At 34.4% G+C, this 549,674-nt stretch overlaps 92 protein-coding genes, 6 long non-coding RNA genes and 2 other non-coding genes across 139 annotated transcripts; 50 read left to right on the forward strand and 50 right to left on the reverse strand.

Annotated features, from left to right (window-relative positions):
* Positions 1–23,107: 23,107 nt before the first annotated feature.
* LOC125577108 (NPC intracellular cholesterol transporter 1-like) lies at positions 23,108–27,502 on the reverse strand. 4 transcript variants are annotated; one of them, XM_048737876.1, is made up of 11 exons: positions 25,064–25,318; positions 24,894–24,958; positions 24,745–24,808; positions 24,515–24,608; positions 24,385–24,421; positions 24,237–24,294; positions 24,020–24,130; positions 23,827–23,894; positions 23,632–23,698; positions 23,476–23,545; positions 23,108–23,348 (listed from the first exon to the last, which is right to left on the reverse strand). In XM_048737876.1, the coding sequence occupies exons 2-11, from the start codon at positions 24,953–24,955 to the stop codon at positions 23,260–23,262; spliced, it is 720 nt and encodes a 239-aa protein (XP_048593833.1). In that variant the 5' UTR covers positions 24,956–24,958; positions 25,064–25,318; the 3' UTR covers positions 23,108–23,259. The 4 variants fall into 4 exon arrangements, with proteins under 4 accessions (XP_048593833.1, XP_048593834.1, XP_048593832.1 ...); XM_048737877.1 differs by having other exon boundaries at positions 23,476–23,552; positions 25,064–25,317; XM_048737874.1 differs by lacking the exons at positions 23,108–23,348; positions 23,476–23,545; positions 23,632–23,698; ... (3 more) ...; positions 24,385–24,421; positions 24,515–24,608 and adding exons at positions 25,432–25,641; positions 25,736–25,819; positions 25,936–26,053; ... (3 more) ...; positions 27,016–27,176; positions 27,295–27,502 and having other exon boundaries at positions 25,064–25,350.
* LOC125577109 lies at positions 27,455–28,789 on the reverse strand. The gene is made up of 5 exons (XM_048737878.1): positions 28,546–28,789; positions 28,388–28,468; positions 28,172–28,300; positions 28,027–28,089; positions 27,455–27,925 (listed from the first exon to the last, which is right to left on the reverse strand). Exons 1-5 carry the CDS (start codon positions 28,642–28,644, stop codon positions 27,611–27,613), a joined length of 687 nt encoding a protein of 228 aa, XP_048593835.1. The 5' UTR covers positions 28,645–28,789; the 3' UTR covers positions 27,455–27,610.
* A 27,404-nt stretch (positions 28,790–56,193) lies between these two features.
* Positions 56,194–57,331, forward strand: LOC111212403 (glutathione S-transferase T3-like). The gene is made up of 2 exons (XM_022713946.2): positions 56,194–56,211; positions 56,606–57,331. The coding sequence occupies exons 1-2, from the start codon at positions 56,194–56,196 to the stop codon at positions 57,329–57,331; spliced, it is 744 nt and encodes a 247-aa protein (XP_022569667.2).
* Positions 57,332–58,247: 916 nt separating this feature from the next.
* Positions 58,248–59,513, forward strand: LOC125576958. Its single transcript, XM_048737516.1, has 2 exons — positions 58,248–58,947; positions 59,128–59,513. Exons 1-2 carry the CDS (start codon positions 58,248–58,250, stop codon positions 59,511–59,513), a joined length of 1,086 nt encoding a protein of 361 aa, XP_048593473.1.
* Positions 59,514–59,956: 443 nt separating this feature from the next.
* On the forward strand, positions 59,957–61,826 carry LOC125577110. 2 transcript variants are annotated; one of them, XM_048737879.1, is made up of 5 exons: positions 59,957–60,167; positions 60,244–60,385; positions 60,528–60,720; positions 60,819–61,166; positions 61,236–61,826. In XM_048737879.1, exons 3-5 carry the CDS (start codon positions 60,621–60,623, stop codon positions 61,304–61,306), a joined length of 519 nt encoding a protein of 172 aa, XP_048593836.1. In that variant the 5' UTR covers positions 59,957–60,167; positions 60,244–60,385; positions 60,528–60,620; the 3' UTR covers positions 61,307–61,826. The 2 variants fall into 2 exon arrangements, with proteins under 2 accessions (XP_048593836.1, XP_048593837.1); XM_048737880.1 differs by having other exon boundaries at positions 59,960–60,167; positions 60,326–60,385.
* Positions 61,827–63,789: 1,963 nt separating this feature from the next.
* Positions 63,790–66,129, forward strand: LOC106359966. 2 transcript variants are annotated; one of them, XM_048737882.1, is made up of 3 exons: positions 63,790–65,038; positions 65,121–65,195; positions 65,267–66,129. In XM_048737882.1, exon 3 carries the CDS (start codon positions 65,269–65,271, stop codon positions 66,067–66,069), a length of 801 nt encoding a protein of 266 aa, XP_048593839.1. In that variant the 5' UTR covers positions 63,790–65,038; positions 65,121–65,195; positions 65,267–65,268; the 3' UTR covers positions 66,070–66,129. The 2 variants fall into 2 exon arrangements, with proteins under 2 accessions (XP_048593839.1, XP_048593838.1); XM_048737881.1 differs by lacking the exon at positions 65,121–65,195 and having other exon boundaries at positions 63,791–65,038.
* A 770-nt stretch (positions 66,130–66,899) lies between these two features.
* LOC106361479 (fructose-bisphosphate aldolase 2, chloroplastic-like) lies at positions 66,900–69,242 on the forward strand. Its single transcript, XM_013801225.3, has 6 exons — positions 66,900–67,337; positions 67,419–67,688; positions 67,781–67,890; positions 68,240–68,330; positions 68,421–68,690; positions 68,787–69,242. The coding sequence occupies exons 1-6, from the start codon at positions 67,161–67,163 to the stop codon at positions 69,063–69,065; spliced, it is 1,197 nt and encodes a 398-aa protein (XP_013656679.2). The 5' UTR covers positions 66,900–67,160; the 3' UTR covers positions 69,066–69,242.
* Positions 69,243–69,648: 406 nt separating this feature from the next.
* LOC106361478 (B-box zinc finger protein 19) lies at positions 69,649–71,606 on the reverse strand. 2 transcript variants are annotated; one of them, XM_048737883.1, is made up of 7 exons: positions 71,164–71,606; positions 70,752–70,854; positions 70,529–70,625; positions 70,321–70,436; positions 70,086–70,247; positions 69,912–69,990; positions 69,649–69,822 (listed from the first exon to the last, which is right to left on the reverse strand). In XM_048737883.1, exons 3-6 carry the CDS (start codon positions 70,617–70,619, stop codon positions 69,916–69,918), a joined length of 444 nt encoding a protein of 147 aa, XP_048593840.1. In that variant the 5' UTR covers positions 70,620–70,625; positions 70,752–70,854; positions 71,164–71,606; the 3' UTR covers positions 69,649–69,822; positions 69,912–69,915. The 2 variants fall into 2 exon arrangements, with proteins under 2 accessions (XP_048593840.1, XP_013656677.2); XM_013801223.3 differs by lacking the exon at positions 70,752–70,854 and having other exon boundaries at positions 71,164–71,544.
* Positions 71,607–72,760: 1,154 nt separating this feature from the next.
* On the reverse strand, positions 72,761–73,912 carry LOC106361477 (V-type proton ATPase subunit c1). Its single transcript, XM_013801222.3, has 3 exons — positions 73,656–73,912; positions 73,233–73,518; positions 72,761–73,161 (listed from the first exon to the last, which is right to left on the reverse strand). The coding sequence occupies exons 1-3, from the start codon at positions 73,729–73,731 to the stop codon at positions 73,029–73,031; spliced, it is 495 nt and encodes a 164-aa protein (XP_013656676.1). The 5' UTR covers positions 73,732–73,912; the 3' UTR covers positions 72,761–73,028.
* A 101-nt stretch (positions 73,913–74,013) lies between these two features.
* Positions 74,014–75,813, forward strand: LOC106361476 (protein BASIC PENTACYSTEINE5-like). Its single transcript, XM_013801221.3, has 3 exons — positions 74,014–74,184; positions 74,665–74,739; positions 74,832–75,813. Exons 2-3 carry the CDS (start codon positions 74,668–74,670, stop codon positions 75,615–75,617), a joined length of 858 nt encoding a protein of 285 aa, XP_013656675.2. The 5' UTR covers positions 74,014–74,184; positions 74,665–74,667; the 3' UTR covers positions 75,618–75,813.
* Positions 75,814–75,923: 110 nt separating this feature from the next.
* Positions 75,924–76,812, forward strand: LOC106359098. The gene has a single exon (XM_013798851.3). It carries the CDS (start codon positions 75,962–75,964, stop codon positions 76,505–76,507), a length of 546 nt encoding a protein of 181 aa, XP_013654305.2. The 5' UTR covers positions 75,924–75,961; the 3' UTR covers positions 76,508–76,812.
* Positions 76,813–79,263: 2,451 nt separating this feature from the next.
* LOC106361474 (bZIP transcription factor 29) lies at positions 79,264–81,527 on the forward strand. 4 transcript variants are annotated; one of them, XM_013801219.3, is made up of 5 exons: positions 79,264–79,535; positions 79,612–80,573; positions 80,648–80,780; positions 80,873–80,957; positions 81,042–81,527. In XM_013801219.3, the coding sequence occupies exons 2-5, from the start codon at positions 79,666–79,668 to the stop codon at positions 81,248–81,250; spliced, it is 1,335 nt and encodes a 444-aa protein (XP_013656673.2). In that variant the 5' UTR covers positions 79,264–79,535; positions 79,612–79,665; the 3' UTR covers positions 81,251–81,527. The 4 variants fall into 4 exon arrangements, with proteins under 4 accessions (XP_013656673.2, XP_013656674.2, XP_048593841.1 ...); XM_013801220.3 differs by having other exon boundaries at positions 79,637–80,573; XM_013801217.3 differs by having other exon boundaries at positions 79,265–79,535; positions 79,615–80,573.
* A 229-nt stretch (positions 81,528–81,756) lies between these two features.
* LOC125577112 (putative F-box protein At4g38870) lies at positions 81,757–86,506 on the forward strand. The gene has a single exon (XM_048737885.1). The coding sequence runs from the start codon at positions 82,159–82,161 to the stop codon at positions 83,329–83,331; it is 1,173 nt and encodes a 390-aa protein (XP_048593842.1). The 5' UTR covers positions 81,757–82,158; the 3' UTR covers positions 83,332–86,506.
* A 6,278-nt stretch (positions 86,507–92,784) lies between these two features.
* On the reverse strand, positions 92,785–94,846 carry LOC106359965 (RNA-binding protein SGN1). Its single transcript, XM_013799582.3, has 8 exons — positions 94,767–94,846; positions 94,601–94,687; positions 94,419–94,490; positions 94,116–94,202; positions 93,717–93,800; positions 93,364–93,584; positions 93,062–93,273; positions 92,785–92,977 (listed from the first exon to the last, which is right to left on the reverse strand). Exons 1-8 carry the CDS (start codon positions 94,791–94,793, stop codon positions 92,961–92,963), a joined length of 807 nt encoding a protein of 268 aa, XP_013655036.2. The 5' UTR covers positions 94,794–94,846; the 3' UTR covers positions 92,785–92,960.
* Positions 94,847–102,761: 7,915 nt separating this feature from the next.
* On the forward strand, positions 102,762–104,639 carry LOC106361473 (5'-methylthioadenosine nucleosidase). Its single transcript, XM_013801216.3, has 8 exons — positions 102,762–102,984; positions 103,076–103,139; positions 103,216–103,307; positions 103,479–103,585; positions 103,835–103,909; positions 104,010–104,084; positions 104,154–104,246; positions 104,337–104,639. Exons 1-8 carry the CDS (start codon positions 102,900–102,902, stop codon positions 104,532–104,534), a joined length of 789 nt encoding a protein of 262 aa, XP_013656670.2. The 5' UTR covers positions 102,762–102,899; the 3' UTR covers positions 104,535–104,639.
* Positions 104,640–104,726: 87 nt separating this feature from the next.
* On the reverse strand, positions 104,727–106,334 carry LOC106361472 (ER lumen protein-retaining receptor erd-2.2). The gene is made up of 6 exons (XM_013801215.3): positions 106,047–106,334; positions 105,650–105,849; positions 105,413–105,553; positions 105,232–105,312; positions 105,008–105,132; positions 104,727–104,923 (listed from the first exon to the last, which is right to left on the reverse strand). Exons 1-6 carry the CDS (start codon positions 106,258–106,260, stop codon positions 104,875–104,877), a joined length of 810 nt encoding a protein of 269 aa, XP_013656669.1. The 5' UTR covers positions 106,261–106,334; the 3' UTR covers positions 104,727–104,874.
* A 2,396-nt stretch (positions 106,335–108,730) lies between these two features.
* On the forward strand, positions 108,731–110,682 carry LOC106361471 (proline-rich protein 4). Its single transcript, XM_013801213.3, has 2 exons — positions 108,731–109,123; positions 109,213–110,682. Exons 1-2 carry the CDS (start codon positions 108,976–108,978, stop codon positions 110,496–110,498), a joined length of 1,434 nt encoding a protein of 477 aa, XP_013656667.2. The 5' UTR covers positions 108,731–108,975; the 3' UTR covers positions 110,499–110,682.
* Positions 110,683–111,397: 715 nt separating this feature from the next.
* LOC106361469 lies at positions 111,398–113,288 on the forward strand. 2 transcript variants are annotated; one of them, XR_007315425.1, is made up of 5 exons: positions 111,398–111,955; positions 112,090–112,259; positions 112,349–112,551; positions 112,689–112,859; positions 113,072–113,288. It is a non-coding gene; the product is annotated as an uncharacterized LOC106361469 (long non-coding RNA). The 2 variants fall into 2 exon arrangements; XR_007315424.1 differs by having other exon boundaries at positions 112,349–112,859.
* A 247-nt stretch (positions 113,289–113,535) lies between these two features.
* Positions 113,536–114,327, forward strand: LOC106361468 (peptidyl-prolyl cis-trans isomerase CYP18-3). Its single transcript, XM_013801211.3, has one exon. It carries the CDS (start codon positions 113,607–113,609, stop codon positions 114,123–114,125), a length of 519 nt encoding a protein of 172 aa, XP_013656665.1. The 5' UTR covers positions 113,536–113,606; the 3' UTR covers positions 114,126–114,327.
* Positions 114,328–115,332: 1,005 nt separating this feature from the next.
* LOC106361532 (probable magnesium transporter NIPA7) lies at positions 115,333–117,684 on the forward strand. The gene is made up of 8 exons (XM_013801282.3): positions 115,333–115,819; positions 116,116–116,172; positions 116,261–116,351; positions 116,444–116,604; positions 116,688–116,815; positions 116,901–117,038; positions 117,133–117,225; positions 117,290–117,684. The coding sequence occupies exons 1-8, from the start codon at positions 115,699–115,701 to the stop codon at positions 117,506–117,508; spliced, it is 1,008 nt and encodes a 335-aa protein (XP_013656736.1). The 5' UTR covers positions 115,333–115,698; the 3' UTR covers positions 117,509–117,684.
* A 1,147-nt stretch (positions 117,685–118,831) lies between these two features.
* On the forward strand, positions 118,832–120,790 carry LOC106361533 (eukaryotic translation initiation factor 4B3-like). Its single transcript, XM_013801283.3, has 2 exons — positions 118,832–120,028; positions 120,391–120,790. The coding sequence occupies exons 1-2, from the start codon at positions 118,911–118,913 to the stop codon at positions 120,488–120,490; spliced, it is 1,218 nt and encodes a 405-aa protein (XP_013656737.2). The 5' UTR covers positions 118,832–118,910; the 3' UTR covers positions 120,491–120,790.
* A 1,256-nt stretch (positions 120,791–122,046) lies between these two features.
* Positions 122,047–123,325, forward strand: LOC106361534 (PI-PLC X-box domain-containing protein DDB_G0293730). The gene has a single exon (XM_013801285.3). The coding sequence runs from the start codon at positions 122,123–122,125 to the stop codon at positions 123,077–123,079; it is 957 nt and encodes a 318-aa protein (XP_013656739.1). The 5' UTR covers positions 122,047–122,122; the 3' UTR covers positions 123,080–123,325.
* Positions 123,326–124,265: 940 nt separating this feature from the next.
* LOC106361535 (thaumatin-like protein 1) lies at positions 124,266–126,244 on the forward strand. Its single transcript, XM_048737888.1, has 3 exons — positions 124,266–124,544; positions 124,654–125,323; positions 125,715–126,244. The coding sequence occupies exons 1-3, from the start codon at positions 124,472–124,474 to the stop codon at positions 126,037–126,039; spliced, it is 1,068 nt and encodes a 355-aa protein (XP_048593845.1). The 5' UTR covers positions 124,266–124,471; the 3' UTR covers positions 126,040–126,244.
* A 292-nt stretch (positions 126,245–126,536) lies between these two features.
* LOC106361536 (endo-1,4-beta-xylanase 5-like) lies at positions 126,537–129,664 on the reverse strand. Its single transcript, XM_013801287.3, has 8 exons — positions 129,231–129,664; positions 129,128–129,162; positions 128,859–129,018; positions 128,588–128,766; positions 128,388–128,492; positions 128,161–128,307; positions 127,401–128,048; positions 126,537–127,082 (listed from the first exon to the last, which is right to left on the reverse strand). The coding sequence occupies exons 1-8, from the start codon at positions 129,313–129,315 to the stop codon at positions 126,747–126,749; spliced, it is 1,695 nt and encodes a 564-aa protein (XP_013656741.2). The 5' UTR covers positions 129,316–129,664; the 3' UTR covers positions 126,537–126,746.
* Positions 129,665–130,044: 380 nt separating this feature from the next.
* LOC125577113 (CTL-like protein DDB_G0288717) lies at positions 130,045–132,298 on the forward strand. The gene is made up of 3 exons (XM_048737887.1): positions 130,045–131,327; positions 131,409–131,754; positions 131,836–132,298. Exons 1-3 carry the CDS (start codon positions 130,312–130,314, stop codon positions 132,094–132,096), a joined length of 1,623 nt encoding a protein of 540 aa, XP_048593844.1. The 5' UTR covers positions 130,045–130,311; the 3' UTR covers positions 132,097–132,298.
* Positions 132,299–136,107: 3,809 nt separating this feature from the next.
* On the reverse strand, positions 136,108–138,779 carry LOC106389907 (endo-1,4-beta-xylanase 5). Its single transcript, XM_013830258.3, has 8 exons — positions 138,614–138,779; positions 138,511–138,545; positions 138,242–138,401; positions 137,976–138,154; positions 137,790–137,894; positions 137,563–137,709; positions 136,806–137,453; positions 136,108–136,462 (listed from the first exon to the last, which is right to left on the reverse strand). Exons 1-8 carry the CDS (start codon positions 138,696–138,698, stop codon positions 136,127–136,129), a joined length of 1,695 nt encoding a protein of 564 aa, XP_013685712.2. The 5' UTR covers positions 138,699–138,779; the 3' UTR covers positions 136,108–136,126.
* Positions 138,780–139,515: 736 nt separating this feature from the next.
* LOC106361537 (CTL-like protein DDB_G0288717) lies at positions 139,516–141,769 on the forward strand. Its single transcript, XM_013801288.3, has 3 exons — positions 139,516–140,796; positions 140,880–141,225; positions 141,307–141,769. Exons 1-3 carry the CDS (start codon positions 139,775–139,777, stop codon positions 141,565–141,567), a joined length of 1,629 nt encoding a protein of 542 aa, XP_013656742.2. The 5' UTR covers positions 139,516–139,774; the 3' UTR covers positions 141,568–141,769.
* Positions 141,770–142,393: 624 nt separating this feature from the next.
* LOC106361538 (26S proteasome non-ATPase regulatory subunit 4 homolog) lies at positions 142,394–144,845 on the forward strand. Its single transcript, XM_013801289.3, has 10 exons — positions 142,394–142,548; positions 142,636–142,749; positions 142,839–142,944; positions 143,015–143,129; positions 143,211–143,423; positions 143,657–143,936; positions 144,046–144,142; positions 144,289–144,386; positions 144,476–144,544; positions 144,626–144,845. The coding sequence occupies exons 1-10, from the start codon at positions 142,537–142,539 to the stop codon at positions 144,671–144,673; spliced, it is 1,152 nt and encodes a 383-aa protein (XP_013656743.1). The 5' UTR covers positions 142,394–142,536; the 3' UTR covers positions 144,674–144,845.
* A 1,780-nt stretch (positions 144,846–146,625) lies between these two features.
* LOC106361539 (transcription repressor MYB4) lies at positions 146,626–148,208 on the reverse strand. The gene is made up of 2 exons (XM_013801290.3): positions 147,517–148,208; positions 146,626–147,370 (listed from the first exon to the last, which is right to left on the reverse strand). Exons 1-2 carry the CDS (start codon positions 147,777–147,779, stop codon positions 146,782–146,784), a joined length of 852 nt encoding a protein of 283 aa, XP_013656744.2. The 5' UTR covers positions 147,780–148,208; the 3' UTR covers positions 146,626–146,781.
* A 7,213-nt stretch (positions 148,209–155,421) lies between these two features.
* Positions 155,422–163,781, forward strand: LOC106361540 (E3 ubiquitin-protein ligase UPL3). The gene is made up of 17 exons (XM_048737889.1): positions 155,422–156,580; positions 156,732–156,842; positions 156,920–157,036; positions 157,130–157,300; positions 157,373–157,534; positions 158,032–158,268; positions 158,351–158,472; positions 158,540–159,944; positions 160,056–160,154; positions 160,380–161,930; positions 162,042–162,266; positions 162,363–162,467; positions 162,671–162,751; positions 162,846–162,914; positions 163,027–163,155; positions 163,372–163,491; positions 163,578–163,781. The coding sequence occupies exons 1-17, from the start codon at positions 155,684–155,686 to the stop codon at positions 163,641–163,643; spliced, it is 5,667 nt and encodes a 1,888-aa protein (XP_048593846.1). The 5' UTR covers positions 155,422–155,683; the 3' UTR covers positions 163,644–163,781.
* A 386-nt stretch (positions 163,782–164,167) lies between these two features.
* Positions 164,168–165,827, reverse strand: LOC106361544 (heavy metal-associated isoprenylated plant protein 26). The gene is made up of 2 exons (XM_013801300.3): positions 165,439–165,827; positions 164,168–164,714 (listed from the first exon to the last, which is right to left on the reverse strand). Exons 1-2 carry the CDS (start codon positions 165,514–165,516, stop codon positions 164,331–164,333), a joined length of 462 nt encoding a protein of 153 aa, XP_013656754.1. The 5' UTR covers positions 165,517–165,827; the 3' UTR covers positions 164,168–164,330.
* Positions 165,828–166,987: 1,160 nt separating this feature from the next.
* Positions 166,988–169,013, forward strand: LOC106361543 (probable CDP-diacylglycerol--inositol 3-phosphatidyltransferase 2). Of its 2 annotated transcripts, none has more exons than XM_048737891.1 (10): positions 166,988–167,266; positions 167,352–167,426; positions 167,513–167,597; positions 167,676–167,725; positions 167,936–167,975; positions 168,064–168,108; positions 168,189–168,254; positions 168,330–168,501; positions 168,592–168,690; positions 168,803–169,013. In XM_048737891.1, exons 2-10 carry the CDS (start codon positions 167,363–167,365, stop codon positions 168,860–168,862), a joined length of 681 nt encoding a protein of 226 aa, XP_048593848.1. In that variant the 5' UTR covers positions 166,988–167,266; positions 167,352–167,362; the 3' UTR covers positions 168,863–169,013. The 2 variants fall into 2 exon arrangements, with proteins under 2 accessions (XP_048593848.1, XP_013656752.2); XM_013801298.3 differs by having other exon boundaries at positions 166,989–167,178.
* On the reverse strand, positions 168,990–171,172 carry BNAA08G17040D. Its single transcript, XM_013801296.3, has 3 exons — positions 170,667–171,172; positions 170,288–170,565; positions 168,990–170,197 (listed from the first exon to the last, which is right to left on the reverse strand). Exons 1-3 carry the CDS (start codon positions 170,785–170,787, stop codon positions 169,085–169,087), a joined length of 1,512 nt encoding a protein of 503 aa, XP_013656750.2. The 5' UTR covers positions 170,788–171,172; the 3' UTR covers positions 168,990–169,084.
* A 136-nt stretch (positions 171,173–171,308) lies between these two features.
* On the reverse strand, positions 171,309–174,608 carry LOC106361541 (pollen-specific leucine-rich repeat extensin-like protein 2). 3 transcript variants are annotated; one of them, XM_013801293.3, is made up of 11 exons: positions 174,479–174,608; positions 174,324–174,405; positions 173,887–174,104; positions 173,698–173,787; positions 173,447–173,575; positions 173,221–173,358; positions 173,015–173,140; positions 172,797–172,925; positions 172,563–172,709; positions 172,261–172,470; positions 171,309–172,175 (listed from the first exon to the last, which is right to left on the reverse strand). In XM_013801293.3, the coding sequence occupies exons 2-11, from the start codon at positions 174,361–174,363 to the stop codon at positions 171,456–171,458; spliced, it is 1,947 nt and encodes a 648-aa protein (XP_013656747.2). In that variant the 5' UTR covers positions 174,364–174,405; positions 174,479–174,608; the 3' UTR covers positions 171,309–171,455. The 3 variants fall into 3 exon arrangements, with proteins under 3 accessions (XP_013656747.2, XP_013656748.2, XP_013656749.2); XM_013801294.3 differs by lacking the exon at positions 172,797–172,925; XM_013801295.3 differs by lacking the exon at positions 172,563–172,709.
* Positions 173,352–176,840, forward strand: LOC125577114. The gene is made up of 3 exons (XR_007315426.1): positions 173,352–173,598; positions 173,787–175,306; positions 176,181–176,840. It is a non-coding gene; the product is annotated as an uncharacterized LOC125577114 (long non-coding RNA).
* Positions 176,841–185,205: 8,365 nt separating this feature from the next.
* Positions 185,206–187,542, forward strand: LOC106361545 (probable protein phosphatase 2C 64). Of its 2 annotated transcripts, none has more exons than XM_013801302.3 (5): positions 185,206–185,533; positions 185,635–186,031; positions 186,380–186,747; positions 186,819–187,055; positions 187,134–187,542. In XM_013801302.3, the coding sequence occupies exons 2-5, from the start codon at positions 185,713–185,715 to the stop codon at positions 187,350–187,352; spliced, it is 1,143 nt and encodes a 380-aa protein (XP_013656756.2). In that variant the 5' UTR covers positions 185,206–185,533; positions 185,635–185,712; the 3' UTR covers positions 187,353–187,542. The 2 variants fall into 2 exon arrangements, with proteins under 2 accessions (XP_013656756.2, XP_013656757.2); XM_013801303.3 differs by having other exon boundaries at positions 185,213–185,533; positions 185,675–186,031.
* A 164-nt stretch (positions 187,543–187,706) lies between these two features.
* Positions 187,707–188,741, reverse strand: LOC106361546. Its single transcript, XM_013801304.3, has 5 exons — positions 188,626–188,741; positions 188,471–188,550; positions 188,246–188,385; positions 188,071–188,152; positions 187,707–187,960 (listed from the first exon to the last, which is right to left on the reverse strand). The coding sequence occupies exons 1-5, from the start codon at positions 188,654–188,656 to the stop codon at positions 187,847–187,849; spliced, it is 447 nt and encodes a 148-aa protein (XP_013656758.2). The 5' UTR covers positions 188,657–188,741; the 3' UTR covers positions 187,707–187,846.
* Positions 188,742–188,891: 150 nt separating this feature from the next.
* LOC106361548 (DDB1- and CUL4-associated factor 8) lies at positions 188,892–191,548 on the reverse strand. Of its 2 annotated transcripts, XM_013801306.3 has the most exons (6): positions 191,051–191,548; positions 190,618–190,869; positions 190,213–190,356; positions 189,956–190,046; positions 189,430–189,881; positions 188,892–189,340 (listed from the first exon to the last, which is right to left on the reverse strand). In XM_013801306.3, exons 1-6 carry the CDS (start codon positions 191,168–191,170, stop codon positions 189,107–189,109), a joined length of 1,293 nt encoding a protein of 430 aa, XP_013656760.2. In that variant the 5' UTR covers positions 191,171–191,548; the 3' UTR covers positions 188,892–189,106. The 2 variants fall into 2 exon arrangements, with proteins under 2 accessions (XP_013656760.2, XP_013656759.2); XM_013801305.3 differs by having other exon boundaries at positions 189,430–190,134; positions 191,051–191,541.
* Positions 191,549–192,047: 499 nt separating this feature from the next.
* LOC106361549 (serine/threonine-protein kinase STY46) lies at positions 192,048–195,872 on the reverse strand. Its single transcript, XM_013801307.3, has 15 exons — positions 195,382–195,872; positions 195,178–195,292; positions 194,987–195,078; positions 194,786–194,899; positions 194,638–194,692; positions 194,457–194,567; positions 194,215–194,265; positions 193,866–194,029; positions 193,663–193,770; positions 193,509–193,582; positions 193,245–193,420; positions 192,866–193,042; positions 192,719–192,772; positions 192,503–192,637; positions 192,048–192,419 (listed from the first exon to the last, which is right to left on the reverse strand). The coding sequence occupies exons 1-15, from the start codon at positions 195,591–195,593 to the stop codon at positions 192,327–192,329; spliced, it is 1,731 nt and encodes a 576-aa protein (XP_013656761.2). The 5' UTR covers positions 195,594–195,872; the 3' UTR covers positions 192,048–192,326.
* Positions 195,873–200,652: 4,780 nt separating this feature from the next.
* On the forward strand, positions 200,653–211,785 carry LOC106361550 (protein DETOXIFICATION 45, chloroplastic). 3 transcript variants are annotated; one of them, XM_048737893.1, is made up of 15 exons: positions 200,653–200,801; positions 201,010–201,274; positions 201,387–201,529; positions 201,627–201,770; positions 201,846–202,006; positions 202,088–202,223; positions 202,289–202,385; positions 202,464–202,564; positions 202,841–203,004; positions 203,142–203,213; positions 203,422–203,538; positions 203,624–203,841; positions 203,932–203,980; positions 204,075–204,230; positions 211,734–211,785. In XM_048737893.1, the coding sequence occupies exons 2-14, from the start codon at positions 201,018–201,020 to the stop codon at positions 204,084–204,086; spliced, it is 1,671 nt and encodes a 556-aa protein (XP_048593850.1). In that variant the 5' UTR covers positions 200,653–200,801; positions 201,010–201,017; the 3' UTR covers positions 204,087–204,230; positions 211,734–211,785. The 3 variants fall into 3 exon arrangements, with proteins under 3 accessions (XP_048593850.1, XP_048593851.1, XP_048593852.1); XM_048737894.1 differs by having other exon boundaries at positions 200,704–200,855; XM_048737895.1 differs by lacking the exon at positions 200,653–200,801 and having other exon boundaries at positions 201,075–201,288.
* A 143-nt stretch (positions 211,786–211,928) lies between these two features.
* Positions 211,929–213,240, forward strand: LOC106361552. Its single transcript, XM_013801312.3, has 5 exons — positions 211,929–212,132; positions 212,210–212,290; positions 212,377–212,505; positions 212,584–212,646; positions 212,750–213,240. Exons 1-5 carry the CDS (start codon positions 212,034–212,036, stop codon positions 213,065–213,067), a joined length of 690 nt encoding a protein of 229 aa, XP_013656766.2. The 5' UTR covers positions 211,929–212,033; the 3' UTR covers positions 213,068–213,240.
* Positions 213,241–214,212: 972 nt separating this feature from the next.
* On the forward strand, positions 214,213–222,542 carry LOC106361551 (NPC intracellular cholesterol transporter 1-like). Its single transcript, XM_048737896.1, has 39 exons — positions 214,213–214,347; positions 214,439–214,497; positions 214,577–214,670; positions 214,747–214,854; positions 214,943–215,059; positions 215,141–215,291; positions 215,372–215,622; positions 215,707–215,892; positions 216,094–216,149; positions 216,257–216,374; positions 216,491–216,574; positions 216,667–216,762; positions 216,872–216,973; positions 217,122–217,190; positions 217,283–217,378; positions 217,453–217,560; positions 217,637–217,750; positions 217,842–217,925; positions 218,152–218,280; positions 218,372–218,570; positions 218,640–218,783; positions 218,869–218,906; positions 219,046–219,129; positions 219,327–219,395; positions 219,490–219,566; positions 219,658–219,727; positions 219,933–220,082; positions 220,278–220,343; positions 220,408–220,552; positions 220,655–220,719; positions 220,806–220,871; positions 221,004–221,097; positions 221,189–221,225; positions 221,316–221,373; positions 221,480–221,590; positions 221,724–221,791; positions 221,920–221,986; positions 222,072–222,140; positions 222,270–222,542. Exons 1-39 carry the CDS (start codon positions 214,300–214,302, stop codon positions 222,363–222,365), a joined length of 3,843 nt encoding a protein of 1,280 aa, XP_048593853.1. The 5' UTR covers positions 214,213–214,299; the 3' UTR covers positions 222,366–222,542.
* A 5-nt stretch (positions 222,543–222,547) lies between these two features.
* On the reverse strand, positions 222,548–224,389 carry LOC106361553. The gene is made up of 2 exons (XM_022690132.2): positions 222,863–224,389; positions 222,548–222,768 (listed from the first exon to the last, which is right to left on the reverse strand). Exons 1-2 carry the CDS (start codon positions 223,163–223,165, stop codon positions 222,679–222,681), a joined length of 393 nt encoding a protein of 130 aa, XP_022545853.2. The 5' UTR covers positions 223,166–224,389; the 3' UTR covers positions 222,548–222,678.
* Positions 224,390–224,757: 368 nt separating this feature from the next.
* Positions 224,758–225,544, forward strand: LOC111208259. The gene is made up of 3 exons (XR_007315428.1): positions 224,758–225,002; positions 225,091–225,317; positions 225,435–225,544. It is a non-coding gene; the product is annotated as an uncharacterized LOC111208259 (long non-coding RNA).
* A 103-nt stretch (positions 225,545–225,647) lies between these two features.
* LOC106407616 lies at positions 225,648–226,402 on the forward strand. Its single transcript, XR_007315427.1, has 3 exons — positions 225,648–225,769; positions 225,867–225,942; positions 226,155–226,402. It is a non-coding gene; the product is annotated as an uncharacterized LOC106407616 (long non-coding RNA).
* A 3,638-nt stretch (positions 226,403–230,040) lies between these two features.
* LOC106361554 (protein transport protein SEC23-like) lies at positions 230,041–235,114 on the forward strand. The gene is made up of 12 exons (XM_013801314.3): positions 230,041–231,020; positions 231,093–231,266; positions 231,365–231,526; positions 231,705–231,847; positions 232,044–232,119; positions 232,208–232,377; positions 232,500–232,581; positions 233,256–233,333; positions 233,670–233,831; positions 233,916–234,179; positions 234,458–234,562; positions 234,677–235,114. The coding sequence occupies exons 1-12, from the start codon at positions 230,250–230,252 to the stop codon at positions 234,821–234,823; spliced, it is 2,334 nt and encodes a 777-aa protein (XP_013656768.2). The 5' UTR covers positions 230,041–230,249; the 3' UTR covers positions 234,824–235,114.
* Positions 235,115–235,724: 610 nt separating this feature from the next.
* On the reverse strand, positions 235,725–238,228 carry LOC106361555 (histidine--tRNA ligase, chloroplastic/mitochondrial). 2 transcript variants are annotated; one of them, XM_013801315.3, is made up of 10 exons: positions 237,890–238,224; positions 237,720–237,815; positions 237,560–237,648; positions 237,340–237,469; positions 237,154–237,246; positions 236,934–237,008; positions 236,729–236,846; positions 236,507–236,649; positions 236,291–236,419; positions 235,725–236,183 (listed from the first exon to the last, which is right to left on the reverse strand). In XM_013801315.3, exons 1-10 carry the CDS (start codon positions 238,175–238,177, stop codon positions 235,881–235,883), a joined length of 1,464 nt encoding a protein of 487 aa, XP_013656769.2. In that variant the 5' UTR covers positions 238,178–238,224; the 3' UTR covers positions 235,725–235,880. The 2 variants fall into 2 exon arrangements, 1 of the variants encoding a protein (XP_013656769.2); XR_002653629.2 differs by having other exon boundaries at positions 236,063–236,183; positions 236,521–236,649; positions 237,890–238,228.
* Positions 238,229–238,729: 501 nt separating this feature from the next.
* LOC106361558 lies at positions 238,730–241,843 on the reverse strand. Its single transcript, XM_013801318.3, has 5 exons — positions 241,677–241,843; positions 241,031–241,219; positions 240,757–240,921; positions 239,307–240,521; positions 238,730–239,222 (listed from the first exon to the last, which is right to left on the reverse strand). The coding sequence occupies exons 1-5, from the start codon at positions 241,714–241,716 to the stop codon at positions 238,891–238,893; spliced, it is 1,941 nt and encodes a 646-aa protein (XP_013656772.2). The 5' UTR covers positions 241,717–241,843; the 3' UTR covers positions 238,730–238,890.
* A 925-nt stretch (positions 241,844–242,768) lies between these two features.
* On the reverse strand, positions 242,769–246,081 carry LOC106361559 (15-cis-phytoene desaturase, chloroplastic/chromoplastic-like; the record flags this gene model as incomplete). Its single annotated transcript, NM_001316208.1, is given in 12 exon segments — positions 242,769–243,006; positions 243,130–243,292; positions 243,378–243,611; positions 243,719–243,869; positions 243,950–244,163; positions 244,243–244,362; positions 244,447–244,595; positions 244,721–244,876; positions 245,167–245,224; positions 245,489–245,577; positions 245,675–245,807; positions 245,890–246,081. Coding segments are annotated over 12 exon segments (1,698 nt in total). The 3' UTR covers positions 242,769–242,940.
* A 1,904-nt stretch (positions 246,082–247,985) lies between these two features.
* On the forward strand, positions 247,986–250,061 carry LOC106361560 (E3 ubiquitin-protein ligase RHF1A). Its single transcript, XM_013801325.3, has 8 exons — positions 247,986–248,319; positions 248,471–248,517; positions 248,584–248,646; positions 248,713–248,833; positions 248,915–249,126; positions 249,288–249,368; positions 249,446–249,718; positions 249,820–250,061. The coding sequence occupies exons 1-7, from the start codon at positions 248,152–248,154 to the stop codon at positions 249,708–249,710; spliced, it is 957 nt and encodes a 318-aa protein (XP_013656779.2). The 5' UTR covers positions 247,986–248,151; the 3' UTR covers positions 249,711–249,718; positions 249,820–250,061.
* Positions 250,062–250,246: 185 nt separating this feature from the next.
* On the forward strand, positions 250,247–251,702 carry LOC106359999 (putative zinc finger A20 and AN1 domain-containing stress-associated protein 8). The gene has a single exon (XM_013799608.3). The coding sequence runs from the start codon at positions 250,725–250,727 to the stop codon at positions 251,112–251,114; it is 390 nt and encodes a 129-aa protein (XP_013655062.2). The 5' UTR covers positions 250,247–250,724; the 3' UTR covers positions 251,115–251,702.
* Positions 251,703–251,988: 286 nt separating this feature from the next.
* LOC106361561 (DUF21 domain-containing protein At4g14230) lies at positions 251,989–254,279 on the reverse strand. Its single transcript, XM_013801326.3, has 8 exons — positions 253,919–254,279; positions 253,763–253,839; positions 253,610–253,693; positions 253,200–253,537; positions 253,043–253,130; positions 252,889–252,962; positions 252,362–252,806; positions 251,989–252,259 (listed from the first exon to the last, which is right to left on the reverse strand). Exons 1-8 carry the CDS (start codon positions 254,160–254,162, stop codon positions 252,194–252,196), a joined length of 1,416 nt encoding a protein of 471 aa, XP_013656780.2. The 5' UTR covers positions 254,163–254,279; the 3' UTR covers positions 251,989–252,193.
* Positions 254,280–259,245: 4,966 nt separating this feature from the next.
* LOC106361563 lies at positions 259,246–263,164 on the reverse strand. Of its 3 annotated transcripts, none has more exons than XM_013801328.3 (14): positions 262,891–263,164; positions 262,595–262,676; positions 262,389–262,495; positions 262,035–262,161; positions 261,811–261,905; positions 261,433–261,556; positions 261,281–261,361; positions 261,042–261,140; positions 260,795–260,953; positions 260,658–260,712; positions 260,509–260,579; positions 260,187–260,231; positions 259,915–260,082; positions 259,246–259,826 (listed from the first exon to the last, which is right to left on the reverse strand). In XM_013801328.3, the coding sequence occupies exons 1-14, from the start codon at positions 262,926–262,928 to the stop codon at positions 259,473–259,475; spliced, it is 1,605 nt and encodes a 534-aa protein (XP_013656782.2). In that variant the 5' UTR covers positions 262,929–263,164; the 3' UTR covers positions 259,246–259,472. The 3 variants fall into 3 exon arrangements, with proteins under 3 accessions (XP_013656782.2, XP_048593855.1, XP_013656783.2); XM_048737898.1 differs by having other exon boundaries at positions 260,181–260,231; XM_013801329.3 differs by lacking the exon at positions 260,187–260,231 and having other exon boundaries at positions 262,891–263,163.
* Positions 263,165–266,104: 2,940 nt separating this feature from the next.
* Positions 266,105–267,933, forward strand: LOC106361564 (heterogeneous nuclear ribonucleoprotein 1). Its single transcript, XM_048737899.1, has 2 exons — positions 266,105–266,484; positions 266,785–267,933. Exons 1-2 carry the CDS (start codon positions 266,263–266,265, stop codon positions 267,709–267,711), a joined length of 1,149 nt encoding a protein of 382 aa, XP_048593856.1. The 5' UTR covers positions 266,105–266,262; the 3' UTR covers positions 267,712–267,933.
* Positions 267,934–268,305: 372 nt separating this feature from the next.
* Positions 268,306–268,843, reverse strand: LOC106360000 (glycine-rich protein 5). Its single transcript, XM_013799609.3, has one exon. The coding sequence runs from the start codon at positions 268,774–268,776 to the stop codon at positions 268,405–268,407; it is 372 nt and encodes a 123-aa protein (XP_013655063.2). The 5' UTR covers positions 268,777–268,843; the 3' UTR covers positions 268,306–268,404.
* Positions 268,844–270,354: 1,511 nt separating this feature from the next.
* LOC106361565 (KIN14B-interacting protein At4g14310-like) lies at positions 270,355–273,751 on the reverse strand. The gene is made up of 4 exons (XM_013801331.3): positions 272,301–273,751; positions 271,333–271,949; positions 270,687–271,209; positions 270,355–270,606 (listed from the first exon to the last, which is right to left on the reverse strand). Exons 1-3 carry the CDS (start codon positions 273,696–273,698, stop codon positions 270,687–270,689), a joined length of 2,538 nt encoding a protein of 845 aa, XP_013656785.2. The 5' UTR covers positions 273,699–273,751; the 3' UTR covers positions 270,355–270,606.
* Positions 273,752–274,252: 501 nt separating this feature from the next.
* Positions 274,253–274,584, forward strand: BNAA08G17250D. Its single transcript, XM_013799610.2, has one exon. The coding sequence runs from the start codon at positions 274,281–274,283 to the stop codon at positions 274,461–274,463; it is 183 nt and encodes a 60-aa protein (XP_013655064.2). The 5' UTR covers positions 274,253–274,280; the 3' UTR covers positions 274,464–274,584.
* A 1,396-nt stretch (positions 274,585–275,980) lies between these two features.
* LOC125577116 (60S ribosomal protein L36a) lies at positions 275,981–277,139 on the reverse strand. Its single transcript, XM_048737900.1, has 4 exons — positions 277,011–277,139; positions 276,518–276,697; positions 276,232–276,306; positions 275,981–276,154 (listed from the first exon to the last, which is right to left on the reverse strand). The coding sequence occupies exons 1-4, from the start codon at positions 277,011–277,013 to the stop codon at positions 276,095–276,097; spliced, it is 318 nt and encodes a 105-aa protein (XP_048593857.1). The 5' UTR covers positions 277,014–277,139; the 3' UTR covers positions 275,981–276,094.
* A 572-nt stretch (positions 277,140–277,711) lies between these two features.
* Positions 277,712–281,240, forward strand: LOC106361567 (kinesin-like protein KIN-10A). Its single transcript, XM_013801333.3, has 5 exons — positions 277,712–278,766; positions 279,269–279,424; positions 279,507–279,614; positions 279,698–279,808; positions 279,889–281,240. The coding sequence occupies exons 1-5, from the start codon at positions 278,152–278,154 to the stop codon at positions 280,951–280,953; spliced, it is 2,055 nt and encodes a 684-aa protein (XP_013656787.2). The 5' UTR covers positions 277,712–278,151; the 3' UTR covers positions 280,954–281,240.
* Positions 281,241–281,379: 139 nt separating this feature from the next.
* LOC106361568 (casein kinase 1-like protein 11) lies at positions 281,380–284,703 on the reverse strand. Its single transcript, XM_013801334.3, has 12 exons — positions 283,953–284,703; positions 283,826–283,866; positions 283,671–283,740; positions 283,437–283,585; positions 283,118–283,346; positions 282,982–283,045; positions 282,799–282,883; positions 282,577–282,703; positions 282,417–282,490; positions 282,252–282,315; positions 282,035–282,165; positions 281,380–281,915 (listed from the first exon to the last, which is right to left on the reverse strand). The coding sequence occupies exons 1-12, from the start codon at positions 284,032–284,034 to the stop codon at positions 281,673–281,675; spliced, it is 1,359 nt and encodes a 452-aa protein (XP_013656788.1). The 5' UTR covers positions 284,035–284,703; the 3' UTR covers positions 281,380–281,672.
* Positions 284,704–284,964: 261 nt separating this feature from the next.
* Positions 284,965–288,828, reverse strand: LOC106361569 (serine/threonine-protein kinase tricornered). Of its 4 annotated transcripts, none has more exons than XM_013801335.3 (14): positions 288,599–288,828; positions 287,893–288,187; positions 287,641–287,815; positions 287,452–287,535; positions 287,146–287,387; positions 286,826–287,045; positions 286,662–286,741; positions 286,500–286,584; positions 286,248–286,379; positions 286,033–286,146; positions 285,868–285,915; positions 285,679–285,763; positions 285,537–285,593; positions 284,965–285,455 (listed from the first exon to the last, which is right to left on the reverse strand). In XM_013801335.3, exons 2-14 carry the CDS (start codon positions 288,099–288,101, stop codon positions 285,337–285,339), a joined length of 1,650 nt encoding a protein of 549 aa, XP_013656789.2. In that variant the 5' UTR covers positions 288,102–288,187; positions 288,599–288,828; the 3' UTR covers positions 284,965–285,336. The 4 variants fall into 4 exon arrangements, with proteins under 4 accessions (XP_013656789.2, XP_013656792.2, XP_013656790.2 ...); XM_013801338.3 differs by having other exon boundaries at positions 287,893–288,121; positions 288,599–288,807; XM_013801336.3 differs by having other exon boundaries at positions 288,595–288,802.
* A 4,873-nt stretch (positions 288,829–293,701) lies between these two features.
* On the reverse strand, positions 293,702–295,934 carry LOC106361570 (DNA-damage-repair/toleration protein DRT111, chloroplastic). The gene is made up of 2 exons (XM_013801339.3): positions 295,069–295,934; positions 293,702–294,122 (listed from the first exon to the last, which is right to left on the reverse strand). The coding sequence occupies exons 1-2, from the start codon at positions 295,879–295,881 to the stop codon at positions 293,835–293,837; spliced, it is 1,101 nt and encodes a 366-aa protein (XP_013656793.2). The 5' UTR covers positions 295,882–295,934; the 3' UTR covers positions 293,702–293,834.
* A 94-nt stretch (positions 295,935–296,028) lies between these two features.
* Positions 296,029–297,697, forward strand: BNAA08G17310D (protein YELLOW LEAF 1, choloroplastic). Its single transcript, XM_013801348.3, has 5 exons — positions 296,029–296,177; positions 296,328–296,418; positions 296,580–296,746; positions 296,933–297,008; positions 297,305–297,697. Exons 2-5 carry the CDS (start codon positions 296,331–296,333, stop codon positions 297,484–297,486), a joined length of 513 nt encoding a protein of 170 aa, XP_013656802.2. The 5' UTR covers positions 296,029–296,177; positions 296,328–296,330; the 3' UTR covers positions 297,487–297,697.
* A 26-nt stretch (positions 297,698–297,723) lies between these two features.
* On the reverse strand, positions 297,724–303,667 carry LOC106361571 (serine/threonine-protein phosphatase 6 regulatory subunit 3). Of its 2 annotated transcripts, none has more exons than XM_048737901.1 (19): positions 303,361–303,667; positions 303,183–303,286; positions 302,971–303,057; positions 302,804–302,879; positions 302,643–302,717; positions 302,474–302,527; positions 302,125–302,184; positions 301,686–301,802; positions 301,450–301,544; positions 301,145–301,344; positions 300,719–300,816; positions 300,497–300,600; positions 300,254–300,422; positions 300,051–300,179; positions 299,579–299,661; positions 299,113–299,254; positions 298,921–298,953; positions 298,757–298,827; positions 297,724–298,649 (listed from the first exon to the last, which is right to left on the reverse strand). In XM_048737901.1, exons 1-19 carry the CDS (start codon positions 303,397–303,399, stop codon positions 297,980–297,982), a joined length of 2,406 nt encoding a protein of 801 aa, XP_048593858.1. In that variant the 5' UTR covers positions 303,400–303,667; the 3' UTR covers positions 297,724–297,979. The 2 variants fall into 2 exon arrangements, with proteins under 2 accessions (XP_048593858.1, XP_013656797.2); XM_013801343.3 differs by having other exon boundaries at positions 297,724–298,646; positions 303,361–303,666.
* An 803-nt stretch (positions 303,668–304,470) lies between these two features.
* Positions 304,471–308,958, forward strand: LOC106361574 (30-kDa cleavage and polyadenylation specificity factor 30). The gene is made up of 7 exons (XM_013801349.3): positions 304,471–304,934; positions 305,091–305,429; positions 306,771–306,933; positions 307,092–307,202; positions 307,491–307,559; positions 307,870–307,956; positions 308,050–308,958. The coding sequence occupies exons 1-7, from the start codon at positions 304,570–304,572 to the stop codon at positions 308,806–308,808; spliced, it is 1,893 nt and encodes a 630-aa protein (XP_013656803.1). The 5' UTR covers positions 304,471–304,569; the 3' UTR covers positions 308,809–308,958.
* LOC106361575 (UPF0725 protein At5g63820) lies at positions 308,915–310,482 on the reverse strand. The gene is made up of 6 exons (XM_013801350.3): positions 310,221–310,482; positions 310,011–310,127; positions 309,733–309,937; positions 309,518–309,642; positions 309,357–309,434; positions 308,915–309,251 (listed from the first exon to the last, which is right to left on the reverse strand). The coding sequence occupies exons 1-6, from the start codon at positions 310,362–310,364 to the stop codon at positions 309,009–309,011; spliced, it is 912 nt and encodes a 303-aa protein (XP_013656804.2). The 5' UTR covers positions 310,365–310,482; the 3' UTR covers positions 308,915–309,008.
* Positions 310,483–320,079: 9,597 nt separating this feature from the next.
* LOC106361576 (cation-chloride cotransporter 1-like) lies at positions 320,080–325,729 on the reverse strand. The gene is made up of 13 exons (XM_013801351.3): positions 325,432–325,729; positions 325,024–325,170; positions 324,495–324,573; positions 324,264–324,352; positions 324,071–324,185; positions 323,787–323,887; positions 323,573–323,634; positions 323,019–323,246; positions 322,817–322,931; positions 322,514–322,708; positions 321,830–322,230; positions 321,503–321,664; positions 320,080–321,356 (listed from the first exon to the last, which is right to left on the reverse strand). Exons 1-13 carry the CDS (start codon positions 325,587–325,589, stop codon positions 320,278–320,280), a joined length of 2,931 nt encoding a protein of 976 aa, XP_013656805.2. The 5' UTR covers positions 325,590–325,729; the 3' UTR covers positions 320,080–320,277.
* A 1,005-nt stretch (positions 325,730–326,734) lies between these two features.
* On the reverse strand, positions 326,735–330,209 carry LOC106361577 (BTB/POZ domain-containing protein At1g30440-like). The gene is made up of 4 exons (XM_013801352.3): positions 329,679–330,209; positions 329,463–329,532; positions 328,080–329,318; positions 326,735–327,519 (listed from the first exon to the last, which is right to left on the reverse strand). The coding sequence occupies exons 1-4, from the start codon at positions 329,735–329,737 to the stop codon at positions 326,923–326,925; spliced, it is 1,965 nt and encodes a 654-aa protein (XP_013656806.2). The 5' UTR covers positions 329,738–330,209; the 3' UTR covers positions 326,735–326,922.
* A 1,618-nt stretch (positions 330,210–331,827) lies between these two features.
* LOC106360002 lies at positions 331,828–333,724 on the reverse strand. The gene is made up of 3 exons (XM_022690135.2): positions 333,293–333,724; positions 332,245–333,078; positions 331,828–332,154 (listed from the first exon to the last, which is right to left on the reverse strand). Exons 1-3 carry the CDS (start codon positions 333,638–333,640, stop codon positions 331,891–331,893), a joined length of 1,446 nt encoding a protein of 481 aa, XP_022545856.2. The 5' UTR covers positions 333,641–333,724; the 3' UTR covers positions 331,828–331,890.
* Positions 333,725–336,202: 2,478 nt separating this feature from the next.
* On the reverse strand, positions 336,203–336,275 carry TRNAE-CUC. The gene has a single exon. It is a non-coding gene; the product is annotated as a tRNA-Glu (tRNA).
* A 309-nt stretch (positions 336,276–336,584) lies between these two features.
* On the reverse strand, positions 336,585–346,610 carry LOC106361578 (ABC transporter C family member 1). The gene is made up of 27 exons (XM_013801354.3): positions 345,833–346,610; positions 344,983–345,406; positions 344,721–344,899; positions 344,589–344,628; positions 344,322–344,478; positions 343,844–343,958; positions 343,671–343,751; positions 343,549–343,573; positions 343,383–343,439; positions 343,201–343,266; positions 342,743–342,817; positions 342,539–342,646; positions 342,057–342,191; positions 341,827–341,933; positions 341,643–341,736; positions 341,386–341,553; positions 341,152–341,292; positions 340,845–341,045; positions 340,585–340,683; positions 340,347–340,499; positions 339,865–340,247; positions 339,610–339,790; positions 339,106–339,429; positions 338,223–338,979; positions 338,021–338,142; positions 336,937–337,615; positions 336,585–336,844 (listed from the first exon to the last, which is right to left on the reverse strand). Exons 2-27 carry the CDS (start codon positions 345,310–345,312, stop codon positions 336,747–336,749), a joined length of 4,875 nt encoding a protein of 1,624 aa, XP_013656808.2. The 5' UTR covers positions 345,313–345,406; positions 345,833–346,610; the 3' UTR covers positions 336,585–336,746.
* Positions 346,611–349,964: 3,354 nt separating this feature from the next.
* On the reverse strand, positions 349,965–351,185 carry LOC106361579 (photosystem I reaction center subunit psaK, chloroplastic). The gene is made up of 3 exons (XM_013801355.3): positions 350,738–351,185; positions 350,398–350,478; positions 349,965–350,328 (listed from the first exon to the last, which is right to left on the reverse strand). Exons 1-3 carry the CDS (start codon positions 350,819–350,821, stop codon positions 350,101–350,103), a joined length of 393 nt encoding a protein of 130 aa, XP_013656809.1. The 5' UTR covers positions 350,822–351,185; the 3' UTR covers positions 349,965–350,100.
* Positions 351,186–351,450: 265 nt separating this feature from the next.
* Positions 351,451–355,048, reverse strand: LOC106361580 (CSC1-like protein ERD4). Its single transcript, XM_013801356.3, has 6 exons — positions 354,558–355,048; positions 354,048–354,205; positions 353,695–353,973; positions 352,445–353,268; positions 352,111–352,366; positions 351,451–352,020 (listed from the first exon to the last, which is right to left on the reverse strand). Exons 1-6 carry the CDS (start codon positions 354,826–354,828, stop codon positions 351,637–351,639), a joined length of 2,172 nt encoding a protein of 723 aa, XP_013656810.2. The 5' UTR covers positions 354,829–355,048; the 3' UTR covers positions 351,451–351,636.
* Positions 355,049–377,281: 22,233 nt separating this feature from the next.
* On the forward strand, positions 377,282–382,466 carry LOC106361581 (auxin response factor 6). The gene is made up of 12 exons (XM_048737902.1): positions 377,282–378,229; positions 378,342–378,460; positions 378,546–378,644; positions 378,731–378,787; positions 378,878–379,033; positions 379,111–379,195; positions 379,703–379,793; positions 379,867–380,230; positions 380,301–380,448; positions 380,736–381,694; positions 381,762–381,952; positions 382,036–382,466. The coding sequence occupies exons 1-12, from the start codon at positions 378,187–378,189 to the stop codon at positions 382,250–382,252; spliced, it is 2,529 nt and encodes an 842-aa protein (XP_048593859.1). The 5' UTR covers positions 377,282–378,186; the 3' UTR covers positions 382,253–382,466.
* A 4,471-nt stretch (positions 382,467–386,937) lies between these two features.
* On the reverse strand, positions 386,938–389,877 carry LOC106361582. The gene is made up of 6 exons (XM_013801358.3): positions 389,644–389,877; positions 389,198–389,384; positions 388,345–388,926; positions 387,550–387,958; positions 387,360–387,441; positions 386,938–387,282 (listed from the first exon to the last, which is right to left on the reverse strand). Exons 1-6 carry the CDS (start codon positions 389,674–389,676, stop codon positions 387,073–387,075), a joined length of 1,503 nt encoding a protein of 500 aa, XP_013656812.2. The 5' UTR covers positions 389,677–389,877; the 3' UTR covers positions 386,938–387,072.
* Positions 389,878–394,733: 4,856 nt separating this feature from the next.
* LOC106361584 (putative hydrolase C777.06c) lies at positions 394,734–397,074 on the reverse strand. Of its 2 annotated transcripts, XM_048737904.1 has the most exons (10): positions 396,780–397,072; positions 396,351–396,486; positions 396,139–396,266; positions 395,908–396,055; positions 395,714–395,819; positions 395,569–395,627; positions 395,431–395,466; positions 395,245–395,354; positions 395,080–395,141; positions 394,734–394,997 (listed from the first exon to the last, which is right to left on the reverse strand). In XM_048737904.1, the coding sequence occupies exons 1-9, from the start codon at positions 396,965–396,967 to the stop codon at positions 395,084–395,086; spliced, it is 969 nt and encodes a 322-aa protein (XP_048593861.1). In that variant the 5' UTR covers positions 396,968–397,072; the 3' UTR covers positions 394,734–394,997; positions 395,080–395,083. The 2 variants fall into 2 exon arrangements, with proteins under 2 accessions (XP_048593861.1, XP_048593860.1); XM_048737903.1 differs by having other exon boundaries at positions 395,431–395,627; positions 396,780–397,074.
* Positions 397,075–397,272: 198 nt separating this feature from the next.
* TRNAG-GCC lies at positions 397,273–397,343 on the reverse strand. Its single transcript has one exon. It is a non-coding gene; the product is annotated as a tRNA-Gly (tRNA).
* Positions 397,344–408,129: 10,786 nt separating this feature from the next.
* On the forward strand, positions 408,130–410,021 carry LOC106360003 (auxilin-related protein 2). The gene is made up of 5 exons (XM_013799614.3): positions 408,130–408,677; positions 408,766–409,246; positions 409,326–409,415; positions 409,502–409,681; positions 409,778–410,021. The coding sequence occupies exons 1-5, from the start codon at positions 408,217–408,219 to the stop codon at positions 409,820–409,822; spliced, it is 1,257 nt and encodes a 418-aa protein (XP_013655068.2). The 5' UTR covers positions 408,130–408,216; the 3' UTR covers positions 409,823–410,021.
* A 2,039-nt stretch (positions 410,022–412,060) lies between these two features.
* LOC106361586 (elongation factor 2) lies at positions 412,061–421,280 on the reverse strand. Of its 2 annotated transcripts, none has more exons than XM_048737905.1 (4): positions 421,243–421,280; positions 415,002–415,038; positions 414,808–414,895; positions 412,061–414,716 (listed from the first exon to the last, which is right to left on the reverse strand). In XM_048737905.1, exons 2-4 carry the CDS (start codon positions 415,002–415,004, stop codon positions 412,276–412,278), a joined length of 2,532 nt encoding a protein of 843 aa, XP_048593862.1. In that variant the 5' UTR covers positions 415,005–415,038; positions 421,243–421,280; the 3' UTR covers positions 412,061–412,275. The 2 variants fall into 2 exon arrangements, with proteins under 2 accessions (XP_048593862.1, XP_013656817.1); XM_013801363.3 differs by lacking the exon at positions 421,243–421,280 and adding an exon at positions 415,371–415,499.
* LOC106361587 (elongation factor 2) lies at positions 417,817–421,302 on the reverse strand. The gene is made up of 4 exons (XM_013801364.2): positions 421,243–421,302; positions 420,763–420,799; positions 420,581–420,668; positions 417,817–420,489 (listed from the first exon to the last, which is right to left on the reverse strand). The coding sequence occupies exons 2-4, from the start codon at positions 420,763–420,765 to the stop codon at positions 418,049–418,051; spliced, it is 2,532 nt and encodes an 843-aa protein (XP_013656818.2). The 5' UTR covers positions 420,766–420,799; positions 421,243–421,302; the 3' UTR covers positions 417,817–418,048.
* A 360-nt stretch (positions 421,303–421,662) lies between these two features.
* LOC106361589 (CBL-interacting serine/threonine-protein kinase 23) lies at positions 421,663–425,275 on the reverse strand. Of its 5 annotated transcripts, none has more exons than XM_048737909.1 (16): positions 424,886–425,275; positions 424,743–424,805; positions 424,209–424,280; positions 424,023–424,130; positions 423,844–423,924; positions 423,645–423,698; positions 423,441–423,566; positions 423,267–423,356; positions 423,026–423,145; positions 422,803–422,928; positions 422,566–422,682; positions 422,424–422,480; positions 422,251–422,325; positions 422,084–422,162; positions 421,936–421,978; positions 421,663–421,862 (listed from the first exon to the last, which is right to left on the reverse strand). In XM_048737909.1, the coding sequence occupies exons 1-15, from the start codon at positions 425,120–425,122 to the stop codon at positions 421,956–421,958; spliced, it is 1,428 nt and encodes a 475-aa protein (XP_048593866.1). In that variant the 5' UTR covers positions 425,123–425,275; the 3' UTR covers positions 421,663–421,862; positions 421,936–421,955. The 5 variants fall into 5 exon arrangements, 4 of the variants coding, with proteins under 4 accessions (XP_048593866.1, XP_048593864.1, XP_048593865.1 ...); XM_048737907.1 differs by having other exon boundaries at positions 421,936–421,984; XM_048737908.1 differs by having other exon boundaries at positions 421,663–421,978.
* A 260-nt stretch (positions 425,276–425,535) lies between these two features.
* On the reverse strand, positions 425,536–429,123 carry LOC106359128 (F-box/kelch-repeat protein At3g27150-like). Its single transcript, XM_048737910.1, has one exon. It carries the CDS (start codon positions 428,271–428,273, stop codon positions 427,053–427,055), a length of 1,221 nt encoding a protein of 406 aa, XP_048593867.1. The 5' UTR covers positions 428,274–429,123; the 3' UTR covers positions 425,536–427,052.
* Positions 429,124–437,195: 8,072 nt separating this feature from the next.
* Positions 437,196–437,858, forward strand: LOC106360005. The gene has a single exon (XM_013799615.3). It carries the CDS (start codon positions 437,287–437,289, stop codon positions 437,584–437,586), a length of 300 nt encoding a protein of 99 aa, XP_013655069.2. The 5' UTR covers positions 437,196–437,286; the 3' UTR covers positions 437,587–437,858.
* Positions 437,859–439,304: 1,446 nt separating this feature from the next.
* LOC106361590 (proline-, glutamic acid- and leucine-rich protein 1-like) lies at positions 439,305–443,261 on the forward strand. The gene is made up of 13 exons (XM_048737911.1): positions 439,305–439,623; positions 439,699–439,815; positions 439,902–439,966; positions 440,063–440,168; positions 440,291–440,362; positions 440,636–440,695; positions 440,794–440,926; positions 441,014–441,198; positions 441,293–441,477; positions 441,606–441,733; positions 441,815–442,062; positions 442,174–442,417; positions 442,497–443,261. The coding sequence occupies exons 1-13, from the start codon at positions 439,351–439,353 to the stop codon at positions 443,096–443,098; spliced, it is 2,418 nt and encodes an 805-aa protein (XP_048593868.1). The 5' UTR covers positions 439,305–439,350; the 3' UTR covers positions 443,099–443,261.
* Positions 443,262–443,935: 674 nt separating this feature from the next.
* On the reverse strand, positions 443,936–445,664 carry LOC106361591 (elongation factor 1-delta 1-like). 2 transcript variants are annotated; one of them, XM_013801368.3, is made up of 7 exons: positions 445,564–445,662; positions 445,167–445,280; positions 444,956–445,072; positions 444,777–444,870; positions 444,568–444,688; positions 444,204–444,479; positions 443,936–444,110 (listed from the first exon to the last, which is right to left on the reverse strand). In XM_013801368.3, coding segments are annotated over exons 2-7 (693 nt in total). In that variant the 5' UTR covers positions 445,250–445,280; positions 445,564–445,662; the 3' UTR covers positions 443,936–444,108. The 2 variants fall into 2 exon arrangements, with proteins under 2 accessions (XP_013656822.1, XP_013656821.2); XM_013801367.3 differs by lacking the exon at positions 443,936–444,110 and having other exon boundaries at positions 444,190–444,479; positions 445,564–445,664.
* A 2,429-nt stretch (positions 445,665–448,093) lies between these two features.
* On the forward strand, positions 448,094–451,020 carry LOC106361592 (probable inositol transporter 2). Its single transcript, XM_013801369.3, has 6 exons — positions 448,094–448,360; positions 448,447–448,517; positions 448,898–449,233; positions 449,309–449,416; positions 449,685–450,287; positions 450,417–451,020. Exons 1-6 carry the CDS (start codon positions 448,225–448,227, stop codon positions 450,900–450,902), a joined length of 1,740 nt encoding a protein of 579 aa, XP_013656823.1. The 5' UTR covers positions 448,094–448,224; the 3' UTR covers positions 450,903–451,020.
* Positions 451,021–453,319: 2,299 nt separating this feature from the next.
* On the forward strand, positions 453,320–455,730 carry LOC106361594 (transcription factor TCP24-like). 3 transcript variants are annotated; one of them, XM_048737914.1, is made up of 4 exons: positions 453,320–453,359; positions 453,543–453,732; positions 454,213–455,310; positions 455,540–455,730. In XM_048737914.1, exon 3 carries the CDS (start codon positions 454,346–454,348, stop codon positions 455,276–455,278), a length of 933 nt encoding a protein of 310 aa, XP_048593871.1. In that variant the 5' UTR covers positions 453,320–453,359; positions 453,543–453,732; positions 454,213–454,345; the 3' UTR covers positions 455,279–455,310; positions 455,540–455,730. The 3 variants fall into 3 exon arrangements, with proteins under 3 accessions (XP_048593871.1, XP_048593870.1, XP_048593869.1); XM_048737912.1 differs by lacking the exon at positions 455,540–455,730 and adding an exon at positions 453,860–453,901 and having other exon boundaries at positions 453,323–453,359; positions 454,213–455,461; XM_048737913.1 differs by lacking the exon at positions 455,540–455,730 and having other exon boundaries at positions 454,213–455,461.
* An 8,030-nt stretch (positions 455,731–463,760) lies between these two features.
* On the forward strand, positions 463,761–465,467 carry LOC106361595. The gene is made up of 3 exons (XM_013801370.3): positions 463,761–463,951; positions 464,198–464,925; positions 464,995–465,467. The coding sequence occupies exons 1-3, from the start codon at positions 463,919–463,921 to the stop codon at positions 465,314–465,316; spliced, it is 1,083 nt and encodes a 360-aa protein (XP_013656824.2). The 5' UTR covers positions 463,761–463,918; the 3' UTR covers positions 465,317–465,467.
* A 130-nt stretch (positions 465,468–465,597) lies between these two features.
* Positions 465,598–467,358, forward strand: LOC106361596. The gene is made up of 3 exons (XM_048737915.1): positions 465,598–466,006; positions 466,106–466,848; positions 466,921–467,358. The coding sequence occupies exons 1-3, from the start codon at positions 465,974–465,976 to the stop codon at positions 467,243–467,245; spliced, it is 1,101 nt and encodes a 366-aa protein (XP_048593872.1). The 5' UTR covers positions 465,598–465,973; the 3' UTR covers positions 467,246–467,358.
* On the reverse strand, positions 467,333–468,287 carry LOC106361599 (protein TIFY 5A). Its single transcript, XM_048737916.1, has 3 exons — positions 468,139–468,287; positions 467,922–468,036; positions 467,333–467,841 (listed from the first exon to the last, which is right to left on the reverse strand). The coding sequence occupies exons 1-3, from the start codon at positions 468,204–468,206 to the stop codon at positions 467,632–467,634; spliced, it is 393 nt and encodes a 130-aa protein (XP_048593873.1). The 5' UTR covers positions 468,207–468,287; the 3' UTR covers positions 467,333–467,631.
* A 1,178-nt stretch (positions 468,288–469,465) lies between these two features.
* LOC125577118 lies at positions 469,466–471,656 on the forward strand. 3 transcript variants are annotated; one of them, XR_007315433.1, is made up of 4 exons: positions 469,466–470,463; positions 470,860–470,967; positions 471,041–471,139; positions 471,229–471,656. It is a non-coding gene; the product is annotated as an uncharacterized LOC125577118 (long non-coding RNA). The 3 variants fall into 3 exon arrangements; XR_007315432.1 differs by having other exon boundaries at positions 469,466–470,033; positions 470,190–470,463; positions 471,041–471,656; XR_007315431.1 differs by having other exon boundaries at positions 471,041–471,656.
* Positions 471,657–479,183: 7,527 nt separating this feature from the next.
* On the reverse strand, positions 479,184–481,100 carry LOC106361597. Its single transcript, XM_013801371.3, has 5 exons — positions 480,618–481,100; positions 480,249–480,360; positions 480,079–480,171; positions 479,786–479,986; positions 479,184–479,693 (listed from the first exon to the last, which is right to left on the reverse strand). The coding sequence occupies exons 1-5, from the start codon at positions 480,914–480,916 to the stop codon at positions 479,478–479,480; spliced, it is 921 nt and encodes a 306-aa protein (XP_013656825.2). The 5' UTR covers positions 480,917–481,100; the 3' UTR covers positions 479,184–479,477.
* Positions 481,101–483,744: 2,644 nt separating this feature from the next.
* On the forward strand, positions 483,745–484,439 carry LOC125576959. The gene is made up of 2 exons (XM_048737517.1): positions 483,745–483,783; positions 483,987–484,439. The coding sequence occupies exons 1-2, from the start codon at positions 483,745–483,747 to the stop codon at positions 484,437–484,439; spliced, it is 492 nt and encodes a 163-aa protein (XP_048593474.1).
* Positions 484,440–485,343: 904 nt separating this feature from the next.
* On the forward strand, positions 485,344–487,806 carry LOC106361600 (pyruvate dehydrogenase E1 component subunit beta-2, chloroplastic-like). Of its 3 annotated transcripts, none has more exons than XM_048737918.1 (4): positions 485,344–485,580; positions 485,664–485,770; positions 485,859–485,893; positions 486,643–487,806. In XM_048737918.1, the coding sequence occupies exons 1-4, from the start codon at positions 485,478–485,480 to the stop codon at positions 487,613–487,615; spliced, it is 1,218 nt and encodes a 405-aa protein (XP_048593875.1). In that variant the 5' UTR covers positions 485,344–485,477; the 3' UTR covers positions 487,616–487,806. The 3 variants fall into 3 exon arrangements, with proteins under 3 accessions (XP_048593875.1, XP_048593876.1, XP_048593874.1); XM_048737919.1 differs by having other exon boundaries at positions 485,360–485,580; positions 485,667–485,770; XM_048737917.1 differs by having other exon boundaries at positions 485,397–485,580; positions 485,661–485,770.
* On the reverse strand, positions 487,681–490,866 carry LOC106360006 (nudix hydrolase 25-like). Of its 3 annotated transcripts, none has more exons than XM_013799616.3 (6): positions 489,642–489,760; positions 489,240–489,307; positions 488,833–488,883; positions 488,559–488,651; positions 488,375–488,469; positions 487,681–488,279 (listed from the first exon to the last, which is right to left on the reverse strand). In XM_013799616.3, the coding sequence occupies exons 2-6, from the start codon at positions 489,303–489,305 to the stop codon at positions 488,057–488,059; spliced, it is 528 nt and encodes a 175-aa protein (XP_013655070.1). In that variant the 5' UTR covers positions 489,306–489,307; positions 489,642–489,760; the 3' UTR covers positions 487,681–488,056. The 3 variants fall into 3 exon arrangements, 2 of the variants coding, with proteins under 2 accessions (XP_013655070.1, XP_013655071.1); XM_013799617.3 differs by having other exon boundaries at positions 489,240–489,310; positions 489,642–489,759; XR_007315434.1 differs by lacking the exons at positions 487,681–488,279; positions 489,240–489,307 and having other exon boundaries at positions 488,379–488,469; positions 489,642–490,866.
* A 10,471-nt stretch (positions 490,867–501,337) lies between these two features.
* On the reverse strand, positions 501,338–502,697 carry LOC106360007. The gene is made up of 2 exons (XR_002653631.2): positions 502,153–502,697; positions 501,338–502,076 (listed from the first exon to the last, which is right to left on the reverse strand). It is a non-coding gene; the product is annotated as an uncharacterized LOC106360007 (long non-coding RNA).
* Positions 502,698–515,029: 12,332 nt separating this feature from the next.
* LOC106360008 (glucan endo-1,3-beta-glucosidase 11) lies at positions 515,030–517,339 on the forward strand. The gene is made up of 4 exons (XM_013799619.3): positions 515,030–515,338; positions 515,453–515,795; positions 515,877–516,591; positions 517,006–517,339. Exons 1-4 carry the CDS (start codon positions 515,266–515,268, stop codon positions 517,090–517,092), a joined length of 1,218 nt encoding a protein of 405 aa, XP_013655073.1. The 5' UTR covers positions 515,030–515,265; the 3' UTR covers positions 517,093–517,339.
* A 2,519-nt stretch (positions 517,340–519,858) lies between these two features.
* LOC106360009 lies at positions 519,859–522,605 on the reverse strand. The gene has a single exon (XM_013799620.3). The coding sequence runs from the start codon at positions 521,754–521,756 to the stop codon at positions 520,635–520,637; it is 1,122 nt and encodes a 373-aa protein (XP_013655074.1). The 5' UTR covers positions 521,757–522,605; the 3' UTR covers positions 519,859–520,634.
* Positions 522,606–527,735: 5,130 nt separating this feature from the next.
* On the reverse strand, positions 527,736–529,969 carry LOC106375948 (gibberellin 2-beta-dioxygenase 2-like). The gene is made up of 3 exons (XM_013815978.3): positions 529,437–529,969; positions 528,897–529,239; positions 527,736–528,229 (listed from the first exon to the last, which is right to left on the reverse strand). Exons 1-3 carry the CDS (start codon positions 529,829–529,831, stop codon positions 527,966–527,968), a joined length of 1,002 nt encoding a protein of 333 aa, XP_013671432.1. The 5' UTR covers positions 529,832–529,969; the 3' UTR covers positions 527,736–527,965.
* Positions 529,970–548,339: 18,370 nt separating this feature from the next.
* Positions 548,340–548,945, forward strand: LOC106360010. Its single transcript, XM_013799621.3, has one exon. It carries the CDS (start codon positions 548,392–548,394, stop codon positions 548,812–548,814), a length of 423 nt encoding a protein of 140 aa, XP_013655075.2. The 5' UTR covers positions 548,340–548,391; the 3' UTR covers positions 548,815–548,945.
* Positions 548,946–549,674: the final 729 nt, after the last annotated feature.

Below are 549,674 nucleotides of genomic sequence, written 5' to 3' on the forward strand. Positions count from 1 at the left end.
GACCGTTGATGCCCCATGCAGATCCAAATGTGGCTGTTCCAAAAACAAAGGAAGCTCCAAGACCATCAACGCCGTAAATCAATTGAACCAATGAAAGTGCAGCGATGAAGACACCTAATGTAAGGGAGAAAGACTCCCATCTCTGCCACTTGTAACATATATAAAACATAGATACGTTCACCATTAACGAGATGATGGTGAGCAAAGTTACTCGACCTTTGAAAGTAGTGTGCGGTGGATAATCTGAGGACATAAAACAACAAGCCAATCTGAAAACGTAAATGTACATTGAGAAGAACCCAAAATATCTGATAAGAATGTAGATGAAACTCATTTCTTCTTTGTATGAGATCACACTGTCCCATCCTCTTGCGATGCAATAGATCGATATGATTGCGCACTTAAGCAATAGTCCTCGTGTGATCACATCATTTACTCCTACAGTTTCTACTCTTTTTAAAGGAGTTGCCAAAACTTCATCCAACATCATTTTCTTATCCGACATATATATGTTTGTTGTTGTTGATTCTGTGTTTGGTGAATACTAAGAGAATACGGATACGAGGGTACGATGAGTTACTTTGAAAGACGTTTTATTGATCAATTTGATAGTGATTACAAGAGTGTTTGATCTATGAGCAAGAGAAAGAATAAGGTCTTCGGCAAGAACAAAAAGAGAGACAATAAACCCTAACTCTAGCCGTTTTGTGTCTTGTCTCGTTTTTGGATCCCCTTCCTTCCTCTCTCTCTCTCTCTCTCTCTCTCTCTATATATATATATATATATATATATATATATATATACTCGGTTCCTGGAAATTGAGGGTTCGCACTTGACCTAATCGGCTGGGCCGAGTTGTACTTGATTGCTGTTATCGGGACGAGCTTTGTATTTGTTGGACCTTATAAAATGTGTAATCCCTCTCCAACAGTTGTTCTCTAGCAAAACCCATACGATACAAATCTAGTTTTTTGTTTTTTTTTACTTTACGTATTTACCTATTCATATACAAGAGAAAAAACTCATCAATTATACCATGGAATATAAATATATTTTAGAATCTATAAATATTAAATACAATATCTTGTAATATATAATTATTTACAGAACAAATCGAATGTCTATATACCTACAAAAAAACATTATATATTTTAAATATTTTGTAATTGAATTATCCTAAGCTAGAACATTTTGGTTAAAAATTAAGCAATTACAACTTAAAAGATTCTAAACAAATGCTCATCAAGATTATTAGTTTCTTACACATGTCTATTATTGTTATACACTTTTAATTAAACATTAATATGTAAAAAGAAAATCATTTACTTACAAATAGGAAAACAATTCTTATTTATTAAATTCGTGATTGTATTATTATAAAATAAATTAAATTCCATGTATATAAGATATTTGATCATAAATTAAAACATATACTCCAAAACGCATATTAGATCCACAAGAAGGAAAAATGATATTATAATCTATATTTAATAGCTAGCGGATTTGGCTATGTCTTTGTGATTAAGTTTTAAGATTTTTTTTTTGTCAAAGTGTTAAGATTTTCTATATTTCCGACCTTTATCATCTCTAAAGATAAATGTAAGATTTAAGATTTTGGTCAAAGTTTTAAGTTTCTTTTTGTTCAAATTTATAAGATTTTTGTTTGGGTCAAAGTTTTGAGATTTTCTCTATCATATCTTCCATTTATCATCTTTAAATATAAAAGAAAAAATTAAGATTTTTGTTCAAAGTTTTAAGATTTTTCCTGGTCAAAGTTATTAGTTTTATACATATAGCTTCTTTCTGTAATCCAAATCTGGAAAGCAAACAAACATCTTTCCATCAGATACCCCTTTTTCTACTCCAATTTATCCCTTGCTTTATCAATTTAACCTAACAGATAATCAAACGAGTAAAGACCCAACGGTTACATCTGAAGCTTTTCAAAATCTTTTGCCAACTTGATGTAGAGATATAGAAAATTCACCTTCCCGTCCCTCCTCATCACCACACGGTCCACACCTATAATAACACATAGATAAATCAGTCTCAAAGCCAATCTGAAAACGTAAATGTACATTGAGAAGAACGCAAAATATCTGATAAGAACGTAGATGAAACTCATTTCTTCTTTGTATGCGATCACACTGTCCCATCCTCTTGCGACGCAATACATCGATATGATTGTGAACTTCAGCAATAGTCCTCTTGTGATCGCATCATTTACTCCTGCAATTTCTGTTTGTTTTAAACGAGTCGCCACAACTTCATCCAACATCGTTTTCTTACCCGATATATGTTTGTTGTTGTTGAATCTGAGTTTGGTGAATACTAAGAGAATACGAATACAATGGTGGGTTATTTTGAAAGGCGTTTTATTGTTCGATCTGAAAGTGATTACAAGTGTGTTTGATCTATGCACAAGAGAAAGAACAAGGTTTTCGGCAAGAACAAAAAGAGAGATGATAAATCCTAGTTCTGGTCGTTTTGTGTCTTGTATTGTTTTGAGACTCTCTCTCTCTCTCTCTCTCTCTCTCTCTCTCTCTCTCTCTCTCTCTCTCTCTCTCTCTCTCTCTCTCTCTCTCTCTCTCTCTCTCTCTCTCTCTCTCTCTCTCTCCGGCTCATGAAAAACTTCAATTCGCACTTGACCTAATTGGATTGGCCGAATTGTACTTGATTCTTCAGCTGTTATTGGTCCAAACTATGTATTTGTTAGGCCTTAAGGAGAAGATACAAACTTAGGGGCTTATTGAACTGATGATTTGAGAGGAATTCATTATATACAAAATTCAAAGGATTTTTTAAAAACTTGGGATTTATAAAAAAACGATTAAAAGGTATTTTAAAAGTTTTTAATGAATTGAGCACAGAAAAGCTTGAAACTAGAAACCTTTCTATCACGACTACACAAAATCTTTATTAATCTATACCCTTTGACACGTCCACATCATTCAAGCTTCAAGTGGAACTACGTCAACAAGAGAACCTCTCTACATAAATAATTCTTCTTTAGCTTCTGATTTATCACAGTTGAATACTTGTCCATTTGAATCATCATCAGATCAAGTAAACAAAATTTGTTAAAAGAACAGAACAGAATCATGTCAAGTGTATCTCTAGCGGTGGATCCAATAACCGACATGGACAAAACGTCTCTGACTAGTGAGAATGGAAGGTGGTCGGGGATGACAGACAGCTGGTGGTGGTGGCGGCGGGTTGATGGGATCACAGAGTATGTGCTTAATTTTTAGCCGACGCTCAAACTAATGAAATCCTTTTTTATTTTTGTGAAATACCATCTCATTAGGTGGTATTTCTTCCAACTGAATTTTGACTACAAATCATTTTTTAGATAATCCAAAATAATTTTTGATAAATATTATTGATGAAATCCCATTTTTTCAATAAGAGGGGATTTCATGGGATTTATACGAATGATAAGTTCAATAATCATGGATTTGTAAAAGGTTTCATAAATACTAAATCCAATAAGGTAAGATTTGCTAAAAAAATCAGAATTTTTTCAAACACCTAATCCAATAAGCCCCAATTAGTTTTCTGTTTTTTTTTACTCTATGCTATTTACCTTTTTTTTTTTTGTCAACTCGCTTATCATTAAAACTTATCAGAAGTAGGAGTACAAATAAAGTTTACAACATATGGACACAAGGAAAACACGCGTCATACAAAAATTTAAGCACAATCCACGTGTTAAAGAAGAAGCATGCAGATCGGAAAAGCTTTTTCTCCACCGCCGGTCAAGTTTCAGGCTGAAAAACGTCGACCAAGTCGTCAATATTCCTGCAACACTTCCATCTTCTTTAATTTGCATTCGCTACTAATCTCCCTTACGCTTTCCGCCGATGTTGATGCTTTGTAAATCTTACATCTCCGGTTCATAACGCAGGGACTGCTCAATCAAAACCCAAAGTAGATCCTTTGTTGGACCGCTCATATTAGAACGCCAAACTCTACTGAACCTCCTTTGAAGAAAACTGAGTTTAGTCCATCATCTTCATCCCCTTTTCCCATTAGAAAGCTCAACCCTTTGGCCAATTTACCGGCAAACTATGACGGGTTAAGACTGATTTCTTAAAGAAAAGGTTCTGAGCTTAACCTTTAAAGAAGAGAAACCAAACACCAACAGTCGGGATTTTGTATGAACTCGCGAAGAGAGAACAAAGTGTAAATCCGATCTACGAACTTTATTCAAACTCAATCTTGATTGGAGAACAAAAGAAAAGTCATGAAGCTTTGCTCCGATTCAGATTGAAACGTCACAACAAAATTCGCCATCGTTTTTTCAAAAAAAAAAAAAAAAAATTCGCCATCGCGAAGGAAGAGATTCGCCAAGCGAAGAGAAAGATCGATCAAGCAGATCGAAGTATTTACATAAAAAAAAAGTGGTAACCGGCGGCGGAAGCCTCCGGCCACCGAACAGTTATTGTTTTCTGGAAGTTCTTTCTAGTGAGAAGGTGGAGCACTTAGAGAGAGGTTGAGCTAATTTAGCAACTTCCGCTATTTACTTATTTATATACAAGACAAAAAACTCATCAATTATATCATGGAATATAAATATATTTTTGTCAATCTCTAAATATTAAAATCTAAGATCTTGTAATATATTTATATACAGAACAAATCGCATGTCTATATAGTACCTACAAAAAAAAAACAAATCAATATATGTTTTAAATATTTTGTAATTGAATTATTCTAAGTTAGAACATTTTGGTTACAAATTAAGCAATTACAATTAAAAGATTCTAAACAAATGCTCATCAAGATTATTAGTTTCTTACACGTCCATTATTGTTCTACACTTTAATCTAACTAGAAATTTTTTCCGCGCTTCGCGCGGATTGTATCTTATAAATTTATTTTATTTGTAATATTATTTGTCGGTTTTTTCTTTTACATTAACTTCTTATTTTTTCAATGTTATTTTTTCTTAATTTAAATTTATATGTTTATAATTTTTCATTTTTCTTGTTAAAAATAGAGAACTATATTTTTTATAGATGGTTTTTTGTATGTGACATAAACTTTTTGAAATTTTAAAATAATGTTATATATAGTACGATTAACACATTAAAGAAGAGAAACATATTCATGCACATTTTACGCATGTTTTATATGCATAATTTTAAACATTATATATGTATATATTATAAGTTTGAAACATGTAAATGCTTTCTAAAGCTAAATACTTGTTCTGAGTTTACATAACTTATCGAAAGTTTTATCTTTTTTTAAATTCAAATCACAGAAAAAAATATCGAAAAGTCAGTATAGATGAGTTTTTTGGGCTTTTAAATCAACACTGAAAAATTACATGAATCAGATAACAACAGTTTTATAAAGAACTGGATAAAATTTGACCGAGCCAAAGATTTTCACACAATATGTTCTTTCTTCTTCAAATTGCAAAGAGCTATAGGCACAAGAAAAAAAATCATAACTTTTGTTTTCATTTATATAACATTTTTTCTCCTTTACACACGGAGTTTATTACACTGTTATAAGCAATGGAGAACTCTATTCATATAAGATTCACATCTATGCATTTTGACAAAGAAGAATTTTAGCCATCTTTAGTTTCAGAATGGACCAACTTCAGTCATATACACTATATTTTCTTTATGATTCAAATCTTACGATTTTAATATATGTGCAGATTTCCATGTGAAAAAGAACGCACGCCATCTATCATTCAACCTATTACTTTTTCCAAAGTAAACACTATAATCCTTGTTTGGTTAGCTCCACAAATTAATCTCTTTGGATCAGTTTACTAAAAAATATAGATACTAATGTCAGAAAAGAATATAAACACTATCAACAACAAATATTGGCACAAGACTATTTGGTTCAAGGAACATATTCTACATAATGCGTTTATATCATGGCTGGCTTTACGGAGAAGACTGCCAACCAAGGATCGCTTGAGGCGTTGGAGGTTAAATGTCTCAGGAACGTGTGTCCTTTGTAATCTGGAAATAGAGACTCACTATCATCTCTTCTTTGAGTGATCTTTCTCTCGCTTGATATGGGAGCCTTTTGCTGCTGAAGTTTGGATTTCTCCTCCGGCTGATCTACACTCTATTGCAGCCTGGATCAATCAACCTCGCATCAACGCAGATACGCATGCTACTCCAGTCATCAAGCTCTACTTTCAGTCAGCCATCTACCTGTTGTGGAAAGAGCGTAATGCTCGTGTGTTCACAGCTGTCTCCTCACCTTCATCAGTCATCCTTGTCTCTCTCGACCGTATGATGCGTGACCGTCTCCTCTCTTACCCGGCAAGTTCTTCCTTCTCCTCTTCTTTACTTCTTTTTATCTTTCTTGTATAAGACTTCCTTAAGACTTTTTTTACCTTGAGTTGTTGTTGGTTGTTTTTGTTTCCTTGCTGTAATAAGTTGTTTAAAAACAACAGTATAACCTTTCAAAAAATGATAATCTTAACATCTTACCAAAAAAAACAACAAATATTGACTTATTTATGTGAATATGTATTTTATTTTAAATCATTATAGTGGACGAAGAAAGCACCATAATTTGTACAACAAATTTTTCTTAGATTCACGTCATCATACTCACCATTTTACCATTTTAATTATATAATTTTACATGAGCTTCTTCACCCTCCCCGGTTATTTTCTCTTAATTTATAACTACAATATAAAGTTATAGACTATATATATTATAAATTAATAATTTATTTACCCTTGAAGTCTAACGATTAAAAATAGAACATAATTCAATAGATATATGATTCTATTAATAAATTAGTAGTTACAAATTTGAAATTTCTAGAAATATCAAAAGTTGTATGTTAGTTAATTATCTTTTAAATGACATTTATTTCTAATTCTTTTTGGATGAGAATATTTTGGCTGAGGTGGATAGTCTCAAAAACCTTGAATTTAGTTCCTTTTATATAGTAGGATCTATTAATTTAGAAGCATATTTTTATTTAGCATTAACAAGTCATAGCACTTAGAGAATTAATTAATATGACAAATTTGATTATTTACATTAATAATAAATAAACTATAAATTTGATTTTTTTAATTACAACAAAATCTGTTGAGAAAGAATCTAACAAAATCTTACTTAAAATTTTAAATATTTTCATAGAATAACATATTACTTAATTTTGTAATTAATAATATAATATTATTATAAATCAACGTTAACTAAAATTTTATTATAAAACAAGAAAATAAAATTATATAATATTTTTTGTAAATTTTATAATTATATTCTGTATTATATAAATATAAAATGTTAATAACAAATCAATTTTTATTATACTTATTACTTAAACCTCCTTTCAAGCAGAAAGAAGGAAGTGGATTACCATTTCAAACTTACTCAGAAGTCTCTTGCTCTTAATGATATTGGAGTATTGATTACCATTTTGGGGAGGACGTCATTAGTAGGAAATAGATGGAGTGTGCACCAGCAGAACGCTTTTCGTCGGTGACCTTGCGTTATGTTCAAAGTACAAAGAATTAGAAATGATATATAAGGGTAAGGTTCAGAGGGAAGCAAACACAGCAAGCTTACCATAACTTAAGAGGGAAAAATTAGGGTTGGGCAAAAAACCGAATCTGATCCGAAAAACCGAATCAGATCCGAAAATGTAGAATTAAATCCGAACTGAAATTGGTTAAATATTCGAACGAATTCAGAATTTTGGTATTTAGAAAACCGGAACCGAACCACACCAAAATATTTCGGGTATCCGAAAATAGATTTATATAGTTAAATATATTCATTATTTTTAGATTTAGTATATAAAAAATATCCAAAATATATAAGATATTTTGAAGTTGTAAAAAATACGTGAAAATATATAAAATAATCAAAAGTAAATATCTAAAATATCTAAATAATACTCAAAACAAAAAATATTTGAAATATTTGTTGATTCTCTGTCCATATATTCAAGTCAAACCAATTTATATGTTAAGTTTAGGTATTTTGATATGAATTTTGAGAAATTTAAAATATATATGAATTTCAAATTTTTTAAAATAATTTCCAAACCGAATCGAACCAAACCAAAATTTATAAATACCAGAGTGAGGTATAAATCTTTAATCCCCGAAATACGAAACCGAATGGATCCGAATGGATACCTAAACGATCATCCCCTAGGAAAAATGATGGGCTGATAAGTGTAATTGCTATAATTGGTAAGTGAAACAAAATCACCAACAATACCCCATGAGAAGCAAGCGCAAAGAAAGTGCGACCAAGATTCATCTTGGTTATCTTGTAGTTTGGATCAAAGTTTGAGTTATATTTACCCAAAATATTTATTTTCTTAGACCATCTTTGAAAATTTATCTTGATACAATAATATACTAAAATGTTGATTCTTTTAACCAACATTAAATATATCACAAATATCTTTACAAAATTAATACTTAATTAATTAATTAATTTAAACTATAACTCAACAAGAATATTTTTCACATATTTTTCACATATTTTTCACATATTTTTTTGCACATATTTTTGCATATACATTTAATTTAATTATTAATATTTCCTTTTACTGTTTACAATTTTATTAAAATCAGTTCGCAAAAAGAAAACTAAAATAATTGATATCATTTTTATATTAAGCAAAAAAAAATATTGTTAGTTTATATATAAAAATATAATCTAAAACTAAAACAAATGATAATGTTTCATCTTACAAAAAAATGTTAGTTTTTTAGATTTACTATACCATTATTTGTAAATGTTTTTTATATTTAATCTCGCGCGTTAAAAGTTAGATTGGTTAATGTCATTGTTAATATTAATTACTAATTAAATTAATCATAAAATAATTGAAATAAAAAGTAGCCAGATAATAAAACAAAAACGTGCAAGCATAAAATTGGTAACCGCATGATTTATGTTAAACAAAATATGGTTATTTTTGTATCGAAATCTACAGATCTAAAGTACAAAATCGTGGAGTTAAAAGTAATCACGTAGTGTTGCATAAGTAATTCATAGCAAAAAAAAGAGTTATTTTTAGGTTGAACCTCTAGGTTCACCGATCAATAATATTTCATTATTTCAAATTTAATATCTTTTAAAATAGGAAACAAAATATTGTCAAGTTATATTATGTTTTTAAAATAAAAAAGTAAAAAAAAAATAGTTACAGAAAAAAGAATAAAAAAAATATTTTTAACGTCGTCAGCAAAACACTAAATCTTAAATTCTAATCCCTGAATCATAAATCCTAAACCCTTGGATAAATTCGTAATCCCTGGGTAAACCCTAAACCCTTGAATAAATCCTAAACTCTAAATAAAAAAATACTAAACACTAAAACCCTAAATCCTAAACCTTTTTGTGTTTTAGTGTTTAGTGATTTTAATTTAGAGTTTACGATTTATCCAAGGGTTTAGGGTTTACCCAAGGGTTTAGATTTTATGATTTAGGGTTTATGGATTAGGATTTAGGGTTTAGTGTTCTGCCGATAACGTTAAAAATATATCTTTTGTAATTACTACTATTTTTTATTTCTTTTTACCTTTTAATTTAAAAAACATAATAATTTGTCAATATTTTGTTTCTTTTTTAAAGGATATCAAATATAAAATAATACAATCTTATTAGTCGGTGAACCTAGAGGTTCATCCTAGGGAGTGAACCCAAAAATAAGTTAAAAAAATCATAGCAACATTTAATAGTTATATAAGTTCATGTATGGAAATTTTTACGTTTACTTTTTTGGTACAATTATTCATGTTTACCATCATTAAAGAGATATTTTCAAAATGAATTCCTCATTAAGAGGCAAAAGACTTTTATACCATTGCTCTCTATATATAATATATAATTATGTAAATAAATAAAATAATAATAATATTTGTAGTGTTTTTGAATTATACTTTTTCAAATTCGAGTTTTTTTCTAATTTTTTCAAAAAAAATTTCAAATTTTTTTTTTCAAACTTTTTTTGAAACTATTTTAAAATTTTTAAACTTTTTTAAGTATTTATTTATATATTTATTAGAATCCTAAATTTCACATTCAAAAAACCATACCTCATACCTCAACTATAAATCCTAAGTCTATATTAGTTAATCATATGGTTATAAATATTATTTCCTTTTTTTAAAGGTGAGGGTAAAAGTGATTAGTATAAACATGAAAAATAGTATTATGAAAGTAAAAATAAATGGATATATTTAACATTTACTATGCAATATCATCAATCACGATCCTATTTCAAAAGTCTGCTACTTAAAAGATACTACAACTTGATCCGTGCCTATGCATGAATGTTTAATTTAACTTGTGTTCAATGTAAACTCATAAACCAATGGTTTAAAAAAAAATCATGTTTATTTTTTATGTTTTGTAATTATGGATATGGCAATAAAATAATATTCTACTAATCTTTATATATATAGTTGTAATTTTAATAATGAAATAATAATCCAAAAATATATATACAGAAAAATATACAAATACATGTGAAAGTTTGAAAAAAATCTATTCAATGAAAAAAATATACCGTAAACGTATTATGTTTTAAAAATTGATATACATATATATATTATAAATTGATATACATATATATATATTATAATATATACCAATTTAGAATTGAAAAAAAATTATAAAAAATAATTGAAAACAAAAATCCACGCGGTTACACGGATCGAGATCTAGTCTATATTATTAAAACTGAAATAAATTTTAGTACTGTTTGGAAACATGAATAGTAGTATAACTGAAAATCGTTTAGAAATGATGATAATAGTATTACATTAATTGTATTTCCATACTTCATTCATATTAACAAATTTATTAATTATATTACTTAAACAATATTTCACATGATTAATTATATTACCATAATAATAATAGTGTAGAAATTTATTTAGTAGTTAATCAATATTAATTTTGTGCCAATTATAAAATCAAAAAGTAAAATAATTGAGTTTTACATAAGGTTAAACGTTTGGTTTAGTTTGTTTTTTAATTTCAATCGGTAGAAAATTACGTAATCAAAAACATAATTCAAAGACATGTTTTATGAATAAAATCATAACTTAAATCAAAATAATAAAAATGAATTACATTTTTTTTTCACTTAATTTTTCACTCAATATGTTTTACTAAATTAAAAAAACTCTTTCTACTTCACTTAATTTGGCAAAACACTTAGAAAATGTCATTTTTATTAGTTTATAAAATCAGTTAATTTTTCACTCAATATGTCTTACTAAATAAAAAAAACTCTTTCTACTTCACTTAATTTGGCAAAACACATAGAAAATGTCATTTTTATTAGTTTATAAAATCAGTTAGGCATGAACACTAGATATCCACTTAGGTACGAATTGTTCCTTTCAGATATCAATTTTTTTTTGTTTTAAAATTACTCCCTCCTTGAATATTATGAATTTATGTGTAGGTTTTGAGTTTGGTCCTTTTGAGTCTAGATGAGTTTGATTCTGATGTATATGACCCTAAAAATATCTAAATAACCAATGTATTTGAAACATGTTTGGATATTTGTACCAAAAATAATCATATTATCCTATTCGATCCAGGTCTTTTGAATACAATTAGTTATATTACGACATATCTAAAATATAAAATACTAATTATGAAAAACAAATATTAATGTATAAAATATAAGTATAGTGTTATTTTAGTAATTTTATTAATTATATTACTTTAACAATACATCACATCATTAATTATATTATACCATAAAAGTAATAATGCATAATTTTTATTTATTAGTTAATCAATATTAACTTTGTGCAATTATTAAAAACAAAAAATGTAAGATAACCGAGTTTTGCATATGATTAATAGTTTGGTTTAATCTGTTTTACTAAAACTTTCTTTTGTCTTAGTTCTAATTGGTAAAAATATACATAGCCAAACACATAATTCAAAGGCATAGTTTATGTGAACAAAATAATAATTTAAATCAAAATAATTAAAAAGTATTACATGTATTGTCACTTAATATTTCACTTCATATAACTATTTTACTAAATAAAAAATTCTTTCTATTTTTCTTATTTTGCCAACTATATAGAAAGAGTTTTGTTTTTTAATTTATTTGCAAAATTAGTTAAATATGGACATTCGGATACTCATTGAGGTACAAGTTGTTTCTTTTGGGATTTTTTTTTTTTTGGATTTTGAAATTAGGCACCACTTGGATATTATAAATTTATGTATGAGGTTTGAGTTGGGTCCTTCCGGGTCTGAATGATTTTGATTCTGATGTGTAGAAACATAAAAATATCTAAATAACCAATGTATCTGAAATGGGTTCGTATATTTGTACCAAAATAATCTTATTATCTGATTCAGTCCAAATCTTTTGAGTACAATTAGTTATACGGCAACACATCTTAAATATATAACACTAATTATAAATTAACAAATAAAATTTATAAAACCATAAAGTTAACACCCGTACGGGCGTGCGGGTCAAACTCTAGTATCTTATATAATAAAGCTTGATTTTTCAAAGTTATTAATTAACATAATCGTGACATGTGCAATCACTATTTTAAGATTATGACATATCAAAAAATCTATACTAATAAAAGAGACTATCCGAGGCTTCAGGAGGTGTCCACATCAGTGAAAAAACATCTTCCAAAATATGACACAAAATATGACACGTGGCATAAATAAATCATATTACCAAAAATATTAAACTAATGTATAGTTTTACATTTAAATATTACTGATAAATATATTTTCGATAATAATAAATAATATGTAAATATATAACATAAGAAATAGAAATATTACATTAAAATGTAACATTACCATTTTAGTTTTAAAAAATTACTATTTTACTTAAAAAATCGTATCACTAAAGTTTTACATTTTCGAAATATTGATATAGTGTATAGTTTTACAATTTAATATTACTGATAAATATAATTTCGAAAATTATAAATAATATGTAAATATATAACATAAGAAATAGAAATATTACATTAAATATGTAAGATTACCATTTTACATTAAAAATTACTATTTTTACTTTAAAAACCAAATCACGAAAATATTAAACTAATGTATAGTTTTACATTTTGGAAATATTGATATAATGTATAGTTTTACATTTTAATATTAGTGATAAAGATAATTTCGAAAATAATAAGTAATATGAAAATATATAACATAAGAAATGAAAATACTACATTAAAAATGTAAGATTACCATTTTACATTTGAAAATTACCATTTTTACTTAAAAAAAATCATATCACCAAAAATATTGATCTAATGCATAGTTTTACATTTTTGGAATATTGATATAATGTATAGTATACATTTTAATATCACTGCTAAAAATAATTTCCAAAATAATAAATAATATGTAAATATACAACAAAATAAATAAAAATACTACATTAAACATACGTGAAATTACTATTTTACATTAAAAAAGTTACCCTTTTTCACTAAAAAAAAAACTTATCTCCATAATGTAAAATTTCCATTTAATTAAAAGAGCAAAAATCTATATAAAGAGAGACTTATACCTCCCTTTCGAACACAACATCAACATAGACTCACACCATTGCCCAACAAATCGCTAAGGTTATCTATCTTTGAAAAACCCTTGCAGCAACGTCTCACCCACTAGGTATATGGAAACCCATTTTCGCTTTTGCTTAAAGCACCGAACTTGAAGCTTAGATTTTGTGGTTACCTTTCTGAAGGTTCACAGAACAACGTAACGGAGAGCCGTGCTTCAAGAACTGCTTTACAGACTGTGCGAGAGCTGTTCTTGCTGGTGGTGCAGCTGCAAAATCTGAAGCACTAAAGGTATAAAATCTTAGCTATGAACCATATGTTTTAAGTTTTCTTTTATATTCTTTGTATCAAGTCTTTAGTAAGAATTGCTGCTTTTGACTTTTCCAGGAAGAAGTATTAGCAACTGGTCTTCTCGAGGACAATCCCTTGGCGGAGGTGATATTAACAAACAAGCTACACTATGCTTAAGACTCCCTTTGCGTAATTAACATAGCTCCACTTTCATATTGGGAAAGCGTTATTGGTGAGCTAAGTGCAATCAAAAGCACAACAACGACAGCTCATACAGGACACACGGTATAATGGTAACTCTACGTATCGAAAGGTACTTTCCACGGTTGATTCTATAGTGTCTGTCATTTTCTACTACTTTGTATGTTATTTTGCCCCTCATGATTCGATACTTTGTGTGTTAGTCTGTTTGATGGACTCTTGCATTCCATGGAAAACTGGAGAGCTACGGGTCAGATCACAAAGTTTTACTAGCTACCAGCATAAATCCCAAAATAGTTGGAGTTAAGAAAACTATAGCATTCTCATCTCTCTGACATTTAGGAATTAGGAATAATTTTTAGCCATTTTAAGATACACTGGTAACTGTTATATTTCACACCCTCTCTATTTTCAGGTTCATCAGAAGATTGATAAGACTAACAGAAAGAGGTTATGCAGAATCTTGGACTGTAAGAAACTATCAGTAGACGCAAGCAAGAACGCTGCACAGAGCCAGCTGCTTCCACTGAGAGCGGTGGTGCATATCCTTTTTGATGGAGCAATCACGAGCTGCGATATCTACAACAACAAACACTATTACTACAAACAAAACAGTAGTTTTGAGAAGAAGCTTTACAAGAAGAAGAAGACGTAGAAAACGTTGAAATTAAACCTAACTCAGACTTGCACTCCTTTGAAGTCTGAGTTATGTTAATCATTTAAGAAAGATCTTAGAGAAAGAGGTTATGCACAGTGCAGAGAGGTTTATGTTAATCATTAAACATTTATCTTAAAATGTTAATAAACAATTTAAAAAATAGAAAAGGTACATTAAACCTTAAACATTTATCTTAAAATGTAAAATATAGTTATTAAGTAAATATATAATATATACAAAATAATATTAATAAGTAAATACATAATATAAAAATGGAAAAGTCCATTAAGCGTTAAACATATATCTTAAAATGTAAATAAAAAATAAATAATAAAAATACTGCATTAGACATGTATCTTAAAATGTAAAAACTAAATACATGTAAACATATATTTAAATATGTAAATATATAATATACAAAAAGTAATAATAAGCAAGTACATAACTTAAAAAATACTAAATTAAAAAGTAATGTATAATATAAAAATGTAAATACTACATTAGTCAAAACATAGTTGGTATAAATTAATCTATCAATAACATGAATCCAAAAAAATATGAAAGAATTATCTTTTCATTGTAAACATTGCATTAGTTTTTTATAAAATTGTTAAATTTATATGTATTTATCACTTTATAATTAATTATGTGTTTTATATTAAAAATTGTGTGACTGGTGAACATTTGAGGAACACTAGAAACAAATAAAAAATGAATGAAGAGAAATAAAATTAAAGAAATGAGTGGGAATGATTGTTCCTCCTCAAAAATAATAAGGAATAATTTTGCTTTGTTACTCTCTACAAAAAAAAGAATGATAAAGAATAGAAAAAAAAATTAATTCCTCATGAATGGTGTATTTTTATGGGAACCATAAAAAATTGAATGTTCATTCTCATTCTATTAGTCACCAATCACATCCTAAATGTTTTTCAAAGACCATCCACATAAATATAAAAATCGATTTTTCAAAAGAAACCATGTGGTATTAATAATAGATAATAAATAAACATACAATATAGAAAAAATAATAAGTAAATATATAATATCAGAAACAAAAATATTACATAAAACTTCTATGGTAATATTATCATTTGATATAAAAACAATATATACAATAAGTAAATATTCAATATAAGAAATATAAATATTACACTAAAAATTTATCTTAATATTATCATTTAATATGAAAACAAGAAAATTAAAATAAGTAAATATACAATATGAGAAGAAATAAACAATAAATAAATATATAATATACGAAATATAAATATCATATTAAAAATTTAGCATAATATTAGAATTAGTAAATATACAATATAGAAAAATTAAAAATAAATATATAATAAAAAAAATAAAAAGGTACGTTAAAGATCTATCTGCAAAATGTAAAATAAAATACACAGTAAGTAATATTACATTACAAATCTATCTTAAAATATCATTTAATATAAAAATAAGAAAATTAGAATAAATAAATATACCATATAAGAAAAAATAAGCAATAAGTAAATATACAATATAAGAAATATAAATATTAATTAAACATCTAGCGTAATATTAGAATTAGTAAATGTACAATATAGAAAAATAGAAAAATAAATATATTGTGTAAAATAGAAAAATTAAATTAAAAATCTATCTGACAAATGTATAATAAAAATAAATAATAAGTAAATATTATATTTAAAATTTATTGTAATATTATCATTTGATATAAAAGCAATAAAATATTATAAATAAATATATAATATAAAAATAGTTAGATAACTAACATTTTAAAATCAATATAAGAACAAGAAAAAATAAATAATAAGTAAATATATAATATAAAATATGGAAAAACTAAATTACACATCGATCTGAAAAATGTATAATGAAATAAATAGTAAGTAAATATAAATATTACAATAAGCATCTTGCTAAATATTAAAATAAATAAATATATAATATATGAAAAATTAATAATAAGTAAATATATAATATAAGAAAGATAAATAATATATTAAACATCTATCATAATATTATAATTTGATATTATGAAAAAAATTTGAATATTGTATATATACAATATGAGAAAAATAAAACATTAAGTAAATATAAAATATTTCAATAGAAAATCTAAATTAAACATATATTTAAATAATGTATATTAAAAATAATAAATAAATTTACAATATAAGAAATAGAGATATTACATTAAACATCTATCATAATATTAAAATAAATAAATATAAAATTTAAAAAATATAAAAAATAAAATAAAATTACATTAAACATCTATCAAAAAATTGTATATTAAAATAAATGAAAAGTAAATATACAGTATAAAAATAGAAATCGTACATTAAACATTTATCATTATATTGCCATTACATATAAAAGTAAGAAAATTAGATTAAGTAAATATTAAATATAAGAAACAATATATAATAAAGTCCTTTCTCAAAAATATAATAATAATAACATGTAAATATGCAATATAAGAAATGGAAAAAATACAATTAACATTTATTTTTAAAATGTATAATTTTTCATTTTTATTATTTCCTAATATTTTTATAAGTAAATGTATAATATAAAAATAAATAATAAGTAAAATATACATGATAAGATATAAATATTACATTAAACACTTAAACAAGTAAAATATCGTAATATTATCATTTAATATAAAGAAAAAAATAGAATAAGTAAATATACACTATAAGAAAAATAAACAATAAGTAAATGTACAATATAAAAAAAATTAAACATCTATCTGAAAAATTTATAATAAAACAAATAACCTGTAAATATTCAATATAAGAAATATAAATATTACACTAAACATCTATTGTAATATTTGAATAAATAAATATGCAGTATAAGAAAAAACAAATAATAAGGAAATATCCAGTAGAAGAAACACAAATATTTTGTTAAACATTTATCGTAGTATTTTTATTTATTATAAATAAAAATATTAGAATAAATAAATATACAATATAATAAAAATTTAAACAATAAGTAAATATACAATATATTAAATAAGAATATCACATTAAACATCTAGCGTAATATTAGTATAAGTAAATATACAATATAAAAGAAATAAATAATAAAAAATATAGTATTAACTATCTATTTGAAAAATATTAAATAAAATAAATAATAATTAAATATTATAATAAATATCTTTTAGTATTATCATTTGATATAAAATATTAAGAATAATTAGATATTAACATTTGAAAATCAATATAGTTCTGCGCGTAGCGCGGATTAATTTCTAGTATGATACAAAAGATTGTTTGTTTAAGATTTAAAAAAGATTTAGAAAAGAAAAATTATTATTACAAAGATATTTTATCTAAAATTTTAGAAAAAAAATTACGATCAAATAATTATTTCCAGTTATTAAATAATTTTAAATATTGGTATTTACAATTCGTTTTTTAAATATAACTACTACTTTTACAATTTGTATTTGTTAAAATAATAGAAATATACAATAATAGGATTTAAAAAAGGAAATATACTATTAAATAGTTTTGAAAAACATATATCTAAAAACACTATTAAAAAAATACTATTATAATTGACTCATTATCTATTAAATAGGAAATACTATTAAAAATACTATTAAATAGGTTTATAAAATAATATATTTACAATAATAAGATATATGGTGGGTTCATATTTAATAGAATAAAAGATTTCAAATTATCTAATAGTATTTTCTATAGAAATTTTCCTTTCTAAAAATCCTAAGCAAAAGATGATTTGTAAAATAATAGATTTAATAACAAGTTTCCTTTTCTAAAATCCTAAGATAATTGTAATATATTATGTGATTGTAATATTTCCTTTTAAATTTTTAACTTGTGTTAAAATATCTCATGATTAATAAAAATAGATATAATAACAATCAATTTTAAAAACAAAATATTTTAGATATTATTTAATATTATTTTCTAAGCTTTTTTATTTTTTAAAATATAGTTAAAAAAATTTGTAAAATATTTTATTTAATAAAAAAATTTATTTTCTAAAATCCTAAAGATTCAATTATTTGATAGTAATTGTCGTTTTCTAAAATGTTAAACATAAAAAAAATTGTAAAAGAGTGTTTAATAGTAGATTTACTTTCTTCAAATCCTAAACAATAAAGATTTCTAGAATAATCATTTCAAACTCTTCTATGAAATACTTTTATAAAATAATAAAAATAATAAAATACTTTCTTATCAAATACTGTTCACACAATCAAGATTTGAAGACATGTTTTCATCATGTACATATATTTTTATGGCTACAATATTCAAAACAAAATCTAAAAGCATAAAATATAGATAGTTTTATCACCTATAAATTATATGATGAAAAGACGATCAATAACATTTTATATTAAATTATTAATTGAGCAACTATAAATATATAGACCATGAAAACCAAAGTAGATAGATGATAACAAATGCAAATCAATATATATAGAAAGTAACAAATGCACAAATTAAAGTCTTATAATGATTATAAAAGTACACTAAATGACCATAAAATATTACAATAGGACAAAAAATAACATAGCAATCAATACAAACATTAAAAGATGAGATAAGAAAGTGTTTGATGTTGTTATTGATTTGATTGGCTTGGTGCAATTTTAAAATTCTTTGTATTTTCTTCTACTTTTGTTTTCGGATTAGATTCGATTTTTTTTTTTTTGATCAACTGATTAGATTCGATTTAGATATTAAAATATGGATATTTTATCTAAGCCTAGGTACAAGGTAGCTAATAATTCCCATATGTACTTTGGTTATTGAAATATAAAACGATTCAGAACTTACATGGCAACCAAATTCTTATTCATAAAATAAGTTTCACACACAATATATATCCAAAAAACATAAATTTGTAATAATTTTTTTTAATGTTTTCATAAATTGAAATATCAAACAAAATCCGTGTAACGCACGGACCCATATCTAATCTAGTGTATATATCATTCATCATCTAATTAATCTAAAGTTATTAATATTCACCGAACACATAAATTTTCCAACAAAGAATTGACTCTTCCGAAAAATGTAAAACTATTCAAAACTGTATGGTGAATTTAAGTTAAAACTGGAAGCAAACATCAGCCACGAGGAAGAGGTGATCACTTCAACCAAAGATACGTACTAAAATTTAATCACTAATCACTAAACTCACATACTATATAAACATATTTTTGATATTCAACAAATGATATTTTCTTAAAACTTTTTATTTACTAAATTTAGAAGAAAATGCTTTTAAAGCTATTCAAAGATGTTTCTGATTATTTATTACCCATAACTAAAAATGTAAAAGCCACATGTAAATGATATTTTTTTTATTTTATGCATATTTTCATATGACAAATAATCCAATGGAAATTTAATAAGATAAATATATTATAAGAAACGAATAATACAATTGATAGTTTGAAAAAATAAATAAAATTACACCATATAAACTATAAATTTGTTGGGTTTCAAAATATCATAATAAACAAAGTTTAATATATACAATGTTAAAAATATACACTACCAATTATATAAAACAAATACTAATCAATATAAAATTAAATACAAAATTCACGTGGTGCACAGATCAAGGTCTAATCCCTTATATATTACTTGAAAAACATTACAACATTATTTTGTATCCACGTGCCACAATGAGAATGAAATTCAGAATTTTTAGAGAAATATGTTGGTCCATCTTAACTTATATTATATTTTTTTATTAAACTAACCATTAAATTGATAAATAGTGTATAAAAGAATATACTCGCACTTTTCTTAAATAAAAGCTATGGAATTGTCTAATATGATTAACGTATATATGACAATCAATGATTATGAATAATAAATATTTGATAATAATTTTTGTGTCTTACCTTTTTTGTTTAATTTTATATTATTAAAAGATATTAAACAACCACATTAATCATCTAATAAAAAAATTAATTTGTTTCTTATATGTTATAAATTACTAAAAATGTAAAATGTCTCACACTAAAATTTTGTGATTAATGGTTTAACATTTGTTTGGTAATAAAAAAATACAAATGATCATAAATCGTATGAATATGAAGTTTCATTTACTAGAAATTCATATTATATATATATATATATCAATATAGTTTAAAATTACACTATATAACATAGAAAAATATTTAAATATGATAATTTCTAAATTTGTACTCAAAAAGTATTGAAACTTTAATATTTTAATTTTGAAATTTGCATTCAAAAAGTCGCACATTAGAAATTTTGTGTTTATCATATGAATATGATTTCTCAATAATAAATATTTACATTAAAATATACGATATATCTATGTTCATGCTTATATACCATATAAAATAAATAAAATGATTGTTTTGATGTATTGTTTTGATTTATGTCTTTACTCTAATTTAATTATATATATAATAAGTAAATAAATACAAATAAATAATAATAGATAAAAATTAATTTTATATATAACATTCATTCTGCGCAAAGGTCCTAGACTAGTGCTCTAGTTAGACTCAGAGGCGTGCCTACGGTGTATTGAAAAAGGCATTCGCTTTAGGCCCCCGATTAATATGAACTTTTTAGGGCCCCAAAATTTAAAATAGTTTCTAATCTAGTGATTTAAACTTATTTTTTTTAAAACCCTTTTCACATAGTAGACTAACTAACCTTCTGAATTTATATGTTTTTTTACTATATGACATAATATAGCATAAACTTATTTTTTTACAGTGTTAAACTTACGTATTTGGTGAAAATGATATATTATATTGTAAAATTGTTTTCATTTTAGTTGTAAATAAATTTATTTTTAAAATTTGACTTAGACCCCTAAAACTCTTCGCACGGCACTGGTTAGACCGCTTACAAACATTCTTACCCCAAAAATAAAACCCCGTGACTAGAATCAAATGAGTAACGTAGTGAGACAAGACTGGCAAAGCCCAAGAGAGTAATGGTAAATGTGATGCGAGACTGAAGATGGACAACTAGAAGCCCATAGGGAAATAATTGAGTAAGAGCCTGGACGGCCCAAAAACGTATATTTGAAGTTGGTTTATAAATATAATTTACATTTGATTATAAATATATAAATCTGGAATGAAGTAAGATGAGAATTTATAACAATGTATAAACTTATATTTGAAGTTTGTATATAAATATACAGTGTTTGTACATTTATACACATAAATAAAATGTTAAGTAAATATACATATGATCAGTAATATAACAACCTTTTATATTATGTGTATAAATGTATAAACAGTGTATATTATGTGTTAATAGAAGTTATAATATCAGAACTAGATTTTGACCCGCGTTTTTAATTTTCACTTATTGATTTAAAAATTATCATCATTTTTTTGTTTTGAATCTTAACAATTGAGGTTTATGTTTTTATCATTTGTTTTTTTCTTTTGAAAATATGATATTTGTTCGAAGTAGATTTAGAGATAATATGTATGATTTAATAGTATATATATTATATATTAAAGAATAATTTGTTTTCCTTATTGAAATATTATAATATATGAATCGTCTGTTTTAAATTGAAACTGAGGTTCTCTTGTCATATATTTGTTTATAGCTCTAACCATCAATATATACTAATTGTTTTTATCTCTATTCAGTTTAGAAGTTACTACTATTTTATGGTCCGTTTTTAAAAGACATATATCTTTTTTGTTGACCATATTAGTAATTTTTTCATGAATAATAACTTTTTTATTAGAAAACATGTAATTTAAAATTTGTTTTATTATAATGTTTAAGTTTCAAGCAGTGTTTAATATCTAATTCAGACTCGTGGTCGAACCGGTAGGCATGTCGCTCTATATATAATCCGGTTTGGATTTAATGAAAAACTTGTAATTGTAAATCTAATATAACCGATGAAAATCCAAAACCCCGCTATTAATTAGTTAGAGGAAAGATTTGAATCTAGTTAAAATTATAAAGAAACAAACATGTTGCCTCAAATAAATGAATATGATTTTTTAGAAAATTACATATATCATGCGGTTGAATTTGATATGGTCCTGATAAGCTAATATCATATTGTTGTAGTACATTATTGTACGGTACGGACTTCCCATGATCTCTCACACTGTTTTTGGAGCCCTTGGACTTGGCCAACTCCTCCAAGGCAGCAAAGATATCGCAAAGGTGAAAGACGACCAGAAAGGCTCTTTCTAGAACTGGACCTGTCTATGCTTATCAACCTAAATTCACTTCTATCCAAGACGAGCTCAAGGTCACTTTTATTTAACGCAAAGCTTTGATGAAGAACACTAAACCGGCTTTTGCATACTCACTGTGCAGGCTATGCAAGGGAAGGTGGACATAAACTCGTACGAGTACAAGAAAATTCCAAAGCTATAAACGAAGTCAAGTCCAGTTAATGTCAACTCTTTTAAAGAATCATTTCATGTATCAGAGCTTTTTTCTTAGATGTGTTTCTGTGTTAGCTTTTAAAGAACTCTTCACATAAACGCTCAGGTAGAATGCCAAGTAAGTTTTGACTTTCCTAAACCATTGCGTTGAAAATACGGAAGAAGAAGCTTGCTCCTCCTCGGTGTCGTGTATTTGTGGAGGCCCAGATAAACTTAGTATGACCTGAAACCCACAACGAGTGTACGAATTAGTAACCCATTAGATGCTTACTCTAACCAATCGCTAGAGATGATATTGTCTTGGCTGTTCAAGCTTTGACCAGTAAATAGATGGTAGCAGATTAACTTACAGGTAAGAAAACGACCCAAATGCAAGAAGCCGATGATAACCAAAGCCAAGTACATTTGAAAGTAATACACCTGTATGCTTCCATACAATATCCATTTGAACTCAAGCAAGAGACCAGAAAACTCCATAAGGCAACGTATTTGGTGGGTGTCCTTACCACAAATATCTCCGATCGTGCGAAGCAAAGCACCATCACTCCGACAAGTTTTGTGAGTGTGATCCCACTGTCACCCAGCAAAATATTTTCATTCATCAAGTCCCACAAATTTGACTACCAAACCAATTAGACTAACAAACACCTTTGCGTACAAGAAAAAGAAAAATGATTTGGAGAAAATTTAAGCTTCATCACCTGAAAACTGAAGCTCCCATGGTTTCCAGTGCCTTCCTCGCTCTTTGTTCTCTGTTCCCATTACTCATCTGCATTTATATCAGTGCAGGAAACAAACATTATTTTTCAGACACAAGGTGGCATGGCTTGTAGAGCCAATATATGCAGTGTAGTTTTCGGGGAAAGGTTACAAAGGGAGGTGACATGTTCTTACCAGGAAGGCATGTGATATGTGCACGCAGAATTCTACAGCAATCCCGATTGACATTATCAAATTCACAACAGAAACCGCATTGAGTTGAATTCCCAAAACCACCATTACACCCTGCTCAATCATATCAACGATGATTATCTTTTCACTATAGCTACATATTAGCTTCCAGAATCGCATGAAACAATAATCTATGGATATGTGTCAATAAAACATGTACCATGAGGTCAGCGAGTATCATCACTAACACAAGAACAATGATGGCTGAACTCCAGGCACTGAAATTGACAGGTTAAATAATCAGAATCCAACATCAAGACATCTCCACATATTTGAATTTTAGCATAATTTATCGAGAGAAAACTGACCTGGAAGTGATTAATAAGCAAACAACAAATATAGCACCTGCCACAACAATATGGGAATTAAAGAGTTGTAAATTTCGTACAAGCTAGCAAAAAATTCAAAACACTGTTTTTGGATAGACGGGAAGCAAACCGAGTGCTATAGCGAGGTTTGTCAAAGCTACGGTCCAGATATTCAGATATTGCTCAAAGAAAATGTAGAACACAGAATATGGAAAGATGTCAATCTGCATAAAATAAATACAGCTTGTTATATAGGAAGCTTAGCAGAAGAAAATAGACATACGGTGGACCATCCTCCTTAAAGCAAAGCCACCTACTAATCTAAACTTTTTAAAGCAAAATTCATCACCAGATTCAAACCTTCAGCAAATTAGACATTCTTGAACTGAACTCCCGGGCAGCTCGCAGTGAATTAACAGTCACCCTGAGGAAAATTTTCAATGACGTCAGGATATCTCAAGTGTGAGTTTTCATTAGCAAGTATCTTGCCAAAATCAATAGTGGCATACTTTTGTGTTAAGTGGAGTGTGGTATGTACGGAACTCAGATGCATGTATAACACCAGCCTCATACCCTGAAAAAAATCAAGCGTTCCACAAAAGAGGTCAAGACCAAAAGCAAATAAAATGAATCAAAGTAAAGAGAAAATAGATTTTATCTTAAGCAAATTCTAGAGTACCTTTCAAATCCACGCTATTCGTATAAGCTCCATGACCACCTTTTGCACAGTCAGCCGAAGGCAAAGCATTTAGAAACCAGGGTAGTTTCTCCCTGAACTGAGCTGTAGATGGGCGATCCCGAACCAAATCTGAGTGTCGAAAGCACTGCAATGGACTAAAGAATTACTTCTACAGAGACTAAAGGAATATTCAAGTCACCAGATACAACAGAAATGCCTCCAATGGCCCACCGAATTAAGAGAAAGGTCAAAGACGGAAATATAAACAAACATAACCGATAGCTTGCCTGGTGAAGAAAAACAAAAACATATCACTGGCATGAAAATCTTGGTAAGAAGATAACTCTCAAAGATATTTGTCATCGTACAGCTACTATTATAACATCAGCAGTGCTTTCTCTTTTCAGCTCTTCCTCTATTGAGCTTTCAGATGAAAAAATATAGAGAGTCAAATTCTTGGATTGCACCATAGATAGCCGCTCCTCCTGGCAAGTGTAAGTAAAAAACGATAACGACAACCATGTCAAAAGACTAGGAGCCCTCCCAGTTTTGGGATCAGGAACAGTGGCCAAGATAAGCTGTCATGCCACACAAAGAAATTGTGAACAGGGGTTGTCTATATTTTTGAATTAAAAAATGGAATAGAGAAAAAAGCAAAATATAGAAAACTACCTGCTCGATTCTGTAGAATGGTGAAAGGTGGCTATCAAAGAACTTTTTCTCTTCTGCTGCTTTGCTTGAAGGACCTACCCACAGCTACAAAACATCGGAATTCACATGAGCAATCGTACCAGCTTTTGCATTGGCTTTGCTGCTGAATCCATGTCATAAAGAGTTTGTATAACTATGGTACTGGATGAGGTAATACATACCTTTTCTGGTCGTGTTTCCACCTTAAAATGAAGGAGACCTGAACTCAGCGCAAGAACTATAGCCACCGAAATGAAAAGAACAAGAGATGGATTTCTAGCAATCCATGACCCGTATGATCTGAGGCAAACAATTGGAAACAATTCCATCTCATCAGTTTCTGGTTTTTCTTGATACCTTGTGGGAAAACTCTAGACGACATAAAGAAAAAAATCCTGGAGATTTACTTGTAAAATGTTGCCATGTATCTCTGAACAGGAGAGAGGTGAGCATGTCTTTTCCCCTAAAAAATAGAAGTCAAGTTATCAACTCGCTCTTTCCTCTAAACAGAGAATAACCAATCAGCTTGTATCTTCAAGGACAGTTCAGCATATGTGTATAAATGTATTATATACTATATTCCCCTCCCCTGGCATGTATTATACGTTATATATACATACATACATACATACACAGAAGAACTACGATTTCTAGCCAACAAACTCAATATACCTTGACACCAAGAGTGCTTTCCTTCAGTTCACTATTGATTCCATCTCCTTCCAACAGACGCACTAGTGACTCTGAGCTACCATCAGGCTGCGTTATATCCCTAGTTCGACTGAAAACAGCCCATCCAAAGAAGCTAGAGACCAGCAAGATGTATAACAGTGCCATCGATAACTCAATGCATCTAACCTGAATATGAAAAATCAATACAATCAAATCCCAACTCGTGAATGTTCTCAGGCGGTCAACAATATATATATTTGATAACACTTACCTTAAGAGGACCGATTCGAAATGAGCAGGAGTCTTCTTCATGTGGGGGAGGAAGGGGTTCGGGACTAGAGCAAGCGGGTGAGGAAGGGCAGTCACCACAAGAGCATCCAAGTGATGTGTCGCCACAAGAATAAGTAGATAAGTTCATCGGCGCCATTGCAGATAACTCAGGGGTACTCGATTTGAAATTGATTGCATATGGTGAACCAGGGAAGCCAGGTGGTGCTTTCTGACCGATAAACACAAACCACTCTGAAAAAGCAGAAGCAAAGATGAAGTGTGTAACTTGTGAAACAAGATAGAAACAGACTGGGGAGCACCTCTGAAGTTTTGAGCGCCACCACCAACGAAATTAATGGCACGTGTGTTCATAGTTCCAAATTTCACTTTTTTACAGGACTCGTAAAGCCTTTCCCCAAAGGCGTCAGTTAAGTGATATTATATACCATCCACTGTCAAATTCTCACCCACCTCCTGCCACCTAGAAAAAATCAGAAAAATCCAAACTTAACAAGGTCATTCTATAATGCTCTATTACACACACATCACACACACAGCCTAGGGGAAGTGAGTGAGTGAATCATCAAGCAAGCACGCACCTTATCATGGTGTTGGATGTTTCCAAGTATAAGCAGTAGTTAGTGATCAATCAAGCTTATAGAGAACTAAGGGGTCGTAGATGGATCACAAAAGACTTAAACGTTCAAGGAGATTGCCAGAGAGAGATAGTACCCACTGTTCATTAGACAGATATGAAGATGCATATGATTTTCATGATTTCTTATTCCAAACAGAAGAATAAACCTTCATGTTAGCTTTGCTTATTCCAAATAAAAGTAAAAAATTGCAAGAATTGTCATTGGCAGATTTGAACAAGATGCCAAAGTTGAATACTTTTTTTTGGTCTGCAATCAATCAGAGGAGGGGTCGGAGTTCACCAGTGAGCAAAGCAAACTTGCGGTGCTGTGACAAGACAGAAGCAACTCGGCTCATCTGAATCCACTCTGCTAAACCACCATCTCCTCCGCTATGTTGCTTTGCTGAATGCATTATGTTCTGCAACATCTGCAGTGGATCTCCATGGCTCACCACCAGAATTGCGCACCTTTGAAATTCTGCTTCCATGGATAACATGGCAGTGGCGAGTCTGGATACAACATCATCAGCGCTTTCACCTCCTTCTGGTCCCATGAATGGATCTTTCTCATCAAGATCCCATATCTCCGGGTACTGGTGCCAAAATCAGAAAACACCAAACTTGACAAGGTCACCCTCTCCGTATCTATAATGCTCTATTAGGGAAGTAAGTGAATCCTCAAGCAAGCACGCACCTTATCATGTGACTTGAGTTCAAATGTAGGTCCAAAGTAGCGTTCTCGCAGAGTTTCCATCATCTATAAACATAGTTTGTGCAAATGTAATGTAGTGGCATTGGAAAAGGCATCAAACTGATGAAATACCTCGAATACTACATACCTTGCATTGAGGGGAATCAAAAGGGAGATTGAGGACCTGAGCGACAACCTTAGCGGTGTGGGTGGTTCTAGAGAAGGGGGAGTAGCAGATGCGGACCTTGTCCAGTGATAACTTACTTTCCTCGAGTTGCTGCACAGAGAGATAAAGATTAAAGACACAAAATGAAAGGCTTGAAGAGTTTTTTACTTAAGAGGATATCTTAAAAGAGATGAAAACCTTGAGGAAGGATTGGCCAGCGAGCTGAGCCTGAGCGACACCATCAGGGGCTAACTGGTACTCTGGGAGCACCCCATTTTCCTGCCATCAATTAAATATTATTATTTGATTGATTCATAAGCGACAATGGATTGAAGAAGAATTAGAGGAGGGAAAACCATTGAAGAGACGATGAGGCCTCTCTCGTTCGGAATGCTCTTTCCATGTCGGAGCACCCAATATCTGTTGCCTACAAACGACGCCGACGAATCTTCCATCTTCTCTCTCCCGACAAAAGACAAGACAACAAGCTGCGGCACTAACCTCTTTTTTCCTCTAGAACAATGTTAAAATTGTCATTTACATTATTCGAATACCATGAATGAAATTAACAAAACCTTTTCCAATAAAACAGGAAAAAAATTTATTATATTTTCTGCTTCATTGGTGCAAATGAACTTGTACACCGAGTCAAAAAGCATAAATGTCGACACGTGGCTGAGGAATATGGGGTTGGCTTTTTATTTGCCGCATTTTCATCGAAATTTCATAAAAGCTAATAATATAACACAATACTAATGATTTTATTACAAGGACGAAATCGAAGAATGAGTGTCTTGTCTAACCAACAAAGCTAATAATGAGAGAGTAAAACAAGAAAAAAAATTGGTTATCTGGCTTATGATATTATTGTGGTGTTCTTTGCCATACTAATGAGAGATGTATTTTCATGTACTTACAAATATTAATAAATTTTAAGGTGAGTAAAACAAGAAAAAAATATAATAAAAAACTGTTGGAAGTAAAATAGTCCTATTTTGTAATTCAGTTAAATAATATAAATATATTTTATTTCTGTTCTTTTCTTAAAGGTATCTCTACATTACACCATGACCGATTAAAAGCAACATCTAATTGAGTCTTACGAATAAAAATAAACAAACTAATGATAAAACAATATAAATATAATTATATATTCAGAAATGTAAGCATATAAATTGTAATGAATTATAGTTTTTGGACATACAAATTGGATTCAATGTGCAATAGATATTTGGTAATCATAATTATATTGTTTTTAGTTTTTTTTATCACATGAATGTTGAAAATTTCATGGATACATATGATATTTTGAAAATTTGAATCATATGCGTAAAAATAAATATAATTCATCTTATAATAACACTAAATTTAGTTAGAATTAAAAATTTAGTTAGAATTAAATTAGAGAATCAATAATAACTAAAGTTTTTGAATAACAAGAGATTCAAATAAATTTTGAAAATTCTTTAAACAATAACAATTCATTCTATTAAAGAAATTCATGAACCAATAACAATAGAATCTCAAAATTTTCAAATGAAAATAACTTGATTGAGATCCTATTCCTATTAATCATTAATTTTTAACCATATTGGTTTATATGATTTTAAATATTTCAGTTATTGGAATATGTCAAAATATCTTCATGATATATAAAAAGATTCTAGTTATTGTTTAGATGTATAATTTTTTTTTATTAGAAAAATATCATATACAATTAAATTTATGATGTTTTGTCAAGCTGTTAATTAATAACTCAATTACGATTTCTTAATAGTATTTTTTGTAGTCTCTTTTAATAGAGAAGATATAGATGACCCTAGACTCATGTTCACTTTGTGCAAGCTCTCTTCCATCAACACATGAATAAAATGCTATTATCCAGGTGAATTAAAAGTATTTATTTTACTTACTATTAAAACATTTAAGAAACATGAGTTACATATTTGGCGAAGCCAGTGCAGTGATTAAGGGGGCACATGCACCCATAATATTTACAATATCTAATATTTTAATATGCAAATGAGCTATAGATCAGCTGAATAGATGGTTTAAGTGCTCTTGTGCACCCACCAATGGTATGGGTTCGATGCAACTATCTCACTTATTTTATTTTCTATTGGATATGCACCCACCAAAAAATAATTCTATATTCACCCCTTGTAATAGCTATTTACAAGAACTCAAGTTTCAACTATTTTTAAAAGAGTTAAATGTGTTTACACTTTTTAACAGAAAAGGATTGAACGCATAACTAAATCTACATTAAATTCTATCATTTATTTTTCTTTAAAAAAGATTTTTAAAAAAACATAATCACTTTTGTGATACCTCACATCCATAAAACATTGAACCAATCATATATAATTTGATATATGTTTTTATGTAAGAAACATATTTGATTTACAGTATATATATATATAGATTAAATTTGTGGATACAATTTTGTTCTTATTAGATTATTTGGTATATAAAAATATTTACGGTAAATGTATATGTATTTTTAGGCGTAAATGACATTACATTATTTTGAAGTGTTTAGAGAAAACAAAATGGACTTTACTCTGAATAAAAATAAACTATACAGTATATTATCTATATTTATATGAACTTATATATATATATATATTAATTATTTAAAATAATAATAAATTATTATAACCTCTATCACATGTCATCGATATTTCTTTGTAACTATACGTTTTTTTTTCCAAAACAATGAACAACAAACTTCTTTTTTTGTCAAAAAAATACATCTAACAGAAGTCTTTACATCTTCTTTTTTCCTTTTACCAATCCAACTGCCAAAAAGGAAGATCACTTTCCTATACACCTTCTTACTCATTAATTTCTCCAACCGAATTAAGCTAACCTAGTCATAAACACCTAACTAATTTTAACTTAACAGAATAAGCTATAGCAAAATGGGCAAATTGGTCTAAATACGACACTGGGTTCGAGAAATGTGCCCCTTCCATCACATTGTTGACTCTACATGAAAAGAATCATAAAAAGTGTCTTAATGTAGTGACTCTTATTCGAAATATAACTTCAACATTCGATGTGTCAGATTCGACCAACGTCAAATTACGTCATCAACAAAAACGAAGTCACCTTTGAATCAGATCATAACGCATGGATCCAAAAAAAAGAAAATAAAATAAAATAAAATGATTTGCTTTAGTCACTTAGTTTACTCGATTTCTTTTTAGTAAAACACCATGCATCTACCATGTTCATCTAAAACATTCGATGTGTCAGATTCATGTGTCGATTTCTTTTTAGTAAAACATCATCAAAATATAATATGATATATTTCCTTTTTAGTAAAACATCATTTACCACAATGAGTGACAACATCTATTATAACCATTGCATTTACGTTAATCTTCAATAACAAACAAGATAATAATAAATAATGATCAGCATATATCATATTCTATTTTTTTTTTTTAGTAACATCATCATCTACCGATGATGAGTGACGACGATATAATATAATAGTCCTTGCTTGCGTGTGACGCAATCTTCAGTTAGGGCTTGAATCGTATGCTGCCCACCTGCCCGGATATTCCCCGCTCGTTAAGGCTTTCACAAATCTATTCCGGTTATCTTCTTCGGTCTCCTTGTCTGTGAGCTTTCGGGCACGGCACTGGACGCAGCAGTCCGCGGAAAGGATGCTCTTCAAGAAGACGAGAACGGCGGTGATTGGGACGACAGCTAATACTTTAAACCTTTTCTCCATCACAAGGATGATCACGGTGGCCGTTCCGTTGATTGATCCTGTCGGAACAGAGAATTAACTGAATTACAAACTCAAGCCAAACAAGACATAAACACATATCAACTCAAAAGTACATACCTCTATCCTTGATTCTCAGTAGCTCACAGATGGTGATGATAATATAGTAGACGGAGACCACGATGATTTCTAACAAGAGTGAGCCCTCTTGTACGGATATTAGCGCCTTCGCATGCGTAATTACCAACGCTATAAGAACTTCCACAATGGAAATGAGAAACATGTAATGGTGTTGATGGTTCGCAAATATGTTGGCTATGGTGGACGATATGGACGGTTCGAAGATAATGAGGATAAAACAAAAAGGGACAAGATAGAAAATGGGGCAACATATGCAAGCAAGTGTGAACGAGATGTTAGAACGCAGGATGCATACATATGCAACTATAGACCAAACGGTCGTTTGAAGGAAGAGGATATCTCGTCGGTTGAGAAATTTCGAAACTGGCTGGAACATCTCATCGATGAAAGACGCAAACTTGAGAAAGCTAACAAGAATTCTCCACATTTTGAAAGTAATAAGTGCAAAAGCAAATTTATCAATTGAAGAAGAATGGTAAGAGATTGTTAAATAGCCAGTCTTTATATAGACACACTAGGTAGAGACCCGCACGGTAAAACTACTGTGAAATAAATATAAGGTACATTATATATTCATACTACATAGTTTGCATAATACATTGTTGATAACATGTATAATATAATGTATGACAAAATGTATATCTTATCTATTTAGATTGATATGTTATATGGTATTTAAACCAATACATATATTGACGGTATGTTACCAAAAAGTTATATTCTTATATAGCAAACTTCAATTTCGATTTTTTTTTTTAAATTAATAAATCTATGATACGAAAATGGTATATATGCGTGTATCTCTCTGCTAGTTTATATAACTATATACCTTTTGATAGTGATTTACTCCTCATTTACATTGATCTGACTCACAACTTTCCTTTTGAACTTTTTTAGAAATTAGAATATAACCTCACGTTTTATATGATATGCTACATTACACGATTAACAATGAAATGTATGAGTTCCATACTTAAGTATTTGTATTCTATAACCAGGATAAAAGAAAAAAAAAAACAGAAGAAGAAGAAGAATAAATAATAATAATACCTTGATAGATTTTTTCCATCATGTTCGTTGGATTAGCAAACGTTAGTTTTTTCTCGAATCATGCAAACGAAGAAACATAATCATCATCTCATCATATAAGGAACAATTCTTCATGCCACCAATGGGTTGTTAATGGGACGTCATCCTTACTCATTTAAGAAAAAGTTTGATTGCTTGTAGAATATTTGTTTCTAATAACAATAAAACTGTTAACGAAGTCTAAGCACTATAGAGATGAAGTGGGGATCTTGATCATGAGAAAAGAATATGCTTTTGGATAAAAATAAACTGTTATAAAACACAATTAAGTTTTGTATGTCTCTTTATTTTATTTTTTTAAACAATAAACTTTATACCATAATAAAAAAAAAATTAATGATAAAATTAAAATAAAATAACATCATTTTTATTAAATTGATGTTAAAATAAATATATATATATTACATTATTTGTATTAATGTCAATTTTTTATTGATGTAAGTTTTGTATTGAATTAATAAATGATGTTAACAAAAAAAAAGTAAGTACACCAATTATTTAACTGATACAAATGTATATAATAATATCAGTTATGTTAAACTGATACAAATGAATAAAACGTATATCATTTTATTGAATTGATGCAAAATAAATCAATAATAACAGTACTTCTTATAATTGATGCTGAATTAGATATATTTGTCTATTTTGTTAATAAGTAATTCAAAATAGAATTATTTAGTTTTCTGATACAATTTAAGTGATTTAACTCACCTCTTTTTTTTGTAGTGTACATATGAGTATAAACAACAGTGAAAATGCATATTTTTAGAATTACTAATATCCAAAATTCCATAGCATCTCGCTAGAAAAATAATCAATCTGTAAAGCACTGATTTTTTTTTTTAATTAAGAAGAATTATATAGAACCACAATGTATAATATAATCAACACATGTCATGAAGAGAAAAAAAAAACCATGTCCTATAACATGTGTATGTATAACTGGAAGAACCCATCTCTGCAATGAAAAAAATTGATTTGATAATTTTGATACATGAAAGGATAATGAATTAAAACAACAAGTGTTTCAAAAAAAGAAAGGATAATGAATTGCAAAATACTTATTTAAAAACTATGTTTAGGTGGCAAGGTGTTGAAGGAGAAAATATAGAAACAGAGCTGTTATGAAGAAAGAGAAAAACAAAGCAAGTAACGTAGACGAAATCGCGCTGAAAATTCAAGCCAAGACATTAGTGAGTTCATACAGCAAACAGCTTGTCTGAAAACAAACTCGTTAGTTAAGCCAAAGCATAAAAGTTTCAGCTTTACAAAAAGAGTATATAAGACAGTCAAAGAGTCTTCCTTCTGACTTGAGATCACAAGAACACATCTTTGCAACTCATGATAAGAACAAAGGCCACTGGACTTAGACTCCAATCTCACATAAATAGTGGAATTGAACTCTTTAATGCCTTTGAGACCTTGAAACTTTCTCTCGTATCAACAAAGTGTAACAGTTTCAGCTTTAAACCACAGAAACATTCAGTACACAGATAAGAATTGAGAAGAATCAACTCAAAATGTGAGGGAAGTATAATCCTTCATAAACCTTTGAAAAGAAACTCAAAATACAATCAATTTTAGCCATAAGAAGAGAGACTTCAATCTCACATAAGTTGCTAGATTCCTCATTCTCGAATGACTTGCTATATCAAACGGTGTATGATGTTAAACTAATCTAGTCGAAAAGGGAAAGATGATAACGGATTTGAGAGGGAGAGATGGCTTACTTGTTTGTTCATCAACATCGGTCCATTACATACTCCCATAACTATTTGATCCATGGCTAGATCCACCGCCTGTTTTCTCCATCCCTACCAACAAGTATTTCGATAGATTAGTTCGATTCTTAAGAAGAAATCACAGAGAAAACAACAATTAACATTGAAGTCTGATGTCCATCATGCAATCGATCAAATGTACCACCCAAAACGACAGCACCGAACGAATCCGCCGTAGTAACCTTGAAATTTGACTGCTTGAGTCATCAATTTAAATTAATACTATTATTTGAATTCTAAATATTTTTCTCCATCATTTTATGTATAAATAATGAAAAAGTAGAATTAAGAGTTAAAACATAATTCTAAGAATTATCTTCAAAATTCTAATAAGTAGAATGTGTTGTTTAATGTTTTAATATGTATTTGTTTATTTTAAATAGTTAGTTTATATTTTGATATAATGAACTTAATATCATATTTGGTTGTATTTTACATGGTTTTAATCTTTATTAAAATATGAATTTGTAACTATAAAACAAACGTAAATTATCTATATCTAAGTTTATAGATAAATTTTGATTAGTACCCTAACTTAATAATAAATATTTGTTAAAATTCTAAAATAAATTTACATTACTAATCGAAGTAATCTAACAGAATTTTTTCAAACTTACTATTTTCTGAATTTGGCATAAATACTAGATATAACTCATATATGGTCGTTTTTTCTTTTTTCTTTTTATTTTTTCCATAACAATGATATGCATGTGCAAAGATAATTAATATAATGTAATAAAATTTAATGGTATTCTTTTATTATCAACCGATTAGAATTTCTCTAACAGATTTTATTAACAAATTTAATTTGCCAAAATTATTATAAATTTCAAATATATATAAAACTTACTTACTGTAAGTAATATTTAAATGATATCATTCCGCGATATCGTGAGAAATTACTTATGTGTTTGGATTCGGTTTTCCTTTTTGGGCATGCGAAAACTCAAACCAATATCAACCTATATTAGTTTGGTTTGGTTTTAGTTTCGTTTGGTGTGTTTGGTTTTGATTATGTTCGGTTTGGATCTATTTTAGCCGGTTTGGTTTGTGTTCGATTCAATTTAATTTTGTTTTATTTGTGTTTTTCAGTTTAATCGAATTGATTTTTTTAGTTTTGTTCTAATTTACTTACAAACTATAATTTATAAAAATATAAAAAACATTTGATACTAAATTATTATTTTCTTCATATTTAAGCGTAAAGCCAACCATAACAGTAAAAATCATTAAGTGATATTTGATCAGTTATTATAATCAAAATAATAATTTAGTGTCAAATGATTGTTTTATTTGTGTTGGTTCATTTTAATTTTGTTTTGTTTGTGTTTGGTTTGGTTTAAGTTCAGTTTAGTTTAATTTTATTTTGTTTGTGTTTATTTCAGTTCAGTCGAGATGATTTTTTTGTTTTATTCTAATATAGTTACACGATATAATTATAAACCATCATTTGACACTAAATTGTTATTTTCTTCATATTTAAACGTAAAGTCAATCTTCACAATAAAATATAGAAGACATAATCCAATAATTTTATATTACTATTTTCAAACCAAATATAAATATCATAAGTAATTTTTGATTTTGGATATTAATGGATGAGATGTACACTCTTTTGTTTTATTTGTGTTTGTTTTATTTATTCATTTATAGTTAAAATTTATAAAATTATATTCACTTGGGTTAAATATATTAAATCTTACTATTAATGGTATATTTAATTAATTTAATTAAAAAATACTTCTGTTTTTCGGTTTGGTTAGAACCAAACTAAAACAAACTATTTGTGTTGATAAAAATATGAACCAAATACTTTGGTTTGAATTTGGTTGGGTCAGTTTGTTTTGGTTCGGTTTTTTGTCCATCCTTACACAAATTTACAACAGCGAAAGTTAAAAGTCTAAATAATTATCTTATATATTAAAACAGAAGTCACAACTTTGATTCATGTGTGATTTTTTTAAAAATGGACCTAATGGACCTATTCATAGAAATTCATACTATATTTTAATTCAGATTAATAATAAATATAATTTTTAAAATATTTTAATCATAGTATCTTTTGATATCTTTTCATTTTAAATATAAACTAGATTTTGACCCGTGCAACCGCACGAGTGTTTATTTTCACATTTCTATACATAAATTATTGTTTCAGAACATAAGTGGTATATATTTTTAATGTTAATTATATACTTAAATATTTATATAACTATTTCAAATAAAATAATTTTATAATTTACATGTTATAATTAATTAATTGTTTAAACCGTATGTATTTACCACTTCTTATTATATATTTATCTTATTGTATTTGCATTTAGTTATTAAGCAAATTAATATATTAATGAAAAAATATATTTTAAAATTATTTTGTATTTAATTATGCTAAATTCGGACCCGTCTTTCAAAACTGTATTTCTTTTTACCAATATTTGTATGCTCATTCATTTTAGATAATTTATTATTGTATATATAAAAGTCTAAGATATGTTAATTTTTAGACATGTATTATATAGTTTGTTAATTTTAAGCTGTTCTATCATCATATTATATTTTAAATAAATAGTTTATATTTATGAAAATAAAATTTATAAATTTATCAATTGAATATAATTTTATCATATTTATTTTAGTATAATAATTATATTTTAACATGATCATGACTATAAAGTAGATAAAATATGATATAATTTATTTATTTTCATTTTTAAACGATAACTTAAAATACATTAAGTTATTGTTTAAATATTTTTACACAGATTTATTAGAATTTTTAAAATATAATATATAAATATATTTATATTTAAAATAAAAATATATTATGATTAAAGTAGTTACAAAGATTTTATATTATTAACTTTAAAGAAATACATGTTAATTTTTATACATGTATTATATAGTTTGATAACGTTAACCCATCTTACCAACATATTAGATTTTATTTTTGAACATAAATATTTTATAATTACGAAAATAGAATATATAAATTTAATACAATTTTATTATATTTAGCTAAATATAATAACTTTATTTTAATATGATTGATTATGATTATATAATAAATAAAATATTATAAATTTTTTTTATTTTTTATTTTATATAACTGAATATATTAATGTATAATAATATTTTAAACTAATTTCGAAATTAGCAAAAATATTTAAATATAATTTTGAAAATGAAGATCTTGTAAAAATCTTTTTAAACAGATTTGTTAGTATTTTAAAATAAATATATTTATATTTAAAATGAAAAGATATCAAAAGATATTATGATTAAAATATTTTAAAAATTTTATTTGTTATTAGTCTGAACTAAAATGTAATATGAATTTCTATGAATAGGTCCATTAGGTCCATTTTTTAAAAAATCACACATGAATAAAGGTTGTGACTTCTGTTTTAATATATAAGATATATTTATTTTAAAATTCTAACAAATCTGTTTAAAAAGATTTTTACAAGATCTTCATTTTTGAAATTATATTTAAATATTTTCACTAATTTCGAAATTAGTTTAAAATATTATTATACATTAATATATTCAGTTATATAAAATGAAAAATAAAAAATCTATAATATTTTAGTTATTATATAATCATAATCAATTATATTAAATTAAAATTATTATATTGAGCTAAATATAATAAAATTGTATTAAATTTATATATTTATATATTTTATTTTCGTAATTATAAAATATTTATGTTCAAAAATAAAATCTAATATGTTGGTAAGATAGGTTAACATTATCAAACTATATAATACATGTATAAAAATTAACATGTATTTCTTTAAAGTTAATAATATAAAATCTTTGTAATTACTTTAATCATAATATATTTTCATTTTAAATATAATATATATTTATATATTATATTTTAAAAATTCTAATAAATCTGTGTAATATTTAAACAGTAACTTAATGTATTTTAAGTTATCGTGTAGAAATGAAAATAAACAAATTATATCCTATTTTTTCTACTTTTATATTCATAATCATGTTAAAATATATGTATTATATTAAAATAAATATGATAAAATTATATTCAATTGATAAATTTATAAATTTTATTTTCATAAATATAAACTATTTATTTAAAATATAATATGATGATAGAACGGCTTAAAATTAACAAACTATATAATACATGTCTAAAAATTAACATATCTTACACTTTTGTATATACAATAATAAATTATCTAAAATGAATAAGCATAAAAATATTGGTAAAAAGAAATCCAGTTTTGAAATACGGGTCAGAATTTAGCATAAATTAAATACAAAAATATTTTTAAAAAATATTTTATCATGAATATATTAATTTGCTTATTAACTAAATGCAAATACAATAAGATAAATATATAATAAGAAGTGGCAAATACATAAGGTTTAAACAATTAATTAATTATAACATGTAAATTATAAAATTATTGTATTTGAAATAGTTATATAAATATTTAAGTATATGATTAACATTAAAAATATATACCACTTATGTTCTAAAACAATAATTTATGTATAGAAAAGTGAAAACAAACACCCGTGCGGTTGCACGGGTCAAAATCTAGTTTTAATTAAAACACCATTTTTCGCCATATGTTTAAGTTTAACATTAAGCTATAATAGTTTTCATCTCTATACTAATACAACAACAGAAAAATATTTTTGTGGGTTATTTTGATCTTCCCTAATTGTTAATTCGTATACCCGTCTTTTTGGCTTCCTTACACTTGACTTCTTCAGTGAAGATGCTTGGATTTTGGGAGACAGAGAAACATTGTTCAGTACTCAAGACAGGCATCGTGAAGCAAGGGAGGGATACAATGGTACTCTTTCGTGTATAATTAGTTGCTGTTCCGTGGGAAGATCTTTAACCTGAAAATGTGATTGAAATCAGTGTTGTCTGCGATTAACTGCCTCCAAATGCGCAGCCAAGTGGCAAATTTAGAAAGCCTTTTGCAGGACACCGACTCGCAAAGTATCTATTGCAAGTTATAAGCAAATTTATTCCTACAGAAACTGGAATCGATCAATAAGAAACATTGGGAAAAGATTATTACCATATTTTGGGAGTTATCTTTTCATCTCTTTCATCTGTCTGATGTGAAGATGAAGAGCTCGGGTTACGCCAAAGACGACACCATACTCAACGGCCGGCCACGAATTGAAGGAAGAATACACGTCTGAAAATACCATGCAGTCATCGAGATACCATTTCACATCATACTTGAAGGGCTCAGAGGTGAATTTTGCGGTAAAGGCTAGGTTCTTCGTCTTCTCAGCCACCAGCTACTACAGAGATGTAGATGAGGAGGAAGAGACGGTCATAAGAAGTATAAACTTAAATGCAGTGTTGATCAAACGATTCAGCTGAGCTCTTAATTGAATAGAAAGGAAGTTAGTATTAGGAAGAGGTGGGGAAGTTGATTCATGACTTGTAAACCAAAGTGATGTGTCATCTTTTTAGGATGGAGGATATCCCTCTATTATGTTACTACTATACTATACTACAACTAGGTTACCACAACTAGGTTACGATCTGCGTCTTGCGCGGAATGAACATTATATATAAAAATTATTTTATGTATTATATGTTTTTACATATTATAAAATAATAAATATATATTGAATAATTAAAACTCAGTAACTATTATATATATAATTAAATTGGTGCAAACATATAAATAATTTTTATTAATCCAAACAATAATTTATTTTTCTATATGATAAGATGTGTAATTAAATTTAATTGATATTAACATACATAGTATATTTTTAAAACTAATGTCTATTAAATAATGCTTTATACTCATATGATTTTACTGATCATTTGTATATTTTATAGCAAAAACTTTAAATTAATGATAACAAAATTTTCATTATGGGATTAATAGTTTTAGTCATTTATAATTTGTTTAAAAATAAGCTGTCAATGTTCGTTCAAAGCTTTTATCAAAAAAAAATATTCAAAGTAAATTTCAAAACTAAAATATTTATGTATTTTATATGGTTTATAGTTCAAATTAAAACGATATATATGTATATATATATATATATATATATATATATATATATATATTAATCTTAATAATTAATTAAATTATACTTTTTAATTATATGATTTTGTAATCATTTATATTTTGTCATAACAAAAATTTTAAACCATGGATCACAAAATATGAATGTGAGACTTTTAACAATTTTAGTAATTTATAGTCAATTTATAAATTCAAAATATAACATATACAAAAAAATCTAAATTTTTATTATATGGTTATTCTGCATGTTTAATTTATTTTAATAGTTTAAAATTAAACAAATATGATAGAAGATACACTAATTTTATCAAATCTTTATTATTCAAAATCATTAATTGCCATATATACTTTTACCACATTAGGCAATTCTGTAACTTTTATTTAAAGAAATAATAAAAATATTAATAATGAATTTATGGCTAGTTTAATAAATAGCTTATTATATAACTAGATGTACCAATATATTTCTCTAAGAATTGTAAGAATTCTAAGAATCATCTTAGTGATGACATGTGGCTACAAAAATAAGTTGTAATGCTTCTCAATTAATATATAGAGGATCACGTGCAGGGCATACACATGAATAAAATCGAGGATATATAAGATTTTAAATTTTGTTAAACACATAAAATCTTGCTGACCAATATGATATTATTATTTAAAAAAATATTAATAACAAAACAATATAGCAATAAAATTAGTTAATGTGTTATCTGAAAAAAATTACGTATATACACATTTTAATTATTAATTAATGAAATATTAAAAAATTAATGGCATGTCATTGTAAATAAATTTAAAATCAAAGACATGGTTATTTTAAAGATTTTTTTCAATAATATCGATTTACACTCAGTAGATTACTCATCTTGTTTTTTTAACTCATCAATACTATTAAAAGGGAAGGATTTTGAAAAAATCTACCTATGAAAGTTGTTTGGACCTATTACTTTTAAATTTTTTTGGATTTACCCTGTATATTATAACAATAATTGACAATCTTTTTTACCTTATAGACCCCCGATTATTACTCTAACCATGCAAACTGTATACATTATTATTTATACATAACCACTAAAACCGATTGCTAAACCATCCTACCCAAACAAAATACATTATATGAACCAAAACCAAAGCACAACCTATTATAACTGTTACGTTAACGAAATATTCATTTCCCTCACATACTACCATCGACTACAAAACACGTTACATGTAAGACACTACACTACATAGAAGCTTTATACAAGATTTGGATGTAAGATTATATGATTCAAACACTAAATTTCATTAGTGAAATAATCTTCAAGCTTATATGATTCAAACACTAAATTTCATAATTATGAAAAGCAAAACAAAACCAAACCCGCGCTTTCAAGCGCGGGTCAAAATCTAGCCAATCCTATTAAAAGAGAAAGAGTCCTAAAAAATCTACCTATAAAAGTTGTTTGGACCTTTTCATTTTTAAATCTAACCTATAATATAAAATCAAATATCATAACATGCCTTTTTTATAGCAACATAATTATGGGACCCTTACATATATTAAATCGATTACTATTCATTTGGTTTTACTTTTTAACCGATCACTACTCTTAAGGAATAAGTTATTACTAATCAACGTGAAAAAGTCATAACAACAACATTGAATTTTTTCTCTACTAATTGCTTCTTATTTTTTTTCCTCAGATTACCTTTACAAAACATGTTAGAAAAAAATATGATACAAGGCAAAAAGGATACACTTTTGAATGTCATACATAATTACATTATCTATCTCATTAATATTTTAAATATTGTATGTCAAAAAATTAATGGTTTAAATACCGCATACAATATTTTATTTTCTAATTCTTATTAATGGTTTAAATATCTATAAATTAAAATGCATAACATTAATACAATTAGTTTACTTAATATGAAAAATCAAATAATTTATTCATTTTATGTACTATTATAAAGTATAGTAGAAGTTTAATCAATTAAAAAAATATTATAAAAATGTTTGGGTTTTTCATGGGTGAATCAGTGCTGGTTCACATGTTAATGGCTGCTTTTCGGGGTTTACCATATTTTGAATTAATAGGTTTTTATTAAATCCGAATTTTGTAGAAATATATCAGTTGGTATAACCTCGAATAGAATACTACATGAAGAACACAAACCAAACTTGATTGTACACAGTCACCGAATTTATTGGTTCAAACTGCCGGTCCGGATTGGATATAAAAACACTGCTTATATTGTAATTCATCTATAAACCAAATATTTATCCACTAAAAGGAGTTACACAATTTTTAAAATTATAATGCTTTCCTTGCACCATTTAAAGTTAGATGCACTATTAGTCATGATCATTCGGTTTTGGGTTGAGTGTTTTGGTTTTGGTGTTTTGGTTTTAGAATTTAGGAACCGTTCATGTATTTACAAAGTTTAGTTTGGTTTCAGTTGGGTTATTTTGACTTTTGGTTTGGTTCAGTAGCAAAAGTTAGGAACCAACTAATATGTAAAAAATTGGGTCCAATTCAGTTTCGATTGGATTCTGGTTGTGTGTGTAAATACTGATTTATAGATAAAAAAAAATATCAGATAATTTGGTGTTTTCAGTTTAAATATCAGGTAATTCGGTTTTTTTGAATAAAAAAATATTGAATAATTCGAATAATTTTAATATTTTGAATAAAAATAATATTTTAAGATATTTGGTTGTTTAAAAATTAAATATAATTAATATTTCTAAGTACATTATTTTATTTTAATTATGTGCCAAATTTTTGGTTCCAGAGATATATGATCTGCTCGGTTATTCAAAAAAAATCCAATTCAATTTTTTTTTTTCAGTTTGGTATAATTCGGTTCGTGGTTCTGAATAAATATGTACAAACCTTAACACTATCTTATAGAAAAATTTATTTAATTTTGAAAACAAACCCGCAAAATCTAGTTAATAGGTTATGACAAGTGACTTGCGCGAAATACGTATTGTTATACAAAGATTCATTCCATTCATTTTTTTAACACTGGAATTTCATTAATTCTTTGAGGAATACATTTGTGATACATAAAGCTGGCAGATTCTAAAAATCTCCAGAGTCATAGCTCCAACAAAGGAGAGACAGAGCCCGATGATCGGGAAACCAAAGAAAACAAAGCGAAGCTACCATAATGACCAAGAACAAGGACTGTAGAAAGTAATAAGAGCCAAAAAAACACCAACCCAGAAACAAGCAAGAGCACCTAAACTCCAAACGGCCTTTGATAGAAATTTACCACAATGGTAACTGAAACCTCCTATAGTGAATAGCGCATAGAAATAAGCCCGGAGACCATAGCTTTAAAACCGATACGTCATACCGGCAACAGCGGAGTAAGCTGAGAAACCGGAAACAGCGGAGTAAGCTGAGAAGCGACTCTAAGAACGCCAATAAACAAGCTAGATCATGAAGGGAGACCTCGAACAAGTCTCTTGGGAAATGACAAGGAGCGAATCAATTCAACTCAGCCAATATCTAATCCCACGAAACAGATTAGTGAAGGAACGAAACCGAAGAGAATTCAAAGGCGAACACCATGGAGTCCAGAGACATGCAAGCTTAGAAAGGAGTCACAATCACAACCGCTCAATCAAAGCTGACTACGAATCAGAGAACATGCAGACAGATCTAGAACAGAGGAAGCAAAACCAAGGCAAAAGAGAAACTTTGATATGCAAAAGGATAGAACACAGCTAGATCTGAAGAGAAAACTCGCATGCACCGATTCAACCTTGAAGCTTGATCCTTCGCACCACCCGAGAAACAAACTAAAGCTTAAATAAGAGGAGAAACCAGCTCCGGTGCTGAGAAAGCCACCGGAGCCAGTCACCGGAAATGACAAAGCTTGACTAAGATGAGAGGATTTTAGACAGATGTATTTTAGAGATTTCATTTCATTTATAAGTATCATTGTAGAGTAAAATTTTTATTATAAAATAAATATCATTTTAAAACTTTGAGACAAAATTTATTCACTTTATATGTTATATGACTCTCTATATTTTCTAGTTTATTTTTCAATTAATTAAAATATGGTTAGTTGTAGAATAGCTAATTACCTTTTTTTATTTTAAAATATACAAAGTTAAATATTTTGTTAATTTGAATGTCCAAATCTAAAACAACTCTTAAATGGAACTGAGGGCGTATTATTTATTTACGTTTCTTACTTACTATTATTTATTGGGTTCTTTACATATTGTGAAATAATAAAATAAAAATATATTAAATAATTGAGAAATCAATAATTATTATGTACATAATTAAATTGGCACATATATGTGTGTATATATATATATCAGAAAATATTTGTTATTCATTTACAATCATTTTATGGTAAATAAATTCAAAATCATTTTATATGTTTTATTTATTAAATTATTATATTTACATAATATTCCTTAAATTATATTTGTGAAGTGACTTTGCCACATGTCATCTCTACAATCAATTTCACAAAACAAATATGACATGGCTACTGAAATTGATGACATGGCTTCCGGAAAACTATGACATGGATAATTTCATTAATTGTTGATTTATATTTTTGGCAAACTTACTAGAATATGGTAATAATTCATATATTATATTTAATATTGATATTTCTTTTTGGTAAACTTTTTTAAAATATGGTAATATGGCATACATCATCTATAAAATAAATATATTCATATATAAAATTTTAAATTTCGAAATGTTATTATTTTTGTTAATTATACAATTTGTATTACTAAGGCTTTCAAAATTTTCTACAATTTTTTAAAAATTTAAATATCTAGTCGTAAAATCATTAGTTTCTTTTATATCAACAAATTTTATAAATATTATTTAGGCTAAATTTTTGATAATTATACAATTTTATATCATTTTTATTAGTTTTATGCAAACTGATTTAATATATATCAAATCTATATTAAATATTAGTAAGAAAATAGTAAAATATATAATATTTAATAAAATTTAATTTTAAATATATATTAGATTTAAAAAATTCTTACACCTAGTTAACATAAATATATAATTTCCATGAACCCTCAATTCACATCTGACCTAATCGTTTAGGCCGAGTTGTGCTTGATTCTTCTGCTGTTATCATGCCGAGCTCTATATTTGTTGGGTCTTATGCATTTGTTTTCCCTCTCTAGCAGTTGTCTTTTTAGGAAAACTAGGTATGGGCATTCGGAGTTCCAATCGGGTTTTGGTTTTATCCATTCCGGTTTTGGTTTTTTGGGTTTATCAAAATCAACCCCATTCGGGTTATATAAAAGTTCGGTTCGGGACCGGTTTGGGTTCTATCGGGTTCGTGTCGGGGTTAGTAAATCCTCAAAGAACCGGTATAACCCATTGTACTTTCGGGTTCGGGTCCCAATCGGTTATTCGGTTTAAAAATACCTGATTTGTACCTACTTTGTAACTAAAACATAAATAAAATCGGTTTTTCGGATTTAAAATACATGATTTGTACATATTTTAATAGCCAAAACATAAGCAAAATCGATTCAAAAATAAGAAAAAACATCAAACGTGATCATTCAAAATCAAGCAAAAGATAAACATAGTTAGTGACAGAAAGAAAACCAGATAAATGAAATCATAAAATAAAAACTAAGTTCTTATGAAATGAAATGAGAAACATTATTCATTTAAAACAAAACCAAAATCTAAAAACTTCAGGCTTCAACCGCCACATTCCACCATCAACCTTCGTGTAACAGATAATTATTTTAAAAGTTCAATAATATCTTAAAGTATTTTGGATATATATTAAGAATTAAGATAATATTCAGTAGAAGTTCTTTTTGTGATTTTAAATGTTTCGGGTTCTATCGGATATCCATTTAGGTTCGTGTTCGGTTCGGATAATATCTATAACCCAAAATACCAAAAAACAGGATCCATTCGGTATTTATGTTGGGTTTGGATCGGTTCGGATTTATTTTTATCGGATCGGGTCCGGTTTATTTGCCCAGCCTAAGGAAAACCCACAAAATACAAACTTAATTTTCTTTTATTCTTTTACTTTACGTATTTACTCTATAAATTAATAATGGGTAGACTTACGTGTCCATTTACCTACAAAAGAAATAAATATATGTTCTAAATATTTTGTAATTGTATTATCCAAAATTAGAACATTTTGGTTAGAAATTAACCAATTACCATTTAAAAGATTCTAAGCAAATTCTCATCAAGATTATTAGTTTCTTACACATGTATATGCTTGTTCTACACTTTCAGTGAAACATTAATACCTAAAAGGAAAAGCATTTATTTACAAATAGGAAAAAAAATATTATTTATTAAATTCGTGATTGTATTATTATAAATAAAATGGCATGTATATAAGATAATTTATCATAAATTAAAATATTTACTCCAAAAACTTATATTAGATCCACAAGAAGAGTTGACAAAAAAAATCCAAAAGAAGAAAAAATTAATGTTATATTTTGGTCAAAGTTTTAAGCCTTTGCTGGGCTGTAAATTGTAACTTTTCTTGCTGAAATGGACTGACATTGTAGAATGGTACATCTGAAGTTGCGTCGAATAAGATTGAAGCTAAGAGTTGAAATGTATGTAACTTTCTTTCTAGCCTTTGTGATCAACGTGTGAACTGTTGTGATCTTATGTTTGTATGTGTAGTCTAAGAGAAGCATGGTTGATCTGCGAAACGTGTTTGGAGAAATGAATGATGAGAAGATGTGGAAGTTCGTATCAGTAAAACTATCTTATAGTTAAGTCTTGTGTTTTGGTTTAATTACGATTTAGACCTTTTATCTATTCTTCTTCTTTCATGAATTTTTTTTTCATTGAATTTTTGTTGCATTAGTGCTAATGATATCAAAATATAATAACATTGACGCCAATTCAAAAACAGTGTTAATGAAACATGTACACATTAATATAACATATACACAGAAATTTGTATTTTTATATTTTCAAAGTACTGAATTTTATTAATAATATTTTTATTAGTTTAAAAAAAAACCAAAATTTTTAACCACCATCCAATCAAGTTTTTATAAGGAATGGATTCTTTAAAACATACACAAATAAGTTTTCATAAAAATAATTTGTTAACATATATAATATGAAAAATTATATAATAACATATTTTAAAAATTTGTCAAAAAATTAAAATTAATTATTTAAAAAAAAATTAAAGTAAAGTTTACATATTTGTTTTAAAAAGATATTAACTGATAAGTGAAGTTCTGAAGAATTTAAATAAGTTCTTAAAATACTTATCAAACTTTTAAATTATATAAATTACTAATCAAACTTTAAAGAAACCAAAAAGTGCAGCAAATTTTGAAATTAAATAAAAACAAAAGCCAAAAATTAGAATCTAGAATCACCCATTCATGTTTTTAAAAAAACTAAAAACTACTAGAGACTAAATAATATATCCAAAATTAAAAATCAAAATCTAAAGACTAAAAACTATAAAATAAACCAAAAACCAAAAACCAAATTTAAAATCTAAGTAAACAATCATCACTAAAGTCTTTTACTTTTTACTGAATGGAAATAACAAAACTAAAAGGTGAATAATTTTCTTACTATTTTGTATATATGTTTACCCCGCGCAAGGCGCGGGTCTCTACCTAGTTAATACCTAAAAGGAAAAGCATTTATTTACAAATAGGAAAAAAAATATTATTTATTAAATTGGTGATTGTATTATTATAAATAAAATGGCATGTATATAAGATAATTTATCATAAATTAAAATATTTACTCCAAAACTTATATTAGATCCACAAGAAGAGTTGACAAAAAAAATCCAAAAGAAGAAAAAATTAATGTTATATTTTGGTCAAAGTTTTAAGATTTTCTAAATCATATCTTAACTTTTTAAAAAATATGATTTTGGTCAAAGTTTAGATATGATATAGAAAAATCTTACCTATATCATAAGTTTTAAGAATTTTTTTGGTCAAAGTTATAAGATTTTCTATATCATATCTTACCTTTATCATTGTGAACAAAATTATTTTTTACCTTTATCATCTCTAAATTTGTAGAAGCTTAGATATATTTTATACACTTCTAATGCAAGCAAATATGAGTCAATTTGGTGAGGAATCAACTATAAACATGGAAGGTTGGCTATTTTAAAGGTCATATCTTAACCCATTCGATTACTCATCTTGCTCATTAACTCATTACTTGGTTAACATATGCGTCTTGCACATGATGAGTATTGTATATACAAATATTTTTACGTATCTCTTTCTGTTTCATATTAACTATTGTTGTAGAATAATTTTTTGTGATAAAATCAGAGATATTTTATAATTCCAATACAAAATTTATTAACTTTGTATGTTATATAAATTTTTATATTTTTTAGTTTATTTTTATATTAGTTAAAATATGATTATGTGTAGAATATGTAATGATTTTTATTTAGAAAAAATAAAAATTATTTTTAAACAAAAATTATGTGCACAAATCTAAAACGACTTATAATGAAATGGAGGGAGTATTATTTATTTATGTTCTTTACGTAGTATTTATTATTTGTGTTCTTTACATATTGTGAACTAATAAAAATACTAAAATATATTGAATAATTGAGAAATCAATAACTATTACAAACATAATTAAATTGGCGCATGTATATTGATCAAAATAATCTTTTTTTTTTCATTTTCCCAAAAATAAATAGATGATTTTTTGTTCTGTGTACAAATCAAGTGAAACAAATCTCTACTTATAAAGTATGAAAAATGATAAATTTTGGTGTAAGAATATTTTTTTTAAAAAAAATATAAGATAATTGATCTCAAAAATTTAGACGGAAAAACAAATAAAAATCTCATTGGTCAATAATTTAATGATAAGTGGTCTTTGAGAGCTTCACTTTATAAATTTAACATTATTGAATTCTTTCAATTTTATTTTATACACGTAGGATTCAACTTTTGTTTTAATAGCCCATTGTACGTTTTCAACTATTGATTTTTTTTTTTTAATAAACCATTGTTGATAGTCTTATAGACAAATGCATTGGGATTCATCTAACGTATTTTAATACTATAGATTTAACTATTTTAATTTTGAATAAATATATAACACATTTAATGAATTATTTGGAATTTGAGTTGAATAACACTAAACTTTGAATGTATAAATAATGATAATATAAGGTCTAATAGTATCATCTCTCCATATCAGTCTTAATTAAAGTCACTAGTTCTTTCTCAAGGGGTTTCAGTTCGTCATTGTAAATCACTAGTGTAAATGCCACGTTAAGATATACGAGGAACAGGATGAAAGTACAAATGATTCCTGGTGTCCATGTATCAAAATATAGACCGTAGATGCCCCAGGCAGATCCAAATGTGGCTATTCCGAAAACAAAGGAAGCTCCAAAACCATCAACGCCATAAATCAATTGAACCAATGAAAGTGACGCGATGAAGACACCTAATGTAAGGGATAAAAACTCCCATCTCTGCCACTCGTAACATATATAAAACATAGATACACCCACCATTAACGAGATAATGGTGAACACAGTTACTCGGCCTTTGAAAGTAGTGTACGGTGGATAATCTGAGGACATAAAACAAGAACCCAATCTGGAAACATAAATGTACATTGAGAAGAACCCAAAGTATCTGATAAGAACATAGATGAAACTCATTTCTTCTTTGTATGCAATCACACTGTCCCATCCTCTTGCGACGCAATACATCGATATGATTGCGCACTTGAGCAGTAGTCCTCGTGTGATCGCATCATTTACTCCTGTAATTTCTGTTCTTTTTAAAGGTGTCGCCACAACTTCATCCAACATCGTTTTCTTACCCGACGTATATATATAAATATATATATATCTGTTGCTGTTGAATCTGTGTTCGGTGAATACTAAGAGAAAACGAATTCGATGGTGGGTTATTGTGAAAGACGTTTTATTTGTCAATCTGAAAGTGATTACAAGAGTGTTTGATCTATGAGCAAGAGAAAGAACAAGGTTTTGGCAAGAACAAGAAAAGAGATGATAAACTCTAGTTCCAGTCGTTTTGTGTGTTTTGTCTTGTTTTCGGATCCCCTTCTCCTTGTGCTCCTCTCTTTCTTTATACTCAGTTCATGTGAACTCTCAATTCGCACTTGATCTAATCGGCTGGGCCGAGTTGCACTTGATTTTTCAGCTATTATTGGGCCGAGCTATGTATTGTTTCTCTAGGAAAACCCAGAAGATACGAACATAATTTTCTGCTTTTTTAATCTACGTATTTACCTATTTATATCAAGAGAAAAAACTCATCAATTATATCATGGAATCTATATAAATATATTTTTGCCGAATCTCTAAATATTAAGATCTAAGATCTTGTATATATATTTATACACAGAACAAATCGCATGTCTATGTACCTATAAAAAAACAAATCAATATATGTTTTAAATATTATATAATTGAAATATTCTAAGTTAGAACATTTTGGTTACAAATTACGCAATCAATTGAAAGATCCTAAACAAATGCTCATCAAGATTATTAGTTTCTTACACATGTCTATTATTGTTCTACACTTTCAATTAAACATTAATATCTGAAAAGAAAAAAACATTTACTTAAAAATAGGAAACAAATTCTTATTTATTAAATTTGTGATTGTATTATTATAAAATAAAATGACATGAATATAAGATATTTTATCATAAATTAAAATATATACTCCAGAAACGCATATTAGATCCACAAGAAGAAAATTTTAGTGGGTTGTTTTGTTTAGTTTTTATAACTAAATTTGATTAACATAATTATTTTGTTATGAAAATATTTTTTATTAGCATTATTTTTATTTTTTATCAGTTTAGTAAAGTGATGTCAACAACAAAGATAAATGCATCATTTATATAATTGATATAACTTAATATAATAGTATCATTTTTGTCGCAGTGGTGCAAGTTGCAACAAAATATGTCATTTCATTGAATTGATGCCAAATAAATTACAACGATATCACTTAATTTTATGGTATAAATTAATTAATACAATTCATCTCTTTTTGTAGTGTATTTATTTGCGTAAAGTTCTTTACGGACTATTATTAATTTGCGTTCTTGTGAAATAATGAAATTATAAAAATATAATGAATAACTGAAAATTCAATAACTATTACATATATAATTGAATTGATATATATATATATATATAATCAAAAAAAAAATCATTGCTATTTATTTACAATAATTTTATGGTAAATATATTATAAAATTTACATGATATTAACATATATATAGTATATTTTAATATGATTATTTATTAAATGAAGTGTACTACGCATATGGTTTTATAATCTTTGTATATTTTTTTATCACAAATTTTTAATGTGGGATTTAAAAAAATTATTAATTTATATTCGTTTTAAAAATTTTAAATTTTCTAGTGCATTATTTGTTGGAAGACTTCACTCATCTAAATCCTAAACTCAAAATAACTAACTAACTAGAAACATACACTTCATAAAACTTAAAATCAAATTTTAAAGTGTTTAATAAACACAAAATTAAACCCATAAAAGTCTAAATTTAATTTTTCAAAAAAAAGTTAAGCTTCCAAAATCTAATCTTAAAAATACATAAAAAATATTACAACATATGTTATCAAACCCTTAACCAAAAAATACTACATTCACTCATCTATGTTGAAAACACTTTAATTTAACTAGATCTGAATTTATATAATTTACAAATTTTTATAATTACACGATTTCGATTTTTTCTCCATCAAAATATTTTTTATAAAATTTGTAAATTTGTTTAAGATCTATTATATTAGAAGACTTACATAACCTCATAAGACTTACAAAACCTCAAAAGACTTTACAGGGACATATTCATAAATATGAATTCTGATTTTTTGTTCAGTCACAACGGACTGGTTGTAATTTTATTAGACTTTTGAGCTAGTTTTATATTTGCTTCAAGTTTGGGTATACTTTTGGGGTTAAAATCAAGTTTAGATTAATATTTGCCAAGTTCCCCATAATTTCATGATTAATTTAACGAACATATAGTATAGTTTATATGGACCAACTTGATTTTCTAATAATTCTAAAAATCATTATAGTGATTACACATGTCATATTTTAAAGGTCGTAATGTTTCTCAAAAAATATATAAGGGATATTAAAATATCCAATCAAAAAATTAAACCACATAATCTCTTATATATTAACTTAGAACATCCTTTAAACTAGGTGTTTTACCCGCACATGCGGACATAATCATCTTACGAATACTTATTAATCCAAAAATCGGCATAATAAAACTCTAATTGGTGAACATGTTGAAGGAAAAAAATTATGGTGAATTCTTTGTTCCTCAAAATTTATACCAGTTATGTTGAAATTTTAGTCAAATTATTAAAAGGTAGATCCCACTTTTTTCTTCTAAATTCCTCGTGGAAGAATAAATTTATAAGAAAAAATCTCGCTATGCAATTTTTATAAGAAACAAATTGAACAAAAATTCATTTTTTTTAATTTCAATTCCTCAAATGAAAATTTATTTTTTATTTTGTTCATTTTTTTCATTCTTCTAGTGGTCACCAACTGAAACTATAGTGTTTCACGGATTAAATTTAAACTGGTGTAAAGTAAAAGCAATAAAATATATTTTGAACTCAGTCACAAGTTAAGTTATTATTTAAAATTTTAAATAGTTAAATCAAACATCAAATTATTTATATACGTCAAAAAACGTTCATCAAACTATGTACTTATTATTGTGTTAAATTTTTTAAAACATTTATATATTAGAAATAGTTTAGAAAATATCTTTATATAAATATTTTTGTTTGACTAATATTTAATTATAAATTGTTTTATATCTTAATTTTTTAACTTATAATAAAAAATATTGTTTTCAGATAGCAACACAATATATATAAAAATTCTCTTAATTTTTAAATATATTTTCACAATTTTAATATATTAGTTTATAATTAATTATTTAATATATCATATAAATTTAATATTACTAAAATAAAATTCATGATTTATTATATATAAAATTCATTACGGGTTTTATGAAAATTAATGAATACTCAGTTAAAAACTAATAATAAATCAATGACCTGTATAAAAGCTTAAAACCTAATAAAATATGATAAATAAAAAAATAAGAATTTTAATATAACATATAGATTTAAATATTATTAAATCAAAATTGGTTTTTAATTATATATAAAATTCATTACATATGTGTTTTTTAATTAATAAATTAGTGATTCAGCTAAAAATTATTAATAAATCAATGACTAAGCTAAAACCTAATAAAAACATGACAAATAAGTAAAATTAACTAAAATCATAAAACATGACAAATAAACAAAATCAAAATAATTATATATATATCTAATTACATATTTTATAGTTATATTATTTAAATTAGTAAATTATGGAGTCAACTTAAAACTATTAATAAATTAATGATTCACCTTAAACCTAATCAAAAACATGACAAATAATCAAAATTACCTAAAATCATGAAAATTATGACAAATAAGCTAACTCACTTCATAAATAATAGTATAGATAGATGGAAAAATCGCCAATCAAAGTGTTAGTGAATACCATTCTGAAGGTTTTTTATACAATTTTTTTATAAAAAAATTGTAACATTGATGACAATCTTTAAGTGTATAATTAATTGTATTTTATAATAAAATCTTAATAATAATTTGTATATTTTTACAATTTTATTTAATTTTAATTATAATATATTAAATAATCATATTATGTATTAACATTTATATTTTTCGTATTTGTTTTTGAATTTCTTAAAACGATTACAAATTACTACTGCTAAAGTATCTAAGGCCATCAGCATTGAGAGTTCTATTGGGGTTCATGGGCTCGGGTTCATAGGCCCGAAAGCCAAAAATAAATCAAAAATTGGGTTTATTTCCCCGACCCGCCTCTTAGTACTGACCCCGTATGAGCCCGGTTCATGCCAGGTGTCACCCACCCATTGGAGACGCGTTCGCGAGTTCACGAGGAGGAAAGCGGAGAGAAAGCATTTTCTCTCATTTCTGAAAAAAAGATAGGGTTTCTCTCCGAAAGGCGATTTTGGTGCGATGCTGACCGTTCTTCACTTTTCTCTATCTAATCGACGACGGAGTGTCTCCTCTACGAGCCCAGGTGAGTATGGAGTGGATTCACGGTTAAATCAAGCGTTTTTGGTGTCGAAACCGATGTGGGAGACTCGAAATAGATTTTGTGGTTTCGAGTTTGGCTTCGAAATCGGAAAAGGGGGTTTCGCTTTATGGTTGTAAAACCTCATGCGGGGTTCGATTTATCGAATTTTAGGGTTTGTTTATCTGGGATTTGAAATCGATTTGGGGGTTTCGAGTTATGGTTTTAAATCTGCATGTGGGTTCGATTTATGGGTCGTTTCATCATAATTTTTCGTGATTATGTCGTAATCTGTTTTATCTTTGTTGTTTAGATGGATCCCGTGGAAGATAGAAGAAATACAAAGAGGCAAGAGGAGTACTACAACAGGATGGGAAACGTGGCCGATTCAGAATATGGGATTCCCAGAAGGTGTCCCTGTGGTGGGAGAATCCGAGACGAGGTTCGCGTGAAGGAGGAGTACGACACTCTGCCTGGGAAACGCTTCTTCACGTGCATCAACTACGAGGTAAGAGATACAATGCAGATGGGTTTGAAGAAGTATAAATTATGTTTTAGTGACGCGAGTCTAATGTGTTTATGTTGTCAACAAGGCTGATGGGTTTCATTACCGTCAGCCTTGGGTTATAGGTGTGCAGGAGGAGATCGAAAGTCTGTGTAGGCGGGTGGAGAAGGCTGAGCAGGTGATCAAGTTGGTGCCCAATCTCAATAAACATATCGACACAGTTGAGGTTAGTGAACTTTTTAAGAGTATCAAATAGGTAGTATAAAGATTTGTAAAGTTTGGTTCTTTTTAAGTCCGTAACACGGTTTGTTTGTTTCCATCTGCAGGCAGAGGTTAACCGCCTCAGTTTGGCGGTTGATAACCTCACTGCTGAGATTTATTCTCTCACTGTGCAGGTTGCAAATCTGGAGAAGGTCTGCTTCGAATTAAAACCTTAAGGTAAACACTCAAGTTTAACTAAGCTTAACTGAACTGAAGTATTTAGCTTGCTCTGCTGAATGCTGTGATGAATGCTGAACTAGAGGTGAACTGAACTAGGTAGAGTAGGTAACTGAACTAGAAATGAAGTGAACTAGGTAGACTAGGAACTGAAAAACATTAATTATCAGTTGGTTGGTTGCTCTGATGAATGCTGTGTTGAATGCTCTCTGTCTACTTCTTGTACTAGTTTTTTAAAACAGATTTGATGTGTAATGAATGCCGTTAGAGAACAACTTGTTGTGTAATTAACTTTAATGAATTTTGGTAGTTAGACTTACTTTAATTGCTCTCTCTTATCAAAGCACAATGGTAGTTTAAAAACATAGTTAGAAGTAAAAAATCTGAAAACCAAAACCACGTTTAAAACACCACCCCAAACCAAAATGGAACCGTTTTCTCTAGATTCTCCCGGGTTTATGAACCTTTTATCTTCCTAGACCAGTCAACCCATAGACGTAGGGTCCATAGGCGTAGGGTCTTCTACTGTTCCAAAACCGTTGGAGAGGAAAAAGTGGACAACACAAGAAGACATTGTTCTGATCAGTGCTTGGTTGAACACCAGCAAGGATCCGATAGTTAGTAACCAGCAGAAGTTAAGGTCGTTTTGGAATAGAATAGCAGAGTACTTCAATTCAAGCCCTCAGCTGAGTGACTTCGCTCCTAGAGAGTGGAATCAGTGTAAGCAGAGGTGGGGAAGTGTTAATGAGCAGGTCTGTAAGTTTGTGGGAAGTTATGAAGCCGCATTGAAGGAACAAGCTAGTGGTCAAAATGAGAACGATGTCATGAAGTCTGCCCATGACATCTTATTTAGCGACTACCAGCTCAAGTTCACACTCGAGCATGCGTGGCGGGAACTGAGGTTTGATCAAAAATGGAGATCAAACTCTGTTTCCAGAGATGGCCCAAAGGAGAAAAGGAAGGAAGCTGCGGAAACAGAGCCTGAGTTGGAAGAGGTTAGGCCTCCTGGTATTAAGGCTTCCAAAGCTGCAAAACGAAAGAAGCACGGGAATGAAGCAGCTCTTGATCAGATAGAGAGCATACTAGCTAAGAAAACTATCATATCAAACCGGAAAATCCTTGATCGTCTCTTAGGCAAAAATGCAGATACACTTTCTGATCAAGAAAGGACACTCAAGAATAAACTGATATCTGAAATGCTTTGAGTTGGTCAGTCGGTTATTTTTGTGTGGTTTACAATGTGTTGTGTAGACTATTGTCTAGAGTGATATGTGATTTCTTGAGTGTTGTCTAGACTTTTTGTTTAACTTTATTGATTCGGCTCTGTTTTGTGTTGCAGGTCACGGGTTGCAGGAGGTGGAGGTGGATGCTTGACTTGTGGAGGTGGATGCTTGTACGTGTGTTGCAGGTCACGGGTTCACGCTTTCTCTGTTTCTTTTGTGTACCTGTCTTTTAGCTTTATGTATCTGTCTTTTAGCTCTATGTATGTCGGTTTCAATCACGGGAAAGTGTAGAATGTTGGATATTTCTACACTTCTATGTGATGTAATCACGGGTGTATGTACCCCTGATAACTTCATTCACGGGTGTAAACATTGTCTCCCTATATATATTATGTTTGTCACTTCTCTTTGGCTATCATTTATAAAATCTCCAATGCAACTTCTCTTTCTTTCTCACTTGACTTTGTGAAACACAAAGTATTTGTGTATCTACCCACTCCTTTTCTCATCCTCCTCTACACCAACTCTCTCTCCTTGTATTCAGGTATGTATGACACATTTTAATTAAGGTTTGTATGAAACAAAAGATATAATCACATAATATCCAATGCAACTTCTCTTTGTTTGCGTGTACATTTTAGAAATATATTTGGTGAACCGCCATGTGATGTGATTATATCTTTTTTTTGGCGACATTTTCTTACAAGTATTATGTATCTTTGTATGAAAAAAATGATATAATCACATAATATATTTCTAATGAACCGTTGCTTCTTTTTTATATGAAACACCGAACATTTTGTTGTCTTAAAATACAATTTAAAGAAATATATGAAACAAACAACATTTTGGTTAATTAATATGATAATAATTTTTTTTTTTTGAATATGTACAAAGGATGTCTTCCTCATCAAGTGATGAAGTAGATGAAGCTTTAGATGAAATTGTCGACGAAGTAGTCGATAATTACATCGACCCAATGGTTAATGCTCAAACCAACAAGCCGAAGCGACGAAGTTATATCGAAAGAGAGCGGGAACTAGGACACAAACAACTATGGAAGGATTATTTCGCGGAAAATCCAACATACCAACCGGAAATGTTAAGGCGCCGTTTTCGAATGAACAAAACATTGTTCCTTCGCATAGTCCAAAGCCTAAGTACTGAACTACCATACTTTCAGCAAAGAAGAAATGCTCATGGAAGGTTGGGGCTATCTGCACTTCAAAAGTGTACGGCAGCAATACGTATGCTGGCATACGGACAATCGGGAGATATGTATGACGAATATCTCCGACTAGGTGAAAGTACTTCACGTTTATGTTTGGATAATTTCACTAATGGGATTATACAATTGTTTGGAACTGAGTATTTAAGAAGACCTACACCGGCGGATCTTCAACGATTACTCGATGTTGGAGAGGCACGGGGGTTTCCAGGGATGGTAGGCAGCATCGATTGTATGCATTGGGAGTGGAAAAACTGCCCAACGGCTTGGAGAGGGCAGTTTACACGTGGTTCAGGAAAGCCGACAATTGTCTTAGAAGCTGTGGCATCACAGGATCTTTGGATATGGCACGCATTTTTCGGTTTACCAGGTACTCTCAACGATATCAATGTTCTTGATCGGTCACCAGTTTTTGACGACATTTTACAAGGTCGAGCACCTAAAGTTAATTTCAAGGTCAACAACCACACCTATCATATGGCATACTACCTTACTGACGGAATTTATCCGCATTGGGCTACATTTATCCAATCCATCCCACTTCCTCAAGGTCCTAAAGCAGTGCGGTTTGCTGAACGCCAAGAAGCCACCAGAAAAGATGTCGAACGTGCTTTTGGAGTATTGCAATCAAGATTTGCAACAGTTAAAAACCCAGCTTTACAATGGGACAAGGAAAAAATAGGAAGGATTATGAGATGTTGTGTTATATTGCACAATATGATAGTCGAGAACGAAAGAGACGAATATAATCAAATTGATACATCAGAGTTCGAGTCGGGAGAGTCAAGCAGAAGTTCCCAGGTGCGAAGAAGAGAAAGTTTGAATGTCCATAATATGCTTGGCATTCGCACTGAAGTTCGAAACTCAGATAAACATAATCGTTTGAAAGCTGATCTCATCGAAAATATCTGGCAAATGTTTGATGTAGATGATTGATCGTTGTATGTTCATGAATTCTCAATGTATTGAATAAATTTCTTTTATAAATATATTGGTTAATGTAATCAATTCTTAATGTATTCAATATTTTAAAACTTATTATATTTTATTCATTTATTTTCAATATAGTGAAAAGATTTAAAAAAAAAAATATAATATTATTTTATTTCTATGAAGCCCTTCTGCAGGTTCACCAATGCAGGAACACAATCGATAGAGGTTCACAACTATTTATGGTCCCACCAAAAAAATAATAAAAAAACCTTATGAACCCCAAGAGGGGTTCACCAATGCGGATGCCCTAACTAATACTAAAAGGGATATATGAGGAGTAGCCACACTGTCCACGTCCTCATTTTAAATCAGCCAATAGGGTGTCTGAAATTTGCCACGTCAGATACTCGCCTACGAGGTGTTTTGATTTTAGGGTTGAACCCGTCTTCCATCTCCGCCATTCGTTAGCGTTGTTTCATCTCCTTCCCAACAATCCCAAAAGCTCCCGTTACAGATTCATCATTTTTTTGCATCTGCGTTTGATGATTCAAAATCAGATTTCTATTTCAATTCATGGATCTGAAAATTAATGAAGCTTTGGCGATGGAAATTTGTCTTGATCAGAAGTCGGAGTCTTGGTGACATTTATGGCTGCAGGTTAGCGTTTTATATGATTCCTCATATGTTTTTATTGTTCGTTGATTTGGAATGGGTTGGTGATTTACATGTGAAGTTGTGGCTGATGCTGAGAACCGGTAGAAGCGGACAAAGTCTCCTTTCACTGGTTTCATATGTTGTTTGCCTGTTTGGCATAGGGTGTGGCGTGGTGTCCTGTAAATTGAGCTTCTATGGAGCTAAATGGTGAACTCATGAAGGTAAACCGGATTATCTAATATGACTATTAGATCCGGTTGTGTCGTTTTGTTTGCTAAGATTGGTCATTTGGATATTCATAGCTTTGTTTATATTAGTAAGAATCTGAAATTATTTGTATTTTTGTTTAATTGGTTTAAACAGAATCTGAGACTGTAGATAACGAGATGCCGTCCGACATCATTATTGAGCATAATGAAGAAATTTTGGGAATAAATTCATAAGAAACTATCGCAGATGGAGAAAGCCGTGAAGACGTTTGAAAGAGTCAACATTTCTAAAGGCGGCCGAGCGATTCCAGAAGATCAGAGACCTGACTGTTTCTTCTTTGTTGCCGGTAGTGGTCCTTGGATTTACATTTTTACTGCTCTCTACACACCGTTTTTAGAACACTGACTAAATGTCATTGTTTTGTTTTGTTTTGGTTTGGTGCAGTGCAGTGCAATTTCAGATACATGTGTAGCCATGAAGGAATGAGTAGACCACCCTCACGCAGAGACAACACTAAGCAGCATCCTCCCATGCGTAGACGAGCAAACAACAAACCAAACTCTCGCTCAAATCAAAGTTGTCATCAACAGCATCGTCACCGTAATGAACACCTTTGTCACCGTAGTGAACACCTTCGTCTACGCCTTGGCCAACACAAACCCATCTCCAGGCCAAAACTTCTACTACAACCAGTCCAGACCGCCAATGCCTCCTCTCTGCAGCTCCTTCGACTCAAACATGGAAGATCGCGAGTGCGGCACCTGGGAACTGTCAATAGGAAACGCATCATCGGTACATACTTATCTTTGTAATGTATTAAGCTAAACAGCAAAGGTCCAAGGCATGTCTTAATGATTTTAGGTGTGGGAGAGCTACATATGCGAGGTAACAAAATCCAATGTCTGCACGACGGTGGGGAGAGTGACGCCTGAGATATACAAGCAGCTGGTGGCGGTTGTGAACGAGAGCTACGCGTTGGAGCATTACACGCCGCTGCTGCTTAGCTTTCGGGATTGCAACTTTGTGAGGGATACGTTTGAGAGTATTACATCGGACTACTGTCCGCCCTTGGAGCGTAATCTGAGGGTCGTGAACGCGGGGCTGGGAATGATCTCTGTTAGAGACTTAGAGTGTTGCTATGTCTGGTGCTGTGGGTATTCTATGTGAACCGCCCCCAAAGGGAGGAAGTGTTTGCGGATCCTCACCGGCCTCAAGTAAAAGATCTTCGTTATGGTAACTGCTTTGATAATGGTCGCTCAAATGATGAAACTAAGCGTTATGTGGAGGTCGTGTAGTATACAGAGGTATAGATATGTAGAATCATATGTTGTATTTTCATATATAAAAAAGAATAGATAATAAAAGTCATTTGTGTAGCGTTCATGTAACATTAGTAAGTAAGAGGAGATAGAAGTAGAGCGAAGTTTCACTTTCTGGCTTTTGTTTCAGGAATATGATTTTGGAGTCTTGATTCGCAAAAAGTAATTACTGATCAACACAAAGATACTGAACATTGTTCTTACTTCACCTGACACTTAATTGTTTCTGCTGTGAATATGATTATTGACGTCTACTTTCAGTATAGAACGGAAATGTCAGTTATTAACATTTTTTTATAAGACGTGTGATCACTTTTCTTTGCTCCAATATACATTGGATTAATAAAAATAACAATGTAAGATTTAAATGTGGGTGCTTACTTCTTTGTTTTTGTGAAGAATCATTAAAGAAAAACAAGGTTCCTATGACAAGGATGTGTATATGATTTTTTTCTTTATGTCCAAATCTGTGTTTACGATATAATAATGTTATATAAAGGAAAGACTGTGGTTGTCAAAAAACGATAGATAAATATAGTACAAAAACCATAGACAAAACAAAACAAAATAGGCCAATTGTTAGAAAGGCATCAAGCAATCGGTACAATTTTCAAAACCGGTATAACACATGTTACTACTACAGATGATGAAGTTTGTTTTCATAAATTGAGCAAAAGATATTTTAGCTCATGGTCTTAGAATAAAACCAAACTATTTGAAGTTCTTTAACAAATCAACACCGGATTACAACTTAAGTGTTGTCAAAGAAAATAAATCGAAACTTAGATATTAACAGTTGTGAAGTTTGTATGAAGACAATAAACACACACAACTATCCTACATCAAAAATAAACAATACCATATGCATATGTTAATATCCATCTTGCAAATTAGAAATTACACCACTCACAAAATACATATTGTGAAACAACCCGATGAATTTAGAAACAAACTTAAAATATATATTGGCCAAAATACCAAATCCCGCGCGAAGCGTTTAAGTCTAAATGACTAAAGAGCTCAGACTTTTTAGTATATAATCAAAATTAAAATTTAAACAAAAAGTAAATAAAAGGAGGATATAAGCCTCAGATAAAGTGTCTACGTAGGCAAAAATAATCGGTTAATAAAAAATTATATTTTTGCCATGTCACCTCCTCTATTTTTTTTACAAAATGATCCTTATTTTTTACTTAAACAATTATAACTGAAAATATTTTTTAATGAAATATATTAGTTATATAAATATAATTATTTTTTTATTTACATAATAGTTTGTAAAGAAATATTTAGTGTAAATAATATCATAATTTTATAAAATACTAAAATAAATTGGGATGGTTTTCAACTTTCACAAATAAAAAATATTATTTGTAAACTTAGAAAAGAATATATCAAGAATATTCCTTTTTAGGAGAGAAAATAGAAAAATACATCGGAGATAAATTCATCCCTATTATGAAATTCTTCTATAATAAATGAATTAAAATAGATTTTAGATTTTAAAGAATAAAAAATAGTTAAAATATATTATGTTAATAAAATAGATTTTAGATTTTAAAGACTTCTAATTCATGTAATATTACAAAATTTCAAAAAAAATTATTATAATTAATATTTTACCGTTAGATATATTAAAATAATATTCTAGATCGATATTCAATTGTCGATTTTCAACTATTACACGTAAAACAAATATTATTAAGTAAGTTTTTTTTTAAAATGAGTTTTATTTAAATTAGGTTATTGGAGTACCTTTTTGTGAATTTATTCGAGATGAGATTCCGATCTTTTAAACTAAGATAATTTATGTTCTATACACAATTATATTTTTTTTACTTAACTCTAAAATCTCGGACTTGATTCTTTATTTTTTATTAGTTAATTGTGTTACATATAATAGAAATACTTACTTCAAATTAAAAATATAAAAAATCAAATTTAAAAATTAGTTATATATAATTTAATATACAAAAATTTACATACAAATAAAAATGATAAATATAACAAATTTAAATATATTATCCGCACGTAGCGCGGAGGAAGGATCTAGTGACATTAAAAATATTTGGGATCTCTCCTCTTCTATGTTCTCTCGCTACCATCTTTCATGGAGGTTTTGTTTCTGTAAAATATTCGATCCGAGTGATCGACTTTTTCTTTTCGCTAGGCGAATCTCTTATTCGTCTCGACGAATTTTGTAGTGCTTCACTTCGGTGATTTTGTTGTGTTTCAATTGAAAAACAGAGCATATCTTCAAGATGATAATTTATCTCTGTTTTTCAGTTGATTCAATAAAGTATCCGATTAGTATTAGATTCAATGGTTAAATCTCTTCACCTTCTACTTCACTATGGTTATACTGCTTGATGTTGAGATTGAATTCTCTCTTGGTTAGAAATGATTGGGCCTTGATATTGAAGTTGTATCAATCTTCGATTTTGTGTTAAGACGAAATATCCATGATAAGCTAATGCCTATAAATGTGTTGAAGAAGGTGACTGATAAGGGGGTGAGAAACAAACTTAGTGTGATGAGAGCAAAAGGAGTAAAGGGTATGGAAGATGCTTTGCAACTCTGGTTTGGTACTAGAGTGTGATTTGCTTTGATTATTTTATAGGGGTTCTGTACAGAGTTTTTTAACTTTAGATTGATACAAGGGTAGCATCTTTTGTAAAAAGGCTTTTTTGAGGAATAAAATTTAACATTTTTTCAAAAAAAAAAAAAAAAAAAAAATTATCCATGATAGTCAAGGTTTGAGATTTGGATTTTGCTTCGGGAATCGAGTGCAGAACGCAGAAGAGTTGGAGCTGCTTAATCGGTGGTGTTCCGACAAAGTCATGTTCTTGATTCTCCGAAGCTTTTCTTTGGAGTTAATTAATTCCTGACGATTTGAGATGAAAACCTTATGATCAGCGGTGACTGAAGGGACTGAAGAGTGTGCAAGCAGATTTCAACTGAATCAGAGGCGGTGAGATTTCCGGCAAGGTTTCCGACACTGCTTTCTCTTTTCTCGGTTCCACAGAGAAGAACACGACAACAAGCAACGTGTCAACCATGCATTAAATCTTATCTATTATTGTTGGGTTTGTTTTGGGCTTAATTAAAAATGTAATAGTTGGATCTGTTTGTATTTGTGCCTATTGGGCTTCTCTTTTCGTTAGAGGAAGTAACAAAAAAATATTGGGATCATCTCATGATTTTAAACGTACCCAACTTAGAATTCAATACGATGTCGTTTCCCTTACGGTTCATCTCTCTTCGGTTGACTCGGAGATTTCGAAGCGAGGTTTTTTCTTACTTCAGAACTAGGTTTTTTTTCTGGGATCCTCGAATCGTTAAAAGGTCAGTCAATTTTAGTACTTATTGGATTGCAATCACTGAATTGGATGTTCTCAGTATAATTTCCGTCTTAATACTTGCGTAGTTGACATTCATAAACCGCTGATCTTGATCCGAGGCGTCTGATTTTCGATTTTGAGAAATTACGCATTTCACTTTGGTTAGTGAACTAAGCAAAGAACTGTGTATGTGTCTTAAAATTAAAGTGATGTTGATGTGCTTGTTTTGTAGCCATGTCTGAACGACAAGACAGAGGAGATGTTTCTCTTTCCGTCAAACACGAGGAAGATGTTTCGCCTGAATCTTTAGCTTGGGCTGATTCCTGCATCATCAGCTTCCCTGATGATTCAGACAACAATGACTGGGGGACGTTTAGAGATGCTTTAACAGAAATCATTGATATCCATCCACAGATCTTTGTTCCGACAGAAACAACAACAAGTGTCCGGTCTCGAGACGAGGTTATGACTGAAGCCGAGTCAGTTCATATGCAGAGTTTTGAACCACAAGCTGCTGACAGGAGTGATCAAGTCAGCGAGATTGTCTCTTTGCTGAACTTTGAATCAGACCCGTCCAAGAACTCTTTGCCAGATCATTACTTTCCGGCAGAGAGCAGAACAACCAATGGACCAGTGGACAATCATCATACCGCAGGTATTGAAAGTATAGAAGAGGATGGTTCTGTGAGCAATGTAGAGGCGGATGAAGAGCCAGTGTCAGAAACGCCCCAAGTCGTCAAGGATGATTTCATGAGCAGCAGTTACGTTGAAGACAACAACGCTGACGAAGTTGATGTTTTGGAGGATCCGGGTAACCTTACTCCACAAGAGATCTTCAAGGTGTGGGATCTTAAGATTGTGGGAGACGGTGATGAGGATGATGGGCTGGGGCTACAAGTGAAGAAAGCACTCGATGAGTCTTCCACGATCCAGCCACTAAATGATGATCATGATCATGTTGTTGTGGAGAAGAGTTGTATCGATGATCTGATAGCTGGGATAACGGATCTGTCTCTCACGGAAACATTTGAGTGAAGAACAGATGAATTCAAGTGTATTTTGTTAATTTGACATCAGTAACTCTCTTTTGTTTTACGTTTTTACTTTACCAGCACAAACCGAAACCTTCTAGGGAAGACCGAAGGTTATATTCAGTTCGGTGTTTCCACAACCCACTTGGCCACCTGCTGTGTGCAATGGTGACGATGAGATTGGACGGTGATGTTGACTTCACAATCTCTTAAAATCTTTGAACTTAAACCTTAGCCTTAAGAAAACTCAGGGATTCACGTCCTCACATACTCTCTCAGAACGTAACTTTCGTACGCATCTTTGGCTCTAAATTCTAAAAGGGATTTTGAAATGAATTTTCTTGTCTTCACTCGTCATGGAAGAACTACTTGCGTCTTTAAATCTTTAAAATGATTACTGTCCTCATGATTCGTGCTTCCCTTATCAAATCACCATTTTGTAAGCTTATAAGCTGTTGCCACTAGTTTTAGCTGAAAATGATGCGTTTGTTTTTTTGACCTCCACATCATGACAACATGTATTAGTACAAGAGACATAATTCAAGTAAAAAAGAGTAATAAGTGAAATATTATGGTCCACGGTGCTACATATTAATTTCAGAGGCTTTTATACATCTTTGTAAATGCTAATATGTTTTTTTTTGAAAAATCATTTTTGTAATAGCTTTTTTTTTGAGTAAAGAGTAATATGCTTCTTTTTTGTAATACCATTTTTGTACATGCTATTACACATTTTTTTCATGTATAAGAAAAGTAGCAAACAAAAAAAAAAACAAGCAAACGAGGGCATAAAAAGAGTATATAATGATTCCTTTGCATGGACAAAAAAGAAAGAAAAAGAAAAAACTAGTGTATATTCTTGAAATGTGAGTAGTACTTACAAGATTACCATCCACGTGGCAAAGTGTAATTGGCAAGGTCACAAGAACCTCAAATAGCTGATCTGATGAGTAATATAAATCCAAAAGAGGGAGAGTGAGGTTGTGCTCCTCCTCAGAGATAAGGTAGTGTGTATCATCATAAGCTCATCTACTGTGAGTCTCTCAAACAAACCAAAGGCAGAGAGAAGAGAAAGAGATAACATTAACAAAAAAAATGGCATCTACCTCACTCCTCAAGGCATCTCCAGTGTTGGACAAATCCGAGTGGGTCAAGGGCCAAAGCGTTCTCTTCCGTCAGCCTTCTTCCGCCTCCGTCGTCCTCCCCAACCGCGCCACCTCCCTCGCCGTCCGTGCCGCTTCTTCCTACGCCGATGAGCTTGTCAAGACAGCGGTTAGTACTCCTCCCACACATCTTATTTGCCACGAGTCTTAATTATCTGCATGATTCTTATTAGTTTGGTGTTGTGAGCAGAAAACAATTGCATCTCCGGGACGTGGAATCTTGGCGATGGACGAGTCGAACGCGACTTGCGGGAAGCGTTTGGACTCGATAGGGCTAGAGAACACTGAGGCAAACCGTCAAGCGTACAGGACATTGCTTGTCTCTGCACCAGGTCTCGGACAGTACATCTCCGGGGCAATCTTGTTCGAGGAGACTCTCTATCAGTCTACCACCGAAGGAAAGAAAATGGTCGACGTCCTCGTCGAGCAGAACATCGTCCCCGGTATCAAAGTTGACAAGGTATAACTAAATGTATGCTATTAGATTAGATTATATACCAAACATGGTGCTTGGTTAGAGGAATCTAAACGAGTTGTATATATGGAACCTAGGGTTTGGTGCCACTTGTTGGCTCTAACAATGAGTCATGGTGTCAAGGACTCGATGGTCTATCCTCTCGCACTGCTGCTTACTACCAACAGGGTGCTCGTTTCGCTAAATGGTACCCTTTTTTTTTTTTTTGAGCAAACTAAATGGTACCCCTCCATTTCATTTCTAGTATTGTTATAGATTTTATTTTATTATAAGTATCGTTTTATATTTTTAATACATATGTTTGATAGTTTGCTATTATCTTTATTTTTAGTTCATTAATTAACAAAATCAAATAAAAAAACATGTTGATTAAATATATAATAGAAAATTTAATGATTTTCTTAAGTGAAAAAACTTTAAAGAACATATAAAGTGAAACAGAGGGAATATAGAGCCGTCTTACTCTCTATCCCCTGCCCAACATGTTTCCTCTTGGGGTAGATTTTTAGTGACTTTTGTGTTGATGGTTGATTTAGGCGTACTGTCGTGAGCATTCCCAACGGCCCGTCTGCGCTCGCTGTGAAAGAAGCTGCTTGGGGCCTTGCTCGCTACGCTGCCATTTCACAGGTATAATACATTGCGTTTCCTTCAAGCAACACGTCAAATCGGATTCTTTTAAGCTATTTCACACGCGGATTGTGTGTGTTTTTTTTTCAGGACAGTGGATTGGTCCCAATTGTGGAGCCAGAGATCTTGTTGGACGGAGAACACGACATTGACAGGACTTACGAAGTAGCTGAGAAGGTTTGGGCTGAGGTTTTCTTTTACCTTGCTCAGAACAATGTCATGTTTGAAGGTATCCTCCTGAAGCCGAGCATGGTGACTCCTGGAGCCGAGTCTAAAGACAGAGCTACTCCTGAACAAGTTGCCGCCTACACCCTTAAGCTCCTCCGCAACAGAATCCCTCCTGCCGTCCCCGGAATCATGGCAAGCTCAATTCAATAGAAAATTAGTTTTTATGAGGAAAACCTAGATCTTGGTTGCTTGTGTCGAAAGTAAACTTATTTGTGTTTTTTCTTGCAGTTCTTGTCTGGAGGACAGTCTGAGTTGGAGGCAACGTTGAACCTCAACGCGATGAACCAGGCACCAAACCCATGGCACGTGTCCTTCTCCTACGCACGTGCTCTCCAGAACACTTGTCTGAAAACATGGGGAGGCAGAGCTGAGAACGTGAACGCTGCTCAGACCACTCTCTTGGCTCGTGCCAAGGCCAACTCGTTGGCTCAGCTTGGAAAATACAGCGGAGAAGGCGAGTCTGAAGAGGCTAAGGAGGGTATGTTCGTCAAAGGCTACACCTATTAAAGACAACAATGTTGAAGAAGCGATCATGATGCTGTGAAAGGAGACGAAGCAAGTGTCTTGGTTGCATTTGTTTGAGTTTGGTTGTTATTATCATGTCAAATCATTTACTTTCTCTACTAAATTTGCATTAGCTACTCCTTTTTAATAAGCTTTAATATATTGAAGTTATCTATCTTATCTTGATCTATTTTGTTCTTGAAAAATATTCTGTAGAAATAGTCTCCGTTACCTTTCACCTCCATATGAATATAGACACTATACATTGCGATATTTTCACTAGTCACACATTTCTAAAATGTTACCATGGTTGCTTACATAATCGTTTTGGTTTGTATTTTACCATGTCGAATTATTCATCGTCTCTGCTTAATTTGCATTAGCCACTCCTTTTAATATATTGAAGTTATCTATCTAATCTTGATCTGTTTTATTCTTGAACATTATTCTGTAGAAAAGGTCGCCGTTACCTATCACCTATAGACTTGCATATTTTTCATTATACTTCTCAGAAATTTATAATATGTTGCCACGGTTTCTTACTTAATCGGTTTGGTTTAGATTTTTCCTAATTGGTCTAATATAATATTCCAAAATAGTTTTAATAATAAGAAAAATGAAAATAAATAAGTTACTGAGAAATTTCAGATTATATTAGCTTATACATTCAGGTGAGCCCTTTCCTTTAAACTAAGATAATTCACAAACAAGACAAGCATTTCTTCTTTCTTCAACAACAAAGCTTCGCTAGAACCAAACCCTGCAACAAATCATAGAATCAAACAAAGGAAAGGGAAAAGAAAACATAAAATCTTTTTACCATCTTCTTAGACTGATTCACACTCTTACCTTATCACTTCTCAGACTCTCGTTTAAAGGGTCCAACACGTGCAGCCTCGTGATTGTTCGTGTTATTTACATCGATACCCTGGTCACTCATTTAAGAAACAAAACATATTGAGAGGACAAATATTTTTTTAAAAAGATTTATCTATAGATAGATATAGAGAAAGATAAAAGTACTTGGTTATTTGATGATGGCTCATGTACTCTCTGCGGGTTAGCATTTAGATCAATCATTTCATCGTCAGTCTTGCCATTAGCTTCACCGTTTGCACTTGCAGAGACTCCTTGGTTTTGCATATTGTCTCTCGTATTGTTTTGTTTAGGCTTGTCCCCTGGAAACTACAAAAGAAGAAGTACAAACACAATGACTAAAAATGATAGTGAGAGAAACAAAAAAAAGTTGAATACAAACTTCTATCCTCTGTCTGAGCAAAAGAAACCGGCCGTGCGTTCGCTTGCCACCAACATGTACTACCATGTCACATTGCAGACAAAGCGAACTACCGTCTATCTCACAGTAAAAGAAGGCTGCCGAGAAGAACCAAGAAAGAATGAGATCTATGCAAAAACACTTGAAACATGGGTGTGGAAAGTTTTAAAGCAAAATAGATCACATATACCAGGTGCATTTTCGCAAATATCACAGCAAGGGGCATTGCTTGGTTCGGCTAAACCTACACGTACATGCCGACTAGCTAGCTTATTGCACATATGTACCTGAAAAACATATTACAGTGTTTGGAATCAAGACAATCTATTTTGATCAAAAACTAAAATCTACTCAGAGCTATTGCAATTAAAAAAAAAACAGCAAATGACTCGAGAAGGACTGTAAAATGTTACCCTTATTAAGAGTCACCTAACTGATGTAAGGACAAAGAGCTATATTCTTTCTCCACAAGCTATGCTAAATAGTAAATACATACTTTGGAGACAAAACCCTTCCCTGCCAATGTACATCACATGGTAGAATCATTGAGACCCCAGCAGCAAATACTTTAAATCTCATGTAATCAACATGAATTCATCTTAATGAGAAAGCAATACAAAAGATTTAAACTTTTTTTCAGGTTTTCATAATCCATTCTTCTTTAGAAAGCAATCTAGTTAAAAGTCCAAGGACCAAATCTCACAATCTATACTTCATAACAATATAGATTAATAGATAACAAAGACTCTTTCAGAACCCATCATAGAGCAGTATCAATACACACAAGACACAAAAACTTTTTTAAAAAAGAAGAGAATTACTTACTTTTTCATCGCAGGGGCGGCAAAGGGCAGCTTCATCGGCGGCGCAGAAGACGATAGCGGCTGCGTTCTCGCATGCATCGCACAAAATCCGCATCTTTAGGCTCCAACAGTCGTTTTCTCGCTCTACAATGAATCACAACTTCAATACAGACTACAGAGCACAGGTTACGATTGATAGAGATGAAGTGGTCTGATTAGTTAATGAATAAGCGGGTTAAGGGATGGGATAAGGATAACACGTTGGTATCAATCAAGGAAGAAGAAGAAGAAGATGGAGGAGGAGAAAAGAAAGAAACTTATACGAATATTTTATCCCTCCTTTTATATCCTTTCTACGATGGAGGAGAAGCCTGAAGAGACAGAACCAAATCCCACGCGCCATGAATATCAACTGTTTGTTACTTACTGCTTTTAGTAATTAAATTATAGAAATAGTAATCGCCTAACAAGAGTGTAATAATGTTTGTTAAGAGAATGATTTTCTGTCTTCGCGATTTCTATAAATGGATTTTTAACAAACACTATTACAATCACCATATTTAATTGTCCAAATATCATTATGGAAATAGTAAGCGCCTAACAAGATTGTAATACTGTAAATGTGTACAAACATTCGATTGTAATAGTGTTTGTTAAAAGTCCATTTAGAGAGACAAAAAGAAGATTAGCTAGATTAGATAGATAGGGACCCTAAGACAAAAGACTCTATGCCATCTGGAAGGTCATTGACGTGTCCCCCTGAAGCAGACTCGCCTTCTGTTTCCTTCCCTTTTATTAGGTGAATCACACTCTCCGTGATAAGTTTTATTGTCATTCAGTTAGTACATTATATTATGGTTTATACTTTAGTTACAGTACTTATAATTATATGATGAATATTTTATCTCAACTTGCTGTAAAGATGCAATAGATTTAGGACGTGTGGCTATTTTTTTATAAATGAAAAAATTGAAAAAAATATGAGCCACAAGAGGAAAAGAAAGACAAAATGGTGGGTGGGGCCAAATGTCACCAAGCCATTTAAAACTGGTGGTCGAGAAGTAGTTGAAAGTAGCTCTCAAAACTCTTTTTGTGGCCATCATTTCAAGTTGCTTTTCTTCCTTACCCATATTCAGATTTAACTAAGATCTGAGTCACTATGTTAGATTTGCTTAAGATTTGTTCACTATCTTTTTATTTTCTTATTTCCATCGTGTTTTAGATTTTAGTTTGCAGGATTGTGTTGTTCACTTTTTGGCTGCATTCCTATGGCTTCTGTATTTCACTGCTCACATGTTTCTTTTGCGCTCTTCTGTATAGTATGCACACATGCAACGTCGTTTTATTGTTTGCGTTTGATACTATTGTAGGCTTGAAGCGCATCCTATCTCAATTCACCCTACACGTATTTATCTATATGCATTCTACACATTCATCTACCTACACGTTCATCTGAATATATACACTTATCAGAAATTTGGTGCAGTTAAAGTTGTAATACAAGAGATGGATTAGATATAGTATAGACAAGAGTTGAGAGATCAGTTCCAGATTTTTTTCAATCAATCCCTCAAGAGAATATTTATAAGAGAAGTTATAACCAAAAGAAGCTTTAAAAAAAGATCAAATCGAGTTTTCTGTGATTTATTGGAGTGATAAAAACATAAATCAGTTACATCTTGTCTACACGTAACAGAAGAGAGAAAACAAACAACAGTTTGATGAGGTGTGGTTTTTGTCTACACGTAGCAAAACCACATTGTGCCTCTACTAACCTGATAAAAAATAACATAAAAAAAGATCCCGGCTCGATGAAGAGTGAGACCGGTGGCAAAAACCAAAAGAAAGAATCACGCCGAATCCAAGAAGAAAGAATCATTCTCTTCCTCATTCGGCTCTGGACTGACCAGCTCGGGAGGACAAGATGATCCCCACGATGAGACCGTACAGAGCCAGAGCTTCAGCGAAAATGAGGATAAGAATCATACCAACGAAAAGCTTTGGCTGCTGAGCATTGGCCCTGAGCCATCAAAAGAAAAGTTGCTTATCATGTGCTATTAATTTGAGACTACACTTATTATTATACATTACCTGACACCAGCATCACCAACAATACCAATGGCCATTCCAGCAGAGAGACCAGCAAGTCCACAAGCGAGACCAGAAGAGAGATGTGCATATCCGTCGAAGAGGTAGTAAGATTTAGCCTTGGGGTTAATCCCGGTACTGATGATAACAGCAATAATCAAACCGTAGATACCCAAAACACCAGCCATAACAACAGGGACAATAGACTTCATCACCAACTCAGGTCTCATCACACCCATCGATGCCACTCCCACACCACTCTTGGCTGTTCCATATGCAGCTCCCATGCCTAGTCAAGATATTAATATTACCAGGCAGATCGGTTAACTTATCTCACAGATCTAATCTCAAGAATGTGATTAACACTAAGTCAAATCAAATCAAATCAAATCAAGGCAGATCGGTTCCAAATCGCAAAAGACTTACAGGAGAAGACGAGGGCTGCGGCAGCGCCAAGGAAGCCGAAGAAAGGAGCGGTTTCATCGCCACTGAACGTAGACATTTTCCGACGAGTTCTGGATCTTAAGATGTCAGACGCCGATTGAATCTGATATTTCTCCTCTCCTGACGCGTTTAAGGACAAGGACGATGATGATTGGTGAGAAAGATATATTATTACAAGAGCGAAGAAGCGCACACGTCGGGATCTGAAACCCGGGTCGATCCGTATCCGACCCGGACTATGGGCTTTATTATTTGGGCCACGATTCGGCCCATGATCTGGTTAATTTTTTTTTAATCCAATAATATCATAATTACCTTTTTCTTTAAAGAGAGTCGAACAGAAACGTTTGTGCACTGAAATGGAAAGAGGATATAATTGTCAATGACTGATAAGTGTCGTCGAGCTCTTCTTCTTCTTACACTTGCCACCTCCTACAGAGACACAAACCAATCTCTCTCCCGAGCGTGAGATCTTTCTCGACTTCCGCTGCTCTTTTCTCCTGCGAAATCCGTAAGCTTTCCGATCAAATTTGTTATAAATTGTGTACCTGCTTGATATACGCATAGCTTAATTCGAATATAGATTCTGAGTCTCTAGGGCTCATTTTCTCAGTTTTGATTTTTTTTTTTTCCCTTCGGATTTGTCGTCTTCTTGGAGCTCTCAACTTGAAATTCAAAGTCTTTGATGGACATTCATTTTTGCGTAGTGGTGATTTTTTTTCCCTTTAAAAAGTGAGGATTATTTTTAATCAACTATGATTTGAACTCTAATGCTTAAACTCATGTCCACGTGGAAATTATTGCTTATCCAATAACTAATAACCGTGAGCTACCAGCATCCCATAGCATTCATTAGATAGAAAGGGATTGAATTTTCTTTTGTGTTGCGGTGCGGTGCGTCTTTCTTGTATTTCTGTTTTGATGATATGTCTCTAGTTTATTTTGAGCCTAGTTTCAGACAATCTAATCACAAGCTATTGCATTTGAACAGAGGATGGAGAGTGGTGGTCAGTATGATAATGGGAGGTACAAGCCTGATTACTACAAAGGGACACCACCTTCTGTGGTAATAAGACCAACACTTTGATGAACATTATGTTTTTTTTTTCTTTGTTTTGCTTTGGTTGAAAGACTAAGAAGTAAAGTGTTTTTTTACAGTGGAATATGATGCCTCAGCATCAGATAAAGGAGCAACATAATGCACTCGTCATGAATAAGAAGATCATGTCCATCCTCGCCGAAAGAGACGCTGCTCTCAAGGAAAGAAACGAAGCCTTAGCTGCCAAGAAGGAAGCTTTAGCTGCTCGAGACGAAGCACTTGAGCAACGGGACAAAGCTCTCTCGGAAAGAGACAACGCCATCATGGAGAGGGAAACTGCGTTAAATGCTCTTCACTACCCTGAGAAAAACAACTTAAACTACATTCTATCATGCGCAAAGCGTGGTGAAACTGAAGGAAGAAGCCACCCACCGAACCCTCCCCCTGAATCAACTATCCCAGCCGACAAGAACCCGACAAAAAGGAAAAAAGAGAGCAAACAGGGGAAGAAAGTGGGAGAAGATCTGAACCGTCTGGCTGCTTCTCCCGGAAAGAAGTGCAGAAAAGACTGGGACGTTAACGAAGTCGGTTTAAACCTAGTCGCGTTCGACGAGACGACAATGCCTGTGCCCATGTGTACTTGCACGGGGACCGCTCGTCAGTGTTACAAATGGGGAAGCGGCGGGTGGCAGTCGTCTTGCTGCACGACCACATTGTCTCAGCATCCGCTCCCACAGATGCCGAACAAGCGGCATTCTCGGATGGGCGGTAGGAAGATGAGCGGGAACGTCTTCTCCAGGCTACTTAGCCGTTTAGCTGGCCAAGGGCAGGACCTCTCCTCTCCGGTTGATCTCAAGGACTATTGGGCTAGGCACGGCACGAACCGCTACATCACTATCAAGTAGACAAGCCGCTATTTTTATATATCAAGTATGGTTTCTCTCTTTTAAAAGCTAGTTCGAAAAGAGTGAAGCTTAGGCGGCTCATTATTGTTTTTTTTTTAATTGTCCATAGTTCCCGTAATGCAAAATGTTTAGTATTTGTCTTTGACTTGGTTTCATGTTTATGTAACTAATAATCAGTCTAGTGAACGATTTCAAATTACAAAATCTTAACTGGGATATCGCTAAATCGTAACTGTTTCAGCAAAAATGTAGGAAGAATTTTTTATATATATGATCTTGTTGTATTAGTCAAACGGCTATAAAAGTTCTTTAGTCTATCCTCTCTTCCACAACAAGAAAAAAAAATGGTCCAAAAGCCAAACACTGGTGCGCCTAGCCCATTGCAGCTGCAGCAGCAACCACCAAAGCAATGGCTCAACCGCAGCAAAACATTCTTCGACGTTCCTAATCCGAAAATCGTTACAATCTTTCTCATAAGTATCTTTGCCACGTTTTTCTCAGGCATTGCTTTTGTCTTTGAATGGATATTTCATGGCAAGAACCATGCCGGATTCCAATGGATCATCTACTACGGCTTGTCCTTAATCTTTCTTCCTGTTCTGATCCTGCTCGGTCTTGGTATCGTCATTGCTGTTACGACCAGGCACGAGTCAAAACAGGTTGCTAGCTCCATCGTGGAAGTTGAAGAACAGCAACATGTCGACCATTCTGCCGGTAAAGGTGGCAATGAAGAAAAAGATTATGATAAAAACTGTCAGAGTTTGGCTGTTGTGGTTGATGGATATGATAAAAAGAGCGCCGCGAAAACATTGGAGCATAAAACTTTAAAACTGAAACGCGCCGTTTCGTTCCCATTGCGTAGCCAAGCAAGATCATGCCGGACTAGGTGAGTGTTCCAGTCACTATGGATCATCTATCTTCCCCCATGTAATTTCTTTCCTTTATTTTTCGATGAGATTTATCTGCACTTCTGTTAACTTTTATTTAATTGTGTAATGCTGGTCTTATAATAATTATTTTGAAAAAGAAATCTAAACCAACCTAAAATGTCGAAAATCGATTCTCGACAAGTCAATTGTCATCTTAGGTACGTACAAGAAATCACGTTGTGATTGTCGCGACGTTTTAAAATTAGTCTTAAGGATGAACAGAGATGTTTTGATCTATAATTTAAATACGTAAATATAAATATTAGTTACTACGGTTTAGGAAAACCTAGGAATGTAACTTTTTGTCATGGTAATTTGAAATAAGTACAAATGTTCTTCATGTTCGTTTTACATTTTACTCATGTGTGCATGCGTCAATAGTCTCAAATGATTCCACTAATACAAATTTATGTATGGCCCTATTTGCTGTCCCATGTTTATTCTTCATTTTTTTGACAAAAAAAGTGTTTATTCTTTCTTTGCTATTTTTTCAAAGTTGTTGAACGTATTCAAAAGGAAGTTGATATTAGGTGGATTAAATATGCTTACCAAAGAGTGTATACTTATTTTTAATTTTTCAAAGAGCATATACTTTTATAGGAAAAAATAATATTCCAAAGGTTTGATGTGCGACCATTGGTTATGGCCGGATGTTGTAGCATTTGCAATTGTCAAGTAAATCTCAATTTACATATACCAAATTAAATCTTGTTACGTTAAGAAATAACCATGTACCGAGTTGTCGGTTGCATATACAAATCAGTCGATAGTCACACAATTTTTTGAAAAGGTTATTCAGGTTAATATAGGTGTGCGTTTTCTGTTGATTAATTTTAACAAGACCATTTCTTAAATGATTAAGACTTTATCCACGTGAAAAAGACTTGATCCACGTGATTCACACCCTTAAATACGACTTTCAATTATCCAGTTCACACGCGGATCCATGACTATTTCTTTTAGAAACAAATGAGTGTTTCTGTGTTAACATAATTCATTATCAGCAAACGCTAGACATTTCATTTGTTTTAAAAGATCAAATGTTATCTTGATTGTTTTTCTTTTAAAAATATTTTGTTTAAGTTCATCTTGAGTTGGGCCAAGTCTTGAATCACAACACCAATCGCGGATAAAAACTAATTTATTTTGTATAATGGTACTTGAATCGAAAAGTATTTTAGATTTTAACTGCGAATTTATCGGTTACCAGAATTTTAAAATAAGTCTTATTCGAATGCGGCTATTGAGTAGTATTGTTTTCCTACGTTGGAAATATTGAGTTCTATATTGTTTTCCCACGTTGGTTCATGTTTTATTTTTATACTAATACTATTATTTGCACGGCGATTAAGAAAATACTGAAATCTTAGAATTATATCATTGGGGATATGTAGATATTTATATTTAGAATAGAGGGAGGTGGTTATAAGATTTAGTACTTGTTGTGTAGTGGGGTTCATGCAATTGAAGACATGTGAAAATAATTATATTGATCGGCTGTATTTATGAAAATGTTATTAATTATTGTGATACTCATAAAACTTTGAAAGTTGGACACTAACAAATATCTTCGTCCTTGCATTGCAGCACGAGACAATCTATCTAAAAGTTCCTATAATGTAAGAATCTGTTTATTTAAGAATTTGAATGTGCCCAAAGCACAAGTACGTATTATAATAAGTTACAGTAATGACTCTGTCTCGCCACGCTTTTTCTGCATGAACCCGAGTCGTTACTGTTCAGCGGGTCCCACGCCACATGGCAGCCTGCTATTGGTTAATTTTTTTTAAAAAAAAAAAAATCAAACGAAAAATGAAAAAAAAAATTCAAATTATGAACCCCAACCGGGGGTTCGTTAATGCTGCTGCTCTTAGCCCGACTTGGTGGTAACCAGAAAAAAAAATCTTTCGATATGGCATTCCATTACACAATGTATGAAGGGAAATTGCAGAAAAGAAAAATACAAAGAATGGCTTTTAAATAATGCCGAGACACAAATGAGTCCATGACAGAGCGAGGACAGAATCTTTCGTCTTAGCAAAAATGTCAAAATGTGGTCGGAAATCGAATACAATCGAAACCTAATCCATATTCATATCATCAAAAAATTATATTCATTATAAATTATTTATATCTTCCATATATTACGAGAATCTACAGATTTCATTATAAATTATGATATCTTCCATATATTACGAGAATCTACAGATTTCATTTAATGAAATAATCTTCACCATTTCGATAACAAAAGAATCTTCATCAAAAATAGCACCAACGAATTTTTGGCCTAGCGGTTAAAAAAGTATCATAAATAATATTCTGCCATTTGAATTCGATTTTTGTTGGAAAAGACTACAGATTTATATTTGATTAAATTTTGAACAAAGAGGTGAAATCACTTTTTCCTTACACAAAATAAAAACAAAACAAAATCACAAAAGAAAATGTATTTGCAAGTTATATATAATTTTATCAGAATTGTCAATATAATAATAATTACGTTTAAGCTATCAACATCTAAAAGCATATGGTATCTCTACATATTTGATACTGATTAAGCTCAGATTTTTTTCTAAACAATTGACATAAACTTTACATAAACTTTACATTGGGATATAGAAAATAAGCGCACTGAATTAGAAAAAAATATCGGGTGAAAAAATTCACGCGTCTTGGTGCGGTGTTTATAATTTCTCTCTTCCTTCACATGACATCCGTGTCTTCTTCTTTTTTTCTAACTTGCTCGTACCAACAAAAATCGAGAAAAAAATAAATAAATCAAGGGGGAGAGAAAATCGCGGAGGAAGACAAATTGGCCCTGAGATTTTCCAAATTTCTAGAGAGAGAGAAAGTAAGATTAGTTTATTTCAACGTAAAGTTGTAAGAGAGAGAGAGAAAAGAGTTGTCTTATTTGTTTTATTGTTAATTAAACGTTGTCGCCATTTACGCCATTGATTGATTCAAGTTAAGTGCGTTGAATCAAACAGAGGTATCAAACTTGCATTTCAAAGCTCTGATTTTAAATTTATTTACCCATCTTGTAAGAGTTTTTTTCTGGTACTTAGCAGTGTTTGAATTTCACTTCACTAGCAAGCATTACCCGTCGGATCTTGAACGAAATGGGTGATACAGACACTGATATGATCCACACACTCCATTCTCCATTCGGCAAACAGCCTCAGCAGCTCCAATTAAACCCTAACCTCATCCAATTCTCCAGTGACAGCGCCAAACGAGTCGGTGTTCCTCCGACTTCTCCCTACTCTCAGATCCCGACGACCAGACCACAACCTCATGGAGCTACTCACTCACGCTCAATCTCACAGCCTTCCTCTTTCTTCTCCTTCGATTCCTTGCCTCCCCTAAGCCCTTCTCCCTTTAACAACAGCAACAACAACCAGCCTTCTTCGCTGTTGCCTCCTCCACCGTTCACGAGGTGTAACTCCGACTCTTCTAGAGTCGTTTTGCCTCCGAGAAAGTCTCATAGACGCTCCAACAGCGATATTCCCACTTCTATCCCTCCAAGACCGTTGGAGAGAGGGGAATCTCCTGATTGGTCAAATCACACTCCTCCTTTCGTCAAGAAGGAGTCGGGAGAAGACATGGATGACCTCTTCTCGGCGTATATGAATCTTGAAAACATCGATGCCTTGAACTCCTCTGAAGCTGATATGGAGAGTAGTAGAGCAAGCGGGACCAAGACTAACGGTAGTGACGACACGGAGGGAGAAAGCAGCAGTGTTAATTACGAGAGTGGCGGCGATCGTAACAATAGCTTGAAGAGAAGAGCCGGAGGAGAAGGAGACATTGCTCCTACGACAAGACATTACAGGAGTGTTTCGGTTGACAGTTGTTTCATGGAGAAAATGTCTTTTGGTGAAGACTCACTAAAGCCTCCTCCTACCAACTCGGTTGATGGTGGCATCGAGTTTAAGAGCGGTGAGTTTAATGCGGCGGAGATGAAGAAGATCATGGCTAATGATAAACTAGCAGAGATGGCAGTGTCTGACCCTAAGCGTGTCAAAAGGTATAATCCACTGTCTATGGTTTAATCAGAGGGTTTGAACGTTTATGCAATTTTATAATCTTTTTTTTTTTCAGGATATTGGCGAACCGTCAGTCTGCAGCGAGGTCAAAGGAGAGGAAGATGCGGTACATTGTGGAATTGGAACACAAAGTGCAGACTCTTCAGACCGAGGCTACTACATTGTCTGCTCAGTTCACGCTTTTGCAGGTGCCTTAGTCTTCTACCAATGTTATAACAAGCGTCTAGATTTTTTTTTTTTTTTTTTTTTAAACCATTTTAGTTGCTGTATTGATCCACAGAGAGATATGATGGGGTTGACAAACCAGAACAATGAGCTCAAGTTTCGTCTTCAATCAATGGAGCATCAAGCTCAGCTTCGCGATGGTATATGCATTTCTCTTCATATTATATTCTTTCCCTTCACATTTTTCAGAAACTGATTTCTTTTTTTTTTTTTTTCTGTGGCAGCTCTGAGTGAAGCACTGAATGGGGAAGTCCAGAGACTGAAACTGGCAATTGGTGAGACCAGCCACAACGAATCTGATAGATCAAAGATGCAATCACTCAACGCTGAGATGTTCCAGCAACTCCACATCAGCCAGCTAACACAGCAGCCACAGTCTCAGCAGAACCGTAATGGAACCATGTCAGCAAAACCGGAATCAAATGAATTATAGAGCAGATAAGTTGTTGAGTTGGTGGCTGGATCAAAGGGTTGGAGTCTTTAGTTTTCAAGTTACAGATCAATGAATCAAACATTATATTTTATTTATTTATGTGCAGTCTGTTGGCATTACATATATGGCGCAAGTTCAAAAACTAATAATTTTACAGTGTTTTATTCAATTTATGGTAGATAGAATATGGTTGTAAACTTGTAATGGATGCTTCAAGGTGGGTTTGAGCTTCCGACAGGGATTCTCTGTTTGTTTTTTTAAGTTTGGATTCTGTCTCTTTGTTGTTGTTAGCGTCTTATGTTTTATATATCTGGAAACTGTAGTTAACAGGCCGGGCCTCATTTTGGGCCTGATAAAAAGCATCCATGAATACTCTCAATTCCATCCAAAACGCTGTTACCGTGGTCTCTAGCGTCTATGCTCGACTAGTCGACTGCGCCATTTTCGTTTATCTCCTAATATATTTTATTTTATTTTTTTTGTTAAGGGATTTAAGGCTTATTAAGATTTTCTTTATTTATTTTAATTATTGTTTCATCTTTGAATATTGTTTACAATAAACAGACAATTTGGATCTCTTAAAAATAAACTGTCAAAATTTATCTAGAAAAGAATATGGTATGAAAAACATGGCAATATATTAGTATTTAGCTATTTACCAATTTTTTTTAGTGTATATTATAAAGTTTTGATAACTCTTGCCATTTCAGTCCTGTGGTGGGCCCCTGGCCCTCACCACCATTAAGCTTAAGAGACAAGGAAGCACGTTTAACAGGTTCTAATACTTTAGAGTTTTGACCTAATAATATTTTGTGCGTTGGATTGAGAAGGAAGCAAAACGAAAAGGCTGCTGCTGCTTAGGAGAGATCGTGTGATACAGATAGTCATCGTTGTCGTCTCTCTCGACCATGGAAATATCGAGGAAGAAGCTTACAAACGGAAGCGTAAACTCATACTCCCTTTCTCTTGATCTCAGGATAGAGATATTCAAACGGTTGCCACTGAAATCCCTAATCAGATCACTATGTGTAGCTAAGCAATGGGCTTCCATCATCCGCGGTCGATCTTTCATGAAACTATTCCTGAATGAGTCCTTGACTAGACCAAAAAGTGTTGTCTTCGTGTTCAGAAAAAGATATGATGGTTTATCTTACTCAGAAGTTAGCCTAAAAATTGCACATGAACTAGTACCATCTTCTTCCGATGCTGCTTCTTCTTTAGCCACTTACCATGTGACTGTCCACACCCTACAGCGCACGAAAATATCTCCTTCAGTCCACGGGTTGATTTGCTATGGACCACCTTCTGAACTCATCGTCTATAACCCTTGCACTAGACGATCCGCTACATTGCCCAAGGTTAATGCAGGGAGGAGGGCCATAAACCACTACTTAGGCTATGATCCCATCAACAACGATTATAAAGTGTTGTGCATCATCAGAGGTATGCCTCAGCTGAGTAACAGACGCGGTTTAGCTGAGGAGATACTTGTTTTGACACTGGGATCATCAACTCATCAGGATTCATGGAAGATGATGAATATTCAAGACAATATCATTCCTCATCACTCTCCTCTAAGTGAGGAACTGTGCATCAATGGTGTTTTCTATTATCGAGCTTTTACTGGCATAAAACTAAATGCTTCTGCGATCATGAGTTTTGATGTTAGGTCTGAAAAGCTTGCTCTTATCAAAGGACCTTGCACCTTTCCCACTTTCTCGAAGTTGACAAGGTACGAGGAAAAGCTAGCTGTCATCTTCTATAAAAAGAAAATCAGTGGTATTATTGCCTTGTGGAGTCTACAAGATCCTTCTAAGGAGGAATGGTCCAAGAAGACATTTGTTTTGCCTGCCGCTGTAACAGCCAAACATTTTCATAGGTTTCAAACCACTGCCACTGACACGGGCGAGATTATTGATACACCAATCCACGAGCATGCATCACAAACTAGCTTTGTCTTTTTTGATCTCAAGAATGATAGTGTGAGAAATTTTAATATCGAAGGAATCACAGACGAGTATATGTTTTGTCAATCGGACTTTGTTTCCGCTGGTCAGGTTGAGAATCTCATGTTTCTATAAGAGTTGAAGGAGAAGATTATTGCTCATTCTTCCAGTTCCTCTCCACACGGTCTTTTGTTATTCTGTTAGTTTCTCTATCCGAGAAGGTTGTTTGTTCATCAATCACTGTTTAAGTTTTATATTTGCTTTTCAGTTCCTTGTAGTTTACCAAATTTCCATATATTAATTGTGCTCCACTGCCGGTCATCCTAACTTGCAGGCTACAACTGGTAATGAATGGCTCAACATCCTTTTATAGCAGAGGAAAATGTAGTTTTAAGAACAGTTCCATGCCTGAGAAATCGAAAACCAATCGTCAACAAAAGATAGTATTATTATATAGTTTAGTTATAGTGTTTTGATCCCTTTGTCATGAAGTTTTCAAAAGTTCTTGAATAAGTAGCAATTCTCATTCTCTTATTTTCTTCACTATTTTAATGTTTAGATTTCCTTTGATTTATGCCTATTTCTAAAATAAAAACTTCTGAGTACAAAGTGTCAACTTTAAAGTATTCGTAAGTTACCTCTTTCACTTTTGAAGGGAATTAATAAATGATTACCTTTGATGGTAAACAGCAACACCTTAGTCGTTTTTCTTCACACCAACTTCAATGTAACAAAAAGAAAACATGTTTACCTTTAAAACATATATCATGTAAACATAAAATCAGTGCTTTTAAAACCGAACCGATCCGATGGTTGAACTGGATTCGACCATGAACGGTGACATAACCAAATTAGGATCTAATAATTGGTTCAACTATGAACTGTTCACGTAGTCGGATTGGATCTCATAGTTATTAAATTGATAAAAATCATTAAAACTATAAAAAAATCAATAAACCATTTATATAAAGATAAAACCATTCAGTTGGAAGATATCATTATAAACATAAATAAAGATCCATGTTGATACTAATAAACCAAATAGAAACATTAAACAAAATAACTTATCTACTAAAGAAACTAAATTTAGAAGACACTCAACTGTCATAATCACAAGTGCTACTGCTAACAACTTTATGAAAAAGTTTTCGAAGTCTTCAAAAGCCAACACATCATCCCCCTAGGATGGTTGTGGATATTCATGTCCTCGACATAGATACTCATGAATGAAGATGCATTTTAACGTGGTTAATCTCTTTTGAAAACACTTGTACACCTTTAGCTCCACTATGGATTTGATAAGACACTTATGTTGCTCCATCATGATAAACCCATTAGTTCCCCATTCTACACCTTGGGGGTCTTGGACCTGGCAACATTCAATCTCATCAATCATATCATAGCCTCTCAACAAGAGACGGTGAATGGAGAACTTCTCAAAGGTAATCAAGTGGCAATCCATGTCCGTTGGACGAAAAATCTCTAAAAATAAAAACATTTTTATTTTAATATTTATATAAATAATTTATAAACCAAATAGAAAAGACTAAACATATCGACTTACTTTTCCATATGTTATATTGAAAGACTTAAAACCTGAAAGATATTCCGTTGTTATTGTGATGGGTGATACTGATAACAACTTTTAATGAAGCTCTCAAAATCTTCATGATTTGAAGCATCATCACCCCTAGGAAGGCGGTGGACTTTCATTTCCTTTGCATAGTTTTTCATGAAAGCTCTCAAAATCTTCATGATTTGAATCATCATCACCCCTAGGAAGGCGGTGGACTTTCATTTCCTTTGCATAGTTTTTCATGAAAGCTCTCAAAATCTTCATGATTTGAAGCATCATCACTCCTAGGAAAGCGGTGGACTTTCATTTCCTTTGCATAGTTTTTCATGAAAGTAGATGCATTCCTAATCCGGTTGATCCCTTTTCCAGATGCTTGATATGCAGCCTCAACACCATTAAGAAGATCATCAACTGTTATCCACAGACTTGCCAAATAGGTTTCTCTTTGTTGCATACCCTCTCTGAAGGGGAATAGCCCAACAATCGTCTACTAAAAGATTAAAAAATGTTATGTCACTTCAAATATAAACTATTCTCACACATATATTTTTTAACTTACATATTTTTTGTTCATAAGATTTAACAGTTATCTCTGGTGTCTTCTTGGTCCAAGAGAATGGCGTTTGGCGAGAGGTCTGAAGATTTGTATCTAACGGCAACAACATCTGAAAGTGAGGAAATGAAATAAACAAAAACAAATCATACACATTATTATTATAGCAATATCATTAGATGACTTACCATAGAGATTTAATGGTGTTTTAAGAGGAATGTCCAAGATCTATTGCAATCTGCAGCAAACAACACAACTTTAGAGCTGATTTTGTGCATTTTGTTTTTCTTTGGAATTAGTTTTTCAACTCAAATCTAATCGTTCATCAATTAGTCTTCTTCTTGAGAATGAAAATTTCAGTTATAGACATATTCATCCAGGATACAACTCAGTGTTGGACTTATACTTTGAATTTTGAGCATTATGTCTAAATTAAAGAAGAAGAATTATAACCAAACCCATTTATAAATGGATTGATTTTTAGGATTACACTATTTTCATCCATTTGTTTATAAACCCACTGAGAATATGGCTTCCATATACATACATAATGCATCTAAACCAACCAACAATTAGATTATGTTTGTCTAAGTTCGTGTTTGATGTTATATGTTGCTTTATAGAGACTATTGTGACCTTGTCTTAAAAACCAAGTTCTTGTTTCGGGAAAGGAGCAACATTGTGGAACCAAATCGCCGACTCTTCTATTGATAAAGAGGATAAAAACAGGATAAATTCTTGAAAAAATTCAGAAAATATGTGGAGAGAATGGCTCAGTGAACAGCCCGTAACAAGAATAAAAAAACATGAAATGATGACAAACGAGTGGCAAAGTAATAAGACGGAATGATTTTGGTCAGAGCCGGTCCTAGGATGTATAAGACTAGAAGCAAAATAAAAAAAAGTGACCACTTTTAAAAGGAAAAAAAATGATCTAGGTGAGATTCGAACCCAGGTTATCCATACTAAGACTCTTTTTTTGATGACATACCACTGGACTAAGACATAGTTTTATTTAGAGCATCTCCAACCTCACTCCATATTTTACTCCAAAATGGAAAAAATGGAGTGAAAAATGGAGTGATGAACAAAAAATAAAAGCATTACTCTATAAATGGAGTAATCCTTTTATTTTTTGTTCATTACTCCATTTCTCACTCTATTTTCTCAATTTTGGAGTAAAATATGGAGTGGGGTTGGAAATGCCCTTATTCGTGGCCGAATTTTGTTAATGAATACGTCGGCTGTAGAAGCAGCTTGATTTTGGTCATAGGCATTAATTAAATGCTACATTGGAGATCGTTCCAAAAGACCGTCATGGTACGTAAGTTATGTGTCTAAAAGAGTATTAGTAACTAAACACTATGATAAATAAACCCGTTAAATAATTTTAGACTTTTCAATTGTTTGTTTGCGTGTATACGACGAGCATGTGTTGCCTGTTAGTGCTTACTAATGGAAACTGTGTATTTGTGTTATCAGTACTAGAGTGGATGTAACTTATCATATTTTAAAATTGTAAAGGCAAAATGAATAAAAGGTCTTATACTAACATGCAAACACATAAGAAATGTTCAGTTTTGTAATGATAGATATGATGTTAGTCTTCAATAATTTTTGTTTCAAAAACATTTTATTATATTCTGATTACGATGGCAAATTGTGTAAAGCTATTAAAAGGATTGAGGTAGGAAAATGAAATTCTAGTTGTCCCCTTTGCTAAACCTTACAAGTTGTTAATTGATTAAATGTAAATTATTTGAATATTAATTAGCACACAGTAATTAATTTATTAATTAATTAGTGTTAGAGAGATGTTTTCCACCAATGAGATTATTTTCTCTTCTTGGTAAAATGCAGAGGAGGTCCTTATTCGCTGTGCCAGTTTCTTCATTACTCAATTGATCAAATGAAATCGAGAAAGTTGAATCGGAGAGTCGTCGACCAATCTCCACAGTCGTCTTCGTCATGGGTACTTTGCTCCTCTTTCAACAGAACCGATCAGTCGATTTCATCTTCTTCCTTTGTATTATCTATAGTGTAATGAGCTTGTTGATGTTTGATCTAGTGAGCTCTTGAAGCAAAAAGAAATGCACTCTCTTTTTTTTTCGTTTTTGCTACAAGTTTGTTTATATTCACTGCGGTGCCTTTAATGTTCATTCCTCCTTTACTTCTCTTTCCCAAGAATCAAGTCTTCTCTTTCTCTCTGTATGTTCTTGTGAAAATGCCATGCTTGATCATATTTGAATTTGCTTCTCTTACTCATTTGCTTAACTTGATTCAATCTTGACTTCCCTAGAATCTTGAATCACATCATGAAAATCTCTCTCTCGACTCTGTTTTCATGTTGTGGAAGCTAGTTTATTTTCCATAGGGATGATTGAAATTTGAAATGCTGATTGACTGAGCATATTCAGGTTATAGGAGCCAACATAGGAGATGTTTTCCTCGTATCTGATGTTGTCTTTGGAGTGTTATTATTCTCCTGTAGACATAAGGTTAAAATAAACAACTCCATCAGTGTTAGAAAGCTATGGTATCATTCTTCCACATACAAAGCTACAAAAAAACATAGAGAGCCTTTCAAACACAAAAAAATACTTAATAAAAAAAATACCTCCTCTAGTAGATCTGAATACTTCTTTAGTTTTTTTTGACAATTTCAGTCATCTCGTTCAGATGATCACTTATTTCATCTATTATCTGACAAGAATTAGAAGAAGTAAAACAGTAAAAAGGCAGCAAAAACTAATCACAAACTTTCTTTGTTTCACAAATGTTTCCTTGCTACTCCAAAGAAAACAAATTAGAAAAAGGTAAACGAAACTTGAACTGCGCACAACATCTTACTATAAGATTTTCATTTTCATTAAAATTATTTAATTTAAAAAAAAAAGCTTTGGAGAAGTGTGACTTATTAGGTTTAAAAAGCACAAGTCAAAAGAGCTCAAGTTAAAGCCTATAACAGATAAAAGGACAAGAAGTTCATAACTGACATTCTTCTGCTTCTCCAGCTTCTTGTCCTTCTGGTGATTCTTCGACGTTACTATCTGCAAAGGAACCGGGATTGTTACAACCTAACAAAACAGAAATAAAAGCCCAATCAAAAGTGGTGTTCACGATTGTTTAAAGAAAAAAACATAAGAAGAAGAAGATTATACACGGGATTTCTGGCGCCTCTTCCTCTCTTTGTCCATGGATAAGTTGTGGTTGAAAATCAAGCGCTAGGTTTTCAATAGGTTGAGAGGCGAAAACACTAGACTGTTTATAGATACTGCATGTGAATTTAGTTTCAAGTACTCGATTTGAATGAAAAAGAAGAGCAAGTAGGTGCTAGGTTATCGATAGAAAATGGAGAGGCAAGAACCTAGACTGCATGTGTCACATACACCCGACATACATGTGTAAATAATAAATAAACTAGGTTAAGATCTGCGCCTCGTGCAGAATGAATATTAAATATAAATTATTTTTAAGTATTATATATTTTTTACATATTATGAAATGATAAATATATATTGAATAATTAAAAAAATTAGTAACTATTACGTATATAATTAAATTGGTACAAATACTTAAATAAATTTTATTAATCGAGACAAACATTGTTTCTATTTTATTTGTTATAAAATTAAGTTTACATGATATTAACATAGATATATAGTACATTTTTGATATTGACATCTGTTAAAAAATATTTTATACTCATATTATTTTTGATCGTTTGTATTTCTTTATAACAAAAATTTTAAATCAATGATGACAAAAAATTTTTTGTTGGATGTTTAATAGTTTTAGTAATTTATAATTTTAAAAATATTCAGTGCAAAGTTTAAAATCTAAATATTAACTTGTCAATAATTGTTCAAAAATTTTATAAGAAAAATCAAAGCAAAATTGAAATTATAATACTTATGTATTTTATATGGTATATAATTTATTTTAAAAAAAATATTGATATACATATATATAATATTTATTAAATGAGACTTCCTACTTCTGTAATTTCGTAATCATTTGTATCTTGTTATAACATAAATTTTAAACCATGGATCACAAAAAATTTAATGTGAGATTTTTAACAACTTTAGTCATTTATATTCGTTTTTAAAAATTCAAAACATAGCATATACGAAAAAATCTAAATTTTATTATATAGTTAACGTGGTTATTTAATTTATTTTAATAAGTTAACATTTTTAAAAAATGATAGAGAATAGAGTAATTTTTAACAAATTAAAAAGAAGTTACTTTCCTAACAAGACTCGAAATAAATTAAAAATTTGATGTATCTAAGAAGATTAATAGTCTGGAAACCTTGAGCGAATCATAAGTCGAAAAGCAATACCATAACGTTCACAACCAGTATGGTTAGTACCTCAAGTCCCAGCCCTCCCAATATATGGTTTTCGGTATAGAGGGAAACATTCACATATTATCAAATAAACGACTGCTGGACAATTATTTTGGTTAAGAATGCTCAAATTATCAGTTTTAGCCTCAGATTGTAATTTCAATAAGTTTACGCTCAAGAGTGAAAATAAGAAAGCAAAAGACTAAATAAGAAAGCATCCTTTTTTTTGTCAGCAAATAAGCTGAAAGTATCATCATTAAATTTATAGGCGTAAAAATTATGAAACTAAATAGCAAGCATCCCAAAATACAAGAACTAAAGTATTTTGAAAACCAAAAGACTTTCATCATTAAATATTTTGGCATAGATTATGAAACTAAATAGCATGAATCCCATAATACAACTACTTTGAGAACACACGAAATTTGTTGTATTGGAACAACAAACCAAACACTTGTTAGGGACAGCTAGTTATCGGGTACGAATGACATCTGCACAAATTCAAGAACAAGAAAAAATGAACAGAAATTCAAAAATAAAATAATGTCGTACCAAGTTTGAATAGAATGTGTACCTGAGGGAAATCTATTTCTGCTGTAAAACTTCTCACACATCTCACATCTGTTTCTTGACGTGCGTAGACAACGCAATACCACAACGTTCACAACCCGTGCGGTTAGTAAAAAAATAGTACTCGCTTCTATTTACAGCCATCGTGACCGTAAGCCTCAGTTCATCCAAGTAACTTCCATCGAGTGTTAGAGCCTTATCGTAATCTTCTATCATATTAATGAAGGCAAATCTGAAACAACAAAAAGAGAGAGAGTAAATCTTATAAGCCTTTGCAGTTAACTTTAAATTGTTAGAAACAAGGGGAAAGAAGAGACAAACCCCATGGGAACACCGGTTTGGCAATGAAAGGGAATAGAAACCCTTGAAACCTTTCCACAAGGACTGAAGTGTTTTATCAATGCGCGCTTGATATCATCCCTAGAAGGGGAACACCAGAATCCCTCAACGAAAACGGTTCGCTGGTGTTGAATAAACGCATCTTTAGATTCGTAAAAGCACTCGACCACCTTTTTATTTAGAGTTTCTTTTTCCTATATATACGAACAATGATTTAAATTAAACAAATAGATCAGCTATGGAGTGTAAAGGTACCATTACTGCAAATACAAATGCTATAAACAAACAATTAGACAGTACCACAAACACACACACGCATATATATATATATATATATATATACCTTCTCAAGTAGATCTGAAGTCTTCTTTAGTTTCTGGACAATTTCAGTCATCTCGTTCACATAGTATCACAAGAAGAAAATAAATGAGTAACTGTTCACAAAATTTATTTGTTTTGAAAATTATTCCTTGTAACTCCAAATAAGTAGGGAAAAAAATCTATAGGTAACATATTCAATGCAGTCATTTTATATTGGTCACTTTCTAGGGAAAAAATAGTTAGCACAGTCATAAACATAATATATTAGATTCACTAAAATTAAAAGAGAGATAAATTGTTACCTTCTTGAGCTTCTTAGGATCATCAGAATCTATCTCAGAATGATCTGTCGTTGTCGCAACCTAAACAGACACAAAAGACCAATCGAAAATGTAGATATACACAGGCTAAAATATATACAATTGGATTTAGAATGTCTTATAAGTAAAGCTAAGAAGCTCATGTTAATTTTTAAAATATAGTAATTAGGAAACGTTTTAAAATTTCCGGATATGCAAACAGTAACAGCTACAAAAAAGTTTAAATCAGACCTTCTTCTGCTTCTTCTTACGCAACTTGTGTTTCTGCAGCTTCTTAGGCTTCAATAAGGCGTCTTGATCAACCTGAAAATCACAACAAGAACGAAGAAACCATAAGAAGTACAGAGGGATAGATGAATCTTAAGGATCTATAATAGATGAAGCAAAAGTATCACTGTATCAGAACAATTTAGTTTACAAAAAAAAAAAAAGTATCAGAACAAGAAGTTTAAATCCGACCTTCTTTTGCTTCTTCCGCTGCTTCTTGTCATCTTGCTGGTATTTAGGCGTTCTTGAGATCTCTGAATCATCCAACCTTATCTCCGGGGTTGTTACAACCTAACAAAACAGAAAAAAAAAATCCATTCACGAGCGGTTCACCACTGGACTTTGTCTATAACAGCTAAAGAAGAGCATAAAGACAAGGCGTTTAAATCCGACCTTCTTCTGCTTCTTAGGCGTTATTAAGACTTGTGAATCATCCCACCCTGTCTCGGAAGGATTAGGGGTTGTTTCAAACTAACAAAACAGAAATAAAAGTCACTCGAAAGTTGTTCACGACTGTGTAAAGAAGAAAGACATAAGAAGAGTTACATTGGCTTCCCTGCGCCTCTTCCTCATACTAAATTTGATAGTGTGAATTTAGTTAAGATTTAGATTTGAATGAAAACGAAGAGCTACTACTAGCTTGCTAGTTTGTAGAAAGAAAACTGGCTAGGCAAAAACCCTAGAGTCTGAATGTCATGGATAGAAACAGGAGGTAAAACCAAAAACTACATTCATACTGGGATTTGTGGGCTTTACTTTTAATGGAAAGGCTTTTTGGGCTTCTAAACTAATGTTTTGGGCTCGACTCACTATTGAACTTCTGATTAACCCAATATCAATTTTGATAATTCATTTATTCCAATCGGTTGCGTTAAACAAAAATTAGGCTACAAAAATAAAAATATAAGAAATGTTTTAAAAAGGAAATAGATGATAGACTTCCATAAAGAAAAAACGATGGAGAGAAGGATGGTGGGCTCAGAATATGTGTCACACATACGCACCAGGAGATTGCCACCTCGCAGTTACTCATCAACCAACACTCGTGTTTATGAAAGTTTTGTATTATATTATGTTTGTTAATGTGTTGGGCCTTAAGCCATTTCTGTAATCCATTTAGTCCATGAGGCTTTAATGAAATCAGTTGACAAAAAAAAGGTATCTTAGAATACAAAGGATGATGTAGCTGGTCGAGTAAAGCAGTAGCTTCTTTTTTTTTTTTGGTAAGAAGTAAAGCAGTAGCTTCTTGATCTTGCTAGATATTGCCAGGCACTGAATGCTACAAAAATAGATGATAGACTTCCATAAAGAAAAATATTCAACAGTTGACAGACACAGAAATATTCAACATTTAATTTAGACATAGATAATAATGCGCATAAGTAGCAGAATGCTAAAACAAGGTATCTTAGAACACAAAGGATGATGTAGCTGGTCGGGTAAAGCAGTAGCTTCTTGATCTTGCTAGAAATCGCTAGGCACTGAATGCAATCGATAAAAATAATCACATATATATGAGTTATTTTCTTTTAAAGATTCAAAAATAAATGAAAAAAATGATGTACCTAACGGGATTCGTATTCTGGTACGATCGTAGAAGCGTTTCGCCAACCGCTTCGCTGAAGCAATACCACAACGTTGACAGCCACGATGGTTGGTATAGCCATAGTATTCACTTCTCTTTGTAGCCATTGTAACCTCAAGTCTCATCCCATCCAAGTAACTTCCATTGAGTGTTAAAGCCTTATCTGGATTTCCCATACTAATGAAGGCAAAACTGAAGGGGAAAAAAAAAGAGATGAGTAAATAATTTAGCATGCATATAACTTAAATAAATTGTTAGAAACTGATGGAAGAAGTAACAAACCCCATGGGAGAGCCAGTATCACAATGAAAAGGAATATAAACCCTTGAGACCTCTCCACAAGAACTGAAGTGTTTAATCAATGTTCTCTTTATTTCATCCCTAGGAAAGGAACAATCGAATCCCAGAACGAAAATTGTTCGCCGGTTTTTAAAATCTGCATCTTCAGATTCGAAATAGCACTCATGGTCTACCACCTTTTCCTTTGGAGTGTTATTATTCTCCTGTAGACATAAGGAATTGAAATAAACAACTCCGTTGGTGTGGTGTCATTCTTCCACATACAAAGCTACAGACAAACAAAGAGAAGCTTGCAAACACAAAAAAAAATTACTTTATAAGAAAAACAAATATACCTCTTCCAGTAGATCTGAATTCTTCTTTAGTTTTTTGACAATTTCAGTCATCTCGTCCAGACGGTTACTTAATTCATCTACTATCTGATATTATAATTAGAAGACCAAAAAGATAAGAGTTAAGGAAGCAGCAAAAACTGAGCATAAAATTTCTTTGTTTTGAAACTGATCCGTTGCAAATGCAGAAGGTCAACAACTTATTCAATGTAGTCGTTTTGAAAATGATCACTTTCTAGGAAAAGATAATGTTACGTCAGTGAATGAAATTTAGTCATATATTTAAAAGAGAGATGACTTATTAAGTGTAAAAATCACAGTTCAAAAACAGGTTAAGTGTAAAAATATACAGAGGGCCAAATACAACTATAAGGACAGTTATTAGACAAATTAAAATATCACCTTCTTGAGCCTTTCCGGCTTCTGAGGCTTTACTAAAGCCTCTGGATCATCAGAATTTATTTCTGAAGGCTCTGTGGTTGTCGTAACCTATACAAAAACAAAAGACCAATCAAAAATGTGAAGAAATCATACATACACATAGGCTAAAAATATATAGAAATCGCTTTAGAATGTTTTCTATGTAAAGAAAATATGCTTATATACGTAAATAAATAAATAAAATTAGGGAATGTTTTGAAATACCAGATATGCAAACTATAACAGTTAAAGAATAATTATCAGGACAAAAAGTTCAAATCAGACCTTCTTCTGCTTCTTCTTACACAACTTGTGTTTCTGCAGCTTCTTTGGCTTCAATAAGGTATCTTGATCGACCTGAAAATTACAACAATAATAAAAAACAGTAAGATATACAGATGGACAAATGAAATTGAAAGGATCTATAAGAGCAGCAAAAGTATCAGGACAAGAAGTTTAAATCCGACCTTCTTCCGCCGCTTGTATTTTTGCTGGTTTTTGGGCGTTCCTAAGATCTCTGAATCACCCACCCTTATCTCCGGGGTTGTTACAATCTAACAAAACAGAAACAAACTTCCATTCACAAGTTGTTCACGACTGTACTTTGTTATGAAAAAGCCGTAAGAAGATCACCTCGCGCTTGTCCTTCTTTTTGTCCATTGAGAGAAGTTTAGATGAAAGAGATGAACGACGACTGCTAGGTCATTATAGATATTGCCTCTGGACATCCCGTTTATTACATGGATTTTGGCTTCTTAATTAAAAGCAGACTTTGAGTTTGAGCGGCGCTTTCAAAGCACAATATTAATTTTTAGTTTAAATATTTTTATGTACCAAAATTATAATTTATTTCTTTTAGGTTTGTATTTAGTTATAAAAAAATATATGTATAATTTATTATGCTTGTTTTTCTTTGGTGAACTAAAATTTAGTCAACTTAAAATTATTCAAAACCGTATTATAAGTAATTTATTTATTTAAAATGTTTTGCATTGATGTTATTTTAGTAACTCATACTTTTATTAGTCAGTTTAAATATATATTTTTATATAAAAGTTGTGTTAAAATGTTGGTTCAAACCCTCTTGTACATAATTTTAAATATTTTTATTGAAATACAATTTCAGAATTAATATGTAGGAGTCTTTTTTAAATTATTTTATTTTGAAAGATCAAAATGTTTTGTGACCAATTTAATATAACAACAATTCGAATGAATACATGGACGGATAATTTCAAAGTAATAGATTTTTCTTAAATTTCAAATAATTCAGCTAGTTAAATAAAAAAAAATATAATTCAATTAAAAGTAACATCTAACTCTTTTTTTTTGTAACACTTTTGTAACATCGTCGTAAAAGTAACATCTAACATCCGCGTATACATACAAAATAATATGTTATTTCACACTATGCCTATAATGACTAACTGTTATACATGAAAAAAAAATTCTGTACTATTAAAAGGGAAATATGTAAAAGTAACATCTAACATCCGTATACATACAGTGTAATATAATATGTATATACAAAATAATATGTTATTTCACACTATGCCTATAATGACTAACGGTTATACATGAAAAAAAAATCTGTACTATTAAAAGGAAAAGAGTTTTAAAAAATCTATTTAAACAAGATTGTTGGATTTATCCACTAAAAATTAAATGTCCTATTTTATATTTCTTTAACTAATCAAAATATATAATCTGTTGCATTAGAATCTTTTTTGAATTGATAGATTTTAGTCACATATATGGTGGGTCCCTTATGTAACCTAGATCGGCAACAACTCTCTTTAATGTTATAACTATCTATCTTATTAAAACTCAAGTACAAAATTGGAGTGTTTGGAGACTTGAATAGGACTTTTAAAAATTTGGAGTGTTTGGAAACATGGATTGCAGTCTTTTAAAAAAAAAAATATTTTTGTTTGAAAACAAGGATATTAATATTAAGAAAAAAAGTAATGGGCTTATGTTTTTTTTTTAAATTGAAAGTTATCTAGGCCACTTTTAAAATATACCAAAATGGGTCAATCTAATTCCCTAAAAAAAAATTTTTTAAACTAACCATAAAACAAAATTTAAACTTTATATACATATTTCAAATCAAAATAATAATTCAAATTTGATTTATATCAAAAATTGATTCAAAAATATACATATATTCAAAAATAGATTTTTACTAAACTATTTTTCAATAACCATTATAAAAAAATATTGTCAATATATATAAGAAAAACATAATACAAAGCCCAATTTGAAATACCAACTCAAATTATGGTTTTCATATTTCATATTAAGTTTTAAAAATATAATATATGTAATTATTTATATGATGGTATGTATAAAATACTATTAATTATATGATTACTTATATGATGGTACATATAAAATACGATTAATTATATGATGATAAAATACGATATATAATAATGACTAGGGATGGGCTTTTGGATACTCATACGGGTTTAGTTCTGATCGGTTTGTATTTTGGGTTTTCGGGGTCAAAGATTTCAGCCTTATTAGAATGTTTCTAAATTTTGGTTTGAGTTCGATTTGGATCTTTGCGGGTTTGGTTTGGGTTTGGATAACTAATTTAAACTATTTTTAAAGTCTTAAATCATTATATATTTTATATTTCTCAAAATGTATAAATAAAATAATATATTACGTATAAATTTGAATAACATATGTCATAATACTTAAGCTTAACATATCAATTGGCTTGATTTAAAATTTTGGATACGAAATCAATAATTATTTTAAGTATTTTTAGTGATTTGAGTATACTTTAACTATTTCAGATATTTACTTTTGACTATCTATATATATTTTCAAGTATTTAAACCAATTTAAAAGTATCATTTTTGATGTTTTATATACGTTAAATCTAAAAATAATTAATATATATAAGTATATAAATCTATTTTTAGATAAATTCGGATACCCAAATACTTCGGTTCGGATCATATTCGGTTCTCTAAATAACAAAATTTTGAATAATTAGAATATTTAATCAATTTATGTTTGGGTTTGGTACTATATCTTTGGATCGGTATCGGTTATGTTCCTCGGATTCATTTTTTCAAATCCTAATAATTACATGAAAAACAAATATCAACATATTTTTCAAAATATACACCCGCGCGCCTGCGCGGGTCAAAATCTAGTATCATAATTAAGTTTCAAGCTATTAGAACCTATCATAATTCATCACCCACATATAAACAAAAAAATATATTAACCTTATTACTCATAATCGTTGGAAAAACCATAGAACAACCACATGAACAAAAAGCATATAATAACGGTTGACTGTATTTTAATGAAGCGGACGGTGTTCACTTATGATGGTACCCTATCATATGAATAAATTTGTATTTCAAAATATGCATGATTCATTAAGTATTTTCTTAAATGCTTCAACATATTTTTATGATAGATTTTCTTGAACAATATTAGATACACAAACTTCTTTTTATTATGTATATTATTAAAATATGATCATCCTAAAAATGCACCTACTCATTAATTATATTATTATTTTTGGCCTTACTTTTATTTTTTGTAACTATAAAATATTTTTAAAAACCTCATTTATTACTCAATATTATTGAAACTGAATATAAGAACCACATTTATAAATAGAGGGATACACTATGAATTTGGAAATGGGACCCTTTTCATTTTATCATGTAATTATTTTTAAGAATTTTTTTATCATGTAATATTTTTTAAACCTTCGATATATTCAATTTTAAATACTATTAAAAAGTATAAAAAAAGTTTCTATTTTTTAAAATGTCATCAGAATTATATGATATTTTATTGGGTCAACCATTATCATATGGCGGATTAATGATGAGTTTTTACCAAATTTTATCAGGTTTTTACATATTGAGTTTTAACTTAATCCAGATCGGATTATATATGGGCACCAGATTTATTAATTCGACCGTGGGTTTGGATCGGGTACAAAAACATTGCTAAAACTATTAAAAGCCTACAAATTCATACTATTAAAGAATCACAAATCAAATAATTTATTCATTTTTAAGTACTACTAAAAAATATTGCAAAAGTTTGAATCAATGTTTTAAAAAATATCATCAAATGTATATGATATTTTATCGGGTCAACCAGTATCGGATGGCGGGTTAATGATGAATTCTTTTCAGGTTTTATCAAATTTTTACATATTAAAGTTTAACTTAGTCCATATCAGATTATAAAGATGATGTTGTAACATAATAGTGTACATAATAAACATCAAATCAAAACACTAATTCATATCAATTGTAATTAACCGAAAAACCCGTACTTCGACTAATTCATATCAAACATTTTTATTAACTAAAGCGCGGGTCAAAATCTGGTAACTATAATAAAATATGTTTACAGTTTTTAAAAAGCATGACGATGATTTGATCCAAATTTTACTTTTATGATGTCGTTAGTTATAACATAAGTAATTAAGGATCATACACCGTAACAAATGCTTTGCATAGGACCCATTTTTCTATTGATAATGATGTGTTATTTTCTTATACGTGGACGTGAGATCTTGATAATTAGTGTGTGAACTGTTAGGCATTTATTTAATTAATGAATAATTATGTTGAGATTTTACGGCTAGTGAACAATAGGTTAACCATTATTTAGGAATATTTCTTTATTGAGTTAAAGTGTTTTAGGAAATATAATTAATTATATTAAACAAAAATTTATGAGTGGCATGTCATTGTAAATATCTAATAAAACTAAGGATAAAATTCTAGGAGGAATTTTGTTTTAATAATATAGATTTTCCGCAGAAGCATTACGGGCCGTAATACCCAATATGAGATTCAGTAATGTGGATCATGAAAAATATAACAAATAGAAGCCCGATTATCAGGCCCAGTTATGTTGATCCATGAGCCAATGTAATCTAATCTATGATTTCTCTAGAATGATGATGATGACCTCCTTTTTTATATGATTGATTGGAAGTATGGACGGTTCAGAAGTGATTACTATAAATTTGGATGATTTTGTGATAAGGCTAAATATCTAGAGGAAATTATAAAAGAAAGTTCAGTAGAAGCAATTAAACCCAAAAAGTTGAGATTTTAAAATCTTACATACAAAAAAATGGATTACTTTGAAAAAACATAAAAAGAAAAGTCAACAACTACGGTGGTCTTCACATTAGATCTCTTCTACGATCAGCGCTGAAACAAGAGCAAAGGTCAACAACTACGGTGGTCTGCACATTAGATCTCTTCTATGATCAAAACTAAAACAAGAGAAGAATACTTTTAGATATCAATAAGATTGAAAAAAATCAATTCACCTAAACTCAGTATATATCAAGCTTTACCTTGACCTCAACCACGGATTTGATTAGACACTTATTTCTTTCCATCATGATAAAACCTTTAGCTCCCCAATTTGCAGCTCCCTTAGTCTCATGGAGTTTTCAACATTCAATTTCATCCTTCACATCATTGCCCGTCAAAAGAAGACAATGAATGGGAAACTTTTCAAATGTTCTCAAACGACATGGAATGTCGATGGACTGAAAATTTCCTATAAATTTAAATATTTTCATACTTAATAGTAATAAAAGTAAATAATAAAGTTAACAGAAAAAAACAACAATTTACTTGTCCATCGCAAGATTCGAAACGTGGACCACATTCAATAGTCACCATGACATGAATTGTTGCTAGAAGTTGTAAGATAAATATTTCAAAGTCTTCATAAAAAGACACATAATCACCCCCAGGACGGCGGTGAACTTTCATTTCCTTGATATATCTCTCCATGAAAGAAGTTGAATTCTTAATACGGTCGATCCCTTTTCCAGATACTTGGTTGTTGAAACCACTAACACACATTATTTCTCGACTGTCAGGATAAATTACATAGAAATCAATTAGTGATTATAATTACTAGTTTAATATTTCAAACAAATGAAAATACTTACATATTACCACGCCATGCAACATAAAATATTTTTCCCCGCATCAGTTTACCATTCAATTTCAGACCTTATAAACAACAACAAGTTGCACTTATAAATTATATAATAAAGGAGAAATGCCAATTTAAAATACTCATGTTACCTCTCAGAATTTTCGGGAAGAGACAATCACTAGCATAAACTAGTACATACTAATATATCGTGATTAGATAACTTACCAGAAAGATTTAGTGGTGATTTAAGAGGAATGTCCAAGATCTATTGCAATCTGCAGCGAAAAACACAACTTTAGAGCTGATTTTGTGCATTTTGTTTTTCTTTGGCATTAGTTTTTCAACTCAAATCTAATCGTTCATCAATTAGTCATATTTCTTGAGAATGCAAATCTCAGTTATAGACATACTCATCCACATCCAAGATACAACTCAGTGTTGGACTTATAGTTTGAATTTTGAGCATTATGTCCAAAGAAGAAGCTTTATAACTAAACACATTTATAAAGAGATTGAGTTTTAAGATTATACTATTTTCACTAATTTGTTTATAAGCCCATTGAGAATGCGGCTTCCATAAATATATACATAATACATATAAACGCACCAACAAAATCAAAACACAAACTTGGACAAATATACATAATCCAATTGCTATATGTCTAAACATTATAGAAACCTATAAAATCATTCAAGACTAAGCATCATATCTAATTGCTATATACATTATCATTACTAACATGCAAACGCAAAAGAAATGATTAGATTTGTAAAGATAGATAATTAGATATGATGCTTAGTCTAGAATGATTTTTGTTTCAATGAACATTTGATTAGAATGTGTTGTCAATAGCAAATTGTGTAAAGCTATAAAGGATTGAAATAGGAAAATGGAAATTCTAGTTGTTGGCTTAACTTCACAAGTTGATAATTAATTAAATGTAAATTATTTAATTACTCAGAGCAAGAGCAAAGAAGTGAAAGAAGGAACCTCCTCTCAGAGCAAGGTGAAAGAAGGAGGAGGCTGCGAGTGCTCTACACCAAATGGAGATGTCATACAGGTCTGCAAGTACAAGCCTTTTCACGTTGCTAAAGTGAGTTTAGCCTTCAACCTCATGAACCGATTTGGGCTAATTACGGTGATTATTGGGTTTTTCAACAACTTGCTTGAGAAGAACAAAGCTCTAATGATCGAGTTATTGTTCATGTTCTTTAAGGAGATCGCAGAGATCCAAGAGCTAATGTTTCTCCTCAGTGATTCTTTATTGATCTAGGTTTCCTTGGAGTTTTATCTGCTCAAGGTTGACCTTTATTGATCTAGGTTTCCTTGACATTTTATCTTCTCAAGTTTATAGACTTGTTTATATGGGCCTGTTGAGTCTTATTATTTTGTATCTTCAGATTTTATCTGGTACATTGTTTTCCTTCTAAGAGGTTTGTTTAGACAATTAGAGACCTAATCCCCTATATATTATTTGAGAAGCATTGCAATATTTTTTTGTAGCCACGTGTCATCACTAGAATGATTTTTAGAATCCTTAGAAAAATAGGTTGGTCCATCTAAATATATAATAATCTTTTTATTAAACCACAATAAATACATTATTAATGTGCTTCATTATTACCTTAAATAAGATTACGGAATTGCCTACTGTGGCTAAAGTATATATGACAATTAATGATTTTGAATAACAAAGATTTGATAAAAATAAGTGTGTTCTATAATTATATTTGTTTAATTTTAAGCTATTAAAATAAATTAAACAATCATAGTAACCATATAATAAAATAAAAAAATTATTTATATATTATATTTGAGTTTTTAAAAACGAGTATAAATTACTTAAACTGTTAAAACTTTCACATTTAAATTTTGTGGTCTATGATTTAAAAGTTTTGTTATGACATGATACAAATTATTAAAAAATAATATAAGTTAAAAATCTCATTTAATAAGTATCAAAAATGAAAGATATATAAATATATATATTATTTTAAATTAAACTATATGCCAAATAAAAATACATAAATATATTAATTTTGAAATTTACTTTGAAAATTTTTTTGATAAAAATTTTGAAAATTTTTTTGATAAAAATTTTGAAAAAATATTGACAACTTAATTTTTTAAAATATTATAAATTACTTAAACCATTAATCACGCAGTGAAAATTTTGTTAGCACTAATTTAGAATTTTTGCTATAACAGATACAAATAATAAAAAAAATATGAGCAAAAAGCATCATCTAATAAATATTAATATTAAAATATACCATATATATATATGTTACTATCATTTAAATTTAATCGTAAAATAATTATTTTTTTTATATATCTATAAATTTTAGAAATATTATTTAATTTTAATTTTTGGAAATTATGCAACTTTTACAAATTTATTAATATATTTAATTAAAATAAATAGATAGAAAAATCTATCTAAGATAATAATTTCAAATATATACATGCATATTCTTAAATATAACTTTCATGTTTAATTGAATCAAATTTATATTAAAATATTGATAAGAAAAAAGAAAATGTATAATATTAATAAGATTTTATTTTAAAATATAATTTATATTTATCTGTTAAAAATATTTTAATTTTTTTTTACTGCACATGGTACAACACCTAGTTAATTAATTAATTAATTAGTGATGTGATGTTTTCCACCATGAGATTCTCTTCTCCTTGTGGTAAAACGTTCCTTATTTGCTGTGCCGTTTCTTTCTTCCTTTCCCAATTGATTTGATTTTTGTGCGTTGTTTCTGAGAATCCGGAGAGAGAAAGAGAGAGGTATGGGTCCTCATGGAGACGGTGACATCGAAAAAGTTGAATCGGAGAGTCGTCGTCGACCCATCTCCACAGTCGTCTTCGTCATCGGTACTTTGCTCCTCTTTCTACGGAATCAATCAATCAATCGATTTCATCTTCTCCTTCTTCTTCTAACTTTTGTGTTTAATTCTGATTGCAGCGATGCAAGCGGAGGCTCAACCTTTGGTCAACAAGTTCGGACTCTCCGAAACTTCTGATTCTCCGTTAAGACTCCCACTCCTTTTTTGATCTGTAAACTTAAACCAAACCAAGTCCTTATCTTTGATGCTTCTTGTGCAGGCTTGGTAAAGGATTGCCCTGGGTTCTCTACCACGGGTTGCACAAGGATCTTCGAATCTATGTAGTCTGCCCTGGAAAAGATGCTGCTTCAGGCATGTTTTCGCTATTGCCTCTTTTCATTACTCTCATAGAGATCAATATTAATTGCGCTAGTGAGTAGTTGTTGTTGGTGTTTGATCTAATGAGCTCTTGAAGCAAAAAGGAACGCACTTTTTTTTTTGTTACAAGTATGTTTATATTCACTAAAGGTGTTAATGGTGCAGGGATAGATAGTGTTGGAACTGTTCCAGCTTCTCTCATTACCTTTGCTTCTATCCAAGCTTTACAACCCGACATTCTCATCAATGCTGGAACCTGTGGTGCCTTTAAGGTTCATTATTCCTCCTTTACTTTCTCTTTCTCTCTGTATGTGCTTGTGAGAATGCCATGCTTGATCATATTTGAATTGGCTTCTCTTACTCGTTTCCTGAACTTGATTCAATCTGGACTTTCCTGGAATTTTGAATCACACCATGAAATCGCTCTTTCCCTTTCTCTCGTACGGCTATTTTCATGTTGTGGAAGCTGATTTATTTTCCATAGGGATGATTAAAGTACTGATTGACTAAAGAATATTCAGGTTAAAGGAGCCAACATAGGAGATGTATTCCTTGTATCCGATGTGGTCTTCCATGATAGGAGAATACCTATTCCGGTAGGTTGCTTCTTCTTCCTTTTTTCCAGTTCCAGTTTTGGTCTTTTTCCCCATTTCGTTTCGCAAGTTCCTGAGGGACTGTTTTGTGTCTCGCTTGTAGATGTTTGATCTGTATGGAGTTGGTCTTCGTCAGGCATTCTCAACCCCCAATCTCCTCAAGGAACTAAATTTGAAGGTTACTCAAAAACTGTTTCTCAAGTTTCACGATATCAAAAGCATTGTTAATAAGATTGGTTGTTATCAGATTGGTAGGTTATCTACTGGTGATTCCTTGGATATGTCCACACAAGATGAATCATTGATCATTGCCAATGATGCTACACTAAAGGACATGGAGGTAATGTCATGTTAACACCTCTCTGATTTCTGGAATCTAGCAAGAATATAAAAATAACTTGAAACTCTTGTGTGGCTCTGGATTGTTCAGGGTGCTGCGGTGGCCTATGTTGCTGAACTTCTGAAAGTACCAGTGATATTCTTAAAAGCCGTGACCGATCTGATCGACGGAGACAAACCGACGGCAGAAGAATTCTTACAGAACTTGGCTGTTGTGACCTCTGCGCTAGAGGAAACTGCCACTAAAGTGATCAACTTCATCCATGGGAAAACCCTTTCAGACCTCTAACTCCCTACTTGTGCTATTTTTATGTAACAACAATGCGTTTCAACATCATTCGGTGTCACTCACTTCCGGTGATCTATAATAATAAAACTTCAAAACTTTCAGACGTTTCTTCTTCCCAGTGTAATCAAAATAGCTTGTTAAGGTTCGTTATTTGCTTTTTACCGATCACTAATAGTATGAAAGGGAGTAAAGTAACCGGAAAGACATGTAAACACCCGTCAATGGTAACTAAACATACAACACAGTGAAATTAATTCGTCACCTCAGACACAAACCGTCAAGATCAAATGTAAAGAAAAAATAGAGCAGTCTCTTTCCGTATTACATCACTGAGAGTAACTTATACTACTCCAGACGGAAGCCTGAGAACTAGCTGCCCTCCGAAAACGCTGCACAAGATGACATGTTTAAGTCTTTTGAGCTAAGTGAAGAGGTAAGATAACTTATAGAGAAAGTGAATGGCTAAACGGTACCTTTTGACGTAGTAGTAACAGAAATCAGCAAGGATGAAAGTTTGAACAATTTCAGAGATGAGAACCATCGATGGCCACAGTCCATAACCTAACGCTACCAGCAATCTCCCCCTCGTGTCCACAACCTGTTTTTTCAACAACATACAACATTGTGCATAAGGCACTACTTTTCATCATCCAAAATCGACTTTCAATGTAACCATAGCAGAAACTAGAAAGCTAACCTGTAAAACCCAGTGAGCACAGCTTAAGAACCTTGCTACTCCAAGTGCAAATACATAATGCGCCGTGAACGGTTCCACAATCTGAAAACAACAACCAATAAACAGACGCAGAGATTAGAGAGTATAACAAATACGTCCAGCTCAAGTTCTCAATCTTCCATTATAAAACAAAGTTTGCGACCTTTGTGTTCTGCATCACTCGCAGCTGCGGTAGCACTGAAACAGCTTCAAGGTATACACATAACGCCCACGAAATCCTGTTCAATATGTTGTGAGAGGTCGATGGATGGATCAACACAGCCAACACAACACACGGCACAAGCTGCAACAAATAAAAATCAAAACCAGATAATCGTTACTTTGCCTCCCCGTTTCCTCTAATCCAACAATGTAATCTTTCGGTTTCTTACTGACATACCACATAATAGAGAGCAAAGTTGTCCTTGTCCTCCATGTAACTAGCCCTCAACTTAAACCGGATCATAAAAATAACCCAGAGAGTCGTCCCCAAAGTAGCCAGATCCAGAACGGTGTGTATATCATATTCCATCACAAAGCTGCAATACAGCCTCACAGCTAGAAATATCGCCGTCAGCTCCTGAGACTTCAGCGACAATCCTGCAAACAATCAATACACAAAAGTCAAAGCAAAAAAGGTTTACACTTTCGGATGTGGGTTTGCCTAAACCTTCGAATTATAATTATAATCCTAAAACCCTAAATCGCTTGATTCCACAAAAGCTAATTTAAAAAAAACCCTAAAATTGGATGTTCGAAAACACACAATTAAACAAGAAAGATTGAATTTTTATTACCAGCACAGGTCTTTTCTTTCATGAGTTTGTAGATGAGCACGCAGATCCCGATGGAATGAACAGCTTCAGCGGCGACGAAGAGATTGTCGTGATCGTGGACAATGAATCTGAGCAGAACCAAAGCCGCCATGCCGGTGATCACCGCGAGAAAGGCCTTCACCTTCGGTGGCTGCCTCCTCACCCATGACCACACCGTGTGAATCGGACTTTTCATTCTCAATTTTTCGCTTTTTCTCAGATTTTCTCGGCAAAGTGAGAAGAAAAAAAAAGGTAAACTATTTATGAGAAGCTGAAGGAGATAAAAGAGTCCGGTTCTGGTTGACTTGTGCTTTAATGGGCCGCGGTTGAGTCCATATCTTTAGGCCCATAAGCGTATGAGTTCAAATCTTATTATTAGCTTCGATTTGGGTATGAATTAGTTGCGGGCATGGTGACATATCATTCAGAAGCGCTATCTATCGAATAAGATTTTGTCTCAGCATTGTTTCACTTTTGTTCAAACCATCCGTGCAATTACTTTGGACATCAACCTTTGTGTTTACTTCCACTCGTACATTCAACACGTATCTACCATATGTGTGACAGTGTGAGTTTATGTAAACGATAAAGCTGTTTGCTCAGAGAATATGTCACTATCCAGATCTCTGGATATTTTCTTAAAACATTTCGTTTTTTTTTAATATACACGAAACCAGTTCCAATTGCTCAATTAATGTGGAACCATATACAGTTCATATATTTATCGCGTTTCACCTACTAAAAATAATATCACAAAACTCACATCATGTGGGACTCCTTCTTGGTTGCCACTCCTTTTTTTTTTTGTCAACCCACATTTATTGCGCTGCTGCTTAAGTTAGGGTTTATCTTCCTTGTATACTACTATTGTTTCTACTTCTAGTGATCAATCTTTTCACTGTCGCTTAATTTGTTTACTTACCAGTTACCATAAGAAGTGTTTTAACGTACAGTAAAATATATCCGCTTATATTTTTATCTCCTACATTCTGTATAAAATTTGACTGTTTAAATTTGGTTATGATCTCTGAAATATGCCATGGTTTTTCTCGGATGTATATTATATTTGTATGGCACTGATAGCTTGGACTAAATTTGAAATTTGTATGCCTCTATAAAAGATTATACAAAATTTATTTACCAAACAATTTTATAACTGTAAATGATTTTTGTTTGAGAGACTGTAAATGAACATTTACATATATATATGGAAGCATAGTCGCTTGAGATGTACCCCAATCGATTACACTCATCGATCTACATAATGATATATTTATTACATGTTCTTACATTAAAAATGGGACTTGTTGGTGATAACGTGCAAGTATTTGATTAATCTGAAGACATTACACCGGAAGATTGATTTTATACTCTCTTTCGACTTGAACCTCTTATTTTCCAACTGTCCAAAGCCACCGTATTAATGGGCGTGGTTGAGTAGGTAGAGATTTAATATGGCAGTAATTCATAATGATATCTCTAATAGTATATAACTTGACTAACAATAAAACAAAATAATTTTTACTATCTGCATTTGTAAGTTTGGTATTCCTACATAAATATCCCGGGAAATTTTATTTTACTCATTTATAGTTAGGTCTTTGAATGTGCAAATCGGACTATATTCTCAGTAGCATGTACTCATCATATATGAGTAAGTCCACTTGTAAGATTGTTCAGATAAAGAAGGATCTTTAGTTCGAATAACTTATGTTCAAAACCGGTTATGATCAACTAACCAAAACTATACCCAAGCCGACAAACAAAAAGCCAAGAAACATCGTTTTTCAAAGCGTTGGTCCTTCTTAAGTGATTTTCCGACTCTGCTTTTCAATCTGGGGAAACCTAGATGCAAATGTTTACACAGACTTTAATTTTCCAACAAGAAAAAGACATAGTAGGGCTTTGAGCTGGCTAAGTTTGATTGAAGGATGATGGGCCTTGCCGACTTCAAAAACGAAAGATTGATGGCAAAAATTAACTTCTCTCTCTCATCTAACTAAATGGCAATAGATCAAGCCTCTTCTCTAACCAAATTCGACTGTGTATCTGATTTTGATTTATATACGGCACACTGTTTAGTTACTAAGGAAGCGGCCAGGACAAGTAGCGCAAGCAGTGTTTTCCATAAATATTAAAGTTTCTCTTCTAACCATAATGTGGTTCACTTCAATTCGGGGTTGGTTGCACGTATATACGCACTCATTAATTCATTTCATGTTTTTACATAAACTATATCGATCGTGTGTGTGAAACAAAAGCAAATAAAAAGTTACCTTATATATGCATGGTCATCTTGTAGTCTCTGCATTACTTTTTTGTTATTGGCTGTATATATCACAAAGGAAAATAAAAACTAAAAAAAAACATTTTATAGATCAAAAGGTTCATGTGATGAAAGTTCTACAATGTGTCTCGTGCAATAACGTTAATTATGGAAACAAAAAGGTAAATCTGATTGCATTTTCGTATAAAGATAAATAAATAAATATTGGATTACCAAAAAAAAAGATAAATAAATAAATAAACAGATAAGTCAAATTGTTTCAACCACCCTGCATGAAAAGTATGATAAATTATTGCCGTAGACGGAAATTACAACGATAAGAGATGGACCATGACATTAATTTAAATAAATGATACCAAATAAAAGAAACCACCGAGTCCCAATTATTGTTGGTAAAAAATAAAATAAGAAAGTTTAAGAAGTAATAAGCAAGATCCATTTTTGAAAAATGCTATGCTAAGACCATTATATAAACGAGAGGGACTCTCGCTATAATCATATCATCTTCTTTACTAATACTCAATCACATAACATATAGTTTCTTTCTTCTTACAATAGACTACATTTTCCGGAAAGGAAAGTGTCGTAGTACCGTGTCAGAAATCTCAGAGGGTGAGAATCCCAATGAGGATCTTACCCGAACCTCGAGGTTCGGTTCCATGCCTCCTCCTCCTCCTGTCCGTTGTCTTTTCAGCGACTCTATCTCTCGCTCGCGTCGTCGAAGTTGTTGGTAACGCCGAGAGCAAGATCAAAACCCCCCATGCATTCTCAGGTATACCACATTAATAATAACATTTTGTGGCATCTAGTGTCATTTTCTGTGTGGTTATTTGATCAGTGTGTGGTTGTTACTTGTCATAGGACTCCGAGTGACAATTGACTGTAAGGTGAACAAAGGGCATTTTGTTACAAAAGCTTCTGGAAACATTGATGAAGAAGGAAAGTTCAGTCTGAAAGTTCCTACTCATGACATTGTCTCCGAGGACGGAGCTTTAAAGGAGGAGTGTTATGCTCAGCTTCATAGCGCGGTGGGAACACCTTGTCCGGCTCACGACGGCCTTGACTCCAACAAGATTGTATTTCTATACAAATCTGGAGACAAACACGTTTTGGGTCTCAAACAAAATCTCAAATTTTCACCTGAACTTTGTGTTTCCAAATTCTTTTGGCCTATGCCTAAGTTCCCTCCTTTTAAGGGATTTGATCATCCTTTCCCTTTACCTCCACCTTTGGAGCTTCCACCGTTTCCTAAACCATGCCCACCACCTCCGGTTCCGGTTTACGAGCCACCCCCAAAGGTTGAACTTCCACCACCTGTCCCGGTTCACGAGCCACCCCCAAAGGTAGAGGTTCCACCACCCGTCCCGGTTCACGACCCACCGCCAAAGGTGGAGCACCCACCTCCGGTTCCGGTTTACAAGCCACCTCCAAAGGTAGAGCACCCACCTCCAGTTCCGGTTTACAAGCCGCCTCCAAAGGTAGAGCACCCACCTCCGGTTCCGGTTTACAAGCCACCTCCAAAGGTAGAGCACCCACCTCCGGTTCCAGTACACAAGCCACCAACAATCCCTAAGAAGCCATGCCCGCCTAAGTCGCCGAAGATTGAGCTTCCACCGCCAGTGCCAGTTCACAAACCACCGACTAAGAAGCCTTGTCCGCCCATGCCACCAAAGAAAGTTGATCCGCCACCGGTTCCAGTCCACAAGCCGCCGCCGAAAATAGTCCTTCCACCGCCGGTACCAATCCACAAGCCGCCAAAGAAGCCGTGCCCGCCTAAACCGCCAAAGGTCGAGCTTCCACCACCAGTACCGGTCTACAAGCCACCACCGAAGATAGAGCATCCACCAATCTATGTGCCACCGGTGATCCCGAAGAAGCCGTGCCCTCCCAAAGCGCCGAAGGTCGATCCACCACCTGTTCCGGTCTACAAGCCGCCACCGAAGATAGAGCATCCACCAATCTACGTGCCACCAGTGATCCCAAAGAAGCCGTGTCCTCCGCCGGTACCAATCTACGTGCCACCGGTGGTGATTCCTAAGAAGCCATGTCCACCACTTCCACCACTTCCAAAGTTTCCTCCTCTTCCTCCTAAATACATTCACCACCCCAAGTTCGGAAAATGGCCTCCGTTGCCGACTCACCCTTGAGAGTTTAATACATATACTTGTATGTAATCAACGTGTTGCTTTTTAAATATTTTTAAAAATATTATCCCTGCGTGTTTGAAATTTGGTTTGTTTTGCGACTTTCATCTTTGTCTACTTTCTCTCCGAGTTTTAAGTGTAGACTGTTTGTTCATCTCTTCCAGGAATAATATGGTAATTAATAATATATCCCTTGCTCTTTAGTTATGAGATGATCGCAATCTTAATTAGAGCACCTTGAGTTAAGTATGAAAGTAAATCAATAGAGGTTATACTCATGAGAAAACACATATTGAATTATTTTTTCACATTTTATGCTATAATAATATTATAACAAAATATTATGTTTATTTTTTAGAATTTTTATTTTAAGATATTAGATCAATGAAGATGATTTAAGAATGATCAATGTAGCAATTTAAAAACAAAATATATAATTATAATTGTCACCATGCAAAAATTAAGCATAGCAGTGACCATTACAAGAAACATGGCGATTTTAAAAGATGAAGTGGCATTATTATACTATTTGATGTATGGGGAAAAAGTAAAAGAAACTTAAGGTTCTAAATGGTGATGAAGGGAATAAGTGTAAATAATAAATTTTTTATTGTTTTTTACGATTTACACTATGTAGAAGGAATATTTGTTTATATAATTTATTTACATTCTTTAACATTTGAATAATAGTTTACATTCGTTATATCAAATTAGGAGAGAAATAGTTTTTCTTCTTATTTTATTCTTTTTTTCATTTTTTCTTATTGAGTCTATTTAAGAGCCCCCGTTAGTGTAAGCCCGAGCTGAAAGGAAAAGCGATTCGGTTAGTACCTTTTCCATTCTTAACATTTAACTCCAAAGGCATATCGACCTCAAGCAGTTTTACAAATTGATCGCTTCTTCTGTCAATCTGTGACAGAATCTAGATGAAATCCAATCATACATCCTCGTGTAAAGATCTACGGAGCAAGACTATGTAACAACTGACTAGGTAGCTCAAGATTTCGTTGACGTGGTTTGTTTCTTACAGCTTCCTTTTGAATTTTATCAGCCTTGTCTTTTTTTTTTGCATATAGGGTTCGTTTGAAAAAGCTCAGTGCTGTTGCTAATAATTTTGCTGTCCTTCTGTTTCAATGCTTGTTTGAAGATTTGCTTCAGTTTTACATAGAGCCTCAGTGCTATAATAATATTATATTCAAAAATATTCAAGGGATACTCAAGTGTACATAGCGTATTCTCTCACCCATAAAAGTGAATATTTCCGATGGTGGCGTTTCCCGTCTAATATTCTACCCACATCATCCCTTTCTGTTTTATTTCATTTGGCTGTGACATTTTTAGAGTATATACAGCAAGAGAGGAAAGTACCAATAAGGACGAAGCTGATCTGGATGGGCTTGAAAGACAACAATCATCAGTTTTTTGAGTACCTTCTCTCCTTTACTTTTCCACAGCATATGGTATGTGTTCTGAGTCCTTGCCCTTCTTAACATATTATTATAGGACCTTGATTCTACTCATTTTAGGCCTCCGACTCTATCATTCCAACTAACATTACCGGTCCAAACGTGATTTTATTTACAAAATTTTGTAGGATATCAATCTATTTACTTTGTGGGCGGAGGAGAGGAGACACTGATTGAGGACACACGACAGAGCAACCTGGATCTGTTCCTCAATCACACTTTACAGACTCGGCTGCGTTACAAATTTATAGAGTGGCTTCTCTGTTGTTGAATTTTCAGATTTTGCTTGGTCTAACAGGTATGATAACTAAGAGAACAAGAACGGTGTGTTTTTGTTTCTGCCTTTCTCCGCAACTGGTACTACAATTTGTATTTTTTTAAATGCAGGACCAAGCCACAGCGATTGTAGCTGAGCTTTGTGACATTTGTAGAGAGGTTCCTGATGAAGTCAAGAAGCTGTGCATGCTGCTCCAAATGACAGAGATGTCGTTATATTTAGAACTCTGTGTTGTACACAGGTTTGTAGGATCAATCCAGTTTTTGTCCGTGTGGATAACTTCTCAAAAGACTTAAAAAAAAGCTAGTGAAAGGTAACAATCAATTTTGTTCAAAAAAAAAGAAAAAGGTAACAATCAATTAAGTTGACGATAACAGAAATGCACGATCAACTTAGTTATAAGATGAAAAAAATGGTTTGGGGTAACATTTGGTTGTTTCTATGGAGCAGCTTCAGGGGTGCATGCGTACATGGAAACGTCTATGGATTCATTGAAGAAAATAGCTCTGTTTCTCTATCCTAGATTTGCTATAGCCTATAGGTACGAGATTCTCTACATTGAGAATGTGTCGTTTGTTCTTCACAATAACCAATCAACCAATCCCCGTGAGACAGAATCTGGTACGTAATGGTTTAGATTCCCTGATGCGAATGACTGACTAATGGTTTTGTTGGAGAATTGACTATATGTTAGCCAACATATTATATGTGTTATCTGTATAAATAGATATTTTATTCTTTATAGCCAAAACTTCAATAGTGGTGTTGGGCTCATACTGACCACTCTTTTTTACGCTTAGCTTCTGATAATCAATTGTTCTGGATCTTTATAGGTCTCGAGTTCACGTGCCTACTAGACAGACTCATGCGATAATATACAGCTTCAGATACATTTTTTTGGTTTGTAACGCACTGAAATTTTCAGCATTAGTTTGTAAAAAACTGTAATTAGTCGTAGTAAACTACTGTGAAACGTTTAAGAAATTGTAATTAACACTTTTCCAGTAAAAAAAAAAACTGAATTAAGGCCCCTAATTTAAGAGGTCTATATTGAAACGTCTGTTTCTAAATGTAACAGACACGTGTGGCACGTTTGGAGCGGCAGCTCCAGGGGCATATGCCGAGTCTGAGATACTCACTTCTGCATGACCCTACTTAACCGGTGGTCAAACTTATAACTCAACCATGGTTAACTTATAACATCCGTCGAGATCTTTCCACGTGTATCAATCTCGTGGCCACAATCCTTTTCTCTCTCGCCGCTTCCCTTCCTTTTAGCCGCTTATAAAAACACACCGCAAGATCCTCATTTCATCCACGACTGATCCAAAACCATTCCTTCAAAGCTCTCTCATACCAATCAAAACGATGGCGTTTCCTAAAGTTTTCTTCGACATGACCGTTGACGGCAAGCCCGCGGGAAGGATCGTGATGGAGCTGTACACCGACAAGACTCCCAAGACTGCTGAGAACTTCAGAGCTCTCTGCACGGGTGAGAAGGGTGTCGGGAGCAAAGGCAAGCCTCTTCACTTCAAGGGGTCTTCCTTCCACCGTGTGATCCCTAACTTCATGTGCCAGGGAGGAGATTTCACGGCCGGGAACGGGACGGGAGGCGAGTCCATCTACGGGGAGAAGTTCGCCGACGAGAATTTCGAGAGGAAGCACACCGGTCCTGGGATCCTCTCCATGGCCAACGCTGGTCCCAACACCAACGGGTCTCAGTTCTTTATCTGCACTGTTAAGACAGATTGGCTTGATGGTAAGCACGTGGTGTTCGGGCAGGTGGTGGAAGGGTTGGACGTGGTGAAGGCGATCGAGAAGGTGGGGTCGGCTTCTGGAAAGCCGTCGAAGCCGGTGGTTGTGGCTGACTGTGGTCAGCTCTCTTAGATTGCATGAGATCTAAAATTAGCGTCTTCGTTGTCCTCTAGTGAGTGGTGGTGTTCGGTCCTCATCGTGTGTCTGTCTGTGTTTTGCTTTTGTGTTACTTTTCATTTGGTGTAATCATAAAAGCTTGGTGTGTGTTCGTTCTCATGTCACCCTAATTAGTAGCTAGTTCCATAAATAATGAATGAGCCTGTGTTTGTTTATCCTTTTAATCTTTGCTTGAATTTACGAACGGAATCAAAAGTATATGCCTCAACACCCAAAATAAAATAAAAAATAGTGCACTGAATCTTCATCTGTAATTTTTGTGTAATGCACTTTCCCTGTGAGTTCACCGGTCAGTTGCATTGAATTTCGTTGGACACTTTACTGCTGGGACTAACACTGATTATAGTTATCACGTCTTAGTAATCACTAGTGATAGCGCTTCAATAAAAATGACTAAACAGCTCTCTTAATATCATGTAACTAAGCGATTTTAGTCATGTAAAGAAAGCAAAAAAGTGAGAAAGCCAATCAATCATGTCGGTTGATTTTTTTTAGGTATACAAGAAACTAAAACCTTTATTATCATAGAAGCTAAATGTTATGGGCCTTGCATAAGGCTGTCTGGCCCATCAATTCCGGTCACGAACTTATTTTCAAATCCAATTGGAGAAAACATCATAATTACTAGTGTGATTTGAAGTTTCATATGAATAAGAAAATGTAATAATACTCATCTGTGATTTATTATTACTTGATTAATTATTTTAGTCGAAATCATATCAAAATTCAGAGAAGACTTAATATTTTCTAAATTACTTGATTAATTATTTTAGTCGAAATCATATCAAAATTCAGAGTAGACATATATATTTTCTAAAACTAGGTGAACGTGATTTCATTAGTCTACTATGCACAAAACTAGAAAATCAATGTGACGAGGCCAAATCCATACGCGTGTGTGAACACATTCTCTTTTCAAATTCCACTCCTTTTTTAATTATTTTTAAATCTAATCTCACTTATTGTTATGAAATTAAAAATATAAATAAATTATTACATAGACATACATGCGTGAAATACAACCATTTTGTCATGGAGTTGCCAGCAAAAAAAGAAAAACTATATTTTCTATTCTAATAAGCAGTGCTTAATTAATTAAATAAATAAATGAGAGCACGAAGATGCCAGATAGGCAGTTTGGACTTTGGAGTAGTCCGCAGAACATTTGAAAAAAGAATCAGGAGAGGTAATATTCGGACAAGGCGACGAATTTGAACCAATGAGCTGTCGTCGCGTCTCTCTCGAGCAGAGAGGGAGGGGAGAAAAAAGCCATTTACAAAAAGTGTTTGGTCTGTTCTCTTTCTCTCTCTATCTCCCATTTTTTGAATTTTAGGTTGTGATTCTCGTTCCTCGTCCTTTTTTTTCTTCCCTGCATCCTTTCCCTTCCTCTTCAAAGCAAATTCTTTATGCTGTTGATCAAAACAATCCGATAACGACCAACCGGGACGGAGCTTGGATCGGATTTGATCCGTAGAAATTAGGCAAAGAGAGAAGCAATAGAGAGAGAATACAAAAATAAAAATAAAAAATGGTGTCGGACAATGAAAAGGGATTGGTATTAGCTGTGGCGTCGAGCGTATTCATAGGTTCGAGCTTCATTTTGAAGAAGAAAGGTCTCAAGCGTGCTGCTGCTAATGGCACCCGAGCTGGTTCGTCCCCGTCCTCTCTTTGTTATTACATTTTATATGATGATGCTGAATTAGTAGATTTGATTTCAAAAATAAATAAAAAAAGCTTCTATTCAATTTTTGAACTACCCTTCTGCTCAATTTAAGGTTTTGCTGTCTGATTTGTATTATCAAACCAATTTTGAAATCATCCTCTAGTATACAGATCATAACTTCTACTTTTAGTACGTCTGCCAACAGTTTGCGAATTGGTTCTACACATATCTACTATTAATTGTTTGAGAATTGTATGCCTTTGCTTCTTGATGATGATGCAGGGATTGGAGGTTATACCTATTTGTTAGAGCCGCTCTGGTGGGTTGGCTTGGTTACAAGTGAGTATTTCCCCCCAATTTGCTCATCTTTCTTTTTCTCAATCATTCTTAGTTTTAATTAGATACAAATTCTGAATGTGGATTTCAGTGACTTTTGGAGAAATTGCAAACTTTGTAGCTTACGTTTATGCCCCCGCTGTACTAGTCACCCCTCTCGGTGCACTAAGTATAATCATCAGGTTTGTTATTCCTATGACTATTTCTTTCTGATGATCATTATCTGAAACGTACTTCTTCGCTTGTCTTTACTAACCCCTCCTCTGATTACTAGTGCTGTTTTGGCACACTTCCTGTTAAACGAGAAACTCAAGAAAATGGGAGTGTGGGGTTGTGTTTGCTGCATCGTAGGCTCGGTTATGATCGTCATACACGCACCTCAGGAGCAGACTCCCAACTCTGTTCAAGCAATCTGGAAACTAGCTATGCAACCAGGTTGCGCGCTCTTTCTCTTACACACACATTGTGTGTTTACCTGGGGGAATATAACTTGGTTCCTTTTTTTTTTTATGAAACAGCTTTTCTAATTTACGTAGCCGCGTCAATGTCCATTGTCCTGGCTTTGATTCTTTACTGCGAACCTCTCTGCGGCCAAACGAACGTTCTTGTTTATATCGGAATTTGTTCATTGATGGGTTCTCTCACAGTAAGTTTTGATGATGAATCAAAGCATATTTGAGCTCTATTTTATAATTTTATCTTTGTCTAAAGTTGTGTTTCTGTTTAAGTAGGTTATGAGCATAAAGGCTGTGGGGATCGCAGTAAAGCTAACACTGGAGGGAATAAACCAGGTTTGGTATCCGGAGACTTGGTTCTTTGTCATGGTTGCAGCTATATGTGTTGTTACGCAAATGATATACCTAAACAAGGTTAGAATGGAACTTCTTGTTGTATCTGTGTGGTGTAGTGTTGTGCACTTTGGCCTTTGCTTAATACTAGCATGTTTGTTTTTGTTTTGGCCAGGCGCTGGACACTTTCAACGCAGCAATAGTTTCTCCAATCTATTATGTGATGTTCACAACCCTCACAATTGTTGCTAGTGCTATTATGTTCAAGGTAGATAGATTGATAACATAAGTAAATATTTTTAGAGCAAAGATAAATATGAGTTTATGTACAGGACTGGTATGGGCAAGACACAGAGAGCATAGCATCTGAGATATGTGGATTCATCACAGTGCTAACCGGGACAGTTATACTGCATGCCACTAGAGAAGAGGAACAAGCTTCTTTAAGAACAATGAGATGGCAGGAATCAGGGAAGAGCTTTAACGAAGAGCATCTCCTAAGTTTGTACCGTTCTACTGAGTATCAGGAAAGTAAAACCCCTCTTTGTTGAATTGAACGAGGAGGTTGGTGTCCGAATCAGAAGATGATCATCAGTCAAATGGCATATCCTCATCTTATCTCTCTAGTGGAGGAAGAATGTAACTTTTGTGTATACTTTATAGTTATGTAATAGAATTTTGAGATTTCTCTATGCAATACATGGAGTTTCCAGAGAAAATTTATCCATTCATATTCTATTTTTATATATAATTTTGTGACAAATAATATAAGAAAAAAATTTCCCTGCTACACAAAATTTACACTAATACGGTGGAAATCATCCAATGTATGAGAATGTGTTAACTAAACAAAGTTTATGTTAATACAGTTAACACATTCCACATGTACATGATTATATGGTGGAAACATCATAATTGAGTTTAATTGATTTTAAATTAAATTAATGGAATCAATCCGTAATATTCATAGGAAAATTAATTCTGATTTACTAAGTCCGATCTAACCCAACTCATGTATCCAACCAAGTTGTAGATTTATGTCTCTTGTTTGGATCTCCAATTTTTGAAATTAAAATTTAAATCAATTTCAAACAGAAAGAGAAAAATAGAATTGGGTGGAGGATCCAACATTAAGTGAAGGCAATGTGCTTTGTCACTCTCTTTCTTCGATTCAACGATTCCGATTTCTCAGTGATTCGTTTACATCATTCTGGTCTATCTACTCAAAAGTTCGCAGTCGATTCTCACTCTGTCTCTAGTGGCGACTCTTTCCTTTTCTCTCAATCTCTTACATTTGTTTCTCCCAAATCGATTTATGTTATGAACCCTAAAGTTTTCAATTGGGACATTTGTGTTAAGAGAAATTAAGAAATCGGTTTTTAATAACTTGGGTCGAATTTAGTTAAATTGGGGTTAAGTTTAATTAATTACGAATTGATTCTATTAACTTTGTTAAAATCAATTAAACTCAATTGTGATATTCCCATCGTATAATCATTTACTTCGTACATATGACATGTATTAACATAAATTTTGTGTAGTTATTAACACAATCTCGTATAGTTTCCACCGTGTTAGAGTAAATTTAGTGTAGTTAAGAAAATTTTTCTAATAATATATAAAATATATATAGATATACTGAATGTTATTTTTTCTACATATTTTGAATGAGATAAACATAATTATAATGATGAAATTGGAAATTTCTGTTTAAATTTAACAATATTTTAAAAAATATATTTTCTTCACCTTGCAGGAAAAGGAAAACAATTGCAAATATTCTAAATTAAACATATTTTATTTGCCTTGCTCAATATTAGATAAATTAACAACCGTCGGATCAAAAAAATAAATCTCCACATAAAAGGATCCGTGATTCTGAGGGTTTCTTACGAAAACAAAGACAACCTTTCATTCATTCACACAAAGCAAAAAAAAAAGAAGAAGAGAAACATGGCGGCTGCTGTATCATCCGTTTGGGCAAAGCCCGGTGCTTGGGCTCTCGAAGCCGAAGAGCAAGACGCCGAGCTCCAGCAACAACACCAATCATCCCTCGCCTCTAATCAAACCGCCCCCTCCTCCGATTTCCCCTCCTTAGCCGCCGCCGCCACCACCAAAACCAAGAAGAAGAAGGGCCAAACCTTATCCCTCGCCGAATTCTCCACCTACAAGGCTGCAACCGCTCCTCCTCAGACGGAGCGCCTCACTCAGGCCGAGCTCGTCTCCCTCCCCACGGGCCCGCGCGAGCGCTCCGCGGAGGAGCTCGAGAGATCTAAGGGCTTCCGGAGCTACGGACCTAGGGAGGACTCCACCTCCAGGTGGGGCTCCTCTAGGGCTTCCGAGGACGGTGAGAGGAGAGGAGGCGGTGGATTCGGCAGAGACAGGGAGTCTATGGGCCCTTCGCGGGCCGATGAGACTGATGATTGGGCCGCTGGGAAGAAGGCCTTTGGTGGGCGAGGCCCAAGCGATGGGTTCGAGAGGAGAGATAGAGGCCCAGGTGGAGGATTCTTCGATTCTCAGTCTAAGGCTGATGAAGTCGATAGCTGGGTCTCCTCTAAGCCCAGATTCGTTCCTTCTAGCAACAACGGCGGCGGCGGAGGCGGCGGTGATAGATTCGAGAAGCGAGGGAGTTTCGAGTCCTTGTCTAGAACCCGCGATTCTCAATTCGGCGGCGGATCTGAATCCGACACATGGGGGAGGAGAAGAGAGGAGAGCGGCGCGCCACCGGCTTCCGGCGGTGGTGGTGGTGGTAGCTCACGGCCGAGATTGGTGTTGCAGCCGCGGACGCTTCCTGTGGCTGCTCCCGTTGTTGTGGATGTGAAGCCGGAGAGCCCGGTGGCTGTAGAGAGACCTGTCATTGTGGAGAGACCTAAAGGTGCGAATCCGTTTGGGAACGCGAGGCCTAGGGAGGAGGTTTTGGCTGAGAAGGGACAGGACTGGAAGGAGATTGATGAGAAGCTCGAGGCTGTTAAGTTGAAGGAGGTTGCAGAGAAGCCTGATGAGGGGAAGATGGGGTTTGGTCTTGGTAATGGTCGTAAGGACGATCGTACTGACGGAAGTTGGAGGAAAAGGTCTCTTCTTTGACTAGATAATAACCTTTTGGTTGATTCATTGCTTGCCTGCTTATATACTTTGCTTATGGTCTCTTAGTTCATATATGAGAGAGATGGATTCATAGATGCACTAGGGTTATGGATCACTGCATTGTTTGTTTTACTAGTTACTTGAGAGAATAGTCTCTTGATATATCATTAATGCATTCATAGTTGAAAGCACATTGAAGTTGAAGAAGTCTAGTGATACTTTTTCTTGGCTTAAAAATTGAATCCTTCTTTCTGTATTTTTTAAATATGGCATTCCTTATGTGAGATCTGTCTTTATTTTTCTGCATGATTCTTACACTGGATTGTTTTGTCTGTTTTGAACATTAAAGCTCTGAGCAAACTGAGGAAACACCAGCTGTAGAAGAGGCTAACAAGGAAGAACCTGCCAAGGAAGAGGCTGGCAAGAAAGAGGCTGAGGACGAAAACTAAATGAGCATTTTGGGAGTGCGAGGAGTTCATGAGGGTTTTTAGCTTCTGAGAATTTGTGTTGTTTTAAGTTGTCTGTTTAACTCTATAGAAATTTTTTGGTAGGGGACTCCTTATAATTTATGTCTTTTGTTTGCATACAGTCTTGCAATTTTTAGGGATTGTGGGTGTCTTTCTATGATTTTGCACAATTTGTTATTCGTATTATTGTCTCCTTTTTTTCTGATTTGTGAGCTGTTTCGTTGGACGAGTGGTAAGTTGTATTTGTTTGTTGTTGAACGTTGATCCACTGTTTCAGAGAGATGTGATGAACAGAGCTTTAGAGGATTCCTTATATAGTCCACGGCACTAGACATAATCGAATAGGTAGAACTGTATGAGTTTAAAGCTCTAGGATCATATTTAAACTGAACTTGTCTTAATCCCAATCCAAAATGAAAACTCAATCTATAAAGTGAACTAAATTTGCAAGCGGATATAACAAATAGGTTCATGTGTTTATTGAAGTATTTAGTTAACCAATGTATGTTACAAAAAAAAAAAAAAAAAAAAAAAAGTTAACCAATGTACCTCAGAATGTTTGGTAAATTATGCTCTTAATCTTTAATTTCAATAATTCTATTCCCTAAAACTATAAACAAGTGCCTAAGACCATCCTCTATAATAGAGGTGGGTTTTACTCCAATGTATTTCTCTAAAATAGAGATCTCTACATATAGAGCAAAATATAGAGGAATGCTATTTCTTCCTCTATAAATAGAGGAAAAAATAGCAATCTCTATTTTAGAGGCAAAAATAGAGATGGATTGGAGTAGTTTTGCCTCTAAATGCGATTATAGAGGTGGAAATAGAGGTGGGTTGGAGATGCTCTAATGTATTCTGAAGCTGTGCTTCTTTTGTTTTATTTTCATACACCAGCCTGTATGTATCGTGGTGTTTGAGATATAAGAACACATGGTAGGCCCTGTGTATGATTGTTTTCTCTACGGATCATATATGTTCTACTTTTATCCAATTGTTTAAATTCGTAAGGAAAACTATATCACAAATGAATAAAAACTGAACATGTGTCTTGTATATGCATCATAACGAATGGAAAAATAATAAAGAATCACGTTCTATTAGTATCTTTCACGTCGAGGAGAGCCAGCTCATTGAAAGTGACCCAAAAAAAACTGAAATGTAAACAGCGAACACACAATGACACAAATGGAGATGGACCTACCAAACATCAATTACAGCCCAACCACTCTTTGAATATAGAGATATTCATATCTCCACTAATCGATCATTTCACATAAATTCACAATACTTGATTATTCAAAAGAAAATGTAGAAGAAAATTATATTATAGTAAAACTGTAACTGTAAGTTTACATAACGCAACCTTTTTTTAATAAAACGGTGTTTTTTCGTGATAAAGTACCGTCCCTGTGAAAAGATAAAACGAATATTGAGCAACTTTTACGTACCAATAATAATGGAAACCAGAACAAAAGCATAACAATAACCAAAAAAACAAATTAAAACAACTTCTGTTTTGTTTACTTAAACTATTTATAAAGGCATCGAGCCAACATTGTAACCACTACTCATCACAAGAGACAGAGAGAGAGCAAAGCCTCACCGTCACCAATGGGGACTCACCTTTCGAAACAGCTCGAGCGTCGCAAAGCCATCTCCACCGAGAAAAAAGCCCTCGCCGATCTCCAGCAATCCTGCGGCTGCGAGTTTCCCGGCTGCGACTACACCCCCTCCGATCGCAAAACCTGGATGGCCGGCGTTGGACCCGACAAGCTCCACATCAACAAGATCGTCTGGCCAGGGACTCACGACTCCGCCACCAACAAGATCGGGATCCGCTTCGTCTCCCGCCCCTTCGCGCAGTGCCAGTCTCTCTCCATCTACAACCAGCTCGTCGCCGGCACTCGAGTCCTCGACATCCGCGTCCAAGAAGACCGACGTGTGTGCCACGGTATCCTCAAAACCTACAGCGTCGACGTCGTTTTAACCGACCTCAAACGGTTTCTCTCGGAAACCGAATCAGAGATCGTCATCCTCGAGATCAGAACGGAGTTCGGACACGAGGATCCCCCGGAGTTCGATAAGTACCTCGTGGAGCAGCTCGGCGACCACCTGATCCACCAGGACGATGGCGTGTTCGGCAAGACAGTCGCCGAGCTGCTCCCAAAGAGGGTGATATGCGTTTGGAAACCGAGGAAGTCGCCTCAGCCTAAGCGCGGGGATCCGCTGTGGAGCGCGGGGTACTTGAAAGACAACTGGATCGATACCGATCTTCCTTCGACGAAATTCGAGAGCAACTTGAAGCATTTGAGCCAGCAGCAGCCGGCTGCTTCGAGGAAGTTTTTCTACAGGGTGGAGAACACTGTCACTCCGCAGCCTGATAACCCGATATTGTGTGTTAAACCGGTCACTAACCGGATTCATTGTTATGCCAAGGTGTTTATTATTGAGTGTGTGAAGAGAGGATGTGCTGACAAGCTGCAGATATTTTCGACGGATTTTATTGATAAGGATTTTGTTGATGCTTGCGTTGGCCTCACTTTTGCAAGAGCTGAGGGGAAGGCTTGAGTGTTTATATATGAGTGGAATTCGAGTAGAGACATTGTTTGTATATTTGTTTTATAGAAAAAAGAATCAGAGCACATGGCTGGTGTTAGGGGTTCCTTGTGTATTAATCAAGTCGTTTATTTGTATGGAAACATGTCAGTGTGTGTGTGTGTGTATTTGAATTGAGGCTGTATATTCATCATATTCATTACTGAATGCAGTTATGTACATTCTGGAGATACTAGTAAAAATTTGTGTTTCTTTTTCTTTATGCAAGTACAAAATAGAAATGCAGTGAGATTGATCATTCTGACTGAAGCCAGAGAACCACCAAAATAAATATCAGAAACGAATGACCGGAGATCACTGAAGGCGACAGTTAATGCAGCGAGCAAATGAGATTCAGTTGAAGACATGACAGAATGACACAAGTCTTGAAGAAACAATTTGGGCTAGGAGAGAGAGGACTAACACGGAGCATCACAGCTCTTCAAGAATTACAAGTCTTGAACAATCAATGGGAGGAGGAGGTGCATAAGGGCTGTAGTTGGGAGCTATCTCAATGAGTGTCGAGGGTAATAGAAGATCCACCATGAGTGCTTGTGTCACACCCCCTGAAAATATTCATTAGTTTATTATTATAGGTACCAAGAGGCATGTCAGTGGCAAGCAATGCATCTTGATCTTGAACTTTATGATTCAACAAATATGCTCAGAAGTCAGTCAAAAATAATTAATCCCGTCTTATTTAGTGGACCATCACAAAATAAATGTGCTTTACATATAAGTTGTGTGCAAGTCTCATCATTAGCATTCTCATTTTTCTTGCCTTTTTATTTGCTTAACCCTACCGGTCCCTACGTCTGCAAAGACAAAATAAAGCATGGGACGCGGGGCCAACTTTCCACCTTATAATGGGCCGAATCTCAAGCACAATGGAGCTTATGGGCTATTTCACACGAAAATGGAGGATTAGGGGTGGAACCCTTCACTCCTGAAAAGGCAAAAGCAAACCCACTTGCCGCCAAATAGCTCTTCTGCTTCTAGCTAATCAAATGAATTACACAACACAGCATTTTACTCAAACGAGCAAAGACATTATTAATAGGCAGAAAACATTACATATCCGATACCATTTGGCCCACTCTAAAACGTTTTTTAGTTTGTTTAATCCTACTGGATTTTTTAAAATAATTGCAGAAGATATAATTTGTCAGGTTTCAGGCATAGAGCCCAGTAAACACACACCACAACAAATCTAGGGAAAAATAAAATAAATATAAAGAACAAAACCCATACCAAGTGACTTCCCAGTCTTTCTCAGCTCTCTCTCTCTCTTCCACAACAACAAAGATCTTCACTTTTCACTAGATCCTACCAAGACTCCAAGAGTAGTGAGACTAAGAAACTGTAATGGATCTTTCTTCTCTTCGCGGCTCTTCCTCTCTGACACTGAGCTTCATAGTTCTGCTCTTGGCTTCCACAGGTAAAATCAGTTCTTCATTCTCTCACTCACTTACTGTCTCAACTCAGTTTCAAAGTTTTTCTTTTCTTTCTCTCTGTCTTATTTGTTTTTCTTTAACATATACTATTAGGTTCTTATGGTTCAACCTTCACATTTGCTAACCGGTGCGGCTTCACCGTCTGGCCCGGAATCCTAGCCAATGCTGGCTCTCCTACTCTCTCCACCACCGGTTTTGAGCTCCCTAAGGGCACCTCACGCTCTCTCCAAGCCCCTACCGGTTGGTCCGGTCGTTTCTGGGCTCGTACCGGTTGCAGCTTCGACGGTTCCGGCTCCGGTACCTGCAAAACCGGAGACTGCGGCTCAAACCAAGTCGAATGCGTCGGACTCGGCGCCGCGCCGCCCGTAACTCTCGCCGAGTTCACTCTAGGCACCGGCGGCGACGACTTTTACGACGTCAGCCTCGTCGACGGTTACAACCTTCCGATGATCGTTGAAGTCGCCGGTGGATCTGGGCAGTGCGCTTCCACGGGCTGCACTTCCGACCTTAACCTTCAGTGCCCCGCTGAGCTGCGTTCCGGCGACGGTGACGCGTGTAAAAGCGCGTGCGAGGCGTTTCGGAGTCCTGAGTACTGTTGCAGCGGCGCGTACGCTACACCTTCCACTTGTAGGCCTTCGGTTTACTCGGAGATGTTCAAAGCAGCGTGTCCTCGCTCCTATAGCTACGCTTACGACGATGCTACGAGCACTTTCACTTGCGCCGGTGGAGATTATACGGTGACGTTTTGCCCTTCATCACCTAGGTAAGTGCCCTCGATTTTCTCATATTTATATAATTATTATTCTCTGTTTTCCACAATTTGTGGGTTTTGTTTTTGAAAAAAATGTAACTTTTGTCTGTTTAATGAGGTTTCGTAATAATTAAACTTAGGATATACTTTAATGAATGATTTTGGGTGCATGTTTTTTCTTTTTTTAATGTAAAAGCTGAAGTTTGTTTCTCTTCTTTTCATAAACCACCGTTTGTAAAGGCAGAAAGATTCTCCTTGTTTGTAAATAACGATGGATTTTCACGAGAAAGTTTATAGCAAATGTTGCAGAAAATTCCAAACCTGTCTGAAAATGCAAGTTGCAATATCTGAAAATTACAGTTGTATTGATTAGTGTTGGTTTTTTTCGTTTCATTGTAAGCAGTCAGAAATCAACGAGCTACCCCACCCCGGTACAAGACTCGTCGGCGACCTCACAAGGTTCGGACCCCGTGCCCGGTTCAGATACAGGTTACTCGGGTCAGGGTCAACAACAGTCTCAAGGTCAGGGTCAACAACAGGCTCAGGATCAGGGTTATGGATACGGGTCTCAGGGTACTGGGTCGCAGGTTGGTTCGGGAGAGACGATGTTACAAGACGGATCATGGATGGCTGGTTTGGCTATGGGAGACTCTAGCAGATTAACCGGTGCTTCACTAGCAATGCTACTCGCCGGATTTACCTTTGTGTTTCCTTTTATTCTCTCGTAGCATCATCGTCTTTGACTTTCCCTTTGTTTAATGTTAGACTGTCTTGTTGATAATCAGTTTTTTTTTCTCAAGTAGGACTGCAACAATTTGGGGTTTTAGGTTGTTTTGTATTGGAGCTTTGTGTGTGCGTGTTCTTGCTTCATCTGTCTTTAAAGAATGTTTGTTTAATGTTCGACATTGTGAGATATGTTTTGTGATTTAATCATCTCAAGTGGTTATAGTTTTAGATCTAAAGCACCATTAGTTAAGTAACTAATCGTTAATTGAAATCGATATTTATTGTGTTGTTTGGTCTACTCAAATCTTAGAGAATTAATAAGTCTATATGATAATGTTGCCAGAGCCAAGCTGGACCTCACACTTCATGGCAGAATTTGAATCATGCCACTTATCTTTTTTTATTTACTTTTTGACGATTCTACTGATTTGATGTCTCCTTATGTCAGAAATTTATATAATACTACTTATTAAAGTTTTCCCACGCCACAAAGCCACAGTAGCGTCTCATTTCATGTCCTTTATTGACCCGTTGTCACTTATTGTCTCCACCACCACCAGTACATTTAGTTGTATTCATTTATAATGTTGAATTGTTGATTGAAAGTTTGCAAAAAAAACCTATTCTATCTCTTATTGATGACCCTAGACTTGAAGTATATCTATCGACCATTTAAGATTCGCAGTGCATCTTAACGCATAAACACACGTTAGATTCGGAGCCTGACATGTTTGGTCTCAGGGTCTCGAGACAGCGAGAAAGATGAATTCACCGTTTTACCCTCGTATATGATGCTGACTCGATACTCTCCTAAAAATCCCAAGAAGCTGAAGGTTCCATGGTCGTCCGTCTTTGCCTTAACTTCACCGGTAGTCCATTCTAGCAGCTTCTTATCCACCACGTCTCCGGTAGGAAGGTTAATAAACTTATCGTCAGTAAGGCACATTTGGTAACAGCCGTTAGGGTGAAGTGCGGTCCATAGAATTATACCGTTCACCGATGGATGCGAGAATCCTTCACGTAACACTTGCTCCAAATAAATCGCCTGCAAACAATTTTAGTTTATTTGTTGTGTTATATATTATGAAAAAAAATCTTGTAATTTATCACCAAAAATGCTGATGAGTTCATTCCACTACTATAACTATGGTTCATATGATATGAAAAGTATATAATTTATTACCAAAATGCAAATGAATCCTTTAATCGTATCAACTATATTATATTTTTTGTTAGCTACTACCTAGATAACCAGAAAATAAACCGCAAAATTTACACCAAAACAAGATTCACTATTTCAAAATGGTAGTTAATTATGCACTAAACCGAGTTAAACCGGAAGGACGAGTCGAAGAATGTTTACCTGAGTGCGGTGGTCGAGAGTGGAGCTGATATCAATCTCAGTGAGCCAAACCGGAAGCTCAAGCGTGGCGAGTTTGTCGAGGTTGGCTCTCATCAGCGCCACGTTAGGCCTCGTGAAGTGACCCTCTAGCCCAACTCCGTCCATCCTCATACCGCCTCCGTCGTACCTTTCTAGCTCCCTGACCCTCGCGATATACTCATCGACCGTTGACCTCTCGTCACTGCAAGTCTCCACCACGTTGAAATCATTAAGGAACAGTGTCGCAAGCGAGTCAAGCTCACGCGCCGCCGCGAATAACTCGTACGAAGCGTTCTTCCCCAACCGGCTTTCGTAGAAGTCGAAGTGAAGCATCTCGTTGCTCACGTCCCAGTGCACGAACTCTCCTCTGTAACGAGTCATAAGGCTTCTGATACGTTGGTTAACCGCGGACCGGAGATCTTCCCCGGTTAGATTGCGAACCCAGTCGGGAGTGTATTTGGGATCTTCCCAGAAGATGTTGTGGCCACGAGCGATGATTCTGTTTGCCCTGACGAAACTCATCATCTTGTCAGCGAATGTGTAGTTTAGTTTGCCTTGGTGGGGCTCGGTGGCGTACCATTTAAGCTCGTTCTCGAAGACAGTCGCGTCGAATCTCTTCACGAACCACTCCTACGAAATAAACCGAATAATAATGTAACGTTGCATGAATTGTTATGGAAGTAGCTGATGCAATATATAATGTAACGTCGCATTTGCATGAATTGTTATGGAAGTGGCTTACTTGGTAAGGGATGTTTCCAAGGATTGTCTTGGAGATAGCTGAACCAATGGGGAAGTCTTTAGAGATCTGCTCTACGTTCACAAGTGCTCCTTCAACGCTCTCTCCGTTTTCTCCGGCCACGTGAATCGTCACTGCTCTTTTTCTCGCCTGAAAATAAGTTTTCACATAAAGATTGTCAAAAAATTTCAGATATTTTCTATATTAGAAAGTCTTGTTTTGTATTTTACAGTGTTAATGAAGTAATCTTGGTTGTTCTTCCATTGATCCTGCGTGAAGGGCTGAAGCGATGCACTCGCCACTTCTAATTGGGTTTTACCATCGTCGTTTGTTGTCTGCATTATTACTAATAATTTATTAGGATTGTTTTTAACAAATAAGTTGGATTATGTAACCAAATCTTTTGAGCATTAATGTATATGGAATAGACCTCAAAGAAGAGTATGGATAGTTGGGAAGGAGAGTCAAGAAGGAAGCCGCCTTTGAGGAAAGACCAGCAACCTTGTTTTGCAGATACAGAACCTACACAGTTTAATGTGGCGTTGTCTGATCTCAGCTTTGCTCTTACACGAGCTGTTGATGCAGAACCAGCCTCTATCTTCACCCAAACTATGTTTAAAAGAAAAAAATCAGTAGTCTCAAACCAATCAGATGATGGTTTCATTGAGTTATTTAATATCAGAAGGGAAATGATACTTAACTGGAGAAGCAATAGATGGTGTTTTGCGTGAGATTGTGCAATATGTAAGCTGGTGTGTAGCTAGCACCAATGCTTCTGAGAGTGTCTCTGCCTGACACAGAAGCTTCTTCGCCTTTCAGCATCCCTCCATTGTAAAGTGGTTTCTCTGGCTCTGCTCTACACTGCTCATTTCGGTTGTGTTTTTTTTTCAGAAATCAGTAATTACATAATTCAACATATGAACGATTAGTTTACAATATTAAATAAATGTAACAATCCAAAGCTTAAAACCTCTGTATAGGCAGTAGAATCGTAGAAAGGTCCATCTGCACATGAAGATCAATCTATCAAGCTAAAAAGTCTTGTATATAATATGGTGTAGGATCATAAGTACCATTTGACGAAGAAACAAGTATGAAAGCGGCGAGGAGCGAATAAATGGCACAAAAAATGAAACCAATGATGGAAGAATGTTTCATGATTCAGAGCAAGAACACAAAAAATCCTGAGATTTGAAAGGGAAAAGGAGAGAGAGAGAGAGATGAGGGGGATCGATGAAACCAAGTGTGTGTCCTAATATGATTGGATGAAGGTGGTTACACCATTCCCTAATTGGGAAGAGTTTGATTCAGAGAGGGAACACAATATGACAGAGCACACAGTAACCTATTTAGTGAGTTCACGTGACGATGTTGTTATACGCGAAGTGGGTGGGTTCTGTGCAAAGGGCTTCATGTGAACTCGTGCTTTTATATATTTGATTGTTCAGCTACTTTAGTACTTTCTTTCCCCCACGGGAGAATGCTTTCACTACAAGTTATTAACCCATTTCGTACCCTTTTGTTTTGTGTGTGTGTATAAAAAAACTTACGCCTGCAAAATTGAAGTGCACGCTCTTGTAGTCCAGTCCCCAGGGACCATTTTCCTCTCGCATGCGACGCTTTGGGCTCTAATGGGCTTATTCTCATTAAGCCCAATGGGCTCAAATAATTATTTTAATTGTTTTTCCTTTAAGCCCGTTTCGAACACAGATGGAGTTTGAAATTATTTAGCCCCTGGTCAAAGGATCTGATCTATACATTATTTTTTTTGGGTCGAGGATCTATACATTATTTAATGTTTTCTTCCTGTATTTTCCTTAAGCAATAATGTTGTAAAGACTAAAGAGACACTAAAAATATTGAAGTGCGACTAAATATAACACTTATGTAATAAAAAGTCATTTTCATTACATTACTTTTTGGACGGTCTAAAACGTAATTATCTTTAAATTTTTTTTTAAAAGAATTTCTGGTGGCGATCATCTTCGCTTCGCCGCTTGGGCGGTGGCCGTAGTTACTAATTAACTGCGATTAACCGCAAATGATAATTAAAGTCTCGTCGTCTTCTGCTACTACTGTCACCTTCTCCACTTTTTAGCTCAATCCTTCTCCTCCAGAGAGGCTGAGCTTTCTCCTCTCTCTCTCTCCGACACCATGGCTGCTGACGACGGCGACGCCGCGATCTCCTCCTCCTCCTCCCCTCTTCTCTCCAAACCCTCCACGTCAGCTCTCGATTCCCCGCGTCGAAGTAGCGATCCCGAATCCGACCCGACACAGTTCCTCCAGATCTCTTACAACTTCGGTCCTAGACCTTTCAAAGACGTCGCTTTCCTCCTCCTCTTCGACCTCTTCGTCTTCTCCACCTTCGGCTTCGGCGTCTTCTCCGTCTTCCATAGGAATACTGATTACGGCGACTCCTCTTCCTTCTCCTACGATCTCGCCTCAAGCTCCTGCGTCAAAGCTTCCACCTTTACGAGTTTTTCGAATAGTTATTGGTCTTCTTCTGATCCGGTCTTTGAGAAGGATTTGATCTGGACCCTTGTTGTAACGCTAATCTTAAGCGCGCCGTTTTGTTTCGTTGTTCTCCTTTTGCTCAAACACTACACTAAGCAGATAGTTTACGCTTGTCTACCTCTCTTCGTCCTGTTCCCAGTCTTCTTCAATGTTTATTGGTTCGTCGCTTGTACTCTTAGCTCCTCTTGTAGCGACGCACTCCCTCTAGCTTACAGAGTCCTTCTCCTAGTGTTTGTTTTCTTGATCGTGGGGGTCATTGTCTGGATCATTGTAGCGAACTGGCATAGAATCGAGCTGACGATTCAGATCATCGGTGTTGCGTCGGATGCACTGTCCAAAAACTTGAAGCTTTTTGTTGTGTTGCCGTTGTTGATCCTCGGGTTGGTTGTGTACTACGCGCCGGTTGTGGTGTTCTTGGTGTTTGCGAGGTTTAACGGCGAGTTTGTGCCGAGGGAGGTGGATGGTGATGAGTATGTTTGTGAGTGGAAGGAAGATTCTTGGGTTCCTGCTTACTACGCTCTTGCTATCATAACTATGATTTGGTCTCTTGCTGTAATGGTGGAGATGCAAGTGTATGTTATCAGTGGAGCTATTGCTCAGTGGTATTTCTCTAAGGAAGACTCTATGCCTAAGAAATGCATACGGAGCTCTTTGAGGTGATTGTGATTGTGATTGTGATTCCCCCTTTGATTCCTTTAGTTTATGTGCAGTGTTTGACATCTCTGTTTCTCTTTCAGGAACGCGTTTGGTCAATCCTTTGGTACGATATGTCTCTCGGGGATCCTCGTAGGGGTTGTTCGTGTTGTCAGAGCCATTGTGGACAACGCGAGAGAAGAGAATCCACAAGGGATAGTGAACTTTGCTCTTCGTTGCTGTGCAAACGCCTTGCTTGGAGCTTTTGACTATCTCAACAAGTTCACAATCAACTTTGCTGCGATAACAGGCGAGTCTTACTGCACCTCTGCCAAAATGACTTACGAGCTGTTAAGACGCAACCTGCTCTCAGCTGTTTTTGTGGAAACAGTTTCCACTCGGATCCTAACCGGGATTGTCTTTGTCCTCTCAGCTGCTTATGCGGTCGCGGTGAGTATAAGACAACTTGTGCTTCTTCTCACTAACCAAACCTTTGAGTTACTAATTTTGGTGTTATGTTGTGAAAAACAGACATGGGCTGTTCTAAGAGGAGTGAGCAGCTTGGGTGTAGATTCGTACTTGGTGGCTATTCTGGCGTGGCTCTTGCTGACTGTGGTCTTGGCTTTCTTTGTACATGTTCTTGATAATGTGATAGACACGATCTATGTATGTTACGCGATTGATCGAGACAAGGGAGATGTGTGTAAGCAGGAAGTTCACGAGGTGTATGTTCACTTGCCTATCAGCAGAAGCACAAGATCTGCGCTCATCCCAAATGCTCTTAATGCATAGGAGAAGATGATCCCAATGTCTCTGCCTGTTTTTGTTTTTTTTTGTTTTTTACATTTGTTTTTCACCATTGTAAATTCCTGAGTAGAGTGGATCTGGTGAATTATCGTTTGTATTCCTGGGGATTGATGTTGACGCTATGGGATAATTTTGAATAAAAACAGAGTTTTAGGAATAAACAAGGCATCGATATTCGGATTGGTTATTTTCGGATCTAAATCATTAAATTGCTTAATTATGATCTGGATTATTGATCGTTAGATTACTTAATTCTTTAACACTAGGATAAGACCCGCGCCTTGCGCGGGATTAAGTTATTATTTTTATTATATTTTGGAGAATGAAACAATAGTTTGGCTTCATTTGGATTACGGGTGTTCAATCCGGATATCGGGTTGGTTTCGGTTCGGTTCGGTTTTTTCGGTATTTGGTTAGTAAAATATAACTACTATTCTAAATCCATATTTACTTTGACTTTAGTCTTTCACGTACTTTTGAAAGATTTCAACTGGACGACTAAATTGATCAGCCAATCTTGTTGCTTTAAATCATTAGTGTTTATATATATATATATTATTTAGTTTGAATATTTATTAAATAAAAATTCATATGCGTTATATTTTATGATTATTTGTAACTTATTATAACAAAAAAATAATCTATTGATCACAAAATTTTCAGAGTGGGAATATTCAAATTTCTAATAATATATAAACATTTGAAAAATTCAAATATAACATATAAGAAAAAATATAAATGTTTTTATTATATATTTAATGTGATTTTTTAATATCTTTCAATAATATAAAATTAAAAAAAAAGAACTAAGATACCAAAATTGTTATCAAATATTTATTATTCATAATAATTAATTTTCATATATAAGTTAATCATATTAGGTAATTTAGTAGCTTCTAATAAAGGAAAGTGCAAAAAAAATTTTGGTAGATTATTTATCAATTCGATAGTTAGTTTAATAAAAATATAATGTAAGTCAAGATGGACCAACCTATTTTTCTAAGAATAGTATATTTTATATAGTCATTTATTAAATGAGAATTTATAATCATACAGTTTTATGATCATTCATATCATTTTATAACTGAATATTTAAATCATCGATAACAAAATTTTCAATGTGAAATCGTTAATAAGTTTATAATTTATAAATGTTTTTGAAAATTCATTGAAAGTTTAAATATTAAAATATTTATGTAATCTTATGGTATATAGTATAATCTATATATATATATAAATATATATGTTTTATTATTAAATGATATTTTTTACTCATATGGTTTTAAAATAATGTGTATCTTCTTATAATATTAAATAAAAGTTCATATTAATACAATTTTATGATCATTTGTAACTTATTATGACAAAAAAAATAATCTATTGATCACAAAATTTTCAGAGTGGGGATCTTCAAATTTCTAATAATTTATAGACGTTTTGAAAAATTCAAAATATAACATATAAGAAAAATTAAAAATGTTTTTATTATATATTTAATGTGATTTTTAAATATATTTTAATAATATAAAATTAAAAAAAGAACTAAGATACAAAAGTTGTTATCAAATATTTATTATTCATTATAATTAATTTTCATATATACGTTAATCATATTAGGTAATTTCGTAGCTTTTATTTAAGGAAAGTGCAAAACATTTTTTGGTACGTTATTTATCAATTCGATAGTTAGTTTAATAAAAAGTGTAATATAAGTTAAGATGGACCAACCTATTTTTCTAGAAATAGTATATTTTGTATAGTTATTTATTAAATAAGAATTTATAATCATACGGTTCTATGATCGTTCATATCGTTTTATAACAAAATATTTAAATCATCGATAACAAAATTTTCAATCTGAAATCTTTAATAAGTTTATAATTTATAAATGTTCTTGAAAATTCATTGAAAGTTTTAATATTAAAATATTTATGTAATCTTATGATATATAGTGTTTAATATTCATATATATTAGGGCTGTTCAATATGGTAAAACCGAACCGTACCGAACCGAACCGAACCGAAATAGACAATATGGTTTGGTTTTGGTATATACCATATAAACCGAATGGATATAACTTTATAAAAACCGTAGGATTTGGATATGGTTTGGTATATAACCGATTAAACCGAATAAACCGAACAAAACCGATTAAAAATAGAAACATGTAAATATGTGTCTATTTTATAACGATACATGAAAATCTATTTGTTACATAAGTTAAATTTATGTTAATAACTATTACCATAATTTTATAGTAATAAAAAACCTTAATTTGTAAAACACTTGAACTATAACTAAATAACAATACATCACAATTCAGACATTTTATTTTCTAAGTCTTTTTTTGATCTTTTTTCTTTATTTTAGTCTTCACTAAATTAATATGAAGATTATAAATTTGATGGATAATAATTAATGGAAAATTTTTAATTGAAAAAGCATGACTTTAATGAACACTAAATATGGAAGAGTGGAAAAACTTTTCCTTCATGTTTATATAAATGACGGTGTTGACAATATGACTCTAAAATTCATATAATATGATCTCAAACAAAATAATTATGTTTTTTGGTATAAAACCGAATAAACCGAAAACCGACGGTATATAAACCGAACCGAACCGAAGTAAATATGGATTTAGAATGGTAGTTATATTTTACTAACCGAAATACCAAAAACCGAAAAAAACCGAACCGAAACCGAACCGATATCCGGATTGAACACCCCTAATATATATATATTTATTTATTTTATTATTAAATGATATTTTTTACTCATATGGTTTTAAAATCATGTGTATCTTCTTATAATAAAAATGTTAAACCATTGATCATTAATTTTTAACATAATAATTTTAATAGTTTTAGTCATTTATTGTCATATTTAAAAATTCAAAATATAACATATACGAAAAAATCTAAATTTTATTTTTATAGCTAATTTGATTGTTTAATTTATTTTAATAATATAAAATTAAACAAAAAAATGATGGAGGAGATATACATTGTTATCAAATCTTTATTATTAAACTCATTAATTGTCATATATATATTAGTCATTTATGGTAATTCCGTAGGTTTTATTTAATGAAAGAAAATATCATATCATATCATTATATCATATAGTTTGATCAACTTATGTATCTAACAACATATAAAAATCGAATGTAGACCTACTTATTTTTCAATTGAATGTAATTGACTACCTAATTGAGTGCCACCTATGCATTGGGGCCTCTTTTAATTAATACAAAATTGAGGTTACATCTTTTCAAATGTTTCTCAATTAATATATAAGGGATGTCTTGGATTAGATTCAAAACATTTGGTCATTTGGATCAACTAAGTATTTGAATTTTTTTGTAAAACTAGATCTATCCGAGTTTATAATTTTAGGTAATCATAGTTTTAGATAGAACACAGACGTAATCATAGTTTTAAATATTCATGTGTTTTGGTTGGGTATGAATTGGTTATTAGCAGATCATGTCTATTTAAAACGATTTTTCGGATTTTATATTCGAATTTTTTGGATTCAAATCTATTCGGATTAATTATTTTTGGTTTTGGTTCTTTTGGATAAATGAATTTTGGACTCAATTAGGTTTTCATAAATTAGGTTTTGATAAAATATTTAAGCCTAGAATAAATTTTGTTTGGTTCTTGTATCCACAAATTGGTGACCCTAGACTTGAAGTATATCTATCGACCATTTAAGAGCAGGATTAACGGGGACGCTTGGAGAAGTGCTAAAGGGTGGGCTCCACGGCAAAAGACGAAGCAGCGACGTCAAAGACGCCAGATTAATCGTCGGGTTTTGTTGGATCTTGTACTGTTTCGCGGGCTCCATTAACACGTGGCGGTCCGTGATTGGCTCGTTTTTAATTTTTTTTTTTTAAAAAAAAAATCAGACAAAAAACTAAAAAATAAAAATAAAATAAGCACTCCACTTGGGGTGCTAGGTTAATGGTGCTCTAAGATTCGCAGTGCATCTTAACACATAAAACACACGTTAGATTCGGAGCCTGACATGTTTGGTCTCAGGGTCTCGAGACAGCGAGAAAGATGAATTCACCGTTTTACCCTCGTATATGATGCTGACTCGATACTCTCCTAAAAATCCCAAGAAGCTGAAGGTTCCATGGTCGTCCGTCTTTGCCTTAACTTCACCGGTAGTCCATTCTAGCAGCTTCTTATCCACCACGTCTCCGGCAGGAAGGTTAATAAACTTATCGTCAGTAAGGCACATTTGGTAACAGCCGTTAGGGTGAAGTGCGGTCCATAGAATTATACCGTTCACTGATGGGTGCGAAAATCCTTCACGTAACACTTGCTCCAAATAAAGCGCCTGTTACACATTTTAGTTTATTTGTTGTGTTATAATGAAAAAACTAATTGTAATTTATCACCAAAAATGCTGATGAATGGTTCATTCCACTACTATGACCATGGTTCCTACTTCCTATGATATGAAAAGTATATAATTTATTACCAAAATGCAAATGACTCGTTCAATATTATTTTTGTTAGCTAGATAACCAAAATCGCTTGTGCACAAAAAAATAAAAATAACCAAAATCGTGTCAAATAAACCGCAAAATTTACACCAAAACAAGATTCACTATTTCAAAATGATGGTCAATTTTGCACTAAACCGAGTTAAACCGGAAATCAGGTCTGACAATGTTTACCTGAGTGCGGTGGTCGAGAGTGGAGCTGATATCAATCTCAGTGAGCCATACCGGAAGCTCAAGCGTGGCGAGTTTGTCAAGGTTGGCTCTCATCAGCGCCACGTTAGGCCTCGTGAAGTGACCCTCTAGCCCAACTCCGTCCATCCTCATACCGCCTCCGTCGTACCTTTCTAGCTCCCTGACCCTCGCGATATACTCATCGACCGTTGACCTCTCGTCGCTGCAAGTCTCCACCACGTTGAAATCATTAAGGAACAGAGTCGCAAGCGAGTCAAGCTCACGCGCCGCCGCGAATAACTCGTACGAAGCGTTCTTCCCCAACCGGCTTTCGTAAAAGTCGAAGTGAAGCATCTCGTTGCTCACGTCCCAGTGCACAAACTCTCCTCTGTAACGAGTCATAAGGCTCGTTATACGCTGGTTAACCGCGGACCGGAGATCTTCCCCGGTTAGATTACGAACCCAGTCGGGAGTGTATTTGGGATCTTCCCAGAAGATGTTGTGGCCACGAGCGATGATTCTATTAGCTCTGACGAAACTCATCATCTGATCCGCGAATGTGTAGTTTAGCTTGCCTTGATGGGGCTCCGTTGCGTACCATTTAAGCTCGTTCTCGAAGACAGTCGCGTCGAATCTCTTCACGAACCACTCCTACGAGATAAACCAAATAATATGTAACGTTGCATGAATTGTTATGGAAGTGTAGCTGATGCAATAATGTAACGTCGCATTTGCATGAATTGTTATGGAAGTGGCTTACTTGGTAAGGGATGTTTCCGAGGATTGTTTTGGAGATAGCTGATCCAATGGGGAAGTCTTTAGCGATCTGCTCTACGTTCACCACTGCTCCTTCAGCGCTCTCTCCGTTTTCTCCGGCCACGTGAATTGTCACTGCTCTTTTTCTCGCCTGAAAATAAGTTTTCACATAAAGATTGTCAAAAAATTTCAGATATTTTCTATAGTAGAAAGTCTTGTTTTGTATTTTACAGTGTTAATGAAGTAATCTTGGTTGTTCTTCCATTGATCCTGCGTGAAGGGCTGAAGCGATGCACTCGCCACTTCTAATTGGGTTTTACCATCGTCGTTTGTTGTCTGCATTATTAGGAATTTTTTTAACATTTAAGTTTGATTATGTAACCAAATCTTTTGAGCATTAATGTATATGGAATAGACCTCAAAGAAGAGGATGGATAGTTGGGAAGGAGAGTCAAGAAGGAAGCCGCCTTTGAGGAAAGACCAGCAACCTTGTTTTGCAGATACAGAACCTACGCAGTTTAAGGTGGCGTTGTCTGATCTCAACTTTGCTCTTACACGAGCTGTTGACGCAGAACCAGCCTCTATCTTCACCCAAACTGTATTTTATTTTTCAGTAGTCTCAAACCAATCAGATGATGGTTACATTGAGTTATTTTTATATCAGAAGGGAAATGATACTTAACTGGAGAAGCAATAGATGGTGTTTTGCGTGAGATTGTGCAATATGTAAGCTGGTGTGTAGCTAGCACCAACGCTTCTGAGAGTGTCTCTGCCTGACCCAGAAGCTTCTTCGCCTTTCAGCATCCCTCCATTGTAAAGTGGTTTCTCTGGCTCTGCTCTACACTGCTCATTTCGGTTGTGTTTTTTTTTCAGAAATCAGTATTTACATAATTCAACATATGAACGATTAGTTTACAATATTAAATAAATGTAACAATCCAAAGCTTAAAACCTCTGTATAGGCAATAGAATCGTAGAAAGGTCCATCTGCACATGAAGATCAATCTATCAAGCTAAAAAGTCTTGTATATAATATGGTGTAGGATCATAAGTACCATTTGACGAAGAAACAAGTATGAAAGCGGCGAGGAGCGAATAAATGGCACAGAAAATGAAACCAATGATGGAAGAATGTTTCATGATTCAGAGCAAGAACACAAAAAATCCTGAGATTTGAAAGGGAAAAGGAGAGAGAGAGAGAGAGAGAGAGAGAGAGAGAGAGAGAGAGAGAGAGAGAGAGAGAGAGAGAGAGAGAGAGAGAGAGAGAGAGAGAGAGATGAGGGGGATCGATGAAACCAAGTGTGTGTCCTGATATGATTGGATGAAGGTGGTTACACCATTCCCTAATTGGGAAGAGTTTGATACAGAGAGGGAACACAATATGACAGAACACACAGAACCTATTTAGTGAGTTCACGTGACGATGTTGTTATAAGCGAAGTGGGTGGGTTCTGTGTCAAAGTGCTTCATGTGAACTCGTGCTTTTATATATTTGATTGTTCAGCTACTTTAGTACTTTCTTTCCCCACGGGAGCATGCTTTCACTACAAGTTATTAACCCATTTCGTACCTTTTGTTTTGTATGTGTGTGTATAAAAAAACTGACGCCTGCAAAATTGAAGTGCACGCTCTTGTAGTCCAGTCCCCCAGGGACCATTTTCCTCTCGCATGCGACGCTTTGGGCTCTAATGGGCTCGGTCTCATTAAGCCCAATGGTCTCAAATAATTATTTTAATTATTTTTCCTTTAAGCCCGTTTCGAACACATGGAGTCTGAAATTATTTATCCCCGGTCAAAGGATCTGATCTATACATTATTTTTTTTTGGGTCGAGGATCTATACATTATTTAATGTTTTCTTCATGTATTTTCCTTTAGCAATAATGTTGTAAAGACTAAAGAGACACTAAAAATATTTAAGTGCGACTAAAGATAACACTTATGTAATAAAAAGTCATTTTCATTACATTATACTTTTTGGACGGTCTAAAACGTAATTATCTTTAAATTTTTTTTAAAAGAATTTCTGGTGGCGATCATCTTCGCATCGCCGCTTGGGCGGTGGCCGTAGTTACTAATTAACTGTGATTAACCGCAAATGATAATTAAAGTCTCGTCGTCTTCTGCTACTACTGTCACCTTCTCCACTTTTTAGCTCAATCCTTCTCCTCCAGAGAGGCTGAGCTTTCTCCTCTCTCTATCTCCATCTCCGACACCATGGCTGCTGACGACGGCGACCCGACCAAATTCGCCGCGATCTCCTCCTCCTCCTCCCCTCTTCTCTCCAAACCCTCCACGTCAGCTCTCGATTCCCCGCGTCGAAGTAGCGATCCCGAATCCGACCCGACACAGTTCCTCCAGATCTCTTACAACTTCGGTCCTAGACCTTTCAAAGACGTCGCTTTCCTCCTCCTCTTCGACCTCTTCGTCTTCTCCACCTTCGGCTTCGGCGTCTTCTCCGTCTTCCATAGGAATACTGATTACGGCGACTCCTCTTCCTTCTCCTACGATCTCGCCTCCACCTCCTGCGTCAAAGCTTCCACCTTTACGAGTGTTTCGAATAGTTATTGGTCGGATCCGGTCTTTGAGAAGGATTTGATCTGGACCCTTGTTGTAACGCTAATCTTAAGCGCGCCGTTTTGTTTCGTTGTTCTCCTTTTGCTCAAACACTACACTAAGCAGATAGTTTACGCTTGTTTACCTCTCTTCGTCCTGTTCCCAGTCTTCTTCAATGTTTATTGGTTCGTCGCTTGTACTCTTAGCTCCTCTTGTAGCGACGCACTCCCTCTAGCTTACAGAGTCCTTGTCCTAGTCTTTATTTTCTTGATCGTGGGGGTCATTGTCTGGATCATTGTAGCGAACTGGCATAGAATCGAGCTGACGATTCAAATCATCGGTGTTGCCTCGGATGCACTGTCCAAAAACTTGAAGCTTTTCGTTGTGTTGCCGTTGTTGATCCTCGGGTTGGTTGTGTACTACGCGCCGGTTGTGGTGTTCTTGGTGTTTGCGAGGTTTAACGGCGAGTTTGTGCCGAGGGAGGTGGATGGTGATGAGTATGTTTGTGAGTGGAAGGAAGATTCTTGGGTTCCTGCTTACTACACGCTTGCTATCATAACTATGATTTGGTCTCTTGCTGTTATGGTGGAGATGCAAGTGTATGTTATCAGTGGAGCTATTGCTCAGTGGTATTTCTCTAAGGAAGACTCAATGCCTAAGAAATGCATACGTAGCTCTTTGAGGTGATTGTGATTGTGATTGTGATTCCCCCTTTGATTCCTTTAGTTTATGTGCAGTGTTTGACATCTCTGTCTCTCTCTTTCAGGAACGCGTTTGGTCAGTCCTTTGGTACGATATGTCTCTCGGGGATCCTCGTAGGGGTTGTTCGTGTTGTCAGAGCCATTGTGGACAACGCGAGAGAAGAGAACCCACAAGGGATAGTGAACTTTGCTCTTCGTTGCTGTGCAAATGCCTTGCTTGGAGCTTTTGACTATCTCAACAAGTTCACAATCAACTTTGCTGCGATAACAGGCGAGTCTTATTGCACCTCTGCCAAAATGACTTACGAGCTGTTAAGACGCAACCTGCTCTCAGCTGTTTTTGTGGAAACAGTTTCCACTCGGATCCTAACCGGGATTGTCTTTGTCCTCTCAGCTGCTTATGCGGTCGCGGTGAGTATAAGACAACTTGTGCTTCTTCTCACTAACCAAACCTTTGAGTTACTAATTTTGGTGTTATGTTGTGAAAAACAGACATGGGCTGTTCTAAGAGGAGTGAGCAGCTTGGGTGTAGATTCGTACTTGGTGGCTATTCTGGCGTGGCTCTTGCTGACTGTGGTCTTGGCTTTCTTTGTACATGTTCTTGATAATGTGATAGACACGATCTATGTATGTTACGCGATTGATCGAGACAAGGGAGATGTGTGTAAGCAGGAAGTTCACGAGGTGTATGTTCACTTGCCTATCAGCAGAAGCACAAGATCTGCGCTCATCCCAAATGCTCTTAATGCATAGGAGAAGATGATCCCAATGTCTCTGCCTGTTTTTGTTTTTTTTTGTTTTTTACATTTGTTTTTCACCATTGTAAATTCCTGAGTAGAGTGGATCTGGTGAATTATCGTTTGTATTCCTGGGGATTGATGTTGACGCTATGGGATAATTTTGAATAAAAACAGAGTTTTAGGAATAAACAAGGCATCGATATTCGGATTGGTTATTTTCGGATCTAAATCATTAAATTGCTTAATTATGAACTGGATTATTGATCGTTAGATTACTTAATTCTTTAACATGTCTTGGATTAGATTCAAAACATTTGGTCATTTGGATCAACTAAGTATTTGAATTTTTTTGTAAAACTAGATCTATCCGAGTTTATAATTTTAGGTAATCATAGTTTTAGATAGAACACAGACGTAATCATAGTTTTAAATATTCATGTGTTTTGGTTGGGTATGAATTGGTTATTAGCAGATCATGTCTATTTAAAACGATTTTTCGGATTTTATATTCGAATTTTTTGGATTCAAATCTATTCGGATTAATTATTTTTGGTTTTGGTTCTTTTGGATAAATGAATTTTGGACTCAATTAGGTTTTCATAAATTACGTTTTGATAAAATATTTAAGCCTAGAATAAATTTTGTTTGGTTCTTTTTACATACAATAAAAATAAATTCCAATGAAGAGTTACAATCTTGAAATCTTGTATCCACAAATTGGTAAATAAAAGTTGATGTTTGAGTAAAAAAAAAAACTCCAGTTGTCCAGAAAAGAATACAGTGGGGGCGAAATTGTTACCATCCAGTCATTGTGGCAAAACTGAAATAAAATAAAAGTACAAGGGTCTTAAAGAGCAAAGTAAAAGATTAAGAAGCACAAGCGCTTTATCATCGGTCTAAATCTCAGAAGGTACCTGACTTTCTCTCTACGGCGACGCAATTCGAAGAAGAAGAAGCTTCTCTCTCTATCTCTCTCGACACGATGGTTCTCGAGGTGATTTTCTAATTCCATCTGCCTCTGATTTCGATCTCTTCATCGATCTCCCCTTGTTTATGTTTGGATGTTTGATTTAATCCGTAGGCGACTATGATTTGCATCGACAACTCCGAGTGGATGCGAAACGGAGATTACTCTCCCTCTAGGCTACAGGCTCAAACCGAAGCTGTTAATCTTCTCTGTGGGGCCAAAACCCAGGTAAAAAGTTGAACACTTTGATTCGATTAGGGTTTCGATTGTGCTGTTGGTTGTGAATTTAGGGATTTTTTTGGTTTTGTCAATTGCAGTCGAATCCGGAGAACACGGTGGGGATCTTGACAATGGCTGGGAAAGGAGTTAGAGTTTTGACAACTCCTACCTCTGATCTTGGCAAAATCTTGGCCTGTATGCACGGTAAGTCGACTGAAAGCATTTGGAAGTTTTTTTGACATCAGTTTTGCTAAGTTGAACCATCTTTTTTCAGGACTTGAGGTGGGAGGGGAGATTAACTTAACGGCTGCGATACAGATTGCTCAGCTAGCTCTTAAGCATCGTCAAAACAAGAATCAACGCCAAAGGATTATTGTTTTTGCTGGAAGGTATTCACTTTCTTGTGTTCATGCATAGTTATCTGTTTATTTTGTGTTTAGTTATCTGATGTTTGTGTTGCTTTTTTATAGCCCAATCAAGTATGAAAAGAAGGCCTTGGAGGTTGTTGGCAAAAGGCTCAAGAAGAATAGTGTCTCTCTTGACATTGTCAATTTTGGAGATGATGATGATGAGGAAAAGCCTCAGAAACTTGAGGCCCTTCTTGCAGCTGTCAATAACAATGACGGAAGCCACATTGTTCATGTTCCTTCTGGAGCCAATGCTCTCTCTGATGTGCTTCTCAGGTATCATAAAACATTTTCCTTGCCTAAACTTCTGTAGCTAGTAGATTGTAGTTGGAACAGATTATCCAGGTTGAGTAGAGCATTGCATGTGGTTTCCTTTAGCTCCATGAGCTCTGGAGTCTTTAAAGAACTTTGTTTTTATCTATACAAGTGTTGTTACCGCTTACTAGTTTCCACTGTGTCTCTAGTTGAAATTATCTCTATAATGTGTTAACTCTTAAATTTTCTTGCAGCACACCTGTATTCACTGGTGATGAGGGTGCAAGTGGGTATGTTTCTGCGGCAGCTGCTGCAGCTGCAGCGGGTGGTGACTTTGACTTCGGTGTGGATCCAAATATCGACCCAGAGCTTGCTCTCGCCCTTCGAGTCTCCATGGAGGAGGAGAGAGCAAGGCAAGAGGCTGCTGCTAAGAAGGCAGCCGATGAGGCAGGTCAGAAAGACAAAGACGGGGATACAGCTTCGGCCTCACAGGAAACGGTTGCTAGGACAACCGAGAAGAACGCTGAACCAATGGTTAGTCGTTAGTCACTTTGTGTGTCTCTCCTTTTTAGTAGTATATCATTATTATATAGCCCACATTGTTTATCAAAAAAAATTTTATTAATCAATTTTTTTGTGGCAGGATGAGGACAACGCATTGCTTGATCAGGCAATTGCTATGTCCGTAGGTGATGTAAACATGTCAGAAGCGGCGGATGAGGATCAGGATTTGGCTTTAGGTGAGTAGAGATGTGTGGTAAAATCATATTTGTGGCTATCAAAATCAGCCTTTGCTGTAAATGGAACATTTAGAAGATGAATTTTGATTCCTTTGGGTGTTTTGAGAAAAGACAGACCCTCATGTTTGAGTCTGATCAATGTGCAGCTCTGCAAATGTCAATGAGTGGGGAAGAGTCAGGTGAAGCTACGGGTGCTGGAAACCTCTTAGGAGATCAAGCTTTCATATCATCTGTTCTCTCATCGGTAAGCTTTTACTTAATTAATCGTCTGAATTTTTACAAGCAAAGCGAAAGGGAAAAGTAGATTGGTCCTAACTGTTTGTCAATACACAGCTTCCAGGGGTGGATCCAAATGATCCAGCGGTTCAAGCGCTGCTAGCGTCTCTGCCAGACGAATCAAAGGTGCGTCTTGCATTGGTTTGAACAAGTTTCCTCGGTTGATAATGAAGATACTGTGATAATGTATTATGTTAAAATTTGCAGCGTAACGAGGAAGAGAGTAACAGCAAAGGTGAGGATGAGAAGAAGTGAAGAAGGTGACAGACGTATCATCATGGCTCTCAATAAAATGCCTCTCTTTTGTTTGGTTTGGTATGATAGAGAGATCATATGAGACTGAAGAAGAACTCTCTTATTAATCTCTGCCTTTATGACCTTGTTTGTTCTCACGCTTTTTCATTAATGTTAAATGTTGGTCAAGAAATACAAGTCCAGTCGTGTCTGCCTTGGCAAGTCATGAACCCCTGGACAAATCGTTGAATCATTTCGGTAGTTCGGTCTAGGCGCAAAAGAAAAGCAGTTACTAAACAGATAAAATCGCCAGGGGTAAATACAATTTCACTCAAGGTAGCACACAAGGCATACAAGTTTTTGAACACTATTAGAAGAGAGTAAGACAGGTCGCAAACATATGGGATAAGGAAGTATGAAGCCAAGTTTTAAGACACTCAAAGGGACCGGCCCAACCAATTTTAACGGCAATAAGTTTACAAATTTTTATTTTCCCTTAATAGAGCAAGGTAGGGAAAAGACAAAAGGAGTCGCAAGACTCACAGCTACAATATTAAAAAGGAAAACTACGTAATATAAGAGAGAAATAAAAAAATCTAACGGAAGCTTCTAAATGCATCTACCTAACATCTTTGAAAAAGCTGGTTTGAAATATAACAAATTAAAATCAAAATTAAATAAAAGCTTTTAGAAAGGAGAAGAGGAGGCAGGTGCGTCTGTCTTCCTCACTTGTGTGGTCATCTTTTGGCTTTTTGTCTTTTTCCTTTTTCTCCTTATCCTCAGTTCTCGCCACTCTTCTCTTCCATCCCTCTCATTTCCAAAATATCATATCGAATGTGCATTGATAATCCAAACTTTCGAAATGGGATCACTCAAAACGAAAAATTTCCATATCAAAATACTAAAAAAGACATTTAAAATTTGGTTAGAGTAGAGGTAATTTTAGACTTCATACCATCATTATTCAGTTCGTCTCTTCAACAGAATGATGTATCCCATGCTTAATCCCCGGTGCAAGTAAAGTCATCGCAATTAGTATTGCTAGCAACTTACTTATCACGTAATCAATATATAATAATGAAAAATAGTTGTATCTATTATTTTGGGATTTGAGATATAGTAGAGGACTTCTTTAAAAGTTTTGGGAGATTAACGAACATATCCAACACGGTCTAATAAGCATCTTATGATGGAAAAATGTTTTACTTTACTACGAGTCACGACTTTCTAAATTCAAGCAGTTTGTATGCATGCATATATGAGCAGCAGGGTATATTGCATGTGTATGCATGCATGTGGAATTGTGAAAAATGTATTAATATGTCTATATGCATCGCAAGTGGACAAAAGATGATGAATGGTTGGTATATAGGTTGGTAGGAAGATGGGTAGTGAGAAATAAATAGAGTTTGGTAGAAGAAAGGGTCTATTGGTTTGGTTGTTGCTTCCCTCATTTATGTTATTTTCCTTTTTTATATCTAATATTAATGTTGCTCCTACAACTTATCTACAAGCCTCACTCTCCATCTGTCATGAATCGGTTGGATTTATTTCCATTTCACATTCTTCATATATATATCTTTTGTTAGAGAGCTTAAATGAAAAGATATCATCTCTTTGTAATCTGAGTATTATATGCGGAAACCATATACTTATAATCTTTTCTCCTGATTTGGCTTATCTCCAACATTGGATAATGAGTTTTTTTAGGCAACCAACCTCTAACTGCATAAACTAATCTCAACCACAAGAAATTTTATTTTACCAATTGTATAATACGATTTTTTTCTTTCTATTCTCGTTGAAAAGAGTTCGATACTCTACACTCCTTATAGGTTAGTTTAAGCACTTAAAATTACTAACTCAAACTATGTTGGTTTCTCTATATATGGAAAATTTTATCACATATAATTCCTGGAACAGGTACATTTTTAATATTTTCGCAATGAAAAGTTTCGATATAAGAAAATTGATGAGTAAGAAAATATGTTCTATATATAGTTTAAAATCCAACAGTAAAAAAAATTCATACAGAGTGAATGATGAATAATAATAGTGTACCTTAAAAATAATTTTATAGGCAAAAAAAGTTTGTACAGTTACGCACTTAGCATAATTTGACATTAATATTATATCATCTCCAAGCTTCGAAAACCTAAAAGAGAAGTAGTAGTAGTCTCTTTCGTTGCCAACCCTAAGAAATCGAATCCGTGGCTGCTGTCACCCCCCTTGCCAGTACTGCCGCTGCTAACTCCAACTACATCGCATCTTATGCTTCCGCATCTGCACTCCATGCCGTTTATCATCCCTAAACTGCACCGGAAACAACGGGCCCTTGTTGACTTTCCCTCGACAACATCAGGAAGACTGATTCTGAGCTCAAGATTCAAATCTGGCAACTTCTCTTCAGTTAGGAACTCGTCTTTTTCCTCTTTGAACGTAAGCATTGAGATTTTCTCTGGTTTTACTTGAAAACAGCTTGTGCTTTCCATCTTTGGAGTAGAAGTGAAAGATATGTTAATGGTGTTGTTACTCGTTATTGCTTCTACTAGTTGTGTAGGTTTAGAATCTTGAGAAGCTGATGATGATTCTTGGACTGGTCTATGAGTCGTTGGATCAATCCCTCTGTTTATAAGCTTTCTTCGTATATGTGTGTTCCAATAATTCTTTATCTCGTTATCTGTTCTTCCCGGTAATCTCCCGGCAATAAGCGACCATCTACAACAAGAATAATATATTAGTTTTGAAAAAATAAAAACAAGAATAATATATATATAGATATAAGTTTAGCATCAAAAGTTCAAGCTTCTTTTTATTTGCATGAAATTTTAAAAAGAAAGTCCCTATAGACTATAAGTACTCACTTGTTTCCAAGAAGGCTATGGAGCTTGATGATGAGCTCGTCCTCATCCTCGGTGAAGTTTCCACGCTTTAGGTCAGGCCGGAGATAGTTGATCCACCGGAGACGGCAGCTTTTGCCACACCGAAGAAGGCCGGCGGCTTTGGGGAGAGATCTCCAGCAGCCTTCGCCATGAGCTTTGATGTATGCTGTGAGCCTCTCGTCCTCTTCTTTCGTCCATGCTCCTTTGTTTGTGTGAGCTTTCTCACAACATGGTGACCTTCCCATACTTTTTCTTTCTGTTTTCTGTGTTTAGATCTTATTATTTCTTGATATGAAAATCTTGCATATATAAATACAAAGAGGTATGAAATAATCAAGTGTGTTTATGTTACTTTATATGTATATATACTGGGAATTGGCTTTTAGCGAGGGTTTTGGCTAAAAGGGACTAACTTGTTTTTTTTTTGTAGTGGAAGATGATTAAGGCATTTGGTGGGGCACTTGGATTTTGGGTTTGGTTGAAGGTTCAAAGCTTTGGTGTATAGTTTATATAAGGTTTTGACTTAAAGCTGTAGAGCGATACATATACATAGATTGTATACAATTGCTTCTAGATGATAGAGGCGTAGAGGTAGAGAGAGAGAGAGTTGAACTTTATAATTGCTTCTAGATGTGAGTTGGTGGGATGGATTTGAATGGGTAGTGTATGGTGGCCTTTCGTTTTGGTACAATAAGTGAGAACTTGACATATATGGCATCATGGTCTTTAGAAAAAAAATATTTTCTAATAAAAATGACAAGTGACAACAATTTAATATTTTATTGCCGCAATACATTAACCAAAGAAAAGTATCGTATTAAATCGCTAATAATATATATTTACAAAATGTTTTAACAATTTTGTTATTTTTCCTTGCATTTACAGCAATTTTTATCTCCTTCATAGAACAAACATTTAAAAGAAAAAGATATTAATATCATCTAAACTCTTCGACTGACATAATATTAGTGTTGACAAATCAAACTTTAACTTCGACCGATTTAATTAGTACATCAGGTAAGTCTTACCAATGTTTGCACGTTTTAATTGCATGATCAAGCTTGTAATAAAAGTAGGAAAGAAGAAAATTCAATTAAACATACAAAATCCGAAATTCGGTAAACTGAAAGTTTGGGAATGGCCTTTACCGCCAGATATCGCCCCTAATAAAATTTATCATAATGTAAATAAGAAAGTGGATTCTTTTGATAAAAAAAAAGTGGATTCTTAAAATAAATTTGGTAGCAATAATGAAGAGGAGGGCAATTAAGTTGTGGGAGTAGGTAAAAAGTTAATGAGTGATTTTGAACAAGTGCAGGTCAACTGTAGGCGGTGAGGTTTGTACTGGGTGTATAGACTGCACTCTGTTAATTATTGTTTTTAATAATCTACATAGATCTTAGAAACCCTAATACAATTACTCGCTAACACAAATTAAAGCACTATCAAGTAACTAATTATGTGGGCATGGTATAACTTATAGAAATATTTTTTTTTTTGATGAAAAAAATGTTAAGATCATGTATAACCCGGGGTTTTGAACCCGACGTGAATAAAACACGCAACCATCTGAACTGGAGTCAGACGCGCAACCATTGCGCCACAGATCCGATGTTATAGAAATATATGGTTGGTTCTAAATTTTATCTCAGATGACAAGCACTTCGTGTTTAACATATTTGTGATCATGGTCATGTTTCTTTTATATGTATGCAAAAAGTTTAAAACAATATACAACAATAACCACCAACATATTTTCTTTATAAGAAAACCACCAAAACAGAATATACATATATAAACATGTTTAGATATAAATCTTTTGGACATAAGAATGTGCCTTCTAGAACCTTGGCTTAGAATAGTTTTCTAATCCAACTAACTTTTTAAAAATATTCGAGACTTGTAAACCAAGACTTAACAAATATTTTAGAAACAGTTTTAACCATCAACTGTACAGTCTGGACTGGATATAATACCACTAGTCGTATATATCACTTATACCTTTTGTAGAACATGAAAAGTTGGAAAATTAATTGTTTCCATCGTATTTTTGTAACACATGTGACTATGTAAGAAAAAAAAGTTGAACGATTACAATAGTTAGTAGAATAGTACATTAACTAGGTTAAGATCCGCGCCTTGCGCGGAATGAACATTATATATAAAAATTATTTTATGTATTAAATATTTTTACATATTATGAAATAATAAATATATATTGAATAATTAAAAGTCAGTAACTACTAAATATATAATTAAATTGGTGTGAACATATAAATCAATTTTATTAATCCAATTTTTTTTAATATGTGATAGGATATGTAATTAAATTTAAATGATACTAACATACATAGTATATTTTTAATACTAATGTCTATTAAATGATGATTTCTACTCATATAGTTTTTTTTGATCATTTGTATCTTTTATAGAGAAAAATTTAAATTACTGATAACAAAATTTTCATTGTGAGATTAATAGTTTTAATAATTTATAATTAAAAAAAAATAAGTTGTCAATGTTCGTTCAAAACTTTTACCAAAACGTTGTTCAAAGTAAATTTTGAAACTAAAAGATTTATGTATTTTATATGGTTTATAGTTTAATTTAAAACAATATATATATATATCAATCTTAATAATTAATTAAATTATATTTTTCACTTATATAATTTTGTAATCATTTGAATGTAAGACTTTAAACAGTTTTAGTAATTTATAGTCGTTTTTCAAAATTCAAAATATAACATATACAAAAAAATCTAATTTTTTATTATATGGTTATTGTGGTTGTTTAATTTATTTAATAGTTTAAAATTAAACAAATATGATAGAAGATACACTAATTTTTATCAAATCTTTATTATTGAAAATCATTAATTGTCATATATACTTTAGCCACATTAGGCAATTTCGTAAATTTTATTTAAGGAAATAACGAAGTACATTAATAATGAATTTATTGTTAGTTTAATAAAAAAACTTATTATATAATTAGATGGACCAACATATTTTTCTAATGATTCTAAGAATCATCCTAGTGATGACATGTGGCTACAAAAAGAAGTTGTAATGCTTCTCAAATAATATATAGGGGATTTTATTGTGTGTATGTATGCGTACCCATATATACTTTAGACAAAAGCGGAACTAAATTGTGAAATTTGGTAAGTTAGGTGGAAATTTTGAGAAGACTTTTAAAATAATAATGGTTTATTGAATTGAGATGGAAAAAACGAAAAAGAGAGAAAGTTGTTGAACTTCAATTTTTAAAGTCTATTGGTCTACAATCACTCACCTCATGCATGATGATGGTGCTCTTCTAGAAGGTTAGATTCTCAGCTAGGGGCAGAGATTCTTCAAATCAGAAAGAGAAGCTCTATTCATTTACATTTGAATAAAATCATCAAAACCCAGATTCACTTTTAACGTTCACCAATTACCCTAATTAATTGATTTTCTTGATCTGTTTTCTTTACAATATATTAAAATAGGCCAACTAGCAAGTTGTACCAAAATAGACCAATTAGCTAGTATTGTTTTATGAAAAAAACAAATACATAAACACTACACGCAAGGAGCTTTTTAAACATCATCGTTTACATAGTTCTGCTGAATTATTCTTTATGCATATATGTAGTAGAATAACATTTTTTATTAGTAATAATGGCCAAATGGGATTGTAAATGATGTGGACGAAATAGCGATGTGTGAAATAACGAGTATACTTTAGATGCGCTATAATGATATATAGTACTACTAACAATTTTGTCATTTTCTTGGCGTAAGTAATATGTTTAAGAGTTGGATGGTTATATCCTATTTTTAAGTCCGTATGTGGTTGGGGACGTGGGGTTTGGTTTACCTTCTACCTTTTTATTTTCAATTGTTTTAACTAGATTTGGACCCGCACAACCGTGCGGGTATTAATTTTCATGTTTATATATATATTTTACATAATTAGAATATATTTTTTAAGTTACTTATATATTTAAATGTTTATATATAATTATTTTAAATATAACAATTTGATATTTTTCATGCAGTAAGTTAATTGATTATTTCAAATCATCACATATATTTGGTATTTTTTATTATATATATTTTAAAATTATTTTTATTCAATTATTATGATCCTGATCCATAATTCAAAGCACTAAATTTTTTTTATCAATATTTTTTATGTTTATTCATTTAATATAATAACTATATATATATAAAAAGTTTAAGATAAGTTAATTTTATACATGAATTATCTAATTTACTAATGTTAACCCGTTCTACCAACATATTATATTAATTTATCAGTTTAAAATAATTTTATCATATTTAGTTAAATACATTGTTTTATTTTAAAATGATAGATATAACTATAACATTAATTTCATTACTAATTACAAAATTACTGAAAATATTTATATACAATTTTTGATAATTAAGATATTGTTATAATGTTTTTCAACAAATTTGTTAAGAAAATTAAATATATATATTTATATTTTAAATTAAAATATATCAAATTATATTATAATTTAAGTAGTTAAAAGATTATATATTAGCATTAAGGAAATACATTTAATACTAATTTTAAATAATGATCTAAATAAAAATATCACACATGAATAAATATGAGTTTGTTAAGCAATCCGGATTTTTAGGAGTCGATGTTATATTAAGAATGATATATTATTAATCCATATTATTAGTACTAAATGAATGATAACTGATTTCTAGTGAGGGTCCATTTTAAAAAAAATCACACATGAATCAAAGTTGTGACTTCTGTTTTAATATATAAGATGATGGATTCGTATTTTAATTTTAACATTGCGTATTATTTATGTTATATATGACCACCTTTATCTTGAGATAGATTTAGTTGAAAACCGAAAAGAGCTCGTAACAGTTATATTATAAACTACTGTAGGAATTTAATTTTAGCAGAGTAAGAATGCAAGATATTACTATGATCGGTTTCCGTTGCGAATACGCGAATACGTGAAAATAAGTTGAATGCTTATTGCTTGGTGACGGTGGAGGATTAATAATAGTATAATACATAAATATGGTCACAGTCACACATATCTACTTATATAAATACGTAGAAGATTGGATATAATATAGAGAGGTCCATATCAACCAAGTGTAGATAAATGTGAAGGTATTTAATTGTGCCTAGCTACTCTTTTTCAGTTGAGTTTTCATCATTGCCGAGCCTTTGATTATTTATCTCCAAATTCAACAACGGTGATGAAATATGTTATTCCAACACAGTTCTACAAAAGAAGATCAAACACACTTTAAATCAAGGCAATGTAAATCAATTTATGACAGTTTCGGTGGAGATGCGATTTAATTTTAAGCATAACGGGTAAACCAGATTTGGTGCAATCTATATATTTGGTCAAAGAATCCAATTTATAGAACGAAAAGAATCTTATCAATTTTATCCACCCCCTAAAGCCACATATGTGACAATTTGAAGCAAAACCTTATTTTGATTACCAAAAAGTTTGAACAATAGGGCAAAAGAAGGTCATACCATAAGACGTGGGTAAAATATACAAAGGCATGCATGCAGTTTATATGATTGATAGCCGATTTCACCATATTCAAGTTTTCTTTGATGTGGTTCACTTTTAACTTCATGCAACTATAGCACATTTATGAGTGGGTGGCTATCAAAGTGACTAGTAAGCAGTGTCATGGTTTTGATAAAACGATCGGGTAATTAATACCCTAACGCAAACCAATCTGTAAGTTCCAGTGGTTTCACTCCCTGGAGGCTGGAGGTGAGAATAGAGATTCGTGTGCAGGAGGAGATGGCATTAGGCTCTTTCAAGTCTCGCGTTTTATGATCTCGATAGTTGGATCCGCTTGATCGTCTATGGTCTTCATCTATTTATTCACGGCATCACTTCAGATCTTTTCGGTTATGCCTTCTTTCCCGCTCATTCGTGGGTGTTCAGTAAAGGCTTTCATTCCAGATGTGTTTTTTCAGGTGTTTTTCGGGTTCCGCTGCTCTGTTGACACCGATTTAGGGCATTTTAGCTCAATTTTTGAATTTCAGTTGTCTGTGGTCACAAATATGGAGACGGTTTAGAGAGTTATTGATTAACTATGTATCAACATTTGATATTTGTTCACGTCCCAGGCGTCGTCGAAGCTACCTTGATTTTTTGCAGCGGTGCACTTTGATTGTCTTTGCATGTTATTGGAATCTCTCTGGTCTGGTGGTGGCGGTGCATTCAAACCGTATTTGGTTATGTGTGTTACGACATAGAGGTGTGTACAGCTCGGTTGTGTGACCCTCACCCTCAGTAAGGGCCCTTGAAACCTATACTTCTATTGTTCGTTGGGCTTCATTGACAGTGACATTTACAAGTTGAAGGAGTTCATCAGAAACTATCTACCTAGAATGTAATAAATTGTCTTGGGAACTTTTGTTCAAATTGGATTTATAAATGAATAGTAATTTCTATTTTTCGGGTTAAATTAATTAAAAAAAAAAATATATATATATATATATATATATATTAAAAAAATCTGTAAGTTCCAAACAAGGGCAAATAAAAGAACTAATGTATTATATAATGTCATGTTTTAAAAAAAAAAAATGTAAAATAATTTATATATGTCTTCATCCAATTAACAAACTCAAACCCAAACAACCAAAATTTCTACATTTAGTTTTTAAATTAGCGTGTGATGGCTAAAGAAAAAAAGAAGAATAAATTTGTATCTTTGCATAGATCACATGCATTTCATTGAGTAGATTCATTAAATAAGTAGATAGATAGATTTTATTATCATATTTATTTTCTTGACAAACCCTAGTTTTTCCTTACTACAATCATAAAGGAAGAATATATTTGTATTTTGTTTTTGTGTATGACTAATTGTAATGTGTTTTGATATATACCATGGATAGTAGTAGGCCTGGGCATTTTACCCGGACCCGAAGACCCGACCCGAAACCGATCCGAAAAAACCCGGTTCGGGTAGGAACCGACCCGATCAAATTACCTCTTGTTGTAGAGGACCCGCGGGTCTTGGACCCGACCCGACCCGAACCCGAAACCCGATGGGTACCCGAATTAATAATGTAAATTAAATAAAATGCATTAAGGGGTATTCGAAGACGGGTTATTTGTCTAGAGAATATGGGGGTCAACCACTAGGAGACAACGAATTGTTGTTGTATTTCGCATAGTTTAGTATATATACACATTTTAATATAATAAAAACACAAATTTTGAATAAAATTTTGAATATTTTCGGATATATATAAATATTTTCAGATATTTTTTTGTATTTTTAGGTCTTTTTTAGATCGAACCCGAACCGAATCCGACCCGAAACCAAACCGAATCCGAACCGATAAATTCTAATTACCCGAATGGGTCTAACTATCTAAGACCCGACCCGACCCGGACCCGGCACGACCCGAACCGACCCGGAACCGAAAATTTGAAATTACCCTATCGGGTCCTAAACTCTTAGACCCGAAAGATCCGGATCCGAAAGGACCCGACCCGAATCCGACCCGACGACCCGAATGCCCAGGCCTAGATAGTAGTGAGAAGGTAGAGTTGAAAGTATAAGAAAGCGAACCCCTCCATAGTGGGGGCTCAAACCCGTGCAAGCTTGCAGATATCTACAGCTGATGGTTGGGCCCAGCCTTATATCTTGGGCTTATCTCGTTTCCATTTGTCCCAGCCCATGATAAAGTGTAAAACGACACCGTATAGAGCTTAATGGAGTAAACGAATCACACGTAGCGGGGATCCCCGTGTCAGTTCTTGTCCGAAAAGCTGGACGGAGGAAAACGGCATCGTATTCGGTTCGCTTGAATATATATATTTTGCGCAAAAGCCCTTTTCATCCCTTTCTTCTCTCATTACTCGATTTAGGGTTTTCTAATCTCGAAAGAAATCAAGATCCTCCTTCCTCCCTCTCTCGATTTCGATCTCTTTCGTGTTGATTTCGAATTCGTTCGTCAATAGGTTTGTTTCTCTCTAGCTCCGATCGATCTCGCTAGCAAATTAGGGTTTCGAGCGAGCTTAATCCGATCGGTTTCTGGATCAGTTGAGATGCGATCGGAATCTCTCTGAATAAGAGAGACTCGTGTGGGGGGTTTCTTCCTTTGTATGGAAACTCGGAGCCGCAAGCGTGCGGAGGCGACCTCAACTGCCCCATCTTCTTCTTCTTCCTCTCCTCCTCCTCCTCCTTCCTCAGGTCCCACCACTCGCAGCAAACGCGCTCGCCTCTCGTCTCCCTCTTCATCTTCAGCCGCCGCTACTGCACCTTCCTCCTCCACCCGCTCTCGTTCTTCTCGCTCTACCACCGCTACAGTCGCCGTTACTCCCATGGACACATCCACCGAGTCTTCTGGATTCCACCGCGGCGGAGGACGAGGTAACAGGGGAAACGATAATACTAACTCTGATAAGGGAAAAGAGAAGGAGCATGAGGTTAGGATTAGGGATAGAGAAAGAGACAGAGCTAGGCAACAGCTCAACATGGACGCTGCAGCTGCTGCTGCCGCCGCCGCTGACGAGGACGACGACAATGATAGTGAGGATGGCAACGGGGGATTCATGCATCCCAACATGAGCTCAGCCAGCAGTGCGTTACAAGGGTTGCTGAGGAAGCTTGGAGCTGGACTTGATGACTTGCTTCCTTCTTCAGGTATTGGCTCAGGTTCGTCTTCTCACTTGAATGGGAGGATGAAGAAGGTACTCGCTGGCTTGCGCTCTGAAGGAGAAGAGGGAAAGCAGGTCGAGGCTTTGACGCAGCTGTGCGAGATGTTATCTATTGGGACCGAAGACTCCCTGAGCACCTTCTCTGTTGATTCCTTCGTCCCGGTTCTTGTTGGTCTACTTAACCATGAGAGCAATCCGGATATTATGCTTCTTGCTGCCAGGGCTCTTACTCATCTGTGTGATGTTTTGCCGTCTTCTTGTGCTGCTGTTGTTCATTACGGGGCTGTTTCGTGCTTTGTCGCCAGATTGTTGACAATAGAATACATGGACTTGGCCGAGCAGGTTCGATTTCCTAACAATTCTTGAATTTTTTTGCTGAATATATATTGTGGAATGTTTTATGCTGCAGTTTCTACACGTACATATCCAATATTTTAGTTTACTTAGGACGAAATTTGAAATTTGATTTTATTCTTCATGTGATTTACAACAGTCTCTGCAAGCTCTCAAAAAGATATCTCAGGAACACCCAACGGCCTGTTTGCGTGCTGGTGCTCTTATGGCAGTGCTATCATATCTGGATTTCTTCTCCACCGGTGTCCAGGTGGGTAATTTTGTAACTTTTCTTTAATGCTTTCCATACTCGTTTATCTAATGCACTTTTTTTTTTACTTTTTGTAGCGTGTAGCAGTATCTACCGCTGCAAATATGTGCAAGAAGTTACCTTCTGATGCATCTGATTATGTTATGGAAGCTGTACCGGTACTGACAAACCTACTTCAGTATCATGATGCGAAGGTAAACGATCCCTTTTTTTTTTTGCTATAATGTGGTATTATCTAGTTCTGCTCTTGCCCCAGTTTCCTTCATAGTATGTTCGTACGGTGGCAGGTTTTGGAATATGCTTCTATCTGTTTGACTCGGATTGCCGAAGCATTTGCATCGTCCCCTGATAAATTAGATGAATTATGCAACCATGGCCTGGTGACTCAAGCTGCGACTCTTATATCCGCTAGCAACTCGGGAGGTGGGCAAGCATCTCTCGGTGTTTCAACATACACGGTATGAGTTAATTCTTTTGTGTTTTCTATATTTCGTTATTCATAGGATGACATTTTCATCATATTTTCACAGGGATTAATCCGATTACTTTCCACCTGTGCGAGCGGTTCACCTCTTGGGTGCAGGACATTACTTCTTCTCGGTATTAGTAGCATTCTTAAGGATATTCTGTCGGGTTCCGGTGTCTCTGCTAATGCATCTATATCCCCAGCACTGAGCAGGCCTGCAGATCAGGTACGGATTTACTTTTTGACATCACAGACTTTATTTTGTTCAATTCCTGATAAAGTCTATTCAGTAAAAAGTGTTTTGTTTAGGGGACACACCTTTAAATAGATCATCAACATAAATTGTGTGTTGAGTGAGATGCTTAGGGGACACACCTTCAAATAGATCACTTGCATTTAAATGGATCACTTGCATTTAGGAGTTTTGTCTATTCAGTTCAATGATAATCTTTTTTTTTTGTAACACTCAGCTCAATGATAATCTATGTACATGTATTTTGAGCTTTATTTATGTTGTAACCGATGGCTCAACTTTCATATGCTTGTTTTCTGGTATGGTGTTAGAAGTGGTATAGATAAAAGTGCTTAGCGCTTCATCAGTGTGCTCGGTCTTGTTTATTTAACTTTTTTTATCCCATGACTCGCTAATTCTTGAATATATTCTTGAACATGATCATGTGAGGTCTTTTGTTTCCGAATTATAACTCTTGTTTTGCATCTTAGATTTTTGAGATAGTCAACCTAGCGAACGAGCTCCTCCCTCCACTGCCAGAAGGAAGTATCTCCCTTCCTACTAGCGCAAACGCGTTAGTGAAAGGTTCAGGCCAAAAAAAGTCTTCTCCAAGTACTTCAGGAAAACAAGAAGATTCTCCCAAAGTTTCACCTAGAGAAAAATTACTTAGTGATCAACCCGAACTTCTGCAGCAATTTGGATTGGATCTTCTTCCAGTTTTAGTGCAGGTAATTTTTTGTTGCAGTTGCTACAAGTTAGTGTTCATACAACCTCCTGTATGTCTAATTACCCTTGTTTTCTTTCCTACAGATCTATGGTTCTAGTGTCAATGGTACTATTCGTCATAAATGTCTCTCAGTTATCGCAAAGTTGATGTATTTCAGCACTCCAGAAATGATTCAATCTCTAATTGGTGACACAAATATATCGAGGTATGCTGGTTATGTTTTAAATTAGGTATCACATGGCGCAACTTCTTACATTATTTTTCCTATGTAGCTTCTTGGCTAGTGTCTTGGCATGGAAAGATCCACAAGTCTTGGTTCCTGCTCTACAAGTTGCAGAAATTCTGATGGAAAAACTTCCTGAAACTTTCTCGAAAGTGTTTGTGAGGGAAGGGGTGGTTCATGCTGTAGATCAACTTGTCTTGGTTGGTAAACCTAGTTCTCATGCTTCTACTGATCAGGAAAATGACTGTGTGCCTGGATCTGCACGATCTAGGCGTTATAGACGGCGAAGTAGTAACGCCAATTCTGATGGAAATCAGTCGGAAGAGCTTAAGAATTCTGTGTCAGCTAGTATAGGTGCAAACCATAATTCCATGGAATCTCCTACAGCGAGCTTCATGCTAAGGGAAACAGTTAGCTCCTGTGCAAAAGCATTCAAAGACAAGCACTTCCCGTCTGATGGTGGGGAATTTGATGTTGGAGTTACAGATGATCTCTTGCATCTGAAGAATCTTTGCACGAAGCTAACTGCTGGTACAAATGATCATAAAGTGAAAGGAAAGGGGAAATCTAAAGCCTCTGGGCCATGCCTCGGCGATTTTTCTGCTAGCAAAGAAGAATACTTGATTGGTATCATCTCCGAGATACTTGGCGAGCTAAGCAAAGGAGATGGTGTCTCAACTTTTGAGTTTATTGGCAGTGGTGTGGTAGCAGCATTGCTTAACTATTTTTCTTATGGATACTTTTCCAAAGAGAAGATCTCCGAGGTTGATTTGCCCAAACTTCGCCAGGATGGGCTCAGAAGGTTCACAGCTTTTCTAGAAATTGCACTTCCTTCTGATGGTAATGAGGGAAAGATCCCTCCTATGACTGTTTTGATTCAGAAACTTCAAGATGCTTTGTCTTCACTGGAACGCTTTCCGGTCGTCCTTAGCCATCCCTCAAAGTCACTCAGTGGAAGTGCTCGTCTCTCATCTGGATTGAGTGCTTTGGCACATCCTTTGAAGTTGCGGTTATGCCGTGCACCTGGAGAGAAGGCACTACGTGATTACTCCTCCAATATTGTTCTCATAGATCCTTTGGCAAGCATAGCAGCAGTGGAGGAATTTCTCTGGCCCCGAGTTCAACGCAGTGAATCTGGGGTGAAGCCAGCAGCGCCTGTTGGAAACACTGAGCCAGGCACATTACCTAGCGGTGCTGGTGTTTCATCACCATCCTCGTCAACTCCAGCTTCCACCACTCGTCATTCTTCTAGATCTAGATCTGCAATTAAAATAGGCGATGCCTCAAAGAAAGAACCTGTGCACGAGAAAGGTACCAGCTCATCTAAAGGTAAAGGTGTTATGAAGCCGGCTCAGCCGGATAAGGGGCCTCAGACAAGGAGCAGTGCTCAAAGGAAAGCTGTTCTTGACAAAGATACACTAATGAAACCAGCTAGCGGAGACTCCAGCTCTGAGGTATGTCACTGTAGAAAGTTCTGGATTACATGGTTGTTTATTGTGTAACATTATATTATGTTTGTGGTGTGATCTGCTTATGCAGCACTATCGTACTTATATTGCTTGCAGGACGAAGAAATGGATATATCCCCCGTCGACATGGATGATGCTTTGGTTATTGAAGAGGAAGACATTTCTGACGACGATGAGGATGATGATGATGAGGATGTAAGTATTCCCTCCCCAGTATGTACATTACAGACGCAATTATTTCTCTTGCTAACAACATGAAAGATGATACTTTTCGCAATAATGCTTGCTAGCTTTCCGTATTCTTAGATAAGTTTACCATATTGAGCTCACCTTATTTGGCACCTTTCCTTTTAGAACTGACTAAAGAGAATAATGAACTTTATACCACAATTTCTCATATTGATCTGGTCTTGAATTCAGGTCTTGGATGACAATCTTCCCATGTGCACCCCTGATAAGGTTCATGATGTAAAATTGGGAGACGCAGTGGATGATGAGGGAGCCGGTCTAGCACCTAGCGGCCGACAGATGAATTCAGCTTTGGCAGGAAGTAGTGGAACAGCAACTGCAAGGGGATCTAATTCTACTGATGCTGGCATTGGGAATCTTTATGGTTCTAGGGGTGCACTCTCCTTCGCTGCTGCGGCGATGGCAGGGCTTGGAGCTGCCAGTGGTAGAGGTATCAGGGGAAGTAGAGACCTACATGGGCGTACCCTGAATCGAAGTTCTGATGAGTCCTCTAAGTTGATGTTTACTGCGGGAGGAAAGCAACTTAGTAGGCATATGACGATATATCAGGCTGTGCAACGACAACTTATGCTAGACGAAGATGATGATGACAGGCTCGGTGGCAGCGATTTCATCTCCAGTGATGGAAGCAGATTAAATGATATATATACTATCATGTACCAGATGCCGGACAGCCAAGCGAATAGGTTGTCTGCTGGTGGTGCAAGTTCTACCACACCATCTAAATCCACCAAATCTGCTACTACTAATGCAAGCGTAGAAGCTCAGTCGTATAGGGCATCTCTTTTGGATAGTATCGTACAAGGAAAGCTTCCATGCGACCTTGAGAAGTCCAATTCTACGTATAATGTTCTGGCGTTGTTACGTGTATTAGAGGGTTTAAATCAGCTTGGCCCTCGCTTAAGAGCCCAAACCGTTTCTGATCGTTTTGCAGAGGGTAAAATTACAAGTCTGGATGATCTGAATACAACTGCTGCAAAGGTTTCTCATGAAGAATTCATCAACAGCAAACTTACACCCAAATTAGCTCGACAGATCCAGGACGCGCTTGCTTTGTGCAGTGGAAGTCTTCCCTCTTGGTGCTACCAGTTGACTACAGCATGCCCGTTTTTGTTTCCGTTTCAGACCCGGAGACAGTATTTCTATTCAACTGCCTTTGGGTTGTCGCGTGCATTGAACCGCTTGCAGCAGCAGCAAGGTGCTGACGGCAGTGGTTCTACAAATGAACGAGAGATGAGAATAGGGAGATTGCAGCGCCAGAAAGTGCGTGTATCCCGAAATAGAATATTAGATTCTGCTGCGAAAGTTATGGAGATGTATTCTAGCCAAAAAGCTGTGCTTGAAGTAGAATATTTTGGTGAAGTTGGTACTGGTCTAGGCCCGACACTTGAGTTTTACACACTCCTAAGCCATGATTTGCAAAAGGTTTCCCTTGGGATGTGGAGATCAAATTCTGGTGACAAGTTATCTATGCAAACTGATAGAGATGAGATTCAAGACGGTAAATCAGCAGCAGCTAGGGACAGAGATATAGTTCAGGCACCACTTGGGTTGTTCCCTCGGCCCTGGCCCTCAACTGCTGACGTATCTGAAGGTAGTCGGTTTCATAAAGTTGTTGAATATTTCCGCCTTTTAGGGCGCGTGATGGCAAAGGCACTTCAAGATGGACGGCTAATGGACGTCCCGTTAAGTACAGCTTTTTATAAGCTCATTCTTGGTCAAGTGAGTTTTTTACTATCAGTAACTTTTTTTATTTAGCTAAGAGTGGACTAGTAGTTTCGACTTCTTTACGTTGTTCGTAATTTCTTACTGCTTCTTTACTCACCTGAACAGGAGCTTGATTTGCATGATGTTATATTATTTGATGCTGAACTTGGCAAGACTTTGCAAGAGCTTCGTGTTCTTGTTGGCCGTAAGCACTATCTGGAAGCAGGCGGTGGTGACAACAGTAGCGGGATTTCTGATTTATGTTTGCGTGGATCCCGTATTGAAGATCTTTGCTTGGACTTCACCCTACCTGGCTACCCTGAATACATATTGAGACCAGGAGATGACATTGTACCGTCTAATAAGCTTTACATCCGATATCTTACTATTGTTTTAGTTCTTGTCCATTGTTGCTGATGCCGTGTACTGTTTTCTGTTCTATTACAGGTTGATATTAATAGTCTTGAGGACTATATATCCCTGGTCGTTGATGCCACTGTCAAGAGAGGAGTTGCCCGGCAGATTGAAGCCTTCAGATCTGGATTCAATCAGGTTAGCAGTTTCACAGACTCTCCGCTTTGTCTCTTACTTTTCCTGTAGGCTTTGGCTTTGGCTTTGGCTTTGGCTTCTAAATTACATAGGAGTGGTTTCTTTTGGTTCATACTTTATAATCTTTTAAACAACAGGTTGATGATAATTTAGTCTTACCTTTATTATCTTTACAAGAATTCTCTGTTCTTACACATGATTACCAGGTCTTTGACATAAAATCTCTACAAATATTCACCCCTTCTGAGCTGGACTACTTGTTGTGTGGTCGTAGAGAGTTGTGGGAGGTGAGTTTTCATCTATTTTTTGAATTTCCACTACCCATTTGACTCGAATCGACTAGATAAAATTTTCTTTTCTAAAACCTTTCTTTTATTGCAGGCGGAGACTCTTGTTGAACATATCAAGTTTGATCACGGTTATACTGCAAAAAGTCCGGCAATCATTTTCGTAAGTTACTTTCCGTACTAGTTTGTTAAAAAACCAATTTTCTTTTACAATCAAGCTTTTTGCTTCTTTATTGTTGATTCCTTTTTGACTTTGATTTTCACCCTGGCGGTAGTTATTGGAGATCATGGGAGAGCTAACAGCAGATCAACAGCGGGCTTTCTGCCAGTTCGTAACTGGAGCTCCTAGGCTTCCTCCTGGTGGCTTAGCTGTTCTCAACCCAAGGCTGACGATTGTGAGAAAGGTAAGAAACCTTTACTTATATATTCGGTTAAAAAGCGTTTTTGTAATTGAGCCAAGAGGTTCTAGTCATGTTAAACTAGACCCACCAAGCCATATATCAGAATACATCTACACGTGACGCATTGTTGTGTTTGCAAGACTTGCTAAGATGAATTAGCTCTTACTCGATTTAAGTTGTGTATTTGCTTCCAATTGATGTGTTTTTGGCTTGATGCAGCTCTCATCAACCTCAAATGCTGCTGCCAATGGGACAGGGGCTTCGGAAACAGCAGACGACGATCTTCCCAGCGTCATGACTTGCGCCAACTACCTTAAGCTCCCTCCTTATTCTACAAAGGTAACTCGTCTCTCTTTTTTTAAGTCTACGGTTTCTGTGTTTGGTTGGTTGGGGTGAGCCTGAACACGAGTTTGTACCTGAAACAGGAAATCATGTACAAGAAACTGCTCTACGCCATCAACGAAGGGCAGGGGTCGTTCGACCTATCCTAGGCATCTCTCTCTGTTGTGGCTGCGGCTAGAAACCACCAACCCTCTCTCTTCTTTGTACATTTTATATCGGAAGACTCTGATTTTGCACTTTGAATGTTATTTCTGTTAAACCATGAATTATTAAAATTAGGTTCAATATTTTTCATGTGCAAGTAACATATTAATACATGGAGGATAAAAATAAAATCAAAAGACAAACTTGAATAATTTTGGTTGCCTTTAAAATTCGTTTGAAAATTCCGAAGCAATTATATATAGTGTGAATAAAAGTCGTCAGCTGAAGGAATAAAGGTACAAAGGTACAAAGGTTTAGGTGTTGTATGATCCAAAATTCTGTTTTTTTTTAAAGACGGGCTCTATCAGTCACAGCAGTTGACTGTAAGATATCAAAGGAATAAGAAACAGTTGTTCGTTTGTAGTTTTCTGGAGATTGAACAAGAGAACTCGTCTTCGTTTCATCAGTTTTCTTTTTGATAAAAGTCAATTCGACATAGATATCTCTAGACACGAGAAACAAAAGCATAAATAGGAAAACATTACAATTATAAAAGAGCGTTACGAGTACAGAGTCCAAACTAGGCACAAGAAACCTACCATATGGTGGTATTAATATACAAAAACAAAAACAACACACCAATACATTAAAAAACAGCTGAAAGGGTCCACGCATGCAGCTAGAATGACAAATCACATGACCACGCAAGCAGCTGGATTCTCATCGCTAAAGGCAGTAGTGTAGCGGACCTCAGTGGAGCTAGCACGAGCCAGCTGCGAAACTCCAGGGTCATCCGCTCTTCTCACATAACCCGAGGGTGCTTTCTTGTCGTAGACTCCGGAGGCGTAAGGATGAGCCACGACGTCATAGGGCACGTAGGGCCAGAGCTCGACCTTCTTGCCGGTCCTGTGAGCCATACGGGACACCACCTTGTTGGGTTCGACGTAGCCAACAACAGTGACTTTGTGGGCTTTGGGCTCCAGCGACACAGATGAGACACCCTTCATGCCTTCCACCGACCGCCGCACTTTGCGCTCGCAGCCTTCGCAGTCCATCTTCACTTTGATCTCCACCGTCTATTAATTTATGATGTTAAGAAAACGACAAACAGAAAAACGTTAAGTGATACTATTACTTAAAAAAAATATCTAAGCAAAATAGTACTACTAGTAGTAAACGTCTCTGAGATAATCATATCATGACTGGTGAGAGTTAGTTCACGTGATTATGATTGTTTTCTTTTTTAAAGAAAAATAAATAATCATAGATTCCGACAGAGAAGATAATTATACTAATAAAGTACAACTAATCCCGGTGTAAATCTAACAGATGGATGGAGCTTGTGTTCCAGAGTAAAACGAATCTATTTGGTCGGCGTTAATAACATTAATTCAAAGATTCAAACACACACAAAAAACCTTCAAATAAAATCAACAAAATTCTATTTTCATGATTGTAATTGTGTAAACTATATTAAGAAAATGAAAGAAGAAAGAGAAAAAATCAAATTCAGAAACAATATTTTTCCACCAACTATCTGAGTTTTCTGTTCTAAGTAATTAAGAAGCAAGAGATATAAAAAAATTTGAAAAGCATAGTTAAGATAACTGCTCCTTAATTGTATATTTATGGAACCTAATCAACGAGATCTACGAAAGAAAACAGTCCACATCTCACTCAAAACTTTCCTTCTCATCGAACTTAGCAGAGTCGTCACTTTCCCAAATAATCTTCTTTTTGTTTTTTTTTTCAAAAATCAAGATCTAAAATTAGAACACGAAAGAAGGTGGTGGGGGTTACCTGCAACTGTCTGCGCTTTTTAATCTTGTGACCATGAGAGCAATCAAACATTTCAGAGACATGATCAAGAACACCCATTTTCACTTTTAACACTAGAAAGAACCTGAGAGATCTATCGAAGGAAGAATTTTTAAAAAGGTAACCTCTAGGAGTAGGAGAAGAGAGAGTATAAATGAGTTGCACAGAGCACAGTGATATCAGAGGCAAAGGGAAAGTTGATAGGAAGTAAATATGATAGAAATGATAATTTAAATAGGGGAGAAAGAGGATACAAAGACAATAAAATAGTAGTCCGTAAATATCAATTCAAAGTTAAAACTAATTATTTATTTAATTCAAAAGTTAATAATTAAATGGATGATGGCTCACCATTCCTCTCTTGTCCCACCACCAGTTTCATAGTCGACCTCTCTAAATCTTCTCTCACATTTTTACCAAAAAAAAATCTTATCTTCATTAATTTTTTTTGAATATATATATATATACATTTTTTTTAATTACCTGATTTCAGTTTAGTATTCTGAGTGTTCGGTTTGGCTAGAGTTGGATTAATGTAATAAAAAGGAGAAAAATAAAAAGTTATACCATAGTTTGAAGAAGAATATAAAAATTTTACAATAAAAAAAAACTTGTGTCAAGTCCTATATGACTGATCTTGGGATGGAGACAGACAGACAAGAACGGTGCGTTAGATTCACTGCTGCTTTTTATATACAGCATATTTTTTTTAAAAGTAATAATTAATTTTGATGGTATGGGAAACAGAAGAGCTATTGCTTTTGGATAATCGATGACTCGCAAGTCTCACCGACGTGCCGACTCCTTTCTTTATTTGTCTCATTCGAAGTTTGGGCCTCTGTTGGATCCTTATGAGGCCTACCATTTTTTACCATTTGTTTATCGGTCTCTCTGACCCATGAGATTCATTTATCCAAAATTCAAGAAACGTTCATGGTCAACGTCACTTTCAAATCTTCTTAGGGTCTTGTTCAAACGCATCGATTATAGTTACGTACGGTTAAGAAAGTTTACGGATGCGAATGATTACAATTTTTAATAGATTTAAGAGATTTATACCACTGATATTACGGTTAATTACCAAATACAACAGCGGTTAGAATATATAAATTTTTTTATTTTAAAATTTTATAATTTTAATTAAAATATAATAGATATATTTTAGCATTTTATAATTCTAATTTTAAAGTTTTATTGAATATTTTAATTTTTATATTTATATTGTTTATAAAAAATCGATTATCTTTCCGCAACCATAAACACTAGTTGTAACTAACTTTTGAATTTAAGAGGTTTAAAGCCGTTTGAAGTGGTTCACGACGGTTTGAGTGATTGTTGCAAAACGCCAACAACCGGTACCAACCGCAAAAACTGCGTTTGCGGATGACAGCGGAAAAACCAGTCATGTCCTCAGACGTTTGGTAAGTTGTACTTGCTACCGAGTATTTCGTAATCGATCAACCGTGTATGTGTAAACAAACTATATGAAAGGCTTAACCAGTAACTTTGCAGTGGGGAAAATAAGCGAGAATATTAATTTTGGGTGAAGAGTGTAATAAGGAAAACAAACAAGGGGACAAAAATATTTAACAATTCGAAATCGTTGGATTGCTTCGGGGAAGAGAAGAAGCGAAGAACCTGATTCGATTTTTTTTTTGAAATAACTCTGCTGGGCACACTCTTGCGTTATTACTTCTACAGTCCTTATTCTAATCAAACCTGGTGGGTGAGCTTGAAATTGCTTTATTTTTCAATCTTCCAACTTGATTAAAATCTCCGTCTTGAGAATCGATTCGACCTATACTGCTAAGTGTGTTTACGTATCTAAGCATTTCCCTTGTTGGGTTCTCATAAAGTTTGTTCCTTTACCACTTATATTCGTGTTCATTGCTCAGGTGTTGTTATTATGGTTAGTAATAAGCAGAGACCGGCCAAGCTCTCTGTCTACCTTTACATTCCCAATATCGTTGGTGCGTCCCCTTAGTCTTTTTTTTCTATATGTTTTAAAGATGACATCTTTTTTTAAAATGAAAATGAAAAAATATTGGGGTGGCAGGGTACATGAGAGTTGTATTGAATTGCATTGCCTTTGCTGTGTGCTTCTCCAACAAGACTCTCTTCTCCCTCTTGTACTTTTTCAGGTCCACTCTCATCTTCTTCTTCTTCTCTGCGCTCTTTTGTGTTTAAAATAGTATCATTTGATCTATGTGCTTTTACAGTTTCTGTTGTGATGCTATTGATGGATGGTGCGCTCGTAAATTCAACCAAGGTCTCATTTTCCAGCTCCAACCAAATTTTATATTTGTCTATGGTTTGCTCGTAAGATCCTGACATTGATCAAGAGTCTGGCTCGATCGATGTTACTAGTTTTGAGTTTCATCTAGTCGGATATTCTAATTGAACAGCATTTTTGGAGCTTCATTTAGTTGTTCTATAGTGTTAAGATCTTGATAGTGACACACGTATCTTGTCCTTTCAGTTTCTACATTTGGAGCTGTTCTTGACATGGTCACAGACAGGTTAATCTTCTTCTACATATATAACCCGGTATATTCAACTTACTTTCTCTCGTGTAATAACAATCTATTATCCTCGTTTTGCTTACAGAGTCAGCACAGCGTGTCTTCTTGTGATTCTCTCCCAAATATACAGGTGGGACTGTTCTCTTGATGGATTTTGGCTGTTTTTTATATTTAAACATAGCCTTGAGCTTACACACTACTATAACACAGGCCTAGCTTGGTTTTCCTCTCACTCCTGGCCTTAGATATTGCTAGTCACTGGCTCCAAATGTACAGGTACTCTTTGTTCTCTTCATTCAACTTCTACATTTGTATACGCTAAGCCAGAAAATAATAATACTGGAGTCACAGTACATTTCTATCAGGGAAGACCAGCCATAAGGATGTGAAAGATAGCACGAGCTGGCTGTTTAGACTATACTATGGTAACCGTTTGTTCATGGGTTATTGCTGTGTTTCCTGCGAGGTTCTTTACATAATCCTCTTTCTCATAGCAGAGAACCATACTGAAAATCTGATGAACGTGAGCTTCTCCTCTCTTCTCTTCTCTTCCCCTTTTAATCTCTATTAGCTAGTCTTTTGTTCTAAAATATCTCTGGGTTCCATTCTTCAGGTAGTAGTTGAATCATTGACACAGTTTTCACCGCTCTCTTTACTCTTGGCTTTGAGTATATTTGGTTGGTCGATCAAGCAGATCATCAATGTGATTCAGGTATATAAAGCTGATCCACAACTAATCAGATTCCCTCCAACTCCAAGATGGTATTAAGCAGTTTCTGGTTCTTATTGTCTTTTTTGTTGTTGTTTCTTTGGTGACGTGTCAGATGAAAACGGCTGCAGATGTTTGTGTCTTGTATGACATAGAGAAGCAGCATAAGCCCTGAGGTTTTGTGCTCTTTGAATCGTCTTTGTTTCTTTTAACCTCGTGTGTATTACACTGTGTACATATATGGATGCATCTTGCTTAATGGTGGATGTAGATTATACCCTTTGTCTTGCCTTTGTTTTCTATAATATGAAAGATCCTTTTAACTATTTTAGCAGATGCACTTAATGTAGTGTTTATGTTTTGAATAAATAATCGCCAAAAACAAGACAATGATTGATCAGAAGAGCTTCTCCAACACAGATTCTCCATCAAACTTGTCCACCTTGGAGCTCAAAAACGCCAACCTTTTCTCCAACCGTTCTCTCTTCATCTCCAAATCTCCCAAACGCCCTGCCGTCTCCATCAACCCTTGACGGAAACTCTTCACCTCATCCTCCTTCCATCTCACCTCTTTCAGTATCTTCTCCATCTCTTGTCTCCCAAGCAAAGCCTCCCTCTCACACATCCCTTTCTCCACCGCCGTCTTGTTATGTCGATCATAGCATCTGGCCGCTTCAAGAATCTCGTTTAAAGCCTCCCTTAGCCAACCGGCTCTGATTTTGACAGACTCCACGTCTTCAACGACCGCTAGCATTTCCAAGATGTGAGTCTCCTTTAGTTGCTTCAGAGGCGTAGACTGGAGTTGGAGAACCACTGTGGCTAGCGTTTCTAGAAAGTAAGATCTCGTGGGAAGTGACTCGAGCTTTGAACCGGAGGCTATGTCTCCATGCTTGTCCAATATTTGCTGCAGAGTGTCCGAGACGCTCGCTCTGACCTTGTAGCTTCCTACAGAGACGTACGACTCAGACATCATTGACTGCGTTTCCTCCCCTGCTAAGCTCTTGCATTCGATAAAGGAAGTTGGTTGAGTTTGGGGGATCCTTGACCCTGGTCTTGAGTTTCTTGCCCTGTATTCTTCAGCCTTTGGCCTAGTTTCTGGCGTCTCAGGTGACGACTTGAGGAGGCCAGTACTATGCGATATCGGCTGAGTTTGTGGGATCCTAGGTTCAAGGTACTTTCCTTGAGGCTCTGGAGTCTTAGACCGCTGTCTTGAGGATCTCTCCCTGTGTTCTGGTGACCTCGCTCTACGTTCTGCAGTCTTTGGCCTAGGTCCTAGAGAAACACGCGCATGTTCAGGTGTCCTTGGTCCATTATCATTGATGTTGGACCGGTGTTCAGGCGTTCTAGGTCTAGTTTCTAGTGCAATGCTATTATCAGTGGTGCTGGACCGTCGCTCAGGGGTGCGAGGCATGTGTTGATGTGTCCTAAGAGGATGTTCAGGTGCTTTAGGCCTAGTCCTAGGTGTCATTTCAGTGTCTAGACCATTATGAATGAGCGCACGGTGATCAAACTGCAGAGAGAAAACATGAGACTCTCACCAAAAGATATGCAACTAAACAAAGAGGAATGATTAGTAGAGAGACAGAGAATAAATGCTTACATTTGATGCGAAAGAATCTTTCTTGCAATACACAGATAGAGAAGGTGACATTGGGAGCCAATTTATGACTGATTCAGGTTTGTTTCCATGTAGAGGAGAAGGCGGCCTGGACAGAAGGTTTGCGTTGAAGGTGTCATCAGAGGATGAGAATGAAGGAGACTCGTCTGATTCAACCATCCTCTTAGCGTAATAGCTAGGAAGTGGCCATCTATTTTCCGCAACAACACGAACCGGACTGACAGGAGGACTTTCCTTTCTCCAAGCTGGCTTACCAAAACCTTGTACAAAAGACAAGTTACAAAGATTCTTTCTATTAATCAAAAATATCAGCAGCAAAAATGTTTGAAAATGCAATCTAGATGATAAACATGCTTCTTACCAAACGGCTTCTTCTCCTTCTTGGGGACATCTCGAGAGTTGATCCTCTCCAAACATCGATAATTGCACTCATGGTAGGGATTGCCTGCGTTGGGACAATCATGATATACTTTTCCAGACATGTTACTTCTTTCTCTCACAGATCTAACAAAGAAAGCCTGTGGCCTCAACCAGAGCAAGCAAAAAAGAAGAGAAATTCTTTATAAAATTGAATCTTTCATCAAAACATGACAAGAAGCAAACAAGTTTTATCACCAAAAGACGGAGTCAACGTTTGAGAGAAAATAGGTGTATGGAATGAATAGTTCTTTAGAAGACAAGACACGGGACTGAACTTGGAAGGATTCACCAAAATAATGAGCAAATTTCAAAGTAAAGCGGACCTGAACAGTTGATGTTTTTTTGTTTTCTTGCAGTGCAAGAGTACAAAAAACTAGTGCTTATTTTCTTCCCCACAGAGACTATAACTGCTTACAAGATTGACCCCACAACACAAGTTGTGGTCTTGAATCAGTGAGAGAATAAAAGATAGCTATGTTCTATACACATAAGATGTAAAGCCGATATAAACACATTCTACTTCGACGGTGTTCGACTCTGTACAAATCTTTGTATTTAAAAAATAAATAAAAGGTCACTGGTGTGGTGTATAATGAAATCACATAAACAAAATATTCAATTAAGATCCGTTGGTGGGCCAGTATCATAGCTTCACGGGCCTTAAACCCAAAACAAGCATATATATGGGCCCATATATATTAATTCAAACAGATATGTAAAAAAAGGTGTATTAAACGTGGAGAAGGACGACTTCTCCTTGAAACTTATCGACTTTGGAGTGAAACATGTCGAGATTCTTGCTCAACCTCGATCCCTTCATCTCTAACTGCCCCAGCTTTCCCGCCACCGCCGTCACCCTCTCTCTGCACTCCCTGATCTCCTTCTCCCTCTTCCCCAGCTCCTCCCTCATCTCCTCCATCTCCCCCTTCCTCGCCTTCATATCCCTCTCGCACGCCTCCCTCTCCGCCTTCGCCGCCTCGTACTCCCCCGCGCACTCCACCGCCTCCCCCAGCTCCGCCACCGCCTTCTTCAGCCACGTCACCTCGATCTTCACCGACTCCATGTCCTTCACCACCGCCGCCATCTCCGCCACTCTCGTCTTCGTCAGATCCTTTAATCCAGACGTCCTCAGCTCCATCACCACGGCGGCTAGGGATTCGAGGTAGTAGGACCTCGTCACGTTGGACTGGAGCTTCGAGGAGGCGGCGATGTCTCCGTGCTTGGAGATGATCGCCTGGAGCGTTTCCGCCACGCTCGACTTCACTCTGTAGTTGGCCACGGATACGTAGGACTCGGAGATCATCGATTGGCTCTCTTCCTTGAGTCCTCGCATTTTGGCGATCTCCTGGATCGAGAAGCTCTGTGACTCGTCCGCTAGCTCCGGTGGCTCGTACTGCTTCTCTTGCTCGTAGGTTTCCGCCGCAATGATTTGGTAGTTGTGGTGAACAGGCTGCATATGTTTATTTATTAAGGTCCATAAGATCATAAAAACAATGGTGAAAGAGAGATAGAGAGAGAGAGAGAGAGATTCATACAGTGGTGTTGGCGGAGACTGGGATGGAACGAGTTGGGGTGCCAATTTCTGGGAAGAGGTAGGTGGAGTGGTTATCATCATCACTGGATGAATAGTATGCTCCTCCATGAAGTGGACTCCGAGGAGGGCTGTCCTGCCGCATAACGTAGCCATCTGGCTCATACATTGCTTCCATTTGCTCATCATTATGATTGTTGCTGCGACGGTCAGGCTGCGATTTATTTAAGAGAGCTGATTATTTATTGTCAAGAATATGTTTTATCACTAGAGAGAAGCTCAGGGCTTGAGAATGTTGTTGAGTACCGTTCTGTATTGTTGTGGTGGTGGCGAACGGGTCGCAGCTGGATGAAATGGGCTTGGTGGAGAGCTGTTTCGTGGTGTTACTTCGCCGTCTCGCTCATACACTTCCTCGGATTGCTGATTGTCAGGGTGGTTTCTACGACGATCAGGCTGTAAAATTATAATAACAAACTTTATTGTGTGTTTAAGTGAATCACTTTATCTGTTTCTGGAAAATAAGGCTGAGTTTTAGAGTACCGTTCTGTATGGTTGTGGTGGTGGTGGCGAACGCCTTGCAGTTGGATGAAAGGGGCTCGGTGGAGAGCTGGTTCGTGGTGTTACTTCGCCGTCTTGCTCGTCATCAGGGTGGTTTCTACGACGATCAGGCTGTTAGAATTAGAATAACAAACTTTATTGTCAGTTTTAACTGAATCACTTTATCTGTCTCTGGAAAATAAGGCTGAGTTTTATGGTACCGTTCTGTGTGATTGTGGTGGTGGTGATCGATTTGCTGCTGGATGAAAGGGGCTCGGTGGAGAGCTGTTTCGTGGTGTTACATCACCATCTCGCTCGTACAGGTCTTCAGATTGCTGACGATCAGGCTGCAATTAGAAAGAGACTTCTATGTCATGTCATGTATGTGACTCATTGTGTGTAGTCAAGAATGAGGAACAAGACTTACAGTTCTATATGGTGATGGAGAGCGGTTTCCGGCTTGACGAAATGGGCTCCCAGGAGCTCTGTTCTGAAACATGTTATTGGCCTCAGGCTCATACATTGCCTCGTAGTGGTCTGCATCGTGTTCTCTGTGGCGATCAGGCTGAAATCAAACATTAGAACCAATGCTTAGTGGCTGATTGGTATGAACATGGATCATAATAATCAACAGCGCTTTAGATTTTGAGTACCGTGTGGTATGGAGATGGAGAAGGGCTTTTGAATGGGTGAAAGGGGCTTGCATTGCTTCGGGTATCTGCCTCATACGTTCGATCCTGCTGTTCTCGGCTATACTCGCTTGACTTTCTACGACGTTCAGGCTGCAATACAAAGACCGTTTCATGTAAGTAATAATAAGACCATGTCCTCGAACCATCAAAGACCGAATTTATTATTTTGCTATATATCTAAACAACTCCAATTCAGAGAGGGTCAGAAGTACCGTGCGGTTTCCAGAGGGATGAAAGGGGCTTGAAGGAGCGTTAGTCTCTGGCTCATAACTCATCCTCTCCTTTCTTTCTCTACGTTCAGGCTGCAATAAAAAAAAGAAGGGACAAACTCATCTACAGATTCGAAAATTTTGTTTGGAGGCAAAGGAAACAGATAATAGGATCTTTTTATAGTAGAGTACCGTGCCATATCCGTACACAGGAGGCCTAGGGTGGGAGTTGGGGACGCGTTCAGACGCCGGTTGTTTCGGGTATGTTCTTTGTTCACGGGAGATAGGGAAATCATACTCTGTCTCGGCTCTTTTGTTGGAGAGATACGAAGGTGGCGGAGATCTACCAGCGGCGGGATGAGGAGGGGTCGCCGGATTGCTCTTGCTCGCACTTTTCTTCCCGAACAGTCCTGAAGAGACGTACCAAACAAAATAAAACTGGTCAACGTTTGGATTTAGCTTAGTCAACGGAAGTTATCAACATAAGAAGATACTTCTTGTAAGATAGGATTTGAGAAAATGATCCTTGTCTGTAACCAGATTTAAACATTTCTGGCGACTTTTTCCGGTGGTATTCATATCGGACAGAGTGCAAGTGTGAAGGGACTTTCCAGAGTTGGAAAAATTACCTGATCGTTTTCCATCTTTCTTTGAACTGAAGAAGTCCATATTGCACAAGATGGGGCTAAACTGGATCGGTAAATAAGTTGCCTGTAAAACCGGAAAATCAGATAACCATTTAACTGGTTATGTATGTAAGTATATACACGCCCGCGTTCATTACCTGGAATTTTTGAAGCAGGGAGCTGGGTTGTGAGCTGTTGTTGCCGGAGAGAGATGGCTTTTGGTTAGTTTCGTCTTTGCTACGTATTACTTCATATGATTTTATATAACGAGTCAGAGGAGCCTATAATGCTAATTGAAAGTCTACCATACTTATTCATCTGACTTTGACTATTACAAACGGACAAGATCGTAATCATTATTTAATTGCTTCCATCTAATCTTCTACCACTTGTTTTCTTTTCTTTGTTTCAAGTAGCCGCAGCCATGATTTACTTGGTCAATGGTACTCTGGTTCTGAAAAAAAATCTACTTTGAATATTTCTGACTACGTTATGATTGTTTTTTTCTGATTAGTGAGCCTATAGATGGGCTCATAAGTCATATGCAGTGCCCAATATAACCACCAATCACGAAATGGGCTAAAATTAAAGGAAATAAGACTAAATCCTCTTTTTTATCAACCAACCAGGATTGATAGGAAAAATGTTCGGTTACAAACAAACCAGAAGGATCAAGATGGGAAAGCTAATGCAGATACAAGTGTCATTCGGGATAAATGCATCAGCACACGTTCGTTGATTGTGTCTGTGGTGGTTTTGTCTTCAAGGGTGCTTCTCCTACTCGGCTACAAGGGCTTGGAGGAAAATGTATACAGGCCGTGTAGACTGTGGACATAATGTATACGTTGGCAAGGACGTGAACTGTCTGAAGCGTCTCTATGTGGTGATTTCGTGGCAGGCCGTGTGGACATAATGAATCCAGTTCAATGGTACGAGCATTTTCAGAGAATAGCGATGCAGTCATGCAGATCATGTGATCGAAGGAGGTCAATACCCGAGTGCGTCTCCACGCAAAAGTATGTGATGCTGCAACGGATTCTGGTTGGTGTTTAGGAGGAGCCAGGTCGCAGGAAGAGCTTAACCTGCAAATTTATCTTACAACCGTTCCTCTTCCAACTGAAACAAATCATGAGGACAAATACGTATGGGAAACGAACGGTACATCCTCTTTAACTTTCTCATCGGCTCTTACTTGGGAGGTGCTTAGGCCTCGCTCTCAAAAGAAAGATTGGGCAGATAAAATCTGGTTTAAAGGCGCTGTTCCAAAATTCTCTTTCACTATGTGGATTGCAACTCTTGACCGCCTTCCTACTAGAATGAGGCTAGCATCATGGGGCCTTCAAATGCCTACTTCTTGCTGCCTTTGCTCTGCCTCAGCTGAAACTAGGGACCACCTCCTGCTATCTTGCCCCTTCTCCTTTGAGATTTGGCGTCTCATCTACCAGCGACTTTCCCCTGCGACGCAGCAGCACCTCACTTGGGCGGAGCTCCTTTCATGGCTTCGAGGATCGCCAAAGGACCCGCAGACTACTCTCCGCAGGCTCGCCGCTCAGACAACTATATTCCATCTATGGAGGCAGCGTAACAATGTGCTTCATAACCAGATATCTATCTCTACGGATGGGGTTTTCAGGTTCATTGACCGAGATATTCGCAGCACCATCACAGCTAGGAGAGCCAACAAGCTCTTCAGCTCTTTAATGTCTCTTTGGTTGAGATAGATCACTCTATCTTCTCCCGTTTGTAGCTCTGCTTTGTTTTTAACCTTTTTTTGCCAAAGTGGAGTTTCTCTTAGATTTAATTTGTAAATCTGACTTTTTCATTAATATGAATATTAACAGTTTAGCAAAAAAGAAGGAGGACCGCAGAGTTGCCTAGGAAGCGTTAAAAGAGAATGTGAATACTGAATAGAGTTCACATTGTGACAAATAATGACTTCTACGTAAAAGGTAAAAAAAATATCTCCACGCGCGCGATGATAACCAATCCCACTCTCATCAAATGCGCACGAAGCTCGTTTAAGTCTGGAAGTCTATAACCCACAGATTTCAGCCCTTTTTGACATAATTTATTAGAAAGGGAACGACCTGAAGCGCGTTGACTGCCGTTTGCATAATGCCCTGTGAATAATAAACTTTTTTAATATTCAATAATACGAATAACTATTTCGATTTTCTTCAAATCTCACTTTTTTTTTTTCAAATCTCACTTCATCAACTTTTTAATTAATAAATTTTAGAAATGATCCGCACGTTGCATGGATTGAACTTAAATCAAATTATAACAAATTACTAGATTTTGACTCGCGCTTGAGAAACACGGATAACTTTTTGGTATTAAAAAATAATCAAGTTGCATCAATTTAGGAAAAATAATTAAGTTGCATCAATTTAGGAACAACCAAAATAACTAACTATATAATTATAAAAAAATAACTTTACATAAGATTTATTAGGTTTCTAATGAATAGGTCCAACAACTTTTTATAAGTAGATTTTTTTAAAAATCCTTCCCTTTTAATAGTATAGATTTTTAATGTTTTTAATTTAATTTAATTATAAATGTTTTAGCCAAAATCAATATTTTTAGTTCATTTAAATCAATATACGCTATTCATAAAAATTATAATATTTGGTTATGATATTTTAAATTATGTTTTATCTTAACTCGATTAATAACTAACTAATTTTTTTTTGAATTACAAAGAGTTTTTAAGTTTTACATTTCATCTACTTATGGCTATTTATAATCATTTCATCTTCTATATTTACCTTGTGCTAATATTACTTATCTATGATTTTTTAAATTCTATACTTACATATTCTAGTTTTATGAGTAACTCCTAAGTTTTAATTAATATATTAAAATTTCAAAAAAAATCAAAGCAAATTAATTGTCACTTTAATATGAGTGAGGACATTGGAAGATGGTTGGATAGTGAAGTTTGATCCTGAAGTGAAAGGTTGATTGAGAATGGTAGGATTTTGTGTGATTGATGGGAGCTATCTTCTGCAAGTAGGCCTCCCCTCCTCTCCTCTCTATTATTATATTTTCCTATTAACTAACTTTCCCTTTATTATCATCATTGTTATAATTTTTTCTCTTTAAATGATTTTTGTATGCCATATAAGTTCACATACACACCATCGCACAGTGATTCAAAATCTCTTCACTGAAGTTATGTTTTTGAAGAATGAAAGGATAGAAATACAAATATACTTGTGCTCTCGTCCCGTTTGTTGGCTAGGAATAGTTTGTTATCCATCTAGATGCAATGCAGCTACATCATAAATTGGGTCTTCCATTAAAACATTGATATCATGTAGCGAGCTCTTAGCTCACATTAAAATGTGTATTTTTTGGAACAATGACAAATGGTCACATATGTAAGCTAGACTGTAGAACAATGGCAGTTTATAAAATTATCATGGACTATTCATATTTTAGAAACAAATTCTAGTTTTCTTAGTAACATTCAAATAGTTTTGTTTACCTTTTTTAGCAGAAGTTTTAGTAGTTGCTTTTGTATTATTGATGACTACAAAAGTACAAATAACTAAAAAGAGTCGATGGGGTTGAGAGAGAATGGGCCAACTTGAGTGGTAACATACATTAGTATAAAATCAAATAAATGTTAGGTAAAGTGACATATCTCACTTTATCCCAATCAACTTCGTGTCTCAAAAATTATATAACTTTTTTATTTTAAATTTTGTTCATTCTTCAAGCCCAAGTCTATTTTCTATTTATATTTTCTCATGGTTCTTGGACCACCACTTTTATGGGCATTAGACGTTTGTAAAAGAAAACAAGAACAATGAAAGAGTCATGAATAAATATACATTACGAGTAATTTATATAAATAGTAATATTTACACTGACATAAGTGTTTGATTACAAAATACAAGGAATAAGATAAAGGTCTGAAACATTTTTATGCCGGCCAATAATGGTATATCTAATCTGATAAGAGTATGTAACTAGAATACATATTATTAGTGGTTAATTTGTTTATTAGAAAAAAACAATTAAGCCAAGGTGGATGGATACAATGTTTCAAATTTTTTTTTAAACATTTGTATCATAATCTATTCATGAAGCATGACCAAATATAAATGGAGATTACACTAGGAATTATCTACAGGCAAGCTATAGAGGATGACAAGTGCCGTCTGCTTGGCACAGAACCATGTAACAAGCAATGTAGTAGTAGTGGATGATTCTTGTCTTTTTTTTGAAGAAAAATATTCCATTTGACCCACTTGCAAGGCTTTGGATATGTAACATTTGTTTAATGGGTTAATTCAGGTTAGATTTTAGCTAAAAATGAGTGAATAAGGTAGAGCACCAATAAGTAAATATTAAAAACTCAACTATTGAGGTAATTTGCTACATGATTATTGCTCACTGTTTTGGTTGTTGTTCATTGACTCTCTCTCTCTCTAGAGTTGTGGAGCCCAAAGACGCTGGGGTGGGGGGGGGACCTTTGATGTGCTGGCTCCGACCTCGCCATCGTTGGTCTTTTATGGGTCTTGTCTGCTACACTCTAGTGAGAAGAAAGAGAGAGAGAGAGTGTGATTAAATAAAAAAAATATAAACTTTGTACCGTGTTGTAGCTTGTAGTAAGAAAAGAAGAGAACTGAATAACACTACTTTTAAAAAAACGGAGGATTTGGCCAGTACACGGTAGGAGGGATGGCGATTTCCAGATCTGATTGATCTCGACGGCGCTCCATTTTCAACACGTTCCCGACAGCTTATTCCCCGGCACAAGGGAGACTATCCACACTCCTTGTGGCCTCTTTGGATTCGCAGCAACGGAAGAGGAAGGTTACTGACGTATCCCCCACGAAACACACTATCATCTCTGATCGTATACGTCAACATACTCTTTGGTGTGTTTGACTGATCTCTACCATACGATCAAATTTCTTTCGGTGGTGCTTCTGATAAATCTTAGCCTTTGCTGGGATCTCAAGTGGTCATAATTCAATACTCAGTCCTTGCTGAGCCTCCGACCAAGCCGTAGAGACGGTATCATGGGATCATCGTTTCGTATGAAGTCGTCGCATCATGCGGATATCAAAGGCAAGGGGATCTTGTATGAAGATGATGATGCGCCAATAAAGTTGGTGGATCGAGATGATTCTTTTGTCATCAAGGAGCTTGGCTTGACCTTGATCGGGAAGGTTCCAAACCCGAAGAAGCAGAACGTCGAGAAGCTACTTCAGACGATGCCTGCACAATGGGGCCTGGCAGAGAGAATCACGGCTAATGACCTAGGAAACGGGAAGTTTTTGTTTAATTTTTCGAACGTGGAGGATCTTAACTACGTCATGGCGAAGGGGCCTTTCCATTATAACTTTTGTATGTTTGTGCTGGTTCGTTGGGAGCCAATCGTCCATGACGACTACCCGTGGATCATCCCTTTTTGGGTTCAGTTGATCGGGTTCCCTCTCCATCTGTGGACAGACACGAACCTCAAGAACATAGGTCGTCGAATTGGTCATGTTGATACTATTGAGCTTACGGAAGGACGTATGCTCATTGATGTTGACACACGACGGCCTTTGAAGTTTTTCCGAAAGGTTGAATATGAAGGAGATGAGGTCACGATAGAGATTAAGTATGATAAGCTCTTCAAGCATTGCAACATTTGTGGTCTGCTCTCACATGAGAAAGGGTATTGTCCCTCCATCGAGGTCACACAACCCTCACTGGAGCGATCAGATGTTTTCAATCGCGTGCAGTTACCTGTTCGACAAAGTGCTCGTGATACTCACCGTAATGACCGTAACTATCATCAGTCTTCGCTGATGAAAAGGGAGATGTATACTCGCAATTCGCAAGAGTATGAGGCCAGACCGGATCTGCGTAATAGGCTAGGCGAGAGTAACAACAACTACTCCCGTTCTTGGGGGACGGATCGAAGGGAAAGAGGTCACGCGGGTAGGATCATCAGGCGTAAAGATGAGTTCAAGAGGAGCGACAGGTATGGTGGTGGACGTGCTCGTACGGGGCCGTATGATCGCAATGACGGACGGTCGTGGCGGGTTAAACCAAAACTTAATAATGCAACAGATTCTGATCAGAATGGTAATGGAGTGGCTAACAAGAGGAATGAGATTGTTCCATATGAACATCTCTTAGGCGCGGGATCTCATGATCCGTTCAACTCTGGTGGTGATCTCTCGAGTCGGGAGGAAAATAAAGAGGACACATCTGGTACTAGGAAGCTGGCTAGTGCAATTGTCACTCCGTCGCGTGTGAGATCTTCAGAAAATGTGACAGTTCGGGGCAGGGTTGACGAAGTAGCAGATGCAAGGCTTCTCACGTTTTCTCCACAAGCAAAAGGCACCGTGGATGATCAGATTATCGGAGCCTTAAGTGACATGGACCTTGTCGATCAACAGGATAGCGGCTTAATGGATACGGATGCTAATGAGGATGATTTATTGGGCGATGAGCTCATGGAGATGGAAGGAGACGCGCTATTGAACGCTGAGCGTGATACTATTGATGAAAAAAAGAAGGCGAAGCACAAGAGACTCGGCATCAGGAGAAGTGCCCCGTTGGGTAGTTCAAGTCGTAAGTTTGAGATCCTCCGTCGGGGCTCTCCAAGTAAAAGAACAGCTCGGTCTGGTTCACTTGCATCAGAGAGAGTTGATAAGTCGGGCCGATACCGGTCAGGCACAAAAAAAGAGTCACACGGGTCCAAAGGTGATGGTTCGATGAGGTCCAAAACCTCATCCCACTGTTATCAATGAGGACACTCAGTTGGAACTGTCGAGGGATTGGAAACGACCTCACAGTTCGACGCCTTACGGAGATGTGTCGGAAGCATCACCCAGGACTTGTGTTTCTGTCTGAGACGAAGAACAGGAGGCCATTGTTGCAAAACATACAGGCCGACTTAGGATTTGATCATTTGTTTACCGTTGAGCCACTTGGTCTTAGCGGAGGTTTAGCTCTTTTGTTTATGGATGAATTTCAAGTTAATGTTTTATTTTCAAATAACAGAATGATTGACATTGAAGCAGTCATTGATGGAATAAAAGTCTTTATGACGTTTGTTTATGGAGACCCTGTTTTAGAACGTAGGGAACAAGTATGGGAACGTCTTACGCGTTTCTCAACCACACGAAATGGACCTTGGTTCATGATAGGTGATTTTAATGAGATAACGGATCACAGCGAAAAAGAGGGAGGGAGAAAGCGATCTGATAGCTCTTTCTTACCTTTCAAACAGATGTTAAGCCACTGTGGAATGCTGGAATTTCCATTTACGGGGAATAAGCTTTCATGGGTGGGGAAAAGATCAAGAGGAATAACTGTTAGATGCAGATTGGATAGAGCGGTGGGTAATGAGGATTGGCATGAAAAGTTCCCCCACACCGCGATTAAGTACCTTAGACTGTGGGGATTGGATCATCGTCCGATCCTTGCGGATATTATCGCAAAGCCAGTCAGGAAAAAGAAAAAATTTAAATTTGATAAGCGGTGGATGGATAATGAGGAACTAAGGAATGTCATTTTGGAGGGTTGGAAGTCAGAGGATTTGCCACCGGATGCGAATATAATGGAGCATATTGCTAGCTGTAGAAAAGCACTGAGTCAATGGAGGAGACAAAACAATGTGAATTCGGCAAAGCAAGTTGAGGAGCTAAAGGAGAAGGTGGAGGGGCTGTATTTGGATGATGATGCCACTACAGAGGAAATATCTGAAGCTCTGAAGGAACTATCTGCTGCTCTTAAGGCAGAAGAGATGTTTTGGAGACAGAAAAGTAGGGTTCTTTGGTTAAGAGAGGGCGATAGGAATTCAAAATATTTTCATGCGCTGGTGAAGCAAAGAAGAGCAAGGAATAGGATAACGCAACTCCTGGATAAGAATGGAAATATAGTGGAGGATGAGGAGGGGCTAGTAGCCATTGCTACTAGTTATTTTAGGCAAATATTTGAATCCTCAGACCCAGAGGATATAGCGGAGGCACTATCAGAGGTTCCAACAACGATCACAGGATCAATAAATGCCGACCTCACAGCCCCAGTAACTGAATGGGAGGTAAAATTAGCATTATTCGCTATGCATCCAGAAAAAGCCCCAGGACCAGATGGAATGACAGCTATCTTTTATCAAAAGTTCTGGGATATTGTCAAAGATGATTTAACTCGTATGGTTAATCAATTCCTTTTTGACGGAACAATGGCACAGGGCCTTAATGATACGAATATTTGTTTAATCCCTAAAACGACAAAGCCGAATGAGATGACAAAATTTAGACCTATTAGTCTATGTAATGTCGGCTACAAGATAATATCTAAGGTCTTATGCCAAAGATTGAAGAAAGTTCTCCCTCAGAGAATATCAGAGACCCAGTCAGCCTTCGTTGCTGGTAGACAGATCACGGATAATATCATGATAGCTCAGGAGATGTTCCATGCTCTGAGAACCAAGCCGGGAGGAAGGGTTAAACGGATGGCCATAAAGACAGATATGAGTAAAGCATATGATAGGATGGAATGGTCATTCATTGAAGCAGTCATGCGAAAGATGGGCTTTTCCGAGATGTGGATTGATTGGATCATGCGTTGCATTACTTCGGTCAAGTATAAAGTCCTCATGAATGGTGAACCAAGGGGAAACATAGTCCCAGGGAGAGGTTTACGACAAGGAGATCCTTTGTCTCCTTTCATATTTATTCTATGCACGGAAGCGCTCGTTAGCCTTCTTAATCAAGCAGAGAATCGAGGGAAGATAACAGGGATGAGAGCTGCTCGCGCTTGTCCCTCGGTATCCCACCTTCTCTTTGCTGATGATAGCCTTTTCTTCTGTAAGGCGGAGCCCCGTGAATGTGAAGAAGTTATGAAAGTAGTAAGGAAATATGAGAAAGCATCAGGTCAACGCATTAACTTTGACAAATCCTCATTACTCTTTGGTAAAAGGGTTCCAGCGAATGTTAGGCAGCAGATCAAGGACACTCTTGGTATACAAAATGAAGGTGGGATGGGCTCATATCTAGGAATCCCAGAGGATATTAGTGGCTCAAAGTGCAAATTATTTGCCTTCTTCAAGGAAAAGCTTCTACATAGAGTGAATGGCTGGACTGGTAGATGGTTATCTAAGGGTGGGAAGGAGGTTTTGATTAAATCGATACTGTTAGCTCTCCCGACCTATGTCATGTACAGCTTTCTGCTTCCGTTGGAGATATGTGAGAACCTAGCAAGTGCCATTGCACAGTTCTGGTGGAGCTCGAATCCTCCGAAAAGAGGAGTGCACTGGGCAAAATGGGAAAAGATGTGTGCGCCTAAAGAAGAGGGAGGAATTGGTTTCCGTATGATCCATGAATTTAATCTAGCTCTTCTAGCAAAGCAGCTATGGCGACTTGTGCAATTTCCGGATTCACTAGTAGCGAGAGTTCTCCGAGGAAGATATTACCGTCTCAGCTCGCCGTTGCGAATGGGTAATGTAAATACTCCATCCTATGTATGGACGAGTATATCTGCCGCGAGGAAGTTATTGCTTCTGGGAATTAGGAGTAAGGTGCACTCAGGGTATGAGATTAATGTGTGGGAAGATCCTTGGATCCCTACGATGCCAGCTAGGCCGGCGAGAGCCCGAGCTCCAGCAGTGAATCCTAAGATGCTTGTAAGCAGCCTTATTAATCCGGTTACCAAAAAGTGGGACACCCGACTACTGGAGAAATATGTAGCTCAAGAAGACATCCCGATGATTCAGAGTTTGGCCATTAGTCCTACTCATCGACGTGATACATTTTGCTGGAGCCACACAAAGACTGGACAATACACTGTCAAATCGGGATATTGGGTTGCGACAAACTTGATGAGAGAGGAAGAGGAGTTAGAAGTTCTACAGCCGAGCATCAAAAACTTCAAGCCTTTGCTTGGAAGGTGAACGCGCCACAAAAGATCCGCCATCTTATATGGCAACTAATATGTGGACAGATAGCCGTAACAAGAAATCTGGTACGACGCAACATGAGATGTGACAATTATTGCCCAAGATGTGGAGCGCCAGAAGAGACTGTCACTCATGCTATCTTTGAGTGTCCACCGGCCTTACAAGCATGGGAGTTATCATCAACACCATCGAGCTCTGAAATCTTTCCTGTATCGAGTATTTATGCTAATATGGACTTCCTCTTTTGGAGGAAGAATGATATTCTGGAACCAGAAGAGGACAGAGACCCTTATCCTTGGATAATTTGGTATATCTGGAAAGCTAGGAATGATAAGTTGTTTAGAGGCATAGACAGAGATCCATTGGAGCTAGTCAGGTATGCAGAGAGTGAGTGCCAAGCTTGGTACAATGCAAGAGACTCTGTGCCGGTTGTGACAAATGCACAGACTATTGAAGAACCACAAGTCTTATGCTTGGGGAATATCTGCATGGTGGATGGTTCATGGACTCCCACAGCTCAATTTAGTGGAATAGGATGGGTCTAGAAGGATGCAATGGGGAAGATACAACTCATGGGGTCAAGGAATTTACGTAGGAGGGAGACATCGTTACACTCGGAACTGGAAGCTTTAAAGTGGGCAATGGAGAGTATGATACAACACTCGACTTGTCAAGAGTTTGGGACGGACTGCAAGGATCTGATAGCAATGATGGAGCAGCCACAAGATTGGCCCAACTTCTCAACTGAGCTGGAAAACATTCAAACTCTTCGGTTGTGTTTTTCAGACTTCAAGATAACCTATATTCCGAGGACGCAGAATGAGATTGCGGATGCGCTAGCTAGAAATGCACGTTCTTTTCATAGATCATTATGTTTTATTGGTTGTTCTATTCCGGTCTGGCTCCCCAGACCACCTCAAGTTTGAGTAATAGAAGAGCCGTTTGCTGTCAAAAAAAAAAAAGTAAGAAAAGAAGAGAGGTGAAAAAAAAAAAACACAAATACAAGAATGATGAGAGACTTGTCGTTCGGCGACTTGACCAAATCTTAATCAGAGCTTAACTGTTTCTTCATTGACATATAGAAAGATCATAAGTTGCGAGCAAGAGACCATTCTTTCTTTCAACTTTTATTAATATTCTATAGCATTTGTTAATTGATCTTCTTCTTCTTCTTCCTCATCCCTTCGATTACTTTTAATTTATAAAAAAATAACTATATAATCAGGTTGATCCCTCCTTTTAGATCTACAAGTGAGAATTTTCAACGACCACTAAAGATTTCATCTTGCAAAAGGTAAAGTTTCCATCTTTCTTTATATTGCTGAAGAACACGAATCTACTCAGAACAATCCTTTTGATGTTTCTTCATTGGCTTTGACCAAATCATTTCAACAGTGCCTTCTTCTTCTTCACTGATCCATATTGTGTGTGCAAGTTCTTATGTTGTGTTACATTCGAATGAGATGAGGAGGGATGCTATCTGCCTTGATGAACTTCCTCAATGCCTGTCTCTGGCCCCACTCCGATTCAGCCTCAGTTTCTTCTGGCGGCGGCGGCCGTCAAGAGGGTCTCTTGTGGTACAGAGACTCCGGTCATCACGTCTTTGGTGACTTCTCCATGGCCGTTGTTCAAGCTAACAACTTGCTCGAGGACCAGAGCCAGCTCGAGTCTGGCCCTCTTAGCACCCACGGCTCTGCTGGTCCTTACGGCACCTTTCTCGGCGTCTACGATGGCCACGGCGGCCCTGAGACTTCCCGCTTCATCAATGATCATATGTTCAACCATCTCAAGAGTGAGTTACTGACTTGAAAACATTTAAGATCATCAACTTATTGCTTTATACTCTTGTTCTTGATGTTGCTTATTAGGTAATCTATAGCTTCTTGTTTTAAAAAAAAAAAAGGAAATAAACATTTTATCAAAGGTAGTTACTAGTTAGTTAGTTAGCTTAACTAGAAAGGATCCTGGCCATTGTGTCATAGGTCTCCAGTTTGAGTGACTGTCGGAACGAAATTAATATTATATGATATAGGGGATTACTGTACTTCCTGATTTTAAAAACAAGAAGCTCTCTCACAAAAGAAACTAAAGATTTTTAGTTTTGATCTCATTTGTTTAAATCCTTGTGTGCACCCCACAGGATTTGCTGCGGAGGAACAGTGTATGTCACCGGAAGTGATAAAGAAAGCCTTCCAAGCGACTGAAGAAGGCTTCCTATCCATAGTCACCAATCAGTTCCAGACCAGGCCTCAAATAGCCACCGTTGGCTCATGCTGCCTTGTCACCGTCATCTGCGACGGGACGCTCTACGTGGCCAACGCGGGTGACTCACGTGCCGTGCTGGGACAAGTCATGAAGGCAACCGGCGATGTTCACGCCACTCAGCTCTCGGATGAGCACAATGCGTCTAAAGAGTCAGTGCGAAGGGAGCTTCAGGCCCTGCATCCGGACCATCCGGATATAGTGGTTCTGAAGCATAACGTTTGGAGAGTAAAAGGAATCATTCAGGTGAAATAAAACACACGAATGTTATTTGTTTGTATATGTCTTACGTATAGTTCTGAGATTTGTAATGGCAGGTTTCAAGATCCATTGGGGATGTGTATCTGAAACGGTCGGAGTTCAACAGGGAACCGCTGTACGCGAAATTCAGACTGAGGGCACCGTTCAGCAGGCCGTTACTGAGTGCAGAGCCGGCGGTGACGGTGCATAGGCTGAAGGAGCAGGACAAGTTTATAATATGTGCGTCAGATGGACTGTGGGAACATATGAGTAACCAAGAAGCAGTAGAGATGGTGCAGAACCATCCGCGTAACGTAAGAACCATGTTAAATAGAAACGTAAGTTGTTTTTTTAGGTCGTGAGTCTGTAGAATGACAAACAAGTGTTGGCAGGGGATAGCAAAGAGGCTGGTGAAAGTGGCGCTACAAGAAGCGGCGAAGAAGAGAGAGATGAGATACTCAGACCTGAAGAAGATAGAGAGAGGGGTGAGAAGGCATTTCCATGATGACATAACGGTGATTGTTGTGTTCTTGGATGCAAAGCCTGGTGAGGTGAGAGGACCGGCGGTGTCAGTGAGAGGCGCGGGTGTGAGCATTCCCAAGAAAACATAGGCGCCTTGCTAGCTGCTACCAACACGCCCACTCTCAAGCTGCTTTGACTCCAACGTTTTATGATGACCAAAGAAGTGTAAACTAATGAATGAATTATTGTGATTGAAATATGAAGTGGTAGTTTTGTTTCCCTTTGTTAGTGACTGGAGAAAGAAAGACAAAAAAAAACAGAATTATTACTTTTGAATAACGCTCTCTCTCTCTGTTTTCTTCTGTACAATCAAAGATGAAGATGGTTGCCAAATCTCATTCTTATATAGATAGGACCGTTTACTTTTCGGTGATGCCTTACTATGGTCTCAGTCAGATTATCAGTCTCCATTTGGTGGGATATATTTAATTTTACTAAACATATTGACTCGTTTCTTGGTAAGCTGAAACCTATTACTCAAAAAAGAGGAGATTTAATTTTTAGCTCTAAACAACAACAACAGCATTAACCTTTGCTGCAGGTTAGAAATGAAAATGGACTTTGCCTTCCTCACTCTCTCTACTCATAGGGATTTCCTCAAGATGAGAGCCAATACGTAACAAAGAGCAGAGTCCACGGACGATAGCGCAACAATGAAGACAGCTACAAGAAAGAGACTCAGTGTGGCAGTCTTGAGCTGTTCCCCACCAAAACAAACATTAAAAAAAAAACAAAAAAGTTATGTATGTATGTAGTAACAATCAAACAAACAAAAGAATAAGTAGTGGCAGACACAACATAACATACCGTGGTAGTAAAACTAGGCCACTCTATAAATTTCAGCTGGCTCGGCTGTTCAGCCATAAAGGAGAAGAGCGATCCCGTGCTCCTTTTTCAAGAACAAGAAATGCAATTCAATGAAAGCAACATATATATAGAGATTGATTATTGTGTGTGTGAGAGGATAATTTGTAAAGCATACCCGACAATGTCCCTAACAAGGCTCAACCATAAAGGGGGCTCTGGCTCATCATGTAAGCTCGTACTTTGGCGTGCGAAACATACGGACATTGTGGGATACCCACCCACAATAGGCTTATAGCTAACTCTCCCATTGAGACTCTGCAAGACCAATAACATACACACAGGTTATGTCAATATCTTGCCTGACATGTTCCTTTTGTCTTTAGGAACAGATGAAAATTACCGAATCCAGAGTAAACTTGGAGCTGCTAGGTCCGAACCTTTGAATCCTCCGGTGTGACGGATGAGCCAATCGGATTAAACCTATTGGTTCAAACAAAATTAAGAAGAAGCGAGCAGGTACAGCTATACAATAAAGACATAGGAGCGAAAAGCGACCTGAAGCATTTGTGAGAGATACCACCACCATCCTCTCTCTCTCTCTGCAAACAATGCGAAAGGGTAGCTTGGAAGATGATGACCAAGCCAAGCTTTAGGTTTTATGGGCTTTACCGTCGTCAATTTTCAGTGGGCTTCAAATACACAAGGCCTTTTGGATTTTATTTTCTAATTAATTAGTCCCATCCATTAATTGTTCTTCATTTGGGTTTAGTATTTTGAGTTTGACAGGTGAAAATGCCTGGGATCAGGATAGTTTGTACTGCTTTTTTCTTTTTTTCTTGTAATGTTTTTATTCCCTTATTTTTCCTGTCAAAGCCTCCTATTACAAGACAATTATGTGGATATACATCCACCAATCTCTACCTAAACCCTCTTTTTTTATAGAGCATTTGCTGTGGTAATCTTAGTGTACCTGTTGCTCAAAAAACAAAAAAAAAAATCTAGTGTATCTATGTATTGTTGTAATCCGTACAAGTTATCATCCTTGGTCCTCATCATCATCATCATTATCCTTCCTAATCTCAACGTCGACATCACTATCCCCCTCCTCTTCTGCACTCTCATCATCATCTGAACTCTCATCATCAGAATCATCTTCATCTTCCTCCTCCTCGTCATCATCATCACAATCGGCCACATAATACCCGCTTGCATGATCATCCCCCTCTTCATCATAAAACATGAACCAACGAGAGTTACCAGAAACCGAGGCCTGTTTCCAGGACGCAACATACATACAATTAGTTTATCTTCCAGAACAGTATTCATTCCATGACATATAAGAGAATAGAGTTCCATTACCTGTTCAGCAGTTCTAGGCGAACCGAGTTCCTCAGTTCCTCCAGGAGTCCATATTTTGATGTCAGTCTCGATTCCACTACTAGCCATGAGTGGCATGTGAGGATGAGACTCTATACAGTTGACAACATGTTTATCTGCTTCCATGGCACGAAGAAGCTCTCCATCTTTCTTCCTCCAAATAAATATTCTGCCACAGTCCGAACCACTGACAACATACTCACACTTGGGTCCAAAAAAGCCCACACCTTTGACTGTTTCCCGGTTACTGTGCTCTTTGTAAACCTGCGGCTGTATCGTCTTCCTCACCTCAGTCTCAGTCTCAGTCTCAGTCTCAGTATCAGTCTCAGATGAAGAAGGGGGATTCGGGCCCATCCCCATACCAGGGCTGAAAAGATAGATGAACTCGTCGGTATATGAAGCAAGGAGCTCGCTTTGATCTGAGTACGCCAGGCCTGTTATTCCCACATGGTCGCTTCCAATCAAATGAGCAGGACAAAAGTGGTCTACGGGTTCGGAATAATTATACCAAGTCTCGGAGCGGTAGCTACGAATGTCATAGACACGAGCATACTCATCCATTCCAGCCACGGCAAGAAGACCAGGGTTCCTCGGATCAACTGCAATTGCATTCAAGTAGACAATTAAATTGTACTTTGCTTCTTTACAAGTGAAAAGATTTGTAGCCACCCGTGTCCTAAGATCAAACTGAGAAAAAATGATATATTGTCACAAAACAAACCAAAAGAAAAAAAAAAAAAGTGATGATAAAATGCAGCAACTCACATGCTTTACAACGCCATCCTCACCACAAGTGTAGAATGAGAAAGGACTACCAGGCTCAATAGCCAACTTGTGGACCTGTCCTTGATGTATACCCAACATACAAGTCTCTACTTGTCCCGACTCTAGAATTTTCGAATAGCGAACCTGAGAGAGATTGAAGGCTATGATCAGTAAATAAACTCAATTCACATTAATTATGAAAATGTACAAGTGCTGGTTTATATACATGACTCTATGTGGCTAACCAGAAGCCTTAACCGGAAACAAACTATACCAACTGTACAGACTCAAATGAATCAAACTACACATATGCTATGTACAATGGATAATAGCTATTTCACTTAGTGGGAAGCACACACACACACACAGCTACGCAAAGAAGAAGAATAAAGAGAGGGTGGGGACCTGTCCATCAGCAGAAGAGGTGACAATGCTGCGATCGTCAGAGAAAGGCATGAACTTGGCTTGGAAAATATTGTTGCAATGGCCAGAATCGAAAGAGAGCTTGACAGTGGCAGTATCCCAATCCCAGAGTATAACCTGCCTGTCATCAGAACCAGACACAAGGATATCTCCATCGGCATTGAAGCTTACAGTGTTGACACAGCCCGTATGCTCTTGGAGCTTCTTGTGGAGACCAAGTCGGTTTAATAGATGCTGGTTAAAAAAAAAAACAAATGAGTCAGTGAAAGTTGGTTTATTCCGGTAAACAGATACAAAGAGAAGAATTGGGTAAACCGATAACCAATCATCAGAACGCAGAACCAATCTAAATTCGTTGGGATTCTAATCACGTAACTGTCAATGCCTAACATGTTAAGGGAAACGAGAGAGAGACCTCAGAGGCTGAGAAACGATTGGAGAAACTACGATTGGGCAGCTGACCCAGCTCCCTTTCCCAGATTCTCACCACGGAATGGTCGCTGCTCCTCTGCCTTTTGTTCGGCCGTCTACTCATCTTGATTACTGCTTCTGCGTCGGAGCACGCGACGGAGAAAGAAACAGAGATTGAACAGAAGAGAGAGAGGATGGTTGTGAAAATTTCACCCGCAAAGGGGGATCCACTCTTATTTATAAATCATTAAAAGCCCAAACCCAACATACAAATGGAACCAAAGCCCAATAATATTGAAGCCCAGACGTTATAGCCCATTAAATATGAGATTACGAAAAGACGTACACGTGAAAAACTAGACCGAACCCAAAAACTCGTTCTGATTAAAAAAATGAATCCGAAACAATCTGAACCCGATTTAAATACCAGTAGATCCTATAGTATTTGGGGTTATGAATTTTATCTGAACCTAAATGAATGAATATCTGATAGAACCCGAAAAAGATTTATACCAAATATGATCTCACTTTATAATATGTATCTAAAATACACTAAAATATTATTGAACATCTCAAATAATTATATATTACATAAATAATTGACTTAAATACTTGGTTGCTATTACATAAATAATTGATTCAAATATTTGGTTGCTAACTGTTAAGTTTAATTTTAACTGGTAACTGTTAATACAGTACGGTGATGTTGTTATTATAGTTAAAAAAAGAGTCTCGGTTGATAGATGAGGCTCCCAAAATTATTATTTTTTAAATAAGATAATTTGAGAAGGTCATGTAGATAATCAATATTTTTAGAATCAATAACCTGATTAATATCCAAAACAGAAATTAATCCGATATTGAACATGTAACTAAACCAGATCTTACAAACTAAACCAAACTAGATCCGACTAAATCCAAACCGAAACCCGATTGATAGTCCAATTGCCCAGCTCTGTGTAAACAAAGGGGTCAATTCCGTTTTTTTTGGAGCGCTCAAAGGTCAACCCAATACATATTAAACATTTCTTCTTAACCCAACCAAAAAAATATAAAGGAAGGAAGAGGTTAATGTTTCTAACCACTGCAGTTTTACTTGTACATGAAGTTTTCTTTCATCAACAACTTAAAATGTTGGATGGAATGGACAATATGGGTGTGTGTGTGGGGTATTATAACTTACAGAGAGGAACAAAATCAATTGAGAAGGTAAGCAACACAAGAACTCCGTAAATCAGTCTTTTTGGAAGCAAGTACTAGGTGGGATCAATGCAATTTATTCAATGGTGTGTTGCACTTCTCCTGAGGGCCGCAAAGATACCCCCTCCTCCTCCCGTTGGTGATCTTTTCTTCTCCTCTTCCTCTTCTTCTACCTACCACAACACACACACATACACACATTCAATTTTCTTATATCATTACTCTCCCCCATATTTCATTCTCTCTCTTTACTTACTTCCTTGGCTATCACTTGTAGCTGCTCTATTATCTCTGAGAAGTCTGGTCTCAGCGTTGGATCCTTCTCCCACAATCTCTCCATTAGCTCTCTCATTTTCGGATGCGTTTTCTTCGGGATCGTAGGCCGTAGTCCCTGAACCACCGACCCCCACAACTACGTTTTAGCTTTACAAGCAATAAATTCATTCTACATAAAGAAAAGAAAACGATTTACCTTCTGAACCACCCCTACTGCTGCCTGCAATGGCGTCATGTATTCATATGGAATCTGCCATCACATCAAACCCAATGACTTAGTTAGCCTAACACTGAGATGATATTTTAATTGTCAGATGAGAAAAGACTTGTATAAACCAAATACCTTGCCAGTCAACAACTCCCATAGCACAATCCCGTAGCTGAAAACGTCTGCCTTGTGATCATATGGCTTGTGTTCTATCACCTCCGGAGCCATCCAGCGATATGTTCCCGTTTCAGCTGTCATCACTCCAGTTTGTGCTTTTACTCTAGCTACCCCAAAGTCTGCCACCTTAACTACCTGTAGTAACAAACAAAATAATCCACACACCACTATGAATCCGATCGACAACCATCTGTAGAACACAATGATATAGCATATGTGATGCAGCCCAAATTATGTAGCGTTTCACCCAAGCTCGTCCCAAATGCCAATTCATACATTCACACTACCAAGCTATTCGGCGTGCAACGAGAGAATCACACGACGTTGAGAATATTACCTCATGCTCGTCCATTAGAAGGTTGGCAGCCTTCAAATCTCTGTGAATTATATTATTTTGGTGTAAGTAGTTCATCCCTTTGCAGATATCTATAGCTACTTTTAACAAAGCTGGAAGCTTAAAGACGCCCTTTTGCTTGTGTAGATAGTCATATACACTTCCACCGGGCATGAATTCTATTATATGAGAAAGAGACAAATGAGGGGAACAATAATAATAACAATAATAAGCCCAGATCATTATATAATAGTCAGTGCAACATACCTGTAACAATACACAGATGGGGTGGCTTAGTGCAAGCACCAATGAACTGGACGACGTTTTTGTGCCGCACTTTCCTGTAAACGGAAAGATTTTGAACGAGTCTGAGATGCTATTGTTCAGATGCACACAAGTTCACAAGGGAAGGCACACAAACCTCATAATAAAGACTTCTTGGGCAAACTCTTTCTCTAGCTCAGAATCTAGACGCTCTGGCTTGAGGACTTTGATAGCAACTTCCTGGCTACAATATGTACCTTTATACCTGAATAACACAAAAGGTAAGGAGAAAGAGGGCGAGAGATATTAACTTCTAAGCATCTGAAATGACATTACATTTGATCGGTGGAACCAACTTACAGATCTCCATAAGAACCGGATGCTATTTTATGCCCGAATTTTAACTGTTGAAGGTTGATTTCCCAAACATCAGTTCCATCAGTGGGTATTGCGACCGTCCTGGCACCTGTTTGTCCGTTTTCCTTTTCAGGAGAGAATGACTGCTGCATAGGCCAGCTTTGGTCCTGCAATTGAGAGTAGTGAAAAAGTTATTAATAAACAAGACATGACATGTGAGATGCTGTCACTGATAAAAACTGCAAGACTCCATATATGACACCAAACTCCATTTTTTTTTCAGAATTAATTAAACATAGTCATCATCAATATATATATTTTGCACGAAAGTAGTTAAATTGGCAACAAGTACCTCGATTTTTGCTGCTTCTTTCTCCAATGCTATTCTAAGTCTGTCTACTTCCTGTATAATTATAAAAAATGCAGCATACCAGCAACGGTTGTTAACTCGGGACCCCTTTCTCTTTATAATGAATGAACATGCCAACACGCATCTGTTCTATAGAGCATGGATCATATAGTACACTACACGATAGCATTGCAATAGCGATGGGAAATTGAGAACAACTACAACAAAGACACAAAAAGTACTACCTCGTAAGGCCAACCATCAACGACAAAGACATCTAGAGAGAAACCATCAGTTGTAGAAAAAGCATGCGCCTCTTGAATGTTGAGTCCAAGCTCAGCAAGCAATGCAGTTAACTGCATCATTTACACTGGATATAGTAAGCATTGACGAATCAAAATGATCACAATCACAGATCATATATACCTGAAAAAGGAGTTTAGGCTTGTCTATTGTGGAAAAGGTTATCTCATGCAAGGGCCTGCGTTTCAATTAACAAGCGGGAGTGAGTTGGTAACTGCGCCAAATCAACAACACATATATAAACATTCCTCATGAAAGTACGTACACATACCGTGAATTGTTAGGCACAGAGGAGTCTCCCTCCTCCTCGTCATGGGATATAGTGGAAGCAAGTGCAAGTGCTTCAAGATTGGGAGATGAACCAAATGCAGGCGGCGGATGAATGCTGCAAAAAAATTAAAAAAAAAAAAAAAATCAGAGAGAGAGAGTCGAGTACACACTTTGATTATCGTTATGTGGATCAAAAGGCAACCTTTTTCTGGTAGAAGCTTGATCAGGTTCATTGGTACGAAGAGAGTCCAAGGAAATGGAGTCAGCTGAGATATTCCCCGTAGGAGGTTGAACCTTTAAGAAAAGATGAGTCACCAAACATCCTGTGAGCCCAAAAAAGTTCACAGAGGCAAAACAATAAAAATAAATAAAAATAACAAACAACAAACTCACCTGGACGAGACGGACTTGGATAACAGGTCTGTTGTTTGGATCAAGAGCGGAGTGAAGAAGTCTCTGGTGCATGAGAACGTCTTCCGCCCTCTCTACATTCACATCCAAAGCATATCTAAAAAAACAAGATAAACAATGAGCCTAACCTAATTGAGGCGGGCACATACATGCAGAAGCAGATCATAAACAATGTATAATGATTACCGAGCGGGGAGGCGATTGAAGTGAGCCCAGAGGTCGTCGACGAAACCAGGGAGATGGGTGTCTACGGTGTCAGATTGACGGAGACGGCTGATAACCTCATCGAAAACCTCCGTTTTCATGCGCTCGCGACGGTCGATGGCAGCCTGCGACGTCGGTAAGATATCGCTAATCCCTCTACTTCCGCAGCTCTCGTTGTCCTCCATCACCACCATTGACCACCAGAGGGAAAATAAAAAGTGGTTCCAACGGAAAAAAGGAAAGTTTAAAGATGGAATAGAATCACCGTTTGAATTTGATCCAACACAGAGATGAAGATGCGAGGATCTCTAGAAAAATATTCAAATTGTAAAGAGGAAAGAAGAGAGAGAAGAGACGATCAGAAATTCAGAATTGAGGAGGGATTATTATGAGAGTTTTTTTTTTGTAACGTTTTATCTTCTTCTTCCGCAATTGTGTTTCGTTGCTTTTTTGTTTGTGGGGGGGGTGTATAAAACGACACCGTAGTGCGCAGCGGATGACTCATGCCGCCGTGGCGATGCTGATCTATTTTAATCGCTGAGGGGTATTAATGGAATTTCGTCCGTTTTCTTAATTACCAAGTCGACGAGTAATTAGAAGGAGATCTCCCCATTTGTCCCCCTGATTACGCCCTTTTGCGTTACTGTCTCTGACCCCACCTCCCTCCCTCCCTCCTCCATTGGCATATTCCACATGAGCCCACAGTTATCCGGATCAGGTTCTTCTCGCCTATTACTACTTTTTAACGTTATTTCTCTTTCATTTCTTTTTGGTAAAATGTTAAATAATATCTTTTTTTTTGTCCACATCTCCTGGTCTAAATATGTTTATCCCAATCCAAAGTATTTATCTAAATTTGAACCGAAAAACCGAAACCGATCCAGACTATTATACACAAATATCCAAACGGAACTTATGAATTTAGTATTTTGGAGTTTGGTTATAAGCCAAACCGAAATCCAAACTAGGATCCGAAGATATCCGAAATTAGTTAAATATGTTAATGTTTTTTATATATTAAGGTGATTTAGATATTTCAGAGTATTCAAAATATTTTTGTAGTTTGTTTTATTTGTTATTTAAATTTTTTTAATTAATTTAGATAGTTTAGCTAATTTTTAATTAGATTTGTGAATAATTTCTAAATTTTGAAAAAAAAAATATTGTCATCATATGAGATTTGAAAAATATATTTTTGGACGATTTCAAATATTGGTTACAATCCGATCCGAACCGAACTTGGAAGGAACCGAGCCGAACCTGATCTTATAGTTAGTAAAACCTGAACGGGACTTTTAAGCATAATACCGAAAATCTGAATCAATCGAACCGAAACACGATGAAGGTTTCGAACGCCCATACCTAAACATCTCCGTTTTCTTATTTATCAGTTTAGTCCCTTTTACTTTCCTCAATCGATTAAACACCCTTCAATTTCTCTATTTGGGACATAATATAGCCAATAGTTTACCTATGTGTCTTATGTATATATGGACGTCATATAATTGACTTGACGATTGTATTCATTTAGTGGACTTTTCTCGTTTGGGATAATGTTATTTTCACTCGAAATGCTGCATTTTGTGTTTGTGACACGTAAAAACTGACACCCACATATCAAAGATAAATAGGGCCCAAATATATCAACAGTCTCAGTCGCATGTGACTACTCCCTAGTCCCTCGTGTTTGGAGGCATTGTACTCTCGACCAACATCGTAAGTTATATAACTTCTCCCTAATTAACCTAAAGCTTAATTATATTCATTCATCAAGCTGAGCTTTTCCAATGCATCATTCGTTTGATTAGCAATGCATATGTATATGAATGAAGTTTGAAACACAAATTCACACACATGTGGTTAATCTGGATATGATTAAGCAAATACACACATAATTTTCGATTTACGGGAACGAATAACTGAATATATATAGTATATCAGTCGTTTCTTCGGTGACCTATATATATATATTGTTAGTTACAAAATGTGGTGTGCTCTTGTTAGTTACAAAATAAACCTTAACATAATATGGGGTAGAACGTGGTGTGCTCTTGTTAGTTACAAAATTTTGTATATATATGGTCTAACAAAAATGCATTCCGTATTTTCTTTGAGATGAAGTATAATCGAAAACTATAAGTAAAGACGCATTTTGTGTTGACCCAAAAAATCATGCATACTAGTATATATAAAAATAATATCGCACAGTGGAGATATATGCAACACTTACATTTATATTTATTATTCTCAGAAAAAAAATTACTTACATTTATAGCATTTTTAATGAATAAACGCACGCATATCACGATTATTAAGCAGCTAGTAGTAATTAACGTCGAACGAGTTTGGTCAAAATGGGAGTGATCAAAGGTACATTTAAGTTTTCTCATCAATGATACACGATTACTGATTATTTAATTTAACAAGAAAATCAAATATTGTGAAATGAGATTTGTATTAAAATTAGTCCATGTTGATGATCAACAGGAAATGAAGGAGTTGACCAGAGAGAGAGACTAAGGGCCTGACTGGTTCAAACGCAGCGGTTGCGGTTGCGGGCGTTTACGGATGCGGGTGGTTGCGGGTTTTAGCTGTTTTAAGAGATTTGTACGACTGGTTCTGCGGTTAGAAATTGGTGCGTTTGCGGGATACTTATGACTGGTTAACTACCAAATACAACAGCGGTTAAATAATAAATTAACAATATTTACATTTTACATAATTATAAAAATATCAAAAATCATAATATTATAATAAATATGTAAATTATATTTTCAAAGTTATAGTTTTAAATTTTTAAAATTATAGAAAATATTTTTATTTTAAAATTTTATAATATTAATTAAAATATAATAGATATATTTTAGTATTTTTATAATTCCATTTTAAAAAATTTATTGAATATTTTTATTTTTGTATTTATATGATTTTTAAAAAAAAGAAAAAAAATTTATCCTCCCGCAACCGCCCGCAACCGCAAACGCTAGCTGGAACCAGCTTTTGAATTTAAGAGGTTCGGAGCGGTTTGAAGCGATTTGTAGCGGTTTATATGATTGTTTCGAAACGCTGTCAACCGCTACCAACCGCAAAAGCTGCGTTTGCGGGTGGTAGCGGGGAAACCAATCAAGCTCTAAAGATGCGGCAGCCAGGAAAGGAATAAACCCATTTTGTTTCGGTAATCAAAATTAGTGAATAATTAATCAGTTCTGTTTAAATTGATTGTTCGGTAGGGTCCCAAAGTCGATGACGTGGCAGCACATGGCTGCATTACATCCCACGTGGACTGTTGCCCCTTTACTCTCACCAAAGGTCGCGTCTTTTTAGCTGGACAACCAGCGAAGCCGCGACATGTCGCCGTTCTGAAGTTTCTGTCTGCCATCTGTTTTTGTTGAGAACCACTTCTTTCTTTCTTTCTTTTCTTGTTCTTCGTCTTTATCCATTTCAATAATTATTACCTACGCACCACATTGCCCCTTCTACCTTTTCGTACAAGTTGTATACGAATGTTAAGGTAAACCAGCACTCATTCAGCCATTTGCTATATCACACTATTTCTAATTAAATAACCGAGTAGTGAGACATCATCCCGTTACATATTAATGGTTGCATGCCAAGTTTTTGTATATATTTATGTCATCACAAGCAACAAAATATGGGATACATGTGTATACTTATTTATATATTCGCTGATAAAAAAAATGTTCCAGGAGGATATATTAAAAGATTCAGCCACTAAACACAATGTCAGATCGCTTATAAAATAGTATTATCACCAAATAATGCAAATATTTAAACAACTTTTATATTTTTCACGATAAACCCTAATGATCAACTGACACACACACACGCACCTTTAGGTCAAGGATCATGTTAATGGAAACGGTCAAACTAAGAGAAACTATAAATACGTAGCTTTTAAAAGTATATCATAAGCATAAGCATGAGCATGGCAGGTCTTGGGCAAAAAAAAGAAAAGAAAGATAACCACTCGTTTTATCTCGAGATTTAAGAATCATTATATATAGATAATATATGATTCTTAAATTATGTAAATTTCTACTAAAATTTATTTTATACGTAATGTTTATGACCTTCTAGATCGCATACTCGGCCATGAATTCATAAGTTATGAGTCATATTTATCTAGTCCGAATTATTGATCCATTTATTAGTACATAAAAAGAGCTAAGATGTATATATCAAATTAGTTACAAAAAATATTGTTCCAAAAAAGAATAGTTACAAAAAGTTTAGATTAGTGAATCTAATCATTAAAAGACATTACATTTTATGAGAAAGATTAGTAAGTTTGTTCAAATACATATATGCTAAGCTTTTAGTTATAAGAAAATGGTTATGTGCCACATACTAAAAATCATCTTGGATCCGCTCCATTATGAACCACCATTTTTTATCATGTAACTCCATCCAATAATTTCATATACTAATCGGTATTTGTGTTTGATCAATAAGCCAGTCTCTCTACGTAACCCCAATCGGGAGCTTGCTATCGGTTTATTATGATTTGCATGAAATAAATAAAGAAATAGTCTTGTACATCCGTTATTAGCAATTAAATCAGCAAAAACATTGAAGATATGTACGAAATTAAATAAAGCTGATTACCAATATTTATTTGACTTTGCAAAAGTTCAGATAGGCAATGATATACTTTAGTTAATAAAACTCACGAGTCCAATAAAAAAGTGCATGTAATGATACTTGTTTATTGGAGAGAAAGTAAACAATGTGGGGATAATGTATATAAAAGAATATGATGTATACATTGGATAAGATGGCCACCGATTAATAGTGGAGAGAGTTCAAATCAAGATAAGACTTTGTATTTGGTCCTAATTGAAAAACTATACTAATGGTCACATCTGCAATTTTCTAAGAGTAAGTGTTGACAATGTCGTCTAAACACGAAAAGACTTAATTAAGCATATACACTTTTCGTTGTTAGACACAACAAGTGAACACTTATTCAATAAATATAATCAAAAATCTAATCTACTATGTTCAATAGCTGTGTTCATGGAGTTACTACGTCAGCAACTGAGAAAGTGGTAAAAAGAAACTTTCTAAATCCAGCGTTCAGTAACTCCCACCACGGAAAAATGCATCGTCTGTGGTTTGGACAGGGACCGATTGGGATGAAGAAAAAACTTGACAACATGATTGTTGTATTTTGCTTCCTCACGGGCCTATTATAGTGGGCCTTAATGGGAACCTTGGGCTTATTTTAGAGTAGAATGACGTTTTAATAGGCCCATATAAGCAAAACAAAAACCGCCTTTCCTCCGGCAAACTGATGAGCGGTTAACCCCTGATTGAAACCCCTTCTCTTCTCTCTCTATCACTCTCGACGATCTCAAAAGTCTCAGCCGTACTCGATTCCCGTGAGTCTCCCTTTCCCGATTCTGGAGTTGGTAGCGGCGCTCTTTGCTGATATAGTATCGTCTTTTTCTCTCTATCGTTTTAAGGAGCTAGTTTCCTTCCACCATCGTTTTCGTTTCTGTTTTTGTTTTGCGATTATATTGTTATTCCCTCCTCGATTATATTATTTTTGGATGTGTGAGTCATGTTACAAGTTTGTGAAATCGTTAGGTTGGGAGATGGAGTCCACTGGTAGCGCTAGATTAGTTGGCGGGAATCAAGTTTCGCTGCCTTTAACAACAACAACTCATCATAGGTTTGCCAAAGTGAAAAGGCAAGGCAACTTTCAACCGATAAATGACGTCTTTGCCCCTCAAGCATACTCCCTTCACGCCAATCCACACTCGGTGTCTCCGTTTGTGACTCGCCGGAAGAGCCAGATTAACTCTGACTGTGGTGTTTTCAAGTTGGAGGAGGAAGAAGATGACTCACTCCCGTAAGGCTCTTGAGGTGTTGCTTTATTATTTTTATAATCTTTGCCACGTATGTAGCTTCACGCTTCTTTTTGCCTATGTAACTATCATTTGATCTCTGTCCTTGCTTGCTAGGGAGGTGAATGGTGTTCACAGTGGAAACTCACGTCCTGTGGATGTCAAACGAGAACTCGTGATGCTCTCTCTTCCTGCCATTGCTGGACAGGCTATTGATCCTTTGACGCTCCTCATGGAGACTGCTTACATTGGCAGGCTTGGTTTGTTTTTTTTTTGTTTTTTTTTGCTTTCCTTTAAGGAAGAGTTTGTTTTGAGAGTTTAACGATCTTTTTTTCTCGAATTAATATATGCATGCAGGATCTGTAGAGCTGGGTTCGGCTGCCGTTTCTATGTCCATCTTTAATACCATATCTAAGCTCTTCAACATTCCTCTCCTCAGCGTTTCCACTTCTTTTGTCGCTGAAGATATCGCTAAGGTTGCCGCTCAAGATTTAGCCGAAGGTATTTACTTTCTTTAATATTATTTTAATTAGATCTTCCCATCCTTTATATATTTAACTTGAATGGATTTTTCAGAGGATATGCACGGTGACAGACCTTCTCAAGGTTTACCAGAAAGGAGGCAGTTGTCTTCAGTGTCAACAGCGCTAGTGTTAGCCATTGGAATTGGCATCTTTGAGGCACTTGCGCTGTCTTTGTTATCTGGACCTTTTTTAAGGTTAATGGGTATACAATCTGTAAGTTTGGTCCCAAATTTTAGCTTATAGCATTGAGATTGCGTGGGAAACTATGCTGATAAAATCCATGTTCGGTCACAGACGTCTGAAATGTTCATTCCTGCGCGGCAGTTTCTTGTCCTTAGAGCACTTGGTGCCCCTGCTTATGTGGTCTCTTTAGCTCTTCAAGGCATTTTCCGTGGATTCAAGGATACTAAAACTCCAGTCTACTGTTTAGGTTTGTATTCATTGAGTCCAACTATTTTATTGATTTCCATTGGTTCACTCATTTCCGTAACGCAGGTATTGGTAATTTGCTGGCTGTGTTTCTGTTCCCTTTGTTTATCTACCAGTTCAAGATGGGTGTAGCTGGGGCAGCAATATCTAGCGTTATATCCCAGTATGTAGCTTCTTCTCCAGCTTTCTCCTTTTCTTAACCTTGCAAGATGGTGCTAAACCATTTTCATCTGATTCTCAGGTACACTGTGACCATTTTAATGATTTTGCTTCTCAACAAAAGAGTCATACTGCTTCCTCCAAAGTTGGGTTCACTAAAGTTTGGCGATTACCTAAAATCTGGTATGTAGGCAACACTCTCTCACTTATGGGATTTATGGATGTAATCTGTTTGCTCTCAACACCCTGAATATGTTAAGAGCCTCCGTATGAAATTTCTTGAGGCGTTAAGTGATCTGTGGGCAACAGTTTCACAATACCAAAACTTAGTTATTTCCTCACTTGAAATCTGTACATCGTTTTCTATATTTTGCAAATTGCCTAAAAGATGTTGTGATTTTGGAAGGAATAGATAATTGCTTAAGTATATAGGTCTTAAACTTTCTACTTGATTTATAGGGGGATTTGTTCTTGGAAGGACTCTATCAGTGCTCATGACCATGACTGTTGCCACATCAATGGCGGCTCGTCAAGGAGCTTTTGCTATGGCAGCACATCAGATATGTATGCAAGTTTGGTTGGCCGTATCTATGCTTACGGATGCACTAGCTTCATCTGGACAGGTATTAGATTGTCAGTTTGGTTTTCATACCTGCCTAGAGATTTTGGCTATAATTTTGGTATTAAATGTTTACTAAATACCACTGATAGAGTTGTGACTTGTGAGGGATGTTATTAAGCCTCGTGTTCTGTTGATCAGGCCTTAATCGCGAGTTCTGCGTCCAAGAGAGACTTTGAAGGTGTGAAAGAGGTTACAACTTTCGTTCTGAAGGTATGAGCTCACTTACCTTTCCACTAAATCTTGCATTGATGAATCATGTTTATGTTGAGGAAGTTGGGGCAAGAAAGGACAAATAAGTAGAAATGCTTCATGGTACATAGTTTGAGGGAAATGTGTTTATCTTGTTGGGGGTGCTAATTGATCTCTTGTTATATATATATAGAGGGAGAGAGTGTAATGTATTTTAGTAATTGTACAGATAGGAGTTGTGACAGGCATTGCGCTGGCTATTGTGTTGGGGATGTCATTCAGTTCAATAGCTGGTTTGTTCTCCAAAGACCCTGAAGTTCTGCAGATTGTGAGAAAGGGTGTATTGGTGAGTGGTGTATTTTCTTACATAAAATTAAGTGGATTGAGAGGTTTTGATTCAGAAAGTACTCATTTGTAACATGTAAAATCAGTTTGTAGCGGCAACTCAACCAATCACAGCGCTAGCGTTTATATTTGATGGACTGCACTATGGGATGTCGGACTTCCCTTACGCAGCTTGGTCGATGATGGTGGTGGGAGGAATATCATCAGCGTTCATGCTGTATGCACCAGCAGGGTTGGGGCTAAGTGGAGTGTGGGTGGGGCTGAGTATGTTCATGGGGTTTAGGATGGTGGCTGGATTCGGCAGGTAAAGAAAGAGCTTCTTTCTGTCTAATGTGATTGTAATTTTTGTGGGTAGAAGAGCGCTCTCAAGTGTGTGTGTTTTGATGAATTATAGATTAATGTGGAAGAAGGGACCATGGTGGTTCATGCATACAAGTGACAAGGTACTTGTTCTTCTTCTTGTTTTCATTTTTACCTTCAAAGCTTCTTCTAATTAATCATATTAAGGTAACTCTCTGTCTCCTATTTATATGGCAGCGTCTTGCTTAAAAGCTGCGTGCGAGAGAGAGACGTGCCCCGTGTTCAACTTGTTACATATTATTCCCTTAATGTTAACTACGTTTTACTCTCATTGTTAGCTTCGTTTGTTAGACACGAGTCACGGAATACTCATTCTTCGATTTCTTCCTGTAATCTAATTATATAAAAAATTGTTTGGTTCTCTCCAGAACGCGCCACCTAGGATCCAGCGTGGAAAGTCGTGCAAGGAGAGCGCGACACGTCATCTCCCTCTCTCAAAACGCATCGTTTCATTTAACTTAGAACTCTAATTATTGCGGGCTTTGCTATGTGTTTTAGGCTTATGTTTCGATGTGGAGAACAGCCCATAAGATCGAAACTAGCTTCTTCTTCGATTTTAGGGTTCATCTTAGTCTTCGATCCGTGAGCATCTTCACCACCAACAATGGAGTTCCTGGAGGAGGCGTGAGTTGAATGGTCTTGCAAAATTTCTGTTAGAAAATTTGATTGCGTCTTTACGGCTTCATTTCTTATCCTTCTAAACGTTAGAAGTCATTAATACATCGCTTTAACAAACCTCTTAATACCGTCAACCAATCAGACATTGAATACATCTTATCTCTCTGTAAGTCGGTCTCTCTGCCTCTATAAAGTTAATCTCTCTTTCCTTGAAAACGACGAAGCAATCTTACTTCCTCTAAAATGGCTTCCTCATCAATTCTTCTTTCTGATCTGAAGTTTGGCCAATGTTGTTCTTCCGCTGTTGAGGTTAGATTGCTCAGATTCTGGGAAGACATGAATGTCAAACGCGGTGACGAGTTATGCTCTTCAAAGGTGAATATGTTCTTAAACTCATGTTCATAGTGTTCGTCTGTTCATAGTGTTCTTCATAGTCTTCTTATGTTCTTAAACTCATGTTCATAGTGTTCTTAAATTGAACAATATGAAACTTTTATATTCGGATCTCAGTTAACAATCTTCTGAAAGATTAATTTAGAAACCGTTTGTGCTTCTATTCTTTAGCCATGTTCATATCTGGAACATCCTTTCTTGATAAGTACGATGACAACTCTGGGACAAATCTGGCGTCATACTTCATAGATGCATGGTCTCTGGTTGCAACGCTTAAGAATCTGTCTGGTTAGTTCTGCGTTTAAACTCCAGGAAGATATCATATCATCATCATCTGGTTGTTGCTATTATCATCTGAGGTTTCTTTGTTTTAAACCACCAGTAAAAAAAATTATCTTGATCATATAGACTTGTGCTAATCATGTACTGATATACACCAAATGATGATGAAACTGATATCTTGATCATATAGATTTGTGCTAGACCGTGGTCGTTTGAATTTCTTGAGCTATAGGTTAAGAGAAGAGTTTGGGGATAACTGTGGAATCGTGAATGTTTCAATCATGGTTAAGAGAAGAGTCTTTGTCTACTGAGAGTAAGCAAACGGCGATGAAAGACTATGGAGCATGTTCGTCGCAAGAAGCGGAGACGGGTCTGTGGAGACTGAGGTCGGAGCCTCCGTCTATTGATGGATATGGTGGTCGTATTGTTACAGGAGTTTCTGTTTGGTGTGTGCTTCAACGGCCAACGTAAATTTGGTGGTGTTTGGCTGCAGTGCTTCACAAAGACGTATGATATTTTTTGTTACTATACAACAAGTCATATTTGTTGTTTGGAACAAAACGATTACAAGGTTCAATGTTAAAGTCAAACACGAGACTGATTCGTGAGTTATATATTTTTTTTTTTTACTATTTCAAGATTCATCATCTTTGGTGTTTTTTTTTTCCAATGTTTCAATTTGTATAATCAACTCACCTTTGTTTAGATGTTGTGTTGGTCTATGTAGTTAATATTCACGGATGTTATTCTCAGTAAGTAAATATGAATACGTTGTTTGCAATTTTATAAAAAAAAAAAACAGAGTATTTTCACCACTGTTTCTGTATCTCAAAACATATTTTAAGAGTCTCTGTGATTCGATAAAACGTATATATTTCATAAAGGAGCTTATAATGCACTCATATTACTTAATTAGTATATCTGCCAAACCATGATAAAGCAATGCTTATTATACTATTCAACCAAAACTGAAATAAATAGAGAAAGAAAAATCTTATTTGAGCTAATATGTTGAAGACGGCGTGGGACGTGGGTGCGAGACCTTTCTGAACACGGGTAGTGCTCAGCCATGCCATGCTAACATTCGCGATTCGCCAATGCTTCTTCTTCTTCTATTTTCTAAATGTTATCATTCTTTTATACACGTCTTTGAAAAAAAAAATTAATCTCACAAGAAATTGGCCATAACTGCAGGAAGCTTCAAGTTTAAGGTTTGTGTGAACAGCTAAGTTCTCTCTTTCTCTCTTAAGAAATTCTTATGAATCATCAGTAAGAAGAAGAAGGAGCATTTCGTGATTTTCCTAAAATTTTAGAAAATCTCTGGCTTGAAAGCCGAATGACTAAAATGTGACTCTACAGATCAATGCTTGAACTGCAGATACAAAAAAAAACACAGTTTGAGGAGAAGACTCGGAATTTAGAAGATGTATCAGCAAAACATGTATTGAGATGCAGAGATGAAAAGAACAACTTGGGTTACGGAAAAAAATGGCGAAAAAAAATTATAAAAAAATTCGAATTTAAAAACATATAATCTGAAACAATAAATTTTTATTTATTATTTGTATTTATACATCTAAAATACTAGGATCTTTTTACCTATTAAATAAAATATTTTGGTCATTTTTTTCCTTATGATCTATTTTTTTGACAGAAATATGAAAATAGTCTTCATAATCCAATACAATTCTATAAACCGTATGTTTTTGTAATCATTTGTATTATGGTATAATTATTTAAACGCCAATCATAAGTTTCAATGGAAATTTACCAATTTATAACTTCTAAAATTTTAAAGTTAAAAACATAACAAATACGAAAAAGACCAAAAAACAAGTTAACAAATACTACAATTTACTCTTACATCTCAACCACAAAGTATACAATATTAATAACTTCTCACTTATATATATATAATCAATAATAATAAATATAATATGCACCACATAAGTGATAATAACTTACAGTAAACAACATGAATTTTCAGCAAGAACTGATGTAAAGCCATCCAAAGAAAAAAAAGAAAACATAACTAATTTGCAAGATAGCAGAGTTTCTTTAGATTTAAAAAAAAAGGAAAACAAATACAGAACTAGACTACTATTTTAATTTTAAGTTAATAAAAATTTATATTAAATATTTATTTTAACTGTTTTAATTATTTTCAAAATAATATATCCCGCCCGTAGGGCGGGCCGACCCTAGTCTAATTATATAAAAAAATGTTTGAGTCTCTCCCGCAATGTCCACGTGGAAACTCTTTCAATTTAGAGGCGACGCGTGTCCGAGAAGTATGAAACTCATCGTTTCATTTACTTTACTTGGAAATTGGATGGGCTTATATATCGTTAATTTTATAGGCTTCGTTGGGCTTCATGTTTTATCCAAGTCTTCGATCCCGATAGCAAGTTAGGCTTATCGTCTCAAACCAAATTTTAGGGTTCGCAATCCTCTTCGATCTCCAACAACGACGATGTTCATAGTTCATATGTGCTCACCACACCAGCAATGGAGGATCTCTGTGTGTCTCTTCAATCAGCTAGACATTCTTTCCTACAAACCGTTACGGGATGCTTTGATTCATCTTCATTAATGACCGTCTTAACTCATTCGGCCACTCCAAGCACGTTTCCTCATTCAATGCATCTTCCCTTTGTACAAGGAGGTGAATCTACAGCTATAAAAAGGTTAGTTTTCATCATGTGAACATCATTCTCACAATCCTAATAATGGAGCATTCAACGATTCCAGTTTTTTGTTTTCAATTCTTCTTGCCTGATCTATTTTTTGGTTATGTGAGTGTTAGTTGTGTGATCATATCATGTTGTATTACAATAGCAGAGTCTTTCCTACGGCTTCAAGTGTTTAAGGAATTGATATCAATCTCGCTTATGGATTTCAGACTCACGACTTCCACTTCCTTCAATCAAGGTATTTATTTGCAGCGATTAATTTCTCTTAAGTTTATCATTAAAATTGTAAATAAGGGAGTTTGAGCGCTGGATATGAAGGGTCTTTAAAAAATATTACGTGTTTGCCGAAGGGGAAGAAGATTCTGGAGGAGAAATGGATAAGTTTGAAGTCAAGCTTTCTAGAAGGAAGAATTGGATCACAGGTTAGTCTAAACTTCATGAATAATATGCGTCTGGGATTTTATGTCTCTTTGTGGACAGGTTACTTTGTTCTCTAAGCAGTATAAGTAGAACTTTGAAGCATAGATTTTTTTTTTGGTTATTGTGATTTCAGCCATCTGTTCTTCATATTTTCTTTACACATTTTTCATTCTAGAATGGAGACTTTAATCAGATCAAACAAATCAACCACACAAATTTTGTAGATATTGTTTTGTTGTAGCATTCGTTTTACTCTGCACTTGAAGTTGTGATGCTGGTTGCTACCTCGCGATCGCGATTAAACTACGATGACATCGTTTTTATGCCATACGCCAACTTAGACTGAGATGGAAACTTTCATTTGCTTAAAGTATTAGGTCTTCAAACTTCATATCCTGTTTATTTCTTTGGTATCTTCGTTTCCAGAAATTGATGTTTCTCATTCAGATGGCTTTGTCTGGGTGTCAATTGACTGAATGGAATAAGCATTCTTCTGCGAAGGAGGTGATGCACAGGACTCAAAGAGACATGTATGTTCATGAAAGAAACAATGAAGGTTTCATTTCATTTCTTACTCTGGAATAAATATTGCAACTGGATCTTTGCATTTTTTCCTCTAAACCTGATCTCAAAGTTTTGTTCTTTAATAAATTTTCTTTTCTTTTGTGCTAAGCACATACTCCACTACTGCACGCACAGGTTCACATGTAAGGCTTTGGCCCACAGCCACTGGCTGGCGCCGGTCCATCAGCAGCGCCGAGCTCAAAGGTCCTCTGTTTTTATGTTTATTCTCATCATATTTCATTTAAGTATTTGTGTTTGAGTCTCATGATCATATGTTTTCTCTAAACCAGGCAGTTAAAAGATGTGAGTTGAAGTATGATCATGAACGTATATGACTTGATAGATTTTGGTAATAAGTTAATTTGGATGGCTGACACCTTCTTTTGGCACACTTCTGAATGATTTTAATTTGTAACGGATGGAGGTAGGCCAATGAAGTCAAGAATCTAACGTTTGTCACTTAGGAAGACTGCTAACGACTTTGACGAAGTTATGAGGTAATAATTCTTTTCGCCATGACATGCGTTGGTGGAAGGAGGACGATTCTGCATCATCTTCTTTGCGTCAAGTTTTTCCTTTGGTTTGCTTCAGAGTCAGGGAAAGCAGTGTTAACATTTATCTCTTGAACAAGCAGCCATAAAATTCTGAAAAAGAAATTCAATGCAACTCAGGAAATGTTAATCAGATTGTGAAACGCAAAAGAATATGCTGGTTTCAAGTATGTTTTGGAAACTTTGTTAGAGACTCTTGATATGACTTGGTTTCAAAATATTAAGATTACGATCCATATATGGCCTCTTCTAATCAATTTTAATCATTTCTTTGATAATAGCAATTATTACACGTTAGAAAACTAATCAAAATGATATTTTTCTTTGGTCATTATTTTGATTTTTTGAAATAACTTTATCACACAACAATCACTGTATATTATAACACAAATCTTATAAACTAAAGAACAATTAAAGTATGGGCTATGCAGTTACTGTCTGATGAGGTGGTGCATATTAGTCGCGACTTCCACGCTGAGTAACGTATTTGCCAATATTCTAAACTCAAACCCAATTGACAGTCGGACGGGTCTAACAGTGAACGGGACCATATTAGGGTAGGATGGATAAAATTGAGTTTATTTTTAATTTGTTTATGACAAAAAAATTTTTTTGTTGATTTTTTTATTTTAAAATCATTATAACTATTATAAATAAAATATTAAATTTTTATATTTAAGTTTTAAAAAATTTCATAACTCACAATGATAAATATTTTAATTTATAATTTAAATATTGAATTTAAATGTTATTTTTATTTGGTTTATACTAAAATTTATAAAATACACATAATTAAAAAATATTTAATAATTTAGTTATAATGTTATTTTTATTTTTATTTGGTTTATACTAAATATTTGAAAAATATGTTTGCTTCACTCATGTGATGCCACCTCAGCGTCCAGTTAGGAAAGTCGTTTATTGTGGGCATGACACGTGTCCGTCGGCATAAAACGCATCACTTCATTAACAGAAAGCGACCATATTGTTGGGCTTCGTTTCGTTTATGGGATTCACTTATGATCGATGAACTCATCTCTTAAACTACCCTGCAACGCTCGCCGTGTCTCCAGCGTTGCCACTGAGCTGCTACTGTTGATCGCGTCCAATCCGTATGATTCTTGGCGTCTTCTCTTCTCCGCTGCCATCAAACCCGCTCTGCATCACCATTGGAGAAACAGAATGATGAATTCGTCACCAAATCGAAGCTTGCTCTCTCATGTATTCAACTCGAGCACCGCCGTCACGGTTTGATCTGAACCGTGTCTCCAACCCCGAGTTCTTCGCGTCAAGACACTGCTTCCGCCGCGTCTTCTTCTCGATTCACAGCCTCAGCCAAGGCTTCTTCCTCGACGTCGTCATGCTCGAAAGTCTCCATGGTGAAAACAAGCTTCGCCGGCGTGTAAATACCAATCAGAGGGTTCCATTCGTCGTCATGTCTTGCTCCGTCGTGGCCATCGTCACCGGAATCAGGCCTTGCCGATGCGGATCCAGATAAAAGCTCTTCAAGAAAACAATTGCCAACTTTTGCTTATTTGCACACTTGGTCCTTAAACTTTCAGCTATTCTCATAGTGACCCCAAAACTCTTAGATTTGCACGTATGTCATTTTGAATCAGCCCCAAAACAATTGATGGAGCACTATAGACCTCTTTGTAATTCCACAATGGTCCCTTATCTTTTGATGATTTTCAAATCGTTCACAAACTTTGTAAATTTCAAAGATAACCTCACAATTTCGCCCCACACTTCTCAAACATCCAGTTTAGCCCCTATCAAATGCAAGTGAACACACAAATGCAATATACAAATATATTTTTACAAAAACAATAATAATGAAACAGTAGTGAATTTTTTTATAGAAAATAGCGAATTAATGTTTCACAAATTTAGAATAAATTAAACATATACAAAATATCCATTAAATTGGATTTAATGGTAAAATAAGTTTATGCTTTGTAAATACCGTGAACATAAAATGTAAGGTTTATATTCAAATAAATATGAAAACTAAAATAAAAATCTCAACCATAATTTTAATACTAATATGTTTATTAAAATTAAGAAACATAACTATATAAAAACCCGACAATAAAAAAATAGAAAAATTAAATAACTTATACTAAAAGAAACATATTAAAGTAAAATATATCTTATCACATAAAATTCCTCTTCAAATTAAACTTAAAAAAAATCATCATCATATACATCTCTTTCAAATGCAAACCTAAAACACAAACCACAAAATCGTACAAAACTTAATAACCTAGATCACAATTAAAGTATATCCCGCCCGTAGGGCGGGCCGGCCCTAGTAAACTATTAGTATTGTGTTATATTAGCTTATGAAATTTCGGTTAAAGCCAACCCCATATTCCTCAGCCACGTGTCGACACTTGTCTTTTTGACTCGGTCTACAACTTCATTTGCACCAATGAAGAAAATAAGATATAGTAATTATACCTTTTTTTTTGTTTTTATTGCAAAAAAAAAGTTTTGTTAATTTCATTTAAAATGTCGAATTATATAAAATGACAAATTTCTAGAAATAATTGTACAGTAGAGGAATAAGACAGGTGATTGCCGCAGCTTGTCTCGTCTTTTGTCGAGAGAAGATGGAGGATTCATCGGCGTCGTTTGTAGGCAACAGATATTGGGTGCTCCGACATGGAAAGAGCATTCCCAACGAGAGAGGCCTCATCGTCTCTTCAATGGTTTTCCCTCCTCTAATTCTTCTTCAATCCATCGTCGCTTATGAATCAATCAAATAATAATATTTAATTGATGGCAGGAAAATGGAGTGCTCCCAGAGTACCAGTTAGCCGCTGATGGTGTCGCTCAGGCTCAGCTCGCTGGCCAATCCTTCCTCAAGGTTTTGCATCTCTTTTAGGATATCCTCTTAAGTAAAAACTCTTCAAGCCCTTTCATGAAATCTTGTCTCTGTCCCTCTGTGTGCAGCAACTCGAGGAAAGTAAGATATCACTGGACAAGGTCCGCATATGCTACTCCCCCTTCTCTAGAACCACTCACACCGCTAAGGTTGTCGCTCAGGTCCTCAATATCCCTTTTGATTCCCCTCAATGCAAGGTAGTGTTCGAGATATTTTATAATGTGATAGCTTTTTCCACTGCCACTACATTACATTTGCACAAACTATGTTTATAGATGATGGAAACTCTGCGAGAACGCTACTTTGGACCTACATTTGAACTCAAGTCACATGACAAGGTGCGTGCTTGCTTTATGATTCACTCACTTCCCCTAGGCTGTGTGTGTGTGTAATAGATAGAGTGACCTTGTCAAGATTGGTGTTTTGTGATTTTGGCACCAGTACCCGGAGATATGGGATCTTGATGAGAAAGATCCATTCATGGGACCAGAAGGAGGTGAAAGCGCTGATGATGTTGTATCCAGACTTGCCACTGCCATGTTATCCATGGAAGCAGAATTTCAAAGGTGTGCAATTCTGGTGGTGAGCCATGGAGATCCACTGCAGATGTTGCAGAACATAATGCATTCAGCAAAGCAACATAGCGGAGGAGATCTCGGTGGTTTAGCAGAGAGGATTCAGAAGAGCAGAGTTGCTTCTGTCTTGTCACAGCACCGCAAGTTTGCTTTGCTCACTGGTGAACTCCGACCCCTCCTCTGATTGATTGCAAACAAACAAAAAAAGTATTCAACTTTGGCATCTTGTTCCTATCTGCCAATATGACAATTCTTGCAATTTTTAAACTTTTCATTGGAATAAGCAAAGCTGTTTTTGTTAGAAAGACAAAGGTTTATTCTTCTGTTTGGAATAAGAAATCATGAATCATATGCATCTTCAAATCTGTACACAAACTGAGAGCTACTGAACAGTGGGTACTATCTCTCTCTCTGGCAATCTCATTGAACGTTAAGTCGTTTGTGATCGATCTACGACCCCTTAGTTTAAATCCTCTATAAGCTTGATTGATCACTAACTACTGCTTAAACTTGGAAACATCCAACACCATAAATGCAACTACCATACCAATAAGGATTAAGCTGCTGACCAATTCCAACAAATTTGTAAAAAAATCCACATAGCTCAAAATAGAGCTGGGTTGCGGGTCAAACCCGCCCCGCTGACCCGCCAACCCGCGGATAAACTGATTTTTTTTACTCAAAAAATTTGACCCGCATGACCCGCAAGAAGAAAATATGAAATCCGCACCCGCCCCGCTTAAACCCGCGGGTGATCCGCTAGACCCGCGGATAATATTAATAATATTAAAAATTATTAATTTAAATATTTTTTATTAAAAATAACAATAAAATTTAATATTTAAATATTTTTATTAAAAATAACAATAAAATTTAATATTTTAAATAATTTTTATTAAAAATAATAAATATTAATCTATTTATAATTAAAATTAAATTATTTTTAAAAAATTTTCCATTTAAAAATAATATTTAAAAAAAAAAATCTTTTTTTTTTAGTTTTTGCGGGTTGGCGGATACCCGCACTAAATTTTGGCTGACCCGCATCCGCCCCGCATAAAAATCACTCAATCCGCATCCGCACCCGCAAACCAAAATTTTCAAATCACTCGACCCGCACCCGCCCCGCAGCGGGTCAAATGGAGCGGGGCCCGCGGATAATGATTCATATTCCCAGCACTAAGTCAAAAGGAGTTAGTTACTTTTTTTCATCTTCTCCCCGAAATGGAAAACGGGACGCATTGCTAGCATTCAATACCAAAACGACAAAACAACCTCGAGAAAGATACTGTTACAACACGCCATCGTCGTCGTCGACAGACGCGTGTGTGAGGAGAGAGGAGCTTCTTTACTCTCCAATTCTCTCTATTTCAGTCAATCGATCAATCATCCTCTTTGAAAACCCCAACGACGGACATGGCGATCCCTCGCAAGCCGCTGCTTACGTCTCTTCTCCTTTTACAGGCAAACACCTCTCTCTCTCTCTCTTTCGTCATTGTCTTAGTATGCGACTTGTGCAGATTGATTGCATCTAAATTGCTCGTTGATGATTCAGGTGATGATCAGTTTCTCAGTTTTAGTCAGCTCCTCACTCAACTCCCACTCTGCTCCAATGTAAAATTGCTCCTTACCTACTTAAACCACACTCTTTTCTTTCCCTAAATTTTGTAAGTTTGATGTGTTGGTTTTGTAGACATTCAAATGATTACTGCGCTATGTATGACATTTGTGGTCAACGCACCGACGGCAAAGTCCTCAACTGTCCTTACGGTTCCCCTTCCGTTAAGGTATATTTAACCATTAGCTTTATTTTCTCTTCTTCTTTTGAGTTAATAATTAATATTGTTTTCGTTGTTTCCGCAGCCTGATGATCTCTTTTCCGCCAAAATACAAAGTCTCTGTCCAACCATTACTGGGAATGTCTGTTGTACAGAGACTCAGTTTGACACTTTGAGGTCTCAAGTTCAACAGGTTATTCTTCTCTCTCTCTCTCTCTTTTGTTTCGTGCTGCAATCATCTCTTCTCTTCTTATTAGAGCTTGCTATTTATCTATTTGTAGGCTGTTCCTTTTCTTGTGGGTTGTCCTGCATGCTTGAGGAACTTCTTGAACCTCTTCTGCGAGCTCTCCTGCTCTCCTAATCAGTCCCTTTTCATCAATGTCACTTCTGTTGCTGAGGTTAGACTTTGTTTCACCAGATGATATATGGTTTAACAACATTGGCATTTGATGATGATACTTTTTGGATTTTTATTCTAGGTTGGTGGAAATTTGACTGTGGATGGTATAGACTATCACATTACTGACATGTTTGGAGAAGGCCTTTACGAGTCCTGTAAAGAGGTGAAATTTGGAACCATGAACACACGTGCCATCAATTTCGTCGGTGGTGGCGCTCAAAACTTCAGAGGTGCTCCTCCCCAGTCTGTTTCAAGGACTTCTTCTATGCACGTTCTATCCTTGTTTTCATCTTTACTTCTGCTTTTTCAGAGTGGTTTGCGTTTATCGGTCAGAAAGCACCACCTGGCTTCCCTGGTTCACCATATGCGATAAATTTTAAATCGAGTTCCCCTGAGTTATCTGCAATGGCGCCGATGAACTTATCTACTTATTCGTGTGGGGACACATCGCTTGGATGCTCTTGTGGTGACTGCCCTTCCTCACCCGCTTGCTCTAGTCCCGAACCCCTTCCTCCCCCCCATGAAGAAGACTCCTGCTCATTTCGACTCGGTCCTCTTAAGGTAAGTGTTATCAAATATATATTGTTGATTGCTCTGAGAACGTCAACGAGTTGGGATTTGATTGTATTGATTTTTCATATTCAGGTTAGATGCATTGAGTTATCTATGGCACTGTTATACATCGTGCTGGTCTCTAGCTTCTTTGGATGGGCTGTTTTCAGTCGAACTAGGGATATAACGCAGCCTGATGGTAGCTCAGAGTCACTAGTGCGTCTGTTGGAAGGAGATGGAATTAATAGTGAACTGAAGGAAAGCACACTTGGTGTCAAGGTATATTGAGTTTGTTGGCTAGAAATCGTAGTTCTTCTGTGTATATATGTATATATAACGTATAATACATGCCAGGGGAGGGGAATATAGTATATAATACATTTATACACATATGCTGAACTGTCCTTGAAGATACAAGCTGATTGGTTATTCTCTGTTTAGAGGAAAGAGCGAGTTGATAACTTGACTTCTATTTTTTAGGGGAAAAGACATGCTCACCTCTCTCCTGTTCAGAGATACATGGCAACATTTTACAAGTAAATCTCCAGGATTTTTTTCTTTATGTCGTCTAGAGTTTTCCCACAAGGTATCAAGAAAAACCAGAAACTGATGAGATGGAATTGTTTCCAATTGTTTGCCTCAGATCATACGGGTCATGGATTGCTAGAAATCCATCTCTTGTTCTTTTCATTTCAGTGGCTATAGTTCTTGCGCTGAGTTCAGGTCTCCTTCATTTTAAGGTGGAAACACGACCAGAAAAGGTATGTATTAGCTCATCCAGTACCATAGTTATACAAACTCTTTATGACATGGATTCAGCAGCAAAGCCAATGCAAAAGCTGGTACGATTGCTCATGTGAATTCCGATGTTTTGTAGCTGTGGGTAGGTCCTTCAAGCAAAGCAGCAGAAGAGAAAAAGTTCTTTGATAGCCACCTTTCACCATTCTACAGAATCGAGCAGGTATTTTCTATATTTTGCTTTTTGTGTATTCCATTTTTTAATTCAAAAATATAGACAACCTCTGTTCACAATTTCTTTGTGTGGCATGACAGCTTATCTTGGCCACTGTTCCTGATCCCAAAACTGGGAAGGCTCCTAGTATTGTGACAGAAGAAAATATTCTTTTGCTTTTTGACATACAAGAGAAGGTAACTGAAAAATTGCTGCAAACATGTAGTGTTGGTCCAAACATTTAGTGTTGGTCCAAACGAGTGTTACCCATTTGTTTGTTCTGATTTTTTCCTCCAAATATCATAGGTCGATCAAATTCGTGGAAATTATTCAGGTTCAGAGGTCCCTCTGACTGACATTTGCTTGAAGCCATTGGGAGAGGACTGCGCCACTCAGAGTATTCTACAGGTTTAGAATTTTCAAGCTTGTCACTGTTTAGATAGACAGAATACCTCCATCTGTTTTTTCTCTAACTTCTTAGACATCAAAATTCGTCTTGCAAACGGAATCGCTTCTCTACTGACATAGTGACATCCCTTTTTAATTTCGTTTACAGTATTTCAAGATGGATGTTGGAAATTACGATGAGTATGGAGGAGTTGAGCATGCTGAGTATTGTTTCCAGGTTCAGTTGTTCACTAGTTATACTGTTGAGTGTTGAGTGTCTACCTAGTGATTGAATACTGTTTTCTGATTCCTTCTCTCTTCAACTTCCAGCATTACACGTCATCAGAGTTGTGTTTGAGCGCTTTTCAGGCGCCTGTTGATCCTAGTGCAGTGTTGGGAGGATTTTCGGGGAGTAACTATTCCGAGGTAATGGTTGCGGAACTCCCTTGCTCAGAAGCTTTTGGTTGTTACCCTGACCTTAAATGAAACTGTATTTTCAGGCTACTGCGTTTGTTATAACATATCCAGTTAACAATATTGTTGGTGATTCGAGCAACGAGAACGCAAGGGCAATAGCATGGGAAAAATCGTTCATTCAATTAGCGAAGGTTTTCTCTTAAATGTCTTCAGACACTCAAAAAGCCACACGGTTGTCGTAATCGTTTGTTTACTTACACTTGCCAGGAGGAGCTGCTATATATGGTGCAATCCAATAATTTGACTCTCTCTTTTTCATCCGAAAGTTCAATAGAGGAAGAGCTGAAAAGAGAAAGCACTGCTGATGTTATAACAATAGCTGTACGATGACAAATATCTTTGAGAGTTATCTCTTACCATCTTCGTACCAAGATTTTCATGCCAGTGATCTGTTTTTGTTTTCCTTCACCAGGCAAGCTATCTGGTTATGTTTGTTTATATTTCCGTCACACTTGGAGATGCTCCGCAGCTTTGCACTTTCTTCATTTCATCAAAGGTACTTACGTCTTAATCTTCCTCTCAAATCTGGTGGGCCTTAATAGGCATTTCAGTTGTATTTGGTCACTTGAATATTCCTTTAGTCTCTGTAGAAGTGAAGTATTAAATGATGGGAATATTGGCCCATCCTAACTGAAATGATCTTAATACCAATGTTGGGGATACGAAAGTATTGTGGGTACAATCATTTTATACAGCTTACTTACTCATATCATGACTTCTAGGTCTTGCTCGGTCTTTCGGGGGTTGTGCTTGTCTTGCTTTCTGTACTTGGATCTGTTGGATTTTTCAGTGCCCTTGGAGTTAAATCCACATTGATCATAATGGAAGTCATTCCTTTCCTAGTCCTGGCTGTAAGTTCGTTTTCATCTCTGTAGCAAAAAACAGTGGAAAATTTGTTAATCTGTTGATGAATATAACAATGGGTTTTTCATAAGTTAACAGGTGGGAGTAGATAATATGTGCATATTGGTTCGTGCTGTAAAGAGACAACCTCGTGATATTTCTTTAGAGGACCGGATCAGCTCTGCACTTGTTGAAGTAGGTCCATCCATAACGTTGGCAAGTTTATCGGAAGTGTTGGCATTTGCTGTTGGAGCTTTTGTTCCAATGCCAGCATGTCGTATCTTTTCGATGTTTGCAGGTTTGTAAAATATTTGGTGCTCCCTGTGCACATTACTTGCGAGTCTGACACTGTTATATACATGTGCAGCTTTGGCTATTCTGTTGGACTTCTTTCTGCAAATCACAGCATTTGTTGCGCTAATAGTTTTTGACTGCAAAAGAGCTGCAGATAACAGAATTGATTGCTTCCCTTGCGTAAAAGTTTCTTCCTCGTCTCAAGAATCTGTTGAAGGTTACTTCTGAATTTTTTTTAAGAATTAGTGTCTTTTTCAGTGCATCATTTCCTTCAACTTAGCCGAGATGCTATGCATTTACAGGTGGAAGTGAACCTGGGTTTCTTGAGAGGTACATGAAGGTACTTTTGATGCAAGAACTGAAACACTTCCTCTTATGATTAATAGACATATAAATCATGATATGTGCAACACAGTCACGCACAAACATGTAAGCACCGTCCGCAATCTCGCTAATTCTGTAGTCTCCGTGTTCCACAGGAGGTTCATGCACCCGTTCTTGGACTTTGGGTTGTCAAAATGGTTGTTGTTGCTGTATTCTTGGCTTTTGCGCTGGCAAGCATTGTAAGTTGCTAGCCAAATTATACTCGTTGTTTTTCTTACACTTTTTGTTTATCACTTCTTTTGATATCGTGCAACACTCTACAATAAACTATATCATTTTCAGAGGGACAGGGCATGAATCATTTTGATTTTTTTCTGTGATTACGAGGTGGTATTTTATTGATCTGTTTAAAGTTCCTGTGTTTTAATTCATACAGGCCCTAAGTCCAAGGCTGGAAACTGGTTTGGAGCAGAAAATCGTTCTTCCTAGGGACTCTTACCTTCAAGTTTAGTGTGTTCCATTTTTAACTTCTCCTTTAGCTGACCTTCTATTCATCTCTTGCTCATTTCTCCAAATCACCGATTGGAATCTTTTTACAGGACTATTTCGACAGTCTCGCAGAGTACCTCAGAGTGGGACCGCCTTTGTATTTTGTAGTCAAGGATTACAATTATAGGTTCTCTATCTGATACACACACAAAAACCACTCTCTCTGTTACGATTGTCGACCTGTTTTTTAATGCACTGAAATGGATTCTTTTTGGCAGCTTGGAGTCAAGGCATACGAATCAGTTGTGCTCTATCAGCCAGTGCAATTCGAATTCCCTTTTAAATGAGGTAATATTAAAGATGTATATGCTTGAAATGATCTGCATCTTAGTCAGTAACTAAATGTGATTTATTTCTTCTAAAGTCGTCATATGAATTTTTAGAAGTTTTGTTAAAGATCACCCTCGTGGTGCCACCAAGGCCTATCACACTTAAAGGGCCACCCAAAAGGGTTCAATCCTTAACATTGTTTGTTTTCCCCACCTTCCACCAGATATCAAGAGCGTCGCAAACTCCAGAAACAAGTTACATTGCCAAACCAGCTGCGTCTTGGCTAGATGATTTTCTTGTATGGCTATCTCCAGAGGCTTTTGGCTGTTGTCGGAAGTTCACTAATGGCAGTTATTGTCCTCCAGATGACCAGGTCGGTCTTATCTCCTAGAGCTTATTGTGGAAACTACATTGATTTATCCGTTTCTCTTTTAAATCACAGAAGAAACGATACGGGTTGATAGGCTAGTTTTGATGTCTCTTTAATTGCCTTTAATCAAACATCAGTTATTTAAAGTGCAAAATGGTGTTATAGCTGCCTTCTAACTTAAATCTTCTTATGCTACAGCCACCTTGCTGCACAGCTGATGATGATATATGCAGTTTAGATGGGATCTGTAAAGACTGTACCACAGTAAGCTTCTTTCTCTCTCCCTTAACAATATCTAGAATAGATCTAATTCTTTAATCCATTGCAGTGCTTTCGACACTCAGATTTGGTTCGGGATCGCCCATCTACAGCTCAGTTCAGGGAGAAACTACCCTGGTTTCTAAATGCTTTGCCTTCGGCTGACTGTGCAAAAGGTGGTCATGGAGCTTATACGAATAGCGTGGATTTGAAAGGTACTCTACAATTTGTTTAGCTAAAATCTGTTTTCTCTTTACTTTGATTCATTTTATTTGTTTTTGGTCTTAACCTCTTTGTGGAACGCTTGATTTTTTCAGGGTATGAGACTGGTGTTATACAGGCATCTGAGTTCCGTACATACCACACTCCACTTAACTCACAAGTATGCCACTATTGATTTTGGCAAGAAACTTGCTAATGAAAACTCACAGTTGAGATATCCTGACTGTCTTTGGAAAATTTCCTCAGGGTGACTATGTTAATTCACTGCGAGCTGCTCGGGAGTTCAGTTCAAGAATATCTAATTTGTTGAAGGTTTGAATCTGGTGGTGAATTTTGCTTTAAAAAGTATAGATTAGTAGCTGCCTTTGGTTGAAGGAGGTGGTCTACCAAATGTCTATTTTCTTCTGCTAAATTTCCTATATAACAAGCCTTTATTTTATGCAGATTGAGATCTTTCCATACTCTGTGTTCTACATTTTCTTTGAGCAATATCTGAATATCTGGACCGTAGCTTTGACAAACCTCGCTATAGCACTCGGTTTGCTCCCCGTCTATCCAAAAACAGTGTTTTGAATTTTTTGCTAGCTTGTACGAAATTTACAACTATAATTCCCATATTGTTGTGGCAGGTGCTATATTTGTTGTTTGCTTATTAATCACTTCCAGGTCAGTTTTCTCTCGATAAATTATGCTAAAATTCAAATATGTGGAGATGTCTTGATGTTGGATTCTGATTATTTAACCTGTCAATTTCAGTGCCTGGAGTTCAGCCATCATTGTTCTTGTGTTAGTGATGATACTCGCTGACCTCATGGTACATGTTTTATTGACACATATCCATAGATTATTGTTTCATGCGATTCTGGAAGCTAATATGTAGCTATAGTGAAAAGATAATCATCGTTGATATGATTGAGCAGGGTGTAATGGTGGTTTTGGGAATTCAACTCAATGCGGTTTCTGTTGTGAATTTGATAATGTCAATCGGGATTGCTGTAGAATTCTGCGTGCACATATCACATGCCTTCCTGGTAAGAACATGTCACCTCCCTTTGTAACCTTCCCCCGAAAACTACACTGCATATTTTGGCTGGCTCTACAAGCCATGCCACCTTGTGTCTGAAAAATAATTGATGTTTGTTTCCTGCACTGATATAAATGCAGATGAGTAATGGGAACAGAGAACAAAGAGCGAGGAAGGCACTGGAAACCATGGGAGCTTCGGTTTTCAGGTGATGAAGCTTAAATTTTCTCCAAATATTTTTTTTTTCTTGTATGCAAAGCAGCAAAGGTGTTAGTCTAATTGGTTTGGTAGTCAAATTTGTGGGACTTAATGAATGAATATTTTACTGGGGGACAGTGGGATCACACTCACAAAACTTGTTGGAGTGATGGTGCTTTGCTTCGCACGATCGGAGATATTTGTGGTAAGGACACACCCAAATACGTTGCCTTAATGCAGTTGTTGGTCTCTTGCTTGAGTTCAAATGGATATTGTATTGGTGCATACAGGTGTATTACTTTCAAATGTACTTGGCTTTGGTTATAATCGGCTTCCTGCATGGGCTCGTTTTCTTACCTGTAAGTTAATCTGCTACCATCTATTTACTGGTCAAAGCTTGAACAGCCAAGACAATATCATCCCTATGGATTGGTTAGAGTAAGCATCTAATGGGTGATTGATTCGTGCACTCGTCGTGGGGTTTTCAGGTCATACTAAGTTTAGCCGGGCCTCCACAGATATACTTGGACACTGAGGAGGAGGAGCAGGGAAGAGACGGAGCTTCTTCTTCCCTATTGAACTGAGTAACTCGACAGACTAGGCTGAATTTAAACTTTAACATGTAATCTTATGATTCAAATAAGTCTTACACTCGGTCAAAAACACAAAAGAATCAATAGTGTATGCTCTTCTGTATCAAAGTTTAGGTAACAGTACTATGCATGTTGGTACAATATGAAGAATTGAGGTGTTTGGAGCTAGATCCTACCATTAACTATCTACTTGAGAAATAAGTTGGCTTCAGAATAGATTGTGCTTCTCACAAATTCATGATAGGTTTCAAAGGAAGCTAGTTTATGTCTAAGAATAATAAAAACCTCTGATATATAAAATTATTCACTTGACATTAACTGGATTTGACTTCGTGTATGGCTTTGGAATTTTCTTGTACTCGTACGTGCTTATGTCCACCTTCCCTTGCATAGCCTGCACAGTGAGTAACCAAAAGCCGGTCAACATTTTTAGTGTTCTTCATCAAAGCTTTTTTGTTTGTTTTTGGTATGCGTCAAGTAGAAGTGACCTTGAGCTCGTCTTGGATGGAAGTGTGTTTAGGTTGATAAGCATCGAGAGGTCCAGTTCTAGAAAGAGCCTTTCTAGTCTCAATAATTTCCCATTCCTGGTCGTCTTTGACCTTGGCGATGTCTTTACTGCCTTGGAGGAGTTGGCTAAGACCAAGGGCTCCAAAAACAGTGAGAGAGATCATGGGAAGTCCGTATCGTACAAAAGGGTGTCTCCTTCCCCACCTTTTAATCGATGATGATGGCTGCTTGAGAGTAGAAGGAGATGGCTTTTGAGTCTTTGGGCCAGTTTGGATTGTTGTCATCTTTTGGATATAGCCACAAAGCAAGGAAAATTCAAGAGTTTAAAACCTAACAGAAACTACAACAATGTAGTGGTAACTGTACATTTTTCTGATGGAATTAAGCAAGTAGAAACTGTCATGCAGGAGCAAGTCTAGATAGATAGATAGATAGAGGACCATTAACCATAGGTAAATCATGCATGGAACAGAGAGAGAAGATAATGCGAAAGCCTCATTAACCTCACATATATAAACCAAGCTATATAGTTTTTAGACCATCTTCTTCTTGTGCATTTTATAAAGATGATCTTCTCCATTATTAACCATTCAAGTAGCATTCAGCGGGAGTCGGGAGATAGCTCTTATATTCTTTTTAACTAAAACAACAAGTGCATGAAGTTACTGTGAGATGAAAACCAATGATGAACAGCTTCCACTTCTTCACGATATCCTAATCCCACACAAAACCTCATTACCTAAACAACCTTATAGACTTCTGAATCAGACCCAATCGCAAATTAAGTTAGTCAGTCTATTGAATCAAAAGCAAAAGCTCTAACACCATGAATTTTTGCATACCTTTGGACGACTTGGCCAGAGAAGAAGTGAGTTCGAAAAGATAATCGGGATTAGAGATTGAAGCTGTTATATTATACAGTCCAGTTATAACCGAATAACTTTATCTATTTTAAAATTACTTTTATTTTTTAGAAAGATTCTATAAAATTTAAAATTATAGCTTATTTAAATTTATATGACTTTGAATATTTACAAAGTAATTAGTTTCAAGACTATACACTCTTAATTTTGAATAAATCAGAGAGGTTCTTATATAAATATATATATACATCAATATTTTGGATGGTTTTGATAAAAATCAATATATTAAATTGATAGATTTTATATCTATTTAGGACTCATAAGTATTTCAGTTTGATTTGATACCAAATATCAACTCAAGTATATTAGAAACGTTTAGTATGCATAATTATTTAGATATAATTTGATTTGGTCATTGAATATCCGATTAAAAATATTTGAGAACATACCAATATCCATAAATAAAAATGTGAAAATGACGAAAATAATAGAAATGTAAAAAATTAAATAGAATTAAATGGTTATATCTATAAAACTGAGATTATTTTATAAAAGTTAAATTTAATCTGCAACTTTTATAGATCAAAATTTTTAATACTAAAGAAATAGAAAATATATAAAACTTTGTTAGAAATAACCGAAAATACATTAGAAAAACACATATCTATTAAAATTTCTTTATTTTAAAAAATAAATACACTACTGAATAAAAATAAAAAAAATCAATTCATCAAAGAAAAAAATCGACTATTAATTTATAAAACAGATATTCCAAATGCTAAAATCTGTATTTAAAAAATAAGTAACTTATTTGAAATATTTTTTTCCTAAAAAATTATCATAGTTCAGATATTAACTTGTTTTTATTTAAGAGATATCTTATACTATAAAGAAGAGCTTCACTCTCTTCTCCTCTTGCCACGTCATCAAATAGAGGGAGGAGAGAGTGACACGTGTCTACTCTAACCAAAACGCAGTGGTTCATTAAACGTCGTAATGAGTTTCGTATGTAAACGCAAATCTGTCATTATGGGCTTTAATATTGTAAAGAGTCTGGGCCCGGCGCGGAGGAGACGCTCTAACCCTAATACGCTGCAGCGAAGACACGAGGTATGTCACGCCGGCGACGTTTGCGATTTTCTCACCATCTGAAACGGTTTGAGTAAAGGCTTCGTGATTACTTCCATTGATTCGCTCTCCCACTCCGTCTTCTTCAATGCTTTTCGATCTGAGATGCTGTGTTTCAGTATAAATACATGTGAGTTTCCCTTTCGATGATCTCATCATATCTTCGTATCTCTTAAATCTCTTGCCTATATGGTCTTGCTCGGATCTCTCTTTGTCAGATGCCTCGGTGGTTCTGTGGTGATACTCTATGCCCGTGGTGGAGGTTTATTGGTCTGTTCTGGTATCTCTCTATGAAATTGGAAGCTCGAGCTGCTTCTCGCCTCTCGGTGGTGGTTTTGTGCTACCGCAAGTTTATTGCGGCGAGTAACCCTTGAAGGTGGCTTCTTTGTTTGTTTCTTTAAGGGTTTTTGGTAGCTGGTTTACTCGCTGGACTTTGCCTCATCAGGTCATTCCTATTTTCTTTTCTTTTTGTGGGTTATTTCATTATTCTTTTGAATTCTGTTGTTTATCAATTTCAGTTAAACCTCTGTATGTTTTCTTGGTGTTTTATTTATCCTTACAGGCCAGGACTGCAAATCTTCAACGGGTCAGAAGATTGTGAACTGAACCTGATCAACAAAAGCCAAGCTAATCACATGAGATCTTTTGGTCAGGGTCAACAGCTATGGCAAGTGGAATGTTTTTGCTTATAATTCCATCATATATTTTTAAATTTAAACAACAGATTGGAGACGACCTAAAACTATAAATGGAACTGTTGGTTTTGTCTTATCCTTGCAGGCTTGGATTGCAAACTTTTAAAAGAATGTTGTTCAAGCAGATGTGAAATAGAAGTATTCAGACATTTGGAGTTGTGTAGGAAGCATGTAGCTCACGATTTGTCTGTCACTTTTAAAGGTAATTATCTTGTCTCCTCTAATACATTGCAATATATGTCTCTTAATTTGCTCTAGATTAATTATTATTTGGGTCTGATTAATATTTTATTTCTTAGATTTGGTGCAGTGCTCATGAATATGTAGAACCTAATGTGGTAGTTTAGAGAGGATTCGAAAGCTTGCTTGAAAAAGGTATTTTCCAGTTTCTTAGTTTAATGCTCAAAGCTTGACCGTCTGTTGAAAATCTACAAACCCGTACAATACTCTCGCTAACATCCTTGCGCATTTTAATATGTCAAAGAAAATTGAAACCATAAACCGAGGAACCTTATGGTTTTATATGTTGAAAAAGTAACGTAACTCCTCGGTATGAAGATGTGTATAACTTTCTCTGTTTTGATTAGAGAAGCGACGATGACAACTCCGGTGCCGTCTCAGTGGCTGCTAAGGTGAAAGCTGGTGGTAGTAGCCAGGATGAAGGAGCATCTGACAAAGTGAAGAAAGCACGCAAGGCACCGCTTTCTATACTGCTTAAGTTATTTTCTAGGTTTTTTTTTCTTTTTTGGGTTTGCTTTATGAACAAGTTTGACTTTTGCTCTTGCTATTTTCTATTGATATCTAGAACATCAATTATAAATCTATTTCATTTCGGATATCATATTGCGTACTTTTCTAATATCAAAGCTTACTATGGAACGTATACGTCACTATAAAACATACAATGTATGTGTGTTGTAGGAAGCCTGAACTTGATGTATTAGCATGTCTTACTTTAAACTGCAGACCTTTGTAGATTGAGCTAAGTTTCTTAAAGGGTCAGTTTGATTGGTAAAATTATGAATCATACATTCTTCAAGTACACACTTACATGATTACTTTCGCCTAAACGCCATTTGCACTTACAATGTTAATGGTGAGAAATAGATTAAAACAAGGTTTTTCGTAAATAATTGGTCTCTTAGACCATGGATTTCTGAGTATTAATTAATATTATTTTACATTATAAAAGTCCTAGGCTGTATTAAAATTCGTTCAGCTTATTGTCAAAGTCAAAGTAGGACTACAATATATAGCTACAATAAACAACAATATATTACAATAAACAGATGTAGTTTTTTTTTATTATAATTTAAGCAATAGATGTCTTTGTCTAAAAAGTGAACAAGTAAAAAAAAAGTTAGCAATTCAAATTAAACTAAACTAATGTAATTTAATTGTAATAATGGGGATTAAAGTAAATAGCTGTAAAGTTACAGCAATACACAATATTTTGATAAGAAATAAAAAAAAAGAGCAAATAAAATAAATTAATTGCTCTCTAATAAAAAAAATACTGTTTTCTTCAAAGAATCATAACTATGCATGGTATTATGCAAATTAGTCAACATATTTGATTCTCAATATTTAAAGAGCATATATAAGTAAATAATTCATGAAAATAATTGTTCAAATATAATATATAACCAATCTACTAAAACAAAACCAACTCAAATATTTAAGGAAGGTTATATCGAGAGCATAGCGGAAAGTTTAAATTTACATATTAATTCAAATATATAATATTTAAAGAGCATATATAAGTAAATAATTCATGAAAATAATTGTTCAAACATAATATATAACCAATCTACTAAAACAAAATCAACTCAAATATTTAAGGAAGCTTGCATGCTGAGCTTAGCGGAAAGTTTAAATTTATATATTAACTCAAATATAGAAGTAATTGAGTATACATTCAGATCAATTACTTCTATTAATGTAAAAAGAAATATATATCTAAAAAGACAAAATGATGTGTACAGTCTGATAAAAAAAAAACCAAGCTTACATCTTCTAAAATTCGTTTGTGATATGATTGGTTTGAGAACAAAATGATGTGTACTGTCCTTACTGCTTCTAATTTATTCCAAGCCATGAAGGGAACATCTGCACTTTTTGTGAAATTACAGGTTTGCTTTGCTCTCCGTATTAAGACCCAAGATCAATTCAGATGTGTAATTCTGAGAGTTTTATATGGTTCTCTGCGGCAATAGATAACGTACAAGAAAATTATTTTGTCAGAGATATATACATATTTTACAATATGGAAATTGTGAATGATGTAGCCGCGATGATATAACAGTATTATATTTTTTTTTTTAACACAAACTTTGTTCATAAATGGAAACATCATAGTAAAGTAACCAAATGTACATTCTTAATACTTAAAGAGGTAAGTGCATAATTTAAATGTTATAAAGTATACAGAGGTGATAGTATAGAAAAGTTAAAGAGAATTCTATAATTTATTTGGCTCTGCACACATAATTATATATAACATGTAACTTTTAATAAATCAAATTACAAATGTTCTCATCATGTTTTTTACACCAAAACAATGAAAAGTTAATAGGACAACCTATACTAATATGAAATTTTTTTGGACCCATATATATTTTGTTTTAAGATGAAAATAATATAATTCCACACAAAAAAAAAAAGAATAGGTCAACAGAAAATTAAAAGCATATATTTTTTTTAGCCATGATTGTGAAAATATCTCAAACAAAAAATACGATTCTAAAAATAAGTAATTGTAAATAATATGATTTTTTTAAAAAATAATTCAATAGCATGAATATAATTCTGAAAATTAGAATGTATTTTACAATCACAAATATTCCGCGTGAAACAAAAAAATACGAGAAACTAACAAAATATTATAAAAATGGAATTAGTCACATAATTTTAAAAGATTTTTAAAAAGTAATTGAGAAAATATAATAAAATAGAACTAAAATAATTAATTATAAAAAATAAATGAAAATTATATTTATATAATAACACATTAAAGAAATCATATACAAATAAATGTAGTAAGTTCATGAATTTCAAAGAGAGTTTCAATATAACTAATTTAATACTGATAAAAAATTTGTAATTATAAATTTTAAATTGAAAAATAATAAAAATGATAAGATATAGGAGTATAAATGAAAGTAGAAAATATAAAATAAACCAATCAAAATATCTATATTACCAAAATAAAGAAGAACACATTTCTATTGAATCATCTCAACCATTAAAGTATAAATTTACTTAATTGCAAAAAATAGTGAAAAATCATAAAAAAAACCCATAAAATAAAGCAACCACGAAAATAATTATTCAAACCACATATATAACTAAACCTTCTCAAATAAGAACAACTATTAAACCAATTATACATACTTAACCAATGTGTTTTTCTTTATTTTTTATTTTAACTGTAACATAGAAAATTTAAAATATCTCAGAACCGTTCAGTTCAGATGAATGACAGTAAAATTCAGTGTATGAAATTAAGTAAAAAATATCTTTACTTAATCTATACAAGAATTATTATTAGGGACAAAAAACACAAATAATTTTGACTTTGAAACAAAACCGCCACAAGACTAAAACATCTTCACATATTAGCAAACAACAACTGTGGTTTGGTGAGGCAACTATCTCTATGCCATAATTTCGTTATGCACATGATAAATTAAGGAATGCATGAAATTTATTGATCGTCATGAACAGAAAACCAACATGTCTCGGGCAAACAAATAATGAGATATATCAAACGTTCCTTATGCGGCGTTTCTATATTGAAAAAGAAGTGTTATGGGACTAATATGATCTTTACAATACCACCACATCTCAATAATCTCAAAAATATATATAGTGATTGTTATTACTATGTACAAGTGCCTACACTCATCGGCCACTACTAAGTTTTCACACTTTCCAATTTCGTTGTGTTCTTATTTTGATTAGCTTTCTTTTCATTTAATTTAAAATTTTACTTTTAATAAGAAATTCAACTTCAAATAATTACCACTTCCATTCCAATAGCATGTTGAAAAACAATGACTTCAACATAAAGAGTAAATACTTTTATAACATACACAAAAAATTACCCACAATCAAATCTTTCTGAACCTAAATATTACAAACCACAAATAACACACCAAATACGGAATCAAACTTTTTGTAAAAAGAAACAACATGAAGACCATTTGAAGCCCTCGCAACATAACAATACCACAACTCTTTAATAAAGAAACAACTATTGCAAACAAGCAAAATATATTATATCATTTATAATTCTTTCTCACCTAAAACTTTCTAAAAGATAAAAATCATTATCACATACATCTCTTGCAAATATAAACCAAAAACACAATACACAAAATCATACAAAAAATAATAACCTAAATCACAAGTAAAATATATCCCGCCCGTAGGGCGGGCCAATCCTAGTATATCCATATTCCATAACAAGTAAAAGAAAAAGAAAAACTTTGACCCAAACCAAACCGGAACACAGACATCAGATCCATCATCATCATCATCATCTAGCCAATCGAATCTGACTCACGGGTTTATCACCTTCCTTCCTTCCTTCCACTCCAATCACAACTCGTAACTCCCCCTCACGCCTCTCCTCCTCAATTCAATCACCGATCCGATCCGATCCGATCCGATCCGATCCGATGGCGGAGATAGCGAACATGGATCCCGAAGGCATGGACGGAGTCCGCATGACCTGGAACGTCTGGCCCCGCACCAAGGTCGAAGCCAGCAAGTGCGTCGTCCCCCTCGCCGCCTCCATCTCCCCGATCCGCCGCCACTCCGACATCCCTTCCCTCCCCTACGCTCCCCTCAAGTGCCGCACCTGCGTCGCCGTCCTCAACGCCTTCGCTCGCGTCGATTTCGCCGCCAAGATCTGGATCTGCCCCTTCTGCTTCCAGCGCAACCCTTTCCCTCCTCACTACCACATGATCTCCGAGACTAACCTCCCCGGCGAGCTTTATCCTCAGTACACTACTGTTGAATACGCGATCCCTCCCGCCGCGGCTCAGTTCGATCCGAGATCCGGCGCTGCTGGTGCTCCGCCTCAGACGCCGCCTCCTGTTTTCGTGTTTGTTCTCGATACGTGTATGATCGAGGAGGAGTTGGGGTTCGCTAAGTCCGCGCTCAAGCAGGCGATTGGGCTGCTTCCGGAGAATGCGTTGGTTGGGTTTGTGTCTTTCGGCACGCAGGCTCATGTCCATGAATTGGGATTCTCTGAGATGTCGAAAGTTTTTGTCTTTAGAGGGAACAAAGAAGTATCCAAGGATCAGGTTTTGGATCAGTTGGGGCTTTCCTCGAGGAGAGCGCCCACTTCTGGGTTTCCTAAAGGAGCTCAGAATGGGTTCCAGAGTGCTTCTGGTGTGAACAGGTTCCTCCTGCCTGCGTCTGATTGCGAGTACACTCTTGACTTGGTAAGTAACAGTGGTGGTTTCAGCTCGAAATGATTTTATGTTGTAATTTGGATTATTTCGTGTGGTATGTAGCTTTTGGATGAGCTGCAATCAGACCAGTGGCCTGTTCAGCCAGGTCATCGTTCCCAACGATGCACAGGTGTGGCGTTGAGTGTAGCTGCTGGGTTGCTTGGAGCTTGCTTGCCTGGAACTGGGGCTAGAATCGTAGCTTTGGTCGGAGGTCCATGTACAGAGGGTCCTGGAACGGTTAGAGCTTGTTGATTTTTTCAAGTTTCATCACAACATATACTGGAGTTTGTTATATTCTGAATCAAAATGTTTCGTTCTTTTGTTTTTTTTTTCAGATTATCTCAAAGGATTTATCAGAACCTGTACGCTCCCACAAAGATTTGGATAAAGATGCTGCTCCATATTATAAAAAAGCTGTCAAGTTTTATGATAGTATTGCAAAGCAGCTGGTCGCTCAGGGTCATGTGTTGGACCTTTTCGCTTCTGCTCTTGATCAGGTATTCATGTGTCGTTATTTTTTTATTCTGCTTGATGCCCAAACTCTGATTTTGTTCTTCATATATGAGTGTGTTGTTTTTTTTTTTTGCTACGCCTGATTTCTCAAATTTGTCTGATCCTGTGTTTTTTTGATACCTAACTGTAACTGTCTTTGCTGTTGCATTTTGGTATAGTTAGGTTGGGGTTGCTGAAATGAAAGTTGCAGTTGAAAGTACCGGTGGCCTTGTTGTTCTGTCTGAAAGTTTTGGCCATTCTGTATTTAAAGATTCCTTCAAGCGGGTGTTTGAAGATGGCGAGCAGTCTCTTGGTCTCTGCTTTAAGTTAGTTTCTTCTCTGCTTCTGTGCCAACACTTTTTTATAGTTTCTTCTGTTAGTTGGTGTCGCAAGATAAGGAGTATTTTGGCAATTCAAGATCATATCTTCTGAAGCATTATACATAATATTGCTTGTGTGCTACAATAAGATATACTTTGCATCCTTTAGTATGAACTGATTACTAATTTTTTCATTTTTCAGTGGGTCGCTTGAGATAAATTGCTCAAAAGACATCAAAATTCAAGGTGTTATCGGGCCTTGCTCATCATTAGAAAAGGTTATATCTGGAGTGCTTGGGACCCTTTTTTCAAGATGTTTCGTTTGTGCTTCGTAATCTGATTTGATTTTCCTTTGGAGCCTTGCAGAAAGGTCCTAGTGTTGCCGACACAGTAATTGGAGAGGGGAATACCAATGCTTGGAAGTTATGTGGCCTCGACAAGAGCACTTGCTTGACTGTATTCTTTGATCTATCCTCAACTGGTTCAAATGCTCCTGGAACTGTAAATCCGCAGTTTTATTTGCAGTTTGTTACAAGGTATTCTGACAGCTTTTGTTTATCTCTTTGTTTCATTCATTTCTGGTTTCTTAAGCCTTTTGTCTTTCTTCACTGTGGTTTTATTCTAAGCATTGTATTTACTGTCGTTGACTGAATTGCAGTTACCAAAACCCTGAAGGTCAAACATTGATCCGGGTTACCACAATAACCAGACAGTGGGTAGATACTGCTGTGAGCACAGAGGTTCGTCGTTGTCTTGTTTTCTGCATAAATTACAACTTTATTCTCGATATCTAAAAGCAATTGTTTCTTCTTATTTACTTTGTAATCTACTAGATGTTTTCCGGTAGCTCTGTTTCTTTTTTTTTTATTGGTAGGTAACATGTTTTGAGGCTCACTCTTTCTGTTATGCTAGACCTACAAATCTGCAATCATGTTTTATTCCACACTCTGCAAATGCGCTTAACATTAGTATTGGTGTAACTAGTAAAAGCTACCTTATTGTGAATTTTGATTGATAAGCTCTAGTCTTTTAGCTTTTAATGGAACTTCTTGGAAAAGTTAGTTGGTTAAGGTCAACTTAAATACTGTTACAAAACAAAGTAGCCTGATTCCTAATACTTTTTCTATTCCTAAATATGAACCTTCCATCTGTAACCTTTTTCCCTGCTTCGCTACAATTGCATATTATGGGAATCTCAGAATTATGCTGTTTAGTGCACGATTTTGACATTTTATTCGAGTGTTGATGCAACTACCAGCTTGTTAGCCATTTTTCTCTTACATTTGATTCTTGTTACAAAATCCATGATAAGTATGGCTTCGGGTTATGTGCCATTCATGTAAATGTATTGTAGTTTTAATAGCTAAAAGCTTTCTGCCAAGCTAATTCTTTGTAACAACAACTACATTCTCAGGAACTTGTGCAAGGATTTGATCAAGAAACTGCTGCTGTGGTCATGGCAAGATTAGCTTCCTTAAAAATGGAAACAGAGGTACCTTGTATCATCTTATTATTGCTTACTACATGTGGGTTGACTTTATTTTTTTCTTGTTTCTTCTGGGGTAAAGGGTTAAGCGCATGGTGCTTTTGATGAATTTAAATTTTATGTCTCCTGGCTACATTTATTAGTAGTAGTCCAGGACCCTGTAGCATCTTTTATTTATGAGCCATAAACAAGAAATTTGTAGTATTCGTGAGGCTCTCATTAAAACTATTAAGTTATAGTTGCTATGCTTTCTGTCTTGTTGCAGTACTTCATTTAGCTTTATCTACTTGTATTTGTATGATAGTGTTGCTCATATATACAGTTTCTTATGTATTACCTCAGGAGGGATTTGATGCTACTCGATGGCTAGATCGGACTCTCATTCGCCTGTGTTCAAAATTCGGTGACTATAGAAAGGATGACCCATCCTCATTTACGCTGAATCCATATTTTTCATTGTTCCCTCAATTCATATTTAATCTGCGGAGGTCACAGTTTGTTCAGGTAGACTACTGTTATTAGATTTCATGATTTTCTGCATTGCGTATTTTGGCCTATATAGCTGAATCGTGTTTTCTTTTCTGGCAGGTCTTTAACAATAGTCCAGATGAAACTGCATATTTCCGCATGTTGCTAAACCGGGAGAATATATCAAATGCAACTGTCATGATTCAACCATCGCTGACATCATATACATTCAGTTCACCACCTCAGCCAGCTTTGCTGGACGTGGCTTCCATTGCAGCCGACAGAATTCTCCTGTTAGATGCATATTTCAGTGTTGTTGTCTTCCATGGAATGACAATTGCACAATGGCGAAACATGGGTTATCATCATCAGGCTGAACATGAGGTAACACCCGCTCTGTAATTGTAGTTGTCTGTTTAGTTGTGAAAGCACTCATCATCCAGAACCATGATTTCACACTTCCGTAGCTATAAATGATATGTTCCTTTTGAGCTCCATTGTTATAATGACATTCGCTTGGGGGTAGAAATTGAAATAGACTGAGACATCTAGTCAAGGACAAGCTATTTCCTTATAAATACAGTTGAAATAAATTTGGTTGTAGCAAGGTGGCCATGAATAATGCTGTGATATCCTAAATCACTTATGTCTTGTCGTGTCAGGCATTTGCTCAGCTATTGCAAGCTCCTCAAGAAGATTCCCAGATGATAGTCCGGGAGCGTTTCCCAGTCCCGAGATTAGTTGTGTGTGATCAACATGGATCACAGGTCAGCAACATTCTCACATTTGTTTTTGTTAGCTCGACTTTGATTGATCTGATGGTCTCGTATGATTCTTATACATTTAACTCCACACATTTTTCACATATACAAAAACTGCAGGCAAGGTTTTTATTGGCAAAGCTGAATCCATCAGCGACTTACAACAATGCAAACGAGATGTCAGCTGGGTCAGATGTAATCTTCACTGACGACGTGAGCCTTCAAGTCTTTTTTGAGCATCTTCAGAAACTGGCCGTGCAATCCTGATGAATTAGTCACAGTCAGTTCCTGTTTTTCTTTGGTCGCTTAAGTTATATTGTCTTCCATACTATGTACCCAATTTAGAGCTCTTTTTTTTTTTGTGAGATCAGCTCGTTTACTATCCTGTCTCGTTGCCATCTTGATCTCACATAAAAAGACATCTTGGAACACAAAAGTTATTTGCATTGGATTTGTCTGAAGTAGAAATAATGGCTTTTTATTGTTTTTGGATTGAAATCTTGTATGAACAATTCTATTTTCTGCATTGCATTTGGTAGTCATGGGAATTTATCGGCTCTTGCTGTGTCCTGGTTGGTTCGATTCCGAGTTTGATTACAATATTTTTGGTTATCGTTTGGTTCTGAGTTATTATTTTCTTTTACCTGAAATCACTCTTTTCGAGTCAAAGTTCTATGGTGAAGAGCCACAAAATTTATTTTAAAAATAAGGGAAATAATTGAAATAAAACAACTAAAATCATCAGTCATTGTATAACTCCAAAATTGATATCAAGTTCCATATTAAATTTTATTAAGTACCAAAGAGACAAAAGAAAACACAAAGGCTATAACTAGTAGACTAATATGGAATTAATGGAATAAAAATAATTGGAATGAGAGAAATGAAATACAACAAAAAATAGAATAAAATTCATTCTATTCATTCATAAATAAATATGTTATGAAATAAATCTTTGTATTTTATATTAGTTTTGAAATTATTGTAATGGTTATTCTATTCCATTCATAGTAAATGGTAAAAAAAAAATTGTTGAATAAATGGAATCAACCATTCTATATTATTTTATTCCAAAAAGTTGTGATCCAATTGCATCCAAAATACTTAATTTGAACTAGTTGAAACTTTACACTATTGGTTAACTCTAGTTCTAGTGAATAAATTAAACTAGAAACAAATTGAAATACATTAATTAAAGAAAGAGACTAGTAATGAGAGCAACAATTCAATGACATACAAAGATGAGATTCTTAATATAAACCTTCCACGATCAAATTAAGATTCCATCTCAACTCAATTGCTCAAAAATGGAAATTTTCATGTATTACTCCAAGTCATTGAGTTTTACTTGGAACTGCTCACCTGAAGACAAAACCTTCACCCTCACCGAACCATCTTCCCACTCTGTCTTCCCAACCAGTATCAGCCTTCTTGCGTTTATCCGAGCCGCCCTCTTGAACACCCATTTCAACGGTTTACTCTCCAATACCAAATCAACGGTTTGGCCTTTGCTTCTGAGAGCGGTTGCAACAGTAGCTGCAGCTCCTTGGAGATCTTTTTCCAAAGCACACACAATGTTCTCTACCTCTTGTCCCAGTTCTGGCAACAAATTCTTCTCCTTAAGCAGCTACGTAGAAGAAGGAAATAAAGGAGTCAGATATTCTCAAGCTAAAACTGAACTTTTTTCACTGCAAATTTTGGTAATGGAAAAGCAACCGGAGACTTTAAACTTACTTCAACAATTACAGCATCTCCGAAACCAAAACCACAGGCAGGAATGTCATCGCCTCCATAAGTGGGGAGTAATCTGTCGTATCTCCCACCACCACATATAGCTCGTAGATTCCCTTTTCGATCAAATCCCTGTCAGATTTAACATTTTTTTTTCTATCAATTCCTATCACAAAAACAGTAGACCAGTATCCAATGCATCATGTCGTAAAAGCTAACCTCAAAGACAATACCAGTGTAATACGCTAGACCACGCACAACGGATGCATCAAACTGTATCCACTCTGAATAGCCAAACTTTTCAGCAAGTGAGAAGAGTTGTTTCAGATCTGCAATGGCTTCTCCAGCTCCACCAAGTACATCTGATTAACAAAAATTACATGTTTTTAACTTATTTGTAGCTAGATAGAGGTTTCAATAAGAATAGCGAGAGGAAAGTACCTTCCAGATCATCCAAGGACTTGACAGAAAGCACTTGCAATAGCTGTTCAATAGCATCTTCTGATATCCCAGTGGACCCAAGTTCCTTTTTTATCTCATCAACTGGGATCTTCTCTATCTATTTTTTTTTAACCCAGCATATAAGAGTAAGGTGACAGAACTAAAAATAGCAACAAAAAAAAACATTTAGAATTAAACAACTAACCTTGTCTATAATGATACAAACTCTGCCAAACAAGTTTTCAGGTACACCATATTTTCTGAGCATTTCTTGTAAGACCTGTACAAGGAAGAAGTTATGGATCAAGATACTACAGATGGTGCAAAATAACGTAATATCATGTTTGTCACTGCAAGTAAATCACATTCCTTGGTTATATTAAGTGTAAAGCAAGAAACAAGAGGAAATAAACAAAAAAACATACCTTGCGGCTAGAAACTTTAAAACCAACATCTGAGGCAGTGATCCCAATTCGCTTGAAGAAGGTGACTATAGCTGAAATTAGTTCTGCTTCAGCCTAAAAAAGAAAAGGGTGAGGGGCTAATCAAGCAAGAAAATATAAGAAGGCTTTGTAAAAGCGATTACACAGCGTGAGAGAGAGAAACCATACAGTGACATGAGGGACACCAATAATATCCATATTCCACTGGTAATGCTCACGTCTCCTTCCTCTTGTCATTCTCTCGTAGCGCCAACATTGCCCAATAGCAAACCACTTCAACGGAAGGGAAACTGATTTTCTGGACCACAAAGAATATGTTGGAAGATAAAAAAAAACTATCCTCTGAAGATTCTCATTGAGAACTTAAAAAGGTAACAAATTAAATTACCCTTTCTGAATGACAAGCCTGGCTAAAGAAGGAGTAAGCTCAGGCCTCAATGCTACACGCCGTTTACCCCTATCTTCAAAGCAGTATAGCTACACAACCAACCACAACAGTCTAAGCTAATGAGACTATACTAGAAAGAGATGTGCATAAAAGATCCTACTTGGTCTCTAATCTCCTCGCCTGCTTTTCTGATGAACAAAGCTTCCGTCTCCAACACTGGATAATCCACTTCTTCATACCCAAATAACCGTGATACCTACAAAGCAGCTTTGAGTTCAAAGTTCTATCGAAGGAACAAAAAAATTCAAATTTTTGCAAATTTGAGCAAACCTCTTTGAAATGGTTGAAGAGCCAGTTGCGGAGACGCATATCCTCAGGAGCGAAATCACGAGTTCCTTTAGGTGGATTCACATCGATCTTCTGAACTTCTTCATTCTCCACCAATGGAGCTACAATCGAACCGGACCTGCCTCCGTCCGATTTCGTCGCGGCGGCGGTACATATGAGGCGCCTAGAGTTAGATAACAGGCGAGGCGAAGAAGACGAAGAAACGAGTTCGAATCGAATGGGTCTCAAGCACGAGCTCAGTCGCGTCGTCACGATTTGAATTGCTCGCATCCTTTTGGGTGGCTTTGACGGACGACGATGATAAAGAAGGAGAAGATATATAAACCAAAAACGATTTTTATTATTTAGGATATGAACCGGAATCAATTAAAGCAGATCACTAACCGGGTGCGCCGGTTACAACACCGTGTGATTTAATTCATAACTGAGCCGCTTTAACATTATTATTACCCAAAATAGCTCGGAGTAACAATGCTATAATTGGTTAACTAAACCGGAATCAGTGCTCTTTCTAACGTTTACCTGCTTTTTATTACCTTAGACGATCATTATCTGTGAAACTCTTTTGTGATCGAACCAATCGCGGGTCGCCACATGTCGATGGAACCCGCAAACAGTACAAAACTGACCCAAGACCGATTCTTAGTTTGCGATTTTGGTGACCGTTTTTTTTAGAAAAAGTGAGGCTCTACACATTAATTTCCTGCAGAAACCGGTTTTAGAAACTGCTATAATCATGCTCTTAGAAGTTCAAATTAAAACTAGCAAACTCTTTTGATCAAAAAGGAAAAAAAAAAAGAAAACTAGCAAACTCTAATGAAAAACGCAAAAAAAAAATTGTCATATGATAAAAGGTGAAATTCATAAGTGGTCTGCATATAACAAAGGCTCCTCCTCATACAAGAACCAAACAACTAAGAGCTTGTAGATAAGTCCTTGGAATCATTCATCATCCTACTAGAATTATACAACAGAGAGAGATTTTACTTAGCAGAGGAACAGCAAACAAATGGAACCCAAAAGGGTCTTCCTTTCACTTTCCTCTCCACTGGATACTTTGCTGGTGAGTTCCACTCCTCACTCACTTCTCTTCTCTCTGGCCACCCACCTTCGTCTTCAGGGGATGTCCCTTGCTCTAGTATCGAACTCACTCTCGGTATGTTAGTTGTTGACTCTGCCCTTGGTGATCTTGCTTCGTTCAAAAGGTTCTTCAGCGGGACGTGCTGCTCCTTTCCTGTGCTCCAGCTTGTTGTGATCTCTTGGTTCTTCGACGGACCAACATCAAGTGATGATGATTGAGATTCGTCACTATGTCCTGTTCCAATAAAAAAACTCGACTTAATGGTGCATAATAATAACATTCCCTTTTCAATGAGTGAAGGTGAAGTAGTAGTAGCACCTGAAACGGCATTAGATGTAGTGACTATCGGACTCAAAACCAGAGATCTAATGTGTGCTTCTGACAGATTCTGCAACCTCCCGTAATCTCTATGGTCATTTGATTCGATTTTCACAGGGACTTCAGCATAAACGTTGTCTGCTTTGTCGTTACCATCAATCTCATTTGCTTGAATAACCCCTAAGCCACCAACAACTCTATTGGATTCTGTCCTTCCGCTTTCCACCAACTTCTGATTAGTTTTAGTGCAATCTTCTTCATCAGTACTTTCACAGGCTTCAGCATTGGTTTGGAGGATGGAGTCTTTAGATGTTTCTGTTGAACTTTTATCCTGAACGCTTGGTGGTTCATCTACCTCCGATACAACAGACACCGGAGAAACATAGTGTTCAACAGCACAAGAGGATTGAGAACTGAGCTCGCTAATTGTGCTCTTCTCCTCAGCTACAACATTTGCTTGAGTAAGTTCACTCTCAGGAGAAATGAGATCTAAATGGCTCACATCAGCATTCGAGTCAGCAACAACAGGATCTACCGCAGTTCTCACGGTTTCTGATTCAACAGTTTCTTGGGAAGCACCAACACCAAACGATGATTCAACAGTTTCTTCAGGGTCAATCTTAGGCATTACTATGTTCTCTGCGCTGGGGGATTGGCCCTGAGGTCCAGTTTTGTCTGGTGAAGGAACTTCGCTGACAATACTTAAGTCTTCCAAGGGAAGCTCGTCTTCAAGGGCTTTGGTTCCATGGAAAGAGACATGAGCATTTTCTGCAAAAGGTATGGCATCAAGAGCAGATAGACTGGTGTTGTTGATAACTTGGTCTGCAACCGGATTCTTATCCCTCATTGCTGTATAGTCAGCTTCACCAGGACCAGGAGGATTCATATTCATTTCTTCAACAGCAAATGCAAATTCATTGGGACCCTCCAAGTCCGAGTAAATCACTTCATCGTTCCATGAAGTATCCACTCTCTTTCCTAACGCAGATGCTGCTAACATAGATTCAGATTCATCCGCTACGTTTCCTTTGCATTCTGTCTCTAATCCACCATTTGATATGGTACTACGACCATGAATGTCCTGAGATGAACATTCTCCACCTGTATCCGCTGCTTCAGCTGAACTTGGGAAATTCTCAAGGACTTGGACGGGTAGAAGAACATCCAAACTCTCTTTAACCACTTCAGAGCTTTTGTTGCACTCCTGAGTTTTACCTGAGACGTTCCATATCAATCAGCTATATAACGTCAAAATAAAACAGGCAACTACTCACACAGGTTTGATATCTCGTAAGGAAAAAAAAAAATCAACCAAGACTTAATATAATAGAAAATAGAGCCACCAAACACATTAAAATATCACAAAATGAATACCATGTTTCACCAAATAGCAGCATCAAAGGTAACATTATATCTATGAATTGTTTTATCAAAAGAATGTAAAACTCACCAAGATCCGTAGCACTCTTTGCCATACCATTTGCTGGTGTCTCCTCCTCCTCCTTTTCCTTGACAGAATCAGACACAACGCTGCTAGAAAATTCACAAACAGCATCTGCAAACACATCTTCTTCACTTATTCTATCACCAATTCTCTCATCCACAACTCTTGGACCTGACCCCGACATCAAACACACATTTAGCATCAAGGAACAAACAACAATGACACAGGTTAAACAATGTTCTTTCTACTTTTTACCACCATAATTCACAAATGTTCTTACTTGGGATTTTTGGCTCATCATCCAAACATTGTCCTTTCTGCAAATCAAGATTCTGGTGGTCGGAACCAAGGATCTCAAATCCTTTGATGGTTCCACATATTTTCTTGTGGGCACGCCGGTTTTTAGCACTAGGATGTGGATTTGGGTAATTCCAACCACATTTACTGCAGACATGGCTCTTACCTCCTCCTGTACAAAAAAATAAATAAATAGATTTCACAAAGATCTTCTTCTTCAGTGTCTATATACTTCAAAATTGATATATTCTGATTAAAAAAACTTAAGAAAAAAAATCAGAAAGTAAACTCATTAAACAAATAGAGAATACAGGACAAAAAGGAAGAAGCCATTATTGCAAAAGCCAAAATTTGCTAGAAAGCTACAAAAATCATATAGAAAGAGAAAAACAATTTATTTTTATGCACATTGATTAAAAAAAAGACATGAACAGGCTGATAATATTAACAAACAGTAAGAAAAAAGAGGGAAATCAAAAACGATATGATAAACTGAGAAGCAGAAATTACTAAGAGACAACAAGGTAAGAGAGAGAAAATCAACTAAGAATGATACGACATTGAAAGATCCAAAAATTGAGACTTCAGAAAGAAAACCCTAAACACATTGGTAATGATTAAGAAGAAACCTGGAGAGTGTTGTGTAATGTTGTGTTCCTGAGAATCCATGTGTGTGTGTGTGTGTTTTTTCTGTTGCTCTAGGTTTAAAGAGAAGGAGAGGAGTTACAAAGAAAGAATGTTTTGGAGTTAAAAAAGTTACAAAAGCAAATGTCTTTGTTGGAAAACGAAGAAGCGAAGCAAAAGCCCACTCAGATAAGTTAACCAAACGCCCGATCGGTGAGTGGGGCCCATTATTTCGTATAATTGTACGGAGATATTTTTTGTATGAAGTATTTCATTGGCTCATTGCTAATTCTCACTTGATCATTATCATTCTTGGTGACGTTTGTTAGTTACCAACTGATCGTTAGCTTCTCCACTTAACAAAACCCAAAATTAAATTATTTTTACTCAACAAATAATAATGAGTTTTTGGTTCAGATCCAGCTACTGGATTCATTCCGTAGTTCCCATAACTTATTGTACTTTTGTCACATGAATGTCTTCATTACCCAAAGCCAAAAGCAATTCAGGTTCGCTTCTCACGTGACTTTCAAGAGACTTTATAGACCCTACCAGCCTAGTCCAAAGGAGAAAATATATTGTGGTTATAACATTTCATTTCTTTATTTGATTTTCTTCTCACTCTTTAGAATAAAAAATTAATTTTGTTTTGCCAGGGATCAATCAAACATCCACCATGCATTTTGTACCGAGACAATAAAAACAAAAAAAACGGTACAGAAGAAAATAAATATAAGCAATAACTTTGATTACAAAAGATCCACAATAATTACTTTTCAAGATTATAAAAGCGACAGAAAAGGAGAGATGTCAAATCTATAAGATTCATTTACTGCAGAGACTAGCGTCAATTTTGGCTTTGCTGAAATGAAATTATTCTATACAAAATAGAAGTTAAAAAATGCTTACAACCAATCATCTAATTTGATGATGGTCACACTTGATAACTGCTGGCTAATTTAGTCAAGGCCATACAAAGCTACAAACTATATTATAAATATACAAAGTGTTTTCACATAATGTTTTATATACATACAATTTCTTGGATGTTCTAAAAAAAAGTTAATTGCAATCTAGCCAGTGAAATGCAAAATGATTATTTGAAATGAATTCATTATTTATTTAGAATATTGATATATAGTACACATATAAATCAAGTGCATTCCATATTTTCCTGGCAATACATTGTTCCCTTTTTGCCAAATCTGTAACTTTGTATTGAAATGAGGTTTGTACACAAAAGTTACAAAATATTTTAAGCTTCCTTTCTTATGTTGATAGAGTCGTCTCCGACAACTTTTGCGGTCCAGAGGAAGCAGCCAATAGCTCGTAATCCTGAAGAATCAGTTCAGTTAACCAAACTTGAAAAATTGGGGGACTAAGCAATAAACCGGATCATTTACCAGAAAAAGAGTCACTGGTTAACAACAAACTGATCTACTATGTGTTTTGACTGACCTGTAGAATAGACTGAGAGCAGAATTTGCCAGAGAGAACGGCGCCTTCCATGGAAGCTAAGTACTTCTGTTTAGTATAATCCCCAGCTAAGTAGAATCCTTTAATAGGAGATCTTTGTAGTGGCCGACATGGTTCACAGTCTGGGATCGTCTTGTACACAGACCTGATAGAGATATAGATATTGTATCCATCATCATTTTAATGGGAGACATTTGGGGTTTAGTATAATAACTTTTCTTCTAACTAACCTTGGAGTTTTGACGACATGGTACTTGAGAATTTTAGCCTTGCTTTGGTCAGCAGCGATTTCGTCAGGGAAGAGTCTCTCGAGCTCTTTCATCGTCGCATCAATGATGTCAGAGTCGCTCCTTGATATCCATTCCTCCGCAGGTGCAAATACTAGCTCCAACATTGACCGGTTAGGATCGTAATATTCCTTACACGTTAACGACATGTCAGCATACACACTCAGAAGGTTACTTCTGCAACACAAAGACAACAAGATTTGTTGAATACTAGTTTTAAAGTCAAAAGTATTAACGGAGGATAATATGAACATACATGCCTTTAAAATTCCCACGAAACTCACCTGCTAAATAGTAAATGATCATATGTGTTCTTCAGTTTCTTATCAAACCATATATGAACGTTAATAACTGGCACACCAACTAGCTTCTCCAATCTCTTGAAGTATGGTATCTCTTTCCAAGAGTCCGGCAAAAGAAGCTTCAGGATATCCACTACAAGAGTAAAACAGCATATGAAGTAGGATCCCTTAAATGGAATGTAAATCCAAAAAAGACAGCACAAGAAATGAAACCTGGAGTGGCAAAGACATAAGCGTCTCCTTGGATAGTGGTTCCATCAGTGAGTAAGAAATTCTTAACAGTACCATCATCCTCGAGCTCAATCTTCCTTATCCTTGAGTTAAGACGTACTTCACCACCTAGAGATCGAATATGTTCCACTATTGGCATACAAAGCCTCTCCGGTGGATTACCATCTAAGAACGCCATCTTCGATCCATGTTTCTCCTGTCAAAATCGCAGTTTCTATAATTAAGAGAAGAGTAATAGAGAGAGAGAGGAAAAAGGAAGAGTTTGCCAAAAAAACCTGAAGAAACCGATTCAAAGCTATCAAAATGCATTGCATTGAAAGTTCGTCCGGGTTTATAAAGTTTAGGGCCTTTGACATGGCGATAAACACCTCATCTGTCACCCGATCAGGTACTCCCTGTAAAGAATACATAGAAACCAAAGTGAACACTTGAGCACACGGGAAGGAAGCAACAAAGAACCTCTACAAGAGGGAACTTGCCTGCTTTCGCATCCATTGTTCAACTGATAAACCATCTTGAGCCTCAACATAAGCCTGACCTCCTACCATAGCCGGAAGAAGTCCAATAGCAAACTTTATTTTCTCTGGCCATGTCAGCATCTCGTTGTTCCTCAATATAGCCCATATTCCTACAAAGGTAAAAGTATCCGCATTAACAACTTAAACCAACATGTGTTGTCCTAACATATGATATAGTTTGAAAGGTTCAAACAACTTGAAGATAAAAATATGCTAATAAGTTCTATCGTCTCACCGTTTAAGGGTGCTGGTAGGACATCTGGGAAATCAAATCTACTAAATTCTCCAGGTTTACTTGGCATGGCGAAAATCATGGAATGTTCCTTCCACTGCAACCGATCATTGATCCCAAGTTCTCCAAACAAGTTTTGCACATTTGGATAAGCACCAACTTTCAGCAAGTATATGAAAAGAATCAAGGAAAAAAAGTTAGGAAAATAATTAATTAACAGGAAAGATAAATAGACTTTGTTGACCATTAGTTAATCATAAGCTTTGAGTGTTACATCTTTCTTAAAGTTAATAATGAAAGGGATCTTCTTGCTGATCTCAATGAGCACAGTTGAAAAGGTGTGCAAGATTATAAAGGTTCAAGAATCCTTGAGACTATCAAATTGAAAGTGAGAAAATACATACATACATTGGAGGAGCAAGGGAGAGATTATGAATTTTTGAACTTACAAAATATATGTAAACCGGTTTCATACCAATCTCCATCTTCATCCTTCCATGCAGCTATCTGGAGGAACACATACTTCACATAGTTAATAGATGATCTTTAATAATTATAATCTCACCCGAGAGCCAGAAAACACAACAACAATGTAACACGTTATATAATCATAAAAAAGGACAAATACATGTACGCAAATTTTGTACCTAAGATCTGTAACACTCTATACATTAGTTATATTGTAGTATAGTCTCATAAATTCAAATTGGTGCAGGGACTTTGGAAACTAGCAATGTCTTAATAAGAATGATGAATGTAAACAAGTTTTACCTTTCCACCAAGAACATCTCTCGCTTCAAGCAACAGAGGTTTATGTCCTGCATCAGCCAGGTACTTTGCTGTTGACAATCCAGCCAATCCTGCAATTTATTTCGAGAGGCAAAAGAGCTTCACCACATCAGAATCCGAAGGGGAGCAGGAAGAGGAAGCTAATAAGTTTAAACACATTCATCATACCAGCACCAGCGATGACAACTTTTAAAGGCTTCGCAGGACGAGGAGCACTACGGAAAGATGCAGACAAACTTGCAGCTTCCAAGAAGTTGACAGTGTTCTCTAGCTCTGGCCTTGGTATATCCACACAAACTACCTAACAACACAGTTCAAAATTGGGCTCTTTTGATCACCAATAATACTTTGATCAGATTTTTTTTAATGAAACAGACAGAGACCTGCAAAGGACCAGCACTCCTCCTCCTCCTTGTTCTTGTCTTAAAAGAAGTTGAAATTTTGAAGCTGCGGTGTCCCATTAAATCACAACCTCCAGATGAAATTGCCTTCAAAAATCCATTTTGATAAGGCAAATTCGCCGCGGAAACATTCCCAAACACAACCATTGTTTTAACCTAACTGCTTCAAGGAATCTGAAAAATCCATAAAGAAGAGACTTTACAAATTAAAGGGGAAAAAAAAAAGGCATAGCAGCAGTAAAGACAAAAGCTTTGTGTCGGAAACACATAACTGAGAACAAGAATCGAACTTGATTTTAAAAGGGTTACAACTTACAAGTCTCAAGTTACCTCACCCAGTTCTGAGAGAAAAAGCAGGAGAAGAGAGGAAGCTAGTGGAAGTAGCCAATCCCAAAATGGAGGCCTCGAGTACCCATATGGTCTTGGTTGGTATAGACCACGTTCTTTGGTTTCGAAAGATATAGATTACCACCACATTTGAACAACAAAAAAGATTACCACCACATAAATTAATTAAAAAATATATTCTCATATAGAGTTTTAAAACATATTAAAAATGTTAAATTTATTATAAATACAACATTTTTGTGATTAATTATTTTCATAAATTTTAGTTAATTAAATTTTAATAAAATAATTATTTTTTTGAAATATAAAATAATTAAAATTGAAAATATATTGAAAATCTATATGATAAAATTTAAAACATTTTTTTTAGATAAACTAGACTATTTTGAGAGTCTATAATCATTAGTGTTGGTAGGAAATTTGTCTCTCTTACCCTATTCTTTTCCTTTTTTTTCCTTGTAATCTATTCAAATTTATGATAAAATAATCATTTTAGATTGTCAATTCTCAAAAGTATGATGTTTTCTTTCGAATTCTATCAAAATTATGTCATATTTTTCTAGTTAGCTGCACTCTATTTTTATAAATATTTTATTTTATTTTTTATTTTGTTTGATCTCGTCATTTTAGCACTGAAAAACAGATTAATTCATATTAGTTGTACAATTATGTGTAAATTATAAATAAAATTGATCATATATATACATATTTATTTTATTGATATTTAAAACGCTAGTTTTAATACTTTTTTTAAGTTAAAAGTTGTTTTGATTTCTTTCATCAATTTAAATAAAATATAACTCTATGTTTTATTGAATCATATTGGTTTGACGGATCGATTTTCAGTTTCTTATGAAATCTGAAATGGAGCCAAACTAAATTTAATTCCAAATCGGGTATAAATCTAAAAACCGACATAAACCAAAACTAGAGTTAAACTCGATTTTTTATGTTATTTTTGAATAATATGTGATTTATAAATTATATTTTTTAGATATGTAGTTAGTATTTCAAATATTCATGGATATCCATTCAGTTTTCGGTTTAGTTTGATTTTTTGGGTTTAGAAAAAAAATAGAATCATTTTAGTTTTTGTAAGTTTCTATAACTTCTGGACTAATGGGTCATCCACGCCTGCTATCTCGGTCCATGGAATCCATCCCGTCTGACGGGCGGTGCGTTAATTTTTCAAAGGCTAAAAATCATTGTTTACTAGTCTTGCAAATCACCAACCGACCTTTTCCTGTGTTTTTAGCCTCACTCGCACGGTATTCTGAATCACTTTCCGATAGATCACTCATCCTTTCGATGTTCTAATCCGAGCACGCTTAACCATGGAGTTCTAAACGGATTTGTGATGAAAAAGATAAATCAACTTTGATGATATATATAACCAAATTAATCATTTTAAACCTTACCATATATCACAACTTGGGATGTTACAGTTTAATTCTGGTTTCTGCTTCAGTTTTTTAGTTTGGTGCCAGTTCTGTTAGATAATATGCCAATGCCTAGCTTGAACTTGAAGTGTAAACTTTTGCTAAAATTTCTGTATTTTAACTTTACAGAACTGGGACCATATCTGTGATGGAGAAGTAGGTAAAGAATCTAATAAATAATGAGAGTAAAGTAGGCCTAGAGTAAAGGTAAAGAGCAAGCAAAGGCCCAACCAATAAGTGTAACCAAAAAAATAAAATAAAAAAAGAGAGAGAGAAAGAAACCGTCGGAATCGAACTTTGCTCCACGGCCTTGCAATTTCCCTTTTTTTTTGACTTTTTCCGCATTATTCTTTGCTTTGACTTCTCAGTCTTCTTTTTATGTGATCACCTCCTCACCTCCTCTTGATCTCAATCTCAATCCACAGCTTCTCCATCTTCATCTTCATCATCATCCACAATGTCTAGTTTCAGTTATGCTTCTGCTTTCAACTTATCCGAAAAGTCTCCTCCTTTCAATCCCGCCATTGCTTCTTCTTCTTCTTCCTCCTCTGCCTTCGATGATGATGATACCGACGACGCTTGCAGCATCTGCCTCGAGTCTTTCACTCCCCAGGACCCTGCCACTGTAAGATTCTCTCTTTTCTCTTCATGGGTTTTACGATTACCTTCTCCCTGATGCTTAAATCTAGATCCTTTGATTTATTCTCGAACCATTCATCGTTGAAAGGGATGATTTTTGAAAATGCCAATGTTTGTTACTTTATGGGTTTTGTCAGGTTACAAGTTGCAAGCATGAGTATCACCTTCAGTGCATCATTGAATGGTATTATGTTGTTTTAGAATTGAATCTTGTTCGTCTATTGGTGACTTGATTCGTGATTTAGCACAGGTCTCAGAGAAGCAAAGAGTGTCCTATTTGCTGGCAATTCTTTGTCCTCAAAGATCCTCTCAGGTATACTCATGATCCTTTCTTGTTTCATGTACTATTTGGTTTTGATGTACTTTTTTTTTCTTGTAGCCAAGAGCTTTTGGCTGCTGTGGATAAGGAAAGGCTGATGAAAACCACCAACATGAGATCTCCATCCTCTCCTAGAAGTTCCATTCCTCACTCCAATGAGGAGGACTTTCACTCAGAGGAGGTTCGTTTAGTAATTATTATTCATTGTGCATTGGTAGTTGCAATGAGGAGTACTGGATAATGATGTGTTTTTTTTTTCCAGGAGGAGAGCAGCTTTGATGAACAGTTCCTTAGGCATCTCACTGAAGCTGCCCATAGACGTTGTTTGCTTCGTACTAGGGAGGCTCCAATACCCTCCAATGATCCCACTCCTACTGATATGCCCAATCTTGGTCATACCTCTGTTGTTATCTCCCATGTTCAACATCAGAATGCTAACCCCCCGTCTCCTGCTGATACCAGCAATGGATCCAGGTATATTGACACTACACAATATCTTGTAAAAATTGAAGCTTTTCACTTAGTTACTGCTGGTTGTAGTGAATTTGCATGGCGATATCTGTTCTTGGAGAATGCTTAACTGACCTAAAACCCTATTTAACACATCTTTCATCTTCTCTTGTATCTGTAATCAGAATCTCCCCTGGACCTTCTCCATCTGAAGCATCGTCTCTTCCAGAAGCCATTAAATCCAAACTTGCTGCTGCTTCCGCAAGGTATGCCCACAAACTCAACTCATCATCTTCCTTCATTCACAAGTCAAACTGATGGTATGGAGTCATGCCTCCTCCAGGTACAAAGAATCGATCTCTAAGAGTAAACAAGGTCTCAAAGAGAAGCTACTTGCTCGCAACAACTCAGTGAAAGAACTGAGCAAAGGAGTACAACGTGAGATGAACGCTGGAATAGCTGGGGTTACACGGATGATGGAACGCTTTGATATTGCTTCAAAACGTTTTGGAGGGTCTACAACTTCCGGATTCAACTTCTCATTCAAAGGGAAGCGTGAAGAAGCAGAAGCCACTTCCAACAATGGGAACAAAAACCGAATCCCATAAGCTTACAGGTTTCACACTTTGCATCTTCCCCTGTTTCTTGTTTTTCAAGTTTGTTTTTTTGCTATTGATGGATTTTGCTAATGGGAATCATTCATTGAATTCATCTCAGGGACGAGGATAAGTTAATCTCAGATAAACCTGTAATGCAAGCGATGTATATTCTCATGGAATCAAGGTCTTCGCATCCTGCATTGTTCTGAGCTCTCATGGTCTCTCTTCTCTCTCGTCTCTGTTTTTGCACTAAAATAAGTAAAATCCCTTCTGAGTAATCTTTTTATTGCTCGATTTTCAACTCCTAGTTGGAGTCAAAACTTTGTATTAGTTAATAATTACAAAAAAGGGGTTTTGTTATATGCTTTCACTCAGGATTCGATTAGTCATATTATTGCATATAAAGCCCTTAAAAATAGAAATAAAAGTGACAGCTTTATATTTATGCATAAAATTTTATAATTATTTTCAAACACTGGAGTTTGTAGAAATAAAACCTGAAAAAAAAAACTAATTTTGTTTAGGTCATAAAACACCTGAAATCTAACAGGAGAATGACTGTTTTTTAACTACAGTTTCCAAATTTAAAATATATGATATTTTATAAATCAAGATAACAATGACAGCTGTATAAATTTTTATAGATTTTCATAATTATCTTCAAAATCGAAGTTTGTAATATAAAACCTAAAAACTAAAACAAAAACTAATTTTTTAGGACATAAAACAACATAAACTTGTCAGGAGAATGACTGTTGTTAGCAGCTCTATATATAAAGTTAAGACATACAAACTCGCAGACATAATAAAATTACTGTTTTTTGAAAGATCTACATTAAACTCAAGACATACAAACTCGCAGACATAAAATTAGATAGTGGGAGAGATCCAAGACAAGGAAGAAAGCAAGGACAGACACACCCAAAGATTGCAAACATTAGATTCAACTTAAGATTAGATTGTAAGAGCCAAAGCAAACAATACAGAGAGAGAGTTGCAAACATAAGAGTCGGTAAAGAAAGCATGACAGGAGAGCCTTCTCTATGCATCAACGGATGTGGCTTCTTCAGCACGCCACAGACCAAGAACCTTTGCTCTAAGTGCTACAACAGTTTTTTAAAGGATGAGTCTGCCAGATACTTGGACACTATAAGAGACCACATGACAACAGCAACAGTGGTGGAGAAGTCTGAAGAGGCAGTTGTGGTAAAGAATAAAAAGAGGAGTAGATGCAATGCGTGCAATAGAAAGGTGGGGCTGCTAGGATTTGAATGCAGGTGCGGCCATGTGTTCTGTGGGTCTCACCGTCACCCGGAAGAACATTCTTGTCTATCGGATTATAAATCTGCCGCCATTACCGAGTTAACTATCCAAAACCCTGTCATCAAGCCTGATAAACTGTATAGAATCTAGTCAACCTTTGATAAATGTTTTTTTTTTCTTTTGTCTATAGCTTTTCTTTTGTTTTGTTTTGATTAACAGAGTTTTTATGAATATTGCCTAACATAACATAACATGTTTATAAGTTACCTTAACACTTGCTCTATCCTTAAAATTTAAAATAATGTTTGTAATGTATCTTGTCTTCGTACAGTTCAATTAGATTAGTACATATAACCTTCATGGTGTGCTCAATAATGAATTCTTCATGTGAAGAATGGTATTGGCTTTATATGGTTCACATACTATACCATGGCACCACTCGCAAGTTTGTCGTGAAAGCAAAACGTTGGGAAGAATAGTAACAGCAATATCATAAAACGGTTTGATAGTATCACCGGAGTTTTATATACGTATCTTCCCTGAGTAAACATTTGTTATGAAGTGTGGTGCAGCGGTGGTCGCACTTATAGAGTATTTATTTTCCTTCTAAAGGCAATCACACCAATCTTGTTTACTTGACGTCTCATTCCCATACGGCCATACCCAAGTGTGAGGCAATGTTTGTCATGTACCAACTAGATAATCAGCTCAACCAAGAAAAGAGAAGATATGTTAAGGACCCTTTAGTCGGGATAGAGGGTTTCATTAGCCACGTTTGTTAAAAGTTGTATAAATGTCTGTTACCGTGTCTGTCTTCTCCTTTAGCTAGAAAATAAGATATCATAGATTATAACTCTAGTGATAAGTCTGCTCGTGTTTGAGCTGTAATTCTTCTTTGAGTGGATTGCTAGATAGATATGGCTTTAGAAGGCTTCAAACCAAAACGTGCTACTTTATACACATTACCAAAACTTCATGTAAACATTCGCCTTACTAATGGAACGAAAAGGGAGACGAGAAAGAATGAAAAATAACATACAAATGAATAGATTTGGAAGCTAAAACAAGTTCGAATTGTTTTGTAGACTATATTATTAATACCTACACGTATGTGCTGAATAATTGATCTAAGTTTGAGAACCTTGTTTTATTACACTCACATCTCAATCAAAAAAAAAAAAAAAACAGAACACCTGAAATCATCATCCCTGAAGAGAACCGGTCGTAGTTCAAATCGGTTTATCCTGTCCTGTCTTTGGAGTAGTAGAAGATGCCTTTGGCGTTTTTGGTCCTCCCTGCAAAACACACACAAACCGGTTCAATATCTCAACTCCACAAAGATTTTTTTCACTGAAAAACCCATTTTCTTTGGCGAGAGAGAGAGTGTGTTTACTTACAGTTCCCTTTTGGCCAAGTAACCTCCGGCTTGAAGGAGCTCTCGCTAATGATGAAATCGCCACTGCAGCTACAGTCGCCACCCGGATCCTTTTATGTACGTCAACATATTCATCAGTTTCATCCACAATCTCTTCCTGCAAAAGCTCTTCAAACACATCTTCCAAAGTGATGACTCCGATTACTTCTCCATCCTCTATCTCCTCTGAAGTATGCGAGAATCCACTGTTACTAATCTTGTCAATATCAACAACGACATTGTCCTGGTTTCCTTCTCGCTTTAGTAACAGAGGTGTAGTCAACTTGGAGTCACTAGTGTTTTCTTCTTCAAGCAAAGTTGAAAGAGAACCTTTGCGTTTCACGTTGACCTTCACAACTGCAGCCATGTGACTGCTCCCTTTTTGAAACTCGTTCAGTATATCATACAATGGCATATCGGCCGGAACCCTGGTTAAATCATTTGAACACATACAAATCAGAATCTAGTATGTATAGAGAGGATATCTACAGGGAAAGAAAATGGCAAGACCTTGGAATGTGGCGTATACCAACTGTGCTGACAAGAGTATCTGATTCAGGGCGAACAGTAAGCAGACTCTTCACCTAACAAACAGAAGAACATCTTCATTAGTGTTTGCAAAAGAAGATGATAAACCGAATAAAGGATCTCAAACAACACGTACCAAAAGAAGCCCGACAACATTTTTAGGATTGTCGGAGTAGACAGGAATCCGGCTATGTCCTCGTGTTTGAATCTTATCCATAGCTTCCCTAATCACAAGCAAAAAGTAGTGTAAGATACAAAGGTCAAACATGAGGTAGAGAGTTACCGAAACTCACCAGTCCAACTTTGAATTCATATCCAAGGAAAAGATTGATTCAATAGGAGTCATGGCTTCTCGAGCAGTCTTGGCAGTCAAATCAAGCGCTCCACTAATGATAGTGGTCTCATCATGGGTAAGCTCACCTCCCTTGCCAGCAGCTTCCCCATGAATGGAAACAAGAGCCTTTAACTGAGCCCGTCTAAACAAAGGGTCACCATGTCCCAACACACAGTCCAACATCTTCGCAACGGGGAAAGATATGGGATAGGAGAGAATCATTAAGATGCGTACAAGCCAGACCAAGTTAGCTCCCACTGCTAGTCCATACCTGGAGCATATAGCTTGAGGAATAACCTGAAAACACACAAATCACACAATCATTATAAGCCTCTTGATAAACCTTAAAGCTACAAAAAACTTGGTTACCTCTCCAACAAAGAGAACGAAAGTAACGGAGAGGATGATAGCAACATACTCGTTGAAGATCTTGTCTAAGTATATAGGAAGGCCCTGCAAGTTTAAATCTTTTCACATCAGAACTAAGCACAAAGGTTATGTGCAATCTTTAATGAATCATACCTCCATAGCAAGAGCATTGAACAAGAGAAGTGTCACTAGAAGCTGATGCTGTTTCTGAACAACCGGCAAAATCGCAGCTGAACAAAAAAAAAGATTCAAAGAATCAGAATCAGAATCAATTAAAGAGAGAAGAGAAGAAAAGCGATTCAACAAAACCTGATTGTTTCTTCTCCTTTGGGGAGCCACTGCGTTGGAGGATTTCGAGGTCGACGAGACTGAGAGACATGAGGCCTAAAGTGAGACCGGACATGATTCCGGCGAAGAAGACGAGGAAACAAGAGACGCCGGCGTAGATACTCCACCACAAGGATCCGAAGGGGATCGTCTCGCTTTCTAAGCCGTTTGATTTTCCGACGGCGGTCAGCATCCTCGCCGCCATCATAGCGTTGAAGGGATGCATCTTCGAAGATATTTTTTTCTTCTTCCTTTCACAAAGGCTTTCGAGATATTTTTTCTTGTGTCACGGTTTTGAATTCCTCTGAATGATAAATTTGATTTATTTGCTGTTTCAAACCCCACGATTGTTATTTATTTCTCTAAATAGATTGCTTTTCCTTTTACAACTACAATTTCCAGATATGTAATATACAGGGAATATACTACAATTGTTTTTAAAATAAAATCAAGATATTAACGACAGCTTTATCTTTATGCATAGAATTTGTAACTATCTTCAAAAATGATAATCTTTCTAAAATAATAATATTGGGGTGATTGTTGTAATAGCATACAAAATAAGAAAAACCTACAATTTATAATTTTGTGTTGTTAATTTCAAAAACAACTTTATAATTAACATTTTGATTGATAATAATAAAATTTGAGAACAAATTACAAGGTTTATGTAGGACTTAGCAAATGTTTACTTCTAAGCTTTAAATGTTTAGATTTACACAAGTTTATTGATTTTAAGAACTTCACTACTTTTTTTTTTTTATAAATTAGTTTACTTTCACTATCCTCACTAATAAATTTATCTACAGTTTCTAATATATACATATATATATATATATATATAATTAACATAGTATATATAAAAGTCTGCCTGATAAATTTATCTACAGTTTCTAATATCTTGATATAGTAAGAATGTAAATTTAAAACACCGGTTAGGGACATAACGATTTATTTTATTTATTTAGCTGCCAAAAAACGATTTGTTTTATTAATAAGAGCTAGTTAATTCCCAGTGTGTTATTACTAAATAAAATGATTTCAACAAAAAAAAGCCACATTACTTATGGACTTATAATTTACGGTGCATGATGTGCGCCTGTGCGGATCGTAGACAAGTCAGCTTGTTTTAGGTGTCTCTTTAGTGTTATATTGGTTTAACTTCATCCTTAAATGTTGGTTTATAAATATTAAACTAGAGACGCGAAATTTGACAAGACTTGGGTATTATTCAACATGTGACGCGCACACACAAAAAAAAGAGAACATAGGAAAAGATCAGGGTTTCTAATTTCTGGTCTACAAACTGTCAAAAGCCATCAACATGTTTTTTCTTTAAAAGCCATCAACATAATTAGCGATGAATGGTAACAAAAGTTTAGAACATCTTTATTCATAGTCTTTCGTAAAGGTTTTCAATAGTTATTGCAATAAAAATTTAATAAAATATACTGTGAGTACCTAGAAATTCATCCAGTTGTTTCAATATTTGGTTAACAACATTGTTTCAATGCTTTTGATATACAAAAGTTTCTGACCATATTTAGACTTGTGAAAACATTATCTTCAGCCAGAGAGAGAGAGGACCAGCTTTCTTTGTTTGTTACTGAGAAGACGATATTGAGTGACTTAAAGATCTTTATAGCATAATAAGATCATTAAGATTAGTGTAACAAACGAGAAATTTTATATAAAAATACTATTTATGTCAATATTAAGCTTAATATTAATATTTTACATAATTTGACTCGATATGAAGATCTTTTAAGTTTTATAAACCACAAGATATGAGTCCGTTGCGTTGCAACGGGTTTTGTTTGATATTTTAATTTAATAAAAACCATAAATATTAAATCATTTTATTATAGTATTATGATTGTTTTTTTTTGCATATGTTGTTTGAGATTTATTTTATAATTAAAATATATTTTCACACATAAGTTCAAGTTAATATTTGTATTTTATAATCATGGTGCATAGATGAGTTATTATAAACTTTATACTAAGGATTAGATACTATACATAAACATTTAAACTAAACACAATCCGAAATAAGAAATTAAAAGTAAAAAAGAAACGAAAGTTAAATACACCAATCGAATCAATGATAGCATTATACATGTTCTTATGTACTAATTTAATGTTTTATTAAAGAAATCTTTAAAATTTTATTTTCTAGGATTTTTTTAAAAAGGAAAACATTCTATTTTATAAATCTCCTTTTTATTTACAATAAAAAAATAATATTAAATACTCTTTTATAATTATCTGCTCTTTAAAATTTCAGAAAATATATTGCTATCAAATAATTCTTTTAAGTTATTAATAAATATTTTTAAAATTGCTATTTTTACAATTCATATCAATACTAATTTTACACTTCTTTTGTTAATTAAATAATTTTTAGGATCAAGTTCATCATCAAACGCTCTCTTAAAAATAACATCAAATAAATTTTTACAATTCTCTTTTGGTTAGAACTTAAAAATATTATACAAATTTCTTTTGTTTAGGATTTTTTTTTCATAAAAACGGAAAAAAATATCAAATATTCTTTTACATTTTTTGTAGGATTTTAGAAAATAAAATTGACATTACATAATCTTTTACAATTATATTTTGTCTAGGATTTAAAAAACATTTTCTATCAAATAACTATTTACAGTCAATATTAACTATTTTTTAAAAGTTGCAATTTTCAAAATTCCTTTTTTCAATATCATTAATATTTTTACAATTTTTCTTGTTAATTGAATAATTGTTACTATCATGTTTATCATTAAATTTTTGAAGTAAAAATTACTTTTAAATAAAACTTTATAATTCTCTCTGGTCACGATTTAAAAAAAAAGGAAAACTTCTTAATTGGTTACGATTAGAAAAAAAATTTCTTTTAGAAATCTCTTTTATTTAAGATTTTAGGAAAATAAGAAGTTATTTTCACATAATAAAAGTTTTTATAGACACATTCACAATCTAATTTTTTAATTGACACATATCACAATCATATCAGGTAAAATATTTGAAGTTAATTTTGGTTTATATTTTTGAACACAAAATTATTAAAAAAGTAAAGTTAGTTAATTATAATAAAAATAAAATATTTTACGTTTTTATTTTATTTAGACTTTTAAAAAGGAAATTAATTATTTTATTTCTTTTAGATTTTATACAACTATTTTACTTTTAATTGAAAAATTCTGTTTAATTATTTATATATTTGATCTTATACATGCAAACACATATTTATCATATTCACACATACTCATGTACGACAATAACATCAAAATTAAAAGTTATGCTACTATCATAAGTTGTAATAAGGATAATAAAAAATTGAGTTGTATCAAAAAATTAAAAGAAAATACTCAGGTAATACTTTTCATGTAAATACTATTGTGTTTTGTAAAACTAATATGTAGAAGCTTAAACCTAAATATAGATTTAAAATATTTGTAGCTATTTTTTGTCATAATTTTTAACATACAATTATCTATTAAAAAAGCAAATTATTTACTTATAAGAAAATAATAAGAGTACTTTTACAATTTTCTTTTGATTATGCTTTTTTTAAAAAGTAATATTATTTATTTAAAAATTAGTGTTTCTTCTGGTTTTTAATAAATAATTGATTGTACTTGTAAGATTTTACAATTCGTTTTTGTTTAACCTTTTTTTCTTAAAAGTTAATGTTTATTTTTTATAATTCTCTATCTTTAGTATCTTTTAAAACAAACATTATAATAAAAAATAATAATAATAATAATAATAAACTATTAAATCGTATTTATAATTAATTTTTAAGAAAAGTCATTTTTATTATTTTAGCATATATTTTTGATTATGATATAGTTTAGCACATATCAAAATTTTAAATATATAACTACCATGTGTCACAAATCACAATCATGTTAATTAGCAATTTTGGAGAACGAAGTTCAATATAATCTTTTATAATTTTATTTTCATTAAAAGTTTAGAAAATAAAGTTTAAATGAAATAAATTGTTTTCAAATCTATTTTTTAGGATTTTGGAAAAGGAAAAATTCTAAAAACATTACTACTAAATATTTTTTTTAAATCATTTTTACTATTAAATAATTTTTAATAGTAATTTTTTCAAAATTCATTTTTATTATCTTATTATATATATTTTTAAACATTATATATTTAAACACATGTCACAATATTAGAAGGAAAATAATTATCAAATAATATTTTGCAATTATCTTTTGATTAGGATTTAAAAAAGGAAAATTACTATTAAATAATATATATAATAAGATTTATTAAAAGTTTAGAAAAGAAAAATTATATTAAATAAATTGTTTTCAAATTTATTTTTGAGGATTTTGAAAAAGGAAAATTTCTAAAAACATTACTACTAAATATTTTTTAAAAATCGTTATTACTATTAAATAATTTTTAATAGTAATTTTTTCGAAATTCATTTTTATTATCTTATTATATATATTTTTAATCATTATATATTTAAACATATGTCACAATATTAGAAGGAAAATAATTATCAAATAATATTTTGCAATTATATTTCGATTAGGATTTAAGAAAGGAAAATTACTATTAAATAATATATTTAATAAGATTTTTAATAAAATTCGTTTTTGTTAATATCTTATTAGATATATCTTTAATTATGACATATATTTAATAGTAATTTTTTCGAAATTCATTTTTATTATCTTATTATATATATTTTTAATCATTATATATTTAAACATATGTCACAATATTAGAAGGAAAATAATTATCAAATAATATTTTGCAATTATATTTCGATTAGGATTTAAGAAAGGAAAATTACTATTAAATAATATATTTAATAAGATTTTTAATAAAATTCGTTTTTGTTAATATCTTATTAGATATATCTTTAGTTATGAGATAGATTAACACATGTCACAATCTTAAATATAAAATTGACATGTGTCGCGATCATGTTAATTAGCAACTTTGAAGAACCAAGCTTTATATAATAAGATTTATAAGAGATAATACATTATTTCCTTGATTTATAAAAATATTTATAAAATGATTTACAAGTGTTATAAAAATATATATACATAATTTAATTTTATATATTTGATCATGCGTAATTGATTCTAAATCATCCAGCTATATAGTCCTGAACTGAGAACTTACTTAGACTAAGAACTGACTCTGTCTCAAATCCCAAATTGTCTTTAACCCATGTACTGCTTCGAGAAAGTTTATCAATTGGTTTATGCTCTTACATTTTTCCTTCGCAGTATTTACTGATTCCTGGAAAGTAGGATGATTGCATTATATGTTCATAAATATAGGATTAGTGATAAGAATAAATACATGGTGATCTAGTTACATGTTCATAACAAGAGGATAAAGAGACCTTTAGGTCAAAAACCCAACACGAGATGATTTCATCTCTTTAACAGAGATTTTTGCCAAGACACAGCAAATGAATAAAACTTGTCATGACAAACCTTTAAGCTTTCCTTACTATTTTTTACCCAAAACCAAAACACATAATGAAATTTTATCTACTTTTGAAGAAGTTAAGATCCCATCGTCGTAATAACCCGTTTCCTGATGTGCTACTACGTCCAACCACAGTCACTGTTGCCTTTGTACGTGCTGACACATCAATGCTTTCATCATTTGTGCCTCGCAGAGAATCCGATATTTTAAGTGTAGCATCATCGGCTTGTGCATCATGGTGGTTCATTAGTGTTGGACCGGATGCAGAATCTTTCTCAGACACTGGTCCTGTAGTAGAAGCAGCAGCAGCATTACTTTCTTTTTCTTCAATCTTCTCTCTATTGGTCCTGGAAGATTCTTTGTTCTGATGAGTTTCTGCCTCCAGCGATTTCATCACCGCTTCCATCAGCATCTGAGGATACGTGAACAGATGAATATGAAACCAGTCAAAAAGAGGGGAATAAAAGGTTCATCACGCAATTTTCATTTTGTATTCTTACCCTCTCTTCTTCCTCAGCATTAGAAGGAAAATCAGCCAAGTCCTCTACTTGAAACTCCACATATTGATCATCATCTAAAGCTACAGCGAGATTAGGAGGATACGGATCCCCATTTGACAAATCGAAGCTGATCATATCACAAGATGAACTACTGGACCCCTCTTTTTCCTGAAAGATAATAAAACATATAACAAACTGATTAGTCGATAGCTAATGACCATAACCGAACAGTAAACACGAACAGATAAGGAAGAAGAGAACTGATCATAGACCTTCGTGTCTGACGATGATTGATTAGATGGGACGTTTGAAGGAACCTGAGAGATGTAATAAAGGACTATCAACAAGGATATGGAGAAAGTTTTAAAATTATACTACATACACCTGTAGTGAAGCAAAGTCTTTTAGTTTGGCACCAATGCAAGAACAGTTGCATAGTTCCAAATTTGAAACTAAACAGATATGATTTTCTAATTTTTAACGCTATACCCACCTCAAAATTGATAGATGATGCTTCTAGAGGAATCAACAAAAACAGAGGAAACCATACTTATAACATTTAAACTCGCAAAATGTAGTCAACGAACTACCAACCTCTGTGCGACTCATAGGTCTTTTCAGGCGGACGTCATTGATTACATCGGAGGTACTGCCCGCAGCTATACCTGAAATCAATCAGAAAAGATGTTGGCCAAAGGGTAAAAAAAAAAACATGTAATTGAAAAAAACTAAATAACTTATACTTTTCTGTGCTGAAGATGGTGGAGAATTTACTTCTTTCATGGTGTTCCAACTGCCCTGAACATACAAACAGTTTGTCACTAAAGAGACAAGAACATTCCAAAAACGCTAAACAGTCTGATACGAGATATTTCATTACCTTGGAAAAATAATCATCCAATGGGTCAAAAAGTGTTGTTGGCCCAGCCACCTCAGGAGGCTGAAGAACGTTATGGAAAAAGATGTTTATAGAATCAAAGTAGAACTGTGGCCGCTGTGAATTGTGGTCTCCCTCGAATTTTATTATATTTTTGTCTCCCTTGCATAATAATAAAAAACAAAAACATATGTTTAGAGGTTGAATTGTTATCAACAACTTGTGAGAGGATAAGAGGAAGAAAATTTACTACGTATGCTTCATATATACGCTCCGAGTGATGAGGGTAAATAAAGTCATCGTCTATGGCATGTCCCAATAAAACTGGAACAAAACATGACTTCGCTACCTGAAACATATAGTTGATAAAAATTGAAAATCAAGAAACAAAAACATCACATACCATAATAAAAAAAAATGTTGTTGCATAGTAGTGATTAGAGTAGTTAATCATCAAAGTAATCAACTAGACAAAAAAGGACAAACGACCTTAATGGTGTTGAGATCCGTTATGTCAAACTTGGCTTTCTTCTGAACAGCTCTCCGCATATATTGTATTGCAAATTTTATCTGCAATTGAAAGAGCGTTAAATAAAAAACCTCTTGTAGTAAACAGAAGCTACAAATATACTTTTACTTACAGTAAATTTGGGTAAAGGGAACTTATATGTATCTACTAGTTCCATCATCAGATCAACCAAATCAGAGAAGGGGCTGTCTAGAACCATCGCTGCGATAGAGGGATCCTCGGCTCCATACATCAAGCTGGAAAAATAAGTGCAGCAACACCAATGACTCTTAGTCTAGCGAGTGACTGTAGCAACCATATTATCAAGTTATAGTGGTTTGGTTGACGTGTTATAACTTATAGCTATTGCCAACCATATTTTCTGTCTCAAACGACTATTTTCCTCTCAAGCTTATAAAGAAAAAGGGTAAGTAAACTATTCACTTGCTTGCAAAATCGCTACTTGAAATGAAAACGCTCTGATTAACAAATGAAAGACTTGGAGATGAACCTTGTGACAGCACCCATAGAACGACCCCATAAGCCAATGAGGGAGACATTCACATCTGTGCGTAAATACTCAACCACCGCTTTCAGATCATCTTTCTGCACGCACGTTTTATCAACAATAAAAGAAGTGACTACTTGAGGACGACAATGGCTAGTGAACACAGTGACTGAGGGACAATAATTAACTATCGACAACCTAATGAAGATGAGAGGAGCACAACATACTTCGTTGGAACCCAATGTGACATAGTCTCCGCCAGAGAGACCAGATCCGGAAAAGTCAAGGGTGAAAATTGTGATGTTTGAAGGAAGTAATACGATTGCAGCTTCACTGGCATCAGCTCTACATCCACTGAGAATAACCATAGAGCCATTTTAGTGAATAGTACGCTATAACAACCTAGGAGAAGCTGAGGTAAGGTGGTGAATCTCTGAATATTTTGTTGGACCAATTATGACAATTAAAAAATCCAGTACGAACGTTAAGCCTGGTTGTCACAAGTGTCCTAACAGACTATGGGGTGAGTCAATTTTGCTTATTTTTCACAAGTAAAGCTAAAATCACATTCCTACAGTTACCTGTTTCCATGGCAGTATACTACACAAGGTAGAGGCCGCCTATCCTCAGAATGCTCAACTGGCATGTAATGACTACACTTTAGAGTATCACCCCTGCTGTTTTTTACCTGTCGGATACAAGATCCTTTATTAACCTTAATTAGGCTGAAGAAAAGACAAACTAAACAATGAGATCATAAAATGTTCAAAAAAAAAGTGATATATACCTCTAAATCCTTCCTCTGGTACCATCTCCCTTTCAGCAAGAACTCATGTTCCAAGAGATCATGTTCCGGATTGTATTCAGCTCTGCAAGTATATCCAAATTTGTAGATGAATCAAAAAAAAAAAAAATCAGGTCCTGACTAAGAAAAAAAATTCAAAAAAAATCTGAAGCCCTAAACTTGATGCAAAACACTTCTAAATTCAAAAGAAAAAGAAAAATTTCACATCCCTAATAACAAAGAGAAACTCGACACATAGTTTCCAGAATCAGTAAATTTTTTTTTTTTGCTTCTTTCACCTTGGAGGTCGAATAATGAAGTTAACAAGCTGCTCCATCCCAGAGATAATCAACACCTTCTTCTCATTCTTCAAATGATTCGACTCAAATCGATTCAAACCCACAAAAAGAATTGATGCAGACAGAACAAGAGTTGCGACTATAAGCCCCGAAAAAAAGAAACACGAAGATGGAGCTGTTCCAGGTGAGATCGAAGAGACTACGAGGAAGGGACACAGAAACAAAGAAGAAATTAAGAAACCGCTTTTTTGAGTTGTTCAAAGCTCAACTGTTTATATTTTGCTTTTTTTTTATGTATATATAAACTTGCAAATTAGTCCCCACATTTATGATCCTTTTCTAATTAACGGCTTAATATTTATATCCTGTTGTGAGTTAAGTAATTACGAGATTTATTAAGTGGTCATACAATCATTAACCATTATTGCTATATTCAAAAGCATTTCAGTGAAAGCTGAATCAAAGCCTTTGTTTCTCGGAAAAAAAATCTTTAAAAACTAAATTAAGGTTTTTTGCTCGAGAACGTGCACGTCTTGTCGTTTTAGGTAGGGCCTTAAGGATTTGATTCACTTTTTAGTGGAATGATACGAGGTGGTCAACTTATAGACATATGAGGTTAATTATTACAAGTACTAAAGCTCTGTAGGCTGTCTTGGCATTTTCGACACCTAAGTTGCACATCTGGCATGGAGATTATCACAGCTCTCATAGATTTTGTTCCTTCTTGTGAGAATTCTGGAACGTGTGGAAGACAAACACCTAGGATTCACGTCTGAAACTAACCATTCTAATTAATTTCTAAACCATTTCATAAGAATCAAGTTTGACTGTATTTGTTATACCATGCTAAAAAGAGTTAATAAATATCTTTCTTATTTGACCAAAAAAATATCTTTCTGATTAACCCGCATAATTTTACTTTATCTGAGATTCAAAATTCATACGTACTGAGATAAAAACATATAAGCTTTTAGTTAAATTAATAGAATGTTGAGATTCAAAATTCAAACATTCTAATCACAGCTGTTGTCATATTCATGTCTTTCTGTTTTCTGGTCAGTTTAGAGGTCCTCATCGATATTTTTATTTTGGACGTTTTCGGTGCTATTGAAGGTTGTACGGATGTTATGGAGCGATTTTCCATGGTTTATGTTCTACACCCTTCTCTTTTAGTACCTGCACCCTTAATCGGCTGAGACGGTTACAAGTTTTGAGGTGTTCACCGAATCCTAGCTACTCCCCAGAAGACATTGATAGTCTCGGCATCCGAAGTAATGAGAAGAACCTTACCTATTCGTAATTATCGCCGAGGATAACGGAATTTGGTTTCTTAGGATTTCAAAATTAAACTAGTGAAGCGTGTCAGATTTAATGGGTGGACGAAACTAGATTTGTAATACATTAACTAGTGAATTTTGTTCAAATCAGGCTTGTAACTGTTTCATAATTTCTGTCTTTCGGGTCGATTTTAATATATAATATCTAAAAAAGACTAAAAGGGTTTCTACATGGCAACATAGTCCAAAGTTGAAACTTGAAAGTGTGTTTCCTTCTTATCTAAACATTTCCCTCTACAACATAGAGATTTTAACAAGTCTGGCCCTGTTCGTTTGTACATCTGGAAGATGCATCCAGATGGTTCATCTAGATGTCTTATCCAGATGCTCCATCTGGGTGTTGTTCGTTTCTTCATTTCGTCCATGCATCCAAATGAATCATCTGAATGCAACTATGTTCGTTTGCTTGTCATTTTTTAACTTTCATCTCCATCTAGATGGACTTGTTAATAAAATGACTAAAATATAACTTTTTACGTTTCGGCGGAAAAATAGCATTTTTACGGTTTTGGCCGAAAATATTTTTGCGGTTTTTGAGGAAATATGTGTTTTTCGCGATAAAGTGCATTTTTATGGTTTTGGCGGAAAAATACGTTTTTTGCGGGTTAGACGGAAAAAGTGTGTTTTGAAGTTTTGGCGGGAAAAATACATTTTTTCCAGTTTTGGCGGGAAAATACATTTTTCCGGTTTTGGCGGGAAAATACATTTTTCTGGTTTTGGCGGGAAAATACATTTTTCCGGTTTTGGTGGGAAAATGCGCTTTTCCGGTTTTGGTGGGAAAATGCGTTTTTCCGGTTTTGGCGGGAAAAATACAATTTTCCGGTTTTGGTGGGAAAATACGTTTTCCCGGTTTTGGCGGGAAATGCGTTTTTCCGGTTTTGGCGGTAAAATTTCATTTTCCGGTTTTGGCGGGAAAATGCGTTTTCCGGTTTTGGCGGGAAAATATATTTTTCGGTTTTGGCGGGAAAATGCGTTTTCCGGTTTTGGCGGGAAAATGCGTTTTTCCGGTTTTGGCGGGAAAATGCGTTTTTCGGTTTTGGCGGGAAAATATATTTTTCTGTTTTGGCGGGAAAACGCGTTTTTCCGGTTTTGGCGGGAAATGCATTTTTCGGTTTTGGCGAGAAAATGCGTTTTTTTTTGTTTTGGTGAGAAAATGTGTTGTTTCCGGTTTTGGCGGGAAAATGTTTTTTGCGGTTTTGGCCGGAAAATGCTTTTGAAGTTTTGGCGGGAATATGCGTTTTTTGGGTTTTGGTCGAAAAGTGTGGTTTTACTAGTTTAGCCGAAAAATGAGTTTTAATGAAAATATATGTTTTATGTTTTTTTTGCAGAAAAATGCATCTTGCAGTTTTGGCGGGAAAGTGTATTTTTCCGTTTTGCGAGAAAATACATTTTTTGGTTATAGCGAAAAAATGTAAATGCAAAAAAAATAGAATTTACGGTTTGAAAATAATATTTTGATTTTAAAAGATCATTTTTGTCATTTATTATTTTGGACTGAACTAGATGCATCTGCATCCAGATGCACCATCAAGACTCACCTTCATTTGGGTGAGAATTTGAGATGAATTCAGCTGGGTGATCCATCTGGATGTAGCATTATAATGCACTAAACGAACATCAATTTGCATCTTCACCCAGATGGATCACCTGGGTGAGCAAACGAAGAGGGCCTCTGTCTACTTTGCAATGAAGTCCATCACACTTTTTTTTTTAACTATTGCTTTTGTTACAAGCCCAATCACGGAAACCAACATTGGTCTTGATGGCCCATTATGTGCAATCTATTGGGCCTTTTAGAACGGAAAACAAATCAGAACTGTCGAAATACTCAAAACTGATCTGAACCGTTAATCAATCTATCTACAGACAGATTCGTCCTCTTTGCGAGAGCATCGATAGTACCAAACCAATAGAAATATTCGTTTGGCTGTTCCTCCTCTCCCTCTCTCACGTCGGCCAACTTGATTCTCTTGTCCTAAAGCTAAACCCTTTTCGTAAGTTCTGAAGTGGGTTTCAGCGATTTGTTATAGATCTGATGGATTCAGATCAAGGAAAGCTTTTCGTTGGCGGAATCTCGTGGGAGACAGACGAAGACAAGCTAAGAGAGCATTTCAGCAGCTACGGAGATGTTTCTCAGGCTATTGTCATGAGAGACAAGCTCACTGGCCGTCCTAGGGGTTTTGGTTTCGTCATCTTCTCCGATCCTTCTCTTCTCGATAGGGTTCTTCAAGACAAACATCACATTGATTCCAGAGAGGTTCCCCCCACTCTTTTGGTCTTTTTACCTTGTTTACGGTTTGGCCCTTTTGTTTAATTCGAGAACGAGATTAAAAAAATTGAGACTTTTGTTTGATTGGTTTAACTTTGAGGATGAGAGGCATTTTAGGGTGATTAATATTAGTATTATGTTTGTGAATCATAAGTGTTTAAGTGTATAATCAGTTTGGTTTGGTCTAATAATATCAAATGTTGTAAAAATCGATGTCTATATATATTTCAGTTGATTAATAATGATTTTTGGAGGTTTATTCCTAAGCTTTTAATGATTTTTTTGTAGGTTGATGTGAAGAGAGCAATGTCAAGAGAGGAGCAGCAAGTCTCTGGAAGAAGTGGGAGCTTCAATGCAACTAGAGGCTCTGGAGGAGATGCTTACAACAAAACCAAGAAGATCTTTGTCGGAGGCTTGCCGCCTACTTTGACAGACGAAGAGTTTCGCCTCTACTTTGAACAGTACGGCCCTGTGGCTGATGTTGTGATCATGCACGACCAGACTACTAGCCGTCCTCGCGGGTTTGGGTTTGTCTCCTTCGACTCTGAAGATGCCGTGGACCGTGTGCTTCAGAAGAACTTCCATGATTTGAACGGTAAGCAAGTTGAAGTGAAGCGTGCTCTTCCTAAAGATGCTAATCCAGGTGGTGCTGGACGAGCCATGGGTGGTGGCGGTGGTGGTGGTTACCAGGGTTTTGGTGGTAATGAAGGCGGTTTTGACGGGCGTATGGATTTCAATAGGTATATGCAGCCTCAGAATGTAGGAAATGGTTTACCGTCTTATGGTGGTTCTTCAGGTTATGGTGCTGGTGGTGGGTATGGAAATGGTAGTAATGGTGCTGGATTTGGTGGATACGGAGGTTATGGTGCTGGAGCTGGAGCTGCATATGGAGCGACGGGGATGCCAGGTGGTGGTTATGGAAGTAGTGTTGCTCCGAGAAACGCATGGGACACTCCATCAGCTCCTAGTGGTTATGGGAACCCCGGAGGGTATGGGAATGGTGCTCCTCAAAGTGGATATGGGGCTCCTCCGGCTCAGACACAGTACGGATACGGAGGGTACAGTGGAAGTGGTGATGCTGGTTACGGTAACCAAGCTGCTTATGGTGCGGTTGGAGGGAGACCTAGTGTTGGGGGGTTGAACAATCCTGGTGGTGGCTACATGGGAGGTTATGACCCGTCACAAGGGTATGGTTTGGGTCGGCAAGGCCAATAGTCACTAAGTGACTATCACCACCCCTAAGTTTATGGATCCTTGTGGAGAAGAAGTTATTTCAAATCAAAGGCTCCTCAATTCATAGGGTTGGACTGTTTGAATCTTTATAAGCATTGTGCTATTTATTACAATAAGTCTGGCTTCTATTTATGTTATTTTTTTTCTGTTGGATGTACTTTTGAGTTTCATAAGACTTATATAACTAAGGTTTTGCTGCTTTCATTATTATTATTGGTTTATCCTAGTGAATGGTTGTTTTTGATTTTGCTATATTTGTTTGGCCCTGATAGTAGTGGTAGCATGGAGGGAGAAGCTTTAGAAAGTAGTAGAAGGTGTGGCCTTTGAGAAGGGCGTAATCATTTTTGGGTCGTGTGTGTTTATACAGTGACTCATCAAGGTAGTTTCAGCTCTTAGGTGGAGCAACGATTCAAAGGTCTAGGAGTTGAGGTAGTTGCTTGAAGAAAAAAGAGTCAAGTCGTTACCAAGTGGTTTGCCTAAAGTCTTGTGGTGTGGTGTGGTGTTGTTGAGTATTATATTCTTTTGTGAGGGAATAAAATTCATGATGAAAATGAAGAATCCGAAAATGAAAACATCGATAGATAGATAGTCTAAAAGCTCATATTAAAATAAACAAAGTTATTTTATTCCCAAAGTCTCTCATGCAATGCAACTACAAGTTTCTTCTTGTTTATCTCAGTTGTGTCCAATCTTTCCACCACCAATGCCAAAGCCTTTGCCTATTCCTTTGCCGAAGCCACCACCTTTTCCAAAGCCAAAGCCTTTGCCTATTCCTCCACCGAATCCTCCTCCAAAACCACCGCCTTTTCCTATTCCACCACCACCAAAGCCTCCGCCAAGAATGCCTCCACCTTTGCCTATCCCGCCAGCGATTCCACCTCCTTTACCAAAACCTCCTCCAAATCCCTTTCCACCTCCTATGAAGGTCTTCTCCTCTTCATCTTTGCCAAAGCTCATCACACCATCTCTCGCAGCCACATTACTCACCACAAAAACATGGAAACACAACAAAACCAAAAGACCAGCTCCGTTTACTAGACGCCCCATGTCTCTTCCTGTTATTTTTTTTTTATCTTGTGCAGTTCGATGAGCATGACCTATCGACCATTACAAAACGTTTATATAGTGTGATTAGAGCAAACTACACTTATTAAAACATTTTTTATTTAAACAAACTCTTTAAAGTTAGTTCAACTGCTAACAACTGACTGATAAATTGTTGGACTTAAATTCGCAAATGAGTTAACGTTTTCATATATACCCCCATGACAACTTTGCTCTGTTTATGTCTCCATCGACACATTTCTCTAGTCTAGAAGACTACAACTCCATACGTGCTTTAAGTTTTTTGTCCCTTCCATATGGGACATCTCGAAACAATTTTTGTAATGTTCATCTTTCTAATTTAGGTCGTCCTTTTGTTATATGTTTTATGAAAGTGAAAGAATCTGAATTTTTATGTTAGTGGACGTTAATGGTTGTTAATTAGTTTGGTGGTCGCTTAAGCACAATCTGAATTAATTAGTTATTTAAAATTTTCCATAATATAGGGTTGAGTTGTCGATAAAGTAAGAAACATTAGACTTACAGATCATGTATATAATAGCTACTTTGTAGATAAAAGTGAATGAAAATTGACTTAGAATCGTGAAGTGTGTTCCTTACATCTACTGAAAGTTTGGTAACAGTTAAGTATGGGTAAGTGAATAAAAAGCAGTCTGATAGTTTGTTTTCTATATACCAACTACGAATAAGTTCTTTAACTATATAGATGGAAATAAAAGTAGGTCAGCTTTGTAAAATAGTGCTTTGATATTGAAATCAAACTCATAGAAACACACGAACCATGAGGACAAGGAATCTCCTAGGAACAGAGGAACAAGACTTGAAGATCCAGATTTGATTACAAGGAATTAATCACGTTTTGTCTTAGACAAAAGAAATTTTGCCACTTTGACCATTTCACCAACTAGCTAGCTACCTTCGAGTTCATTCGGATCATTTTATAAGCTAGAAACTAGATTTTGACCCGCGCTTTCAAAGCGCGGAATCATTTCTTTTTAAAATTTCATTTAAATTAATAAATATTTGTCTAATCTATATTTTAATAGATTTTATATTTGTTTATAGTAATTTTTTATAATTTTGTCTTCTTTATTTTTTATTATATAATAATAAATTTGTGTACTAATTAATTTGTGCAAACTTCTACTCAATAAATTTAATCATATTGTGATTATATATTTGCTAAGGTTATTTATTTACAATTTTAACTTATTAATTAAATATTATATGAAAAATGTAATAGACATTACGTTTTTCATTCTACATATTTTTAAATAATGCATAAATGTTAAATTATAATTACACAAATATTAAATAATAATTATGTATTTAAATTGACTTATAATTGTTTTTAAAAGAAAATATTGTTGAGCTTCTTTGACTTTAAGTTTTTAAATTATTGGGCTGTTTTGTTGGACAGAAGCAAATGTATTGGGCTTTTAATTTCTGAAAACCATTAAAAGTAATTGAAAAAAGAAATGGAATGTTTTGTAATTAATAAGAAAATCCAGGAGCAGATTTATAAAAAGGATTTTGCTTTAATAGTATAGATCATCTGAGTAACAACAAAACCTGTGACATTGATCAAAACAACCAGATGTATGTACAAAACTGTAGTCAAATAAACAGAAAGCAAACAAGAGAATTCAGAAGCATAGTTTGGTACTTATATTGTCTTTTAACACACCACACCACAAGAGAAGCAGCACAAGCTGTGCTATAGAGAGACACTCCGTTTAAACAAGATAAGAATCGCTCACACGACCGTGGTAACACCATCTTTTGCTTGATTGACTCATCTGACAAAATCCCCTGAAAATCAAAATTCAGCTACTATCAACATCTGACCCAAAATTAAAGTAAACAATGGATTAAAAAGTACATTGAATTACCTATAAGATGTGCCTCCATAAAGCAGGACGATCTCTTGAGATGAGGAGGACACGAGAACTTGCATAATCAAACGAAGGGCAGTACATATCGTTTGGACCGATAACCTCTTTTACGGTTCCACTGTCACTACCTATCGAGGTCTCTTCTTTTGAAGTATCAAACACGAAAAGCCCCATACCAGAAGTAGCCATGACAAAGTTTGAATTTCCCCAGACTTGGGTTATTGCAGAGTGGTGCGAGTGAGTGTTTGAGTCAGGCAGGTTGTAAGTGCTCACCAGACGCTGTTTCCTTAAAGAGAATTGCAGCACTTGAGAGGAATAACCCACTGACTTCTTAGCAGATGATGATTTCGGATTGGTTCCAACAAATACTGAATCTCCTCTAGATGATATACATTGTGCATTAACACCGAGCTTGGGGATTTTAGCGCCAATGCCAGATGGGTTACGGAAGTCCATGATGTTGATTGAATCAGTAGTGCAGAAAACTCCGTCGTTGCCTTCAGCGTCCATGGAACTTGCTCTGCATTTCAGGTGAAGACAAACAAAATAAGTCAAATGAAATAAATACTAAAGGTATCCAGTTTTGACTTCCTCATGTTCATATATGTTCACTATACTAGACAAAGTGAAATGAAGATCTAACCTTTGACGAACACCTCCCCCAACTTCAGCATCTGTGTTGTTGACATGAAACGCCGAGATTTTTCGCCCTGGAGAGGAAATGGTGAGCAGGGATTCAGGGTGAAGGGAGTTGACATCCCAAACAGAAATCGTTTCTGTTTCTGCTATGACAAGCTTTCCTCGGTTTCTCCACTGTAAAGGGCTCGAATGATCTAAACCTGACACACAATTCTGCACTTCCCATCTCATGATTTGTTCCCCATCACGGATGTCAAAAACCTTGACCACGCTTTGGAAACTAGCAGTTGAAGCTATGAGAGGACCGCATGGTCTGTACCACCATTGTTGAGCTTCTGGTAACAGTGAACAAGCCAGAGTGTTCCTACCATGGGATGTGTTGTTGGATAAAGGAGCCAGAGCAGTCCTTGGAACTCTTGAAGATCCGTCCTCAATGTGGAGCGCCTTTATGTCTTTGGTGTAGAAATCCCATGAACAAAACCCAGACTCCATCGTATTGCCAGCAGAAGCAGCTACCACATATCTGCCTGAGCAGCCATCTGCACCCGGTGCACGAACCACCCAACAATCTCTCCAAGTGTTTGGTGAGATATCATCTGGAGGACTGTACACAGATTTTACCTGGAAAAAAAAAGAAATTTCAGATCTTTGATGTAAGAGATAACAAGGCATGTACAGTGCACACATTTCAGCCAGCCACCACATACAAAGCCACCCAGAATGATAAAAAGTTACATTCAGTACCCTAGAGTATTACATACAACATATAAGCCAAAACAGCTCTAGTAATTAAGTATTTCTGCAAGTTTAGGAAACGTGTATGATGTGGTCAATGTGAAAATCTAATATCAATGCTCCATGCGAGCACTTTTAACCTCAGATCAAGCATGATTGATGACACAATAGATTTTACAGGAAGGACAAATGTTCCAGAAACAAGGTTACTAAGCTGAGAAAATGAAAGCATAGTACCTCAGAATTAGCAACGTCGTAATACGAACATGAGCCATCATCATGAGCGAGTATAACAGCCTCGCCCTCTGACACAAACCATCCTCCAGTGGAAGTTTTGGATCCAATGTCGTTAAGTTGATACATGCATTCATTCTCTATCTCTTCCAGCTCCATCTCGTCTCCTTTTTCTTCCTCATCAATTTCCTCAAGGTCTTCGTCAGCTCTGAGAATCTCAGCTAAGTTGGAAGTCAGACTAACGTCTTTTGAAGGATTGTTTTCCTTTGAGGCTTCCTCTGTATCCATCTCCTGAACTTCCAGATTTTCCATCACATTCTGATGACTCTCTAATACCACTTTTTCCTTTTCAAGCGAGGCCAAGAACTCTAGCGCTATTGGATTCTCCTCAACAGGACCCGAGGGCTTAACTTCAACGTTCACCGCCTTGCTAGAAGACTCACCAAAGCCTTGACCTTTCGAGACTTGCGACACTGCTTTGGACTGAGTTCTGCTCCTTAGCAACCTCTGGTGAGGAAACAGCCTGTCCTCGAGCTCCTCCTTGTTCAACCCTTTCACCGAAGCTTTCGCTTTGGCAGCCTTGTTTTTCCCTTCCTCAGAACCTCCAACAACATGAATCATAGACTTCTCAATCCCAGTGATCTTCTGATGTAAATCAGAGATCATACCCTGAGACGAGTCCTGATTATTCAAATCCAGCATGTCCTTTGTCTTCTTGATATCAGAAGCAATCTTCTTAACCTTTCCTTCGAGAAAAGCAAGCTTCTCGTGTAGCTTGCTTTGGTACTTAGTAGTAGCAACATTACCGCTTCCCTCCATCGCCTTCCCAACGTTATCAATAGACTTCCTTCTCAACGCTCCACCACTAGCAACTTTCACAATCTTCTCAGCTTTACAATCAGATTTTTCCCCAAACCCAAGCAAAGCATCTGCCTTTGGAACCAAACCCTCTAGTTTGCTTGAGCTCGGATTCGTCTTACCTTTACTCTCTTCACCTGTCTCCTCGCAAACCCTATCACAGCTCTTATCCTGATCCGATTGAACCCTAGATTCGTTCCTCTTTCTCAAATCCGAGAAAACCCTAATCAGATCAGACGGGCTCGAGCTCCTACCTCGTATCCCCGAAGACTTGGATCGAGTAACCCGACCCTCGCCATCACCGACGCCTTTCGCGGCGGACTTATCGATCCGCTGGACTTGCCGGAGCAGAGGCTTCTGCGTGGATCCAAACGACGGACGGTGACTAGGCTTTGGATTCTCTTTGCTCGATGATGATTTCTGGAGAGTGGTGGAGATCGGGAGTGGAGTTGCAGACCTCAGAGGCTTTTTCCCGGAGGATTGGTTTTCTCCGTTGCCGGTGTTCATATCTTTCAGACGGCGGCGAGTCGATGAAGCTGACATCGGCTTTGGGAGAAGAAAATAAAAAAGTATTTTGATTTGATTGTGTAAAGAGAAAAGCGATAAATGGAGGCTATTTTAATCACAAGACGACAAGAGATTAGGTTTTTTGAAATGTCTTCGCTTTTTAAATTTGGCGGGATAACGAAAGAATTCAAATTTATTTGAGATTTTGAATTCCACATCGATTGCTATGCAAAACGCTGCGTTTTTGTGAAGTTAACACGTGACCTCCTGACGTCAACCATTGACAACCGTTAAAACGCAGCGTTTTAACGTTTGTAGCGGGTTCTCGTTGTTGATGCGCAAAACGCTGCGTTTACGTGAATTAACACGCGGCGGCAACAGAAACAAATTATCAAAAAACGCAGCGTTTTGATGTTAGTGGCGGGTTATTATTAACGTGCAAATGTTTTTATTTGTTCTCATGCAATATCGCGCGAAACGTTGTGTCTAGTAATACTAAGGTCAAACGACACAACTCTTTATAGATGTTTGGTTATCTTTATAAATTACTCAATAAGTGACGGAAAATTAACACAGTATTTACAACAGATCGAGTCTAATTTAAAGAGAAGAACAGAAATGGCGAATGAATGTGGTGGAATCGGACCGGGTTCGATCTTGGCGATTGTGGTCGTAGCGATGATGTTACTGTTCGTTCCTTTGATGATTGGACCGGTGGCTCCACCAACTCCTCCACTTATCTTGGTGTTTCCGATCGTCTTGCTCTTTGTGTTTCTCTATCTTCATTTTACTTCCAAGTGAAATCTCTTTTTTTCTTCAATGATTATTATGTAGTATCCGTATATATGTATTTTCCAGATTACAATTTACAACGATCTGTGTTTCTGACTCTACATGTATAAATCCAAGAGTGTTTTTCCCATTTGCAGATTGTTGGTTAATTGATATATACATGCGTTCCTTGTCTTTGGCTTCTAACGAAATTTATGTTTTTCGCCCTTATCGTTTCTTCTATTATTAGAAGAGGCTACAACTTATATTGCATGTTTTACACTAGCACAAGTAGACAAAAACAGAGTTTCAACATCCTTATTTTGTTTATCTATCTCCATTTTACTTCCAAGTGAAGTATTGCGCCCTTTTCATGATTGTTAATGTAATAGTATTCAATACGTATATTATAACATATCTCTTTCAAAAGATGATTATAACATATCTCTTTCAAAAGATGATTAATCATACGTTTTATGGATTTGAGAGGAATTGCGAGTAGATATATAAGAGCACGAATATGGCAAAGTTCTTATCAAGGCTCTAACTATTTAAATATAAAAATATAATTAAATGTATGAAAAAGAACTAAAATATGTCTCTTATTTAAGAGATGTAAGTGGCATTTCTTAATTTAATTTTGCATCTTTCCTCCACTTGGCAACTTCTAATTAGTTTACCTATTTAATTTTAATTAAAATTTAATTATTTTTTTACAATATACTAAAATAATGATGTTTTGTTGTTAAAAACTTCATTTTAAGAGTTCATTTAAACATGCTCTAATGCCTTGATGATCATATAATTCCCACACCCATTAATCTTTTCTTGCAATTTTTACGATTTGTATACAAATAAACAGAATCTTATTATATCTCGCATACGCATATGATAGGTTACCAATACCGACAGCGGGAACAGATATACGCAATAAAACAAAGTTGAGGTAATTTTCTACAGATACAAAGAGAGAAAACCAATCACCATTATGCCATATGGCAGTGTTTCGCAGGCTCGAAAAAGCTAAGCATCTATAAAAGAAAGAGGATTTTTTTTTTTTTTGATCAACTAAAACAAAAAGAGGATACAGTGAGTTTTTGAGATGGAAATGTTGGGGCTAGGATGATACGACAATTGGCATTGTCTAGTTGTCACGCAAGTTTGTCACAGAGAATCTCTGTAATCGTGCGGTTAAAACACGTCAAAGGATGATGGCTTGGTTTTACCAATGTTATATCATTATTTGTGGTAGGATGAGTTCATCAGAATATTAAATATTGGCCAGGCTTATTTTTTTCAAAAACTCTATTTTGAAAGTTATCCGGCTATAAAAAGAGAACCACGCGTTTCTAAGTTAATTAGAAAAGCTGTTAAGTTGCAGCGTTGGAAGCTTCTAAAGAGCCCCAATGGTGATTCTCAACCTAAAGTTACTGGAAAGACATATGTATTTTGAGAACTTTAGATTGAAAATCACCATTAGGGATGTATAGGCATAAATGGAACTCATTTATGCCTGTTGTAACTAGTTTTACAATATCTCATACGAATGTATTAAAAAGATCATAGGTCCATAACCATTTCTGGAAGATTCAAAATGTATTCGGATGTCCAAGCAAAGACAAGTACGAACAAAAGATAAAAAGTAGATAGGAGGAAGCAACTTAAAAGAGAGATGTTCCTTTTCCCTTCTTGTCTCCACCAATCTCAAAGTGCTTGCACCTCTGCAAAAGACCAATACAAATGTTTAGAACTCTAAACTTACAAGTGTCAACAAAATGTAAAAGAAATGTGTCTTTACCTTAATTGAGTGTTGAGAGAAATGCTTGCAAGTTTGGCATTGGAGCCTCAGCACAATCTTCTTGGTTGTTTTAGCCTATTCCAAATATTACATAATTAGACATAAATTGTCAAATAACCGTCTCTAAACGTACAAGTAGTAATCAGGGAGCGATATAACAAATAGTTGTACAAAAAGGAAACTCAAAGTTGATTATCGGAATCTAAACTACTGACGTGGTTTTCAGAAGGTAGTATTGCATTTTAACCAACGACAAGAAAAGGAAACTCAGTGTCAGAAATGTTACCTTCTTGTGGAAGACGGGTTTGGTCTGACCACCGTATCCAGATTGCTTGCGGTCATAACGACGCTTTCCTTGGGCAGCAAGACTGTCTTTACCCTTTTTGTACTGGGTCACCTTGTGCAAGGTATGCTTCTTGCATTCCTTGTTCTTACAGTAAGTCTTCTTTGTCTTAGGAATGTTCACCTGCAATTCACCCCAGAAAACAAACAACTTTGAGATAACTTTCACAAGAAAAATGGTCTCAACGACATATACAATTGGTCGGAATCCTAAGAACTAACTACCTAAATAGTGAAGACTGTTACTTTTACAATTAACTAACGACTCAAGAATCAAAATCAGACGCAATCAACTCAGAGGAAGTAGTTAGCTAACAAATCAATAAACAATAACTAAGCTACTTCAAAAGGGGATACGGCAACCTAACAAAGCTCTAGGAAATATAAAAAGTTTATCCTAAACTATGAGAGACTTAGCAGAAAGAGAAGAGAGTCACCATTTTGGATCTTCGGTGAAGTTCGCGCCGTCGTCGTCAGCTGCCAAACAACCGTAAGGAACACTAGGTTGGGGTTATAAGAGGATTTTGAGAAACCCTAGCGCCTGTTATACAAGTTTTGGGCCTAAATGTTAAAAGCCCATTTATTTAACCAACAATAAGCCCAATAACACAGACTTTAGTAAATCTCAAAAATGCATGAGTTGCCGAAAATAAAAAAAGAAACATTACATTGCATTTGATTGGGGGTACCTTGACAACATAAACCTTAACTTTTAAACTTAAGCTAAAAGAACTCCAATTCACAAAAAAATGACATCCTGACTTTCAGTGCTTTACATTTTCGGCTAAATTATTCTAAATACGAGATTAATCAACCACTAAAACGGTTGACAAAAAAAGGGTCAACCACTAAAACATTGGTTACCATATGTTTACTTTCTAAATATGGCCATTTGATTCTGGTTAATAAAAAAAAACTCTTCTTGACCTGAACACTTAAATCTCTCAGTTTAATTTTCGTTAAGTATCTAAATGATATGAAAAAGACATTAGGTAGAAGAAAATTATTTTTTAGTTAAAGTTAAATGATTACATTTAAGTAGAAAATATCCTTCAATGATGTTTTAATGTTTGAAGTCTAAAATGACATAATCAATGAAAAAAAAAATTGTGTTCGTCTGAAATTTAAGACTAAAAATGGTGTTTGTGTGAATTGGAATATATTTAGCTTTGATTTGAAAGTGTTTTTTAAAAGTTAAGACTTGAAGTTTAAATGGGGACCAAAAGAATAACTGGAAATTATCAAAGGCGAATTTTGAAATTTAAGTTAGCAAAAAAAATTAAACTAATCTCAAATTTGACATTATTTATAAAGAATATTACCTTTTTTCAATGTTCCTTCTCATTATTTTGAATTGTGTGTCTTCTTGTTCATTTTCTTTTTGTTCTCATTATTCATTTTAGTGGTCACGGATTAAAGCGTCAAATTCTCCTTACTGGCCCGTGGATAAAAAAAATAGCCGTTTAGGTTCAAACTTCAAACCTCAAAATCTCAAACCCTAAATCCCCATTTCAAAATCTATCTCTTCTCCACTCTCTCTCTCTCTCTCTAAGCTTTGAAGCTCGAAAAGTTTCTAAAATGGCACCAACACCATCCTCCTCCTCCTCCGCAAAATCAAACCAAACCCAATTCACCTTAATCAAAACCCCACAAACCAAGCACCGCCTCAATTTCCACCTCAAACCCCCAAACCCAGACCACACTCCACCGGAGCACCCGGTCGAAGTAATCGGCCGGATCCGAGACCACCCAGACCGCAAGGAGAAACCTCCCTCTATCTTCCAAGCAAACCCAGACAACAACCAAACGGTCAGAGTCAGAGCTGATGCCGTGTACAGAGACTTCACCCTCGACGGAGTGTCATTCTCGGAGGAAGAAGGCATCGAGTCGTTTTACAAGAGGTTCGTAGAGGAGAGGATCAAAGGCGTGAAGGTTGGGGAGAAATGTACGGTCGTGATGTATGGACCTACTGGCGCTGGAAAGAGCCATACAATGTTTGGTGGGTGTGGTGAGAGGGGGAAGAAGGAGGCTGGGATTGTGTATCGATCCTTGAGGGAGATTCTGGATGGTGGTGTTGTTGCCTTTGTTCAGGTCACTGTTCTTGAGGTTTATAATGAGGAGATTTATGATCTTCTTTCGACTAGTTGTAGTAACAGTTTGGGGATTGGTTGTCCCAAAGGAGGAACCTCTAAGGTAATTGAGAGGACTCTTTTAGAATAGTCTTGTCTAAAGGATTGTACTTTCTTTGTTCCTTTGTGTGAAACTGAACATGTTCACTAACTGTAGCTTATCAACTCTAGTTAATGGCCTTCCTTGTTGATTAGTCCTTCACATTGCTATATTACTTTCTGGAGTTTTGTGGTTTCTTGTAGAAAGTAATTGATCATGTTCGCTAGCTGTAAGCTGTAGCGTCTCTAACTAGGGGCGTTAGTGGCTTCCTGATTTGATCAAACCTTCACATTGTTATATTACTTTTTTTGGAATTTGTCTTCTTTTGTGGTTAATTGTAGGATTGTTTTATACAGAGGATGCTGCTTTGTTTGACTTTCTTTCTTCTATTTTGTGTGAAATTGAACTTGTTCACGAGCTGTAGCTTAGTATCTCTACTTTAATGTTTGATTTGATCAACCTTTCACATGGTTATCTCGCTACTGGTATTTGGGTTGATTAGGCCTTGGACTTTGTTGTTTTACAGGCCAGGCTTGAAGTGATGGGGAAGAAGGCCAAAAATGCAACCTTCATTTCAGGGACAGACGCTGGGAAAATATCTAAAGAAATTGCGAAAGTGGAGAAACGGAGGATTGTTAAAAGCACTCTTTGCAATGAAAGAAGTTCCCGGAGTCACTGCATTGTTTGTACTTACAACTTATGCTTGCAGCGTATAATATCTTATAAAATCTTACAGCTTATAACTGATTGTTTCTTTTATGTAGATTATACTTGATGTGCCAACTGTTGGGGGAAGGTTGATGCTTGTTGACATGGCTGGTTCAGAGAATATAGACCGAGCTGGCCAGACTGGATTTGAAGCAAAGATGCAAGTAATGTTTTGAATCTCTACCCTCTCTCTCTCTCGGTTGATTTGATTCTATCAAAGTTATAAAAGTATATCTTTATTCAACAGACTGCTAAGATCAACCAAGGAAATATTGCACTGAAGCGAGTTGTGGAATCTATAGCAAATGGAGACTCTCACGTGCCCTTTAGAGACAGCAAGCTGACTATGCTGCTTCAGGTCAATTTCTTGTTCTATTTTTTTGTATCCTCTGGAAAGTGTTGAAGATACTTAGTTTTGTTTCTGTTTTCTTGATGTAGGACTCTTTTGAAGATGATAAGTCAAAGATACTAATGATCCTATGTGCGAGCCCGGATCCAAAGGAAATGCACAAGACTCTCTGCACTCTAGAGTATGGGGCAAAAGCAAAGTGCATAGTTCGCGGGTCACATACTCCTAACAAAGATAAGAATGGGGGTGATGAGTCTTCTTCAAGGATAGCAGCGATGGATCAGTTTATTTCCAAACTCCAGTCTGAGAAGAAGCAACAAGAGAAAGAAAGGAACGATGCACAAAAGCAGCTGAAGAAGAAGGAAGAGGAAGTTGCTGCTTTGCGATCTCTTTTATTACAGAAGGAAGCATGTGCCGCCACCAATGAAGAGGAGGCAATCGAAGAGAAAGTAAACGAGAGAACCCAGCGTTTGAAAGCTGAACTAGAGAAGAAACTCGAGGAATGCAGAAGAATGGCGGAGGAGTTCGTTGAGATGGAGAGAAGGAGAATGGAAGAAAGGATAGTGCAGCAGCAAGAGGAGCTGGAGATGATGAGAAGACGGTTGGAGGAGATCGAGGTTGAGTTTCGGCGCTCAAGGGCCACTACTGATGAAACCAGTGGGTTTGCCAAGAGACTCAGGAGTCTTTACTCGGATGATGATATGGTGAAGTCGATGGATCTTGACATGGGGAAGTCAATGGATCTTGATATGGGTGATCCAGTATGGGGATCTGCTGTTTCATACCAACCAAGCAACACAATCAGCAGCAATTTGTCTAATGTTTTGCAACCGAAGCCTCAAGAGAATATGGCTGCGCAAATGTACCCTGACCGTGTATGCCTGAGCACTGTCTTTGAAGAAGAAGAGGTCGAAGAAGATGAAGAGAAAGTGATAGTAGAGGATAAAAGCATCTGCTCCGTAACAACAAGACCAATGCCTAGTTTGAACTTTGGAGGTTTGGGTAAAGAAAACTGCGGGAACAGTACCGCTGGTGACAAAGAACCAGCATCTTGTAGAAAGTTAAGAATTGAAAATATATTCACCCTTTGTGGCAATCAGAGAGAGCTCTCTCAACACACTGGAAAAGATGAGGTTCTTCAAGACAAGAATTGATCAGTTGTTTCCTACAACGAATAAGGCTGAAGCTCCCATAGAAAACAAGATGCAGTTTACGCCCATATCGAAAGTACACTGAACCACGAAGTTGATGGGACTTCCATCACCCGTTGTAGCTCATCTCAGCTCCATTCCGTTAATTACTCTCAAAAGATATTGGTCGCTATGTCTTCTTCTGTTGTCTGTTCAATGGTAGACTTATAGATGTAAGCTTTGTCTAGTTCTCAGTGTTGGAAAAGAACCACATCTTCAACAATATATGCTAAGAAGGCATTAGTCGCTTATGTATTCTTCCTTAGTCTATTCAGAGGTAGTAGTAGTAGCCTTAGAGATCTGTAACCTTCGACTAGTTCTCAAGTGGGGGAAGGAACTATATGTCACCTTAATCAAATATATCTCTATAATATTTCAGCAGAAGCAGAATTGTCCAATTCATTTATTTGCACAGTTTTTAAAAACATCTTCATCAATGCTTTGACAATTACAATATGTTTTCTATATTTTCATTCTACATTGAAGCTTTAGAAAACAAAACCTGAAGTACTCGTCACAAGTTACACACAGACAATGGGAGATTGGGAGAGGCAGAAAATATTCTCTTTCAATCTCTCTCTCTCTCATCTTGTTCCAAATGTAAGAAACAATGCATTTTTTTAAGAGGATGAGAATCTAGATGCATGATGGGCATGTCTTTTCACTGCCATCGCCTTCTAACTTCATTTCCTTTTCTTTCCAGAGCCGATGGTAAGGAGCTCGAATCTTCTTATGGCATCCTCATGTCCAGCTGCTGCCGATGATGGCTTGGATTCAGAGCTCTGTTGAACCCGCTGACTTGTACTTGAAAATAATCGGCTTGAGCGGTTCTCACTCGGCTCAGCTGACGAGACAGGTCTGCTGCTTGACATCACACCTCTACTTCCATTTCGAGATGAAGAACGATGTCTATCAGAAGACTCTTGCTGCAAGTGAAGCCAACAAACCAATCAAACTTTCTGACATTCTTTAGAAGTCCTACTTCATTACTTTTGATAAATAAGTAGGGACGAAGTTTCCATGATAGGTAGAAATAAAAACCAACCTTGTCTTTTTTGACATCAGAAGATCTGTATCTAGTAGAGCGATCACCATGAGCGGCGCCTTGGCTTGATACATTTCGTCTGGTTAATGCTTCTATAGCTCCTGAAAATCTCTCCCTCAGGTCCTTTCCCACTAAACAATATCAGGAAAATTAACTTCTCAGTTTTTTTCATCATTCTTAACACTCACGGATGTAAAGACGGAGAACAACAATGTACCGGTAGGTTTTTGAGATCTGTCTGCAGGTGATCCTGTGAGGTCCAAGGCTGGTCTTGGAGTTGGCTGTTGTCAACGATAAGACATAACAATAGCAAGATAAAGTTCTTTGGATTATTGAGCTGTTATGAATTTTTGGATCTGAAATCAATAATATAACTACTAACCCTTGGTCTCGAACTAGAGCCAGTCTGAGGATATTTCAAGTTTGTCCAATCAAACACGTAGTCGAGCTGGTAACCTACAAGCATACTTCATTTCATCAAAACAAACAAACAAGCTGTGGATAAGGGATAGAGAATAAACAAAGAGCAAGGAGTTTCTAACCTTCACGAATGAAAAGATCTCTGAAAAGTCTTCTGAGATATGAATAATCTGGTTTGTCCTCAAATCTCAATGACCGACAGTAATGGAAATACGATGTGAACTCTGATGGATATGACTTGCAAAGAATCTCCAAAAAAAGGTAAAACCAATCTAAGTCAAAAAATCTAAATGGGACATCTGAAAAACATACATTATCCTCTTTAATAAATGAATGATGTGTACCTCAGCAGGAGTAAGCATCTTCTTTTCACTAATCTTGTCATACTTCTGCTTCTTTGTGCCACCTCTTAGACCTTGCCATGGAAGACTGATACAGACAATGGACTCAAGTTTAAGGATTTTCATAAGTGATATGCAACCAAGAGAGAGAGAGAGAGAGAGAGAGAGAGAGAGAGAGATTCCAACCTTCCTCGTAGAAAATACATCAACACATAACCAAGCGACTCCAGATCATCTCTTCTACTTTGCTCTGCATAAAAAAAAGGGAGTTAGCAAGGAGGAAGACAGAGAGTTTTCAGACAAGAAAGAAAGCAGCTCTTACCAATCCCAAGGTGCGTATTGACACTTGCATACCGTGCAGTTCCTGTAAGATTCTTGTTTTCTCTGTATGGTATGTGCTTCTGGGTCTGAAGATCCTTGTATTTTTTAGCAAGGCCATAATCGATGATATAAACCTGGTTGGCTTTGCGGCCAAGACCCATCAAAAAGTTGTCAGGTTTGATATCGCGGTGAAGAAAACCCCGGGAATGCATGTACTCAACTCTGCATATCTGCACCATTGATACAAGATAATACAAAGGAAGATGAGATTCTCAAAGACCAAAGTAGCCCTGAAGTGATAGAGTAAAGAGGAGGGTTACCAATTGATCAGCAAGCATTAGAACAGATTTCAAAGAGAAGATACGATTGGAGTAGTTGAACAAGTCCTCCAAGCTGGGGCCAAGAAGGTCGATAACCATGCAACTGTATTCACCCTCCACCCCAAACCATTTGAGATGCGGAACACCAGCTAATTCACAAGGAAGAAAGAAAAAAACCATTTGAGAACTAAAAGTTGATCTAAAAATGATGTGAGAAGAGGAAAAGAAACTGACTTCCCCCTTGAAGAAACATATATATTTTGGATTCATATTGCAGTTGAGGATGCCTTGTCTTCACAGGTTCCTACACAAATGGAAGCAACAACAAAAAACTCTTACTAGAACAGTCAAAAGACTAGTCAGTATTCAAAACTAAAGTAGATTTTTACCAGCTTAACTGCGACTTCTTCTCCAGTTTGAATATTGATCCCTAATAAAAGATGCAAAATATAAAACATCAAATAAAGCCGCTAAACAAGAAGAGCAAGAAGAAGAGGAAGTGATATAGATAGATACCTAAATAAAGTTCGCCGAAGGATCCACTACCGAGTTTCCTACCCAACTTAAACTTTCCACCGATGACTACTTCTTGATCCATCTTGAAGAACCCGATTAACCCACTAAATACCAATCCGGATTCTTCTTAGTGCTGCAAAGCTAAATGATAAAAGTGGCAAGAACCCACCAAGAAACAGTGGTTTAAGCTGATTTTAATGGTCAAAGTTCACGACTTTACAAAAGAGATAGAGAGAGAGAGAGAGAGAGAGACTGTGTGTTTCTTTAGTTCGAATATATCAAAAGAGAATTTGAAGGAAAAAGGAATGGGATCAATGATTCGGATCTGAGTTTTGAGAGAAGAAGGAATAATAAAAGAATGAGAATTTGATGAATTACGTGAAACTTGACTTAACCTATGTGAGGAAGAGACACAGAGTTCCAAGAAAGACAATACTTTGACGTCTAATATTCCCCCCTTTTACCAAACGAATCATCCCTTTTGAACAAAAAGAAGAAGAAGCATAACAATATCATCCCAAGATTATACACTACAAGTTTCTTGAGATGAAAATTTATAATTTGAAGAGCATATCATTTTTCCATGCCAATTTTTATTTATTTTGATCATCAATCAGTTACAGTTGAATAATTATTTTCAGTATTTACAATCATTACATTTTAATGCTATTAACTTCTTTTTTTTTGGTTAAAATTGTCTCTAAAGTTTCATTAAATCATTTAACCTCACATGTAATTCACTTCAAAGAAATAAGCTTTTTAGTTTAGGCACCCACCTTGTATTGTGCCAATCACTCTGTCTTATTTTATTATCACTTAAAAAATGCCTAAACTCGATCCCACAATAGCCTGATCCACAGTCAACGGCAAGCTGTTCAAGTTCCTAAGAAACTAGTAGCATTGGTTTTGATGATCTGAAAAATTATATTCGTTACTTCGAGATCCATCTGTATCTTGATAAAGAAAATCAAGAGTTCGTTGCTGCACAGAAGAAAATACAAAATCCTAAAAAGAGAGGAAGAGAGACTTGGCTATCATATTGTTATCTTGAGGTTTAGTTAGTAATACAATCAAGTTTTGATCAACCAAATGACCAAAACAAAAACAAAAAAAAATCTCTCCACATTGTGAGAATTAATAACAAACCAATTCCGAAAAGAATATTTACTGCTCATTTTTTCTTTGTTGACATTAATCAAACAACCCTGTATTGAAACAATCCATCTTTCACTCCTTCAGGATATATGCCTTTGCTTTTCCATAGGAGGACACTCTACTTTTGTTGAAAAACAAAAAAAGGCTTTCAACGAAATCAAACACACACACACACATGTTATATAAGAAGAGTCTCTGATTCAGTGGCTGTGCAAATGTGTCAGTCAAATCACCCACCGGATGAGCTGGACTTACTACCTTCTTTCTCTGCATCTTCCATCTGCGTCGGTAATAGATTCAAGAAGCTTCCTTGTTGTGTTGTTTTCCCTTCAGATGATTCATCCTCCTCTGTTCATGTTTTTTTTTCCACAATGTCAGTTAAGACAGAATCACTTGTTCTAACACATGATAAATGGAAAAAGCATTTACCAAAGAGGGATTTAATTGAAGGCCGCTTGGGCTTAGTTTTCTTCTTCTTCAGCTCAGCTACAACACATTACAAGTAAAGACAATCTAGTTATGTTTGGTTCTTCTTCAAACACAGGTTAGGAGGAGGTTAAAAGTTGAATACCTATCCCTGTTAATTGGTCATCGTTTACGATTTCAACGTTCTTGTAAGTATAACCCACAAAGTTTATGTCCTTGGATGAGAGCATCTGTAGAAAGCCAACCTCATGTAAAGAAAAGCTCAAGACAACAAAAAAAAAAGGTATAACTTCACAGGATTCCTTTTGATAATTCACATAAACCTATGTCATACCTTTCTCCACGGACCTGACTTTGACGACTTTGGAACTTGCTTGTCAGCCTGTTCCACAAGGAATTAAAGAATAGTAATACATTATTTTCTTTATCAGGAACCGTAACTATCATCTTTGGCACTAATATATTTCAATATACACACATCAGGTATCAGCATGTTTACCTCTTCAAACTTCTCAAAATTTTGGGTGTCCATCTCATCATTGACTTGAGGAATAAATGCAGCCTTCATCTGATACAATTTTCCCCATTCGGTTCCTCTGAACCAAGGGTGACCCTAAAAGAAACCATTCAAAAGCGTTTTTGTTTAGGATTTTCTCACAAAAAAAAATATTATACAGGGAATCTCAAAAGTAGGAATAATAATGCACACAACACCTTAATTTCATCTGCTCCTTTGGTTCCAAGCCTCTGTTCAACATTGCATAAAAGCCTACAAATAAGATCCTTGGCTTCTGGTGACAGTCTAGCCTCTTCTGGGAATTTTAAGTAATTTCTCCAGTTTACAATCTGCATAAGGGGGAAAGACAATGTAGAAAGAGAAAAGGTAAGCTTCTACATTAGTTGATTAGAATTACCAAATGACATACAAAGTTAAATGTAAACAAAAGCAATTGATTAATTAATTACCTTCCTACAAGTTGTCATTGGATCATCTGAATAAAACGGTGGAAACCCCACAAGCATTTCATACATAATGGCGCCAAGGGACCACCTATTAAGGAGTAATCTCAAAGATTAAATTATCTGCACCAAAAGAGAATAAATACCCAATAGTTGGTTGGCACCTACCAATCACATTCCATTCCATATCCTTTTTTCAGCAGAACTTCTGGGGCAATATAGTCAGGAGTTCCAACTGTGGAATAAGCCTGAAACCAAATAACCTTAATAAGTTAATTCTATTTTACAATCACTGGAGAGAAAAGATCTTCTTCACATAGGGTGAAACTTACAAGCATCCTTCTATTTCTCTGCCAGTTTAGCAGTTGCTCCTGTTGGGTGCGTCTTGTCGCCACAGGGCGACCATCACTTTGCAGAGCCCCACTAACGTTTCTTGCAACTGTGAAATCTTTTTCCTGAAGATTACTACAGTCCAACGGTTTACACAATCCAAAATCTGACAGTTTCATGTGGCCCTCTCTGTCAAGTAGCAGGTTATCAGGCTTGATGTCTCTGGAGACCAAAGAAAAAACGATGTTTAGAACAAAGGACCACGAACATGGGATGGTAGAGCTATAACTAAAGATCATAACTCCTCCTGCTTTTCGCTGACCTGTGGATATAGTTGTGCTTATGAATTGACTCAATAGCCAGGACAGTTTCCCCAATGTAAAATCTAGCCTCGTCTTCAGTGAGGGTGTCTTTTCTCATAAGTAAAGTCATCATATCCCCACCAGGTAGATACTCCATTATGAGATACAGATACTCGTCGTCTTGGAAAGAACAATAGAGTTTGACAATGCAGTTACTGTCAACTTCTGCAAGTAAATTTCTCTCGGCTTTTACATGTTCCACCTGAAAAAAATCACATCTCAGAAACACATCAACCGAAAGAAAGCGGCTGGGGTAATCTAAATACCTGGCCTCTGCGAAGCATCTCAGATTTCTTAAGCTTCTTCATTGCATAGACATTGCCAGTTCCCTTCTCCCTACAGATCCTAACCTGTAAATAAAGAGTAAAACATAAAACTGATGTTTATGAGGATTCAATCAGAGAGAACTTTCAAGAAGAAGGACAAATTGAGGCTGAGGGGAAGAAGAAGCAAACCTCTCCAAAAGCACCCTTCCCAATCATTGTCAATGGTTCAAAGTCATCAGCTCCCATTTTATGCCTCTGACGGCGCATGTACTCAGTTTCCTTCAACTCCAAATCCTTTAGCAAGTTGTTTTGCTCTTCCTCAGAGACTTCAGCATCAGCTAATTTGTTTTCTAGCATTTTGCGGCTGCAAGAAATGTGAAAGAGCCTTAAGGATATGGAATGAAAGTGAAGCAGGAGAAAACGTGGGGGAGAAACCATTACCGCTCTTTTCGTTCCTGGAGACTCTGCATTTGCATTTTGTAATGGTTTTCAATATAAAGTTTAGCAGCAGCAGCTTTCTCTTTGGTTACATTTGAAAGCGCTTCTTCACCTCCAGGTGGCTTTGGCACTACTTCCTTTGCTGCTGCTTCCTTCTTTTTCACCTTGTCTTTAGATTTTAGCTTCTTCACCCAAGCTTTCGCAGTCTCCATTTTCTTTCTTCTTTAGTTAACTGCTTTTATGTACAAGTGAGTAGAGGTTTGATAAGCCAGTGATTAGATTTCTACTTTGTTCACACCTACACAACAAGATGATATTTTGTATTAGCTAAGACAGACTCAAACAGAAGCATGGTGAAGTGATAGGAATCTAAGAATTGAACATAAAACAAAAAGCAATTCAAAGTTGAAAACTTTTGTTGGTTGTAGCCAGCCACACAACTTAACCTTAGATTCAAATCAAAGACATATGAATCTAAATTTGCACTGATTATTAATTACTAAGACAAAATACAATACAAGTCAATCACATGATCATTTCCAAGTAGAACATAAACCTGATAGATCTGAAATAATCATGGGAATCAATGCAATTCGGACAAAAGCTCGATCCCTACGGAGACGTATGTAATGAAACTCTCAAGAACAAGCGTTTGATTAGAAAAAGAGAGAAAACAAAAAAAAAACACACACACAACACAGAGACCTACAGTAGATTGGTTCCTGGGGATTCGATTCCTCAGTTCTTGCCTCTTGTTTCTTGAGGATCGAATTCTGAAATTTGAAACAATTAGAAAAGGAGAAAGAAAAAAAGTTGGAAGCTTTATTTATTTATTTTTTGTTTATCGCTTTCGATGTGTGTGAAAAAGACAAGACGACGAGAACTGTTCTTCTTCTGTTGCTGCCCCTCTTTGTTCTTTTTTTTCTCTTACTTGGGAATATATTAAAAATTAGTATTTTTGAGGGATTAGGTTCAAAATGAAATTAGTTACACTAAAGTTGATTACCGTATATTAAGGTTCTCTTAAAAAATGATTTCCAGTAAATATGTAAAACTGAATTTTAATAACAAAATTGAATGCTATAATATTATCGAGCATGGATTGAATTGCTTTATCATTGTTTCGTGGACCCCCACCACAAATGTGTTCGATGGCAAAAGCCAAGAATAAATGTCAAATTTATTATTCCCAAATTGGTTTTTCTATTCATAAATAAAAGTAGATGAGAGAGTGAAACAAGAAGTAATAAAAAGTGAATTTATATTTCCTCCAAAGACTGTTTGGTGGCACATCACTCCATTGTTGTCTTAATACTAGTAAGCAGTATATTATAATCGAGAATTCGGCCGAAAGAAACCTCGACTTTACACGAATTGCCAAAACAAACATGAACTTTGGGGCTGGCCAAAAAAACACCAAACTTTCATTGACTTTAGAATTAATTAACAATGTTTTCGCTGACTTGCCAATTTAGCACGCCGTCAACAAATTTAACAGAAATAATTGACGTCGTTTATTGTTGACGTTAAGTGAAACAACGTCGTTTTACACGATTTAAAATTAAAAATATGTAAACCCCTGGATTCGAACCCAAGTTGTTTAGTCAAATGGGAAGGTATTTTACCACTGGGCTACTGGCACTTTTAATGTACTTAATAACATGTTTACTTTTATTTGGTACATATTAAATATAAAAAATTCTCTAAAAACTTAATAAGATCTTTAAAATTCCAAAAAAATTTAAAAAATAAAGAAGATTTTTATAAAATTAATTTTGAAATTAAAATTGAAAATAAATTTTATTTTTCTTTTTAAAAAATAAAAATTCTTCCAAAATTTTCTAAAAAATTAAAACAAACTTTAAATTCCAAAAAATTGAAAAAATAAAGAAATTTTTTATAACATAAATTTTGAAATTAAAATTGAAAATAAAATTTTATTTTTCTTTAAAAAAAATAAAAAATATTTTTCTTTAAAAAAAATAAAAATATCTTCCAAAAATTTCATAAAATTAATTTTGAATTAAAATTAAATATTTGTTTTTCTTTAAAAAATCAAAAAAATTCCAAAATTTTCATTTTTAAAAAAAAATCCAAATTTTTAAAAATTATAATAAAATGCAAAAAATTAAAGTTAGAATTATCAAATTTTTATGTGAGTATAATTAATTTCAACTTTTAGAAAATGTATTAAAAAAATTGAAAATTTTGGAAGATTTTTTATTTTTTTGAAAAGAAAAAATAAAATTTTATTTTCTATTTTAATTTCAAAATTAATTTTATAAAATTTTCTTTATTTTTTCAATTTTTTGGAATTTTAAAGATCTTTTTAAGTTTTTAGAAAATTTTGGAAGAGTTTTTATTTTTTAAAAATAAAAATAAAATTTTATTTTTAATTTTAATTTCTAAATTAATTTTATAAAAATCTTCTTTATTTTTTAATTTTTTGGAATTTTAAAGATTTTATTAAGTTTTTAGAGAATTTTTTATATTTAATATGTACCAAATAAAAGTAAACATGTTAGTAAGTACATTGAAAGTGCCAGTAGCCCAGTGGTATAATACATTCCCATTTGACCAACCAACCTGGGTTCAAATCCAGGGTTTTACATATTTTTAATTTCAAATCGTGTAAAGCGACGTCGTTTCATCTCATTTGAAAACGACGTCGTTTCACTTAACGTCAACAATAAACAACGTCAAATATTTCTGTTAAATTTGTTGACGGCGTGCTAAATTGGCAAGTCAGCGAAAACATTGTTAATTAATTCTAAAGTCAATGAAAGTTTGGTGTTTTTTTGGCCAGCCCCAAAGTTCATGTTTGTTTTGGCAATTCGTGTAAAGTCGATGTTTTTTTGGCCGAATTCCCTATTATAATCTCTAAAGTTATGCTTATTGAGTGTGTTTTTTTTCTCAAAACTATTTTTTTCAACCTCTTCACCCAATAGATCTTTCCAAATCATACGTTCTGCTAAAAGGAAAACTTAGGAGTCTTCACTTTTTCTTCTCCTTGTCAACGGCCAAGATTTTTTTATTGAATTTCTATGGCTGTGATGAAGTTATAAATTAGGAATATATCTGTATATATGTTTCTTTACCAATGAAAACGCAGACAATTTTAGATAAACTAAGTCTAAATTCGTTTGTTTTGCTTGTTTCAGGTATACTCTGAAGCTGACTTGGAGAACAAGGTACTTGGAAGCTGATTTTCTTACAAGTGAGCGGATAGCGATAGGGATGGATAGTCTCTAGCTGGAACTTGAATAACTCACCGCATCTCATTGGCTCTCTGTGCTCTCTTTTGAGATATCTCTGGAGTGTGGTCTTTAAATTGAAGGAGATAATGTGAGATATCACACAAAGTCCACATTGTAAGTTTAGACAAAGAGTGTCTAACATATAAAGATATGATCAACTCTAATTAGTACGAAACCTATCCAAAAGTAAATCCATGCAGAATAGCATAAGCTCAAAATATACAATATCGTACTAATCGGATAATTGAAAATTAGACATATGATCACTAAATCACAAGTACTCCGAGGCGTAACCAGCTCTATATCTAGACGGGGACACATCAAGTTTTTTCATTATGTCTAGTTGTAAATCATAAAAACATTACATAAACTAGTACTAATCAGTTAAGAAAATTCAAAATCAGCAGGGGGCACATACCTTCGTAGGTCTTAGTGTGCGTCCGCCACTGCAAGTGCTTCATTATGTCTAGTCTTAGCTTCTTCAAAACTACATGCAGCAGACTGCTTTGCCGTCCAAGGACAAGCTCATCATTGGGTACTTGTCAGAGAAATCCTGGAAGATTGGATGGATAAGCTTCCTGTCTCTTAGAATCCCCCCCCCTAAACATTAACAATCTTCTTTACACTATGGCCCTGTTCGTTTGCTTACCTAGGTGATCCATGTGGGTGAAGATGCAAATTGATGTTCGTTTAGTGTATTATAATGCTACATCCAGATGGATCACCCAGCTGAACCCATCTCAAATTCTCACCCAAATAAATGTGAGTTTTGATGGTGTATCTGGATGCAGATGCATCTAGTTCAGTCCAAAATAATAAATGACAAAAATGACCTTTTAAAATCAAAATATTATTTTCAAACCGTTTTTTTTGCATATACATTTTTTCGCTATAACCAAAAAATGTATTTTCTCGCAAAACGGAAAAACACACTTTCCCGCCAAAACCGCAAGATGCATTTTTCCGCAAAAAAACATAAAACACACATTTTCATTAAAACACATTTTTCGGCTAAACCAGTAAAACCACACTTTTCGACCAAAACCCAAAAAACGCATATTCCCGCCAAAACTTCAAAAGCATTTTCCGGCCAAAACCGCAAAAAGCATTTTCCCGCCAAAACCGGAAACAACGCATTTTCTCGCCAAAACAAAAAAAACGCATTTTCTCGCCAAAACCGAAAAATACAATTTTTCTGCCAAAACCGGAATTTTCCCGCCAAAACTGAAAAACAGAAGTTTCCCGACAAAACCAGAAAACATAATTTTTCCACCAAAACCGGAAAAATGCATTTTCCCGCCAAAACTGGAAAAATGTATTTTCCCGCTAAAATCAGAAAACGTATTTTCCCGCCAAACCCATAAAACATATTTTTCCGCCAAAACCATAAAAATGCACTTTTTCGCAAAAAACACATATTTTCTCAAAAACCGCAAAAATATTTTCGGCCAAAACCGTAAAAATGCTATTTTTCCGCCGAAACGTAAAAAAATATATTTTAGTCATTTTATTAACAAGTCCACCTAGATGCAGATGAAAGTTAAAAAATGACAAGCAAACGAACATAGTTGCATTCAGATGATTCATTTGGATGCATGGACGAAATGGAAAAACGAACAACACCCAGATAGAACATCTGGATAAAACATCTAGATGGATCATCTAGATGCATATTCCATATGTACAAACGAACCGGGCTTACATAGAAATAGATATATCATTACTACTGCCAGGTTGAACCAAGCGCTTGCGAGTTGAGTGTGTGGGTTGTCTTGTCTTTTGCATTTCACACACATCGAAAGTAATAACACAAATTCCAATCTTTTTCTTTCTCCTTTTCTTTTACTTGTTTCAAATTTCAGAATTCCATAAGCAATAACCAAGGAATCGAATCCCCAGGAACCAATATCATGTATGTCATTCTTTTCTGCCTTTCTTTTTAGTTTTTACTCACCACAAATTAATTTAAAATATAACTAAGATGAAATTGATGGAACAAAAAAAAAAAAGATAGGAATATAATACTGCAAAAAATAGAATGGAATTCATTCCATTCATTCATGAATAAATTTGTTAAGAAATAATTTTCTTTGGATGTAACTGGTAACAACTAAAACCAATATATGGAATGATATAAATTATTATTTTTGAAATTTAATGGAATGAAATCATCATTTTATTTATTCCAAAACGTTTTTGATTTGGAATAATTTTTCAAATGATAGTTAATTTTTTTCTGAAATTGTATGAAATGAAATAAAATACACATTTCCTTTTTTAATTGTTATTGGTGAATTTTTTTTGTAATACACATGAATTAAACATTCAGAAAGTTTTAATTCCAAAAAATTGTATTCGAGTTGCAGCTTTTGTATTTTATCTAATTACTTTTGGAATTGGTGGAATGAACATTTCATTTATAGCAAATGATAAAAAAAATGTGGAATTAATAAAATCAACCATTCCACATAATTTCATTCCAAAATATTGTAATCCAGTTGCACCCTAAACATGAATATTTTTTTGCATATTTTTTACATAAACTTTTAATCTAATTATAAATAAATTTTATTTTTACTGTATATAATTATAGAAATCTTTATTAAATCAAAATCATCTACACTTTTTCATGTGTGACGATTTTTTCCTTAGACCCTCTTTAAACATTCATCTTAATAAAATAATACACTAAGGGATTTCACCCGGTACTGGAGCCAACTCGTTCTTACTGAATTTCACTTCATCGTAGAACGTTGCACGTACTGTCCTTCCTCCAAAGAATCGCCCATCGAGGTCCACAAGGGCTTTAGTTGTTTCCTCGGGTCTTGAAAACTGAACAAAGATTCTCACTGCTTCGTGTGTAGGGAAGTTTGGTTCAGTGATCTCGAATATCAGCACACGAGTCACTGTTCCGTATTTGCCGCACTCCGTTCCCACCTCCTCTTCTAGCTCATCGTCTACCTCTCCAGGTCCAACCTTGAATATAGGTGAGATGTGTCAATCGAGCGAAAATACATTAGTAATAACTCTCCAGCAACAAGTAATTGTTTATGGTGAACAAAAACAATCAGATTGACAAGAGTGATGCCAACGTTCAATACAATCGAAGCATTCACATACCGAAATTTCTCTGACATACTAGACACACGAAACGTTTCACAAATACGAAAACGATGTGACAAAATATTTACAGAATCCGAAAACCAATAAAATTTCCTTCAAACACGTGCCAACTCCCCAAGTTTCATACATAAAACTCTCTAGTATCTGGAAAATCAAGCTTGTACTATCAACTTATTATGCTAAATCCCCTAGACAAAGTATGGTCACAAATGCCTAGTTAACTATTCGCGGGGAAGATAGTCTAACTTCTGCATCTGAAACGTTCTTTCAAAAAGAACATGCAATCTTAATTCTACAACAATGCAGCAGTTCACTAGGCCAACATTAACATAAGTAAACTATGAGCCACAACATTAAATGCAAAAAGCTTTTATCATCTCGCCATAGCTTAAGAGAATCACCGTATCACAAAAACAGCTATTAATCAATTCCATTTCTCACACGGACATCCTCGTCAACAGCATTCCCAAGTGCCATCACATTCAATCTCCGATAAATCAAGCAAATGCTATTGATCTAACATGCTACCAACAGTTTGAAGTCACTATCTTAAAGCTAAGACCACAACAAATGAGCGTATCATTCCCACCTAAAAGTCTAGCAGACCGTTCTAAATCAATTGCAGCAAACTGTGTCCTAATACAATAACAAGTTCAATTCGGACATAGCAGACATAATCAAGAATCAAACTTATGTTTTCTAAACGCACAACCATGTTTCTAAGAAGTAAGACCGTTCTAAATCATTGCAACGCGTGTCCCCTAATACAAAAACAAGCTCCACAATCAAGAGCGCATACCATGTTTCTAAGAAGCAAGACCCTGGTTGGTTCTCCACTGATACTCACACCCTTGACGACCTTCTTCTCACTAGCATTAACAATAACACCAGCTCTACGATCAGTCTTCTTAGCCATCAACGGGGTCGTGATCCCTTGCTCCGACTTGCCAAGCCCTTGTCCTTGTTTCCACCCCATCTTCGCCATCATCCTCTCCGCAGCCGTCATCTGCCCGCCCGCCCCAACTCCCAACCCGCTAGTCTCCGACGTCCCCATGCTAAACCCGTTGTCAACGTTGTTTCCAGGCGGAGACGACGATCTCCCACCGCCGCTCATGGCGGCGCGTCTCTTCCACGCTTCCTCGCCGGAGATATTCAGCGGAGTCTGATCAAAACTCTCTCTCTCCCTCTCTGGCCTTTCTCTATCTCTCTCCTCCTCCTCGTGCCGTCTCTTGTCGAGCTCTCGCTTCATCTCAGCTTCCATGGCTTTCTTCTTCTTCTCCCTTCTGTAGTCCTCGTAATCGTTCGGTCGAGCTGGATCGTACTCTTCGATCACCGATGAAGTCAGACCAACCAACGCCGGTTGCGATGCCGCCGGAGTGAGAATCGATTGGGAGGAAGAAGAAGAAGGAGGAGGAGGCTTGTACTGCGACGGGAGAGGCTTGGGCTTGCTCTGAGGTCTGATGATAGCTTGCGTCGGAGCAAAAGCGGGTGGTTTGCGTAGCGTAGGCGGAGCCATCTTGGTACTGCTTGACCACACGGAGGAGGAGGAGTTTCCGGTGGGTTTGTCATCATCCGACGGCGGAGGAAGATCTCCGTACAATCCACCTAGCATGATCGCCGTCTCCTCTGCTCGATTGAGTCGAAATCGCTTTTCAATCGAAAGAGGATTAGGGTTTTTAATTTTCCGATCTTCTGTTTTTTAATTAAAAAGGAATAAAAACAAAATTAAGAAAAATATTATTTTGTTAAAAACCGACATACATACAAGGAGACTTGTGTCGCCGTCTCATCGTGTTTTTCTTTTCCCTTGACGACTATTTTATAAAAAATCTTGCGTTAGACGTAACGCTCCAATTGATTTTGTGCGAGAAGTTTTCACATAAACCTTGTTCGCTTTTAATTCTTCAGGTACGATCTGCCACCCTCTCTCTCTCTCTCTTTTCATCGTCTATGATCTAGAAACTTGGAGGATTCCCAGATTTTGCCTTCCTTTTGTTGGGATTTAAATTGGTTAAAGGTTTAATTTATTTTTTGGTTGTTTGATTGTTTTATCGGCAGATAATGGTGGTGATGAATCCGTCGTCGTTGTGTGTTGGTGCACAACCATTGGTGTACCTCCCTCCTCGCTTTAATCATCGACCAGCTAATGGTATCTCTCTATCTACTTTGAGAATATACGTTTGTTTTATTAACTAAGTCTTGTAGCATTAGATCCTTGCTTAATCAGATTTCTCAAGCTTTTGATTTTCGTATTCTATTGAATGTTTTCAAGTGTTAATAAAAGCTCTTCTTGTTCTTGTTCTGTGGTAGGACAATTTCGTGGGCGTTACTACCCTACAAGAGTTTCTATGCAATTCCAGAAGAAACAGATTATTTTTCCTTCTCTCAGGGCAGTTGGAACAAGAGCCGCTGCTAGGAAAGGACTTGATTTCGTCTCCAAGAGCAAAAGATCTCTCTTTGTATGTAACGCTGCGCTGGTAGGTTTCTATTCTTCTCTCACTCGCTAGTTAAAAGATGTCTTTAATTCTTGAGATAACTTCATGATTTGCATCTCATTATCAAAACACCACTTTGCTAGTTTTCATCGACAAGATCTTTTTAGCTATGTTTCTCTGAAAAGCTAGCTGTTTTACTTATGCTGATTTATTTTCTTTCTTCTGCAGAATGCAAAATGCAGTCAAGGGCAAACACAGACTATTACACGGGAATCACCAACAATCACACAAGCTCCCACACATGGTAAATTTTTCTCACTCTATTGATATGCTTCATCTGGAGCAACCTTGTTTTATGTTTCTAACAAACAAGTAAGGTTTACGAAACTATGATCTGTTCTATGAATCTAGCTAAGAATCAAGCAGTTATTTAGAACACATATGATGGTTTACTACTATGGTTTGTATTCTTGTTGTTGATAAGCCTGAGACGGGAGAGTGGTTTAACATTATTTCCTGACTCTGCCTAATAGCGTTTCTGTTCTAGTGTGTATCTTCAGAACTAAAGTCTAATAAAAATCCTTTTTGCTTGAACATTAGGAAAAGTGAGATCCCCAAAGCTTGACGACGGTGGAAGCGGGTTCCCACCTCGACATGATGGTGGTGGTGGTGGGGGCGGAGGTGGTGGAGAAAGCTTCTCAGGTGGATTCTTCCTTTTCGGGTTTCTTATGCTCATGGGATACTTGAAAGATTTGGAGGGCGAACATGACAACAGCCACTAAAGTGAGAGGGGATTAAACATGATGCACGACAGACAAATCTCAGTGAGAGAAATAGAACCAGCAGAGACAATAGAGTTTACTAGTGCTGCTAGCAATAGGCACCACATCTTTTATCTTTCATCAGTATTGTTATGAAACAGATAGAATCTTGTTTTCTTCATCAGTCGCACATGAAAGAATGAGTTGAATATATATAAAAGTTAAAGAGTGATTAGAGCATCTTCAAAAACAAACTCATAACTAAATATAACATCTTATGCATTATGGAAACAACCTTAAATGTGCGGGCTCAAAAGCAACTGCTTTACAACATATTATGTGATGAGTGTAGATGAGATAAAAAAACTTCAACTAAAAAATGATAAGCTAGTAATAAAATTTGGTCGACAATATGTCCGAAAGGAAAAGAAAGAATAATAAAAATCGTAGCAAACTATATAAACCAAAGAAAGTATCAGCATGAATTTGTATTACTAGTTACGTTGTGTAAAGCTTAAACTACCTTCTCTGGTTCCTTTACAGCTTCTTCGGTTTCTTTGTCATCTGCCTTTGCTGCAACATCTGCTTCCTGGCTCTTGTCCGTATCCTCCGAGATTGCAGGTTCAGAGCTTTGAGCATTCTCATCCGATTCAGCACCTGGCTTTGATGTATCATCACTCGAATCTTTCAACTTCTCGGTTATTTCAGCCTCACTTGCGTCTGGTGAGCTCTCAGTGGTTGCAACATCACCTGCGTCTGATAACTTCTCTATGGTTTCATCGCCACATGCACCTGGTGATGAATCCTTTGCACCTTCTTTATTGGTATCATCAACCTTATCCTCTTTCTCGTTTTGAACCTGGCCATTGGGCAATATGCTAGCTTCATCTGTATTTGAAGACGGCTCAGTGGACTCCGAAGTCTCTCTCCATTCGACCCAAGCTGGTGATTTTTCGGCTTCTGGTTCACTCGGGTTTTCAGAAGGATTCTTTGATGTTGAATCCTCTGTTTCCATATCATCAGGCGAGGAAGAGGCTACACTGTCCTTGAAGTCATCGTCCGCTTCACCTATAACGACATCACCATCCTCATCAGCACTTGGTGAAGGGGAAGCCATTGACTGCTCATTCGCAACTTTTTCATCGTCGAAAGCAAACCAGTTTGAGTTTGTGAAGAGAGAACTGCTACAAAAGATACCATGTTACATTTTTGTAAGTTAAGGCGCCGCATCAACCATATGATGAGAATCAACGGATTGATTTCTACCAAGGAGAAAAGTCCAACACATTACCTCTCCTGATCATCTCCAAGGCGCAAAGAAGATATGACGACTTCTGCAGATTCGTCATCAAAGTAGACATCCTGCAACATAGACTTCGTAAGAGGCTTTCATATTGACTGCTTATACGAACATTCACTTATTTTTAGAAAATTCAAATCAGACAAAAATAATACCTCATCATCGCCACGTTCCATAGAGCCTTGGGTCTGCAGTGGATATATGAAAATTAACGTTAATGAAAGATCAAATGTTCATTGCATGTAGTCTCAACAATTGAACGTAACCTTCCAAACTATAATGAAGTATAAGCCTTAAATCTACGATAATATAGTAGAAGCTAAGAAAAGGAAACACTAAAACATCACCTCATCCATGTCATCATTGTTGTAAACTCCATATCTAAAGGCCTGGCTCAAGTTGTTTGCTAAGGCTGCAACATCATAGTCTCTATCGTGGTAATCATCATCATCGCTATCTCTATTACGATCATGGAGTGAAGTTGGCCTCCTGTTAGGAACAATATCAGTAAAAGGAATTATCAATATACTACAATAATCATCACTACTGCCCCTCATCTAACACTTGTCACCCCCTAAGGAACTTCCCAAAAACAAGCCCTTATTGCCATCTACTGGGACTGTCTAATCACATTTAACGTATCGTATATCTTGATTACTACTAAAGCAGATTACACAAATGTGACAAACTTCTATAACAAAATACTGTTTGAGTATAACCTCTGCTTTTGGTCATATTTAAAAACAGAAGCCTGATTCATAAGGTTTCTTCAAGTCAAGTAAAACTCCCACCAAGAGAAAAAAAAATACATACCCGCAAGCCCAAGAGTAGACATTTTCCAATGTATTACGCTTGGACAGAACATCTGTCTGCCAATCCACCCATTCGCTATTTTCCTGGTAGAAAACGTAAAAAAAAAAGGAATCTTGAGCAAGATGTGAGGAGTTTGATAGTACAGACCAGCACCCTAGAATGCTAGAGCCTTTCTCAACATTTCACATGCAAACACGCTATCAAGTAAATATCTTCGAGAGAAAGCAAACAGCGGTAAAGGACTGAGCAGATTGCTTTTGACCATCGGCAAGAATTATACAGCAAATGTACGGAAATATCATACTCTCATAAGGAAAACTCAAAAGACTAGGAATAGCAATTATAATCACTTGTATTGAATATTTTCAAGTCCAACAAACTAACCATTTGCGCTTCATATCTACATGCACATGATGAATGTGTGGCAAGCAACTATAACTAATAAAGTTAATGAGACATAATTGCGGTCTACCTGCAAATGTGACTGAATTTCGACATTACTATTAGCTAGTTGAAGAAGTTTGTTCGAGATACGAGTCAAATGACCAATGCTTCCAATCCTGAGTGGCTTTCTACCTTCTGCAGGGACTGTCGGCTGAAGCTGAGACATCACATGTAAACCAAGTCAATTGATAATGATGCCAACCCAAGACATTAGCAATTATGCATCTTCACCTTATCAGAATCAGCTGCAGTCAATATGGGGTCTTTTTCCGCCTCTAGCATACTACCGATAAGGTTGCATTCATTGAGAAGATGGTCGAGAAGTTGAGAGTTTTTGCTCTCCAAGCATGAGAGAATCACATTCTCCACATGGTGATGTACAAAATTGTTGTAGGGATACCTGAGATAATTGCACCACAATTTAGTAGAGCAGTCTGTTTATCATCAAAGGAGAAAATATAATCTCCCACTTACTCGAAGAACAAGTCCAACACTCTTTTCACCACTCCAAGTCGAATTATTTCCTTCTCCGCTGCTTCACTACCGACTGCGAGTAAGACTGAAATAAATTCTACAATCTAGGAAATGGAAACGAAGTCAAATTTTCATTTGTAGTTCAAAAATTATAAATTATAACCCATAACAGTGGATTATCCATTTATTTTGGAAAAAAAAAATCATACAAATGTGAACAACCTTTAATCTGTGTTTTCCAAGAGGTGGTTGCAACTTGCCATACGTTGTTAATAGAACGCCCTCAGTAGATGATACATTCAAAAGCATGAGTAAATCACCTGCATAGTAGACGCATATTACACAGTTCATAGCAGCCAATAGAGTAATTAACATTGCAGACCACCAATAAACAGAAAAGAAAAAACACATAGACGTATCGAAAGCAAAATGGCATAAATGATAGTCAACCCAGTCTGTACAGATCAGGAAAAAAATACAGGTCTACCAATTTCCATACTAACAAGCAACATATGTGCATAGAAGTCTGTTTGTAGGTCTTAAACTTACAAGACATCCTTCCCAATACGTAGCATTTAAGAGTCAACACACAACAACACACAAGCGCAACTACATATGAAAATTAAATAACCACACTGCATTCCTCACCTAGGCTTCCAAGCATTCCCTCCACTGTCTCGGGGTTAGTTACCATGCTTCCTTGGGTAAGTTGACGACCATATATATGATAAGTCCCCAATGTAAATCTCTTAGGATCCAGCAAAGATATGCATACAGACAATGAATTAACTAGAACAGACTTAGGCCGTGAATCTTCTAAAGTATGTTTTAACAACCTTCCAGTGCAGCTGCATCAAATCGTACAGGGATCAACACAATAAGCCAATAAACTATAAATTTTCATAAGCATCAACGACTATATGAAAACATAGCCAAAGCTGAGAAAAGTCTACCTCGGGCTGGAAAGTTTCGTTGCAAGACCAGGTGGTGCGTATCTTGCTACAGTACAAAGAATTTCAGCTGCGTTGGCATGTACCTCGGGAGACTCCTACAAAATAAAACACGTGTCTCCAAGATATCAGTAAATAACATTGCCTGGGAAGATTGAATAAATCTAAAATAAAGGAGAAAAGCCATAAGACTATCCCATATTGAAAGAAAAGTAATCTAGCAACTGAATGAAACTTACTGAGGAGCCAAACTTGTCCACAATCATCTCTAAGACATCTGTATCTTCTACCCACTGCATTGAACTTGCGTAATTTGAATATAGGTGTTCATCTGTACCGAGCAGACGTTTTATAACCTGAGCACCAGTAATAAGTTAGTCTAGAAAACTAGTATTTTACAGAAATCAAATCTAAACTACTGGTTACAACCTTCATTGTCTACAGACAATAATAACTGAAAAATTCACTGGTGTTAAAACAATTTTTATATAGCAAAATCACAGACAAAAATGAGAGCATTATTAGCAGTATTTACCATTGTTCTCATCCTCTTTTTTTTTTTTTTTTGAGGAACACATGAAAATTTTACAACTATTCAGTATGTTCTCGCGTAGATGTGTAATAAACATAAAGCCGAAATCAGGAGTTCCTAAGACACAGATAAGAGTGAAAACCAACCTCCATTATAGATGTAATACCAATCAAATCAACAAGCTGCTTCAGTATTTCTTGATGATCCTGATAGCACGAGAAACTTGAGGTTAATTATAAATAAATTCTTTATAAACTCCAGATGTTAAGTGGTGTTTAAAGCAGTGTTAACTTAAATAGCAATATAAATCTTTACGTTATCTCTGACTATTTAACAGCATAATTTCAAGTTACACAGATAATCTTAAGTGTACAAGAAAGCAGCTAGCTAATGGTTCAATAATCTCTACAAAGATAAGAACAAAAATGCTAATGCTAACTAAGTTCAAGTCATCCTTAAATACATATCCTAGTCCGGTAAACAAAATCAACTTACTTTTATGAACTGCATGAAAGGGATCGTCTTCCTGACCAGCAGACAAATGACAACCTAGTAATAGAAGATGTATTAGAGAACACGAAGAAGAAATATATATAGAGCCCTACAGGTGGGAAAGTTCTCTATGAGTTTTCTGATAATTACAAAATCGTTAAATGCTAAATACCTTGCTGAAGTACCCGACAAGCAATGAGTTATGGGTTTCTTTAGCTTCCAGAAACGAAAAGAGCAATAACATCAACTGCAAAAAAGAAGACATCACAAGAGGTAAGAAACCCTAAATCCTTACACCATTTACAAATTATAAATATAGAGTCTTAAGTCTACCTCCTCATCCTCGACTAGTGTTTTCAGTATCATTTCAATCTCACATGTGAAAATTTCACAGGCAACGAAAGGAAACCTACACATTAAAAGAAATACCAAATTGTTTATCCATCAAAAAACAATCAGAAAAAAAAAAAACAAGAATAGCATTTGCCCAAAACACTTACTTGAATGTTCGCTTCTTCTCCACATCGTCGAGAGGCTCCTCTATTATGTACCTAATCAGCTGTTCCACTTGCACTCTTTCTCTCAAACTGAAATAAAAATTACATATCATCTTCAGATTAATACATTCAACACACTAAAACCATCACTAATGAATACAAATTGCATTTCCTTTGTCCTCTCCCAGAAAGATAAAGTGGTGAGGAGAGCATACAAATTCAAGAGACGTCCGTTGAGGGATTTGCATTCTTGAATGATTTCATCCTCGTCGAGAAGCTCCTCTAACGTGAAACCATCTTTGTCCAGAATTGCTTCAACCTGCGAAACCAAAATTTGTAGATTCAGAAAGCACATAAGAATACGAATAGCTAGCAGCAGCAAGCTAAACTCACGGCGGAAGCCGTAGACAATCCGGCCATTCGCCAGAACATCTTTCCAGCTGAAGAAAACGTCGAATTGCTCCGGCGTCCACAGAGATTCCGATCCTCGAAACCCTGAGGGAGATTTCGCCCTGAGAAATGGAAGAAGGGGAGTCGATTTTGGAAACGAGTTACCCCAACCGTAGAATCTGTGGATCGATTGAACAGAATTCGATCTGAGATGGGATGGGATGTGAGCGACGAAGAGCACCTTCAATTGCGGGATGGGTAGTGCTTAGCGATAGAACAAGGACGACACACACAAAAAAATAAAAATTACATTTGTTTCTTTGAGAAAAAGAAAACAAAATGTATTTATTTATTTTTGCTATTTTCGTACTGTGGTCGATGTTCAACATTGGGTGTTTTAGTTGTGAGAGGAATAATAATTACGCCCAAGTTTTTATTATAAACAGGCAACATTACAATTTACAAACCGTATAGTGGAGGTTTCAATTCCGGAGAAAAACGATTAATTAAATAATTATGCATGCTATAAAAGAAAGATTTATAGAGATTTTCAACATGTTGCAAGTAAATTCGATCAGACGTGATCTTCGTAAAACAACTAAGGTGATGCAGTTAGGCATAAATTCTTATAAAGCAGATAATATTGTCGGTTGTCGGATCGTCTGTGTAATATTTCTCGTAATTATAATATCGTAATAAATAATCGCTAAAAAAATATAATTTACGAATTACTGTTTCTTTCTTTTTTTTCTAACATTACTGGATTTGCTCTATTTTTGACTTTTTCTATTGATTTATTGGACCTAGATTGCTGGTACAATGCTGATAGGAGACAACATTAAACCAAGAGCTACTAAATAATAATTATACCACATTGATGGGCACTCTTGAGAATCTTGTGGTTTGGATTCATCCACTGCTCTCTTCCTTTAACATGTGTTGTCACTGTTGACGGTTCGATCAATAAACCGTCCAAATCACCGGTTCAATCTCCCTTAACCAATCACCCCAGCCTGATTCGTAAAAACCTTTATTAATCTATTGGTTCGGTTCAGTAAACCATCTAAATCACCGGTTCAATCTAAACTTTAACCGAATAATCCGAGCCTGATTCATAAAACATCAGAAGAAGCTCAAACTCTCCGAGCTCGCTTCCTCGATCGAAGCCCTAGAGAGAAGATCCAAACCCCTAACGAGAGACTCAGCAAAACGATGGAGGACGCCGACGGACTCAGCTTCGATTTCGAAGGCGGTCTCGACTCCGGACCTATCCAGCCCACGGCTTCCGTCCCCGTCGCTCCCCTCGAAAACCAATCCTCCGCCGCCGTCAACCTGACGCCGAGCTACGATCACTCCTCCGCGGCGGCGGCCGGAGCTGGGAGAGGGCGGAGTTTCCGCCAGACCGTTTGCAGGCACTGGCTCCGAGGTCTGTGTATGAAAGGCGACGCCTGCGGGTTCCTCCATCAGTACGATAAAGCTCGTATGCCGATCTGCAGATTCTTCCGAGTGCACGGTGAATGTAGAGAGCAGGATTGCGTCTATAAGCATACCAATGAAGATATCAAAGAATGCAATATGTATGTGCATATGCAGTGATTGTGTTGAATGTTGATTCTTAGTTTGTGGTTAATCAATGTACAAGAAATCGTTAGGCTGTAGTTAGTCAGTTAGGCGGGCGCCTAGACCGATTTTTAGAATAATGGTTTTAATATTTTGTTAATTTTGTTTGGCAGGTACAAGCTAGGGTTTTGTCCCAATGGTCCTGATTGTAGGTACAGGCATGCGAAGCTGCCTGGACCACCACCTCCAGTTGAGGAAGTTCTTCAGAAGATACAACAGTTGACTTCGTACAACTACGGGCCTAATAGATTCTACCAACCACGGAACGCTGCTCCGCAGTTGGGGGATGTTAAGCCTCAGGTGCAAGTTCAGACGCAGGAGCCAGGTAACTTGCAGCAGCAGCAGCAACAGCCTCAGCAATCACAACATCAGGTCAGCCAGACTCAGACTCAGACTCAGACGCAAAACACTGCTGACCAAACTTCTCATCCTTTGCCGCGAGGGTTAAATAGGTGTGTTCAGAGTTCCAAAGTTTTTAATTGGGTTGTGTAAACTATGCTTCAAGACATTGTTATTGGTTTTTTTTATCGAACTGTTGGTTTCTTATGAGAGTGGTCACTTTTAAAATGTAACTAGCTATTTGCAAGCTCAGATTTTTAACACTCTCTTATATATACATATATTACTAATTTTAACTTCATGTTATATATTCTACCTGATTTTAGGATACTTCTCTTTCATAGTTAGGTATATTTAGAGATTGTAGTTTCCTCAATTGTTTCTTATGAAGAGAATAGAAACTTACCGTTGCATTCTGATTTTTTTTTGATGATTATAAGTCTCCTCTTTCCATCAGTTGCCCTTCTTCCTTCATTTGAAATGTGGGAGATTGGTTTTGCCAGTGTTTGTATGGTATCCATATACTGGTTTCATTTATTTAGTGCTCTGGTTTATTCCCCCAGTATACCTGTACGAGTCATGCCTTGTCTTGTTGTTTCAAGTTAACAAATTATACTAAGTTACTAACTAGCATTTAGTGACGAGGTATAATGTGATGTGAGCTGTTTTGATTACTGCTAGAAGAGGTCCAGAATTGTTTAGGTTTCGTCTTTCTGTCATCAGCTGTATTATAATTTATTGGTCTCTCTACTTGCTTGCTTGTGTGACGTAGTTAGTATTCATTGTCAACATAGATGTATTTTCAGTTCTTGAGTTTCACCAGTGTGGGCTTTTAAGCTTCTAGTCAACATAAATTGTCTTGCTTCCTTTGATATATATGACTTACATTAGTCATCCCTCTAACCTGCAGTCTCGGTAGTTAACCTAAGCATTTTATCTTTCTGAACGATTGTTTTTTGTTGTATGTCTATGCACTTGTACATTATTTAATTGCATTGGTCTTCACCCATAAGAATTTTCTTCTTCAGTGTGACTCATTTGGTTTCCTTTATTTGTGCATATAAAAGTCTAGACAGATTGATGTCCTGGCCTCTCTCTCAGTTTTGATGGTCATAAGTTATCTTCTTGTTGAACCCTAACAGTTGGTTGGTTGCTTATTCTCGTGCTCCAGCCTCCAGTGTTGATTCTTGTTTCTATGGTGCATAAATTTGATTAGAAGCTTTGTAATTTATGTAGCAATATCTTCTGGATTCACATTCAATTGATCTGGAATCATAATCTAAAAGAAGGATAGAGTTGGTAAAAAAAAATGTTTAGCGTTTCATCTTTTGAAGGTTCTATGCTTGGGTTATAGTTCGATGTAAAATTCCGTATGCTTTAATTTTTTGATTTGTTATATGTAGATTATATTTTTCCTCTGTTATATTCTTACTAATCTTCATCTGCCATATCAGGTATTTTGTAGTAAAAAGTAACAATTCAGAAAATTTTGAGTTATCTGTGCAACAAGGAGTATGGGCTACACAAAGAAGCAATGAAGCGAAACTTAATGAAGCTTTTGACACTGTGAATAATGTGATCTTGATATTCTCTGTCAACCGAACACGGCATTTTCAGGTAGTGTATTGGGTGAAAACGAGAACCACTTTCCTTATGTTGAAAGACTAATAGTTACATGTCCATCTGGTTGTTTTGTGTAATCTCTTCTTCATAGTGGTGTATTTGGTAGGCAGCGTTATGAGTCTAAATATCTTTCTTTTCACATACTGCTGTAGGGCTGTGCTAAGATGACATCCAGAATTGGTGGTTACATTGGTGGAGGAAACTGGAAAAATGAACATGGAACTCAACAGTATGGTGGGAACTTTTCAGTTAAATGGTTAAAGGTGTGTTGCTTTTTCTAAGCTTTCCCTTTGATCGATATAATCCTTGCTCTGAATCCCGGTTTAGTTTAGTTCTTCTCTATGCGATTGAGCCTATATGGTCTTACACTTTCGGTATTTGCTTACGTCTATGTTTTCTCTGTTCTGGTATCGGTTCTGCTGATGTTAACAATGAGCTCTGTTACATGCTACTGAGAGCGAAAGGAGATGCTTTCGTAATGCAGAGTTAAATTGATTTGCAGATTTCACATGATTCATATGAGTGATTGTAATTCTTATCGTTCGTTGTAGTTGTGCGAACTGTCCTTCCACAAAACCCGGAATTTGAGGAATCCTTACAACGAGAACTTACCTGTGAAGGTACGTTGAACTTTTCACCATTATTTACGCTATCTAAGCTGGTCTCTTATTTAGGAGCGGTATCATTTGTTAGATACAAAACAACTCACTATGAATTAGGATCTTTATATGAATATACCGGCCGCAGTGGCTAAACTGTCCCATGGTGGCCACACTTGCATGATTACGAAAATACTTTGTTATTACTGATACAGTGATTACTAAGTATTGTGCTAGCAGCTTAATGGTCATTGTGTAATGTTTATGTTTATTGAGTATTTGCACTTAAGGGAGTCGCCTTTATCTTACTCTTTTGGTTCAATGACTGTAGATAAGCAGAGACTGTCAAGAGTTAGAGCCCTCCGTTGGTGAGGAGCTGGCTTCCTTGCTTTATCTGGAACCAGATAGCAAGCTTATGGTATACATTCTCTTTTGTTGCTTGCTTCTTCTTTTATTACTGATGAGCTTGGCCTTATGCTTCATCAAATTTTGTTTTCCCATGAAATACAAGGCAATCTCCATAGCTGCAGAGGCCAAACGAGAAGAAGAGAAAGCAAAGGGCGTGAATCCAGAGAGCAGAGCTGAGAACCCAGACATCGTCCCATTTGAGGACAACGAAGAAGAGGAAGAAGAAGAAGATGAAAGCGAGGAGGAAGAAGATGGCATGGCGAACGGTCCTCAAGGCAGAGGAAGAGGAAGAGGGATGATGTGGCCTCCTCAAATGCCTATGGGACGTGGAATCAGACCAATGCCCGGAATGGGAGGTTTCCCTCTCGGGGTAATGAACCCTGCAGATGCTTTTCCCTATGGACCTGGTGGCTACAACGGTATGCCAGATCCATTTGGTATGGGTCCAAGACCCTTTGGACCGTATGGACCGAGGTTCGGCGGTGATTTCAGAGGACCTGTACCGGGGATGATGTTTCCCGGTAGGCCTCCGCAACAGTTTCCACATGGAGGTTATGGTATGATGGGAGGCTCAGGGCGTGGTGGACCGCTTATGGGAGGAATGGGAAACGCTCCCCGAGGAGGAGGAGGAGGCAGGCCAATGTATTATCCACCAGCTACAACAACAGCATCATCAGCACGTCCTGGCCCTACTTCTTCCAACAGGAGAACACCTGAGAGAAGCGATGACAGAGGGGCGGTGGATGAATCTCATGAGATAGAGCAGTTTGAGGTTGGAAACAGTTTGAGAAACGAAGAGACTGAAAGTGAAGACGAAGACAAAGCTCCTAGACGATCAAGGCATGGAGACAAGCGTCGGTAAAAAACTTTTTTCCGAAGATTCTATCAATGAGAGTTTGTTTGTCTACTGGATTTAGCAGATTTTTGTTTTTTTTTTTAATGTTTTGTATTTTCAGACTCGTGTTTAGTGATTAGAAACTAAAAAATTATATATCATCTGTTTTTATTGATATTTTTTTGCCAGCCTATATTTGGTAAGAAACTAAAAAATTATTCTCTTCTTCATTCTTGTTCTTTGGTAAGCGCAACCTCAAGACACATGTGGCCTGGTTTGCCATCCATGGTTTTCCTTACTACGGCACGGTGATCACCAGCCAGAGGCGTTGAAGGATCAGAGCAACACTTGTAACTAATGTAGAAGATTGCGTTATCAGCTTTGAGCTTCTCACTAGGCTCTGTTGTGTAATCTTCAAAAGTTTCCACAACAACGTTCTTGAGCTCCAAGGGTAGGTAAGCATCCAAACACTGCAATTACAATCATAAGAGGGGGAAGATAACAAGTTTCAATTTGTTGCTTGGGGAGAGAGAGGACACGAAAATTGCAAAAAAAGGAAGAAGAAAAGTACATACACGATCTGATTTGGAGAAGAAGGCGACTTCCATGAGAAGTTGAAGCCAGTCATTGTCATGCAGCTCTGATACTGGCACCTGCGAAGGAAATCAAACTAGGTTACTAACTGAAACATATACAAGTCAAAAACCTCCATGAATAGATCATCTGATGTTATTACCACGTAATACTTTTTACTGTCACGTTCCAAGGCTTCATCAGAAAACCATCTGGGCATTGGAACTTTGTAGAACTCATTTATTCCAGGTGTGTCCTCGTCCCATACATCATCAATAGGCTGGTTATCTGATGTCAGAAAACAGTTAGTCCACTTTTTTTAAAAAAGAGTTATCCATAAACTTGTGTGTTTAAAAAGCGCCCTTTGAAATATCTTACATATTTGTTTGATTCTGGAGGCTAAGGTAAACCAGGTAATCCTAGCCCCCAACGAAATGCGGCGTCCTGCATCGCCAAACTGAGTCTGAAAAGAGCAGACAGAGCCAGTGGCCGGATCGGTTACCTCCAAAGTTATGTACAGGCTGAAGAAGGAAGTGTCCTTGCTACTATGTTTCTCCAAGCGTTTAAACTTTAAGTTTGTTCCCTGTCAAAAAAAAAAGACATTAGAGAATAAGTGATGATTAATTTAATGATATCAGTTAGTTAGTTAGTTTTACCTTCTGAAGATTGTAGCATTGGAGTCCAATCCTACCATAGAGACCGATACCATAGTTTTTACTCCAAGTAGACGGAACTAATTTAAGCGGTTCGTCATTGTAATACATATCAAAACCCTAACAAAAAAAAAAATTAAATTTATTCTGTGAGACTCGTACAGATCATCCAAAAGTAAAACGACCATGAATTCAATAAGGAATAGTACTTACATAGGCCAGATCAGGATTTCTCAAGTCGATCGAGCGGGGTAACGGTCTCCGTAGCCGTTCTCCGGTCGTTTCACGCGTTCGGGCCCGCTTAGCCATTGGGGATGTTGGTAAATTCCCCAGCTCACTTGATTCTTTGTTATCCATACCTTTCCAAACCTACACAAGCCCTTTGAAATCTCTCAAAAAAATCGTGTGCAGTACGAGACAACCGATAACGTTGTTTATTTCTTATATATCAGTTGGGCATTGGTCACCATTATCTTGTCATGTCTATTGGGCCTTTTCATTAAAATAGATGACAGAGGGGCGGTGGATGAATCTCTACTAATAAAAGGGAGCTTTTGAGGCTCCATAGGGCGTCCACATCAGCGGAAAAAAATTTTCTCCAAAGATGACACGTGGCATAAAATATAGTTTTACATTTTAATATTAATTATTTTCGTAATAAAAGGGAGCTTTTGAGGCTCCATAGGGCGTCCACATCAGCGGAAAAAAATTTTCTCGAAAGATGACACGTGGCATAAAATATAGTTTTACATTTTAATATTAATCTATACTATTATTTGAGATGTGAATTTGCTTATTTGTCATGTTCTCCATGATTTTAGGTTGAGTTATATTTTTAATTTAGACTAAATAATTTTTGATATCTTTAATGAATAATTATATAATTTATTATTTAATTGATTATAAATTAAATATTATACAAATTATCTTTAAAAAATAAAATAGAAAACGTTTATGACAAAAAAGGATAATTCCATGTATTTATTTTGTGTTTATCTACATCTTTCTTTCTTATTTTTTTAATTTTTATAATTAGTAATATATATGCACATATAGTAATTAGATTTATCATTATACTAAAATATTCAAAATAGTTTTATAAAAGAAAAAATAGTTTGTATTTTTGTATAGACGCAATATATCATGGCATAGTTTTTAAAATTAGTAAATTTATTTTAGTATTAAAATACTAAAACGAGGTATCTAAGCAATAAAAATTAATTTTTATTTATATTTGTCTCTTAATGTGATTTTTCGTGATATTTTATTTTTAATTCATATTATTCGGTTGCAAGAACATTTATTTGTTATTTAAGTTGAAAATTTTAATATTTATTTGTTTTTATTTTTCTAAATATTTTTATTGTGAATGAATTATTTTAAAATAAATATCATAAAAATATATTGTTTGGAAACCAGATTATTATAATATAATACAATGTTTATATTGTTGATAATTATTTGTTAAACTAAATTATATTTGTTTATTTGATTAGATAATTGCTTGTAAATTAATGTAATAAAAATTGATTAAAAATAAAAACACTTTTAAAATAAAAACAATTATGTTGTTATCCTAAAATAATATTTTTTAATCAATGAAATATAAAAATTAAGAAACTGAAATATTCATAAAATATTATTAATTTAAATTTTTATTGACATTTTTTATTTTTAAACTAATAACAAATTATTATTAAGTATCAATAAAAGAATTATGCCCGCATGGCGGGCACAACACCTAGTTAGCTATTGAAAATATAAGAAATTTTATATTTTAAAAATATATAGAAAAATATTTATTTTTATTTTTATCCCAAATATCCCAAATCACTCTTTATTTTTATTTTTATTTCACATACAAATTATCAAAATAATATAGACTGTTTACTAATTTTTTTGTAACAAGTTAGGAGTTATCACTTAGAACATCTCCAAAAATGAACTCTATTTTGAAGTTTTCAAAAATCTATAGTTGAAGTTTAAAGGTGTTCTTCTCCAAAAGCAAAACTTCAAGCTTAACTTCAAAACTATTTGTATTTTATAATATTGTTCTTATATTTGTTATAACTAATTTGAATTTATAAAACTTTTGTAAATAACTAGCACATATATAAACATATTATAAAAATATTAATTATATTATTTGAGAAGTGAATTTGCTTATTTGTCATGTTCTCCATGATTTTAGGTTGAGTTATATTTTTAATTTAGACTAAATAACTTTTGATATCTTTAATGAATAATTATATAATTTATTATTTAATTACTTAATTGATTATAAATTAAATATTATACAAATTATCTTTAAAAAATAAAATAGAAAACGTTTATGACAAAAAAAAGGATAATTCCATGTATTTATTTTGTGTTTATCTACATCTTTCTTTCTTATTTTTTTTTTAATTTTTATAATTAGTAATATATATGCACATATAGTAATTAGATTTATCATTATACTAAAATATTCAAAATAGTTTTATAAAAGAAAAAATAGTTTGTATTTTTGTATAGACGCAATATATCATGGCATAGTTTTTAAAATTAGTAAATTTATTTTAGTATTAAAATACTAAAACGAGGTATCTAAGCAATAAAAATTAATTTTTATTTATATTTGTCTCTTAATGTGATTTTTCGTGATATTTTATTTTTAATTCATATTATTCGGTTGCAAGAACATTTATTTGTTATTTAAGTTGAAAATTTTAATATTTATTTGTTTTTATTTTTCTAAATATTTTTATTGTGAATGAATTATTTTAAAATAAATATCATAAAAATATATTGTTTGGAAACCAGCTTATTATAATATAATATAATGTTTATATTGTTGATAATTATTTGTTAAACTAAATTATATTTGTTTATTTGACTAGATAATTGTTTGTAAATTAATGTAATAAAAATGTATTAAAAATAAAAACACATTTAAAATAAAAACAATTATGTTGTTATCCTAAAATAATGTTTTTTAATCAATGAAATATAAAAATTAAGAAACTGAAATATTCATAAAATATTATAAATTTAAATTTTTATTGACATTTTTTATTTTTAAACTAATAACAAATTATTATTAAGTATCAATAAATGAATTATGCCCGCATGGCGGGCATAACACCTAGTTATTTTCGAAAATTGTAAAAAATATGTAAACATACAGCATTAAAAAATGGAAAAACTACATTAAACATATGTAAGATTACTATTTTTCACTTAAAAAAAAGACGGTTTATCTCCATAATGTAACATTACCGTTTTATAAAAAAAAAACAAAAAACATTATATATAATTTCGAAAATAATAAATATATGTAAAACATACAACATAAAAATGGAAATACTACATTAAACATAAATATGTTTGACCATTTGTCCAAGTTCTTCTATTAAACATTGCCGTTTTACATTAAAAATAGAAAAATACGTAAAGATTTAAACATCTATCTTAAAATATAAAATATAGACATTAACTAAATATAAAGTATAAAAAAGAGAAATACTCAATATAGGCTCCATAGGGCGTCCACATCAGCGGAAAAAAATTTTCTCCAAAGATGACACGTGGCATAAAATATAGTTTTACATTTTAATATTAATTATTTTCGTAATAAAAGGGAGCTTTTGAGGCTCCATAGGGCGTCCACATCAGCGGAAAAAAATTTTCTCGAAAGATGACACGTGGCATAAAATATAGTTTTACATTTTAATATTAATTATTTTCGAAAATTGTAAAAAATATGTAAACATACAGCATTAAAAAATGGAAAAACTACATTAAACATATGTAAGATTACTATTTTTCACTTAAAAAAAAGACGGTTTATCTCCATAATGTAACATTACCGTTTTATAAAAAAAAAACAAAAAACATTATATATAATTTCGAAAATAATAAATATATGTAAAACATACAACATAAAAATGGAAATACTACATTAAACATAAATATGTTTGACCATTTGTCCAAGTTCTTCTATTAAACATTGCCGTTTTACATTAAAAATAGAAAAATACACAAAGATTTAAACATCTATCTTAAAATATAGACATTAACTAAATATAAAGTATAAAAAAGAGAAATACTCAATATATAAAAAAATAATAATAAGTAAATATTATAAATATATAAATATACGAATTATATATACAATAATAAGTAAATGCACATTTTTTTTAAAATGGAAAGAGTATATTAAATATTAAACATCTATCTTAAAATGTAAAATATAGATATTAAGTAAATAGAAAATATAAGAAAAAGAAATACACAACTTAAAAACAATGGAAAAAGTATATTAAGATTTAAACATCTATCTTAAAATGTAAAATATAGATATTACGCAAATAGAAAGTATAAGAAAAGGAAATACACAATTTAAAAAAATGGAAAATGTACATTAGTATTTAAACATCTATCTTAAAATGTAAATCAAACTTAAAATATAAAATTATTAGTAAATAGAAAGTATAAGAAATAAAAATACACAATATAAAGAAAAATAAACTCTACTAATAAAAGGGAGCTTTTGAGGCTCCATAGGGCGTCCACATCAGCGGAAAACATTTCTTCCGAAAGATGACATGTGGCATAAAATATAGTTTTACATTTTAATATTAATTATTTTCGAAAATTGTAAAAAATATGTAAACATACAGCATTAAAAAATGGAAAAACTACATTAAACATATGTAAGATTACTATTTTTCACTTAAAAAAAAGACGGCTTATCTCCATAATGTAACATTACCGTTTTATAAAAAAAAAACAAAAAACATTATATATAATTTCGAAAATAATAAATATCTGTAAAACATACAACATAAAAATGGAAATACTACATTAAACATAAATATGTTTGACTATTTGTCCAAGTTCTTCTATTAAACATTGCCGTTTTACATTAAAAATAGAAAAATACGTAAAGATTTAAACATCTATTTTAAAATATAAAATATAGACATTAACTAAATATAAAGTATAAAAGAGAGAAATACTCAATATATAAAAACATAAATAATAAGTAAATATTATAAATATATAAATATACGAATTATATATACAATAATAAGTAAATGCACAATTTTTTAAAAATGGAAATAATATATTAAATATTAAACATCTATCTTAAAATGTAAAATATAGATATTAAGTAAATAGAAAATATAAGAAAAAGAAATACACAACTTAAAAACAATGGAAAAGGTATATTAAGATTTAAACATCTATCTTAAAATGTAAAATATAGATATTACGCAAATAGAAAGTATAAGAAAAGGAAATACACAATTTAAAAAAATGGAAAAAGTACATTAGTATTTAAACATCTATCTTAAAATGTAAATCAATCTTAAAATATAAAATTATTAGTAAATAGAAAGTATAAGAAATAAAAATACACAATATAAAGAAAAATAAATAATAAGTAAATATAAAATATAATCTCGAAAGATGACACATGGCATTAAAATATAGTTTTACATTTTAATATTACTTATTTTCGAAAATTATAAAAAATATGTAAACATACAGCATAAAAAAATGTAAAAACTACATTAAACATATGTAAGATTACTATTTTTCACTTAAAAAAAAGACGGTTTATCTCCATAATGTAACATTACCGTTTTATAAAAAAAACAAAAAACATTATATATAATTTTGAAAATAATAAATATATGTAAAACATACAACATAAAAATGGAAATACTACATTAAACATATGTAAGATTACCATTTTACATTTTTATTTTAAGAAAATAATATGTAAACATACAACATAAAAAATGAAAAAACTACATTAAACATATGTAAGATTACCATTTTTCACTAAAAAAAAACGGCTTATCTCCATAATGTAACATTACTATTTTGTAAAAAAAAATTATATATAATTTCGAAAATAATAAATAATATGTAAACATACAACATAAAAAATGGAAATACTGCATTAAACATATGTAAAATTACCATTTTACATATGTAAAATTACCATTTTACATTTAAAAATAACAATAATATGTAAACATACAACATAAAAAAATGGAAAAACTACATTAAACATATGTAAGATTACCATTGTTCACTAAAAAAACGGGTTATCTTCATAATGTAACATTACCTTTTTATTAAAAAAAGAAAAAAAAACATAAATATAACTATTTGACTATTTGTCCAAGTTCTTCTATTAAACATTGCCGTTTTACATTAAAAATGGAAAAATACGTAAAGATTTAAACATCTATCTTAAAATATAAAATATAGACATTAACTAAATATAAAGTATAAGAAAGAGAAATACTCAATATATAGAAAAATAAATAATAAGTAAATATTATAAATATATAAATATACGAATTATATATACAATAATAAGTAAATGCACAATTTTTAAAAAATGGAAAGAGTACATTAAATATTAAACATCTATCTTAAAATGTAAAATATAAATATTAAGTAAATAGAAAGTATAAGAAAAGGAAATACACAATTTAAAAAAATGGAAAAAATACATTAGTATTTAAACATCTATCTTAAAATGTAAATCAATCTTGAAATATAAAATTATTAGTAAATAGAAAGTATAAGAAATAGAAATACACAATATAAAGAAAAATAAATAATAAGTAAATATATAATATAAGTGAATACCAAATTTTAAAAAATGGGAAATTACATTAAGAGTTAAAAATATATATTAAAATTTAAAATATAGATATTACGTAAATAGAAAGTATAACAAATGGAAATATACAATTTAAAAAAATGGAAAACATACATAAGATTTAAACATCTATCTTAAAATGTAAAATAGAGATATTAAGTAAATTAAAAGTACAAGAAATGGAAATACATATACATGAAAATAAATAATAAGTAAATAATGTAAATATATAATATATGAATTATATATGTAATAATAAGTAAATACACAATTTTTTAAAAAGTGGAAAAAGTTCATCAAGCATTAAACATCTATCTTAAAATGTAAAATATATAATATAAGTAAATACACAATTTAAAAAATGGAAAAAGTACATTAATATTTAAATATCTATTTAAAAATATAAAATATTGATATTACGTAAATAAAAATATAAGAAATGGAAATAAACATTTTAAAAAATGGAAAAAGTACATTAAGATTTAAGCATCTATCTTAAAATGTACTTCTATCTTAAAATGGTAGTAAATTATATAAAAATGGAAATACCACATTAAACAAAAATTTTTTTATAGTTTTACATCAAGAAAGTCCCTATAAAACTCATTATTCCATCCACATCAACCTCACACTATTAAGGAAAATTTCAAAGCATTCGAGCAAAAAAAAGGTTTCACTATCAACTATTGCCGTCCCAGAAACCTTTAATGACCTTGAATGAGATTTTTTTATAACAACAAACTTTTTGTTAGGTGGATTCATTGTTGGGAAACCCGCAACTTCCAAAACCAAACTTATTCATGGGAATTGAATTGCTTTTCATAGACTCAAAGGTATTCTTACAAATTTAAATTAATCTAATGTATAATTTTATTGTTAATATTCATACTAACTCTTTCATGATCAAACCATTTCAGTTAATAACCATTCAAGCGTTTATCCCGAAACACTTCCTTCCTCGCCGAATCAGGTATTGGTTCATGTTGGTTTAGTATTGTTTTTGGTTTACTAACCGGTTTAGGATGGTCCTATTGTAAATATAATTTAAGTTGGTTTAGCATATATTATGTTTAAAATAACTTAAATTAAATAATAATAATATTATGCTTAAAATATAATTTTAGAGAGTTTTCAAATATAGTTTACAGAACATTATAGGTGATGAATTTAATTTATTAAATTCGTTTATTACTTAAAACTAAGTTTTTTAAAAAACATACTGAGTTATAAATATCAATGATGGATTGGTGAGTATAACATGAAGATAAAAATATAAATATCTGATTTTCAAGGTAAGAAATTCAGCTTTTATTCATATACTCAATATATAATATCTTAAATTATGTTTTAAAAAATACACATAATTTATATATATATATTAATCTTCCAAACTTAAACTATTATATTATATATGAATAATGTTTTTAAATAAAAATAATTTCTGATTTAAAATAAAAATAAAAACAACAAATGTTTATTTTCAAATAATGGATGTAATTTACATTATACTATCATTTAACAAGTATTAGATACGTTTTGATATATCATTATTTTCTATTTCCAGAAAACAATAAATTGTTAAACATCAATATCATCTAGGTTAAGTATACGAACAACAAAAATTCAAACATCACAAAAAATATTTACATAACCATTATAATACAATAATTTAATCAAAAATACAATTAAAAAAATATTAAAAAGAATAGTTATATACTTAATATTTGAAAATAAAATATATTTTTGCTAAAATTGTACTTACCTCGCCAAGGAGATCGACCATCTTTTTACGGATCGATCGAATGTTAAGCATGTGGTCGATCCAAAAATACTCTGCAGTTTAATAAAATCTCTAAAACATTTATTCCAACACTCAAAAGATAGTTTTGCTAAATATGATAACTAGATAGCCAATAAAATTACAAAAAAATATTTAAATAGTAAAAAATATGTTAATTTAACGTGTTAAAATTTAAAAATAAATTTTAATTATGACATGCATTTTAACATTTATATAAATATAAATCATAGCCTAAATATAAATAATTTAACAACTTAAATTAGAAAAAAATAAAAATCCCGGGCGTAGCCCGGGTTAATCCCTAGTCTCATGAGATGGAGCAGTTTGAGGTGTTGGGACTAATTATTAAACTTATTAGCTCAAATAATGAAAGGCAAATGTGAAAAGGAAATGGGCTTACGAGCTCTTTGTAAAAAGCCATGTTGGCATTAATGAAAGGAAATAAGAGAGTCCCACATCGATTAAAACTTGAGAAGTTGTGATGTATATATATGGTATCACACTCTCCTTGAATTAAACGGCTCAGAGGAAAAGAGAGCTTCTCACGCGCGCGCCGCTGCCGCCGTTTGGCTTGGGCTTGGGTGGAGGGCCTTTGATAAGAATTATTCATTTTGGACCAAGTTAAGCTCAACGCTTTGCCATTTTATTTCTAAAAAAACAGCATGACATTTGTGTATAAACGACATGTAGTTCGTTTAAAAATTTAAAAACAACAAGAGAGAAACTTGCGGAGAAAGCTGCTCAACGTTCCACTCCGAGATCTTTGCGAGATTTTCGGAAAAACGTTCGCAACAGTTTCGAAAAACCGCTCCTAGTCTTCTCTTTAAATACGGACTCTCCTCTTCTCATTTTCTTCAACCTTTTCTGAATCGAAATCCAACAGCAAAATTCCCTCTGCGTAAGTCTATTATTGCGAGAGTGTTTCGTAGATTTTTTGTTCGATAGGGCGATCACGGGTGAGGCGTCAGTCGTCTGCCATGGTTGTATCCTGGGACTCTATATTCGTACAGTCCCGTCTCACTAACGGAGCGAATATTTTGAGTTAAGGAAAGAGATCATATCTCGCCTCCATGTCTCGTTGCGAATACGGTTTCTTATCGTTCTCGTATTCGTTTTCTATATTCGTCTATTTCCTTAACTTCGCTTTTATTATATCGTTTACATCAGTCCGGTTTACCGGCTTTTACATGAGGTTGGAAACAGTTTGAGAAACGAAGAGACTGAAAGTAAAGACGAAGACAAAGCTCCTAGACGATCAAGGCATGGAGACAAGCGTCGGTGAAAAACTTTTTTCCTAAGATTCTATCAATGAGAGTTTGTTTGTCTATTGGATTTAGCAGATTTTTGTTTTTTTTTTAATGTTTTGTATTTTCAGACTCATGTAGTCATGTTTAGTAATTAGAAGCTAAAAAATTATATACCATCTGTTGTTATTGATGTTTTTTTGCCAGCCTAATATCATTGACGGGATCAAATAGCCAACTAACATCTTATTCTATTTAAAGGGAAGTAAACTATATAAATAATTTAAATTTCATGTGAAATATTATAGAAAATTGTCACTCAAGTAAGCTCGATATCCTTATTAAATGGACAACAAAAGATGGCAACAACAAAATTTATCTTGCATGAATTTCCAATTCAATCACTTTCAACAAAAATTGAATTATTGTACTACAAGGTTAAATATATATATATAAACTGTAAAAAAATGTATGAGGAAGAGAGGGAAAAAAACCTAACCTTGAAGGTCAAGGTCTTTGATTTTGTCGGTGAGTATAACAAAAAAAAAAGATACGAAACTATGTAAACAAAGTTACAACATCTCTGTGATACCCTCTCACGATCAACATCCTCGGAACATTCTCCACCAGCAAATCCATATACTCCATGTAGAAATACGCCGGGTGGTTCAACGGAGGCGGCGGGAGACTAACCAGCACCACCGCGGCCATCCTCGAGTAACTGAGTATGGTCGAGTTCAGTTTCAGCATCGTGTATAGAAACTTCTCCACTTGTTGCTCATTAACCACCATCGCTTTCCCGTTTGCCAACCTTGGAGTCGAACCTTGACTCTTTATCTCTCCCAAGTAATCCGAGATTCGTCTCTGCGCAGCATCAAAAGCCTCCAACGAATCTTCTTTGCTGTTTCCCTCTGATCTTATGTCCCACGACTTCATCGTCACCACGATTACTTCGGCTTGCATTCTGAGGTCGTAGAGGAACTTCTTCACGTCGGCTTTTAATGCTTCCGCGTCTGAATCCTCTTCAGCTATGCAGAAGAGCTGGATCTTGCAGCTTTCGAAGCTTTCTTTCGTCAGAAGAAGCTGCGAGAGAAGAAGCATGAGACCACCGTCTCTCACGATCCAGTACAAGTCGATTGTTCCGTACTGTCTTTGGTACTCGTTGGGCCATTCCTCTAACCCTTTGATGATGACAACTCCTTTGTTTGCTGTTATGCAGTCGTTGATTATCCCAACAAACGTGGATGGGATCTCTGTTAGATTCTCCCGTCGCCAGATCTCAGGGTAACGCATAACGACGATGTTGGGTTTGAGATTTCCGAGTCCCATCGTCTGGATGATCCCCCGGAAGCCTTCGGTCATGTTTGGAGCTACAACGATTTCAGCTACGCCTTCGCAACGCTTATACTCAATGTATGTGGCTAGTTGTTTGCAGGCTTCCTTTGCTTCTTCAGCACATTCGTAGTAGTCGCCGTCTAGTATTGAGACAAAGATCGACATTCCACGACCTTTTTTCTTCATACAGTTGGCAAAATCAGCCAGCTTAGGGTGGCACGGAACGTTTTCTGGGAGCTGTCCCCATGGTCTGCAGAATACAAGGGGGATTGGATACCAGTTCTTAGGGTGCACTTGATCCGCTGCAATATGGAGAAAAGATAAGCTTAGATTAAATGGACCATCTAATATTTGAACCTATAATAGTTAAGGCAGGTTCAGGTGTAACAACAGATAGATAATGCATATTATATAACCAGTTTGGTGTGATGACACTTATGTGGCGTACCTCCGAGTGATCTGAGACTACGAAGGGCCAACTGAAAATATGCACTCTTGAAACCATCTCCCCAGTCCCCGGCCTTTCCTTTTAGTCCAACGTATTTGTATATAAGACTTGCAAGCGCAATGGCAACGACAGTGAATGACCAAGAAATCAAGAACATGATCACTGCAACCGTAGAGAAAAAAGGGAAAATCAACAAGAGTCTTTCATAATAAAACATCTCAGGCTTCAGGTGAGACAAGCTAGTTACAATTTGTTTTATAGAAATGGACTACAAACGTAGACTATACAACAGAGAGTCTTCTCCAGAAAGTATTTGAAAATTCATACCTATGCAAAGTGAGGCTCCGACAAAGGAAAGGCTCCAGTGATGGTATTTCCACCGTGGACGCCAACTTGGAGCATCAAGTAGATCGAGCAGGAAACAAGACAAGTTTACTCCCGCGTAGCATAAAAGATAAAACATAGTCACAGTCGGTGTGATAAGATCCAGATTTCCGATGACAACACATCCGATGCAGATCAAGGCTGTGAAAAGCGTCGCTATGTGAGGTTCGCTAGTATCTGCAACTTTAAAATAATTCAGGATGGGGAGAATATCATCATTTGCTATAGCCGCAAGCAACCTTGGGGCCCCTGTCAGACTCTGGAGAGCAGCCCCTAAGGTTGAGAGGATGATGCCAACGTGAACAATTAAGGGGAGAGGCCAAGCAACTGTGGCAGTAAGAAGCCTGCAATAGAGAAAAATTACTCTCGTATGAAAAATTTCAAGAAATTTCATGAGGTGTTGAAGCGCTAAAAGAACAGGTCTCTGCGACCACTATCAGACGTGCTTAATTTATTCTGACATGTAAACTAAAAAAGTACTGCTTTCGTAGGCCCCTAGTAGTTTTGTTTAGTACATTCAGAGCACAAAGCAACTTTTACTATCTTTCAAGTTTATCCATGCTAAACACACTAGATCGGCTTTGAAACCAAAAAAAAACAAAGAAGTCACACGAGTAACACCGTTACCTATCAGTCAAAAGTTTGTCACGGGTAGCAACAGCTCCAAAAAACAGCACTGATATCACATACAGTAAGGTGGTTGACAGAGTGGCAGCCAATGTTCCAACAGGAATTGATCTTTGTGTGTCTTTCAGTGAAGCTGATCTATTTGAACCAGCCATAATTCCTGTTACAGCAGGGAAAAATAGACCCACCAACTCACTGAAAAGTAACAAAGAGAACGGTATATAAATTTCAGAGTAACAAATAAACATACACAAAAACTAGAGTTTTACTATCATAGGCAACAAATTTCTAGATGTGACTCACTTGAAACTCCAGTATGTGCCTCCAAGTGGATCAGGAATTCCCGCATTATTTGTCATCTGATAAGCAGAACTCCAGTTATCTCTAAAACTTTTTAATCGCAAGCCCGTGATTCCAGCTGTTCAGATCATAACAATGGAAAGGTTAACAATTTGGGGAAATATATCTCCATGCCTATATCCAACAATATCCTGAAATGGCTTACTGTCAGGATCATCTGTTTTTGCCAAAAACATCCCAATGAATATGCACAAGATAGAGAGCAACACGGGTAGTAGGAAAGCAGGTGCAACCCGATTGATCATCTTCACGCCGCCAAACACAATGAAGCATAGAAGTATAGTCACAACAATTCCATAAATCTGCAAGTCGTGTGAGCTTGGGCTTTGTACTGATTCGGCAACTGCAGTTCCATTAACCTTTGTGATAGTTTCTGCCATTAGAAATGAAACACATATAAGTGGCTAAATGTGACTAATAGGCTAAAGATTTTGTCCTCAAGGAAAACAAGTAAAGGTTTTGTCAAATAGAACTCAGATTTTGGCAGTCAATAATATAGTTCTTGCAAATCCTCGATTGCATATAGGCGTTGCCATTTCCAACAATTGATGAAACAAGTCTTTGACGTCAAGACTAGCATGAATAAAGTAGTGTGATCGGAAAACTGATAAATTACTAAGAGTTGTTGGATATCCTAGTACCCCTTTGCTTTGGTTCACACTTCACAGGTTTCAATTCTTACAAGTTCCACAGTAATACCTCTAAAAATCCCAGCAGCAGGGAACGCTTTTAAAAAAGTCTCCACAGCACCCAAAACGTACCTACATTGATAAGGAAGAAAGCAGATAAATTAGTCATTAGAAGCACTCGGAGACCATGTAAAACTGAACAGAGCACCAGCAACTTAAGAGTGTTGAGCTTAAGACTTTCTCCAAGAGAATCTATTTCAAAGGATCCAGAATATAACACTTACAGAGCTCCAGCAACTGCATTGCCAAGGAAGAAGCATAAACCTATGCTAATCCCAACCTCCGGACCAAGAGCACGACCAATGAGGTAATATGGTCCTCCACCCTGGAAGTAAAGTAATGCGAGTTATTTACGGAATAAACTTGATGTCCTACATATTGTTCTATCACAAAAGAAAGAGAGAAGTAATAGGGGTGCTAAGTATGGACCAGAAACCCAAGGAATGGATGGATACATTTTAACTATTGTAAAAGAAAATTCCGGGTGATATTACAGAAAAATAATTACCTTCATTGCGCCATTTGTCGCAATAGCACTCAAAGATATTGTCGTCAAAAATGTACATAATCCACACAGCAATACCAACACTAGGCTTTGTCCGATACCAGCCATGCCAACAATCCTGAAAATTAAACAGATTAAGACACGCCATGGTGACTTCGCAGATTGTTGTGCAACATCAAGGATTTTGCAGTCTTACCATGTGAAACGGATATAGTATATAATTCCTAAAATGTTTTGCAAGCAGGGAACGAAAACTCCCATCATTGTACCCATCTTGAGAGCAGGCTGCAAGAACATGCAGATATTATAACATCGTGGAAAATCATAAATGCAGTGATAGTCAGTAAAAATGAGCGCTTAATCAAAACAGCCTGGCAGAAATCATCTAAATTGTGTGAGTAAGAAGCTAATGGGAATAGTAAGATACCTTTGGGTGCCCTTGCATGATGGAGATATCCTCCCCATCTCTAGGGCTAGATGGTGCTGGAATTTGCTCTCCTGTCATGCTGAAGGAGATATTCATCACATTACCATTAAGAAAATATGTGTTTCCCAGAACAAATGACAAACTGCTGACTGAATAAGCAAAACATAGTTTACGGTAAAAGATGCATTTACACATTGGGAAGATGAAAGAGAGATCCTCATTTCGTTACATAAAAAAAAATTACAAGACACTTATGAATTCCTAAGAACAAACAACACAAGGCGATAGAAAGCACATCAGTTGTATTATAGAATCATGAATTTTATAAATAGTCAAGGGAATCCATAAAAACGATTCAAAAAAAAAAGCAAGAAACTTCTATTCAGTGATTCCCTGTTTCAGCTCAGACCAAAAAGACCACGCTGATCAATGAAAGCAAGAGACCATTTCCAGTATGCAGTAAATGAAGGCTGGTTCATCATTCTAATGTGCATTTCTACATGAAAACAACAATTAAGATCGCATGTACCTCTTCAAACCAAGAATGTTCACAAGAGAATCAAAACCAAATAATTCCAGCTTGGATTCCTTCTGATGGCCATTGACTCCATCTTCTGGTATAGGACCCTCCCTTGCACCAGCTCCCATCTCTCCCGGTGCCACTACTCTTATGTTCCTGTCAAAAATCTACAAGCGTGAGACACTCACCATGAAAAGAAAAAAGTAAACAATACTGAATCATTCAAGGTAGAGTTTTAGAATATTCCAATCACACGATTCTAAAACACTACAACCATCACTGCTGATTTAACCAAATTGCATCCCGTTTCTACTAACCAGTACATGTAATCGTTAATCATCATCATCATCATCACCAAAGAGATGATCAATACACATTCAAAACCGTGCTACAACACCACAAGGAACACAATCATACTTGAGGGTGGAAGAGGAGGAGGAGGAGGAAGATCCAGGATCGATCGATGACATTTCGACAACCGCTCTATCGTGCGCCCCCACCGGCCTGTATTTTCCTCCGCCGAGTCGCGGGAATTCCTCTTCGCCGGCGGCTTCTTCAATGTCTCCCCTATCCATTTCTCTCCGCCGAATCTGGACAGATCCGTTGCTCCTTCTATCGCAAATGAGAAGGGTATCTCGTCGGAGTTAGAGATCGGCGAGTTTGAATCTGACGAGAAATGAGATCGATACTCATACGCATTAACGGAAGAAATAAATAATATTAAAATGAGGAAAAATTATTATAAACGGATGAAATTATTACAAAGAAGTTAAAATTAAATTACAATTTGGGCTTTTTAATTGGTAAAGCTGGCGGCTGAAATGTCCTTTGATTTCTTAACACAAGTCTGCATAATAGTCTTGGTAAGTTCAAGTCTTCTAGATTTTTTTTTCTTTTAATTAACCACTTATTTAACTCTAGTTTAAGCAATCTTCACTTTAACAAACCAACTTAAGTTAACTAATTATGTTTACATTAATTAAAGAGAAAAAGACTAGGATAGCACTAAACCAAGTTTTTGTTCCCAAAGTAGCACTCAAAGCTCAAAGTCACAAAAATAGGTTTCATTAAAGAGGTAAATATACATTTATACCCCTGGGTTAATTAATCCAAACCTTAGGGTTTAGAGTTAAGGGGTGAGGTTTTGGAATTAGGGTTTAAAATTTTATAAAAAATAAATACTAAAATAAAAAAATAAAATTTTAAAAACAGTTTCAAAAAGTATTTTTAAATTATAAAAATAAAATTTGAAAAAAAAAAAAAAAATTCCACAAAAAAGTTTTCAAAAAAAAAAATTATAAAAATTTCGAATCTGAAAACACATAATCTGAAACTATAAAAAAAATTTCTTTTTTTTTTATTTTTTTATTTTTTATTTTTTTATTTTTATTTATTTTTGTTTGTTTATTTAATTTTAAACCAAGGGTATTAAGGATATTTTACCCTTTAATGAATGTCATTTTTGTGACTTTCTCCTTCTAGTGTTATTTTTGAGACATAAACTTCAAAATGTGCTATTATTGACAATTGCCCTTAATTAAAGGCTTCTTAACTTGCTTCCCCAACAAAGATTATTCCAAAAAAAAAAAAATCTTATGAGTTATCTTCATCAATAAGAGAGGAAAAACACGTTTCAGACAATTACTGTGAGTGTGATTGTTCTTGTTTTGTAACTCTTATTATCGTCAAAGCCATTATAGATTGCTCTTTTTTTTTTTTGGTTAATTTCCTTAATAACTTCCAATAATGACAAGAAAATAGTTTGGTCGTCAAAGAAAACATTACATAGACAATCGAAAATAATACGTGAGAACGAGCACCACTTTGACTACAATGCACATATTTTTTAACAATGTTAAGCTCTTTCTTCTTCCTTAAAAGCTAAACCATGAAAACTTTTTACCATTTTCACCTTTCAGAACTAATGCTCGAAGCCTTCTTATGCTTTCCACGACGTTCTTTCACATCCTTAAGCTTCTCTATCTTCACATTCTCACTGTTAGACTTCGACACAGACCCTTCTTGAGCACTGCACATTTGATGCGACTTCAGCTTTATACCAAACCCAAGTTTCTTAGAAACATTCTCCCACGTTTTGCCACCACCACCAACCTTACTCGTCTTACCGAGTTTCTCAATCTCCTGTCTCATATTCGAACACTCTTTCTCCAACTCGCAAACCCTCATCCTCATACTGTCCATCCCAACTTTCAAGACTTGATTCTCTCTTACTGCACTTGCCCATCCTCCTCCTTCTGTTGATCCTCCTGCAAACCCGCCGCTTCTTAACTGTCTTGACCCTCCATCGAGGTTGTCTGAAACCAGGAAGCATCCAGCTACAGAGGTTCTAAGCTGAAGCTGCTCAAAGAAGAGCACTTGGACTATTACTCTTAGAGGTAATCTCTCGTTCTGTGCCGCGTGTGTGCAAGCTTCTAAAGAGAGTTTCTGGCAGTCTAACAACCTGCAAAGATTCTCTCTTTCTGTCTCCGCTAACCACGGATGATGCTGCAAATCATCAAATGAAGAAAAGAAACAACTTAATAAGTCTTTGTTAAATAAAACACTAGAGTTGGACATTAGTTTTTTTCGGTTTTTGGATTTTTTTGGTTTGGTTTTTTCGGTTTTGGAAAAATGCTGCCAATGTAAACCGAACTATATTTTGGTTTTATTTGGTTCGGAATTCGGATTATTCGGTTAGGTTTCCGGTATTATTATTTATTCCGAATTGAACCAAAATTTGTTTAACACATTCGGTTAATTTGGTAAAAACAAAAAGTTATGTAAATTTTGATTTTCCGGGTTTATTCAGTTTGTTTCGGGTTATTTCTGTTTATTCGGTTTATTTGGTTAATATGTTTCAAACTGATCGGTTCTTGCTTGCCGAACCGAACCAAAAACAGATTAAAATTTTTAAAATGGGCAGATCAGTTTATTGGTTCAACCAGATGTTAAACCGAAAACCGAAAAATTTGGTTCGGTTCGGTGTACTTCAGTTCAGCGCTATAAAAAAACAATAATAGTAGCAGATGGTTTTTTTTTGTTTTTTTTAGCAGATTGATGGTTACCTTTAAGTAAATGTCTATTGCGCGATATAGTCCATCATCCAAGAGCCTAGCACACTCAGGAACAGAACCAGCTAGAGCTTGAAACTTCGGAAGCTTGAGATTCACATCAGGAGCCACTTCAGCAAGATACCCATCAATAAGCTTCGCAACCGCCGTCATCGGCGTTATCCTCTGCGGTGAGCCCATCAAGTTCCCATCATCCACCGAAGAGCAAGGAGAGCCAACACCACCACCAACAGTCATGACCTGATCAGTACCAAGAAAATGGTCCAAGATCCTCTGCACAGAGTCAACATCGTATAGAGTCTCCATCGTGTGAGTAAAGCTAGGCATCACAAGATCCTCCAACGCCGCCTGGTCGAGCTGCATCCCTATCCTCTTCTCCAAGTTGGCTATGCAAGTGGGACTAGCCTTCAGAATCTTGGCGACACGAAGCATGTCGACGAAGAACTTGGTCGGGACTAAACCTTTTTGCATGCTGAGAAGGTCTTGGATCTCTTCGAGCAAGTGCTTCTGCTCTTCTTCGGAGAGTACATTCCCTGAGCTGCTGAAACGACCGCTAGCTTCAGGTCCTCCACGGCGTCGTTTTAAGCCGGGTAAGTGTTTTCTTGTGTAGTAAGTTAACGAACCGGCTATGATGTCTTCTCTTATCCCTCTGGAGTCCATGACTGTGATGAGTCTTTTAAAAAGAGGAAAGCTAAGCGTGGAGGCGTCCTCATACCACCAATCTGAGCTGGTGTGTTTGAGTCTAGCCCCGGTGCTTATCCCGTTCCATAACACGCTGCCACCTGGACTCTGCATGGGGTCCACGACCGGCCATCCGAGAAGGTTTGGGTCTGTTGTTGATGCTCTTATAGCTAGCGAGTCGATGCATTTCTTGGTGATGTTTAACTCCTCAGCGAAGTGGGAGACCTCGCTGCAGGTTTGGAGGGCTTTTATTGAGTCTTTCCAGCTTTTGAGGACGACTTGGTTGAGGAAAGTTTCGGTTTGGGAGATTAGGTTTCCTTCGGCGTGGTCCTCAGTCATTTCGAGATGCTCAGCTGCGCATCTGAGGTGTACGACGTTGGAGGCGGTGAGTTCGAGTTTTACACCGTAGCAGAACTTGGCGATAAGCTCGAATGTTTTGTCTCCTCCGGGAAGATCAGAGATTTGAATGAGACATTTGTCATCATCATCCCCTTGTTTTGATGCCTCTGCGATGTTTCTTTCCATGACTCCACTTCTAGAGAGCAAAGGAAACTGCACATAGCGTAGAATCAAAAGCCTATAAGATATCTTTGATACATGATATTGTAGAAGACAATAATCATTATAGATAAAGGCAGCTTAACATTGTGTTACAAGAAGACTAGTGTTGTCTTTGTTTAAGCTAATTAAATTTACCTTGTGGAGATGGAAAGACATCTCTCCAACTTCAACGACAATGTCACTTGGAAGTCCAGTTGTGCAAAACCTGCAATAATTGAGCAAAGAAGAATAAGTCAGAGAAAGGAATGCTGCAGAGCCAGTCAAACTAGGAGGAGAATCAAGAAGAAGCAAAAACTAGGAACATAGATGCAATATTAAAAAAAAAAAGGTAGAGAGAGTTAGTGAATATACCAAGCCTGGCCTTGTCTCTGGAAAGCATCAGATTTGGATCCCAGCTTCATGCAAGCCATACTCTCTCTCTCAAAACAGAACTCAACAAAGAAACTTACAATAGCTAAGCCTCCAAAAATCCTAACATACAACAACCAAACCAAAAAAAAAAACTGCTAATTTTCTCAGAAAGAAAGAGACTTTGGATCTATCCCTTAATACCCAGATCAATTTCACTCGGACATTTGAACAAACACTTAAAAGCTGCCTCCTTTCTTCACACTCAGTAGCTCACATTAATCTTCCAGAAATTAAAACCTAAAGGCCCAAAAGAATCACACGGAATGTGTAATGATATATAGAGATCCCCTTGGCCAAAACCCCACTAAAAGAAACTCAGAATCTTAAATAATCTTATCTGTAACACCAAATTCAAACCTTTTCCCCCAGCAAAGTAATGAAAAGAAAGAAAGAAGCTGAACCCCCAAAAACCCAGCTAGACAAGAACAGCTAAGCAGAGAAGTAACTTACCAGTTCTTGTTGCTTTATACGAGAATATACATGTAAGGGGGACCATATAGCCAATTGATTGATGTCTGGTAATAAGGAAAAAGTAAAATTAAATTAAATATAGTTAATATTTTGTGTTTTTGTATTGGTTGCTTTAGAATCTAGAAACTTTATTTTAATCCATATAGTGTAATAAAAGGTGGACATTTGAAAATCTCGAAATTTATATTAGAAGATTTTTTTAATTATTATTATTATGAGCACATGCACTTGGAGGGTCCTTCACTCCTTTGTATCTTCAAACATACTCATTGTGTTGATTCTTGAAATTAGCAAACATTTTTGTTTGTAGCTAACATTACATAAAGTGTGAAAGTTTGATTAATTACGTCCTAATCTTTACTCAAAGAATCCAATCCTTCTCGCTGATATTTGGCGTGCGAGTAAGGTTATAATATGCTCCCTCTCCGTAGAGACCATTTTATAGATACCATACAAGTATATGATTATAAAAGTCATACAATTTTTATTTTACAGTAAATATGGGATTTTAATAAGTTTTTGTTAATATATAGTAATTGTTTCTAATGTTTTTGTTTGCTAAGAAATTGTTTGTAATGTTTATTACATTTTTGTCTTTGCTTTCTAATTTTAAACAGTTATCTTTTATTTTAATTATAAAATATATGAAGAAACTCTCCAGTATATTTTATACAAATATAAAGAAATGTTATTATTTTTTGATATAGTGAAAATAGTAACCTTTATGTTAAAGAAAAAATATATTTTATATATAACATCTAAAGTTAAATATAGAATTGAGTTGAAAATGCCCTAAATAATTTGAAGGGGATTACTGTAGCTGGGAATTCGCTTTGCTGATCAAAATTAAGGATAAGTGCGGTCAGTCGTTATAAACATAACGCTATACATATGTTTATAAAAAAGAAAAGACAATGTAATATGCTTAAATTTCGAAACCAATAATGCGAACTTGGCGAAGTGAGAAAGACATTATTGAAAAAATATTCCTCTATTATTAGTGACTGAATGTGATTTTGTCCGTACTATCTATCTAAGCATGTGGTTGAAGCTTCCTTGTCCGACGAAATTGGTTTTGGCTATAACCAGCATGGCCACGTGAAGATTAATGAACTCTCTCCAGCTTATATCGTTGGTTTTAAGTTTTGCATTTCTCAACTCTCCACTAAAAACTGAACCAACGACTTCGATAAATAATAAGTTAATTACTAATGATTATATCATGCTTTAAACTGTGCCCTGGCGACGATTTTAAGTAAAACATTTGAAAATTTGAAGTTTTGTCCGGGCTTCTAGCCGTGCACTGACTCAAGAATAAACCATGTGTGGTAATGATGAATCTAAAGAATTCTAATGAAACTCTTACGTGGCAACCATTAGGGAGAGCCCTATTCAAATTCCATACATATGATTCATAAGTAGGGGGGAAACAAAGGATTTTATATATTGTAAAGATAAAGTAAATTATATTGTGGCTAATTTCATTTTAGAAACAGGGCAAAAATATCACAAAAATTCGTTTCAAAAATCAGCACTTTTACATGAATGGCATGTATAATGCTTACAGTCTATATATACGTTTACATAGTTATTATTTGCTGGCCTACACCAATCTTTGTTTTATTTACAATCAAAATTAAATAATGTAAGCTACTGGTTACTAATTTTGTCATCTTTGAGTTCAATTTGGCTGCGCTGTTCCCGTGGAGGATGATGTAGAAGTAGTTGTCGAAGTTTCACTCTTAATAGCAACCTCAACGAATTGGGTTGTGACTTGTTCCCACTTGGTGATTGTCGTCTTTATCTCTGCTTGTTGTTCTGGTGTGCATGTCATTGCTCCTCCTTTCTTGCTTTGATTTTGGGTTACAATTTTAGCGTAGATTGCATTTAGCTCTTCCATATTCTTTATCACTTCTGCTTGGTAAGTTTCCATTGACTTCTTTACCTATCGATATTACCAAGAAAAAAAAAGAATATATGTATTTAGACGTTTGGTTATTAATATTCTAAATGAAATATGCATTTTGTGACGTACTTCTGCTGATTTGTTTCCAATTCTTGAACGAATAAATTGCATGGCATCACCTATTTTCCCAACAGCACCTTTGATCATACCGAACAAGCCTCCTTTTTTCTTAGGAGAAGAAACCTTTGCGGAACCTGCCATGGTACTCTTTAGCTTCTCGAAAAATTGCTTGTATTCCTCCTTCGGTGGACACTTCTTCTCTAGGTTCATTAGGAATGTCATAACTTGTTCGGAAGTCTGAGTCTCGACTTCTGTCACTGTCACCTCCGTGGTCTGGCTAGTAGTTTCACTTCTACTTGAAGCAGTGTTCGTGTTACCTTGAGATTGATTGTTTGTATCCGTAGAGGGAGTTCCAGCTCCAGGGTTTGAACCAGCTGATGGCTTGTTTGATGGACTTCCAGTAGCGCTTCCGGAGTTAGGACTCGAAGAGCCTCCAGTGGTACCTTGAGATTGATTGTTTTTATCCGTAGAGGGAGTACCTTGAGATTGATTGTTTGTATCATCCGTAGAGGGAGTACCTTGAGATTGATTGTTTGTATCATCCGTAGAGGGAGTACCTTGAGATTGATTGTTTGTATCCATAGAGGGAGTTCCAGCTCCAGGATTTGAACCAGCAGAGCCTTCATTGTTTGTTGTGCTAACTACCATAGTGTTTGTGATCTTAACAATCACAGTCTGCCACTTCAAGATCCCATCTTTGATTTCTTTAAGCTGTTCAGGTGTTAGTGTCGTGGTTTCTTTCTCTTCTTTCTTGCGGCCACCGAGAATTCTACCAGCCAAGGATTTCATAAACTTAAAGGTTTCGATAGCTTCCTGTTTCTCCTCTTGAATTTCACTCTTTATCTATTATGCATAATATGCATGATGAAGTAAATAAAAAATTGTTTATTAGCCTCGGACCCTGATCGCTTAGAGCATCATGATTTTATGCGATAATTTGTATGTAAAATATTATGAAAAACTTATATGTAAAATCAAAACACATATAACCTCTGAGTGCGAAAAGAAATATTAAAATGTCAGAAAGGCACTAATTATAATAACCTCTTTCACTTACCCTTCCAATAGCAAAAGAGGCTATGGATTTGAGGATGCCTGCTTCTTTGGCCTTCATGTCAGTATCATCTTTTTTGCCAAATATTTTTAGTGGGCAAACATACTTGGCAAATCCTCTAAGTTTGTCGAAGAACATTTTGAATTTGCTTGTTTTAGGACATTCTTTCTCGAGGTCCCCCACAAATACCATCACTACGTTAACAGTGTAGCCTTCAACGTCACCCACCGTCTTCGGATCTTCAATCTGTGGTAAAGATGGCTTCAGCTTCAGAAAAGCTGAAGTCACGTCTAAAAGGGTTACAGATGCAAATACAAGTGTGAAGCATAACAATAAATGAACTCTTGCCATTATTCTTTATCTTTTTCTTTTTGGTTTTCCTAAATTTTCTATATCTTACGAGGAACAAAGTATGAATTGAATGATTTGAATTGAAATGGAATGGAATTATTATTTTTTGTTTTTATAGGGTTGTTTAGTGTCCTATGTTTAGAATCGTTGATCCTATAACCATTGAGAATTTGGTGGACTAAGCAAAGAGTTTAATGGTTCCTTACGTTTCATAAATCATTGATTTTATACCACAGAAACAAAAAGACATAAGTAACTCATCTAAAATAACATTTAATAAATTTCAATAAATATAAATAACATGTTTTAGTAGGAGATTTATAACATGTTGATTCCCATTATATCATGTTTTCCAGTGTTTTTTTTTCTAGTAAAAACAGAAAAGAATAATTTGCCCCGTAAGATTAATCAAAATGTATTACCAATCAGAGCGTTGTTATCTCATTAATTACTGTCGTCCGTCTGCCTTTAATTTGTCTTCCTCCACTCATCACATAATCTAAAGATTCATTTTCTCTTGCCAACAATTCACAATATTCTTTTAACAAAGTTGATTTATATCCTTCAAAACATTACCACCCAGTCTTTTACTTATTTATCCAAATTTTAGAAAAGTTAAAATTTTATTTAAAACTCCGTGTAAATTTGTTTGGCAAAGTATATACACACAATGAAAATTAATTAAGAAATGATGAAAAGTAAAGAAAAATATGCATGCAATGTTCTTTTTTTTTGGACAAAATGCAACTAGTGATCTTATTTACACACAAAAAAATAATGTTCTTAGGGCATCTCCATTCCTACTCCATTTTTTCCTTTAAAATGGAATAAAAGTGAATATGGAGTAAGGAATGCTTTAACCCCACTCCATATCTCATTCCATAATGAAATTTACTCCATAAATGGAGTAATCTATTTTTTGTTTGTTCATCACTTCATTATGGAGTGGGAAATGGAGTAGGGTTGGAGCAATTTTACTCAATTTTCACTTTTATTCCATTTTGGAGTAAAAAATGGTGTTTTACATTGGAGATGCATCTCCAAAAGAAACTCTATAACTTCAAATATAGAGTTTTTTGTTCTCCAAAAATAAACTTCAAAACTTTAAATTTAGAGTTTTAAGAAGTGAAACTTCATATTTGAAGTTTCACAACTCAAAACTCTAAATTTAAAGTTTCATCTTTTTATTTGCATATTATCTTATAATTAATTATACATCATTTATGATTATTACGTATTTTCTCATTCATAGTTTTAATCTTTAATTTTTTTATATTTTAAATATTTCAAATTTATTTTTATAAATTAAAATTTTACACATAAAAGTTCTTTAAAAATCCAAAATAAGATTTATAATATTTTAAAAGTAGAATTAGACAACAAGAATATTACAAAACAAACTTAATAAAAAAATTTAAGAAGATATATACATAAATACATAATTAATACACAAATTTAAATATTACAACAACACTAATAGTCTAGTAAATTTTTTTTGGAACTTCTAAAATATTGTCCAAACAAATTTTGTACAACTGAAAATGGAGCATTAATAAAATAATTTTATGTAATAATGTGGTATTTTTCTTGTAGTTAATATTTAATTATGTATTTCAATTTATAATTTTATTTTTAGTATAAGAGTTTATTAATTAATATTAATATAATATTTTTATATATGTGCTAGTTATCTGCAAAAGTTTTATGGATTTATATTAATTATGAAAAATATAAGGATCATAGTGTAAATTATAAATAATTTTGAAGTTAAATTTGAAGTTTTGCTTTTGAAGAAGATCATTTTGAAACTTCAAATATAGAATTTGCAAAACTCTATACTAGAGACTCTTTTTGGAGACGCTCTTATTCCATATTACCAGCAAAAAAAAAAACAGTGTTCTTATTTCTTAGGATTCTTGAAATCTTTAATTCATGTGCTTCGATATTCATTTGATTTTTCATTTCTTTATGCTCATTGTCCACACCAAAAAAGCTCGTTGGCTTTTACATCATGTTCCTGCTTTTTTTCGCTGTACACTCGCCCCCGCACAGCCACACACACAAGTCAACCCCAGTTTTTTTAAATCCAAATTCTTTGTCAACAAAACGAAAAATCTATACTCTACTCTACCTTAGACATAACTTTAAATGTACGGATAAGTTTAAGATGTCTTAGATGAAGTGAAATCGGGATTTTAATTTGAACGTTTGTAGTTGTGTATAAATGCGAAGGCATTACTACGTGTTCAATTTATTATGAATGTAAAAGTAAACTGCATGATGATAAATGACCTCGCGTTCTAGACACAACAAAAGTTGTGAAAAAGAAACGATTTACAAAGTCCGAACAAAATCATTAATAGATTTTGCATACGTTTGCTTGCCTTTTAGACAAAGGCGTGAAAGTCCATTAAGCCACACATGGGAAACAAACTCACTACACGCCTCGGCTTTCGCGAGCGTCACGCTTTTTACGTCAACACTTTAATTTTGGCTAAGCGAGGAGCCAAAAAGAAGTAAAAACTAATAAATGAGATACACTTGCCACGTGATAGCAAAAATCTCCGTTGCCGGGACTCGAACCCGGGTCTCTCGGGTGAGAGCCGAGTATCCTGACCAGCTAGACTACAACGGATTTGTGATTGGTAGCCTGAATGAAAATATAATCGAAACATCCTACAGAAGTCACTTGTACATATTGATAACAATTCTTGTGGACTATCATATTCCAAAACCTTATATTTATTTGTAATATATAGTCTCTGGTAAGTCACGTAAGGTTTCAGCATCAGATAACTCTCCCAACATTGCCAAAACAAGTGATGTCTTACCTTCTCCTATACTACCTACAATGGCAACCAAGCTTCCACCTGTTATCTCCAAATTGATATTTGGCTTTATTTTCTAAGAAATATATATTAACCTTATAGAAAGTTATGTACTGTAGATCTTAGAAACTTGACTAAATTAAATTGATTTTTTTTTTTGCTGTGTGTACATAATTGGATTTAAATGGATATATTGTTCCGTGTACTACAAGAAACAAGGAAAAGACAAGTTCATCAAATGAGACCTTTAGGTCAAGTAATGTAAAGCCTTTCTTCCTCTACATCTCAACGTTGTCCCAGTCAAACGATCTCCCCTCTAAGTTGTAATCCGGGTGTTGCATTCTGTTCTTCGCCAATCTGCTCATCACCGCAAGCCCTGAAAGTGTATAATACACACATAATCTTAGAACAAAAAACTTCAAACATTTCTATACCTAGTAGCAGAGAGATCTTACACAACAACGTTACCTTCGATCATTTTGTAAACAGATGGCCACCAACGCTCTCTAGAGATATCATTTTGAGTAAGAGACTCTTCAATCTCTTTATCATGTTTCCCTTCGAGAACACCGCGTAGTGTAACTACAGCGTCTTTCGTTCTCTTCAAAATACTGTCATCATCTTCGATTTCAAGGCTTTGAAGGTCGTTGTGAGATGAAGTGAGACTCACAGCCAAAGCAAACTGAGCAGCTGCAGCCCAACGAGAAGACGCTCGCCATTTTCTCTGACCTTCTTCTAAAGGCTGCGATGAATCATCACCATTAGCATCTCTGTTACGTTTGTTTTCAAGCACTATACTACGCAAGTACTCAGCATTCGCAGCTCCTGTGCTTTGAACCATCTTAGAGAATGAACTTTCTCCGTTTGAAAGAAGATTCTCCGGAGTACTGAACTCCTGAACTTTTCCAGAATCAAGAACGAGAACTTTGTCGCAGTCGATGATGGTATTGAGACGATGAGCGATGATAAGCATTGTGCATGACTTGAACTCTTCTCGGATGGTCTTTTGGATGAGAACATCGGTTCTAACGTCAACAGCAGCAGTTGCTTCATCAAGGACAAGTATCTTAGATCTTCGCAACAATGCACGTGCAAGACTCAACAACTGTCTTTGTCCAACACTGAAGTTCTCTCCAGCCTCAGATACCTGACCAAATAGACTCTGAGTTACTCTAATAAACACAGGAGACTTTCAAGAGAGAACATTAAACCAATGTTCTAAAAATCGGTCTAGGCGGTAAATCAGCTATTCAAATCGGCTTAAACCGTTATAAATCAGTTAAAACTGATCTAAATTGGTCTAAGTCTGTTTAGTCAAGCAATAATGTGAGTGCAAATCTATAAATTTGTCCAATTGCTTTTGTATATCTAATTTTATAAAATTCATCAAAAAATTTATGATTAGACAAAAAACTAAAATATTTAATATAAATATAAAATATAAAAAGTATATATATCTCGGCCCCCAATAATCTGTCTATTCGATAGTTTTCTATAAAAAAACCTACTTACCGCCTAAACTTTTATTAAACAAATGCGTTAAACTAAGTACCTCAGCATCAAGACCAAGAGGGTTTCTCCGGATAGTATCTTTCAAGTGTGCCCTCTCAAGAGACTCCCAAAGATCAGCGTCATTATGTTCACCAAATGGGTCAAGATTGAATCTCACAGTACCTATATATAACAAAAAGACACATCAGTTATTGACTTATGAGAAAAAACAAGTACCAGAAGCAGTATGAGACGTCACATACCTGAGAAAAGAACAGGAGCTTGAGGTATGATTCCAAGCACTTTACGCAGGTCCATCAAGCCAAACTTGCCAATGTCGCATTCATCGATCAAGATCCTTCCCTTCTCCACTTCCACGATCCTGAACAAGGCATTCAAGAGGCTTGACTTCCCAGCTCCTGTCCTTCCAACGATCCCCACTTTATCCATCGGAGAAATGAAGAAGGAAACCCCATGAAGCACAGGAGGTAACTCAGGGCGGTAACGAAGAACAACATCTTCGAACTTTATAGAACCAGATGATGGCCATCCAGGAGGTGGACGGTTGTTCTCAACAACCAAAGGAGCCTCCGATGGTAACTCTATATAGTTTCCAACACGCTCAACAGAGTTCAAACTGTTCTCAGCGAGACTCGCGAGTCTCAGCACAGCTGTTAAGGAGCTGGTGATACTCAAAGCGTAGCTGAGTAGCAAACCCATCGTAGATGCAAACGCTTGTTGATTCTCTGCTTTACCATTCTGCATGACGGCTAATGAAGCAGTTAACCATACCATGAGACCTCCAAGAAATTCCAAACGGATTCCTAGCCACCGGTTTGCACCCATGTTTACGAGAGTGAATCTGATGTTATTATCCATTGATCTTCCGTTTATTTCAGCCATCCGGTCGTATGCTTTGTAAGCACGGATACTTGATAAACCATTCAACGCCTCTCCAAATTGAGCGTAAACAGGCGATCTTGAAACGGAATCCATACGTTTAATTTCACGAGATGTGTTCTACAATAAGGAAAGAATGGTTTAGCACACACAACACTAATCAGCAGTGTTCTAAAAATCGGTCTAAGCGGCCTAGTGATTTCTTGAACGTTGCTAATAAGTATTGCGTTTAAAAGGTATGTTTACCTGGTAGTAGAGATAAGCTCCATAAAACACGACCAAGAGAGGCATGATGGCCCAAAGGGATAGTGTGCTGACAATGCCGATTAAGATAACAGTTGAAAGAAGCTGTGCGATTGAACCCATGAACATGTTAACAAAGACTGCAACTGTTCTATCAATATCACCCGTATCTTTTGCGAATCGATTGATTATTCGTCCTAATGGATTGGTTTGGAAAAAGACCATTGGAGCTCTTAGTATGGAACCAAGCATAGCATCATGCATCTTCTTAGCTGCATAGAGACTGACCATAATCAACCAATATGAATTGGTCAACGTCACAAAGACCTGAAACAAAGAAAAATAAGTATGTCTTTAATGTTCAGTAATACTCCATCCGTTTCAAAAATGTTTGTTTGATTAGTTTTTTTAAAAAATAATTTTTTTTCTTTCTAAAACATAGATTAGTTTGAAACAGAGGACTTATATTGTTACGGACTCGAATCATTTACCAAAAGCAACTCATACCTGTCCAAAGGAAAGAACCGCATAGATAATATTGTAGAAGAGGGGTCCATGACTCTTTGGAGTTCCAGCATCAGTCCACTCACTCAACCAAATGCTGCTTGACACTCGGAACACTTGAGTCAAGACGTAGCATACAAGGAGCATCATCACCACCCATCCACCTCCAAGTGCATCCCGGTACCTGGAACATGGTAGTAACACCTCAATAGTCATTACAATGACCTTCAAAAACACTCAAAAAAAAAAAATTCTTACCTCTTCAGGACTTTCCAACTCACAACTCCAGTTTCACGTTCTTCTCGCTTAATAAGCACAGAGGTTCCTTCTTTGGATTTTTTCGTCTCGGTTCCATTTATCTGTAGATTATTAGCGTTGCCGTTCTCAACTGGTTTTGCAGACGTTTGATCTGTTTCAGCTTCTCCATTTGCTTCAGAATATTCTTCAACCTTCCCAGCGTTTTCCATTAATCTTTGGAATAATGGGCCACCGTGGGATAGTTCTTCGTATGTTCCTTCCTCTTTTACTGTTCCCTCATGGACAAGTAGAATTTTATCCACTTGTGAGAGGAAGTGGAGCTGGTTTGTAACAAGAACTCTCGTTTTGTTCCCTAGTTCTCGTTTTATGCATTTCTCAAAAACCTATAACAGAAAGTTTCAAAGATCAGATAACAATGTTTTCTCAAAGCAGTTATAAGGAAGAACAAAACGTTAGAGTCCAAGAACCAATGGCTAGTTTACCTGTTGACCAACATGCGCATCAAGGGCACTTAATGGGTCATCTAATATGCACACATCTGAATTTGAGTAGACAGCCCTAGCCATAGAAACCCTCTGCTTTTGTCCCCCACTTATGTTAACACCCCTTTCTCCAATCTCCGTGAGATCACCACCCTATCAATCAAGAAAAAGAAAAGGAAACAAGCTTAGATACATGAGAACTAGAAAAGAGAAGTCCAAGCTACCAAAAGAAACTTACAGGAAGTAACTCAAGGTCATGCCTCAGTGCAGTCACATCAATCACCCTTTCATATTTTTCTTGGTCAAAAGGAGCACCAAACAATATATTATCACGTACCTACACAATGTAAATACCATTCATCAGCTCAGAATTGCTTAAGATCATTAAATACTGGTGAAACTAATCAGAATCTGCATGCAAACATATCTTAGAGCACATACCATTTTATAGAAAACATATAATACATACTATAGAAGCAGAAGCATATAAGAACATACTGTTGCATTAAAGATCCATGAAACTTGCGGAACATAAGCGACTGATCCTCTAAGAGTAACTGTCGCATCAGATAAAGCCGGAAGTTCTCCGAGCATAGCAGATATCAGGGAGGTTTTCCCTTCTCCTGTACTTCCGACTACTGCAACTAGGCTGCCAATAGGTACATCCAAGTTGATATTTGACAAGGTTGGTCTATCCGCCTGCATATGTATATTGGTGGCTCGTTTTTTTGTATTTGAATGACAATGTCTGATAAAATAAAGTGAAAGTGGAAAGGAACATGGGATCAAGTAGGACAAATGAGACCTTTGAATCCCAGGAGAAGCATCCGTTCCTTATTGAGATAGCTGGCTGTCCAGGTTCAATAGGAGGGTTTGGTAAGAGAACTCTCTCTTCCGTCGATAACACCTCTTCCAAACGTTTTAAGGATACATTAGCATTTACTATCTACAAAAGTAAAATAAAAAGAGCAATTAGGAGCAATTATTACAAATGATGTCACGCTATTGAGCACCAGAAATGAAAACATGAGGAAATAACCTGAGTTATAATGTTTGGAAGCATGAATAAAGGGAAGCGAAGCACAGAGAATAGCGAAAGGGATGTAAACGCTCTTGCAGGTGTGAGATCTCCTCCAAGCAATGAGAACACACCAAATGAGACAACAGTCACCAGAACAGGAATGCTGTTTAGTATGAACATATTGAACTGCAGACAAATGGAAGACGACCAAGAACGAGTCAGAAATGTACCACGAAAGAAAGAGGAAACTGAAATCTAACAGTCTTAAGACATACCGCTGACAGAAGTTGTGCTTTCCGGAACCAAGAGAGTTCATCATCACGAACAGTTTGAACCTTCGACTGAAAACTGTTTTCCCAAGCATAGCACCTACATTCATTTGGTTTAGTCATTGCTTCAAACTTCCAACAATGCAAAAAAAAAAAATATCATGTTTCAGTTTTTCAAAGTATATCTTACTTCACTGTATCCATTGCGGCTAAAATCTCATTCATTAGGCCTATTCTCTTGTCAGTACGCTGCAACCCTTCTTTTGTTAACTTCTGCGTTTTGCTTATAATAACAGTCTGTTTCAACAAAAAAATAAAGAAAACTAATCATTGCCATTGAACAGAAAGACACTTGAGAAGGGAGAACACAAGGATACAGATAGGAAATAAGCATGAGGAGTAGAAAAGCTTTTAAAGGACCTGTATAGGGAACATGAGGACCAGAAACAATGCGCCAATGAGGGAGGCGACACCTAATTGTTGATAGAGGAGAACCAGTGCTACAATAATACGAAATGGCGCCGACCACATGGTATGAAGTGATTGGCAAATTTGCTGTCACAGACAGGAGAAACTTTAGAAAACAGGAACAGCCAATAAGCTAGATGAACACTATTAATTTCAAGACAAAGCTTATATAAAAACCATTGTCCAAATGTAACTTTTGCTACAAGGAAATCAAAGGTTTTTTGGTTAACAAAGGAAAATCCAACTCCTACAAACGTAAAAAAAATGAACAGGGATGTCGAAAAAGAAATCATAATCCATGAATTTGGTAGATTACTTGCAGAAAAAGGATGAAAAAAATGCAATTTAGACTCATATACTGAGTTATAACTATCAAGTATAAATTGATTGCGAGAAACAGACTAAAAAGTTAAAAGGTAATAAAGATGTATAACCTGAAGAGACTCAGCATCAGTGGTCATTAAGTTTGTTATTTTTCCTGTTTGAAACTTCTTCCGGCCTTCATTAGTTAGCCTCAGCGACTTTCGGAACACAGCAGCAATCTATCAAGCGAACAAGTCAATCAGCAGAAAGAAACATTCTGCAATAAGAGAAACGGAACAACAAAACAAAGGTATATAACATGAAACTTAGCTTACCAGTGCAGATCTCAACCGATAACCAACACGCATCACATTTTGGAAATATTGAGCTTCACATAGAACCCCAAACATCTGAAAATATCAACATCAACATCAAGCGCTCAAGGAATCCCTTGGTGAAAGTCTTACCCTATATTATCTTAAATAAAACACCTTCTACATGCAAAAGTAATAAACATACAAAAGACAACAAACTCCAAGATTAGCATCAGCTTCTAATAAACTCAAATCAGACGAAGATTAAACCCAGTAAAACTGGTGCTACAATCTGTAGCATCTACTCTGGAGAATAATTAATTACATGAAGTCCTTGAAAGAGAGGAGAGACCAAGAAAACAAGAGACTCTGTTTCATGTCTCTTTAACGACGATTGAGAGAATGCAACATACATATCCTCTAAACTCTATGCAAGAGATTGAAATAGGCATGAGGGGAAAAGAAATTTTGTTGCATACCACTCCAACAAAGATTGAGATTGCATAGATGTAACCTATCCAGGCTGGTTCATTAAGTTGCATTGACTGCAGAAAGTTTTAAGACAACACTGTGAGATATCGTCAGAAAAATAATATCCAAAGAATTATAGGATTTTAATATGGATCCATCTCAGCAATCCATGTGAATGAAAGAAACATACCTTTAAGAGCTCATTCAGTAGAAGAGGCCCCACGAATTGTGAACAGTCATTCCCAATCTGTGATACAATTTAGATCAAACACACATGATTAAGCAGCTCCAAACACACCATTTAGGAAAATATAAGACCTCTGAAGCCACAAATATTATCAAATAAACAAAATTACCTTCCAAAACCCACCCCACCAAAACCTACAAAATTCAGAAGCAGGTTTCCGTAAGGACGAAAAAATTAATACATAGTCCTAAGATATTAGCACACAAGACTACAAAGATGAATCTACTTTACCTTCCTCCAAGGCTGTTGTTCAGTGCTCTCAAGAGCCACGGTTTGGGATTTTCTAGCTCCTTTTCCCATGACCTCTGGAAGCTAAAAGAAGGAGAATAAAAAATATATCAACAACCACACCAGTCGTAGACAGTAGGAGAACAATTATTATTTATCAAAGATAAAGAAAATACCTCCTCATCAGAGTTTCAGTACGATCCCAAGTGTCCAGATGCCACACATCCTTCTCCGTAAGAGGCCGTTTCGATCCCAGTGTCATCAATGGATTCAACCATGAGAAGAAGATTCCTATTGGTAAGAAGGTACTTAATAGTCAAAGTTCAACAAATGTTGAAGAAACTACTATACAAAATGTTGCCAGCTTGGTCAAAGCGATGATCACTAAGCAAATATTTTCATCTTACAGTCACAACCCAGTTTATTTCCAGGGAGAACAGGAGGATAAGGCAAAAAAAAAAGAAATTGAATAGACTATCGAACAACTCATTATGTTAAGTGTGGAAACAATATTGTTGACTACCAACTCAGCTAGGTAGCAAGTACAGATAAGAGATCAGAGATGTTGTTGTGGTGATTCTCATAATAAAAGAGAGAAGAATATACATAACCAAATCCACAGGACTGAAATGAGAAGTACGTAGAGTGACCTACTGTCAAATAAACTTGTATGCCTCTCAGGACATATCTGTTCTCCTCCAGGAAGCTCTTCATACTCATAATCCTCTGACGTTTCAGTCCGCAATGGTGTGTAACCAGGGTATGGATCCAGATTAGGAAAATACACAAACAAGAGAGTTCCAAATGCAACCTGGATTCAAAAGCGACCAAAGACAATTGTATAATCTACAATCTAATTTAGATACAGCACATGGTAAAGAGAAGTTTGGAGAATGCAAAAAGGAGTCTCAATATGCAAACCTGAACTGCCACCTCGCTTATGTAAATATACAATTTGAAACTGCAAACAACCATATAACAAAAAAAAAGTTAAGCACATAAACTCATTTTGCCAGACCAGGGTATTAAACTTGCATAGACCATATAACCAACCTGCCATAGTACTCCTTGACTGAGAGAACAAGATTTAACAACACCATGTCTCCCACAAGAGCATAAACGACAGCAAATCTGACATACCAACGAAGTTCATGGATATATGTTTTAGTTTCAACAACAGTCATGACCAAAGCAGAACCCCAAGCAAAAGCTTCAAGAACCAACATGAACGCCTGCCAAAGAAACCACACACAAAAAAAAAAAAAAATCTTTCAGTAAAAACATAATGAAGCAAAGCGTAGTGATGAAGACACACCTCATAGGGAGGAAACCCAGCTCCATCCAAATCCAAGATTGAGATCCTCATGACCAATCTAAACAAAGGCTCGGCAGTACTATAAGCAGCCAACAGAGCCAGCAAATAGCTATACCATTTCGATCTCAAGCAGAACCTATCCACTTTGTTGTCCTTTGCAGTGAGCCAAACGCGGTAAAGGCAGAGAATCAGCAGCACCAGATGAGAGGTGCCAAGCACGAAAGAGTCAATAGCACAAGGTGTGTATGCACCAAAGGCATAATCCACCATCTTCGACCACACACCATTAGGCAAAGGCTTGCAGTACCAATCCAACAGCTCAAAACCCATCTTCTTCCTCCTAAAAAGATCCTCCTCTGCTTCCAAAGCTGTATCAAACTCAGATAGTACACATGACAAGTTACTAACGATCTCCTATAAAAATCTGCAAGAGAAAACAAAGAAAGAGAGTGATGTTGACAGTTGATAAAGTGGACTTTTAATTATGTGATTGTGTACTCAATGAGGAACATAAAAAACAAAACAAGAAGATGTGGATGATAGTTTATACACAAATATTAGCCACAAAAAAAAAAGCTTTTTAATCATTTTAGTGGAGGAGGGATTCAACTTTTTATCCCCTTCCTCTGAATCATCATCAAACAGAGACGGGCACCATAAAGTAAGCTCCTTTCCACTAAAAAAAAAGATTCTCAAACGTAAGATAAGAAACAAGATATCATCAAACAGAAGATGATAACCTCAAAGTTTCTAACCCCAGAAAAGAAAAAGAAATACTTTCTATGTGGCTCTCTGCCAATGATATGAAGAGCATTGAGCATTATAAGTAAACGCAGAGAAAAAAGGAAACCTCGGTATTAGAAGAGACGAGGGAGAAGAGCTTTTGCTGGTGATTTGGAGGAAGCCTAATCTTATAAACTCGAGAGAGAGAGAGAGAGAGAGATTTTGAGGAAGCAAAACGCTGCGTCACTGCTTACAACTTGCTACGCTATGAATATTCATAATTTATACATATAAAGAGTCAAAACTATTTTCATATTAATCATTTCATTTTTAGCTAACAACAATCACTACCTTTTCTATCACTTATTTAATTTTTTTAAGAGAAACAAATCGGGTAAATTAGCTAAATGTAATTATATCTTAAAATTTAATTAAATAAATATGATCTCTTCTTTTTTGAGCAAATATGGAAAATTCTATTTAAAAATTTATTTGTTGTTCAATGACAATATCATCATTTTTTTTGTCGACTATCTATTTTCTTAGACTAAGTGTTGGTCAGGCGAGATATTCCTCCGAATAATGTTTCTATCTGATCGTGCCTGATTTATATGGGAGAAAATAATATTTTTGTTTCGAGCCTCTTTCGCTAGTTGGTCCGTCCAACCATTTTCGTTGCAGGAAATATAAAGTAGTCTCGCGCTTTCGAAGTTTTCTTGTAAACTTTGGAAAGTATCAATCTCCGAAGTAAAAGCTGGCCAATTCATCGAATTGGTAATCGTATTCAATATATCTGAACGGTCTGTTAGAAGTGAATTGAGGGGATCTTCATGTACATAATAGCAGTGGTGTAACAAAGTGATATCGTCAGAGCTGATGATGTTTTGTGGGTCGAAGTAAACGTTCAAAAAATCACTTTACGTGTACATCTCATTTAGTCATTTTGGTCGGTTGATTAAGAGAAGAGCATTACATAAAATGATTTGATTATGCGCTTATTGTATCACGATTATAACGCAGACCGAGGATGATTAAACGCTAATAAGTGTTTTTGATGGGGGTGGGCAAAAAAACCAAACCGAACCGAGTCAAACCGAACCAACCAAACCGAACCGAGTCAAACCGAACCATCCGAACCGAAACTGATTCAAACCAAACCAATGTCTATTTCAAACCATTCGGTTGAAGATTTTTCTAACCCGAATGGTTCGGTATAAAACCGAACCGAGAAACCGATGTGTTTTTGTAATTATTTAAATTAAAAATATTAGTAATACCAATATACTAAATTCTAATACTAGCTAGACGACATATTTTCCATTATTCATTAACATGTATTCTTCTAACTTAATATGTAATCATCAAAATATTTGATTTAAAATATTTCATTCATTGCATGCTTTTTAATTTTAATGATGACACATTATTAATGATTTTCTTTTTTACTTTAGTTAAATTTCATTTGTTTTAATTTTTATATATACTTTTGTGACTTTTAAATGTTTTTGTTTTAGTTTTATATTGAATTTAGTTCACACAGTTTATGTTTTTATAATTTATGTTGTAAAACATAATTTATCTAAAAAAATTAAACTAAGAAAAATCTAATTAAACCGATCCAAAAAACAAATCGAACCGAATACAAACCAAACCAAATTAGCTATAGTTTACTTCAGTTGGAAAAATACTAGAACCGAACTAATCAAACCGAACCAAGCCGAGAAAAAAACCGAAATGCCCACTAATTTAATTCACTTTAGTTTATCATTTCTTTTATCTTTATTAAATAATTAAATTAAAAACAAAACTAGAAAAACCCACGTCTTGCAGATAGCTAAAGTCAAGGGTCACAGATTTACTGAATATACGTTTAAGGGAAAAATATTTTTTTAGAGCGAAAAAATGATAACTATGTCTTTTTAAACTAATATCTATTTTGTGTCATTTTTGCCCATAACATCTTTTAATATTTTTAAAAATAAATTTAATAAATAATTTTACAAACAAAACAAATTTGAAAAAATAGTAACTTTTGATAAAATACCAATATGAACTTAGTGGTATTTTTTCAGTTCAAAAAATAGTTAAATCATAAATTTAAGATTATGTTCTAAATAAAGTAGAAATGATATTCTACGAAGTAGAAAATAAAATTCATTTTTTCATTGAATCTACAACGTTTAGAATACGTGATCTATGTAAATAATAATATTCTAAAAATATTTAGAATACACATTTCGCGCTTAACCTACCGATCTAAAATATTTAGAAATCAAAATCTACACTTTAATATAAATCTACAACACGTAGAAACCGACTTCTACAGATTTACTGTAAATCTAAAACATGTAGAAATCAAATCTACATATTACTATAATTCTAAAAACCTGTAGAAATCGATTTCTACAGATTAGATGTATTCTACGGATAAGAAATCAGTTCCTAAAAATATGGAAACAAAATATTTAGGAATATTCACTTTCATATTTTGAAAAAAAACGATTTTTTTTTATAAAAAAAAAACAAAAAAAACAAAAAATTACAACTTTAAGGGCATTATTACCATTTTAAAAATAATTAACCTAATGAGACATAGAGTATATGAGATTAGTCTAAAGGAACATTGTTATCATTTTTTTGCTCTAAAAAAACAATTTTCTCTACGTTTAAAAAGGATCATCTATTAATCCAACAGACCAACAACGCACTTTTGCCACACTGACTGTACTAAGACAATCTTTAATCCTAGCACTTCTAATGGGTTGCTTAATCAATTTTTTACTAATAAATGATTAAGTACTCCTCAAGCCCGACTTCTTCGACAACTTAATTAAACACCTTTCAAGCAGCACTTCTTATTTTATTTAGTTTTTTTTTTTATTAAATCTAAAAATTATTAATTATCCCGCTTAAACACTCCGGTTAATGGTGCTCTAAGCTACTGTGGTGGGTGATCATGTTGGGATACTTTTCATTTTAAATAAGGAAAGAAATACCAAAATAATCTATAATTTTTTTCCAAATTATGGCAGAACAATATCAGCTTCCGTGTAACGTACTAAGAGCACCCGCAATGGTGTTATCCAAAGGGAATCCTTAGAAAAAATGTATTTTGATTTTTTAAGTATTATTATTTTTTTCTTTTTTAGATTAGAAATAAAAAAAATATCAACCAATCGTGAGTCGCCACATGTTGTAAGGACCCGCAAATAATGCAAGGATTCATTAAAAAATAGTCCTTATTTAGAAATTTTAAAGATTGAATTCTTAACTTTTGGTGGGGTCTACTGATTATTTAATTATTTTTTTCTTAAGGATTCCCCTTTAAGGATTTTCATTGCGGATGTTCTAATGCGGATACTTTACCTGTTATGTGGTTTCAGTTTCAAACCTTTCATTAAGAAGATGACGGAAGGATCCGATAAACTACAATGTTATGACACAAGTAACATTGTTCACAGAAACTACAAAGTTTCTTTTTAACTTCTACGCTTTTTTCTTTTTGGCAATTCCTGTGTTCTATTTTAATGCTCTCTGCTCAGGGAAATTTTGTTTTTTTATACATTTTGATAGTTGACTTATTTTCTAGGTTCAAATTTCAGTTATGTATTCAGTTGTAATCGGATCAGTTACAAAAATTATTACATACTGGCCAAAAGTTTTGATTCCTCGTTAAGATCTTAGAAACGCCTCAACGCTAGATCCGCTTTTGAATCCAGATGTCTGCACATGCACTTTAAGTTGTAACTAACTAAACTAAAAAAAAATGATACTATGAAATAGTACTCTCATTGATACGATAGATTCTCTCATTACATGGGTCGAATATATGCAGAAGTCTTTTTCCCAATGAAAAATTGTTTGTTCTACTATAAACCCATGCTGATGACAAAAAAAAAAAAAAAAAAAAAAACCCATGCTTATCTCGTATTGCTAAACCATTCAGCTACAAGCCTACAATTTTCCAAATTTTATTTTTCGTATCTGTATTTGTTCTAGATATAAGCCTATAAAACAAGTTTCGTCTTAGAGTTATACAACAAGATTCGCACATTATTCAAGAAAAGACTTTACAAAGGAGATTCGCTTCAAGTCTGTGTGTTATTCTCTCTTGCTATATCATTTTTACCCGTATAGTTCATGTCTAATTCGATGAGCCGCCCAATGCATGTTAGGTATTTATGAACGAAAATGCTACTTATCTGCCTAGGACAAATGTTAGGTGTTTTCTATCAAGGGAACAATGCTTTTGGTTCACATACTTGAAGATGCGGTCGTTCTAATTGTTTTAATGAAAAATATAATACGAGTCAAACATTATAAACATAAAAACTTGAAACATTGACTAGATCTCCCCTCAGGTTCTTGAGAATTTTGTTTTAAAAATCTACAAGTTTAAATAGCACCAATGTTTTTGAGACCAAGGACAACTCCAACTCCGATGATGTGACCAACGGTACCACAAGCCAAAGTGTCGGCGAGAGTGAACCCGGCTGGGTCACCCGTTTGTAGACCCGAGTCACGTGCCTCTAGCTTAAGTCCAGCTGTTGCCTTCCTATTGGCTGATGGTGCTAGTCCGAATCTCCCAGCGAACAGCATCAGAGTCGTCGACGTTACCATTATCTAATTAGAGAGTATAATCTATTATTGCTTATACTTAAATAACGTTTGCTTCATATTTGTTTTAGTTACCAGATTTGTTGATGAACCAATGAAGTCACATTTTGCACCCAAAGCTCCATTTCCCTTGCGTCTCATGGGCACAACAGTTGCCTGAGAGCATTTTAAAAATATAACATTAACTAAAACTTGGGAATTTTAAACTAAAATTATCGTTGTAATGTAATAACAACTTCATACTATATTACAAAGTCTCTTGTCAAATATGATCAATTAAACACATAAAAATCAAGTTCAAGGACGAAATTGAACCCCTAAAATTTCTATATATTTTTAATGTTTGTAAGTTTCGTAAGTGTATAGAAAATATCAAATCACATTTCAAAAGACAGAAAAAATGAAAATTACAAACCAGGCCTTGAACTGGAGCTGCAGAGATCTTGCTGGCTCGAAGACCATTGAACTGAGGCAGTGTAGTCATCACAGTGCTCGCCATTTTCTTCGAGTCTTACGTGAAAGATAAACTTTTAATTTCTAGTGCAATCTGTTTCTGATTTGATTTTCGCAGTTCTTTCTTCTTATTTTGTATTTAAAATTTAGCCAAGGCTCATCTTGTGGCTTTGGCTACCACAGAAATGGATTCGGTTTTGGCTACTCTTTGCTGACGCGTCGAGTGGCTATTGGCGCAGCATCTTAACTCTGGATAAGGCTGTTGTGTCTTGTCACACCGGCAGATTTTGTTTCTGAACCTTTTCTTGTTTAGGCTTCATTTGTGGCCCATTTAATACTTTTTGGGTATTTCTTGGGCTTCCAACTTGAGTCCCATTTGTACGTCATTTAAAGGATATAATAGACCTTCACAGTTTGCTTGGACAAAGAGCGGCAGCAACTGATTCAAGGATCAACAAAACTAACAGAGAGAAGAGAACCAAAACAGAAAAACTGTGGTTAGAACTCATGTGTTATGATATTGCTTAAGAGATGTTTCTTCATTCTTTTTCTGTTTCTTAAGTTTTTTCACTGGTGAAATGCAAAGACACATGGTTTTGAGTAAAAAAAAAGTTATATTTTTCTTGGATCCTCGTACTCGTTACAGGCATCAAACACATGAAAACATTTAACATATTGACGAACACTGATAAGTTGATAATTAATAGGGTAGCTTACATGGTTACGAGTTACAACAACCAAACAACACATACAAACGAAAAAATCCTAAACAAACTCTAGAATCACACACAATAATTAAAAAAAAAAAAAAGCTTCTAGAAAAAAACAAACAAAACAAATCTGTGGGAGAGGATTCAAATCTTAAGCAGCTGATATAGCAGCATAGTCTTGGTAACGAGACATTGCTCCTTTGAACTGGTGATCATCTCCTTTGTGAGTGCTCAAGCTATGCGGAATGTACGCTCTGAAAACCTCCTCGAGGTCCGGTCTCTGCTTCAGCCCCCGGCAAGCCACCTCTAGAGCCGTGTGTTCGAACCCTTTGTAGAATTTCTGACGGCACACGTAACCGAAGATGAGAGAGATGAATATGAGAGGAACCAAAAGAGTCGCCCAAACGAATAGCTTGGCTCCCAAGTAACCAAACATAACCAGTTGAAACAGAAACAACGCCGCTAGTATGCGGGTGTGAATATGCGGCCACATCCTCCCGTAGCTCTCGTACGATGGAACATACACTTTCAACGCCTGTCATAACAGATCAAAACCATGTTATTACAGATCAAGATCAGCTGAAAACGTGCTTAAACCTAATAGGGTTTTATGAGAAAGTCTGACCTGGTTCCTCAGGATGAGCCAACCTAGACCGAAGTAGATAACACCGAAGACGAGGATTAGAGGAGCGATGACGGAGTAGCAGAAGGTGATAGTGAGGATGAGCATGTCGCTAGGAACCCTAGTTGCATAGCTTAAGTCTCCTGGATACCAAGCTTCTTTGACCTCCGCTTCGGTTTTGCATAGATACTTCTTTTTCAAATGGAATATTATCAACGGTATGATCCTAGACAGCTCAAGACCATAACCAACAAAGAACCTGAAAGTTACAAAGAAGAGTTAGACAACAAGCGCTTGTGTATATGTTATTAAGACAAGAGGAAGGAGGAGAACTCACTTGAGAGCAACGTATGTCAAGAAGAAAGTAGCGTTCTTAGGGAGACTAGTAGCCAAAACGGTAACGATAGAGTTTGGTTTCTTCTCAAGAGCCTTCAAGTTATCAAACAAAGACCCTGCAAGTGTCACACCGATGAAGACATTCAACACCGAGAAGTAAAAGTACTTCCCGGAGGCAGCTCTAATAGCATGACTCTGCGAAGGAATCCCTTCTGACTTGGATAAGAACATGAGGAACTTAGGAAGCATAGCCAAGAAGACAATGAGCGCAATCTGAGGAAGGTAAGACTGCAAGATGGTTCTTATAAAAGCAATCTCCACGATCGGTTTAATGAAGGGAAGAGCCTTCTGGAGATTCCCAAGAGTGGTGATCGCAGATACAAACGCTATAGGGATCATGTAGAACAATATGGTTATTGCAACGAGGAAGTAGATCAAGTACTGTCTGACTATTCTGCTGAAGAACTTGATCTTGAGATTCTCCCAGATGAGCTGGCGAGGCTCGGGAGCTTCGGTCACCGTCCATTTATCAACCATCTGGCAGTGTAGTGACTGAGCGGCTAGAGCTGCAGTGACACGGTCCGTGAAGAACACAACCGCTGCGGTTTGCTGCTTCTCGGCGAGAACCGTTCTTTGTTCTGCTTCTAGTTTGGCTACAGACTCGTTGATCAGCTTTGTGTAATAGTCAATGCTGTCTACTCGCTCTCCCACTAGCCCGAGCAAGCCGGTTTTGTTCATTGGCCGGTTACTAGTGGCTGCAAAGACCGCTTCTGCGCGCGCGAGCTTCTTCTTGTAACCTTCCAAGTTTTCCCATATCTTGTTAATCTACAAAACATGAGCCCAATGTTTTTAAAACCGAACCATAAGCTGAACCGGATAAATATTTGGGTTATCGGTTGGGTAAACCTGGTTCAATATATTTTTAATATATAGATTTAAAAGTAGTATTAGTAAATATGATACATAGTTAAAATATAAATAAATACCAAATATACAACATAATAAATATAAATTAGTTTTTTATTTATATGGTTGGTTTATGGATTTTTGATATTTTTAATGATTTTTATTGAGTTCAATAACTTTCAAATTCAATCCGGCTTTGTGAGTGTCAAACCAATTATTAGACCCAACCAGATGGTAACCATTGGGTAGGTCCGGTTTAAAAAACAAAGCATGAGCCAGTGAGTAAGAAAGATTGAGACTTTAAAAGGGCAGAACAAAGCAGAAGCAGGTAGATAGATAGATTACCTTGCTGTTTTCTGTTACGACAAGGGATCTGTAGAATGTCTCCGGGTAGATTTCTCTGAAGTAAGAATCCACGAACTCTTTCTGCGTCTCTCCGTTAGGTGGGGAAGGTATATCCCTAACGAGAATAGCGTATTGCTCTGGTAATACTTCTTCACTAGACATCAGAGCTTCAGCTCTCAGTGCAGCGACGTGCTTGTAAGCTTTCCATAACATGAAATATGTGACTAGAGATACCCAGTAAACCGCTCCTAGGAACGCCCACAGCCTTGAACTCCTTCTCTGTTAAAACAGAATGAATTAACCTTTAAGCTCAACAACAATGATCAAAAAAAATGAATGAAGTGTTTACTTACAGTGATGTTAGCCATAGATAGATTATCAAGTTGGCTAAAGGTTCCGTTACTTGTGGTGTCAGTGACGTTCCTTGAGGTCTTTAAGCTGTTGTCAGTAGCGGATAAAGGGAGTAGAGTCGGCAAGAGAAGAAGAGCCGACAAAGCAAATATCCCAAGAACTGTTTCATAACAAACAAAAAAAAACCATCAGGAACACTCTTATGTCAATCTTATTTAGAGCAACGATTAAGACACTGAAGAACACATTCAGAACAAAGAAACTTGTGTCTACTGGGTTCTAATTTCAATCCCAAATGTCTACAAGTAAAGATCTTTTAAAGACCAAAACTCAAAAGGTACTTTATTTTAAGCAAATATGGACAAAGTAAAACAGAACATAGCAAACAAGACAGAGTCAGAGACAACAATATACAACCAAAATAAAAAAAGGAAACGTTTTTTTCCCCAATTGTCTCCAAAGATGGAAACTTTATAAGGTAAAATTAGAAACCCAGATCAGAAGAGGCGAACCAGTGCTCAAGAAGACGAAGTAGACGGCGGTATCGACGCCGGACAGCTTAACGACGTCTTGTTCGGTGGAAGTGAAAGCTTCGCGGATCCAGGCAAATGGGTTTCGGGTCAAGGAGCTGCCTTCCCATGGATCCATTCCTTTCAGGATCCGGTTCGGGTAATAAACCGAAACGTTACCGGGTCTACGAGAGAGCCAGGTGAAGAGGAGCATGAGCACGACGAAGATGACTGCTGACGTCCCTAAGGACACTAGAAACGATTCAAACTCCATCTACCAATCTCTGGGGGAAGGGTTCAGATTTGAAGTCACCGTTTTAAAAAAGGAAAGTAACCGTTTGATTGCAGGTGAGAGAGAGGAAAGGTTTCTCCTTTTTCTACTTTTGTTGTATTTAACAGGAAGAAGAAAGGAAAATAAATAAATAATAAGAAAATTGAAAAGAGTATTGATTGTCTTGTTGTGGAGTTGGCTTTGTGTGTTTGATGGAGAGAAATGATTAAATGGGAGAGAGAGGGAGAGGTGTGAGAAGAGAGTAGAGAGCGTGTTTAAGTGAGAAGGCCGACAGGTGTTGACGAAAGAGACACCATTGGACAAGGATGTGTTAACCCTACTTCAGCGACCTCTCTTTTCTTCTTTTCCTTTTCTTTTCTTTTCTTTTCTCTTCTCTTTTCTGTTACGAAAATAAATTCTTATTTTTGTCAACATATATTATAAATAGGACTTATTTGTCAAATAACCAAAAAAGAAGGTTATTTAGCAATTACTCAAATTTAAAGTTGAAAACTAAAATAGTTAAATGAAGTCAACTAGAACTTGCTTTCAAAGATTCATTAGAGCTTTTTTTTTTAAAGATTCATTAATTAGAGCTTACCAGATGGATTTCTTAATATATGTATGTATATTGTAATCTTTAGCAAATAACGGCAAGCTATATCGCTAATTAAACTTATATAGTACTTGAAGACTTGGAGTTTTAAGTTTTAACTGTTATTAGTGATTTGGGCCAGTATTGTGTTTGTAATTTAATGAAACACATCAGTCCAGTCATTATTGAGGAAAAGCTTGGAAAACATTGAATTGTTAGGGTAATTGTGGACTAAAAGGAGCAAGAGCTAAAGTCGCAGATAAGAAAATTTGTTTGGCTAAATATAAAATAATTGTCTGGAATTCACATGTGGCCGCAAAACTAAAATTAGTAAATGGCAGTTTTTTTAGGAATTACTTGGCAGAAAATTATGAAAGACTCAATGAAGTCGGACATGGTTAACTTGGTCAATTAGCTTGAAACGGCACGCTTACAGTTTTATCATACAGAAAATGAGTGGAAAAGCTCATTTAGCTGAAATAGCAAGCTTAAAGTAAGTATGGAAAAACATGTTCAGAATGGTACAATGTTGGAGAGAATTTGTTTTTTTTTTTTGTCTACATAATGTTGGAGAGATCCAAAATACAAAAGTGCGATGGTCAATGCATATTTTCAGTCGTTTTTATATAATATTATTGGTTTTCTTCTAAGTGAAATCGTTGAATTTATAAATTGTAGGCTAGCTATATGTGTAGTTTGTATATTGTGACTTCAAATTTTTGAACGTGAAAAACTGAGATCATATAGAACAAAATCGGGAATGGTGAATATATGATATAAAAATATATGTTGGCAAAAAAAACTGGTCATGTAATCAAAAACTCAAAGTATACCTCTAATTAAAAAGAAACATAAAATTGCTCACAGCTTTTTTTTTTTTTTTTTTTTTTAAATTGCTCACAGCTGAAGTTGAACATTTGTAAACTTTATATTCAAACTTAAGTCGATGCTGGATTTTTATCCCGTTATTGTTCTTATTCATCTACATTTTGCATTTTATCCCTCTATATAATACTATATACTTCTATATTTCTGTTAAACGTTAGACAAATAGATCAAATCTCTCTTGTAATGCACGTGTATGGTTTTATGTGTACATGACGTGTAATATATACGCGTGTATATAGTAAATCGTCGATACAATTTCAAGAAGTCAAGAAAACGAAAATCGAAAGACGTCGGCGACATGCTTGAAGTTCAAGATAAGAGTGAATGTGACAATGATCTGCCGCTATAAAATTAGCTCCTAATTTAAATTGCTGATTTGTTTGTTGTATTTTTTTTTAAGTGACCAATACTATTTGGTCCCAATATCACTTGGGTCCATTGTAGACCAAGTAAATTAATGCTAATAAAATAGCTTTTGGCATCCAACTGAATCAAATTGATGGCTCATTAGTCATTTATTAGACAAATCAGTGGATAATTTACTAACAAATCATCAATTTGGTGGAATCAAAATTTAAATAAAAAAGATATGCGAATTTGATAAAGTTGAGTCCTTCACAAGGCACAAAACAAAAAGCCGTTGTCCACTTGTTGCAACGTCGACATGAACTTCATTGCCGACACAGAAAAAAACTTAGTGTGGGTTCCATACCTTTGTCTTTATTTTATTATTGAAATTCGAAAGGCTTATCTACAATATTTCAGTTATTTGTTATTTTCAAAGTAACGCTGTTCACAGATTCGGTAGGTTTGTTGATCTGGTCCAAAGTCTTACTGTAGATTTCCTTTTTCGCATAAATGTTTTATGTTCACGTCGACATATACATAAACAACCCCACCACGTCATCAAGTTGCTACTTCTTTTTGTTCTAACGAGTCTGCTGAGTGCTGATGGGTATGTTCAGTTAAACGGTTTGCTTTGCATTTACGGATCGAGATGACTAAAGTATACTCCCTCCGTTCCTATAAAATGTATATTCTGGAAAAAAAATTGTTTTAAAAAGATACATTTTTTACTTTTTCAATGTATGATTTTATGAAAAATTGCAAGTTTCAAAAATTTAATGGTGTTTATTGAATTTCTATTGGCTAAAAATTATGAAAAATTGTTATTCACAAAAAACAATACATATTTAATGAGTTTTCTTAATATATGTGAAAAGTTTAGAATATGTAATTTTTAAAAACGGAGGGAGTATTTCAGATACAAATGAAAGGAGTGAATTTTTCAATACGTGGTATCAGCAAAAAAAGAACAATATAATTATTTTCTGAAGCCTGATCCAATATCTTAACTAAAGTTTAGCAAACATATGATCACTACTTTTTCATAAACAAACAAAAATATTATCTAGTCACTGAGTTCAAAAGACATCACTAGTAAAACTTTTAGTTCAGAATGTGTGTAAAAAGTCTGGTTAATATTAAAATAGTTAATTATATAGATAAATGAGAATTCTGGATAAACATAATATAATCTATTTATTGAGATAATTTAGAAGGAAAAATATTTCAATAAGAAAGTAATGGAGTCAATATTGTGAAATGTGTAACCATTGAAATTGATATCAACGATTCAATGCCCCCATCAATATGGATACAAGCGAAGGATCCAATCGAGTTTCAATAGTTTAAGAGAATTCAGATAGAAGAAGAGAAGTAGGTCACGATTTCATGGGGAACGGTCTAGCGTTCTTCTATTTCTGAATTATCTAGATATAAGCTTGCGACTTGCGTCATGAGGCAGAGTGTAATTTTCCAAGCGGTTCTAGAAAACATGTGAATTTACAATCTATTTTAACCCATTGCATAGTCTATATTTTAATAATTTCAAAAATCATTAGAAAATCATAAGAAAATCATAGGAGTAAACGAACAATTTTCCTCCCTAACACAAAGTTAAGAAATCATCATGAATTCCCAACAACTAAGAGTTACAATCTATCATCTGAACTTTCAATTGATATCCAAAATAATTTTTAACTTTGTGTGGACACAATGTTATATGATAATTCTTCCAAATTCAAAAATATTTGATCCAACTTTTTAAGAAAAATATATAAAACTCATAATTCTGAAGTCACTAAAATCTTACATACAGTTAGAATCTAATAACAGCACATTTCACTTTGTAAGCTTCGCGGCTCTATCAAAGTAATCTTTTTTTGTAATCTTACACGATTAGAGTATGCCGTTCGAATATGTTACATTTACCCATAAACTTGTGTTTGCTTGAAAAAAGAGTGCAAAAGTAATTAGTAAAATAATGACTCTTCTATGACTAAAACTCTTAAAGGTATAAACGGTATGGAACTCCAATCTTCCTCAAAATATTCCAACTAATTAATTTAGGCTTTATAAGAACGGCATACTCTAATCGTGTGGTTTGTGGATTATACAAATATAATCAAACATAAAGATCTCTAAACTATACTATTCCCACAATCATTGTAGTGGAGACGTGACTCCTACTAGTAAACTTTTTTCGTTTGAATTATTTGGCATGACTTGAAATCAAAGGCAATATTTAATCACACGAAATCAAGTATCGTTATTATTCCAAGATTATACTTATATCATTTCTATCTCCATGCTACCATAACTTATTCTATGAGAATACTATTATGATTATCGAACTTCGTCGTAGCTATCTTTATGATTCATCTGGTGATTCTGGTCAAACATATTAAACTCACCTGATTTATAGGTTTCAAAGTTTAGCTCGCGAATGCCTGACCCAAGCAATTTATTTTGCGAGACTCGAAAGACAAAAAATGGGAACGTTTTATAATCAAAATGATATTTTTCAGTGCCAGTTTTGAAAGTTAGTGAAACTTAGGCCGTGATTAGAAATAGAAGTCTGGATTAATCTTCAATGATATGCTTTGCTAGAAAATATTAGCTAACGTCTAATCCCACAACCTGAGAGTTTGCTAGGCAAATTATGTTGTGGAAGTATTGCCATTCAAGGGAGTTTCTACACCAGAACTACATCTTCTCATGGGTTGAAAGAAATTCTGGCACGACCTTTGATTTCGTACAAGACATTTGGAGAACCTATAGGATCAGCAACAGAAGAGTCAATAGGGCTAAGAACAGATGATCTCTGCATCAACATAATGAGACAGAAAAGATCAAGATGATAATACCACATGATGATAGAGACATCATGAGCATAAAACCAAGCAACATAGGAGGAGCACCAGACAAGGGGAATATGTTGTTTGTGAAATTTGGGAACTATAGACAATTTCTTATGAATTTTAATAAAAGTTTGCTTTAGTAATTTTAAAGTTATATATCAAAGTGTATTACTTTAAAAATGTGCATGAATTTTATGTTAATATCTGACTTGAGTGACACCATATTCTAAAAGAAAATTTAAACTTTTCTGTTATCACGGTAGATGTCTCACAAAAAAGAAGAAATAAATCTGTTATGTGATCCTGACACGAAGTGAATAAAAAAAGAAAAAAAAAAAAAGAAAAAACATGACATGCACTTATCAGGCCTTGCAAAACAGAAGCTTGGACGGTAAAGTGTTGCATCTCATGGTAAAGGTCCATTTAGCAATAAATGTTTTCTGGGTTTTATGGGCCTTATAATGTACTTCTTCAGAGTTCGGCACGTTAATTAGTTTAAAGGCTATTTTTCTTTCGTTTATAATACACACATTTCAATCTCTCTTTAGTACTACGATTTTACTCATTCGAAAAATACATATCGTAACCTTTTCGGAGGATTTTATTTTCTGTAAATTTATCCAAAGGAAACAGTATCTCCCGATAGGAAAGCATGTTGGAAGACATTGAACTGAATAATTATTTCTAGATTTATTCACATAGTTTTATATTAATCTGTAATATTTCCCTTTTTACGTGTGTTAAAAGATGTACCAAAAAGTAAAGGCATATATATAATCAACATTCGAATGAACTTTTTCTTTTGCAAAAAGTTATAAAATTATCAGAATTCGTATTTCTAAAGTAAACTGTATACAAACCTATTAGTAAGAGGTTTATAATTTCGAAGGACCTAATTAGTTATATAGAAAGGATCACTTATTATTTACGATAAGAGTAATTGCTTAGGATACAATAAGACATTCTCCAAACCGTATCAATAATTAGTATAAATTAGTACTCTTTCCGTTTCTATATAAGTGTTACTTTGACATTTTCCCACATATTAATAAAGTAACGGAAACATATGTAAATTGTTGTTAATTATACCTTTTGACCAATAGTATTTGAGATAATTTTAATTATTTATAAAATCGATACTCTTTTCAATTAATTTTCAAGTAAAAGTAAGTATAATTTGCATTGGAATTGTAAAGCAACACTTTTTAATAACAAAAAAATGGTTAAAATGACACTTATTATGAAACAAAGAGAGTATTACTTTGATAAACCGTATTTATTTATCTAAGTACTTAAGTCTACATTATTATTACATATTTGTTACATACTATAAAGTTAGCTAGTTTCAAAAAAAAAAAGTTAGCTTGGTTATCTGAACTTTGTGAATTTTAATGATTATATACAAGGAATGTTTTAAATTTATTGGAAAGAAGCTGCAGGCGTGTAACAATATCTTCGTAGAATTATAGTATACTTCCTCCATTTCTTAAATAAAATAATTTTAACGTTTTAATTTTATTTTATAAAAAGTTTCGCTTTATATTTTAAATGCAAATTTATGAATAATATTTTATTTTTCTTCTTATAATCTAATATATTAATTGAAAAGTGATTTTTTGTTAAAGTATTAATGATGGATAAAAATAATTTTTTATCAAGTTATTTAATCCATGTAAAAAAGTCAAATTGATATTTTTTAAGAAACACATATATAGGGAATACGTATTATGCATGATAACAACGAATTGAGCGGTGTAGAACAAACGGTACAAGTGTGATATAGTTCTGATAGTAATAAAAATGTATAAATATATAATGTATGTAAAAAAAATTTGTTACTATTAATTGTAGTGCGGTGCGGGGTGGAACGAACATTCAACGCCTTCAATATATTCCTAGGGTTATTTTCTTAAGAAAAAATAAATGTATGAAATTTAATCATATACCCCACCAAGTATAATATACTTTAAATAGTTTGGAATTGATTATAACACTGCACAAATACGAACCAGATATTAAACGTTTAATTATTCTTTTGTGGCCTACATCATTGATATGATTCCACTACTAGATCTCAAAAGTGCATGCTCATGTTTATTTATTGTAAAACTAAATTATGTATCACTTTGTTATCTCAATTCTACGCATTCACACACACACAACCTATCATTTCTTAGATTCATAACCTTTCTAACAAATTCTCGCAATATTGTACGAATATTAGGCACTAACGGCCTGCTTTAAATTTCGGATTTTCACCGTTTAGTGCATCCCGTTATTTCTACAGCGTTTTCCAGTTACAATATATTAGGATTCCGAGTACGTGTGTGTTATAAAACTAATCTTGAAGTAATATCAAGGGAATGTATACTATTTTTTTATAACTATGGTGTGATCTCAAAGGTTTTTTAGATTCAATGACTAATTACCACAAGATCTACAGGATCCGCGTTTTCTTACCATTAGACTAAGACCACTTGGTTAAGAGAATATATAGTACTTGTTAAAAAATAGTACTTGTTTAAAACATCTCCAAAAAACACTAAAAAAAAAATTAAAATTTCATATCTGAAATTTAAAAGTATTCTTCTCCAAAACCAAAACTTCAAACTTAACTTCAAAACTATTTATATTTATACTATAGTCTTTGTATTTGTCATACTTAATTTAAATTCATATATTTTTTATAAATAACTAGCACATATATACCAAAACTTCAAACTTAACTTCAAAACTATTTATATTTATACTATGGTTTTTGTATTTGTCATACTTAATTTAAATTCATAAAACTTTTATAAATAACTAGCACATATATAAAATATAAAAACTTAAAACTTAAATTTAGAGTTTTGAGTACTCAAAACTCTAAATTTGAAGTTTCATCTTTTTATTTGAATCTTGGTCTTTATAATTAATTATACTTCATATTTATGATTCTTAAATATTTTCTCATTCATCGTTTTAATCTTTAAAACTTTTGTATATTTTAAATATTTCAAATTTATGTTTATAAATTTAGTTTTTACAGATAAATTTTTAAAAAAAAATAAAGTAAGATTTATAATATTTTAAAACTGGAATTAGACAACAAGAATATTACAAAGAATGAATATGATGTTACATATAGTTTCGAGAAAATATGATGTTACATATTCATGTTATTGCTAGTACGTAAACTACTGAAACAAGGAAAAACTGCATTATAAATATAGAACTAAAGTAAATATTGCATTTTCTCTTAATTCATTTTAAAATAACTCAAAACTGGGATCCAATCCGCGTTAAAACTAACGCAAATAATATTTTGCTATTATGTTTATTTTATTAAATCAAGACAACCATTGTATGTTTTTATCTTATGTTGAAATTGGTTCAAAAATTTAATTGAATATAATATTTGTCTTTTTAGTGCTGGCCCTGTGCCCAAGCAGATGAAGCATGGCTTCCGCACAAAAATAACTATTTAATCGGTCATAAAATTTCCAAATGTGACTTTAGCGTAACGGTTCTGAGAAAAATTTCTATTGTGTGAGGAGTTGGATTTGTCCCCACCTTGACGCATATATATTATTCCGGCCTTTATTTGATTTTTGATAGGACCGGCTCTGTGTCTTTTATGTTTATTTTATTAAACCAAGATAATGATTGTATGTGTTTTATCTTTAAGTGAAACAAAATCGGGTTGTTAATGTATTATGATTCAACTAAATTAGATGATAAGTAAATGTTGATCGTATATAGTCTAACATTAATTTTATATCGGTTTGTTTAAATTTAATTTAATCGATTTGGTTCTATTATGATGTCGAGTTGGTTAACTATTGTTAGGATATGTGATATATGTCAATTTAAAAAAAAAAGTGAGAATAAAGATATCATAATTCAGATTGCATTTGACTAGTATTCCCTGCGTTTTTAATATAAGTCGTCTTACAGCTATGCACATAGATTAAGAAAAACCTTTTAATCGATTTGGTTCTATTATGATGTCGAGTTGCTTAACTATTGTTAGGATATGTGATATATGTCATTTTAAAAAGTGAGAATAAAGATATCATAATTCAGATTGCATTTGTGTATAGCTGTAATTTTTCAAACACAAAGCTTTTAATTTTTGTTTGTGTGTGGGACGGCTCAAATAGTGAAAAGAACCTTATTTAAAGTTTTTAATTGCCTATAATTAAGCACGACGACTATCCTTAATTAGCATTAATCGCAAGGCTTCGAATATCACTAGACAGAGGTCAGAGGTTATCACTGTCTTCAAAACACTCAACATGTCTTTATTTGTTGTTTTGGTTTCTTTTTAATTAGAATTAATCATTATTAACGTCTCCCTTGTATATTCTTAAGTACACCTTTTGACTTCTTTTTTTTTAAATTTGTCAAATTGTTTCGCTTACTAAGGGAGTGAGGGGCCCATTTTATTATTAAAAAACAATCTAATTAACATTTAGCTTCACATTCTTGTCTCTTGTCATGATCTAATGCTCTTACGAGGTTACAAAGAAAATCTTTGTTGGTGTGTGTTTGTTTAATGTTGTCTCTACAAGCTTATAGCTTGTCTGAATAAACAAAGAAAAGGGGAAGGTTATAACTTGACTTAACGTGTGTCTGAACTACTTTTCACATGAATTAAATATTATAGAATTAATGATAATAAAATATAATTTTCTTCAAATCCACAATAGCGGCCAATTCCCAATTACTAATTTAATCCGTGTTTACCAAAAAAAAAATATGTTACATCATTTCTAACTCATTGATATTTTCACATCTATAATAATATCTAATATCTAGAAATAAAATTGTTCCAATCCATTTATATTTCTTCTTTTATAATAAAGATTACATGCATTTTTCTAGTTTCTTCTATATTTAGAAATTGTTATTTACAATAATACATTAGGACAGAACTCTTTTTTTTTATATAGATTTTTCTATTTTAAAAGAGAAAGAGGAGAAAATAGCAAAATATATCGAAAATATTCTTAGTAGAAGTCAAAATAATTAAACACATTCTCTTCTCAATGTTGACTGTATTATCGCCTTATCGGGAGTAGTTGTAGGCTCTAAAGTTTCTGTTATATATATTCCATTAGAATATATTTTTGCTAGTTATATGACTACCAATTCCAGACTAGTTCTCTATCACGAATTTTCATGCTGAAAACTAAGTGGAAATTGAATTTTCAAACTTTTGAAATCGTTGCTTGCCTAAGTTTCTTTTAAATAATATAACTGGCCGGTCAACCAGACCATGTTAGGTAAGCTTATTATATCGCAATGTTTGATATCTACCAAGCTGTTCTCCTTGCTAATCTTAGGGGCACGTGCTCCACATCAAATTTAATTTTATTATGTAATTTTTCTAACCCTATAATTAGCATTATATAGGATTATATGTGACATGTCCCGCGTCTAAATATAAACCTACATGCGCTCTTGGAATCTCATAGTTTGATATTGGTTTAAGCATGTGTGATCATAATAAACAATACTCCTTCCATTTTTAATACTTGACATTTTATTGTCATTTTAAAAGAATGTAAAATTAATCAATTTTAGGTTATATGAATTTTTATTATTCTGCAGTTTATTTTTAATAGATGAATTATAATTAAGTAGATATTTAATGACATTTTTGTTAAGAAAATATATAAAAATAAATATTTTAATTTATGTGTATAAAACATCATCTAAAAATGAAAGAAATATCATCTGTCAAGAAAGTACGTAGCATAGTATAGATACAATATATAGTTAGTTAACTATAGCTCTCGTTTGGAAATATTAAAGAAAAGTTGGCTATTTCTGTTTTATATTTTCATATCAACAGAAAAAAAAATATTTTCATATCAACAAAACAAAAGCAAGTTAAACTATAGTATGGACTCTTCAGAAAATTAAACTCTTCAAAATCCATACCTTAGCAAAAGTTGGATGCTCATGAGTCACGAGGTATACGATCTTTAGACCAAATTGCATTCGATTATAATTTAAAACTAGATTAAATCTGCGTCTTACGGAGGATAAGCATTATATATATATATATATATTATTTTATGTATTATATGATTTATATATTATGAAATAATAAATACATATTGAATAATTAAAAGTTAGTAACTATCACATATACAATTAAATTAGTGCGAACATATAAATCAATTTTAATAATTCAAACAATAATTTTTTTCTATTTGATAGGATATATAATTAAATTTAAATGATATTAACATATATACATAATATATTTTTAATATTAATGTATATTAAATGATGCTTTCTACTAATATAGTTTTTTTTATCATTTATACCAAAAACATTAAATTACTAATAACAAAAAGTTTTATTGTAGGATTAATAGTTTTAGTAATTTATAATTTTTTTAAAAATTAAGTTGTCAATGTTTGTTCAAAGCTTTTATCGAAAAAAATATAATTCAAAGTAAATTTTAAAATTAAAATATTTATGTATTTTATATGGTATATAGTTTAATTTAAAACGATATATATATATATATATATATATATCTTTTAATCTTAATAATTAGTTAAATTATATTTTTTATTTAGATGATTTTTTTAATCATTTTTATTTTGTCATAACAAAAATTTTAAACCATGGATTACAAAATTTGAATGTGAGATTTTTAACAGTTTTAGTAATTTATAATTGTTTTTAAAATTCAAAATATAACATATACAAAAAAATCTAAATTTTATTTTATGGTTAATGTGATTGTTAAATTTATTTTAATAATTTAAAATTAAACAAATATGATAGAAGATACCCTAATTTTTATTAAATCTTTTAGATTCAAAACCATTAATTGTCATATATATTTTAGCCACATTAGACAATTCTGTAACTTTTATTTAAGAAAATAATAAATAATATTAATAATGAATTTATGGAAAGTTTATAAAAAATTTATTATATACCAACCTATTTTCTAATGATTTTAAGAATCATCTTATTGATGATACGTGGCTACAAAAAAAGTTGTAATGTTTCTCAATTATATGAATGTGTTCTTACATAGTATATATGGGTTACAAGTTGATGAGAATTGTTGGCTAAAAAACTGTTCTTTTCCAAAAAAAAAAAAATTCAATTTCATTTAGCATAAAAGAGGGGTCGATGTGTTCTAATTAAAGAAGACATCCTTAAAAGAGAACAGTATTTCATTTAAGGTATCTTCCTTTTCCAGAAATCACCTGAAAAATAACTCCATGAATATCTAAAGCAATTTGTAGATATTAGTTTTTTTTTTGACATCTTGTAGATATTATAGTTTAATTATGTATCCATTAATCCATAGTAATCATTTTCTTGTGGACGATCCTTAGCATGTTTGCTTTAGATATAACGACGATGTATCTTAATAATAAATTTAAAAAGAAGGGAATAATTTTCCCGAAGAAAGGATGTATCAATTCAAGCAGACATAATGCATGTACGATGTATATATATATATGTATATGTATATATGTATATATATATATATATGTATATGTATATATGTATTTTTAACTAAATTTCTTTTGATCCTTTTTCGATTGGTGTGTGTTAAGAATAGTGCTGGGAATATGAATCATTATCCGCGGGCTCCGTTCCATTTGATTCGTTGCAGGGCGGGTGCGGATCGAGTAATTTGAAAATTTTGGTTCGCGGATGTGGGTGCGGGTTGAGTGATTTTTATGCGGGGCGAATGCGGATCAGCCAAAATTTAGTGCGGGTACCCGCCAACCCGCAAAAACTAAAAAAAGATTTTTTTTTAAAAATATTATTTTAAAATAGAATTTTTTAAAAAAATTATTTAATTTTAATGATAAATAGATTAATATTTATTATTTTTAATAAAATTTATTTAAAATAATATATTTTATTGTTATTTATAATAAAAAATACTTAAAATATTAAATTTTTTTGTTATTTTTAATAAAAATATTTAAATTAATAATTTTTATTATTAATAATATTATCCGCGGATCTAGCGGATCACCGGCGGATTTAAGCGGAACGGGTGCGGATTTTATATTTTCTTCTAGCGGGTCAAGCAGGTCAAATTTTTTGAATAAAAAAATCAGTTCATCCGCGAGTTGGCGGGTCAAGCGGAGCGGGTTTGACCCGCAACCCAGCTCTAATTAAGAACCATGCTAATTTTTCTCTATAGTTCTAGTTTTTTCAGAAGTCCTCAGAAAATATATATATATATATATATATATATATATATATATATACATATTTTATTTTAGAAAATATGATAACAACTAAATGATAGTGGAGGACTGGTTCCACTTTGATTAGATTTTGTTTTTTCGTTACACATTAGGAAATTACCTCTGAAATTAAATTTTTTTTATCATTTTATATCTGTAAACGTTTTAAGTGATAAAAAATTGATTTTTAAATTTTAAATCTGAATTTTGTGAATCATACTAAAGTTTCAGCATGAATATACAGAGGCGTACCTTAAGCGCTCCAATTTGTATAACATATTTTAGGGGTTCCATTTTTATCTTTTTTTTCAATTGGTTATATATATATAAACTTCTTTTATTTTCGGACTAAAAAATAATTTATTTATGCTATTTAGATTTATTTCATGTTATTAGACTTCTAGATTTAATATATCATCTATTTTCATAAAACTATTATTTTCTTTATTTAATTTTTAGACTTTGAATTATAACTTCTTTTAGCTTGTATGAGTTTATTTTTATAAGCTTACCATTCAGCATATCTAAATAAGCACATATTTAATAAATAATTATAAAATTTTCATAGAAAATTTCAAATCTTGTATTTTTGGTTTAATAAACTATGTAGTTTGTATTCTTATAAGAAATAATATGTTCAATTTTTCATATGAATTTATAAATATTAAATACATAATTGTTTGTAAGGTTTTATGTAATAGATATTTATTACTAATAATGGAAACGTTTTTACTCTAGCCTTTGTTTTACACTGGATTTTATTATTAAGCTTTTTTGGCAAAAAATTCTAAGCAATAAGAACTAACAAAACAAATATAGAAAATGGATACATCATTAGGGATCCAAAGTAAACTAAAACACATCTATTTTTCATATCGATAATTAAATATTTTTCATATAAAAGTTCTATATATATTTACTCTAGCCTTAGGCCTCAAACATCTAGGCACGGCACTGTAAATATACATCCATAGTTATAAAACCGAAATAAAATAAACTATTAGGTTTTCTTGTACAAAACTAAAAGCCTGTATAGTATAAGTGTATAAGATTGACTTAATTTGAAACAATATTTTTTCTAGTTTGCACGGCTACTTTATATTAACGATATGGTCTAAACTACGATATAACCAAAAAATGTTCATTGCCTAAGATATAGATTAATGGGTTAGCTTGTTATCTCCCAATGTTTGATTTTATTAATATTTTAATACTATTAATTAACAAGTCTGAATAATATTATGTTTTATATTTGTTTAAATAATTCTAACAATGATTATAGACCTCCCATTAATCGGTGCTAAAAACTAAACCACTCTTAAGTATCGAAAACATATTTTGGTTATCAAATTTTGTTTTTATAGGATTTTTATAAATTAGGTAAGATATATATATATATGCTATTTTTACAACTATATATTATATAAAATCTAAAAGAATTTATTTTACTCAAAAAATTATTTTACGCGATAAGAAAATTATTTATTTAAGACATCAATAATTTTAAGAATAATTTGAATTGTAACAAAATAACCCAGGCTTTTATCTTTCAAGCTACATGAGATTTTTCAAACACAATACCAAAATGAATTGGTTAATAAATATGAATTTGAATTGGGTAACAAATAAAAAAATATTTTCAAATACCAATAAAATAAATTATCATTTTAAAAATAATACGCAAGAATGAAAATCACAAATTAACATTTGCCAAAATATATAAATAATATATCATTACTTATAATATTATTAATCAAAATATTAAAACAAAATTTGATTAGTGAAAAATTTGAAGGAAAAAAAATCGATTTATAGTTTAGTGTTTGGTATTAATAGTAATTTCGTATTTTTCTATTTCATAAATTCTATCTTTATATATAAAAAATTTAGTGTTATTAATAAGATTTTCAGGTAAATATTAATTTATATGTTTAAATACAAATGTGCTTGAGCATGTAAAACAAGAAGTTTTTGGTTTATTCACGCAACACCTATTTTTTTTTTATGTGGCTTGCAACCCATTAATCTATATCCAGTGGCTGATGTAGAACTACTATTAATCGGGGGCACAAAATTCTAATCAACTCATTTAAAATAAAAAAAAATGTTTCATTACTAAAAACAATTCCTTACAAAATTATCTTAGGATATTTCATATTTTGGATATCCATTTATTATTTTTCTATTTCCAGGATCACTAGATAAATTTTTTAAATCATTTCTAGAGTTTTTTTTTTTTGAGATGACAAATCATCTTTAGAGTTTTCAGACGTAAATGCAAAAAAAAAAAAATTTAGGCTTGAAATATTTTCCATTAAAATTTTCTATGAAAAAAAATTTAGTACATTACTATAGTTTCTACGTTCTCATAATTTCTTATTACTTAAATCACATAAATCAAAATTTCATTTAGTTTTACGGTTAAACTTTTACCTTTTAGTTTCTCTCTTGAACTCGTTAATCTTTTTGTCTGCGGTGTTTAAATTTTTGTGATTAGGGAGAAGATATAGAAAAACGTGGGTGTAGTTAGTTCTGGGTGTAGTGTAATTAAGTAGATTTCAACTTCATTATTATTTCCTTTAGCTTTTGATTGAACTTTTTAAAACTGAACTTATATTTATTTTGGGCTACAATAGATTTATGTCATATAATAATGTGTTATAGATTGTTTAAGCTGAAAATATAAAGCTTTGTTTCTTAACCAATTATTACATAACTATATTTAATTAATATACATATAATTATTTTTTTTAAATAGTGGGGGGCACGTGCCCCCGTAGTCACCTATGTACATCCGCCCCTGTCTATATCTTATGCAATGAACAAGTGACGTGAAATTATATTTTTCAAGTCTAGCTAGATCAAATCCCACAGTTTCAAATGAATATTTATTGTCTACGAAGAAAAATGTAACTTTGATAACATGGACGTGTTCAAATAAAAAAAAAAAGATAACGGGGAGTCAGGGGACTATACGTAGGTACAATTTCACCCTCTGCATTTCTTATTGGTACAAGATGGAGAAAATAAAGACTCCTAAACGTTTAACTATCAAAAATTATAATGAATTTAAGATCGCGGGAGATTTTTTGTCGACGAACATGCTAACTCCAAAGTCCAAACTCACTTGATCTTGTTAACCAAAAGATCAATTAACCTTGCTTTCTTTTGCTAAAATTTTGTGAACATCAATTAGTCTTTGCCATACGAAACAAAAACAAAATTTCTCATTATTTTTTTATCATAGATGATTAAAACGATTATGTGAGGTCGTTCTCTTTAGAGTAATTGACAACTACTTGAGAAAAGCGATGGCTTAAATTTTGGAAAAATACGAAACCAGTTAACCAGGACCTGCACAAAAAAGGTAGGACCAAACTTCATTTCAATTTCTTTAATTATTAATTATTTTTAGTATCTTCTTGAAACAGATTCGAAAAAGAAAGCCAAATATAAATAAATATTTGTTCAGCAAGTGATTAAGACTTCATAGTGCATATGAATTATCAGAAACGTCGTAGTGATTTCTAAATAAGCAAATTCTTTATCAAAGAACTTTATGCAAGTTTTACTTTAAATAAATTAGTGGGCGTAAAGACCTAGTAGTTTGAACTAAATTTTTTACATCGTCTGAAAAATATTTTTTGAATATCTATATATATATATATATATGTGTGTGTGTGTGTGTGTGTGTGTGTGTGTGTGTGTGAAAACAAATTTTGAAATGGATAAATTAATTTTATGAACTTTTTATTTTAAAACTAGTTGATGATAAATAAATTATTTATATTTTACATATAGTTCAAAATCATATCTTATTCTGTGTGGGGAATGTTCTTCACTACAAATATTTCTAAATTTATAAATTCAATGAACATTTTCCAGTTACATTTCACATTACCGGTATTTAATAGTGATAATATATTTTGTATTAGAAGGAAGATAAATTTGAACAGCATTAGAAAATACAAATAAAACTATTTATTTAATTTTAAGTTAAAACAATTTAATATGATATAACAATCAAAACAAGCGAGTTCATCCGATCTGAAGATTCAATTCGAAACTTGTTTGATCAATCTTACTTGGTATGTATTAGACAATGGAATTAATCTGACTTATGTAATAAGAATTCAGTTGATATTAATTAGTATTTCGAAAGAATTACTATATTATAAGTCGGTGAAAAATATCTAACATGGGAAGTAAAATGAAATATTAGTGACATATAAGATAGATAAGCAAATTTATTCATTACAAATTATATTTGGATACAAATATTATAAAACTTAAGTTACAAAAAGATCATAAAACTTAACAAATAATGAAAATATAATTATTATTTCCTGACTAAGATAAAATATAATAACTTAATAAGTAGATATAATAAAAAGAAAGATGTATATATGTAAGCATCATCTTATAAATGCGAATAGAAAGGTCTGCGGCGGATGGAAATATATTAAAATTTTTATGAAAATTGACATTACTTCATCTCCATCCCACTTTTTGCTCACCGTCTTCTTTCGGAACATACATTTGGTGTTTCATTTTCACCCATATGATGTTTACTTTCGCCACCTTTGCTTCTTGATTTCCATCTCTTATTTATTTCCAGGCAGCTTCGTAACTTCCATCATGTATTCGATTTTGTTTTCCAAAAGCTTTAGCCAGAAAGATAATGATTAATAAAGTTAAGGAGAAGGAAATAATAGTGGAAGATATAAAATCAAATACGATGTCAAAAGAGGTGGGACGGGGAAATCTTCATCGATGAATGGTGGGTCTCCCAAATCTTACACTTGACTTGTTGCTTTTTTAATTTTGATTTCCTCACAAATCTCTCTCTTCGGAGGATTATTCATGAGCAGTATCTGTGAAGAATATGCATAACCACAACATTAAATGATTTATTTAACCGTCAACATATATATGCTACTTTCTAACATAACACAACGTAGTATTTTTCCTAGTATGATACTTTAGTATTTTACTTGGGTTATGACAATGCGATCGACTTATAGCAAACACGATTTGTATTGCCAGTATAGTACGTAATAAACAGTCAAATTAAACTGTTAGGTATTGACTACTATGACACAGGAAAGGTTTCTAAAAATTTGTTTGTAATAAATAAAATTAGAGAGATTTGTTAAATTTCATATCTCAGTAATATTAGATTTTAACGAAAATATTATAAAATCAATGATTAGTTAGCATTTTTTAGAGACAAGAAATTTGGATGCAGTTACAATATTAAATCCATAACACAGAAGTTCAATAAAAATACAAAAAAAAATTTACAAACAAGGATGTAACGCTAAAATCAAGTCGACAAACATACATATAACTCTTGATCATATATGTTTTGAGTTAATAAGTAACATAAAGAATTCAAATAGAAATATGGAGTATTATATAAAAAACATCATCACTTCAAACATTAATAACTACAATTTTCCGTATTTAAAAATCATATTTTAGACCTGTTTTGTGATTAAAAATTAAGTTTTAAATTTTATTAATGTATTTTATTTTAAAATATAAATATATTTTAAAATGTAAAAATATGAATTTTAAAATAGTTATAAAAAGTAAATCAACAAATAAATATAAATTGATAATTTTGAAAATATGTTTAATTTATTTAGCTTTTTAACAATACGAGTAAATAGGATATGCCGGCATTTAATGTATTGTTTTGATTGAGTTCTTCGTTACATGAAAGTGTGTTGGTTATGAAAATGTATGAGAAATTTTTGGCAATGACGTTGACAAGTTTGCCAGAGAATTCGGTGTTTTAAATAGGGATTGTTTTTTGGTGTTAAATGATTATTTAAACGTCAGATACAAAATAATTTTATCTTTTTACTTCTGTTCATAAAATCCAAAGACGATGTAACTTATACAGTTATACTCAATAAGACAGGTTTCACGTGTAGTGCCCATAGACCACAACTCAAATACATTTTTTTCGTGTTATACTAATATATCACCGATCAGAAGAAAAAAAAAACTTAATTAATACGGAAACTGGAAAATTCTAGTACAATTATTGATCAACATTTTATAATGATGAAGAGAATGCGTCGTTGAACTGACCTAGTAATGTGAAAGATGGAATTGAATCAACATTATTATATTGGTAATGATATGCTCCACAATTATAAATATGCGATATTAGCACCAACCATTTGGATAAGCCATACGCCAAATTTGCATGAGACCGAAACACTTGGAATTTGTAAACCAAAGCTAAGAATGATAGATGCTGATTGAAAAGGTATCTCATCTTCTAAAATGATCCAATATATTTTAAAAAACAAATAAAATTAATTTTCTTATAAATAAAATAACACAAGTACCCATCACAGGTGTTTTTTTTTTTGAGAAAAAGAGAAAAAAGAGAGAGACGGCATGTGAGATGGGCCAGACGCTCTGATCCGACTGGCATGAATGGCCTTTCGTGCGTGCGTTCTTATCTCTTCAACTTTTTTTGTTATGTTCATACTGTTACTAACGAAAGATTCATAACTGTTGTAATTCTTGTAAAAAAAAAAACTGAATTTGAACCCCTTTTTTCTACATCAACTGATTTTGAACTTCAAGTAAAGCAAAAGTAAATTGAATATTATTCTCGTATAGCAGCTAAAAAAGATGTCAAGTGATGTTGATCATAGACTCCTAGTAGTTGAGTTAGAGTGGTTAAATTTTTGAAATCTTAGCCGAAGTTAAGAGTTTGAATTATTTTGGAAAAGGAGTTTAAAACTCACGACTTATAAATCTGCATTATTAATTTTTTTCACCATATAGAAAATTTTAAATAGCAAAATATCTACATATTTTGAAGGTTGGTGTGGATTTCGTCCCATGATCTAGCATGGTTATAAGCTACTATTAAACCAAAAAAAATGGTTATAAGCTACTAAAACTATAATGATCAATATAAACTATCTCATTTGACTAGATAAATATTTAGCTCTTCGTTCCATACAATCCAGTGAAACTCGCGATAGGCTCCTATCACCTTATTAGTTAAACTCTTGACGATTGTGTTATGACTCGAGTCTTCAAGAATCTTCAGTAAATATTGCACTAGTATCTCAAGTAAAGTCAACTTCGTCCTGCAGAAGATAATATACTATTGATTTTAAGAGCCTGCAAGCCCTGTATGCTTAAATGCCTGATATGTGGGAGATAAAATATCTTATGGATTTACGTGTACATGTATATATACACAGTGACGCACGTGTGTGGGCGGGAGCAAATGGTGAATGCGTGTAGCGATGGAACACCGCAAGTACTCTGAAAGCGACCAATAGAAAAGCACCACTGTTTTAGTATATAATGTCATGTCCCATCTCCATCCAACTCATGTATATACGTTTGATCTAACGGCTGTAATTGGTACCTTGATTTCATAACCTATCATCGTACACCGCTCCCTTCCTCTAACTTTTCTTTCTACCTAGGGACAACCCTACACTGTGCTCTTTTTTTTCCCCTCCCCTATCTCTAATCCCGTTTTCCATTTTTTAATAGAATTTAAAATCTTTTTCAATCTCCTTTTTATTTCAATAATGTAGTAAAAACATAATTTTGCCCTCTCCATATGCTATTCATACAACTAATACCATCTCCCACGGTTTACTCAAATTTTCACTCTAAAATAAAATAACTATAGTAATAGAGTTTGAGCTTGATCTAATAATATTCTATTTTAAAGTAAAAGATAGAGTGATAAACAAAAAAAAAATTATTTTATATTTGAAATAAACATATTTTCACTTTATTATAGAGTGAGAAATATAGTATCATTAGAACATTTTAACTCTAAACTTTATTTTAAAGTGAAAATAGAGTAAAATTGGAAATATCCTAATACATATATCATTGAAGGAAAAATGTAGAAAAGGAAACCCTAAAAGCGCGTCCTGCCATTTTTATCAGGTGATTTCTCTGTCAACCTTACGTATTGCTATTCTTTCATATATAAATAAATATATATATTCATAACTCGCACACTTCCATTTCACATCACACAATCAAATAATGAGGCAAAAGAATACACCCAATGAAATGAAGGAGCACTTAATTTATGACGTACTCGCGCGCGCCACAACTAATAACTAATGATAATAACTAAGATCTTCTTTTTTTTTTTGGAAAGGGTTTAATAACTAAGATCTTAGTTTATATTATACACAAATATAAGCTTACCTATAGATGTTGGCAAAACAATTTATATGTGGTCATATAGAACACTGAAACATATTGCTCTTTACACAGTTACATTATATCTATATATTTTATTTTCTATGTAAGTAACTATGGCTGTTTTCTTTTCTTTTTCACTTCTTAAAAAAAACTTTTTAATTTTTACTAATGTCCAAGCCAAAGAATACGGGAAAAGAGTACGTATGTACTCCCTCTGTTCCCGAAAGAAGGATTTTCTAGAGTATTCGCGCATATAAAGAAAATAATTAATTTTTTACAATTGAATTTATTATTTATTTTACTATACATTTTCCAATAAATATCAAACAATAGTATTCAACCAATTCAAATATTTTCAATTAATGTTACTTAAAAGTATACAACTTTTCAACATTAACTACTAAAAGTACCTTAAACTCTTAGAAAATCTATTATTTTGGAACAAAAAATAAATCTAAAAAATCATACTTTCAAGAATCTTCTAAATAAGCTTTAAATGCCTTTAATATGGATATGAAATATATACATGTATTAGTAGAGTGCTCAACAACATGCTATTATGGATTTCTATCCTCCTCATTTTCATATTTTCTTTCTGCCCATGTCTATTTATAGAAGAAAAAATGATGAGAAAGTCGTGGATCAAGTTTTTAGTAGTTGGATAGAATCAATCTTAAATCTACGATCATAAGTGACAAAAAAAAGTGACGAACCACGACATGTTTTCAGGGAATGTGATGTGGTATATATTTATCAGTTAGCTTTGGCGTCGCTAGATAAATTTTTCTTGGTTACAGAGTTTAGATCCGTCGCAAGATCGTCAACGTTCTACAAAATAATTTGATCAATAAATTATTTTCCTAATACAGTTTTGCTGACACCCGAAAAATGATTTTTTAATAACCGAAATAATCATCAAAGAACACATTATATGATAGAAATAATAATCGTGACGTGAGGAATTAACACTAAATATATCTAATCTAATATAAGATACAGGATCATGTATGTGTACTTAAAATATGCGACTGTAGTACAACGTAGTTGATCAATTATCATACACAGAGACGAGGTTGGATGTAAGCTTATGATTAAAAAAATTAAGAAAATGAAAGTACAATACTAGTATAATATAGTTCTCAAGAAAGAAAAAAAATACTAGAATGTAGTTTAGGTACATGGACGATGCAACGAAGTTTCGAAGTCGGGAGGACACGAGCCCCCAACTGTAATAAAATCAGAAGTAAGGGGTAAAGTAGTAATATTCGTGTCCTTTGAGAAGAACAAGTTGCTTTAAAAATGTTAAGCAAGAGCATAAAAGACCCGCTCCGTCCGGGTACGGGTCAAAACAGCCATTGTCGTTCTTCCTTACTTCTCATTCAAATAAGAGAGAGAGAGAGGAGAGAAGTTGCTTTTGAGCAGAGAATATAATAATAATAGCAGAAGAAAGCTCCGCCACGTCGCCGCCACTTTTCTTTACCGGAGAAACCTTCCTAAACAAAATTAAAAACAAAAAAAAAACAGTCTCTTTCTTTCTTTCTTTGTCTGATTATTATTCCTTGTGTACACATGTTGTGTAACAGTTGAGCAGTTGCATGCCCATCACTTTCTTTCTCATTTCCCGATCACAGTCCTGGGATCTCGATTTCTCGTAAGCTTATAACGAAACCAAAAGCACAGCTTAAAAGAAGAAGATCTATTTGCACAAGGCTGAAACGACGCCTTCTCCTGTCGTTTTATTGATAGCTCGACATCTGTGTTTCTTTCTTGGCTTCTGAGCTTTTGGCGGTGGTGGGTTTTCTAAGAAAAAAAAAAAATCAAGTTGGGGGTCTTTTATTTATAGACACTATTCTAATGGGAGTTAACAGTGGGGTTACTGGATAAATTAACAAGTAATGAAGGAGTTGAAGATTCAGAGAAGCGGCTTTGAAGTCGGCCAGCTTATTTGGCTAGAAAAATCAAGACTTGGTTGATGTGTGTTCTGTTCTGTCAGGATAAGAAGGAGAAGAACTCTGTTTTTTTTGTCTAAGTGTTTTTGGATTTGTGAAAAAAGATTTGGTTGGTGAATGAGTGGGGAGGTGGAGGGAAACAGTTAAAGAAAGTTAATACTTTTTTGGTCTCTCCTAAGTCATAATTACATTTTGGCATCTTGGATCTTTGAAGAAACAAAGTTTGAAAATTTTGTTTTTATTGTTTGCTTTTTAAGTTATATATAAAAAATAAGAAGATGAGATTGTCTTCAGCTGGGTTTAATCCTCATCCTCATGAAGGTATTATTACTCTCTCTCTCTCTCTATTGCTTAATACTTGCAAATGTAGAAACTTTGTTTTTTTTGTGTGGGAGATTTTAACTAACTTGTGTGTGTTTTGTTGAAAATAAAGTTACAGGAGAGAAGAGAGTTCTTAATTCTGAGCTCTGGCATGCTTGTGCTGGTCCTCTTGTCTCATTACCTCCTCTTGGAAGCAGAGTTGTTTATTTCCCTCAAGGTCACAGTGAACAGGTTTGTGTATCCTTCCCTTATGCTGTTTTGGATTCTTTTGGTTATAGATTACTCAAACATCTAAAAATATTTTGTGTACTTTCAGGTCGCTGCTTCAACCAATAAAGAAGTGGATGCCCATACACCAAACTATCCCAGCTTGCAACCGCAGCTTATCTGTCAGCTTCACAATGTCACAATGCATGTGAGAAATATTCTTTTATGAGAATAGTGTGTTTATTCTGTTATGTGACTTAGTTCAGGACCTTTTTTTTTTTCTTAAAATTTCAGGCAGATGTTGAAACTGATGAAGTCTATGCACAGATGACTTTACAGCCGTTGAATGCGGTATGAGACTTTTTACATGTAATCCATACTTTTTACTTTTTATGAGGATTTTGTCGGTGTTATGAACAGTTTTTCTTGTTTGAATGCCAGCAAGAGCAAAAAGATTCTTACCTTGCGGCGGAGTTAGGTGTCCCGAGTAGACAACCTACAAACTATTTCTGTAAAACTCTGACTGCTAGTGATACCAGCACTCATGGAGGTTTCTCTGTGCCTCGCCGAGCTGCTGAGAAAGTTTTCCCTCCCTTGGTAATTTTCATTCTACTTACTCTGAAGTTTCTTTTCTTTCAAACTTAGCTAATGATTTTTTTTTTTGTGTTCTTCAGGATTACACACAGCAGCCTCCAGCTCAAGAGTTGATGGCAAGAGATCTGCATGACAATGAATGGAAGTTCAGACATATTTTCCGAGGTTAGATTTCACCCAATTAAAGTTCAGTTTCCTTAATTATAAGTTTATAACCAATGTTGAAAAAAATTGGTCTGATTTTGTTAAATCCGATTTATGCAACTCAAATTGGTTTAGGCGGCAAATCAGTCATAGCCAAAACGAGTTCTTAAATTCGATTGATTTATGAAACTCAAATCGGTTCAAACCGTCATAAATTGGTTTAAATGGATCTAAATTAGTTTGAATAAATTTAAATTGGTCTAAATCTGTTAAATTAAACATTTTTGTTAGTGAAAATCCACAAATTTGTCTACTTTATTTTTTTTTTTTGCATATGTAATTTTATGATTCATTAAATTAATTTTATAATTAAACCATAAAACTAAAATATTTAATGTAAACGTAATATATATAAAAATTAATCAATAATCTGTTAATCCGCCTACCGATTTTTGTAACATTGGTTATAAATAACGAATAAACAAAGAGAGTTTGTTACTGACTCTGCTTTTGTTTATCTCCTCTCAGGCCAACCGAAAAGACACCTTCTTACTACTGGTTGGAGCGTATTTGTGAGTGCTAAAAGGCTTGTCGCTGGTGACTCCGTTCTTTTCATCTGGTTAGAACCCACTTCTTCAAATATCGATAGTTGTGAATGGTGGAGCTCATGCCATTTTTGTTTTTAACATCAGGAACGATAAGAATCAGTTACTTCTTGGTATAAGACGAGCACACCGGCCACAAACTGTCATGCCTTCATCTGTTTTATCAAGTGACAGTATGCATTTAGGCCTTCTTGCCGCAGCAGCTCATGCAGCCTCCACAAACAGTCGCTTCACCATCTTCTATAACCCAAGGGCGAGTCCATCAGAGTTTGTAATACCCTTGGCTAAGTACGTGAAAGCGGTTTATCACACTCGTGTGTCTGTTGGCATGAGGTTTAGGATGCTGTTTGAAACCGAAGAATCAAGTGTTCGTCGGTACATGGGTACAATAACTGGCATTTGTGATCTAGATCCTGCTCGGTGGGCTAATTCTCATTGGCGGTCCGTTAAGGTTCATTTCTCTAACCAAATGTTTGCTTTCTTGTATACATATATATATCATCATCTTGATCATGGTGCAGGTCGGATGGGACGAGTCCACTGCAGGAGATAGGCAACCGAGGGTGTCCTTGTGGGAGATTGAGCCTTTAACGACATTCCCTATGTATCCATCTCCTTTTCCTCTCAGGCTTAAACGTCCCTGGCCTTCAGGTCTCCCATCTTTTCATGGTAATTGTTAATTTCAGAACTTGATTCATCCCTTGAAAGTTTGTATATATATTCTAATCTTTTATTTATATATATACTAGGTAAGTAACCGTGCGATATCGCAGGGGACTCATTTTATAAAAATAAATATACCATTTTATAACTTAGATTTTTATCCAAAAACTTCATAATTTTACTTTCGAGAATGTTCTCATTTCAAAACGTTGAATGTATGTGTTTATATTCATTTATAGATAATACTAAAAATGTATATTCTAATCTTGTCTCCTCTTCTTTTGTTTATGTAGGTCTTAAAGAAGATGATATGGGTATGGGTATGGGTATGAGTTCACCGCTTATGTGGGACCGAGGACTTCAGTCTATGAACTTTCAAGGTATGGGAGTGAACCCGTGGATGCAGCCGAGGCTTGATGCTTCAGGCTTGCTTGGTATGCAGAATGATGCTTACCAAGCAATGGCTGCAGCTGCACTTCAAGACATGAGAGGCATTGATCCTGCTAAAGCCGCTGCTTCTCTTCTTCAGTTCCAAAGTCCCTCAGGTTTCTCTATGCAACCTCCTTCCTTAGTGCAGCCGCAGATGCTGCAGCAGCAACTTTCTCAGCAGCAGCAGCAAGTGGTGGATAATCATAATCTGTCTGCTTCCAGTGCTGCTATGTCTCAGTCAAACACGTCTCTACTCCAGTCAATGACACCTCTTTGTCATCAACAAAGCTTCTCAGACACCAACGGAGGAAACAATCCCATCACTCAACTCCACACTCTCCTCAGTAACTTCCCTCAAGACGAGTCTTCTCAACTGCTCAACCTCACTAGAACAAACTCTGCAATGACTTCTTCAGGTTGGCCATCAAAGCGCCCTGCAATTGATTCATCCTTCCAGCACTCTACAGCCGTTAACAACAACCAATCAGTAATGGAGCAGTTGGGACAGTCCCACACAAGTAACGTTTCTCCAAATGCTGTCTCGTTGCCTCCATTCCCCAATGGTCAAGAAGAGAACCCCTCAGACCCTCATAGCCATCTCCTCTTTGGAGTCAACATAGATTCATCTTCCCTTCTGATCCCAAACGGAATGTCAAACCTTAGAAGCATTGGCATTGAAGGCGGCGACTCCACCACTCTACCCTTCACATCATCAACTTTCAACAACGAGTTCTCTGGTACAATGACGACACCTTCTAGTTGTATAGAGGAACCAGCTTTTCTACAGCCCTCAGAGAACCAACAGTCTAACACCTTTGTGAAGGTAAATAAAAGTGTGTTTCTTGTTTCGCACGTAACTAGGGATGACCCTAATGGAAATGTTCTTGCAGGTGTACAAGTCGGGTTCTTTTGGAAGATCATTAGATATAACGAAGTTCAGCAGCTACAACGAGCTGCGAAGCGAGCTTGCTCGCATGTTTGGCCTCGAAGGCCAATTAGAAGATCCTGTGAGATCAGGCTGGCAGCTTGTATTTGTCGACCGAGAGAACGATGTTCTTCTCCTCGGCGATGACCCTTGGCCGTAAGTTACTTCCCTCACTTGTCTCACTTGGCATTGTTCCACTAGTTAATCTAACTTTGTGGTTTACTTTCATCTGATTACAGGGAGTTTGTGAGCAGCGTGTGGTGCATCAAGATACTCTCACCACAAGAAGTGCAGCAAATGGGTAAAAGAGGCCTTGAGCTTCTCAACTCTGCTCCATCTTCCAATAATGTCGATAAGGTCCCGAGCAATGGGAACTGTGATGACTTTGGGAACCGGTCTGACCCGAGGAGTCTTGGTAACGGTATTGCATCCGTTGGGGGTTCGTTCAACTACTAGACAAGTAGAAAGTAAAACCCTTTTTCTTGGTGTTCAAGTTATTAAGTATTGATCCTCTTAGTTTAATTACTAGCTTTTAATCTCTCTTTATTACTTGAGAAGAGAGCTTTGTGTTGGACTTTGTGGAAACAGGAAAAAAAACTATATCTGTCGTAATACTGTAATTATAAGATCTTTTGGTCTTTTTCTTTTACTTATATGAATATGTTTACTGAACTTTTGTTATGTCATTTTCGTTGCTCACCACTTCTCCAATCAACTTGATGGTTTTGGTCTTTTGGAGCTATTAAGGCTTCGAATGGGTAACGCAGATAAAAAATGCAGATCAAACATAAATGCAGATTAAGCAGAACAAATGCAGATCATGCAGATCAAGCAGAACAAATGCAGATCATGCAGATCAAGCAGAACAAATGAAGATCAAACTTTTTCAATAAAATATTGTATTTAAATATATGCTGAATTTTTTTAATGAAAATTAAATATCTAAACATAATACAGCTGATTATAAATAAGTAATAAATATCATGCTGACAAAGAGTATTCTTGTTTTGCATAAATTATAAAGAGTATTCTTGTTTTGCTCTTATTTTTTGTAACTTTATTTGATTTTGCTTATTTCATACCATTTTGTTCAACTATATAACTAATATTGTCATTTTTACATATGTTATTGTATCAACAAACTCTTCATTTAAATTTTCAAAATATAAAATGCATAAATGTATATGCAAGAACAAAAAAATACGTTTAATATTTCATTGATATTAAGTTATTATAAAATAATATGCAGTTAAATTATGAATTATCAAATATGAAAGTATAAGCATAAATTTATTAAACTAATTTTTTTTTTTTTTGGCGACATTAAACTAATTTATATGAAAATATTTATTAAATAAAGTCTAACTTATTTTTAATCAAAAAAATAAAATATTATACTGTATCATTTATAGATGAAAGATTAAAAAAGAAAAAAAAAAAGAAAAAACAAACTAAAGATGCTCATTGGTCACCTGCACGTCACGAATTCCCTCCTTCCTCTTTTTATCTGCAGTTCAAAAAATCAACATACTATTAATCTGCATGCAGGATTCTAATAATTTATTAATTAATTTTATATCTGCTTTTTAATGGTGAATGGAACATAAATGCAGTTCATTCTGCATCAATTTATCTACTGCATTTCTCCTGCTTTTATACCCTAAGACTTTTGTCTGAAAGTCACTGGTCCACATAGAAATGAGAAAGTGATTTTTGTGTCCCAGTTCATTTATTGGTTTGTGTGAAACACCGAAATATTCGGACCCGCTATTCAGGGCTTTACACTAAAACTAGATCTCGTTTTGCGTCAGCAGTAACCTTTTTTCTTTTCTTGACACGTATTGATCCGTAGTTCGTACTCGTAATACACTTTTATTGGTACATCAATTAAGATATGCCCTAACGTTTATAGTATATGGTATTGGATTTTTACTGACCAATCATCATCGGGGATAAGCTAGAGGATGTTTCTTCCAAGAACATGTAGCTTCTCCTCTCATGGCGGAAGCATTAGCGATTCGAGCAGCTCTCGGACATGTGGTATCTTTTATCCTCAACCACATCTAGCTTCGATTAGACTAGAAAAGGCATGTACAAGCCATTACCACCACGTACGAAGGGTTTTATGGACCTAAGACAAAGTTTAAAAATAAATTTATATACAACTATAAGGAAAACAATTTTTTAATACGATATATCGCATTCGCCGAATACATAAGTTTAACACTTACAAGAATAAATTTATTACGTAAATATGCTATATTATGTTCTATAAGAAAAAAAATATATGGATTCAGAAATTGAGTTATTCGATTCTCGTGGAAATTTTATTTTAGAAATAAATTTAAGCAATTAGACTAGAAATTATTTTAAATTTTGGAACTCTAGAAAACGTAATATTATTTGAAGACCTAAGGCGAATGCCTTTTTCAATACACTGTAGGTACGCCTCTACCACGAATTAACGATCTATAGAGCTTTTTGGAATTCTAGCAAACATTATTCTTTAGTTTTTTTTCAAGCATTTTTCATTTCTAGGATTTTCAGTGAGCCTGTCTTTGTAACAAAAATTTCCAAGTGGACATGGCTTCATGCTATAAAGCCCTCTAAAATTTTAATATAATTCAGTTGCTAAAAAAATAGTATATGGTATTGAAAACAAAAAAAACAAAAAAAACAAACGTAAGATCAATGTAAGTTTTGTTTTCACCAAACTATAAGGAATATTAAACGAAATTTGTAGAATGGTTACAACATAGAAAAGTGAACGTGATATCCAGATATATCTTGCAACATAGAAGAATTTATGATTAGGGTTTGTGTGTGTGTGTTTTTTGAAACTATTAGGGTTTGTGTGTTGATTGGCTATTAAGAGAATATAGTGATCGATTAATAAAAAAGACAAGTCAAATAAATAACAAATCTGATAAAGAGATATTTGTAAGTATATGGTTTGATTTGTGGTGTATGAATGTGATTCACATATATCTTTAGTGGTGGGACTATGAATTCTAAGTAAGAAAATTGGGAATTGTTTAAAATAATGTTGGGTGCATGTGATAGGAACATTTATAGATGACACAAGTTGGGGCACTTTCATGAGCCCTAGTTAAACAGTGCATGGTGACCCATCATTTTGAAAGTTCTCACCTTTTTTTCTTTTTCTTTTTACCTATTAAAATTAGTTTTCTTGTTTTTAAAAACAAAAAAAAAATTGTTTCATCCTGTTGGAAAATCAACTGTATTTTAATATTTTTTTATTGTTTATATGATGTCGCAGCCATTCATTACAAGGTAAAGAATAGATTCAAATGAAGATCTAATAACTTAGCTTTTGTCTACTGCACATGGAATCATGTCTTTTCTAGATAGATGTCGTAACTATTCTTTCAAACTTATTGATTTTTTTTCTCATGACGTTAGTTCATGATATAATAATTTTCTCATTTTTATTTTAAGTTTTAGAAGCAGAAAGTGAACATATGAAATTCATTTGATTTAAAACATGCATCAATCCATAACTGATTGTACTTATTTTATCAATCAACATAAATTTGGAAGAAACCTAAGCCGGAATTCGATCTTCAATACAAACTTTTCAAACTCTAAAGGAATGCAAAAAATTTCTTTTAAGTTTGCTGCTGAAGACCTTAACTTCATATAGTAGATAAATTAGAAATACTTAAATGATACATGTAAAAAAATCAAATTTATTTCAACAAGAGGTTCAGAGAATCTGTATCAATTAGTTGTATACATGATTTTTTTTTTAACTTTAGTTTATATACATGATTGCTCTGAAATTTTGTGAAATATAGATAATTTAGTTAAAAGTAATGATATTAAAAAATTACTTAAAACGGGGAATTTAACTTTAAGAAACGGGAAATTTTACGTTAATATTTTACTTGTCTTTTTTATCAAGACCAATCCTGATTGTATATATCTTCTATTTATTTTGTTGACTAAGTGAACTAGAATTAGATCATGGTTTGATTTTATGTTAAATGTATGAGATAAAGAAGATTTCAGAAATTGATAAATCAAGGTTGATAAAAGAGCGGTACTACCCTAGTCAAATTGAACTATCATGATTCATGATACAATATTACAAATGAATATAACCAAAATAAGCTTTTAGCGATAAGGGTTTTGAGTGGATATGTAAGTTGTTACTGTGCGACTAGTTTTTCTCATTTATCTTCATTTAAAACGACGAACAGAAAACGTCAAATGAGATATTATTGATGGTCGTCGAAATACTTTTCTGAGGCAAAGTAAAAAAGGGACTTATATAAAGGGAAGAACCAATCACCTACTAATTAGTTAATATTATTATTCTTCGATGAATGTAAAATTTTATTCAATCAAACTTTTTTTTACATCAAATGCTTCTATTGTTGATTAGAGAACATAATCAATGAATTAAACGAAATAATTCAATTCTTTTGAACTTCAAATCTGAGAGGAATCTTGCATTCTTGATCCAAACCACACACAACCCCTCCCCAAGATTTCAATCGCCTTTTCCTTTGACCGGTAACAGTTTCAGGCGAATAGTATTGTCCACACATTTGATCAGAACCTTCATATCCCTTGGCTGCTCTCCATGGCGTCGAGCATTTCGTTCTCTCCATAAGCTATGTACCAGAGCTTGGAAAGTGAACGAAGTTTTAACTAATTAATTAATATTAACTAATCCGGTTATCAAGAATAATTAGATGTAAGAAATAAACTGATCTAAGTTTACCAATCTTTTACATTTATTTGATGCTTTAGGGTAACCAAGTTGTAGTCACAAGTTTTAACTCCTGATTTTCATTTATTTATATGAATATTTACCATTCATCAAAGAAAACACACTCGAGCCCCAATTATGATGATTGATCATTAGGCTAACTGGACCAAAAGTACTCATGAACTTTCTAACCATTGGACCCATAGCTCAAAGCCCAAATATATCAGTGTAGAGGGCCACTAGTGACAGTTATTTGGTGAGCAAGTAAACATTATGTGAAAATGTAACCATAACGCCAAACTTTTACTTCCAGTGATTTATACGGCCTACAAGTGGTTTCTGTTTATATCGGTTCAGGTTTAAAATGTTCCTTTAGGGCCTTAGGCAATAGCAAGCCCTAACGTAAGACACAATCTTTGCCATTCTCTTTTGAACCTATGCAACAAAAGATGCATTCCATTTATATATTACACAAAGGGATTTGACTTTGAGAAGCAAATCCTGATTAACTCAAAAGACAAAAAGTCATTCCAATGCCTCATGAGAACCAACCACAACATATCTTGTAACCTGACGCCGGTGTTCTACCAGTTTCCCTGATATATTTGGCTTCAGCCACTGCCTTCTCGGCATCACGGGCCTTTCTAGCTTCCGCGGAAGCCCGTTTCTCTTCAGACCTTTGCTTAGCCATTGCTATTTTCTTCACTATCCTTGCTTCAGCTTCAGCCTTCATCTGCTCAACTTTAGCCTACCAACAATGCTTTATCAGTGACTTTCATGTAAGTGATCAAGCAAAAGTATCCAAAAAACGCCTCACGTACATACCTCAATACGTTGCATTTCTGCTTCGAGTTTGGCTTTCTCCTGACTTTCCCAAGCTTGGATTCTGATCTCCTCACGCTTATACCTAAAGAAAATTTTGAGTGTTAAAAAAGAAATGAAAACAAGTTTTTTAGGTATTCTGCTTTATGTTTCTTCACTGACAAGTTTAGTATTTGGTTAAGAGAACGCAAACCTTGCATTATGTTTTGATTTTTCTGCTTCTTCCCAAGCACTCGCTCGTTTATCAAACTCAATCCTCTGTGTCTCCTCTGCGTCTACATTGTTTTTATTGCTCTCCTCTTCTTCGTTACTTGCCCAAGCCGCAATGTTCATCTTCCCTAACCGAACTCCGAGAGTTACTATCTCTCTTCTCGTCTTCGCTTTCATTTCCTCCTCAGATAGTTCTCTTTTTGTGTTTGCTGACTGGTCTTGTGACTCTTCTTGTTGGCCTCCTCTAGGAGTAGAAGGCAGAGACGAAGTCGGGCTGCGAAGAGGAGTTGTTGCACCAACTGGTGTGACTGATCTTGAAGGTTCTTGACTCGGTATTGGTGTCATATCAGTTCCCATATCTCTCATACATACAGAGCGTATCACAGGACCAGCTTCACACAAAAAAAAAATCAAGCTGATTCAATATTGAAAACTCTACTAAAAAACAAGGGCAAATCTTCAAACTAGTACATTTAAAGGTTTATCCTAAAAATAGCATCCATTGATAAAATTTGCTAAAAATAACACTCGGTCATTTGAATGCTAAATTACTCTTAACTCCTAAACTCTAGTCTCACCTCCACCCATAAATACAAAACCATAAACCCTAATCACAAAACCTTAAACTCAAATAGAAAATATATATTTGCTATTTTTTTACTTTTAATAGATGCTATTTTTCTAAATCGGCTTATATGATAAATTTGTCATAAAATATGATTTAATGATATGTGAGGACATTTTTCAAAAAAAAAAAACAATTAATCACTATTTTTACCTGGTGTTTCGTCACGTGATGAATCCTTTGTTGTGTCCACAAGACCATTGCTTTGTGTTGATTGTTCGATCAACAAGCTTCCTCCATACCCTTGAGTTAGAATTGGACGTGGCACTGTGGGAACATAATTAGGGAATTTCTCGAACCCATCAGTTTGCATCCTAGATTTGTTATGCTCGTAACCTGCATTATCGGTCATAACTCTGGCAGGCATCCGGTTCCCTTGACCGTTCTTCCTCATCACCATGTTCTGTCTGCTCATTATCCACTTCTCAGCATCATTCCACTTGGATGGCATCTGTCTCGAAGGGTATGCTCTTGAGACATGATTCTGATTGGAACGCTCTCCACGAACACCACCGTGAAACTCGAAGCTTGAAGAGCTGGCGTTACTGTCGTAATCAAGATTTTCATCTTCTTGTGGCCTCAGAGCCAAACTCAAGTCAGTCTTTTTCAGTTGCTGAGGTTTGGGTTGATTGGTTTCTCTCGTAAGACCTTCAGACCCATGTCTCGAGGCTTGAGTATCGCTTAGGTCCAAAACTGGCAGTTTAGCTACTCCTATGTCAGTTGCTGAAGCCGCCACTAACAAGAACAGAGCAAAAGAGACAAACTTTAGCCAAGAGCAGAGCAAAGACTTAAATTCTAGCCAAGTTAAATCGATTAAAGGCTTTAATTGAGAAATGGAGCAGCGAAATAAAGAAATAACATAGAAAAAAGAGAAAATCTTTAGCCAAGAACAGAGCAAAGACAGAGACTTTGGCCAAGAACAGAGCAAAAAACAGAGACTTTAGCCAAAAACAGAGTAAATGGCAATTCTGAGACAAGCAGAGATACGGAAGACGAGAGACAAAACCATTATCATCGTCGTATGAACCAGAAGTAGAAGCTAGCAAGCTGTTTTTGGAGAATTCAGAGCCGTCCGAGACCTCAAGACGAACAGGAGATGTTCTCGAAGAGTTATTGTTAGATCCTTCTCTCTTTTTGTTATTGTGTGGACCCATTAGCTTCATTCTCAGCTTCGTTGGCGAGAGTATGCTCTTCTGCAAGATATAAACCAAAACTTGTTTGCATTTTTCATGGCTTCAATAGTTTAAAGGACGAACAAATAAACCTTTTCCAGATAAAGCAAAACTGTTTGATTGAAGGGAGGAGAAAAAAGGATGAAAATTAACAGTAAACACAGATTTAAAAAAGAAAAAGTTCATATCTTCCTCCCAAAAATTCTTCAACAGAGGAAACTCACTGTAACGTAATGGATGTTGTACTCGAAAGAGAGAGAGGGAGAGATGAGTTAATTACCTGCTTCACCTTCTCAATCCTTTCGTACTCCATGGCCAATGCCAAGTCCTCTCTATCTGTTTATGTATATATATTTCTACAGATTATATATATGTAAGAGGTTGAAGTAAGACAAGACCAGACCAGCTTTGTCTCGCTAATCCTCTCTCTCCTCTCGAGAAGAAGATGAGAGACAAATGGATGTTTTGTAGCTGCTTTATCTTTATTAGAGTTTTTGGGAATTTTTAGATAATGATTGAACAAAGAGGGATTTTCTTTTTGTATTTTTTATCCGTTGTCAAGAAAGTGCATAGGCATTAAATACTAATTTTATAATACACTATATTAAACTGTATAGTTATAAATAATAAAATAAATAAAAATATTTTCATGAAATTTTAAAAAGTAAAATATTAGTTTTGATTTATAAATAATTATTTATTATTTTATTATTATACTTTTATTTCAAAATAGTTGATATTTTGGTTTGAATGCACAAAAAATAAAACATATATCTTTACTTTATCTAACAAATAGCATTAAAAATATAAAGTAAAACTAATTAGATAAATCATCAAAAACTATAAAACATCAGTGGTCACACAATTTTCATTATTGAAACATTAAAACTCTTCAAAACGCCATTTTTTTATAATGGAAGAAGTCATTGTTATATGGTTTAGAAGATTATTACAATGGTTTAAGCCTTTAATGTGTCTTAGTTTTGTTGATAAAAAAAATAAAGGTGTCTTAGTTTTTTTTGATCAACTAGTATTTAGAATAGTTTAAGTGGTTGTATAGAACGCTTTTTAAAATAGTGATTTTTATATATATCTGGAATCGATCTTGCTTTTTTTGTATTTGAGTAATGAATATTTTTTATTTCCATAGCCTTAATAAACTCAGAAAAACTTCAATTTATTTGTATTGAGCAATACTGAAAAATAGAATAAAAACAAATATATGTGGAGCCATAAAGTAAAAACGATGTATGGTAGAATTGACATTGTACATAACACTATTTCATCTGAGTAAGAAAATCATTGCAATGATTATGATTTTTGACTGAAATTTCCCGTTGCAATGATTTTGCTTTTAGAGATGTTAAAAGAAAAATGTTTTTGATTTTTAGATACAAAATTAACAAAAATATGATATACTTGAAATATTACATGCCAAAAAGAAAAATTAAGATACTAATATTTCTTTACCTGATATCTAAAATTTGGTATAATTTCATCTCCAGCAAAACATCAAAATTGACATCATCCCATTAAATTTGGTGTAATGTGAATAGTGTTACATCAAATTATATTTTAATTACTATCAAATTTGTAACTAAACATAAATATATTATATTATTTGTATTTTAAATTTATTTTCACATAATTAAAAGGTTAAATTTTTATTTTTATTTACAAACTAAATCACTAAATGACTATTATAATTTATCACTTATAAATAATGAAATATAAATTATAATCTAAATGTGATAAAATACCTATTTATCAGTCATAAATAAGAAAAAATATAAAAAAATTTGAAACTGAAAACATTAAATAATATATAATAATGTTTTTGGTGTAAAATTTGAAGTCATTGTTGAAGATGACAAAAAAAAATTGACAAAAAAACACCAAATTTGGTGTCATTGTTAGAGATATTTTAAGTAGATTTGTGAAAATCAATTTTTTATTTACGTCTTTTCAATATCTACACTCGCCATAGTGAACTTATCATTTCATTCCAAAAAATTTCATAAAAAACAAAATATAGGGAAAGGTAAATGATATCTTTTTGTTAACAGGTTAGTAGTATATAGACTACATCCCATGTGTTTTATTGACCTTGTAATTATGCTAGTGACAAGAAAAAAGAGAAACTTTGTTTTGTTTGGTTTAATGTAAATCAGAAACCGGAGAAGTGATGGTGTGTAGATTCGCAATGCAAATGTAAATCAGTACTGAAACGTAAGCAATCGGACTGACACTTTCTCCACTTTAGGGCATTACGTTTCTCTGTCACTTTGACCGTTGACTAGCTATCTTCTTCTTTGTTCTCTTAAATTTGTATTTAATATTACTGCACATATTTTCATTATTGAAAATCTTCATTTATGGATAAATTATACATGTAACCAGAATCAAAATATTCCGTTGACTACGTCTCTCATACTACATTTAACTTTTTTTTTTGGTAAAATACTACATTTAACTTAGGTTGAGAATTCAATTGTATCTAAAAGTTTTACCACGAAAACAAAATTAAATAACATTGTTTAGCAACGTAAATTCGAGGAGGATATGTGCCCTACCGTGCATGCCAATGCCACAACTCATTATATATTAATTTTGTTTGAGCATGGCTGGTCCTAAATATAGGCAAATAAATTGACAGTTTAGAGCATCACAATTTTAAGTGAAAACTTTAGTTGTATATAGGGCACGGAATAAATACATAAATAACAAAGACACCAAAATTTAATTGAACATATATAAGGCGTCAAGAAAAAAATTGGCACTGCGTTTCACGTGAACGGCCTATTAGAGGCTTGAGCTATGTGGAATGGAGTATAAACAATCTGTGAATTTTAATTATAACTTTAGGTACATTATACTAGTTTTTATCGGCTTTTCAAATTCAAAACATGCGAATGATATAAACAATTGGCGAGGGTGTACGTATTGTGAGGCTCAAGCTCAGCTAGATTCCTATAGACTAACCTTGTTTTCCTCAAAAGATATCTTTTTAAATTAGTATTTTCTCAATGACATGATTTTACACAGAAAATATATGAGACTACTCTCTTTTACACAGAAAATATATTAGTGTACATTTTTCTCACAGCGGAAAGAATAACATGAGTTTGTAAGATAAACAAAATTAACTTATGTTTTCTTGTTTTGTTTAACATGATGGTATTACATGCCTATAGGTTTTTTTTTTTGGTAATCAACATGCCTATAGGTTGATCCATACTAATACTCAAACGGAAGTGAAGTCCACTAACGGATTATCTCTTCGGATACGTAAATAAACTTTAAGCAATAGATGCATATCCACATAACCACACGATAAAGTGTAGTGAAATATCTTCGAACAAAGTTACTAAACTAAGAACATCTCCAATGTATTACTCCAAATTTTACTCCAAAATGGTGTAACTCTAAAATGAAGTTGGATTTTACTTCAATGTATTACTCCATTTTTTACTCCAAACAAAAATTTTTTTTTTCATTTAGTTAATAATTGTTATTAGTACCTTCAACTTATAAAAGATTAACAATTAACCAAACTATTTTATGTTTACAAAATTTCTATAATAATATATTTTATTTAAATTAAACCCCCATTGTGTGATTAAGATTAACTTAAGTTTTTTAGGTCTATAATATTAGTAAGTACGAGACTAAGTTATAACACAGTTAAACATTTACTCATGTGACTATGCTATAGATTTAGTGTCATTACAAATGCAAATGAACATTACATTAATTTCTAATATAATCGTAACTTTATAATATGTTTTTGTGATAGTTATTTGGTTCTTGGTTTTAATATTATGTTTCAGCGTTGGGTCTTTTTTTGTCCTCAGTTTTAGTTGGTTTAGGAGTCGGACCATCCCGGTCTAGATGGGACCGATTTGTGGTTTAGTTTATTTCTTTTTATATAATTTTTCAGTAGTCTCTTGTAAAAAAATTAAAAATTTAAATATGAAAACCTTTAAAGAAAAATTTTATATATATATATATGGTTCTTGGCTTTAGTTGATGACAAACTTGAGCCATATGGTTGATTTTGTCGTTTGTCTATGTATGAATTTCAGAGAAAATGATACTGGTTGGACTCATGGAGATCTTTGACCAAATTTACACGCATCCAACATTCTTTTCTACATTATTCATAAATAGAAGATTATTTTCTTCTCACAAATAGCGACATAAACATTTAGATATATTGTTCCATACATATCATCAACGTTCGATGTGATCGTGATGTACATACTAGTCGCTAATTTATTTGATTTTCTGAATTGAATAATAACGGTGTTCCAAAAAAAAAAAATTGAATAATAACGAAAAGTTTGTAGCCATTTTTTTGGCAACAGCGAAAAGATTTGTACGCACTAAAAGAAAGTTCAAACAAATATGTCGTCGATACTTTCATAATGGCCTTGTTGAATTTGTGCGCCAATCTCATTTTAGTGGTCGGTGTATGAGATAAGTCGTCAAAGAAGCCACTAGTTCATTTCCTCGCACACTTTATGACATTTTTTCCAATTCACATTGCTAATACTATTTAATCAAATAATTTAGAACGTTTATCTAATTTGCAAAGGTTCAAACCCATGAGTTTGACTACCAGAGTTGAAAACAGATGTGGAGACACAAACCATTCCCCACCAGTGGGTCCATGAAGTTACTACCCAAAAAGATATTGCTTAATTAAGTAGTTGGTGGAACCTAGATTAGCTTTCTGTTGTGAGGATTAGATGTAGGCCAAAGCTTGTAAGCACGAAGGAAACTCATTGAAGGTTGTGTGATATATCATTTTGTTTGCTTTCTAAAGTCAAAAATGAAAAGATTATGAAGACTAAATGATTTTGGTCTCCATACCTATAGATCAGACACTTTTCTGTGTTTCTAAGAAGTGGAATCGTCGTACTACCTTGAGTTTCTCTTATAATTTTGACTTGATAATGTAGTAATCAGGAATTTCATATCTTTATAAAGAGTCCAATCTGGAGTGTGGTGAAAGGGTTTGAATCTTTTTTTGCTAAGAGAAAGGGTTTGAATCTTAAGAAGCTGATACATGTTTTCCATGAAGCTGATACATGTTTTCCATATTCAAACTAGTTTGACATGTCTTAACGGTCCCGTGATCTCGTACGCTTAATAAGACTTTGTCCCTGAAAGTGACCTGTGAAATATTCGTGCCTTATTCCTTGATCTTCGGACATAAACTTTCAATCATTTTTTTTTTGTAACACTTTCAATCATGTTTCATACAGTCAAATCAATAACCAGTTTTGAACTTCCACAGAAGTTAAGTAGCTGTGCTAATCTTTTCTGCAGTTTTCTATTTAGAAATATGATTGATGAATCAAAACATTTCAAGCATAAAGTAATTTTAAGATGAACTGTTTTCTTTCTTTAGTTATTATTTTAACAGGTATATCTGAAACAAAATCATCAAAAGATAATAATCAAGGTTTAAATCCTAAACTATAACTTAACGAATACACAAAAAAAAATCCCAACTTAAGATAACAAAACAAAAATCGTTTAGTGATAATCTTGATATGAAGCTTTCTCTGTATCGTAAGACAAGAAGACCCACACAAGCATCCTCATCTTCTAACTTAGATGGTCAGCCTAAAGAGATTTAATGAACAGAGGTGAATCAAATGCAATAATCTTAATTCTCTAAATGAGAAGGCCAAGTAATGTTTTCTACCTCTTCATAGATCAATAGGGACTCTCAAGCCATCATGCGCAAGTTTTACTGAAATCCCTTCCCTAACAAAACCAAAAAAAGATTGCAACAAATAAAATAAGATAACTCCTCTCTTCTGTGTATGGTTTCTTCAGATAGATGATGATGTAATTAAGAGTTCTCTACCTTTTAGACCATTCCTCAAGAAACTCGTTGTCTTTGTGGTGATCAAACTCGTGAGTCATTCCGATTAAAAGAGCCCTTTTCGGACCCAGTCTTTTGATTGTCTCTAGTGTCTACATAAAACAAAAGTAAGCATACATAGACATATGAAAAGAAAAAGAAAAAAAAACACCTTCAAATTAAGCTAACCTGCGGGAAACACAAATGGGTGTTGTGGGATCCTGTCTGCAGGCAAAATAAAAGAAAGATGGAGAAAGAGTGTGGAAACATCAGCATACAGTATTCATAAAATGTTTGATCATTAAGCCTAAGGATGATCTGTGTCACCTTATATAGTGTATCCAAGATAAGGAGATCCAACTGTCCGCCCCCAGATTTCGATATAACTGTATAATCCAAAACCAACAGAGTCTGAGATATCTTGTTTCAGAATATCAAAACACACACGCGCTAAGCAATTTGTTACACCTACCATACTCAGTGCTTGGAAGAAAGCGTGAGACATCAGATATATACGCCACTCTGGATTTTTCTCCAAAAAGGAAACCAAGACAGACATAGTCTTCTCCATGCATCACCTACAACATAAATAAGATTTTTGAGTCTCCACATAGATTAGCAAGAAGACATGATTCACTACTTATACAGAAGCTTTGAAAAACTTACTGGAAGTGGCGTGAATAATAATCCTGAAGCTACAAAAGGCTTCTCACAATCTTCCTCGATGACTCTCCAATCCAGCTGTGCCACTCGCCTAACTTCTTGTCCTTCTTTAAGTTTCTTCTGAACCAAATACGGGAACTTCACAGCAAGGCTGTTTTCACAAAAGAAGCATGCGATAGTTGAAACTAGAGCTTCAAAGTCTCGACAAGATCATAAAGATACTGTTTTTACTACCTGTCCATAGCATATTGGCTAACAAAAATAGGAGTAGGATCTATATCATTGGTGGGACTAAACGGCTGCACGGAACGTATATCATCCAGGCCAAGTACCGCATCAGCATGCTCATGTGTCAAAATGATCTGCAGTACATAGCAAACATTACTTTTACGAAAACCTCAAAAGTTACGATCAAAGACTTAGACTTTGGTTAAAGATTAACTTACAGAATCAACTTGAGGAATGTTGTGAAGAGTGAACCAACGAAGGACTTGTTCCCTGAACGTCTTGCCAACGTCGATTTGAATGTAGTTATGATTGCCATCACTTGAGCAATAATCAATGAGCAGTGAAGTGTTTCCCCTGCCAACAAAGAAGAACGAGATCTCTAGAAGTCAGAAGAGTATCTCAAAGTCTCTAAAGGAAACAGCTAGGCAATAGCTGCTATAACGATGGATCGAAGCGCCCACACACAATCTTAAAGCCTTCATCATATGATTCAACTCGTTCATGGAACAAAGTATAATACAATAGAGCTTACGACTAACTGAATGTGCTACACAGATCAAAGGAACATCGGAGCTCGGATTAAAGATGACAAATCCGAATCTCGAATCTAACGAAGATCGCATTGTAAATCAACGGAGTGTATGTACCTGTAGTTAGGGTTTCTCTCGGGAGGGATCGAAAGAGACTGAGAGCAGACGTGGCAGGGAGAATCGGACTTCTGGATCAAGCACATTGCGTTAGGGACCGCGCTCGAGCATCCCGTTCCCAGGAATATCAGAGCCGATCCATCGCCATCGGAGCCGTTCTCTGCCGGAATCGAACCGTCTTCCATCATCGGAGATATACGAGTGTCGCCGTACGTATAAATCTGGAATATTCCGGCCAAGGAGGAACCTCGAGTAAGTAAAAACTGTTTAACAGAACGAAGCGAGGAGGAAAAAAAAAATACATATAATAGCTTTTTATAATTAAATAAGTAAATAGACAAACAAACTGATTATTTTAAAAAAAACACAAATTAGTTGAAAAGGTGAAAAAAAGAGAGAGCTCAGGATGCGGCAATATCATCTCAATATAGATGTGTGCGAAGGACCCAACCAACGCTAAGCGTCTAAGCGAATGTCTTCATAGCTCTCTGAATGCACCAGCCGGGAATCGAACCCGGGTCTGTACCGTGGCAGGGTACTATTCTACCACTAGACCACTGGTGCTTCGTTGAACATACTTATTTAACATATATTACGTTCAAACAAGTTAAAGACTCGAGTAGTGATAAGTATTATTATAACAAACGGAAACACAAAGATTGGACAAAATCAAGTTTCTTCTTGACTTGTATCTTACTTTATAGCAAGACTTGAAACTTCACAGCTCATACAATGCTCAGCATGCCTCACTGTGTATTGACCACTTTTGATTATTCTTAATAATTTCATTATGGAATTTGGTGTTTTGTTGTTTGCTGCCTTCACGATTAGATTGCAGTAAAAGGTGCAATTAGGTACGAATTATTGGTGCAATTGAGAAAGGCGTGACTGTAACACCAAAAGTTTAGGATACTCACTTTCTCTGAAGGTATATGCAAGTTATAATATCAATTATGAGAAGAAAAAGTAATTCTGCTGGGACATACAGGATTCAATGGCTAGAAATAGAATCTATGAGGCTTATCCTTGATGGGGTATTGTATCTTAGTCGTCGCTATATCATTAAAGGTATCCATTATTTTTCGGTGTTCAGGTATAGTGAAGCTGATAGCTCGCTTGTTGTTGCATTGGAGCTCTCTGTTATTGTTACTTTCACGAATCTCTTGTGAAATATGAGTTTTGGTGATGTGATTTGCTGTTTTGATGGTAATGCTTAAATGGTATGTCCCGGTTTATGACAACGATTATAACTGTTGTTGTCTTTATATGGAAGACTTTTCTACTGGAGTCTACGTTGTGTTTATGATACTGGACTTAGCAGTAAACCATGCTGGAGCTTTAGCTGGTAAGAGGTTACTTGTGGATGCCGACAATGCGAGAACTGTTCAATCTCTTTTGTTACTGTGCAATGTACGGTTATAAGTACTAAAAGATGCTAAGTTCTTTGGCTTCTTATGTAAGTTCTTTTGCAAACGGGTTAAGTAAAAATGATTAACCTCTATGGCTAAGCAATAGAATCCTTCTGTTGGTTTTTTTTAATTAGAATCTTCCTTTTTCACAATGCAAATGTGTGTTTTGCATGATTCAGGATATTCTGGGTTGGTTTCAATGGTTATAGCCATTCATTCTTTGTGCTTGAAACATAATTTGTCTTGGCAGGTTTTTTGTTTGGTACAATTCATAGATATATTCATTTTTATAAGCATGAACTTGTTGGTACAGTGTTTGAGGCTTCAAGCAAAAAGTTTTTGATGGAATATAATGTTTATGCAACTGTGAAGACGTGACAGTAACACCAAAAGTTTCTTTTACATTTAAGATGTGCTTACTTTCCGTGAATGTATGCAAATTATAATATCACTTATGAAAAGAAAAAGGAAATCTTTTGGGACAAAGAGTGAAAGAGGATTCAGTGGCTAGAATAGATAGATTATATGAGAATGTGAGGCTTAAACTTGATGGGGTGCATATCTTACACATTGCAACATCATTAAAGGTATTTCCATTACCTGGGTATAGTGAAGTTGATAGCTTTCTTGTTTTGTTTTTTTTTTGCTAAATTGATAGCTTTCTTATTGCAATAGCTCTCCGTTTATTGCATATTTGTAATCTTGTTTATTATGGTTTTCTGTACTGGCGCGTAATTAATTTATTGTGATATTGAATGTACTGTACTTATCTCGTGATAATGCATGCATCTTTGGCAGATTCTGATAATAAGCCAAAGCTGGAAACTGTTCCTGGAAAAGTAAAAGTAAAGAAGACACCTTCCTCAGCTACTGCTTTTGATGTAGGACTTTACACTATTCTGCAAACAAAAGATCATGTCTGCTCTTCTTGTCCAGTTTGACGGTTTTCAACTGTTGCCTTCTGTTGGAACTTAGTAACTTACTGAGCTATTCCCAATTCGGCATGTTGCTGTTTGTTTTTCCATGTTAAGGTTGAGAGAACCCTTATGAAAGATCGTTTCTTGCTTTGCCATCCTCTGTTACCATATAAACCCATACACAATAATGCTTAAAGGAAAGTGTTGCTTTCAAGAAATTTCTTGTGAAATAGTCTTTTTGGAAAATATGTTTGGTGATGTGATTTGTTGTTTTGTTTGTAACGCTTAAATGGTATGGTCCCTACTCCCTAGTTTTAATTTGTTGTTGTCTTTTAGTGGAATTTTCTACCTTGGATTTATGATATTTACATCAACACTTACCAGTAAATGCTACTGGAGCTTTAGGGGTTACTTGTGGATGCCAATAGAGCGAGAACTGTTCAATATCTTAACATTACTGTACAGTGTTTTCTGTGGTCAGTTGGCTGATACAATTACACTTTACAGCAAAAATAGTTTGTAGAAACTCGAAGGCTCTTTATGGCCATCATCTAGTAAGTTCTTTGGCATCTTATGTATCGAGAACATACCCTCAAAAGAGTTGGCAGAGGGTTACAAAGGATTAACCTTTATGGCTAAACAATAGAATCCTGCAGTTAAAATTTTGTTCGATCGTTTTTAAATGCCATGTGTGTTTATCATATGTGATCTAGGTTAAAATTTAACTGTACATTGTTTTGTCTGCGTATGGTTACAATCGCTTACCTCGTCGGCTTATTACTTTGTCCTGGGATGTATCAAAAGAAATTCCATTGGTCATGGCCATCCATTCTTTGTGCTTGACCTAGACTGTGTGTCTTTGATGATTTTGTGCTTGGTATTATTCAAAGGAACTTAATGCTTTTAGTTTGCTGAATCATCTCCCATGTTCTGTTACTATTGTGTTTGTCTTCCAGTTTTCAGTAAGATCATTGCCTCTGCACTGTCACATTCTTGTGGAAATTTATCAAATCTATTCATTTCAAATATATACTGCATGGCTCTACTAGTAATATGTATTTCATGTCTTCCAGGTAACTTTACATGTATATGATGAGTCTCATTAGTATGCATTGAACTCATTTTTATAAGTTATCACCATTTAAGAATTTTTTTTAAGGGAAATGGTAGACCACTCAGATTTTCAACCTTTATTAAAGGTGATTTGATATTTAAACTGATATTTGATAATTTAGAGGTAACACTTTGAAACATAGCATCACAGCTCACACACATGCTTGAAACAGCTAAAGATTAATTGATTTTTTTAGATCATTGGACATTCTTTAGTTTATCTCTTTCATTTTGTTTTTAATTGATATAAAATGATCTAAGCTCGAATCTTAAGGGAGCAAATCTTATAGCAATGAATATTTTTTGTAACATATTTTATTATATTGTATTGAAATATTGTTAAAATAACTAAAGTTGTCCCCTTTCAAGACCACCTGATCTGCAAATTTACCTGTAATGTTCCTATACCATGGTCTGAATCTGATACGTGTTCTAAACTAAATCAAGGCTTGTTCTAATTTCTTTTTGTTCTTTACCTAATTATTATTTCCAAAAATATATAATAATCACCACATAATATTTACCTAGTTATTATTTCCCAAAATGCAAAAAAAAAAAAAAATTGCTTACAAATAAAGTAAAATAAGAAGTGGGTACCACTTATATAAAATCTAACAATACTAAAAGTAGAATAAGTTCAAAGGAGAGGCTGTCCACGTCTGCAAAAAAATCAACCAATCATAACAGGTTAATTTGCCATGTCATACGTTTCAGTCCAAAAACGGGTTTTTAATTTGGGCTGTGTTTGCATTTATTAAATAGCCCAATACAAGCCCATCTCACCTTAGATGTCTGAAGCGTAAAGTTTTGTTCTACCTCGACCATTTCTCTTTGCTTTCACGATCAAATTCTCAGCACTCGCCGTTACCAAAACCAACTCTTCATCAAAATATTATGCTGTTTAATTCTTCTTTAATGGTTTCGTTCCACCTCCCCCTCTTTCTCCTTCTATACAAAGCACTCTATATCATCTTCATTCCAACCCTAATCGAAACTCTGTAGAAACAACTATCCACCGCCTTGAAATCACTAGAAAGTCTGCCTTCTCCACCGGAAAAACTCATATAGCTGTTTCTCTCTCCAATTGAAAATGACAGGCTCAGAGAGTGACGATTAGGACCATCTCCGAGAAGGAGGAGTGAAGAATCTATTCCTCCGTGAGGGCAGACAGTACGAGAAGCAATGTTAAAGGCGACAAAAAAAAAGATTTTGATCCAACTTCTTTTGGTATGACGTTTACTGTTTCATTTGATCAAATTTCAATTAAGTTTCAAGTTTTGTGTTAGATGTGTGATTTCGGGTTTTCAAACTATCTCCAAATAAGATGAAATCAACCCTTCTACACAAAAGTTAAGCGGCTACACTATGGTTTATAAAGTTTTCTGATTTTGGCATTGGCCTTTTTAATTATGTCGTCAGTTTACAAGTTGTCTACTATTTTTTATCTCTCAGTTTTCAAGATAGTTTATTTAGATGGATATGGACCTCCATCTAGACGTTTCCAACCAAACACGCGAGGAAAGGTGAGTGACGAAGAGCTTACTTACTTAGAGAAACATTTATCAAGCTTTACAATTTCATTTCATCCTTGATAAGTTGCATACCTATTTTTCAGCTATATTCCTCACCACTTTGTGTTTCTTCTCTATAGCTAAGCTTCAGGAGAGTTGTGCATAAGCATCTTGAAGAATTCATGAGAGAGTGAGGTAAGTTGCTTAGACGAGTTCGTTTCACAAAAATCAAACAGTTCGGGAGTAGGTTTACAGATTGAGAAGAGATAAGATCATGAAATGGTTCTCATGATTTGTACAAGTTGCAATATTTGTGTTCAAATTTTCTGCCTTTTTCTTTCACCTATCTTTGTTCTCTTTACTTTGGTATTAACTCAGCTATGATTTCTTCTGCATTTGGCTTGAGGTTTTCTTCCTCCAGCTCCTAACATTCTTTTCCTTTTTTCTTAATCTGTAAAGGGAGGAACAATGGACGCTTAAGGTGTTTCACACCCGTCCCAAACCACTTGACTTCACAACGCACAGTCCCATTTTTTTGTACGATCAGTACAATCTGACTACTGGATGCTTAAGGTGTTTCAGAGGCTGCCGGTATATACTTTCACATAATACTTTTGTATTTTTTTTCTGAGCTATAAACCACACATGTCTCTAGAGAGTTACTTAGTCTTTAGAAATGCTAAAGTCTCGAAGGCAAACAGCTTACAAAGGGACCTATTCTTTTTTTTTTCCTTTCTTTCAGAGGAGACCTTAAGTGAATAAGATGACATCTATCAAAGATATCAAATTTCTTGACATTAAAACGTAAGAAATGTCTCTGTTCTGACTACACAACAAACATGGAATCATTCTTTCGCATTGGTTCAGAATTTGATTGTTATAGTATTACTTATATGTTTTATTTTTTCACTCTTTCTTTACCAGGAGCATTTAGATCAGATAAGATCCAATGTTACATATGGAAGCTTAGAAATGTTTCCATGAGCAGATCGAGGTAATGATTTCACCTACATAGCTGCTAAAATTAAAATTTGTCTGCTTTCTAACCAAAGAGAGTATTAGTCCTATAATTTGATGTTGTTTAATTTATATGACCCAGATACAATGGTCCTTGCAATTACTGTTTGAAAAACAGGGCAGTGCCTACAGATGATGTTTGAGAAACAACTAAAGTTACAAGAGACCAGGACCCCTTCCTCAATCTCATCACCAAAGCAATGCAATGGCACATTTGCCGCATCCAAATTTGGTTTCAAAACACAAACTGTGAACCAAACTGAATCTGCTTTGGTATCAAAGAAAGCAAGTCCATTCAACTTTTTTTTTTTTCAATTCGAGTACAATTAATGAAATATTTTATCTTGGAAAAATAAAGATACATATATATATATATATAAGAGAATACAACAAAAGAGCCAATGCATTAGATGTGTGTATACTTATAAGTGATATAGATCTCAAAAGTTAAGAATGTGTTGTACAACAAAAGCTGAAGCTGTTGCTCTGCACGTCCTACTGGGCGGAGATTCTGATGATTCATCTCGAGTCATGCTTGGTGAAGAAAAGGGTTTCAATATTGATCTGTTTAGAGGTCAATGAATAAACTCCGCCAAAGTTGCGCTAGCTATGCGGTTCAAGGATTTTGGACTGTGTTCAACGGTTATGGACTAAGAGATAGTAAATGGTCGCCATTCATGAAGGAATCTTGGGATAAGAACTTGGGAATATCAGCTGATCTGATTGTTGCTCAGGCTGTCCATCACTACATATTTCTGAAAATACTGACAGAAATGCCTCTCTGCTCAATAGAAGTTCTCTGGATGACAAAAATGTTGCTTATTCCTGTGTGAGATTGCTGTTTTTTTTTCTCTAATGCTACATGTTCATATTTGTATAGCAGCTATTTTCTTAATGTAACATTGAACGAATGATGCTGAGACTTGCTTGGTTACTTGCCATTAACATGTTGAAGATATCCCTTAACAAAATCACAAAAGAGAGAGAGATATGGGTTCCAATGGTGGGATACAAAGTAATGGATGCATATGAATAGCTTTTGGACCGGGTGGATATACAATCAACCAAATGAATGCATTATGGTGGATTACGGTTGCTACTGAGTACTGACACTAGAATCTTACAGCAACTACTCATGACATGAAAAGTATAAAACAAAGCAAACACAAACACATCAACCCAAAATATAGGAGTATAAAAGAAAAAACATGACTTCAAATATAACACATGCATATATTGTATCCTCTTTGCAGGATCAATGTCCACGAAAGAGATGTGGTAGCAAAGAAAAGAAACAAGAGAGATATTGTTGAGTTTGAAAACAACGAAATTATGCATGAGTGTACAAGAAATTTGATCTTTATCATACGGATTTCGGAGAAACTTAAAACAACGAATTTACCTTTCAATTCTGAAGAGACTTAACGGTTTTATAACCAAAAAATAATACATACATCCAAGAGCTTCTAACAACATCAGTTATCATGCCATCATTTTTAGCGGCATCAAGTCATATAGATTCTAAGTAAGAACTTGATTGTTAGTAAAAAAATTCAATAACTAAATTAAAAACAAAGGTTGATCATTTGTTCAACAATTTTTTTCATGAGAATCCATAATATATAAGATAAAATAATATTTGGATTTATATGTCCACAATATATATGTATATATATATATATATTAGATACAAATATATTTGTCCAGAACCCGGGCGTAGCCCGGAAAAAAACCTAGTGATGATTTAATGATCTGTCCATTCGAGGACATCAGATGATTAAAAAGAAATTAACTATCGTTTTTATAATTAACTGGTATTAATGATATAAGCATGTGTTGGAAAGTAAGAAGAGTGTGGCTTTTTGGTAGGAAAGAAAGTTTATTGACATCAAATTATAGCGTGCATTGTCCCCTCCAAATGGTATATACGTATATGTCATTCGTGCACCCACTTCTCTTCAATATCATAATAATCATATTTTTAATAAATACTCTTTTCTCTAACATATTTGGAATGTCTATAGGAATAGAGGATTATCAATTTAAAATGCTTACATTTAAAAGTTTTCGGTGTAATTACTATCTCACTTATTTAAAATAAATATGTCTAGAATGATAATTTCTAGACCCAAAGACTTTGGGATCAATTCACACCAAGGTTATAAAAAAATTGATAATTTCAAATGCTTCCATATAAAAGCTCTCGGTTTAATTACCTTCACTTGTTTACATAAATATGATGATTACCTAAATTATAAGCATGATATTTTATTGGAAAACTTTTATTGTTTCTAAAACAACATATAACTATATACATTTTTCAGTTGTACATCTATATGAACATAATTTTTTTTGTCAAATATTAAAAACATAATAAAATTGAATTATATATTATTTTTGGATATAATTATATTTCTTTATTAAAAGTTAACAATTATTTAATAATCATAATTAATAGCTCACTATTTATTTTTATTAACTAATAAAAGCATATATATATATATATAAGGAATTGCTTGATATGATCAGTATTAAGAATATATGCTCTTCGAAAACATAGAAAACATAAAATATATTTTTAAATAAATAAAACATCTATATTTTGAATGAATGGAATATATTTATATTTATTAATCTATAAACATTCAACGCAAATTATCGAGAAACATCTCGATCTACGTGAATAATTTGGCAATGAACAGACGAAACACATTATACTGGAATCAGTAGGTAGGGTGACCGTGACGTAGGGTCCAAGTTAATATTTTATTATGTAAATTATTGAAATAACAGTTTAAGCTTAACAAATGAAATTTGTTTTTGGTTTTACACTCCACTAGGACCACTATCACCCAAAAAATAACTGAAAATTTTAAATTATGAAATTATACAGCTAAACAAAAGGGAAACCATTAAATCATGTCTTTCGGGGTAGGGACTCCAACTCTCCAAGTGGCAATGGCTTATACTCCATTCCATTAATTAATGACCACAAAAAATCAGAATCAAAATTTTATTTTACATACATGATTTACATATTTGCTTCTATTCATAATATGTTAACATAATATTACTTGTACAACAGTATAAGTACAAAACATTTATCTATATTATTATTTGTGAAATGGTTTTTCGCATCCGAGCTCTTGTTTTAAAAGTTAAAGTCGTTGCTACCCTTAACAAAATTATTATACTTATTTATTATTTTGTTGATCATAATTATAGTAAAAAAATTGAAAAAAAAATACATGAGACAATAATGTTTTGTTTGATATAACTAAGGGTGTTTGATATTATCCAACAATAATCATCACCTACTTTTATTTTATAAACAAAAATAAAGAACAAAAAGATAAGTTCATATATATATTTATCAACTTAACAAAAATAGTATTATTATCTCAATTTCCTATTTTCAATTTTTTCTAAATTATCATCTACCTTTATTTATTTATTTTGAATTTTTGAAATTTTTGTTTGTAGTTTTATATATATTGATGGTTTAAGTAATTCACAGAGATAATAACAGTTAAAAAGATGAAGGTTAACTTTTTACTTTACTTATTGCATGTTTGATATGTGACTCACAGTTTTACATATTTTAATAATTTTTGAAAAGACAAAAATGTAACAGGAAAAGTAAGAAAATGTTATAAAAAGAAAAATGATTAAAAACATAAAATAAATAATTATGATAACAATCTTTGTTTAAATATATATATATATATATAAGTATCTGTAAAATTATTATGTCTGCATGCGCCGACGAAACAATTAATATATATATGTTAGTAATTTTAAACAAATAATATCTCAAATTGTTACTAAGAAAGAAAGGATAAGAGGAATAATAATTTAATAAGACCTTTTGAAATATAACCAAACTAAAACGTTTTATTTGCTTTACCTATTTACATATATATATATATATATATATATATATATATATATATATATGAAGTGTCTTGAGTATATCCTTTAAAAATATTAAAAAAACATTATTTTAACACACAATCGGCTTTTTTCTTGATAAAATTATCCAGTAATCTAAATGTAAGTTTTTAATAAAAATAAAAGTAGTTTTTTTTGTGGGCACGAGCATGGGCGGATCCAAAAATATTTTTAATCGGGGACACTGTATTTGAAACAACAACAATAAAATTTGGTGGGGGCATTTTTTATAGTTTTTTTGGAGTGAATTGGCTCAAAACTCAAAAAGAATGATGAAATTAGCAAAATATCAATGATAAGATATATTTTGTATCTATCAACGAAGGCACTATGGTGTGAAATTTAGAGTATTGATTTAATTAGCGGAAAAGTTGTGTATATAGGATACAATTTCACTTTTTTCACTGAACTTATAATATCTGATAATTTAACTTAAACTACTAAAGAAAAGAGTAAAAATCAGTAGGGTGCATGTGATCCGGTATCGATGTACACGTCTTTTTCTGGGCACGAAAAATCTGTTAGATTAAAAATCTCCAATATAGTATTTATTTTTTCTTTTAAAATAAAATAATTTTATAATAGAGATAAGTTTTATTTCAACTTTATTCTAAGTGTTTTAAAAAAATATTCTAAATGAAAAATAGAGTTAACCATACCAAAAAAACAATCTTATGTTTGAATGAATTAAATTCTTGAAAGACAAAGAGAAAACATTATATCTATCATACGTTTATAGAATGAAATTTTACTAATATTTTAACCTGTGGATTTTCGAGTTCGTAGATTAACTTGTAAAAAAAAAACACATAGAGGGTTTTTTTTTTTGCAGAAAACCCATGAATCAAGTATGTGTATATACAATTTTATCCTACATTTAATATGTCAGACTACATTAAGGGTGTGACTGGTGAACAATAGAATGAAGAGGAACACTATGTTCTTTAGACCATCTCCAATGGCTTATTCTATTTTAAAGTAAAAAATAGAGTAACTCTATAATAGAGTTTAAATTTGCTCAAATGGTACTCTATTTTAGAGTAAAAAATAGAGTGATGAACAAAAAAAAAAAATTACTCTATATTTGGAGTAAACCTATTTTTCACTCAATTAGAGTGAGAAATAGAGTATCATTGGAGCATTTTTTACTCTAAACTCTATTTTAGAGTGAAAAATAGAATGAGATTGGAGATGCTCTTAATATTCCTTAAACATTTTACCATTCATGAGGAATAAGTTTCCTTTTAATTCCTTTATTTGTATATAATTATACCATTCACGTAGGAATAAGTTTAACCTTCTAGTGTAACTAAAATCTTCTCAGACAGAAAATAAAAAATTTCTCAGACAGGGAAAAAAAGAGTTGAAAACGAATCAAATCCAAAATGAAAATATTTTTTCCCGTTGCCTACTATATATACGTTTACGTTTGTGTACACAACACACACATATTCTCTCTTCACTTCCACAGTCTCTTAAGAAGTTCGACTGACCGGAGAAAGAAGACGTCACCGGCGAAATGGACGAATCGTGGCGTAAGAAGATGGGTTTAAACGTTGATCCATTCTTCTCCGTCGCTCGACGATCCATGGACGCTCGAATCGACGCGGAAGACTTCGCCGACGTCTTCGGCGGTCCGCCGCGTAGCTTCCTCGCCCGAAAATTCTCCGGCGACTTCTCCCGTTCCGACTGTTTCTACGACGAGGTTTTCCTGCCCCCGGGAATTTCCTCCGGCGGCACGCTTCCGTCTTCTAAATCTCACGGCAGAAACTTAACGGCGTTTAGGATCCCCTCCGGCGCAGATGGATTTTACGACGGCGTCTTCGGCGGTCGCGGTGGGGCGGCTAAGAAGCAAAGCCCGACGGCGAAGTCGAACTCCTCGTCGGTGCTCACGTCCGAGGAGGTCAGTCCTCACTATCCGCCACCGGCGGCGACGTCCGGCGATGACGCGGGGTTTTCTTCTTTTACTTCTAGACTCAGGTAGATAAAATTACTATTCTACCCTCCACTACTGTTTAGTTTCTGAGGATAGCTCCGTAATGTCGACATGCTCTGTTTTTTTTGTTAGACCGTTAAACGTCCCGTCGAGAAAGCGGGAATCTAAGAAACAGAGTTTCCCGGCGTTTCCAACATCCGGAGATTCGTTCTCCGGCCACGAAAGATCAGACTTTTACTACAGAAAACCACACTTCAGCGGATCGAGAAGATCCTCGCCGGAGACCATGAGCTTTGATCCTAGCTCCTTCAGGAGAATTGATGATTTCGGACCGAGCTCTCCGGCGTCTTCCCCTGTTTCTTCTTTCGTCTACGAAGAAGAAAACACTGAGAGGAAAGGAGACTGTAACGTCGACGAGGTAGAAGAAGAAGAGATGAGCTCTTACGTGATTGAAATAAACTCAGATCGTTTTGATCGAGGAAACTCGGATTCGAACGACATGGATGAAGCCATAGCTTGGGCTAAGGAGAGATCCCAACGGCCAGAAGCAAAGCAAACCCAAGAAGAAGACTTAATGGATTCAAGAAGTGAAGAAGCCAAATCAGAAGAAGAGGTTCGTTAGTTGTAATTAAAAAAAAAAAAAATCCGACAAAACCAGTAACTTAATGTTCTCAGTTAAGTAATGATTGCAGATGGAGATGGAGATGAAAGATGAAGAGATAAGAATCTGGTTAACCGGAAAAGAGACCAACATTAGACTCCTCCTCTCAACTCTACATCATGTAAGTCAGAGTTTTAATTGGTTAATTTGTCTCAGACCAAGTAAACCGGTCACTGATTCTAACCAAACCGGGAATTTTTCATTCAGGTTCTATGGTCAGATAGCAACTGGCACGAGATTCCTTTGGAAAATCTTCGAGATGGATCACAAGTTAAGAAAGCTTACCAAAAAGCTCGGCTTTGTTTACATCCAGATAAACTTCAACAGAGAGGAGGAACTTCACCGGTTCAGAAGTCGGTCGCGAGCAGAGTGTTCTCCATTCTTCAGGTAACTTAAACCGAGCAAGAACCGAGATTGGTTCAACTTGTAAGGTTTGGTTCTTGTTATGGTCACTAACTCTTAGCTGACATTTTGGAATTGTAGGAAGCATGGGCTGTGTACGTAACAAATGAAGGACTCTCAAGCTAAACCGGAATTCATAAATCATTTTCTGGTTTCTATTAAACCGGAAATGTTGGTTTAAAATGTAAGAAGAATAAGAAGAGGAAAAGCAGAGTTTGTATCTTTTATGATTGTAAAAGTCATGAACATTCCCATGTGTTGCATATGTGGCTTCCACTGTCAGTGTTCTTATATATACAGAAAATAACAAAATGCTTGAAAACTACATTTTTTGTCAACGTTTGAAAACTACATTAAAGATCAAATTAATGCACGAAACGAATAGAACCTGGATAAGGAAAAAAAAGGTTGTAATTGTTAGTTGTTTTAATAATAGATACAGTCATACAGAGCAAACGCCTCCTTTTTTTTTGGTAATAATAGATACAGAGCAAACACCTCCATGTTCATTGAAATAAAACTAAAAACTCATAAAATCACGAAAACTATTTTATGACGAGTGTATACTAAACTTTTGTTTTCAGTATACAAATATGTATACATCCATAAAATTCTTTATATTTTTAGCTTTTATTTCATATCGGAGAAGAGTGTAATTATAATTTGTAAAGATATAACTTACATTTATTTTTGCACAAAAGCTATAAAACATTAGTTAGGTTGCCATCTAATCTTAGGACAACTCTCCCAGCCTATTGTCATCACTCTCCCAAGTCCCAACCTCCTAGCCTATTGTGAGACTCTCGACACTATATAGCTTAAGATATCCTTTTGAAGCAGTCATATTAGATTTTTTTTTTTTGATATTTTATACTATTGAGTTTTATTTTTTTTTACAAAGAGTTTATCTAGTGTTGGAGTTTTTTTTTTGGTAAAATCTAGTGTTGGAGTTTATTATAAATAAACGGTTTAGAGGAATCAGTGAGAAATAATTATATAAGTTTTACGTAATTTCTAAATAATATTTGACATTAAATTGTTTATCATACTAACAGTTAGCTATATTATTATAAAATATAAAATGATAAATTATTTATTGCATTTTATAATTTATTCACGTGTGTTGTAAATTAGAGAAGACGATACATAACATTTTAAATCAAATTATATACATATATATATATATAAGGAATTGCTAGATATGATCAGTATTTAGAACATATGCTCTTCAAAAACATAAAACATAAAACATATATATATATATATATCTTTCAAATAGACATTTTTAAGTTTTTGTCACAAAAAATAGATCACAAAAACTAAAGTGACCAAAATAGCATTTTTAATTTTGAAAATTTTAATATTTTTTTTAGTTTTTAAAATTTGAAATCTTATTCCCAAAATCCCACTCCTCAATTCTAAACCCTAAACCCCACTCCCACCCCTAATGTCTAGATTAATTAACCCCAAGTGTATATTTACTTTTTTTTTAATAAAACATTTAAGTCTATTTTGGTTAATTTTATTTTTAAAGTCTATATTTGTGACAAAAACTGTTTTAGGTATATCATAAGAAAGTTTATATTAGTTAATAAAAATAAATAGTAAGCTATTAATTTTGTTTATTGAATTATTATTAAATTTTAATAATGGCATATACTTATGTACAAAATAATATATATAATTCAATTTTATTATGTTTTAATATTTGGCAAAACACAAAATACATATTTAAGAAACAAAGAGAGTATAATGTAGTTATGTTCATTTAGATGTACATCTGAGAAATGTATATAGTCCTATGTTGTTTTAGAAACAATAATGTTTTCCAATAAAATATTATGCTTTTATTTTAGATCATTATATTTATGTAAACAAGTGAAGGTAGTAATTAAACCGAGAACTTTTAAATGTATGCATTTTAAATTGATATAATTTTAGACATATTTATTTTAAACAAGTGAATACAGTAATAAACCAATTTTTTTTTAAATATAAGCATCTTAAATTGATAGTCCTCACTTGACATTCCAAATATGTTAGAGAAAGGATTATTTATTAAAAATGGGATTATTATGATATTGAAGAGAAGTGGGTGCAGGAATGAAAAATATACCAATTGGAGGGGACAATGCATGCTATAATTTGATGTCAATAAACTTTCTTCCCTACCAAAAAGACGGTCTCTGTCAGAGACTGTGTTATATAAGTGTTTAGTTGAGTTTTAACTTTAACACCGCAATAAGGGAATCAAAATATCTGACCTAACAAAACCTCATCTTCCCCACACCTGCAAAGAATCAACCTAATGGTTTGGCTTGGAGACTAGCATCTCATTGCTTGCAATGCATAACAAACAGCATATAACAAGGTTCCAATGATAACAGGATAATAAGAGAGAATGCAAAGAGTAAATACATGCGAACACACAGAGATAAACTAGTTTTCTCAACTTCAAAAGAGTATTTCAAAAGGATTTGGCAACACAGATAAAGTCATAACATTAAAACAGAAAACAAAATACGGTAGAGATAGAGAGAAAAGGGTGACCATAGCGAGTAGTCTTCTTGGCTGGCTGCTTACAGCTTGTCTTCAAAATCAGACAAGGGAGTCATCTGTTCCTTCATACCCTTCCTCTTCCTGATGTCAGTCACAAGCGTTGAAGCCTGCGATCCTGCCTCCAATGGGTCAGACGACATCATCTCCCAATGATCAAACACACACTGAGGGAAGGCCTGTCCTGAGGTTGCTGCTCTAAGCTGACTTGAGAATCCAAATGACTCGACAACTGGCAGGTACGCCTTGATGTTGTAAAGCGGTGTTCCTGGCCTCTGCATCTCCTCAAAGACGTGTCCACGCTTCTGATTCAGCACGCTGTAGATTCCTCCAAGAGCTCCCTCTGGTGCTTGGATCTCAACCATGTAAACCGGTTCCAAAAGCCTGGGCTTGGCAGTGATCTGAGAGGCGTAGATAACCCTCCTCGCTGTCGGGATAACCTGACCACCACCTCTGTGGATAGCATCAGAGTGGAGCACCACATCGCAAACCTCAAAACAGATTCCTCTCATGTTCTCATCACAAAGAGGACCTTCCTTGGAAGCCCACTGGAACCCAGCAACAACAGAATCCTTGATCTCATTCAGGTATTGCACTCCCTTACACATGTCAACAACCATGTTGGGCCCTGTGGTTTCAGGTCCAAACGCCCATATCTTCTTTGCGAGATCCTTGTCCCAGCCAAACTCCTCAGCCAAGATCTTGGAACGTATCTTGGGATCATCTCTTGGACCAATACGGCCTTCATCAATCGCCTCCGCAAGACCATCCTCCAAGGGCCTAGCCTCCATGTACAGACGGTTGTGCTTGTTCGGGGACTTGCTCATCACAGTACGCACAGATCGCTCCAAAACAGTCTCACGGAATGAGACGACAGGGTCTGACTTGACAATCTCAGCACCACCCATGAAATCATCCTGAAGATCCTTCAAGCAAATCTCAAGATGCAGTTCTCCAGCACCAGCAACAATGTGCTCGCCTGACTCCTCCATTGTGCACACAACCATAGGGTCAGACTTGGCCAGCCTCTTAAGTCCCTCAACAAGCTTGGGAAGATCAGAAGCGACCTTGCACTGAACAGCAACACGTACAACAGGGGACACAGAGAACTTCATCGCACGGATAGGATGAGCATCAACTTCTTTCTCATTCGTCAGCGTAGCATTCTTAGTGATGAACTGATCAAGACCAACCATAGCAACGGTGTTACCACAGGGAACATCCTCAACAGTCTCTTGCCTCTTGCCCATCCAGATGACAGTCCTCTGAACACTCTTGACATAAAGATCTTTCTTCTCACCAGGAACAAAGTTGGGACCCATGATCCTGACCTTCATACCGGTAGACACCTTTCCAGAGAAGACACGCCCAAAAGCAAAGAATCTTCCCTTGTCTGAAGCGGGAATCATCTTAGAAACATAGAGCATGAGCGGACCATTAGGATCACAGTTTCTGATGGCAGTGGCATACTGATCATCGAGAGGACCTTCATACAGGTTCTCAACACGGTACCTCTGGGCAGTGTGGGGAGATGGAAGGTGAAAGATCATCATCTCAAGCAATGCAGTACTCGCAGGGAGCCAAGTCTGCATAACACGCTTCATCAAAGGTTTACCCATAAGGTCCTTCTCATCAGACTTCATCTGGACACCAAGCTTCTGCAACATAGGCCACAACTTATCCTTCTGGTCGTTCATGCAAGTGGCGATGATCTGCTTGATGGGTTCATAACAGAACTGCACAAACCCACGCTTGCAGGTAGCGGACCCAGTGTTCTTGCTGCTCCATTTCCTGGTGGCGGGGTCAAAGAAGTTCTCACCCCACAGCCTCTCCATCATCTTAGTCTCGTCAACACCGAACTTGGAAGCATACATCTTGGCAAAGTTGGTAAGGGTGAAAGCCCATCCGTGGAGACCAGCAGAGAAGGCGACAGTTCCCTTCTCAGGGTAAACCTGAACATCACCAAGGAGAGGATCCTCGTACGTTGCCATGATGACATTAGCATTCTCAATAACCCTCTGGAAAGTCTGGTAAGCCTCCTCACCATCAACCTGAAGCTCAAGGAAACACCTGTCCATCTTGTTCACAGTCAGAACGGGCCTAATCCTCTCCCCAAGAGCCTGACGTAGCACAGTCTCGGTCTGAACACACACACCCTCGATACAATCGACCACCACAAGCGCACCATCGGTAATACGGAGCGCAGCAGTGACCTCAGAGGAGAAGTCAACGTGGCCAGGAGAGTCGATGAGATTGATAAGGTACTCGTTTCCATCTCTGGCACCAGTGAAGCTCTTCAAGGAAGCATCAGTCATCTCGTAGTAGAGAGAGATACCCGTGGACTTGATAGTGATACCACGTTCAGCCTCATCAGCACGGGTATCAGTCATACGGACATCACCAGCAACTTCTTGAGCAATGATACCAGCAGCAGCAACCAAGGAGTCAGTGAGTGTGGATTTACCTGTCAATCACAAGATATATAAAAGCATAAGAGACAATAGAACAGAGTAGTAGGAAACTAATTAAGTCTGAAAATTAAAAAAAGACAGTACCATGGTCGACATGGGCAATAACGGACATGTTACGGATGTTGTGTTTGTAATCCATAATCCTCCGAAGCTCATCGGATGTGAACTTCACCTACAAGTTCATTAAAATAAACAAATATTTAAGCTTAGAATCAACAAAAATAACAACAACAACAAGGCAAAGTAAAAGATAGTATAAAAAAGTTATAAGGCTTTACCATTTTGACTAACTCTTATTCTTCACCTACAATATCTCTGCAACCACAGAAACAATAATAAGAATTAATCAACTGAAATGAAACGATTTAAAAAAAAAAATTAACACCAAAATAAAATCTCATAATCTTCTGAACTTGAAGCTTTTCAACACAGAAAAATAGAAGAACAGCTCACAATCAAATGGTATTTATACATTTCTACGAACAGATCTAAAGAGACGAGACAGAACGATAACCAAAAATGAAATTAACAACTAAGAGTCAAGGGGGATTGGTTAATCTAAACATCGAAAGCTAAAACTATGGAGATTCAATACGAAAACTAAGCATCAACAATCGGAGATCGTAACAAGGAGGAGACGGACTAACATTGGAGGGGAAGGAGAGAGAGAGACGAGCTTGAGAGAGCAGAGATTGAGTGGAGGCGTTCGATATATTCCCTTATCTCTTCTAGGGTTTTCTCTCTGTTCTTTCGTGGGCCTCTTCGGCCCGATACAATATTGGCCCAATAGTGGCTAATATTTAATATTTTGGCCCAATATAGTTCGTGTAAGATTTTGCTTTGAAGTTTTATGGAATTTGTTTTAGTTATAATGAGCAGTATTACAAGTGAACATAATTTTGTACTATTATTTAAACTAAGACTTTATGATAGATTTATTATAAATAAACGGTTTGGAGGAATCAATGACGAAATATTAACTATGTTTCCGGTAATATTCTAAAAAATATTTGACATAACAATATTATTTTCTTTTATTATTATTATTATTATTATTATTATTATTATTATTATTATTATTATTATTATTATTATTATTATTATTATTATTATTATCTTTTAGACATTATAATATCGATATGTTGTGTATCTGATTCTGTATATGGAATTTTAAAACCATCCAAATATGTAAAAGGCTTTTAAATTACGGTTTATCATATTCAAGCTTTACGCTATTCACAACATTCCAGTGGAATCAAACAAACAAAAGATTAACAATTTATCTTATTATTAAAAATAAATCTCCCAAATGTAGTTTCCAATTTACTGCTTTGCTCCACGCATTGACGCTTCATTTGTTGAACAACTTCAAAACCAGACTGGCAAACCCCAAAGCAACTTATACAGAACAATATAATCTCCATTAACTTGGAGAACCGTGACATCATTATTACATACAAAAGGTTGATCATCATCAGTCACTAGGAAGACTTAAACATCAGTCGTGACTGCGAATTAACCCTTGCGGCCTGATTTCTCTCCTACAAGCTTCGTCTGGATTGAAATCAAAAGAAAAATGGTGTAATCAGAAAAAATTAAATACAATTATTCACAGGACGTGAGTGAATAAGATGCAACAGAAAATCCAAAACCTTGTAGTTATTTTTTCTTGACATCAAATCCCATAGGTGCTGATGCGGCCTCTATTTTTGTGACTATCTCATTAGCCGGACATTTTGAAGTAAACTGAGTTTTCCGTTTGACAAGCCCCTGAAATTAAGCACTGATTATCGAAGGGAAATAAAAATTGTGAAATTGGTATTATGATGAACTACTTATACCACTACTTAAATTTTGCCTTACTTAGCAGTTTAAAGTACTTTTTGTGGATTACGATCCACATTAATCAAATCTTATCATTTCAAGCATTTTAAATATATCATATAATCTAAAAAATTATTTTATTCTGATTATTTTTGAATAATCACAAATAATAAATAGTAAAAATTTGATGTTATTGGAAGAATATCAAGAACCACTGGAACCTTAGCAATTAATCTAAATTTGTAATGTTGGTATACATTCAAAACATGGTTGATTGTTTCTTTTGCTGCACACCTTACATATTATGTATAACACTTATTCTCATTAGATTTGATATAACTGTATTACAATCCAACATTATTTGTCCAATAATCTGTCATCATTTTGGTGGCACTTGAATTTCCAAAGAGTGTGGCTGCAAATATATGCTTGTTTTAATAACCCAAGCGATTTTACAATGTAATGTCATATTTAGAAATTTTTGTTTTTTATGAGAAAAAATGTGCTTCTTGCTACGATAATACAGTTTTGTTTTGGCTAATCCGAATCTTTATTTAACTGATCAACTACACTATGGAGAAGCAGATTAATGATAATAAGTTTGAAAAGGGGTTGGTCGAACCAGTTTTGTCATTCATTATCTTCGACGGTGATTGGTATCTCTCTCAATAACGCTATCTTACATTTTCTCTTTGCACCAAAACAGGATGCGTCTTTGATTAGAACCGCATTCATCATACAATTTCAAGATTATACGATGACATTTGGAAAACATAAAACGACCAAGAGTTAATTATTCTGAGCCTATAGTTGCAAGATAGGATATATTATGATGAATGCTCTTCGACATATAGATGAGATAAGCAATGCCATAAAGAAAAAGAGATTTTCTGGCTTATAAAATACAAAAACACAACATTGAATAGTTTAAACAACTCGAGGCATCCTTTAAAAAAAAGAAAGACGGTCTCTGTGTTATAAGTTTTTAGTAGAGTTTTAACTTCAACACCGCAATAAGGGAATCAAAATATCTGACCTAACAAAACCTCATCTTCCCTACACCTGCAGAGCATCAACCTATGGTTATGCCTTGGACACTAGCATCTTATTGCTTGCAATGCATAACAGCATATAACAACGTTCCAGTGATAACAGGATAACAAGAGTGCAAAGAGTGAGCACATAAGAAGTTTTCTCAACTTCAAGAGTGCAAAGAGTAAACACATAAGGATGTGGCAACACAGATAAAGTCATAACACCAAAACAGAGTAAACAAAAATACGGTAGATATAACAACGTTCCAATGAAAACAGGATAACAAGAGTGCAAAAAAGAGTAAACACAGAGATAAACCAGTTTTCAACTAAAAAAGTAAAACATTCAAGAGGATTGTGGCCACAGATAAAGTGATATCATAACACCAAAACAGAGCTAACAGTAAACAAAATACGGTAGAGATGGAGAGAAAAAGGTGACCATAGTGAGTCTTGTTGGCTGCTGCTTATAGCTTGTCTTCGAAGTCAGACAAGGGAGTCATCTGTTCCTTCATACCCTTCCTCTTCCTGATGTCAGTCACAAGCGTTGAAGCCTGCGATCCTGCCTCCAATGGGTCAGACGACATCATCTCCCAATGATCAAACACACACTGAGGGAAGGCCTGTCCTGAGGTTGCTGCTCTAAGCTGACTTGAGAATCCAAATGACTCAACAACTGGCAGGTACGCCTTGATGTTGTACAGCGGTGTTCCTGGCCTCTGCATCTCCTCAAAGACGTGTCCACGCTTCTGATTCAGCACGCTGTAGATTCCTCCAAGAGCTCCCTCTGGTGCTTGGATCTCAACCATGTAAACCGGTTCCAAAAGCCTGGGCTTGGCAGTGATCTGAGAGGCGTAGATAACCCTCCTCGCTGTCGGGATAACCTGACCACCACCTCTGTGGATAGCATCAGAGTGGAGCACCACATCGCAAACCTCAAAACAGATTCCTCTCATGTTCTCATCACAAAGAGGACCTTCCTTGGAAGCCCACTGGAACCCAGCAACAACAGAATCCTTGATCTCATTCAGGTATTGAACTCCCTTACACATGTCAACAACCATGTTGGGCCCTGTGGTTTCAGGTCCAAACGCCCATATCTTCTTTGCGAGATCCTTGTCCCAGCCAAACTCCTCAGCCAAGATCTTGGAACGTATCTTGGGATCATCTCTTGGACCAATACGGCCTTCATCAATCGCCTCCGCAAGACCATCCTCCAAGGGCCTAGCCTCCATGTACAGACGGTTGTGCTTGTTCGGGGACTTGCTCATCACAGTACGCACAGATCTCTCCAAAACAGTCTCACGGAATGAGACGACAGGGTCTGACTTGACAATCTCAGCACCCCCCATGAAATCATCCTGAAGATCCTTCAAGCAAATCTCAAGATGGAGTTCTCCAGCACCAGCAACAATGTGCTCACCTGACTCCTCCATCGTGCACACAACCATAGGGTCAGACTTGGCCAGCCTCTTAAGTCCCTCAACAAGCTTGGGAAGATCAGAAGCGACCTTGCACTGAACAGCAACACGTACAACAGGGGACACAGAGAACTTCATCGCACGGATAGGATGAGCATCAACTTCTTTCTCATTCGTCAGCGTAGCATTCTTGGTGATGAACTGATCAAGACCAACCATAGCAACGGTGTTACCACAGGGAACATCCTCAACAGTCTCTTGCCTCTTGCCCATCCAGATGACAGTCCTCTGAACACTCTTGACATAAAGATCTTTCTTCTCACCAGGAACAAAATTGGGACCCATAATCCTGACCTTCATACCGGTAGACACCTTTCCAGAGAAGACACGCCCAAAAGCAAAGAATCTACCCTTGTCTGAAGCAGGAATCATCTTAGAAACATAGAGCATGAGCGGACCATTAGGATCACAGTTTCTGATGGCAGTGGCATACTGATCATCGAGAGGACCTTCATACAGGTTCTCAACACGGTACCTCTGGGCAGTGTGGGGAGATGGAAGGTGAAAGATCATCATCTCAAGCAACGCAGTACTGGCAGGGAGCCAAGTCTGCATGACACGCTTCATCAAAGGTTTACCCATAAGCTCCTTCTCATCAGACTTCATCTGGACACCAAGCTTCTGCAACATAGGCCACAACTTATCCTTCTGGTCGTTCATGCAAGTGGCGATGATCTGCTTGATGGGTTCATAACAGAACTGCACAAACCCACGCTTGCAGGTAGCGGACCCAGTGTTCTTGCTGCTCCATTTCCTGGTGGCGGGGTCAAAGAAGTTCTCACCCCACAGCCTCTCCATCATCTTAGTCTCGTCAACACCGAACTTGGAAGCATACATCTTGGCAAAGTTGGTCAGGGTGAAAGCCCATCCGTGGAGACCAGCAGAGAAGGCGACAGTTCCCTTCTCAGGGTAAACCTGAACATCACCAAGGAGAGGATCCTCGTACGTAGCCATGATGACATTAGCATTCTCAATGACCCTCTGGAAAGTCTGGTAAGCCTCCTCACCATCAACCTGAAGCTCAAGGAAACACCTGTCCATCTTGTTGACAGTCAGCACGGGCCTAATCCTCTCACCAAGGGCCTGACGTAGCACAGTTTCGGTCTGAACACAGACACCTTCGATGCAATCAACCACGACAAGGGCACCATCGGTAATACGGAGCGCAGCAGTGACCTCAGAGGAGAAGTCAACGTGGCCAGGAGAGTCGATGAGATTGATAAGGTACTCGTTTCCATCTCTGGCACCAGTGAAGCTCTTCAAGGAAGCATCAGTCATCTCGTAGTAGAGAGAGATACCCGTGGACTTGATAGTGATACCACGTTCAGCCTCATCAGCACGAGTATCAGTCATACGGACATCACCAGCAACTTCTTGGGCAATGATACCAGCAGCAGCAACCAAGGAGTCAGTGAGGGTGGATTTACCTGTACACCACAACATACATAAAAGCATAAGAGACAGTAGAACAGAGTAGTAGTTAACTAATTAAGTCTGAAAAAAATAAAAAGACAGTACCATGGTCGACATGGGCAATAACGGACATGTTACGGATGTTGTGTTTGTAATCCATAATCCTACGAAGCTCATCGGCCGTAAACTTCACCTACAAGTTCATTAAAAAAAAAAAAAAGAGGAATTAAGCTTAGAGTTAGAATCAACAACAAGAAGGCAAAGTAAAGATAAAACAAAAGGCTTACCATTTTGACTAACTCTTATTTGTCACCTACAATATCTCTGCAATCACAGAAACAAATATTAAGAATTAATCAACTGAAATGAAACGATTCATAAACATTTTAATACAAAAATAAAATCTCATAATCGTCTGAACTTGAGCTAACAGATAAACGTATAGCGAGATAATTTGTCTTCTATCCTATTTGGATCCAAACTTTCAATCAAGTAAAGACTAGAAGAACACAGGTCACAGTCAAATGGTATTTATAAAAGCCAATTTGATTCGTATCTGAGTTTCATCATTAAGCGTTTATACGATCAGATCTAAAGAAACGAGACAGGTCGATTAACAAAATCATAAAAATAACAACATAGAAACGATAGAGAAACAGTAGTGATCATCTGAACATCAACAGCTAAAAACTGTGCAGATTCAATACCAAAAATTAAGCTATTAATAATCGGAGAAAACACTCATCGTAGCAAAGAAACGGACTAACCTTGGAGGGGAAGGAGAGAGGGAAGAGCTTGAGAGGGAGGAGCTTGAGAGGAGGCGTTTGATATATGCTCAATCTCTTCTAGGGTTTTCCGCTGTTTTTTCGCGACCCTTTGTGGCCCACTTGTTTAATATTTTGGCCCAATAGTTCGTTTAAGATTTATTTGGTTTTGTATTTTTTGAATATTTTTTTTAAAAGTTTTGTAACTTTTTTTATGTAAAATAAGCAGTATTAAAAGTTTACACTATTATTTAAACTAAAGAGTTTATCTCAGATTTTATTATAAATAAACGGTTTGGAGGAATCAATAACAAAGTATTATCTAAGTGTCATGTAATATTCTGAATACAATTTGACATAATATTTATTTGGTGTATCTGTTGATGCTGGACTAAGGGCTGAACACAATTATGTACTTTGATGTAAATTCTTAAAAACATCCAAATACGTAAAGCTTTTAAATTTACAGTTTATCAGATTCAAGCTATACACGTTATTCACAACATTCCAGTGGAATCAAACAAAGATTAACAATTATTATCACTTTTTTTTTTAACAAATTCCCCCAATGTAGTTTCCAATTTGCTCCTTTGCTCCACTTCATGATGGTTCCTTTTGTATAACTTCAAAACCACACTCACAATCCCCACAAAGCAATTTATACAGAACAATATCTAAATAATATTAGAAGCATACGTAGACAATTTGGCCGGATATCAAGAAGCAACCACCGCACCACCTGAAACTAAAAGAAACAAAACAAGATTTGTGTTGTTCTGTCTCTTCATTACTTTCTAGACTATTTTTATCTAACAGATTCTTCAAAGAAAAATGTTGTCTGTACCTTGGGTTCCTTCCTCTTTCTCTTCGTCGATTGTTTTCCAAACGATGTCCTTAAGACCCGTGGTGAGGTTCTTGTAAAACTAAAATAGAGACCAAGAAAAAAAGGATTGACCAACTTGTTTCAGAACCTATATATCCACAAGACTAGAGCTTGCATGCATGCATTACCTTGTGGAATTCCAAGGTGTCACCCCCTGATTTCCTCATTTCAACCATATATAGCGATGGAGCAACTTGAAAAACCTGAACAGTATATATATATCTCCATTAACTTAAGAGATTAGGGCCTCATCATCACACAAAAAGGGTGTGATCATCAGTCAGTCACTAAGAAGAGTAACCTCAGTCGTGACTGCTAATTGACCCTTGCGGCCTGATTTCTCTCCTACAAGCTTTATCTGGATGAAATCAAGAAAATGGTGGTAATCAGAAGAATTAAATATAAGACTTGAGTGAATGTGATGCAACAGAAAATCCAAAAACCTTGTAGTTATTTTTCTTGACATCAAATCCCATAGGTGCTGCTGCCGCCTCTATTTTTGTGACTATCTCATTAGCCGGACATTTTGAAGTAAACTGAGTTTTCCGTTTAACAAGCCCCTGAAAATTTAAACATGCTTATCTCTAAGAACGGCTACTTCCCACTAACATGATTCTCAAAAACAGAATTGGCAACTAAACTTTTGGCAAACAGCAGTATCCCAAAAAAGAAAGCGGTACCATTTGCTTTTCGAAAAGTGAACCGAGATTGAGACCCTTGGATGTTGAAATGAGCTCAAAAGCATTCATAGTTACTGGTGTTCTAAGTCCCTCTTCTCGCCTCTCCACAACAAGGTTTTGGGACTCCTATATTACCCAACAAAAACAATCTAAGCACAATATATCCAATACAAAGTTCATTAAAATAATCGACTTACCGAATAAAAAGAAATAAAAGTCTTACCCCTGATTCATCAAAAATTGCATCAACATCATCAAGGCTGACATTTGCATTTTCATATTTGGGTGCTTTATACCCTTTATTAAACCACTCGTTTTCAATGACTTCAGCAAATGTAATCCTCTGTCCATTATAAAAAAAAGACTTCAGACCTACTCAGTCCAGTAGAAGCTCTTGCCTCTTCAAACAGCATAAAAAAACAAAGGAACCCTCTTCAGCTATAAAAGAGTAAGAATATGTATACCGTTGCTGGATTCGGATCCAGAATTCTTTTGATTAGCTTCTTGGCACTTGCAGAGAACCAGTGAGGGCAGGTAAACTCGGCTTTGAATATCTGTAATCATGAAGACATAAGAATCAGGTGGCATACATAGATAGAACCTTTTCCACATAGCATGCGGAATGAAGCATATAACACCTTTTTATATAATGAGGCCAAGTTAGAATCTTCGAAAGGCAAATATCCAGCCATTAAGACAAAGAGAATCACACCACAAGACCACAAATCAGCTTTGGCTCCATCGTAACCTTTGTTATTGATTACCTATTAGAGGCAAGAATAGATTGCTACTGAGACCAGAAAAGAATAAGCTCAAGCTTGACAGTAGAAGTAAAATCATACCTCTGGGGCAACATAATTGGGTGTTCCACATGTTGTGTGAAGTAAACCATCCTCCTAAAAGAAAGAAGAAGGGTCACATAATTAATTAGCTTTAATGATTTTCTCCTTAGACGCCAAAGTATGTGTAGTATCACGCTATGACATTTTCATCAAAATAATATAACGAGAAGAAATCAATAAGTGGAAAAAGCTCACTCACTCGGACTTGCTGAGGTAGAGCACTCAATCCAAAATCAGAAACTTTCAGAGTCCCATTTGCATCCAAAAGCAAATTCTCAGGCTGCAACCATGAGGTGGAAGTAGATTAAACACATTGAACCACAACTCTGCCAACCGATTCATTCATTATACAAAGCCACAAAATAAGATTCCCAAAACCTTAAGGTCTCTATGATAAACTCCTCTGCTATGGCAATAGTCAACAGCGTTAATAAGCTGGTGGAAGTAGTTCCTCGCCCCATCTTCCTTCAACCTCCCCTTGCTTGCCTAGATAACATAGAATCAAGTCCTTATAATTCTTCAAAACCATCTTCTATGATGATACAAAACTGAGAAAAAGCTTACAATTTTGTCGAAGAGCTCTCCACCAGTAACGAATTCCAAAACAAAATAGATCTTAGTTTTGCTGGCCATCACCTGAAAAAAAATACTATTGCTGTATACCCCTCCGTTTCAAAATAGATGATGTTTTAGAGAGTTTTTGATGTTTCAAAATACTTTTTAAATTTATCAAAAATTGTGTAAGCAATCATATTTTGTAGTCTGTTTTGTGATTGGTTAAATCATTTTTAATATATATTTTAATGATATTTTAATAGATAAAAAACAAGTTTTCTTAATAGTTGTGTCACATCCTAAAACTTCATGTATTTTGAAACAGAGGTAGTATATGTAAATTTGCCAAGGACCACTTATGTTCCCATAAACTTTACAAAAAAAATTTCAAGATTATGTGTATGAATCTAGAAGAACAAAGCTTATAGATTCTAAGCATGCAAGCAAGTTAGATCAAAACCTCAAACATAATTTCAAAGCTTATAGATTTCTAAACATTGAAGCAAGGAGTAAAAACAAGAAGGGAATATTTAGATTAAGAACCTCAAGCATACGGATCACATTGGGGTGCTTGATGAGTTTCATCGTCGAGATCTCACGTTTGATCTAACATTAAACAACAAAACCCCAAACCGAAAGTTAAAACCTTTATTACATCAAAAGAAAACATCAAGCGTGATATATACCTGAGCGATCATTTTGTTTCTCATAACTTTCTCTTTATCAATAATTTTAATGGCTACATTCTCTCCGTTGACTACGTTCCTAGCGAACTTGACTTTCGCGAAGGTTCCTTCACCCAACGTTGTACCAAGCTCGTACTTACCCACACGTGTCCTGCTAACACTCGAACTACTACTACTGCTACTACCTGAAGATGACCCAGACGGACCCGATCGCGACGGTGTTGCTCGAGAAGCCATCTCGTAGGCGGGCGAATATTCAGATCGAACGAAGAATATTCGAAGCCTAGATGAGAGAATATAAAAATTCAAGAAAAAAACGAAGCCGATTGATATGAAAAAACGCCAGATAGAGGAGAGAGAGCTGAGAAGAGGGGAAGTTTCTGATTAGTCCGAGGATTGGTATTTAATTAAGTTTAAATTACTTGGTTTGTATGTATCTCTCTCACACTCTGACGTCTGCAAAAGGTACAATGATTTCGTATTTTTGAATTGACAACAAAGTATAAAAATGCATATACAAAAGTAGGTGAGGTTCATTAATATTTTTTTTTTGTAAACTAGGTGAGGTTCATTAAATATGATCGGCACGTTTTAATTTAGATTTTTTTTTTTTTTGACTAAAACGTTTTAATTTAGATTGAAATCAGTTAATCGAGTTGTTATGGTTTAATAAAACGTTTAGTTGTTTTTGTGACTAATAAAATCTCAAATTATAACTTAAAAAAAACATTCAAACGTGAAAAATTGGTCTTTCTCTGTTTAAAAGATTTTGAGGAATTTTAGAAAAACAAAATACGATAGATTAAATTATTAATTTTAAGAAGTTTAATTATTAATAAGATCCATAACCTGCTACGCTAATCATGCATTTCAACCTCAACATTTCGTAGTTAAATATTGTTTTTGATTATTCAGATTTATTTTAGTTATCATGATTACAATCCTTAAAATGTAATATACTATATAGTGTTTGTTCATTTGTCCTATCATACAACAGGATTCCAAATAATTTGTAAGAGAATCTTATACTAGGTCTAAAGCTAACATAGTCCTTTGACCAAAAAGGAAGCTATCTGGCTCTGAAAGTAAAGGTTGATTGCTAAACAAGAAAAAAAGCCAAGGGTTGGGCCTCGAATGAATCTTGATTGGGCTTAAAGTATCAGTTTGGGAAGTCGATCTACCTATCTGGTGGATCGACCGATTCATTATGGTTCATACCATGGAAATGTCATTACCATTCAAAGCCTAAAAATTAAAATATAAGATCATTATTAATAAATGTCTTTTAGGGAAGATTTCTTAACTTTTAACTAAAAAAAATTAAGAAACATCTTCTAAAAGACATCAGTCGGGTTCTTAGGAGATGTTTCTTAGCTTTTTTTTAGTTAAAAGATAAGAGACGTTTTTTTATATTCGCTAAGTGACTCTCTCTAATAAACATGCATTAATCATGCCCTAAGTCACCATGTAGTTTTGGATATTGACTACGAACATTAAATACTCTCTCCACATAAAAAAAACATACTTTCTTCGTATTTTTGTATTTGACGTTTTTCAGTTTTGCACAAACATTAAGAAAACTGATAAAATTTATATTTTAACCTTTTCAATTGCTTTGGATTAGCTTTTTAGTCATAAAGATGCTAAAATTCACGTTAATATTACAAGGATAGAAACATCAACTTCTATCATTATTTGCATTGGACTCCGTAAACGTCAAGTATATTGACACAAAAAAAATCACTAGAACGTCAACTATTTCCGAACGGAGGGAGTATTAATCATGCGTCGTTTTTTAAATTATCAAATTCCAATGCTTTTTAATCAATAGTTTTTTAATAAATCTAATTATTTTTATTAAAAATTGCAATTTTTGTATAGGAAACATAAAAAATATATCTTTGTGAAACAAAAAATTTCTCTAAATTTTTTATCTTAATGAAACTGAGATAGTAACTTTTAACCTTTTGTACTGTGTGTTAAATTCAAGCTTATCCCATTTCCCAAAAAAAAAACATTTAATAACTTTAAATAAGCAAGAGAACACAAGCTTAAGATGCAAATATAGAAATGACATTATAAAAACATGACAATAACCCGAAAGTCACAAGACCTATAAAGATCGCCGCACAACACAAAACACAAAGACAACAACACAAACAAAGTTTTAAGCAAGCATTACACAACAGTTGAGAATATAATGGTTAAGACTACCACCACGACAACAAATCTCCTCCCAATGAATCTCTTCCATGTCTGGGGATGGACAAGACTTGTAGATCCCCCGTTTCCGAGAGTGAAGTCTATTGAACGAAGCTCCAATCAGCATAAGATTATCTTTAACCGACTTAAATACAACACCCCAACCTTTAGTTACATGTGCCATCACAGGTATAGTTCCAAGCTTCTTCGAAGTGTTTGTGTTTACATTATACACGCGAAGCTCATTCAATGATGTATCCAGCAAGTAGAGAGTATCATTGACCACCGCAATACGCGGAGGCGCTTGGGAAATGGATAAAGACATGTCTGCAAGCATATTTGGTATCAACTCCCAAGAATTTGTTTCCTCATCGTAACTTTCTGCACAAGTTAGGTTTTCGTCGTTTTCATTCTGACCGCCGATAACATAAAACTTACCACGCAAGAAGCATCCGGAACACAACTTCCTCCGCCTATGCATTGGAGGAATGGATGCCCATGTTTTTGTTTCGGTATTGTACTTTTCTACTATGCTTACAACCTCAACCCCATTTTTACTTATCGTAAATCCGCCGGCGAAAAAGGCATTTGTCCCGTGGCTTGCGGAAGCAAACATGACTCTCGGTGTAATCATCTCAGGACCTTTGAACCATTTGTGCATTGCAAGCTCGTAACGCCACACCCTAATGCCCTCCTCAGATCTCCAGATGACGATTAGTTGCGTACCCACACAAGTAGTTTCCTTATCACCACTGAAAAAACTAACGCCAGAAGAGAGCTTTGGAAGTCTCTGGGAAGTTTTGAAGTCCTCATCATACATAGTCCAACGCCTATCACTTCTTGACAGCATAAAAAAGTACGGTTTCACAAGTCCGAGCTCTCGCCTCGTTCGGAAAATTTCACTACTTTTCAGCAACTGTGAAAACTGTTTGTTGAGAAATTGTAGTTTCCAATACTCAGGGCATGGAACACGGGCAAAAATCTCGACCTGAAGCTCGTACAAGAGCTGTGGAGCAACATGGTATGCATTTTGAGATGTTAAACATGCAAGGCTTTGAGCTATTTCTTTTGTTTCTCCAATTTCCTCTCCTTCTGACGCAGAAGAGGAATCATCATACATATCGAGGATAATAGGAATAGTACCAATGATCAGAATCATTGGTTTAGATTGGCTTAAAATTGACATAACTATCTGTAACAGACCAAAAGAAAAAAAATGTTTATGGTGTTATTTGCAAAAGAATTAATATAGCATTTTCAACATACACGACTATACTTTTGGTGTTAAAGTTATCAATAATATGCTCAATAATGTGTATTAGAATTTGCGCATATGAAACGTACAAAATCGAAAAAAATCTTATGGAGATGTGCAATGTCATGTTAGGGTGAAATTTAGACAATATTACAATCAATAGACAAAAAAGTTTCCAATACATAGAAATTATAGACAACGACATACGAACATTATACCACGTTGACAACACTTTTTTTAATTCCAAGAAGATGTATATTATAATTATTTAACAAGATAGCGAACCGAAAAAAAAAACAAAACAAAAAGTGATATGCCTACAATGAGACATCAGACACTATCCGCCTAAACAAACTTGAAAACTATTGCATTGGTATTTAATGTTTTATATTAAAATGAAAACTTTAGAAATGCTAAACCAATTTCTTGTTTCGCTTCATTGTTATAAAGCATTTCCTGTTGATCAATGAATCTAATATTTCAACAAAAAAAAACTATTTTATTAATTTTTTATAGTGAACATATAAATTAGGGCCTAAATACCTTGAATATAACAATAAACGTCTTAAATATGTATAAGCTGGTACCTTATAAAATGAAAATGGATGATGCTATTGGAGTTTCGAATCGCAGTATATATGGTTCGAGTAACAATATAAATTATCAAACAGAATACGAGATTATATAGTGTAAGATTTTAGATTCTTACCATGACAATGATTTTTGACTAGAAATTTGGTAATTTATTAAAGACGAGTTATTGATAAAATAGTTGACCATTTTAGTTGGGGTTTTTGCCAAAACTAACCCACAACTTGATTTTAATCCCAAACCTATACTCAAACTTGAATCAAATGCAAAACTAACCTAAAAGCCTAGTGAAATTACAGCTCAGCCCCTTGTGACCAAACAAAAAAACAGAAGCCATTTTTACGAATATAGCCCCAGTAAATCGTCTGAGTCGTCTGAGATGTTGGAAGTCGTCTGGACGACTGAAGTGTAAGTCGTCTGGTACCAGTTTACTTTAAAAATAATTTATAAATCTTGTAAAAAAATATTTTGATGCTTAAAAAATAAAAATCAAGTAATTATAAACAGTTTTAACTGATATAAATTAAGATATGATAAAATTGATTTGTTTTGAAGATAGATGAGTGGAAGTAGTGAATCATGAAATACTTTGGTTTAGGAGTTTGGCAAACATATGTTGTAGTATTGTATGTATTGTTAGGGTTAGATTTTGGAAAACTAAAATGTTTTTTTCAAAAATTAGTTTTCACTTATATGTGTTTATTTCTGTGTATAGTAAACACTTTTCAAGTTTGATTTGGTTTTATGAAGTGTTTAATTAGATAATTAAGTTTAGGGGTTATGTTTAGGGTGTGGACGACTTATATTTCAGTCGTCTGTTGAATAATTTACCCGGACGACGTATATTTCAGTCGTCCAGACGACTTACTTGTAAGTCGTCTGGAAAGTTTCAGTCGTCTGTTGAATAATTTACCCGGACGACGTATATTTCAGTCGTCCAGACGACTTACTTGTAAGTCGTCTGGAAAGTCTTCTATTTTAGTTTCCCGCTAAAAATATTTAATTTCCCGCTAAAAATATTAAACTCTTCTGGACGACTTACATGTAAGTCGTCTGTTTTAATTTCTTCACCAGACGACTGAAATGTAAGTCGTCCAGGAAGTCGTCTGAGTCAAAAATATTTAATCTAATTGGATTTTTTGTCTCCCTATATAAAGAAAAATTTACACATTCTCTCTCCTCCTCTCAAATGGCTGCAACAAAAATGTAATGTTCATCATTCTAAAACTCTCCAACCTCTCTCTAATCTCTTTGACTTGAAAACACCAAACTTTATATAAATTTTTCAGTTTTGTCTCATGTATTTCTTACTAATCTATCTCTTTTGCAGGTTTTTAATCAAGTGGTACTCATCTTCCACTAATTTAGAGGTAGATCTATTAATTTTAGATATGTATTTTTGTGTGTTCTATAAATGTAGATTTATCTAATCTTCCACTCATTTTCTCTATTTTTAAGTCATTTGAACGTTTTTGGATATGCAGGTTTTTCAGATCTGGATTTGATGTGCAGGTTTTTCAGATCTGGAAGACTTCTGGGACGACTTACCTGTTAGTCGTCTGGAAGTCGTCTGGAAGTCGTCTGGACTTCTTGGAAGTCTTCTGACAAAGTCGTCTGGACTTCCACGAAGTCGTCTGGACTTCCAGGAAGTCGTCTGGACTTCCAGGAAGTCGTCTGGACTTCCAGGAAGTCGTCTGGACTTCCAGGAAGTCGTCTGGACTTCTAGGAAGTCGTCTGGACTTCTAGGAAGTTGTCTGGATTTTTCTGAGCGTTTTGGTAAGTTCTTATGTCTGATTTTTCTTCATTTGGTAACTTCTTGTTGTATAAAGTTCTTACTTTTTTCCCAAACTAAAACTCTCCAAACCCACTCTAATCTGTTTGACTTGAAAACACCAAACTTTATATGAATTTTTCAATTTTGTCTCATGTCTTTGTTACTAATCTATTTTTTGTTTGCAGGTTTTTAATTAGATGGTACTCATCTTCCACTAATTTAAAGGTAGATCAATTATTTTTTGATATGTATTTTTGTGTGTTCTGTAAAGGTAGATTTATCTAATCTTCCATTCATTTTTTCTGTTTTTAAGCCATTTGAACGTTTTTGAATATGCAGGTTTTTCAGATCTGGATTTAAAATGCAGGTTTTTCAGATCTGGAAGACTTCTGGGACGACTTACTTGTTAGTCGTCTGGAAGTCGTCTGGAAGTCGTCTGGAAGTCGTCTGGACTTTCTAAAAGTCGTCTGGACTTCCTGTAAAGTCGTCTGGAAGTCGTCTGAACTTCCTAAAAGTCTTCTGGCAAAGTCGTCTGAACTTCCTGGAAGTCGTCTGGACTTCTTAGAAGTCGTCTGGACTTCTTAAAAGTTGTCTGGTCTTGTCTACTCAAGTGGAATCCAAGCTTGTCTTTGTAGATGAATGATCTATAATAGTTTTGTTTGTGGTCTGTTTTGTGAATTGCATGTATACTCTTTTAGTTGTGAATTTTTTGTAAAATCAGTAATAATGTTTTCCAAGATGTATTAAATGTGCTAACAATGTGTTTACACATTTACAAATCAATGAAATAATAGACTTCAGTAGCCTTTTTCTTATCTTTGGATCTCTCATATGCAATAATAAACTCCAATGGCCTTTTTCTCATCATAATAAACAAGAATGTTGGTAAGAGATGGAAACAAACAATAGTAACTAGTCAAAGCATATCATATTTTTTATAAGTTTGCATTGAAAAACTTAGTCAAATTTAGTAAAACTAAGGAAGAGAACATATTTTGTAAATATGAGTTTTACATATCTTGAAGTTACTTATCACTCTTAAAAATACAAGTTATTCAAAAACTAATGTAGAAGACTTAAAAACTAGTGGAGAAGACGCGGACGACTTCAATCTAAGTTGTCTAGACGACTAAACTATATGTCGTCTGGTCAACGCAGAGGTTATTTTGCAATTGACTTTGAAATCTGTTATTTCGGACGACTGAAAGTTAAGTCGTCTACTATTGTTTGGTTAAAAAAAACTCCAAAAAAGCTAGACGACTTACATTTCAGTCGTCAGAGGTTAGTTTTGCATTTGACTGGATTATTTCAGAAGTTTGACTTTTTGGACGACTTACATTTCAGTCGTCTAGTGAAAATTAAAATAATAATATTTTTTTAAAAGTAGACGACTTAAAGTTAAGTCGTCATAGGTTAGTTTTGCAATTGAAAAAAAAAACTTCAAGATTTAATTATATACAGACGACTTATAATTCAGTCGTCCACGAGACGACTGAAATGTAAGTCGTCCAGGATTTACGAGGTTTGACCAGAATCTCGGAAAAAAGTCCTGGACGACTTACAATTAAGTCGTCTGGTGGACGACTGAATTATAAGTCGTCTGTGTATAATTAAATCTTGAAGTTTTTTTTTTCAATTGCAAAACTAACCTATGACGACTTAACTTTAAGTCGTCTACTTTTAAAAAATATTATTATTTTAATTTTTGCCAGACGACTGAAATGTAAGTCGTCTGGGGAAGTCAAACTTCTGAAATTATCCAGTCAAATGCAAAACTAACCTATGACGACTGAAATGTAAGTCGTCTAGGTTCTTTGGAATTTTTTTTGAAACCAAACAATAGTAGACGACTTAACTTTCAGTCGTCTCAGGTTACAGATTTCAAAGTCAATTGCAAAAATAACCTCTGCGTTGACCAGACGACTTCCAGGTAAGTCGTCTACAGCCAGACGACTGAAAGGTAAGTCGTCTACAGCCAGACGACTTCCCAAGTAAGTCGTCTGACGAACAGATCTGGAAAAAAACTCGATGTCATACCTTAAATTGGTGAGATAAGTTCCTTAGCATACATAAGGCTTCTCCAAGCCCACAGAATCACAAACGAAAGTCACCCACCCATAATCGTTAGCTTCTATGACTCTATGAACCATAAAAATTTTAGAATCAAAATCTTGGGTTTTTTTAGCTCATTGTTGAGAGAAAGTGAGAGATATGTTGTGTTTAGTTCACAAGAATGGAAAAAGAAGAAGGGTAAATCGATTTTGGGAGCATTAAGAGCTTCAAATTGGTTGTTCATGGTGGTTGTGGTATTGATGACAATGGCAATCTTGTAATTACTTGAAGATGATGAGGGTGAGAGAGTAAAAATGTCATTTTCGAAAAAAAAAGAAAAAAAAAAATTGATGGCATTTTCGTAAATTATTTGAACTTGTGGGGTGAATAGGGCAAAACCAATTTTCAAAAAAAAGGGAGGTTAGTTTTGTGTTTGACTTTAAGTTGTAGGTCAATTTTGCAAAAATCCCATTTTAGTTTTTGTCTTTTTGGCTATATATCTTCAATTCAAGTCAAGCTACGTAATTAAAGTTATCATGTTTACAAAAAAAAGTTGACCAAATGTTTCATTTGAGAATCTGTCAAAAAAAAAAAAGAACATAAAGAAGTAACATATTGAATTAAATATTATAGAAAATAATGTGGGTGTATAATTGACTAATGTAGAGGACCGTGAGGAAAGAATTTAGTAAAAGGGGTTGGTTTTTGTCCCAACTGACACAAACCAGAGTTAAATCTGATTCAAAGGGGTTGATTCGCTTTAGAAAGAACTGTCAGCCAATGGGACAGAGAGGGCTCTGATTCTGCAAAGGATTCACACTCTGGTAACAAAGACGCATAACATTCTGAAGATAATATGTTGAACAATCGCAGGGAAAATTAGATTCTGAATAATGAAAATAAGGAGCAAAGTGGCCAAGCTGATGTTCCAGCTGCCAAAATATTGTCTGATGAGTATAACGAACATGATGAAGATAATGAAAGTTGTCTAAGACCTTGTCCTTTAACATCTCTGGTTTGTTACGACTACACACTCTCATTACTTAGTGTAGGAAAGATGTGAATCTTTTGCTAGTGTTAGAAAATCATGCATATCTGCTTGGTTGGTATGTTAAACACCGCGGAATCAGATCCTGCAGAAAAAATGCAACAGTGAGTGACCATGGGGATACAGCTCTATGACCATTTGGTTCAACTTTACTTGAGCCAGGTTTAAGACGGTGACAATCTAATTTACCTTTCCTTTGCTGGAAATGACATGTTTAGCTGGGAATTCAACCTTTTTGGGTTTAGTGATTGTGTCTTCACGTTTATTCGTTCTTGGCGTTGGTCATGTCCAAAGGGTCGCTTTCTAAATACAATTTGGTAAAACAAAACACCAATCGACCATACGTTAACCTCAAGTTTGAACACAATATTTTAGAACCAAAAAAAAACTTTAAACTTATTCTGGTTAAGACATTACTGACCAGTCGCTAACCTTTGATGAGATCACAGGAGTTTTGAATCGCAAGGACCTGAAATCCAGAATTCTCAACTTTGTTAGCTAAACATTATAAACATTTTCACCGAACCAGGCATCGAAAAACGCCAGAATCCCCTCCGCAAGATTAAAATAAAAATGTTTATTCTGTATTAAACTTGGGCTACTTTACACCAAATTCATGTTAATCTTGTGATGCATATTATTGCCAAATTTATCGCACAGAAGCTGATATACATATATGGATAACGGATCTATACGCTTTTTTGTCAACATACGGAATTACGGATCCATATGCGTTAAATCTTGGAAAGACTACAAACAAGGAAATTTGATATAATAAGATTAAGTGGGTTTTTCATACCCTGAATTATCTAAGGACCACGCCATATCTATCTGATATACTCTTGAGCTTAACGTTAATTTTGGGTTTCAGTGCTTCAGCCCTAGCTACTATAGATGTATTTGGATATCTACGTACTTTGTGGCCTTATCTTAATAGACGGCAATGAAGACCAAAAGCAGTCACTATTAGTCTGTTATTGACGGACCTCGCTCATGTTTGCCGTCAGAGACACGGCACAAGATCCACCGCCAAAAGGAAAAAGAGTTTTTAAGCTTTTTGCCATCAAATTTTTTGCCCTAGTGAAGACAAAAGTTTTGCAGAATCCACCAAAATTCTTAGTTGTATTTTCTAAATTTGGAGGGTCCCTTACCCACACCATATAATTCCATAAATGAAATAACATTAAAGCGTAAAAGTGTAAAACTGGAACATAGCCATCGGCCTAGCCTCTTGTTCAGTTTCACGCGGTTTCTTCCATAATTAGAGCGTAAGCATGACGAATATAACAATTAATCTCCACGCCTTTTCTTTTCTATACCGATATTAAAGAGAGTACTACTTTCTCATAGTAATTTTGCTTTCAGGAGAACGTGGTAGGATCTCAAAGTGGGTTAATCAGTTAATCTTCTTTCATATACTAGTATATTACTCTAAGAACTCTATCGGAACACTAAATATATGCCTTCACTTGGATGATCTAGTTCTGGAGAATGACAATGTCTTTTTCAACATAATGTTCCAAACTAGTGAAGAGGACATACATCCCTATAGATTAATTAGCCTGCTTTCTCTACTCACATAGATAAGTTTATGAGGATCAAGCAAAAGTTTTCTTCATTCTGCTTTTCTTATTTCAACGCAATTTTGACACCAAAATCGATTGTTTAGCATATAGTGTTATGTTATATTCTTATGATATCACCTTTCTAGAACCATATGCACCACTAGTTTGGGATTATGAAACATTTTAATTTATTTTTATGTATCTTGACAAAAAACCTTGCTAATTTTGGATTAGAACGAGAATATATTAATGTATTTATATTAATTCTAAGAATACTTCTTTTCAGTCAATGAGCATACATGAGAAATAATTCTGCTAATTTACTAGCTAGGTTCTGGTTCGGTTTATTAGTAAGTACACGTCCACTTTAGGTAATGATAAATCTTTAATTTTGTGGGGGCAAGTTAGTTCTTAGACTTTATCCATGTTAAAATAGGTCAGTGTGGAATTAGGACCACGCCATATCTATCTGATATATGCTTGAGTTTACTTCTATTTTTGGTTTCAAATTTTCATATACATGTATCTGGATATATACGTATGTGTACACCTTATCTCATAAAGGAAAAGAGAAAGCCAAAACCCATCAATGTTATACTTATAGATAGGCCATTCTTACATTTGCCGTCAGAGCCACGGCATAATCCAACGTCAAACAAAAAGAGACAGTTTAAACGCCTTTTCCCATTAAATTTAGCACACATCGATACACAAATTTTGCAGAAACCTCCAAAACTCTTCTTTTTTCTTTCATATATTCATAGGGTCCCTTGCCCACAAATATAATTACGAAAATGATATGGTAACCACATTAAAGCGTAAAAAGAGAAAACGCTGTATTCTAGCCATCGGCCTCTTGTTTAATTTTACGTGGTTTCTTCAATAATTATGGAGACTCAAAGCTTCTAAGAGTATGTCACTCAACCGCAGCATATTTTGTTTTCTCTACACCTTATAACAGTTAGATCATTCCCAATATGTTATGGTTAGTGGTTACCATTTGAGTTGGATTACCTATCACCGTCTATCCAATTATCCAAATACGACACTTGTGACATTTTTTTATATTACAGCTAGACAAAAACTTCTAAGTATACAAATGAACTCAAAAGCTGTATATATATAAATTATATGCTCATAAATTTAAACTATTCTAAGTACTTTAGAAGAAGTGAACCAGGTTTTTACTGATTAAATGAATTAGAAATATATTTTTTTTAATCACAAAGGGTATATTTGTTTCAAAAAAAATAAAAAAATCACAAAGGGTATATAAAAGCGATAAATGTAAACATGTTGCAGCAAGTACGTAGGAGCAGCAAGAATGACATCTTATCTAAAAATGATAGACTATCGCTATTTAGGTTTTGGATTTTGGAAGAAAGAAGAATGAAGAAGCTAGCTGAGTTTTGAAAACTCTTTGATTATGTCCAAAACTTGCATTTAATTCATAAAGTTGTTATTGCTGTCTTTTTTTCTTGTCCTTCGGATTGAATTCAATCTTACTCAAAGCAAATACATTCTTTATCCAATTATTTTATGACATTTACAAAGTCGAATATTAACATAATTTGATCTAGAAAACCCTTTCTCAAAAAAAAAACCATAATTTAATTTAGTATATAACTATTAAATAGTAGTTTAAAGTTTTATATTATCATGCAAAAAAATATTTAGATAAACATTTTTTCTCTGCTTCATTATTAATTTATTATACTAACCGCTATAACGCTCTAATATACATCCATCAAATATACCATTTTGAAACAAATAATTGAGAATAATATGGTCCATGCAACTCCTATATAAACATAGAGTATCCATCTTCCAATCCAACAATACAACATCCAAACACAAAAATAGTTCCACTTCTAAGCCCTAACTCCACAAGGAACACAAAACCCATTGATAAAAATGGCTGATATCCAAAATACCATTTTCGTCTTCCGACCAGACCAGCAGAATCTGGCACCTAAACCTCTGACTCCATTCTCTGCCGTGACCCCTCACCGTGCTACGGCCTCACGAGCACGCCGCCTCATCTCTACCACAACCCTCGAAATGATTATTGAAGAAGATACCGCACCGGAAGAAGATCATCCTAGCACTGTCGCTGCGAGGGACACTCTTCCGGTATTTCCATCGACCTCCTGTTTCTTGATGGCCAATAAACAAGTCTCTTTCATGTTATACGAAAGCTGCAAGTGCCCTTGATGATTTTCGCTACAAACCGACTGAAAAATGGTGTTTTTTTTCTTGTACTAGTCAAGTTAGTAATATTTGATGTCAGTTATGGTCGATGCTTTGTTTTTACAGAAGTTTATTTTCTGTTATACGAAAGCTGCAAGTGCCCTGGATGTTTTTTCACCACAAAGCAATTATGGTGTTTTTTTTTACTTTTCTTGTAATAATCAAGTTAGTGATGTCTGATGTTCGATAGTGCATGGTGATATGTTTTAATAGAAGTTGAATCAACTTTCTCCGCTTTTACAGTTTCCACTGGAATATAAGTATGCCAAATTGCCAACCACATTAATTTGAAAACTATTCCAAACATGTCCAACAGGATATCTCACACATGAGAGAAAATGAGAGCCGATTGATTTTCGGTTTTTAATCATCAAAAACTCTTATGCAATTTCTACATTCATGATTGGTTCAATTTTCTTATATAAGAATACATCTAGTGCAGGTAACACAAGTATGTAGAGGAGTATTTCAAAAACTAATAAAATAAAAATAAAAATATATAAATTGATAGAGTATCTCATGAGTTATTTTTGCAAGAGTTTCTCAACTGTACAATTTGTATATTGTTCTTTTTATTTTATAATTTTCAAAATATTATTTAAAATATTTGCATAAGATATTCATAACATTTGTATAATATTATATTTGTGAGATACTTTTTTAGAATATCTTACTGTCAAAAGTGTATTTATTGGTTTCAGTTTCAAAACCAAATAAAAAAATTGGGTGCATTAACATTTTTCCTGATTACAAAATTTTATTTATAGGTTACTAGTTGCATGCTTATGTTATTCGGGAAAAATAATTGATAATTTACCTTTTTAAACTAGCGCTATTACAAATTATGAAAAATATTAAAATAATTATATTTATTTTATGTGTATTTACATAAATGGACCACTTTGAACTGTTAACGGTTCTATTTGCACATTAATGCTGAAAATCTTATATATGTTTTTGTCTCTATTAATTTGTATGATTATTAATAAAATAAAAAATGTATTTATTAATTTGCTTATCAAAAGTTTATAAACTTGGATGAACAATAATACCCTTGTAACTTGGGCTTCATCCCTTTTCATGCAGCCCATAAGCTATTTATAAGGTCTATTATGTTGGCAAAATAATGTTTTTGACAGAAAATTACTAATAAAAATAAAAAATAATTTAATTTTAATTATAAATAGATTAATATTTATTATTTTTAATAAAAAATATTTAAAATATTAAATTTTATTGTTATTTTTAATAAAAAAATATTTAAAATATTAAATTTTATTGTTATTTTAATAAAAATATTTAATATTATTAATATTATCCGCGGGTCTAGCGGATCACCCGCGGGTTTTAGCGGGGCGGGTGCGGATTTCATATTTTCTTCTTGCGGGTCAAGCGGGTCAAATTTTTTGAGTAAAAAAAATCAGTTTATCCGCAGGTTGGCGGGTCAGCGGGGCGGGTTTGACCCGCAACCCAGCTCTACTTACCTGTTCCAAAAGAGACAAGACCGTATGTGTATGTCATCAGGACCGAACTTTCAGTTTCTGTTTACATAACGTTTTAACTTGTAACGTTTATGGGCTTAGCTAGCCTTACTTAGGAGCTGTTTTGTAGTTATAATAATATTTCAGTTCTATTTTGCAAATTTATTAGAGTTAGGTACCGGACTGCAAATTTAATCTTCGTTTCTAAAACCCTAAATCTCTCTCTCTCTGGATTCAGACAGCTTCAATGGCGTCTTTTGAGCGTTTCGACGACATGTGCGACCTGAGACTGAAGCCCAAGATTCTCAGAAACCTTCTCTCCGAGTACGTCCCGAACGAGAAGCAGCCTCTCGTCGACTTTCAATCACTCTCCAAGGTCGTATCAACCATCTCCACCCACAAGCTGTTATCCGAGTCTCCGTCGTCTTCAGCTGACCAGAAGAAGATTCAAGCTAAGCCTTCCAAATCAGCCGTTGATGATTGGGTCGAGAGGTTGTTGGCTCTGGTTTCTTCAGACATGGTACAGACAGACTCTCTGTCTTTAAAGAGGAAAGGTGTCGACTTTGGTGTTTGAAATGATGGTTTATTGATGTAGCCAGATAAATGCTGGGTGGGTGTCGTTTTGATTGGAGTAACTTGCCGAGAGTGCTGCTCTGATCGTTTCTTTGGTTTATACTCTGTTTGGTTCAACAGCTTACTATCGCATATTAAGGTATGTGTATATATGTCTTGCTCTGTGGTGAGATTTGAGTGTTTGTATTCAGTTATTCTGACTTTTTGTATTTTGTTTGAAAGCAGAATCCAGAAAGTTCTAGAATTGTTTTAGTGGCTTCATGTACTTCGATCTCTGATCTCCTTACCAGGTCTGTAAGAAAAGCTATGTACATCAGATTGTTAATAACCATTTTTTTTTTGTTTTTTTTTTTGTAAATCTAAGCTGTTTTTAAAACTGGAATCAGGCTGTCTAGATTCACTAATACAAAGAAAGATGCAGTTTCACACGCTTCGAAAGTAGTCCTGCCGATTATTAAACTATTGGAGGAAGAATCTTCAGAAGCACTATGGGTAAGTTTCATATTTGAGAAGGCCTTGAAGTTTCTCTTTTTTAGCAAACATTAGTTCTGTTCATGTCATTGCTAGAAGAATCCTCAATTTGATTTTTTTTTTTATTCGTATTGGGTATGCAGGAAAGCATTGTCCATCTGCTGAGTACAATTGTTATCTTGTTTCCTGCTGCCTTCCACAATAGTTATGACAAGGTCAGCTCTCTTCAGTTCTTTAATGTCCTTTTTTATCTAATTTCCTGAATTTTATTGGTATCAGTAATGTTTTGATAGCTACATGACAATAGTTCATAGTCTATAGAATACACGCACATATCCCTTGGTGTTAACATAATTACATGTAAAACGTATGGTGATTATGGTATATACATGCGCATATTATGCCTTGGTGGTAACATAATTATTTGTAAAATATCTGGTGTGTATCACTGTTTTATTAGAGTCTATTTGAAATGATATTCCTTGCAGGTTGAAGCCGTTATTGCCTCCAAAATATTTTCTGCGAAAACCAGTTCTAATATGTTAAAGGTATTCATCGTTTTATACATTCACTAATTCACAATTTCCATCAACAAAGTAAATATTATTATATTAACCACGCCCACTTTTCTATATCAACCTTTCAGAAATTTGCACACTTTCTAGCATTACTCCCAAAAGCTAATAAAGGAGATGCAGGCAGCTGGTCCTTGATGATGCAGAAGCTGTTGATATCTATTAACGTTCATTTAAATAATTTTTTCCAAGGTTTAGAAGATGGTAATTTTCTTACTTCCCTTGTTCCTTTTTTTTTTTTGTCTGCGGCTATATAGTTTCTCTGATAGAACACTGTGGCATTTATCACAGAAACAGTAGGGAAAAAAGCAATCCAACGATTGGCTCCTCCTGGAAAAGACTCTCCTTTGCCTTTGGGAGGTCAAGATGGGGCTTTGGATGATGCATCGTGGAACTCTGAGGAGTTTATTGTTTCCAGAGTTTCTGCACTTATGTTCTGCAGCTCAACAATGCTAACTAGCCCGTTCAAATCCAAGGTAGTGTGAGCTTACTTGTCCCTTGATGTGTGCTATCCAAAAAAATGTAATTTGCTTCTGAAAAATGCTGATTTTCTTTTCTCTCAACCTTCAGCTTAATGTTCCAGTTGCCTCATTATTATCCCTCGTTGAGCGAGTGTTGGCGGTGAATGGCTCTCTACCACGATCCATGTCACCTTTCATGACAGGGATCCAACAAGAATTGGTTTGTGCAGAGCTTCCTACTTTGCATTCTTCGGCTCTAGAACTCTTGCGCGCTACTATTAAGTGCATACGCAGGTAAACCTTTAGTAGTTTATTTCTTGGTTCAAAGCAGATTTACGCTGACTTTTATTTGCAAATAATGGATTGTAACTACACGTTTCTATGGAACTACACAACATCCTTGTGTTGATTCAATTTTGCAGCCAACTTTTACCATATGCTGCATCTGTGGTGAGAGTTGTTAGTAGTTACTTCAAGAAATGTTCATTGCCGGAACTGAGGATAAAGCTCTACTCAATCATCAAAACCTTGCTCAAATCCATGGGTGTAGGTAATTTCATAAGATCTTCCCTTTGCTTGCATTTTCATTTCTCAGCTTGAGGTGATGAAAATAAAGATCCTCCCTGACCAGGAATGGCAATGCAGCTGGCAAATGAAGTTGTATCAAATGCCTCTGTGGATCTAGAAGGATTTGATGCGGTATCTAGCAGACCCCCACCGCTTACAAGTGGTGCTGTTCTTAAGGGTGGCAGTAAAAAAAGGAAGCATGCATCTAATTCCGGAGCCGAGGCAGAGAACTCTGCTGTTGAAGTGGGCGTCCCTCACAATCACTCGTTGAGGATAGCAGCTCTTGAGGCACTAGAAACTCTTCTCACCATCGTAAGCTTCTTTTTAACTTATTACTGTTGATAGTTTAGTATGAAGTTAGACTCTGTGGTTTGTTTAGTTAGTTACCTGAATCAAACATTCTTCTTTTCTTATGGCTTTCAGGGTGGTGCATTGGGATCTAATGGCTGGAGAGAACGTGTTGATAAGCTTCTAATGACCACAGCAACAAATGCTTGTGAAGGGAGATGGGCTAATGCTGAAACCTACCATCATGTACCCAATAAGTCTTCAACTGATCTTGTTGAGTTTAAGCTTGCAGCACTCTGTGCGTTTTTGGCATCTCTCGTTTCTCCATCACCATTACGCCCTGCATTTTTAGCTGAAGGACTTGAGCTTTTCCAAAGAGGTAACTAAAGATTGTTGGCTTTGAATTAAACTATAAGCTTTTAAAGCCAAGAAACTGATGCATATACTGTGGACGACAGGTAAGTGTCAGGCGGAGATGAAAGTTGCTGAGTTCTGTGCTCACGCTCTCATGTCTCTTGAAGTTGTCATACATCCAAGGGCACTTCCACTTGACGGTCTCCCATCACTGAGCAGCCAGTTCCCTCAAAGCGATTCTCTGGCTAGCCAAAAACACAACACACCTGGTCTGAATAAGTTGGACCGTATTGCTGGCGATGGCAGTGTTCTATCCAACTTATGGCTGGCAAACGTGGATGTTCCAGCTAATAGCGAGATTGAGAGAACCGTAGACACGACTCTAGCTCTCCCGGAGGCCAAAAGGTTGAAAGTTGGGAACGATTTGGTTGGATCAGAGAATGTTCAACAAGCTGATGTGCCTATGAAGGTTCCTGAATCAACTAAGGAATCTCTAGTGCATGTTCCAGAGAGAGATGATGATATGGTTCCCAAAGAAGTAGTGAGTGAGACTCAAGAGGAAGAGGGTTTAGAGGGTAAGGATAGTTTGATGGAGGAAGCAGCAGTTGGTAAGAAGCAAGAGTCCTTAGGTGAATCTGATGATGATTCTATTCCAAGTCTTAAGGCGGATGATTATCTTTCTTCTGATTCTGATATTGAATCTTAATGCAAGGTAAAAAAAGAACTCACAAATCTGTCTTAACAGTATCTTTTTTGTTTCTAAAGTTGTAGTTTTATCATCTTGATGTTGTTAACATATATGTTTAAAACAATTTTGATATTTTCATAGAACAAATCTATATTATCTAGTATAGTAAATTTGATTTATATTTGAGATTTGTTGCAAAGTTGAAATCTAACCTAATACCGGATTGTAGCTGTTTATTTAAAAATCAAAACTAATGGATACACAAATTTGGGAAACTCAGATCTTGTTGAAGGCAACAATGTCACAACTCTGAACATATTCAATTTAAGCAACAGTTGAACACCGACGAGGAGCGAGTCTAAATCCAGACACTGATGACTTTCCAAAGAACATGAAGACCTTCTCTTGAAGGATGTAACATCAGCGTATGCTCTCACCCACTATTTCTAAGTTTGGATCACGACAGAAGCAATGAACTAAAAATTTCTTGTGGCACAAGGCATTGCTAAAATTTTGAAAGTCCGTACTATCCGTTCGAAACAGGGTCCATGCTCTATCTCAACCCGATGATCATGGTTGTATTCTCGCACGTGCGCTTGAGACAGGTCAAGCTTCTTTCTAGGTTGTTGTCTTTGGCTATATAAACAAGGTTGTCAGGTCGATGTAATCCTTATCCAAGTTATCAGATAACTTGTCTGAGAACAAACTCTCGGGAGAAATTCTACAGGAGACGATCGTTTCTGGTCTAATGCTTTCATGTCAGAGGCATTAGAGACCTTTAGAATTAGCTTGTTTCTGTACTTCTTTTCTGGAAGCCTTTAGAGGCTTTTCTATGTTCAAACCACTCCACAAAGATAATTTAATGAGACGTTTGGTAAATTTGACTCATACATGAGATATAAAGAGAACACTGTATGGCATAAGCATCAGAATTATTCAGATATCACAAACCAGAAACATAGGAAATTCAAATAATCAAAATAGAGAGAAACACACAAAAGGCCATCCTTGAGCTCTTCACTCCATCCTCCTGCATTTTCAAAAAGACCCCAACAAAAGGAGTCAGTTACATACAAAAGTTATATAGTATCAAAAAAGTTGAGAATCAATTAATGACACTCACAGATTTTGTTGAAGGCAACAATGTCACAGCTCTGGACAAACTCATTGATGGGTTCGACGGTGAGCTGCTCTTCAATCATGGTGTCAACAGACACAAGGTCATCAACAATTGTGCACATAATCTGCAACTTCTTGATACCATAACCGACTGGGACAAGCTTTGACGCTCCCCAGAATAATCCTTCCATCTGGATGGATCTCACAGCTTCCTCTAGCTTCTTCATGTCGGTCTCATCATCCCATGGCTTGATATCAATCAAAACTGATGACTTTCCAGCTGATAAAGAAAAAATACAAGCCAGTTAGAACACAAGACATATCAGCATATGTAATTAACAAATGTAAAGACAGAACATCAAACTTACATTCCTTCTTCTTAGTAGATGCCTTCACGGAAGCAGCTCTCTCTTCAGCAGCTTTCTTCTCCTCTTCGGTCTCCTCTCCGAAAAGGTCAACATCATCATCGTCTTCCTCATCAGCAGCATCCTGATAAATCCCAAACTCCCATGAGACTCGCTGATTTACAATCACAAGAGACATAACGAGATCTAAAATAGAAACAATCTGAGCATACCTTAGAATCAGCTGCTGGTGGAGTAGCAACAGCCTCTTCAGCGACTGGGGCTGATCCCTCAACAACGACACCGCTTCCTTCAGCAGTGACACCACTACAAAACACAAAAGCAAACATTAGATGACTCCAACCAACAACAAACAAACCATAACGAAGTGAGAACCAATGACGAAGCTTACGAGATCCTCAGGAGGGCATCGATGTGGTTGTACCAACGAGAAGCGTTGACATACTGTGAAGATGGGGGCTTTGCAAGTGCTGTGAAGACAGTGATGTCATCCTTTGAAGCCTGGTACCTGTAACACAAACACAAACCGTTAGTCTCATAGTTTCGAACAAAGGTAGAGACTTTAGGATCTAATCTTGTTAGAAAAGTTAACAGAATCTTACCCAGTGATGTAACTGCGTGTGAGGAGATGCTCATCGAGCTTCTTCAATCCGGAATCAGAGTTAAGGTTTGGGAAAGCTGCCATTGTGTTTCTAAAGCTCGAGTCTATTTTTTCACTGAATATAAAGCAGATCGGAACAGATCAGAACAGCAAACTTTATGTTGGAAAAAAAAACACGAACAGGGGATTCATTCAGACATTAGCTCAGAACAGGAAGCAGACAAGACATGGCGCATTGGTCTAGGTTTCGTGATTCAACAAGGTTATGTTTGATAAATACGTAAATTTTGAATTTCCAGTCAAATACTAATAGAAAGATATATACTTTGAGATCAAACAAAGCTAGCAGTAGTCGCAAAAACAACTATAACGATGAAAATCGAAGAAGAAGAGCATACCTGGAGTTGCAAGGGAGGACTTGAAGAAGATTGAGTGAGGCGGACGAGGGATGCTGGAATGTATATAACGCCTCTAGGTTTTCTTGTACTGGGCTTATGTTGGGCCCAATTAATACCTCTCTGTGAGGCCTTTTTAGATACTCGGGTGTTTACTTTTGTTCAATGTTTTCATATCGCCGGTTTTGGTCACGGTAGTATTTTGTCGCTTCTGTGATTTAAAATCTTTAGATGTAATTAATGGAGAGAAACTACATAAGCGCATCTCTAATCTATGATATTCTCAAACAAAAAAAAAAGATATTTTAACATAATTAATTTTATATGTTAATTTTTCAAAGAGTTAAACCAGTGTCTGATTGGCAAATGTCTCAAAAACAATCATAAAATTTCTCAGTTTTCATTTAATAATTTTATTCTCTCAATTCTTTATTATTAATATTTTAATCATATAATTTGTTTCCTAAGTACATCATTGAAGATGTTCTAACACATCATCTTCTTCCTTATATTCACTAGGGGCATAGCCCCCGTGCAAGCGCGGAGCCAGGTACGTTATTGGTGCGTTGTGTAGTTTCGTGTACGGCATTTTGTTATTTATTTTTTAACTTTTGTTTTTCCGTGTTGTATATAATGGTGATGAATATAACATTCGAAGTCACACAGCTTAATTAGGTTGATATAATAATGACCGGTGAATTCATGTGTTGATATTTTCATATTTTATTTTCGTAATGACTTGATCGACCATTACCGTTATTAACGCTTTCATATTCAAAAGCTGAGGTCTATGAAGTTGGTTAGTGTTTATTTAGGTAGTTGTTAGTATAGAAAAAATAGTATAAAAAAATATAAAATTTGGATTTAAAAATTTAAGAAGGTAGATATAGGGGTGTTCAATCCAGATATCGATTCGATTTTGGTTTAGGTTTTTCAGTTTTCCGGTATTTCATTTTTGTTTAAATAGCTATCATATTAAATCTATATTTAGTTTGGTTTGATTTGGTTTATATACCATTGTTTTTTTTTTTAGTTTTATACCAAAATACAATATATATATATATATATATATATATATATATGATTTTTTATATATGATTAGATATCGGGTTGTGCATAACATTAAAATATTTCGGTTTTAAGTAGATAATTTTTGTTACTATTTAAAAATTAGTAAACATATTAAGTTAATAATAATAATAGTTTATATATAGAATAAAAATAAGAAAATTAGTAATCCATAATATTATAAATAGCTAAATATTTACCATTTTTCAACAAAAGAGTAAAAAATATGTTTTTTTTTTAATTTGATAAAAATGAAAAAATAACTTAAAATATAATATGAAATTATTAAAATCAACATTTTAAGTATGAAAATTATATCAATGAAATAAATTATGTATATATTATTAATTATATTATATAATATACATATAATTATATTACTGTATTTTAGTTGTCAGGTTCATTCGTTTTGATCAGTTTATAATAGATTCTTCCAAGTAAACAAGAAGAAATACTGCATTAGTTATTCATAAAGTGAAATTAATGTATCAACTTTTTTATCAAGAAAAATAATTACAAAGGCTGTCTTTTGCTTGTCGAAATAATTTCCCATTATTTCAAAGGATAATTCATATTCTTTAGAAAGAAAAAAACCTTTATCAATAAAAAGGTATAACTAAAAGAAAGTTTAAACTAAACTACATTCAGGGAATATATTCCAATGCAGAAAATTCTTACGTGGTGTAGACGACTAGTAGTCTCATATGTCCTTTTTCAAACATGATTGCATGACCGATACACAAGTAAACAAAGAAAAGTCTATATTAGAGACACTACAATATTCGGGAAAATAATATGATATTATGATGTCAGTTGTCAAATTACGCAGCTATGTAGTAGACTCGCATCGTATTCCTCTCTCATATAAATTTTCATATCTTGACTAGATAGTAAATAAATCATGGTATACTAGCATGTGATCATAGTTTCTCTTCCAAATCGGGCCGTCAAATCACCCATTTGATTTAAATACTCTTGATAACTTACTTTTAAAATTATAAGCATGCATGATTAAGCTTAGATAATCTATTTTTTCAAAGTTCTTAAATATTTATATTTATACAAATGACTAATCATGTACACTCTTCAATTCAGTCCAGCATATCCTTTTCCGTGTTATTTTTGTCTAATCAGGATGACAATGATCTTTGACCAAAGGTTGGTTACTGACAACAAACTAATCAAAACATGCAACCCAACCATTGTTAATTGATTCAATCATTTATGTTTTGTTAGAAGGAAAAAAATGTTATAATTATGTATACTTAAGGAAAATATGCAAATGCTTCAAAAGGTAAATAAATACAATAGAAATGAGAAAAAAAGCAAGCAAATGAGTTATCAAAAAGGTAAAAGAAGAAAATTTGGACAAGTCAACTGGATTTTTCTAGCACGAGTGTCTTGTACCATATCAATTCTCCATTGAATAATAACCACTTATCATTTTCTCACTTTATCAGCACAAAGAAAAATACAAAAAAAAAAAAAACAGACCACAACAGAGAAAATCACACTCTTTATATAAGTTTATATTTGTTGTTCAGTCTCCTCATCTAACACTTTAAACTAAAACTTACACACACAAAATAAAAAAGAATGGAAGGAGGAATACATGGAGGGGCAGATAAATCAGCTTTCAGAGAATGTTTTTCTCTAACATGGAAGAACCCTTATGTTCTTCGTCTTGCTTTCTCCGCAGGAATCGGTGGTCTTCTCTTTGGCTACGATACCGGTAAGTTTCTTAATCTGTTATCTGCAGTTTCACTCATCTATATACACATGTGGCTCAAGTTTGATGGGCTTTATATATACATGCAGGAGTTATATCAGGAGCTCTGCTTTATATCAAAGAAGATTTCAAGACTGTTGACCGGGAAACTTGGTTACAGGTTCTTATATGTTTGTTTTTACAAACAAAAAAAGATGTGTTGAATTATGATTATTTTCTAGGAACTATTTTAACAAGATTGATGTGGTAATTAAATTGTAATGTCATCCCAAAACAACACAGAGACCATAGTGTCAAATCAAAGAAACCTTAATAACTTTAGGTCTAATCATTATGAAATACTTTGCAAAAGCCTAGGAAAAGGTTTTCAGAAATTTGGACAAGCATAAATAAAAGCAGATCATAAGAGTTTCAACTCTGTTTTACTCATGCCGTTATACACACCATGCTGTTTTTGTATTTACCGTTAAGAATCACGTAACTAACTACTCAAACGTTACAAACACACACTAAGCTCCAAATCAATTTTATGAAAAACAGGAAATGATAGTGAGCATGGCGGTTGCTGGAGCCATCGTTGGAGCAGCCATCGGAGGTTGGGCCAATGACAAATTCGGGAGGAGAAGCGCCATTCTCATGGCGGATTTCCTCTTCCTAATAGGAGCTATCATTATGGCTGTCGCTCCTAACCCGTCCCTCATTGTCGTTGGCCGTGTTTTTGTGGGCCTTGGGGTCGGTATGGCTTCGATGACCGCCCCGCTCTACATATCAGAAGCTTCTCCAGCTAAGATCAGAGGAGCTTTGGTCAGTACCAATGGGTTTCTTATCACCGGAGGACAATTCGTGTCTTACCTCATTAACTTAGCCTTCACCGACGTAAGTGATATTAAACAATTTATCATTTTGGATTATTCTAAAGGTGTTAATGTTCTGTTTCTCTTATTGTTTTAGGTGAAAGGAACATGGAGGTGGATGCTTGGAATCGCGGGAGTTCCAGCCCTTTTGCAGTTCATCTTAATGTTTACACTCCCTGAATCACCTCGTTGGTTATACCGCAAGGTATATATGAATGTGTTCAATATGATAATTTTAGAGAAAAATAGTTACATGTGTTCAAAAAAAAGGAGAAAAATAGTTACTATTTTGTTTTGAAACACTGAAAAACAGTTATTAATATGGCAAAATATAAAACAAAATCTACTATGGATTGGTTTGGTATCATTTCTCTAAATATTTTAACCTTTTAAAACCTACTTCCAGTTTACATTTTTGGTTCTATGAAAAATATACCCATAACAAATTGTATTTTTCATTCTAACATAAACAGGGAAGAGAAGAAGAGGCTAAAGCAATCATGAGAAGAATATACTCAGCAGAAGATGTAGAACACGAGATTAGAGCACTAAAAGACTCAGTTGAATCAGAGATATTCGAAGAAGGATCTTCCGAGAAAATCAACATTACCAAACTATGCAAAACCAAAACCGTTAGACGAGGACTAATAGCTGGTGTTGGTCTCCAAGTGTTTCAGCAGTTCGTTGGTATCAACACTGTTATGTATTATAGTCCCACCATTTTCCAGCTGGCCGGTTTTGCTTCAAACAGAACAGCTATTCTCTTGTCTCTAGTTACCGCAGGACTTAACGCATTTGGTTCCATCATTAGCATTTACCTCATCGATAGAACCGGAAGGAAAAAGCTTTTGATCATTAGTCTTTTTGGAGTCATTGTCTCTCTTGGATTGCTAACTGGTGTTTTCTATGAAGTGACTACTCATGCTCCTGCGATTAGCTCCCTCGAGACACAAAGGTTCAATAACGTTACTTGTCCGGATTACAACTCATCTTTGAAAGCACAAACTTGGGATTGTATGACTTGTTTGAAAGCTTCTTCTCCTTCTTGTGGGTTTTGTTCATCTCCCAGTGGAAAGGTAAAGTCTTCGAAGAACCCGAAAATGTTTTCTTTATAACCTTTTTTTTACTTTTCTTTTTTGAAAATGTTTTTTTTTTAACTTGAAAAACATTAGAGTTCCATATCTTTTTTTATATGATGAATGCAGGAACATCCTGGGGCTTGTTGGGTCTCTAATGATTCGGTTAAGGACTTATGTCATAATGAAAACCGGCTTTGGTACACAAGAGGATGTCCTAGTAATTTTGGTTGGTTTGCTCTTCTTGGATTGGGACTTTATATCATTTTCTTCTCTCCGGGGATGGGGACTGTTCCATGGATAGTTAACTCAGAGATTTATCCATTGAGATTCAGAGGAATCTGTGGAGGAATAGCTGCAACTGCAAATTGGATATCAAATTTAATTGTAGCTCAGTCTTTCTTGTCTTTGACTGAAGCTATTGGGACTTCTTGGACTTTCCTCATGTTTGGAGTGATCTCAGTCATTGCTCTTCTCTTTGTTGTGGTGTGTGTTCCGGAGACAAAAGGAATGCCAATGGAGGAGATTGAGAAGATGCTTGAGGGAAGATCTCTTCATTTCAAGTTCTGGAAGAAAAGATCACAGCCCGTTGAGAAAGGAAACCAAACTGCATAAGAGAACTCGATCTTTAAAGATTTCATTAGTAATATAAATAAGAAATCACATTAGACTTGTAACTTTGTATATGAAACTTGATAGTGACAGTTACGTGATCCCCTCTCTACCATAAAAATACTTTTATGAGTCAAACTACTAGAGGAAGATCCTAGAAGCTATATCTTTTACCATAACAGTGAAGTGTCACCAAAATCATTTTGATAAAGACCAATTAAATTACACAACCTCTCGTTTAACTATTGTCAATGGTGAATAACTCCTATGGTCATATGATACATTCGAGGTTATTTAACTTAAAATAAATAATTTTACATAAAATCTTGTCTTTTTAGCTGTTGAGGATGAAGCTGACAACTACAAGATTAAATGCAGATAACAAAAATATACTTGAAAGTTGAAAGGTAGGTAATTCCAAATGGTATTTTGCTCTTTTTGCATTAGAAATTTTCTAATATTAAATCAATTCAAATACGGGCAACTAAACTGCTACTGAGGTTGTAAATTTGTGCGTTTCTTAACTCGGAGAAACAAACCAATTATGTTTAATATAATAAACATTCGAAAATACATTCAAGATTCAAGAGATACATTGGAGTAACTATGTATTTTGGAAACAAAAAGGTGAAATTCGATGTGAAACAAAATATTCTGAATGTGCATCAATAAATGCCTTTAGACAGCGACACGTGCCTGGTGCCTCACAGTCTCGAGCCCGTCGTTAAGCACTGTTACCACCGAAACCCAAATATCACCTTCTTTTTGCATTGGTCTTCTTAAAAACCATTTTTATAATGGAAGGCACACAAATATTAATGCAACTCTGGAATAAAGACATCTGATTATAGAGACGTAACAATTCCCATTTAGGGAATGTATTTGGTTAGTTAGTCCAAGTGGGGTTGTATTCGTGTGAGATGTTGTTTTGGTTTGTTTTTATTCAAGTGGGTTCAAGCATCAAATTGTTTAATATGGATTCGGTATACTTGAACTTGGATTGCTTATATAGCTACAGTTCAAAAGAATCCATGCTTAAGGGAGAAAACACAGTTTTATTGAATCAGATTTATCTGAAAAGAGGAAAATGATAAGAATCAGATTTTATCGCATGCAAGAAGTGAAGTTTATGCCTTATCTGAAGATCATGTGTCCCCTTAATTAATCCCATCGACATGGCCTTTTTCACTACTGATTTTAAATCAGCGTGAAACATGATGCAATTGTATGGTTGTTGAATAGATAACAATCCTTTAACGAATTTAGACTAAATATTTGCATCAATGATTAAAATATCGATGTACCTCATGCAGTAGCGGTCCTGACATGGAAAGACCACAATCAATTTTCTAAAAGTTGACCTATTTTGTATATTCTTAACTAAAGTATCATAAATATATATCAATAATTTGTTTTAAAAAGGCTGGTTTTTTCAAGTTTTTTGGATAGACCGGAAGCTGGTGCTTGGTGTGCTTTCCATCAGGGTCGGCACTGACCTCGTGGAGCCATAAATTAAGGAAGGGTCCTTTCTCCCGGACATTTAAAACTGGAAGCGCTAGTGTAGGATATGAACTGTTACAACTGTATATTTGAGCACCATGAATTTGTCAGTGACTTTTCATGTATATTGTTCGTAGCTGATAATGCCAATCCCACATATTGGTTAGGGCAGCGTTTTCCACACCTTCAGATTAGTCTGAGCCTGCTTATTATAGCTTTTCTATTTTGTTTGTTTTATCCCCACGCTAAGTAATTCGAATTGACTTTGTATGTTTGGACATTCTTCGTTTTGACTTGTACATAAACTCAAAAACATGTGATGGATATATCAATCTCTGATCTAAGTGGGTATATACATTTGTTTTTTTTTCTTGAAACACCGATATACATTTGGTTAAAACATGTAGCAAATACAGTGTAAATAGTAATTACCCTTTAAAGATTTTTCCTAATAAATTATTTGCACTTGCCTTATTCTTATTCGTATTTCATCTACAAAAACACAAACAAAGAATATATACCTATGTGCTTATTCCTAGCTATTGTCTAATCAGATTTTATAATGATCTTAGAATAGGACATGGACTTTGATTAATTATTTGAGCAGGTTTCTCATGAATATATAATATGAATGAAGTAAAGAAATAAAGAAGAGAGAAAATAATCTTATTTTGTTTGAGATATTTTAACACATATTTGAAAATAATCAATATTTTTAAATATTTAATTTATTTTAAAAAATCTATATTCACCAATGCTGATGGATTAACATAAGTGGATTAGTTGTGGACTATTTGATATCCCAATTGTAATTAGGTAAACAAAGAATGGCAGATTTGTAAAACCGAAAACTAAAGAAGGGTAAAAGAGAGAAAACAGCATAACGAAAGTACTAAATGGTCCGAACAGTGCACTTGTATTCCTTGTCCGAAGGCTACTGTGGATATTTTTCTCAAACAGGTAAATAATACTTTCTCTCTCTAGCATCTCCCTCCGATTCCCATTTTCGCCATTTTTCTTTCACTTTCTTGGCTGATTTTCCCCGAAAAAAAAAGAAAAACATTATAAACCCTCACCACAAACTCCCCTGAAAACGAATACTTGATGCTATATTAAATGACCCTTTTGATTTAAATATTTCAGATCTGTGTATCTTCTTCTTCTTAAACCACTACGCTTATGATGAGGAGATCTGAGTTATAGAAGAATCATACCAAAGACTGGGAGAAAAAAGCTAATGAAAAGAATCTGAGAAGGAAATTTCATTTATAAACCATCTTCGCAGCCATTGTTGTCCGACAGTGAGCTTGGACAGTTGACACCTGTAATCCAAGTGAGTTTCTCTTGTTGGTGATTTTTGAGGCAAAACCCTTTCTCTCTTTTATTTTCTTTTTAGGATTAAATCTATGCTTTATTTATTGTATCTATATTGTTAACTTCTGTGATTGTTCCATTTTTAGGGCAAGCTTTTAGCTTCTTGAACAAAAAAAATCATTACTCAGGTAGTCAGGTTCTTCAACTAAAAAAAAATATATTTGTTATTCTTCAACTAAAAAAACTTATGACCAAAGCTAATAATCTTTGGAAGTATCTTTTTTTTTATCAAACAATAATAATTTAGGGTTTCTGAAAAGGCTCTTGCAGCTATGAAGCTATACATATACTATGAAACTGAAATGCTACGAACATGAATAGGTTTTGCAGATCTACATATTAGTATAAATTAATTAATTAGCTGACATTAATCTTTTTATATATATTCAGTATTTCAATAGCAATGACTTTAATTTCTTCTTCCTCTTTCTTTTTACAGATTCCTATCACTGCAACATACTCAGTCTTTTTTGGCCCTATCGTCATAGCTCTGCAACTGTTTCTCTTCAGAGAGAGAGAGTAGTGAAGGCTTAATTACTATCTTACTTGAAAAGCATGAGAGTAGTGTTTCAATGGAAGACGACGACGACATTGAGACACAACAACAAACAAGCAGAAAGCTACAGAGACTCTCCTCCGACAAAACTGAAATGAGGGACTGGAGCAATCCATCGTCTCGGATCATTAGGGTTTCACGAGCTACCGGTGGCAAAGACCGACACAGCAAAGTCTTAACATCAAAAGGGTTAAGAGATCGGAGGATACGTCTCTCCGTCGCTACAGCGATCCAGTTCTACGACCTCCAAGACCGTCTCGGGTTCGATCAGCCGAGCAAAGCCGTTGAGTGGCTTATCAACGCGGCTTCTGACTCAATCTCCGATTTGAATCCGATCGATACGAACTTCGAACAGACGCTTTCGCTGTCTAAGTCGAGCACGTCTGAGAGCTCGTTGTTGTCTTTGTCGAGGACAGAGAGTCGTGGCAAAGCGAGGGAGAGAACAGCTAAAGACAAAGACTTGCAAAGCTCCTTCACTCAGCTTCTCACACGCGGTTTAGACGAACCGAACCGGAGTTGGACCGGTGGTGGTTCTTCTGATTGTTTCAACCCGGTTCAGCTCATACCGAGCTCCTTGAATCATCGTCAAGAGCCGTCGTTGAATCATAATAATAGTCAAAACCAATACTCTTTTTTACCGAACTACAACGTTGGAATCTCTTCTTCTGATTCTCCCGGAGCATCCGGTTGTTACAGTAGTAGGGGGACCCTTCAGTCCAATTCACAACCACTCTTTCTCAACAACAACAGCAACATTAATCAAAGATCGATATCTTCGTCTTCTTCTTCATCGTCTCCAAAGGACAGTCAAAGCATATCATTTTTCATGGCTCCGCCTGTCAACCACCATAGTCATGATCAGCTTCCAGAGGCTTTTGATGGCCGGTTATATCTCTATTACGGTGAAGGAAACCGGAACTCCGACGATAAAGGAAAGGAGATAAGATAGTACAGCAAAAATGTTTCATTAATTCCATCTTGGTTAGTACTTTCTATCTATTTTACAATGTCAATCTTTCAAGAAATGGATTAGTTAATGTAGTAATAGTACCATGTTGTTTGCTTTGGGTTCTTGATCTTGTAAAAGAAAGATGGTTTATTGAGGCGTGGGTGGGCATTGAGTCTTATCTTTATTTGTGTGTCTTGAAGTAAAGAGAATGACATTTCTAAGATTACTAATATGATGGCATGTGGATGTATTTGAAAAGAGGGCTTTCATCGTCTGTGTTTGTCTCCTCATGTGTTCCATGTTGGGTTCCCTTCTTACTCAGCATTCACTTTGTTCCACTTGTTGTACTTTCTTGTTTCACCACGTATTGTCACAATTAATTTAACCAAATTGACTGATTGTTGCTTTTTGATGTATCTGTTTGATTCAATATCATACTCCCTCCGTTTTTTTTAATATAAGTCGTTTTAGAGAAGTTTTTATGTTCCCGTTCTAAATTATATGATGTTTTCAGTTTTCTATGTAAAATTTATTAACATTTAATGTTATATAACCAATAATAATATACTTTTTATTTTATTATTGGTTGATTTGTAGTTAGGTAAATAATTAATGATGTTTTTGTTTAAAAATAAAAAAATTAATTTACGTGCACAATTCTAAGAAGCCTTATATTAAAAAACTAAGGGAGTATATAATAGGAGTATTCACCTAACCTCTTCACCAATCATGCAAAGCGAGTTTCCAATTGAACTCGTCTGGAGGCAGGACTGTGGAAGTTTCTTGTGAGACCGAAGAAGGCAATTGTACAAGAGTGCATGTACAATTGCCTTCTTCGGTCTCACAAGAAACTCCCACAGTCCTGCCTCCCTACGAGTTCAGTTGGAAACTCGCTTTGCATGATTGGTGAAGAAGCATCATGTGTCACAAGCCAGTGAGTTGTTGCAGTTTTTTGCAGAAAGACGGTTGTGATCTCTCTGTTTCTTCTCTTTTTTGTTCCTTCTTTCTCCAATATATGTGGATCTGTTTGCTTCCACCATCTGGAAAAAATGTCATTGATAACACTGTTAACACCTTCCTAGTGTGCAATACTCAATGCAAGTTTTATTCGCCTTGGCATCAAATGAACAACATTTTGGGAGAAACTGACTAAGGTCTTGTAGATCACATGTAACCCTCAGCACAAGAAACACGATCACCCAAATAAAAACAATTCAAAGAACATGACCATAGCCAAAACGTAAACCTCAGGCAGGTTCTTGTATCTAAATGATAATCAAATATATTTGAATTCAGATCATAGAGGGAATCTAATTTAAACACTGTAAAACAGAGCAGAAAAGCACATTTTTTCTTGAGTGGTGCGTAATACCTGAAACCATCGTAATGCGCAAATCAAAACGAGTTCGATTCCAGACAAAGCTTGATCAACATCTTCACCGCAGTCCCAAACGGCTCATCAAACGCATCAGACAACCAAGAAGCATCACGCACTTCCTTGTTTCACACTCGACCTAATAGCCACCAATGTCGCACCTTTCGGAACAGTACTATCTGTTAACTCCAACTCCGACGCATACCACAGCCTCAAGTTCAAATGAAAGAAAACATGTAAAACTTTCATAAACCTCAAAAACTCGAACTTCAAATCACTTTAATATACCAAGCCCGTCATCCATAAGAAGACATAAAATGTCTGTGTCATCAATCCCCTGTATCTACAGAGTACGAATGATTTGCTCGTGTACGTAGTCCCGTTCTCTGGAGACTGGACCGTGTTTCATGGGGAGAGCGTAAGAAGGCGCAAAGTTTTGTCGCTGCCGTGTTTGTGTTCTTGCTCTCCAACACGGCTTATTTACCATCATCAAATATATATGGTGACCATTGCATTAGAAGATTTGGAAGAGTTTGTATTATCCTCGCCAAGTTTTTCCATAATGTACAATAAAACATATATATATATATATATATATATATATATATATATATATATATGCGTTACGCGTGTACATGCTAATGTTTATATATGCTTGAATTTTTTATTGAAATGTTTCGTTTTAGTTTCTTGACATATTATTGTAATCGATTCACCGTAGATACGGCGGAGCATATGTATCATGTCTATATCTTTTCCCAGGAAATTCGTACGGAGATTGACATCTTTTTTTTTTTGAAAAGGCTTTCAAGATTGACATCCTTTATCTTGTTTTATCTATATTTTACAAAATCTAAATCAAAGTGGCAAATTTTGTATCCCCTATTGATATAAGATAAATTGTTTCAACTGGTAACGTACCAATAGTTAGCTTAAAACGTAGTATGTTTTTCTACAGATAGTGATATCTTTGCTTTTTTTTCTCACCATAATTTAAATTACATGATATCTATATTAAATTTTCGCAACGGATCTTAAGTTAAAATTAAAAATGGTTAATATTGTTTATACTTAATGAAAAAATAAATTAGATAAAAAACGAATTAAATATAGATAAGATAAATGATTAAAATTAAGAAAAATAAAAATTATTCAAAATCTAAAAGATATATTATAAAAGAAAAAGATAATTCTTATATATTGTGTTGTTATCCAAAAATTACTATTTAATAAAAATTATAATTTAAAGACAGGAAACACATAACTAAATAGTTATAAAGCAAAATTCTTAATTTTATATAGTTGAAAAATAATATTGAATGAATATAAACAATAAGTTATCATTGTAGTTTTTAATTAATAATTCATGTATTAATATTTAATTAGTAATTCGTTTGTGCATGCATAACTCCTAGTATAATAATATTTAATAATAAAAATTAACTACAACTTTTTATTTTAATTCAGTTTTTGACAAAACTGAAAGAAAAAAAGAAGCTTTTGAAACATTTGAAGCCTTATCTAAATCCTGTTTTTTTTTTTAAATTTCCTTCTTTAGTTTTTGCTGGGTCACATATTATATCGTCTCTTTTATTGAGGCTTGAGAAAGAGAATGTTTTCATGTTTTAAAGGCTATCTTGGGACTTTTGACACTCTTCTACGTTTTTATTTCTTCTTCTTTGGGAAGCAAATAGTCTTGTTCGATCATTTCAATATTTTAAGATAAACCGCTCTATTACTACATAGCAACACAACTAGTGGAACTATACTTTCATATATCTGGAGATTGAGATGATTACATTTCTGAGTCACCTCCTACATTCTTCTGAGTCACCTCCTTCCTGCCATTATTTCGTTGTCCTACAAATACTTGGGCTCATCCTTTTTCTTTATCAAAATGAAAAGCCCATGATTAAAAAATTAATTTACAACGATGCTATGGTATGTAAAAACGCAAATGGGCCAAAACCAAGATACCAAACATGATCTTTTTTTGTGTCACCTGGTGCCACTAAACATGTTATCATATTTTGGCAGCTTACTTGTCAAGAGTGATGAATAATACTATTGGTAAAATAAATGTGTATGTGTTATTAACTTATTATTCTTCATCACTCATCACATGTCCAAGTTGACAAGATCTTGGAAACTGTTTGGGCACTCAAAGTTCTCTATAAACAAACAAAAATTGACATATACTGCTCTTTTTATTAGAACTGACCACGGTAGTGACCTCTGTAGCTTCATAAACCAAAAAAACACCAAAGTGGAAACAAGAAAAAGAAGGTTGGTGGTCATGCCTATTGGTAATAAAAAGAGAAATAGAATTGATGTTCTCAATAAATCATATGATTTGTTTCTTGTGTAGTTAATCTTCACATGTATTCTGCCAACAAAAGACGATTGCCATGATACCATGTGTGGGTAAGTAAATTACTTTATTTTATGAAATGTAAAAATAAAACATGTTATCAAATGATTTCTATTAAATTTAAACTCCAAAGAGATAATTTCGAAAGTATTTTACCAACTAAAACCTTTTAAAAATGGAGATTTTTGCGTTCATCTTTTTCATTATCAAAATGGAGAGCCGTAGGAGAGCCCATTACGGACAAATACAATTTACAATGATGCTAAGATAAACATTAAACATAGTGTAAAAAAACGTAAAATGGCTGAATGAAAAAGTTTTAAGTAATTGATTCAAGTCATAAAATAAAACATGTTATCAAATGATTTCTATTAAATTTAAACTCCAAAAAGATAACTAAAACCTTTTAACAGTTGAGATTTTTGCGTTCATCTTTTTCATTATCAAAATGGAGAGCCGTAGGAGAGCCCATTACGGATAAATACAATTTACAATGATGCTAAGATAAACATCAAACATAGTGTAAAAAAATGTAAATGGCTAAACAACCCAAGATAACACACATGATTTAATTAGTAACTAATCAACTTTTGAGAATCCCTTCCTTATACCATTGATGGAGTTGCTCTCATGTTTTGGCAACTTAACTTGACTAATAATAGTTTAGGTAAAAATAAATGTGTATGTGTTATTATTCGTTTGACTAAAAAAAGTGTTATTATTCTTAATCACTCATCACCTGTCCAAGACATCAAGTTGTAAAGATTCTGGAAACAAGTTGGGCACTTCGATTTCTCTATAAACGAATAAATTGACATCTACTGCTCTCTTTATTAGAACTGACCACGGTAGCTACCACTGTGGCTTCATAAATCCAAAAAACACCAAAGAAGAAACAAGGAAAAGAAGGTTGGTGGTCATGCCTATTGGTAATAAAAAGAGGAATATAATTGATATTATCAATAAATCATAAGATTTTTTTCTTGCAGTAAGTAGTCTGCCAACAAAAGACGATTGTCATGATACCGTGTGATGGGTAAATAACTAGTCATTACTTTGTTTTATAAAATGTGAAATAAAACCAGTTTTTTTTTTGTCATTGAAATAACTTCCAAAAGTTTGATCTCTAAAAAGCTCAATGCTCTGAGAGAAACAAAGAGAAAACAAGCAAAAGATAAAAGACATACACCAGTAGGTGCTTAAACAAAAGAAAAAACCTAACAAAAAGAAATGAGTTTTTGAAGATATAAATGGCTTCATATTCCATTAGGTGAAATAAAACCAGTTATCAAATGATCTGTATTAAATTTGAACTTCAAAAAGAAGAAGGAAAGAATTACCATAGCATTTTACAAAATAGAAATCCGTTTAACAATTGTTTAGCCGTTTATCAAGAATGTTTCTCCTTAGTTTCAAAAAAAAAAAGAATGTTCCCTACCCATAACTGAAAGTTGTGTATATTCTTGATTGTTACTATAAGCGAACTTTCTTATTCAAAATTACAAATTACAAGCGATCAATATGTGTCTTTTGTAAGGTGTTTTCTACGACCAAATCTAACAACTACCATTTACTAAACCACTATCCATATATAGTTGATTAATTGATTGAGTTGTGTACAAAATTTTGTTGAAGGCTCGTAAATGTTTTTTATTATGTAAAAGACTTATCGTGTGTCATATAGTATCTGCAAATATGATTTCTTTCAGTGTGTATTTCATGCGTTACATAGTTAACCAAAAATGGAGTATGGTGTACCGTGGGAGCTAAAAAAAATTACAAATGTAACATAAATACTCTCATTACAAAAAAAAAAAGGATAATTTTGCCATACAATAATATATCTCGATGCATGCAACAATATAATTATGTGTTGCATGCACAACCACTATCCATATATACATTTGATGAAGTTTTGTAATTACAAAGAAAGTCCCTTCTTTTTTATGATTTTTAATACGTTAACAAATGTTGTGACCACTATCCATATATACATTTTTAATACAATAATATAATTTTTATTTGTAGTAAATTAATTTCTTTCAGTTTCTAGTCACATTTTAAGATAGCATTGCTTTTATTGCCTTCAAAAAAATGTTACGTACGTAGATTAATATTCCTCCTGCCATTTTCTCTTCGCTTCTATATATATGCCTCCCTACAACCGTCAGAAACCACACCTATCGATCTCTCTTTCCCTCTCTATCTATCTATCTAGCTCTCTCAAAATGTTCAATGCATCTCGGAAGGCAGTTATGGACCGGGTTAGATCCCAATTCCTCACAAGGTTTGAAACAATGGTGAGGGAGATGCTGTCGGACCATCCTTTTTTCAAAGGCCAGTGCATCCCTACCATCATTGCTGAAAGGGTTTCTACTCAAATGAACGCCGGAGCGGTGGAGAGGCAGATTATCAAACATCACTGGGTTCAAGTCTCCTTTGAGCACAAGATCTCCACACCCATTCCTTCAAAACCAAGATATGGCATGCCTAGAGATGAAGACGTCGTCACAACCACACGCTTCAAAGTCACTGCAGAAAGCGCATTCATAGTGGCCTCATACGACGAAGTAGATGAAGACGGTAGAAACATGGGGAGTGAGGTTAGGCTGTTCTCAGTGCAACGTCCAGAGCTCAGCAACGAAGAAGATGATGATGATGATGAGGGCACCTCTTGATCTTTATCTCCTCCAAAAGGCAAGAAATGCGGTGGCAAAGGTAAGAAATGGATACTCCTCTGTTTTTCTTTTCTTTAAAAAAAAGTCGGTTAAGATTTTATCTTAATGTGACGAATCTATCTATGTTTGTTGTTTCTTAATTGCAGTTCTTATGTTTTATGTATCCGTTCGTCCTTTTTTCTAAAAAAATGTATCCGTTCTTCCATTGCTATCTAGCTATATATATAATCCTTCATTTAGAAATGAACGACTACACTATTATCTCCTCTTAAAGTTCTGGTAAATGACGAAGATTCTCCTATCAAAAACTAGTATACTGTTATGTATCATTTGATGATTCGTTTTTGTGCTGCGAGTTTAAATTATTTATCCCAAGACTAAAATGACGACGCACGGTTTTGTATCATAAATTAGTAGTCTGATATGTATCGGTAAATGATTCGTTTTTGTGCTGCAAGTTTAAAACTATTTATCCCAAGACGAAAAGGACCCCCAAGATTTTTGTAACCTAAACTAGTAGTCTGTTACGTATCGTTCAATAATCTTTGTATAGTTTGCTCCTATTTGTGTTAAAGATGTTGGAATTTGTGTTGTTTGTACATGCAAAGTCTCTCACAGTTCATATTCAGAAATTACAAGGCTGTTTTACCCATAATAAACTGAAAATACATTGATTAACAAAGATAAAAGAGATCAAAAAAATTTCCAAGTAATGTATCTACACAAACTATAAGAAGTAATGCATACCATCCGATTGTCAGTTTGTCACAGAAGGTTACATTCAAGTAACTTTCTTCTGGTCTTTGCCACAATTTTCCAGCCAGTCCATTCACTAACATCGTCAGTATTCATCACAGTGCTTTAGATCTTTCAAAGTACCAAGTTGGTTATTTTATTTTATTGATATCAATGGATTTAGAAAGATACCATACTATCTTGCATGGAAGATACCATATCAACTAAGATACAACGTAAGCATGCTGAATGGGCTTGCGAATAATAGTTTAATGTGCTTTAAGGCCCAATTTAAAAAATAACAGCAGTTTCCCAAAGAGAAGTACTCTCCTCCATTTGGTTGATACGAATTTCCAATGTGAAATGATTTGCTAAACATGTATGATGTATCAAAAGAGAATACATAACTGAGAGATAGTGGTTTAATGGGATCTCTTACCGATATAATAATTTAATTTTTCAGTTCCGTACAAATATAAAATGGGTGAACGTGCGTGTATCCAATTCAGAAGTTACATTGAGCGATTTGAAATATCACAAACAAGACGATGAAATGAACCATTTTCAGTTCCGTAGAAATATACGATGGGAAATGTGGGCCCATAATGTGTATCTTAAGAGTTCCATTGGCCGATTTAATTTACTACAAGCAAGACGATGAACCATTTTCAGTTCCGTAGAAATATACGACGGGGTTGAAGAGCGTAGCCCATAACATGTACCAGTTAAGAAGTTCCATTTAAATATCAGAACCATTACATCAAGTCTGAATCATGAAGGGCTAGAGCAAATATTTTAGTAAATAATAGGTGAATAATAATATAATGAAAAGAAATTACAAGGCTCTTCGCATAATATTGTAGACAAATAAAGACATGTCAGTCACAGAGACGTTATATCAATTTATAATTTACTTTAGTAAGGATGAAGAAATGAATGTGGATATAACTGTTCGAACTTTGAAACCAAATACTTGTATAGTAATTGTGTACTAAAATTAAGAATATAGTTTAGAGAAAACTAAGAACGATTAATAATAAGATGGCAAACTGAAATGTGAAGATAAAGATTAATTTTCATAGAACATTTTCATTGACTCAGAGTTTATAAGATATAGATTTGTGAATGTGGTTGGCTCAGGAACTTATTGTATATATACTTGTTTACAGGGTTATTTATTAAGAGCTTCTGTGAGTGGACCATGATAACAAATACATCAACTGTAAAAAGCAAATAAAAATTAAAGATAAAAGATATGGAATTGGTTTGGAAAGATTCCAAACAGAAAAGAAAAAAATCATTAAAACGGAAAAAGGAAAAAAAATAAACTTGGTAGCCAAGCTTATATTTCTTTTTTGTAACATTTTTTTTAGCCAAGCCTATTTTTTTTTTTGAACTATTAGCCAAGCCTATATTGCTATCTTAAAACGAAGGAGGCGACTTCATCTTAGTTTAGGGTTTCGTGGTGGTATCTTTCAATAATGCCTCGGCTTCTCTTCAAGCTCTCTCCCCTCGTAAGCTAAGCTCTTTCCTGCTTTACTTCTCTTAGATGATTTATTTTCAACCCTTAGATCTGTTTGTTAAAAGATGATGTCACTTTTCTATAGTTTTTATTTTGTACGGAAGAAAATGGATTTTCTCTGTTAGGGGGAGATTAATATAACAAACAAAGATAAGAATCGAATGGCTGAGATCCGATCTATGCTTAGAGAAGAGTATTTGATTTAATGTCTTTTAATATTTCTGTCTGAACTTGGCAGATCTACAAGAGCAGGAGCGTCCGTACGTTTTCATCGTCCACGACCGGGCCGTGTACTCCGATGTGCATGATTATGTCTCCCTCTCCTAACGGAAACGTGGGAGAAGCCCTGCTGTTCGACGTGGACAGTTGTGAGTTAGTTAGATCTCCAGAGAAAGCATTTCCCAAAGAGTTTTATAACGCTACATTGGTCGGAACCTCCCGTGGGTGGGGCATGTTCTCCAATAGGCTAGACCGCTCAGCAGTTATCAGCGACTTTCTGAACCCATATGCTTCCAAGTCAGAACCAAAGGTGGTTCCTCTGCCTCCATTCACTACAATGCACACTTACCAAACCGAAGTGGTGTGCAACATGGCCATGTCCTCTTCTCCTGAGCCATACGACAAAGACTGGGTCGTTGGCATCAAGTTCTTGGGTAAACAGCTAAGTTTCTGCAGACCCCATCTTGATCTGCGATGGACTAACATCCCAACACCTTTTGAGTCATGGGATACCTCAAAACTAATGTATTCCAAGAAAGACCAACGGTTCAACTTGCTTGCTCCTGGAGGCAACTACTTATGCTCTTGGGATCACGACTTCACTAAAGACAAGAAGCCTAAGTTCCATGAGTTGGTGTTGCACAACCTTCCAAGCATGCCACGCGAACAACAGCAACGGTTGGATTCTAACTGCAGGGAGGATCACTGGGTGGAGTCACCTTCCGGCGAATCTTTCCTTGTCAAATGGTACCTTATAATAATATTTAAGGAACTTGCTAATGTAACATCTCAAAAACCTTTTGTAATAACGTGCAGGTTCTCAGAATACACCCCTGAAGGGTGCAAAGCGCCGATGGTAATGGTGTTTAGAGAGGAGGATACAAAAGATGGGAGGAAAAACATGCACTACACTGACGACATTGGAGATATGTGCATTTTCATCTCGAAAAGTGAGGACTTCTGTCTTAAGGCGAGCTCTTGCCGTGGCCTCAACCCTAACTCCATCTTTTTAAATGGACGTTTGTTTGTGTCGCTCAATATGAGTAAGTTTAGCTGCCGTCTCTATGAATATCCAGAAGATACACCATATACCATTCCTTACTCCCCCTACTGGCTTCCTCCGTTTTCTAGCTATTAGGTGTGGTTGTGTCATGTTGGCCGGTTTGGATTAGATCATCGAATATATCATATTTACAAGAATATTACGTTGATCAAAACCCATAATTACTTTGGTTGCATTTGTTTACCATCGAGTGATATTCAATTAATGGAGAACGTCTTTAATTACACATGGTGGGCAGAAGCGTATGTATATTAATATTCTTATCTATTATTTTACAAATTTAACATTACATATTTTACAAAAAAAAAAAATCAATTAATACACACGTTTAGAGAAATATCCTCTAACTAATCTTTTTCGTCTAAAAAAAGAAAAAAAAATCGACGTCCACAACTAATTAAAAGGATCTCCACATTATAAAAATGCAGCGAGGCTGGTTTCGATTTCCTCAACTTAAGTTTATACAAAAGAACAAAGTTTAGAATTGAAAGTGGTTGGTTCAGAAATGTGAATTTATTGCATCATTTGTAACCGTTGCGAGTAGACCACGGTAATAAATAAAATGGATGGGAAATAAAATAAATAAAAAGTGGTAAGATTCCAAAAACAAAAATTTCACCAAAAAGGAAAGAAAGAAAGAAAGAAAAACTTGGCAGTCACGCTTATTGCTTTCTTTAAAGGGTAGATAATATCTTAAGTTTTTGGGTTTCTTTGGGTTGGTATCGTTCAATAATGTCTCGACTTCTCTCCAAGCTCTCTCCCATCGTAAGCTATAAGTTCTTTCTTGCTTTTGTTATGTCTTGGATGGTTTACTTTGTAGAAGATAGTTCAATTTGTGTTGCTTGCTTAATTACTACTTAGCAGATGCACAGGAGGAGCATGAGCGTTCGTTCGTTTTCATCCTCCATGACAGGTCCGTATATGTTGCGTAGTCTCAAAGTAAATCCCTCGCCGGGAGGCGTCAACATAGGGAAAGTGCTTGTGTTCGACCCAGCCAAAGAAGAGTTACTAGAACTCACAGACAAAGCAATACCTGAAGAAATAATCATGACCAAAGCAACCGGAGCTTCCAAGGGATGGGGATTTTTCAGTGACCCGCAAGATAGCTGCATACTCATCACCGACGTCATGAACCCATGGTCTTGCAAATCAAACCCCAAGATCTTTACTCTGCCCCCACTTACTCCCCTACCCTCTTGCCAAACTGATGTCATCTGGAGTGTGGCAATGTCTTCTTGTCCTGATGATGACCAAGACTGGGTGGTTGGCATCAAGTCCTTGGGTGACCAGCTGAGTTTCTGTAGGCCTCGTCGCGACTTGCGTTGGACTAAGATCACAACCCCTCCTGACTTCTTTCCAACCTCAAACCTCATGTATTCCAAGAAAGATCGCAAGTTCTACTTGACCGGTCCTGGAGGCCATCACTTGTTATCCTATGATCTCCATTTCAAGAAATCCGACAAGCCTGAGTTCCATGAGTTGGAGTTTCGCAACTTTCCAGAGTCGTTCAAGTATGACTCGGAGCAATCAGAGCTCTTTCCTTCTTCTTGCAGGACAGAACGCCTTGTGGAGTCAGCTTCCGGAGATGAACGTTTCCTCGTCAAATGGTATTATTATAAAACACTCTAGCTAGTCTCTATAGTTAGCAGTAACCATTGACGTTTGGTTCTTGCATATAGGTACGCAAAAGGATGTTTGGATTCGAGAAAAATATCGTATGAAACGCAGCGGATCATGGTCTTTAGAGAGGAGGAGACAACTGATGGAAGATTCATGTGTTACACTGATGACATTGGGGATATGTGCATCTTTGTTTCAAAGGGAGAGGCTTTTTGTATCCCCGCAAGCTCTTTCCCTGGACTCAAACCAAACTCCATTTATTTTATAGGCTTTGGTGTAGGTGTTTACGATCTAACAACCAGAACCTCCTCTAGTTTTCAGCCTCCCACAGGTGCACTGATTTATCCTTGGGCCCCTTACTGGTTTCCTCCATCTTCTAGCTAGTGCTGCTACAATTAAAGGGTTGCTTTTGTTTCTATTCCCTGTCTACTTGCTAAGATCTAAATCCATTTGGACGAAATATAAAAATTAATTATCAATGGATACAGTTCTTCTTTGGGTATAATTCTTAAATACATAACTTGTTTTTTACACATTACGGCTAAAACATTTCTCACCAAAATTAATTAACATTCTCTAACCTCACTATATCACAAAGAGAAAAAAAATTACATATTTTTTGCTAATGGTTTTCATAAAAATTACGTCTAATTTGACAAACCATGGATGTCAAATGTTTTAACCATCCCCAGCAACAAACAAGACATGTCTAAATGATTATTATTTTTTTAAAGCATGTGAAATAAAAATTGAGAAACAAAATAAAAACACTATCGTCGTGAATGCTGATGGTAAGGTGAAGCTGCTTGAATTCGAATCCTCCGTTTCTGAAGAAAACTTTGAAGAGATCTTTTCATAGAAGCCTTTGGATTTGGAAGCTGATGATGATGTAATCTTGTCAACCTGTTCCGAGGATCCGACCCGTTTGAGGATGACCTCTCTTCCATCTCTCTACTCGCGATCGCTATTATAGATTTAGCCTGCATTCATTCATAAAACATTAATGATTAATAAAATCCATTAATTGCTAATAAAATATCAATCATATAGATGTACATACCTGAAGATGGGTAACATTCGAAGAAACACACATTTTTCCATTGTAGAAAATTGATATCCTCTGAGATTCTTCCTCTTTTGGTAGTGAGTTTCCAGAGCTTCTTGATTCTACCACACTTCAAATCAGTTAAATATAAACTTTATTAGATTCATATATGTAGTTAAATTTCATAGGTTTGAGTCCAGAGAGAGAGAGAGAGAGAAAGAGAGAGACTTACGAGGTATCTGATTCATTATAAAAAGATGTTGGAAAGAGACGAAGTTCCAAGTCGCAGTTTTTCTCCATCTTCTGAGTTGTAAGGACAATGACTGATGATGCTGATGATGGTGGTGGTGGTGATATTGTGTCTGGATTGACGAATATAAGTTTATTTATATGTTTGGTTTGTGAGGAGGGAGAGAGGGCGCGAGAGAGTTAGTGGAGACAGAACACGGTATCCTAAGACAGAGACAGACAGATCACAGCTTCTTTTTAATTATCTCACATGGAAAATGTTTTTTTTATTTTTTTTTTTTGTGTAGTATAGGTTTTGGATTCTTTATTAATTGAACTAGAATAAAAAGACAAAAGTCACGAAACTTTATTTTCATTCTATTCTTTTCGTTGCATTTTAATACGTATACTACTAAATCTCTACTGGCGGTTTCGACGCATTTTGTACATTTCCGAAAATAGTACTCTCATATTTCATTCGTTTTGATTGGAATAATTATTTGTTAAAATTTTCTGTATCTTGGTATTTTTTTTATTATACTCCTATATTAGTTCACCGGTATTACTAAAGTGTTTGATGCCTACCTGCTTTTTAGTTGTCAAAGTATCGACTGCTGAATAGTATCGACTGCTGAATACCGATTAATATTCACAGGCGGCGTATCTTCTTAAGTCAATTCTATAATCACTGCACACGCAAATATTATCAATCTTGGCGGTGTTTGACAAAACTTATCTGTTGTATTAAGTGTTACGAAATTTTATTAAATGATTAGATTAAGCTAGAATCAGGATAACTAATTAATGTTTGATCAAAGCACGTGTTTGCGTCTCCCATAAGTTGCTCCTTTTGATATTTCTTACTTTTATTAATTCTTCTACAAGATTCATATGTATCTATTTTCTTTGCGGCTATGAAACAAGTGGTAAGGATTCATGGAGAAAAAACGTGGTAGGGACAACATTTTTGATTAGTGATTGAATTTAGTTGTCAAGCCATCCACTATAAAGTTATTTTCGTTAAGATAAAAACATATTTGAAATGAAATCGGTTTAAGTAATTGTCATTTACATTCCGCTTTTGGTTATTATAATGTTTAAATTGAGATATGTTGATCAATCTTGGTTTATGCAAACGCATCCGTCTAAAATAATTCTTTTAAGACCTTTCGGCAAATGTAGTGGAAACCATGGGCTAATCCAAGTCTTAATTGAGTTCCCATTGCCAACATAATTAGTTACTTTAATCATTGAGTCAATGGCATTTTTGTTTGTCATATAGAAAGAAATTTAACAAAAAAATTATTTGTTATTTTGTTTATTTAATCTTACAATATTAAAAGCAAAATAAGCTCAAAGGAGAGCTATGACACGTAAGCTTAAAAAATCATCCAATTAGGGATAAGCTATTTTACACATTGTTTATTCAATTCTGAGTTTCTTCTATGGCTTTAAACTACTTAGCTCTGGCCCAAAAAAGAGCCCACTTCAATAGCCCTAACTTCTGAAACGATGATAGCTTCTATCGCCTTCCCCTCAGACACTTCGTCTTCTCCGCTTCGAGTTCTTGCGACCTCCGTTACCGCAATCTCACTTCTTATCAATCAATAGTTTTGTTAACTTCACTCTTTATGATTTCGTTTCGCATCCCTCCCTTTCTCATTCTTTATATACTACTGTTTTTTCTTTCTTTTGCTACAAACCAAAACACTCAAATCTCCTCAAATCGATCTCAAGCTCTAGCATGGCCAATGATCAGGAAGTTATGTTCTTCAGAGCTATATCACTAGGTCCCCACGAAACCCAGATATGCTACCGTCTAATCCATTTCTGGGAGCTCCGAAACCCACTGAAAAAAAAACATTTATTGGTCTGGAAATTCTCCTCATCGACGAACAGGTTCGTGAATCCTCCAAAATTTAGTTTCCTATATTTTCCACTGATTTTATATATCGTTAAACATGGTCGTGTTTCCACTGATTTAATATATTGTTAAACATGGTTGTCTTATATATTTTCCTTCTGTGTTATGTTAATTTTTACATCTTCTTCAAGGAACTGTTATTCAAGGATTCATTCCATCAGGATGTGTTAAAAAATATTTGCCTGACATGAAACAAGGATCAGTTTACAGTCTCTTGACCTTCTACGGATCCAAAAAACAAAACGGTGCACCGGGTTGCTTATTATAGCGTAACCGTTTCTTTCTCATAGAACTCTATCATGTCGGTTCTTAATGACAGTCCCGTCCCCTTTGACGAAGACCGTTTACGCTTCCATTCATATGAGGATTTTGAAGCTAAATGTGATCTCAAATGTGACCTCTACGGTGAGATCTCTAAATTTTCAATACATCTCTGAGTTCCATGGTTTTATGATTGGGTGCAGTTTTTAGCTTTTCTTCCTGCTTATATAATTAAATCTCTATTCTTTTTAAAGTAGAGTGAAGTAATTTGTTCAAGTTTTTAAAGAGTTTTGGTTTGTCTTAATATTACTTATAATCATTCTCTGAAGTAACTCTTGGAAGAGAAACCTGTCGATGAATGAAGTATGGTTTGTATTGTTAACTAGCACAACTTATTAACCTTCACCCTTTGATTTTGTCGAGCATCAAAGCGTAGCTTAGCATAAATAGGATTTCTGTTTCAATTTCATGTGATGATAAAAACTTAGACATTTTATTTTGGAGCCATCTAACTTATACTCTTTGTGAACAATGTAATAGATGTTGTTGGACACATGAAGCTGGTCAATGGACATGAGAGCGTCCCATCCTTAACGAAGCGGAGATAGCAACTATGCGGCATCTTTTGGTTCATGTGCAATCGCATGAGTATGTGTTTTCTTATTTCTTAGACACCACTTCTTTGAGCTTCTCTTAACCCGTCAATATCAATATTTTGCAGCGGACCTGTTTTGATCAATTGAGCAGATAATGTTTCCAAATTTTCACGAATTCTGGTGAGAGAGTATTGTTCTGGATATATTGATATGCAATTGATTTGGTATGATCCTTGAAAAACCTTGCCATTCTATGTCTTAAATCTAAGTTGTTATATAGAACTGAGTTATATCTTATACCTTTTTAATGTAGGGATTTGGGTTGTCATGTATAGCTAGACCACGCCAATGTGATGGTCAAACATACGAGTTTGTGTTCACACATGACCTAGCTATCGTACGTTTGATGCGAGTACTGAACTTTTTTAAGATGGAAAGGGCATTGGCACCGTTCACACCAACTCATTGAGACAAAGATGAGTGGCATCCACTGCAAGGCGCTTGGCGTTTTATTCAAGCACGCACTCTTTGGATCATCTTCTTGACATAATGACATTGGAGTTGAACACAATCTTTCTCAAGTTTAACATGCTTCCCTCCTTGAAAACAAGTGAGTCTCTATAGGCTGATTTTTGGTGGCTCATAGTGGAAGCAACAACACGGAGTACGATTCATATCTCCAAGACCAGTATAGATATTAGTCAGTGGTGTTGGTTGAGATATGGTTTTACTCAGAATGCAGTGAGTGGGATGGAACTTGGAAAGAAGCACGTGGCTCAATTTATCAAACACTGTGACATTGTGGTCATCTGCTTCTCCTCAGTTCCGACAGACCTCAACAACCTCAGAGGATGGTGAAGGTTTTGTGTTTCTGCTGAAGCTCGAACTCAGTTACAAGCGATGCTTGAAAGGGGCTGAAACCAGTCTTTTTGGCAGTATATATACAGAGGGGTATCGACATCTGGAGAGTGGTGAACCGAGGCGGGAGATTGGGAATATGATGAAGTCTGGAGAATGTTGTTCAACTGATGCACTGAGATTTGAGAGGCTTGGTGGATGTAAGATAAAGCTTGGTGAATGTAAAACAAGATTCTAATGATTTTAATACACTTATGCATTATTTTTACAACAATCATATATCGTTTATTGTATGTGCTTTCTAGGATCATATATGTGTTGGCTAATTAATACAGTTTATGGCTTATCTTAATAAGAAAAAAAAAACAGTATGAATCTATTATCATTATACTGCAATATGTAATGCTTAGAGATATTAGTTTAATTTTATTTTTCTTTTAGCCTTATTAGCAATTAATATCCTATAACTACAAAATACTACGAACATTAAACTTTTCTATTTTATTGTAATTTACAATTATTACCCTAAACAAAATTAGTAATGGAACTTTATTAGATCAAATGTTCATTTATATTTTACACTTTCAAGGTTTGTTTCTTAAAAGAAAACCTTCGATGAACCTGAGGATTCTAATAGCATCTTATATTATCACTTATCTTCTAAGTGTTATAGTTATGTGGTTAGGAAGATTACAATAACTAGCTAGCTAACAAAACCTTCATAAAACTAATATATACTGTTTAGAATAAGATGCTTTAAATACATTTCTTCATTTTTTTTTACCAAAAGAAAAGTCAATCTTCTAGAAATATCAAAACTATTAATATAATTGGCTTTTATATATCAAAAATGAGAAAACATAATTTTGATTGACAGAATTTAAATACAAAACATTCACAGATTTTCAATTTTTAAATGATTTAAATAAAATATTATCTGCACGGAAAATATATATAATTTTATATTTCTATAAAAAAAATTTACATAAAACGAATTCCTGTATCCACAACTATATATTTTGATTACTGTTCTCATAAATTTTAATTTCTATTTTGATCGTAAAGACTAAAATGTAAGTCTGCAACTGTAAAAGATTTAAAATAAGAGAAATTCTATAAAAGTATCTTAAGTAAACTTTGTTACATTTTTAATACTCGAATTATTTTCAACCAAGTTTAATACTTCAATTAATTATTTTGTTCATTTTAATACACTAACTTTAAAATTATGTCCACTTTAATATTCAAGATATGCTCATTTTAAAGAAAATTATTAAAAAGTCTCAAACAAAACTAAAAAAAAAAACTCTACAAAATTCAAAACCAAATCTTAAAATTTGTAATTTTATGTTAATTTATAGGAAAATAAACTAAATTGAGGATAATCTTATACTTTTTTAATTTTAGTTAATATCAACTTTAATGTGTATACTGAAACTTAAAAAATGAATATTATTCATTTATTTTCCAATCAAAATATTTTTTTTCTAATTTTTCTTAAATTTATCCAAATTTAGTTGATTTTATTGCTAAAATTCAAAATAGAATTTTTTTAATATTTGGTTTGAATTTAGAAAATTTTATAAATTTCATTTGAAACTTATTAATATTTTTTATTCAAGTAACATAGTTTGAATATTAAAATGAGCACAATATTAAAAATTAATGAATATATATATGAACCAAAAAAAATATTTGAAGTATTAAACTAATAGTACAAAAATAATTAAACCAATTAATGAAATTTAGTTGAAGTATTTTGTAGAATTTTCCCTTAAAATAATCTTTATGTAAATTATTTACCACAAAATAATTGACTAAGTTTTTTTTTGTCTCTAAGAACAAAAAACAACACAAAACCTTTTTTTAGCAACAACATAACACAATATCTAAAGATACAAATACGTGAAGATCACTAATAAAATCAAAATATGACTCTTAATTTATTACTTTTAAACATAATTTTCTTAAGCATATTATATATGTACCTATTTAATTTGATCAACCAAATCCGCGCGTAGCGCGGTAAAATAACCTAGTTTAGATAAGAAACTAACATAGAAGTAAAACACGTGAGTCATGAGAAATACTAGTAACACACGACCTTAAGATTGTTGGCTTCCCATGCACCATTCAATTGATTCATTATCTCATAAACATCGTTTTCGTTTCAGAAATTAATTTTGATTAAGCCTTTAATTTTTTTTTTTTGATTACGTGCCTAGATGTGGTCGACTTATTAACGATTTATCCCATTAAAATAAAATAAAAAGTAGTTGACGACGAATCCCTTTTTCGTTTGTTTCTATGTCGACGACTCCTTAGAGCATCCAGAATGGTGAGACCATTGTGGAGTCCTTAGGATTAGATTAATATATTTTTTTTTTATTTTTTTTTTGAATAGTTAAAGACTCTTGTGAAAAATATGTGTACAATGGTGATCCCGAAAGTGGAATTCTTAGGAATTAAAAAATGATTTTTTGTTTTTTGTGTAGTGAAATATAATTTTGATATATTAGATGATTAAATAGAATAACTTAACATAAAATATAAGAAATAAACATTAAAAACAATAATTAAACATAAAAATACAACAATTAAAGAAAAAACAATAATTTTACATAAAGATAGAAAATTTTCTAAATAAAAACATGATCAAATTTATAAGAAATCAAGATATACTAATCATTAATCTTCATCACCAAATTTATTCCAAATATTTTCGATTAAATCATTCTTCAACCGTTCATGAATATGCTCATCCCGAAGATCATTCCGATTGGGAAACATATTATTCAGATTTGTAGGCCTGTTGGTTTCCACCTGTGAAGTTCTGGTGACGTCTTCTTCTTCAAATTCAGATATATCGTACCGCATGTATCCATCTCGTTCATTTTCAACTATCATATTGTGTAGTATGATACATGCTCTCATAATATTCCCTATCTTTTCTTTGTTCAATGTACGAACCGGGTTTTTGACAATCGCAAATCGAGCTTGCAATACTCCAAAAGCCCGCTCCACATCTTTTCGGGCTGCTTCTTGAGATTTAGCAAATAACTCTTGTTTTGGAGATTGAGGGAGTTTGATAGATTGGATAAATGTTGACCAATTTGGATATATACCGTCTGTTAGATAGTATGCCAACTTATACCTGTGTCCGTTGACCATGTACTTTACCCTGGGAGCTCGACCTTCTAAAATGTCATCAAACACAGGAGACCGATCGAGGACATTGATATCATTTAAGGTGCCTGGAGGACCAAAAAAAGCATGCCATATCCAAAGATCTTGGGAAGCAACAGCCTCTAAGACAATTGTGGATTTTCCTGATCCTCGTGCGTATTGTCCTTTCCAAGCGGTCGGACAATTTTTATACCATCAAGACTACCAACTTTGTTAAAATAGGAATTTTATGAGAAACATAAATGTATATATAAGTGCAAATTGGATTTTTATGAGAAGCAAACTCTTATAACAATCAAAAGCAGCAACAATACTACAACTTTGGAGAAGTTACCTAAAGAGAAGCAAACTTCGTCGATTACACTTCGAGATTGTAGCTAAAATAATACAGCCTTGGATTACAACAAAAGGAGACAAGTTTGATAGAGAGGAAACACAGCAAGACAGATATCTAATTCCGCAAGAAAAGACTGATACTTATACACCCTCAATGCACCACCCGTGACTCTGGTCACTTGAGGAAAACAACAAAAAACTTCGCAACTCCAAATACACCCGTGACTCCGGTCACATGTCCTACTGCACCACCCGTGACTCTGGTCACATGTCCTACTGCTGAACCTGAAACAAGACAAAGACAAGAGTTAGTAAAGAATAAAATCAATGCGCCATGTAACAAATACTTCGAACAACTAACTACTCAATGCACCAGACGACATGTAACATTTATACCTTAATAGCCTCATAACATCTCAGACATCAGTTTCAATTTTAGAGATTCTTCCATCTCAGATAGTGGATTTTTTTTGGCAAGTAAACGTTCAAGAATTTTTTGTTTAGAGAGTTTTCCTTTCATTTCCATGATGGCCTCTAACTGTGACATCTCTTCTTCTTTGCCACTCTTCTTTCTCTTACCAGCAGCTTTAGCAGCTTTCACACCAACTGGTCTTGCTTCATGTTCGGGTACTTCATCTTCTGTATCAAGGTCAACCACTTGTTTGCGCTTCTCCTTCCCACCGTCTTTAACCATATACGTCGTGCACCATTTCTGGTCATGCCTCAGCTCCCTCCACGCATGTTCGAGGCCGAACTTGCGCTGGTAAATGTTGAAGAATGAGTCTAGTGCAGCTTTCATCACATCATCATCATTCTGACCACTTCTCTGCCCCCTCAACGCCGCATCATAGCATCCTACGAACTTACAGACTTGCTCGTTAATCCTAGCCCACCTCTGCTTGGCTGGACGAATCTCTCTAGGTACTGTCCCAACCAGTTGAGGGCTTGCGTTGTAGTAGTCAACAATTCTCTTCCAGAAACGTTCCGCTTTCTGGTCACAGCTGACTACAGTGTCTTTGCTGGTGTTAAGCCACGCCCCAATGAGGATTTTATCCTCAAGCAGAGACCATTGCCTCCGCTCTTTGCCAGCAGACTCGACTGTAGGCTGGACAGGAGACTCGACTGTAGGCTGGACAGGAGACTCGACACTAGGCTGGACAGGGTGGAAACCATACTCATCAGGACCTTGGCTACCGAACCAAGCAGGTTCGGGTGACTCAAGGTCAACTGAAGATTGACTATACATTAGATTAACAAACCCAGTTATGTTATTCATGTTTAGATGATGGTCTGTGTTACTCTATTAGCAACACAGACACTTAAGTAAGCGATAGAAAGTAAACTAGCATTTAGGTTCAAAGTAGTTAGGCAGATAGAAAGCAAACATGCATTTACCACCACTCAAATCAGACTAATAACTTCTCTACTTGCTACACTAAAAGCTAACAAGTACGATTCTATCAAATCTAAAGTTAGGAAGCAATACTAGCATTAATAACCATTAAAGCATGACCAGTATAGTTAATTTTTATTACTGAAATAAAAAAGAGTGCAAGTATTGTACCTGTGAAGCCCATCTCGAGTTCAGACATTGTTGTTTAAATCCTCCGAAGCTCTTCCTTGAAAGACATAAGATAAAACAGTTAAAAAATTTTATTTTGTCTCAAATATATTATTTAAATAAGAAATGAAACTTACCAGCCCATTACGATGACCAAGATTACCAAGACCAGTAGACAAACTCCCTTTGCAAACCCATATTTAACCATTGATTTCTTCTTCGTTAATGCACCCACGATCTTCTCTAGCTTAGCCACCTTCTGGTCACTCTCAAAGAATTGATCTTTGAGCATCCTAACTTGTCTCTGCATTTCACCAAGCTCTTCTTGAATCGCCACATCCCACCATTTCCAGATGTGGCAGTCTCCATCGTCAACGTTGTCGCAGGAGAAGTACCTCCTTCCTGGATTTTGAGGAGTGTATGACGTTGCAACAACAGGCTCATTACCGCAATAACATGTCCTCGGGATTCCTTCATCAGCTTCAGGTTCCGGTGTGTAGCTACTCTCACCTTCATCCGCGTAGAGATCAGCTTCTGCTTGAAGTAAACAGGTCATGTCAAACTCGTCAGATGAAGAAGGCTGAGTGTAGCTATAGTCTTGTCCCATAGTTTGTTGGCGTGCAAAAAAAAAAGAAACATTGTTAGCGAAGAAGAAAACTTCACATTAAGAACAGAACGCAACAAAACATACTATAAACATTTGAGTTTAAGTACACATTAACGTAAATTGAACCTGAAACTAAACAGTTTACTAGCTACACATAAAGCTAACAGAGGGATCGAGTACTGAGTTTTCGAGCTAAACAGAAAACAAGATAAGTAACAGCATACCATACACATACGTTTTGTATAAGGCAAACACATACAAATCGATGTCGGAGCTTCGCTGAAAACAATTCGTGTTTTGAAACCATTAGAACAAACTAGAAGATCGTTTGAATCCGAAAACAAATTGAAACCGTAACTACATCGATTGAAACCGTAAGAACAAACTTCGAGTAATGAGTTTTCGAGCAAACTAAATCGATTGAAACCAAAAGATCCCCAATTCAAAACGATTTGAAAACGAATTGAAAACCAAAAACTGTTTGAAACCCTAAATCGAAAAAATCCCCAAATCGATAAAAAACGGATAACGAACAACAAGGAATCTAACCTATCCTTAAATCTGCCACAGAAGAAGGCTATTTACCTTTGAAGATCACGGAAGAAGACGGTTGACGACGGAGACAAATCGCCTTTTCGTCTCGAGCTCTGTTTTTTTTTTCGCCTTCGGTCGTGAATGAATTTTTTTTCCACAACCCCGAACACAATAGCTCACTGAGCCAACCATCAGACGCCACGTGCCACAAGGACTTGGTCCTTCTAGCCCTTATTTACGGATTGATCCGTCAAAATCTTAGCCCAATTATTAATATTATATTCCATTTGGGCTAAGGACTTGGGCTACGGACTCCTCTTGGACCACCGTTGCGGATGGTCTTAGATGTGCCCATATACCGGCAATATAGGAAACAAAAGCACGTTGAAAATAAATACAAGTCGTTCGATATTTCAAAAACAAATAAGTCAATTTTGGGACCGAGTTTAACATGTGGTGTTGTGTTGCACAAATCAACGAACAATGAAATAATCAAAAGCTATCTAACAATATTCTACCACTGATATGAAGCTTGCAGTTTTGACACCCAACGAATGAACACACTGGTTATTGTATTTAATATTCATTTGCTATGATTATTTTTTCCTCGATAAAATATTTAGAAGAATAAATATGATCTAAAATTGTGAAAGGATTAACAACTACTAAGGGTAAACCACATATAAAAATAAATTTTACTATAAACATGAAAATATTAACCTGAAATATTTCACCATAAACCTTCTTTTGTTCGGGCTGATATTGTTTTTAAAAAGATATTAATCCGAACAAAACAAACATGAAAAGTGAAATACATTTTTTTGGTGAAATGAAAAGTGAATACTTGTGAAAAAGTATCAAAGCAAAATAATTGATTAAAAGGCAGATCCTAAAAATTGGGATCCTACAAAGCTACATTTTCCAATCAATATTCTGGATTTGAGTTCAAATACAAAAAAAAAATATTGTAATTATTAAAGACTAGACAGAAAAGTCGATAAATAAGAAAATGAATTGATTAGACCAAAAAAGAAGAAGAATTGATTAGAGGTTCTGAGCCACAAAGTTGGAAAAGACTAGAAGCCTGTGTCGTCTTTTTTGGGTGAAAAGCATCTGTTATTTGTTCTAATACAGTATTTTCACTTCTGTTGTTAATAAATCCGAAGTTAAAAAAAAAAGTCCGAAGTTAGTTAAAAATTCATTTTAGAATAAAGATATTTTAGAGGACAAAAAATTACATGAATTACCATCACAAATTGACAATGTAACACAGTTGTCTTAGAGCAAATGGTAGATACTTGAAAATGCAGGAATGTTCTCTAACTTGCAAGAAGTCAAGTTACATCGTAGGCTTATCATCAAACAACGTTCATCTTTTCTTATTAAGCCAAAATCTAAACAAGTCAGCCACTCCTACCTCTCGATGAATGATTGTAGATTCTTAACTCATGACGATCTGCTATCTCAAGTGTGTGCATATTCATGACCAAGGCCAATTAGCATCTCGCCACGCAAAACGACATCCTCCAAAACCACTACTACATCCATCAAAGCTAATGGTTTCACCAGAGTTTGATCCATCTAAACCAACACATCGAAGCTTTTGATCACGTTTAGCTGAGTCCTCTCTGTATGATGGGTTTGAGTATCTAGGGTGTTGGATGAAAGGTACATTCTTCCACCAGAGCTTAAGTGCCTATAAAAAAAATAGCAGTTATGTAATCTAGCCTACAAGTTGATGATCTATATGTAGTTATAAAGATTTTGAGTATATATGATGTAACTTACATGCCAATAGATCCATATAGCAACCTTATGAGGCATCAACCAGAAGAAGACCGCAGGATCAGAAACCCGTGTTTGGTCTATTCTTTTCGCCCTCAAAGTGGCAGAGAAATAGTTACCGTGATGAGGATGCTGTGATTCGATGGAGACAGATAGCTCATCTCCAGGTTCATTTGCTCTAATCTTCCAATTCCCAAGCATATCCTGAAAAGACAGTTAAAAACACTTAATGAATTCCACAAGTTGAACAAGATCAATCAATAGATGATTGTAACATCATCAGAGTAGTAACATACCATGAAAGGACTGACTTGTAATGATTTAGCAACCACGTCAGATTGAGGGTCGAAAACAAATGTCACTCGTTCCCCCCATGGCGTATTTGTAACCTACAAAAAAAAAAAAATCCTCTAATCATCATCAACAGAAACACTAATGAAGAAATAGAGTAGAGAAAAATACGTACCTGTGCAATGCATTTACGTAAGCGTTTACTTGATCCTTCCAAGTTGTAGCAATAATACAAACTCAATGGGTTCTGCTCATATCCAACGCTTGGAGGTATTGTCAATAAAAAACTGCAACCAAAAATAACAGAGATCATCACATAGCCATTAAACTTTCTGAAACTAAAAGATTCGATCTACACTTTTTCGGATCATATACATAACCTTAAACAACACATAATCTTAACTCAGTTCAACATAATCTATTACAGAGATTTGTCGTTTCTGTTAATGCTTTTGTCTCTTCGTTTTAGTTTTGTAAGAAAACATCTACACTTTACGAAATTGAGAATCTCTGGTTTCAACGACGGTGAGAAGAGAAAACTTACATCGGCCCGTTGGTACGAGCAAGAAGGCGAGCTTCGTCGGCGGAGAGATGATCCGGCGGAGTTTCAAGGGATTTATCGAGGTCGAAGAGCGCGTAACGGACGGTGTAACGGAACGAGTGCCGAACGGGACGGAGACGGTCGTGCCAGACGGTGCCTTCGTAGTAGGAGACGCTGGAATCGACGGCGGAGCGTGAAGGTAGGAGACGGTGGATAAGGAGGCGGAAGGGGAGGAGGAGAGAGAGGAAGAGCGTTGTGGTTGAAGTGTAGACGATTGAGCAGAGGAGATAAAGCAGTTCCATAATCAAGAACCTTCTTCAAGCTTCTGTTCTCTTCTCTCTCCCTCTGATCCTTGATGATGATGATAGACCCTTCAAATGCAGATGATTCTTTTATTACACTTTGGTCCTTACGTATTTTTATAATTTATTAAGAACCACTAAGATATATTTACACCCTGGCCAATTATTTAGGCTGTTTGTTTATTTGACAACCTATCAATTAATTCAATGTGTTTATATATAATCTTGAATTCTTGATTGCTGCGTGGACGTTACTGAACCACCTATTATATAATGAGAATTAGGTGATAATCCGCGCCATGCGCGGAGTGAATAGATTAGAAGAAATTATAATTTTTAATCTATAGATATTAGAAATATAAAAATCATAGTCACAATATTACATTTTATATAATAAACGATTGAATGAATTGATTTACCAAATATTTCTTCACATTTGCTTTCCTTTGAGCTAGGAAAGGGTCGAATTGATTTATCAAATCTCTCTTAACACTTGCATGAATTTTATCTTGGTACGAAACAAAACAATATTGTATAACTTTTTAATAATTATATATTGTATTAAAATACATAGTAAATACAATATTCATACATGTGTAAATGTGATATAAAATACACATATTAGGGTAGTATTGCCCATTTGTAATTTTTCTAATAATAAAAAAATGTATGTACAAAAAAAAAAATAAACATACAAAGAAATTGGGTTAAGCTTCAATATATATTTGAACCGCCAGTGAAATAGTGTAATAAGGAGTGGAAATATCAACACCGTTTCAATATATTCTGAATACGTGAAGGAGTGAAAACCAAACTATAAATATATTCACGTTAGACACAAGATACCAAAGAAAAAAAAAAACACTTTCTACTATTTTTTTTGTCTATGTAAGAAAGATGTTAATAACATCTTCTTTACGCACAGAGACAAATCTTTAAAGAAGAGTTTTGTGAATCTACTATTTGCCTCTCACCAACAAAATCAAAACCAACCATTTTCGCAAAAGAAAGCCTAAATTTTATTGCAGAAAATTTAGTTTATGATTAGAATGCAGATTAGAACTGCATACCTTGGTGTTTATATAGTAGAACCATGCCTTACATTTCTTAAGATGAAAAATATCTATTAAAGAATTTGTATATATATATATATATATGTCATTTAATGTGAAAATCAAAATCGCAAATCTAGTCCTAAAATAACTTATACAATTTGCAGATTTTACCATAATGAATTACCTTTATTAAGAATTTGGTGGTCAATTAATATTGTCATTCACTATTCATTGCCATATATTCATTATACAGTAAATGTAATGAAAAACCTCTTATTTTTTTGGAAGTCAAATATATATATCAATATTAACTCAATTAAGTTGCTTACCAAACTGGTTAACATCTTGCAAGTCACATTGCGTGATTAACTCAATTAAATTGTAATACTATTATGTTAAATGACCACATTTAACCACATTGCGTGGTTAATATGCAAAATATATGTTTGGAAACGTTTTTTCAACTATTATAATATAATTATCCTGCATATACTCATATAACTACAATATAATTATTTTGTATATACTATTAAATTATAGTTATATGTTTAAATAATTATTTTCTTTTGTATATAGTACGACCATATTAATTATTTAATTTAATTATTATATATATATATATTTATTATATAAATTTTTTTGTATATAGTACGACCGTATCAACTATATAATATAATTATTATACATATATTTATATAACTATTATATAATTATTATTTTTATATATAGTACGACCATATCAACTATGTAATAAAATTATTTTGTGTATATTTATAAAAGTATATAACTATATAATTTACTTTATATATGTTCGGCTTATGTGGACATTGTAAACACGTTCTATCTAAGTTTAATATACAAAATTAATCATGATAAAGAATCATTGATGCAACTAAAGATTATAAATGTTTAAGAAGGTCGATTTATAACAATGGCAATACTTGTAATTATTCTAGTGAAAAGAGGGCTTTTAGTTAAAATGTGTGAGAAGAGCTCTTGTGATGACACGTAGGAAATGACATTTTAGTTAATAACACATGAAGATAAGGTTAGTTTGTAGTAATGCTCCTCTTTTAATAAGAAAGAGATTTGTACTCCCTACACACAACATCTATCTTATTTGCACTTCATACCTTATTTCACCCTAATTTTCTTTCTCCCATCATTACCATTTTCCCCACATTCTATGGTATCCCACTTTTTTTAGTATATCGAGCTAATTTGCTCTATAATGAGAATTTATATTGCATCTGGATAATTTTATTTCGTAATAAAACCTCTACTTATATCGGGTTTACAGAAAACAATTGATACGGGTCGAGATACAAGGATTTGGAATGAGTCTTGGGTTTCAGACTCAGTGGCTCGATCACCTAAACTTGCTGACCACATTGTTTACAAACTACCTTAACTTCTTATTCAGTTTTTTTTATTAGGAATGACACCAAAGAGTGAAATATATAGTTTTTATGAAAATTCTTCCATTTAAATGATATTCTTTTGATATTAGGACTAAAACCTTCTCGCTTTCTTGTTTCGGATGGATATGTTTAGAATCACATAAAATCAAGAGTTTATTCGGTTAAAACCAGTTATGACCTACCCGATCTACCAAGATGAGTCTTACACATGAAGAAGTTCTAGAACTGAGTATCACGAGCCTTCAGAACCATGTGTGGAAGATAAAGGCCCCGACTAAGATGAAGCATTAATTTCTTGTGGCATGCTCTCTCGGGCTGTGTGGCGATGACATAGAGGCTCACTTATAGATACATGGGCACCGATAGGAGTTGTCCTAGATGTGCTGGCACAGTGAAATCGATTAATCATCTTCTTTTTGAATGCTTCTAATCCTGCTGATTTGGGCTTTATCAGATTATCCGTCCTTTCTGGATACTTTCCGAGTATATCTATATACCGAAATATAAACTTTCTGTTTCAGAAAAGAAAAAAAGGTGGCTCCACTGAGACCACAATTTGATACATTTCCATGGATCGGTTGGTATAATTGGAAGGCGAAGAACAACAAACTCTTTAATGGAAAAGTCGTATCTCCGATTGACACTCTCCAGCACGCGTCTCTTGAGGCAGAATGTTGGAGGAAAGCTAACGAAAACGAGGGAGCAAACGAGGATTATAACAACCCTCCTACTACAGAGGTTGAGACAGTGTTCCGTCGGATACCTCGAATCACAACCTGTCAAATTGATGCATCATGGATCATCGATAATGGCAGTGTTAGTGGTTTTGGGTGGAGTCTTAAGGATCAAATAGGTTTTGAATATTTTGGAATACATGCGTGCAGCAGGAGTCTCTCAGCTTTGAATCCTGAGATAGAAAGTTTACTTTGGGCAGCCTCATGTATGAGAGATATGAGGATAACCTCGATACGGTTCGAGACGGACTGTTCGGACCTAATAGACATGACTAGAAACCCAACATTCACGACAAAGATCAAGGTGTTCTAGAGATTACAGGAGGATTTCGAGAATGGAACATGTATCATATTCCTCGGAATAAGAATGGTCAGGCGGACACGTTAGAAAATGAAGTAAGGACAAAAGGCTATATTATTTCCCATATAGATTAAACTCGATTAGATGGAAGTGTTTTACGAAGAATCGGTTCGTCTGACCACCGTTTTGATGAGCAGTTGATAAAAAAAAAGTTTTTTTTCAGAAAAAAAGAAAAGAATGACGTTAGCTATCTTAAAGAAATAAAGTCAGAAAAGAAAAGCCTCAACCAGCATAAGGTCCAAAGAGAAAAAAAAAAGTCCAACTAGCTTAGCGTAAGCCGTAAGGTCCGAAAAGGAAAAATATTAAATCAGTTTAAGGCCTCAAATTCTGGAAAAAAAAAGACTTAAGGGTAGTGCCAGGTTTCCATGCGAGCAGAGGATGCTTCTTTGCCTATAAGTCAACTCACACACGTCCCTCCTATGCGGACACTAGACGGTATAACCTACCCACGGTAACAGCTCAACGCATCATCATGGAAGAGAGTGCGAAAAACATGTGCAAAAAGAGCACTTACCTATCCACAAGACCTCCCACTTGGTCAAGCAATTAGACACTGACATCTCTCTATACACATGATTATAACGTAATGAAAACTATGTTATCACTGGGCCGATACATTTGAGGCCCATCCCCGTCACCCAAAATCAATGAAACTGGGTTGGTCCGGGTTGTTAAGCGAACCCGTCCTAGCTAACTCCTCTACAAGCTTGTTCATGGAGCGATATATACTCCACAATGTAGATACCAACACGTGTCACTATTAACCTAAATATAACACGTGTCATAACTATATTGGTTTTAAGCAAAATAAGGGGCCCACGGGAGATGAGAAGTGGTGCATGGCGAAGAAAACAATGTACAACAAACATGTGGATTTGATCGCAACACACAAAAAAAAATTATTTATTTTTACAGAAGAAATCGATTTCACAGCTTTTCTCACCAGTCCTTCGATTTCTCCGCTTCGTCACTCTCTCTGAGAAAAAAAAAATGGCTGCGAGAATCCATGGAGGAGCTGGAGCTGGAGCTGCTACGGCCTTGTCGACGTTTAATCCAAAGAAACTCGTTGCTCCTTCCCGCACCAATCTCCCAGGTCTCGATTTCGAATTTGAAATATGTATTCTCATTTGCGAGATCTTTGGAGTTTAGATTTTTTTTGGTTGTTTGATGCAACAGCAGCGAGGAGCAGCAAGAGATGCATTGTGGCTGGTGGTGGATCTGATGCGAGTAAGAGCCTCAGTGTTCGTCACTCTCAGAAATTGATTGCGAGTGCTGCTGTTGCGGTATGTATGCTTCTTTGTCTATTGATTAATTGTTCGTATGGTTCCTTCTTTTGAATCTTGTAGTGATTCATTACGCTTTGTTTTGTAGACGAAGGCGGAGACATCTGCCACCACTGGCACTGGGTATGTTTTTGTTTATGCTTTGCAAATTAGATCTATCATATATTTTGTTCTTAGACAAATGAAATGCCTTTGTTTGCATGTCAATGGGATTCAAATTTAGCTAAAAAGTAGGTAGCTTTTTCACTCCCGTGCTATTGGTTTTGTGCAATAGATTGTGAGAGTTAAATCTCCAGAGACCGCTTGTTTTTAAATAGATAATTGTTAGTGACTGACTGCAAAAGCTTAATGTGTTGCACTACTTTCCTTTTAAAGTAATATTTCTCATTGATCTCTCTGTTTGTGGTTATCATGCTAGAAGATGATTATGTTGATTGAAGATCCTTACATCAAACCATTTAGTTATACTTCCCATGGACACATGCTAATGTGTCATGAATCCTATGAAAATTTTAGCTCTGCTGTATTGGAATATCAAGTGAACAAGTTTTGAAGAAAACAATTCGGATGACTTTTTGCTTATACTGCAATTCATTAGGCTTGTGTTTCAGATACTATTTATTTTGCTATCTAATTATTCAGCAGTTATGTGCTCTTTTATGCTACCCTTACTGTTTAAGCCATTGCTTTCACCTATGCGTTTCTCTTTAACATCTATTGTCACAATTAACAATCTCCTGCTCTTTCTCTGAATTTCAATATTTAGAGTATAACAAAATTTTATGGCTCATATTCTAACCATGTAATGTTGATGCCTTTTCGGTCACAACACATCAGAGTATAACAAAATTTTAAATTTTATCAACTTGCAGACATGAGCTACTGCTTTTCGAGGCTCTTCAGGAAGGTCTGGAAGAAGAGATGGACAGAGATCCACATGTATGTGTTATGGGTGAAGACGTTGGCCATTACGGTGGCTCCTACAAAGTAACCAAAGGCCTTGCTGATAAATTCGGCGACCTCAGGGTTCTCGACACTCCTATTTGTGAAAACGCATTCACCGGTATGGGCATTGGAGCCGCCATGACTGGTCTAAGACCCGTCATCGAAGGTATGAACATGGGTTTCCTCCTCCTCGCCTTCAACCAGATCTCCAACAACTGTGGAATGCTTCACTACACATCTGGTGGTCAGTTCACAATCCCGGTTGTCATCCGTGGTCCCGGTGGAGTGGGACGCCAGCTCGGCGCTGAGCATTCGCAGCGGCTAGAATCTTACTTCCAGTCCATTCCTGGGATCCAGATGGTTGCTTGCTCGACTCCTTACAACGCCAAAGGGCTGATGAAAGCCGCGATCAGAAGCGAGAACCCTGTGATTCTGTTTGAGCATGTTCTGCTTTACAATCTCAAGGAGAAGATCCCGGACGAGGAGTACATATGTAACCTTGAAGAAGCTGAGATGGTCAGACCTGGAGAGCACATCACCATCCTCACTTACTCGCGGATGAGGTACCATGTGATGCAGGCAGCTAAAACTCTGGTGAACAAAGGGTATGACCCTGAGGTTATCGACATCAGGTCGCTGAAACCGTTTGATCTTTACACGATTGGGAACTCGGTTAAGAAAACGCACCGAGTTTTGATCGTGGAGGAGTGTATGAGAACCGGTGGGATTGGGGCTAGTCTTACTGCTGCCATTAATGAGAACTTTCATGACTATTTAGATGCTCCGGTGATGTGTTTGTCTTCTCAGGACGTTCCTACACCGTACGCTGGTACACTGGAGGAGTGGACCGTTGTTCAACCGGCTCAGATCGTGACGGCCGTTGAGCAGCTTTGCCAGTGAAATTCATAGTTTTATCCGGTGAGCCATTATTTACCATTTACCTTCTCTTGAGCTTAATTAGTTCGTAAGAATTTGTCTAAGTTGTTTGGGTTTTGTTAACGTTTGTTGCCCCTTTTGTTGTGTGTTTGGAATATGGCTTTGAAACTCATAATGTTTCCTTTGTTAATCTATCTCACACATTTTTATTTTTATCCTTTGAATTTTCATTACCTTTTGCTATGAACACACACTACGCATTCTGTTACAAATGTTCTTTTCTTTACACTTACGTTAATAAACACATACAACTCATTCATTTTTGAATCCAAACAAAGACTTTATTACAGTATAAGTACCCACATTTAAACCAAGACCTTCTAGTACTAAACTACCAATAGCCAATTTACAAAAATGAGCACAAAAAGAAAAGGAAAAGATAAACATCGATTTGAGGTTTTCTTATTACCACTTGGATGATTTACACTTTGCAGCTCTTCCTGTATCGTTCAAGTAAGAACCAAAAGAGTTGATGACTTGTTCGTATGTTGGCCTTTTGTAATCAACTGCTTGCTCTATCACTTCTTCCGGTTTCGCCCATTTCCACCCTGAAAACTCTGAATCTGCTTCATTGTTCGCTAGATTGATCTCTCTTTCGTCCTCATCGTTCATCAGTCTCACTAGAAACCTGTGTGGATTCATTAGCGTTCAGAAACACTGAGCCATTCATTCTCCCTTCTTTGTAAACACCTTGGCCATAACTAGATGGTATTGAAGACTCACCATTTCTGCGCCTGACCATACCATTCACCGCCCCACAGACGGTTAACCTTTGCTTTTACTGCCGGTGGGAAATCATATGTCAACCAATTTGGAACCTGACATTGAAGAACACATCAAGAATCATATGGTAAATGCTCTGATTCATAAACATATGTATTCTCTTTAGTAAAATGAGTAGAGAGACCTCAGCGATGATTGCAGCTGAAACTACCCCAGTTTCTTCTTGTAACTCTCTCATGGCTGCTGACTTTGGATCCTCTCCATCCTCAATGCCACCCTGTAACATTCCCGGTTTAGTTAACTTGTATCATTGAAGGTTTCAAGATCATTGTTAATACAAAGAGAAAACAGTTTGAAACTGGTGTAAAGTTGATATAGAAACATCTTCTCGAGATTTATTCAGCAATTTTTCTTGAGTGGTGTTGAACAATGAACATCAGTAATATGCGTAAACACACCTGTGGCATCTGCCATGCTCCAGGAACATTCAATCTTGAAGCCACAAATACCTGTGAATCAGTAATCATTGGTCATAAGAGCAACTCCATTTAAGAGTTCTTAGAAATTACCTTACCAATAAAAAGATAAAAAGATTGAAAAAGCAAGAGAGTATGAGATGGAGTTCTCAAAAAGAACTTTGGAGGAAACCAATTTTGACAATCGTCATTCATTAATCATTAAGTGCTTGCTTTTATTTTTTTCTAATTATAGTTTAATTACATAATTAATTTATAATATAATATTCATAATTTTTCGTTTGAGAACTCTTGTGATGAAGTTGCTCTAATAAACTCAGTACCTACTATTTACTAGTGGTAAAACAGTATTTCAACTAGAGAGCTGAATTAGATGGTTGAAATGTTACCAGATTATCAGAATTGATTAGACAAACACCAACATTGGGACGATAACCAGGAGGTAGATTCTCCATTTCTGCTGAAAGCAAACATTACCACTTAAACCGTTATTTAGCATTAAATTATATGATATTATGCACCAATTTCATCAGCTTTTATAATAGTTGATGACTTGGTTCTACTGTTTTACTTTTTAGTCTTTTCTTTTCTAGTGTTTTGCATGATCTTTGCAACTCCACACTTTTAATCGATTTTCAAATCCATACTATAAAAAAATATAGAATATTTTAATCAGAGCAAGTCAATTTTCAGGAATAGAACACTTCTGAACACATAGAACAAATCTAAAACGTACAGATCTGGAAAACAAAAAAAAAAAGAGATAATCAAGCATCGAACGAAGGACTGACCTCGGTTTCTTTTTTCTTTTTTTTGGAGCTTTGACTTCTAAAGCAGGAGAAAAGTGTTAACCCAAGGAAGCTACAACGAAGAGCATGTGTTTTTGTTTGTGCTTTTTCTTTCAAACAAAAGCATACGTATATCTTTTTTTTGGTCTAAATGTTAAAATTTATAACCATTTTCTGAGTTTTACAATGTTGTGAAAAAAACACAACTTATTACAACAAACAGCAAGGAGAGAATAAAAGAGAGAGAGGGCTGACAAGAAGCATTCTAGAGAGATTGGATTGGATTAACTATAAGGGAAAACGAAGCAGAAGTACAATTCGAGGAGGGAGGGTGAAGCTGCAGTCCTAGACGGAAGAGAGGCTGCAGTCCGAGACGGAAGAGAGAGCAATCTATCCCGCATACTACGATCCACAACTTTGAAGAACGCCTCTTGAGTCATAGAAACATCTCTGAAGATACGGGCATTTCGTTCGCGCCAAAGGTTGTAGATAATAACTTGATTCAAAAGCTTCAGCACCGCTACAGCTCGAGACGCATGGGGCCCTTGCAGCTGTCGGCATAGATCAGTCACCGCCGCTACAGAGGTAGGCGGAGCCGCCAAGTACCTGCCACAAAATCGATTCCAAATGACAGTAGCATAGGAACACTCAAAGAACAGATGGGAATGAGATTCCACAGCATTAGGACAAAGAACACAATCTGGTGGAAGAGTTATGCCCCAAGCAATCAACCTATCCCTAGTAGGAAGTCTTTTAAGAACAGCAGTCCAAACAATGAAGGAACAGCGGGGGATCTCTTCTTTGAACCAAACCACCGGGTGCCACTGAACCAGCGGGTTAGGAATGCGTAGCCTCTCCCACGTAACAGAAGAGGAGAAAGAAGTACCAAAACCACCTGATCTGTTTCTCCACAAGAACACATCGCTACCATTTGCTTGACATGGGACAGGCATGGTAGATAATATAACATGAAGAGTCTCGGCATATTCAGATCGCGCAGGGGGTAGGTTCCAGTGTCCATCACGAACAGCTTGCGACACAGTTGCATTTAGAGGGATCCTAAGAGATGCAGGCCCTGAGCTCCCGAATAATAGGTATAAAGGACCTAGCTCCGTCCAGTAATCATACCAAAACAAAGCTGTTTGTCCATCCCTGACAGTGCAGCGGAGATAGAGCTGAAGGTCTTGCCTCAAGGCTAGCATGCTTCGAACAGTCTTTGAGAACCTTGGCGACTCATTAATACACCAAATACTCCTACCCGCAAATCTGTTGCTCTTCAGCCACGGCACCCAAAGAGATCCAGAAGCAGAGAAGAAAAGCCAGATACGTTTCAATCTGAAAACCATCTCAAAATCCTCCAATTTCCTAATTCCCAAACCTCCCTCTGTTTTTGGTTGACAAATATCTGCCCAAGAAACTCTTGCACCCACAGCCGAGGAAGTGCTATTCTTCCATAGAAAACCAGAACAGAGGGAATCTACTTTTGTATAAAACCATTTTGGGAGCACAAAGACAGAGCTCCAGAAGTTCACCATGCCGTAGATAACCGAAGTGATCATCTGAACTTTACCAGCGAAGGAAAGGAACTTAACCGTCCAAGAGTGGAGCTTAGCAGTAATACGATCAAGAAACGGTTGCAGAGTGGCTGCTGAAATCCTTTTGGGGCTTAGCGGCAAACCTAAATATCTTGTTGGAAAGACCCCACGCTTGAAACCCGAAAGATCACTTAGAACAGAAGCTTGAATATCAGAGAACCCTCCATAGAAGATCTCTGTTTTCGACTCATTCGTTTCAAGTCCGGACCAGTCCTTAAATTGACGCATGACTTCCTTGATTCCTGACGTTGAAGCCCTTGTACCATTTGAGAAAACCAAGAGATCATCCGCAAACAGCAAGTGTGTGAGCTTTGGGTCCGAGCACAGCGGGTGTAGACCAAAAACCCCATCAGCCTCAGCCTTGTTCAGTAGAAGAGACAGGACCTCCATCAACATAATGAACAGATAGGGAGAAATGGAGTCACCCTGCCTTAAACCCTTCTTACCCTGAAAGAAACCTGCAAGCTCACCATTAATCGCAACGGAGAACCTGGCTGAGGAGATACACTCAGTGATCCAAGAGATAAAAATGGGCGGAAACTGCTGCGCTTGAAGAACTTTAATAACAAAGTCCCAGCAGACAGTGTCAAATGCTTTTCGGATGTCAATTTTTAACATTGCACTCTTGAGGCAGGATGATTTATTATAGTCCTTGATGAGCTCCGTCGCAAGTAGAACATTCTCTCCCAAGCTCCGACCTTTCAAGAAGGCCGCTTGATTCGGACTAACACACTTTGTGAGGATTGGCTTGAGACGGTTTGCAATAATTTTGGAGATGAGCTTGTACACAATGTTGCAACAGCTGATGGGTCTGTAGTCACCAAGAGAGCAGGCTTGAGGCTTTTTTGGAATTAAAGCTATCGCTGTAGTGTTCATATCCTTGAGAAGGCGACCATTCCTAAAAAATTCTCGAACCGCTTTGATGATGTCCTCTCCCACTGTCTCCCAAGATGCGCGAATAAACTCAACTGAGTAGCCATCCGGGCCCGGACTCTTATTCAGCGGCATAGAGAACAGAGTTGCTTTAATTTCGGCTGAGGTTACCTCACGTTTCAAGTAGTTCTGTTGAAGATCAGAGCAACGGAAGGGGAGAAGATTACTCAGGTCTTCCGTCGTGGCCGCAGAGAAAGGTAGGTCTGTAGAACCAAGAATCCCTTGGAAATAATCGGCAGCGTGAGCTTTTATATCCTCAATCCCGTAGAGCAGATTTTCATTGCCATCCTTGAGAAAGTGTATATGATTTCTGGAAGCATGATGAGAGACCATTCTGTGATAAAAAGGGGTGTTGCGATCGCCTAGATTAGCCCATCTGACTCTCGACCTCTGCTTATAATACTTCTCCTCTGCGTTAAGTAGAATGTTTAGTTTATCGCGCTCAGAGTGTTCTTCACGGGCTGTAGATGCATCAGGCAAAGTAAGCAAACGTCTTTGGAGCTCATCCACCCTCTCCCGTTGAGCCTTAACTCTTTGCGAGATGCCACTAAAATGTCGCTTGTTGAGACTCCTCAAAGGTCTCTTCAACAGCTTCAGGGAACGAACCAGCTTGTATTGATCTGTACCCGTAATCTGGCCAAAGTTCCACGCCTCTGTAACTGTTTCAGCATACTCTGGATGATCTATTACGTGATGGAAAAATTTAAACGGTTTAATAACCTGTCGCCTTATAGCTGGCATCCGAAAGAGGCAAGGAGCATGATCAGATTGTGAAGGATCTAAAAAGTCCGCAAAGGAGTCAGGAAAGGAAGAGGACCAAGCCTGGTTGATGAAAGCGTGGTCTATCCTTGTCGATATAGGATTATCATCTTGGCAGTTCCTCCAAGTAAAAGGTAAACCTTTGGCTTGAGCTTCAAATAACTGAGCATCCTGCAGTCCAAGATTTGCTTCCTCCATTCCAGACTCATCTGTGCGCGCTGAGAGGTGGTTTGAATGATGAGAAGACCGCAGCATCTGATTGAAGTCTCCAAGTACTGACCAAGGGTGCTCTGAGACCGGGGATGAGGCATGTAAGTCCTGCAGATTAATCCAGAGACTCCTCCGATCCTCCACCAGATTAAACCCATATACGAACGTGACCGTGAGGGTTATGTTTTCAGACAAGATCGTAACCCCACAAGTAACTGATTGAGCAGAGGCATTATAGATAAGCATCGTGACCCTCGGATCCCAAACAACAACAATACGACCAGCGTCGTTATGTTCATAATTCCCATAGTATTTCCAATCCCTCGGAATAGCACTCAAAACTCTCTCTTTATTATTCTCCAAAATATGAGTTTCCAAAAAAGCTCCAAAAAAAGGCCTATGGATATTAATCCAATCTTTGGTCATGGTGTGGCGTCTATCACTATTCAGTCCACGAACATTCCACGCAAAAAAACACATAAATAATGATTTAGAGGTGTTTTGTGGCCCTGCGGCCACGCCTCCTGTTTCTGACCAGGATAAAAGGGTTTTTCCGATCTTCCTCTGAATCGAAGCTTTCTTCTTGCTTAGTACCCGGACCAGCTATTGTCTGAGCAGTATCCTCACCGTCAATATCTGTAGCTGGAACATAAGCCTTGTTGACAGGCACAGAAGTGTCTGAGGCTAGAGGGTCAGTATTTCCTAAGTTTGCTTGAGAACCATTTTCTGCGACCGTCTGAATAGGGACCGAGACAGATGCCATAGATGCCATAGCTGGATCAGCAGTGTCAGACATAGTAAGGACCAACTCATCATCATTGGTCACTGGACTAGTACGGATAGCTGTCTCTGTAGAATTGTTAACCAGCGACGCTGAGGAATGGTCTGAGGATGTAGCGCCACCTGCAGGCTCTCCTAAAACTTCCTGACCAATTTCACCCTCTTCTAACCCCACTTCATCACCACCAAGAAGGGCCGACGTGGGAGTAGTAGTTTCACCCGCAGGTTCTGAATTTGCGAGTTTGACTTCAGCAGTAAGACCGTTGTCTTCATCAGCTGCAACTTGAACCACTGGTACATATTTAAGGACCACCTTCTTCATCATCTTATCTTTGGAACGAACAGGTCGAGGTTTGGATCCGTTTGGAACGGTTTTCCTAGCACTCTCCTGTCCGAAGGAGCCTTCAGAGATACCAAATGTGCACTTATCAGTGGTGTGGCCAAATCTCCTACAAGCATCACACTTTACAGGCAACCAAGGATATGAAACATCAATTTGAACCTCCCTGCCATTTGAGAATCCTGAGATTATCTTGTAAGGAAGCGGAGCAGTAAGATTGACCCTAACATACAGCTTTGCGACTTCAAAGTTTTCCTTGCGTTCAGTTTCAGGAGCAAGGGAGTCTGGTTTACCAACAGCTGTAGCAAGACGACTCAAACTCTCATTGTTGAACAAAAGATACGGAACATTGCGCAACTCTACAGGAACAATTGCAGTTGTTAATGGAGGTTCGTCAGGGGAGTACTCAGGAGACCAAGGAGCCACAAACATAGGAAGGCCTCCTATATTCCAACAGGTCCGAGATAGTAGAACCTCACGAGTCTTTGGATTATTGACTCGAAGGAGATAAATGCCTTGCCCAATATTGTGGACGAAGATCCGTGGACCGGTTTTTGCCCATACTGCATTAACCACTCCAATAATCTTTCCCATCGACGGGTAATCACCATGGAAGCGAGCATAGACGAAGTTCTTAAACTCTAATTTAGCGGCGTCAATATTTTCGTCTGGGATGAGGACGAAAGGCACTCCAGAGACATGCTCCGTCGGAGTTCCTAACTCCTGCAACTGAGCAGAGCTTTTAAGCATAGCAGCATAGTTTCTCTCCGGGGAGATGACATCCTCCGAGGCTTTGGAGCCCTGAGGAGTAGATCCAGAACCAGGGGAGGTGTAGGAAGCCTCCAATAATGGCGGAAAAACAGACGGCGAAGTAGAAGGAGGGACCTCCTTCGACAACAAAGCGGAGCCAGAGACTCCAGAGCTACAGGGAATAGCAGATCTAGGGGTCGCAGGCAAAGCAATCTGGAGAGAATTTGTCACAGGACTCGAAGGCCCAGATGCAGCAACGCCGAGATCGGCGAGGGAGATTGACTTGTTCTTTTTAATTGCCATAGCACCACGCTTCCTGGCAGGACGCGCTAGACGGAAGACCTTGAAAGGCAGAGCGAGGAGCGGACGAGGTTTCTTTTTCTTAGCAAGCATCGCGACATGGGAGAGGGAAACAGGGGAACAGAAGGGGAGAGGCGAAGAGTTCTCGCCGGAGAGCGTGGTGCCCACCGACGGCGGAGGAGAGGATGAGAAACAATCCCCCAAAAGATCGCACTTTTTAGAGAGAGAAAGTAGCCGTTTTTTAGTATTTGCATACGTATATCTTTGTACATTTATATAGATAACTAGGTGTTTTGTCCGTGAGGCGTGTTTAAACATTTTCATAAATTTTTGAAAAATTATTTGTATACTTTACTAGTTATATTGTTTTTTTCAAAAAGAATTATTGCGATCAATTTAGTATCATCTATGCATTGTCTACTCTCGAATATATAAATATATATTTCTGAACAATTAAATATTAAAATATTTTAGTGGTATAATTTAAACTTGGATCTTTAGTCAAAAAGCAAAACTTGTTTCCAATTTATGAAAAAAAATTTTTTTTTTTGAAAGAGCAAATATTTAAGGATGGTTATATTTTAAGAACATTAACTTGTTATTTCTGAACAATTAAATATTAAAATATTTTAGTGGTCTAATTTAAACTCGGGTCTCTAGTCAAAAAAAAAACTTGATTCCAATTTATGTAAAAAATATTATTTTTTTGAATGAGCAAAGATTTAAGGATGGTTATTGGTAAATAAATGTTTGAGAACTTTAATTTTTTTTTTGAGATTCTACTGCTATAATAGTTTAAGGGTTTTTGAAATATTACTAATTAATTGTTATTGATTCGAAGATTTTTAAATTTCATCAAAATTCTTAATTTATTTATGATAATAATTTTTCATTCTATTTTAACAAAATTTAACGTTATTAAAATATAATTTACCTTTTTTATTTATAAGATACAATTTTCAAAATATTTTGACAATTAAAATAATGGATGTAAGATTTAAAATCCGCTATGTAATTTGGTATTTGAATATCACAACAACAAATTACATAGCGGTAAGAGTTTAGGTTTTTTTAACTTTAAGTTTTGAGATTATTTTTTAGTGTTTAGGGTTGGTAGAGTTTTAGGGTTAGATGGGATTTATGGTTAGGTTTAGGTAGGGTTTTAGGGTTAGGTTTAGGAAGGGTTTAGGGTTAACAGGGTTTAAGGTTAGGTAGGGTTTTAAGAAGGGTTTAGGGTTAACAGGGTTTAGTGTTAGGTAGGGTTAGGTAGGGTTAGGCAGGGTTAGGCAGGGCTTAGGGTTAGGAAGGGTTTAGGATTAAAAAGGGTTTAGGATTAAGTAGGGTTTAGGGTTAAACATGGTTTAGGGTAGGTAGGGTTAGGTAGAGTTTAGGGTTAGGTTTAGGTAGGGTTAGGCTTAGGAAGGGTTTAGGGTTAGCAGGGTTTAGGGTTAGGTAGGGTTTAGGGTTAGAAAGTGTTTAGGATTAGGTAGGGTTTTTAGGGTTAGGCAGGGTTTAGGGTTAAGTAGGGTTTAGGGTTAAATAGGGTTTAGGGTAAGGTAGAGTTTAGGGTTAGGTAGAGTTTAGGGTTAAGTAGGGTTTAGGGTTGGTAAGGATTAGGGTTAGGTAGGGTTTAGGGTTGGTAGGGATTAGGGTTAGATAGGGTTTAGGATTAGTAAGGTTTAGGGATAGGTAGGGTTTAGGGTTAGGTAGGGTTTAGGGTTAGGTAGGGTTTAGAATTAGGTAGGGTTAGTAGGGTTTAGGGTTAGGTAGGGTTTAGGGTTAGTAGGATTTAGGGTTAGGTTGGGTTTAGGGCTAGAAAGGGTTTAGGGTTAGAAAAGTTTTAAGGATAGGTAGGGTTTAGGGTTATGTAGGGTTAGGGTTAGGTAGGGTTTAGAATTAGGCAGGATTTAGGGTTAGAAAGGGTTTAGGGTTAGGTAGGGTTTAGAATTAGGTAGGGTTTAGGGTTAGCAGGATTTAGGGTTAGAAAGGGTCTAGGGTTAGGTAGGGTTTAGGGTTACGCAGGGTTTAGGGTTAGGCAGGGTTTAAGGTTAGGTCATGTTTAGGGTTAGAAGGGGTTTAAGGTTTAGAATTAGGCAGGGTTTAGGGTTAGAAAGGGTTTAGGGTTAGCAGGGTTTAGGGTTAGAAAGGGTTTAGTGTTAGGTAGGGTTTAGGGTTACGCATGATTTAGGGTTAGATCAGGTTTAGGGTTAAGCAGGGTTTAGGGTTAGGTTTAGAGTTAGAAGGGGTTTAAGGTTAGGTAGGGTTTAGGGTTAGTAGGGTTTAGAGTAGGCAGGGTTTAGGGTTAGGTAGGGTTTAGGGTTAGATAGGGTTTAGAAATAGGTAGGGTTTAGGGTTAGTAGGGTTTAAGGTTAGGTAGGGTTTAGAGTTAGATAGGGTTTATGGCTAGAAAGGGTTTAGGGTTAGGTAGGGTTTAGGGTTAGATAGGTTTAGAATTAGGTAGAGTTTAGGGTTAGTAGGATTTAGGGTTAGTAGGGTTTAAGGTTAGTAGGGTTTAAAGTTTGGTTTAGAATAATGTTTAGGATTATAGGGTTTAGGGTTTGTTTGTTTTTATGTTTATGCATTTAGTATTGAGTTTTTCAGTTAAAATTTATATTAATATTATTGATTCATAATTTTTCTTAAAATGTTAAATATTTTAATGTGATTTTTAATGTTCTTAAAACAAAGTATATATTTTTTATTAAGTTCTTTGCGACAATAAGTTGAATATATCTTAGATCATAAATCATTAATATTTTCAGTCTTATACATTTTGTTATTCAAGTTATTGTCACTTTTATTTTCTTTTATACATTTCTCTTAATATTTATGTATGAATCAATAATATTTTTTAAAAAGGATTTTTCATTAACTAATGTATTTATTGAATTAAATATATTATAGTTTTCGTGCACTTGATTAATTTTTTTTGGCGTTGGTGGTATTTGAAGTGGCTGAGAAAGTGAATGGATATTTACTTTCATAAAGTTTTTGGTGTATGTTTAAAATTAAAAATTTGTAAAAGTTTTTAAATCATATGAATATAATATTCAACACACTTATTTACTTAAAATTCTGAAGTAGGTAATTGCAAATTTGCTAAACTCATAGATTCGTTGCTACTTTATAAATTATCACACGATGAGGTACATATGGTAAAGATTGTTTTGATGATAATATAACGTTTATATCGTAATGTGTGTTTTTTTTGTTTTATCTATTATATATTAAGAAATAATTAACACATTCAATAATATTAAAGAGTAAAAAACCTGTCAATTGTTCATAGTGTAAGCCCAAAGTTAAACTCAAGTCCACCAAAATAAATAAAACCCACAGACATGTGTCGGCCTGTCAGATATATATATATAGATTCATTACTAAAAAAAATCTTAAAATAACCCAATATTATATTTTTAATTATATAATTAAAAAATTATTTGATTAATATTTAATTATATAATTTATGTTTTTAATGTTTTACTAAAATATTTTTTCAGATAACAATACAATATATATATATAGAAATTATCCTTTTTAATTATAATTTTTAGATTTTGGATAATTCAATATTCTATTTTTTATTATATAATTAATAATTTTATTTAATTAATATTTAGTTATAGAATTTATGTTTTCAACTTTTTACTTAAATATTTTTTTCAGATAACAATACAATATATACATAAGTTATCTCTTTTTTAAATTATATTTTCAGATTTTGGATAATTTTTACTATTCTTAATATTAATCAATTATCTAATCAAAATCAATTAAAAATTCGTTTTTATTTTTTAATTTATTTATACATTTTATTCATTAAGGGTTAAACGATATTAACCACTCTAACTTTCAACGTGAGAGCTCTATTGCGAAAATCTACTTCGCAAATAATAATTTTTAATTATATAATTAAAAAAAATGTTTGATTGATATTTAATTATATAATTTATGTTTTTAACGTTTTACTAAAATACTTTTTCAGATAACAATACAATATATATATAGAAATTATATTTTTTAATTATATTTTTAGATTTTGGATAATTTAATATTCTATTTTTAATTATATAATTAATAATTTTATTTAATTAATATTTAGTTATAGAATTTTTTTTTTAACTTTTTACTTAAAGACTTTTTCAGATAACAATACAATATATAGATAAGTTATCTCTTTTTTAAATTATATTTTTAGATTTTGGATAATTCTTATTATTCTTAATATTAATCAATTATCTAATAAAAATCAATTAAAATTTCATTTTTATTTTTTGATTTATTTATACATTTTATTTATTAAGGGTATAAACGATATTAACCACTCTAACTTTCAACGTGAAAGCTCTATTGCGAAAATTTACTTTGCAAATAATAGTATAGATTGGATTCGTTCTTAAACGATAGCGTTTTAATGCACCAGCTTCTTCCTTTTCTGTGTTCTGACTATTGAGCCAGGCCCACCGACGACTTATGTTAACATAAATTCAGTTGCCATGTGTATTATACTATTATGTAAAGACAACAAAATAAACCGTATTTTTGTTTTGGTCTGATAAATTGATAAACGTTTAATTACTATTTTGTTGTCAACGTTTCTCTCACTACAAAAAAAGTTGCTATTCATAGCACATTGTTATAGCACGTTTTACTGAACTGCTGTCGTTGATGAGTGAATTTTTTTTTTAGTATAGGTTAGCATTATATAAATGCTATGATAGAGTTTTGCTAAGCGGGAAGCTAAAATTAGCTTTTCCACGAAACACTTAGTAAAAATTAGCTAATATTTTCTGTTTTCCCTCTCTCTAATCGGGGTTCCCTCTCTTCTCTCTCATTTTCCCCCTTTCTCGACAAAACTCTAAGAGAAATCAATCTGGATTCTCCATCTCCTTCTCTCTCGTTCTCTCTCTATTTCCATCTCTGTGTCGATTCTCCATCTCCGGTTCTCCATCTCCGCCTCGATTCTCCATCTCCGCCTTGATTCTCCATCTCCTCCTCGATTCTCCATCTCCTCCTCGATTCTCCATCACTCTCCTTCATCGCCGCTTCTCCCAGCTCCGATTCAACTCCTGTTCTACATCTCATAGGTATAGGAAGTCACAATTTCGATATCTCTGTCAGTGTTAATCTGAAATCGAAGTTTTATTTTTTTTGATATCTCTTAGCTTCATCGCCGCTTTCTCTGTCAATTGATATGTTGGTTGCTTTGATTTCCTGTTTTATTCCAGTTATCTTTTTATTTGGTTGGTATCGTTTCATGCTCTGAATATTTTTGCTATATCATTACATCCTCTGACTCTTATGTGTTATGTTATAAGTTCGTTTTGTTACAAAAGGTTTCAACTTAGGTTCGAACACAGCATTATGGACAAAGCTTGGGTACATCTAAACAGGTAATGAGCTTAAGCGTGTATCTCATGTTTCATTTGGTGATTACTGACTTAACTTGTTTAATTTTGTTTTTCTTTTGATTGTTAATGGCAGAGTTGATCCTGGATATGAGAGAGGGGCTTCAAAGTTTGTCCGGGATGTGGCTTCAGCAATGGGAGGGGTTGATGTTATTGTATGTCCGTGTATTGACTGCCGTAACATAGTTCGACATTCAGCAAGTGTGGTACAACCAGATTGTATATATAAACCAGTAAACCACAAACAAAAACGTGTAAGATCTTACACGTTTTTGTTTGTGGTTTACTGGTTTATATATACAATCTGGTTGTAATTTCTAAAGTTGATTGACAAAATAAATATACTTCAAATTTGTTAAATTTTAATGTAAAATTAGTTGACTTTGCTGGAAGAAAAAACTTTGAAATTAATATGTCTATTTACAAAAATAAATTGAAAGTTATAATTTAGGGAAGAAGTTGACTTAATAGTGAATTCATGATTATTGTTAAGTTGTATTTTTGTCATTATTAATTACGACGAATAGTATAATTTGTCTCTGCACTTAGTCACGGATCATAAATAAAGTTGTCATCATCCGTCCTTTTTCCCATCTAAAAATTTTCATCGATAACACAGAAAAATACATGGCGAAACACTCAATCCGACAGAACATGCACTAATCTCGGAAAACCAAATTTCAATAGTGAAAAACTTAAGCTCAAAAAGATAAAACATGAGCAGCTAAACAATACAAATAAACCATAACTACACCTTACTAAAAGAATCCAAGAAACAAGGTAACAAGAAATAATAGAACAAAAATTTAATTGACTACGACTAGCCGGTCTTCTTGCTACGAACAAAGCAAGAGAGCATGCACCGCAGAGGACTTCATGAAGAATAGCATCACTCTCATCTGAACCACTTGTTCACGATGACTACACACAAACCACTTTGTGAAGCCAAAACAACACCTAAAGAGAAGCAACACCCGATACAAATTAAACTCCCTACTCAATGTACCCTTTATCTGGACGCTTCAAAGTCTTAATCTCTTATACTGCTTCAACACACAAAAGCCATCAAAGATAAACAAAAACCAAAACGACTACGAAAATAACCTTATTCAAGGGACGGAAAAAGACCCTTAGCAACAACAAGATGGAGAGGTGTCCTGAAATCAGCTTCTTCTCGATGACAATACCAACCAACTGTTCATCCCATGCCGCTGCTTCACGGTTGTTGAATCAAAGACCAACTAAGAAAAACTCTACAAGATGACCAAAACAGAAACTGAACGAAGAGGGACATAAGGTTAAAACCTGGTAGAATCCACCATGATAAATCAACGACGAACGTCAACCAGCAAGTTCAGAACCACTAGAACAACAATTCACGAACTCTTCAATCCGGAATCTTTCATTTTTTCAGATCCGAAGCTATCGAGAAAACTTACCACACAAACTACAATAGAAGAAGAAAATACTCGGACTGGATCGACGGTACACACGCCGACCAAAAGAGAAGCAACGTCGACTGCTGTAAGTTGAGGCAGATGAGATCAAGTTGCCACCATCTACTTTTCATTTTTTGGATAACATTATACAAAAAATTTCTGGTTGCCACTATCTAATTTTACAATTAAATATTTTTAAAGAGTAAAAAGTATAAAAATGGACAAACTTAGACCAAGTGTTCAAAATTGTTTTTACTATGTTTTATAATGATTACGATTATCAATTTGATTTTCTGAATCAAGGTTTAGTTCGAATTAGTATAACTAGTATTGAAAAAAAAGTATACAAATGAGAACGAAAGACTGATAGTAGTGAACTAGATGATTAGTAATGGAGAGTAAATTATTTATTAATATAATATCAAATGATCACAAAAGTGGTTTCATCTTCAACATTTAAAGAAAGTTTTGGAGACTCTTCTCTCGGATATATATTATCCAAACGGACCAAACCATTGCTTCATCTCCGACCTTTCATTTTTATGTATTCTAGTGTAGGGTTCTATAGCGTTTTATAATTTTTTTTGCGTTTTGTAATTACTATTGGAAATTTTATAAGATAGCACTAAAAAATTTTCTATCACAAATATAGATTCTAAGAATCAAAATGACCAAAATGTTTCATTAAAGAGATAAATATACATTTATACTCCTATGGTTAATTAATTCAAACTTTAGGATTTAGAGTTAAGGGATGGAGACTTGGGTTTGAGGTTTAAAATTTTATAAAATAGAAAATAAAAATTTTAAAAATAGTTTCAAAAAATATTTTCGAATTACAAAAAGAAAATTTGAAAAAAAAATTCGAAAAAAAAAATTCATAAAAAAGTTCGAATTTGAAAACATATAATCTAAAACTATAAAAAAAAAAAATTTATATTTTTTATTATTTTTATATATCTAGGATATTAGTGTCATTTTATGGGATTGATTTGTAAACTATAATTAGAATCATTATGGGATTTATCTTAATTTTAAACTCTACACTATAGAGTATAGATTTACCTTTGGTTTTCACAAGTGTAGCAAAACCCATTAAATTGTATGGGCCACAGGCCCATCAAGAAACCCGTTCGTTGAATTGCACGCACTTTACTATCAACCGTATACCCCTATTAAGTATGGTCGTTCGATGCCAATAAAACAAAAAAAAAAGTATGGTCGTTCTTCTTCATTGGCTTTATTGGGGATTGATTTCTAGAATACTACTGTGCTCCTCCTCAGGTGCAGCTACTCACTAATTAGACTTTTACAATATGTTCCAAAACTCGTCTGTATGATTTCCACGACCAGTGGCATTCTAGTTTTTTTCCTTTCTTTGGTAATCAAAAAACTGTTTTGGATAAACTTTTTATAATGACTAGAAATTACCGTAAACAGTGTTCCAAATCCAAGAAAATCTCTTAGAATTTTTTTGGAGAGTCATAGTACCACCACGCTGACAGGAAATCGAACATGTGACCTCTGCCAGTCGTCTGTGAAAAGAAAGACCACCGGAATACAAGCCCTTCTCAAAATTATATTACTGGCAGTAGCATTCTAGTTCTAGTTCGATAACAACTTCGAATTATATTGTGTATTTTAACATATTACTGTATAATAAAGGTTAAAAATACGTAGATCATGACTAGATAAATCATTTGGATTTCTTATATTCTGTATATATGTAATGTGATCAAGATGGACCAATCCTGTTCTTGAAATGGATAACAGCCTAAAAGAAACTTAAAATAATTCTTTTTTTTTTTTTGCGCAACAGATAACTTGATTAATAAAGGAGGAGTAGTTTAGACTATCTGGGCATTACAGATCTGGCCTTTGGCAATCAAATCCGCAGGCCCATTTGAAGAACGAGAAATGTAAGAAAAACGACAAACAGAAAAGAACGAGGAAATCGAATCGACGTCCGACAAGACGCCGTAGAGTTCTGTCGGTCTCCGTTTCGTGGTGATCGCCGTGACAAGCGCTTAAGCATCTGATCGTAGCCAGATTGAAGTGAATCCAAGCGAGAGGCCATGAAGCAAAGCGTCTCTTATGGCCAGAGCCTCCGCAAGGATAGGTGACGCAACATGGTAGTGGGTCTTACCTCCTCTACCGATCTCGCCTTCCGAGTTACTGAAAATCCATCCTGTTCCCGCCGCCGCCGATCCCTCTTTCCAGGCTCCGTCCGTGTTGCAGATGATTGTCGTGGTTGGGAGGTTACCTGGCGATGAGACAGCCGGGGGTTTCGCAATTGAGAGGCCGGTGGGGTATTGTGCAAGCTCCCATTCTCGTGCGGCTTGTAGAGCTTTGGTTAAGATCGCAGAAGATGAAACTTGTCTGTTCTCGAAGATACGTTGGTTACGGCTTATCCACTTAAAATAATTCTAAAGCGTCGAATGTGGTAGACACTTTTTTTTTGTTTTCTTTATCATATGAAATCTTATCGAGCATCTAATCAGACCAATAAGCATTCTTGCTTTTCATTCCTCTCATTAGCTTATCTTATCATTTCATAGCCTCGATCACAATAAAAATTTTAATGAATTTGACCAGTTTTATCGGGTTATCTCAAATGCGGTTTTTGGTAAGACTCAGTCAGAAGTCAGAACTCAGAACCAATTAGAAAAACGAATTACGGCTACAACTAAAAAAATATTTTATTATAATAAAGCTAAAAGAATTCTATAGGTGATTTTGACCTCTAAAATATATAAAATAGTGAAAACTAGAAACACATACCTCATATGCTTGTAGTTAAAGCCGGCTCTGTATATAGATAACCTAGCCGATATGACCTCTATCGTTCAAATGTATTGGAGTGGATGCAAATTACATAAGGTTTAAAACTCAAGTCAACGGAAGACAAAACTAAAACTTACCACATAGCAATTTTTATCGTCAAATGACCAAAGGGAGTCTTAAGTTATAAACTAAATTAGCAAAAAAAAAGTTATAAACTACTCATAATGTTTAAACATATTTTTGTTTTTGTTTCAAACAAACAAAAACTTGCAGACTTCGGCTACTGAATCTGATGATGATTATCACACGAATCACTGAGATTTATATTGTCTTAATTTTTGTATAGTTTCTTCTTTCTAGTTTTTTTTTTTGATAATCTCATAATCATCTTCTAAATAATTTAATGGCTAACTAGATTTTCACATGCATTATACATATGCGCAATTATTTTTTCTACAAAAGGTAATTTAATAAAAAAATATTTAGTTTTAATTATTATTTATATTTGTATGCTGTTTGGAGTTTTTTTGGTGATAAAATATTCATTTTTGGTTAAATTAAAATTTTTAGATTTTAAAACTATAATGCACTTAATTTTTTGGATTTGCTAATTTATTATAATACTTAGTTGTTAAAATTTAAATAAAATGGATTGTTGAAAATGATATTTTACCTATTTGATATTGTAATTATTACATAACTTTTTAACTAAAACTAAATAAATATTTTTGATAGTTGTTTTACTAAACATATGAATTTAATTAGTTTTCTAAACAACAAGAATGAAAAAATTATTAGATATTTGATCGTAAAATATAAAGTAATATTTTTATATATATATATATATATAAATTAAAAATATCAATTAGCAGTGGAATAATTTTATGTGTAATGGTGCATTATATTTAAAATAGTTTAATTTGTAATTACGATCAAAATTTTACTAATAAAAGCTATAGTCATAACTAAAAAAAATCAATAGTATTTCCATAATATAATATGTAAATGTAATGTTTTCTCATATAATGATATTCTGTTTTATTAAGATAGAAATGTAGTTGGAGATTAATTCATAAATAACTACAGTATATAGTTTGCTATCTTTAGAAAATTCATTCAGTTATGGTACAAATGTAACCATAACGATGAACAAATATATAATACAGTCCATTTTTGTATGATACTGTATTTTTATTTTATTTATAAAATATTTCTATTCGCAGCTAGAAATGATTTCAATACCCACAACTGATATATATCTATATATATGTATTATAATTCGCAAGGTATATACTTCAAACTTTCAAATGTTTTTTTCTTTTGTTAACTGGTTAATATCATAAAATGAAAAGTTTAGGGTATACACGATAGCCTATTTATGTGTTTCCTTGGTAAAAAAGAAATAAAAAACAAGGAAAACATAAAAAAAGAATTACATTTTGATTCATAGAATCCAAAGTGACATAAGAAGAGCGGAGTTCCGCTTATGCCGTCTTGCAGAGATTATGTTCCGAACGTCCCTGTCAATGGCTTTGAAAGTGGTACGAGCAGCATTAACGCAAAGGAGGAGAGGGTGGGTTCTAATTTTTTTTTTTAATTATTTTTTTTGTTTTGTCCGATTTTTTTTATAAAAAAAAATTAAAAATAGACTAATTTCGGACCGACACGTGTCAGTGGGAATCTGCAAAACAGTTAAAAAGTTTTACCAGACTCGCCTTTTGCAGAAGAGGAAGAAGAGGTGGGTTTTCTGATTTTTGTGGGCCCTCCACCTCTTATAACTCCTTAAGAGTCAGCGATAATGCTGCTCTAAGAGGCGGAGCAAGGGAGGTGTTGTGCAGAGCCGCATTCCGTTGCTTCCAAATGTTTAGCACACTGGAATACAACTTTAATTGTTTCACCTTCTTGTGTTAAGTTTTTAAAAGTTGCTAAAGAAGCGAATGAGATTAAAAAGAGCCGAATGGAAAAAAAACATGTCTTTACGAAACACTACACACACTATGCACATGCTATCCTCTATCTTCTCCCCCCCAACTTAGCCTTTCATCACACTATGTATTTAGACGTTTCAATTTTAAAAATTCCTTATTTTTGCTATCTCCTTTTTGCTATAGTTTTGTACTTTCACTAAAGTATGATCTCAATGGTAAACTTCCGCACTAAGTTATTATTATTATTTAAATGAATGTGCAATTCATTCAATCAAAAGCATATATTACATTAAGTGTACTTTTTAGAATATATTTAAAGAATATAACAAACGAAAATAACAAAATATAAATGATATATCTCTTTTGTTGCTTTAGGCTTTAGATCTTGTTCTAACTTGAAGGCCTTCATCGAGTGTGTAGTCGCTCATTGCTCTAATAAAAAATACCCATATAAGTTGAACAAGTATATATATGTGTAAAAAAAGAAGTATAAATATGTATGTATATCCATCAAGTTGAATGGTTGTGGTCTTTATCAACATGCAAACGTGATTCGAACATGGGAAAGAGAGAATATGATGGATTGACCAATTGATCTTCAGTCTTTACATTTTGTAGATTCATTGCTGGAAATGAATAAAGCAATGGAAGATACACAAGCATATGCTATCTTCTCCTTTTTTCGTACAAAAGCATATGCATATGCATATATATATATATATATATATATATATATATATATATATATATATATATATATATATATATATATATATTATTTTTTTTGAAACTATCATATGCATATATTGGTTTCATACATTAGCATATGCATATATTGGTCAGTGCATGACTTCGGCATTGTTATTTTTTTCGACGTCGCTGTATTAGCAGTAGAAAGTAGAAACTAATTAAAAATTATTTGTTTTCTTATTTTAGTTATTATTTCCGGAGTGTATAATGAAGAAACAACAACTAGTAAATAAAAGAATTCGATAACAAATTAATGTTAGACGTAAACGTATGTGATCTAACTTACTTTCTAGTATGTGATCTAACTTAATTACTTTCTAATTAATATATATATTTGGATTATATATCTTGTATGCCCTATGGTCAATTTACATAATTGATTTTTGTATTTTATTAGGTTTAAGTATAGAGAGAAGGCTGAATACGTTATCATTAGGTATAGGAGAGGTATTTATACAGAGTTGTACATAGGGTAAATACAAGTATTATGTAATTACAAAGAGAGTCTCTAAGTATAACTTATTTCCTTAACACGCCCCCTCAAGATGGTGATGCTGGAGCAACACCAATCTTGCCTCGCATGATCTGAAAAGGAGTTCGAGCCAATGGTTTCGTCAGACCATCTGCGAGTTGATCCTTAGTTGATACGTGAGCTACACGCAATACCCCCATCTGAATCATGGCGCGAACAAAGTGATAATCAATGGCTATATGTTTCATCCGGGAGTGAAATACTGGATTGGCACATAAGTAAGTCGCACCAATATTATCACAGTAGACAGTGGGAGTTGCAGGTACGCTGATGCCGAGCTCGGTGAGAAGAGAACATATCCATTGGAGCTCAGACGCTGTATTGGCTACAGCTCGATACTCTGCCTCAGTAGAGGAGCGAGCGACACCCTTCTGTTTCTTGGAAGTCCATGATACAGGGTGAGAGCCAATGTAGATGATATAAGCGTTGGTAGAGACACAGTCATCAGAATCTCCAGCCCAGTCCGCGTCGGAGAATGCATGAAGAACTGTCGTGTTCTTTCTGCGCAAGAAGAGACCATGGGACAAGGTTCCTGAGAGATAACGAAGAACTCGTTTGAGAGCTTGCCAATGATCAACGGTTGGCTGATGCATGAATTGTGAGAGCCGGTTCACGGCATATGAGATGTCTGGTCGCGTAAGCGCTAGGTACTGCAGACTACCAACCAGCTGACGATATTCGTGAGGATCGGACAGCGGGGAGCCAGAGTTCAGAGTGAGCTTCGGATGTGTGGGAAGAGGTGTGGCTACAGGCTTAGCATGAAGCATGTTAGCCTTGACAAGAAGATCGGTGATGTACTTCTTTTGCATTAAGTGCATGCCTTGTGGAGTACGTATCGTCTCAATGCCTAAGAAGTAGCTGAGGTTTCCCATATCTTTGATCGAAAAACGATTAGCAAGGCTGGTGATAACACGCTGAATCATTTCTGAGTCGCTGCCAGTGACCAAGATATCATCAACGTAAACCAAGACATATATGAATTTCCCTTGGACCTTCAAGATGAAGAGAGAAGTGTCAGAGAGAGAGTTCTGAAAGCCAGACGTCAGGAGAAATGTTCGTAGCTCAGAGTACCAAGTCCTTGGAGCTTGCTTCAAACCGTAAATTGCTTTCCTCAAACGACATACATGTGAAGGCCGATTAGAGTCTGTGAATCCAGGTGGTTGAGCCATGAACACTTCTTCATTCAAATGACCTTGGAGAAATGCCGTATTGACATCAATCTGTCGCACAGGCCAGTCATGTGTCACCGCCAAACCCAAGACAATTCTGATCGTAGTCGCTTTAATCACTGGACTGAAGGTGTCCATATAGTCAACACCGTGCTGTTGGTGAAAGCCTTTTGCCACAATACGTGCCTTGTATTTAGCAATACTCCCGTCTGGATTATATTTGATCGTAAAGACCCATCGACAGCCAACGATATTCATCGTCTCAGTAGCAGCTACAAGATCCCAAGTGTGATTATCATTGGTTGAGGTGAACTCTGAGCTCATCGCTTTTCGCCAGTGTTCATGTTTGATAGCCTGCTGCCAAGTAGAAGGAATCCAGTGAGGATCACAATGTAGAGCTGCAGTTAAATTATACCTGGTAACCGGTTTCACAATATTGTTACGTGAACGTGTCGTCATGGAGTGACGTGGAGGTTCCGGTTGGGAACTAGGACCAGCAGAGGTATTTGTGGAAACCAGTACAGGAGCTGCAGCTTCTTGATCATGAGACGATGAAGAGGGAGGAAGTGAAGCAGAGTCATTAGCCGGAGCAGAGGAGCTCGATGACTGTTGTGGTGAAGGCGACGGTGATGGTGAAGAATCACCACTAGGAGAAGGATTACTCTGAGACACCGTTGGAGATTGTACGAGTGGCGGAGGGACAGGGATTGTGGTAAAAGGAGGAGAGGGTTCGGGTGGAATTGTTTCAGGAACTGGAGAGGATGGTGAGGCATGGAGTTTAGCAAAGGGGAATTGGGTTTCATTAAACCGCACATGGCGAGATATATATAAACGACCAGAAGCAGGATCAAGACACTGATAAGCACTTTGAGTTAAAGAATAGCCAACAAAAACACAAGGAGATGATCTGTGCTCAAGCTTATTAGGCGCATAAGGGCGGAGCCATGGAAAACACAAGCAACCAAAGGTTCTGAGTTTGTGATAGTTTGGTGGGATAGCAAAGAGCTTTTGGTATGGGGAAATATTGGACAGAACTGGTGTGGGTAATCTATTTATGAGGAAGACAGCAGTGGCAAAAGCAAGAGGCCAATAGGTGAGAGGCATGTGGGCTGAGGACAACAAGGATAAACCAGTTTCAACAACATGTCTGTGTTTTCGTTCAGACAAGCCATTGTGCTCAGGTGTGTGAGGAGGGGTAGTAAGATGAGTAACACCATGAGCAGAAAGGAATTGGCGAAGAGCAATAAACTCACCACCATTATCAGTATAGAGGTTGCGAAGTTGGGTTTTGAACTTGGTTTCGGCTAAGGGTTTGAATTTGAGGAAGATCTCTTTAACTTGAGATTTGGTTTGAAGGGGAAAGAGCCATGTATAACGAGTGAAATGGTCTACTAGAACCAGATAGTATTTGAAGTTTTGAGTGGAAGTAATAGGAGATTGCCATACATCAGAAAACACATACTCAAGAGGGTGAGTAGAAACAATGGTAGTTTGATGAAAAGGGAGTTTGTGGGTTTTATTCAATAGGCAATCATTGCATGGAGAAACACTCGAATTTTTATTGAAACATGGCAAAGAAAAGCTGGAAACAATTGTTTTAAGAGTAGAAGAAGTGGGGTGGCCTAATCTATGATGCCACTGAAAAATAGTTGTCTTGGTATCAGGATAAGAGGCGTGAGAGGCAGAGGGTTGAGGTTTGGATAGAGGCCACTCATACAGATCACCCTTCGTGTAGCCTTGGAGCAACCGGATTCCCGTTGTGAGATCCTTCACCTGAAAACAAGAAGGAAAGAATTCCACAGAGACTTGATTAGCATTGCACAGTCTATATACTGATATCAAGTTCTTGTTAACATTTGGCACACATAAAATATCTTGCAATTTGAGTGATCGCACTGGCGTAAAGATTGAAGAAGAACCAGTATGTGTAATACTCAAACCTGAACCGTCTGCGATCGCAACTTCATCACCACCGTGATATGGTTGGTGGATGGCTAAGTTACTGAGATCAGAAGTGAGGTGATGCGTTGCACCACTGTCAAGAAGCCATGCGTTCGGGTTGTAGAGCGAGGCTTGAGCAGCATTAGCTCGCGGCTGCCAGGCAGAAGCAGGAGGTAGAGTCTGTTGTTGAGCCATGTAAGGCGAGTTTCCACCTTGGAGTTGTGGACATCTCCGAGCACTGTGCCCAAAAACACTACAAATTTGACACTTCCCCTGATAGCCACGGTTATGTGATTGCTGAGGGTGAGGATTGAACGGTTGTTGCTGATGAGATGAACTCCCACGGTAGCCTCCACGACGATAGTTGTTGTTGTTGCGATTGTTGGAAGGACCTTTGTAGTTGGTGAAGTTCGCAGTGACTGGAACAGAGGATACTTCAGCAGAGGCAGCCTGAAGTTTAGCTTCATGATTGAGAAGCTTCTCATGAATCTCAGTCAGGGAGGGTAGAGTGTCACGACCTTCTATCTGATCAGCTACCGTCTTGTACTCCTCGGAGAGACCAGCAAGGATGTGTTCAATTTGGTCTTCAGAGTCGAGAGCTTTTCCCAGGAGAGCGAGTTCATCAAAGCGAGTTGTAAGTCCCTGAAAGTACTCATTAATGGACTTAGTTCCTTTCTTCCACGAACGTATCTGTTGGCGAATCTGTTGAACATGGCCACGACTAGGCTTCGCATAGGTAGCTTGGAGAATGGTCCAGATCTCTGTTGCCGTTGTAGCAGTCGAGAGAATAGGTTGGAGAGTTACCGTGATGGCTCCAAGAAGTGAACTGTAGATCAAGCGATCTTGACGTTTCCACAACGTGTAGGAAGGGTTGGGAGTGATTGATCCGTCTTCAGCGGTGATGGTAGGCATCGGAACAACACCAGATCCATCGAGAAAACCAGCCAAATCATATCCATCTAGGAGAGCTTGAACCTGTCTACTCCACATAAGAAAGTTGGAGTTGGTGAGCTTTGTGACGTTTGTCATATTGATGTTGAGAAGAGTCGGGGTATTGGAAACAGTGATGGTCTCACTGTGTGAAGCCGGGGTGGTGGAGCTACCAGACATGGTGAGGCTCGAGACAAGAAAATTTTTGAAATAAAAAGAGGCGGCTTAGATAGATGGCTCTGATACCATATAGAGAGAAGGCTGAATACGTTATCATTAGGTATAGGAGAGGTATTTATACAGAGTTGTACATAGGGTAAATACAAGTATTATGTAATTACAAAGAGAGTCTCTAAGTATAACTTATTTCCTTAACATTAAGCACTTCATATATAAGCATGGTTTGGCTGTCTCAGTTAAACAAAGAACTTTTCTACGTTTTGGTTTCCAGAGAGATCTGATGTTACAGTTTCTTATATGAAAGATCAGATAAATGGAAAAGGGCCGCCAGAGATTGATTCCTAACCATATTACTTAACTCGAAAGATTGAATAAGTGGACTGTTAGTGACATTATTATCAATTATTTTGTTGAGTAATCACGCATGTGCCCTATCTTTGCTTTCTCATTGAAGGACCAATCCTTTTTGCATCCCACTCTATCTCTTTACCATGAATTTTCGGTTAGGCTGATTTTATAATTGTCATAAGTCCTAACCACCAAGTTCACTAATTCATTAGTCATCCATCACATCTATCCCTCATAAATAGTAATGTTTTTGATTTTTTCCCCAATAAAATAGTAATGTCTAACTTTACTTTCTCACCAAAGTATTGGATAAAGTTTGGAAGATAATGGTAAGAAAACCTTTTTGCCAAAATTAAGAAAACCCTATGCGTATAAAATTTGTAAGAGAAATTGATGATTTTCCTTCTCAACTTAGAGAAACACATCAATATAAGATATCAACAAAGCCCAGAATAGAATAATGATCTAATTTTATTCTGTAAATAATTAAAGAATAGGTAGTTCGTAATACATAATAATCTTTCAATCAGTTCTGTCTTATAAATTATTAAATGGATTATCCGTAGCTCTCCTCGGATGATAATGGTTAATCATAGCCTCATTCATTTTTAACAAAAGCGTATATTTTTACTGTTCATGGAAAATACAAAATAAAGTATAAAAGCATCGTGACTCAAAAGTACCTACCAGATTTTTCTGAATTCATGTATAACTATTCAACTAACTACAAGATCTAACTATCTATGTTACTTATATTTTAGAACCAGGAAAACCAATATTGGTGGTAAAACCTGATCGTTGGAAACAAAGATGTCATAAAGCGCACCACTTCATCAGCTTATCTGTCCTATTACAAAACAAGTATATATAGATATTCACATCTTGTATATAGATAAAGTTAATGTATATTTTTGTGTATATATGTAAGGTGAAACAAATAAACAAGTAAGGTTAGTGGAATTCATCTTCCAAAAGTTACTAGATTCCTGGGGTTACATAAAGATAAAAATTGGGTCACTTTGTTGCATCATTCCATAAAGCTACTTTAGAGTACATGTTTTTCAGATCTCTAGTCCATTTAATAAATATTTAAATTTCAGTAGTTGATCAAAATCGTGTATAGTAGTAAGTCGTTCCAAAAGAAAAGCAACAACCCAAACTTTAAAAAAAAATCGTCAAATGTTACTTTCAATCGGTAATTATATGAACATGAAGAAGTTGGACTACAAATTTACAATCGTCAACTGATCTGATGCATAGTTGAAGTTATAGTTGTCAACGTTTAATATCAAACTGATAGATATACTGCAATATCCCACACAGCTAAATCAATATTAGAAGATAATTTAATTTTTCTAATTCTATCATTCAAGTAAAGAGCATTGAAAACATGGTGAATAGTTTTATATATGACTTGACAACAAATCATTTTAACACTTTAACATTTTCTGGTAAACTTTTTTACTTGCACTATATATTTCATGATTAGTATTTCAATACTGTACTAAAACATTCAAACAATCTTATATTAATTAGATATAATATTTTTAGTTGAACTCCAAGTATTTTTAATCTTTGGATAAAAGGGATCTGCCACATTTTTTAAATATGTATTTTTATTTGAAAATTGATCTGTTCTTTTTTTGTTAAATTCGTTTAATGTTAAATTGATTTTGAGAACTGCGTAAGTCAAAATTTGAAATCCAGCCTAAGCTAAAACTAATGAGGATGATCATACTGTCATTTCATGCGGAATACAATTGGACCAATAGAATAAAATAATTTTAATTGTATTTCGCTAAATTCAAAAAGCACAATATAACAGTTTACAAAAAAAAAGTAAAATATAAACTAATGTTATCAATATCCTTCTTCTTAGTTCTCATCGTGATGGTGTGAATTCTACTCTTTTACTTCCATTTCTCGTTCAACCAACTCCCAAATATGGTATCCTCCCATTTATATTGCCAAAGGCAAAAACATTTGTTAAGATTAAATACCCATTATAGTGGGCAATTCAATCTTTCCCACATTTGCTTTTGTCTGAAGAAAGTGTCTACTTTTGGCCACTTTTTCAAATTTATTTTTATTTTTGGACTGACATAGTTGGCAATGTGTTGGAAAGAGACAATCTAAGATGTCATTTTCTTGCTTAGGTCCAACAAATTCTGATGAAACCCATGTTGCCTAACGAAAAATGTTTTTGACAAACACTCTATTTTTACAGTAGACTCCCACAGAGTAAACATATTGTCAAGCAGGTGTTCAAAAAAAAAAAACATATTGTCAAGCCTACTCCTGTCACTACAATATCTAATAAAAAAATGAGTACGTTATTATTACAATGAATCAGTATAGTCACTTTTTATTTGAGAAGACCCTATGTCTAACAAATATATAAAATTAGGCAGGCAAAGTAAAGTATACTTATCTCTACATTATAACATGTTATTATTTTCCTTACTTGGCCCCATCTCAGTTCTTCACCTCTATATCTATCCCCACATTTCATTGCATTGATTCTCTTACAAAACACCCTCTCTCCCCCTCCATGTCTAAAATGTTTAGCAGAATTGCAATGACCAACTATGTTGTTGTGCTTCTTCTTTCCTTAACATCCTTAGGTATCTTCTTTTGTGTATATATAGCTTATTTCTGTCTAACAAATAAAAAACCATTATCTTAATTTTAACTTGACATTACATTTATTCTAATTCCTGTTCCAATTTTTTTCACAGAACATGGATTATTGTTTCAAAGGGTGTCCTCTCTTGGCATAAACTACGGTCAAGTCGGCGACAATCTTCCTCCACCAGACAAAGTTATACAACTCTTGGGCTCACTCCATATCAACAAGACAAGAATATACGACACAAACCCTAAAGTCTTAAGCTCATTCGCCAATTCTAACATCGAGCTCTTCGTCACTGTCGAAAACCAGATGCTTCCCAGTTTAGTCGACCCTCAACAAGCTCTCCAATGGGTCACGTCCCGCATCAAACCCTTCTTTCCGGCCACTAAGATCGGCGGTATTGCTGTTGGAAACGAACTATACACCGACGACGACTCGAGCCTCATAGGGTTTGTTACATGCATGACCACATTCCTTAAACATATAAACTTTTTATATCTTCACTTATACACATTGTTATTGCTATGCAGGTATCTTGTACCCGCAATGACGAGCATTCATGCAGCTCTCGTCCAAACTGGTCTAGACAAGTACATTCAAGTATCTACTCCGAATTCACTATCAGTCCTTCAAGAATCTTACCCTCCCTCCGCCGGATGTTTCAGGCGGCAAGTCACCGGCGTAATGACGCAGCTTCTAAGCTTCTTGCATAGCACGAAATCCCCTTTTTGGATCAATGCTTACCCTTACTTCGCTTACAAGGATTCCCCAACAAAGATCCCATTAGATTACGTTCTCTTCAACCCTAACCCTGGAATGGTTGACCCCTACACCAAGTATCACTACGACAACATGCTCTATGCTCAAGTAGACGCTGTGATCTTCGCCATGGCAAGGCTTGGCTTCAAAGATATCGAGGTTGGGGTCTCAGAGACTGGTTGGCCGTCTAAAGGTGACGGAGATGAGGTTGGAGCCACCGTGGCCAATGCGGCAGTTTATAACAAGAATCTTCTAAAGAGACAACTTCAGAGTGAAGGAACGCCACTGAGAAAAAACATGGGACTTGATGTTTATCTTTTTGCTCTCTTTAATGAAGACCTTAAACCAGGACCAACCTCTGAGAGAAACTATGGATTGTATCAGCCTGATGAGACCATGGCTTACAATGTAGGTTTATTATCATCATCACAATCATCTACTTCTTCAACTAATTCTATTGTTTCCCTCACTTCCTCTGCCTCTACGGTATGTATCAACACTTGACTTACTCTGTCTCTACTAGATCCCTATTAGTATTTATTGTTTATTTGGTCTTTTAAGTATCACATTAAATCCCCTAAAAAGTTCTTGATCGAGAAAGACTACAAATACCAATTGTGACGTGCAATTTAAAAAAGAAGAGCAATGTGACGTTTTTCCCTTATAATTGTGACGTTATACTTGGAAAGTTAGGCTTTTCTAGAATTTATTTTGACAAACAAAATTTTAGAAATTAATAATGATAAAGTTTCATTTATAGCGATATGATTGGTACTTACTAGTGTTTTAAATCATGTGATATCTATGATTATATTCACCATTTGGCTTCTTCCTCACATTGATTAAATGAATAATTTGTGGTCATCATTATTACTTATTCATTGTTATTTATTTAAACAGGATATAACGAGGGGAATGCAACGGTTGATATATTTTATGTGCATTTACATGTTGGCCATTCATATGCTAATTAGAAGACGGTACTAGAAGCAGAAACAATACCGAGAGAAATTGTACGTGTATATAGAGAGTCCACTATTGCGGTTCATTTTTTCAACTAGAAGAATTATACTATTTCCAAAGTGTCTCAGATGATTCTTTAAAGAAACAAAACAATCAAAGAATTTGTTCCGAGTGATTAAATTGAGAAGGGGATGCAGTACTGCAAAGCAATCCAGTGTATAAAAGAAAGTGTAACATGACAATCAAATATATTGTTTTATAGACCCGCACAAAGAAAAAAAAGATACCATGTATTTATAATTCACTTACTTCTGAAAACTGGAAAAAGTAAAATATAGAAATAGTAAGGATATTTTAAAGTGTTAATAATTGAATAGTTGAGATTTACTGTGAATATTATAATTTTTTTGCAAAATTCAAGTCCTTTCATCGCGATTTCAATCATGCTTGACTATTTATACACTTTGATATAAACCTATGACTTATATATGAGGGTTGTTCAAAAAATAAAACGAAACTAATCTGAGTTTGAAATTAATTTTCAAAGTGAAAAAACTGTTTTAAACAAAAAAATTCCCGGAATAAAGTCCAAAAGACTCTACACACAGATATATGAAAAACTCTAAGTCATTGTGGTTATGTGAAGCAATCATTTATAAATCTAATTATTATTACTAAACTACTCAGTATACATTACCATTTATTGTAAGACACTACAAATATTACTTTATAGTACAGTTATATCATATGTTTTTCATCATATATATATTTTATTGGTTGGTCATACTGAAGGAGTGAATGCTCTTTAGTCTTTATCTTTTTTGGACGTGGAATCCATCACCCGTAGACTTTACGATTCCTTCCTTTTTCCTCTCGGATCTTACCGTCAACATATCTTCAGTGTATTAGTATTATCTGATATTGCATCCAAAGGACACATACATGCATTATATGTATATATGTTTTCATGACATTATATGAGACATGTAAGACGTAACATGAAATATGTGAAAAGTGTACATTTTATGTTTGGAATATTCGTTGGTGGTAAAAGAGGAATGCTTGCTATTCCTAAGGAGATGAACCAAAACTTGTTTATTTAAGAAACATATAAACAGATATGGACGGTCCCAACTTTATTCCATGGCCATGTTTTTAGTTGTCAGCATTTTGACAATAGTCATTAGCCGTCCCTTTTATAAGAAGCTTTCTCTCTTTTTGTAACTTTTTTCCTCCAGACTCAATTGTCTTATTTTTTTTTCGCCAACATGTTTATTATATTAGAATATCTTCATCGATTTTCCTATTCCTTTCTGTGTTTGTATATTCCATCACGGTCGTTTCACTTGACCGGTTATATTGAATTTCCATTTGGAAATAACAATAACAAATTATCTAAAGAGGTCCATTAAGTTTAGTAAGTATAGCCAGAGTCATTTTAGTTGGCACCATATAACTCAGGTTCTCTACTTTATCCAAATGATAATTTGACTTATGTTAAGCCCCAAAAGAATTGTGTAATAATTGTTAACTAGCTAGACACTTTTTGATCCATCTTGTAAATGAGAGAGAGATCATCTTATTAAAACCCCCTAGTCAGAAATAAAAGATCATATATGTTACAACTTACAAGAGAATCTTTTTGTTAATTTTTCTTCATAGTGATCTTGTCACTGTATAATAAAATCACGCCGGATATGCGCATTTTATGATTATATCCCGTTCACAGTTAATTTTTTTTTTCTTCCAAAAGTGAAATGGGAGAGCTTTTGTAGATGCGCACACATGGCTGAATGAATTATTCGTCAGAGAGACAAGTTAAGCTCACATTAGGTATACAAAGATGAAAATCAAACTCCATGTTGGCACATGGATACCTTTGGCTCATATATGATATCAATTATCGTATCCTTTATTTCGTTTATCATATATTTATAATGCAGCTGATGAACTGAATAAAATGGTTAGTTTTTAGACTTTTAGTTCATGAATATGTGTGTAGCACTGAATCTCTTATACAAAGCCGAATCTAATATGTGGTGGGGTTATATTTGAAGCCCGTACTGATTTTCTAGTCTGGCAGTATATTCTTTTTCTCCTTGATCGGGCCTAGTATTTTACCAAACCATAAAAATTATGACAATTGTCTCTCCTTTTTTAGGGGCTCGAGAGATGGGAAGAATTCAAATTTATTTTAACTCAGACATGGTACATGTATATGTGTCTTTTTAAGGATATAAAATTTGGCACGTTCTGATCTCGAATGTACAAAAGCCATTATGTATTCTTCAGTTAACCCATTAAGTCTAACATTAAAGCTAATTCATGTGAATGTATTGGATTTGTTATCTAGATTAACTGAAAAGTATTCCTTAATTTCCAGATAAGTTTTATAGCAGGCGGTCAGCATATGATTTAAGATTAAATCACTAATATGGGAAGGAAGAAATGCTGAGTTATAGTGTGCGAGGTCAGATGCATCTCCGATAACAACACTATCATTGTAAATTTGTAAGCATGTTCAAGCGATTAAAAAATACTGTCGAAGAGTTATGCAAATGAAGCTTTGTTTTCTAGTCCGGCGATATTTGTTTTTTTTTTCCTCTCCTTTTAAATAATACATACTATTTTATGATATATTCAGTATATGATGTGAATATGAATATACCCCTTTATATACAATATCTATATACTATTTTGTGATTTATCTTCTGATTTCTGAATAAGAAGAGAGACGTGATAGCATATGTTTTTCATCTATTTGCTGGTACATTTCTATATTACATAGAGTTTTTTTCTTTTTTTTTTGGTAAAATATTACATAGAGTTGTGCATCTGAGAAAGACTTATTTGTTCAAAGAAAACACAATCGCTTAATTTGTTATTATGTTGTTTAATAGCTATCAGCTTAAACACAATGTTAACATGATCAGTTGGCTAATTGACCCTATCAATAAAAAATAGGCTGCCAAAAAACAATTCAATAAAAATAAATGATATATAATTTTTAAGTTTCTAATCACTTGACATTCGTTAGAGTTGTATGATTGTATATACTCACAATAGACCAATCTGACACCTATTATGTTTTCCAGATCTAAAAATATGCACAGACGTGGTTGCATGTTAGTACTAAAGACTCTGTTACGCCGTGAATGTCGAACATATACACTTGCCTCATCATTTGTTTAATTCTATATTTCCAAAATGAAAAAAAATCAAATCAATAAATTCCCCTTGAAGATTTACACGAACGTAGAGGGTAAAACTATTCATCAGTCAAGAAGAAACCATTACAATAGAACCAAAGCTGAAACCAAGTTATTAAAAAGACCACAAAACTCATAAGAACAACAACACAACATTTCAAAACAAGACACAAATAATAATCAAAATGAAAGATTTACATGGGCAAAAATGTTTAGAACAAGTAGAAACTATTACACAACAGAACCAAAATGAAACCAAGGTAATAAAAAGAACACAATTCTGCTAATAAAAACAAAAGAATTTCGAACACAAGACACAAATCAAAATGGTAATAAAGAATAATCAACTCATCGAATCTAAACAGAGAGCTGAGACGATGGTCTCTTACCATCATCCGCATATCCCAAAGAAGGTGGTCGAACCGGTTTAGGACTCTCAACAACATCACTAGCCGAACTCTGCTGAACCAAAACCGGATAAACATCGGTAGAAACCGAAAGCCGAGAAGGCGAACCCGGAGACGAAGGAGAAGGAGAGACAGGCAACTCAGAAGCACCCGAAAACGAAGCCATTGAGAGCGTTCGAGTGATGGAAGGATTCACCTCAGCGACTTCTTCGATACCTTCGTCGATATAAACAACGTCCTGCATCGTTAACTGATGATACTCAACGATCTCTCTCAAGAACCTGTTCTCTCTCGCGTAGATAGAGTTCTCGTGCGCTAGTCTTGCTTTCTCCGCAAGTAACGTCTCGAGCTGAAGCCTGATTAGGTCATCATCCGCTGGATTGGTGTTACCCTTTTCCCGGTTATCTCTTAACCGTTTGTTTTCTTCCTCGAGCTGGGAACATCTTTGTTTAGCGAACGCTAGGTCAGCTTTAACCGTTTTTAATTCGCGTAGGAGGAGCTTGGCTTTGGCTGCTGTAGCCATGGCCACGTCACGTGAAGCTTTGAGCTGAGACTCGTGTGGGCTCGGTTGCGTTAACGGTTGCCATGGACCGTTCTCCATTAGATCTGATCCTTTCTTCCTGATCTGAGACTCTACGATCGTACGGCCTTTCTCGAAGCTGTCTCCTATATGATTCATCGTCGTCGTGATCTTCTCTATGCTTTTGCGTATCGTAGGGTTATTGTTATTATTATTATTCGAGGGCTCTGAAACGACAACGTTTCGTTGTTGTTGTTGGTGTTGTTGCTCTTCTTCTTCGTCCTCCTCGAGGATTGATTTGGCTTTCTGAGCGAGGATACCCCAGAAGCCGCGGCTCTCGTTCCTAGTCGTTGCATCGTCGTGGGAATTGGAGGCGCGGATTGCTTGAGCGGCAAGGGAGGAATGAGAGGAGAAAGATTGAGAAGATCTGAAGGAGGATCCGCCGTTGGAGTGACCTTTGAGATCGCCGTGGTCGTGATCAGGTGTTTGATTGTAGATATCGTCGTTGAATGTTGAAGCTCTTGTGATCCCTTGTCTTCTCCTATACGCCATTTCTTTTTTGTTCTTCCCCTTTGTTTGATTCCTTCTCTTCTCTCTCTCTCTCTTTTGTTTATCACACTTTACAATGTTTGATCCTCTGGCATTACGTAATTCACGTTCTTGAAATATTTTATCAATAGGTCAAAACAAGAAAACCACCTTAGAACGTGGCTTCTAAGTTGTAATTGGGTCAACTAATGGGCTGATTAATGGGGTTTAATAATAGTGGGCCTTTGGCTCACGAAGGAACAAACGACATTAACCCCATATGGGAAACAAACGGAACAAAGTGGTACAATTGCTACTCTATAAGACTTGGAGTCTCTCCAATTTATCAACGGCCTTTCTACATCATCTATTCAGCAGCCTTGTAGATGAGATATCTATTATGTTATTAGGAAACACTACTTCAGCCTTAGCAGTTGATCAAAGAACACTTATATGTTGTTTGATGTGGCATCTATGAAAGTACAAAGATGATTTTTAGTCAGCACATATGGATTCCTCTAAAACAGATAGGGAAGAAAATAACCATGTAATGTAATTGATAAATGCATCTATAACGGCCATGGTGGACATATAAAGATAAAACATTCTCTCTATTTTGTCAATTAAAAATTATCATTAACAACTGAAAACACCATACATATGAGTTCAAAAACCAACTTATACATAATATCATCTAAGCCAAGAGCCGGAAACACCCAGGACCGGACCCATACATTGCGAAACTAAAACCATTAAAGGAAATAACACAAAAGACATAATAAAACTATTAACCACCTTCACCTAAGATCAAATCCACCACTAAAATACCCACAAAAGATTAAACTCTTAGACAACCGAAAAGCTGGAAAAAAAGATGAAACATTCTTTCGACTCCCCCCCACTCCCAAATGTTAGTGGCTAATATATAGATAGTTTGGCCTTCAAAATGATTATGAAAAAAAATATATATATATATATAGTTGTTGATTCAAGCTCCACAAATCTTGGAGAGGGCCATGGTAGCGGACAACACTATACAACACGAAGGAAGCCACCTTCTAGTGAATGATATAAATGCAATCAACATCCGGGATGTAAAAGCTCATGTGGAATCAGGTTGGAAAGTTTGTGATATAGAAGGAAGCTTTGTAACAGCGGGATATTCTTACTTAACCAAAAGTGTCAATCTTTTCGAAGAAGAAGTTTACAACTTACATACGCTCTACAAATACTATAGAGTTGAGGCTTCAAATGGGTTATCATGGAAGTAGACTCTCAACAACTTGTGAAACTAATTAATGGTCGGATTAAAGACATAACAATGACGAATTTTGATCTCTGAAATACACCACTGAATCAAATGCTTTTCTAAATGGGTATTTTATTTTGCACAATTAAGAGCAAATACTTAAGCAATTTAATAACTATAATTAAATAAATACTTTTATTTTATGTTGTGTATAGATACATGACATTTTCAACATATTGTTTCTTCCTATAAATAAAATACATTTTCGCTTTTTTTTTTACCCTTCTAATTTTGTGCATTTGATATCTTGTGTATTTGCATGATTTTAAATATCTTTCTTTCTTTTTCTTTCTTTTTTTTTTGTCACGGTTTTAAGCATCATTCTACTTCTTATTTTTGATCATTTAGATGCATTTAGAGTATATTTAGGTGCATTGCATATATATTTTTCTCTATTAGGTGATAGAGATACTCTTTGATGAGTTAGGAGCATTTGGAAGTGAATTTGAGGCAAGAATGATGATTTTGGTCGTCAAAAGGATTGGTGACTAAGTACCACAGCGGCCTAGTGACCTTGTCGAGAAGCCACTGTGGATGTGTAGAGGCAATGGAAGCAGTGTCATGAATCCTGGAGAAGAAGCTGACTCCATATTTGACATCTATCTATTGTGGTGGTGATGTGAAGCCGCTGCTAAGGATATGAAGGACACATCCGTGCTAAGTGTCACAGCGGTTTAACGCATCGGGCAGAAGACATGCAACAATTAATGCCGTTGGATCCTTGCAGCGGCATCATGCAACAGTTTCAGCATACCGCTGTGATCATTCCAAAAGTCAACTTTTGACCTTTAACCGAATATTTTACTCATTTTGTTTAGGGAATACCCAAATTTGTTGGGTCGACGCAGCTTGTTTTAAGAAGCCTATAAATACTGTTTATACCTAATTATTAGATCTATCTTGTTTTCTCTTAAATTATATTGCTACTTTGGTGAAAACTTAAATTTTTAGTAATCTATTTTTTCTTGAGTAAATCTAAGTTTATCTCATCTTCTTAACATCATTTGTGTTGAATCTAACATGGATTTAGGGTTAATCATGAAGATTAGTGTGTAAACTCTTTTTTGATTCATGGGTTTGAGTGATTAGATTGATTGAGTGAAGATCTAAGGTGTTTAGTGTCAGATCTATATGTTTTATTGCTTATTTACTGCTCTTAATATTAGATTAGTTTTGATCTCTCTAATCTAAACTTTAAACATTTATGCTCAAAAGGTGTTTAATGAAATGTTTGAGAGAAGTTGATATTGTTCTTTGTTTGCTTAACCAATGGGAATTGATGTTAGGGATGCTTAGATAGTTATTAGACTTGTGATTGCCATTAAAGATTGGATCTTTATCACTTGAAATCAAATGTCTATTGCCCATAGGTCATATTTCTCTTATTGATTGAAATCTTTAGTTATTTGTCATGATTTGCTCTTGTTTACTTGTTTTTATCATCACTACACTGATTACACTTAGACTAAACACTAGATTTGCATTCTCATTGATTGAATTGACTTGGATTACATTGACATCTTTTATACTACTTTGGTATTTGGATTGAGTGATTAGTGTTTATCAACATTTTAGAGTATCTCTAGACTTACTCTATTTTTACTCCAAAATAGAGTCAAAAGTAAAAAATACTTCAGTCTCACTCAATTTTTCACTTTGTAATAGAATAAAAATATATATTTATTCCATAAATAAAATAATATGTTTGTTCTTATTCATTATTCTAGTTTTTCATTTAATTATGAAATAGGGTTTGAGCAAACCACTCCCTTATGAAGTTACTCAAATTTTATGTAAAATATGGAGTTTTACATTAAGAGATTTACTTATGTTAGGAAATAGCTTGATTTTTATTAGTCAAAATTTTAAGTGGGGAAAGTACCTTTTAAACTTCATGAAGTGGATATTATTTTAGTTAAGACTGTATTCATAGCTTAACTTATAATGGGTTACACAATCAAGATATGACTTGGAACCCACAAAAAGACTGATTGTGGGAGAAGTTTTAGCTCAAAAGCTTCAACTTTCTATGCAAAGAATGTGAAAAGGTTTCAATAACAAGGAAGAACACTAGGCAAAAATGTCAAAAAGCTTAACTCTTCCCTTTACCATGAGTTGAAAAGAAAACTAAGTGGTTAGACATTGGGTTTCTAGCGTATAATATTTGGATTTTAAACTTTTCGTATAAAACCATTTATTTTGATCAGTTCTTAATATATTTTTCTATGACCATTTTTAAAGTAGTCATAGTTTGGTTATCAAAAAAAAAAGTAGTCATAGTTTAAAAAATACACAAAAAGTCCTAAGAATATTTACAAAAGTCAAAAGATGTTTCCTACTAGTAATATTATAATCATATATTTAATAGTCTACGAAATATAAAGGATCAAATCTCAACAAGTACATATTTCCATTGTTCTTAACTTTGACCACTGTAGATATCTCTCTAATCGCTTCCAAGTTCAATGCTATTGTAGATTATTGCTTAGAAATGTCTGATCTAACGTTATAATACATACAAGCTTGGTGTAAACCTGACACATCACTACATCAGTGTGCAGTTACAATCACACTTAATTTTTTTTTTTTTTTTTTTTTTTTGTAACAACAATCACACTTAATTATATAAACATTTTTCTTACATATTATATATGGAATGTTCCTCTTTATATTCTTTAAAATAGACTTGTTTCGCAGTAGTTATTTTCTAAGTCTTTCTTTTTACTAAATTATTTGCTATGTCTACTGAAGTCTGAAGACATGCATCTACAGACAAAGGGGCCCAACATGAGCTGGCTTTGGACCGTAGATGCACTAATAAGAACAGCTGCAGTCAATGACATCTTGCTCTTTTTCATTTAATGAAAATATTTCATTCACCTGGATTTTTTTGGGGGAATTTTTTCATAGATTTTTTTGTTTGTTTATAAACACTTCGAAGAAAAGGAGAATTCAGTCTCATGGAATTTGTTTTGTTGCTAAAAAAGGAATATTTTGATTTACGCGTCTCATTAATATGCAGCATCATCTACAATTCCTTTAAAATGATACGTTCATGAGTGACTCAGAATCAGAGGTAATTGTGTCATATGGTTTTCATTCTGTCAGCGGATTCTTACTATTAACTGGAGGGTATATATGTAAAGGCGTATTAATGTGAATAAAGCAATGATTTGTTAACGTTCTTCCGATATCTAACTCAAAACTAATTAACCATTTAGCAAAAAAATAAAAAACTACTTAACCTTAACAAAATTATTCAGATGTTCTTGGTTTTGGACCACATTACTCTCACAATTGGAATACGATTTTGAAGTTGCCGGTGGATAACAGACGAGACAATACGACTCTGTTTCTACAATCTAAAAAAAAAGAAGGTTTTGGTGTCTAAATGATAGTCTTAACTCTTAACTATGACATTACGATAACTGTACAGTTCTGTTATTATTTTTATATTGTTGGTAAAATTGTACACTTCTGTTATGTTTAGTACAGTTTTAAAATATGTAAAAATCCGACCACCTGTCTCTTCTTTTTCTCTGTGGTCACCACTTAACTTTCCCCAATTATTTCAGCTAAAAACAACTCTTCTATTAAGCACAGATGGGTTCCAAAAAAAAATCAAGCACAAATAAAAAACTCGTAACGTGAAGAAAAATTAATCGCTTACTGAAATCCTAAAAATAACTCGACAAATTCAACTAAATATGTTCACATTCATGTGATGGTCATTCTCCTACTACCAGGCTAGCAGCATTCCCTCGCAATATTGTTCTAAAAATAATGTAAGCATTTCCTTTTGGCTTTATATAAAGATTTTTCCTTACTTATAAAAATATATAGCATCATTTTAATTGAATATAATAATGTAATGTAGTTTTTTTACTATAGGCTTTGATTGGTAACTAAAATAATATGGGCATAACTTCTTGGCCCCATACAATCAAATAAACAATCAAATTTAAAAAACTGGTTAACCCAAAAAAATGACTACGTTATAGTTTTATAAATCGATAAAACAAAATTTGTAAATCAGTAAATTTATATTCCCATCTTTAATTAAATAACAACAATGTTAATTACTCCTTTTGTTTTAAAATACTTGATGTTTTGAATATATACACAAAAATTAAAGTATATTCTAAGTAACATTAAAAATATAACTAAAATTAATTCAGTCAATTCTTAAAAATAAGTATAAAACATTATTGGTCACGCAGTTTTAAATAAAATTAAAAATAATATAAAAATATCAAAACATCTTCTATTTCGAAATATCAAAAGCTTTTCAAAGAATCATATATTTTGAAACGGATAGAGTATTATTTATGTGTGTGACAGTAAATAGTTATTTGTTACCACAGTTAATACTTAACTGGTTATATAACTAAGGCTTGTTTGTCACTTCATAAAACTATTTTTCTTTGGCGCATTATAAGTTGCATGACTATTTTATAAAACATGTTTAGCACAAAGCTCAATTCCTAAAACTTTACGCCGAGAAGTCCATAAAATAGAAAAGCAAAGAAAAATTTCCTAATGCAATTGCTGAGGACACAGTAAGGACATACATATAAACTTTTACGGTCTGTTTTTTATGAAATAAAAATTTAGGTATACAACACTCATTTTGTTCTATTTGAACACTAGAGTAGAAAAATGGAAGAACAAAGAATTAAACGTCAAACGAACCATAAAGAGAAAAAACAGACGAATTGTTATTTCCAAGAAAGGCAAACAAATAAGAAGAGAGGATACAAAAGGTAGGTTTGATTGGGTCAAACTCTAAGCAAAGCCTAATGCTTTTGTGCCTAACGAAAAACATACCAAAAATAAAAAGCTACTCCAAGACACTATCAATTTCCTTCTTTTGCAATTATGATTTTTATCATACAAAAGCATCATCACGAGTTCATGACTAATCTCATACATTTGACCTATGGTGAGATTGTTTTTCAAAGAGACCGAGCCTATAATCACCTAGTTTAGACTTGTATGCTGAAGATTTGTATTGAGACCAAGTGAATTCTTTGTAAAGCCAATCCTCTTGCTTAGGGACAAGACATGGCAATGGAGCAATCTTCTGGCTCAATGGGGGTCCTCCAAAATATATCATAGAGACTCTCGATCTCCTTGTATCAGCTAAGACTCTGTGTTTTACACTCTTGAACCTCCCATTTGTCATAACCTGCAATCACCGGGTATTTTAATATATAAGTCTTGTGTGGGAGTTAAACTTTGAAAGAGTTGGAAAATTGGAAAAAAAAAGAAAAAAGAGAGAGAGTCAAAATTAGGATAAAAGAATACACAAACATGGTATATGGTATTTTTGTTTGTTTTGAAATGACACTTGTAAAAAGGGTATATTGCATATATACTCATCATGTAAATAGTAATTGTCACGTGAGTAAGGCTCAGTGTATACATAGATTTTCTAGTCGTACACCGAAGAAAAAGGAATTCGATTTTCATATATTATATTTTAGTCTAAAAACAATTAAAAGAAAAGATGAGACGAGAAGAAATCGCATGTGAGAATTTTTGTCTACCATCACACCGATCTCTATCACTCAACTCCCCTCCCATCCCAATTTCAGCAAAAAAAAAAACTTATATAAGAAAATACAATTATTTTTGGGGGAAAAGAAAAACACTTAATTTATAAAAATATTTGTATCTTAAGATAAACTGAAAATACTTTTATGAGTTTTTGACTTTTGACCAGGCAGTTAACCGCAGGAATGTCTCAAACACAACCATCAAATCTTAAATACAAAAAGATTCCCTATAAAATCCACAGTAATTTCTCTTTTCTATAAAAATTAAAAAGAGAAAAAAAGAGAGTAAAAAGGTACCTGAAGAGCATCTCCAACATTGATGAAGAAAGAAGAGTGATCAGGAGGAACAGCGACCCAACTTCCATCTTTCATACAGATTTGAAGACCCGCAGTGTTATTGGACCGTAGCACTGAGATGATTTGTGGGTCTGTGTGTTCCCCAAATCCTACTTTCACCATCTTCTCCACCTCTTCCTCCGCCGTAGGATAATGGTTCATTCTCAAGCAAGAGTCGCTCTTCTCATCTCTCACCATCTTACTCAGTGTGTCCCTTGGCTCTATCCCTAATCCTTCCGTCACCATCTCCAACACTTTGCACGTGACTTTCTTCACCTCCTTCATGTACTCCTCCACCGCCTCTCTGTTTTTGTTTCATTCACAATGGTCAGAGTAGTATTACAAGATAAGACAAAACAGAGTGTTCTGTTTCTCCTCATAAGCTAAAATATGTGACTTATTTAATTTTTTTTAATATGTGACTTATTTTCCATAATAATTTCAAAGGGAATTAATGGGGTTTTAATGAACATGAACGTAATGTTTCTGAGATTTATTTACCGGAAAATTTGTGGGGTTTGACGGAAAATGGCGGAGGTTTTGGGAGACGTGAGCTGAGGATTAGCATTGAGGAGAATATACTCTATCCATCCCACGTCCCCGTTTGGTCCAATCCGTTTACTACCATAACCGTACGGTTCAGGCGGACCGGCCTGGTTTTTAAGAGACTGTGGCAAGGCGAAGAAGCCGACAGCCTCCTGCTCTAACCGGGTCATGAGGTCTGGTCGGACTCCGTGGTTTACAACCTTGAAGAAACCAAACTCTTCACAGGCTTTCACGATTAGAGTTTTGGCTTCTGGGTCGGTTAGGTCCACGACGGGGACCGGAACCGGTTTGTATGTTGGGATTACGGATAAGTGGTTATCTAAAGCAACGTGCTGTGATAAAACCACCATGTTTGGTTTAGTGTAGGTAAGTTTCTTGAAGATTGCAAAATATTTAAAAGCAGAAGAAAAATGTCGAAAGGTTGAAGAAAGGAGGAGTTGTTATGATTTAGGAACTCTCGAGGAAGCTATTTTGTTGGCATTTATAGGGAGTGGCTTGTGGGGGACGGGAGTATACATTATATATTAGAAATTTATACTATTTAAGTGTTACAAGTAAATTGCGATTTCTTATTCCTCTATTATTTAATTTATATTGCATGTCGAGTCTATTCTTCTATCTCAGCACACATGGAAATACAGCATGGAATTTTTGTTTTTATTTTCTAATTTGGGTTTATGAAATCGAAGTTGGCATAGTGAGAAAATGGTAGTCGTATGGTCCTGTTTTGTGTTTTCTTTTGCCATTTTACTTTGTCTAATCACGCGTACGGAATGTTGACAAATAAAGAAGAGAATCACGGGTCGTAGTTTTCTTAATTAGTTATTGACTCAAAAAGTTTCAACGATTTCAAAATCTAGTAGTATAAAGTAATGGTTTATGTAAGAAAAAGCTGTAATTTTCAATGGAAGAAATACCTTTTAACCAGCAATATGATTAGACTTAAATAGAGTTTCCAGTTTTATGTTTTCCTCAATCTAAATATTATGACTAAATAGGATTTGATATTTTATCTCTTTTATTTGATTTGATCCCATTTTTGCTTTGCTTCAATTAAAAAAATTGAATATCCATAAACTTCTAGAGCAATCAAATATTAAAATTCAATATCCATAAAAAGTAAAGCAAATTGCAAATAATAAAATTTATCTAGATTAATTATGGAGTACTAAATGTATAAATTTATATACATATTATTTTAACATATGATTTAATAAACTGAATTTTTATCATTTATAAGTGTATTAAATCAAGAAAGAAAAATAAAATGTCAAATTTCATGACAATTATATTTTTTTCTTAACTTATGTCTTTTTAGTTTTTAATTAAATTCAAAATTTACAAAACATATATCTTTACTTCATTTTATTATATATTGCAAAAACTATTAAAACAAATTTATATCATATTAAACAAAGTGGGTTGAGATTCTCCCTAAGATATTCGCAAATATTTGTAAATTCTGTAAATATTTAAATATTTTTGGGTATTCATTTTTTGGATATCATGTTTTTAGAAAAAAAAAAATAGAAAATTAGATATCCGTAAAATACTATAAAAATCACAAATACTAAAAATATATGACAATGTTTACTTTGTGACCATCTCTATGACCAAACACAGAAAATAGTGAAATAGTGTGCCAGAAGTATTTATAAAAAATATATATCTTTTATATTAAAAGAAAATACCACTGTACAAAAATGCTAATATAACACATTTGATTATTTATATTAACTAATCAAATATATCTTAGTTCTACTAAATTTTAATATTCAATAAATATATTAATAATAAATTAATTTAATTATACATTTAAATTTTATAAAAAAATCTATTAAAAAAATCTAACAAGATCTTACCATAAAATTTTAAATATTTTTTATAAAATAATAATTAACTAATTTCGTAATTATTAATATAATATTATTATAAATTAATACTAATTAAATATAATTTATAAATTTTATAATTATAGTCTATATTATCTTAAAATAAACATTACATATAAAATAAATATACCATAATTATAATAAATTGATAAATTAACCTATTTTATTTTTTAAAAGTGTTTTTATTTAAATAAAAATTAAATAAATATCACTCACTGTTAAAACAGATTAAAATTCATAATACATGTTATATTTTATACAGAAAAAAAAAACAAATTGTAAACATATAAATGTTTATACTCACAACAAAATATTATCTAAAATCAATTATATACTATTTTATTATTTGTTTTGAAACTCACAATAATATATTATCTAAAAAAATTATTTACCAAATATAAATTATATAACTAACCTTTAATTCATGTGTTATTTTATAGAAATTTCTAAAAACATTTTGTACATGATTATCTATTTGATTATATCAGATTCTGAATTTATTATACCGAACTCGAAATTATATTAATATTTAATAATAATTGATAACAAAATATAATATATACGATAAGTCATTATATAATAAAGCCAATCCAAAACTTAAAACAATATGATTATAAAGTTATACAATATATAACACTAATATATAAATCATATATTTAAATTTTTTATGATAATACAAAAAATATACATTTATAAAATGAAAATAATACATGCACGAATGTGCGGATCAAAATCTAGTTATTAGCTAAGATAAAGCCGGAAACAAAAATATTTCAAACAACAATTAGCTAGATATTAGTGAAGTTAAATAGTAGCTTTTTGGTTTATCATTTTCTATTTTTAAATTAAGAAATATTATCATCGTAATATTAATAGAATATCAACATTTTAGAGCCTCATATAACAAAGTTGAAAGGGAGGCACTCGTCGACATATTTTGGGTGGCCAAGTCTTGGCCCAGGCCAAGGCTTCTTCGACGTGCAGTAATTAGCTTTGTTTACTCGGTTTCCATCCGTATTGTCTTTACAGAGGGTAATGACATTGCTCACATTTAGAATGCCTTTGAAAATAAAAGGTACAATCGCTGTTTTTTTAATATTACACAACATCAAATCAGCCATTTATAAATAAAAAAAGGCTAACATAATGGTTACATAATAATGTTATTTTCATTGCTTAGAAAAAATAAATTTAAATGGTGAATAGTAACTAGCTAGTAGAAAAAATAAATTCAAATGGTGAATAGTAACTAGCTAACATAATTGTTACATAATAATGAGTAAAAGTCATTAATTCGTGCATTACCTATGTTTTTTCTAAAAATATAAAAGTGGAATTTTAATTTTACATGATACTATTTTCAAATTTATTTTCAAATGATACCTATTTTTGTAAATACTTTAAGTTTGAAATGAAAAAGATTAAAATAATCCTTATAAATGTAAAAATAATTGATAAAATATATATAAGCTTATACCCAATCTCATCCCTTAAATATGACCATAAATAATAATCACTAAATTTTAAATCTAAATATTATAGTATTTTTGATTGAATGTACATTTAAAAAGTGGTAATCAATTTATGGTATTTGAAGTAATTTCTTCTACAAATATGTCTTATAAATTGTATTGACAAAAACCAAGGTGGAAGAGAGTATTAAAATGCGAGTCGGAAGATGTTTCACCCGGCAGAAGAAATTCAGCTCTAGGAAGAAAAGAGATAATACTATTTATTTGCATACATGTTCTTTTTATTTTATCATCAGTTGTTATGTTTTTAATGTGATTATAGTTTACTATAGTATTTTCACATGATAGCTACTAGGGGTGGACATGAATGGGATATCCGGGTTTTTGAAGGTATTCATGTCCGATTAGTTTCGTCCGAATAATCAGTTATCCGATTCGATTCGATCTATAGCCACCTGAATATCAGAAAAAAAAATTAAATTTTTTACCGGATATCCGATTCAATCCGTAAAAAATAATAAATAATAAATAACCCAAAAATAAAATAAATAATAATATTTTATAGCAAAAATAAAAGTTAATTACTTTTTAAAATTCTAATAACGAACTTAATAACTTTAGTAAATGAAAACACTGTAAAACTTATATAAAATAAAATATTTATATAACTTATATGTATATATATATAAATTTTTAAATATGTATATATATGCATATAACGGATCAGATATCCGTTCCTAAAAATGTTATTGCTTCATTTTTACGGATATCGCATATTAATATTTGCTTTGCTTCGTAGCGGATTTTTCAGTTCGAATCGGAACGTATAGCAAATCGAATCAAAATTTACAGATATTTTGCCAAGTCCTAATAGCTATAATATTAGGTGATACTTTGATGGTTCAGAAGAATGCAATTATTTAATAAAAAATCATTAAACTTGATTAGTTTATCTACTATATTATATGCAAATGTAAGAATATGAATTTTCAAAAAAAAAAAATTGGTTCAGTTAGATATATCTTGCCCCTACATGTATGTAGATACATAATTGATGTCCTCTAATAAGCTATCGTTGATTTTAGCTTTTGATAGGCACACAGTGGCCGTATTAAAGTTGAATTATATTTTTGGGTCTAAAACTAAGATTCTGAAATTTTGGATAAGAGATTGCTAAAGTTAGATGAATGAAATTTATATCTCTATACCTTCTAAATGTACATTTTGAATTTCAAAATACATTCAGAATAAAACTTATCACTTAATTTTTCATGTTCGAAACTCATGTCAAACAGTATGATAATCAATTCACTTTATAGCATTATGTGTGTTCTTTCCAAAACCGTTCAGATTAACCCATAGGATATATGAAAAAGAAAACTATCTTTTACGCGCAGATTTATTATGAGATGTAAGATATAGGGAAGTAGTAGGAGTAAAAAGGGTGAAGTTGAAGAGCAAGGCCTACCCATCACGGAGACACAAAGCCAGTTTTCATACACGTTTATTTGTCATAAAATTTAAATATAAATATAATAATTACACAAATATCAGACCCCCTCCCAAAAATGAGTATAGTACATAAAGAAAAACATCCTTATCCATACTCTGTTCAGTTCCACGTTCTCATAGCAATAGCATCACAAATAATTGGTGCATCTTTCACAATCATTAGGGTATAACTAATTTTGTATCAGTCTCCATTCTACGAATTCCACGAAAAGAAAATCTTACCTCCTAATTTAGAACCAATATTGACTAGATATATATAAAGTAGAATATCTATAAAGTAATACTCGATAAATTAATAATTTCAATAAATTAATAAATTTTACCGATTCTAATTTCGACCGATTCAAAATTTGATAAAAATCGATAAATAATAAGATAATATTTTCTTAAGAAAAAATCTATATAAATATTTGGTCCCATTAAAATTATAAATTAATAATTTATAGTATACATATTTTATATAAGTAAAAATCTATTATTATATTGTTTATTTTATATTCACAATGAAATTATCTTTATATTTTTTTAACACTTAATATATTTTTGATGAGATTTAATAATATTATATCTAGAATCACATTTAAGTTCTATTCAATATATATTATATATTATATACACCAAATAATATAATAAAATTAATATAAATGTCAAATTTCAAAAAATAACAATTAATGTTTTATACTAAAATCGAATATTTTTCTTATCTTAGAATAAATATATCTTAAAATATGAAATCTAAATAAAAATTTTTTTGTAAATTAATATTTTAATAAATTAATAAAATTTTAAAGTCTCGGTATTATTAATTTATAGAAGTTCTACTGCATAATGAACTTAATGTTTGTAATACAAGAAAAACAGTAATATATCAACACCAGCTTAGAAGCAAAATTGAACTATGTTAAATCTTAATAGGGAGCCTACTAATCGGAGGGAAATGATTTTGTAAACAATATACTAGAGAGGTCTGGTTTAGAAGAACTAAGTTGTTCAAAAAAAAAAGTTTAGAAGAACTAAGGTCTATGGAGGCGTGAACGATGAAGCTCTGTGCAGAATTACTTCTCCGCATAATGGAGGATTACTGTGATTGTGATGATATGCCAACACATTGATATGGACTTCCTTTTGCCACATCTGAAAAGGTGATGTCAAATCATTTGGTGGCATTTAACTAAGGTTATTTATGAGGGCATTTATTATTTAATATCATGTTTTGTATCTGTTTAAAAGGGAATCTATTTGTTTCTGAAGAGAAATAATCGTGCAAAATGACGTCGGCTGTGATGACAAAAGAGTAAAAACTAAAGTCGGCTAATAATTGTAGCCTAATCACATATCATTACGATGAGGATGACCTCTAATCAATTGTGTCATTCCTTAGATTTGGAAAATAAGATTATTAACCCGAGGAAGACGATATACACAAATCTTTTAGAAACTCTTTTTCTTTTACTTTTGACCTATTTAAAAGTAAAAAATAGATTTTGTTCTAAGCTATTTTCGAAATTAAATAAGTTCTTCATAATGGATTTTTATATTAGATGATCCATAGATTTGACCACATTTACCCAAGAACCAAACAATACCCAACTGAAAAAACAAAACCAAAATTAAACCAAATTTACTAAATAATCGAGTATATCCTATCGTTGGAACCGAGAAATAGAAACCGAACTGAGAACTAAGTGAGTATTTTTATTTTTAAAATACAAATTATATACCTACAAATATTAATTATATTTAATTTCTAAATAACTAAATATCCTAAAAATATTATTTATAAACCAAATTACGCAAACAAAATTACCTGAAATTTTTTATTCAAAATATTAAAAATTATTCAAATTATCTGATATTTTTATCCAAACAACTCTAATTACGCGATATATTATTACTATACTATTTTAGCAATGTTTCAATTCTAGTTAGTCAATTAGTTAAATCTATGCACTGTCGCACCCTTATATATTAAGTGTCGTAGGAAAATGATTATAAGAATGTTTAGAAAAGTAGTTTGGTCTATCTCAACATATAATATGTTTTTCATTAAACTAATCATATAAGTAATTATTAATATATAAAAAATATTTTTTAAAAAAATTAAAATTACGAAATTATCTAATTATGATTAAAATATATGAAAATAATGATTTTGAATAATAAAAAAAATTGATAAAAATTTGTGTATCATCTATCACTTTTGTTTAATTTTATATTATTAAAATAAATTAAAAATCACATTAATTATATAATAAATTTGATATTTTTGTATATATTATAATTTGAATATTTAAATAACAACTCTAAATTAATAAAAAAAAATTAGAAATCTCACTTGAAATTTTGTGATTGATGGTTAAAAAAACTATAACAAGATACAATTGACTATATGAGTAGGAAGTCTAATTTAATAGATATTCAGTTTTAATATATATATATATAATTCATTTAAACTAAACTATATAGTATATACCATATAAAATACATGAATATTTAAATTTTGAAATTTACATTGAAAAATATTAAGAATTAAATATTTTTATTTAAAATTTGCATTTAATTTTTAAAAATGAGTATATATTACTAAAATTATTAAAAGTATCATATTAAAATTTTGCTGTCAATGATTTAAAACTTTTTTATAAAAATACAAATGATCGTAAAATCATATGAATACGAAGTTTCATTTAATAAATAGTCACATTAAATACATACTATATATCTATGTTAATAGAATTTAAATTTAATTATTTATCAAATAAATTGATAAAAGTGATCTTTGGTTAATTCTCTATCAGAGATTCGTGTAGACATTATCATCAGAATTTCCTTTTTGGTCGAACAAAACGGAAGGTGGTGAGAATCATATAAAGGGTTGTAGGTTAGTGGCTTATGATAAAGTTTAAATTGATGTCGACTTATTATCCTCCTTCGATTATGATTGTCTTTTTCATATTGTCGTCATCACATTTCTTTATATGCGTAAAAGACTTAAAAGTTGATTAAATGAAAATTGAAAAGAAAACAACGTTAACTATTATGTGTAACAAAGAAAATCCCATTTATGCAATCTCATAATCCATTTGATAGGTCCCAAAAATCCAACCAATGTAGACAGAAATTGCTGAAGTAATGCTATAATCTGTTATAACAACTAGAGAGTTGAGATGTTGACAGCTTCAACAACATCAGCTACCTCAGCAGGAAGAGAAAAGGTTTTAATGGTGTCTGATACACATGCTAGAGATCAAATAATGGAGTACAAACAGAAATGGTTACTTGTGAATTTGTGGGCACGACAATGTCAAGGGTGAAAGGAAGGCTGGTGATTTTAGCATGGCAAAGCACAATATACACTGGACCGATGAGAAGAACCATCGTTTGCACCGCCAAACCATTAAATTGCTGAACTCTTTAATCTAACAGTTTGACGACAGCTTGGTGAGAAACAGAAGACCGTCTATCCTTCCATGCATTATTTATGATTCTCGTAGTAATCATTTTCACTAACTTTGACACCGGAAATCTCAAACTTAACTTTACAATTTTTTGGGAGTTCTTAATATTTTTTGGGCTCTCAAAATTTGGGGTTTTGTAACCTATGAAATTCTATAATTCCTGATTGAGTTTGTAAGACTTATTTAATATTATATTTATATAATAATGTTCAATAAAATGAATTTTCAAAAGGAGGTTTAGAACTTAATTGAGGAACTTTTTTTAGAATTACCGTATCTTGTTAAATAAGTACTAAGATTATATCAGTCGATATTCCTTATGTGCCTACATCTCGTTTGAATAAAACAAGCATTCGTATAGAGACGATTACATTTTTCTAGTATAAATGATCGGTCCTTTCGGTCGGATCTTGTCAACGAATAGTCCATAAACTGTTGTCTGGGTTACAAGTTGTTAAATCGTCTATCTGTAAAGGGTTGACAAAAGTCATACAACTGTTAATTCATTTAATGGTCCTCACTCCTTAAGTGTCCCGTACCTCTGGAACTTGCCATTTGTCGACTGAAACGTGGAGGAAAGTACTCAGACCAATGACAATCTTTGCTAGTTTTTGACCATCAGATATTAAAAATCAATCGTCCATCAGATATTAGAGCATGACAAACGGACAGTTTATTTAGAAAAGGTATTTAACTATTTTAAGATTATTAGTTGTAAAATTACTGAATTAACTATTAAATTTTAATCACAAAAGAAAATACTGCAATTATAGAGTTACACGCAGGAAGAGAGTATGGCTTGGGGGGGGGGGGAGTTATTGGGAGTTAAATTTTGAAGGAATTTTAAAATTTAGAGATTTCATTGTTATTGGTTAATGAATTCTTACAATTTTATTAGAATCTTTTGTTATTGGTTTGTGAATTTTTAAATTCTATAGAAATCCTATGTTATTCAAAAAGTTTAGTATTTATTGACTATGTAATTCTATTAAACTCTTTTGTTATTGGGACATAAATTCTCTCTAGTTTTACTCATAACACTCAACTTTACAAATACACATATAGTCATAGGATTCTCAAAATCAATGCACCAAAAACATAAAAACACAAATACACAAACACAACAAGAACTTTTTTACAATTTTATTGTCAAGTGAAAGATAATTGTAAAAAAAAAAACTAAAGATAAAATAAATTATTAATAATAACAATTTTTTAAAAAAAATCTTTCATGAAATATAACTACTTGATATTAAAATAAATTCATGAGAAAATTCATAGGTTGATCATAAAAACTTAAAAACAAAAATCAAACAAGACAAATCAAAATGTCAAAATATTAAAAAACCAAAATTTTTATTTAATTTTCAAACAGTTCTATTTTATGAAAGAATTTAAAAAATAATAATAATAGAAAGATAAGTTTGGAAAGAAAAGTATATATGAAAATCTATAATAATCAATGACAATTTATACAATACATTGGGTAAGAATTCATCAAATCTACTTAATTTTTAAAAATCGATTAACTCTTAAAATTTTCAAACTCCACACAAATTCTATTTCCAATAGGCCACCTTAATTTATTGTTGGGATTCTTCTGCGAATATTTTTCCGTTTTCTCTCTCCGTTCCTTTAATTTTTTTTTTATTTTGTTTAATCTCTAGATTTTCTCTTAGATACTAGTATCATACTATCGATAAAGATGTCCTTGGAACTCGATGATTTATGCATTAGAATACATGAATCTTAATTAGAATCTAGATTTTGACTCGCACAACCGTGCAGATGTCTGTTTTGATTTTTATGTATGTCAATTTTTTTATTTTATATCAATAATAATTTGAACACTAATCAAATTTTCAAAAATTTCAAATATATAGAGGTGTTCAATCCGGATATTGGTTCGATTTTTTCGGGTTTTCAGTATTTCGATTTATTAAAAATAACTACCATATTTAATCCATATTTAATTTAGTTTGGTTCGGTTTATATACCATCGGTTTTCAGTTTATTCGGTTTTATAACGATTATACGATACTATTACATTGACATTTTAATTACAGTATTGATCACATAAAATATAAATGTTTTCAAAACATACCCACAAACATATGCTATATAATATATGTTTCAATTTTCTACACTGATACATCATCAAAATTGATATTTTTAAAATAATAATTTCAATAATCTATCTATTCTCAAAATAGAAGTCATGACTTTTGTGTGATTTTTTTTAATTCGGATCATCCTTTACAGTTTCTCTTAAATCTATTTTATTAAAACTAATAACACATAGAATCTTTGAACTACATGAATCATAATAGCTTTTCATATTTTCATTTTAAATATAAAATATATATATTTTTAAAAATCTAAAAAATCTGATTTAAAATATTTTAACAAAATATTAATTCACAAAAATTATATGTAAATATTTTCACTAGTTTTGCAATTAGTTTTGAAATATTATTATACATTAATATATTCAGTTACGTTTATAAAATAAAAAATAAAAAATAAAAAACTCTGTTCTACTTTTTATATACTATACAATCATAAGAAATCATATTAAAAGAAAATTATTATATTGAAATAAATATGATAAAATAATATTAAATTAATCCATTTATTAATAATTTATTTTCATAATTATAAATATATATGTTCAAAAATATTATATGTTGTTAAGATGGGTTAACATTAGCAAACTATATAATACATGTATAAAAACTAACATGTATTTCATCAAAGCTAATAATATAAAATATTTGTAGCTTCTTTAATCATGATATTTTTTATTATATATATATATATATATATATATATATATATATATATATATATTTAAAAGTATTCTAACAAATCCGTTGATAAATATTTTAACGATATTTTAATTTTCATAAATTTTTTGTAAATATTCTCACTAATTTTTTAATTATCAATGAACTATTATTATGAATTAATATATATATATATATATTCAATTATCGTTTATAAAATGAAGAAAAAATATATCATATATTTATCTATTTTATAATCATAATCAATCATGTTAAAATAAAATTATTTTATTGAACTAAAAATCATAAATTTATATTAAATTAATTTATAAATTTTACTTTTCATAAATATAAAATATTCATGTTAAAAATATAATACAATAACATAACGAATTAACATTAACAAACTATATAATACATGTACAAAATTAAGATTTTTCTATATACAATAATATATTATATAAAATAAATAAAAGTAAAAATATTGCTAAAAGAAATCCGGCTTCGAAAGCCGGTTCAGAATTTAGTATAAATATAATATAAAATAATTTTTAAATATTTTGTTTCACACATATATTAATTTGCTTAATAACTAAATAAAAATACAATAAGATAAATATATAATAAGAAGCAACAAATACATATGACAGTTTAAAATAATTGATTAATTACAACATATAAACTATAAAATTAATAAATTATTATATCTGAAATAGTTTTATAAATATTTAAATATATGATTAACTTTTTAAAAATGTATACTAATAATGAAAATATTATAAATATCTACATATATAAAACTAAAAACAAATCTGCGCGGTTGCGCGGATCAAGATCTACTTCCTTTTTAATATACGTTTCAGTACCATTAGCTACTGTTTAGTTTGAATTTTGTACCTGAAAATATAAAGCAGATTCTGATTAACTCGACTTTACACATAAATTGGATTAATTCTCTAAAACAACATGTATTTGGGGAAAAAAAACATGGACTTCTTTTTTAAAATAATGATAATCCACTGGATTCATTTTCGGATAAGGTGAGTGAAACACTCCCAGCCATTAATATAGCCTATTTAAAATTATCAACACCGAAAAAAAGAAAAATCTTTGGCTTATCACAATAAAAAAGTTGCATTAAAGAGGAAATAGCTGATGAAAAGGATGACACGTGGAGAGTTAGGGTGCGTGGAGGAAAAGGGGCTGACGTGGCTTTCCTCACATCATCTCATTTTTTTGGGGTAACTTTGGACATGATTATTTTTCGACAAAGATTGTTGTCCTCTCGGCCAACTTTCAAAAACTACACCTTAACTAAAGATTCCGTATCCATTTCTTTTTCTATGCACCTATCCCAAACACGTAACACTACTCAGCTTCTCAACTTTTTAAATAAGATATACACTTGTAAAATATTAAACTATTTTACATATGACTTCTATCGAAAAAGGATATCGTGCATGCATCCTAACAGCCGCAATATTCAGATTTTACAACCATAGAATCGAATGCCGATAACTCTTTGGCCATGTGAATGTGGGGGCGGATGTAGAAACTTAATTAGCCGTAGGCAAACTCATTGTGTTTAATCTTGGATACGGAGACATTCCATAGAATTTATAATAATTGTTTAAGAGAAACAAAAAAATAGTCGGGGACACACACCACCGGCTTGGCTGTGCTGTGGTTACCATCCTTATAAGTCAGCTTCTCAGGCCGTAGAGTTTTTATTCAGTGAGCTAAAATATAAAAGATTGTGAACTATAAAACGTTACTTTTTTGTAGCCGAACGTTTTACGTGATTGTAATATTATATTTTTAATTAGATTTAGTAATATTATTTTTATAAGATAATCAGGTTTTACTTGATTGTTGGATGTAATTGTTCTGTAGTCGTAATTTACTAGTTTGTTTTTTATTCTTGAACTTCTGATCAGTATCGGCCCTGATAAGAAGCACTAGAAGTTGGGGTCACCGGCCCAAAACATTATATAGATTAAACCGTTTTTTTTTAATAAAAATATTTGTTTTTTGTAGCGTAATGGTTGAGATTTTGATATATAATCTTTATGTAAGGAGTTCGAACCTCCTCCCCTACAAAATATTTTATATTTTTGGAAAAATACTTATTTTCACGGCTCATAATCTTTTTTGAGTTTCTAGCCCTTAAATTCAGTGAACCGGCACCGCTTCTATTTATCAGTTACATTGCAGCACTAACTTACTTTTTGGAACTATTCACTCTAATTTAGAATTTCTGAAACTAGTTTAATAGATATATAATTAACGTTAATAAATAAACGTTCTTTGGGAAAATAAAATTTACGGCACCAACTGTTTATAAACCACACCATAATTAATATTAACAAAAATCTTAATATCTTTATATTTATAGATATTTATTACTATTTAAACCGTAGTGCAACAATTACTACAAGTGACTAAGACTAGTGATACTTGTTTAATTAGAACTAGATTTGAACCCACACATTTGTGCGGATATATTTTTATTTATAAAGTAACATTTAAAATACAAAATAAGTTATAAAGATATATGTTTTATATCATTTTTGGTTTTCCTATATAATACTGGTGTGAAAATTTTATATTTGATGAAATCTTACTATTCATATATTAACCACTTTTTTCTTTGTTTTTTTTATCTAGAAATGTAGCAGCATATTAAATAGTATAAATTCAAAAATTAGTTTTTATATGAATTATTAGTAATTTTATCAGAAGTTTGTTTCAAAAATTGTATTTTCAAAATATTGATATGTGACTAACTTAAATTAATTAAAATTATATTCTGAAAATATATTTTAATATATTATATTTATGTTTTTATATTATTACCACAAAAAATGTAAAAGCGTACACAAAATTTTTTTTGATTATTTTTACCCAAAACACATAAAACCTGTTAGGATTTAGATTAAAAAAACTTTTCTTAGTCTTTTATTTAGGTATCATTTTTAATTATATTTATTTCAAAATTAATATATGGATATATTAAGGTTAATTTGCTAAGTTAGTAATTTAATTAATGTCAAGCTATGACTTTTGTACAGTTGATTTTTAGAGTGACACTATTTTAATAGAGTAGATATATTTAGGTTAATTTGTTAAGTTAGTAATTAGATGGTCCAACCATGACACTTGTACATTAGATTTTTAAATGACTCTATATTAATAGAATAGATAGAAATTCATAGAATTTTTTTATTATTTAGTTACAGAAAGATAAACATTCTTGCCTTTAATATATTTTGCGGAGATTTTTATGTTTAAAGTTAAATTAGCCTTTGCAAAATCATAGAAAATGAAAAAAATTATGATATAGGGTTATAATTTGCGATTTTACAACCAAAAAAAAACACTGATGGTCTTTTATTATTTGTCATTTTTTTAAATTTTAGTCACATGATTTTAAGTTACATTGTTAAAAACTCCAGTGATTCAAAACTTAAACCATTAGAACATGGACTTAATTTTGACATAACAAAAAAAATAGATTTTTAGAGAGAAGAGTAGAGAGAGAGAGAGATAAGAAGGGAAAAAAGAAGAGATAATGTGATTTTGGGTAGTTAGTAAATTTAGGGTTTTTTTGTTAGTAAGTGTAATTTCTGTTAGAACATTTTAGGGAAATTTGAACCAGTAACCAACAAAAAAATTATATATTTCACTAACTAACCATTTCCTTCCCTCTCTCCTTCTTTTTCTTTCTATCTCTCTCTACTCTCTTACTACAAAACTAATATTTTCTTCCAATATAGTTATTCAACAAATTAACCCAACATTCTATGAAGGAGATTTATTTGACTTTTTCAACAATAAAAAATTAAAGAAGTGAAGAGAGAGAAAAACTAAATATCATTTGAGTAACAAAATAATGTGAAATACTCAGTCACTATGTATTTTATTGTGAATGAATTAAACTTTCTACATTCAAAATTTAATTATATAATTAACTTATAAATATTATAATACTTGCCAATAATTATGCTTTTAGTCGCTACGATTTGCCTTTACTATTTGACGAGAAGATAAATTAACGGCGATTATTTGAAGTTGCTGGTCGACGTCACAACTGTCAGCAACCGTTAAACAAATATTCCCATGATCTTAAAATTTCGACTTTGTGGGTTAGTATACTCCCTGATTGAATTAATCTTTTGAGTGATATTCATAGTAAATTTATTTTATAGAACAACATACCAAACTGTAAAAATTCTTGGTCATAGCATATGCGACCCAACCAAACCCCATATACTATCACATGGCCCGTCATAACCTCATCCAAAAGCCTAGTCAGTCAACACCTTATGTGATATGCCGCACGAAGTTTTGACGGATGCTTCATTTCTAATGATAAGTTATTACTGTTGTATGAAATATAAATCTTATTCATAAGAAAATTTGACATACTAATCTCTTAGAACGGAGGAAAGGTAAGGACCATAAGAAAATTACTAGTCGCTCCGGTTTCTCGAGCAATATAATTATATATAACTTTTATCGAATATCACATACAAGAGCGGTCACAAGATCCTGTAGTGAACGTTACGATATTTCAATTACATGAGAAGATTAGTTTAGATTTTGATTTCAAATACGAACATCAGTGTTTGTAATTTGGTGTTTAATGACTAGAGTTATGATTCTGAATTTAAATTTAGAAATAACCTTTCATCATGTTACCTGGCACTGCCGGAAGCTGACGAGCCATCGGACACACTGTCCCATTTTATAAATTCACGTGATTGTCATGCTACCTACACAGACATTCGTATGCAAATGGATATGCTCATATGCATGTTCGTTTTTTATTAAGTGCCATGTCTTTTATATTTTGTGTTGTCCATTTTAGATTCTAGATAGAAACACTAGATTTGTGTCGGGTTTTCGGGAGGCATATACCTTTAAATCATTACTATTCACAGTGCAAAATGATATATTTGGTAGGCAAATATACATCTCTCAGAAATTTTTATTTCGTGGACCGCAGTGATAAAAAATATTTCAAATTTACACCAATTTCTTGAATTAATATTCGAAACACCTAATTTCCTGAGCAGAATATTCCAGCATAAGTATTTAAATCATATTCTTTTTTTCAATGCTGTTCTGGAATGCTATTCTGGATCTTTTGGTGGAAATGGAAGGAATGTGGACCAAGTTTTCTTACTGAGATATGTGTTTCAGACTTCATAACATACTATATGGAGGGAAAGGAATAGAAGGAGCCATGGGGAGGGACATCAACCAGCAGAATCATTGTCGAGATACATTGACAAGGTGGTAAGGAATCGAATCTCATCACTGCGGCTGAATGGGAATCAACGTTATGAAGGAACTATGCAAGCTTGGTTTGCGTCTAGGATGTAGTCAAGTTTGTTATTCATGATTCAAAGTTCTCCTAAACTTTAGAAAAGAAGCACACATGTTGTAAAAATTTTATTTATTTATTTGAATAAATTTGACATTTTTTCAAAAATTAAATCATATTCATTTCATATATAATCGTATTTTTTTGTCTTTTGACTATTGGATTCGACCTTCGTCATCAATTCATCACACAATCAGGTTCATCGTGACGTTATTTATAGTTAACCAAGAGAACATTTGACGTAAAAAGATGGTAACAAAAATAATACATGAGAGTCGAATTGAAGCATTCACAATGGGCCTATTAACTCGATAGTCTGGATGGGACTAGGCCCAAGATCGTTAATCCCATTATTAATGTCGTTGAAGTTGAAGAAACGGGTTCATGATACTTTTTCTTAAACAACTAAAATTTATTTATTAATAGATTGTAAACAAATTGCGTAAATACATACACAACAATGAAAAATACTAAATAAAATAATTAAAACGACGAGAGAGCTTCATGCGAACTTAAAATCTTTATCGCATTTGGAATATCAGTTTTCTTTGTTGTATTACATTGGTCTCATTCCAATTTAGATCTAATAATATTTTTTGGTTCAGAATCTAGTATATTGATTCAACCGTAAAAAATAATAATGGAAATGATGAATTTTTAACAATTGTAAAGATATCGCCATACAACAAAGAAACTCCATGTTTTTTGGATGATGCATTCCATGATTTGAAACAAATATTTTGATACCAAATACATTGTATTAAAATATAAGTTTTAAAAATAATATGGTAACCGACATCATACTCCTTCCTCAGTCTTGTCTCTAGATCTTCTTCTTCATGTTGGGTTCATGATACTATCTATCTATACTATTATTTGATAAGTGAATTTGCTTACTTGTCATGTTTTTCATGATTTTAGTTAATTTGTCTAGTTGTCATCTTTTCTATGATTTTAGGATAAATCATTAATTTTATTAATATTATTATTTAAATTATTATTTTAATATTTATATATTATCATGATATTAAGATAATTGATAAACATTAACCAATTCTATTGATATATATATATATATATATATATATTATATTATTTAAAATAATATATATATATTATCATCATATTTAAGATATTGATATTAAAAATTGATATTAACAATATCTACCGATAATATCATCATTAATTTTATCTTATATTTAGTTGATGATTTTAATGACTAATATTATAGTCAGTTTCTCTGATTTTTATTAAAATATTGATCAAATGCATATTATTAAAAAAAATTATATATAAGTATATTAATATATTTGAACTAATTGGTTTCTTTGGTTTATTCGGTTTGATCGCTTAATATACTGAACTATATCTATATATTGTGGTTTCTTGAAAATAAAATTCATTCAATTTATTCGGTACTACCATATCCAGATTGTTTTCTCTATTTTGATTTGGTTCGATTTTAAATGGTTCGATTTTACCGGATTGAACACTCCTACACTATCATTATTTTGTTGATGTTTTATAGCTGTGATTTTATAAAATCCTTTCAGTGCCACATGATTTCTTTCCAGTCCAAATACAATATATGTATTTAATTTCAAATATAAATTTCTTAATTTAATTATTACTATAGAAAATATTTTGATCTGAAATCTACATCACATAAATAAAATTATGAAACAAAAAAATACTAATTTAATACACTGATTACCAATATTAATATTGAAGTTTTATGATTTATAATAATTTAAAATTTCTATCAAAATTAATTATTATTTTTATAAAAATAAACGTTAAAACTCAAAAATGGTTAGGTATGTAAATATATTAGTCCGCACAAAGTGGAGAGCATCAACTAGTTTGTCATTAAAAAATATTACTATTTATTTAAAAGTTTAAAATGATATTAACATATAATTTAATAATGTAAATAACCATTCCGCCATTCCGAAGTTTATTACTTACTAATCCAGGCTTTTATTCAAAACCACTTCTGCTTACTCTTGGCATTGGCTGCCTAGCCCTCTTTGTGAGGCTTTACGGGAAGATTGCATGGATATAATCATCACTATCGATTTGTTTACAAACCCCATTTTATTTCAGGCATTAGAAAGATCCTGTATTTTCTTCCTTGTCAAGCAAGATAATATTGAATAAGTTAACAACAAATACATCATAAACTCCATTATATATTATGTACGTAACAGCATATTATTAATCACAGGGTTATGATGCCAGCCAAAAATGGGGGACTAGAAAGGGTCATCACACAAATATCATGTTTCATGTTACGTTCTCAAACACATCATAAGCCTCATAGAAACATTATTATATAGCGAAGAAACCAACACTCGAGTAGAAGCATTCGACAATCAAAAAAGAAAGTGTTTTAACTATCATGGCGTTACGAGAGATAGTAAGTGATGATATAGAGAGCTACAGTGAGCCATCTCTTTGTCTGGATAAAGCCAAGGAGCTTCTTGCACTCCTCAATTTACCCACAGGATTGTTGCCACTGAAGGACATGACAGAAGTTGGCCACAACAAAACAAAAGGGTTTGTGTGGATGAGGATGAGAAGCAAGATTGAGCATACATTCGCTGCAATAGGTCGTAAAGTGATATATGACACGGAGATAACTGCTTTTGTTGAAGACCGTAGGTTGAAGAGACTAACGGGAGTTAAAAGCAAGGAACTCATGATCTGGGTTCCAGTGCATGATATCTTCATCAAAGAGAAAGAGCCTGAGAAGATAACATTTGCTAATAACACCGGCCTGTCACGAACATTTAAGGTTTCAGCATTTCAGAGCGAGGGCTGATGAATCGGAAGAAAAATAGAAGTGACTAAAGTTACTTGATGTAGTAAGCAAACAATAAAGAACATAAATTGTTCCATATCAATAGAACGAACACAGTGTCACTAATATCGTAAAGAGAATCATTTCCCTAAGTTCTTGCACATGACCAACGTTAGTAAATACTCGCATATAGGTAAAATATCTATAAAGTGAGACAATGTGTAGACTGTAGAGTTAGGTTTTACCAAATACCAAGTTCACTGTTTTTCTGAGTAAGGAAGACACCAAACGGGCAGGACAAAGCTCTCAGTTTGTCTCTGTTGTATAAAGATACTTGTACCGAAACAATTAAATCTTTAAAAGAGCTCATGGTAGAATAATCATGGTGGTGAGTCTAGTTTCTCCAACCCATCAATCTGCTTCTCTTTTCCTTCTCCAAGCACCAAAAGTCTTGCAATAACCCACACCCTTTTTGCTCAGAATGCTGCCTCTACTTCCAGTGTAATGTAGTAGGGTAAATAACTCTTGTGCAAATTATGTGGTCAAGAAACTGAATCCCCCTGCTTATATATTCAATGATTCAACCTCTAACTTCAAGTTGTCCTATCTCAAACCGAACACTCTTATCACAAAACTCAATGATTTCCTTCAGGAATCAGGATCTTCACTGCATCCTCTCTAGGCCCTCTCATTCCAATCAGGAAATGACCACCATACCAAATGTAATCCATCATCCTAGTTTTTCCTTCCCACTATAACGGAACAAACTCTGGCCAGGCTGGTTGTGACAGCCATCTTCAATAGACTACTTCCACATTAAATCGTCTTTACGAGGTCTTAAATACTCAACTATCTTCGTTTCCATAAGTCGATCAAGCTCA

The sequence above is a fragment of the Brassica napus genome, chromosome A8 (assembly GCF_020379485.1).
Source record: "Brassica napus cultivar Da-Ae chromosome A8, Da-Ae, whole genome shotgun sequence".
NCBI classification, from domain to species: domain Eukaryota; kingdom Viridiplantae; phylum Streptophyta; class Magnoliopsida; order Brassicales; family Brassicaceae; genus Brassica; species Brassica napus.

Bases quoted from the DNA above. Each gene is read 5' to 3' on its own strand.
- LOC125577108 (XM_048737874.1), bottom strand. From the start codon at position 27,067: ATGAACACACGTGCCATTAATTTCGTTGGTGGTGGCGCTCAAAACTTC. The intron at 26,612-26,696 runs GTAAGTGTTATC...TTTCATATTCAG, and splicing joins TTCGAATCGGTCCTCTTAAG to GTTAGATGCATTGAGTTATC. The intron at 25,642-25,735 runs GTAGTTTTCTAT...GTGGCATGACAG, and splicing joins CATTCTACAGAATCGAGCAG to CTTATCTTGGCCACTGTTCC.
- LOC125577109 (XM_048737878.1), bottom strand. From the start codon at position 28,644: ATGGAAGATTCGTCGGCGTCGTTTGTAGGCAACAGATATTGGGTGCTC. The intron at 28,301-28,387 runs GTTTTCATCTCT...CTCTCTGTGCAG, and splicing joins CTGGCCAATCCTTCCTCAAG to CAACTCGAGGAAAGTAAGTT. The intron at 28,090-28,171 runs GTATGTAGTATT...CTATGTTTATAG, and splicing joins TTGATTCCCCTCAATGCAAG to ATGATGGAAACTCTGCGAGA.
- LOC125576958 (XM_048737516.1), top strand. From the start codon at position 58,248: ATGTCTTCCTCATCAAGTGATGAAGTAGATGAAGCTTTAGATGAAATT. The intron at 58,948-59,127 runs GTACTCTCAACG...CACTTCCTCAAG, and splicing joins CGCATTTTTCGGTTTACCAG to GTCCTAAAGCAGTGCGGTTT.
- LOC125577110 (XM_048737879.1), top strand. From the start codon at position 60,621: ATGGAGAAAGCCGTGAAGACGTTTGAAAGAGTCAACATTTCTAAAGGC. The intron at 60,721-60,818 runs GTAGTGGTCCTT...GGTTTGGTGCAG, and splicing joins CTGTTTCTTCTTTGTTGCCG to TGCAGTGCAATTTCAGATAC. The intron at 61,167-61,235 runs GTACATACTTAT...TAATGATTTTAG, and splicing joins CAATAGGAAACGCATCATCG to GTGTGGGAGAGCTACATATG.
- LOC106359966 (XM_048737882.1), top strand. From the start codon at position 65,269: ATGTCTGAACGACAAGACAGAGGAGATGTTTCTCTTTCCGTCAAACAC.
- LOC106361479 (XM_013801225.3), top strand. From the start codon at position 67,161: ATGGCATCTACCTCACTCCTCAAGGCATCTCCAGTGTTGGACAAATCC. The intron at 67,891-68,239 runs GTACCCTTTTTT...TGGTTGATTTAG, and splicing joins GGTGCTCGTTTCGCTAAATG to GCGTACTGTCGTGAGCATTC. The intron at 68,331-68,420 runs GTATAATACATT...TTTTTTTTTCAG, and splicing joins GCTACGCTGCCATTTCACAG to GACAGTGGATTGGTCCCAAT.
- LOC106361478 (XM_013801223.3), bottom strand. From the start codon at position 71,256: ATGCGGATTTTGTGCGATGCATGCGAGAACGCAGCCGCTATCGTCTTC. The intron at 70,437-70,528 runs GTATATGTGATC...TCTTCTCGGCAG, and splicing joins TATTTGCGAAAATGCACCTG to CCTTCTTTTACTGTGAGATA. The intron at 70,248-70,320 runs GTTTGTATTCAA...CTTCTTTTGTAG, and splicing joins TGCTCAGACAGAGGATAGAA to TTTCCAGGGGACAAGCCTAA.
- LOC106361477 (XM_013801222.3), bottom strand. From the start codon at position 73,731: ATGTCTACGTTCAGTGGCGATGAAACCGCTCCTTTCTTCGGCTTCCTT. The intron at 73,519-73,655 runs GTAAGTCTTTTG...TATCTTGACTAG, and splicing joins CGCAGCCCTCGTCTTCTCCT to GCATGGGAGCTGCATATGGA. The intron at 73,162-73,232 runs GTAATGTATAAT...TTGATGGCTCAG, and splicing joins GTTGGTGATGCTGGTGTCAG to GGCCAATGCTCAGCAGCCAA.
- LOC106361476 (XM_013801221.3), top strand. From the start codon at position 74,668: ATGGAGAGTGGTGGTCAGTATGATAATGGGAGGTACAAGCCTGATTAC. The intron at 74,740-74,831 runs GTAATAAGACCA...GTTTTTTTACAG, and splicing joins AAGGGACACCACCTTCTGTG to TGGAATATGATGCCTCAGCA.
- LOC106359098 (XM_013798851.3), top strand. From the start codon at position 75,962: ATGGTCCAAAAGCCAAACACTGGTGCGCCTAGCCCATTGCAGCTGCAG.
- LOC106361474 (XM_048737884.1), top strand. From the start codon at position 79,666: ATGGGTGATACAGACACTGATATGATCCACACACTCCATTCTCCATTC. The intron at 80,781-80,872 runs GTGCCTTAGTCT...ATTGATCCACAG, and splicing joins CTCAGTTCACGCTTTTGCAG to AGAGATATGATGGGGTTGAC. The intron at 80,958-81,041 runs GTATATGCATTT...TTTCTGTGGCAG, and splicing joins TCAAGCTCAGCTTCGCGATG to CTCTGAGTGAAGCACTGAAT.
- LOC125577112 (XM_048737885.1), top strand. From the start codon at position 82,159: ATGGAAATATCGAGGAAGAAGCTTACAAACGGAAGCGTAAACTCATAC.
- LOC106359965 (XM_013799582.3), bottom strand. From the start codon at position 94,793: ATGGACAAAAAGAAGGACAAGCGCGAG. The intron at 94,491-94,600 runs GTCGGATTTAAA...TGTAATTTTCAG, and splicing joins AATACAAGCGGCGGAAGAAG to GTCGATCAAGATACCTTATT. The intron at 93,585-93,716 runs GTATATTTGTTT...TTATGTCTACAG, and splicing joins ATTCAGATCTACTGGAAGAG to GAGAATAATAACACTCCAAA.
- LOC106361473 (XM_013801216.3), top strand. From the start codon at position 102,900: ATGGGTCCTCATGGAGACGGTGACATCGAAAAAGTTGAATCGGAGAGT. The intron at 103,308-103,478 runs GCATGTTTTCGC...TTAATGGTGCAG, and splicing joins TGGAAAAGATGCTGCTTCAG to GGATAGATAGTGTTGGAACT. The intron at 104,085-104,153 runs GTTACTCAAAAA...GGTTGTTATCAG, and splicing joins TCAAGGAACTAAATTTGAAG to ATTGGTAGGTTATCTACTGG.
- LOC106361472 (XM_013801215.3), bottom strand. From the start codon at position 106,260: ATGAAAAGTCCGATTCACACGGTGTGGTCATGGGTGAGGAGGCAGCCA. The intron at 105,850-106,046 runs GTAATAAAAATT...GATTGTTTGCAG, and splicing joins GAAAGAAAAGACCTGTGCTG to GATTGTCGCTGAAGTCTCAG. The intron at 104,924-105,007 runs GTACCGTTTAGC...CATCTTGTGCAG, and splicing joins TGTTACTACTACGTCAAAAG to CGTTTTCGGAGGGCAGCTAG.
- LOC106361471 (XM_013801213.3), top strand. From the start codon at position 108,976: ATGAGGATCTTACCCGAACCTCGAGGTTCGGTTCCATGCCTCCTCCTC. The intron at 109,124-109,212 runs GTATACCACATT...TACTTGTCATAG, and splicing joins AACCCCCCATGCATTCTCAG to GACTCCGAGTGACAATTGAC.
- LOC106361468 (XM_013801211.3), top strand. From the start codon at position 113,607: ATGGCGTTTCCTAAAGTTTTCTTCGACATGACCGTTGACGGCAAGCCC.
- LOC106361532 (XM_013801282.3), top strand. From the start codon at position 115,699: ATGGTGTCGGACAATGAAAAGGGATTGGTATTAGCTGTGGCGTCGAGC. The intron at 116,173-116,260 runs GTGAGTATTTCC...TGTGGATTTCAG, and splicing joins GTGGGTTGGCTTGGTTACAA to TGACTTTTGGAGAAATTGCA. The intron at 116,816-116,900 runs GTAAGTTTTGAT...CTGTTTAAGTAG, and splicing joins CATTGATGGGTTCTCTCACA to GTTATGAGCATAAAGGCTGT.
- LOC106361533 (XM_013801283.3), top strand. From the start codon at position 118,911: ATGGCGGCTGCTGTATCATCCGTTTGGGCAAAGCCCGGTGCTTGGGCT. The intron at 120,029-120,390 runs GTCTCTTCTTTG...TGAACATTAAAG, and splicing joins GACGGAAGTTGGAGGAAAAG to CTCTGAGCAAACTGAGGAAA.
- LOC106361534 (XM_013801285.3), top strand. From the start codon at position 122,123: ATGGGGACTCACCTTTCGAAACAGCTCGAGCGTCGCAAAGCCATCTCC.
- LOC106361535 (XM_048737888.1), top strand. From the start codon at position 124,472: ATGGATCTTTCTTCTCTTCGCGGCTCTTCCTCTCTGACACTGAGCTTC. The intron at 124,545-124,653 runs GTAAAATCAGTT...ATATACTATTAG, and splicing joins TCTGCTCTTGGCTTCCACAG to GTTCTTATGGTTCAACCTTC. The intron at 125,324-125,714 runs GTAAGTGCCCTC...CATTGTAAGCAG, and splicing joins TTTTGCCCTTCATCACCTAG to TCAGAAATCAACGAGCTACC.
- LOC106361536 (XM_013801287.3), bottom strand. From the start codon at position 129,315: ATGAAACATTCTTCCATCATTGGTTTCATTTTTTGTGCCATTTATTCG. The intron at 128,767-128,858 runs GTTAAGTATCAT...TTTTAAACATAG, and splicing joins CACCATCTATTGCTTCTCCA to TTTGGGTGAAGATAGAGGCT. The intron at 127,083-127,400 runs GTAAACATTCTT...AATTGTTTGCAG, and splicing joins CTCTCGACCACCGCACTCAG to GCGATTTATTTGGAGCAAGT.
- LOC125577113 (XM_048737887.1), top strand. From the start codon at position 130,312: ATGGCTGCTGACGACGGCGACGCCGCGATCTCCTCCTCCTCCTCCCCT. The intron at 131,328-131,408 runs GTGATTGTGATT...TTTCTCTTTCAG, and splicing joins TGCATACGGAGCTCTTTGAG to GAACGCGTTTGGTCAATCCT. The intron at 131,755-131,835 runs GTGAGTATAAGA...TGTGAAAAACAG, and splicing joins CAGCTGCTTATGCGGTCGCG to ACATGGGCTGTTCTAAGAGG.
- LOC106389907 (XM_013830258.3), bottom strand. From the start codon at position 138,698: ATGAAACATTCTTCCATCATTGGTTTCATTTTCTGTGCCATTTATTCG. The intron at 138,402-138,510 runs GTTTTAAGCTTT...CGAAATGAGCAG, and splicing joins ATTCTATTGCCTATACAGAG to TGTAGAGCAGAGCCAGAGAA. The intron at 137,895-137,975 runs GTCTATTCCATA...CTAATAATGCAG, and splicing joins TATCCATCCTCTTCTTTGAG to ACAACAAACGACGATGGTAA.
- LOC106361537 (XM_013801288.3), top strand. From the start codon at position 139,775: ATGGCTGCTGACGACGGCGACCCGACCAAATTCGCCGCGATCTCCTCC. The intron at 140,797-140,879 runs GTGATTGTGATT...TCTCTCTTTCAG, and splicing joins TGCATACGTAGCTCTTTGAG to GAACGCGTTTGGTCAGTCCT. The intron at 141,226-141,306 runs GTGAGTATAAGA...TGTGAAAAACAG, and splicing joins CAGCTGCTTATGCGGTCGCG to ACATGGGCTGTTCTAAGAGG.
- LOC106361538 (XM_013801289.3), top strand. The intron at 143,424-143,656 runs GTATCATAAAAC...ATTTTCTTGCAG, and splicing joins CTCTCTGATGTGCTTCTCAG to CACACCTGTATTCACTGGTG. The intron at 144,143-144,288 runs GTGAGTAGAGAT...ATCAATGTGCAG, and splicing joins GGATCAGGATTTGGCTTTAG to CTCTGCAAATGTCAATGAGT.
- LOC106361539 (XM_013801290.3), bottom strand. From the start codon at position 147,779: ATGGGAAGGTCACCATGTTGTGAGAAAGCTCACACAAACAAAGGAGCA. The intron at 147,371-147,516 runs GTGAGTACTTAT...TTCTTGTTGTAG, and splicing joins CATAGCCTTCTTGGAAACAA to ATGGTCGCTTATTGCCGGGA.
- LOC106361540 (XM_048737889.1), top strand. From the start codon at position 155,684: ATGGAAACTCGGAGCCGCAAGCGTGCGGAGGCGACCTCAACTGCCCCA. The intron at 161,931-162,041 runs GTGAGTTTTTTA...TCACCTGAACAG, and splicing joins ATAAGCTCATTCTTGGTCAA to GAGCTTGATTTGCATGATGT. The intron at 162,267-162,362 runs GTACCGTCTAAT...GTTCTATTACAG, and splicing joins TGAGACCAGGAGATGACATT to GTTGATATTAATAGTCTTGA.
- LOC106361544 (XM_013801300.3), bottom strand. From the start codon at position 165,516: ATGGGTGTTCTTGATCATGTCTCTGAAATGTTTGATTGCTCTCATGGT. The intron at 164,715-165,438 runs GTAACCCCCACC...ATAAATTAATAG, and splicing joins AAAAGCGCAGACAGTTGCAG to ACGGTGGAGATCAAAGTGAA.
- LOC106361543 (XM_048737891.1), top strand. From the start codon at position 167,363: ATGGTTAGTAATAAGCAGAGACCGGCCAAGCTCTCTGTCTACCTTTAC. The intron at 167,427-167,512 runs GTGCGTCCCCTT...TTGGGGTGGCAG, and splicing joins TTACATTCCCAATATCGTTG to GGTACATGAGAGTTGTATTG. The intron at 167,976-168,063 runs GTTAATCTTCTT...TTTTGCTTACAG, and splicing joins CTTGACATGGTCACAGACAG to AGTCAGCACAGCGTGTCTTC.
- BNAA08G17040D (XM_013801296.3), bottom strand. From the start codon at position 170,787: ATGTCTGGAAAAGTATATCATGATTGTCCCAACGCAGGCAATCCCTAC. The intron at 170,566-170,666 runs GTAAGAAGCATG...CTTTTGTACAAG, and splicing joins GAAGGAGAAGAAGCCGTTTG to GTTTTGGTAAGCCAGCTTGG. The intron at 170,198-170,287 runs GTAAGCATTTAT...TTCTCTCTGCAG, and splicing joins AAGATTCTTTCGCATCAAAT to TTTGATCACCGTGCGCTCAT.
- LOC106361541 (XM_013801293.3), bottom strand. From the start codon at position 174,363: ATGGACTTCTTCAGTTCAAAGAAAGATGGAAAACGATCAG. The intron at 173,788-173,886 runs GTACTCTACTAT...TTTTTATTGCAG, and splicing joins CTGTGTACGGATATGGCACG to CCTGAACGTAGAGAAAGAAA. The intron at 173,576-173,697 runs GTACTTCTGACC...TTTGTATTGCAG, and splicing joins ATCCCTCTGGAAACCGCACG to CCTGAACGTCGTAGAAAGTC.
- LOC106361545 (XM_013801302.3), top strand. From the start codon at position 185,713: ATGCTATCTGCCTTGATGAACTTCCTCAATGCCTGTCTCTGGCCCCAC. The intron at 186,748-186,818 runs GTGAAATAAAAC...TTGTAATGGCAG, and splicing joins GAGTAAAAGGAATCATTCAG to GTTTCAAGATCCATTGGGGA. The intron at 187,056-187,133 runs GTAAGAACCATG...AAGTGTTGGCAG, and splicing joins TGCAGAACCATCCGCGTAAC to GGGATAGCAAAGAGGCTGGT.
- LOC106361546 (XM_013801304.3), bottom strand. From the start codon at position 188,656: ATGGTGGTGGTATCTCTCACAAATGCTTCAG. The intron at 188,153-188,245 runs GTATGCTTTACA...TTCTTGAAAAAG, and splicing joins CTTGTTAGGGACATTGTCGG to GAGCACGGGATCGCTCTTCT. The intron at 187,961-188,070 runs GTATGTTATGTT...GGTGGGGAACAG, and splicing joins GGCCTAGTTTTACTACCACG to CTCAAGACTGCCACACTGAG.
- LOC106361548 (XM_013801305.3), bottom strand. From the start codon at position 191,170: ATGAGTAGACGGCCGAACAAAAGGCAGAGGAGCAGCGACCATTCCGTG. The intron at 190,870-191,050 runs GTCTCTCTCTCG...TTTTTTAACCAG, and splicing joins ATCGTTTCTCAGCCTCTGAG to CATCTATTAAACCGACTTGG. The intron at 190,135-190,212 runs GTGAGTTGCTGC...ATTTTTTCTCAG, and splicing joins AGGATGGCGTTGTAAAGCAT to TTTGATCTTAGGACACGGGT.
- LOC106361549 (XM_013801307.3), bottom strand. From the start codon at position 195,593: ATGGTGGTGATGGAGGACAACGAGAGCTGCGGAAGTAGAGGGATTAGC. The intron at 195,293-195,381 runs GTAATCATTATA...TTGTTTTTTTAG, and splicing joins TTCAATCGCCTCCCCGCTCG to ATATGCTTTGGATGTGAATG. The intron at 195,079-195,177 runs GTGAGTTTGTTG...CTTTTCTTAAAG, and splicing joins TCCAAGTCCGTCTCGTCCAG to GTTCAACCTCCTACGGGGAA.
- LOC106361550 (XM_048737893.1), top strand. From the start codon at position 201,018: ATGGAGTCCACTGGTAGCGCTAGATTAGTTGGCGGGAATCAAGTTTCG. The intron at 202,565-202,840 runs GTATGTAGGCAA...CTTGATTTATAG, and splicing joins TGGCGATTACCTAAAATCTG to GGGGATTTGTTCTTGGAAGG. The intron at 203,005-203,141 runs GTATTAGATTGT...TCTGTTGATCAG, and splicing joins CACTAGCTTCATCTGGACAG to GCCTTAATCGCGAGTTCTGC.
- LOC106361552 (XM_013801312.3), top strand. From the start codon at position 212,034: ATGGAGGATTCATCGGCGTCGTTTGTAGGCAACAGATATTGGGTGCTC. The intron at 212,291-212,376 runs GTTTTGCATCTC...CTCTGTGTGCAG, and splicing joins CTGGCCAATCCTTCCTCAAG to CAACTCGAGGAAAGTAAGAT. The intron at 212,647-212,749 runs GTGCGTGCTTGC...TTTTGGCACCAG, and splicing joins AACTCAAGTCACATGACAAG to TACCCGGAGATATGGGATCT.
- LOC106361551 (XM_048737896.1), top strand. From the start codon at position 214,300: ATGGCGATCCCTCGCAAGCCGCTGCTTACGTCTCTTCTCCTTTTACAG. The intron at 216,974-217,121 runs GTTTAGAATTTT...TTTCGTTTACAG, and splicing joins CCACTCAGAGTATTCTACAG to TATTTCAAGATGGATGTTGG. The intron at 221,987-222,071 runs GTAAGGACACAC...TGGTGCATACAG, and splicing joins CACGATCGGAGATATTTGTG to GTGTATTACTTTCAAATGTA.
- LOC106361553 (XM_022690132.2), bottom strand. From the start codon at position 223,165: ATGACAACAATCCAAACTGGCCCAAAGACTCAAAAGCCATCTCCTTCT. The intron at 222,769-222,862 runs GTCACTTCTACT...CTCACTGTGCAG, and splicing joins CCATCCAAGACGAGCTCAAG to GCTATGCAAGGGAAGGTGGA.
- LOC106361554 (XM_013801314.3), top strand. From the start codon at position 230,250: ATGGCGGAGATAGCGAACATGGATCCCGAAGGCATGGACGGAGTCCGC. The intron at 232,120-232,207 runs GTTATATCTGGA...GGAGCCTTGCAG, and splicing joins CTTGCTCATCATTAGAAAAG to AAAGGTCCTAGTGTTGCCGA. The intron at 234,563-234,676 runs GTCAGCAACATT...CAAAAACTGCAG, and splicing joins GTGATCAACATGGATCACAG to GCAAGGTTTTTATTGGCAAA.
- LOC106361555 (XM_013801315.3), bottom strand. From the start codon at position 238,177: ATGCGAGCAATTCAAATCGTGACGACGCGACTGAGCTCGTGCTTGAGA. The intron at 237,816-237,889 runs GTTTGCTCAAAT...GCTGCTTTGTAG, and splicing joins TCTTCAACCATTTCAAAGAG to GTATCACGGTTATTTGGGTA. The intron at 236,420-236,506 runs GTTAGCTTTTAC...TAAATCTGACAG, and splicing joins ACACTGGTATTGTCTTTGAG to GGATTTGATCGAAAAGGGAA.
- LOC106361558 (XM_013801318.3), bottom strand. From the start codon at position 241,716: ATGGATTCTCAGGAACACAACATTACACAACACTCTCCAG. The intron at 241,220-241,676 runs GTTTCTTCTTAA...TTTTTTGTACAG, and splicing joins CATTACACAACACTCTCCAG to GAGGAGGTAAGAGCCATGTC. The intron at 239,223-239,306 runs GTGCTACTACTA...TTATTGGAACAG, and splicing joins TACATCTAATGCCGTTTCAG to GACATAGTGACGAATCTCAA.
- LOC106361560 (XM_013801325.3), top strand. From the start codon at position 248,152: ATGTCTAGTTTCAGTTATGCTTCTGCTTTCAACTTATCCGAAAAGTCT. The intron at 248,320-248,470 runs GTAAGATTCTCT...GGGTTTTGTCAG, and splicing joins CTCCCCAGGACCCTGCCACT to GTTACAAGTTGCAAGCATGA. The intron at 248,518-248,583 runs GTATTATGTTGT...GATTTAGCACAG, and splicing joins CTTCAGTGCATCATTGAATG to GTCTCAGAGAAGCAAAGAGT.
- LOC106359999 (XM_013799608.3), top strand. From the start codon at position 250,725: ATGACAGGAGAGCCTTCTCTATGCATCAACGGATGTGGCTTCTTCAGC.
- LOC106361561 (XM_013801326.3), bottom strand. From the start codon at position 254,162: ATGCATCCCTTCAACGCTATGATGGCGGCGAGGATGCTGACCGCCGTC. The intron at 253,840-253,918 runs GTTTTGTTGAAT...TTTTTTGTTCAG, and splicing joins AAAGGAGAAGAAACAATCAG to CTGCGATTTTGCCGGTTGTT. The intron at 253,538-253,609 runs GTAACCAAGTTT...GTGTGTTTTCAG, and splicing joins TCGTTCTCTTTGTTGGAGAG to GTTATTCCTCAAGCTATATG.
- LOC106361563 (XM_048737898.1), bottom strand. From the start codon at position 262,928: ATGGAGCAGCTTGTTAACTTCATTATTCGACCTCCAAG. The intron at 261,141-261,280 runs GTCGTTTGTCCT...TATATGTTTCAG, and splicing joins CGGATCTCAACACCATTAAG to GTAGCGAAGTCATGTTTTGT. The intron at 259,827-259,914 runs GTAAGAATACAA...ACGTATCCTCAG, and splicing joins ATGCTGAGGAAGAAGAGAGG to ATGCTGATGGAAGCGGTGAT.
- LOC106361564 (XM_048737899.1), top strand. From the start codon at position 266,263: ATGGATTCAGATCAAGGAAAGCTTTTCGTTGGCGGAATCTCGTGGGAG. The intron at 266,485-266,784 runs GTTCCCCCCACT...ATTTTTTTGTAG, and splicing joins ATCACATTGATTCCAGAGAG to GTTGATGTGAAGAGAGCAAT.
- LOC106360000 (XM_013799609.3), bottom strand. From the start codon at position 268,776: ATGGGGCGTCTAGTAAACGGAGCTGGTCTTTTGGTTTTGTTGTGTTTC.
- LOC106361565 (XM_013801331.3), bottom strand. From the start codon at position 273,698: ATGTCAGCTTCATCGACTCGCCGCCGTCTGAAAGATATGAACACCGGC. The intron at 271,950-272,300 runs GTACTATGCTTT...TTTTTTTTCCAG, and splicing joins ACGACGTTGCTAATTCTGAG to GTAAAATCTGTGTACAGTCC. The intron at 271,210-271,332 runs GTTAGATCTTCA...CCTGAAATGCAG, and splicing joins GGGGGAGGTGTTCGTCAAAG to AGCAAGTTCCATGGACGCTG.
- BNAA08G17250D (XM_013799610.2), top strand. From the start codon at position 274,281: ATGGCGAATGAATGTGGTGGAATCGGACCGGGTTCGATCTTGGCGATT.
- LOC125577116 (XM_048737900.1), bottom strand. The intron at 276,307-276,517 runs GTAACATTTCTG...TATTTGGAATAG, and splicing joins AACCCGTCTTCCACAAGAAG to GCTAAAACAACCAAGAAGAT. The intron at 276,155-276,231 runs GTAAAGACACAT...GGTCTTTTGCAG, and splicing joins TCTCTCAACACTCAATTAAG to AGGTGCAAGCACTTTGAGAT.
- LOC106361567 (XM_013801333.3), top strand. From the start codon at position 278,152: ATGGCACCAACACCATCCTCCTCCTCCTCCGCAAAATCAAACCAAACC. The intron at 278,767-279,268 runs GTAATTGAGAGG...GTTGTTTTACAG, and splicing joins CCAAAGGAGGAACCTCTAAG to GCCAGGCTTGAAGTGATGGG. The intron at 279,425-279,506 runs GTTTGTACTTAC...TCTTTTATGTAG, and splicing joins GTTCCCGGAGTCACTGCATT to ATTATACTTGATGTGCCAAC.
- LOC106361568 (XM_013801334.3), bottom strand. From the start codon at position 284,034: ATGGATCAAGAAGTAGTCATCGGTGGAAAGTTTAAGTTGGGTAGGAAA. The intron at 283,586-283,670 runs GTCAGTTTCTTT...CTTGTGAATTAG, and splicing joins TATGTTTCTTCAAGGGGGAA to CTGGTGTTCCGCATCTCAAA. The intron at 282,491-282,576 runs GTTAGAAACTCC...GTATGCTTGTAG, and splicing joins AGATCTTTTCATTCGTGAAG to GTTACCAGCTCGACTACGTG.
- LOC106361569 (XM_013801335.3), bottom strand. From the start codon at position 288,101: ATGGAGACTGCGAAAGCTTGGGTGAAGAAGCTAAAATCTAAAGACAAG. The intron at 287,046-287,145 runs GTCAGCGAAAAG...TTTGGTCTCCAG, and splicing joins AAGCACAACTATATCCACAG to AGACATCAAGCCTGATAACC. The intron at 286,742-286,825 runs GTAAGTTTCACC...ATTTGGTTTCAG, and splicing joins AGAGAAATAGAAGGATGCTT to GCTTATTCCACAGTTGGAAC.
- LOC106361570 (XM_013801339.3), bottom strand. From the start codon at position 295,881: ATGCTAGGTGGATTGTACGGAGATCTTCCTCCGCCGTCGGATGATGAC. The intron at 294,123-295,068 runs GTATGCGCTCTT...CCTATATTCAAG, and splicing joins TCTTGCTTCTTAGAAACATG to GTTGGACCTGGAGAGGTAGA.
- BNAA08G17310D (XM_013801348.3), top strand. From the start codon at position 296,331: ATGGTGGTGATGAATCCGTCGTCGTTGTGTGTTGGTGCACAACCATTG. The intron at 296,419-296,579 runs GTATCTCTCTAT...GTTCTGTGGTAG, and splicing joins TAATCATCGACCAGCTAATG to GACAATTTCGTGGGCGTTAC. The intron at 296,747-296,932 runs GTAGGTTTCTAT...TTTCTTCTGCAG, and splicing joins TTGTATGTAACGCTGCGCTG to AATGCAAAATGCAGTCAAGG.
- LOC106361571 (XM_048737901.1), bottom strand. From the start codon at position 303,399: ATGTTCTGGCGAATGGCCGGATTGTCTACGGCTTCCGCC. The intron at 298,954-299,112 runs GTGATGTTTTAG...TATCCACTGCAG, and splicing joins ACAATGATGACATGGATGAG to ACCCAAGGCTCTATGGAACG. The intron at 298,650-298,756 runs GTAATGTGTTGG...TATCTTTTGTAG, and splicing joins CTTGGAGATGATCAGGAGAG to CAGTTCTCTCTTCACAAACT.
- LOC106361574 (XM_013801349.3), top strand. From the start codon at position 304,570: ATGGAGGACGCCGACGGACTCAGCTTCGATTTCGAAGGCGGTCTCGAC. The intron at 305,430-306,770 runs GTGTGTTCAGAG...CTGCCATATCAG, and splicing joins TTGCCGCGAGGGTTAAATAG to GTATTTTGTAGTAAAAAGTA. The intron at 307,560-307,869 runs GTACGTTGAACT...CAATGACTGTAG, and splicing joins ACGAGAACTTACCTGTGAAG to ATAAGCAGAGACTGTCAAGA.
- LOC106361575 (XM_013801350.3), bottom strand. From the start codon at position 310,364: ATGGATAACAAAGAATCAAGTGAGCTGGGGAATTTACCAACATCCCCA. The intron at 310,128-310,220 runs GTAAGTACTATT...TTTTTTTGTTAG, and splicing joins GAAATCCTGATCTGGCCTAT to GGTTTTGATATGTATTACAA. The intron at 309,435-309,517 runs GTAATAACATCA...TTTCCTTCGCAG, and splicing joins ACAGTAAAAAGTATTACGTG to GTGCCAGTATCAGAGCTGCA.
- LOC106361576 (XM_013801351.3), bottom strand. From the start codon at position 325,589: ATGGATAGGGGAGACATTGAAGAAGCCGCCGGCGAAGAGGAATTCCCG. The intron at 323,888-324,070 runs GTAATTATTTTT...CTTTACTTCCAG, and splicing joins CGACAAATGGCGCAATGAAG to GGTGGAGGACCATATTACCT. The intron at 321,665-321,829 runs GTATGAATTTTC...CTACGGTTGCAG, and splicing joins CGGAGCCTCACTTTGCATAG to TGATCATGTTCTTGATTTCT.
- LOC106361577 (XM_013801352.3), bottom strand. From the start codon at position 329,737: ATGGCTTGCATGAAGCTGGGATCCAAATCTGATGCTTTCCAGAGACAA. The intron at 329,533-329,678 runs GTATATTCACTA...CAATTATTGCAG, and splicing joins CAGAGACAAGGCCAGGCTTG to GTTTTGCACAACTGGACTTC. The intron at 329,319-329,462 runs GTAAATTTAATT...CGCTATGTGCAG, and splicing joins TGTCTTTCCATCTCCACAAG to TTTCCTTTGCTCTCTAGAAG.
- LOC106360002 (XM_022690135.2), bottom strand. From the start codon at position 333,640: ATGGCAAGAGTTCATTTATTGTTATGCTTCACACTTGTATTTGCATCT. The intron at 333,079-333,292 runs GTAAGTGAAAGA...TATGCATAATAG, and splicing joins CCTCTTTTGCTATTGGAAGG to ATAAAGAGTGAAATTCAAGA. The intron at 332,155-332,244 runs GTACGTCACAAA...TAATATCGATAG, and splicing joins TTGGAAACAAATCAGCAGAA to GTAAAGAAGTCAATGGAAAC.
- LOC106361578 (XM_013801354.3), bottom strand. From the start codon at position 345,312: ATGGGTTTTGAGCTGTTGGATTGGTACTGCAAGCCTTTGCCTAATGGT. The intron at 340,684-340,844 runs GTATGTTCTTAT...TACATTGTGTAG, and splicing joins CATGGATCTTTAATGCAACA to GTACGTGATAATATATTGTT. The intron at 336,845-336,936 runs GTAACGTTGTTG...ATACACTTTCAG, and splicing joins TGTTTACAAAATGATCGAAG to GGCTTGCGGTGATGAGCAGA.
- LOC106361579 (XM_013801355.3), bottom strand. From the start codon at position 350,821: ATGGCGAGCACTGTGATGACTACACTGCCTCAGTTCAATGGTCTTCGA. The intron at 350,479-350,737 runs GTTTGTAATTTT...AAATGCTCTCAG, and splicing joins CAGCTCCAGTTCAAGGCCTG to GCAACTGTTGTGCCCATGAG. The intron at 350,329-350,397 runs GTAACTAAAACA...CTCTCTAATTAG, and splicing joins TTGGTTCATCAACAAATCTG to ATAATGGTAACGTCGACGAC.
- LOC106361580 (XM_013801356.3), bottom strand. From the start codon at position 354,828: ATGGAGTTTGAATCGTTTCTAGTGTCCTTAGGGACGTCAGCAGTCATC. The intron at 352,367-352,444 runs GTGAGTTCTCCT...TGTAACTTTCAG, and splicing joins TTGACATACGTTGCTCTCAA to GTTCTTTGTTGGTTATGGTC. The intron at 352,021-352,110 runs GTCAGACTTTCT...CTGTTATGACAG, and splicing joins GGCTCATCCTGAGGAACCAG to GCGTTGAAAGTGTATGTTCC.
- LOC106361581 (XM_048737902.1), top strand. From the start codon at position 378,187: ATGAGATTGTCTTCAGCTGGGTTTAATCCTCATCCTCATGAAG. The intron at 378,230-378,341 runs GTATTATTACTC...TTGAAAATAAAG, and splicing joins TAATCCTCATCCTCATGAAG to TTACAGGAGAGAAGAGAGTT. The intron at 378,645-378,730 runs GTGAGAAATATT...TTAAAATTTCAG, and splicing joins TTCACAATGTCACAATGCAT to GCAGATGTTGAAACTGATGA.
- LOC106361582 (XM_013801358.3), bottom strand. From the start codon at position 389,676: ATGGAGTACGAAAGGATTGAGAAGGTGAAGCAG. The intron at 389,385-389,643 runs GTAATTAACTCA...TATATCTTGCAG, and splicing joins GGATTGAGAAGGTGAAGCAG to AAGAGCATACTCTCGCCAAC. The intron at 387,442-387,549 runs GTTTGCGTTCTC...AATTTTCTTTAG, and splicing joins AAATCAAAACATAATGCAAG to GTATAAGCGTGAGGAGATCA.
- LOC106361584 (XM_048737903.1), bottom strand. From the start codon at position 396,967: ATGATGGAAGACGGTTCGATTCCGGCAGAGAACGGCTCCGATGGCGAT. The intron at 396,487-396,779 runs GTACATACACTC...CTTTGTTGGCAG, and splicing joins GAGAGAAACCCTAACTACAG to GGGAAACACTTCACTGCTCA. The intron at 395,142-395,244 runs GTAGAGAACTCT...TGGTTTTGTTAG, and splicing joins CTTGAGGAATGGTCTAAAAG to GGAAGGGATTTCAGTAAAAC.
- LOC106360003 (XM_013799614.3), top strand. From the start codon at position 408,217: ATGGACGAATCGTGGCGTAAGAAGATGGGTTTAAACGTTGATCCATTC. The intron at 408,678-408,765 runs GTAGATAAAATT...TTTTTTTGTTAG, and splicing joins TCTTTTACTTCTAGACTCAG to ACCGTTAAACGTCCCGTCGA. The intron at 409,682-409,777 runs GTAACTTAAACC...TTGGAATTGTAG, and splicing joins GAGTGTTCTCCATTCTTCAG to GAAGCATGGGCTGTGTACGT.
- LOC106361586 (XM_048737905.1), bottom strand. The intron at 414,717-414,807 runs GTACTGTCTTTT...TGTGATTGACAG, and splicing joins TATTGCCCATGTCGACCATG to GTAAATCCACACTCACTGAC.
- LOC106361587 (XM_013801364.2), bottom strand. The intron at 420,490-420,580 runs GTACTGTCTTTT...TGTGGTGTACAG, and splicing joins TATTGCCCATGTCGACCATG to GTAAATCCACCCTCACTGAC.
- LOC106361589 (XM_048737907.1), bottom strand. From the start codon at position 425,122: ATGGCTTCTCGAGCAACACCGTCGCGATCGGGTCCGTCTGGGTCATCT. The intron at 423,925-424,022 runs GTTTTGGGAATC...TCATGGTTGCAG, and splicing joins TTTATCATAGAGACCTTAAG to CCTGAGAATTTGCTTTTGGA. The intron at 421,985-422,083 runs GTACAGACAACA...TGTTTCTTTTAG, and splicing joins GAAAGAGGAAGGAACCCAAG to TTTCAGGTGGTGCGGTGGTT.
- LOC106359128 (XM_048737910.1), bottom strand. From the start codon at position 428,273: ATGTCAATTTTAAGCCAATCTAAACCAATGATTCTGATCATTGGTACT.
- LOC106360005 (XM_013799615.3), top strand. From the start codon at position 437,287: ATGGCTGATATCCAAAATACCATTTTCGTCTTCCGACCAGACCAGCAG.
- LOC106361590 (XM_048737911.1), top strand. From the start codon at position 439,351: ATGGCGTCTTTTGAGCGTTTCGACGACATGTGCGACCTGAGACTGAAG. The intron at 440,363-440,635 runs GTCAGCTCTCTT...TATTCCTTGCAG, and splicing joins TCCACAATAGTTATGACAAG to GTTGAAGCCGTTATTGCCTC. The intron at 441,199-441,292 runs GTAGTGTGAGCT...CTCAACCTTCAG, and splicing joins CTAGCCCGTTCAAATCCAAG to CTTAATGTTCCAGTTGCCTC.
- LOC106361591 (XM_013801367.3), bottom strand. From the start codon at position 445,249: ATGGCAGCTTTCCCAAACCTTAACTCTGATTCCGGATTGAAGAAGCTC. The intron at 445,073-445,166 runs GTAAGATTCTGT...TTTGTGTTACAG, and splicing joins ACACGCAGTTACATCACTGG to GTACCAGGCTTCAAAGGATG. The intron at 444,480-444,567 runs GTAAGTTTGATG...TTTCTTTATCAG, and splicing joins ATCTACTAAGAAGAAGGAAT to CTGGAAAGTCATCAGTTTTG.
- LOC106361592 (XM_013801369.3), top strand. From the start codon at position 448,225: ATGGAAGGAGGAATACATGGAGGGGCAGATAAATCAGCTTTCAGAGAA. The intron at 448,518-448,897 runs GTTCTTATATGT...TATGAAAAACAG, and splicing joins ACCGGGAAACTTGGTTACAG to GAAATGATAGTGAGCATGGC. The intron at 449,417-449,684 runs GTATATATGAAT...TAACATAAACAG, and splicing joins CTCGTTGGTTATACCGCAAG to GGAAGAGAAGAAGAGGCTAA.
- LOC106361594 (XM_048737914.1), top strand. From the start codon at position 454,346: ATGGAAGACGACGACGACATTGAGACACAACAACAAACAAGCAGAAAG.
- LOC106361595 (XM_013801370.3), top strand. From the start codon at position 463,919: ATGCCTCGGCTTCTCTTCAAGCTCTCTCCCCTC. The intron at 463,952-464,197 runs GTAAGCTAAGCT...TGAACTTGGCAG, and splicing joins TCTTCAAGCTCTCTCCCCTC to ATCTACAAGAGCAGGAGCGT. The intron at 464,926-464,994 runs GTACCTTATAAT...AATAACGTGCAG, and splicing joins GAATCTTTCCTTGTCAAATG to GTTCTCAGAATACACCCCTG.
- LOC106361596 (XM_048737915.1), top strand. From the start codon at position 465,974: ATGTCTCGACTTCTCTCCAAGCTCTCTCCCATC. The intron at 466,007-466,105 runs GTAAGCTATAAG...ACTACTTAGCAG, and splicing joins TCTCCAAGCTCTCTCCCATC to ATGCACAGGAGGAGCATGAG. The intron at 466,849-466,920 runs GTATTATTATAA...TCTTGCATATAG, and splicing joins GAACGTTTCCTCGTCAAATG to GTACGCAAAAGGATGTTTGG.
- LOC106361599 (XM_048737916.1), bottom strand. From the start codon at position 468,206: ATGGAGAAAAACTGCGACTTGGAACTTCGTCTCTTTCCAACATCTTTT. The intron at 468,037-468,138 runs GTAAGTCTCTCT...ACTGATTTGAAG, and splicing joins TATAATGAATCAGATACCTC to TGTGGTAGAATCAAGAAGCT. The intron at 467,842-467,921 runs GTATGTACATCT...GAATGAATGCAG, and splicing joins CGAATGTTACCCATCTTCAG to GCTAAATCTATAATAGCGAT.
- LOC106361597 (XM_013801371.3), bottom strand. From the start codon at position 480,916: ATGGAACTGCTTTATCTCCTCTGCTCAATCGTCTACACTTCAACCACA. The intron at 480,361-480,617 runs GTAAGTTTTCTC...TTTTGGTTGCAG, and splicing joins GCTCGTACCAACGGGCCGAT to TTTTTTATTGACAATACCTC. The intron at 480,172-480,248 runs GTACGTATTTTT...TTTTTTTTGTAG, and splicing joins TACGTAAATGCATTGCACAG to GTTACAAATACGCCATGGGG.
- LOC125576959 (XM_048737517.1), top strand. From the start codon at position 483,745: ATGGGCACCGATAGGAGTTGTCCTAGATGTGCTGGCACA. The intron at 483,784-483,986 runs GTGAAATCGATT...TATAATTGGAAG, and splicing joins GTCCTAGATGTGCTGGCACA to GCGAAGAACAACAAACTCTT.
- LOC106361600 (XM_048737917.1), top strand. From the start codon at position 485,478: ATGGCTGCGAGAATCCATGGAGGAGCTGGAGCTGGAGCTGCTACGGCC. The intron at 485,771-485,858 runs GTATGTATGCTT...TTTGTTTTGTAG, and splicing joins TTGCGAGTGCTGCTGTTGCG to ACGAAGGCGGAGACATCTGC. The intron at 485,894-486,642 runs GTATGTTTTTGT...ATCAACTTGCAG, and splicing joins TCTGCCACCACTGGCACTGG to ACATGAGCTACTGCTTTTCG.
- LOC106360006 (XM_013799616.3), bottom strand. From the start codon at position 489,305: ATGGAGAATCTACCTCCTGGTTATCGTCCCAATGTTGGTGTTTGTCTA. The intron at 488,884-489,239 runs GTAACATTTCAA...ACTGATTCACAG, and splicing joins TAATCAATTCTGATAATCTG to GTATTTGTGGCTTCAAGATT. The intron at 488,280-488,374 runs GTGAGTCTTCAA...GAATCCACACAG, and splicing joins TATGGTCAGGCGCAGAAATG to GTTTCTAGTGAGACTGATGA.
- LOC106360008 (XM_013799619.3), top strand. From the start codon at position 515,266: ATGTCTAAAATGTTTAGCAGAATTGCAATGACCAACTATGTTGTTGTG. The intron at 515,339-515,452 runs GTATCTTCTTTT...TTTTTTTCACAG, and splicing joins TCTTTCCTTAACATCCTTAG to AACATGGATTATTGTTTCAA. The intron at 516,592-517,005 runs GTATGTATCAAC...TTATTTAAACAG, and splicing joins TCACTTCCTCTGCCTCTACG to GATATAACGAGGGGAATGCA.
- LOC106360009 (XM_013799620.3), bottom strand. From the start codon at position 521,756: ATGGCGTATAGGAGAAGACAAGGGATCACAAGAGCTTCAACATTCAAC.
- LOC106375948 (XM_013815978.3), bottom strand. From the start codon at position 529,831: ATGGTGGTTTTATCACAGCACGTTGCTTTAGATAACCACTTATCCGTA. The intron at 529,240-529,436 runs GTAAATAAATCT...AAACAAAAACAG, and splicing joins CAAACCCCACAAATTTTCCG to AGAGGCGGTGGAGGAGTACA. The intron at 528,230-528,896 runs GTACCTTTTTAC...CGGTGATTGCAG, and splicing joins ATGTTGGAGATGCTCTTCAG to GTTATGACAAATGGGAGGTT.
- LOC106360010 (XM_013799621.3), top strand. From the start codon at position 548,392: ATGGCGTTACGAGAGATAGTAAGTGATGATATAGAGAGCTACAGTGAG.